General features: G+C 43.6%; 1 protein-coding gene across 1 annotated transcript; it reads left to right on the top strand.

Moving 5' to 3' along the window:
* The first annotated feature begins 305,191 nt into the window (after positions 1–305,191).
* On the top strand, positions 305,192–568,521 carry LOC115481955 (acid-sensing ion channel 2-like). Its single transcript, XM_030221447.1, is given in 11 exon segments — positions 305,192–305,942; positions 305,944–306,597; positions 421,064–421,214; positions 436,780–436,907; positions 455,716–455,866; positions 477,256–477,312; positions 477,930–478,083; positions 493,321–493,412; positions 555,777–555,856; positions 567,473–567,541; positions 567,984–568,521. Coding segments are annotated over 11 exon segments (1,917 nt in total). The 5' UTR covers positions 305,192–305,663; the 3' UTR covers positions 568,086–568,521.
* Positions 568,522–576,716: the final 8,195 nt, after the last annotated feature.

The following is a 576,716-nucleotide window of genomic DNA, read 5'->3' as shown; positions in this document are numbered from 1 at the left end:
GAGAGAAAGCTTATGCTTCACAGGTTCATTTTGAAACAATTGATAGTAGTTAATGTTTAAAATAGTTAGAATATTATTTGAAAAGTATATTTTGTTCTGAAAAGTGCTGGAAAGCATTAAATATCAATAGCCCTTCAGTGGGTGGAAGTAGTTGAAATAGGAATTGATATGATATTGTTTCTGAAAGATCTCTTTTGAGATGTAAAGATATTTTTAAGAGTATTTATTGAAAACCAATAGATTAATATCTGAAGTCTGAGCTAGATAGATAATTAAATTATCTGATCTTAGAAAAGTAAAGAAAGGATTTAATTTAAACCAAATCTCTTAATGCTGTGTGAATCCAATGTGGCTGTGTGTGTGTGAGTGATATGAGCACTTGTGATCTTCAAGAATTCAGCAAATTCCTGGAAAAAGACCTGGTCTCTCCATAGGCAGATTTAGAATTTAAATGTTTATTAGGACAACTCAGGAAATTAGACTCAGAAAAATTAAATTTATTTTATTTTATTTATATTAGAATATTCAGTCACACACACTGCAGGAAGGTAGATTCTTTCCCTTTATTTTAAGTTTAGGGAGAAGATCAAGACAAAGGCAAAGGCAACCAAGACAGATGAAATTTTCCAAAAGTCAAGAAAGCTGGAATTTAAGCTAAGTATAGAAGAAAAATTAATTCTTGGGGTAATGTGTTACGTAGGTTTACAATTTTTTCGTTGAAATAATTAGCAAGTTTGTCTGCAGATGGGGTGTCTATGTTCGATGCAGTGACCCGGTTGGTATCTAGGAGTTTATTCACTAGTTGATATGGAGGTGTATTTTCAAAGCACTTAGACTTACAAAGTTATATAGGAACCTACAGAACTTTGTAAAACTAAGTGCTTTGAAAATGAGCCCCATAGTTTCTGTGTGTCTTTGTAATCTGTTCCTATTTTGGTTTTATAGTATGATCTTTTGATCTGTCTTATTGCGTATTTGTATTTTCTTTGTGATTGTTTCCATGTGTTGAATGTGTGTTCATCTTTTGTTTTTTTCCATGCTCGTTCATGTTTCCTGGTTTGTGTTTTTAGCATTTTCAGTTCAGCGTTGAACCATGGTATTGTCACGTTTTCAAAGCTGGAAACTGGGTTTATGAGCCCTTGGGCCACTGCCAAGGAGCGGCAGTGGCAGGCAAAACCATCCCACACCAGAAGCAAGGCAGAACAGACGTACCGGCAAATCCAGGCTAGGTCTCTAGGCAGTCAGCCAGCAAGCAGAAGACAGGTCCAGGCAAAGGTTCAAAAGGCAGGAGGCAAGCAAAGCAAAGTCCAGGTCCAGGCAAAGGGTCATAAGGCTGGCGGCAAGCAAAGCAAAGTCCAGGATCAGGCAAGGTTCAAAAGGCAGGAAACCAGCAAAAACAGAATCAGGTCCAGACAAAGTCTCTCAGGCAAAAGTGCACAAGCACCCACATACCAGGGCCTAAGACGCAATGCAAAGGCAAAGCCAGAGAGTTTCAAAATGGCTAATAAGCCCAGACAGGTAAGACTCAGCTGCAGCAATCACCAGGAAGCTATGGTGGCTGTGCAGGCTCAATCCAAGCAGGCAAACCTGGCAGCCTGGAAGAACCGGACCGGACTCAGCTAAAATCTGGAACGGGTGATGGTCCATAGCAGCCACCTGTTCTGGCCACCAGAGGGCGAGGAAAGCACAGACGTAACAGGTATTGAGCTGTGCTTTCATGACGTTCTTGTTCGTAAAGGTGATATTTCATCTAGTATGCATTTACATCTTTTATCCCATTCCAGGAGGTAGTCTGTGGTTTCAGTTAGTGCTGTCCATCCATTGTTGTATAACAGTTTCCAGAATGTTTTCGTATCTACATGGCCTCTGGATGTTTATGTAGTGTGTTCTTGTGTTTGGTGTACTCCCTTCTTTCGCAAGTGTAATGATAGGTTTAGTTTATAATGATCAGACCAGGGTGTTTCTGTCCATTTAATATCTGTTATTGTTATGTTCTGGTCTGTTAATAGTTTGTGTGATATGAGATTGAGTGTGTGCCCTTTGATGTGGGTTGCTTGCAGTTGTGGCCATTTGAAATCCCATAAGTGAAGGAATTCCTTACATTCTCTTGCGTTGGTAGAGTTTGGGTCTTCTAGGTGAAGGTTGATGTCTCCTAGTACTAGTACATTGGAGTTGGTCGCACATGTGTTTGAAATGAAGTCCATGAAGTTGGTCTGGCCAAGCACCTTGTTATAAAATTATCCTCTTAATAAATGCAAAACACTACCCATTTCCCATCTCCTCTCTCATTCCACAGACTGTCCTTGTTCTCCAGCTTTAACCCTAGCTTGCTCACTTTCTAGGGATCCTCTGCACTCTCCCTGGGCTTTCTTGAATCCCAGTGCCTTCAGCACCTACACCACAAAGCAGCTCTGGTCCCTCATAACCTTTTTTGAAAAGTAGGAACTCCTAAGTTATATCTGCCTCCAGAATGGCTTCTGGATTCTCCCTCTGGAGCTGGAGTCAGGACTGAGTCCTTTTGTTAGTGATGTGAATATTAGGGAAGGGCTGTGATTTGCAGCAACATGGGAGATGTCAACGATATGTCCCATGCGATTGCATGTTGTTAAAAGAAAATGAGCAGAAAATTGTGTGTGTGTGGGGAGGGGTTGTTTGCTGATAATAGTGCAAACTATTTTTTTTTGGATAGTGTACACATGCACAAACCATTATGCACATTCAAACCATTTTATTTATTTATTTGTTACATTTGCATCCCACATTTTCCCACCTATTTGTAGGCTCAATGTGGCTTACATAGTACCGGAGGGTGTTGGCTGACACCAGTGTGAACAAATGCAAAGTGATGTTGTGGTAGGTAAAGTTCGTGTGGCACAGCCACATTAGGGAATCGTACAGCGGAAGAGTTGTGTTATGTCCATTACGTACTTTAGTTTTGTTGTGTTGCAGAGATCAGGCATTTAAGGTGGATCGGTAGGGTATGCCTTTTTAAACAGGTTAGTTTTTAGTATTTTCCAGAAGTTTAGGTGGTCGTATGTCGTTTTCAAGGCTTTCTGTAATGCGTTCCACAGTTGTGTGCTTATGTAGGAGAAGATGGATGCGTAGGTTGATTTGTATTTGAGTCCTTTGCAGCTTGGGTAGTGCAGATTTAGGTACGTTCGTGTTGATTCAGATGTGTTTCTAGTTGGTAGGTCGATTAAGTCTGTCATGTATCCCGGGGCTTCACCGTAGATAATTTTGTGAACCAGGGTGCAGATTTTGAACGCAATGCGTTCTTTGATTGGGAGCCACTGTAGTTTTTCGCGGAGGGGTTTTGCGCTTTCAAATCGTGTTTTTCCAAATATAAGTCTAGCTGCCGTGTTTTGAGCGGTCTGAAGTTTCTTTAAGGTTTGTTCTTTGCATCCCGCATAAATACCATTGCAGTAGTCAACATGGCTTAGTACCATTGACCAGAGGCGTAGCCAGGTTTTGATCTCAGGGGGAGCAGACTTTTATAAAATAGGCGCCGGTTGGGGTCAGCTAGACAGCAGTGTCTGTGTTGTTGCTCAAGGGCTGTTGCGGGCACTGATTAATACAGGCTGTCTCTGTTGCGTCCTGCCTACAAGGAAACAGTAAGTTATGTCAGGAGGCAGGATGCAGAAGAGGTCCCTGGACTGTCCAGAGCAGGCAACCTGTCTTCTTAACTACCTAGCACACTGCTAGACACCTTGTTAACATTAGAGTTGCCATACTGGGTCAGACCAATGGTCCATCTAGCCCATTATCCTGTTTCCAACAATGGCCAACCCAGGTCACGAGCACCTGGCAGAAACCCAAATTGTGACAACATTCCACGATAACAATCTAATACAAAATAGAGAGCCACAAAAGAAAAAAAAAACAACAAAAATTGAAATAGATACCCCCTCCTCTCTGCCCAAGGAAGCCAGACTCTATAAACAGTGCAATATTGGTAAAAAAGAAACAGAAATGCATTTTCTCCTGTACTTTGCAAAATAAAAATTGAAAAAAATGTACCTTTTACAAAACAGGTATTTGTATTTTCAAATGTAAGCCACATTTAATCGGACTTTGCTTGGGATAATGTGTGATATAAATGTGTAAAAAAAAACCTTTATCCTCCACTTTTTAAGACACTGCCTATCCTGCTGGATAGTGATGGCACAAGGAAAGCAAGTTTGGTCCAGTGAAGACTAACTCAAAATAACCTGTTCCTTAGATGGGCCCTAGTATTACCATTATTAAAAACGTGACCCTACCATGCCTCTGTGGCTATGTTCCACTAATGTTAAATGATAACTGGATTTCTTGAAAGGATTATATAAACGTAGGATGCAAGACTAGGGACACAAATATACATTTATTTATTCAATATCACAATTCCTCATGCTCAGCCACAAAACAACTTTTTAGGGTGGATAGTGTTCCTTTTATTATCGACCAGGTAGAGATAAGAGTTTTCAGTTTTGGCACAGTCATCACAAGCAAAAAATATAAGAAAACCAATGGACTGCATTAGGGGCTTATAGCCCATTTATGTTTAAACAAAAGAGATCTCATGAAATGAAATATTTCTTTTTATTTTGACTTATAAAACCACTTGCCCCTGAAACATGTTTAAAACAGAATAACCCATTTGTGTATCTAAAAGAAAGTTCTACAAAATAGATGATGTGATTCCATATGCCCCAATGAAAGGAGAGTTTAATTCTACTTCCATTTAATTTCAATATATTCTATCACCTTTAAAACACCAGGCTTCCCAAGGCAGATAACAACAACAGTTAAGATGAACCCATCAGGATACAGGATATCCTCACTGAAATCTGCACATCTGTATTGTATAGAACAAGAAGAGTGAAGAAAAATGAGCTCAACTGAACCTATAGAGTTTATAATTGCGATTTCTACCGGCTATAATATTTTTTGAAGCTGTTTTAGTGATATTCAATTGTTATTTCTTTTCTCCTCCCACTTTAAAGGCACTGCCTATCTAACTGAAACAGCTTTAGACTTGCTACAGATGGACCAACAATAAAAAATGACAAGGTGGAAGAAGCAGCTCATAAGTTTGCTTGCTGTGTTTCGAGTGAACGGCAATGACGGCTGCGCGGGGGAGTGGAAACAGATTAACCAAACTGGCTTCCTTGCTTACAATGGACTAGATAGGCTCACTTCCACTCCTATTAAAACCTCCTTGGGCAGCTTTTTCTCCCTTCTCCACCCCCTCCCCGAGTCTTACATCTTTCGTGTTTCACCCACAGCCTCTCTACAGTCCGTGTCGTCATTTTCAGTGCCCTGAAGCATTCTCCATCTGGCACTGGCGATTCAGATAGTCAGCCTTCTTGCCAGCGTCGGGGCCTCTCCTCAGGTGTGTCCCGCCTACTGCAATGCAACGTCCTGTTTTCCGCAGAGGTGGGATGCGCCTGAGGAGAGGCCCCGATGCTGGCAAGAAGGCTGACTATCTGAATCGCAGGTGCCAGATAGAGAACGCTTCAGGACTATAAAAACGGCCACGCAGATGGGAGAGGCAGAAGAGACATGAGAAGCTCGCAAGGGAGGGAAGAGGACGGAAGTAGAGAATGATATTGGCATGTGGCGGCGGCGCATAGGTGCCATTTTTTCTAAAAGTCTGTTTGTGGGAGCAACCACTCCCCCTGCACCCCCCTAGCTATGCCACTGCCATTGACTGTATCAGGTTGCAAAATTTTTCCCTCGGGAAGAATTGTTTCATGTGTTTGAGTTTCCACATTGAGTGGCACATTTTCTTTGTTGTGGATGTCACTTGGCTCTCTAGTGTTAAGTTGTGGTCCATTGTAACGCCGAGGATTTTCAGGCTTTCTGAGATAGGGAGGGTGTAATCTGGGGTGTTGATACTTGTGGGGTTGTCCGTGCTGTGTTGGGATGAGAGGATGAGACAATGTGTTTTTTCTTTATTGAGTTTTAAGATATCTAGGATACCATCGCACACACTTTCAAGAAAAGAGGTGCACATTCTTTGTATATAGTGCACTGTCTGTAAAAAGGGTGCACACACTCAACAACATAGCTCCCACAACGAACAAATGCCCACATAAAATTAACATTCCTGGAAATGACATAGGAAATGGCACAAAACAAAATTTAACTGGCAGCCTATCCCTATTGGATACAGCCTGCATTTGGCATCCTCCAGCGCTGCTGACAAGTGTAAATAACCCGAGAAACATATTCCACGGTGTCTCTTGCATGTCTTTGCTGCGTTATGGCTCATTACTCAGCATGGACAGGCAGAACAAAGGAGACAGCTGGGCTACAATAACAGTCTGAATATTAAAAGAAACAATTGCTACCTCTGAATTGTGTGGGGTCTGCCCAGTACTGACAGCATGACTCGCATCAACACATAGATTCTTTAGTTAAAGAGATACTGATAAACTCTGGCCATGAAAACATTTTCAGGCTAACCCATCCAATTTCTTTCAGTTCTTTTTTTCATCTTTTTGCATGGGAACAGAGATTGGATTTCTCAGATAAGGCAGGACTGCATCTCCGCTGCAAAGTAAGTAAATGCAGGACTGGGTCCACTTGTGATAGGTCCTACGAACCCAATAGGTAGCCTTAATTCCTCTCAAGCTGTCTGTATCTGCCATACGCCATCCTTAGAGAAGTCTCCTGTAATTCTCTACACGTTCTGTTGACTGAATCACATGCCTGGAACATGTCTGGTTTTACTTGGCGTGGGTGGTATATGCTTGTCTTGTTTTCAAACAATCACGAGCAGCAGGATAAAGCAAGAAGCAAAACCCTAAATAACAAGACACACATTTCCCAGACAACTCGGGAGGTAAATGTTGATTTATTAATGTAATGACACTTGATTACTCAACTGTTGTCAAAAAAACACTGAGGTGGGGTGCATCACAGTAAAATAAGAAAAAGAATACATACAGTACTGATACACCAATGATAGACATCATAAAACATTAAATCATTACCATAATTGGACCATCTTAGTACATAATTATTGCCATACTGGGACAGACCAAAGATCCATCAAGCCCAGCATCCTGTTTCCAACAGTGGCCAATCCAGGTCACAAATACCTGGCGAGATCCCAAAAAGGTACAAAGCATTTCATACTGTTTATCCCAGAAATAGTGGATTTTCCCCAAGTCCATTTAATAATGGTCTATGGACTTTTCCTTTAGGAAGCCTTCCAAACCTTTTTGAAACTCCGCTAAACTAACCGCCTTTACCACATTCTCTGGCAACGAATTCCAGAGTTTAATTACACGTTGAGTGAAGAAACATTTTCTCCAATTTGTTTTAAATTTACTACATTGTAGCTTCATCGCATGCCCCCTAGTCCTAGTATTTTTGGAAAGCATAAACAGACGCTTCACGTCTACCCTTTCCATTCCACTCATTATTTTATAGACCTCTATCATATCTTAATCCTTAGCCTTTTGCAGGACCCCTTGGCAAGACATAAAGTATTCAAACACATGATCTAATAATGGAAACCATCAACCTTTTCTATTATCTTCGGTGCCAGCTAGATACTTTGTGGCTGGAGAACTCAGGACCCAGCCAATAGTTATCACTTTAAATATAGAAGCAACTAGGGGAATAGTGGTGACTTTCAGCCACTCTCTGGATAAATGTATCTGTTTAAGAAGACTGCACAACAAATAACAGGACTAACATGGATTGGTAATTTTCAATATGACGAATACGATGATTTTCGAACCAAAGCAGACATCTCAGCAGAGCAGTGGGGCAGCCTTGAGGGCACTACAGTGCACTTCACATAAAAGGCCCCAGGTACACCCCCCCCCCCCCTTTAAATTTTATTTATTTATTTTATTTGGATTGTATTGTGAGCCCTCAAGCCTGGGCCGCCGAGAGACACAACCGGGCCCAGGCCTGCTGCATTGCTCCCTCACTCTGTCCTCTCCTGCTCCAGGATTCCTGTGTGCTGGGAGTCGAGACCCACCCATATGATTGCATTAACGTGATATTGCATTAATGTAATCATCCAGGTCCTGGGCGGCACACAGGAGCAGGAGAGGACAGAGCAAGGGAGCAGGCAGGAAGACGTTTGCCAGGTCCGAGCCCAGGCCCCCCCTTGGAGGCCAGGCCTGGGGAATTTCACCTCCCCCACCCCACTTCCCTTCCTGGCAGCCTTGTTTGTAGGTACAGCAGGTATTTAGTGATTTTTGGAGGGTTCACACTTTCCACCACAAGTGTACCAGTTAGAGTGGGATATGGGCCTGGGTCCCCTTCTCTACAGTCCACTGCACCGATCATTAGGCTATTCCAGGGACCAGCCTGCTGCTCTAATAGGACTGGCCATAACATCTGAAGCTGTCATAAAGGCGGGTATGTACTTTTACTTTTACATCTTTAGGGGGTGGGAGGGGATACGTGACCAATGGGGGATTAAGGGCAAGTTATGCCTTAATCTCTCCAGTAGTCATCTGGTCATTTATGACACTTTTTTTTGTAATTTAGCCATATTTGAAAGAGGTCTAGACAAAACCATCTCCATTTTTTTCCCCAGACATTTTGGTTTTGTTCCATTATGATAGAAAAAGGTCTGACTTTTGGGAATGCCCAAGTCCTGCACTACCTTAGGCAGATAAATTGGCTGCTTAATTTTAGAACCATTCTAGGACCCAAACTAGTTCTCATCAACTATCCCTACGTACCCCAATTAATCTGATCCTCGACCCCCCCCAAACAATCTCCACCCCCAGTTACTCTACCCCCAAAACTATTGCCCCAGCTATCCCTTAACTATCCCCCACAAATACCCCATCTGTTTAAAGTGCCCCCCACTAACTGCCAACACCCTAAGCTACCTCCCACAATAACCCCCCCCCCCACAACCCTATGTACTGACACAACTAACCTCCCCTAAACTATCCCCACACAAGTATCCTCAATACCCCCATTCCAAAACTAACACCCACAGTCACCCCTACACTTACAATTACCCCTACTCCATAACTATTCCCAACCTCAACTACTTCCAAACTACAAATCTACCCCTTTACAACTATCCCCCCACTCCCAACTAGCCTATCCCTCCAAGTTATCTTTCGCACAACTACTCCCAAAACTGTTCCCTCCCTCTGATTAGCTCTAGTCACCTCCTCCGATTTCAAAATTTTGGAGGGTTTCACTTAAGGCTGCACAGCAAACATCTGTGCTTGAGGGGACAGATTTATTTATTATTTGCACAAACTTCTTATACAGCACATTGTACTGGAAGCACTGTTATGCAGTTTACATTCACAAAACTACAATGAGATAAATGAAAAGAAATTACAATATTGATATAAAGACATAGAAAGGGGAGAAGGAAAGAGAAAGGATGGATGGAGGGGGAGAGATGAGATGGTCATAGTTACAAGCAAATAGGAACATAAGATTAGCCATAGTGGGTCAGACCAATGGTCCATCTAGCCCAGTATCCTGTTTCCAACAGTGGCCAATCCAGGTCACAAATACCTGGCAGAAACCCAAATAATAGCAACAATCCCGGAGCAAGCAGTGTCTTCTCCATGTCTGTCTCAATAACAGACTATGGACTTTTCCTCCAGGAACTTGTCCAAACCTATTTTTAAACCCAGATACGCTAACCACTGTTAACATCCTCTGGCAGTGAGTGCTAGAGCTTAACTATTTGTTGAGTGGAAAAATATTTCCTCCTATTTGTTTGAAAATTATTTCCATGTCTCCTAGTCTTTATACTTTTTGAAAGAGTAAAAAATCGATTCGCTTCTACTCGTTCTACACCACTCAGGATTTTGTAGACCTCAATCATATCTCCCCTCTGTCATCTCTTTTCCAAGCTGAAGAGCCCTAACCTCTTTAGCCTTTCCTCATATGGGACGTGTTCCATCCCCTTTATCATTTGGTCACTCTGCTTTGAACCTTTTCTAATTCTGCTATATTTATTTTGAGATACGGCGACCATGGAGTGATATAGAGGCATTATAGTATTATTTACCATCCCTGTCCTAATAATTCCTAGCATCATGTTTGCTTTCTTGGCTGCTGCTGCTGCACACTGGGCAGAAGATTTCAGCTTATTGTCTAGAATGACACCTAGATCTTTCCAGGGTGCTGATCCCCCAAGTTGGACCCTAGCATCAGCTAACTATGATTCGGATTATTCTTCCAAATGTGCATCACTTTGCATTTGTCCATATTAAATTTCATCTACCATTTGGATTCCCAGTCTTCCAATTTCAGTCTTCTTGCTTGGTCTGGCCTGTTTTATTACTGCTGCAATGGTGCAAGGAGTCTTCTGTTGCAGTTAATTGGTGTAAAGAATGGTTTATCTTAGTACTGATATGCTGAAATTTTGCTAAACCAGGTGGGAATGAGTCATTTTATGGACACTGTTTCCTTTCCATACGCAGGTTTCCTTAATCAAGAGTCATTCTCTGGGTTTAAATTGCATTCAGTTTAGAGTCAGGGATTGGGGTGGGATAAGAGAATATAGGAAACACCTGCTTAAACAGCCATGTTTTTAATGTCTTTTTGAACTGGGGACATGGTGGTGAGGAGCAAAGAATTCCAGAGGTCCAGGCCTAGGTAAGAGAATGACTTGTTTTCCTCTCTTACCTGTATCACCATATGCCTCTTCCCTCCCCTCTTATCTACCTTCTCTTCCCTTTCCTCATCTCGACCTGTTTTCTCTTCTTATAGTTCCTCTTTTCAATTCTCCATCCTTGCTATGTATCGCCCTTCCCTCTCTATCTGCATCTTCCCTCCTTTCCTCTTTTAGATGATTTCTCGTATTTCCATGTTCCTTCCTCACCTCTTCTTTTCCTTCTCCCTGTGTCTCCCCTCTTTCCCTCTACTTTTATTCATGTCCCTCCTTTCCTCCTCTCTCCCTGTCTCACTTCTTTTTTTCTCTAAGCCTCTCTCTACTTCTCTTTCTGCATTTCTCCCTTTCTCAACACACTTCCCATGACCGGGGAAACTCCAATCCTCACTTATTCTCAGTGGACACGGACTGAGCTAGGAGCCACACTCAAGTCCCAGAGCAGAAGCCACTGAAGCAGAGAATATGCCAGGAAAGGAATTAGAAAACTTGTTTCCACAGCAACAATTTCCATCTGCTAGAATATCAATGTCATATACATTATTCCAACTTATTAGAAACACATCAAGCATTACAGCACTGTAGGGCGGAGAACACATTACAAGAGAGGTCAGGTGGCCCTTGTAGAACTAGAATTAGGAATGAGCGTATCACATTTAAATTAAACCTAGATCTCTCCTAAGCTAGAGGGCCTGGCAGAACAGAATCCCTTCAGTTTCTGCTCCACACTTTACTGCACTCTACTTGGGGCTGACTGACAGACATTTGTACATTTTAACCAGCACAAATGACATTTTCTATCATCTCATATGAGTGCTAGAGAATAGTGGATTGCTCACAGCACCTGCACTGCAGAATAATATACTGGATTGTTCTCTCAGAAGCATCCGTCAGTGTGTTTCTCATGGTGTCTATGCTGTAGAATAGAATAGTGGATTATTCTTTCACAGGCACTGATCAATGCATTTTGTATGGTGTATGTGTGCTGTAAAATAGAATAGTGGATTATGATATCACAGACACTCATCTTGGCATCTTTTAGGATGTCTTTATTTCTTATGGTGTATGCACTACAGAATAGAAGAGAAGAGTGGCCTAGTGGTTAGTTCAGAAGCCTTTGATCCTGGGGATCTGGGCTTGATTCCCACTGCAGCTCCCTGTGACCCTGGGCAAGTCACTTAACCCTACATTGCCCCAGGTACAAAAAACACCTTAGATTTTGAGCCCACTAGGGACAGAGGAAGTACCGGCATGTATCTAGTAGTGGTATAGAAATGATTATTAGTAGAATATTCTATCACAGACACTAATCTGTTCATTTCTAATCTGTTCATTTCTTATGTTATGGTGCTCATTTTCAAAGCAGATGGATGTCTCAAAATGCCTGTAGAAAGTCCATGTACCAAAAATGTCCAAAACTTGATTTTCAAAAGACAGAATATGGATGTCCTACACTGCAGTTTGTCCAATTTTAGGATATCTAACAGGAAGAAAAGTCCAAGTCAAAAAAGAAGAGCATCCAAAGTTAGACCTATTTCAATCACGTACAGGGTATAAAAAGGTGCCCTAATTGAGTAGTTGACCACTGGAGAGATTAAGGCATGACCCCTTATGAATTCCCCCAGGGGTTTTGGATGTTATGAGCGGGAGTCAATTCTGACATGTATGTTCTTTCGAAAATGCCCCTCCATGTGTACTATGAACAGAATAGTGGATTATTCTAGCACAGACTCTGATCTGGGCATTCCTTATGGTGTCTTTCCTACAGAATAGAATAGTAGACCTTGTTTTCCGGCATAGGAAAAAATTTATGCTGTAAAATTTGGAAGGACCCATGTTGCCATCCAATGCCACTGCTGGAACAGGACTGAAAATCATCCCTGCTGCCCCAACCAGCTGGGATCTTCAAGCAAGACTTGCAGCAACACACAATGGGCATTCATTTATAGAGCTTACAGAGATTCCACATCCTACACCTCCTTTGTAAATGAAAGTCTGTGCAAGATGAAGGAACACAGCTTCCACCGGGCATGTGACTGCAGGCCAACTGAATGGCCTGCCTTCTGCTGACTTTTCTTTCTTTCTCTGCTGTGGGCACATCTTCACCTGAAGATTTCTATGAGGCAAGAGACACCAACATTTTAAATCTAGTCCTGGAGTTACTCTGTCATTGGCAGCCCTTAACAGGTGTCTCACAGTATCTGTACACTGGCATGGATCAGCACATTTCTCATGGTGTCTGTGTATCAGGAACCGTAGAACTATAAACTGGCACATGCTGACATCAGTAGACTCAAAGAAACACAGAAACTCTTTGATATATCTCTAGGATGGGGGGGGGGGGGCTGGAACAGTATTTAACCCCTTTGTTAGTGCAACAGCTTATTTGCATGGTTGCTCACCTGCTTCTGGGCCTTCTGACTTGCCTCTCTCTTCTATCCTTTCAGCTAGCAGCTGTCACTTGACCTGTGACCTGAAGCCACTTGGATTAGTATTTTATTACTTGATTTTCCAAATCTGAGATCAAGGCAAGTGATATATTCAGGCACAGTTGGTAGCTCCCTGCCCTTGAGGGCTTACAATCTTAAATTGTACTTGTGATAGTGAAGAATGAAAGAACTTTCCAAAGATCACAAGGAACATTTATTTATTTATTACATTTGTATCCCACATTTTCCCACCTATTTGCAGGCTCAATGTGGCTTACATAGTGCCGGAAAGGTGTTTGCCATTTCCGATGTGAACAATGTGATGTTGTGATAAGATGAAGTTTAAATGGCAAAGTCACAGTAATAGTCGCAAAGTGGGATAGTAGTGTTGTGTTCATAAATGCTTCAGTCTTCTTGTGGATAAAGCAGGATTTGAACCCTAGCCTCCTTGGTTCTCCACACTACTTCATGGTAGGCATATTTGCAACAACATGGGAAACATCAACAATATACCTCATGTCACTGCATGCCATTAGGAGAGAAAAAAAAACACATTTTGTGTGTTTTTGTTTGTCGACTATAGTATGCCCTTTTTGCAAATAGTGCATGCATGGACAAATTAGTGCAAACTCATTCTGAAATAATGCACATTGGGCCCTGTTTACTAAGGCGCACCAGCAATTTTAGCGTGTGCTAATGCTAGAGATACCCATATATTCCTATGGGTGTCTCTAGCGTTAGAGTGCACTAAAAATGCTAGCGCGCCTATAGCACGGCTTAGTAAACAGGGCCTATTGTTTGCAAGGAGGGCGCATTCTTGGAAAAAAGAACATTGTCCAGAAAACACTATTTATTTATTTCCACAATTTCTAGACCGCACTATCCTTAGTACTAGGCATAATTAAAATACAACAATATGAAACATTATTTAACAAAAACAACACTAAAAACTTTAAAATATTAAAATACCAACTTCATTAATGTCATAGCTAACTTCTTTAATTACAAATAACTCTTGAACTGCAGGATCATTTTAGATGTTGTGTCTCTTCAGGAAAGATAGGGAGGGGGAGTGGTATTATATGTTATAGATAATAGTAAAGCCACACAATTGCAGAATCACTGTGGATCAATCTGGAAAGAGGGAATGGCAAATGTATTTCCATTGGCGTGATGTACAGGCCTCCTGGACAGAAATTTAATTGAAGACATCCAAAATATAGCTGTGAAAGAGGAAGTACTACTAATAGGTGATTTTAATATGCCAGATGTTGATTAGGAAATCCCTGTTGTGGTGTCTTTTAGAAATAGGGAGATACTGGGATCTCTACAGGGAGAGTTTGGGAAGCTTGCCAGGTGCCCTTGGCCTGGATTGGCCGCTGTCGTGGACAGGATGCTGGGCTCGATGGACCCTTGGTCTTTTCCCAGTGTGGCATTACTTATGTACTTAACTATTCCAGCAGTTGGTAATGGATTGTAAGCTCTTTGAGCAGGGACTGTCTTTCTTCTATGTTTGTGCAGCGCTGCGTATGCCTTGTAGCGCTATAGAAATGCTAAATAGTAGTAGTAGTAGTAGTAATGGAACCCACACGAGATGGGTCCGTATTAGACTTGGTGCTTACTATTAGGGAGAGTGTTTTTGATGTTATAGTGGATGATCTTCTGGTATCCAGTGATCACTGGATGGTGTGGTTCACTCAAAAGTGAAGATTCTAGACTTCAAAAAAACTAATTTTGTTCAGATGGGGGATTACCTCAAAGAAGTGTTGTCTGGATGGGAAAATATGGAAGAAGCTGAAAAGCAGTGGGCAAAACTGAAAGGAGCTATTGTAAGAGTAACAAACCTTTTGTAAGGAAAATAAATAAAAGTAAGAGGGAAAGAAGGCCACTTTGGTTCTCATAAGTAGTAATTGAAAATGTAAAGAAAAAGGCTTTATAAACTACAAGAGATTGCAGAAAGAGGAAGACAAGCGACAATATCTGGAAAAGCTAAGAGAAGCTGGTAGATTAGTCAGGAAAACAAAGAAGCAAATGGAAGAAAAAATAGTCAATACGATAAAATGGAGGGCGGGAGAAGACTTTTTTTTTTTAGATAGGTTAGTGATAGGAGTAAGTGGAAAAGTGGTTTTGTGAGGGGAGGAATATGTAAAAACTGATAAACATAAGGCGGAACTGGTTAACAAATATTTCTGTTCTGTGTTCACAGCTGAAGGGCCAGGAGCAGGACCACAGAAGACAAACACAGAAGTAGGAATGGAGGGGTAGTAGTCCCTGAACAATTTTCAGAGAACTTTGTTCATGAGGAGCTGGCTACACTAAAGGTGGACAAAGCGATGGGGCTGGATGGCATATATCTGAAGGTACAGCTCCACTGTCTGACTTTTTCAGTGCTTCATTAGAGTCAGGAGTGGTCCCGGAGAAGCCCTCTCCACAAAGCTAAAGTAAGGAAGAGGTTGGGAACTACAGGGCAGTAAATCTGACCTCTGTGGTAAGAAAATTAATGAAAACGCTTTTAAAACAGAGAATAGTAAAGTTTTTGGAATCCAGTGGATTACAGAACCCGAGGCAGGTCTTGACAGACAAATCTGATTAATTTCTTTGCCTGGGTGAACAGAAAGTTGGATCAAGGGAGAGCACTAGATGTGATGTATGTAGATTTTAGCAAAGCCTTTGGCACGGTTCTGCATAAACAACTAATAAATAAGCGAAGTGCCCTCAGTATGAGCCCTACAGTGATTGACTGGGTTAAGAACTGGTTGAGTGTAGGGCAACAGAGGATAGTAGTAAATGGAACTCATTCTGAGGAAATGGATGTCAACAGTGGTGTGCCGCAAGGTTGGTTCTTGGGCCAGTTCTTTTTAACATTTTTGTAAGTGATATTACTGAAGGCCTGTTTGGTAAGGTTTGCTCTTTGAAGATGATACCAAAATCTGCAATAGGGTAGACACCCTTGGTGATGTGGATAGCATGAGGAAGGACCTAATGAAACTTGAGGAATGGTCTGGAATTTGGAAGCTTAGATGTAATGGTAAAAAATGCAGGTCATGCACTTGGCCTGCAAAAACCCAAGGGAACAGTATAGCTTAGGGGGTGAAGAACTTTTGTGCATGAAGAGCAGGATGTGGGTGTTATCATATGTGACGATCTTAAGGTGGCCAAATAGGTAGAAAGGGCGACTGTGAAAGCTAGAAGGATGCTTGGGTGCATAGGGAGAGGAACGGCCAGTAGAAAGATGGAGATGATGATGCCCCTGTATAAAACTCTGGTGAGACCTCATTTAGAATATAGTGTACATTTCTGGAGACCATACCTTCAAAAAGATATAAACAGGATGGAGACAGTTCAGAGAGCAGCTACTAAAATAGTCAGTGGTGTTCTATCATAAAGCGTATGGGAACAGACTTAAAGATCTCAATATGTATACTTGGGAAGAAAGTATCTGAATTCAAGAGAGCTTGGGATAAGTAGATAGGATCTCTAAGGGAGTGATAGGGAGAGTAGATGGCATAGATGGGCAGACTAGATCTTTATCTGCCTACATTATTTTCTATATTTCTATGTGTAACCCTGGTCCCCTCCAGACAGTCTTGGATGCCACCTAAGCTCTGTGGGTCAGGCGCCTGGACCAGGGCATACAAAAGTTAAAGTCTCATTCTGAGCTGAGCGCAGGCTGAGGCCAGTATAAATCCCAGTAGGCCGGGGGGGGGGGGGGGGGGGGTTCAAGCCACCACCTTTATCACTTTAACACAGTCAGTCCCAGGGGGGAAATGCACTCTCACTCCAGAAGTTGCTTTTAAAACTGTTGAATTTTTATTGTCAGAACTTCAGAACTTTTAATAGGAAATGTCAGCAGCAAATAATTCTAACAGTATCCATTCTTTATTCCCTGGTTGGGGGGGGGGGGGTGTTAATCCTGGGGCACTAGTCAGATGGAAAAATCCTCAACTTCATTCCCTTTCAGTGTCCATTCAGTTCTCAACGTCTGAGCCCACCCTACCCGGCTCCCTTGCCAAATAAGCATTCTGCAGGGCTTTCCCCCAGCTGCTGGACTCTATCCTGGACCAGACCTCCCTGTCCATCCCTTTTTACCAGATGTGCTGTTCATCTCGCCCACCTTAGGAGGTAGTCTGTCTCCCTTCCCCAGAGCCTTTTTGCTTTGACCCCTGCTCTTCCAGCAGAGATTACTCTATCTCAGCAGCCCCTGCTTATCGTGCCATGTAGGATACCCCCTCACTCCACGGGTCCTGGTGGGGGTTCGGGCAAGCAAAGACCCCGTTCTGAAAATGGCATACACTTTTATTCTACCACACCATTCCCTCCAATGACATTGGTCTGTCAATCATTACAGTATCATTATTTCCTCTCACATTAATATACCAAATTGTATTCTTCCACCACCACATATCAATTGGCTAGGCATACCTCTCCCCCCAGCAAATAACCACTCTCATCACTCTCTCCAGCCCCTGATTAGAAGCCAGATATAATCCAGTAATCCCCTAAGGGAAACTCACCCAGACTCAAACCCGTTCTAGTTTTCCACATGGATTACATATGCTTCATTTAAAAGCTTGCTGAAACAATAAGGCTTTAAGTAACTTCCAGAAATGCAAATAACTCTTCTAGGTTGCAAGGAAACAAGTTCCAACAACTGGGCACCCTCCACGTAGAACATAGCAGATCTATATTCATCCAGCCAGATAAACCTAAAAGAAGAAACATCTGTCTGCTGATCTCAATGGAAGGGTAGTCACCAATGTAAGGATACAGCATTTAACTGGCAATCAATGTAGCGATTGTAACACAGGAGAAACATGATCAAATCTTGAAATATTAGACACAAGTCAGACTGTTGCATTCTGTGCTAATTGTAAAGATTTTAACAAATTAGTTAACGTACCCAAAAACAAAGAGTTACAGTAGTCAAACAGTGGCGTTACTGGTGTATGTACTACCATTCTAAAATTGTCTTTTCACCGTCAGAGAGGTGAAAAGCACACGGTACAGATGGTTATATTTCTAAGCACATCCCAAGAGATAAGAAAGAGAAATGCTTCTACTAGGGATGTGCATTCATTTGAAATGACATTTCCCATGTCATTTTGTGGTATATTTGGCCCAAAATGACAGGAAAAAACTGAACATGTCAGCTTTTCCTGTGGTCTTAATAGTGAGCCTCCGTTTGCAGTGGTGTGCCGTATTCACAAAGACTTTGGAAAGAGTGCCCAGGACTAGGGGAACGCTACTGAGAGTGTGCACTATTAAGAATATTGCTCCAGGAATGAAAAATTTATTTCAAAAATGAACATTTGCATAAATCACTTCCCAAGATGCAAGGGACTGAAATATAAATCAACATAGGCGTCCAGTTTCTCCTACATATGCACCCAGCTCTGGAATGCGCTACCAAAAGACCTTAAAACCACGAACACTCATCTAAAATTCCGAAAAAACCTAAAGACTCACCTCTTCAGAAAGGCGTATTCTGCAGAACCGACATAAACATCGAATAATGAAACACAACAATTAAACTAAGAAACGGACAACGCTCAATGCCTTTCCATATGACCCCATTCTTGCAAACTGCATGGGACAATCCACACCAATTCTAATTCATTGTATTTGTCCACCGGAGTCTGTACTCACCTCTCCGGAACTTTGTAAGCCACGCTGAGCCTACTAATATGTGGGAAAATGTGGGATACAAATGTAACAAATAAAAATAACAAACCTTTTTTTTCTCAAATATTTTTATTTATTTAACAAATACAAACAGAGAACAAAACATAACAAAGATACAATTTGGAGTGCAAGAGTCAGCTGCACAAGTAAGTAAAAAAGCAAAGAAAGGATTAAAAATGATATGTTGTTACAAAATGAGTCCAATGGTGATGTTTGAGGGCCGCAGTTTCTTGATATTTCCTCTCTCAAAGGTGGCTCCATCATTCAAACCTATTTAACTTAGAGCCGTCTTTCCAACAACAAACAATAAGGTGAACAGCTAAAGAAATAGTGTTGAAAAGTTTGCTGTGGGATTCAGATAGCTTAAGTTCTGGAGTGATGAATGAAGGATGATGATTTTGTACAATATGGGTTTATTAGGGGGAGTATAGTAGTGATTCTGTTCCAGATCTCTGACCAATAGTTCTGAATATTAACACAGTAGAATAACAAGTGAGAGAGGGTTCCCTCTTCTTTTAAACAAGCTTAGTCAGAGTTCAATATGCTTTGTTGATGAAGAAATAGGAGGATTGAGTGATTAAAGCTGAAAGAGTTGTACTGTTGGTTTTGACCCAAAAAGATTTCCAGTCAATGTCTGATGAATTTAGGGTGAATTCCAATTCCCAAGATTTTTCCACAGCATTGCATGTGTTCTTGAAGATGTCAGGAATTTTTTAATATATATTTTCAATGCTTTTTTGTTACCCCCTAGTATGGATTGGCAGAAGTCATTAAATTCAGCATTTTCTTGTAGTAAGTGTGCAAAGTCAAAATGTTTGGATAAACAGTCTTGTAATTGTAGCCAAATACTATATTGTGGAAGGGGTATACCAAAGGTATGATTTAAGTCCGCTATTGTAAGCACTGAATTGTTAGAAAATAGTTGAGAGATGCACCATATGCCTTTACTTTCCCAGTTTATAATAAATCTTTTAACCTTCTAATCACATTTAATTTGGAAAAAAAATCCTTTTCACCAAAGGTTTTAAATGTATTTTAAATGAGATTACTGAATCTAGAATTACCCAAAGATATTTAAGTTCCTGCACAATTGGAATGGCTAAATAATCCCAATTTAAATTCTAAAGGAAAATTCAGATCCGATTGGCCCGACAAAAGTAGCACTTGCATTTTTGACATGTTCAATGTCATCCAGCTATTAACTGAAGAAAGACATAGTTTTTAAAAGTCTAGGGAATCTGCAAAATACCCTTTAATAGGGGGGAATAAAACCTGTGCATCATATAACTTATAAGAAACATCTAGTCTTGCAATAAGTCTACAAAGAGATATCACTGTGCATTGTTCCCTCTAAGGGGCGGCCCGACCATTAGGCCACATGAGGCGAGGGCCTCAGGCGGCACTCTTCAGGGAGCGGCATCTCCCGTTTCCTTCCTCCACTCCATTCACAGTGTTTACCTATTTCGTGACGTTCCAAACCCAGCAGCGATTCCCATATGCTGCCCTGCCGCCAGCACCCGCCTCTTCCCTTTACTGCAACTGCCTCTCTGATGTAACTTCCTGTTTCATCAGAGGCTCAGGCAGCCGCAGTAAAGGGAAGGGGTGGGTGCCGACGGCAGGGCAGCATATGGGAATCGCTGCCGGGTTTGGAACGTGATGAAACAGGTACATGCCATGAATGGGCTGGAGGGCAGCATTATGGCCTGGAAGGGGGAGGCATCTTGGCATGGGGTGGGGAGCAGCATCTTGGCCCGGGGGGCGGCATCTCGGGCCTGGGGGGGGGGGGTATCTTAGCTCTACTTCAGGCAGCATTTTGCCTTGGGCCAGCACTGCCTCCAACTGCAAACCATTCTAACACTTTCCCTTTTATACCTGTAACACCCCTTTGCCTGGGCACTTCTGGGTCTGGGGTATGAGTAGGCTGGAGCCCCTGTGAAGGGCAAACTCCATCGGACCCTCACTCATTCACTTGGCATGCGGTGCCTCCCCCTGGGGAAAGAAGTGTTAATGGGCGGGATGACCCTTGTTTCCCCCAGGAAGCTCAAAGTCAAGGTCCAAAACCCCTGTCTTAAGGGGACAGCAATACACTGTCTAGTCCAAAATGACCATTTCATAGGCAGCAGCTTAAAACTCAGTTTATTCTTCAATTTCAAACCACAGGAACATCCAACTGCATGAATTCTTCATTAAATAAGTAAATCATCCTCTGGTATTCCCCCAGCGGAACTCCTGCATTCTCTTCATAATGGGGTATATGATACAAGGCACTCTTAAACGGGGTTATTTACATTTTGTACAGCTCCAGTCCATGCCTATCCCCAAAAATAGTGTCCCTTTCTGTATCTCAGGTCCAGACCTTCGTGGCCTGACCTCCACCCTGGGTGACCTTTGCGTTGGCTTACCCTGACTATGGGATGGGCATTCCATGGCTCTGATCCTGCATTCTTAGGCTTGGTCTCTCCACTGCCCTCCCAGAGCTCACCTTCACAGTTACTGTTTTTCCTAGCAGCAGCTCTCCTTGTCCAGCGTTAGTGCTGGATTGGTAAATGACAATGCTACAGTAGCTCTACTGCGGTGTTATAAAAGGGCATAGCCGCCGAGAGGGGGGGGGCAGGGGGGACAAAATTCCCCAGGCCCGGCGCCACAGTCCCACCCGCCCTCCGTCATCGACTGTCTGCCATCAGGCCGGGCCCCCTGCAGATCGCCTCACTTCGGGCCTCCTTCCCTCCCTGTGTCCCGCCCTCGTCTGATGTAACTTCCGCGAGGGCGGGACACAAGGAGGGAAGGAGGGCCAAAGGGAGGCGATTTGCTGCCCTGCTGCCTGCAGCACTTTCACACAGAGGTGAGAGGCGCTGTGATTTCAATGCAGGGGGCCCGGCCCGGTGGCGGACGGAGGGGGCAGCAGGGGCGGGGCCCAGTCTCTCGGCGGCCCTGTAAAAGGCCCCTTAAACATCTGTTACTGGGTTTAACATAGATAGGAATAAAGACTGGACTGCCTTTAGGGACTATCAAATAGCACAGATTGTAGTGGGGCAAAGCCGAGGGTGGTATGGTTTGCTCTGTACTGAAGCAAATAAACATTGTTCAAACATGATGCTCTACAAAAGCTTTCCAGAGTATGGGGCCCCTTGCTTGGATGCATTTATAAAAGGGGATCTAAGGGGGAGGGGCTGTCTAAGCCACTTCTAAGCAAAACTCCAGCTTTTTACAGGCAAAGGTAGCAATTCTATAAATTGGTGCCGTAAATTAGGTGCTGCAAAAAAAGCTGTGCTTAACACCAATTCTACAACAGCGCTTAGGTGCACCTAAGCTGTTATAGAATAAAGGCATAAGATGGCATTGGTGCACCAAAACATAGGTGTAGCCATTTATAACCCAACATTCTGTAATCATGTAAAAACAAATGAAGTGAGCTCTCCCAGGAATTAATTATTTCAAGGAGTCTTGCCCCTTCCACCAAATCCAACTTTACCTCTGTGTCTAGCAAGCTAGGGCTTAGACATTCTTTAGCACTGCATACACCCACCATGCTTTAAAGTGAGATTAATTAGGGTAATAAAACACTTATAGGATTTAAAGAACACTGCTTTTAAGTAAAGTGGTACAGAACTTCATTAAAGAATAAGAAAAGAGTTCTTTTACTCTTTGACCTAAGTTGCTTTCACTACAACATAAGCACTTTAAATGCCTTCCCTGCTGTTTCAGGATCAGTTCCCTGCCACACAAAATCATTTTAAAGTATTTTTTTTGTACAGTAAAAGAAATAACCTTTTTTTCATTAATATTGGGAAGAAAAATTAGTCTGTGAGCTGGTTTACGTCAGCAAGCATTAAAGATTTAACCCTGTGTCAACTGTTCATTATTATGGACATACTGGTTTGAAAGCAGCAGTGTTTTTTGTGACAGATCCATCACTTCAATTAACTGGAGGAATGCTGCTATAGTGTCTTGTTCCAACTGAAGAGCAGGGCTTAAGTTATAAGGTGAAATCAGGTAATGCAGTTGCAGAAAGCAATCTCCATCTGAACTGTGAGCTATCATGGCTAGTAGGAGTGGAGGAAGGTATGAGAAAAGTAAAGCTTCTGCTTCTGCCAACCTGTAGACAGCTGTGATGTGTGAGTGACAGTACCATGTTCAGGTATTCTTGATCTGGTTAGAACCCCAAATGAGGTCTGTAACCCAGTCGGGTTTTCAGGATTTCCACAATGAATACGCATGAGATCTATATGCATCTACTGCATCCATTGTATACAAATAGATCTCATGCATATTCATTGAGGAAAATCTGACTGGGTTGTGGACATCATGGGCCAACATTGAATACCCCTGGCATATTGAGAAGAGTGCTTGGAGGAGACAGGGGCACCTTTGCATGTGGAATGCAGACTCGGTGGATTGTGGATTGTTGAGCAACAGTGAGTTGCAAATCCTAATCCAGAATATACCCCTGGATTCTATAAATAGCACCCAAATTTGGGCACTATCCTGAGATCCACACATAAATAAATTAGTTAACAGGCCGTTAACAATCAATAATTGGCTGCAAATCAATTATGTTTGTTTATATTTATTAAAAACTTTTTATACCATGTATTCCAAGCAAGTGGATCTATGCGGTTTACAATCATGCTAAACAATCAGGTGAAAAGGAATGCCAATATATAAAGAACAGATAAACAATCAGTCAAGAACAATCATTCACATCCAACTGAGGTAAGGCAGCTGTTAGACCAGCTATTCAGGCTGATAATAAAGTTGTGCAGGCTAGAAAGACAAACAGTGCTCAGTGTCAGAAAAGGAGGGAAACAGACACTGATGGAGCTGTGAAGCATAAAAAACAGCTTAGGTGTTCCTCCAGGCATGCGACAGATGTGGATGGGGGAGAGACCGATATGGAAGGTGATATTTATGCTGGCCCTTCAACATCAAGTGCAGCTGGTGAGTTGATAAGAAATCTGAGGGAAATGGCTGGGTCACAGGTGAGGGGTGGGCATAATAGTAAGGAGGGGGAAATGTCACGGTCGTCGACGACCGTGCCTTGCTCATCAGTGCCGTGCTCCATCTAGATCCATTAGATTTACCTGCAGTTCTTGCCAGTGACCTGCGGGGTCACTGTGGGGTGGTGGAGGCTAAGCTTGTGATGTCATCAGTGCTGAGCCCTTCTTAAGCTGGCCTCTGTGTGCACTCAGTGTTCTGGCAATAATCCTTGATTGAGCTCAGGTCTGCCTGAGGCTCTGCTAGTTCCATCTGCTGTTTGATTGTCAGGCTGTGGCCTGAAGCATTGCTGCAGCTTTCTCCTTCTTGCTCTGTTCCAGTGAAGCCTGCTTCCAAGGCTTGAAGTCCTGAGAGCTACTTGCCCTTCAGCTGAGTCCCCAGTCATCCTGTATCCCTGGTCACTGGCTGCAGCGAGTAGGCCCTGTGCTGAGTTTTGGACTGTGTGTGCTGGTAGCGCGGAGGGTTCCGCGTGGGCTGTTCTTGGTTCCTGTTTGCTGTGCTGTGCCTGTGTGTCTTTTGCCCTGGGAGCCTTTGGCTCAGGCATCTTAAAGACTATTACTGACTTGCCTGCCCTGGGAGCATTGGCTCAGGCACTGTTTCCTAAACCTTGTTTGCCCTTGGAGCATTGGCTCCGGCATTGCTTTGCTTAAATCTGGTTGCCCTAGGAGCATTCAGCTCAGGCGCCTCTGTGACTGTTTTCTTCTTTGCCTTCAGCAAGCGGAGTGGACTGCTCAAGTTCCCTATCTGCGGTGCGGGTCTACAAGAGACTATTTTTCCTTTGCCCTGCTGTTCATCTCTGGCTTCTCAGAAAGCTTGCCGCGGAGGTTCCGCGCCTTACATGAGAGTCCTGACAGAATGAATCTTTATCTGACTTCCAGCGGTCTCACCACTTCCAGCTAAGTGCTACTGCTTTCCGTTGCCCGCCAGGTCATGCCTTTGACTAGTCTCTTGTGCTCTTGTTTTGCTTCCCTTGTACAGGTAGGCTGTCTTATTATTTGCCAATATTGTATGCTTAATGTTTTGCTTTGCTTTAGCTAGTGTGGGGCTAGGCTGCTTATTGTCCTCTCTTCTCTTACTTTATTACTGTGCCATTTGTTTGCCTTTTGCCTTGTGTTTCTTTTGCTGCCATTAAAGCTACCTTAGCTCACTTCCATTTGCAATCCAGTCCAGTTCTTTGGGATACTCTTGTCCAGTGCTTTTTTTTTTAGAAAAAAAGGTGCCGGCACTCATTATGGGCGGGGTTACCACATATGGCTCCACCCCTATTATAACCACACCCACACTAGCCACACCCCTTATACCAGCCATGGCGCATATAAACAGAAATCATTGAAAATATTTTACTAGTATAGGAGAAAAAAATAATGTGATTTTTTTTCATTATAAATAATTTCTGTAAGCTGGCAAACCGGCAGTAAAAGCAGTAGGCAGGCAGGAAGGCGCTGGCAGGCAGGCACTGGCAGGCAGGCTCGCCTCCTCGTCACTTCCCTTCCCTCTTGGCGCGTCCCACCCTCGCAGAAAGGAAATTACATCAGAGGAAGGCGGGACGCGCCGAGAGGGAAGGGAAGCGACGAGGAGGCGAGCCTGCCTGCCAGTGCCTGCCTGCCAGCGCCTTCCTGCCTGCCTGCTGCTTTTACTGCCGGTTCGCCGTGACTTTGGGTAAATTAAAGACTTCAAAGCAGGGAGCACGGGTGCACAAACGGAAGGGAGCGGGCAGGTGAGCCGGACCTCACAAAAAAGGTGCCGGTATGCTTTACCAGCGCGTACCGGCACAAAAAAAAGCACTGATCTCGTCTCTATGGGACTCCTTCTACCCAGATGTGGTTGAGTGATTCTCACACAGCCACTCCTGCACCAAGGGCTCACAAACGTTACAGGAAAAAAGGTTTGCTAAGAGGAGAGGGGTAAATCTTTAAATAAACGTTTAAAAGACAAAACGTTTTTGAGACAGCTGCGACATGTAGTGAAGCTGCTGGATACTGAGATAAAAGGTGCGGAGGCAGGATGTGGGTGACCCTATGTCAGTCTGGGACAGTGTGTTTTTACTAGCAAAAAAGGTGCCGGTACTCAAATGATAGGCCACCTTTCAGGGGTGGGGTGATCACTGAGGGACCCACCTCACAATAGCCAGGCCCCTTGCAACCAGTCACAGAATCTATGACAAGGTAGAATTGGTGTGTAGAGCCTGAGCTCGTCCATTAAAACTTGGGGACCATGGGTCAATTTTAGCAGACAATGGAAAAGTTCAATGAATCAAATTCAGATGATGAAAGACTGCCAATTAGTGTGAGGCTTCTGCAAGGGGAGGCTGGTACTAGTAGTTCAGTGCAAGCATCAAGGAAAGGGCATACTTTGTGTGAAATTGCCCTGTTAGATTGGCAGCTATCTGCAAAATTGAGACAGAAAATTCTTAGAGGAAAATATATGGATTTGTTTTCCTTGTTGGTACAGGAGAAAGAGGGTGGTGATAAGAAGAGTGCTGAAGTGAAAGATTAAAGTGAAAGAAAAAAAGGACATGTGTCAAGGACAATTTTTAACTGGTTATTAGGTTTTAATATTTATTCTAGTGTGCTTGGGGAGAAAAAAACATGTTTATATCCAGGTTTATTTTGATACACTGATTCAATATTGAGAGCCTATAGAACATATAGTGGTTGGGCATGGATTAATTATGATGAACATTTTCGGCATAGTTTAGGTAAGGATAAGTCTGATTGTTGGGGATGGCAGGATGTAGATTTGTGGCTGGCCGAGATGATGGGGTCTTGGTCATTGTTTTATCGAGCTGGAACCCTCTCAGGGGTCAATGTATCCTTTGGGGGGTCGAGCCTTGGCCATCAAGGAGCAGGGAGAATTGGGCAACCTTGGCAGAACATGGGAGGACCCCTGGGAACATTGATGGGGTTTAGGGGAGGATGGTCAGGTAATGCTTTCTTTCAATTCAATGCCGGACAATGTGAGCATGTTGGATGTAGGTTTCGGCATAAATGTAGTGAATGTAATAGGAGACATCCAGCAATCCACTGTGGCACCTCTTGGGGACAGGGCAAGCGGTCCAGCCATCAGGGTCAAATGGCCAATGTATGCAAGGTCAAGGCTCCATCCCCCATTAATGTGAATGCTATGCATCCTTGGCTATTTATTGGATGGGATATATTTTTGAGTTTGATACAGGATTTGTTAAAGGATAATTTTAAGTCCTCTTTGGCTGCAGCTTAGAATAGGGGGGAGCGGTGATAAGCTCTAGGCTATCACTGCTTTGGCAGTAATTTAAATGAGAAGTTTTCAAGTAACCTTCATTTAAGGACAATGAATTTACTAGCTATATGGATTTTACAGTGTAATCTGCTTGTGTGCGAAACCGCCAGAAGCAGAAGTGAGGCCTTGACGTCACCGCAGGTCTCACTTTACAAGGTGGTTCATGGAGTATTAATACATTTGATGGAATAAATATGTGCAGCTAGGTTGGCACCGACTATCTTTATAGAAAGTAATAAGAAAAGTGAAGGTTGCATTGAAATATTGATAACAACATTTTTATTTCTGTTGGCTATGAATTTTTGATTGGTTAATAAAGCTGCAGCCAAAATTATTTTTCCAATTTAAAAGGTTGTTATAGTATTCTTTGTTCATGTGTGTGTGTCAGGAACGGATGTAATACAACTGCCAATATTATATCAGATATGTCTTTTTTAAGCCATCACAACTTAAATTTTTTTTTTTAGGAAGGGAAAGGAGCTATCACAGAAAGAGGTCTAGAGTGGTTAACCTGGAAGTATAGAGTCAAAACAGTCTGCAAACATGAACAAGACAAAAATTAACCATAAATCATACATACATACATGTTTAATGGTGAAATATGGCAGGCTTAGCATTGCAAGTATGCTTACTTCTTTTACTGAGTATCTTTGTGGCAAGGTCCCCTGTAATTTCTCATGAGGTTTGTTTGTTAAATTTTCTGTGGCATTGTCCCTTGTAATTCCTTTATATTGGAATGAATTCTATGTTTTGCCTTAGAAAATAACAGCGTGTTAAGCATGCCATATTTCACCATTAAACATGTTAGGCTGGCATGTCTATCTATAAAAAGCATGATAAGTGTGTTACATTGTTAGGTTAAATTGGGGAGAGGTATTTTTAATTGGCATATAGGTATTTTTAATTGACATATTATTCAGGTAGAAAGGGTTAGGATTTTTGTTTGACGTGTATCATGATGGAAATTACCACACAGACTTGTTTGTTTAAATTCTGAAACAGAGATGTACATATGTTTTCTGGGAATTGCAGAAGTTATGCAGTGACAGCACCCTGAATGAGTAACACAGATAGGACAACGGAAAAACAGAAGAACAAATCCTCACAAACCAACACGATCCAGCTCAGCGAAGATGACAACGAAACCACGCAAAGTCAGTAATGGCGCTATCACAACTTTAATCAAATTTAGGCACGACTCTACATGGGCCTGTGTTTTGGCCACCTGGCCTGCAGAGCAGTTGGATTCTATATCCTATCCACCATTAGCATTATATGTCAATCGATAATTATATGTCGTTGATAGTACACTGAAACCTTCTGCTCAGTGTGCTGCTGTGGCTAGGAAAGCGAATAGAATGTTGGGTATTATTAGGAAAGGTATGGAAAACAGGTGTGAAGATGTTATAATGCCGTTGTATCGCTCCATGGTGCGACCGCACCTTGAGTATTGCAATTCTGGTCGCCGCATCTCAAGAAAGATATAGTAGAATTGGAAAAGGTGCAGCGAAGGGTGACTAAAATGATAGCGGGGATGGGACGACTTCCCTATGAAGAAAGACTAAGGAGGCTAGGGCTTTTCAGCTTGGAGAAGAGACGGCTGAGGGGAGACATGATAGAGGTATATAAAATAATGAGTGGAGTGGAACAGGTGGATGTGAAGCGTCTGTTTATGCTTTCCAAAAATACTAGGACTAGGGGGCATGCGATGAAACTACAGTGTAGTAAATTTAAAACAAATCGGAAAACATTTTCTTCACCCAACGCGTAATTAAACTCTGGAATTTGTTACCGGAGAACGTGGTGAAGACGGTTAGCTTAGCAGAGTTTAAAAAGGGGTTAGACGGTTTCCTAAAGGACAAGTCCATAAATCACTACTAAATGGACTTGGGAAAAATCCACAATTCCAGGAATAGCATGTATAGAATGTTTGTACGTTTGGGAAGCTTGCCAAGTGCCCTTGGCCTGGATTGGCCGCTGTCGTGGACATGATGCTGGGCTCGATGGACCCTTGGTCTTTTCCCAGTGTGGCATTACTTATGTACTTATATAATCAACGTTTGCGATCCTGCTATAGGCTCACTCTCCTCAGTTGTCGCTCGCAAAGCTGCAGTCAGTACCATACTAACACCTGGTATCTGGGTACTCAAACAATGTATAAATATTTTTAAAATGAACAAACAGGGAGGGTTGCCCAGGTGATGTAAAATTCCAAAATCAGCCTGGCTGGTGCAGCTGTTAAAACATAGCAAGCCCTAAAAAAAAAGGAGGACAAAAACACCACAGATGATAAAAACAGCCGTACTAGGCTAAAAAGAATAAAGTCGTGGAAAAATCTCATTATACTTACTTATTCTGGGTTCAATCTCTCATAAAAACGCTGTGTATACATTACAAGCAAACTTGCTGTGTCATCCTAACTTATGTCTGCTGATGTCATGCTTATGTCGCTTCTTATTTTCTTCATGTGGGTCCTTTTTCCATTGTTTGAAGGACATTCTTTTGGCTCTAATAGCCTCTTTCACTTCACCTTTTAACCATGCTGGCTGTCGTTTTCTCTTCTTTCCACCTTTCTAAATACATGGAATGCTTCTTGTCTAGGCTTCTAAGATGGTATTTTTATACTATCCATGCCTGATTTACCTCCTCTTTTACAAACAACTGTGTTGGCATTACTGCACTAGAAGATGATTGCGCGGCTTTGTATAACGGGCTGGGGGGGGGGGGGGGGTTAATGTCCTAACCTTTGCTGCCGATCCTTTTAGCTTCTTTTTAACCATTTTGCTCATTTTATCATAGTCGCCCTTTCGAAAATTAAATGCTGCTACAGTAGATTTCCTTTGTGTCTTTATTCCAGAGAGTAGCTCAAACTTGATCATATTATGATCACTGTTTTCCAGCGGATCCAACACCATTACCTCTCGTACTATGCCCTGCACTCCACCAAGGACTAGATCTAAAATGGCTCCCCGTCTTGTGGGTTCCTGGACCAGTTGCTCCAAGGAGCAGTCATTTACTACATCTAGGAATTTTATCTCTCTGATATTCAGTCAATATTGGAGTAATTGAAATCACCCGTTATTATACTGTTGCCCAATTTGCCAGCTTTCCTAATTTCTGTAAACATTTCTTCATCTGTCTGTTCATTCAGTCTTGGCTGACGGTTTCATCCCTACAAGAATAATCCTTCACTTCAAACTTAACCGGCCAGTGATGAATAACCAGGTAATCAATGCTGGTCACCAGAAATGGCCCAGCATTGAATATCTGGGCTCAGCACCGACCGCAGGAGTTATCTAGGCTAACTTCCGCTGTCTGCATATCATGCCCATAGTGTTTTTCTTACCATTACTCTTTTCTGTACAATTGTTGTTTCATGTTTAACTACAATTTTCAACAAAACAAATACAAAAACAAAAAAATCCTTATAAAAATTCAAAATGATTTGCAAGAAGCTGGTTACACTCAAAAATTATTTGTGAGTTTTATTTCATTGTATTGACTTGGCAGTTTCCTCCTCCTCTTGATCAGAACCAGAGCTGGGATTTGACACTATGGTCCTTCATGTGCAACTACTTCACTTTACTTAAGTCATAGTTATGACAGTCTTTGTCCATTGTACCATGTGCAAGGATGGGGTCCTAAATTTGGTCACTATCCCCCTCATTCTTGCCTAAATTTAAGTGCCATTTACTGCCAGTCACACGGACAAATGTATACTTACGTGCATCAGCAACAATAGTGCACCCAACTGCTATTCTATATTTATGCATTCAAATGACTTAGGGGTAGATTCAAGAAAGTGTGCCAAAAATTATCAGCGCTAAGCACTAATTCTATAATGGCAGTTGTGCGTGAAATTGCCATTATTTATTTATTTGTTACATTTGTATCCAGGTAACGAGCACAAAAGAGGGAAAACCCCGCTATAATTTGTGAGATTCAATAATCATATACATTGCGGGTATATGATTATTGTATCTTACATTTGTATCCCACATTTTCCCACCTATTTGCAGGCTCAATGTGGCTTACATATTACCATAAGGCGTTCACCAGTCCGGTAGAGAAACAAATACAAGGTGATGTTATGGTCAGGTGAGGTTCATGTGTTACTGACACAGTAGGGATAGAAGAGGAGGTGTTTCAAATACAAAGGTATCGAGGAGGGAGGGTTGTGTGGTGTCCATTGCAAGCTTTGGTTTTGTTGTGTTGCAGGGTTCAGGCACTTATTTTGGGTTGGTGGGGTATGTCCTTTCGAACAGGTTGGTTTTTAGTGATTTCCTGAAGTTTAGATGGTTGTAGGTAGTTTTCACAGCTTTTGGCAGTGCGTTCCATAGTTGTGTGCTTATATAGGAGAAGCTGGATGCATAAGTTGATTTGTATTTGAGACCTTTGCAAATAGGGTAGTGGAGGTTTAGATATGTTCATGAAGATCCGAGTATGTTTCTGGTTGGTAAGCCTATAAGATGTGTCATGTATCCTAGGGCTTCGCGATAGATGATTTTATGGACCAGGGTGCATATTTTGAAGGTAATATGTTCTTTAATTGGGAGCCAATGCAGTTATAGAATAGAGCTTAATTATAGAATAGAGCTTAAGTCAGCACGTGCTCACCTAACTTTAGACACAAGTGATTACACCATTTCAAAGGCTGATGTAAATGGTCACATCAAAAGTTGACAGTTATGCATGTAAGCAGGGGCGTAGCTAGGTGGGGCCACGGGGGCATGGGCCCCTGCAGATTTAGCCCTGGCCCTCCTGCTTTCATCCTCCCCCCGCCGTCCCTCCCCACCACATTCGGCCAACCCTCCCCCGCCACCGCCGTCAGGTACTTTTGCTGGCGGGGGTCCGCAACCCCCACCAGCTGAAGTCCTGTTCAGCACCGGTCTCCGGCGTGTTGCTGATCTGGATTCTGTTTCTGTGAGTCCTGACATCCTGCACGTAGGAACATGCAGGACGTCGGGACTCACAGAAACAGAATCCAGATCAGCGAACGCGCCGGACTCGGAGATCAGTGCTAAAGGGGACTTCGGCTGGCGGGGGTTGGGGACCCTCGCCAGCAAAGGTACCTGGCGGTGGCAGGAGTGAGGTTGAAATGGATGGAGGAGGGGGACGGCGGTCAAAAATGGGGGGGGGGGGTCAGTAGCGCCGGGGGGAGGCTACAATGTGCCCCCTCACCTCGGGCTCTGAACCCTCCTCCTGCCGAAGTCGGGCTACGCCCCTGCATGTAAGTGATAGTATTCTATAACAGTGGTTCCCAAACCTGGTCCTAGAGGCACCCCAGCCAGTCAGGTTTTCAGGATACCCACAATGAATATTCATGAGAGAGATTTGCATGTGCATGTGCATGCAAATCTCTCTCATGAATATTCATTGTGGGTATCCTGAAAACCTGACTGACTGGGGTGCCTCCAGGTCCCAGGTTTGGGAACCACTGTTCTATAACTTATGTGCGCCTCTGCAAGTCACACCTCATGGGGTTTTTTGTAGTTGCGCACTAAAGTTGTGGGGGTAAATATTCAGTCTGCAGCACTGACCATTTTGCTGACCGCTGTTGGTGTTATTCCTGGATATTCAATGCCAGGCCATATCCGGGCTTTGGTATTGACTATCTGGTTTATGTGGCGTTAGCCGGTTAAATCGATATTCAGAACTTAAGTGGCTATAGGTTGCCACTTGAACATAGGACTGTGTTTTATGCAGTCCCATTTATTGGCAAGTGCTGACTCCACCCCTGGAATGCCCTCGAAATAGCTTATCTTCATTTAGGCATTAACAGCTAATTTTCAGTGATGATAGCTGGTTAAGTGCTGCTGAAAATTAATGGATAGTTCTGAACAGGTGAATTAACCAGCAGTGGACGTTTCTGGCCAGTTAAATAATTTTGAATATTGAGCAGTAGGTTTATAGAAAAGTGCCTAAGTGCAGTTGTACACATAACTACAAATTAGTGCCAATTAACACCATTTAAGTACTTAAGGCCTTTTGGTGCCTAATTTAACAATTAAGTTAGGTGCGCAACTGGCACTATTCTATAACTTGCATGTCCAAATTTGCATGCTATTTGGAAATTTGGGTGTTCATCTTTATAGAATCTGGCCCATATGCATGTAAATTTAAGGGAGGCATTCAAAGGGGAGGGGCATGGGAATGGCCTAGGCATGGCCAACATTTATGCGGGATACTTATGGAATACTGTAAGTTCTACATGTAAATGCCACATTTAGGCATGCCTATTTTCACCAGCCATAGACCTGGTGGAAATGTTGGTGCCTACATCTAGCCATACCAATGCCGATTTATGTATATAAGTGCTCTTATAGAATAGGCTTTCAGCCCATGGAAATTTGGTGCCTACATTTTGGCGTCTGTTATAGAATTGCTCCCTATGTGTTGCTGTTGTGAAATGAATGACTGACTCTGTCCTGCAGAGAATTGAACCTAGGTCCCTCTGTATGGCAGTGGGCTGACCCCAAAAGGATATTTGTAATTAAAAAAAATAGTAAAGAGGATTCGTACAAGCTCTAAAATCATTCCAAGTTTAGCTGTCATTAAATTGGCTTTTGATTTTTCCGAGAGCTTGTAATGAATTGGACGTTAATTCAGTGTCTCACTTGTTGTGCCACTGCTTCTGTCACTTAACACACTGTCAATTAACTATGCTTTCGTTTGCCATGTCAACTGCTTACACTGCTCCAGAGAAGGCATCAGAGTGCTAGTGGAAAGCATTCATAAAATGCCTTGTTAATTAACCATAATAAGTTTAATGAGGTATTTGGAATGCACTGGGGGAAAAACAAGCACCAGGGAAGAATTATACAGGGCTGTGTGTCTGATGCATGGAAAGTTAACACACAGATCTGTCATTTAATATGTTCACTGAGGAACCAGTCGGGGAACAGAACTGATCAGCAGATAAATGCATATCAATAAAATATCCACGCTTCAATTCTATTCAACTAGTAGTCCTTGGGTCCTGAAGTTTAACATAGAAGCAGAGACAGAAAAACGAAGGCATTTAAAGACTGTGGGTCCAATATTCAAAATGATTGAAATGGTCAGGAGAGGCTCCTGTCTCTTTAAATCGCCTGTCCGGGCCAACTGGGCATTTTCAAGGGCACTTAACCAGATAGTGCCGCTGCTGAAAATGCTTGGTTAGTAGTGCTCAATCCAAAACCGGCTATTTTGAGGACTTTCTGGGGGCGGAGTCAGCACTTAGTTGTTTATGTGCCGATTTTCAGCACTTTACCGGCTAAGATAACCACATTAAAAACATCATATAAAATGCATTTCTACTTCTATGTGGTTCTTCATAGGCGTTAAGCATTGTTCCCTCTAAACTGAGCCGGAGTTCTCCGACTGTATTGCTGCCAGTAGGGGATGGTGCTTCAACATTGTGTTTTCAGTCACTAGGGACAGGCAGGTTCCCTGGAGTCTTACAGAGTTTGCATATCCTGCCCTATTGAAAATGTGATAGTGAAACAGTACCCCCCCCCCCCCCACCCACTGGCAGGGCTGTAGATAGAGGACTCCAGCTCAGCTTAGAGGGAGCAGTGGCATTAAGTACCAAATATTGCATGTAACCGGCTATGTTTTCACCAGCTGAATATTGGGTCCCCTATGGACTATCCAATTTCTGCCAGGTACTTGTGACCTGGCTTGGCCACTGTTTGGAAAACAGGATACTGGGCTAGATGGACCGTTGGTCTGACCCATCTATACCATCTACCTCCTTTAGAGATCCTATGTACTTGTCCAAGCTTTCTTGAATTGATACAGGATTTATCTCCACCACCTCCACCGGGAGGCCATTCCATGAATTCACCACCCTTCTTGTAAAGAAGTATCTCCTCTGGTTACTCCTGAGTCTGTCTCTTTTCACCTTCATCCTAGGCCTCCTTATTCTAGAGCTTCCTTTCAGTTGCCTCACCTCCTTTGTGTTTATGCAATGGAGGTATTTAAACATCTCTATCATACCCCCCTCTTCCGTCTTTCTTCCAAAGCATACAAATTGAGATCTATAAGCCATTCCCCACTGACCATTTTAGTAGCTGCTCTCTTGACCGACTCCATCCTGTTTATATTGTTTTAAAGGTGCGGTCTCCAGAATTGTTCTCATGTCATTGTGCTCCTGTGATGGGACACAGAACATGATGCTACAATATGATCACAAGGGCCATCTCCCCTTCTTACTGCTCTACTGTGATTTCTGCTTTACCCTTTCAGCTCCCCATTGCTCATTACCCTCTACTCACCCAGTTTTATTGGAATTCTGTTACTATTTCTACTCTCATCAGTCTCTGGGAGGCTGCTCCATCATCTACCTCCCTTTAGATAGTGTACACATTCAAAAGGGATTTTTCCCAGAGACACTGCTCTTGTTTAGAAAAAGTTATTTTGACTTGGCCTAGCAATTTCCTGCTCCTTTTGGCTCACTCAGAGTTGGCCCCTATTGGGCTATAACGCTACGAGCCTTCATTCTAATATTCCTAGTCTATCCAGTCATAGCAGTGATAATCCTTCGGCAGGGACTGCTGATCCCAGGACTTCTTCTGAAACCTGGGACTTTTGCATACTATAAAGGCAATTGGCATGCAGGGTCATGCACTTGGGTTACAAAAATCCAAGGGAATAGAACAATATAGGAGTGAAGTGCTTCTGTGTATTAAAGAAGAGCGGGACTCAGGGGTGATGGTGTCTGATGATCTTAAGGTGGCAAACAGATAGAAAAGGCGACGGTCAAAGCCAAAAGGATGCTTGGGTGCATAAGGAGAAGACTGACCAGCAGGATAAAAGAAGTGATAGTTGTAAGAGATGTAAGATGTCCCCCAGAGTTCAGATGTCAGCCTGTGACTTTGTCTGGTTCTGAGTATTGTGTTCAGTTTTGGAGGCCGTACCTTGCTAAGGATGTAAAAAAAATTGAAGCGGTGCAAAGAAAAGCTACGAGAATGGTATGGGATTTGCGTTCCAAGATGTATGAGGAGAGACTTGCTGACCTGAACATGTATACCCTGGAGGAAAGGAGGAACAGGGGTGATATGATACAGATGTTCAAATATTTGAAAGGTATTAATCCGCAACAAATCTTTTCTAGAGATGGGAAGGCGGTAGAACGAGAGGACATGAAATGAGATTGAAGGGGGGCAGACTCAAAAAAGATGTCAGGAAGTATTTTTTCACAGAGAGAGTGGTGGATGCTTGGAATGCCCTCCCGCGGGAGGTGGTGGAGATGAAAACAGTAACGGAATTCAAACATTCGTGGGATATACATAAAGGAATCCTGTGCAGAAGGAATGGATCCTCAGAAGCTTAGCCGAAATTGGGTGGCGGGGCCGGTGGGGGGAAGAGGGGCTGGTGGTTGGGAGGCGAAGATAGTGGTGGGCAGACTTATATGGTCTGTGCAGATCCGGTGGTGGGAGGCGGGACTGGTGGTTGGGAGGCGAGGAATAGTGCTGGGCAGACTTATACGGTCTGTGCCAGAGCCGGTGGTGGGAGGTGGGGCTGGTGGTTGGGAGGAGGGGATAGTGCTGGCCAGACTTATTCGGTCTGTGCCCTGAAAAAGACAGGTACAAATCAAGGTAAGGTATACACATATGAGTTTATCTTGTTGGGCAGACTGGATGGACCATGCAGGTCTTTTTCTGCCGTCATCTACTATGTTACTATGTTACTATGAGTTCCCTTCCTTGGTCCAGGATTTACGTCTTAGGGGCAGGAGGGTTTGTAGCACAATAATACAACACACACAAGTGTGACTTGGCAAAAGGTATTTTATCTAGAAGTCAGCTTACAGCGCTTAGGGTAGAAAGATAATACAGCAATACTTCAGTGTGTCTCAGAGTCTGCCTGATGCCTTTCAGTGAATGAGAGTCCATGTGGATGTGGAATGGATGCAGGTGGGAGGGTGTGTGTGGATGTGTGTGTGAATGTATATTTCTCTGTTTTTGTCCTTTTCTGGGGTTTTAAATACTGAATTCTTTTCCCACACACCGGACTATGATATAATTTGGTTTGCTTTGGTCCTATGTCTCCTGATTCACCAAGGAAGTGTGAATTCCTGTGAACTAGCACAGTGCTATATTTCTTTTGTTTTCCTGTTCAGATTCTGGTCTGTTCTGCTGCTCAGAAGCACAGGTATTTGGAAACATCCTGTCTTTCTCTGACATTCCTAGAAGATCAGACTATGAGGGGAGGAGGAAATGTCAGAGCTGCTCTCCCAGAGGTCTTAGGCTGATACAGAGTAGGCCCTGAAGCCTCAGTTAGACTAACTCTTAGGGTCTTGCACAGCATAAGGTAATGCTGACAATAATGCCCTTGTATGTCTCTGGTGAGGCCCCATTTGGAGACCGCACCTACAGAAGGATATAAATAGGATAGAGACTGTCCAGAGAGCGGTTACAAAATTAGTAAGCAGTCTCTGACATAAAACATATATGGACAGGCTTATGAACCTCAACATGTACACAATGGAAGAGAGGTGGGAGAGTGGGATATGATAGAGACGTTTAAATACCTCAGTGGTATTAACAGTGGCGTTCCTAGGGGGGCTGACACCCGGGGCGGATCGCCGATGTGCCCCGCCCCCCTGGGTGCAGTGCCCCCCCCCAGGAACAGCATGACGCCCCCCCCAGCGAAAGAACCCCCCCGGGTGCACGCCGCTGGGGGGGGTGCCGCGCGCCTGCCGGCTCTTCGTTTTCATGCTCCCTCTGCCCCGGAACAGGAAGTAACCTGTTCCGGGGCAAAGGGAGCATGAAAACGAAGAGCTGACAGGCGCGCGGCACCCCCCCAGCGGCATGCACCTGGGGCAGACCGCCCCCCCTTGGTATGCCACTGGGTATTAATGTACAGGAGGTGAACCTTTTTCAAATGAAGGAAAACTCTGGAATGAGAGGCCATAGGATGAAGTTAAGAGGAAATAGGCTTAGGAGAAATCTGAGAAAATACTCTTTCATGGAAAGGGTGGTGGATGTGTGGAATGGCCTCCCGGTGGAGGTCGTGGAGACAAGGACTGTGTCAGAATTTAAGAAAGTGTGGGACAGGTAGGTAGGATCTCTTAGGAAAAGGAGAAGTTAGGAGTTACTGGCCATTTGGCTCTTATCTGCTGTCATGTTTCTGTGTTTCTAATAATTGGCAGTTACATGTATATGTGCTAGTCACTATTCTATAAACAGTGCACCTAAATCACTTGGCAATCAACTGTCAAGATTATACATGTGGGCAGAGCATTGGCATGTCACCCAGCAGTGTGTGTCATTTATAGCATATTATCAGTTGAGTGCATTGTATGGTGCAGTTAGGCATGCCCACTTACACCAGCCATTAACTGGCTTAGGCATTCCCTTAAGCTGTTGCAGATGATGCTTAAGTGGCCAATTATATAACCAGTGCCCCATGTTAGGCACCACAATGCTGTACAGAGTGCATCTGTTCTATAATGGCATCTGGGTGCCCAGATTCCATTATAGAATACTAGCATAAATCCGCATATGTGAGCTTATATTTAGACACTCCCACTTCCACCATATCAATGGCAGGTGAACAGGCAGAACTTCCGTTCTGTGTTACAGAAGAAAATCCAGGAGAAGGGATCCATGGTCAGTTGACAATGGTATGTATGACATTGGAGCAGATATCACACTGTTCACAGAAAAAAAGTGTTTATGAACAACCTGAAAAACTAAAAGGGGACAAATTCAGAGGACTAGAAGGGATCCATCCCAGGATATTGAGGAAGCTCAGAGAGATTCTGGCAGGTCCTCTTAAAGATTTGTTTAATAAACCCTTGGAGACGGGAGACATTCCATAGGATTGGGGCAGAGCAAATGTGGTCTGTGAAGAAACAGTGTATTTTTAAGCCTGTAAAACGTATTGGATATTTTCCTGTCTTAAATATATCTGAAGTGTATTTCTCCTGTTTGGCCAGCAGATGGTGCATGTTTATGCTTAAAGCTGTTACAGAGGACTGACTTCTCTTCTTTTATTTGGCACACAGATAATAGGAAGTGCCTTGCAGTGATGTAACCAGTTTATATTTGAAACTTAACTGTTCAGGGCTCTGATTGGCCTGGAGTTTTTAAATTACCCAAGAGGGGGCTGTCTGCTGCTTCAGTCTTGGCCTGGAAGAAGAAGACAGATTACAATTATATTTATATGTTCTGATCTTCCCAGGTACTGTTTAGACAGTATATAGATGCTTAGTTAGTGTTATAATTGATCCATTTTTCATTTACCTGTTATTGTTTGCCAATTGCACATTTTTGTCCACTGTTCCAAGTTCTGAGAATAAACACAATTGTTTGTTCGTTCTGCCTGTCTGGACTGATAAAGAATCCTGGTGGTTTGTATGTTGGGTCTGTGAGTATTTTCTGGGAACCGTGGGACCATTGGGAGTGCGGCCCCAGTAACCTAGAAATCACTGGACTCGCCCAAATGTGGTTGTGACCCAGTCAGTGGGAGGAGGGTGCTAGCATACAGCACAAGCGGCAGGTGCAGGCAGACCTGAGCTGTGCTAAGGATAGAACCTCTAAGTGGTCGCGGGGTAACCCCAGGCAGGTGGCTAGGCATTTCATCAAATGGTCCCTTTTCACAAGAGTGGTAACAGAGAAGAACTGGGAAACCACAGGCCAGTAAACCTCACTTTGGTGGTTGAAAAAGTAATGGATGCATTGCTGAAAGAAAGAATAGTGAACTTCCTGAAATCCAGTGGGTTACAAGATCTGAGGCAACATGCTGCCAAATGAATCTGATTGATTTCTTTGACTAGGTGACCAGAGAATTGTATTGAGGACATGCGCTTGATATAGTCTACTTGGATTTCAGCAAAGCCTTTGGCAGGATCCTTGTGAGTAAACTTACCAGACTGAAGTTATGACCCAAACTGATTAACTGAATTAGAAACTGACTGACTGACAGACATCAGAAGGGGATGTTAAATGGAATTCAGCCACAGGAAAGAAAGGCGAGTAGTGGAGTGCTTTAAGGATCAGTATTGGGACCGATTCTATACAGCATTGCCAAAGGGTTATCTGGAATACAGATTCACAAAGATTGGGAACAAATTATCTCGCTAAAAGCTCTAAAATTAAGGATATTATAGATAAGGCATTAACTAACTGGTCACCACTAAATCTCACATGGAAGGGTAGATCAAGTTCCATCAAAATGACTTTAGCTTCTCGTAGTCTATATATCCTCTTCATGCTGCCAACCTTATGCCAAAAGTCTTTTTCTAAATGTTTGGATTGTAAAATAACGTCTTTTCTCTGGAAACACAAAAAAATACATACAGCTATGCAGAAACTTACAAGTTTTAGGAAACATGGAGGTGTTAATTTACTTGATTTCTATTTATACCACCTTGCTTTGTTAATGAGATATGGCTCCTATGAGCTACAAGGTATATCCTCATCTCTAGAATTGCCTACATGATTGGAAGTGGAACAGTATATTTGCTACCCTATTGCAGTATCAATGTTTGGATCTATGATTGTTCCTTCGCAAGTAAAAAAAAAATCCAGTTTACTTTCTGCTACACAAACTGCTATACATAATCTTGATAGATTGACTGATATCTCTCTCTGGTCTGACAAACAAATATCTATTTGGAACAACCCAAAACTCATTATAAAAAAATGCTATTTATTCTGGAAAAAATGACAACATGCTGGCATCTGGACTTTTGACCAACTAATGTCTCGTCGCGGGAGGAGTGTGAAAGATTACAAGAGGACCTCGTGAGATGGGGGATTGGGCGTCCAAATGGCAGATGAAGTTCAACGTTGACAAGTGCAAAGTGATGCACGTGGGAAGGAGGAACACGAATTATGGCTATGTCATACAAGGTTCCGCTTTAGGAGTTATGGACCGAGAAAAGGATCTGGGAGTCATCGTGGATAGGACGTTGAAATCTTCCGCTCAATGTGCTGCGGCGGCTAAGAAGGTGAACAGAATGTTGAGTATTATTAGAAAAGGGATGGAAAACAAGCATGAGGATGTTATAATGCCATTATATTGCTCCATGGTGCGACCACACCTGGAGTATTGTGTTCAGTTCTGGTCGCCTCATCTCAAAAAAGATATAAAGGAATTGGAGAAGGTGCAGAGAAGGGCGACGAAAATGATAAAAGGGATGGGACGACTACCTTATGAGGAGAGGTTAAGAAGGCTAGGACTCCTTAGCCTGGAGAAAAGGCGGCTGAGGGGTGATATGATAGAGGTGTACAAAATAATGAGTAGGGTAGAGCGGACAGATGTGAAGCGTTTGTTTACGCTTTCTAACAATAATAGAACCAGGGGACACAAGATGAAATTAGAATGTGGTAGGTTTAAAACAAATTGGAGAAAGTATTTCTTTACTCAGCACATGGTTAGACTCTGGAACTCATTGCCAGAGAAGGTAGTGACGGCAGCTGGCCTTGCTGAGTTTAAAGGGGGTCTGGACAGATTCCTGAAGGAAAAGTCCATTGATCGTTATTAAATTTTGGGGTTTTGCCAGGTTCTTGGGGCCTGGGTTGGCCGCTGTCGGAGACGGAGTGCTGGGCTTGATGGACATAGTAACATAGTAGGTGACAGCAGAAAAAGACCTGTACGGTCCATCTAGTCTGCCCAACAAGATAAACTCATATGCACTACTTTATATGTATACATAACCTTGATTTGTACCTTTGGTCTTTTCCCAGCGTGGCAGTGCTTATGTACTTATGTAATGTTTAATGGTCAACTGGGCTCTGTGTGTGATTTATCTGATACATAACCCCTCCAAATTTTATTCTCAAATTTTGATTCGCCTGCCTCATGTATTTGCATCTGCTGCTCACCTTCATGATTCCTTACAAGATCAAGCCTCAGTCAGATCTTGGTGTAATTTAACCCTTACGGAAGGTAAAGCCAGCTCCACATTTTATAAAATCTTCAGAGATAAAGGTTTTGGTCCACCAACTGAAATTCAATTGGGGTGATCATCTGACTTCACAGATACTTTGTTACAACCTGATTGGTCTCTTTTTGGGATAGTGAATCATCCTTTACTAGCAACTGGAATATCTTTTCTTTCTATCCCATGAAGCACTGAAACAGCTTCCTTCAGACACATGTTAGCATTGTTCTCAAGCATGCAGCTGCTTGCAACATATGCTATATACATGCCCTCCAATTCATGTTTTCTGGAAGGACATTTGGAGGGGCATTTTCGATATGATATCTAAGTCAAAACATCCAAAATCCAAATAGGAAAGAAGGTCATTTTTGAAAAAAGAAAAATGTCTATTTTTTAATACCATTTTGAACAAGGCTTTGTGTATTGTACTTTCTTTTAACCATTTTTGAAAAAAAAAAAAAAAAAGGCCAAGTAAAAAACAAGCCATTGGGATGTAGGAGGGGGACAGCATTTTTATTAGACTGGTCCCCCAGAAATCCCAGGAGAGCAATGGAGCACTCTAAGGGGCTCTGCAGTATTCAGATGAATGCTCCCAGGTACACATCTCACCGCTGCTTCCCTAACGTGTCTGCTAAGCCACCCAAAACCCACCCAAAGCCCACTACCCAACTGTACACTACAATAGCCCTTATGGGTGAAGGGGGCACATATATGCGGGTACAGTGGGTTTCTGGTGAGTTTTGGAGGGCTCACAGTTTCCACCACAAGTATAACAGGCAGTAGGAGGCATGGGCCTGTGTCCACCTGTCTACAATGCACTGCACCCACCAGACTACTACAGAGACCTGCATGCTGCTGTAATGGACCTGAGTCTAACATTAGAGGCTGGTAAGTAATGTTTTAAATCACTTTTTGGGGAGGGGGGAGGGGATCAGTGACCACTAGGGGAGTAAGGGGGGGGGGTAATCCCTGATTCCCTCCAGTGGTCATCTGGTTATATAGGGCACCTTTTTGTGCCTTATTCGTTCTAAAGACAGGTCCAGATCAAAATGTCTTAGTTTTAGTCCTGGACAGTTTGGTTTTGTTCCATTGTGGCTGAAAAACATCCAAATCTTAGGAATGCCCAAATCTTGCCCTTAACAAGCCCCCGGAATGCACCCATGAAATTTGGATGCACTGCAGGTGAACAGCATAGAAACACATCTAAAAAATAAGTTTAGAAAATGCCAATTTGGATGTTTTGTGAGAAAAACATCTAAATGCTGCTTTATGCCACTTTTTAGGTGTTTTTCTCTTTCCCAAATGAGCCCCTTGGTCAACAATTAAAAATATAACAATGTACTACAGAACTCAATTATGATGTGATCAACTTATGTTCTCTTCACCCTTGTTTTGCAATTTCTTAATGTAAACCAAAACTAATTGCTAATAAATTTTGAAACATTGGAAAAATGCTAAATACTTGAATCATGTATTTTGATGGAATTTGGTTTGCCTTTACAAACGATATGAGCTTTATGCAGCTGGAAAAAAACAAAATCATATACAGCTCTTAAACTTCTTTGGGATCCGGTAGATACTTTATTTACAAACTAACTCCAAGGATAGTGATTAAGACCGTTAATTGTTATATATTTTGTTATTACTACTTTAAACTTCCATTTTAATATATGTACATATTGCCATACTATCGGCCTTATTTTCGAAAGTGATGGGCGCCCGTATTTCGACCCAAATCGGGAGATGGGTGCCTATCTCGCAAAGGCGCCCAAATCGGTATAATCGAAAGCTGATTTTGGGCGTCTTCAACTGCACTCCGTCGCGGGAACGAACAAAGTTGACGGGGTTGTGTCGGAGGCATGGTGAAGGCGGGAACTGGAGCGTGTTTATCGGCCAAGGAGAGATGGGCACCCTCGGCTGATAATCGAAAAAAGAAAGGCGTTTTTACCGCAAATTTGGTCACTTTTTTGGACTCTTTTTTTTTCCATGAACAAGTCCCAAAAAATGCCCTAAATGACCAGATGACCACCGGAGGGAATCGGGGATCACCACCCCTGACTCCCCCAGTGGTCACTAGCTCCCTCCCACCCCCCCCAAAAAAACCAACTTTAACTACTTTTTTTTCCAGTCTGTATGCCATACTCAGCTCCATCACAGCAGTATGCAGGTCCCTGGATCAGTTATTATTGGGTGCAGTGGACTTCAGCCAGGTGGACCCAGGCCCATCCCCCCTACCTGTTACACTTGTGGTGGTAAATGGGAGCGCTCCAAACCCCCCCCAAAACCCACTGTACCCACATCTAGGTGCCCGCCTTCAGCCATAAGTGCTATGGTAATGGTGTAGAGTTGTGGGCAGTGGGTTTTGGGGGGGATTTGGGGGGCTCAGCACCCAAGGGAAGGGAGCTATGGACTCGGGAGGTATTTAACTTTTTTTTTTACTTGTTACAAGTGCCCCCTAGGGTGCCCGGTTGGTGTCCTGGCATGTGAAGGGGACCAGTGCACTATGAATCCTGGCCCCTCCCACGACCAAATGCCTTGGATTTGTTCGTTTTTGAGCTGGGCACCTTTGGTTTCCATTATCGCTGAAAAACGAAACCGCTCAGCTCAAATCTGCAGAAATCCAATGTATTTGCCCTGCACAAACCGTATTATCGAAAAAAAAGATGGACGCCCATTCTTTTTTGAAAATACGGTCTGTCCCGCCCCTTCACAGACCCGTTCTCGGAGATAGACGCCCATGGAGATGGGCATTCGATTATGCCCATGCACGGGTCTCATTTCAAAAGAGAAAAACATCTCAAAAATAGCATAAAGTGGTATTTGGACTTTTTTTTTTTTTTAGAGAAAAGTGTCCAAATCGCAATTTCCAAAACTCGGATTTGAGATGTTTTTGTTTGTTCATGATTTGATGGCATGTGTAATGACGATTATGAATGTAAGTTGTTCTCCGCTCAGAATGGTAGACGTGCAGACTAGAAATCTTATAAATAAATAAAATAAATAAAACATTTTAATTTATTAAGGATGCCCTGGAAACCTCATCTGCCCCTAACATTCCCACCTAAGGCTGATGTTGAGAAGCAGTCCATTGGAGAGCACAACAGTTCACAACCCTGATTCTATAGTTTGTCCATAGTAAAAATTCCTGAACTAATAACTCGTTGAATTTGCTTAGTTTGATTACCCTAATAACCAGGTGTATGCAGTGACTTCCAAACTAGATTTGGGAACATCCATGGTGGTGTCACTGCTACTTCTTGCCAGTTCCATTAAAACAACTCTTAGCTTTTTTTTCCCCCTTATAATGGCAGCTTGAATTCCCTTGAAGTAGTATTACAAAACTACCACTAGGGCTATGCACCCACTTTCTATCTATCAGGAAATAGACGGTGTACGTGTATAAGCTGCAAACATATGAATTACATACAAATATCAGCTGATATGCCTTTATTTATACTTATAGCATATAACGTATGATCCTGTCACCAACATTCAGTAATTACATTATGAAATCCTTGCACAATGACATATACTCACATAATTTTTACTGGAATACCAGCTCTGCACTCTAAGGGCTTGTTAATGAAAACTTTGCTCACTACTGTCACTTTCTCTCCCTCTCAGCAGACCACCCATATCTCTGTCTCTCAGCCCTGCTCCCAGCATACAAGCTTCAGCATCAAGAGCCTTGCCAATACGCATAGAAAGAGAATCAACATCTCCATATGAGATTACCATGCCCTGAGCTAATAGGGCGCATTACTTGTAATGTCATTGGCTAAAGCAACATGATAGTTCTTCAGCGTCCTAATGTGGCTTACCTTCTGGCTTTTTATCACTCTGTTCCAGGCATCCCATACAATATACTGCAGCTCCATGCTATGCTCTCAGTAATTCCTAAAAAAAAATATAACTTGAGTTCCTTGTTGCACTGAGTAAACGAGCTCTCTCTAAGAGAGAGAATAATTAAATAAATCCTAGTCCCCCTAACTCCCTATCTTGGTGCTAACCTTTAAAAGGAGATAGAGCAGCTTTTAAACTAGAATGATGGTGGTGGTGGTGGTGGGGGGGGGGGGGGGGGGTAAATCGACTGTCATCCAGGAACGCATGGTTCAGTGTGGAGTATCCTTGAAGGATACTATTGAAACAGAACAGTTAGGGAATCCCAGTAGAGAGGTTTCAACAATGCTTAAGGTAAGCCATGTGTGCTTAATAAGAGAGCAGGATAAAGGATGCACATTATCCCCTTCAATTTCTAAGCAAAGCAGCTTGTAGATCCAAGGAACACAATTTGAAGTGCTTGTATACAAATGCTAGAAGCCTAAAAAGTAAGATGGGAGAGTTAGAGTATATAACACTAAATGATGAGGTAGATATAATAGGCATCTCGGAGATTTGGTGGAAAGCAGACAATCAATGGGACGCTGTGTTAACAGGGTACAAATTGTATCACAATGAGATAGAGGTTCAACTTGGTGGGGGGGGGGGGGGGGTTGTGCTATATGTTAAAGAGGAAATTGAGTCAAATAAAATAAACATTGCACAGATATCAGCGTGGAATCATTATGGATAGAAATTCCATGTGTGAAGGGAAAGAGTATTCTTGTAGGGCTGTACAGAATGAACAGACAGATGAAGAAATGTTTACAGAGATTAGGAAAGCTGGCAGATTGGGCAACAGTATAATAATGGGTGATTAGAACTTAGAACATCTTTCCATTCTTGAATTTACTCTAGTAGGAATCATGTCTTTCTCACCATGTAATAATGGGTGATTTCAATTACCCCAATATTGGCTGGATAAATGTTACATCAGGGAGTGCCAGGGAGATAAAATTTCTAGATGCAATAAACGACTGCTTCTTGGAACAACTGGTCCACGAACCAACAAGAGGCGGAGCACACTTTTGCCGCTGTGAAAGGTGAGCTAATGAGGTAGGCTTTTGCCACCTGGCTTATGCCTTAAACTGACCCTGAGTAACCATTAGGCTATTCCTCCGCTCCACTTCAGCTGCAGTTTAGTCTAGTTTTTCTTTTTCAATTGCACAAATACTCAAGAAGGTCTGCTCAATACTCAAAACCTTTTGCCCTCACAAATGTTTCTTACATTTTTTTTTTTTTGTAAAGTCATCTTTATTCAGGTTTCATAATCATACTAGTGAACAACAAGGTGTTAGTTCCTCCAGGCCCTTGACAAGCCCAACATGAATTTGCTCATAACTCAGCTTTTTACTTTGCAGCCCCTGTTCTTTGGAACACACTGCCATTGAGGATTTATAGTGAGCATTCCCTTCCTCTTTTAAAGTTGGCCATTAAGCCATTAAAACCTGTCTCTTTCAAATGGCTTTCAGAGAGTTTCTGTGACTGTCTCCTCTACTTTTGACCTTCTCTTCCCTCTCATTACCCCTTTCTATCCTGCTGTCTAACTTCTTTCTGACATGTCCTATTACGAATTTGTAGTTCCTTTTTTTAATGCTTTCTGAGTACGGTGATGTGGTAGCCATGTTAGTCCACTTTTAAAGGTAATAAATAAAAATAAAACAAAACATAGAAATGAAAATAAGATTACACCTTTTTTATTGGACTAACAATACATTTTTTGATTAGCTTTCGAAGGTAACCCTTCTTCTTCAGATCAGAAATAAACAAATGTTGATAAATAACACCAAAGCATTCCAATTACAGTTTCACAGGAAGAGGGTGGGGTGGGTAAGGTGAGAAACAGGGGGAGCTGGGTGGATGAGAGAGAGGGAGAGATGCATGGTAGATAAGAGGGTGACAAAGCAGTAGAACTATATGGTTTATAATGGGCTAAAAAAACCAGATCTTTAAGTCCTGTCTGGTGGGTGTCAAAATATTTAATCGTGTTGCCTTCAAAGGTCTTACATTCCTGGATTGTCTTAAAGTTTCCTTTTAATATTCTCACCATAAAATCATTGATATAGTGTTCTGATTTTGTAAAGTGCTGTCCCACGGAGGTGGCATCCTGGTTGGCACTAGCATTTTTCATATGGTGTCTATGTAAATTAAATGCCAACACATTTCAAAGGATCCCACAGTCAGTCACAAAGGAAAAATACTCAACATAAAGGAATCCTTCACATGCTTATCTTCAAATGTGGTATATATCATTCAATGTAAAAAATGTGAAGAAGGGTGTTAAATTACTACTACTACTACTACTTATCATTTCTAAAGCGCTACTAGATGTACGCAGTGCTATACACTTGAACGTGAAGAGACAGTCCCTGCTCGACAGAGCTTACAACCTAATTAGGACAGACAAACAGGACAAACAAGAGATAAGGGAATATTAAAGTGAGGATGATAAAATAAGGATTCTGAACAAGTGAATAAGGGTTAGGAGTTAAAAGCAGCATCAAAAAGATGGGCTTTTAGCTTAGATTTGAAGACGGCCAGAGATGGAGCTTGATGTATCGGCTCAGGAAGTCTATTCCAGGCATATGGTGCAGCAAGATAAAAGGAATGGAGTCTGGAGTTAGCAGTGGAGGAGAACTCCCCCTTCATTATCTCCTCAGACCCTTGCTGAATTCTTTCACGACAAGGTTCAAAAGATAAACCTTGAATTCTCTACCTCTCTCTCCTTCCCCTCATTCCTTTTCCTCCTTTCCTGAAGTCACTATAGAGGAAACTACACTTCTCCTTTCTTCCTCAAAATGTACCACCTGTTCCTCTGATCCCATTCCCACCCACCTTCTTAATGCCATCTCACCTGCTCTTATTCCTTTTATCTGTCACATCTCAACCTCTCACTTTCCACTGCAACTGTCCCTACTGCCTTTAAACATGCTGTGGTCACACCTCTCCTTAAGAAGCCTTCACTCGACCCTACTTGTCCCTCTAATTACCGACCCATCTCCCTCCTCCCTTTTCTCTTCAAATTACTTGAGCGTGCTGTTCACCACCGCTGCCTTGATTTTCTCTCCTCACATGCTATTCTTGACCCACTGCAATCTGGTTTTTGCCCTCTCCACTCAACTGAAACTGCGCTTACTAAAGTCTCCAATGACCTATTACTGGCTAAATCCAGAGGTCAATATTCCATCCTCATTCTTCTTGATCTTTCCGCTGCTTTTGACACTGTCGATCACAGCATACTTCTCGATACCCTGTCCTCACTTGGATTCCAGGGCTCTGTCTTTTCCTGGTTCTCTTCCTACCTCTTCCTCCGCACCTTTAGTGTTCACTCTGGTGAACTACTTCTATTCCTCTGCCTGTTGGCATACCTCAGGGTTCTGTTCTTGGTCCCCTCCTCTTTTCTATCTACAATTCTTCCCTTGGTTCATTAATCTCATCCCATGGCTTTTCCTACCATCTCTATGCTGATGACTCCCAAATCTACCTTTCTACCCCTGATATCTCACCTTGCATCCAAACCAAAGTTTCAGAGTGCTTGTCTGACATTGCTGTCTGGATGTCTCAACGCCCATTAAACATGACCAAAACCGAGCTTCTCATTTTTTCCCCCCAAACCCACCTCCCCACTCCCCCCGTTTTCTATTTCTGTTGATGGCTCTCTCATTTTCCCTGTCTCCTCAGCTCGAAACCTTGGGGTCATCTTTGACTCTTCTCTCTTCTCTCTCCTCTGCTCATATCCAGCAGATCGCCAAGACCTGTCGTTTCTTTCTTTACAACATCCGTAAAATCCGCCCCTTTCTTTCCGAGCACTCTACCAAAACCCTCATCCACACCCTTGTCACCTCTTGTTTAGACTACTGCAATCTGTTTCTTGCTGGCCTCCCACTTAGTCACCTCTCCCCTCTCCAATCGGTTCAAAACTCTGCTGCCCATCTCGTCTTCCGCCAGGGTCGCTTTACTCATACTACCCCTCTCCTCAAGTCACTTCACTGGCTCCCTATCCATTTTTGCATCCTGTTCAAACTTCTTCTACTAACCTATAAATGTACTCACTCTGCTGCTCCCCAGTATCTCTCCACACTCGTCCTTCCCTACACCCCTTCCCGTGCACTCCGCTCCATGGATAAATCCTTCTTATCTGTTCCCTTCTCCACTACTGCCAACTCCAGACTTCGTGCCTTCTGTCTCGCTGCACCCTATGCCTGGAATAAACTTCCTGAGCCCCTACGTCTTGCCCTATCCTTGGCCACCTTTAAATCTAGACTGAAAGCCCACCTCTTTAACATTGCTTTTGACTCATAAGTACTTGTAACCACTCGCCTCCACCTACCCTCCTCTCCTCCTTCCTGTACACATTAATTGATTTGATTTGCTTACTTTATTTTTTGTCTATTAGATTGTAAGCTCTTTGAGCAGGGACTGTCTTTCTTCTATGTTTGTGCAGCGCTGCGTACGCCTTGTAGCGCTACAGAAATGCTAAATAGTAGTAGTAGTAGTAGTAATAAGAGAGATTTACTCAGTGAATGGAGTTCACGGGGAGGAATATAGGGAGAGATGAGAGTGGAGAGGTACTGAGGAGCTGCAGAGTGAATGCACTTATAGGCCAATAAGAGGAGTTTGAACTGTATGTGGAAACGGATAGGAAACCAGTGAAGTGACTTGAGGAGAGGTCTAATATGAGCATAACGACACTGGTGGAATATTAGTCGTGCAGCAGAATTTTGAACAGATTGAAGAGGAGAGAGATGGCTAAGTGGGAGACCTGTGAGAAGCAAGTTGCAATAGTCTAAGCGAGAGGTGATAAGAGTGTGGATGAGGGTTCTGATAGTGTGCTCATAAAGGAAAGGGTGAATTTTGGTGATATTATAGAGAAAGAATGGAACCTGGGCACCCAGATTACATTATAGAATAGGCCAGGGTGCCCAGTTGAGAGTGTTATCCACAGAAATAGAGAATGGGGGAGGAGGAGAGGTTGGTTTAGGGGGAAAGATAAGAAGCTCAGTCTTGGTCATGTTTAGTTTCAGGTGGCGCTGAGACATTCAGGCAGCAATGTCAGACACGCAGGTTGATACTTTGGTATGGATTTCGGCTGAGATTTCTGGTGTGGAGAGGTAGTTCTGGGAGTCATCAGCGTAAAGATGATACTGAAAACCATGGGATGAGATCAGAGTACCAAGGGAAGAAGTATAGATGGAGAAAAGAAGAGGTCCCAGGACAGATCCCTGAGGTACACTAACTGACAGTGGGATAGAAGTAGAGGAGGATCCACTAGAGTATACACTAAAGGTACAAGAAAACCAGGAAAGAACAGAGCACTGAAATCCAAGTGAGGACTGCGTATCAAGGAGTAGGCTGTGATCAACAGTGTCAAAAGCAGCAGATAGATCGAGAAGGATGAGGATAGAATAGAGACCTTTGGATCTGGCCAGGAACAGATCATTGGAGACTTTAGCAAGCGCTGTTTCAGTTGAATGAAGGGGGCGAAAGTCAGATTGAAGTGGATCAAGAATAGCTTGAGATGAAAGAAAGTCAAGGCAACGGCGGTGAGCAGCACATTCAAGTATCTTGGATAGGAAAGGGAGGAGGGAGATGGGGTGATAGTTGGAAGGACAGGTAGGGAGAATCAAGCTAGATGCTAAAGACGAGATTTAATCCAATAAACATCTTTTTTCTGAATGAGGTACATGGCTTCCAAGGTTTTGTAAATGATCCCATAAGGTTATCCAAACCTGGCAATTTTTGGACAGGACCCCAGAACAATGAAAATATGTGCCAGCTTAATATCCACACAGTGCATTCTGTGGATCTAGCATTCCACACTTTATGTAGACTCCATGGTTTTAATGGTTTATAGTACTTAATATACTGCATTTTTCAGCGTGTGGATCAAAGCGATTTATAATACAAGCATAACTAAAAACCTAAAAGAATTCCATTAAAAGACAGGAAAGAGTCGCATTTGTTCGACAAGATAAAAACAATGGTGTATTCAAAAGAATCCTTGGGCTTACGCCCCGCAAGCTGAGTATGAGTCGAGCAACCCAAAGGCCAGTCTAAAAAAAGGAGTTTGAGGCAAATCCTCGAACTTGGAAAAGGAGTGTTCATAACGAATGTTTGGTGGTATTTATTTATTTGTTACATTTGTATCCCACATTTTCCCACCTATTTGTAGGCTCAATGTAGCTTACATAGTACCGGAGAGGTGTTTGCAGACTCCGGTGTAAACAAATACAAAGTGACAGCCACATTAGGGAATCGTACAACAGAAGAGTTGTGTTATTTATTTATTTATTTATTTTAGATCATTTATACCCTGCTTTTTGCCATTACATACTTTAATTTTCTTGTGTTACAGAGATCAGGCATTTATGTTGGATTGGTAGGGTATGCCTTTTTAAACAGGTTAGTTTTTAATTTTTTCCAGAAGTTTAGGTGGTCGTATGTAGTTTTCAAGGCTTTTGGTAATGTGTTCCACAGTTGTGTGCTTATGTGGGAGAAACTGGTAGATCATTCCAGAGTTTTGGAACAAGAAAGTAAAAAGCAGAAGAACATGTAGACTCGTAATGGGCCTGTTTCAGACCTGGGAGGACTAGCCTCTTAGAATCAAGAGACCTAAAAGCACAAGCTGGTGTGTAGGGAATAGTAGAGGCAGCCAAGTAGGAAGGTTGTCCCGAGTGAAATGACATTTAGAAGGAATACGGAAACGAATGGGCAACCAATGAAGACGGATGAAAAGCGGAAGTGGGAATCTTCCACCTATAGCCCTGTCAGTGGAGGGCGCTGTTTCACTATCACATTTTCAATAGTGAGGAAAAGGCAAGCTCATCAGGACTCCAGGGAACTTGCCTGTCCCTAGTGCTTGAAGACAGCAATATAGCTGGAGGACTCCTGCTGAGCTTAAAGGGAACAATAGCCTCCTCCCCTCTTTCATTTCTTCCCAAAATATAGGACCTTCAGAGATGGTTAACTTCTGTTCAGGCTGCAGGCTGTTGTAAGTGAAGGTTCCTGCCATGCCAAGCTTAGGCTAATGCTGCCACCCAGGGGTAGAAAGCAAGATTACAGCTAGAAGCCTTTCATAAGCATTAACTATTAAACCATATTTTGTTTGTGTGTGTTGGACGGGGGGGGGGGGGGGGGGGGGGGGGGGGTCATATTTCAAAGCCATTATCACGGATAGAATGATTTTCCCAGCAAAAACTAAGCACAGCTTTCCATAGCATGCATATTTTTTTTACATATGTAATGCCATACTGGGAAAAGACCAAAGGCCCATCAAGCCCAGCATCCTGTCTCCGACAGCGGCCAATCCAGGTCAAGGGCACCTGGCAGCTTCTCAAACATACAAACATGTTATTCCCGAAATTGTGGATTTTTCCCAAGTCCATTTAGTAGCGGTCTATGGACTTGTCCTTTAGGAAACCGTCCAAACCCTTTTTAAACTCTGCCAAGCTGGGTTCAAAAGAAGCGTTTCTGTAGGTGTGTTTAGTTCAGATGGAAAATGGCCTGTATCCACGAGATTTCAAATGTACATCTTGCTAGTTTCCCCTCGGTCACCTGCACAAATCACAAGTTTAAATCACACAGGCTCTTGGAGTGCACAAATTTCATACTTGCTAATATTCAAAGCAAAACAGTACCAGTGGCCTCCTTAGAAAAATGGCTGCAATATGTTCTGGGTAAAAACACCAAAGTACATGGCAAACTGCCTAGAGACTATTCAAATTTGCCTACAGTAGGGCCAATCTTCAAAAGTGGGATCATGGTGTTTAAAAATATATGTATACGCACAGTTACGAGTTCCACTGAGGTACTTTCATCGCAATTTGAGAGACTCATTAAAGCCAATTGACTATCAGGTGGTGGTGCTCGCCTGGAATACAGAACTGCGGCTCAACCTCAAGTCAGAACAAATTGGGGTGTGTCTCAAATCTTTGTACAAAATAACGGAGAACTCAGCTTGGTGGGAGATGCAGTATACATTTCTGCTTCGTCTGCACATATCCCCCCATAGGGCATGTAGAGCTACTATTAGAGACACTAATACTTGCCCAAAGTGCAATGGTGCTAACGTGCATTTAGGGCATATGTATTGGAGTTGCGCATTGATAAAATCTTTTTGGATTGAGCTGAGCACACACGTATCCCAGATATGGAACAATTTGTGGAAACCATCCCCACGACAATTGTTTGATCTTTTCGGAATACAACAGCCAGCCCCGGTGGGATTTAAAGCATTTTTGAAAAGAGCAGTCTTGATGGCAAAGCGTGTCATCTTGCAGTTGTGGTTGGTTGCGGATCGCCCAACCATATCCCACTGGAGGTCAGCAATGATTCAAGCCTGTGCGCTAGAGAAGAAAGGAATAAGGGACCTGGCCTCCAAGCGAGGTGAACAGTTTTGTGACATTTGGTCTCCATTTTGGGACTCACTCAGTCCAGTAGCAAGAATCAAGATATTGAATTGTTAAAGTAAGGTTGGGAGGGTAGGGGGGGGGGGGAGGGGAGGGAGGGGGGAGAAAGAGTGGGGTTTAGTTGGGACAAAATGTTTAAAAAAGTTAAGCAACTCAAACACTGTACTTGCTTATTGTTTATTCTGAGATTGATGTATATGGATATAGTTTGGATTGCAATAAATAAGAATTAAAAAAAATATATATATACTCAGCACCACTGATATTGCTGATGATCACCAGTCGTTTATCATAGAGAAAATAAATTCTGTAAATAAGGTGCCTACAATGAAGCATCAGATATATGCATATTTAATTGGAATAATGGCATATATGTTTGTATATGTGCCCACATGTGCATATATGCCAAATATGTGCCTGCGGTTTTTCTATAAATACATGTGTATCCTTGTTAGGGTGTAGTTAGAGTGGGTGCAGACATAAGTGGAGTGGGGGGGGGGGGGGCATGGTCAGGGCAAAACTTTACGTGTAACTTATAGAATATACATTAAAATCCAAAATTCCGGGGTCACGTGATGCTGTGAGGCTGAGAAGACGCTCGTCTGCCCCGCTCTACCTCACCAGCGTATAATCTGCAAAATTACTGATTTCTAAGTTCCTCCCCTGGAGCATAAAGAGGGTTGTGAGGTTGTATTTGACCCCGGCATTGTTATTTGGAGGAGTTTGGACGGTGCAAGTCTCTTTGTTTCTAATTTTCTTGATATCTAATGTACCTTAATTGTATTAATACTTTGCTCTTCTCACACCGTTAATGACATAATGTAAGCCACATTGAGCCTGCAAAGAGGTGGGAAAATGTGGGATACAAATGCAGCAAATAAATAAATAAATCAGGTTCGCGGGGGTATGCCGGCGAAGACGCCACAGCCTATCAGAGACCGCATGCAGCCAGAGAGCCCCAAGATGGCGGTATAGCAGTCCTCCGTGGTTACACTGCAGGAGGAGGCAATAAAAGAACTAACCAAGCAACTTACAGCAGTACTGGATGACCGCCTCTCTAAGTTACAGGCCTCGGTCGATGATATCAAGGAAACTATGGAGCGGCAGGCGACGCGATTACAGCAGGTGGAGGAGCGCATTGGCAGACAGGAGGATCGATCGGAGGCCCTTGACAGTCGAGTACAGGCGGTGGAAGCACTAACACAACAACTGGTGCAAATGACGGATGATCTGGAGAACAGAAGTCGATGCAATAATGTGTGGATAATCGGCTTACCCGAGTTGGTCCAAGACAAGGAGTTGCAGGACTTTCTTGAAACATGACTTCCTACGCAGCTAAACGTTTCCATGTCTCCCGGCCCTCTTCAGATTGAACGGGTGCATCGGGTTGGGACGGCCAGAGAGGGTGAGCAGCGTCTGAGACGGGTGTTGGCACGAGTCCTGAATTATGCTGATAAAGAGAAACTGATGCAGGCATATCGTGTGAAACGTACTGTGGACTATAAAGGAGCAAAAATTCTGCTGTTCCAGAATTATTCAGCACGTGTTTCAGAACAAAGACGCCAGATGGGCCAACAATGCAAAACTTTATTTGCTAAAGGGATTCGGTTTGCTATGCTATACCCAGCAAGGATTTGGGTAACCCATGATAATAAAACTTTGTTTTTCACTGACCCGTTGGACCTAAAATCCTACGTGGATAAGCTGTAAGTGGCATGCTAATGCTTCTCTACTGAAATCCAATAACTGCTTCCTATTTTACTAAGAATAGGGGGAGGCATGGAGGTTGAGATACCGCATTGCTACTGGAAGAAAGAAACTGAGCACTGGACATTTTACCCATCAAGTTCCTAGTCGACTTGTTGACATTTTGGAAAACAGCTCATCTTTATTGTTCTCAAGCATTCCTCCACGAGTGACTTCCTGCGGCCTCGCTCAGTGCGGTGCTGCATGAAGGGGACTCCTTTGGACTTGATCAGTTCAAGTTAGGCGGTTTGGTTTGGTTAATCAGGGATGTTTCTTTTTATGTAGTACTGGTTGGTTTTGGTACTGGGGGAGAAGGGGAAGAAGAGGGTGAGGGGAGGGGGGAAGGGTTGGTATGATTGGGAAGCTGACTGGAGGTAGGACTGTTGGGATCTCAACTTTGATATGTGTATGGGTGGTGTGGTGTTGACTTGGGGAGGGGGGAGGGAGAGGGTAGGTGGGGAGGGGGACTAACTAGAAGGCTGGGTGGGGATTTTGGGGTAAGGGAGGGGGAACAGGTCTCTTTTAGGACGCAACGTACAATAGTGCAAATGTTTATGGTACCTCATGGGTATTTCCGTGAGATATGGCAGGGCGAGGGGTTGCGCTGGGAGGCCCCTGAGTCGATAGTGTACTGTAAGTTTATAGACATTCAAATAGAATATCATTATTATGCCTGCAGCTAAGCTACGGGTAGTAACACTAAATGTAGATGGCATCCATTCTCCTATAAAACGAACCAGACTATTACAATATCTTAAGAGGAAGCAAACGGATGTAGCGTTACTGCAGGAAACACATCTGAATAACGTAGAACATGCTAAGTTGCAGAGAGAATGGGTGGGAGAGGTGTATTATGCCTCCTTCAGTGACCGACAAAGAGGAGTGGCCATATTAATTAAAAATTACACTCCATAACACATACCAAGACATGGACGGACGGTGGGTCATTGTGTCGGGGATGCTGCAGGGGTCCAAGGTGGTGTTTTGTACTTTCTATGCCCGTAACATAGCTATTTTTTACTCAGGTTACAGCCAAGCTGGCTGTATTGGATGAATACCCTCTAATAGTTGGGGGGATTTCAATATTACAAGTGATCTTTCTATAGACTGTAACCCCCCCAAACAACCTATGAGTGAACACATGCACAAGGGTGTTAACTACCTGGTGAAGGAATTAGCCGTGCTGGATGTATGGCGACTGTTACATGAGGAGGTATGGGAGTTTTCTATTTTTTCCCCACCCACACAAAGTACATTCTTGCCTGGATTATATATTGGTATCTAGGGCTTTCTTACGACCTGTTTCACAGGCAGATATAGGGGAGGCTGAAGTATCGGACCATGCTCCGGTGTGGGTTGATATGCAGTGGGGCACAGCATCTCCCTCCCAGCGGTGGCGCATGAACCCCGCTTTGTACCAGAATATAGAATTTAAGATATGTTTGCGTAAAGTATGGATGGACTACCTTGCTGAGAATCAGGTGGAAGATGTGGGACCCTGCATATTTTGGGAAGCAGCTAAGGTAGTAGTTAGGGGTAAAGTTATTGCATTTACCTCATCACTTCATAAAAAGAAGGAAAAGGCCACGCTGGAAGCGGCAGATTGGCTTTGAGCTGCTCGTCACGCTTTATTGGCCCGACAGGTGGAAACTATCCGTCTTATATTTAGAGAAGAGAAAAGAGTTGCAAAGCCTCTTAAATGAGCAGGCAATGAATAACATCAGGCTATACAAATATAAATTACATAGGTGGGGTAACAAAACTGGAAAATTATTGGCATCTGTGGTACGCCCACGCTCTGACAAAAGTTACATCACCAGGATAAGGGACGTCATGGGGAGGTTTCATAGTACACAGTCTGCGATACATACAGAGTTTGCCAGTTTTTATACCTCTTTATACAACACAGGTTCATTCTCAGAATCCCTATGCGAGACCTTTTTTGATCGGCTGCAGTTGCCTAGACTCACTGAAGAGCAGGTGGCGACAGTTAATGCACCATTAAATGATAAAGAGGTGCAGAGAGTCATCAAGAGATTAAAACTAGTTAAGGCCCCAGGTCCAGATGGGTTGGGGTCTGAATTGTACAAAATTCTTCAGGATATTCTTATACCTCTGTTTATTGGTATGTGTGAGGATATTCGGGACTCCCAGAGAATGGGCAATACATTAAATCATGTTTATATCACAGTACTACCGAAGCCCGGAAAGGACCCTGAATTAGTGGGATCCTATCGCCCCATTTCCTTAATAAACCAAGACCTTAAGATTCTGGCGGAAGTCATGGCAGATAGGTTAGGAGCATTCCTTCCCACTCTCATACACCCAGATCAAGTTGGATTTGTATCGGGCAGATTCACATCAGCTAATATTTTGAAAGTGTGTAGAGTGTTACGTGAAGGGGCAAGGAGATCTGGGGGTGCCAACCTGGCCAGTCTAGATGCCGAAAAGGCCTTTGATAAAGTACTATGGCACTGACAGCTTCTTCTTTCTGGAGAGAGGCTGATCATAGACATGGACTCAATCTGTATGTGCAGAATCCCTAATCCATCTCAACGCAACTGTAAGTGACTGACTTGTTTTTTCATTTTGTCATCAATTGGATTAAATAAAGAATTGAGATTAAAAATCAAGAGTTTGTTTGTTTTTTGGTAACTAGCAGCCCCAGGTTTAACTCTTTAGATATACAGGGCTAATGTAACACCAGAATAGTGAAAACTCACTTCTTCAGTACTGTGTTATGAGAGGATACTTCATGTGACAGCCTCAGTGACAGAACCAGAGTTATGTCAGCAGTGTTCAGATTGGCTTTAGTGAGAGCTTATTGATGCAGAAATCAGTCAATGTGTGGAAGATTACTGACTGTTAGCTGTTCAAGAACTGCCAGGATTGAAGTGTGGTCAATCTGTGTCAGGTCCTACTGTGACTCAGAGGCTGGTTTGCGCTGTCGGCACATGGCGGGGGAGCCTTCCATGCAAGCTGAATCACGTTGCTGGTGCACAGTGGGAGGAGTCTCCCATGCATCATTGCAGGATCTGCATCGCAACCACCAGCGCCAGTAGATGATGTCAGACACCAACTTTGGAGCGGAGCATTTAATCCTGTCAGACGCTTGCCTAGACGCTCTTGCGTCTTTAGTTGTTGTCTTGCTCCTGTAGGTCCTGAGATGCCTTCCTGTTGCCCTCATTGTCTGTCCTGTTCAGCCTTTCGTCTGCTGCGTGAGTGGGGTCCAGTTCAGCCTTCGTTCTGCAGTGTGTGTGGGTTTAAGCACAGCTTCCCGCTGCTGTGTGAGTGGGTTCCGATTCAGCCTTCCAAATGCTGTGTGAGTGGGTTCCAGTGCATCTCCTCACTGCAGTGTGAGTGGGTTCCAATTCAGCCTTCTGTCTGTTGTGTGTGTGGGTTCTGGCACAGTTCCTCGCCGCTGTATGAGGGGGTTCCAGACCAGCCTTCCGTCAGCTATTGTGTGAGTGGGTTCCCATACTGCTTCCAGCATTTATCTGTGTGAGTGGGTTTCTGTGAAGCCTTATGTTTCTACTCTCTGTCCTGTTCCAGACCATACCCTAGGTTGGGCCTGTCCTGTATTCTGCCTGTTAGGATTCAGTCTATCTTAGACTGCTTCTGCAAACCAAGGGCTCACTACCCTGAATGTAACATAATTAATCTGATGATTAAAAATATCGGAAAAATAAATGTTTGATCAGAAATTGACAGGAAAATCTTAGACAGCAGAAGCTGAACAGTGTTAACAGCTAAATATACCATATAAGGAATTCCTGGAGCAGCCCTTCCAGTAGCCTGGTAACAACCAATTCTATCACAGCCAAACTCACCTCACAAACAGTGCTTAGAGTAGAGAATGACACAGGGGCAAAGTTTGTCCCCGTCACCATCCCGTCCCCGCAGGTTCTGTCTCTGTCCCCATGGGCTCTGTCCTCATCTGCAGAAGCCTTGAACACATGATTTATATTTAAATCTTTTTATTAAAGTATAAAAAGGAACAATATGCTGTGCAACTGTTATATATAAATTACAAATAGAAAACAATAATAACAATGAGCAGTTATAATAACCCTCCTTCCCACCACCACCCTCTACCCTTCCAACCCCAACAATAGGTGATTTCTACTACACCAAGGAATCCTAATTCACACTGTTAAAATGTCCAGGGGTATAAAATACAACCTGTTCTATTTGCCCTAGAGAGGAAAATATGCCCTATGAAGCACTGTTATGTTTTTTAAATCTGTGGATAAATAAGAAATCATCAACAATCTCAAGATTCAATCTAGCTCTTCTGTCTTCCACAGTCCTTCCTGAAATAGAAGATGTCTTCTTAGAAGATGTGCTGGTAGCAGGATGTACAGGATCCCCCATGCAAATTTTGCTAGTTGTGGCCAGCATGTTTGCTTATTTTTCCAAAAAATCAAAATATCTTTGTAGGCATCACTCAAACATAAATAACAGTCCAGTTCATTAACAGGCTTCAAAGTAAAAAATAACATGGGGACAAAATTTGTCCCCGTCTCCATGGGATCTGTCCCCGTCCCTGCAGTTCCCCGTTCCCGTGTCATTCTCTAGCTTAGAGCTTAGAAGAACAATAAAAAAGGGAGGGGGTATTTCTGTCTGTGTGATAGTAAATTAGTGGCAAGTGAAACCACAGCAGTCTGAACAGTATATTCAGACTGATATAGAGGATGCTACACTCACAGTACAGGAAATTCCTGAAAGTGGGAAAGAGCTCACTTGACCTCACAGACTACATAAGCCTACAGAGAAAGCCTTACAGAAGTACAATACAGACAGACGGGACATCTGTCTAATATAAACAGAAAATGGCACGAAGTTGAGCAACTTAAAGAAAAGTGTCTGAATCTACTACAAATATCAGTTACCATATAAAGCAATTGAAGTCTAGCTTTGAGGCCTATCAGCTTGTAGTAGGCATTAGGGGCTTATAGCCCATTCAACAAATGAAAGATCTGCATGAAATAAAATATTTTCTTTTATTATTTTGACCTATGAAAACTACTTGTCACTGAAACATGCTCAAAACAGAATAACCCATTTGTACAAAAGAGATGAGTTGAAGATGTGATTCCATGTGCCCCAATGAAAGGAGAGTTTAATTTTACTTCCAGTCTTTATAACACCAGGCTTCCCAAGGCAAATTACAACCACAGTTAAGATGAACCCATCGGTAAACAGGATATCCTCACTGAAATGTGGCCATGTATTACTGTATTGTATAGAACAGTGTAGAAAAATGAGCACAAAATGCAGCCTTTATTAGTGCAGTTTCCACCCGCTACAATAAGTTTTGAAGCTGTTTTAGTGATATCCAGTTTTGATTTCATGATATTTATATCTACATATGGGAATCTTTCAAATAAATGAAAAAGCTGTCAAATAAGAAAAAATGACAAAAATCTTTTGTCCTTCACCTTTTGTCCTCCACTGGAACAGCTTTTTGACTTTTTACAGATGGACTACGCATAGGCAGTCCATTATTTCTAATAATCTTTTACTATTGCTTTCAATAGTGTTTGCTATTGTTTTGGGTGTATTTGTGACTCTGCCTACTGCCAGCAAGCTCTGCCGACTGGTTTCAACACATATAATGGGCTAGATAGCCTCATGCCATCTCCTGTTCTCAATCTAACCTCCTTGAGTGGGGCCACAGCATCCCTGTATGTTTAGCGTGTGCTGCGGGAGGGGGGTGAGGAAGAGGGAGGAATGCATTGCCCCCCAGTCCACCCCTAAAATCGGAGGGCTCATCCCTGGTACAGTGAATACCATAAGACCAGGGCTGAAGAAGTGAACAGTAGTGTCAGAGCATTAGCTTGCGGGGATTGAAGCCAGAACCTGGCACTGGAAGAAATGGGTCACATGCAAGGGGTGACTAATGAGTACAGATCCTACCAGGTAGGCACCGCTAGCTTGAATTATCAAATACAAATACAGTAAATGTAAACATGCTCACTCAACTGTGAGGGAAAATAGAATGAGGGCCTACAAGTATCACCAGGAATGACCAAAAAGTCTTTCTCCTGGAACTGGGTACTTTTGCACCTTTGTCTCAAAGTGATGACAAGTCTAAAATTCCTAGGTGTGGTAGTGTCTGCTGTGATGTTGTGGGCAGGAGGCACATCTGGGTAGACTTGAGTGTGCCAAGAGGTCATTAGCTTTTATTGATTGCTAGGAGAGTGCCCAACTCAGCCCTGAGTATTAATTACAGTAATATTGCTTGCTGTGAGCCAAGGTCAGTGCCCATATGCCCAGTTCAGCCTGAAAGCTGAAAAAGTCTTAGAGATGTTTTACCAAAGAACTCCACTAGATGGTACGTGAGATCTTGGAAAAAATAAAATGAATGTGATGGATATACAGCAGCCACAGCCTGAGAGACAGGATCAGGAAATCCTGTCACTGGTAGGAGCAGAACAGCCATCTTTCAGGCTTAATGAGTCACACCCAGATTCAGGAGTAGAAAATACCAGGTATAATTAAGGGTTTGGTTTGGACATAGAATAGAGAGAAATATGGTCCTGATGTGGTTCACAGAAAAAGGCCAAAGTGAATATACTAAGTGAAGAAACTGGGGGATACTTATCCCCCAGCTCGCTCCTAAAAATAACACCACTGTAAACCAGGAGCTGAAATGCATAAGTTAGTCATTCACATGCCCCCCCCCCCTTTAATCCCCATCTCTCTATATAAAACGCACCTCCAACGTTCTAATGAAGCCTCACTTACCCAACATTCTAAAAGTGAAGGGGGTGAGATCGCTTTGTGTCTGCCCCGCCCACGCGTCAAACGTGATGACGTCGAGGGCGGAGCAATGACACTCAACCAATCGCATCGCTCCGCCCTCAACGTCATGCTCCTCCAACGTTCGAATAACACAACTCCTGACGTCACTGTCCAGCAGGGAGGCGACTACCAGGGAGGCAGGAAGCACGCGACCACAATAACAAAGACTTCAAGCCAGCCAGCCGTCTCTGCCCCGCCCTCGCGTCAAACGTCATGACGTCGAGGGCGGAAAAAAAAAAGCCAAACAAATCCGGCAGCAAAGCGTCAGGGAAGGAGGCGGCGCTCCCGACGTCTAGCCTTCCCTTCCCTGTGTTCTGCCTTCTTCTGACGTCAAGGATGACGTCAAAAGAAGGCAGAACACAGCGAAGGGAAACCTAGACGTCGGTAGCACCGCCTCCTTCCCTGACGCTTCGCTGCCGGAACCGCCACGGAGGTAAATTTAAAAAGAAGAAAAAAAACAAAAACGGATGTTGAGGGGAGAGAAGAGGGTGGCCAGTAAAGTAGAACAATGGGAGCGGGAGGGCAGGGGAGAAACGACAGCATGGATGTGAAGCGGGGGGGCATGGATGCGAAGGGGGGGGGGGAGAAGAGGGCGGGCCAGGCTGGGACATGGGAGAGAGAGGAGCAAGGATGCGAGGGGGGGTCATGGAAGGGAGAGAGGGGACTTGCTGGAAAAGGATGAATGGAGGCGGCAGGGGACAGAGGAGCATGGATGGGCATGGATTGGGAGGGCAGGGCTCAGGGAGAGAGGGGAATTGCTGGAAAGGGATGAATGGAGGGGGCAGGGGACAGAGGAGCATGGATGGGCATGGATTGGGAGGGCAGGACTCAGGGAGAGAGGGGAATTGCTGGATAGGGATGAATGGAGGGGACAGATGGGCATGGATGGATATGGATTACAGGGCAGGCCTCAGGGAGAGAGGGGAATTGCTGGATAGGGATGAATGGAGGGGCCAGGTGACAGAGGAGCATGGATGGGCATGGATTGGAAGGGCAGGACTCAGGGAGAGGGGAATTGCTGGATAGGGATGAATGGAGGGGACAGATGGGCATGGATGGATATGGATTGCAGGACAGGACTCAGGGAGAGAGGGGAATTGCTGGATAGGGATGAATGGAGGGGGCAGGTGACAGAGGAACATGGATGGCCATGGATTGGGAGGGCAGGGCTCAGGGAGAGAGGGGAATTGCTGGAAAGGGTTGAATGGAGGGGGCAGGGGACAGAGGAGCATGGATGGGCATGGATTGGGAGGGCAGGGCTCAGGGAGAGAGGGGAATTGCTGGATAGGGATGAATGGAGGGGACACATGGGCATGGATGGATATGGATTGCAGGGCAGGCCTCAGGGAGAGAGGGGAATTGCTGGATAGGGATGAATGCAGGGGACAGGTGACAGAGGAGCATGGATGGGCATGGATTGGGAGGGCAGGGCTCAGGGAGAGAGGGGAATTGCTGGAAAAGGATGAATGGAGGGGGCAGGGGACAGATGGGCATGGATTGGGAGGGCAGGGCTCACACTCTCTCTCTCATATACAATGTCTTTCTGACTCTCACTCTCACACACTCTGTCTCACACTGTATCACATTCACTCTCTATGTGCCACACAGTCACTCACACACTCGCTTGGTCTCATACACTCACTCTCACAGAGAATCTGTGTCTCACACACACTCTCTCTCTCGCCCACACACACACACTCTCTCTCACACTGTGTCTCACATACACACTTGCACACACTCTCATTCTCACACACACACTCTCTCACAAACACACTCACACCCAGACTCACTCTCTCTCTCACACACTCACACTTTCACTCTGACTCTCAAACAGTCACTCTCACATACACTCTCCCAAACATACACACTCCGAGGAAAACCTTGCTAGCGCCCGTTTCATTTGTGTCAGAAACGGGCCTTTTTTACTAGTATTAAATAATAAACTGGGCAACAAAATTGTGGCAAAACTTGGTGGCAGCTAGAAAATTAATACTCACCACTGTGTACGCAAACCTGACAACTCTACCCATCTCCCTTTATCATCAGTTTCTGACCCTTTCAGAAAGCTTTATTTACAAACTTAAACATTGTAACTTATAAATCAACTTCAATTCCTCAAGTGACTAGTTGGAGCCATACTGACCATTTAAGTAATCTACTGTGTCACAAGACTGAAACAAATTAAAAAGACAGTCAGTGCTTTAATCTCCCATTCGCTGTCCCTGTTCTTTTTTTTTCACTGCCTGCTCAAGAGTCTGGGCCCGCAATCACTCAGGACAAGTGGAGCCTATCCGCTTGTGGCAGGAGTAGCCTGGTAGTGGAGAAGTGGCCTAGTGGTTAGTGCAGTGGACTTTGATCCTGGGGAACTGAGTTCAATTCCCACTGCAGCTCCTTGTGACTTTGGGCAAGTCACTTAACGCTCCATTGCCCCTGGTACAAATAAGTACCTGAATATATGTAAACCACTTTGAATGTAGTTGCAAAAACCTCAGAAAGGTGGTATATCATTTCCCTTTCCTACATTTACAAGTTGCCCACTTTCACAAGTCATCTCCCATACTCCCGCTTGTGAATAAGATATCATCTCCTGCTGCCATGGGATCAGTCTCATGATAAGAGCTGCAAAATCTCACAGCTCATATTGCCAGACTGGTCCCGGGGCAGCAGGAGAAGTCATTTTATTAAGGTATCTCCTGCTGCTGGAGGGAGAGATGTCTTATTGGTATCACAGCCTGTGGAATTTTGGTGAGACAGGAGGCGGAGTGGGTGGGGCTGGGTGGAGTGGGATGGGGCTGGTCATATCTTGAAATCTCCATCTCAAAAATTAGGCCCCCTTGGCACCTCTGGAAAGGGATTGACTGAAGGGTGCAAGAAGTTAGAAAAGCTAAAAGAGAAATGAATAGCGGTTCCCAAATTGCAGCTCCAAATTATTCAGTGGGGTCATGGATGAGCCCTGCTGAAATTTTTTTGTCAAATCACATAGCCATTTCTGCAGGGCCAGGTTTTGAGGTGAAAGGGATAAATCAGACTAAGCAGCCAGGCCTGACAGCAACAAAGTAATGGCCAATCAGAACTTTCCAGGGCTACCAATAAAGATGGTGGCTTACATCTGGAATCTTTTTGGCAGGGATTAAGGCAGTAAATGTAATCCTTATTTCTTTTTTTTATTTCTGCCTCCATTTGTTTTTAAATTCTGTTTTTACTAGTTAATTGGTGGCACTTACACTCACAGGTTTGTACAATGGCTCCACTACACACAGAAATGCCTGTAAATAATTATACATAGAAGCTCATAAATTGACACCACTCTTGCGTAAATGAATAGTTGCAAAACGATTGCTCCCGCCGTGCCTGCCAGCAAAGATATGTGCACTGCTGCATATCTTTATACATATTTTATAAAAAGCTCCATATTTTTGAAGAGCCTTTTTTAAAATACAGAAGGAATTGAATATGTCCTGATCTGGATGTCTCAGTTCCGATTTCAGTGACCTCTCTAAAATGGGCCTTTTAATATATATAATTTGCATAGCTGTAATTTTTTTTTCCTTTGGCACATAATTCCCTGAAGCATATTTTCTTGCTTTTATGTGGTATATGACACTGGGAGGACACAATGGGTCAAAACCCTGCAAAGCTTGTTTGCGTACTCGCACGGACGTCACCAGTGTCCTAAGCACAAAAGGGGTCCTTTTACTAAGCTGCGGTAAAATAGGCCTTAACACACAGGTCATTCCTGTGCGCAAAGGCCATTTTTACTATGGCTATGAAAAACACAGTTTCCTTTTTTCTTTTTTCATTAATGCTCTTGCGCTAATGTTGCCATTAAACATGGTCATTTTTTTTCAATTACCGCAAGAGCACTTACACCACCTATTTTGTAGGCAAGTAGAGCTCCCATGTTAACACACAGTAATGTAGATGTGCTGACTGGTTAGTGCAGGAACACCCACTCTCCACCCCTGACACGCCCTCTAGAAAATTCCAGCTGAACAGTTAGCACGTGCACATCCCAAAACTAACAGGTGAAGCTTCTTTTTTAGGCCATTTCTGCTGTGTTAGGTGCGTGTTAGCACCTAATGCAACTTAGCAAAAGGAGCCCAAAATTGGGCATGCCATACTATGCTGCTCTTTAGAATAGGTGATTGTTTTTTGTCGTTGCTGAATTATTAGTGACTTGGAGGGGCATAATCGAACAGAAACGCCTATCTCCATGGGCGTTTATCTCCGAGAACGGGTCCGTGAAGGGGCGGACCCAAGCGTATTTTCGAAAAAATTAGACGTCCATGTTTTATTCGCCAAGTTGTGAGCTGGGCGTTTTTGCTTTTCAGCGATAATGGACAATGAAATCGCCCAGCTCAAAAACGAATAAATCCAAGGCATTTGTTCGTGGGAGGGGCCAGGAGTCGTAGTGCACTGGTCCCCCTAACATGCCAGGACACCAACCAGGCACCCTAGGGGGCACTTTTACAAAAACAGAACAAAAGGTAAAAGAGCTCCCAGGTGCATAGCACCCTTCCCTTGTGTGTAGAGCCCCCCAAATCCCCCTCAAAACCCACTGCCCACAAGTCTACACCATTACTATAGCCCTAAGGAGTGAAGGGGGGCACCTACATGTGGGTACAGTGGGTTCGGGGGGGGGTTGGACGACTAAGCATTAAGCAGCACAATTGTAACAGGTAGGGGGGGGATGGGCCTGGGTCCACCTGCCTGAAGTCTACTGCACCCCCTAACAACTGCTCCAGGGACCTGCATACTGCTGCCAGGGAGGTGGGTATGACATTTGAGGGTCAAACTAAAAAGTTGTGAAACATCATTTTTTGAGGTGGGAGGGGGTTTATGACCACTGGGGGAGTCAGGGGAGGTCATCCCCGATTCCCTCCAGTGGTCATCTGGTCATTTAGGGCACTTTTTGGGGCCTTATTCGTGAAAAAACAGGGTCCAGGAAAAGTGCCCTAAATTCTAGCTAAAAACGCATACTTTTGTCCCATTATCTGTGAAATGCGCCCATCTCTGTTCGGCAGATAACCACGCCCCAGTTCCGCCTTCGCCACACCTCTGACACGCCCCCATCAACTTTGTCCGCATCCGCGACGGAGTGCAGTTGAAAACGTCCAAAATCGGCTTTCGATTATACCGCTTTATTCGTTTTTGTGAGATAAACGCCCATCTCCCGATTTAGGTCGGAACTTGGGCGTTTTCTCGTTCGATTATAAGCTGGATAGTAACGTAGTAAATGACGACAGATAAAGACCTATACGGTCCATCCAGTCTGCCCAACAAGATAAACTCATTTTACATGGTATGTGCTACTTTAAATGTATACCCGAGTTTGATTTATCCTTGCCTTTCTCAGGGCACAGACCGTAGAAGTCTGCCCAGCAGTCTTCTTATACTAAAAGTTCTGAAGCTAACATTGAAGCCCTTTAAAATTTACTCTCAAGCCCATCCCTATCTACTCAGTCACAATCAGACCATAGAAGTCTGCCTAGCACTGTTCCTGTACTAAAAGTTCTGAAGATTCTGGAATCCTAAAGAGTTACAAGATTCCGGAATCCCAATTAGTAGCAACATTCCATGTAGAACCCCAAAGAGTAACATAGTAACTGACGGCAGATAAAGACCTGAACGGTCCATCCAGTCTGCCCAACAAGATAAACTCATTTTACATGGTATGTGATGCTTTATATGTATACCAGAGTTTGATTTGTCCTTGCCTTTCTCAGGGCACAGACCGTAGAAGTCTGCCCAGTACTGTTCTTGTACTAAGTTCTGAAGCTAATGTTGAAGCCCCTTAAAATTTACACTCCAGCCCATCCCTATCAATTCAGTCACGATCAGGACACAGACAGTAGAAGTCTGCCCAGCACTGTTCCTGTACTAAAAGTTGTGAAGATTTTGGAATCTTAATGAGTTACAAGATTCTGGAATACCAATTAGTAGCAACATTCCACGTAGAACCCCAAAGAGTAACATAGTAAATGATGGCAGATAGTGATACTTTATATGTATACCTGAGTTTGATTTGTCCTTGCCTTTCTCAGGGCATAGACCGTAGAAGTCTGCCAGTACTGTTCTTGTACTAAGTTCTGAAGCTAACGTCGATGCCCCTTAAAATTTACACTCTAGCCCCTCCATCTATTCAGTCACGATTGGGGCACAGACCGTAGAAGTCCGCCCTGCACCAGTTTTATTCTCCAAATACCGGCGTCGCCACCCAATGTCCGCTAAGTGCATACTTACTGTTTCACCTCTCCTTTTTTCACCAACATATCAAGTATTACAGTCATCCTGATAAATTTGCCTGCTGCTTCCCTCCTTTTTTAGAATCCCTTCCCTCCTCTTTCTAAGATCCCCTGTACCTTTTGGATGCTAACGTTTCTGCTTGTTCCTTACCTAAGCCCCTCCCCCAAACACAAGACCTGGAAGTCCAGTGGACTTCCAGCGCCCCCTTCCCCCAATACATAAAAACCCTGGTGTCCAGTGGGACTGCTAGCTTCCCCCTCCCACCCCCCTATATCGCACAAAAATGCCCTGGTGGTTCAGTGGAATTACAGTGTGTGTGCAATTTAGTCCAGGTGCAGATTGACAGGAAGGGTGGGTTCTCTCAGGAAAGCGTCTCCAAATGGTTACATTTTTCACATACAGTGACATAAAACCTCACTTTTATGCTGGTCTCGCAGATTCACTGCTTATGCTCATCTCAACACTTGTATTGTACCAAAGAATCACAAGTGGCGGAAAAGGTGGTTAAGGCGGTTAACATAGCGGGCTTCAAAAAAGGGTTGGACGGCTTCCTGGAGGAAAAAGCCATAGAATGTTATTGAATGGACGAGGGAATAATACAGTATTTCTAGGATGGGCGGGACAAATTGCTTGTTCTTTTGGCCACTATCGGTGACAGGGTGCTGGGCTCGATGGAGCCTTGGTCTGTCCCAGCATGGTGATGCTTATGTGCTTATGTAAATGTGATATACACAGGCACATTGGAAATACTTCTTAGCTGGGCCGTAAGTGCATAAACCAGCTGGGACAATTTCTGTCTTTTTCTTGGTCTCTGATTGTATTAGTGTGATGCCTGCTTAGGGCTCTGAAGAACACCACCAGCTCAGTATTCATGCTTTACTGGTGCTAGTGTGATCTCTGTAAAGGATGTTGGGGAAGGGGGTTAATGTTGATTAGCACAACTGTGTTCCCCCACCCTTCCCCTTTTTCTGATGGTCTCAGGTTCAGAATGATGAACATGGCTGGGCAGGAGGTGTTTTATTTCTGTGGCTGTAGAGGACAGGGAAGTGTTGTGGGGGGGGGGGGGGGGGAGAACAGGATGAATGAAAGGAGGAGGCTGGAAAATGGCACTCCAGGGCCTTCCCAGTCTGCCGCGTCTGGCTCTCTCTGATGCAACTTCCTATCGTGAGGGCCTGATGAGGCACAGGGAAGTCCCCACAGTGCCCGTGTGAATCGCAGACGGCCCAAAAATGTAAGCCTCAAGCATTGCAGCCGCGGCAGGGGAAGAAGCAGGAAGCGGCAGATTCCGGACCTATGGGAGGGGAAAGTAGGGAGCGATGCTGGATTGTGGGTGGCAGCAGGGAGGTCAAGATTTGCCACGGCACCCCTGAGAGTTCGCTGTAGCGCACAGTTTGGGAAATGCTGATCTAGATAATTTATTTTATTTTGGAGTGGAAAGGGATCTTGTGATCAATGCTGAGAAGGGAAGAAGGATAAGGCTGAAACAAGGGGTGGACAAGAGGAGCAACTACACAAGTCTCAAAGCCCCTTAGGGGCATAAAAATGACTGAAAGGCAAGCAATATAGGATGTGAAATGCTGTTCTCTGGCCATCAAGATTTTGGGGATGAGAGCAGGTAGGAGAGAGAGAAAGACGACTATGGGTCTGAGACCATCAGTCTGCCCCTATCGGTCTGACTGTTCACGTGTCCTTTAGATTGTAAGCTCTTTGAGCAGGGATTGTCCTTCTATGTTAAATTGTACAGCACTGCGTAACCCTAGTAGCGCTTTAGAAATGTTAAGTAGTAGTGAGTAAGAGAGAAAAGAGTGGTGACTGGGGGAGGGGAAGGCGGAGGTAGGGGGTGGGGAGACAAGTATACTAAAATGCCTATTTACATCACTGAAGACGAAGCTTTCCCCCCAATGTACTGACTGAATCCATTCTTAGACTTAAACCTGCTCCCTCTTCCTGTGCAGCACGGGGCACGAATTTCACCGTAGTGCTGTGTAGTTCAAAACATGATATTATTACCAAGCAGCAGACCAGAGGTACTGGCTACCAGTCCATTAGAGCTATGATAATTCCACAGAGAAGGAGTTTCAAACAAATGGCCAGATTCTTCAGCCTTCTCACAGCTATGGTATTGCAGGAAACCAGAAACACTGGTTATTACTGTGGCAATAGAAGACATGATGGGCTAGCAAACAGGAAGGGCTTTTTCTGTAAGTGTGATGCTACAGAGGACTCTGATGAACACCGTCCCATGTTGTATTCATTTTTTTTTAATCATTTAACAATTCACACAAAAATGTGATTATGCAATTCACATTCAAATAACAGGAAAATCTCTTTACATAAAAGTATAAGGAAACAATAAGAACTATTTTCCATCCACTATAAAATGAAAAGCGATTCCAAGGAAAGGAAAAAAGCAAAAATATTAAACTATTATTACACAATTACTACCTCTAAGTTCAGACTCCAGCCTGCTATGTAGGAGGGCATGTAACAGTCACTTCAACTCTAGCTTCTAGGAAATCTTTAAGCTGTTTAGGTTCTACAAATTGAAATTGTTTGCCCTCAAGCAATACAGTACATAAACAAGGAAAACGTAATACAAAATTTGCTTTCAAGGCTTCTACTCTGGGACGCAGTTCCAAAAAGGCCCTACGTCTCGCTTGTGTTGGCCTGGAACGATCAGGAAAGATCCTAACCTTGAAGCCCATAAACAATTCATCTAAATGCCTCAGGGAGAGTCTTAATGCAATTGCATTCATTTTTAAGTGCATCTTAGTGATATTTATATTGCTGGGATGGGGTGAGGGGGGCAGGGTTGTGTCAACTTCTCGAGCTTCTCATTTAACGAGACAGAAAATGATGGGAGTGGATGACTGAGAGGTGATTTAGAAAATGTTAAGTGGTCAAATTCTTCCATATATCTAGTTGACATTAGAAGGGAAAGGAATACATATCCAAATAGATTGGGATTTAGGTTGTGGGAATCTATATGTATTTTTCTTGCAGGTTGCTTCAGTGTAGAAGGTATAGGAAGTGTAATGAATACATAAATATGTTTTGTTGTTTTCTTGAGCGAACACTGGAGGCATCTCACTAATTTGTCTGTCATGCTGCAGCTGTAAAATACAGCTTTCCTATTTCTGTTCCTTTTTTTCCCCATTAGTCTCACATGGTTCTGTATTAATCAGGTCTTGGATGGCTGTGTAGAGAGATAATTAAGTTATTGTAATAGAACGTCTATGAAGGGCAGGGCACTGTTCCTGTTAGTTCTAGTGCAGAAGTGTTAAATAAGCATTTGCTTGGCCAAACAATTCCCTTCTTCACTTTTCTACCAGATGTCAGATCATTGACCTCCATTCCTCGCCCACTGTGGCTTCCCAAACCTGTCCTGGGGACTCAACAGCCAATCAGTTTTTCAGGATATCCAGAATGAAATCACATGAGATGAATTTGCATATATTGAAACCCAGTACATGCAAATTTTCTCTCATGCATATTGCGGCAAGTATCCCCTTGCAGGTCAGCAAAGGGGATAACAGGGGCCACAAAAGTTGCAAAGCTGCAAAAGGAAACGGCAGATACAGGGGGATAAGGGAGGAGATCCCTGCTTTTGGAGCCCTTTCTCAAGGATAGGCATCATTATCCCAGGGAGCATGACAAAGCTTGAGTAACTCAGTCTCCTTGGGCCTTCTGACCCCACATATAGAAAAACCCTGGAACAGGGGATTAAGCATTGGAGATGGCCCCTAGCAAAGGAGATGATGTCTCACCAGGAAAAGGATCCTTGGAGTTCCCAAGGATTGCAAAGCAATGGGGGTGGGGCTAACGTTCCACTTAGAGTGAAACAGCAATGCCCATGGGAAAAGCAGAGGGAAGTATGGGGTTTTCACCAGCTGCAGTCCCAAGTGCCAAGTCTAAGGTAGAACCTATGGATATGAATGACCCTGCTGAAAAGGGAGAGTCTGGGGAAGCTGCATGGAGTATGAAGCCGCAGGCTGTCAAGAGTTTGGTGAGTTACAGTGTTTTTTCTCTGTTACGTAATTGTGTATTTTCAACCTGTTTGAATCATGAGGCTTCTGCGTTATTCTTTAGTAGGTGATGGTCTCCTTTTTTCCCTTCTTTGTTTTTCCCTTCTTTAGAAGGAATGGATCTACGGAATCTTAGCGGAGATTGGGTGGCAACGCCGGTAATTGGGAAGCAAAACCGGTGCTGGGCAGACTTCTAAAGTCTACTCCCTGATCGTGACTGAATAGATATGCATGGGCTTGAGTGTAATTTTAAGGGGCTTCAACGTTAGCTTCAGAACGTTTAGTACAAGAAGAGTGCTGGGCAAACTTCTACGGTCTGTGCTCTGAGAATGGCAAGGACAAATCAAACTCAGGTATACATATAAAGTATCACATAACATGTAAAATGAGTTTATCTTGTTGGGCGGACTGGATGGACCGTACAGGTCTTTATCTGCCGTCATTTACTGTGTTGCTGATAGAGGAAAGGTGGAGAAGAGGCGAGGGGAAAGTAACAAGGAGTTAAGTTTATTGGCAGCGCTGGAAAATGTTGTTGTTGTTATGATCCACTTGTGATTTGGAGTAAGAGAGAGAGAGAAACAGAGAGAAAGGAACATGAAATGAAGAGAAAGGGGAAGGGACAGTTTCCCTAGCCCTCGGGGCTGAAAGCAGAATTCTCCACCCCAGCAGAACAAACCTGGATATTCAATGCCAGTCACAGCCCAGCATTGAATATTCGGGTTTAATGCCGGTGGTGGACAACAAACACACTGCCCATTGCCAGCTGACTATTACATTTATTTATTTATTTGTTGCATTTGTATCCCACATTTTTCCACCTATTTTCAGACTCAATGTGGCTTATAATAATACATAATGACAAGCGCCAATCAAGAGTAGATAAACAATTGGTTACATAAAGAACAAGTGTAACATAGTAGATGATGGCAGATAAAGACCTGTACAGTCCATCCTATCTGCCCAACAAGATAAACTCGTAGCATAAACTATGGTGTGATACTACATATGTATACTTGTTCTTGGTTTGCCCTTGCCATTTTCAGGGTGGAAGTCTGCCTGGCACTGGCCTTGTTCTTCAGCTACTGAAGTTGTCATCGAGGCCCCACTACAACCCATTCAAATTTGTCCAGCTGTGATCAGGAGTCTGCCCAGCACTGGCTTTACTTCCCAATTACTGGTGTTGCCATCTGATCACTGCTAAGCAGTATTGTTCAAAGTACTAGGTCAAACTACTTAAGTACAAGTAAAAATAAATGTATATTTTAATACTTAAGTAAAAGTACAGCGAGGAACACATTAAAAATGTTACTTATGTGAAAGTAAAAAATTATTGCCGAATATAATACTTTTGGAGTAAAAAGTACAAGTACCACAACTACAATGAAGACAACTTATGTTAATGTTTTTATCCCAACAACTTTAGTGCTCTAAAATTCAATATACTTCGCTTTTAGTAAAACTAAATGTTGAAAATGACTGTTATTCATGTGAGTGCACTTGTGAGTCATTAATCCGGCACAGCTAAAAAGGTATTCAACAACTGCACTAGCAGGAAGTGGATTGCTTAGTCTGATATAAGAAGTTCCTTCAAATCAGGCCAGGCTGCAATATTGATATTCTTCTTTTCCCAACTAAACTTAGGTCCACTGCAGGCTTGTCTCATACAAATATCGGTTTCATTAAAACAACACAAATTGGTGTTGAATAAAGAAAAAACAGTCGCTTGTTGGTTCACTGGTGGTTCATCTGTTTCTTCTAGAACCCCCCCCCCCCCCCCCGATACTTTTTGATGCACCCATTGTTCCCGTCAACTCCTTCAAATACTGGGTGTCATCCTAGATTCCCATTTAACATTTACCCCACGAATTTCTGCACTGTGGAAGTCTAGTTTCTTTTTCCTATGTCAACTTCAATCTATCCGTAGATTTTTTTGACAAAAATACTTTTAATTACCTTGTCTTGTCACTCCTTATCTCAAGACTTGACTACTGCTTTTAACTCCTAACCCTTATTCACTTGTTCAGAACCCTTATTTTATCATCCTTTAATATTCTCTTATCTCTTGTTTGTCCTGTTTGTCTGTCCTAATTAGATTGTAAGCTCTGTCGAGCAGGGACTGTCTCTTCATGTTTCAAGTGTACAGCGCTGCATACGTCTAGTAGTGCTATAGAAATGATAAGTAGTAGTAGTACTGTATCATAATTTGTCTGGGCTGCTCTAGTATCAACATCAAGAGACTTCAATTAATATGGAACATAGCTGCTAAACTCATCCACCATGCCCACAAGTTTGATCACGTTTCCCCTCTGCACTTCCTTTTTAAACTATTGACTCTTACATTTCAAGCACATAGAATTGGTACATTTGACTATCTGTCCATCTTCACTAGCCCATATTCTCTGGTGCATTTGTTACGTTCATTAAATGACCATTGGGTAGTACTCCCTAGCCCAAAACAAGCCCAATAAATGACCATCGGATAGTACTCCCTAGCCCAAAACAAGCCCAATTAGAATTGTATTGTACTAACCTATAAATGTATTCACTTTGCTGCTCCCCAGTATCTCTCCACACTCGTCCTTCCCTACACCCCTTCCCGTGCACTCCGCTCCATGGATAAATCTTTCTTATCTGTTCCCTTCTCCACTACTGCCAACTCCAGACTTCGCGCCTTCTGTCTCGCTGCACCCTATGCCTGGAATAAACTTCCTGAGCCCCTACGTCTTGCCCCATCCTTGGCCACCTTTAAATCTAGACTGAAAGCCCACCTCTTTAACATTGCTTTTGACTCGTAACCACCTGTAACCACTCGCCTCCACCTACCCTCCTCTCTTCCTTCCCATTCACATTAATTGATTTGATTTGCTTACTTTATTTATTTTTTGTCTATTAGATTGTAAGCTCTTTGAGCAGGGACTGTCTTTCTTCTATGTTTGTGCAGCGCTGCGTATGCCTTGTAGCACTATAGAAATGCTAAATAGTAGTAGTAGTAATTTACCCGCTACTGAGCATTTTATTTTCAGGCCCTTTTCAATGGAATTCTCTTCTGCTCAGTATCTGAGCAGAATCATCCTTCAAAAAGTTAAAAAAGGCATTAAAAACCTGGTTATTTGAACAAGCATTTAAGCAAACTTAGCTCTGGGTCATGGGATGTGGCCTTGCTGTGGGATTCCGACCATCTGTTCCACAACTTCTTTCCTTTTACTCTTTCTCCATTACAAACTGGGTATGTGTTTTCTTGCCCAATGTATAAAACCTGTCCTATCAATGTATATAGTTCCTTTCATTTTTTAAACTGTTTTTACTTTAGATTGTAAACCGCCCAGATCTGCAAGTCAGTTGGGTGGTATTGCAAGTTTTAATAAACTATTTTATCATCATCATCTGCTTAAGAAGCAGTGCTGTGTAATTGTTCACTTGCACCTTCATCTTCATCATCACTGTCATGCTGTCCAGTTCCAGAGAAGGTTTTCATAAAGTTGGAATCATGTTGTTGTTCTAACAGTTTTTCATCTGATGGCAAACTCTGTTTGAATATCTTCAAGAACGATGCAAGAACATCAAATGTGTGGGAACCCTTCAGTCTTAGGGCAAGACAAGCAGACAGCCCAATGTAAATTTTCCACGGGATGACCAGCAGTCTGTTGTAGTTGAGACATATGTCTGTTTATCAAGAATTTCAAGTAGCTTCAGCTTCATCTGTGCTTCATTTAAGCTCATCACTGTTCTGTTTGGCTGGAGAACAGTAACAAGTTCAACAAATACAGGCTGTATTCCCTGAACAGTAAAATTTAAGATGAGACGATCCTCTGTTTGCGTGACAAGGTTTACAGTAGTAAAACCCTGTTCCAGTTTTTGTTGCTTCATTTGATTAACGGAGACATCATCATTTACATCTTGCTTCGGCTTTTATTTTTTACTTTTAACTATATGCATCGGATGCCACTAAGTAAAAATTGGTGAAATTATTACTTTAGTAAAAGTAAAAGTAACACATTTTTCCTGTACTTCTTTACAAGTAAAAGTGACAAGTACAGTAATTAGTTAATTTACTTAGTTGCTATACAACACTGCTGAGCTCGTTTGGTTCCATGCCTTCTATACAGAATTTCTTTGTTGAAATCAAGGAACCACTGCCCTATCTGAAATAAAGTAGTCAGACATAGCTACATGTTGAAAGGAACAACCTGAACCAGTCTTGGTTTTATCCCATCATATGCAGAAAACTATTCCAAGAGTAATACTCCAAATCCTTTCCCTTCTTGTCTTATGGAATGCACTAAGAAAATCAGAACTGCAGCTCCTTAAATGCCATGAGGTAAAATCATGACTGGTCTGTCCTTGTCTAGGTGACTTGAAGTCATCTGGGCTTCCCAGTTTGTAATGCCTAGGGAGTGGTGGAAACTGTGGTTGGATAGGCCTAAGACTAGAGGCCAGCAGTAGGGCATGGCTTATACAGATTCTGTCACTGTCTTAGGCTGGAAATGACAGAAGCAAAATAATAAGAGCTGTAAATACAGTTCTACATTCCCTTCTTTAACCGCTGAGTAAATCTAAATGTCCGTAGTGCGCTGCACAAAAACCTAAAGAAATCTCTTATGCCAGCGGATGGTTGTAGAGTACACTGCTGTCATAGCAACACAGCCTCAGAGGAGCTTGGCTACAGCAGGTATGAAGCTGAAAACTATCACTCCTTTTACTACAAAATGTGTTTAATAGATCCTTATTTAATCTAGTGATAAAGTACAACATGGATGGTAGCAATAAATGCCTCCCTCAGAGAGAAAGGGAAAAGAACACACATACATACTGCTTTATCACGAGCAGTAACAGTGCTTTCATGTCTCTCACACTTGTGCGTGTGTGTATGTAAGCGTATATATAATATACACACACGCACATACACATATACACAAAGCCCCATAACAGACCAGGTACACTACAACCTGCATAAGCAACAGCAGTTCAAGCTTCACTCCCCCCTACGTACTGCCCTGTTTCAGGACAAGTACAACATGGGCAGTAAGAATTCCAGCTCCCAATAACTTAGAGTTACTTGATAGGCTTGTCCACGCATAGCCCTCATGGTCTGTGGTCCATCACAGGGCTCAAATTCTGAGGAGAGACCCAGGTACACACTTCATGTGAAGCATTACTGTCTTTCCTAGAGACACCACTCAAGGTTCTGGGATGGGACCAGCTAGACTGGGATCCCATTAGTCCCTGGGAACTTCTAAAAATTCCCATTCCCATCCAGGTTTTGTTGTGAGCTGTTAAAGTTTACTTCAAACAATGGTGTTCACTTCCTGTCCTCAAAGACCCCAACAGGGGAAGAAATTTTAGATTTAGCTCAGACCTGTGAGATTTTCAGGATATCCTTAAAGAATATATAAAGAAAAGAGATTTGCATGTTTACTAACTCCATTTTATACAAATCTTTATCATGCATATTGTTGTGGGTAGACCGGCCTTGGTGCTAATGCCAGGGCCGGTGTTAGGCCGAGGCGACCGAGGCGGCTGCCTAGGGCCCCGCGCTTAGGGGGGCCCCGCGCGGCGTGCCTCAGTCAGCCTCTTCCCAGGGCCGGTCCGACTCCGACACGGACGGTAAGCATGCATGGCTGGAGGGCGCCGTCGTGCCATGCTTACCGTCGCTGTCCGCCCTGGCGCCCTTTTCTTCTCCCCCCAACCAAGGATTTTTCTTTTAAATTTACCCTCCATTGCCGGAATCCCACAGCAGCGTCCTGCGTGCGTCACTGAAAGTGCTCCTCACCTCCCGAGTCCCCCCGATGTCTCTAGCAGAACGCAGCTCTTCCTGATTCGTTCATTCTCAGTGTCCCGCCCTCGAGGGCGGGACACTGAGAATGAACGAATCAGGAAGAGCTTCTGCGTTCTGCTAGAGACGTCGGGGGGACTCGGAAGGGGAGGAGCGCTTTCAGTGAAGCACGCTGCTGTGGGATGCCGGCGACGGAGGGTAAATTTAAAGAAAAATCCTTGGTTGGGGGAGAAGAAAAGGGCGCCAGGGCGGACAGGCAGGCAGTTGAACTTGGGAGCGGGAGGGCAAGGGAGAGAGGACCTGGGCATGGATGGCAGGGCTCATGGAGAGAGGGGAATTGCTGGATAGGGATGATGAATGGAGGGGGCAGGGGCCAGAGAGGAGCATGGATGGGAGGGGAGGGCAGGGCTCATGGAGAGAGGGGAATTGCTGGATAGGGATGAATGGAGGGGGCAGGGGCCAGAGAGGAGCATGGATGGGAGGGCAGGGCTCATGGAGAGAGGGGAATTGCTGCATAGGGATGAATGGAGGGGGCAGGGGCCAGAGAGGAGCATGGATGGGAGGGCAGGGCTCAGGGAGAGAGGGGAATTGCTGGATAGGGATGATGAATGGAGAGGGCAGGGGCCAGAGAGGAGCATGGATGGGAGGGGAGGGGAGGGCAGGGCTCATGGAGAGAGGGGAATTGCTGGATAGGGATGAATGGAGGGGGCAGGGGCCAGAGAGGAGCATGGATGGGAGGGCAGGGCTCAGGGAGAGAGGGGAATTGCTGGATAGGGATGATGAATGGAGGGGGCAGGGGCCAGAGAGGAGCATGGATGGGATGGGAGGGGAGGGCAGGGCTCATGGAGAGAGGGGAATTGCTGGATAGGGATGAATGGAGGGGGCAGGGGCCAGAGAGGAGCATGGATGGGAGGGCAGGGCTCAGGGAGAGAGGGGAATTGCTGGATAGGGATGATGAATGGAGGGGGCAGGGGCCAGAGAGGAGCATGGATGGGAGGGCAGGGCTCAGGGAGAGAGGGGAATTGCTGGATAGGGATGATGAATGGAGGGGGCAGGGGCCAGAGACGAGCATGGATGGGAGGGGAGGGCAGGGCTCATGGAGAGAGGGGAATTGCTGGATAGGGATGAATGGAGGGGGCAGGGGCCAGAGAGGAGCATGGATGGGAGGGCAGGGCTCATGGAGAGAGGGGAATTGCTGGATAGGGATGAATGGAGGGGGCAGGGGACAGAGAGGAGCATGGATGGGAGGGCAGGGCTCATGGAGAGAGGGGAATTGCTGGATAGGGATGAATGGAGGGGGCAGAGGACAGAGAGGAGCATGGATGGGAGGGCAGGGCTCAGGGAGAGAGGGGAATTGCTGGATAGGGATCAATGGAGGGGGCAGGGGACAGAGGAGCATGGATGGGAGGGCAGGGCCCAGGGAGAGAGGAGAAATTGCTGGACATGGAGGGCAGGGGAGAGAGGAGAAATGTTGGGCAGGAATGGAGGGAAGGAAAGACAAAGGAAGGAGATGCACATGGATGGAGGGGAAGGGATATAGGAGAAATGCTGGACATGGATGTAGGGGAGGGGAGGAAAGTAGATGTACATGGAAGGAGGGGAGTGAGGAGAAATGCTGGATATGCATGGAGGGGAAATTGCTGAATTTAAGGGCCGGATCGGAACACTTTGAAGGCAGATGCTGAAACTGGAGAAAGGATAGGGACAGGGCTACAGATGGTAGACAGGACACAGGAGGATGGTGGACATGGTGAGAGAAAAAATATCAAATGGAAAGACACTGCATAAAACAGAAGACACTGGGACCAAAGCGAATAGAAAAAACAAATGATCAGACAACAAAGGTAGAAAAAAGTATTTTATTCAGAATTTATTAATTGGAATATGTCAGCTTTTGGAAATGTGCATCTGTGATATTTTGCATGTAAGTTTCAATTTTTCTAGTATTGCTGCATGCTGAGTCTGATTTCTTGAGGTAACTTTTCAGTTCCGTATTTTGCCTTCATATCTGTTGTGTCATGTGTGATCAAAGTGCAGTATCCTGCTAGCGTGTAGCATTTGCAGCCCTTTTTGTTTTGTTTTTTTCACGAGATAGTGTATTGGTGTTTTAGAGCCTGGTGTAATTACAGTTCTGCCTTTCCACGCATAAGGTTGTTCTCGTCCTGTCCATGGAATTAGTGCTGTTATGGTTTGGTAAGGTTATGAGTGTGTTTTTGCACAAGTTTGTGTATAGTGTTTTGCAGTGGAGAGATTGTGTGTCCGCACCTCTGACCCCCCCCCCCCCCCCCGGGTTATGAGAATTGGAACTAATTGTAGTGGACTTGAACTGAATAATTTCGGGGGGGGGGGGGGGTCATGATAGCATTGTGCTTATTATTTCAATCAGTTTTTTCTGTACAAGTTTAGCTTCATTTGTCTTTATTTGAAATTTCATAAATAACAAATTTTCTAAAAATTGAATAATATTATCAATGGGGTAGAGCTGGAGTGGGGGCGGGGCTAGGATGGGGCCCCACCAAATTGGTCTGCATAGGGCCCCGCACTTGCTAAGACCGGCCCTGGCTAATGCACTTCTTTTATTCCCCCAACACAACTTTGAACCGCACTGTTTGTTTGCCAGCCACCAGTTTTATTATACTTTACAACAGGAGCACAGTCTTAGCTTCATCAGACAAGGTAACTCAGCAGTACTCCTTCCATACTTTACAGCTACAGCACTATCTTAGCTTCAGTAGTCTCTTTAATTCAGCAGTACTCTTTCCAATGATCTCTTCTAATGGTCCACTTCTTTCAAACAGCTTTAATTCCCAGTGTACTACTCCTGCACCTCCCAGCCTTCTGACTTCTGCCCTTTTGCCTGGCCTCTGCCTCCCAGGGCTAATGAAGACAGAGGGGGAATGGTCCCGCCTTATATTTCTGCTGGACTTGGAACCCTCTGAAAGATCAATTCCCATGGCTGGGGTCAAACAGTTACATTTCCCTTTCCCTCCCTCTTTCCCCTTTCACCTACTGTGCCTTTAAAGCAAGCTTGAAGCTCTGCATAGCAGTGGTGTAGCTTCAGGGGGCCTCAGGGGCCCAGGCCCCCCCATTTCTGTCTCAGCCCTCCCCAACAATAGTGGCCATCCAGGCGGTTTTTTGCTTCCTCAGGCTCCCTGCTCCCTGTCCCCACAGTCAAGCAGCTGAGCTCTCCCTCCCTTCCTTCTGGTCCAGCCAGCTACATCTCTCCTCCCTGTTTCCAGCAGTGAATTGCGGCATGGGGCAGTGCTGAAGGCAGCTGCTTTTGGCTGCCTTAGTCCTTTGCTGCTTCATCCCACCTTTTCAACTTCTTGTGAGTGGGACGAAGCAGTGAGCCAGACCGGGGCAGCTGGAAACAGCTGCCTTCAGCACTGGCAGTGTGTCTCACTGGCTGCCTGAAGGAGGAGGGTTATATTGAGAACAGGAGCATGATGTCATGGAGGTTAATCTCTCTTTCCGCTCCCCCACACAGCTGTCATATCGATTCCCCGTACCTTCAAAACAAAGCAAACAAGTCTCTGAGCTACTTCATCCACGTTCTCGTTCTTTATTGTTGATTTCACTTATATTTTCAAACATGCAGGCTACTGCAGCATACAAAGGAAGTATAATAACGGAATAACTTTTCATAGGTAGAGTAGTAATTTGCTGTAAATTGTAATCAGTGTGCCATTTGGAGGGGCTGGTTATAGGGACGCTCTAGCACATGTTCTGTTTGTGCAGAGATGTTTTTTCTCCTGGTAGAGGCCACTAAAACAGACATCATGTTATGAGAATCAGGTGCTCAACATTCAGAGTTTCTATTTATGTATTTTACTTATTTATTCAATATAGGAATAAGGGCTCTCCTGTATATTTCATATAGGTAAAGTGTCCACCTCAACTTGATGAAATTTAATAATTGAAACCTCAGCTATCCAAGTGAGCTTTAGAAACTGGTCTCACTTTTAATGGATTTCACATCACAGGTTCTCCTACCATTCTCCGAAAACAACCACAGCGTAAAAAACTCCTATGAGGAGAAAAAACGCTGTGGCTAAAAAACGGAGGTCATATCTTAAGACGTGGACAACATCTACCTATAGAAACTACAATGTAATACAAACTGGAACCTTTCTATTTGATAATAAATGAGTACGACCAAATGGATGAGGAAAAAACAACAGCTTCAAACTTGGAACCATAGGATACACCCTTTTAGTCCAATGTGGTTCACTAATCCTTAATTGTAGTCCTCGTCCATGGCCGCTCCTTTTCAATAACCCTGACAGGGAGATTCCCTGTTTCAATCCTGCTTAAGGGGAAAAAGTTTTTTTCTTCTATCATCACCAGTGTCGACCGAAAATTGGACAGAATGGATTTCTAGTTTTATATAGTATTGATTATCCTGTCATTATGTACTGACGGACTCCTCCTTACACATATTACGTGCTAACATAATCCAGTGATCTTAACACGCTGCGATATCTTATATAATAAAACGCACCTCCAACATTCTGAAGCTGACTGCATGGCTGAGGCATTCCTGCTCTCTGTATCCATCTTCTGAATTGACATCACGTACTTCTGGGTTCATCACAAGCAGAAGTGACCAACCACACGAGGTTTCTCGGCTTCAGAATGTTGGAGGTGCATTCTATTAAATAGGATTGGTCAGTTCCTTGAAGTACAGCCAGAGCTCAGCGTCCTGCACAGTAACGCTCAGACACTAGAAAGAGGGAAGGAGGGGGGGCCTGACACCAGAGGGGGGGGGGGAGGTATCTCTGTCACACACACACACTCTCTCTCTCACAGTCAATGTCTTTCTCTCTCTCACTCTCACACACTGTCTCTCACACACTCTATGTCTCACACTGTATCACATTCACTCTCTGTGTGTCACACAGTCACTCACACACTCTCTTGGTCTCATACACTCAGTCTCACAGAGAGTCTGTGTCTCATACACACTCTCTCTCTCGCGCACACTGTATCTGTGTGAAACACACTCTCTCTCACACTGTGTCTCACATACGCACTTGCACACACTCTCATTCTGACACACACACTCTCTCTCTCACAGACACACTCACACCCAGACTCACTCTCTCTCTCACACACACACATTCTCGCACATTCACTCTCTGTCTCACACATAGTCACTCTTACATACACTCTCTCAAACATACACACTCCGAGGAAAACCTTGCTAGCGCCCCGTTTCATTTGTGTCAGAAACGGGCCTTTTTTACTAGTCTCTCTATATAAAACGCACCTCCAACGTTCTATGAAGCCTCCACAACTCCAAACGTTCCACATGCATGGTGGTGAAACCCGAAATTCACCCATGCCTGTTTGCCCTGCCCAAGCGTCAAACGTCATGACGTCGCGGGCGGAGCCATCACACTCAACAAATTGGATTGCCGAGCCGTTAATAACTGACACAACGTCACGTAAGACGCATCGCGGACAAATGAAAACCAGCACAACAAACCGTTGCTAAGACGCATCGCGGACCAACACAGCTACAGAGAAAACAGAGAAGGGCGGAGTCCTGGAGACTAAAGGCGGAGAGAATGGACTCCCCCACCCCCTTCCTATAATCAAGGAAACCATCCCGATTGAGAGGAATGGTTGCGGGGGGGGGGGGGGGAACAAGGGGAGAGAGCAGAATCCCAGCCACATCAAACACCCCCCTCCCCTGCCCCGAGACACATCGACCCCCCCCCCAACACCAACATCAATACCCTCACCACCCCCCTCCCACTGGAAACGCAGAGCGGCTGCTGCTGGCCCCTCCCCCATACCAGCGAAAGTGCACAGTTTCAGCCCTTCACTACGCCCCGCCCCCCGGGGGTCGCAGACACTCACCCCTCCCCCCCATGGCCGGAGCTATGAGGGTGCAACTATGGAGAAAACCAGAGAAGAGCAGAGTCCTGGAGACTAAAGAAAAGTTATTTCAAACAGCATTCCTTAATGAATACCAGCACAAAAATTGAGAGTTAGAAAGACCAAAGTCAAATTTGAGCCGCACAAAGGATTTAAGGGCTTCATTGGTAATAAGTTGAAAAACAAACCAAAGTGTTATATTTCTGCAAAGACTGTTGTTCTTATATTATTCCATATTAGGACATCTTCTAAGGCATTTGTGAGTTTAGCACGAGACTACTCCTTCACACTTAGACACCCCCAAAGCTACGTGTGAAATAGCATCAGTGAGACAAGACCATGGGGAGTGAATGGCGGGGGGGGGGGGGGGGGGACTTCAGAGCTTCTTATTTATTTATGGTGGACCAGAGCCTATGGTGCATTAACTGTGACTCACATACGCACTTGCACACCCTCATTCTCACACACACACTCTCTCTCTCACAGACACATTCCCACCCAGACTCACTCTCTCTCTCTCTGTCACACACACACACTTGCACACTCACTCTCACACACACTGACACAAACACAGTCGCACCCACACTGACACACACATACACTTGCACATTCACTCTCTCACACACAGTCACTCTCACACACACACTCTGTCTAACATACACACTCAGCGGAAAACCTTGCTAGCGCCCATTTCATTTGAGCAAGAAACGGGCCTTTTTCACTAGTCTTTAATAAAACGCCTCCCATTCTATAGGGCCATTAAGGCCATTAGGTGACGTGGTTTGCAGCTTGAATATCCATTTTTGTTCCTTCTGATGAAGGCAACAAGATATATTTCCTCTCCGACCATTGTCCCTCAATTGATCTATCACAAACAACTGCAACTGCTCAAAAGAATGTTGTTGTTGATCACAATGTTTAGTCAAAGGCACATGTAATTTCTTTGCCTTAATAGTATGTTTATGTTCTGTTAGACCAATTTTCAGCTTACGTTTAGTTTGACCAATATATTTATTTTATTTATTTGTTGCATTTGTATCCCACATTTTCCCACCTATTTTCAGGCTCAATGTGGCTTACACAAACCTGTTATGGCGTTACCATTCCAGGGTAAAAGATACAATTGGCGTTACAAAGGATCATGGCTAACAATAAGAACTGGAGAAATAGTTATAGAAAGAAGGCTTTTAGGGAAGGGTGGAGTGATGCGGTGTTGTAGTTAGGCTATGGATTTTCGAGGTAGGCTTTGCTGAAGAGATATGTTTTCAGAGACTTGCGAAAGTTAGTTATTTCGTTAATTGCTTTCAGGTTAGTTGGAAGTGCATTAATATTACATCATGTCAAGCGTCATTCAAGAGTAGATACACAATTAATTACATATAGAACATATCTCAGACCACAAGGGCAAATGATCATATAAATTACCGCTTTTGAATTGCAGGTAGTTGAACATTTTATCTGGAGCCATTTATTGTGTATATTATCCCAGAAGTTTGTGGTCTCTATCATGTTCTCACAAAATGAACAACTGCCACATCTTTTGTGGCCCATGTGTTGATTTTCAATACTAGACCATACATCATAAGTACATAAGTACATAAGTAGTGCCATACTGAGCAGAAGGTTCCTTCAATGCCATCTGAATGACATAGCATGTCTGAAAGGTTGGCACGTCTTGAATAGGCAATCCTACATCTCTTTTGTGCCATGGGCAGTTAAAATGTTCCAACGGGTTCGTATAATGTTGGCAAGTTTTGTAGACATAGCAGTATATTGTAGTACACAAGTTATGTCTGTGTGGGGAGATGTAGAGAGTTTTTCTTCCAAAAGTGTCTCCCTCTGGTTATAAAGAGCCTGTTTATATGCATTTTTAATGACTTTTCTACGATAGCCTCTTGGTTTTAATTTTTCTTGGAGATGCCTCGCTGCCTGTTTATATTTAGATGACGAATCACGAATACACCTATGGCGTAAAAATTGAGCATACGGAAGACTATTCCACGTGTGAATAGGATGCATGCTATCATAATTCAATAATGTATTTCTAACTGTAGTTTTTGAAAAAATATCTGTTTCTAAATTTCCATCCTGGAGAGTAACTGCTACGTCTAGAAAGGTAATTCTCCTGTTGTTAACTTCATATTGAAATTTGATGGTTGTGTGACAACAGTTCAAGGATTCTATAAACTGTTCCCAAAGTTGTTTAGCTGCTTTCCAAATCATAAAAATATCATCTATGAATCGCCACCATGTGTGTGCATACTTAAATAATGGAAGCTTATATATAATCTGATCTTCTAGATGGGACATGAATAAATTTGCAACAGAAGGAGCAAAAGAAGCCCTCATAGCTATACCAGACAACTGCTTGTATAGCTCATTATTAAACAGAAAATAATTGTTCAAAAGGGCTAATTTGCTTATTTTTAACAGAAATTGTGTTGGAACTGTAACTGGTTTTGGATGCTGATCTAATATTTCCTGAAGTACTGTTAATGCCTCCAACTGGGGAATAGCTGTACAGAGCGATTGCACATCGAGTGTCACCAATAACACTAGTTCTATAATATCGGGTAGTGATGCTACCTTTATCAAAAAATGAGTCGTGTCTTTTATATGTGATGGAAAAGTTGGAACAAAAGGAGATAAAAATCCATCTACATATTTACTTGTTCTTTCCATAATTGAATCACGAGCAGATACAATTGGCTGGCCCGGAAGGCTTATTAAAGTCTTGCGTATTTTGGGTAACAAGTAAAATATAGGAATTTTTACTTGTTTGTAATTTAAAAATGCAAACTAATTTTTCATCAAAAACACCAGCTTGTAAAGCTTCCATTGTGATATCAAAAATTTGTTGTAGTAAATCTTCTGTAGGGTCTAAAATCAATTTTCTCCTCATAGGAGTTTTTTACGCTGTGGTTGTTTTCGGAGGATGGTAGGAGAACCTGTGATGTGAAAACCATTAAAAGTGAGACCAGTTTCTAAAGCTCACTTGGATAGCTGAGGTTTCAATTATTAAATTTCATTAAGCTGAGATGGACACTTTACCTATATGAAATATACAGGAGAGCCCTTATTCCTATATTGAGTTTCTGTTATATGAGCTATCTAACGCTCATTATACTGATACAATTTTACTTATTTATGTCATTTATATCCCACATGAATTAGGTTGAAACCTGGGAGCATTTCAAATCTTTTATTCCTGTGCCTAGATCAAAAGTGAAATATGGTTTATGGGAACTTGCTCTTTTTGGGGGTTGTGGAATGCAATGGTATATTATAAAAATACACTTAATATTGTTTATCACTACTATTTATAAGAGAGATATTGAATGAGGGCAGAGCTGCCTTCATGCAGAAGTCCAGAGTTAGTCTAAATGTGCCAACATTTTCCAGTTCTGTCGTATATATTTATTTCTTCTTCAAGTCTGGTTGAAAAAGGCATTTTTTTTGGGGGGGGGGGGGGGGGGAAGGGGTTAATCTTTTTCTCCTGGCTGTGTGTTTGTATATAGGTGAGTCCCTGGAATAATGATGGCCAAGGGAAAACAGAAGTAGAACAGTTGGAGCCGAATGACAATAATGTTCATACAAAGTTAATTATTTTCACTGGAAATTAAATCAGTTGGCTGTCTGCTATGTGAATATTCCATCACTGTTTCAAAAAAATGGAAGCGGTGCAAAGAAAAGCTATGAGAATGGTATGGGATTTGCGTTACAAGATGTATGAGGAGAGACTTGTTGACCTGAACATGTATACCCTGGAGGAAAGGAGAAACAGGGGTGATATGATACAGACGTTCAAATATTTGAAAGGTATGAATCTGCAAACGAACCTTTTCCGGAGATGGGAAGGCGGTAGAACGAGAGGACATGAAATGAGATTGAAAGGGGGCAGACTCAAGAAAAATGTCAGGAAGTATTTTTTCACAGAGAGTGGTGGATGCTTGGAATGCCCTCCCGTGGGAGGTGGTGGAGAGGAAAACGGTAACGGAATTCAAACATGCGTGGGATAAACATAAAGGAATCCTGCTAAGAAGGAAGGGATCCCCAGAAGCTTAGCCGGTGGTGGGAGGCAGGGCTGGTGGTTGGGAGGCGGGGATAGTGCTGGGCAGACTTATACGGTCTGTGCCCTGAAAAAGACAGGTACAAATCAAGGTAAGGTATACACAAAAAATGGCACATGTGAGTTTATCTTGTTGGGCAGACTGGGTGGACCGTGCAGGTCTTTTTCTGCCGTCATCTACTATGTTACTATCCAGCTTATAATCGAAAGTGATCGCCGGCCATCTTCCGACACAAATCGGGAGATGGCCGGCGATTTCTTAAAAGCGGCGAAATCAGTATAATCGAAAGTGGCATTTTTTACAGCATCGCTGCTTTTCCGTTGCTTCGCTGGCGAAAGTTCAAGGGGGCGTGTCGGTAGATTAGCAAAGGTGGGACATGGGCGGGCATGGGCGTGGCTACCAGATGGCCGGCTTTCGCCGATAATGGAAAAAAAAAAGCGGCGTTAAGCAGTATTTCGCCGGCTTTACTTGGTCCTTTTATTTTCACGACCAAGCCTCAAAAAGGTGCCCCAACTGACCAGATGACCACTGGAGGGAATGGGGGATGACCTCTCCATACTCCCCCAGTGGTCACCAATCCCCTTCCAAACTAAAAAAATAAAACTAAAAATCTTTTTTGCCAGCCTGTATGCCAGCCTCAAATGCCGTACCCACCTCCATGACAGCAGAATGTGTTGTATCCTCTGACAGCCTTTCCCTGGTTGCGATGTGGCTCTCGGATGAGTGTGACACCTTTTCTGTTAGGTGCCCTGCAGAGTCACATTAGCAATGCATTGTGGTGGGTGTAGGGTACTGGGCTCTACTCCCATGGTGCTTTCCCCCCCTGCTAACTGGGTCAGAGTGTGCCCTGTTTTGTTTCCTGTTGTAGTCCATGCGGTAGTGACCATTTTTGTAAGCCAGTTTTAGTTCCCTTTCCTGTGTTACCCACGTTAGAGAACGTAGTTCTTACCTTGCATGGTGCTGAAAGAGGGCATTGTACACCATTGTGCCAGCTCTGACCTACTGCTCATCTTAGTACCAGGGGACTCTTTGCCAGTAGGGCACAACCTCTGATCTGCAGTTAACTGTGAGTAAACGTGGTTATTTCAAGAAAGGACTTTTTCAGAGAGATTAGTCTTCAGGTGTGAACTGGTGTGCCAAAGTTATACAGCAGCAATAAGTCCTAGAGGCTGTATGCAGGTCCCTGGAGCAATTTTAGTGGGTGCAGTACATTTGTGGGTAGTGGGTTTTTGCAGGGGGGTTGAGGGGCTCAGCTCCCAACATAAGGGACCGCATGTGGGAGCTTTTCTGAAGTCCACCGCAGTGACCCCTAGGGTGGCTGGTTGGTGTCCTGGGATGTCAGGGGGGCCAGTGCACTAAAAATGCTGGCTCCTCCCACGGCCAAATGCCTTGAATTTGGCCGAGGTTTGAGATGGCCAACATAACTTTCCATTATCGCTGAAAAACAAACGCGGCCATCTGAAACCCGGCGAACACGGCATTTGGCCGGGCTAAACTGTATTATTGAAAAAAAAGATGGCCGGTCATCTTTTTCGATAATACGGTTCCGGCCAGCTGTAGCGCCGCCGCCAACATAGATCACTGGCGATCTATTTGGCCGGCGACGTTCGATTATGCCCCTCCACGTTATTATTGCTACCAAGTTTTACATATTTAGGGCATATGCCTTCAACAGAGATTGTTTAAATTAATTTATCTAGACCTTACATGAGATGGTATTGCTTGTTAAACCCAAAGGTAAAACCTAAGGGTAGTTAAACAGTTAAACAGAAACTCAGTGGAGGAGTGGCCTAGTGGTTAGGGTGGTGGACTTTGGTCCTGACTAGAGTTCAGTTCCTGGCACAGGCAGCTCCTTGTGACTCTGGGCAAGTCACTTAACCCTCCATTGCTCCATGTAAGCTGCATTGAGTCTGCTGTGAGTGGGAAAGTGTGGGGTACAAATGTAACAAAAAAAAATTGGTACAAACTGTGTTGTTTATGTCTTTACCTGTTTTGCACTGCTTTGGGTCCTACTGGATGTTCAGTACCAGTCACCGGAAACAGCTTGGCATTGAATATCCAGAGTCAGTGCCAATTGTGGCACTTAATGAGGACTGCCTCCTGCGGTCTGAATATTGGGCCCACTGTGTCCCACAAGTTTTTAACATTTTATGGGTATCCAGATAATTTATTTGTGGGTTTTATTTTGGGGTAGAAATTGATCTTGCATTTTGCTTCCTACAGTAGATAATGCATTGTTATTTTTATTTCTCCTGAGCAGTGCTGCTTATAGAGAATGTAATTTCTTAGTGCTTCCTTTTCTAATTTTTGGTCCTTTATTCTATAATTGGTGAAGGTTGGTCTGTGTTCTGTGAGTGACTGAAGTAAGAGATTTAAAAATGTCAGCGTGTCCAAAGTTTCCATAAGTGTGAATGAGGTTTATGTTGACACAGAGCAGACTGTTTAATTAGAAATCCATCATAAAGTTCACTCTAAGGTATTATTTGGTATACTCCTAGACACTAATCACATCTATATGCCTAATGCCCCCCCCCCCATATTAACTCCTCCCCCCCCCCCAAAAAAAAATGTCAAGTCTGGCTATGCACCTGCTCCATTGTTTTAACACTCTCCCAATGTCCTTGCCAGCTTTTGGATACTCAGGTCCAAGGCAAGCTTCACATGCAGGGCAGATTCAATTCTCTGGAGTGGCTGTCCATCTCTCCCTTCCTCTCAGAAGCAGCCATCTCTCTCCTGCTCCTTTGCAGACTGTCTTTTTTGTTGCTTCTCTTCCAGTAACTTCTGAGGTGATCCTACATTTCTCCTAGAAGCTTACTCTGGTTGCTCAGCTTTCCCATTGGCTGCATTAGTCCAAGACTACAACTCCCAGCCTGCCCCAGGATCCTCCCCTCCATCGTGGGCTCTGAGCACGATTGCCTTAGTCTGTGTCTGCCCCTCCCCTGTTTCCTATTGCTAGCATGCATGAAGGATCTTTCTAGTGTGTTGGGAGGGAGGCTAGTCTCTTTCCCTTTCCCCTACTGGTTTTCCCAAACCATCCCAAGAAGAACACAGAGGCCCCCCTGCCCCCTCTAGTCATATCCCCAATCAATCTCTTCATCCCTTTAAATTCATGTTCCAGACCCATGGGTTACATACATGGGTCCAGAAGTATTCCACCTTTCTCTCACCAGTGTGTTCTTCAACCTCTTATCCCCTCCCCTCCCCCCCCAAAGATCAGGGCTACTGAGAGACAGAGCCAGGCCTGAGGCATGGCCGCCAGAGCTACAGCCTCCCCTCCATTTGGGCTGCCCCATCTTACCTTCCTGTGTCTGCTCTTCCCCTCAGTCTATCACTCTCCTGCTCCGTGTGCTAGGATCCGGGTTATCGCGTTAACGCAATCACCCAGGTTCCGATACAAAGGAGCAGGAGAGAGACAGACTGAGGCTCCGGGCCCCCCTTGGATGGCGGGCCCAGGGAATCATCCCCCCCCCCCCCCCGGCTCAGCGGCTCTGTCTCAGATATTAGTGTCTCTATACCTCTCCCCCTCTTCATATCCCCTATCTTACTAACCTTTCCTAATTCAATACCAGGCTTGCGTGGCAAACCATTCCAAAGTCCCATTTCCCAGATCTTTTGAAACTTCACTCATTGCCTTGATTCCCCTCTCCATTTTTCAGATGCTCCTTTAACATGAGTTCAAGCATCAAATTTCACCACTGAGTCAACCTTCGTTTAACTTTCTTTAAATTAGTCTCCTTATTTTCTAACTCCTGTTGCTCTCTCATCTTTCTATATATTCCATTTTTGTTTTTATTTGTGGGTTTTAAAATGATTTATTGTATATTGTTTAACATTGCAACAGGGGCGTAGCTACTGGTGGGCCTGGGTGGGCCCAGGCCCACCCAATTTCAGCTCTGGCCCGCCCACCCACTTTTCCTCAAGGCCCGCACCAGCCCCAGCTCCTATTGCCGGCCACTGCTGCTTTTCCTGATGAGCAGCAGGGCTGGCGCTACAAAAAGAAGAAGCGCTCAGCTGACTGAGCTGAGTGCCAACGCTAACGACGACTCGACGAGAAAAAATGTTTTTTAAAAAACGCGGCACCGCAGGCAGCCTCGAAGCATTGGCTGCTGGCTCTGCAGGCTCCTCCCATCTCTTACGTCACTGCCCCTGGAGCGTCCTCGGCTGATAATGGAAAAAAGAAGGGCGTCCCTGATAAACACTTTGCCGACTTTACTTGGTCCTTTTTTTTATGGCCAAGCCACAGAAATGTGCCCTAAATGACCAGATGACCACCGGAGGGAATCGGGGATGACCTCCCCCTACTCCCCCAGTGGTCACTAACCCCTTCCCACCCTAAAAAAAAAAATTAATATTTTTTCCAGGCTCTATGCCAGCCTCAGATATCATACCCAGCTCCATGACAGCAGTATGCAGGTCCCTGGAGCAGTTTTAGTGGGTACTGCAGTGCACTTCAGGCAGGCGGACTCAGGCCCATCCCCCCCTACCTGCTAAACTTGTGGTGGTAAATGTGAGCCCTCCAAAACCCACCAGATACACACTGTACCCACATCTAGGTGCCCCCCCTTCATCCCTAAGGGCTATGGTAGTGGTGTACAGTTGTGGGTTTTGGGAGGGTGGTTGGGGGGCTCAGCACACTAGATAAGGGAGCTATGCACCTGGGAGCTTTTTCTGAAGTCCACTGCAGTGCCCCCTAGGGTACCCGGTTGGTGTCCTGGCATGTCAGGGGGACCAGTGCCCTACGAATGCTGGCTCCTCCCACGACCAAAGGGCTTGCATTTGGTCGTTTCTGAGATGTGCATCCTCGGTTTCCATTATCGCTGAAAATCGGGGACGACCATCTCTAAGGTCGACCTAAATGTGGAGATGGCCGCCCATCTTGTTTCGATAATATCGGTTTCCCCGCCCCTGTCTGGGGACGTCCTGCAAGGACACCCTCAGGAAAACTTGGGCGCCTCGTTCGATTATGCCGCTCCACATCTACCTTGGTGAAAACCTCAGATAAGAAACTCAAAAACTTATGGCATAGAAAGAACCTAATACTTGTACTGATACATATAAATAAATATATGTAGAAATACCTTCTGTAGGATGTCACTAAAACGCACTAGCTTTTCCAACAAACACAAGTGATATCACACCTTAAGAGAAAGAAGTATCATTTAAAAAAAAAGACTAATAACTGAGGAATCTTATTGTAAAGAAAATATATCCTTTCTTGAAAGTAAACTACACATAAATAACTAAAAACAAACCAGGGACCTGTTTACTAAGCTGCGCTATAGGCCCTCTAAAGTTTTTAGCGTGTGGTAAAAATTAGTGCACACTAGTGCTAGAGACACCCATAGGAATATATGGGTTTCTCTAGCATTTAGTGTGCACTAAAAATGCTAACGCTCCTTAATTAGCAGGGCTCCAAAAGTTAAAGCAACAATGATAGCTTAAGATGCTTATGGAAGATGTAACATTGTCTGATTTGGGGGAGTTTCTGCGCCAGTTTCAGCTGGTGTTTGATGTTCCAGGAAGACCCTCCTCGGCCGCAGCCGAGTTGTTACGAATACAGCAGGGTGATGGATCCGTAGGAGCCTATGCGGTCTGGTTCCGCACTTTAGCCACCGAGGCGCGATGGAACTAGGAGGCCCTCTCTGTGATTTTCTGGCAGGGTCTCCAGGATGAGCTGGTGGGGCGGGATCTCCCAGTTCCGCTGGACGCCTTGATCTCGCTATGCATCCCAGTGGATGCGCGATTCCAGGATAGGGCCCGAGAGCGGGCTTCCCAGCAGCTGCCCTCAAGATCCGGCGCTCGGGGAAGGCGAACTTCCTCACCTAAGGCTTCAGCCAGTAGCCGGGAGGGGACATCTGAAGAACCTACGATTGTCGGACGCCAACGCCTGACTGAGGCGGAGAGGGCTCGCCGGTGGCGCAACAAATTGTGCCTCTATTGTGGGGAGGCCGGTCATTTTATCCAAGCCTGCACCACCTGGCTGGGAAACGCCGGCACAAAGACCCTGTGAGGGGAATGGTCTTGGGTCACTCTGCTCCCCTCCCCGACAACTTGGTGACCATTCCAGTCATCCTGCGATGGCAGGGGTTTGAGGTCCACACTAGAGCCCTGCTGGACTCTGGGGCCGGGGGAAACTTTATCAGTACAGAACTCCTAGAGTCTATGGGGCCGTGCAAGCCGGCACTGCAGTTAACATCTATCCAAGGAACAGCCCTACCGCAGCCTATCACCTGGATTACCTTACCCTTAGGAATGCAGACGGGAAATCATCACCAGGAGAAGATCCAGTTCTTGATTCTGCCCCGGTCCATTCATCCACTTGTCCTGGGACTCCTGGGACTCCCCTGGCTCCGAAGGCATTCTCCCGTCATCAACTGGTCCCTGGGGGAGATCCGCAGTTGGGGAAGTCGTTGCATCGGAGTCTGCGTGAGGGATCCAGATCCCTGTCGTCCAGTCCTTACAGCCCTTCCTAGAGCTTGCCCAAAGTTTACCAGGACTTTGCAGATGTATTTAATCCCGTGGAGGCAGATACTCTGCCTCCTCATCGGCCGTTTGACTGTGCCATTGATTTGCTCCCTGACAAAATGCCCCCCAGGGGCAGATTATACACCCTCTCCCGGGATGAGTCTAAGGCCATGCGGGCCTATATCCAGGAAAACCTACTGAAGGGGTTCATGCGGCCATCCTCTTCTCCTGCAGGTGCCGGGTTCTTCTTTGTCAGCAAGAAGGATGGTTCACTCAGACCATGTATTGATTACCGGGGCCTGAATGCCATCACCATTAAAAACCGGTACCCTTTGCCATTGATCCCGGAACTCTTCGATAGGCTCCAGGGGGCCCGGGTTATCACCAAGCTAGACTTGCGGGGGGCCTACAACTTAATTTGCGTTCGCCAGGGGGATGAGTGGAAGACCACGTTCAACACACATGAGGGGCATTTCGAATATCTCGTTATGCCTTTCGGACAATGTAATGTCCCGACGGTCTTCCAGGACTTCATCAATTTCGTACTCCAAGACCTCCTGTATTCCTCTGTAATAGTGTACCTGGACGACATCCTGATCTTCTCCACTACACCCCAGGAACATGTCTCCCTCGTCCGCACGGTGCTCCAACGGTTGAGGCAACATCGGTTGTATGCGAAGCTAAGTAAGTGTGCCTTCCACCAGCAAATCATCCCATTTCTCAGGTACATCATCTCTGCGGAGGGTCTCCAGATGGATCCTGACATGTTGCAGGCCATCCGGGATTGGCCCGAACCCCAGGGTCTCAAGGCACTGCAGCGGTTCCTGGGGTTTGCAAATTATTATCGTCAGTTTATTCTGCACTACTCCCAGGTTACTGCGCCCTTGACCGCCCTCACCAGGAAGGGAGCTGATGTCTGGAACTGGCCTCCGGAGGCGCATGAGGCCTTCTCCACTTTGAAGAAGGCGTTTGTCTCAGCTCCCATTCTCCATAGCCCTGACCCCAGCAAACCATTCTTTGTAGAGGTGGATGCGTCCTCACTGGGGGCAGGGGCTATCTTGTCTCAAGCTACCTCCACCGGGAAACGGCTCCTCTGTTTCTTTTTCTCCCGAAAATTCACCCCCGTGGAGCGGAATTACATGGTGGGGGACAGAGAACTCCTGGCCTTGAAACTCGCACTCCAAGAGTGGAGGTACCTTTTGGAGGGCACAGAACATATGTTTACCGTGATCACCGATCACAAGAATTTGCTGTATTTGGAAGAAGCTAAGAGGCTGAATCCTCGCCAAGCACGCTGGTCCTTATTTTTTGCTCGGTTCTATTTTCGTCTAGTGTTCCGGCCCGCTGAAAAGAACATACAAGCGGATGCTCTCTCCCGGGCTTTTGAAGCACCTGAGGACGACGAGGAACTGCATCCCATGTTGAATCCTGGCTGCATGTCTACCATGCCGGCCGCCATCTCTACTGTTAAGACCTTTCTGTCCCCGGGGGGCCGGAGAAGAGTGATGCACTGGGCCCATTCCTCAGCTTTCGCTGGACACTTTGGGTTCCACAAGACCCTGCACCTGATCGCCCGTCAATTTCAGTGGCCTCGGATGGCTCAGGACGTCCTCCAGTACGTCTCTTCTTGTCCTACCTGTGCCCGGGTCAAATCAGTGGAAGGGAGACCATGGGGGAGACTACAACCACTGCCCATGCCTCGACAACCGTGGGAGGAGCTCTCTATGGACTTCATCACTGACCTTCCTCGCTCCCAGGGGCATACAGTGATCTGGGTGGTGGTAGACCGGTTCTCTAGGATGGCTCACTTCGTTCCCTTAAAAGCGCTACCCTCAGCCGCAACCCTGGCTTCCCAATTCATCCAGCACATCTTCAGACTCCACGGATTACCCGCCCGGATCATTAGCGACCGAGGGTCCCAGTTCACCTCTCAGTTCTGGAGGGCATTGTGCACTGCCCTGGGGATCACTACCCATTTCTCCTCTGCCTACCATCCCCAAACCAATGGGATGGTAGAAAGGATCAACTAGACCCTCAAAGCCTTCCTCTGAGCCTTCACCAATCATCGGCAGGACAACTGGTCCTCGCTCCTTCCATGGGCGGAATTCGCGTACAATAATAGCCTGCACTCGGCTTCGAAGATGTCACCTTTCTTTGTGGTTTTTGGTCGGCACCCTTGGCTTCCGTCACTGCTGCCCCCGGGCCAGACCGTGCCGTAGTTGCAGCAAGCCCTGGCGGACATGCAGAGAACTTGGAGGATGGTTCAAGAACAATTACAGCAGGCGGCCGCCAAGTACAAGCAGTTTGCTGACCAACACTGACGCACCGCACCCGGTTTTCCAACCCGGCCAGAAGGTTTGGTTGAACACCAAATATTTGAGGCTCCGGCTGCCTTCGTGAAAGTTTGCACCACAATTCATCGGGCCCTTCGCTGTCCAGTCTCGGATAGGGGCTCTTACTTATCGCCTGCATCTGCCGAGAACCCTGCGAGTTCATAATGCCTTCCACATCTCTCTGTTAAAACCTTTTCTGAGATCCAAGTGGCACCCCCAGCAGGGAGGACAGGACATTCCAGAGTTGGACCCGGACCCGGCTTACGAGGTCGAGGAGATAGTAGACTCCAAGTGGCAGAGGGGGAGATTATTCTACCTGTTGGCTTGGAAGCATTATGGCCCTGAGGACAATTCTTGGGAGCCGGCTACCAATGTGCATGCTCCAGAATTGGTACAAACGCCCGTCATCCTTGTAAACCAGGACCTAGAAGGAGGAGGGGGGCTTCCGGAGGGGATACTGTTGCGTCCCTCACCATCATGGCACCGCTTCCATGGAGCGCGCTCTCCAGAGCGGGGGCGCAGAGCGCTGAGCATTCCCTGCGCGCCATGGGGCGGCTGGCCGGTCCTGACTTCCGATTGCCAGCGATTCCCCTGCGCCGGCGAATCAGGGAAGATGGCACCGGCGTCCCAAAGTGGGCTTCCCTTCCAAACCATGCCTCCATCGCGCCGATTGGCTACTCACTGCGTGAAGCCACTCCCCTTCGGATGGCCGGCCAATCCGGGCTTCCTCGCCTGAGTGATGGGACGGTCCGCCTCTGGAGCTCCCTGCCTCCTGTCAGCTGTTACCTATCTCCTTGATGGAAGGGAGATATAAGGCGCAGTGTCTCCCCACTTGAGTTGCTTCGGCTTCTGCTTTGGTAGAGTGACCTTTGTGTCTTTGTGACTTGATCTATTGCTTGCTCGCTGCCTGCCTTGACTTCTGCTAGTTCCTGACAACGCTTGCTCGCTGCCTGCCTTGACTTTGGCTGGTTCCTGACATCCTGGGCCGCTTCCTGCCCGGTCTCCTCCTGGTTCCTGTTCACCACCTGTCTGTAGCCCGGCCCAGCCTCCTAGACTTTCTACCATCTGCTGCCAGTCCGCCAACCCAGGTGGTTCCGGAAGTCCTGTTGGCCGCCCGCACCTGGGGGCTCAACCCCTGGGGAACGGCGGTCGCCGCAGGTGAAGACTTGGGGTTGCTCGGCTGTCCCTTGGAGGGCTGGTGTCTACCGTCACTTCATTCCTCCAGCTGGACCCAAGGGCTCACGAGAATTCCACACAAGACAGCCACCAGTGCCACAGTTCCCAGTCTCCACCTACTTACCCTCTGCTCCCTTCTGCCTGCCATCTGACCACCTTCATTTAAATTTAAAAAAATCTCTAAAGCAGCAGCGCAGTGCCTTCTCTGCGAAAGCGGCAGATCGCCTTGGGCGGGCCTTCCCTTACTGTGGCCTGCCCTTGTGGAAATAGCAAGTTACATCAGAGGAGGGCGGGACACAGTGAGGGAAGGCCCGCCCGAGGCGATCTGCCACTTTCGCAGAGAAGGCGCTGCTGCTTTAGAGATTAAATGCAGGGGGTCGGACGCAGTGGTGATCCTAGGTCGGCTGCCACCCGGGGCGGATCGCCGCTGCGCAGACCCCCCCCCCCCCCGGCCCAATGACACCCCCTCCCCCCGGGTGCATTCTTAGCTGCTGGGAACAGCCGCATGGCTGTCGGCTCCACTGACTCCCTGCTCCTTCTGCCCCGGAACAGGAAGTAACCTATCTGTTGTAAGTTCTGAGCTAAGTGGTCCTGGTGGACTGGAGAAGGGCGGATGTGGTTTCTTTGCATAAGAGTTGGAAGTAAGGAGGAGGTAGGGAATTACAGACCTGTCAGTCTGACCTCGGTGGTGAGTAAGCTAATGGAAACACTTTTAAAGAAGAGGATTGTGACATTTCTTGAACTACATGGAATGCAGGACCTGAGGCAGCATGGCTTCACTAGTGGCAGGTCGTGTCAGATGAATCTGTCTTCCTTCTTTGACTGGGTGACCAAACAGTTGGATGTGGGAGGGGCGCTTGATGTGGTATGCTTGGATTTCAGCACAGCCTTTGACACGGTTCCATACAGGCGACTGATAATAAATTGAGTGCCCTCGGTGTGGGACCTAGAGTAACTGATTGGGTAAAAAATTGGTTGAATGGTAGGAGACAGAGGGTTGTGGTAAATGGAGCTTGCTCTGAAGAAAAGGATGTCGTCAGTGGAGTACCACAGGGATCGGTCCTAGGGCCATCTCTTTTTAATGTCTTTGTGAGTGATATTGCGGAAGGGCTGTCTGGTAAGGTTTGTCTCTTTGCGGATGATACTAAACTCTGCAACAGGGTGGACACCCTGGAGGGTGTGAATGACATGAGGAAGGACCTAGTGAAGCTAGAGGAATGGACTGATATTTGGCAACTAAGGTTTAATCCCAAAAAATGCAGGGTCATGCACTTGGGTCGCAAAAATCTAAAGGCACGGTACAGTATAGGGGGTGTAGTGCTTCAGTGTGCGAAGGAAGAGCGGGACTTGGAGGTGATTGTGTCTGATGACCTTAAAGCTTCCAAACAGGTAGAAAAAGCGACGGTCAAAGCCAGACGGATGCTTGGGTGCATAAAGAGAGGCATGACCAGCAAGAAAAAAGAGGCGATAGTGCCGTTGTATAAGTCTCTGGTGAGGCATCATTTGGAGTACTGCGTGCAGTTCTGGAGACCTCACCTACGGAAAGATATAAACAGGATGGAGTCGGTCCAGAGGGTGGCTACGAAATTAGTAAACGGTCTTGAATGCAAAAATTATAGGGACAGGCTTATGAACCTCAACATGTATACGCTGGAAGAGAGGGGGGAGAGAGGAGACATGATAGAGACATTTAAATACCTCAAGGGCATTTATGTACAGGAAGAGAGCCTTTTTCAAATGAAGGAGAGCTCTGGAATGAGGAGACATATGACAAAGATAAGAGGGAATAGGCTTAGGAGTAACCTAAGGAAGTATTATTTCACAGAAAGGGTGGTGGAGGCATGGAATGGCCTCCCGGTGGAGGTGGTGGAGTCTAGGACTGTTCCAGAATTTAAAAAGGCATGGGATAAGCATATGGGATCGCTTAGGAACAGGAAGAATTAGGGGTTACAGAGGATGGGCAGACTGGATGGGTCATATGGCCTTTATCTGCTGTCATGTTTCTATGTTTCTAACTTCCAGGACCAATCTGGCTCCACCTATGCTCCACCCTTGGTACTTTCTGCATAGTGCAGAGCCAGTCTGTAAGGATATTCAGAGGCACTATCTAGATAGCAGGTGCTGTTATTCGGATAAGTGCTTTTTTTTAAATTTATAATTTCAACTTTAATTTACAAGCATTACATCTTGTCACGGAAATACAGAGCAGAAACAATAAACATTAGGAATTAAATAAATTACCTACTCTTAACATTCAGAGATAAGTAAAACAAAGGAAAATATAGCTCTTTCTTAGACCACCTACTAATAAGAGATAGGGGGCGTTAAGTAACACTGGTGGAAAATATTATAAATACGGAAAAAATATTATAAACAAAGGTGGCCTGGTACACTTCACTTAAATTTTTTCTCAATCCTGATCTTTCTAATATTCAGAGACTATTTGGTCACTTTCTTCATTTCAAGGAAAACTTTCAACTGCTCCGGTTCAAAAAAGACATATTTCTTATCTAAATAATTAACCAAACATTTACAAGGGTAAGACAAAATAAATCTTGCCCCCCAATAATCGTCTGTCTTCTCTAAGAGCCAAAAATGCTTTTCTTCTATCTTGTGTGGTTTTCACCACATCCGGGTAGATCCATATCCTATCTCCAAGGAAAAGTTTTGTTGAATTTTTAAAGAACATTTTTAAAATGGAGTTTAAGTCCTGTTCAAAAACCAACGATACAAGTAATGTTCTCCTTTCGGAAGTCTCCATTACAGAATGTTCTAGAAGAGCTGTTAAATCTTGTATTCCCTGTAATTCCTTCAATTTCTCCCCACGCTTTAAATCAGGTAAATAATATATTTTGTTAACTGGGGGATAAGTGCTTTTAAATAGTGACCTACCAACGGGAAAGTGAAGGGTAAAGCTGGAGATAGGGTACACAGGCCTTCCTTTTGTTTTCTGGTCTTGAGTGTTAGAGATCACTAGACAACAGGATACAACCAAGAAGACAAAAATGAGAAGCTGTTTCATTAAATATGGATATATTTTGATATTTTGCCCTATTCCTGAGAGACTGAAAAGTCAAAATCATACTGAATATCTTAAATCAAAAAGGGTACACGGGCATTTGTCTCTCCCTGCTAACAGGAAGATAAAAACATTCAGAATGAGGAAGGTTACTAGGTTCTGTTGTTCATAAATGCGTGATATTAAATATTGATTTCCTGTGCTGTGGATTAACACACTTAAAGACAAGTGTAGCCCTGGGAGATTTTCAAATGGAACCAATGTATTTGCTGGGAGGGAAGCTTTAATGAATTAAGTTTTTATAATGAACTACTGCTGGTAATTTCAGGACCTCTGGTGTACATATCACAGCCCTTTTTTGTGTGCTGAATTAGTTAATAGGAAAGGGGTTTAGTATAAATATAAAGAGAGCGTCACATCATTTCCCTGCTAAATGCATCCTATTTTCTTTTTTGTTTACATGAAGTCTTTATTAAACAGGATAACAAAACAATACAGCTTCGTGCTTGTTGGGTACTGTATACAACTGCTGTGATTTTAACATTCAAATAATAGAAAAAGGAAAAACAAATACCCAGCACGCTTCAATACACCATCCATTTACGTTAATGCATCCTATTTTCTAAGGAAATAATATGCATACTTTGCCTTTGAAATTACCCCACAGAAAGTACACATACATATTTATACCTGCTCTTTGGCATGGACAAATTTTCTGATTTAAACGCATGTGCAGTAGGACGCCGATTTTCTCGACGAAGCTCGGCAAGGGGGTTGTCAAGATAATCATAAATCCAGATGATTGGACAAATCCTACCTGTTTAAAAAGAGAACATATTCAGAGCATTGATTTTTATTTTCAACAATAAATGTGGGGGGGGGGGGGGACCCAAATTACAGTACAGTAGTATATTTGTAATAGATACACTATTGTATTTCTGTTGGTGGTTAGGAGGCGGGGATAGTGCTGGGCAGACTTATACGGTCTGTGCCAGAGCCGGTGGTGGGAAGTGGGACTGGTGGTTGGGAGGCGGGGATAGTGCTGGGCAGACTTATACGGTCTGTGCCAGAGCCGGTGGTTGGGAGGCAGGGCTGGTGGTTGGGAGGCGAGGATAGTGCTGGGCAAACTTATACGGTCTGTGCCCTGAAGAGCACAGGTACAAATCAAAGTAGGGTATACACAAAAAGTAGCACATATGAGTTATCTTGTTGGGCAGACTGGATGGACCATGCAGGTCTTTTTCTGCCGTCATCTAGTATGTTACTATGTTTTAAAAAGGAAGTAATTCTTAATTGCTTCAGTGCACATTTTCGTTTCCCTACTGCAAGAGCGATAGTCTTTTCAGACAAAGGAGCTGGGTCGCACTGCTTTCTTCTTGCTGTATTTAAAACATTCAAAGGCTTCTGCATGCGTTGGTCCCACATTAACATTAGCCTGGTGATAATCATCGGTTTCTGATTTCATATGTTCCTTGTCAGCTACTGATTCCACGATTTCATCATCTGTTATATCTGATACCCTTGATCATTAGCATCTCTGCATTTCCATTCATTGACATTCTGAACATCACAATCGGAGCAGCTAGGAACCTGTAGAACATCCTTAGCAATTTTTCTAAGGTCTTCTTCTTCTTTTCCTCCTCCTCCTTCTTTCTGATTTGTTTAGAATAATGTTCCATGCATTTTTGAGGGTTTGTTTTTTAACTAAATTCCAAGCGTCAGTAACCATGTAGGATCAATCTTTTATGTTCAATTCTCTTACAAATTAGATCATGTTTCATTCATCCTCAATTTCAGCCAATAGAAGTTTGTGAAGCAATTGTTTCCTGTAAGGTCGTTTCAATGAAACGATAACTCCTTGATCCATAGGCTGCATTCATTACAGATGTCACATATGGAGGCAAAAAAAGTACTTTGAATCTTCCTTCCTCTCGCTCTAAGCTTTCAGCCATGGGATGTGATGGTGCATGGTCTTACAATAAAATGACTTTTCCATCTTTTCTTGTATGAAAACCTGGCAACTCATCCAGGCTTTTTTAACAGTGGTAGGTTATGTATATTTTTGAAGGCCTGTGGATTTTTAGATTTATCAATCAGCAGTCATTTCAATTTATGACTACCGGTTGCATTTCCCCGCATCAACAGTATGACATGTTCTTTGGATGACTTGAAACTAGGAGCAGATTGCTCCTTATGACTAACCAGATATTTACTGTGAAGCGATTTCCAGCTCAGATCCATTTCATCTGCATTATAAACACAATTAGGGTCATAGTTCTTGATAAGGTCATTAAATTGTACAAGAAAGTCATTAGCTGCTGGTAAATTCGTGGAAAGTTTTTCACCATGGATTTCAATCTGCTTAATTCTGTGCGGTGTTTGAAATTTCGATTCCATCCAGTGCTGGCTTTGAATTCAGAATCCCCCTGAAGTTGCTGATTGAAAAACATTGCCTTTTCGGCTAATAGCAGCCCAGAAATTGGATGGTCATGATCTTTTTTGCAAAAACCAGAGGTATAGAGCTTTATCTACCTGTTTAATAGGTGACCTTTTCATGGTTTTTCTGGAACAACTCTCTTCCTCTTTTCAAGAACTGAGATGTAGTTGACAATAGCATCATTCTGTCTTTGTATGCCCGATATTGTTGATGTTCCTACACCATATTCTTCTGCCAAATTTTTCCCTGACATTCCCTTTCTTAACTTCTTCATGATGTCGACCTTTTTTCGCTTTGACACCATTTTAAGCACAGCACTGTACATAAGTACATAAGTAATGCCATACTGGGAAAAGACCAAGGGTCCATCGAGCCCAGCATCTTGTCCACGACAGCAGCCAATCCAGGCCAAGGGCACCTGGCAAGCTTCCCAAACATACAAACATTCTATACATGTTATTCCTGGGATTTTGGATTTTTCCAAGTTCGTTTAGTAGCGGTTTATGGACTTGTCCTTTAGGAAACCGTCCAACCCCTTTTTAAACTCTGCTAAGCTAACCGCCTTCACCACATTTTCCGGCAATGAATTCCAGAGTTTAATTACACGTTGGGTGAAGAAAAATTTTCTCCGATTTGTTTTAAATTTGCTACACTGTAGTTTAATCGCATGCCCCCTAGTCCTAGTATTTTTGGAAAGCGTGAACAGATGCTTCACGTCCACCTGTTCCACTCCACTCATTATTTTATATACCTCTATCATGTCTCCCCTAAGCCGTCTCTTCTCCAAGCTGAATAGCCCTAGCCTCCTTAGTCTTTCTTCGTAGGGACTGTACTGTAGAAACCTTTCTGTGTGGGAGTCAGGAGAAAAAAGAAAAGGGCAAGGCTTTTCTCTGCTGCATCCCCGCTCTTGTTGACGTCCTTTCCTGAGGGGCCAGCACAGGCCGTGAGGGATGGTACAACATGGAAGACTTAGAGAGGGGGCAGATGCTGGGCCACTGGCAAAGGAAAGGGAGACGGGTGATGCACTGCTGCACATTGGGCCTGTTCCCACCCTGGCCCACCCATAGCTATGCCACCGTGCACTGGTCTGAATAATCAGGGTTGGATATACAGTGGAACACCGATTATTCAGACCAGGTTGCATATACAGTATTCTAGTAATTTTTTAAAGGCTGTTTCTGATGGATAGGGTGAGGGGAAGATGTTTGACTTGATGGACTAGGGAGACAGAGGGATGATGCTGACAGAGGGATACAGAGTCATAGGGAGACAGAGAGGTGATGCTGGATGGAGGGGGAGAGAAGATATGCTAGATGGAAGGGGAGAGAGGAAGAGGGAGGGAGAAGATACCTGGAAAGGGGAGAGAGGGGGAAGTGATGCTTGCTGGAAGGAGGAGAGATACAGATTGGAAGGGGGAGGGAGGGTGATGTTGGATGGGAGGGGAGATGCTAGATGCATGGGGAAGAGAGAGAGACGGAATGCTCTAGGTAGATGCAGTAAAAAGAAGGAAATTTAAGACTAGTTAGTAATAATTAATTAATTAATATAATTTGAGTAGACAAAGGCAGAAAAATAAATAGAAGAAAGCTGAAAGGAAGAGATAAATATTGGAGGAGGTGAAAAAGATAGGAAGAGACAGAAAAATAGACAGGTGACCCTAGAAAGAGTTAAGAGAAGTTGTGTGCCTCGATTCCATAATGTGCAACTTCTATGGGGATGTGGACATGGGAAAAGGATAGGTGGGACAGGGCCTACAGGTTTGACACACAGATTATTAAAGAATAGGCCTTTCAAACCGTTTCTTGTCCTTCACACTGCTAACTCTTGCTCTGCAAGTTTAACAACTTGCAGAGTAGAAGTAGAACAGCAGTGGGCAAAACTAAAAGGAGCTCTTTTAAAGGCAACAAACCTACATGTATGTAAAAATAAGAGGAAAAGATGATCACTTTGGTTCTCAAATGTAGTAGCTGAAAAGTTAAGAGAAAAAGGGTTAGCCTTCATAAGTTACAAGACAACGCAAAAAGAGAAAGACAGGCAAAGACAGAAAACTAATGGGCTGATGATCTGAAGCTCTGTACTGTTCCAAATAGCACTCTAAAAGTAGTGCCAGAACAGTGTGGGGTTATAACGCCCCTATGATCAAAGCTAATAGCATGCACATTTTTGTGAGCTATTAGCTCTGATCATAGGGTACTTCTGCGGGAGGATTGTGTCTGGGCTGTCAAAAGCACAAAAACCTTGATGGTCCAGTGAGACCGCTAGCTTCCCACCCCCACCCCCCAAATTGCACAAAAACGCCGGACCACTATCTATTCACCCCTCCCCGGCGGTCTACCTCTCCGTAGTCGTAGTAGTTGGAGGAGGGAGGGACTAGCACTCCCTCCCTCCTCTTTGGGGGCCTTCCCAAAATGGTGATGTCCCACCCTGCCCAGTGTATCCTGGGATGTGCTGGGCAGGGCTTAACTTCCATATATGGGTTAAGGGTTTTTGTGCTTTGGGGGCGGGGGGCTTGGATATGGTTCTTCAAGCAAGTGACTGAGAAAGAGTTGGCGTTCTTCCTTTCCTTCTTCTCTACATATCTTTCATTTAATTTTTTTTCTCCATACTTTTCTTACACCTTTTAGTCCTTATTCTCAGTTTCACTTCTCATCTATCTACTGGCTTTTGCCATTTCCCTCTCTAGCACTCCCATTGCCCCTTCTGTCTCTCCCTTGCCTAGTCTCCTGCTTTTATCTTATACACTTACGGTTGTTAATATGAATATTTTTATGTTTTTATATGCATTGTTTAATACACACTTATTGTTTTATTTAGCTATGTGATTTGTAGATTCCTTAGGCAGGTGCTTAGGCGCCGAAACACAGCTGTTGTGTTGTGTCCTTTTGGTTGTTTAAAAATAAAGCTCATTTGCCACCATTCCTTGCGTTTCCCTCATGGTCCTTGAAGTGCCATCTCTGCCCTACTCTTCGATTGATTACACTACAGTCTTAGGGTCAGCTGTTTCCTCATCTTCTGTGGCTGTTTTTCCTTCTGAGGGCTAGGAAAGACATGCCAACAACTGCGTCATATGTACACATGAATAGTTTTACAGCAGTGGTATACATGGGTAAAGAGGAAAATGAAATCAATAATGTACAATTGTGGGGGATATGTACATGACTCAGGAGTCAAGGGAACCTTTAGACACATGTTTATTTTATCACAACTACAAACAGTTAGGTACTAAACAGAAGGGGAGCTTGCCCATAGGAGTAGCTAGCATCATTCAGGGATCAGCAGGGTACAGACCAGGGGAATAAAGTAGGCAACAGGCTGCAGCTACCTGCATGGGATGAAGAGCAGGAACTGCAATTGAAGCCCCCCCCCCCCCCCAGAATATGCTGTTGGGCATGTGAGGGGCCCCTTCTCTGGCCAGATTGAAAATGGGTTGCAGGACTGGAGAGAAGGTTCAAATGTGTAGAACTATGGAGGGTTGTAGGAGTATGTTCACTGCTCTGGAAATGACAATCAATACATCCAATGGTCCCCCCCCCTCCCCCCACGAGCCCTGGGAATGGGTGGGCGCCCGAGAAAAGAGGAATGGGGATCACCACACAAATAGGGATGGAGCCTACTGGGGAGACACATGAGGAGCAATGCAGGAGCAAAGCCACCAGATGTGGGCGCCAGTGAAGATAGATGTGAAATGTAGACCTGGAGAAAAGGCACTAGATAGGGAGCCCTTGACCCTGAGACTAGTGGAAAAGATGGTGCACAGACCCATTCCTAGGATCTCTTTTCTCCCCCCCCCCCCCCCCCCCCCACACACACACTTTTGCAGGCAGCCACAACTGGGTGTGTCTATTTGAGAACAAGACATTTGTAGGTAGGCTGGAAACAGTTTGTAATGGTATCACAGTCCACAATATCAGAGTCCACTGCTGTCCCTTCTGTTCCTGCTGACCAGCTCCAGTGCTCTATCCTGCCCTGCAAAAAGCAAGGATCTGTCATCGTTGATGATACATTGAAACCCTCTGCTCAGTGTGTAGCAGTAGCTAAGAAAGGAAATAGAATGTTAGGTTGTATTAGGAAAGAAATGGAAATGAGGATGTTATAATGCCTTTGTATCGCTCCATGGTGCGACCGCACCTCGAGTACTGTGTGCAATTCTGGTCACCGCATCTGAAAAAAGATATAGCGGGGTGTTTTCGAAAGAAACGTCCAAGTTGGAATTTGAACGTCTTTATAAAGTGTCCAAATTCGGAGGCGGGAAAAGGTCATTTTCAAAAAAAGATGGATGTCCATCTTTGTGTTCAAAAATACCTTGGACGTCCTTCGATTTGGACATTCTTTGATTTTCAGCCATTTTCGAATGCAAAGACATCCAAGTCTAAAACTTCCAAAGTCAAGCCATTTGGGCATGGGAGGAGCCAGCATTTTTAGTAGACTGGTCCCCTTGATATGCCAGGACAGAAATTGGGCACCCTAGGAGGCACTGCAGTGGACTTCATAAAATGCTCCCACGTACACAGCCCCCCAAAACCCGCTACCTCCAACTGTACACCACTACCATAGCCCTTACTGGTGAAGGGGGGCATCTATATGTGGGTACAGAGGGTTTGTGGTGGGTTTTGGAGGGCTCACTGGTTCCTCCGCAAATGTGACAGGTAGGGGGAGGTAGGAGCCTGGGTCCACCTGTCTGAAGTGCACTGCACCTACTGCTAAACTACTCCAGGGACCTGCATGCGCTGTCATGGACCTGAGTATGACATCTGAGGCTGGCATAGAGGCTGGCAAGTAATATTTTTAATCATGTTTTTTGAGGGTGGGAGGGGGTTAGTGACCACTGTGGGAGTAACGGGAGGTCATCCCTGATTCCCTCCAGTGGTCATCTGGTCATTTTGGGCACCTTTTTGTGCCTTATTCGAAATAAAAACAGGTCTGGGTGAAAACATCCAAGTTTTAGTCCTAGATGTCTTTGCTTTGTTCCATTATGGCTCAAAGACGTCCAAGTCTTAGGAACGCCCAAGCCCCGCCTCAAACATGCCTCCAATACGCCCCCTTGAGATTTGAACAGCCTTGCGATGGACTTCCGAGAAAGACGTCAAAAATTGGGTTTCAATGGTGATTTTGATGTCTCTGTGAGATGGACATCCAAGTGCCGATTTATGCCACTTTTTGGACATCCATCTCTTTCAAAAATGAGCCTGATAGTGGAATTTTAAAAAGTACAGAGAAAAATGATGAAGATGATAAAGGGGTGGGATGACTTCACTATGAGGAAAGGCTAAAGCAGCTAGGACTCTTCAGCTTGGAGAGGAGATATGATAGAGGACTATAAAATAATGAGTGGAGTGGAATGGGGAGATGTTAATTGCTTGTTTACTCTTTCCAAAAATATTAGGACTATGGGTATGCAATGAAGCTACTGAATAGTAAAGTTAAAACAAATCGGACAAAATATTTCTTTACTCAACGTGTAATTAAACTCTAGACTTCGTTGCCAGAGAATGTCTGAGTTAGCTTAGCAGGGCTTAAAAAAGGTTTGGATAACTTCCTAAAACAAAAGTCCATAAGCCATTATTAAAATGGATTTGAGGAAAATCCACTGCTTATTTCTAGGATAAGCAGCAAAAAATGTATTGTCCTGTTTTGGGATCTTGCCAGGTACTTGTAACCTGGTTTGGCCACTGTTGGAAACAGGATGCTGGGCTTGATGGACCTTTAGTCTGTCCCAGTATGGCGACACTTATGTTCTTATGTTCTGATCTGTTGTTAGTGATCTGTAACCAGTCATTAAAGTCATTCATAGTACCTGAAGATTGGAGGGTGGTCAATGTAATGCCGATTTTTAAAAAGGGTTACAGGGGTGATCGTGGAAATTACAAACCAGTAAGTCTGACTTCAGTGGAAACTATTATAAAGAATAAAATTACTGAATACATAAACATGTTTTACTGGGACAGAGTCAACCAAAGAAGTCTTGCCTCACCAATTTGCTTCATTTCTTTGAAGGCGTGAATAAACATGTGGATAAAGGTGAGCTGTCTGATGTAGTGTATCTGGATTTTCAGAAAGCTTTTGACAAAGTTCCTCATGAGAGACTCCTGAGAAAATGAAAAAGTCATGGGATAGGAAGCAATATCTTTCTGTGTATTAGGAATTGGTTATTGGACAGAAAACAGAGGGTAGGATGAAATGGCCATTTTTCTCAGTGGAGGAAGGTGAATAGTGGAGTGCCACAGGGATCTGTACTGAGACTGCTGCTATTTAACACATTTATAAATGATCTGGAAAATGGAACGATGAGTGAGGTGATTAGATTTGCAGATGACACAAAACAAAAGTTGTCAAAGTGCATGCGGATTGTGGAAAATTGCAGGAAGACCTTAGGAAACTGAAAGACTGAGCATCCAAATGGCAGATGAATTTTAATGTGGACAAATGCAAAGTGATGCACATTGGGAAGAAGAATCCAAACCATAGTTATCTGATGCTAGGGTCCACCATGAGAGTCAGCACTCAAGAAAAAGATCTAGGTGTCATTACGCTGAAATCTTCTGCCCAAAGATGTGGCGGTGGCCAAAAAAGCAAACGGGATGCTAGGAATTATTAGGAAAGGGATGCAAAATAAGACCAAGAATATTGTAATGCCTCTGTATCATTCCATGGTGAGACCTCACCTTGATTACTGCATTCAGTTCTGGTCAATGTATCTGAAAAAGATATAGCGGAATTAGAAAAGGTTCAAACAAGAGCGACCAAAATGATAAAGGAGATTGAACTCCTCCCATATGAGGAAAGGCTAAAGAGGTTAGGGCTCTTCAGTTTGGAAAAGATGCGGCTGAGGGAGGACTGAGGTCTATAAATCCTGAGTGATGTAGAACAGGTAGAAGTGAATCGATTTTTCACTCTTTCAAAAAGTACAAAGACCAGGGGACACTCAATGAAATTACATGGAAATACTTTAAAAACAAATAGGAGGAAATATTTTTTTCACTCAAAGAATAGTGGAGCACTAGTACTCGCTGCCAGAGGATGTGCGTACATCTTGTAGCGCTATAGAAATAATAAGTAGTAGTAAGTATGTGGTAATGGCGGTTAGCATATCTGGGTTTAAAAAAAGGTTTGGACAAGTTCCTGGAGGAAAAGTCCATAGTCTGTTATTGAGATGGACATGGGGGAAGCTACTGCTTGCCCTGGGATTGGTAGCATGGGATGGTCCTACTAAATGGGTTTCTGCCAGGTACATGTGACCTGGATTGGCCACTGTTGGAAGCAGGATACTGGACTAGATGGACCATTGGTCTAACCCAGTGTGGCTATTCTTATGTTTTTATCAGACATCTTCAATTATTTCAAAATGTAGCAATTAAGCTATTAACAAACTCTTATAAGTATGACCATGTTATACCTTTGTTGCAGGACAAGCATTGGCTTCCAATCGCTTATAGGATAACTTTTAAGATCCTCTTTTTGGTTTATAAGAAATTGAATTCAGGAATTCCGTTTTATCTTTAAGTCAATTGTCCTGTATATTCCTGTTCGAGAGCTTCGGTCAGCTTCTCAGAACCAATTTGTAGTGCCTTTATTCCGAGAGGTTGCTTTGACTTTTAGTATGCAACAATCATTCCATATTTCTGGTCTGACTTTGTGGAATACCTTGCCGCTTGATGTGCACTTAGATGTGTCATTTTACCACGTTTCAAACATCAGCTAAAGGCTTTTTTGTTTTATTTATTTACTAGTAAAAAAGGCCCATTTCTGACACAAATGAAACAGGCGCTAGCAAGATTTTCCTCAGAGTGTGTATGTTTGAGAGAGTGTGTGTGAGAGTGACTGTGTGAGAGAGAGAGAGTGAATGTATGAGTGTGTGTGTGTGTGTGACAGAGAGCGAGTGAGACTGTGAGAGAGTGTGTGTGTGAGGATGAGTGTGTGTGCCAGGGCCCCCCCCCAGTTCCAGGGTTGTCCCCCCCTCCCTCCCTCCCAATTCCAGGGTCGTCCCCTCCCTGCCTCCCTCCGAGTTTCAGGGTCCCCTCCCTCCCCTGCATTATGCTCTCTCCCCTGCATTCATCCATATGCAGGCAACGTCCTCTGTGCCCTACCCCTTCCATCCATCCATGTGCAGCATTTCTCCCCTGCCCCCTCCACCTCCCTCCGAGTTCCAGGCCCCCCTCCCTCCCTCCCCCCTCTGAGTTCCAGTGTCCCCCTCCCTCTGTCCCTCCCTCCCAGTTCCAGGGTCCCATGGAACTGGGAGGGAGGGGGGACGGAGAACGTTGGAGTAGTGACGTCAGTAGGTGGTTACGATCACAGTGAGACACATTGGAATGTTGGGAGAGCAAATTATTATATTAGATTTATTTATACTCTGATTTGGTTGGTTCCCCGTTGAGTGGTCTCCAGGGGTGGGGTGGGCGCTCCTGCATCTGCTGATACAATTACTTACCTTTCCTGTATAAGATAACATTCCTTTTTTTATGATTAAAGTTTTAATTTTTGTTAACTGCTCAGATTGTATGGACAGTATATCAAAATTTTGATACATTTGGAAACTTGAAACTTTAATATGATCTTTCACTGTGAATTCCCTGAAAAGGCAGAGAATTAGTGGGGCACCGGTTTTAAAAATACAGCAGAATTACAGCAAAAAAAAATCATGTAATGAAGAGTACAAGAGAGTTTCTTCAACTTTAGGTATTTATGGAGACCAAGACCCAATAATGGAAGACATTATTTAACCTCTAGAAATATTAATTGAGAAAATTCTTTTAAAAGATAAAGTGTGCAGAGAAAAATGGCATTTATGTTCAAAGAGCATGATTAACATTTGTCTGCTTTAACTGGTTTTCTTTCAGTTCCATCAGTTAATTTCCTTCATTTCATCAATTTCTGCACATCCTTTTAAGTCTTGTGATAGCTCCAGTTAGCAGACAAAGCCGAAAATCATTCTAGCTCTGATGCGACATCTTGTCTTACCTATAAACTTATACACACATTGACTTGAGAGCAGTTTAATATCAGCCTCACGTAGACAGCTGGCTATTATAAAACACAGGTACAGATAATGCTGCTATGCACATTGTAATTGATCTGTAAGGAGCAAGCATCAGAAATAAGAAAAAAACCCAACAACAACAACACTGTCTTTCCTTTTATGAAATTCGAATTAACCACCAGAGGATTTTTAAAGTTTGGTGTTTGTTTCACTGTGCAGTTTGTTTATCAGCTGTCTGTGTTTTTTTTTTTTTGGATGTCATCTTTCATAGCAACACCATAGTTTCTCAAAATGCAAGATTTCCAAAGTGAAGTACCGGCTACCAGGACCACCACGGTAAAATATAACAACTAAAAAAGGTTTAGCGAAGGGTGACGTGGAGGGGCATAATCGAAAGGGACGCCCAAGTTTTGCTGAGGACGTCCTCGCAAAACGTCCCGGTGAAGAGGCGAGGAAACCCGTATTATCGAAACAAGATGGACATCCATCTTTCATTTCGAAAATACGGTTGGGGATGCCCAAATCCTGAAATTTAGGTCGTCCTTAGAGATGGTCGTCCCTAGACTTGGTCGTTTCTGATTTTAGCGATAATGGAAACCAAGGACGTCCATCTCAGAAACGACCAAATGCAAGCCTTTTGGTCGTGGGAGGAGCCAGCATTCATAGTGCACTGGTCCCCCTGACATGCCAGGACACCAACCGGGCACCCTAGGGGGCACTGCAGTGGACTTCATAAATTGCTCCCAGGTACATAGCTCCCTTATCTTGTGTGCTGGGCCCCCCAAAACCCACTACCCACAACTGTACACCACTACCATAGCCCTAAGGGGTGAAGGGGGGTACCTAGATGTGGGTACAGTGGGTTTCTGGTGGGTTTTGGAGGGCTCACATTTACCACCACAAGTGTAACGGGTAGGGGGGATGGGCCTGGGTCTGCCTACCTGAAGTGCACTGCACCCTCTAAAATTGCTCCAGGGACCTGCATACTGCTGCGATGGACCTGAGTATGACATTTGAGGCTGGCATAGAGGTTGGCACAAAAGGTTTTTTAAAGATATTTTTTGAGGGTGGGAGGGGGTTAGTGACCACTGGGGGAGTCAGGGGAGGTCATCCTCAATTCTCTCCAGTGGTCATCTGGTCAGTTCGGGCAACATTTTGTGGCTGGGTCGTAAGAAAAACAGGACCAGGTAAAGTCGTCCAAGTGCTCGTCAGTGACGCCCTTTTTTTTTTCCATTATGGGTTGAGGACACCCATGTGTTAGGCACACCCAAGTCCCGCCTTCGCTACGCCCCCGACACGCCCCAGTGAACTTTGGTCATCTTCGCAACGGAAAGCAGTTGGGGACACCCAAAATCGGCTTTCAATTATGCCGATTTGGGCGACCCTGTGAGAAGGATGCCCATCTTCTGACTTGTGTCGAAAGATGGGCGTCCTTCTCTTTCGAAAATAAGCCTGAAAATGATAGAGGAGATGGAACACCTCCCTTATGAAGAGGTGCTAAACAGGTTAGCACTGTTCAGCTCAGAGAAAAGACAACAAATACAGCCTAACAGCAGGATTAACTCTGTTACCAATTCTTGGGGACTATAACCTCTCTTGTAAAAAAAACATTTTGGGATCGAAGAACAAAAAAGAATTACCCTCAGATATAATTACTACTACTACTTATCATTTCTAAAGCGCTACTAGACGTACACAGCGCTGTATACTTGAACATGAAGAAACAATCCCTGCTCGACAGAGCTTACAATCTAATTAGGACAGACAGACAGAACAAACAAGAGATAAGGGAATATAAAAGTGAGGATGATAAAATAAGGGTTCTGAACAAGTGAATAAGGGTTAGGAGTTAAAAGCAGCATCAAAAAGGTGGACTTTTAGCTTAGATTTGAAGACGGCCAGAGATGGAGCTTGACGTACCGGCTCAGGAAGTCTATTCCAGGCATATGGTGCAGCAAGATAAAAGGAACGGAGTCTGGAGGTAGCGGTGGAGGAGAAGGGTGCAGATAAGAGAGATTTACCCAGTGAGCGGAGTTCCCGGGGAGGAATGTAGGGAGAGATGAGAGTGGAGAGGTACTGAGGAGCTGCAGAGTGAATGCACTTATAGGTCAATAAGAGGAGTTTGAACTGTGTGCAGAAACGGATAGGAAGCCAGTGAAGTGACTTGAGGAAAGGGCTAATATGAGCTTAACGACACTGGCAGAATATTAGTCGTGCAGCAGAATTTTGAACAGATTGAAGAGGAGAGAGATGGCTAAGTGGGAGACCTGTAATAAGCAAGTTGCAATAGTCTAAGCGAGAGATGATAAGAGTGTGGATGAGGGTTCTGGTAGTATGCTCAGAAAGGAAAGGGCGAATTTTGCTGATATTATAGAGAAACGACAGGTTTTAGCAGTCTGCTGAATATGTGCAGAGAAGGAGAGGGAGGAGTCGAAGATGACCCCAAGGTTACAAGCTGATGAGACAGGAAGGATGAGAGTGTTATCCACAGAAATAGAGAATGGGGGAGAAGGAGAGGTTGGTTTAGGAGGAAAGATGAGAAGCTCAGTCTTGGTCATGTTTAGTTTCAGATGGCGCTGAGACATCCAGGCAGCAATGTCAGACAAGCAGGCTAATACTTTGGCCTGGATTCCTGCTGAGATTTCTGGTGTGGAGAGGTAGATCTGGGAGTCATCAGCGTAAAGATGATACTGAAAACCATGGGATGAGATCAGAGTACCAAGGGAAGAAGTATAGATGGAGAAAAGAAGAGGTCCCAGGACAGATCCCTGAGGTACACCAACTGACAGTGGGATAGAAGTAGAGGAGGATCCACTAGAGTATACGCTAAAGGTATGCTGGGAGAGATAAGAAGAAAACCAGGAAAGAACAGAGCCCTGAAATCCAAGTGAGGACAGCGTATCAAGGAGTAGGCTGTGATCAATAGTGTCAAAAGCAGCAGATAAATCGAGACGGATGAGTATAGAATAGAGCCCTTTGGATCTGGCCAGGAACAGATCATTGGAGACTTTAGCAAGCGCTGTTTCAGTTGAATGAAGGGGGTGAAAGCCAGATTGAAGTGGATCAAGAATAGCTTGAGATGAAAGAAAGTCAAGGCAACAGCGGTGAACAGCATGTTCAAGTATCTTGGATAGGAAAGGGAGGAGGAAGATGGGGCGATAGTTGGAAGGGCAGGTAGGGTCCAATGATGGTTTTTTAAGGAGTGGTGTGACTACGGCATGTTTGAAGGCATCAGGAACAGTCGCAGTGGACAGTGAAAGATTGAGGATATGACAGAGATAGTGTTAAGTAGATTGGTGGGAATAGGATCAGAGGAACAGGTAGTTGGTTTTGAGGAGGAAATAAGATGTGCAGTTTCCTCTTCAGTGATTTCGGAAAAGGAAGAAAAGGAGGCAGGGGTTGGAGGGTTGAGAGAATGGACTAAGGGAAGGAGAGGTGGAGGTGACCTGGTTGAGAATTCAAGTTTAATCTTGTGAACCTTATCATGAAAGAACTCAGCCAGAGTCTGGGGGAAAGTGAAGGGGGGGGGGGGGGGGGGGTTGGAGGTGAAGGCACTTTGAGGAGAGAGTTCAGTGTGGCAAAGAGACGTCGAGGGTTAGAACCAAGAGAATTTGTCAACTGGATGTAATAGTCCGATTTGGCAAGTAAAAGAGCAGACTGGAAGGAGGTCAGCAAGAATTTGAAATGTATGAAGTCAGCATGGGCATGGGATTTCAGCCAAAGGCGTTCGGCAGAGCAGGCAAATATGTAACTCCAAGAGCCAGACCCTAGATTTATGTACTAGGAACGTTTAGCATTTCGACTGCATGGATTGAGACAAGTCAAGAAATGTACGAATTTGAATTTCATTGAAGTATAAATGCAATATATGATTACGATCTGGCTCTATCATAAAACCAACTTTTAATGTAGTTCTTTGTATAATCACATCCAAATATAATTCCAGAAAGCCTGTTGGATCCATAGCTGGCCCAGCTCCACCCTGATCCCCAGCAGATATCTCAGGTACTGTTACATATAAAGCCCTAACCAAGGTGTACCCCTTTAGGGGGTACACCTGGTCACCCCAGGTCCCTCCCCCACCCTGCTGCCCTCTCCAGTCCTCTTCCATTCTCCTTCCTCATTAAAAAAAAGTGCCATCCCACACTGGCTCCTGGAGAGATATTGGTGCTCCCAATATCAGGGCTAGGAGATGAGAGGGTAGCTATGTTCCTGCACAGAACTTGGGGACAGCAGGCAGATCTTGAGGTGCCCCCAGGGTTAGTGAGTTTGGTTTTCTTCATCTTCCTGCGGTCGCGGTTTTCTTTTCTTTTTGCGGACAGGTTGCACGTGTGCTTGTTCCCACTGCTCCCACACTATGGGAAGGGTGAGTAGTGCTGGCTCTTGGGCCAGATGGCTGTACAGACTCTCTTCGGCATTCAGGGCGGCCTTTCTTTTTTTTCCTCATGTGCAAGTGAAGTGCAGGACGATCTCCCTCTTGGGTCTGCAAAGATTCTGGCGGCCATCTTGTTCGTGCTCCAGGCAGCCAGGAGCGGGAATGTCGGTAGTTGGCTCTCCTGTCCCTCTTTCAGCACATTTCCCTTGCTCTTTGGCTGTTCTGGGGTTTTTCCAATGGAGGGAGGAGTTGTATACTCTTTTTCCTCCCAGGTTTCTTTGCTCTAGCTCTCTGTTTAAAAAAAAAAGAAGAAAAAAAAAAGCCTCCCTGCCATTCTCTTGATTCCTTCATCAGAGCGTATTGGGCTTATTGTGAGCCGATAGGGGGTCTCTGGCCCCTCTTTCTCCCAGTTTTCTCTGGACATTTTGCTGGGCAGTCTGGGGCTGCTTCTTTATGGGAGGGCTTAAATGAGTGAGCTGTTCCTAGTGCAGCACAGTAATCCCACCACGGTTTGGAGTTTCGTCCTGCAGATTTGCCTTGGTTTGTCACAACTCTATTCCCAGGCTTCTGGTCTCTGCTTTTTACTCCGTTTCTGCATTGTGGAGTTTGATCGTGGCATTCACTAGGTGGCTGCCTGCCTACTTGCTGTCCAATACAGTGATGACTTCCCAGCAACTTCTATTTGAACATGCCTCAAATAACAATGTCAATATCACTTCAGAATCCTAATGTACTTTCATTGATTTTCATAATAATGGTATTAGGATCATCAGAGTTCACAGAAACAACATTGCTATTCAACCATTTTAGGCAATGTAATAGTGCAAATCTTCATCAATCCGGTATTTAACTTTTTTCTTTTAGAACTATATACATTTATAAAAATTTGTGACTAGCACCACTTAACTTGCAGCAGCTTCCAACACAGTGATAACACATACACCAGACATCACTGCGGAAACCCAGGCCAAAGTATCGGCCTGCTTATCCGACATTGCTGCCTGGATGTCCACTCCCTCCACTCTGTATCTCAGTTGATAACACCCTCATTGTCCCCGTCTCATCTGCCCGCAACCTCGGTGTCATCTTCGACTCCTCCCTCTCCTTCTCTGCGCATATCCAGCAGATAGCCAAGACCTGTCGCTTCTTCCTCTATAACATTAGCAAAATTCGCCCTTTCCTCTCTGAGCACACCACCTGAACTCTCATCCACTCTCTCATTACCTCTCGCCTTGACTACTGCAACCTAATCCTCACTGGCCTCCCACTTTGCCATCTATCTCCCCTTCAGTCTGTTCAGAACTCTGCCGCACGTCTTATCTTCCGCCTGGACCGATATACTCATATCACCCCTCTCCTCAAGTCACTTCACCGGCTTCTGATCAGGTACCGCATACAGTTCAAGCTTCTCCTACTAACCTACAAATGCACTCAATCTGCAGCCCCTCCTTACCTCTCTACCCTCATCTCCCCTTACGTTCCTACCCGTAACCTCCGCTCTCAAGACATATCCCTCCTCTCAATACCCTTCTCCACCACCGCCAACTCCAGGCTCTGCCCTTTCTGCCTCGCCTCACCCCATGCTTGGAATAAACTCCCTGAGCCCATACGCCAGGCCCCCTCCCTGCCCATCTTCAAATCCTTGCTCAAAGCCCACCTCTTCAATGTCGCCTTCAGCACCTAACCACCTCTATTCAGGAAAGCTAGACTACCCCAACTTGACATTTCGTCCTTTAGATTGTAAGCTCCTTTGAGCAGGGACCATCCTTCCTTGTTAATTTGTACAGTGCTGCATAACCCTAGTAACGCTCTAGAAATGTTAAGTAGTAGTAGTGATAACCTCCACCGATATGGCCAAGTTTCATTACTTCCTCAGGGAAGAGGTCCACTGAAACCAAAAAGAGTAGACTCAAAATATATTGAAATAATCTGGGAACTCTTAAATGCAAAAATATCTTGAACTGCTCTAAATAATGACAGCTTATATGCTATATCATTTGTATACTTTCTCATACAGAGAGAAAATGACTGTGGCTTTTTTTTAGATAAACCCTTGTTTAAATGCTAATCAGCTGACTGGAAAAGCACAGACCTGATTGGTTGTACAACCACTCCCAGCATCCAGTCAAATCAAAGACCACCATTCCAATTCTGAATTCAACTTGGCCATGTCAGTGGAGGTTCTCATTGTGTTGGAAGCTGCTGCAAGTTAAGTGGTGGTAGTCACACATTTTTATAAATGAGATTTACATTGCAACCAAAGCTTTTACCACACCTAGAACATGTGAATGGTTTCACTCTATTGTGGATTTTCTTGTGTATTTTGTACATTTTGCATTTGGATGTTTTTTGTTTGAAAATGGACCAAAAAATAAAACATCCAGATCACAAAATATTTTTCAAACAGCATTTTCAAAAGGAAAAGATAGACTTTTTTTTTTGTTGAAAATGACCTTTCCTTTTCTGATTTTGGAAGTTTTTTATTTAGACGTCATATCCAAAAATACCCCTTGTACATTTGACTTGCCCAAAGTCACAAGGAGCTGCAGTGGGAATCGAACTCGTGTTGCCAGGCTCAAAGCCTGCTGCACTAACCATTAAGCCACTCCTCCTCTATTTTGGACGTTTTGCATTTGGACGCTTTTTGTTTGAAAATGGACCAAAAAAATAAAAGGTCCATATCACAAAGCATCCAAAATACAAAACGTCCATAGTATTTTTGAAAAAAAAGATAGATGTTTTTCTTTTTTGAAAATGACCTTTTTTCCTGTTCTGGATTTGGACGTTTTGTGTAAAACGTCCAAATTCAGACTTAGACGTCATATCGAAAATGCCCCTCTATGTTACCTTTTTATTGGATTAACTTAACTCTTTAGAAAGGAGGTTTTGGCCTCTGAAAGCTAGTCAAAAATATTTTTAAGTTCAATGAAAAGGTTTCACTATTTTCCATTTTTATATATGTATTTATTTATTTATTAACCTCTAGAGCAGATTAGCATAGCCACCACACTACTTTATCCTAAATTAAACATAAAATTGTTTTTTCTATCTTTGTTTTCTGGCCGTTTAATTTTTCTAATAGTGTTGATCCTAGTCCTTGATTTCTGCTTTCCTGTCTTATCCAAACAGGGATTTCTGTCCTTTTGTCATTTTTCAGTGTCCTCTGGTCTTCTTCACATTCTCTACTACATCCATCTGCAACATTGATCTTTTCCTTTCAGTTTTATTCTTACTATCCAGTCTTCAATTTACCATTTTAATACATCTATCTACAGCTTTCCATCACTTTGGCTCTCCCATTCCCCTTCCTCTTATTTCCCAGTCTTTCATTATCCTCTCTCCCTTCCATTTAGCATTTCCCTCCTCTCTCTATCCATGAACATCCAGCATCTCTTCTTTCCCCTCCACATCCACCTTCAGCATCTTATCCCTTTCCATCCTGCATCTGTTCTCTTTCTACCCCCTTCCATCTAGAATTTCTTCTCTCTTCCCTCTTCCATCCAACATCCCTCTCTCCCTTCCAATTCAGATTCTCTCCCTTCCATTCCGCTTCTCCCCTCTCTATCTTCACCTATCCAGTATCTGCCTTCTCTTTCTCCCCTTTCTATTTAGCATTTCTCCTTTCTATCCTGCATCTGTCTTCTCCACCTCTTTTCCATGCAGCATGTCCCCTCCCTACTCTCTATTCCATCCAGCATCTCCCCTTCTGTCTTCACCCTTTCCAGCTAGTGTCTTCCCACTCCCTCCTCCTTCTAGCCAATGTCTCTCCTTTTCCAGCCACCACGTATCCTTTCTTCCCTCTTCTATCCAATGTCTCCCCTCCCTCCCCCTATCCATGCAGTATCTCTTCCTCTCCAGCCAGTGGTTCTACCCCTTACCAAACAGCATTTACATCCAGTATGTTCCCTCCTTCCACACTTGCAATTCAGCTTTTCCTCTATCTTTCTTCCTTCTCCCTCCCGTGCGAACCCCAACTGGATCAGGCCTGACCCTTCCCCAGCACTGCTCCTTCCCTCTCCCTAGTCCCCCGGCACTGCTCCTGACTCTCTCCTTCCTGGCAGAGCTCTTATTTCTCTCCCCCCTCCCCAGGTCACCCACAGCCATTTAGCAGTTGCTGTTCTCTCCCTCTAGTTTCCACCTCTGTATTAATTACACAGCAAAGCTGCGGAAACCCTGGCTCTCTGCACACTGCAGCTGATTTCTCTGGAGCCAGCCCAGAGGAAGCAGCTGCAGCATGCAGAGAGTTGTGGTCCCACCCTGCTTTGTTTTATAATTGGGACCACTGGCCTGGCAGAGATGGTAACTAAAGTGAGAGAACAACAACTACTGTATTATAGGCGGCTTAGGGGGGAGAGATGGGGGCAGCACTGGGAAGGCCTCTGACACTCCCAATGATGCTGGCACCTGCCCCTGCGGCCCGAGCGTGCTGGTTCCTGCCTACCAGCACCATGTGACTCAGTAACATTGTAGACAATATGCTAAAATCTGCCAAGTCTGGGGCAGCGACCAGAAAAGCAAACAGGATGATAGGAATTATTAGAATACTAGAATGCCTCTGTATCGCTCTATGGTGCAACTCACCTTGAATATTGTGTTGAGTTCCAGTCACTGTATCTCAAAAAAGATATAGTGGAATTAGAAAAGGTTCAAAGAAGAGCAACCAAAATGATAAATTGAATAGAACTTCCTTATTTATTTATTTGTTACATTTGTATCCCACATTTTCCCACCTATTTGCAGGCTCAGTGTGGCTTACATAGTACTGTAAACGCATTCGCCAATTCCGGTATGAACAAATACAGTAATGTTGTGGTAGAATAAGGTTCGTGTGTACAGACACATTAGGGAATCGTAGAGAGGAAGAGTTATTATATGTCCATTATGAGCTTTGGTTTCGTTGTGTTGCAGTGTACAGGCATTTAAGTTGGGTCGGTAGGGTATGTCTTTTTGAACAGGTTAGTTTTTAATGATTTCCGGAGGCTTAGGTGATCATAAGTTGTTTTGACGGCTTTTGGTAATGCGTTCCATAGTTGTGTGCTTATGTAGGAAAAGCTGGATGCATAGGTTGATTTGTAATTGAGTCCTTTGCAGCTTGGGTAGTGGAGATTTAGGTATGTTCGTGTTGATCCTGTTGTGGTTTTGGGTGGTAGTTCTATGAGGTCTGTCATGTATCCTGGGGCTTCGCTGTAGATAATTTTATGAACCAGGGTGCAGATTTTGAAAGCAATACATTCTTTGATTGGGAGCCAGTGCAGTTTTTCATTTCTGGTGCTAACCTGGCAGTAATTGGGCAGCGCTGTGCGCTACCCAGTTACCATGAGGTTAGTGCAGGAGCCCTTACTGCCACCTCAGTGAGTGGTGGTAAGTGCTGCCCCCTCACATGGTAAGTGAAATCTTACTGCATGGCCATTTCTTTTTTTGACTTTTTTATCCTCTGTATAAAAAGGGCCTTGGTGTGCGGCAAAATGGCCCCCACTGCCAGCTCAGCACCCCTTTTACCGTAGCTTGCTAAAAGAACCTCTATGTAACTTGCTTTGCCCTCAGTTGTGCTGCCAATTAAATATAAATCCAAATCCATGGCATGCGGCCTCTAGCCTGAGATGCCTGCGAAGTATCTATTGGCAGTCTTGTTGTTTGAGGCACTGTATGTGAAATGAACTTAGTAACTCAATGATGGCTTGGCTTACACTCCTCAGAAGAGGCTATTTTGTGTATAATTGTATAAAGAACTTTTCAAAAGTAAACGCTGTTTTACAAGTGTAAAATTCCTTCTATAAAACTACCACCAGGGTATGCACATAAAATTATACCCCATAACAAGAAACCACATACGTTATTTGACGTTTGTATGGGTGTGTTTGGGGGAATGGTTTAGGCAGAGTCACTTTATGGAACACAATACCCCTCTATCTTAGATCACAAACCTCCTTAGCCAAATTTAAAATGGATCATAAGACATTACTTTTTGAAGATGCTTTTGTGTTTAGATAAAACTGTCTGTGGGGTGGGCCGGTTGACCAGCAAGCTAGTCTAGATGGTTTTCCTTCCCTCTGTCCCTGCTAATTCCTCGCTTTCCTATCATTTATTGTAGTTCAGTTTCTCCCTCCCTCTGCTGCTTTTCCTTTGACCTTTTCTTCTTTATTTTGCGCTCTTTTCTCTCTGAATTTTTTTTAGAATTGTAAGCCACATAGATATAGTTTGATTTGCGGGATAGCAATATTGAAATAAACTTAGAAACACATAGGAAGTAATTATATAAGGAACCACAGCAGGTACGTGGCTGATGATGTTTTGATAATTTACATGCGTATGTGAACACAAATGTGTAAATAACAATACATAAGTACATAAGTATTGCCATATTGAGACAGACCAAAGATCCATCAAGCCCAGCATCCTGTTTCCAACAGTGTCCAATCCAGGTCACAAATACCTAGCAAGATCCCCAAAAAGTACAAAACATTTTATACTGCTTATCCCAGAAATAGTGGATTTTCCCCAAGTCCAATTTAATAATGGTCTATGGACTTTTCCTTTAGGAAGCAGTCCAAACCTTGTTTAAACTCTGCTAAGCTAACCGCCTTTACCACATTATTTGACAACGAATTCCAGAGTTTAATTACACGTTGAGTGAAGAAACATTTTCTCTGATTAGTTTTAAATTTACTACTTTGTAGCTTCATTGCATGCCCTCTAGTCCTAGTATTTTTGGAAAGTGTAAACAGACGCTTCACGTCTACCCATTCCACTCAACTCATTATTTTATAGACCTCTAAAATATTTACCCTCAGTCGCCTTTTCTCCAAGCTGAAGAGCCCTAGCCGCTTTAGCCTTTTCTCATAGGGAAGTCGTCCCATCCCCTAATCATTTTTGTCGCCCTTCTCTGCATCTTTTCTAATTTCACCATATCTTTTTTGAGATGCGGCGACCAGAACTGAACACAATATTCGAGGTGCGGTTGTACCATGGAGCGATACAAGGGCATTATAACGTCCTCATTTTTGTTTTCCATTCCTTTCCTAATAACACCTAACATTTAATTTGCTTTCTTAGCCACAGTAGCACACTGAGCGGAAGGTTTCAACGTATCATCAACGATGCCACCTAGGTCCCTTTCTTGGTCAGTGACTCCTAATGTGGAACGAGGAATATTTCACTACTAGTAAAAAAGGCCCGTTTCTGACACAAATGAAACGGGCGCTAGCAAGGTTTTCCTCGGAGTGTGTATGTTTGGGAGAGTGTATGTGAGAGTGACTGTTTGAGAGTCAGAGTGAAAGTGTGAGTGTGTGAGAGAGAGAGTGAGTCTGGGTGTGAGTGTGTTTGTGAGATAGTGTGTGTGTGAGAATGAGAGTGTGTGCAAGTGTGTATGTGAGACACAGTTTGAGAGAGAGTGTGTGTGTGTGTGTGCGAGAGAGAGAGAGAGTGTGTGTGTGAGACACAGATTCTCTGTGAGAGTGAGTGTATGAGACCAAGCGAGTGTGTGAGTGACTGTGTGGCACATAGAGAGTGAATGTGATACAGTGTGAGACAGAGAGGCTTATTTTCGAAAGAGAAAAACGCCCAAATTCCGACCTAAATCGGGAGATGGACGTCTTTCTCTTGTGGGTGCCCAAATCAGTATAATCGAAAGCCGATTTTGGGCGTTTCCAACTGCACTCCGTCGCGGGAACGCATAAAGTTGACGGGGGCGTGTCGGAGGCGTGGTGAAGGCGGGACTGAGGCGTGGTTATTGGCTGAGCAGAGATGTGCGTGCTCGGCCAATAATGGAAAAAAGAAGGGCGTTTTCAGAGAGAATTTAGGTCACTTTTGTTGGACCTGTTTTTTTCACGAACAGGTCCCAAAAAAGTGCCCTAAATGACCAGATGACCACCGGAGGGAACCGGGGATGACCTCCCCTGACTCCCCCAGTGGTCACTAACCCCCTCCCATAAAAAAAAACCGAATGTTAAACACTTTTTTCCCAACTTGTAAGCCAGCCTCAAATGTCATCCCCAGCTCCATGACAGCAGTATGCAGGTCCGCGAAGTAATTTTAGTTTAGTTAGTGCTGTGCGGGACCCATGCAGAGAGGAAAAATCGGAAGAAAAAAAAAAACAAGCAAGTGCAGTCAGGGACGTCTAAATTACCAGGATAGTAAAAGGGGGAATCAAACCAGCAACCTTCTGATTACAAACTCAGTGCTCTAGCCAGTGCACCACTGATTAGACATCCTTCCCTTTCCATTAAGTCCCTCCAAGTTTCTGTCAGCCAATCACCGCTGTTTAGCTGACACAGATGTCAGCTAAATGAGCTGTGATTGGCTGACAGAAACTTGGAGGGACTTAATGGAAAGGGAAGGACGTCTAATCAGTGGTGCACTGGCTAGAGCACTGAGCTTGTCATCAAAAGGTTGCTGGTTCAATTCCCCCTTTTACTATCTTTTAATTTGGACGTCCTATTTTCCTCTCTGCATGGGTCCCGCGCAGCACCAACTAAAGTAAAATTGCTCTGGGGACCTGCATACTACTGTCATGGAGCTAAGTATGATATTTGAGGCTGGCATAGAGGCATCTCAGGGGGACCAGTGCACTACGAATGCTGGCCCCTCCCACGACCAAATGCCTTGGATTTGGTCATTTTTGAGCTGGGACGCTTCAGTTTCGATTATCGCTAAAAAACAAAAACGTCCAGCTCAAAAAACGCCCTAATCCAATGTATTTTCGAAAAAAAAGATGGACGTCCATTTTTTTCGAAAATACAGTTTGGCCCGCCCCTTCACGGACCCGTTCTCGGAGATGGTCGTTTTTACAAATGGGCGTTCGCGTTCGATTATGCCCCTAAGAGTGTGTGAGAGTGAGAGTCAGAAATACATTGTATATGAGAGAGAGAGAGTGTGAGCCCTGCCCTCCCAATCCATGCCCATCTGTCCCCTGCCCCCTCCATTCATCCTTTTCCAGCAATTCCCCTCTCTCCCTGAGCCCTGCCCTCCCAATCCATGCCCATCCATGCTCCTCTGTCACCTGTCCCCTCCATTCATCCCTATCCAGCAATTCCCCTCTCTCCCTGAGGCCTGCCCTGCAATCCATATCCATCCATGCCCATCTGTCCCCTCCATTCATCCCTATCCAGCAATTCCCCTCTCTCCCTGAGCCCTGCCCTCCCAATCCATGCCCATCCATGTTCCTCTGTCACCTGCCCCCTCCATTCATCCCTATCCAGCAATTCCCCTCTCTCCCTGAGCCCTGCCCTGCAATCCATATCCATCCATGCCCATCTGTCCCCTCCATTCATCCCTATCCAGCAATTCCCCTCTCTCCCTGAGTCCTGCCCTCCCAATCCATGCCCATCCATGCTCCTCTGTCCCCTGCCGCCTCCATTCATCCTTTTCCAGCAATTCCCCTCTCTCCCTGAGCCCTGCCCTCCCAATCCATGCCCATCCATGCTCCTCTGTCCCCTGCCGCCTCCATTCATCCTTTTCCAGCAAGTCCCCTCTCTCCCTTCCATGACCCCCCCTCGCATCCATGCTCCTCTCTCTCCCATGTCCCAGCCTGGCCCGCCCTCTTCCCCCCCCTTCGCATCCATGCCCCCCCTTCGCATCCATGCTGTCGTTTCTCCCCTGCCCTCCCGCTCCCATTGTTCTACTTTACTGGCCACCCTCTTTTCTCCCCCCAACATCCCTTTTTGTTTTTTTTTCTTCTTTTTAAATTTACCTCCGTGGCGGTTCCGGCAGCGAAGCGTCAGGGAAGGAGGCGGCGCTCCCGACGTCTAGCTTTCCCTTCGCTGTGTTCCGCCTTCTTTTGACGTCATCCTTGACGTCAGAAGAAGGCGGAACACAGCGAAGGGAAGGCTAGACGTCGGGAGCGCCGCCTCCTTCCCTGACGCTTCGCTGCCGGATTTGTTTTTTTTTTTTTTTCGCCCTCGACGTCATGACGTTTGACGCGAGGGCGGGGCAGAGACGGCTGGCTGGTTTGAAGGCTTCACACCACGAATCCACGAACCCTTCAGCCTGGGAGTGACGTCAGATGGCTTCAGAACGTTGTCCTCAGAATGTTGAGGGTGCGTTTTATTATATTAGATGTGTTATTCTGTAAGTATGCGCATATGCTTCATAAAAAATACTTTGCATCTGGGCAGAGCATGGGTGGGGGTGCACTCTTATTTTTATTTATTTATTATGACATTTGTATCCCGCATTATCCCAAACAGAGTTGAGGTTCAGTGTAATGAATGGAATACTGTAAGTTACATGCATTACTCCCCAATCTAGTTGCTAGCATTTACACCAACTCTGTGGGTGCTCGTGCATAAACACATACGCACACATTTACCTGGTTATACTATAATTCTATTCTATAAAGGAAGGTAGGTGCCTGCTTTCCTTTATAGAATGGGCTCCAGATATGGGCACCCTTTTATAATATTGCTCTCACTGGTGGCAGTTAATAACATAAGCATTGCCATACTAGGACAGACCGAAGGTCCATCAATACCACTATCCAGGGGCGTAGCCAGACTTCGGCGGGAGGGGGGTCCAGAGCTCAAGGTGAGGGGCACATTTTAACCCCGCCGCCGCCACCACCACCAACTTTAGCTCCCCCCCCCCCCCCCACGCCGCCAACTCTTTCGACCTCCCCCTTTCCGCCATAACCGTCAGGTACCTTTGCTGGCGGTGGACCCCAACTCCCGCTTCTTTCTGTTTCTGTGAGTCTGACGTCCTGCATGTTGTACGTGCAGGACGTCAGACTCACAGATACAGAACGAAGCCTTGCAGATCAGCAACGTGGCTGCGCCGTTGAAAAGGGCCTCGGCTGGCGGGGGTTGGGGTCCCCTGCCAGCAAAGGTACCCAGCGGCGGGTTGACGGTGGGAGGGGGGTCGAGAGGGTCATCGGCAAGGGGGGGACCAGGGCCAAATCTATGGGGGCCCACGCCCCCGTGGCCCCACGCCCCCAGTGGCCCTACGTAGCTATGCCACTGGCGGTAAGGGCTCATTCACTAACCAGTTAGTGCATGGTAATATAGCTGCACTAACTGATTAGTGCAGGAATACCCATGGTCCATCTAATGACATGCCCTATCAAAAAAACGTGCTTATTTAAAAAGTTATTATTAGGGAATTTTTAATTGATGTTATTAGAACTTTACTAGGAATGGCCAAAGTTGTGTTAAGGCACAGGCAAACTAGGTACGTGCCTTGGGCCCAAAGGTTTAGGGAGGGGAGCTGTCGGATGTTCTCAGGATTCAGGAGGCTCGGATTGCCAAATGTCTGAATTTTTTCAGGATTATTTGTAAATTACCTGTCAGAAGGATGGCTAAGTGTGTGGTTATTTTTCAGCGTTTAGCCCACTACAGCTCTCCAATTTTCCCACCTTCCAGTGTGGAAACTGTGGTAGAATCCGGCTAATGGGGAGGCTTTTAGTCACAGGAAGGAGGGACTGAGCTATAAGGGCTGTGGGGGAAGCTGAGTGAGCCCTGCACAGGATCTTTGGCAAGGAGGTTTGATGACCAGAGATGGCATGATCCTATATGACCTAATACGGGCTGAAGCCATTGGGCCAATCTTGCCGCCATATTAGTTTGTCTAAAACAATAGCAAACGCTATTGAAAACAACAACAAACTTGGGGCAGATTTATTTTCCTGTCATTATTATTATTATCATTATTATTATTATTGTCACACCTCTCCCTCCCCCATGTTTCCAGCACCTCTATTATACACCTGTTTTTACCACATCTGCACAAGCTGAACAAGTGGGCATGTTTCCAACTATAACAGAGATAAAATAATATAACATGGATGCAACAGCTGATTGTTTTGGACATACCAAGATGGTGGCTGCTAGGTGAACTAGCTTCAGGTTTTTGATGTCATGCCATCTCCTGTCATTAAATCTCCTTGGTCATTGGAGAGAACAAGTGAATGTTCTGGGCCGGCGGGGGGGAGGGGTGGAGGAAAGGGGAGGAAATTGTTTGAAAAGGAGTAGGATTTAAGAATGGGGGGAAATGTGGAGGGTCTGCTGCAGGCTGAGGAAAAGACTTAGCAGCAAATGCCAAAATTTTACCTGATGGTGGGCAGACCCTTGGGAGGAGGGGAGGCACTACCTGAATGAGCACATGAGCAGCAGGACAGCACTAGAAAGTAGAACTAGAAAGTGCATCTACTTGTGGACATGTTTGTGTCTCTGATGAGGACAAGCTTCCCTTTGAAAATATGGGCTGGAATGGAGAAATTCAGTGGAGAGAAATTTTCAGCCCAACGAATTTACCCTGTTAACTATTAAATTACTTAGGTAAATTCCTTTGATCACTGACCTAATGCTGCCTCCACTCTGCCTATATTCGTTCAGAAGCATAAAAAAAAAGCTAACATTTTTTATTTTGCTTTTTCCATTTGTGAACCTTTTTTCATATTAAAACTTTGTAAGTTTATATCTTGGGCACATTGCCCTTAAATCTCATTTTTTCAGGCAGTACATCTGTGGAATCTCTGGTTTGTATCAGAGGCAACAGAGAGTGAACATGACTTCCCCAGCTTCCCTGGGTCTCAGTCCACTGCTGCAAACCTGCCAAGTTACCCATCTCCAGGAGGGAGACTCTTTGGCCTGTCCTGTTTTGAACTTATATCCCAAGTCGATGTTCTTTTTGTGATCTCTTATACCATCAATTGAAATCAGCACTTCGGGTTTTGTCTATTAGATTGTAAGCTCTTTGAGCAGGGACTGTCTTTCTTCTATGTTTGTGCAGCGCTGCGTACGCTTTGTAGCGCTATAGAAATGCTAAATAGTAGTAGTAGTAGTAGTACCAGGATAGTGTTGCATAAATCCAGGAGTGGCTCAGAATCTATTAGATTGTAAGCTCTTTGAGCAGGGACTGTCTCTCTTTGTTAAATTGTACAGCGCTGCGTAACCCTAGTAGCGCTCTAGAAATGTTAAGTAGTAGTAGTAGTAGAATTTCCCTTCTGGAACTGGGTAACTTGGCAGCTCTCCATCTGTACCCATTAAGCCTCTCCAGTCAAAGTATGTGTTTGCATAGTCCCCATGCTCACTCACAAACTATTATTGCTATCAATATACCCACAGATAGGCTCTTCACTTTTCCCTGCTACTTTTGGAGAGGTGAAATGATGGTGGAGGGGGGGGGGGAGCACAACTACATGTTTGCCTAGAGCCCAATATAGTGTTAATGCAGCCCTAGGAATGGCCTAGTGCAGTGATGGCGAACCTATGGCACACGTGCCAGAGAGGGCACGGAAAGCCCTCTCTGTTGGCATGCGCGCTGTCGCCTAACCCACCGGAAGTTAGTTCCCTCCTCATTTCCTGTTTCCGCAAGGGCGGGGCCAGAGCTAAGAGAGAGAGAGAGAAGGGAAAACGTAACTAAGCACTGAGCCGAGCCTGCATGCTGCCACCCTAACCCCTACGAGGTAAGATAGATGACTTTTAAAATTTGGAGGGAGGGGGGACCCTGGAACTCGAAGGGTGGGAGGGGGGGACCCTGGAACTTGGAGGCTGGTAGAGGGGGGGACGAGGGAGGGGGGACAGGAGGGGGGAATGCACCACCTGTTAAATTGCCCTGTTGGCACTTTGCGATAAATAATTAGATTTTGGGTTGCTGTTTGGGCACTTGGTCTCTGAAAGGTTCGCCATCACTGGCCTAGTGTACATTTGTGATCTGCAGTGAACTGTGCAGGTGAATGTGGAATATAAGTGTTTTAATGTAATGTAATATGTTACTTAGCACATGGTTAGTACATGCACATTTGGCAGTTACCGCAGGATATCAGGTTTTATGTGGTTTTAGTAAATGAATTATACACTGTTTGATGATTTCTATTATTATTAATTATTAATGAAATTAGTTTGTATCTTTTTTTGTGTCTTTATCCTTGATTCTCCATTTTGAGGATGGGAAGTCCATAAATATTTTTAGCCAGGTAGACTTGTGAAAGCCACTGTGTATCCCCTGAAGTAAGCAATGAGGAGTTATCTACTGTTTGGGGTCTGACAGGGCCTAGTGACCTAGATTCACCTCAATTAGAGACTGGCTCAACAAGGCCAATCTTATTTTCTTATGATGGGGTTGGGTGCTACTGGACAGAGAGGGAGAGAGGGGGATGGACAGAGTAGATAAGGGGTGACAGGGCCATATCATGGGCTCTGTAAGTAGTATGACAGCACAGGGTGCAAGGGAAGCCAGGATGCCAAAATTGTGCACTGTCCGTTGTCTCCTTTACTTGACTGCAGCTCGAGTAAGGGGCGCTAGGGAGCATGTTGCATTGGGCACAGTTCCAACTCGATACTGTCCTGAGGGTTCAGAGGTCAGGGGAGCCCAAGAGAAGGAAATGGGTACTATCGGGCAAGGGGCAGAGAAAGAGGCAAGCTTGGCCCAGGGGTATCTGATGCCCTAGGTTTTCTAAAACAATGCCCAGAAACGTATATTAAATCTAAAAATAATAAATCTGATCTTTCATCTCCTTTCAAATCAACTGTACTGGTGAATAGAACAGTGACACTGATCAGTGTGTTTCTTGTGGTGTTTTTGCTATAGAATAGACTTGCAGATTGTTTTATCTGAGACACTGATCAGTGTTTTTCTCATAGCGTCTGGGTTGTCTAATAGAATCATTATTCAGTTCTTTTATAGGGGGTCTGCTCTGCTTCCAGAATACCTCCGTCTGGCCAGAGATCTGTTGATCTTTCTGGAAGAAAATTTTATGTTGTGCATTCTCAGGTCTTTGAATGCCAGAGATGCCATCACTTCATCACCTGTCTGTTTCTCCAAGCTTCTCTCTGAAAAACTACTCTCCCTCATCCTCCTTTTTTTTCTGCCCTCGTTCTTTACCTCCATCCTTCCTAATCTCCCTTTCCGCCCTCTGCATTTCTTCATATTCCTTCTTCCTCCCTCATTTCTGGCAGTGTCCTTAACCAGTGCCATTATTATTCTGTTATTTTCAGGGTTTTTTCTCATTCTCTGTGCTATAGAATTGTGGATTGTTCTATCAGAAGCTTTGATCAGGGTGTTTCTCACAGTGGCAGTGTTGTCTAAAAGAATAATGAATTATTCTGTCATAAGCAGTGATTTGCGTGTTTCTCACGGTGTCTGTGCTGTAGAACAGAATTGTTGATTCTTCCATCACAGGCGCTGATCAGTGCATTTCTTACAGTGCCTATGCTGAATCATACAAACAGAAAGCATGATGGCTGACACCAATCATAATGTCCAAATTAATTCCTGGTACAATGTTATAACTCTCAGTTGATTTCTGTCTTGTTTCCTACTTCTTCATGGCTAAAGATCCTGAGTTCAGTGATGGTTTTTGCCGCCTCCACATCCCCTGGGAGACCGTTCCATGAATAGAAAGGTGGATTATGCTTAATAATCTGATTTCCCTGCTCTGAAGCATTTTATACACTTCTGTAATAGTTATTTCAGCTGTCTGGGAGCTGGGGTTTTTTTATATCGAAATTACTACAATTTTAAACCTTTTATACCAGACATGATCGTCAGCAGTAATGGGACAGAATGATTAATCAGGTCATTAATAGCAGATAGAACTAGTCATTAATAAAGCCTTTCTTCCATAACCCTGCATTTTATTCAGACTGTTTCAACCATCACAAAAACCTTTAGCAGGCTGATTAACTAAAAGATTTATGAGACCTGATGGTTGTGTCCTATGTGGTCTTTTCCCTCATTCTGTCATTTTGCCAAAGGTGCCTTGATTTTTCTGAGGGAACCAAAAGCAGGGGAGACAGGGTCAGATGTTGTGAAAAATTGTGATGTCGTTTTCGGTAAGCATTGCTGTACTTTCTATGAATACCCACAGAGAAAATGTTGTTCCGCTTGGTTGAGCTATCACATTAGTGACAACTGAAAGACTTGCATTTATGAGATGAGTTGAGTGGGTGGACTGAGAGGGAGGTGGGGCTGTGTGCAGAGGCTCAATGCAGGGGCCGCATTTACATGAGTCAGTAGGGGAAGAAAAGCAGTGTGAAAAGTGGAGCCATGTTTTAAGAAAGTCACACAGTAGTAGAGCCCATCCTGATGAGGTGGCTCAGTTCTTTTATAGGGGGTTTGCTCTGCTTCCAGAATACCTCCATATGGCCAGAGATCTGTTGGTCTTTCTGGAAGAAACTTTTATGTCATGCATTCTCAGGTCATTGAATGCCAGAGACGCTATCACTTCATCACCTGTCTTGTTGAAAATTTCTTTGTTCTCACCACTCTCTCCCTCATCCTCCTTTTTTCTGCCCGCTTTCTTTACCTCATCCTTCCTAATCTCCCTTTCCGCCCTCTGCATTTCTTCATATTCTTTCTTCCCCCCTCATTTCTGGCAGTGTCCTTAACCTGTGGCATAGTAAGGGAAGATGGCATGCGCAGCATCCCCCTGCCCAGCACTGGGGAGTTCTTATAGCTGTACTCCCCCCACCCCCCCGGAGATAGAGGAGGTCTCTTAACTGCACTCCCCTTCCCCCCAGCTATGGGGGGTCTCTTAACTGCACTTCTCCCCTGGCAATGGGGGGGGGGGTCTATTAAATGCATTCCCCTGCCCCCAGTACCTTTTAAATCCTTCTGTTCTTCACCAGGAGTGAGCAGGGACTCCTACATGCTGCTCGCAGCAGCTCGAGCCTTCTCTCTGATGTAATTCTTGGTTCCGCGAACAAGAAGTTATATCAGAGGTAGAGCTTGGGTCTGGAGTAGGGTTACCATATGGCTCCAGAAAAAGGAGGACGGATTGAGCCAGCCGGGTTTTACTTCCATTGCTTTCCATTGAAAGCAATGGAAGTAAAACCCGGCTGGCTCAATTACTTCCATTGAAAGTAATGGAAGTAAAACCCGGCTGGCTCAATCCGTCCTCCTTTTTCTGGAGCCATATGGTAACCCTAGTCTGGAGTGAGCAGTGGATAGGTAGGACCAACAGACCTGCCAAGTCTCCCGCATTCAGCGGGAGACTCCCGCTTTGGTGGGCTATCTCCCGCACTCCCGCCAAAGCGGGAAAGTCTCCTTCTGAGATGCCGCTGCTGCTACTTCTCCCAATGCAGCAGCGTCGGCAAAATAACAACAACAAAAAGCAAAAGTGGAGCCGCAGCACTGCCTTCAGACTTGCGCTGTCAGTTCTGCCAGTCCTCTGACCCTGGAACTCGAAGTTGACGTCAGCAGGGGCACAGGACCAGTAGAGCCGACAGCGCATGTCTGAAGGCTGCTGCGGCCCCGCATTTGCTTTATTTTTTTGTTGTTGTTGAGGCTGCACCATGGAGGGAGACGGGATGAAAAGTTGAAGCCAACAGACAAGTCTCTGTTTCTCCTTCAACAAACGGTAACCTATAAGCTGCTGCATCCATGTTGTCATTCTTATATTGTTGGTACCTTTTTTTTTTATTTATCTCACTTATATTTTCAAACAGTGTGGAATGTGGAAGCTGAAAAGAGTGAAACCTTTTTTCCCAAGGGAAGTATTTCGTACGCTGGTGCAATCATTGGTATTAAGCCACCTGGATTACTGTAACTCCATTTTCGTAGGATGCAAGGAAAAAACTATTAAGAAACTTCAGACTGCACAGAATACCGCAGCTAGACTCATATTCAGTAAGGCGAAATATGAGAGCGCCAAACCCTTTAGAGAAAAATTGCATTGGCTTCCACTAACGGATCATATTGCCTTCAAAATTTGCACCTTGACCCATAAAATCATCCATGAAGAAGCTCCTTCATACGTCAGACCTAATCAACTTACCGGCACAAAACATCAACAGTTCGTCGCGTACCTTCCTGAACCTCCACTACCCTAATTGTAGAGGACTCAAATACAAATCAATACATGCATTTACCTTCACATACCTCTGCACAAAAACATGGAACAAACTACCAAAAACTATAAAAATAACATGTAACTTAACAAACCAGGAAATTACTGAAAACACACTTGTTTGAAAAAACTTACAATAGGAATCTTCCTTAGAACTTGATTATTCTATATCTAAACCAACCACCTACTAATCCCTCTAAACTGATTATATTAGCCATATTATCATATTTTTTTCTTTTTCATTATGTGTTATGTAAATTATTCCACAGACATATCTTCCTTAATTCTTACATAGTAATATGTTAATTTAGAACAAACCTCTTACTCTGTTCATAACTATATCTTTTGCAATATAATGTGAGCCACATTGAGCCTGCAAATAGGTGGGAAAATGTGGGGTACAAATGTAGCAAATTAAATAAATAAATAAATATTGCTGGCTTGTGCAGTATACAGATGTACACAGAGGAAGTATAATAAGGGAATAACTTTTCATAGGTACAGTAGTAATTTGTTAGAAAGTGTAATCAGTGTATTCAGTTCTGGTCACCGCATCTCAAAAAAGATATGTGGAACTAGAAAAGGTACAGAGAAGGGCGACGAAAATGATAAAGGGAATGGGATGACTTCCCTACGAGGAAAGGCAGAAGTGTCTAGGGCTCTTCAGCTTGGAGAAGAGATGGCTGAGGGGAGATATGATAGAGATCTATAAAATGAGTGGAGTGGAACGGGTACACGTGAATCGTTTGTTTCCAAAAATACTAGGACTAGTGGGCATGTGATGAAGCTACAAAGAAGTACATTTAATACGAATTGGAGAAAATGTTTCTCACTCAGCGTGTAATTAAACTCAGGAATTCATTGCCAGAGAATGTGATAAAGGCGGTTAGCTCAGTGAGGTTTTAAAAGGGTCTGGACGGCTTCCTAAAGGAAAAGTCCAAACACCATTATTAAATTGACTAGGGGAAAATCCACTGCTTATTTCTGGGATAAGCATCATAAAATGTCTTGAGCTTTTCTGGGATCTTGCCAGGTATTTGTGACCTGGATTGGCCACTGTTGGAAACAGGATACTGGGCTTGATGGACCTTTGGTGTGTCCCAGTGTGCCAATACTTATCTACTTATGTAATCCTCTCCTTGGTCATCACCCACCTGGATTATTGCAATGCTCCTTATGCTGGTTTACCGCTGTCCTCCCCTCTATTGAATATTGAACATTGGCTCCTAGGCTTCATATATGAAATTCAAACATCTCATCTTAGTACATAATGGCCACCTTTCTTCTGCTCCAGACTACATTGCTAAACTGCTGATCCCCTAAAACCCAGCATGAACCCTGCGCTTATCTCAGTCCACCTTACTACACCCTCTCACATAAGACTAGACAATTACCAGAGAAATGGCCTTCTGTTATGCAGACCCAAAACTCTGGAACACCCTGCTGCTGACCCTTAGACTAGTAGCAATGTATCAACTATTCAAGAGATAAATCAAGGCCTGGCTTTTTCAACAGGAATTTCCTTCCGTTGAGGTTATGGTATATATGGTAATATTTGCAGAGACAAATGTTTCCTGTACTTTTTTACAAGTAAAAGTGACAACATTTTTACTTAAGTACAGTAACTAATTACCTTTACTTCATTACTATACAACACTGCTTGCTGGCACTTTCACGGGTACATGTACATTTACACAGGTGAGTGCTAGGGATTCTGTCTTATCTAGATTGTAAGCTCTTTCAGCAGGGACTGTCTTTTTGTGTATGGTGTACAGCGCTGTGTATGCCTTGTAACATAGTAACATAGTAGATGACGGCAGAAAAAGACCTGCACGGTCCATCCAGTCTGCCCAAGAAGACAACTCATGTGTGCTACTTTTGTGTATTCCCTACTTTGATTTGTACCTGTGCTCTTTAGGGCACAGACCGTATAAGTCTGCCCAGCACTATCCCCGCCTCCCACCACCGGCTCTGGCACAGACCGTATAAGTCTGCCCCGCACTATCCCCGCCTCCCAACCTCCAGCCCCACCTCCCACTACCGGCTCTGCTATAGAAATATAGAAGTGCTATAGAAATGATAAATAGTAGTAGTAGTAGTAGTAATGTGCCCAGTTCTAGAATTGCCCTTCTAGCAGAAAAAGAAATTCTCTTTAGATTGCTACTTTATTTCTTTTTACATACTGATTGAATCTAAGTGTACAGGTGATGTGTACTCTGCTATCATAGACAACAGCTGGTTAATATAACATGCTAGATTATAATTCCGTACATTAGGAATACCCAACCTGCCCCTGGACCACCCGACAAATAATAAATCCATTTTTATATGGTAATATTTGCAGAGACAAAAAAGAAGACAAAAAAAAATTAAAATGCTAAAGAAATATTTAATCATGGTAAATGTGTAAATGGCTTCTAGTTAATGAACACACATCGAACAGTGATTTATAGTATAGCAGTAGACAATAAGTACATCTCTCTATATAAAACGCACCTCCAACATTCTGAAGCCTCCACAAGTCCCAACATTCTAAATGCATGGTGGTGAAACCAGGAATTCGCCCATGAGTGTTGGCCCCGCCCCCCACATCAGACGTCATGACGTCGAGGGCGGACCAATGACACTCAACCAATCACATCGCGAACCCGTTACTAAGCGACGGAACGTGACATAAGACACATCGCAGAACAATGAAAACCAGCAGCACACAGTTGCTACGCGACATCAACAGCAACGCTAAAAGGACCATATAGATCTCTGATCTCCACACAAACAACGGACATGGTGGGCATAGGAGGGAAGGAAAAAAACCAGCACGTACACACACACTCTCACTCTTAACTGGGTATAATGAGCAACTAACCTGCCACTATCACAGGCACTGCTAGCACCTCTCTCTCTCTCTCTCTCTCTCTCTCTCACACACACACATACAGACGGGACACAGAGGGGATGGAAGACAAGGAACGAATCGTTGGGTATGGAGGGGGCGACAGGGGAGATAAGGCAAGAACTGCCTCAAATGTTTGTGCTGTGCTATGTACAATTATAATGCTGTCTCTTCATTTTGACCCTACCCTTTCACACAGACGCACACACACACACACACACACTAACACTAACACTGTCTCTATCTCACACACACACGCACTCACACACATATACACACTCTCTCACACAGACACACAAACACGCCTCAAATGGTTCAGCTGCCCCATGTAAAATTTCACTGCTCTCTCTTCATTTTCACCCTGCCTGTGCACACACTCTTTCACACAGAGACACACACACACACTTTCTCTGAGTCACACACACACAGACACACAAACATACACACTCTCAATCTCTCTATACCCTTGCTAGCGCCCGTTTCATTTGTTTACGAAACGGGCCTTTTTTACTAGTAAGTATATAAGTGTTGCCATACTGGGACAGACCGATGGTCCATCAAGCCCAGTATCCTGTTTCTAACAAGGCAAGATCCCAAAACAGTACAATACAATTCATGCTGCTTATCCTAGAAATAAGCAGTGAGTTTCCCCCAAATCCATCTTAATAATGGCTTATGGACTTTTCTTTTAGGAAGCTATAAAAAACTTTTTAAATCCCGCTAAGCTAACTGCTTTTACCACATTCTCTGACAATGAATGCCAGAGTTTAATTATATGTTGACTGAAGAAATATTTTCTCTGATTTGTTTTAAATTTACTACTTTGTAGCTGCATTGTGTGCCCCCTAGTCCTAGTATTTTTGGAAATGCTAAATAAGCAATTCACATCTACCCGTTCCACTGCACTCATTATTTTATAGACCTCTGTCATATCTCCCCTCAGCCATCTTTTCTCCAAGCTGAAGAGCCCTAGCTGCTTTAGCCTTTCCTTATTGGGAAGTCGTCCCATCCCCTTTATCATTTTTGTAGCACTTCTCTGTACCTTTTCTAATTCCACTGTATCTTTTTTTGAGATGCAGTGACCAGAATTGCACACAATATTCGAGGTGCGGTCGCACTATGGAGCGATACAAAGGCATTATAACGTCCTCATTTTTGTTTTCCATTCCTTTCCTAATAATACCTAACAAGCTACTTTCCAAAAACTTCCGGATTTGACTTTGACTTTGTCTAAGCCCAAGAATACTTATCAGAAGAACGGATATCCCTCAACAACTTTGGCTGACTTCTGTGATATGTGCGAAACTCTTTGCATGACATATGCTTAAAGTTGTGCTGCATGAGCAAAATTCCTTTGACAAATTCAACCAGCAGGGAAACAGACAGGAGATCAGCAATACCTTTCTCTCTCTCTAGCACCTCCACGTGTCCAGACCGACTAATAGGCCAGAGATGGTTTCACTCATTATTGAGCCCATTTACCAAACTGTGGTTAAAAAAATGGCCTAAGTGCAGTGGTGTGCTGGGAAATTTTTAACAACAGGCTATCTCTCCGGGCATAGCCAGCCTCCAATTTGGGGGGGGGGGGGGGGGGGGGGGGGGGCCCCCGAGGTGAACTAAGGGAGCAACACATTCCACTCTCTCTCCACATGTGAGCTTGCTAGGCATACTTTTTCTGGCAGGGATGCCAATCCCCACCAGCCAAATAAATGGACTACCACCACTCCCTCTGCTTGTTTCTGGCTCTGAGCAGCATGCTGGGAATTCTCATGCATACTTGCACAAGAAGTCCTGGTAGTCTGCTCAGATCCAGAAACAAGCAGCGGGGAGCACCAGCAGTCTATTTGGCTGGCAGGGATCGGTATCCTTGCCAGCAGAGGTAAAGGAGTTCAGAGACGCCAAGGGTGGCCCATCTCAAAGCTGGAAATTTACCACCACTATTCTGGAGATTGAAGGCCAATGAGTGAGATTTTTCTTGTGGGTTCACCTCCCATCCTTCTCTTTCCATCTCTCCTTAATTTTATCCCTCCTTATCTTACCCTTTCTCCCAAATTACACTAACCTATCCTGTCTACCCTCTTTTATCCTAGTCATATATTATCTAGCTCAACTTATCATACACTACTAAGCCCAACTTTACATTGTTTTACTACTGTTTTATTAAAATTCTATTAACTTTGTATTTCAAATTACTATGTAAGCCGAATTGAGCCTGCATTATGTGGGAAAGCGCGGGGTACAAATGTAGTAGTAATAATAATAATAATAACTATAATGTCTAAAACCAGTACTGGTAGACACACATTCAAAAACTGACATATACATAATACATCCAAAACTTTATAATTATTTTCTCATTTCCATCTTTCAAAATTCCAGACAGCAGATGTACAGATCAGCATGACCCAAAGCAGTCCAAAAGAAGTAAAGTCAGAAAAATCGTTTATACCTAATTATTCAGCCACCCTTAGGATTCACCTTTGGGTTTAAAAAGCAAAACCATGTGCATGTAAGGACTGGATAAATGAATTAAAACAAAGTTTAAAGCAAATGCCCTTAACATGTAATTATTGGTAGAAATAATGAAACAGTGCTAGAATATTCACATAGCAAGCAGCCTGAGCCAACAGATTTATTTTCCATTGAACATAATTAACTTTGTATGAACTTGGTGGCTAATAGTGTGCTGAACTGGACAATGTTGGCACATTTAGACTGACTCTGGACAGAACTTGTGCATGAGAGAAGCCCTTCCCTCATTATTCAATATCTGTCTTTGAAATAGTAGTAATAAAAAAGGCAAGTGCATTTTTATAATATACGACTGCATTACACAAAACTAAAAGGAGTAAGTTCTCACATGCTATCTTTTTCTTTTGATAGCACAGGAAAAAAAGATGCTAAAGGCTCCTAGGTTTCAGCCTAATTAATTTTGTTTTCATTGTACTTATAAATAGTAAGTCTGATTGTTAAGCACCTGATTCTCATAACATTATGTCTGTTTTGTTGGCCCTTTGCTAGGTGAAAACATCTCTACATGAATGAATATAGGGAGTCCCTATAACCAGCCCCTCCAAATGACACAATGATTAAAAATGTTGAACAAATTAGTACTCTAACCAATGAAACCAATACTTCCTCTGTGTATATCCCTATGATGCACAAGCCAGCATGTTTAAAATGTTTAAGAGTGAAATCAAATAAAAGTGCCTACCAAAGAACGACAACATGGATGGAGCGACTCACTCTCACCTCCTTGCATCTTCTTGTTCTGCCACGTTTAATTTTTTTACGCAATGCTTAATCCACTATTCCTGGGACAAGCAGTACAAAATGCTTTGCTCCGTGGATCTTGGGTGATTGTGACCTGGATTGGCCACTGTCGGAGACAGGGTGCTGGGCTAGATGGACCTTTGGTCTGTCCCAGTGTGGCGATGCTTATGTCTTATGCTGGCACACTTCGGCAAGAGCAGGCTGCTTCAGCCAATCCCAGGGGCCTTCCTTCAGCCTGTCCCACCCCAGAGGGCTGAAAGAAGGCCCCTGGGATTGGCTGAAGCAGCCTGTTCCTGCTGATGTGTGTCAGCACTACTAAAAATTAATCACGGTGAAAAGAAAGTGCAGTGGGAGGACAAAGAGCAAGTGCAGAGCCAGAGAGGTGCTGTATTGAGGGGGGGGGGGGCAGTGGGGAGAGAAGATGTACAGCACAAGCTACAGGGGAAGAAGAGAACAACAAAGCTGAGAGGCGACCCGAGTCACCTGAGCCCACATTTTGGGAGCCGGTTGATAAAGTAGCTACTTTAACAACCGGCTCCCAAAATTCTTTAAAAATTAACAAATGGCTTGCGTGAGCCAGTGCGAGCTGGCTCCAGCACATCATTGCCTAAGTGCATCCGTACGTGGATCATTCCTGTACAAGAAGGCCATTTTTACCAATTTTTCCTATTTCCCTTAATAATGGCCATGAGCTAATTTTCCCATTAGTGGGTGAGCCCCCACCACGATCCATTATGTAGGCAGTAAGGGCTCATGCACTAAGCATGTGCTTATCAGTTAGTACATGGCAATGTAGCTGTGTTAACTGACTAGCACAGAACACACCCACTCTCCGTTCCCAGACCCACCCCATTGCTAAACATTTTAGCATGTGGGTAGCACATGCCGATCCCAAAATTACCATAAGATGCTTGAGTGCACCCCGCGGTAAGAAGTTTTTTGCTTTGGTAACCATGCGTTAGTATTTACTACAGCTTCATAAAAGTGTCCATATGTGGGTAGGTGTGTTGATCATAGGAACTTAAGAGGATATTTTGCTGAAAATTTAAAAACCTGGAGTATATATCTGAAGAAGTCCAAAAGGAGGAAATGTCCTCTTAAAAGAGGATGTATGGTAACTCTACTTACATAAGTACATAAGTGTTACCATACTGGGACAGACCGAAGGTCCATCAAGCCCAGTATACTGTTTCCAACAGTGGCCAATCCAGGTCACAAGTACCTGGCAAGATCCCAGAGCAGTACAATATATTTTATGCTGCTTATCCCAGAAATAAGCGGTGGATTTTCCCAAGGCCATTTTAAGGAGAAACAGGGGTGATATGATACAGACGTTCAAATATTTGAAAGGTATTAATCCGCAAACGAACCTTTTCCGGAGATACGAAGGCAGTAGAACGAGAGGACATGAAATGAGATTGAAGGGGGGCAGACTCAAGAAAAATGTCAGGAAGTATTTCTTCACGGAGAGAGTGGTGGATGCTTGGAATGCCCTCCCACAGGAGGTGGTGGAGAGGAAAACGGTAACGGAATTCAAACATGCGTGGGATAAACATAAAGGAATCCTGTTCAGAAGGAAAGGATCCTCAGGAGCTTAACCGAGATTGGATAGCAGAGCCGGTAGTGGGAGGCGGGGCTGGAGTTTGGGAGGCGGGGATAGCGCTGGGCAGACTTATACGGTCTGTGCCAGAGCCGGTGGTGGGAGGCAGGGCTAGAGCTGGGCAGACTTATACGGTCTATGCCCTGAAGAGCACAGGTACAAATCAAAGTAGGGTATACACAAAAGTAGCACACATGAGTTGTCTTGTTGGGCAGACTGGATGGACCGTGCAGGTCTTTTTCTGCCGTCATCTACTATGTTACTATATGTTACTATGTTAATAATGGCTTATGGACTTTTCTTTTAAGAAGCTATCCAAACCTTTTTTTAAAACCCCTCTTAATATCCCTCTCCCATTCTTCTCCAGAATTAACATCTTATTCTTTCTTTCTGACATTTCTTTCTTCTTCTCTTCTGGGCCTTCAGCCTCTCCTCCCTTTTTAAAAAATTGTAAATGGCTTATTACCACTATCAGCTCTATAAGTTTGACACATTATTGGTAAACTGTTGCCATGTTTGGCTAACCCAAGGACTCGCGCTCTTAAAGTCTTAACCTTGAGGCTTTGGTTCATATGGATGGGGAGATTAATTTAATCTTTAAAGAATATTATCAGGCACTCTATAGTGCTACTGCCTCTGAGGGACTTGAACCTGATTCTTATTTGGAGAGTCTTGACTTGCCCATTCTTACGCCATCCTAATCTGTCTGATTAGATCGTCCTATATATGAGGATGCGGTGCTGTGAGCTGTCCGCAAAAGTTCTCTTTACAAGGCTCCTGGTCTGGATGGATACAGAGCAGAATTTTAGAAGCTGTTACTGCCAGACATAGTATACCTTCTGAGTGATATGTTCAATAGGATTATTATAGATCAACTTCTTCCTTGTTCCTTGGAGTCTGTGTGGATAGTAGTATTCCTTAACCCGGGGAAGGATCTTTCCCTGCCTGGATCACATAGACTTATTTCACTGATCTGTTGTGAAGCTAAGTTGTTAGCCACTATCCTATCCAATCTATTGGTAAAAGTACTTCCATCAATTATAACGGAACCACAAGTGGGAGAATGCCAAACGGTGAAAAACATTCGGAAAATATTAGCCACATTGGAAACAGTATGAACCATCATTGCATATCAGCTTTGATGCGGAGAAAGCCTTTGATAGGGTCAGTTGGGATTTTATGTTTAAGGTCTCGTGCAAATATGGTATTGAGGGATGTTTTGGGGCCGCTATGCAAGCTTTGTACCATGCCCCTAAGACAATGGGCTCTGTGAATGGTATCACTTCTGAAGCTTTTCCCATATTCAGAGGCACTAGGCAGGGGTGTCCTTTATCCCTGCTGCTGTTGGTGCTGACTCTGGACCTGCTTATTTAGGAAATACTTGTGAAATCATTAGCTTTGTGATAAGGAAATTGGAATTTGAAATATCAGCTTTTGCGGTTGACTTACTGGTGCACTTGTTTCACCCTGTGGCTTCTCTCCCAATAATTTTTAGAAACTTTCACTGAATATGGTGCATTCTCAGGATTTAAGCTCAACATGGATAAGTCAGAAGAAGCTCTCTTCAGAGGCAGTGGATGGAGGTCTTTCCGTTAAAAAAAGCATTGGAGGGCTTTTGATATATAGATATTTACCTACCAGTAAATCCCCATTCCCTTTATCAAGCTAATGTTACACCTTTATTATAACAAACAGAGAGACAGCTGACTATTTGGAATACCTTGCCACTATCCTTGCATGGGTGTGTCAGTTTATTCCAAATGGTTGTGTTTTCCCGATGGCTTTATGTCCTTCAACATATTCCTATTAGGGTCACAAAACATGATTTAAGGACATTACATTGTATCTTAACAAAATTCTGTTGGTGGGGGGAAAGCCTAAGATAAAAATAGATTTATTATTTGTCGGGTGGTCCAGGGGCAGGTTGGGTATTCCTAATGCACGGAATTATAATCTAGCATGTTATATTAACCGCGGGAGGTGGTGGAAATGAAAACGGTAACGGAATTCAAACATGCGTGGGATAAGCATAAAGGAATCCTGTGCCGAAGGAATGGATCCTCAGGAGCTTAGTCAAGATCGGGAGGCGAGGCTGGTGGTTGGGAGGCGGGGATACAAATCAAAGTAGGGTATACACAAAAAGTAGCAAATGTGAGTTATCTTGTTGGGCAGATTGGATGGACCGTGCAGGTCTTTTTCTGCCGTTACTATGTATGTTACTATGTTACTATCCAGCTTATTTTCGAAAGTGATAGCCGGCCATCTTCCGACACAAATCGGGAGATGGCCGGCCATCTCCTAAAACCGGCCAAATTGGTATAATCGAAAGCCGATTTTTGGACACACTCGCCGGCATTCCATCGCGGAGGCGGCTAAACTTCAAGGGGGTGTGTCGGCAGGGTAGTGAAGGCGGGATGTGGGCGTGCTTACGAGATGTCCGGCTTCAGCTGATAATGGAAAAAAGAAAACCGGCGATGACGAGCATTTGGCCGGTTTTACTTGGTCTATTTATTTTCACGACCAAGTCTCAAAAAGATGCCCAAACTGACCAGATGACCACCGGAAGGAATCGAGGATGACCTCCCCATACTCCTCCAGTGGTCACCAACCCCCTCCCACCAAAAAAAAACTTTAAAACATTTCCTTCCTAGGAGGGGAAGCCAGTCGGCCAGCTCGTAAAAAAAAAAAAGGATCTTGCTGATCAGTTATGTTATGACTTACTTGTTCTGGAGTGCTGTATTTTGTGATACTGTTTTGAGAAATGTTCAAGAAAGACTTCATACAAATTAAAAATATCCCTGCTGTTCATTTTCCCTTGATGGCCGTCCCTGACGTGCACTTCCCTTAATAGCCGTCTTTCTCTCCGAAAGTGCACTTCTCTTAATGGCCATCTTTCTCCCCAAACAGGGAAATCAAAACAGTTTTTTTAGTAGTAACAGTGGGATTTGAACCAACCACCTCTGCATTACAAGAGCCATAATGTAACCACTTGGCCACAGCTCCACTTACTTGGCTGTCCCGCCCTTTTGATTATACCCCTTCAGGTCTCTCTCAGCCACTCACAGTGCGTTAAGCTGTCTGTGAGTGGCTGAGAGAGACCTGGAGGGGTATAATCAAAAAGGAGGGACACCCAAGTAAGTGGAGCTGTGGCCAAATGGTACCATCACTGGTCTTGTAATGCAGAAGTGGCTGGTTCAAATCCCACTGTTACTACTAAAAAAAGCAGTGTGCAAAAACTTTTGATTTCCCTGTTCAGGGAGAAAGATGGCCATTAAGAGAAGTGCACTTTCGGAGAGAAAGACGGCTATTAAGGGAAGTGCACGTCAGGGACGGCCATCAAGGGAAAATGCACGGCAGGGACTTTTTTCATTTGTATGAAGTCTTTCTTGAACATTTCTCAAAACAGTATCACAAAATACAGCACTCCTGAACAAGTAAGTCATAACATAACTGATCAGCAAGATCTAAACATCCAGAAGTACCAGTGCAGTACGAATGCTAGACCCTCCCACGGCCAAATGCCTTGGATTTGGCCGGGTTTGAGATGGCCAGTTCCAGTTTCCATTATCGCTGAAAAACAAAGTCGGCCATCTCAAACCCAGCGATCTGTGGCATTTGGCCGGCCCCAACCGTATTATCGAAACAAAAGTTGGCCGGCCATCATTTTCGATAATACGGTTCCAGCCAGCTGTTGCGGCGCCGCCAAAATAGATCGCCGGCGCCGTTCGATAATGCCCCTCCACGTTGTGGTATCAGAGTACACATCACCTGTACACTTAGATTCAATCAGTATGTAAAAAGAAATAAAGTAGCAATCTAAAGAGAATTTCTTTTTCTGCTAGAAGAGCAATTCTAGAACTGGGCACATTACTACTACTACTACTATTTATCATTTCTATAGCACTACAAGGCATACACAGCGCTGTACACCATACACAAAAAGACAGTCCCTGCTCAAAGAGCTTACAATCTAGAAAAGACAGAATCCCTAGCACTCACCTGTGTAAATGTACATGTACCCATGAAAGTGCCAGCAAGCAGTGTTGTATAGTAATGAAGTAAAGGTAATTAGTTACTGTACTTAAGTAAAAATGTTGTCACTTTTACTTGTAAAAAAGTACAGGAAACATTTGTTACTTTACTGAAGTAATAATTTCAACAATTTTACTACTTTTACTCAGTTACAGTTACTGATTGCAATTAAAAGTAAACAGTGAATCATTTCATCTTAAATTTTGCTGTTCAGTGAATATACTCTATGAGAACAGTAGAGTTGCCTGTGTTTGTTGAATTGGTTACTGGTCTCCAGCCAAACAGAAAGTGATGAGTTGGATCACTTTGAAATAGAGATAGAGATGAAGCTGAAGCTGGTTGCAATTCTTGGTGAACAGACATATGTCTGTACCACAACAGACTGCTGGTCATCCCATGGAAAATTTTACATTGGAATGACAGTTAACTGGATTGATAGAGTCTTTAGCGAGGATGTCTGGTCTTAAGTCTGAAAGGTTTCCCACACACCAGAAAAATGTCAAACCAGAAAAATGTCCAACTTTTTGTTTCAAAAATAGCCATTTGCTGGTCATTTTTGTGCTCAGTGCATCTATCTTTTAGGACCATTTTCAGAAAAAAAATGTCCAAGGGAAAAATGATGAAAATAGGCAGTAGACTGGCCACACAGACATCCCAGCAGAGCAGTACCCTAGGGGGCACTGCAGTGGACTTCACATCTCATTGTTACTCCCTTATATTGTATGGGGAGCCCTCCAAAACCCACCAAGAACCTATTGTACTCAACTGGTGTCACCTATATGGACTGATCCTTTCAGGAGAATTAGAGGAGGATAATTTAATTCATGGGTGGAGTACTTTGAGTAAAGTCTTGCTGGATAAGAATGTAGCCTTAAAATGAGAAAATTTAGACAAGGCGAATCAACTAAGTGGTTTGATGACGAGCTGAGGTTACTAAAACGGGCTAGTAGAAAATTGGAGCAAAGTTGGATGAAAAATCAACAGATGAGAATAGGAAAATTTGGAGACAGGCTATTCAGAAATATGTTTATTCTCTCTACTAAAAGGAAGGCATATTATTCAAAGCAAAGTAGATCATAAATAAATGTTCAGGATTGTGCGTGATATATTGGATGTAGATCCAGTGATTAGATCAGAGAAGTTTTAGGGATAGTGTTATTATTAAGATCACAACTCATTTTTTCAGACATCCCTGATCTGAACCAAGACGCAGAGATTGCATGAGATAGAACCTGGAGTAATCTTCAGTTGTATAGATGTCAATATACAGCAAAACCTAGGTTGAAACATCATGCTAAATCTACTTACTGTTTGAATACATGCTCATCAGACCTGATAAAAATTGCTCCCCCTACATTTTATGGTTTGTTATCAGATTGGATAAATTATTTTCTAGCTAAGGGGCAGATTCCAGAAGTGGGGGTTAATACAGTGTTCCGTTGTTTATTAAGGTTATGGAAGGTTGGGTTATGGTACAGTTAATGGATTATTTGACTATTCAACCTATCACATTATTATCAGTGATTCGTAAAACCTATACTAGGGGCACGAGAGACCCCTGAGAAAATTAAGGTTAATATTCTATTACTAGCCGGCAGCAGGTTGTCGTTCTGACTGCCGCTGGCTAAATTAAACCTGGGTATTGAATGCCAGGCTCATGACCAGGACACTTAACACTGAATATCTGGGTATGACTTGCCAGGAGCTAACTGCTACTACTACTATTTAGCATTTCTATAGCGCTACAAGGCGTACGCAGCGCTGCACAAACATAGAAGAAAGACAGTCCCTGCTCAAAGAGCTTACAATCTAATAGGCACTTATTCAGTTTTTGGCCAATATTCAGGTAGGACCCAGAGAAGACATTTGTCAGCTGGGATAAAATGATCTGTTAGTTTGACTCCCCACTTGCATTCTACACACCATCACCACCACCATGTATTTTTAACAGCTGGCATGAGAGAGGGGTGTTGTTGCTCATGTGTGTGTGTGGGGGGGGGGGGGGGGGGGCTGCTAGGCACTAAGGATGCAGGGAGTTCGGGTCTTTAACCTTTCTACACCACCTCAGACCTGGTGGTAGATTTTTCACACCGTAGACAAAAGTGCAGAGTTAAAAAAAACCATCTCTGCTTTGCTGTGGATTAGCTAATAGCCCCTTTACCATGCATTTTTTTATTTTATTATGTGTTTATTTCTTTGGTTTTGCTCAACCTAAATGCTGTGCTCTGATGTCTACCACATGAGAAATTTACAGCACTAAAGCCCTTTCTACATTTTGCAGCCTTTAACAAGGGTATAGACACTTCTGCTCGCGGTAGCTTTCTGCATTATCGTTTATCGTTTATTGCATAGCAAGTCAGAACGGTTTACAAGTCAAAACATTGTACAATAACATACAAATTAATGTAAACTAGGAATTCCATTGAAAGATAGGAAAGAACAAACAAAACTTCCATACCGAAGATAATAACCCATGCACTCACTCCCATAACAGTCATACATAATTACCTAATGTTAACATCTCCCTGAATGTGTGCTCACGACCCCCTTGTGAATGCATTTGACTATAAAATGATGGAATGGATACAGCACAGCATGCTATTTCAGTAAGTTCCAGATTCAGGCCAGGTTTGCATTTGGATTTCATTACTCGCCTTTCCAAACTCGAGCACAGGGTGAGTTACATTCGAGTACGGTACGTATTTCCATGGCCCACGGAGCTTACAATTCCAACTCTGCACCTAAGTCAATGGATTTGCCAAGATCACAAGGAGCATCAGTGGGATAAGTAGGATTGGCCTGAGAACCACAGAGGCTGTTGCAGTTGCATGAGCTGGATTTGGAAAAATATGCTCAAACACAGAATTCATTTCTTCTCACCAGCAATTCCGTTAAATGTACATTAAAAATCTGTACATTATTGGAATCCAATAATGTGGACTTGAGTGTTAAGCTGTATGTATTCTTTAATATTTTTGTTATAATACTTTGATTGTTATAACACTTTTCTGAACAAGTGTAAATCCTTGAAATAATGATTTAAACGTATAAATAAAAATTAAAAAAAAAAATCTGTCCCTTCAGATAAATTGGGGATTTGAATTCTGACCCCACCATGCTTCTGCAACAGACACAATTGTATTCCACGGTCTTATGTACTCACTATCCGTCATGTGCCCCTGCTTCTGTGGAGATGTATACAGAGTTAATTATTGCATTAATTGCCTGGCTGTACATTACTGTTATCACTCAGTGGGTAAATGGAGATATTAAATACTCACTGTCTATTAGGGAATGCAATTCATCACTATGCTAAGAGGCAGATTGTTATTTAAATCAGATCCCACTACTAATCATTTCCATATAATAGTTTATTATGCCATTCAAAATGGGATGAGGTATTATGTATTATGCCCCTGACAGGAAATGTGAATGAATTTAAAGTCCCTTTGTTATTTGTTGCTAAAAACTCTTTCTCCTTCTCTCTCACCACCCAGCCCTCATCAGGTAATTTATTTGTTTTATTTAACCTCCTTTCCAATTATAGGAACCAAGGTAGTTCACCACGAGTACATAAATTGGATTAAAAAAAAACCAAGTGAACAGCAAAGACACAGGACAAAAAAGGGGAACAAAATCAAAGGGGTCAATATTCAGCCTTTGGCAGTAAGCAGCTGGTAAGCCATATCCGGTCATGGGCTGAATTAACCGCAGGGATTCGATGCCTGGGCACGCGCAGCTCCCGGCGCTGAATATCTGTGCATCAGCCCGGGTATTCAGACCAGTGCCTGGTTAACTCACTGCATAAAGTTAGGACAGCTGTTTTGCTCTCCTAACTTTATGTGGTTACTTCGCCGGTTAGTGAAATGAACATTTCCACTCTGCCCCTAATCTATTTGGTTAGAGGATAGCTGGTTAGTGGTGACATTAAATGCCACTAACCGATTAAGTGCTGCTGAATATTGGGTGCCAGCTCGATTCAGTGGGCTCCTGCCTGGTTAAACCCTTTTGAATATCAACCCCAAAATAAATAAAGTACAAAAGAGAGGGAAGGTGAAGTAGCGCAATAGTAAGTTTCAGAAAGACTCTTGATGAACTGATGACACTCAAAAGTTAATCTAAAAGGGAAAAGAAAACTGACCACAACCCTAATCTAAAGGATCACATACAACCAATATCAACCCATTGTATGAAGCACTGTAATCATCATTCACGGGTTCTTTACATAGAGTCAGATGCATGAAAGAAACGTTGCAGAGCCGAAAACATAAAGGACCACGTTACAAGATACTGATTATGAAAAAACGACGGATGCTCAAAATAAATCGCAAGCAAATGAGCTGTGCGGTAATACAAAGGTCAATGCATGAAAGTCTCACTAACTTCTTGAAATCCATGGTAGCGGTGTAGCAAACACATGCGCACAATAGTCATTCGCTAAGCACACGGCAAGCTGTGTAGTTGTATGCATGTCTAAAAAAAATCGCATCTTAGACGTGCGTCCTGGGCATGTGAGATAGATGGCACTCATAAGCAGAGCCTTATAGGCCCCGATTTGTGTGCAATTTTTTAATCACTCTGCAGAAGGTCATTGCTTGCATCCCGTTTTTTTTTGTGGTGAGCTTTCTCCCACAGGGAACATGCGCAGCCATGGCTTCTTCAACACAGATGTGCACGTATGCATGCACACATGCATCAATAACATGTCATTGACAGCGCTTATGCACGCACTTTATGGACGTGCTTATGTTGATGGCAGATGACAGTTCCTGGAGTTACGGGTAGCCCCTGAGCACCCATTAAATATATCAAGTTAAAGGTGTGCGGACCTTTCTGTGCATTGCCCGTAAATGACTGTGCATCATGCATTGCCTTCATTTAAATGAGAACCACATAATTACAATATATTTGCATTGCCTTTTTGTTGCACGTTTGCGAGTGCAGTAAACAGGTCGCTGAAGGCTTTTGCACATTTGTCACTAGATACTGTGATCGCTGTCAGTTTAAACTGGCTCAAAACGATCGCTCCTGGCATGGTAAGTTTGATGCATCTGGGCCATAATTTCTTTCCATCTGGCTCTTATCCCATCTGCATCATGCACTGCCACTGGTCTCACTCCTTCCCATCCAGCTATCCGGAGACAACCACTGTGCACAACTTCTCACCTTGCTTTTTCTCATCAGGGGGCCATTATGCACAGCCTCATAAGTTACACACTTCAGTACACAGTGCAGATGGAAGAGTCCACCACAGGCAGCAAAAGATATTTTGCCAGTGTCAATTAAAAAAAAATCCTTCAAATATAAATCTCTTCAATTGTGAAATTCAGGTATTTTATAAGAAAGTAATATACAAAGAAAACGTACAGCGTACATGGTAGAGAATGATGCGGGGACGGGGACAGAGGTTGCGGGGATGCGGTGGGGACAGATCCAGTGGGGACGGGGACAGAGCCCACGAGGGCGGGGATGGAGACAGAGCCCACAGAGAAGGGGACAAACTTTGTCCCATGTCATTTTCTACTTGGAAGCCTGTTAATGAACTGTACTGTTATTTATGTTTGAGTGATGTCTACAATAATATTTTGATTTTTTGGAAAAACAAGCAAACATGCTGGCCACAACTAGCAAAATTTGCATGGGGGATCCTGTACATCCTGCTACCAGCACATCTTCTAAGAAGACATCTTCTATTGCAGGAAGGACTGTAGAAGACAGTAGATTGAATCCTGGGATTGTTGATGACTTCTTATTCATTCACAGATTAAAAAAAACATTACAGTGATTCATAGGGCATACAGAACAGGTTGTATTTTATACCCATGGACATTTTAACAGTGTGAATTAGGATTCCTTGGTGTAGTAGAAATTAACTATTGTTGGGGTTGGAAGGGTAGAGGGTGGTTGGTGGGAAGGAGGGTTATTATAGCTGCTTGTTGTTATTATTGTTTTCTATTTATAATTTGTACACAACAGCTGCAGAGCATATTGTTGCTTTTTATACTTTTTTTTTGTTACATTTGTACCCCCTCATGGCAGGCTCAATGTGGCTTACATGCGGCAATGGAGGGTTAAGTGACTTGCCCAGAGTCACAAGGAGCTGCCTGTGCCTGAAGTGGGAATCAAACTCAGTTCCCCAGGACCAAAGTCCACCATCCTAACCACTAGGCCACTCCTCCACTTCAATAAAAAGATTTAAATATAAAATCATAAGTGTTCAAGGCTTCTGCAGATTAGGACAGAGCCGACAGGGATGGGGCAGGGAGTGATAGAGCCTGCGGGGACAGGGTAGGGACAGAGACAGAACCCACAGGGATGAGGCCAAACTTTGTACCTGTTTTATTCTGTAGTACATGGGGATAGATGAAAAGTATAACAAGGTTAGTTTTTTTTTTGTTACATTTGTACCCTGTGCTTTCCCACTCATGGCAGGCTCAATGCGGCTTACATGGGGCAGTGGAGGGTTAAATGACTTGCCCAGAGTCACAAGGACCTGCCTGTGCCTGAAGTGGGAATCAAACTCAGTTTTTCAGGACCAAAGTCCACCACCCTAACTACTAGGCCACTCCACCATCCATTATCATGACACATTTTAATAGACAGCACATGTTGTGTTGTTATTACCTTTTATGCACTACTGGCATGAGAATATATGTTAATACTCTCTTATGCTATACATGCATTGCCTTTCACTTTATGATTTTGTGGGTGCATATGTTATCATTATTTATATTTTTGATGGATAGCACTCTTACGTTTTAGCATTTTACTTATATTAATGTAAGCAATTATGTAAGTATATTTTTGTATTTATACTATTTTATTTCATCATTACTAGGCTTGTTGACCCCTGAGGCAGACCCATGTGTGGAACATGGCCATGTCGGGTCCCTGTATGTGATTGCTACAATAAAGGTCCTTGCATTTGGATATCTTCTTGGTATTCACCTCACTTTTCTGTTTGATGCTCACTGTTCCGTAAGGACTTTGTCTCCCTCCTCCCCCTTTTTCTGCACTTAGAATTTACGTGCATCACGTTACAGAATACGCTTAGATGGCTGTGTGCGTAAATTCTATTTAATGCCAGTGTCAATAATTGCTTGTTAATTGATTGGCAATTATTGGTGCTGATTGGCTTGTTAACTAATTATGTTGCGTGCCCCAGGGGCGTAGCCAGACTTTGGCGGGAGGGGTGGTCCAGAGCCCAAGGTGAGGGGGCACATTTTAGCCCCCCCCCCAGCGCTGCTGACTGACCCCCCCCCCCCCCCCCCGCCATTGCCACTTTGCCCCCCCCCCCCCCCGCCGACCCTCTCAACCCCCCCCTGCTGCCAACCCGCCGTCGCCTACTTTTTCTGCTGGGGGACCCCAACCCCCGCCAGCCGAGGTCCTCTTCTTCTTGCAAAAGGCTTCCTTCTGTTTCTGACGTCCTGCACGTTGTATGGAACAAGAAGATACATAATATGAAAGATAAAATGTCTGTGGGTATCTCTTGTTACTTCTATGTCGATGACATCCTATTGATTTTTCCTACAAACCCTTATTCTCCCAATATCACAGCTCTCCTAGACTGTCTTGAAACTATCTCCCATTGGCTTGCTTCATATCACTTAGTTCTGAACACACAAAAAACAGTAGCTTGCTGGTTCACAGGGGGGTTTTCCGGAGCCGGATCTTACTCTCAACCTTTTTGGGACCACTGTTCAACCTGTTGATTCTTTTTGCTACTTGGGTGGATTCCGAACTTAGTTTCCCATCACAGAGCTTCACAGTTTGGAAATCCGGTTTCCACATTTTCATGCAATTACACTCAGATGTTACTTTGACCACAACATCTTCCGTGCTCTTATTCCATCTTTGCTTATTCCCAGGTTAGATTATTGTAATATCATGTATCTTGGCTGTCCCCATTTTCATATAAAGAAGTTGCAAACACTCCAAAGCACTGCGATGACACTTCTATGTCATTCCCACTGCTCTGATCACGTTTGGGTAGGTTTACCTGAATACTTGTCGTCTTTAACGATTGCCTATTCTCTGTCTCGTGTTCTTTGATCCCTAAATGATTATTGCCTGGTTCTCCCATCCCAAAACAGGCTACTCTTGAATCCACCAGGCACAGAGCCTTCTTTTTCACTTCACCATTTCTTTGGCACACAATGGAGGAGTGGCCTAGTGGTTAGGGTGGTGGACTTTGGTCCTGAGGAACTGAGTTCAATTCCCGGCACAGGCAGCTCCTTGTGATTCTGGGCAAGTCACTTAACCCTCCATTGCCTGCCGCATTAAGCCTACCACAAGTGGGAAAGTGTGGGGTACAAATGTAACAAAAAAAAATGCCTCTAGCTATACATGCAGAATTATCTCTGAAATAATTTAAGATCACTTTGAAAACCTGGCTTTTTACCCTTGCATTTGGTCCTGCATAGAGGGGTGTTGTCCATCTGTCAGGATTTGCTCTTTTCCCCCTTGATCCCCTTCTTTTCCTTCCCCCCTTCTGATTTTCCTTCTAACTTGACTTTGAGTGTATGATGTTTCTTTCCTATCCAAAATTGTAGTTCCTTTCCTACTATATATTTGCAATTTTCTTAGTCTGTACACCACCTGGTCTGTCAATTAGTAAGGACAGTATAGAAAGTGAAATGAAATGAAAAAGGGAGTGAATATAGGCAAACTTGTTGGAGACAAAGTGGATATCTCGTAGAACACTTGGTAACGAGGAAAGAGGAAGATGGATATGAAGATTGGAAGTGTTGCAGTTGGACGTGTACAGGTGAGGTGAGAATTGTCTTGGAGACCCAGGATGAGGATTGATATTTATCCACAACTGAGAGGAGGATAATAGCCAGAAGACTATGGAGAAGAGTAGGAGGCATGATGACAGTGACAAAAATTAGATGTGTAAAGAGAGAATAGTGATGGTTGACTAAAAGAATGAAAACATGGAAGCTCAAGAGCAGAGGAGAGGATAGAAGGCAAAATGGCTGATGAAGTGATTAGAGAATGGACAGGGTGGTCTTGAGGTATGTAGTGATTTTAGATAGGGAATAAGACTGGAGAGTTAGAATCAGGAAGAGATTTGTAGTGGAACTACAGGAAATAAAAGAAGAGAAAATATTAACTTGTGGAGATGATGTGATATGAATGTTAAGACATGCAAGTTTGGGATTATGATTACTGTACAGTTCTACATGAGCATAGAGAGGCTGGTCCACTCCTGCTTTTCCCTCCATCATGTGCAGGGACAAGGTCCTGTGCCTTAAGGAATTAGCAGTACAATGCAATTCATGGAATGAGACTAAACTAGGGCTGACTTCGCTTTTCCTGCTGACATAGAGCTTCTCAACCTGACTACCACAATTACGTTCTTCATGTGTCACAGTCCTCTATCCCTGGCCACCAACCAGCAGGCGAGTGAGCTTCATACTATGTCTTCCTTTTCTCCCAGTTTCACGCTAAGTTTGAATGTGTCAGACCAGATGTTTTCAACCCAGTTCTTGGGGCACACCCAGCCAGTTGGGATTTTCAGGATATCCTAAAAATCCCATCTGGCTGGGTGTACTACTACTACTACTATTTAGCATTTCTATAGCGCTACAAGGCATACGCAGCGCTGCACAAACATAGAAGAAAGACAGTCCCTGCTCAAAGAGCTTACAATCTAATAGACAAAAAATAAAGTAAGCAAATCAAATCAATTAATGTGTATGAGAAGGAAGAGAGGAGGGTAGGTGGAGGCGAGTGGTTACGAGTCAAAAGCAATGTTAAATAGGTGGGCTTTCAGTCTAGATTTAAAGGTGGCCAAGGATGGGGCAAGACGTAGGGGCTCAGAAAGGTTATTCCAGGCGTAGGGTGCAGCGAGACAGAAGGCGCGAAGTCTGGAGTTGGCAGTAGTGGAGAAGGGTCAAACCCGCCTCGTGCAAGCTTTTTCACGCTTCTGCCACTTTCCATTTTAGACACTACTGTCCCTTGAGCTCAAAACATATGGCAAATGGAAAGGCCCACCTATTGGCAATTTTTTCTTTGTTCAAAACTTCAGTCACCGGTTTCATGGCGCGCCTCTGCGTGAGGGTAAACACGGATAAATCTTGAAACACAGACACCCTAGCTTCGTTGTATTCCAGGGCTGGGAGCTGACGAGCCTTCTGCCACAACAGTTCTTTAAATGCATAAGAGGAGAATCAAACAAGAATGTCTCTGGGTCTATTATCCACTCTCTGACCCTGTACTCTGCACCGTACGCCTGGAATAAACTTCCTGAGCCCTGAGGACTGGGTTGAAAACCTATCCCAAGACCTGCAGGTACTGCATGTTTAAAACTCAGAATTAAACTTCCAATTCTGCCATTTGGATGCTCAGTCTTCCAGCCTCCTAAGTTTCATCCACAATTTTGTGCAGGCCACATGCAATTTAACACCTTTGAATAGTTTTGTGTCATCTGCAAATTTGATCATCTCACTCATTGTTTCCATTTTCCATTGCACCAGTCCCAGTACAGATCCCTTGGGCACTCTACTATCCTCCTTCCTCCATCAACAGTATTTGCCATTTAACCCTAATCTCTGTTTTCTATCTATTAACCAATTCCCAATCCACAACAGAATATTGCCTCCTATCCCATGGCTGTTTAATTTTACTAGAAGCCTCTCATGAGGGACTTTGTCGCAAGCTTTCTGAAAATGTAGATACACTAGGGTGGTTATTTTTAGAAGCTGTATTTTTGTTTTGGCATCTGCAGACTGGCATTTAGACATCCATACTGTATGGATGACCAAATCCCAATTTTACAATATGTCTATATGTCAGCTTCAGGTATTATGGATGTTCTTAACAGAGCAGCATGCAGGCCTGAGGAGTAGCCTAACAGTGCAGTGAACTGGGAATAAACCAACTTTCTTTCTTTCTTTCTTTCTCTCACTTTCTTTCTTTCTTTTTCTTCTTTTATTTATTTTTTAATTGTGAACCCTCCAGGGACAGAAAAATACCTACTATACCCGAGTATATAAGACACCTGCAAGCCTGAAGGCTGTTGAAGTGGTGTACATTCAGGTACAGTAGGTATTTTTCTGTTCCTGGAGGGCTCACAATAAAAAAAAAAAACTGAAGTGGAATTTGAATCCTGCTCCCTGGATTCTCAGCCCCCTGCTCTAAACATTAGGCTACCCCATTGCTCTGCATGGACATCTATGTGGTCATTTAATAAGACGGACATTCCTTTACTGCCACATAGACATCCCTGTCTTATATCCCCCCCCCCCCCCCCCCCCCCCCCGTTTATAATTTGGACATTTCAGATGTTCATGCTGGATGTTTCCAGTACAAGAGCATTCATCTCACATGCATTTTAGAACAGGCTGTATCTTGTCCTAAAATGCACGTGAGATGGACGTCCATTTGTGACATTCTGACTTTGACATCCATAATCTGAGTTGGACATCCTTTTTTAAAATGCCACTCACACATCAATGAATTTCCTCTATATGATGGTCTAACTGTTTTACAGTATGTATTTAGTTTCATTCGGAAACAGTATTACTGACTCTTCTAGGCAAATTCAAGCAGGAAATAGCAACAGGCAAAAACATCCTTCTCCTCCAATTCAACATGTCTAGTGTAATCGACATGGTAAACCATAATATATTAATAAGATTACTAGATAAGTTTGGGATTGGTGGAAACATACTTAACTGGATCAAGGGCTTCCTAACCAAAAGAACATATCAAGTAAAATCAAATTCAAATATATCATCACCGTGGAAAGCAGGCTATGGAGTACCGCAAGGATCACCGCTATCACCGATCTTATTGAACTTAATGATGACCCCACTTGCCATGTCCTTATCCAACCATGGCCTTAACCCTTTCATATATGCAGATGATGTCACAATATACATTCCTTACAAAACCAAACTGACAGAAATCACCAATGAAATCAAGCTTGGCCTGAACATCATGGATTCATGGGCAAATGCATTTCAACTAAAACTCAATAAAGAAAAAACTCATTGTCTCATCCTCTCATCCCAGCACAGCGTGGACATCCCTACAAGTATCAACACCCCAGATCACACCCTTCCTATCTCAGACAGCTTGAAAATCCTCGGCGTTACAATGGACCATAACTACACTGGCTCCCAATTAAAGAACGCATCGCCTTCAAAATCTGCACCCTGGTTCACAAAATTATCTATGGAGAAGCCCCGAGTTACCTGACAGACTTGATGCTTATGTCTTATGACTTACCAATTAGAAATACATCTGAATCATCACGATCTTATCTAAATCTGCACTACCCAAGCTGCAAAGGACTTAAATACAAAACAACTTAAGCATCTAGTTTTTCCTACATAAGCACACAACTGTGGAACGTATTACCAAAAGCATTGAAAATGACGTATGACCACCTAAACTTCCGGAAATCACTAAAAACCAACCTGTTTAAAAAGGCATACCCTACCAATCCAACTTAAATGCCTAATCTCTGCAACACAACCAAACTAAAGCACGTAATGGACATAACACAACTCTTCCGTTCTACGAGTCCCTAATGTGGCTGTGCCACATGAACTTGATCTTACCACAACATCACCTGTATTTGTTCACACTGAAGCCTGCAAAGGCCTCTCTTGTACTATGTAAGCCACATTGAGCCTACAAATAGGTGGGAAAATGTGGGATACAAATGTAACAAATAAAATAAAAAAAATTACTTGAGCTTGTGGGGTTAAGGCTTTAAACTCCTTTAAGAGCTCTACACATTCTTATTATTCTTTGAGTAAGCTTTCCATTTTTGTTCATATTACATTATTTGTGCTTGAAAATAGGGATAACAAAGTTGAGTTCAAGTGAAAGGACTGCCCCTCCCCCCCCCCCCCCCCCCCCCCAGCCGTGCACTCCCTCCTTCCCAGAGATGTCTGCTCACATTTCTGCAGCAGAGGATAGGAGGATTAAACTGCTCATTAATCCCTGATTTATTAAAGAAAGAGATTATGGGCTTGATTGAGAAAATTGCTGATATAAACCCAGCAGAGAACAAAGCAATTGAGCAGAAAATTACTACACATAAATTTACTTTTCTCACTTCCCTCTTCTCCCTCCCCTTCCTGAGTACTAAAGTGTTGGAAATCCAGTCTTTTGATTAAAATTTGCTAATGTGTGTGAAAAGCCAGCAAGGTTAAATAGCAAAATTCCACCTTCTGGCTATGGTAAGATGGAATTTTGCCAAGGGTGTAGATTTCATTTTTAGTCACATTGTGTTAAGGTTTCATCACTGCAGAATAATGTGGGATATTGTTAAGAATAATGAGGTATGTTAGAGCATTTGCCTGGCTGGTTCTGAGTCTGATTCCTCAGTGACTGGTGTATATCTTCTAGCAGAATACAATTAACAGAACGTAAGGAGCTGCTGTAGTGTGTTTTTACATTTTAAAGTGTTACTCTGGTGATAGAACTTACTGTGTGAAACCGATTCTTCAAGGTGATCCATTTGTACAGCTACCAGATGTCTGGTGGGTGAAGCTGTAACACTTCTTCCCTATAGGGCAAACAGTTCACTGGCAAGGGCTGGGAATAGGGAAATGTAGCAATATATTCATATCATATGCGATTTCCTGATACTTAAAAGCACATGCTTTTTGTTACCAGGGCTGGCAGTTTTAACTTGCACAGGAGAGAGTTAATTATTTAAATTAGAGCCCTCTACTCGACTGTATACCCCACATAAGCAAAATCATTATAATGTGTTGCTGTGTAAATAAAAAATAAAAATAACCTTAAAAAGAAGAGTTAATTACACATGAGAAAAAGACAAATCAGACAACCTAATTCTGCTGTTCCTAACATGTAAATTCCATATTCGTTTCCTTAATCGTTTGTTAACGAGTTCAGCATACACGTTGATCTTGCCTCATCCTCTCGCTCTTCCTCATTCCTGTCCTTCCTTAAAAATATTGGTCTTTCACAGTTGGTCTCCCTTCTCACTAATTTGAGGACACGTTAGATCTTGTCCTCACTAATGCATAAGCTTTTTCTACATATTCTTTGGCCTAGTCTGACCATTTACTTGTAAAGTTCTTTCTTGCATTCCCACCATCTTTGTATCAACCGAAGAGTTCTCATCTTCCACTACCCGATCTCGTTTCACTTTTAAAGATCCTCTCTCCTGCACCCCTCTCTTTACTTTTTTGTTTTTCCAACAATTTTCTTTCCCTTCCTTTTGAGATGGTCTCCTGTTGGAAAAGGGTCCTTTCTTCACAATTCCCACATTCATCCCAGCACCTTGACACTGATGCTGTATACCCGTGTAAGCAACCTTAGTTCCTTTCTGGTCTCTGATTTCTCCACTTCCAAGTATGTAAAGCTGAGTGCCTTTGGTGTCGGGATCATTCCCTGTCCCACCTTCAGTCATTTAGATTGATCAGCAAGTTCTATCACCTTGTATTTCAACTGTCTCATCTCTAATTCTACTTGTCCTACCCCAAAGCTTTTTCAAGTGGTCTCTCATTTGACTTCCTGTCCCGCAGCAGATAGTACAGCGATATTTCCTCCCACAGATGAGTTGGCCATCTAATTTTGTTCCAAAATTGTCCTCCTTCGAATTCTTTACCTTCATCTTCCCCTGGCTTTTCCCTTTCACGGAACATCTTACCTTTGTCATCTTCTGTTTCTTTTTCTACCTGGGAAACATTTACTGTTCTTTCCTCAACCCAGCTGTTCAAGACTTTAGCATTCATGCATTTTACCACGTTTCCTTGATCCTCTTCCTTCTAGCTGGCTCAAGATTCCTAGACACTGTCTTATCCCTCTCCTTCTCCAATTGGTCTCATAAAGCCTTTCGTTAGGGCTAGTTCCTCAGCTTTGGAAAAAGACACTTGTGATTCTGCTTCTAAAGAAACCTTCCCTTGATCCCAAAAGGCCTGAAAATTTCTGCCCTGTGTCCAATTTGCCCCTAGAGTCCAAGGTCACTGAACATATAGGGGCCCTTTTAGTAAGCCACGTAAGCGTCGACTCGTGCCCATTGTGCGCCAAAATGGAGTTACTGCCCAACTACCATGTGGCTCTTGCGGTAATTTCATTTTTTGTATGCAGCCGATATGCACGGCCGAAAAATAATTTTTCTTTTCGGACCCGCGTAGGTCATTACTGCCCGGTTACCGCGTGAGACTTTACCACAGACCCAAAATGAACGCGTGGCAATTTTGATTTTGCTGCACATCCATTTTTGGCAAAAATTTTAAAAAAGGCCTTTTTTACAGGCGTGCTGAAAAATGGATCAGAGCACGCCCAAAACCCACACCTACACTACTGCAAGCCATTTTTCGGCGCCCTTAGTAAAAGGACCTAATAATCTTTGAACAACTCTCAGCTCGTGTGGACCAGCTCTCTCTCATCATCCTTGTCAAACGGGCTTTAGAACATACCACAGCGCCGAAACCACAACTGCTACTTTCCTTAGAGATCTTCATGCATTCCTCGATGCTGGCTCTTTTTTTCTTCTGGTGTCCTTGGATCTCTCTTCTGCTTTTGACCCTGTTGATCACTCCCTTTTGCTCTTGATTCTCTCATCAATAGGACTCTCTGGCACTATATTCTCCTGGTTCACCTCTTTCTTTTCAGCACATTCCTTCTCCATCTCCATGCTGCTAGCACTTTCACCTGATACGCCCCTCACTTGCACAGTTCCACATGGATCAATTTTCTCTCCTCTCCTCTTCAATATCTTCCTGATCCCTTTGACCACATTGATCCAAATCTTCAATATCAAGTGTTTTATTACACAAACGATATTCCTCTAATTTTCCCTACTTCCCCATTCCAGCCCAACCTATGCCACCTGCAGTCCTACTTAGATGTTACCTAACAGCCCACAAACTTGTTCTCAACTCCTCCAAAACCATAACATGTTGGATCTCTGGCCCATTCACCAAATCATCCATAGTTCCAGTTCTCTTTGGGACCCCCTTTCCCTCAGTGGATTCATTCCGTTACCTCAGAGTTATTCTAGATTTCAAACTCTCATTTGATAGTCATGTCTCCCTTTATATTACAGCGTGCTTTCTTTTCCTTCCGTCATCTTCATACAGTTTCTATGTTTTTGACTTTCTCATTACTAAACACTTTGATCCACGCTTTTGTCATCTCTCGCCTGGATTACCGCAATGCTGTTCTTTCTGGGTTGCCAGCCTATCAGATCCATCGACTCCTAATGTTTCAAATACTGCAGCTCAATTCCTCTGCAAGGCTCGCAAAACAGATTCAGTTTCACCATTACTGATTCAGTTGCACTGGCTCCCGGTGAAATTTCGTATTTCCTTAAAAATACTCGTATCCACCTACAAGACTCTTCACTCATGCTGTCCTCTATATCTTGCCTTGATGATTATTTCCTACACCCCCTCATGCTCCCTCTGTTCTCTTGATTTCCATCGTCTTGTTCTTCCCGCTCCCAAACAAGCCCACTATGAATCCACATGACATGCTGCTTTCTTTTTTTGTTGCACCAAGGCTTTGGAATGACCTCCCCCCTTTTCTAAGATCTGAACTCTCCTTTTCACATCCCAAATGCCAATTGAAAGCCTACTTTTTTTCACTGGCATTTAGAATGCCACCCCTTGAGAAGCTCGGAGGAGCCCTGGTAGATGGCAAGTTGGAGGGTTTGGTTGGTATGTTTGAATGCTGTCTTGTTCGAATGGTTCTTCCCTAGCCAATTTTTGGCATTCCTTTCAATTGATTTTAGTTTTCTTTGTAAACTGCTTTGACCTTGTTAAGAAATGGCAGTATATCAAATGCACTAATAAACATAAACATAGGAGACATACAACCAGATCATGAGACTTCGAATTGAGTTTCTGAATAATTTGTCATTGATACACATAGGTGAGTTAAGCTATTCACTTTCAAAAGACTCCATTTTTTAAATGCAGTAATTTTCTTTGGAGACATGATGTGAAGTCTTGTGAATTTTATGCACAGATGTTCGGCAAACATTTTTTTATGTTGCGCTGTATGTCCGGCACTTATGTACAGCTTTTGTTTTTTATTGTGTTTGGACGATAAAACCTCTATATAAAGTAGCACATATGAGTTTATCTTGTTGGGCAGACTGGATGGACCATGCAGGTCTTTTTCTGCCGTCATTTACTATGTATATGCATGTGTAACGTTTTACTGTGAGTTAGCTACGTTTTGTTGATGTAATATGTAAGCGATTTTAAGTTCAATTGTCTTTAGATTCTTCTGCTTTTAAAACACCTTTTATAATGTGCTCTTTGTTATTTATACATTTTGATCCCATTTCAACTGAAAGGTAACCTATGTGTTGAAAAGAATACTTTGCCGCCAGTTGATTTCTAACTTTTTGTTTAGTATGTCATTTGTCTTTATTATGGTCTGTTTTTACATATGTGTCATCGGTACGCAAGCCTCTGGCTGAGAGTCCGTCCTTTTATTTTATTTCATTTTGTACCCCCGCCTTATCCCAAAGCAGGTAACAATTAAAACATATACATAAAATCTGTTAACAAACAACAAAACAAATAACTGAACAAATTTTGTCATCACAAAAAAATTCTCTCCCAGTCATTTAAATACCGAAAAATAATTCAATCCTCCAAATAAGCCTTTAAAAAATAATGAGTCTTCAGAAGCCTTTTAAATTGCTGGAGATTACCACATAATCTCAGATGGCCTGGAAGGCCATTCCACAGAATAGTTCCGGCAATTGAGAAAGCACATGATCTAGTATCATCATAATGATAATCCATAGATGATGGTAAACATAGTTGATGCAATCTTTCAGAAAACAAGGGACGATTAGGATGATACCGTTTCAAAACATTCATAAAATATACATGACCATTAGCATGACTCGCTGATGAATTAACACAAGAACTTTGAACATAATGCGATACAAAAGAGGCAGCCAGTTCAAATGTTTTAAAACAGGGGAGCTATGTGCTGATTTCGATACCCCAGTACAATGAATTACAGTAATCAACTTTCACTAGAACCAGACACTGCACGTTCATCCTAAAATCTGACTGCAGAATCATCCCCTTCAATTTACTTAATACCTAGCAGGTTTTCTCCTCCAGCTTTGCTCATCCTGGTTGTGGCTCAACAAATAAGCAGTGCCTTTCCACTAACACAAGTCAATTATTAAGGAGAAGAAAAGGCCCCTCTAGAATAATTTTATAATCCACCTCCCTTCACAGGAGTCTCCGATAGGATCCCGGTTCAAATAACATTCCCAAAGTAAGTTCAGCAGCAAACATAGCTTGGTCCCAGGAAGGTTTGTTCCCCCTGCAGTACTCTCCTCAAAGTGTTTATGCCCATTCAACCGGAGTGTGGGTGGAGCCTTTCCCATTTTCTTTTCTCCCTTTTCAGAACCACAGGGAGGTGAGGGTCCTTTCACAAATCTATCTTTATTCTGGGGAAATCCACCCCTCCCCCCTTTTTTTTGCTTGATCAAGAGGATTTCACTCCCAGCTTCTAGGTTCCTTTTGACAAGTCCTTATTAATGCCAAAATATGGCTGTAGGAGCTGCAATATAGCTCAAATAATATCACAGTCCAAAAAGGAAAAATACAGCGCTGGCGCTTTCCTGCCTCCACCAGGGCTGGGCAGCCACCTCCCTGTCAGTGTTTACTTCCTCACACTGGCCTGCCTCTCTAGTGCTATAAACAAACTTAAAAAGGCTTCTACAAAAATCTTTAATTCAAAGGATCAAAAACTTAACTCCATGCTTTCCTCTGCTGTGTTTGAACCAAGTCCTCCCAATTCACTTGGGCTGGTTCCTTCCACTTCCATCTCTGCTGGGCCCTCCTTAGCCTGAAGGTTTGTAAGCTCCAACTCCATGGGCTCTGTCTCTTCCCATGATATTTATCCCCCCCCCCCCCCCCCCCCCTCTACTTTCTCCTGTCTACTTAGCCTAGAAAGTGTTCCTATCTTCCTATGATGGACAGATCTATGCCCAGGGAAGCACGATCTCTCCCCTTTAGAACTTTTCTGGAGGAAATAGGGTTCTTTTCTGGGGCCTCCTTACATATGAAATACAATGACTTACAGTAAGTGGAGGAGTGACCTAGTGGTTAGGGTGGTGGACTTTGGTCCTGGGGAACTGAGGAACTAAGTTCAATTCCCACTTCAGGCACAGGCAGCTCCTTGTGACTCTGGGCAAGTCACTTAACCCTCCATTGCCCCATGTAAGCTGCATTGAGCCTGCCATGAGTGGGAAAGCGTGGGGGAAAAATGTAACAAAAATAAATATAGAATACCTTATTAGCTTTAGTCAATCAATTATGAAGTTTCTAATGTTGCTGACATGGATTTTCTAATTCTTGATGATTTCTAACAGTTGAACGAGTTGCACATCACACTTTATGATGTTGTTATTCTACGAGTACTGATTGAGCTGGAAAGATTGTAAAACTAGCAATTCTGTATTTTTTAATTTATTGACATTTTCATCTCATGCACATTGTACTGTTCTGTTTTTTAATATTGCACTTGATATTGGCACCATAATATAATTAGTTCATTTTATAATGTTCATTTTGTATTGTTTACTAATTTGATTTTTATCTTTAATATATTTTTTATTATTGTATATTTGATTTTTGTGGGGGGGGGGGTTGTTGTTGTTGTTTTTATGTTTTATTATAGACCCCTGATACAGGCAGATTGCTGAAACACGACCTATGTGGGGTCTATTAATAAAATTTGTTCTACTCCTACTCTTGAGGCCATTTGTGCTTTTTTTCTGCTGTGATATATTCTAATTCTCCCATCTTATTTTTTAAACTTCTGATAATGTTTTTTTTATTCCTATTTACAACTTGCTCAGCAGTTGGTAATGATAATTTGCAGTCTTTAAAATGTGTCTGCTCTGCTCTTCTTTTAAAGACAGTGTATTTTCAAAGCACTTATGGGCAGTGTAGTAATAAAGTATAGCATCAGTTATATACAGTGGTGTGCTGGTAAATGTTTAACAACAGGCTCTCTCCCTGGTCCCCCTCTGCGCCCCCCCCGGCCCCCCTCTGCGCCCCCCCCCAAAATTGCAGAGCTGGCTATGGCCGGGGAGAGAGCCTGGGGTGGGGAGTGGCAATGCATTCCTCCAGGAAAAAAAATTAAATGATCCCAGGTTCCAATCTAATTCATGTTTAATGTGCGATAAAATGCCGACCTGACTCTTCTAATTCTTTGGCGGGGCAGGCAGTCTTGCCTGCCCGCTACCAGCGCTGACTCTCCCCTGCCGGTTTGCGCTTCAAAATGGCCGCTGAGACTTCAGTAGAAGTCTCGCGAGGCTGCCTCTGGAAGTCTCGGTGGCCATTTTTTAAGCGCAACCCGGCAGGGGAGAGTCAGCGCTGGTAGCGGGCAGGCAAGACTGCCTGCCCCGTCGAAGAATTAAAAGAGTCAGGTGAAGGTTGGTTACAGTGAGGGATTGGGCGGGCGATTGATCGATCGATCAGGCGGGTGGGAGGGAGGGAGGGAGGAGAGCCGACTCGCAGTAGGAAACAACCGGCTCGCAAGTCGGTACAAAATGTAACAACCGGCTCTTGTGAGCCGGTGCAAGCCGGCTCCAGCACACCACTGGTTATATATGACTTATCTGGCAGCAGTTTTCAGTGACGAGAGAACCTTCGCTGACATGGCCAGGTTTGAGTTCTTTGTCAAGGAAGAGGTTCACTAGAAATAAACCACATACATCAAAAACTGTCCATTTAAGCACACTATCAGGCTCATTTTCGAAAGAGAAGGCCGTCTATCTTTTGACATAAAACGGAAGATGGACGTCCTTCTCCCAGAGATGTCCAAATCGGTATAATCGAAACCTGATTTTGGATGTCTCCAACTTCAGTCTGTCACAAGGACGTCCAAAGTTCAAGGGGGCATGTCGGAGGCGTAGCGAAGGCGGGACTTGGGCGTGCCTGACACTTGGACACTTGGACGTCTTTGACCCATAATTGAAAAAAACAAGGACGTCCCTGATGCACACTTGAATGTTTTCACACGGACCTGTTTTTCTTAAGAATAAGGCACAAAAAGGTGCCCGAAATGACCAGATGACCACCAGAGGGAATCGAGGATGACCGCCCCTTACTCCCCCAGTGGTCACTAACCCCCTCCCACCCTCAAAAAACATCTTTAAAAATATGTTGTGCCAGCCTCAGATGTCATACTCAGGTCCATGACAGTGCATGAAGGTCCCAGGAGCAGTTTTAGTGGGTGCAGTGCACTTCAGACAGGCAGACCCAGGCCCATACCCCCACTACCTGTTATGTTTGTGGAGGAAACAGCGAGCTCTCCAAAGCCCACCACAAACCCACTGTACCCACATCTAGGTGCCCCCCTTCACCCTTAAGGGCTATGGTAGTGGTGTACAGTTGGGAGTATTGGGTTTTGGGGGGCTCCGCACACAAGGTAAGGGAGCTATGTTCCTGGGAGCATTTTATGAAGTCCACTGCAGTGCCCCCTAGAGGTACCCGGTTGATGTCCTGGCATGTCAGGGGGACCAGTGCACTACGAATGCTGGCTTCTCCCATGACCAAATGGCTGCATTAGGACGTTTTTGACATGGACGTCTTTGGTTTCGAAAATCACCGGAAGTCGGGACGTCCAAATTTAAGGATTTGGATGTCTCTGATGGTATTTTCGAAACGAAAGATGAACGTCCCCTGGATTTTGCCGTTTTGCAAGGACGTCCAAATCGTAACTTGGACGTTTCTTTCGAAAATGCCCCTCTATATCTCACTCCCAACCCCCATAATAATGATAAATTTTTATAAAACATGAAAAAAATCACAACATAGTTGAGCACATGATTCTCTCATGTTAAAAAGAAAATGGCCGTGGCGTCTTTGAATGACGCTGACGTTTAAATCGCACTTAGCTGACTGTCAATCCAAGCTTTCTGATTGGACATCTGCCAGAAGGCACTTGGCCAATCAAATTACTGACCACCAATCCAGATGAGCAACTGTTAAATTATAAGGAACAACGCTGGATTTTTTCTTTGAAGACGCTTCACCCTTCGGGGCTAAATTCAGATCTGCTAAGTCAGACTTAGATTCATCAAGCCCAGCATCCTGCTTTCAACAATGGCTAGGCAGGGTCACAAGTACCCTGAAGATCCCAAAACATTTAAAATTAGACATGGATTTTCAAAGCCTGCATATATACAAATAATTCCACACTATAGATACTGTGGCCACGCTGTTGACTCGTCACCTCAAGGTGTCATGATTCTATCCAGCTTATTGCTAACTGAAATTTTCTAACAGCCTTTTCCCAGTGGGTCCTGAGCATGGGAGGGTCAGAGGGGAGGCTGGGGAGCATCTCAATAACTGACCTTGGTTTTCTTCCTACAGCTTCTGTCTCCAACCCCCATACAGAGAAACACCCACTGTGGGCAATTACCAAGATAATGAGTTCTAGACAGCCAGGGCTTTTGCCCAGGGCTTCCAAGAGGGGGGAGGGGCAGGGGGGACAAAATTCCCCAAGGGGGGCCCCGTTGCTGCAGTCCCCGGTCTCACCCACCTGCCCTCGGCTACATCGACAGCCCCTCTCCGTCCATCACCATGCCCCCTGCATTCAAATTGGCAGTGCTTCACCTTCACTAAAAGATACTGCAAACCGCTATGTAGATAATGATGAAGAAAAGGCAAATTTGCTAAATGGATACTTTTGTTCTGTTTTTACTGAAGAAAATCCGGGAGAAGGACCACGATGGACTGGCAAAAGTTCATTTGAGAATGGAGTGGATATAGCACCGTTCACGGAAGAGAGTGTGTATCAACAACTAGAAAAACTAAAGGTGGACAAAGCCATGGGACTGGATGGGATCCACCCCAGGATATTGAGGGAGCTCAGAGAGGTTCTGGCAGGTCCTCTTAAAGATTTGTTTAATAAATCCTTAGAAATGGGAGAGGTTCCGAGGGATTGGAGAACAACGGAGGTGGTCCCTCTTCACAAAAGTGGTGATAGGGAAGAAGCTGGAAACTACAGGCCGGTAAGCCTCACTTCGATTATTGGAAAAGTAATGGAAGCGATGCTGAAGGAAAGGATAGTGAATTTCCTGGAAGAAAATGAGTTGCGAGATCCGAGACAACATGGTTTTACCAAAGGGAAATTGTGGCAAACGAATCTCATTGAATTCTTTGATTGGGTGACCGGAGAATTGAACTGTGGATGTGCTATAGACGTAATCTACTTAGATTTCAGCAAGGTTTTTGACATGGTTCCCCACAGGAGGCTCTTAAATAAACTGGATGGGCTGAAGATAGGACCCAGAGTGGTGAACTGGATTAGGAACTGGTTGACGGACTGGCTCCAGAGGGTGGTGGTGAATGGAGTTCGCTCGGAGGAGGGAAAGGTGAGTAGTGGAGTGCCTCAGGGATCGGTGCTGGGGCCGATTCTGTTCAATATATTTGTGAGTGACATTGCCGAAGGGTTAGAAGGTAAAGTTTGCCTATTTGCGGATGATACTAAGATTTGTAACACAGTGGACACCCCGGAGGGAGTGGAAAACATGAAAAAGGATCTGAAAAAGCTAGAAGAAGGTTTGGCAATTAAAATTCAATGCGAAGAAATGCAAAGTGATGCACTTAGGGAGTAGAAATCCAAGAGAGGCGTATGTGTTAGGCGGTGAGAGTCTGCTAGGTATGGATGGGGAGAGGGATCTTGGGGTGATAATATCTGAGGATCTGAAGGCGATGAAACAGTGCGACAAGGCGGTGGCCGTAGCTAGAAGGTTACTAGGCTGTATAGAGAGAGGTGTGACCAGCAGAAGAAAAGAGGTGTTGATGCCCCTGTACAAGTCGTTGGTGAGACCCCACCTGGAGTATTGTGTTCAGTTTTGGAGGCCGTATCTTGCTAAGGATGTAAAAAGAATTGAAGCGGTGCAAAGAAAAGCTACGAGGATGGTATGGGATTTGCGTTACAAGACGTATGAGGAGAGACTTGCTGACCTAAACATGTATACCCTGGAGGAAAGGAGAAACAGGGGTGATGTGATACAGACGTTTAAATATTTGAAAGATATTAATCCGCAAACAAACCTTGTCCGGAGATGGGAAGGCGGTAGAACGAGAGGGCATGAAATGAGATTGAAGGGGGGCAGACTCAAGAAGAATGTCAGAAAGTATTTTTTCACGGAGAGGGTGGTGGATGCTTGGAATGCCCTCCCGCGGGAGGTGGTGGAGATGAAAACGGTAACGGAATTCAAACATGCGTGGGATAAACATAAAGGAATCCTGTGCAGAAAGAAGGGATCCTCAGGAGCTTAGCCTAGAATGGGTGGCAGAGCTGGTGGTTGGGAGGCGGGGCTAGTGCTGGGCAGACTTATACGGTCTGTGCTGGGGCTGGTGGTTGGGCAGCAGGGATAGTGCTGGGCAGATTTATACGGTCTGTGCCAGAGCCGGTGGTGGGAGGCGGGACTGGTAGTTGGGAGGCGGGGATAGTGCTGGGCAGACTTATACGGTCTGTGCCAGAGCTGGTGGTGGGAGGCGGGGTTGGTGGTTGGGAGGCAGGGATAGGGCTGGCCAGACTTATAAGGTCTGTGCCCTGAAGAGGACAGTACAAATAAAAAAGTAGCACATGCATTTATCTTCTTGGGCAGACTGGATGGACCGTGCAGGTCTTTTTCTGCCGTCATCTACTATGTTACTATGTGAAAGCGCAGCGGCAGATCGCCTCCCTTCGGGCCTTCCCTCCCTGTGTCCTGCCCTCGTCTGATGCAACTTCCTGTTTCCACGAGGGCGGAACACAGGGAGGGAAGGCCCGAAGGGAGGCGATCTGCCACTGTGCTTTCATATGGAGGTGAGGCTCTACTGATTTGAATGCAGGGGTCCCGGTGGCGGACGGAGGGGGGCTGGGGACTGCAGCGCCAGTGGCCTGAGTAATGATTGGGGGTGGCAGCGGTGGTGGTGGGGCCCCAGGCCCGGCTCAGTTTCTCGGCGGCCCTGCTTTTGCCTAATTAAGTAGACAACTGAATAAGGAAGAAGCCATCATCTTTCTCAATTTTTCATTTCTCTGTGTTCAAACAGATTAGCTTTCTAGTGTCCTCCCTCTTCTCCTTCTCTTCCCCGAGGCATACTCAACTAGTTGCAGCTAATTTCTTGGTTTTAAAGAATGGCAGGTCCAGATCATCAAACACTGTTAATGCCATTTCTTTCATTAGAAGTTAATGTGGCAAGTCCAGCAGTAGGAGTTCTCTGACAGATTGCTAAAGACTTGGGTAGTAATGCATGCATTGCCCTCCGGGGGCAAAAAAAGGTGAACAGCTTTTGCTAAGGGCAAACTAATTACAGTAAGTATATAATTATAGATCTGTCAGCTTACTCTGAGCTGTTGGGGAATACTTGGATCTAATCTTGCTTTTCTAGTTTCCATCTCAACATGTGGGGGTTTCTTGTTCTGATTCTGTTGATTTGAATTAGTAGAAATCCCGAGTTGCTTGGAGATGGATGTTAAAAAGGAGAAAAAGAACCTTCATGCTCAAAATTAAGAGGCACTTTTGTTCACTCATGTAGAAGTGATCCCCCCTTTCCCCCGCTTCATCATAAAATCTATACCCCAAGCGCAAATGAGCTGGCTTAGATATTCCCAGTAGCTCTAAACGTCCTCCTATTTTGTAGTGTTGCCAAATGTTCCAATTACTGGCTGTCAACTTGCTCCATGTTATTCAGAACACACTAAAGCAGCCTTGATTTTACCCCATGGCCTGGACTTTTACTGCTGATTTTGTTATCAATTTTCCTAAGAATATTGAAACTAAAAATAATCTGGCAAATATTCAGCCTCAGTAGTCAGTGCCTGTTTGTTTGTTTGTTTGTTTTTTAAACACTGGCTGTCATGACTGAAATAAATGTGGATATTCAAGGCCCTAGTGATAGTACCACAAGATTATTGCTAGAGATCATGGCCAGAACCAGCATGGGCAGAAGAGATTGGGTTCACTCCTGCCCAACCAATACCCCTAGACCACCAGGAACCTTAACTTAGACGGGGTGGGGGAGGGGCATTGGGAGGGAAGAAGAGCAGATTCATCAGGCTTAGGGTTACCATATGGCTCCAGAAAAAGGAGGACACATTGATCCAGTCTGAGGTTTGCTTTCATTGAAAGCAAAGGAAGTAAAACCCAGACTGGCTCAAGCTGTCCTCCTTTTTCTGAAACACAAGAAAAGCAAACACTGGGCCTTCAGGATTGAGAAAAATGTTGTCCTTTATTCTGACAATGACCTGACACGGGCCGTGTTTCGGCATGCAAACGCCTGCATCAGGGGTCAGAAACGTGTCTGGCAATGCGGGAATGGGTGGTAGTTACCAAGGACGCCATTCTGTCTGGCTGGGAAGCCCACTGACGCAGGAAGTCAGCCCAAGGGGCTATGGTCATACGGCCTGGCTCTTGAAAGGGCATAGGCCAGGAAAATATCCACATCAGGAGCTTAAGCATGGGTGTAGAGAATGTTTGAGTCTTAGTGTGCTTCGCAAGCTGTGGCTCCAGTGTCAAGACTCCTTGGCACTCATTCTTTCATTTTTGCAGGATGGGCTGGCAAAAGGTCTGGCCTTGAGTTCCTTGAGGGTTGAGGTCAAGGCCGTGGTGTGTTTTGGGGGTCACATCCTTGGCGGTTGGGGGTATAGCATTTTCACCTTCCCAGGCAGGCGATCTGTCCATCTTGGAGCCTGAACATGGTGCTCAGGGCCTTGCAAAGGGCTCCATTTGAGCCACTGGATCATCTTATCCTGAAGGACTTCGCATTGAAGACGGTGCTTTTAGTAGCCATTACCTTGGCCAGACACATATCACAGTTGCAGGCGCTGTCATGTAAAAATCTGTTCCTTCATTTCACGGAGGTGGGAGTTACTCTCCAAATGGTTCCATCCTTTTTGCTGGTTTCCACCTTTTCATTTGAATCAGCCTATTTCTCTGCCATCATTTCGCAAAAAGGACTATTGGTTCCTGCGGTGTCTTGATGTTTGACAAATTCTGGTCCAGTACTTGGAGGTAACCAATGACTTTCAGTGTTTGGATCATCTCTTTGTGCTGGTAGCCAGGTGGCTTTAGGAGGCTCTCTCTTTTGCATATCTTCTCACAGGACAGCAGTGCTCATGGCAGGGATTGCTTTGACCCGCCCAACTTGTGGACTGCTTTGTTACATCCCACAAGTCTCTAGATTGATCTGTGGGAAGATATGAAAGGAAAAATTAGTTTTTACCTGGTAATTTTCTTTCCATTAGTCCCGATAGATCAATCCAGAGGCCCATCCTGTTTCTGGAGGTGGCACTTTGGTGACTCAGCCTGGTGTTTGAGAGAGAGCTGTTGGGAGATAAAATAGAAAAGAAAAAAGAAAAAAAGAAATGGAACATGAAAGCAGCCAGGGGTACAGGGCACGGCAAACCTGTTGTGTGGTGCCTGACCTGTTCTGGTATGTTGGAGGGACTGTTGCTCTTCCTATCTGTTGGTTCAGCCTTCTGGCCTCTTGAAGGTTGGTTCCTAGGTGTTCAGGTTGTTTGTTTGTTTGCTTATAGTCTGGCAGGAGATTTCTGTGTGTTCGTGGTCCATATACTGTTCTGTCATCAAGAATACTGGAAATGAGGCTGCTGCCCAGGAGACTATCAAGCTAATTTTCGAAAGAGAAGGACGCCCATCTTTCAACACAAATTGGAACATGGGCGTCCTTCTCACAGGGTCACCCAGATCAGCATAATCAAAAGCCGATTTTGGGCGTCCCCAACTGCTTTCCGTCGCGGGAACAACCAAAGTTCACGGGGGCATGTTGGAGGCATAGCGAAGGTGGGGCTTGGGCATGCCTAACACATGGGCGTCCTTGACCCATAATAGAAAAAAAAGGGCATCCCTGATGAGCACTTGGATGACTTTACCTGGTCCTGTTTTTCTTACGACCAAGCCACAAAAAGGTGCCTGAACTGACCAGATAACCACCGGAGGGTATCGTGGATGACCTCCCCTTACTCCCCCAGTGGTCACTAACCCCCTCCCACCCTCAAAAAACTGTTTAAAAATATTTTGTGCCAGCCTCAAATGTCATACTCAAGTCCATCACAGCAGTATGCAGGTCCCTGGAGCAGTTTTAGTGGGTGCAGTGCACTTCAGGCAGGCGGACCCAGGCCCAACCCCATCCCCCCCATACCTGTTACACTTGTGGTGGTAAATTTGAGCCCTCCAAAACCCACCAGAAACCCACTGTATGCACATCTAGGTGCCCCCTTCACCCGTAAGGGCTGTGGTAGTGGTGTACAGTTATGGGGAGTGGGTTTGGGGGGGGGCTCAGCACACAAGATAAGGGAGCTATGTACCTGGGAGCAATTTCTGAAGTCCACTGCAGTGCCCCCTAGGGTGCCTGGTTGGTGTCCTGTCATGTCAGGGGGACCAGTGCACTATGAATGCTGGCTCCTCCCATGACCAAATGGCTTGCATTTGGTTGTTTCTGACATGGGCGTCCTTGGTTTGCATTATCGCCGAAAATCAGAAACGACCAAGTCTAGGGATGACCATCTCTAAGGACGACCTAAATTTCAAGATTTGGGCGTCCTCGACCATATTATCGAAACGAAAGATGGACACCCATCTTGCTTTGATAATACGGGCTTCCCTGCCTCTCCACTGGAACGTTTTGCGAGGACGTCCTCAGCAAAACTAGGGCGTCCCTTTCGATTATGCCCCTCCGCATGGCAGAGCTTTGGCGTTCTCTCTATTTCTACCTGCTGGTAGATGGGCATAACTCACAAGTCTCTGGATTGACTGTCGGGACTAATGGAAAGAAAATTACTAGGTAAGAACTAATTTTTCCTTATGCATGTGTATGCCATCAATGCTCTTGAGAAATTAACTCATAATGAAAATATGTCTTCCAGAGCTAATCTCTTTGAAAAAAGGAGGTTAATACATCAACCAAATAAATAGTGTGCTCCTTTCTACAGCCTCCAACCTATAGCATAAAATAATATTTATGAATCTAGTTTTCTGTCAGTCAATTATAAGATTACCATAGGTTTCCATGTCAGCAAACAGTCCTAGTTAGTCCTGCCTTTTATGGGATCCCTTGAGTCAGCAGTTGATGGTAAGACCAACTCTACCTGGATCTGATAACTTGGGCAATAAAATGATCAAAAATCTGGGACCGCTCAACAAACCTTGGCAGAGATGAAGAGAGAGTGTGTGTAGCGGGGGAAGGGGGTTGAACAGCTATGTATTAAAGAGAAACATTAACAGTGGATTAACATAAAAACATTTGCCATGCCTTGCACTTTGCTTATTACGTATAACTGAATAAAATCACATCTGCTAAATAACTGAAGTAACTCTTGGCCAGGGGTAAATCTTGTCTGAAATCTCGGGTTCTTTATTTTTAAGTAGATCTGATGGTGAATCCAAGTGATCAAAGCTTACTATACCTCTCTGTGACTGGATTGACTCTCTTCTGCATCATACAGACTAAGCATACCTTTCAGTACCCCATTAATTGCCCTCCAACTGCTGGGAAAGTTTGGGTAATAAATCCAGTGTGGTAGGAAGATATGTTAAACAAATATGTTTATTTATATATACACATTAGTAAATGGAAAATGTCAAACTCCTGAAAAACTATTGCTTGAAATGGATAACAGGCAAAATTTTACAATGTTAGAACATGTTGTGCTTCACGAACCGTTTTACCAATCCATAAAAACATCTGTTCCTGGGTGAAACATAGCCATATGAATATTCAAACTCACAGGCGTCCCCTGGGTGAAGAAAACTATTACTGAGTTCACATTGCAGGATGCTTATTAAGTTTGATGTAACCTTTACAGACAATCCCAGAAAGATGTAGTAAGACCAGTGAGGTACAGTTGTTCTAGCTAAGGGGCTTGACGCTCCCAGTCCACCATGAAAAATGCATTACTAGGTCTCCTGGAGGAAGAGATCCTTTTTGTTCTGCCACATTTGCTTTCAAGGGACATAGGAGCTCAACTCGGCACAAATGACCAAGTCCACTCCATATAAAGGAAATTAAAACATGGTGGGCTGTGAACACAGCTGGTCAGGCTGTCTCTAAATGAAGTTCAAACATAGGGAGGACTTGAGGGCATGGGCGTAGCCAGACAACAGAGTTTGGGTGGGCCTAGGCAAGAAGTGAGTGGGTACCAAATGTTCTCCCCCCCCCCCCCCCCCCCCCACCACCACCAAAAGATATCTCAGCTGGCAGGAAAATGTTTCTTTCCACCTTGGCAGTCTGCAGCAGGCATGAGCTGAAAACTGAACATGCGCAGGTGCCAGTATCATGGAGAGTAGCGTTTTCATTACCATCAGGGGGGGAGTCTTCAGCTGGTAGAGCTTGGGATCTCCACCAGCTACTACTAAACATGTGCTACTGTTGGGTGGGCCTGAGCCCTAAGTGGATGGGCCACGGCCCACCCAGGCCCACCTGTGGCTATGTCACTGGCACATGTAGCACATGAATCCTTACCGCTAGGTCAATGGGTGGCAGTAAATAGCCACGTGCTACTTTGATTTTAGGGCATGGCCATTTCCTGCCCCTATTTTTAAAAAGCCTTTTTCCCCAGCCACGTTAAAAAATGGTCCAGCGTTCGCCCAAAACCCAAGTCCGTACTACTGCAGGCCACTTTTTACCGGGGCTTAGTAAAAGGACCCCACAGTCATCAAAGTGTGCTCCAAAATATTTAGGTTTGGTAATAATCCTGCAACAACTCAGTCTTTATATTCCTGTCGAAACAGCAATATTTTCAGTTCTCGCTTAAACTGGTGTACAGATGTTAGGGATCTAAAGGTTAAAGGCAACTCATTCTATAATTTAGGATCCCAAACTTTAAAAATGGATATTCGTTATTCCTTAAACAATGGTATATCTAAAAGATTTGCAGAAAAGGACCTCAAGGCTCTTGTAGGTTGATAAATTCATAAGGTTGAGGCAATAAGAAGAGATACTAGATTATTCTGCACCTTAAGAACTAACAGTGGAGTTCTGAAAATAATTGTTCCATAGGAAGCCAGTGAAGAGTTTTCAAGATCAGAGAAATGTGTGCATCAGGGGTGTAGCTAGGTGGGGCCACGGGGACATGGGCCCCCGTAGATTTAGCCCTGCCCCCCCCCCGCCACTGCCACCCCCCTCCCGCCGTCAACCCTCCCCCATTCGCCATCGGATACCTTTACTGGCGGAGGTCCCCAACCCCCGCCAGCCGAAGTCCTGTTCAGCGCTGGTCTCCGAGTCCAGCGCATTGCTTATCTGGATTCTGTTTCTGACAAGCTTTTTTGACTTGTACAAGGGACTTGGAAGTCCCTAATCTGCACAAGTTGGAGGATATAAACCTTATGTACAAATTGAACAATTTTAGTGTCAGGGCATGGAATTACAAGGCTTACCATGGGTTTATTTTTCAAAACGGGGTTTGACGGTGATCCACAACCATTACACAAGAACTATACTGTGCAAATGTAGAATGCACAAGTCAATAGGGTAAAGAGTGGAAATCATGGTTAACTCCTTGCATTCAATACTAGATGATAAGGTTACACAATATGGCACTGATATAGCAGGTTGGGAGCAAAAAGTCCTTTGTAGTGTCTATCAGCTTTATGAACAGCACTGTCTAATATCCTTTGACATTTGCAAAAAGAATTTCACCTAGAGAGGTGGAACTTTTATCAGTACCCACAGCTGAGACATAGCCTAGTAAATAAGGATCGGAAATTTACTGTTACTAGAGACTGGTATCCTCTAGAGTGTTTATAGTTTTTCCATCAAGGTTCTAAAGGCCCTATTTCAGCACTTCATGGCATTTTTTAACCTTCTGACTTTGATAAATTTATATATACAGTACACTCCATTTAAGTGCACGTCGGATAAGCGCATGCTCTGTTTAACTGCATGCCGTACTTCGGTCCCATTTTTGGCACCATCAATTTCTACAGGGAAAAACTTCGGTTTAGCGCACCACTGATAAGTGCAAGATTTGCTTATATGCATGGTTCAAGACTGCTCCTCTGCAGGAAAGACTCCACATAAGCACGCGCATGGAATATGGAAGCCGATTGGCGTGTGACAACCAACAAGATTTCAAATTTACTGCCTCTTTAACTGCCACAGGCAGAAAAAGCGAAATAATGTTGTTACAGCATACACTGGGGTCGTCGTCGCAGCGGAACTATAAGACACTTTAACACTGGCTGAACAAATAGAAGTTCTAAAAAAAATTAGAAAACAAACAAAGTCAAGCATCTATTGCTAAAGAATATGGTGTCAATCCCAGTCAAATTTCACGTGTCTTGAAGCAGAAAGACTAGCTTCTGCAAGACTGGCAAAACAATACAAATCCACAACGAAAACGGGCGGGAAAAGCTGAGGAGGTAGAAGATGCTCTTCTTCGGTGGTTTTCTCGAGTCAGGAGCAGACAGTTTCCTGTCAGTGGTCCACTGCTTATGGAGAAAGCTAACCAGCTAGCTTAAAGTCTTGGACTAACTGAATTCATAGCCACAGTTGGATGGTTGGAAAGATGGAAGGAGAGGAACAGCATAAAATTCAAGAAACAGCATGGTGAGAAACAAGACGCTGATGACTTTGGTGCTGAAAATTGGGTTGTTTCAGTTCTTCCTACCATCTTGAACGAGTTTGCACCTCGTGACATTTTCAGTGCTGACGAAAACGGTCTCTACTGGTGAGTGATTCCTGATGGAACACTTGCATTCAAACGTGCCAAAACTACTGGAGGTAAAGCGTTGAAGGACCGACTGACGATCCTCCTGTGCTGCAATATGGATGGTAGTGAGAAGTTGGAACCCCTTGTCATTGGAAAGAGCAAACAGCCCCGTTACTTCAAGAAAGTTAAGTGACTTCCTGTGTCATACAAGGCTAATGCAAATTCATGGATGATTGGGGAAATTTGGAAGCAGTGGCTAAAGAAGTTAGACACTAGAATGCGGGCACAAAAACGTCAGATTTTGCTTCTTTGTAATAATTGTGCTGCACACAGGGATAATGTCAGGCTGTCTAACATCAAGGTGGTCTTCCTGCCAGCAAACACTGTCTCTCTGATCCAACCTATGGATCAGGGCATAATAGCCAATTTCAAACAACATTATCGGGCTCTTGTGCTACGTCGTCTGAAGAGTGTTATGGATGACCAGACTGGCAAGGATAAATGTGCTGTTGAACTGGCTCGTAATCTATCACTGTTGTATTCCCTACATATGCAGAAAGAAGCCTGGAATCATGTTACACAGGCAACCATTGTGAACTGCTACAAGTGGGCAAGCTTTGTTAAGGATGTGGAGAGGGATGAAACAGATGCAGCTGTTGCAAACGTGTCAGATGAAGAGGTTATTGACATCCCAGTCGGTGATACTGAAGAGGAGTTCAATCGCTACGTAGCTGTTGATTACGATCTACAAACAGCATATGTTTATCAGATGTCAAGCTTCTTTGGGTCACAACAGTTAAGTGCCACGCTCTCGTTAACTGCATGCATTTCTTTGGTCCCAGACCCTTGCACTTAAGCGGATTGCACTGTACATATATATATGTATATATATATATATATATATATATATATATATATATATATATATATATATATACACACACTTGGGAGCATGACTTAAATGTAACTTAGGACAAAAACAAATGGGAAGAAATTTGGTGTAAATATAGTAACTATGAAATGTCAATATCATAGGAGCATAATTTGAAGGTTTTCTTAAGATGGTTACTTACTCCAACTAGACTTTATAATATGAATACTTGGAGTATTGTGTTCAGTTTTGGAGGCCGTATGTAAAAAGACTGGAAGCAGTGCAAAGAAAAGCTACGAAAATGGTATGGGTTTTGCGCTGCAAACCGTACGAGAAGAGACTTGCCGACCTGAACATGTTTACCTTGGAGGAAAGGAGAAACAGGGGTGACATGATACAGACATTCAAATATTTGAAAGGTATTAATCCGCAAACGAACCCTTTCCAGAGATGGGAAGTTGGTAGCTCATGAATTGAGGTTGAAGGGGGGCAGAATCAGGAGTAATGTCAAGAAGTATTTTTTCACCGAGAGGTTGGTGGATACATGGAATGCCTTCCTGCGGGAGGTGGTGGAGATGAAAACTGTAATGGAATTCAAACATACGTGGGATAAACTCAAAGGAATCCTGTTTAGAAGGAATGAATCTATGGAATCTTAGCGGAGATTGGGTGGCGACGCCGGTATTTGGAGAATAAAACCGGTGCAGGGCGGACTTCTATGGTCTGTGCCCTGATCGTGACTGAATAGATATGGAGGGGCTGGAGTGTAATTTTTAAGGGACTTCGACATTAACAAGAAACCCACAGACAGATGCAGCTACCTCCACAACTCCAGCTTCTATCCTTCACATACAAAAAGATCCATTATTTACAGCCAAGCCACAAGATACCACTGTATCTGCTCAGACCCAGGGGATAGAGACAGACACCTTGAAACCCTGACTGCATCCTTCAAATAGAAAGGCTACAACCCCAAAATAATCTCCAAGAATATTGCCTCCTCCCTCAAAACACCCAGGGAAAATCTGCTACAGTACAAAGAAAAAAAAGCCACAGATAGAATCCCTCTTGTAGTGGCATACAACCCAGAGCTGGAGAAACTGAGGAAAATCATAAGAGACTTACAGCCTCTACTCCAGGAAGATGAATTACTGAAAGAGATATTCCCATCCCCACCAGTGCTTGCCTTCCAACAGCCACCCAACTTAAAACACAAGCTAATCAGAAGTAAACTCCCAACACAGACTGAAAAGGAAAAGAAGGGCACATTTCCCTGCAATATATCCAGCTGCAAGCTATGCCAAAACATTTCACAGGACCCCACAGTCATTCACAAAGGAAAAATATTCAACATAAAGGAATCTTTCACATGCTCATCTTCCAATGTGGTATATATCATTCAGTGTAAAAAATGTAGCGAAGGATGCTATATTGGAGAAACAGGCCAGATGCTTAAGACAAGATTCAATGTGCACAGACAGGTTCCCACCCCGGTGGGCCAGCATTTTACAAGACCAGGACACTGCACCAGTGATTTCATAGTTAGAATCCTGAAAGGTAACTTTAAAACAATACAGGAACGTAAGACCTTTGAAGTCAGAATGATTGAATATTTTGACACCCAACAGACAGGACTTAACAAGGATCTGGGTTTTCTAGCCCATTATAAACCATAAAATTGTATTTCTCTGTTTACCATCCTCCTCTCACCTATCCACACCCATCCTGTTAGAATATCAATGAAATGCTTTGATGTCCCCATGCATACCCCCACCCTCCCACTCTGTCAGACTGTTAAAGTAATGCTTTGATGTTTCTCTTATATATACTATTTGCTACCACATTTGCTTATTTCCGATCTGACGAAGAAGGGCAACCTTCGAAAGCTAATCAAGAAATGTATTAAGTTATGTCAAATAAAAAAGGTATCATCTTATTTTCTTTTCCATGTTTTATTTTGTTTGATTTCTATTGATGATATTAACTTCAAAACTTTTAGTACAAGAACAGTGCTGAGCAGACTTTTATGGTCTGTGCCCTGAGAAAGGCAGGGACAAATCAAATTCAAGTATACATATAAAGTATCACATACCATGTAAAATGAGTTTATCTTGTTGGGCAGACTGGATGGACCGTTCAGGTCTTTATCTGCCGTCATTTACTATGAATAGAAACTGCAGCTGTCATGGCTGCTTCATACATAGGTGTGGTAGTCTTGTGCAGTTATTCCCCCCTTTTGGAATGTAGTGAAAGATGAAATCTCCTCATTGGTAGACCTCTCTAAGTGGAGTTATTCTCCGGAACTGTGCCTTCTGAACACGGGTTTACACCACCTAGACACTACTTCTCAAAAAATACTGGCTTTTAGTTTCACCGCAGCAATATGTGAGATAGCAAGATTATGGAAATCAAGTCTTGCACCTTCTTTAATAGACTGGAAAAACAAATTGTGACATTGATGGAGAAGATGGCAGCCATAATGCATGATAAAGAACATCAATTCCAGAATTTATGATCTGCTTGACAGACTTATTTCAATACTACCTAATATTATAGAAATATATTTCTCTGCTATTCCACTTCAGCGCAAAGATTAAAGAGAGAAGGAGGGAGGGGGAAATAAAGGGAAGGGGATCATGAGCTACTTGGATTTTATTGTAGTTTATTGTGTACATGATTATTTCACATTTGTTTTGCCTCACCTCTTTGTATGTGAGTTGGATATTGTTTGTTTGTTTGATGGTATTCTGTATTTTGTATTTCTATGATATCCCTTCTACAGAAAAAGAGTCAAATAAAGACCTAAGTTTAAAAACAAAACCCATAAACAGGTAAATTCCAGGACGCAGATGAAACTGAGAATCTGCCAGAGAAGCAGATTCAGAACTACCAAGTTCCCAGGCATACTTGGTAAAATCACTTGTACCTGGAATTTATGTAGGGGCATTAGGTGCTCAAATTGGTACGGAGGACGGACAAGGAAGCACACCCTAACGGGTGATAATTCAGCAGCTTCTGAATGGGGTGGAGTGGAGGAGTAGCCTATTGGTTAGTGCAGTGGATTTTGATCCTGGGGAACTGAGTTTGATTCCCACTGCAGCTCCTTGTGACTCTGGGCAAGTCACTTAACCCTCCATTGCCCCTGGTACAAAATAAGTACCTGAATATATGTAAACTGCTTTGAATGTAGTTGCAAAAACCTCAGAAAGGCGGTATATCAAGTCCCATTTCCCTTTCCCTATTTGAGATTCTACATGGAATGTTGCTATTGTCTATTGTTACTAGTTGAGATTCTACATGGAATGTTGCTATTCCACTAGCAACATTCCATGTAGAAGCCTGCCCTTGCTTGCAGACCAGCTGTGCAGGCTTCTGTTTCTGTGAGTCTGGCAGGACGTCAGACTCACAGAAACAGAAGCCTGCGTGGCCGTATTGCTGATCTGAAAGGGCAGGCTTCTATGTGGCATGTTGCTAGTGGAGGAGTAGCCTAGTGGTTAGTGCAGCAGACTTTGATCCTGGGGAACTGAGTTCAATTCCCACTGCAGCTCCTTGTGACTCTGGGCAAGTCACTTAACCCTCCATTGCCCCTGGTACAAAATAAGTACCTGAATATATGTAAACTGCTTTGAATGTAGTTGCAAAAACCTCAGAAAGGCAGTATATCAAGTCCCATTTCCCTTTCCCCCTTCTGGCAGTCCCCTTTGGCCACACAGAAACAGATTCACAAGACTTGAATTCTACTTCCTCTTTTATAACGGCAGCACTGACATCAAAACCTGGCTACGCTTATGGGCAGCAGGATGGCACTCCTTGGACTGGGTATCTCAGGTTAACACCCATCTCATGTCCTTCTTCCAGTGGGGCCCTTTTACTAAGCCGCCTAAGCGTGTACATGTGCCCAACGTATGCTAAAATAGAATTACCGCCCTGCTACCGTGTGGCTCTTGCGGTAATTTCATTTTTGGCGTGCATCCAAAAAAAAATCATTTTTATTTTTGGATGCATGTAGGTCATTACCATCCGGTTACCATGTGAGACTTTACCGCTAGGACTGGCGGTAAGGTCTGAGACCCAAAATGGATGTGCAGCAATTTTCATTTTGCCACATGTCCATTTTCAGCAAAAACTTTAAAAAGGCATTTTTTTTGCAGGTGTGTTGAAAAATGATTCTGCGCACTCCCAAAACACGTGCCTACACTACCACAGGCCATTTTTCATTGCACCTTAGTAAAAGGACCCCTTTATGTTTTAGGCTGTACTCATGGGTATTGCTCTGTTGCCATCAACAGCCATATGGAGCATAGCACTGGGAGTTTCTTTCCAACAGGAAACTGAATCACTTACAGAGCACAAGACAAAGCTTCTCTTGAATAACTTAAAAATCAGAGGCTGCACATCTAGTCCTGGAACATAGCTGCTGATCTAACCATCAGAAAGAACTGAATATGTAAAAATGAATTGATAAATATTTGAAGAGCTAAGAAGCATTGTGTTGCTTGAGACAAACTGCAAAAGCTACTCCTTCCAGCCTTGGGATGCTGAAAGACATTTTGTTCTGTGGTGAATCCAGAGTCTGAGATGCCTGTAGCATTAGTCTAGAGATGAACATTGAAAAGTGCTGGCTTACTGACTGTGATTAAAAATAAAGAGCCATGTATGATGGTTCCCTGATAAAAGCCAGAGAGAGGGAAGAAGGTATTAAGATGTGGAGTGGAATGGAGTGGAGTGGAGGAGTGGCCTAGTGGTTAGAGCACCAGCCTTGCAATCCCGAGGTGTCCAGTTCCAATCCCACTGCTGCTCCTTGTGATCTTGGGCAAGTCACTTAACCCTCCATTGCCTCAGGTACAAACTTAGATTGTGAGCCCTCCTGGGACAGAAAAATATCCAAAGTACCTGAATGTTACTCACCACCTTGAGCTACTACTGAAAAAGGTGTGAGCAAAATCTAAATAAATAAATAAGATGTACATGATGACTAGGATGTCCTGATGGTTCCAAGTCAAAATGGTTCTTATTATAGGGAGTAGTTTGTTTGTTGGGATACTATTTTATTCTCCTTTATTTTGGGTTTATATTATTTTGAAGATATTTCCAAGTCAAAATGGACAGACAAGCCACTCCGATTTCGTTTGCATTGCAGCCTTGCCCCTTTGGATGTTAACATAAGCATTGCCATATTGCATCAGACCAAAGGTCCATCTAACCCAGTATCCTGTTTCTAACAAGGGCCAATCTAGGCCAAAAGTACCTTTCAGAATCCTAAAAAGTAGCAAGATTCAGTGCTATCTACCCCCAGTGTAGCTATTTGATTACCCCAAGGATTAGCTCCCTGACAGAAGAGAAAGCGTAACGAGGAAGACTGTGCAATTTGGCTTCCAATTAGAGTAAGACAATGAATGAAGAAGGGAAACAAAACCCAATTAGTTATTCTTGGTCCAACTAGCTTATAAATGAATGATTTGGTTATTTGTACATTTTATTATATTTTAATATGTTTGTTGTTGTTGTTGTTCTCATTTTGGTATGAGTGTTTCTATCTTATTTGGAACTGGAATTCCTTTCTAATCGTATTTTCTCCTAGATTATCCATCGCCTTGGCCTGATTTGTTAGTAAAAGCAGTATAGAAAATGGAAGACTTTTAAGGAATATACGGTGGAGATAGTGGATTCTGCAGAACCAGAGAGGTCAACTGTAGCAGGAAGTAATGCATTTAGCTCTTAGCTTTCGCATAGTATAGAAAGATTTTTGAACACTCTGTTTAACATGATCAGAAAAAGTCAATAAACTATCCACTTCAACTCCTAAGATTCGTGAAAATTTCTCAAAAACAAAAGAATCCGCTCCTATCTGAAAACTTTGGGGAAAACTTAAGACGCCCAGATCCCAACCAAAGAAAATTTTTCCCAATTTAGTTTCAAACAATTATTTACTTATTTTATTTTTATTTATTTATTCAAACATGGGTCCTACAATAATCCAAACATGTTTTGGTTCATTGTGGCCTTACATTTAACAGTTACTAGAGATTACATTGATTCAATTACATTTACAAGGTTGTATGATGCTGTGTTTTACAGTTGTTGGCAAGATAACTATTAGTGCTTATGGAATAGTCATTGGGTTTCTTGAGTATTGGTAATCCGACAATCAATAAGTCTGACACAATCCTCCAAACTATTCATTGTAGAAGCCCAATCTTTAACAATTGTTAATAACAGAGTAATGTCATCTGCATATTTATTTATTTATTGCATTTGTATCCCACATTTTCCCACCTCTTTGCAGGCTCAGTGTGGCTTACAATACATCGTGGATACTGGAAATGAGAAGAGGATATACATTTGGTTTTACAGAAGGATTTTGGGTTACATGGTCATGAAGTACAAGATAGTGGTATTACAGAAGACATTATTAGACCTTAAAAATACAAGATAGTGGTATTAAAGAAGACATTATCAGACAGTAGAAATACAAGATAGTGGTGTAGCAGAGACATTGTAAGACATTAGACGTGTTACGACGTTCTTGGGTGTATTTGGAGATTTTACATGTTTTGATCTTTGTGGTATATTTTTTTCAAAGCGATGAGTCTTTAGTAGTTTGCGGAAGTTGGCCAGTTCATAGGTCACTTTCAAATAGCGTGGTAGCGCGTTCCAGAGTTGCGTGCTCATGTAGGAGAAGGTAGAGCCGTGTATTAATTTGTATTTCAGACCTTTGCAGTTGGGAAAATGAAGATTAAGGAATGTTCGAGACGATATTTTTGCATTCCTGGGTGGCAGGTCTATTAGGTCCGACATGTAGGCTGGGGCAGCTCCATGGATAATTTTATGAATGAGGGTGCATACTTTGAACGTGATTCGTTCTTTGAGTGGGAGCCAGTGTAGTTTCTCTTGTAGGGGCTTCGCACTTTCATATTTTGGTTTTCCGAATATTAGTCTAGCCGCCGTGTTTTGGGCTGTCTGGAGTTTTTTGAGTATTTGTTCTTTGCAGCCGGCGTAGAGTGAGTTGCAATAGTCCAGATGACTGAGTACCAGTGATTGTACCAAATTGCAGAAGATGGTCCTTGGAAAAAATGGTCTTACTCTTTTTAATTTCCACATTGAGTGAAACATCTTTTTGGTAATGTTTTTCGCATGATTCTCAAGTGTTAGGTGCCGATCAATGGTGACTCCAAGAATTTTTAGGGTATTCGAGATTGGTAGATTTAGTTTTGGTTTGTTGATGGTGGTAAATTTGTCCTTGTTGTGTTGCAAGGTAAGCACTAGGCATTGGGTTTTTTCTGCGTTAAGTTTCAGCTGAAATGCATCTGCCCAAGAATGCATGATATGTAGACTTTGGTTAATTTCGTTGGAAATTTCACTTAGGTCTTGTTTGAATGGAATGAAGATCATTACATCGTCGGCGTATATGTACGGGTTGAGGTTTTGCATCGATAGTAGTTTGGCCAGGGGTGTCAACTACTCAAATTCCTGCCCCAAAGGTTGAAGCATCACTTTAAACTAGATTGGAGACAGTGCTGACCCTTGGGGCACTCCACTGTCCGGTGTCCAATTCCAGGATAAACAATTTTACTTTTTCACCAATGTCAGCAAGCACCCCTCCGTGCTGTCCGCTCTTGCTTCGACACCTCTCTGTGCTGTCCGCGCTCCGCTCAACACCTCTCTGTGTGGTCTGCACAAAAGCAATTCACAGTACTGTTTATTCTGCAGAGCACTTTTATTTCAGAGCCCCACCAGCGGGCGCATAGAGTATGCGCTGTATTCCCGCTGCTGGTCTCTGTACAACTTACTTCCCTTCTTCTTCCCCTCTCCCAACAAGCCCCAACAGTTCCCAAAAGTTCAGTCTTGCAACTCCAAACCCACTTGAAATAGACCTTTGAGTCAGTCAGTTCCTCTACTCACTTTCTCCTACTGCCTAGGAGATAGAGGCATTTTCTCCTCCCTCACTTGTCAGACACCAACACTCTGACAACCTCCCACTGAAAATGTCCAGACTGACCTTCTTCATGTAATTACCCTCTGTCCTGAGCAGAAGAACTCCATTTGCTCTTGTTCAGCTTCTTTCATGGCATTTTCACAGTTCTCCTCTAGCTCAATCTCCTCCCACTCCATGGAGTCTTCCCCCACCCTCTCTCCCAGGTGCTGCTCCTCCACTTGATTGTCCTCCATCTCCCAATCACCTGCTGGCCTTTCTGCCTGCTGGGAGTTGGAGTGCTGTCCCTCATGTTCCCTCCTCACTTGCAAGTGCTGCTGGGTTCTGTAGTTCACTTCCTTTCTTGCAAGTCTCCTACCCCCTTTCCCCGGCAGAGAGTGATCTTCCTTTCTAGGCCTACTGCCCCTGTCAGTTCTTCTCTGCCTTCCCTCTACCTCCTCCTTACACCATATAGTATCATACAGCCATAAAGCCTTTAAATCAAGAAAGTACAGCTCCATCCAAACCCAACTCAGTCGAAACAATAGAAGATCATGATCAGCTAAATCAAACGCTGAGGAAAGGACAAATTGAATGATAATAGCATTTTGTCTCTTACTCAATAAAGATTTTCCATAAGCAATCAATGCCCCCCAATACTGTTTCAGTACTATGATTTTTTTCTCAATTCAGATTGAGAAAAATGAAGAATATTATGACTATCAATATAATCATTCATTAACTTCACATATCTCTCTAACATCCTTATAAACAATGGAATGGAGGCAACAGGCCAATAGTTATTAACAGAAAGTAAATCACCCCTGGGGTCTTTTGGAATAAGGGTGAGAACTATTTCCCCCCCAGGAAGATGGAAAGTGCCTACAAGTTAAGCTATCATTAAATTGTTTTGTAAGCTTATCAAGAAAAGATTGAGATAACAAAAGTGGGACAAAGATCTAAACTACAGTGAGACCTTACACACTTAGAAAGTAATAATTTTGTATCAGAAATTTCCATAGGAGTATATATATTCTACACACGATATCCCGGAATCTCCCCATTTCTTCTCAATTGTAATCATGACCTTATAGGTGAGACCTTGTCCCTAAAAAAAAAAAAACACAGCTAACTCGTTCGTAGATGGCATAATAAGATTTTGCTGGACTGTCAAATCATCAATACATGTCAAAGTATCCACTAAATTGAACAGTTTATGTACATTCATAGTAGATTCATTCACAGAATAACATTCTTTCTTCTTTTTAGATAAAGTAGATTTATATAAAGATATCCCTTGTATGGTGTGAAGCCCTGCCCAGTGCATCCCAGGATGCACTGGGCTGGGCTAGGGACCGCCACTTTCAAGGTGGCGCCGATGGAAGAGGAGGGAGGCCACTTCCTTCCTCCAACTGAAGGTAGGGGGTGGGGAAGGGCCGCTAGACCACCAGGTGGGGGGGATTGGCCTGCGGCCCACTGGGCCACCAGGGACATCTGAGGGGATTTTGGGGGGGGGGGGGGGGTTAGGGGACTGGAGATCTGTGACCTCTTGTAATTTTTCACAATTCTCTTGCAATTTAACAACTTTGAATAACTTTGTCGTCAGCAAATTTAATTACCTTACTAGTTACTCCCATCTCTAGATCATTTATAAATATGTTAAAAAGCAGCGGTCCCAGCACAGACCCCTGGCACCGACGTCAGGCTCACCGGTCTATAATTTCCCAGATCCCCTCTGGATCCTTTTTTAAATATCGGTGTTACATGGGCTACCCTCCAATGTTCTGGACCACACTTATATTACTAACAATAGCTCCGCCAGTTTGTTTTTCAATTTTTTTTTGTTACATTTGTACCCTGCACTTTCCCACTCATGGCAGGCTCAATGCGGCTTACATGAGGCAATAGAGGGTTAAGTGATTTGCCCAGAATCACAAGGAGCTGCCTGTGCCTGAAGTAGGAATTGAACTCAGTTCCTCAGGACCAAAGTCCACCACCCTAACCACTAGGCCACTCCTCCACAATCAGTACTCTGGGATGAATACTATCCAGTCCAGGAGATTTTCTACTCTTCAATTTAACAGTCAAATTGCCCCATTATATCCTCTAGGTTTATAGAGATTTCATTCAGTTTCTCTGACTCGTCAGCATTGAATACTATTTCTGGCACCGGTAGCTCTCCCAAATCTTCTTCGGTGAAGACCGAAGCAAAGAATTAATTTAATCTTTCTGTTATGACTTTGTCTTCCCTGATTGTCCCTTTTACCTCACGGTCATCTAGCGGACTAACTGATTCTTTTGCTGGCTTCTTGCTTTTAATATACCTAAAAAAATTTTTACTATATGTTTTTGCCTCCAACGCAATCTTTTTTTCAAAGTCCCTCTTTGTCTTCCTTATTAGCGCTTTGCATTTGACTTGACATTCCTTATGCTGTTTCTTATTATTTTCAGTCAGTTCCTTCTTCCATTTTCTGAAGGATTTTTTTTAAGCTCTAATAGCTTTCTTCACCTCACTTTTTAACCGTGCCGGCTGTCGTTTGGTCTTCCTCCCTCCTTTTTTAATACACGGAATATATTTGGCCTGGGCTTCCAGGATGGTATTTTTGAACAGCATCCATGCCTGATGTAAAATTTTGAGCCTCACAGCTGCTCCTCTAAGTTATTTTTTTTACCGTTCTTCTCATTTTATCAAGGCTAATATAAAATCTGATCATATTATGATCAGTTATCAAGTAGCCCCCATCACCAGTATCTCCCGCATCAGATCATGTGCTCTACTAAGGACTAGGTCTACAATTTTTCCTTCTCTTGTCGGCTCCTGTACCAGCTGCTCCATAAAGCAGTCCTTGATTTTGTCAAGGAATTTTATCTTCATAGCATTCCCCGATGTTACATTTACCCAGTCAATATCGGAGTAATTGAAATCACCCATTATTATTGTGTTCCCCAGTTTGTTAGCCTCCCTAATTTCTGATAACATTTCTACATACGTTCGTCCTGGCCAGGTGGACGGTAGTAAACTCCTATCACTATCCTTTTACCATTTACATGTGGAATTTCAATCCATGGGGATTCCAAGATGTGTTTTGTTTCCTGCAGAATTTTCAATCTGTTTGATTCAAGTCCCTCCTTAACATACAATGCTACCCCTCTACCAATTCAATCCACCCTATCACTACAATATAATTTGTACCCCAGTATGACAGTGTCCCTCTGGTTATCCTCGTTCTACCAGGCCTAATATATCTAATTTTTCATTTAGTGCAATATATTCTAACTCTTATTTCTTAGGCTCCTAGCATTCGCTTATAGACATTTCAAACTATGTTTGTTCCTATTTACATCATGCTCAGTACGTGACAGTATTAATTTGCAGTCTTTTGTCTGTTTTTTATTTTTATTTACGGACACCTGATATACTACGTTCTCTTTTGCAACCTCACTATTGGGAAACATTATCTTCCCTGTTTTGGTGATATCTTTAAAAGATACCTTATTCCGAACCATGCGCTTTTGAGCGACTGTCGGCCTTTAAAAGCTGCTCTATCTCCTTTTTAGATGCTGATGCCAGCAGCCTGGTCCCACCTGTGTGTAGAACCTTACACTGTTGCTGTTATGCTGCATTTGTTTTGTGGTTGAACGGAGTTCAGTTTTCAGTTTGTCATTCTACTTACTTTCATCAACACTGAGAAATCCAGTAAAAGTCAAAGAGAAATACAGCTGATCATTCTTCTGTTGAATTTATGGAGGAAGGCTTTTATTGATTCTTATCTTTTCCCAGGCTGCAATGTAATGGAAGCCTCGGGCTTCTTATCATTACAAGCAGCCTGAGCTAGCCTGTGCCTAGGGACTATTAATTCAGTTTGGTAGAAAGACAGGGTCTCACAATAATACCATGCACAAGGCTCCATGATGCATCTCACAGAAGCTGAAAAAGCTGATAACTGGAACTAAGATAACAGCTCTCAGTTATATACATTTAACATATGCACTATAGGAATTCTGTAATAAAAAGCAGCTAATATATACACACATTTATGAGCTGTAATAACTGAGAAATGTACTTAAGGCATTTCATTGATATTTAAGTAAAAAAACACATTACACTTTCAAATAAGTGCTGCTATAAGAATATCCTGTTTACAGTCCCAGTTGGGTCCTTAGGAACTGGTTTTAGGACTGGTTCCCAGCCAGCCTGACCAGTTTTGCAGTGGCCAGGTTGGCTGCTAGCAGATCCTTAAAACCTGCACCACAAAAGCCTTCTTTTGTTTTCTGACTCAGGCTCCCTGTACCCGCAGTCTGGTAACTCTCCCTTCCCTTCCTTGCTTGCTTTCCTTCTGCAGGTCCAGCAACATCAGTCTCCTCCCTCTTCCCACAGTCCTTGATCAACAGTGAGCCGTGGGCAGCACTGAAGGCACGCTGCTTCCGGGTGCCCCAGTCCTCGCTGCTTAGTCCCGCCTTTTCTGATTCAACATCCTGTGAGTGGGACTAAGCAACGAGAAGAACCGGGGCAGTCAGAAGCAGCGTGCCTTCAGCGCTGCCAGTGGCTCACTGCTGGTTGAGGTGAGAAGAGGGAGGAGGTGTCATGTCTGTGGCCATGACCCCTCTCAGACTCACCTTATTTCCTGTGGTCAGCTTCTGAGCTGGCTTCTGTCTGTTCTTTGTGAGTTAGTTCTGTCTCTGTGTGCTGGCTGTATTAGATTGTTGGTGTGCTGTCTCCCGTTCCAGATTTCAGATCAGTCCAGTCCGGATCTTCCAGGCTGCCCGACCCTTAGTTGCCTGGTGATTGTTGCACCTGAGTCTCAGCTGCCTGCTGGGCTTATTAGCCATTTGGAACCTCTCTGCCTTTGCCTTTGCATTGCGTCTAAGGCCCTGGTATGTTAGTGCTTGTTGCTCTGCTGCCTAGTTTTGAATCCTTGCCTTGATTCTTGTCTGTTCTAGCCAGTCAGTGTGTAGTTAGATTAGGTTGTTGTTAGTTTGCTAGTCTTGTCTCTGGGCTTTAGTTTTGTGTTTAGTCCTTGTCTGTTTGTATCCTGCTGGCTGCTTTGCAGCTTTTAGTTCTGTGTCTTGTTAGTCAGTGTTTTGTTCCCTGTTTCAGTGGCTGCTTGCAGCTTCCAGTTTCTGTCCCCTAGCTTGTCCTGTCCCTGCCTTGTGTTGTATTGTCTTGCCCAGTTTTCTGCCTTGCTGCCCATGTTCCTTCCTTTCCCCTCTGACACTCAGTCCCTGTCCTGCCTAGCTGTTATCCAGCTCCTGCCCTGTCCTGCAAATTCCTGTCGGCCACCTGAAGCTGGGAGCTCAACTCCTGGTGGAAAGTGGCCAGGTACAGGTGAAGCCTAACTGTTGTCAGAGTTCTGCCTTGCCCCTGGTGTGGGGTGGTTTTGCCTGCCACTTCTCGGCAGTGGCCCAAGGGCTCACAACCCAGTTCCTGCTTTGAGAACGTGACAGGAGGCTGATGTCACCAAACCCATTATTATTGCCAGAACACATCATCCACAAATTATAGGTTTAACCCCCACCCTGGGTTTATTTTAGGAATGCGTCTGGCTAGTTTGCCAGCATGGGTATAGGCAGCAATAAATTTGCATTCTGAGAGTTTGAGAAAATTGTTGTGGCGCATCTGACCTTTCTTTTGCAAAAGAAACTCTCCCTGCTCCGGGGGTGGGAGACAGGAGTTAGTGGAGAGAGAGAGAGACAAGTTGGGGGAAGGGGTTAGAGATGGAGGAGAGACAACAGGACCTAGAGAAGGGAGGGAGAGATGCCAGCAGACCATGAAGGGGGAGAGAGAGGCAGGGAGATGTCTTGGCCCCAGGGTGGGTTGTGTGGGAGGAAGGGTCAGGGACACAGAAAAGAAATGCTGGGCATGGAGGTAGGGTAGGATGTGAGGAAGAGACCAGATATTCTGCTAGCACTGAATGCCTATGCAGGATCAATCTGTACTAACTGGCTTGTTTAGTTTTCCAATAGCTGTATTGATGTTCTAGTGCAGCTTTTCTTAGGTAGGCCCTTCTTGTGTGACTCCTGGAAATTATTGACATTTGTAGGGTTTTGTATTACTTTAAAATATGTCTGATAATGGATTTTGGATTTGAATTTAGATTACGCCTTTCTCAGTAGTAGTTCAAGGCAAGTTACATTCAGGTACAGTAGATATTTCCTTTTCCTGGAGGGCTTGCAGTCAAAGTATGTATCTGAGGCAATGGAGTGTTAAGTGACTTGTCCAAGAAATCAAGGAACAACAATGGGATTTGAACCTTGGCTTTCCTGGTTGGCAGCCTGCAGCTCTAACAACTAGGTACAGCTAATACAGATGATACATACATGTTTGGTAATCCAACAATAAACTAAAGGTTGGCAGATCTGAAGCCTGGTGGCCAGAGGCCACTATTCCATCCTCATCCTGCTCGATCTATCCGCTGCGTTTGACACTGTCAATCATGATTTACTTCTTACCACATTGTCCTCTTTTGGGTTCCAAGGCTCTGTCCTCTCCTGGTTCTCCTCTTATCTCTCCCACCGCACCTTCAGAGTACACTCTCATGGATCTTCCTCCACTCCCATCCCATTATCTGTTGGAGTTCCCCAGGGATCTGTCCTTGGACCCCTTCTCTTCTCAATCTACACCTCATCCCTAGGCTCACTGATCTCATCTCATGGTTTTCAGTATCATCTTTATGCTGATGACACCCAGCTATACCTCTCCACACCAGACATCACCGCGGAGACCCAGGCCAAGGTATCGGCCTGCTTATCCAACATTGCTGCCTAGATGTCCAACCGCCACCTGAAGCTGAACATGTCCAAAACCGAGCTCTTCGTCTTTCCACCTAAACCCACCTCTCCTCTTCCTCCACTCTCCATCTCAGTTGACAACACCCTCATCCTCCCCGTCCCATCTGCCCGCAACCTCGGAGTCATCTTCGACTCCTCCCTCTCCTTCTCTGCGCATATCCAACAGACTGCCAAGACCTGTCGCTTCTTCCTCTTCAACATCAGCAAAATTCGCCCTTTCCTATCTGAGCAAACCACACGAACTCTCGTCCATGCTCTCATTACCTCTCGCCTTGACTACTGCAACCTACTCCTCACCGGCCTCCCACGTAGCCATCTATCCCCCCTTCAATCCGTTCAGAACGCTGCCGCACGTCTTATATTCCACCAGAACCGATATACTCACATCACTCCTCTCCTCAAGTCACTTCAGTGGCTTCCGATCAGATACCGCATACAATTCAAGCTTCTCCTCCTTACCTACAAATGCACCCGGTCTGCGGCTCCTCACTACCTCTCTACCCTCATCTCCCCCTATGTCCCCGCCCGTAACCTCCGCTCACAGGACAAATCCCTCCTGTTAGTTCCCTTCTCCACCACTGCCAACTCCAGGTTCCGCTCATTCTGCCTTGCCTCACCCTTTGCCTGGAACAATCTTCCTCAACCCCTACGCCAAGCTCCCTCCCTACCCATTTTCAAATCTCTGCTTAAAACTCACCTCTTCAATGCCGCGTTCGGCACCTAACCTCTCATGAAATATAGTATTACCTACCAGACAGACTCTACACTTGTCTTTAGATTGTACACCTGTCTTTTTAGATTGTAAGCTCCTTGAGCAGGGACTGGCCTTCCATGTTAAATTGTACAGCGCTGCGTAACCCTAGTAGCGCTTTAGAAATGTTAAGTAGTAGTAGTAGTAGTACTATTTAGTAACTTAATAGGCAAATCAGTTTATGGTTGCTAGAAACCACAGGATTTCTGTTACACTGCTTCTGAATCACGCCAAAGAAGCTTAGCGGAAAGTAGGTGAGAACACTGGTAATTGGGAAGCAAAGCCAGAGCTAGGCGGACTTCTACGCTAATGTTTCCTTTATTAATACAGATTTTCCCAAATTCTATACTTGTACATATTCCAGTTTCTTTACTATTTTTTCAGGTGCTGCATTTTCATACTGAAATCTTTCTAATACTCGGAGCATGTAAAATGTGTCTCTTTTACACATGCTTCCTGTTCTAGTTCCTTCGTTTGACTGAAAGTGTTTTCACAGTCTGTACATTTAGATGGTCTCTCTTCAGTGTTAGATCCCTCTGATAATGGTCAGGTATGGGCTTACTATCCTGACACTCTTCTGGTAGACTGCTGTGCAATTTGCATAGGCCTTTAACATATTTACATGAAAAGTATGCTGGTTTCTGTTTTGAGAGTCCATAGATATAACATAGTTTGCATTATTCGGGCACCTTATGACCTTGTAAGGTCCCGCCCAATTAGCTTGAAGTTTATTCTGACGAACTGGGACTAAAACGAGTACGATCATACCAGGTCTTTTGCTTAGTCTGGGCTGCCTGCAAGTTAACTTTGACAAAGCCCACAAGTTCTTCTATTCTCTGCCACATATTAACTATATATTCAATTACAGGGGTGTTCAGAAGGAATGGATCCTAAGGAGCTTAGCCGAGATTGGGTGGCAGAGCCGGTGGCGGGAGGCGGGGATAGTGCTGGGCAGACTTATACGGTCTGTGCCAGAGCCGGTGGTGGGAGGCGGGGACAGTGCTGGGCAGACTTACACGGTCTATGCCCTGAAAAGGACAGGTACAAATCAAGGTAAGGTATACACAAAAAGTAGCACATATGAGTTTATCTTGTTGGGCAGACTGGATGGACCGTGCAGGTCTTTTTCTGCCGTCATTTACTATGTTACTATGTATTAACTTTCCCCTCCCCTTCCCTCAAGAAACCCAGACTCTGTAAGCAGTGTAAACACTGGTAAAAGAGAAACAGAAATGTATTTTCTCCTGCACGCTGCAAAATACAAAAATAGAAAAGATGTACATTTCACAATGCAGGCACATCTCAGTCCTTAAAAAGTATTAAATAAAGATATTTCTTTTCTACCTTTGTTGTCCGAGCACTTTGTTTTACTAATTGGGCTGGTCCTAGTCTCTTTCCACGTGTCAGTCTTCTCTAAATCTTTTCCACGTTGTTTCCATTTCTTCTCTCTCCTCTTGGCTTCTTCCTTTCCTTCTCTACATCTGTCTGGCAGTGACCTTTCGTTTCATGTCCCCCCCCCCCCTTTCTCTCACCTTAGTCTCTGTTTCACTTCTCATCTACCTACTAGCTTTTACCATTGCTCCCTCTGTCTCTCACTTATCCAGTTTCCTAAACCTCTATCTTTCCCCATCTTTCACCCACTTCCTTAGCCTCCATTCCCATCCTCTTAGCCCTCATCTACCCTCCACTGGATCTCAACACCCTATCATTCCCCAGCTCCATCCCTGTCTCTCTTTCATTCTCTTGCGTATATCTCTTACCCTATACCCCATGCCCTTCCTTCCTCTCCCCCCCTTGCAAGGTCCAGTGTTGCTCCCCCTCCCTCCCTCCAAGATATGGACTCACTCCCCCTCTCACCCTCCCTCCCTCCAAGATACGGCTCGCTCCCCCTCCCTCCTTCCCTCCCTCCAAGATATGGGTTCGCTCCCCCTCCATTTCCTCTTCCACAAAGTCTGGTGTTGCTTTCCCTCCCTCCCCACACCCCACAAGGTCCTGAGTCACTTTTCCTCCCCCCCCCCTCCCCCGCCGCCACCAGGTCCTGTGTTGCTTTCTTCCTCCCTCCCTTGCAATGTCCGGTGTCACTCATCCACCTCTCCACTGTGCTCCTGCTACAGCCTTTCCATCTTCTGGGCTGCCGGCAGCATTAGCAATGTAAGCACGCTGCCTTTGCGCGGCCCTGAAGCCTTCTCTCTATTGTGACTTCTGTTTCTGCGTAGGCAGGTCACTCGCTGCAGAGAGAAGGCTTCCAGTCCACACAAAGGCAGCATGCTTACATTGCTAACGCTGCCGGCAACCCGGAAGATGGAAAGACTGCAGCTGGAGAAGAGCAGAGAGGAGGAGGAGTGACACCGGAGCCTGTAGGAAGGAGTTGGAAGAAGAGAGAAATATGCCGCCATGCGAGCTGTATCTGGGAATTATTATTTGGATTCCTGTCTTGTGCACTGCTCCTCAAATAGGCTGGGATAAAGCACCAGGCTGAGGGGATAAGTATGCATTTCACAGGCACGGGTGGCATGTGCAGAGTGCGTGCTAGTGATTTGAGGTGAGGATGGGCAGTGGGGTAAGGCTGGTGTGCCTTTGGGCTTCTCTATGTAGTGTAGTCAATGTCTACCAACATTCCCATCACTATGTGCACATGGCCAAGGATTGGGGGAGGGAGGAAGAAGGCAGATGCGTGCAGCCCCTCATTGTTGCATAGCATGGCTTAGTGGAAGGGGGGCCTCCATACTAACTTGTCAGGTCATATTCTGTACGTTGTGATGTTAGCACTGTTATTTGTTTTTTCTTTCTTCTCTCAAACATGTATATGTCTGACAATAACAATAATGTAATTGTCTGAAGATGGATGGGTCCCCTTTAGCACAAGATCCAATTCTTCTTAACTTTGCTATTTGCTAAGAAGTGAACAATATAAATGCATATCCAACATACAAAATGAGTGGCATTTGAAAGAGGAGTGAACACTGAACACACATATCCCCTAGCATACAACTGCAAGGGAGTTACGGACCTGGGAGGGGCAACAGCGGATCAAGATCATGCCCTAGCACTTATGCACACAAGTTATAGAGTACTATTAGTTACTAGTAAGAAAGGCCTGTTTCTCAATCAAATGAAACAGGCGCTAGCAAGGGTTTTATCTATTTGTGTTTGTTTTGACCTGAACTGTTTTAATATATGTTTGTTTGGTTTTTTTTATTGATAGTTTGTGTTTGAGTGGAGTTCCTAAGTGTTGTACATCATTGTTCTATTGACAGAGGAGGGGTAGTTGTTTGTGTAGTTTTGGACTTTTTCAGTGTGTGTGTATATGATTCAGACAGTAACTGTGTATGTGATAGTTAGATTGTGTGTGTGTGTTTCTGACAGTGACAGTGATGGGGGTGGGTTTGATGAACTGCGATGGTGCATGAGTGTGTGTGTGAGAGTCAGGAATTGTGTGTGTGTGACAGTTACATTGTGGGGGTGGTGGGGGTGGGTTGGGGAACTGTGTGTGTTGTGTGTCACAGAGAGAGATCGTGTGTTTATGTGTGAGATGGGAGGGTTTTTGAGAGGGTGGTACAGTTTTTTTTTCTCTGTCAGAATGACAGACGGGGGGGGGGGGGGGGGGGGTGATGGGTGTGGTGAAGTGGTCTGTGTCGGTGTTGGGCTTGTATTGGGGCTCCAAAGTGGTCATCATCTGTGTTGTATTCTCCAAGGAGGGGTCAGTGTGTGTGTCTATGAGACAGTGATTGTGTATGTGAGAGAGTTATTGTGTGTGTGTGTGTGTGTGTGTGTGTGTGTGTGTGTGTGTGTGTGACAGTGCCAGAGGTGAGGGTTACATTTTTTTTCTCTGTCAGAATGAAGGGGGGGGGGGGGGGTTAGATGTTGCATGAGTGTGTGTGGGGGGGTGAACTGTGTGTGTTGTGTGTCACAGAGAGATTGTGTGTGTATGTGTGAGACAGGGGAGGTTTTCTGACAGGTGTTACATTTTTTTTCTCTGTCAGAATGACAGGGGGGGGGGAGGTTTTACATGTTGCATGAGTGTGTGTGTGAGTCAGTAATTGTGTGTGTGTGGGTTGGGGAACTGTGTTTGTGGGGGGGGGGTCAACTGTTTGTGTTGTCTGTCACAGAGAGTAGTATGTGTGAGACAGGGGAGGTTTTCTGACAGGGTGTTACTTTTTTTTTCTCTGTCAGAATGCTGCTGTTGCTTGGGCTCTCTGGATGATGTCATCCGAGGCTTCAGTCCCAGGCACAGCCAATCAGAATGGAGGCACAGACCCAGGCTTCATGGAATGTTCATGGTGCAAATTATTATATAGGATGTGTCTGACAGCAGTTAGAAACATAACAGCAGACTTATGCTAGTATTCTATAATAGCTATAACACATCATCCCGGCACCTAATCTTTAGGTGACCTGTTGAGAATAACCCCCATAGCATGGGCCCTCATAGATTTAGCCCTCCCCCCCCCCCCCCCCCCCGCTGCCAACCCCTTCAACCCCCTTCTCGTCGGGTACCTTTGCTGGCGGGGGTTGTCCTCTTCTCCGGCGCGGCCGCGTCGTTGATCTGAAAGGGCAGGCTTCTGCTTCTGTGAGTCTGACGTCCTGCACGAATGTGCAGGACGTCAGACTCACAGAAACAGAAGCCTGCCCTTGCAGATCAGCGACGCGGCTGCGCCGGAGAAGAGGACTTCGGCTGGCGGGGGTTGGGGACCCTCGCCAGCAAAGGTACCCGACGGCGGGGGAGGGTTGGTGGCGGCGGGAAGAGGGGGGGTCAAAGGTGGTGGCGGGGGGGGGGTAAAAAATGGCGATGAGGGGTTAAAAATGGCGGGGGGGGGGTCGGCAGTGCTGGGGGGGGGGCTAAAATGTGCCCCCTTACCTCGGGCTCTGAACCCCTCTCCCGCCGAAGTCTGGCTACGCCCCTGCCCCAAAGGGGTCAATATTCAAAGTGATTTAACTGGATAGTGCTGCTGAATATCAGCACTATCTGCCTAAACCGAAACCAGATATTCAGTGGGCAGTCTGGGAGCAGAGTTGGCTACTGTTGGAAACAGGATACTTTGCTTGATGGACCTTCGGTCTGTCCTAGTATGACAACACTTATGCTCTTATGTTCTCATTCAGCCTTAATCGGTTAAGTTTAACCAGCCAAATAAGACTACAAGTCCTATCTTTGGCTGGTTTAACTTAACTAGTTAAGGCTGAATATTGGCATTTAACCAGGTAAGTGTCAGCTGTCCACACATGCCCAGATATTCAATGCTGCTGCATCCTGGACATGGCCCAGCATTGGGCCAAAGTTATGTGAAAAATTGTATACTGAAGCTTCAAAACTGCATTAAGAGCTTCTTATTCCAGACATTTGAACACCACTGTAAGGTGGAAAGGGGGGGGGGGGGGGGGGAATAGGAAAGATGAGCTTGGTACAGTCTGATTATATACTGCTCTGCACAAGGGAATCCTTTTCAGTCTACAGCAAAACTGGCCATCTGTAGAGCTGCACGACATTACAGACCTCAGCAAAATATAACTAACATAGCCACAGCCTTGAAATGAAAATACAGATGGAAGCATGGCTGTTAACGGAGAGAAACCATTTTCCTCTAACTGAGGATGCCATGCTGAGCATGCTTCAGAGCAACCCCTGTTTTGATATAGCATAGATCGATTGGGTATCTGAAATATTTTGGTTAGGAAGCTAGAGACATTAGCTTTGCCTTCTTTGCTGAGATGTTCCCCTTGCTGTTTTGTCAAGACAGAAGCTGATTCACAAGCTGCTGCAGTGTGTGCTCCACATTATTTTGAGTGTATTTTAGTGCTACAATATTTGAAAAGAGGTAAGAATAGCGAACTTGCTGATGGAACATTATTATTTTATTATTATATTGTTCATGGCTTCTGTTCTGTATAGTCTCCTTTTAAAACGGTTGTTCAGAATAGAAAATATAGATTACAATTTGTATATGGTAAATGCAAACATCTAATAAGTTCATTAAAGCACTAAATTAGCTATCTAGATTTACATTAGCTTTATGGTTATGCTATTGGCAAATACATGAGACACAATCACCACCTTATATCCGATAGAACATTTTGTATCTTCATATAACAGGAAAGATATTTATCTATAAGTTTCAATGCGATTCTCCCATCAAGGTTTTAATTTATCAGAAAGTTGAGGACTAAGATTTAATTATTCATCTTAATATTACTAGTTACTCTCCATATCCATTTAAAATTTTCAAGGATTATGTCTACCTAGAGGCACTCGTTATAACCTCTGTTATGTTATAATTTCTTGTAGATATATAAATTCCTTTGATATTTGGGTAGAATAAGCAACCATCACATGATGAGAAGGTAAAAAACATTTTTATTCCAACTCACATTAAAAATGTGGATTCTTACTATATTACTAGATGATACACTTGCCCTATGTAAATAAAAGAATTGAGTTGACCATTAGATATATAGTACAATGTTTGACTTTTCAATTGATCGAAGCTCGAACCATTTAGAATGTATAATTATATACTGCTCACCTAAAAAAAAAAATGTTTAATTAAAAAAAAAAACTTTTTTACATTTAGCTCTGTATTAGTATTTGTAATGTGGCATTTATTGAAGACATTTGCATGATATATTGTCTATTGATTGTTGCCTATGTTTTTGATAATTTTAGATATATGTATAATTTGTGTACGGGTAGTAGAATATTTGAAAATCTCTTTTGGTTTAATTTACATTTTATATTTAGTAATATTATAATTTTGATGCTGTTCACACATTACATTTTAAACTGTAAATATTCTTTCCAGTGTGAATATTCTACCACCAGGGTCATTTGATTGTACACTAGTATAGCTATCTATCATCTTTACCGCCACTCTATACCTTCAGTGTTATATATTGCGTTCAGTATTGTACAGTAGAAATTCTCTTGCAATGGTTTTTATCAAACGTTTAACAATAATCGTGTTGGGGAATACAGTATTTGAATTCCTCTTGTGTAGTTTGTAAGTTGGACAAGACAAAGACTATCGATGTCAAGCCCAAATGACGGTATGTTATTTGTAACAGTGAGAGATAGCAAAATCACAAAATAAATACGAGAAAATCCACATTTGGAAGAGATATGAAGTTTATTTGCCCTTCGCAGAGGGAAATACGTATTTAATCCCTCGCGGGCAATACAAGACCTAATTAATTGGTGGCCATAACCCTGGTTTTTTCCTGGCAGCACGCGTTCAGAGTTCTGCTATCGTAAGTGAGATGGGTTTGCAAATGTCAGGAGGACTCTTTGGTCCCACTCTTCTTGCAGATCATCTCTAAATCATAAGAGTTCTGGGCTTGTCGCTTCGGCAACTCGCAGATTTTCTTATGTCTCCCTCCATAAGTTTTCAATGGGATTAAGGTCTGGTGACTGGCTAGGCCACTCCATGACCCTAATGTGCTTCTTCCTGAGCCACTCCTTTGTTGCCTTGGCTGTATGTTTTGGGTCATTGTCGTGCTGGAAGACCCAGCCACGACCCATTTTTAAGGCCCTGGCGGAGGGAAGGAGGTTGTCACTCAGAATTGTACGGTACATGGCCCCATCCATTCTCCCATTGATGCGGTGAAGTAGTCCTGTGCCCTTAGCAGAGAAACACCCCCAAAACATAACATTTCCACCTCCATGCTTGACAGTGGGGACGGTGTTCTTTGGGTCATAGGCAGCATTTCTCTTCCTCCAAACACGGCGAGTTGAGTTCATGCCAAAGAGCTCAATTTTTGTCTCATCTGACCACAGCACCTTCTCCCAATCACTCTCGGCATCATCCAGGTGTTCACTGGCAAACTTCAGACGGGCCGTCACATGTGCCTTCCGGAGCAGGGGGACCTTGCGGGCACTGCAGGATTGCAATCCGTTATGTCGTAATGTGTTACCAATGGTTTTCGTGGTGACAGTGGTCCCAGCTGCCTTGAGATCATTGACAAGTTCCCCCCTTGTAGTTGTAGGCTGATTTCTAACCTTCCTCATGATCAAGGATACCCCACGAGGTGAGATTTTGCGTGGAGCCCCAGATCTTTGTCGATTGACAGTCATTTTGTACTTCTTCCATTTTCTTACTATGGCACCAACAGTTGTCTCCTTCTCGCCCAGCGTCTTACTGATGGTTTTGTAGCCCATTCCAGCCTTGTGCAGGTGTATGATCTTGTCCTTGACATCCTTAGACAGCTCCTTGCTCTTGGCCATTTTGTAGAGGTTAGAGTCTGACTGATTCACTGAGTCTGTGGACAGGTGTCTTTCATACAGGTGACCATTGCCGACAGCTGTCTGTCATGCAGGTAACGAGTTGATTTGGAGCATCTACCTGGTCTGTAGGGGCCAGATCTCTTACTGGTTGGTGGGGGATCAAATACTTATTTCCCTCTGCAGAATGCAAATAAATTCATATACTTTCCACAATGTGATTTTCCGGATTTAATTTGTGATGTGCTATCTCTCACTGTTACCAATAACCTACCCTTCAATTATGGGCTGCTCATGTCTTTGTCAGTGGGCAAACTTACAAAATCAGCAAGGGATCAAATACTTATTTCCACCACTGTATCTTCACATTCCTATCCGGCCCGTTCACCAGAAGTTCCTGCGGTTTGCAATTCTGGGCCAGCACTTTCAGTTTTGCGCTTTACCGTTTGGTTTGGCTACAGCTCCTCGGACGTTCACCAAAATCATGCTTGTAGTGGCAGTGGCCCTCAGGCGGGAAGGTATCCTTGTCCACCCATACTTGGACGACTGGCTCATCAGGGCAAAATCTTTTCAGGAGAGTGTGCAGGTCACAGGTCTTGTGGTTCGTTTCCTGCAGTCTCTCGGTTGGGTGGTGAACTCAGCCAAGAGTCGTCTGGTTCCTTCGCAGTCCCTGGAGTACTTAGGAGTTACCTTCGACACTGCACGGGGTCTCCCCAGTGGATAGCAATAATGACAGATGCCAGTCTCCGAGGCTGTGGAGCCCATTGTTTAAGGAGGCTTGCTTTGGGTCAGTGGTCTCCTCTGGAAGCGTCCCAGTCCATCAATTTGTTAGAGACCAAGGCAATTTGGCTGGCTCTGGAGGAGTTTCCTTCCCTGTTGAAAGGCCAGGCGGTGCGAGTCCTATCAGACAACGCCACGGGAGTAGCTTATGTCTACCGCCAGGGAGGAACAAGGAGTCGACTCTTGCAGAGGGAGGCAGCGAGCCTCATGGCATGGGCGGAGCTTCACCTGACCACCATCTCGGCTTCCCATGTGGCAGGAGTAGAAAAAGTTCAGGCAGATTTTCTCAGCCTCACACACTCTATCCGGGAGAATGGTCTCTCAGCACTCGGGCATTTCAATTGATAGTGGAACAGTGGGGAGTTCTGGTTTTGGATCTTTTTGCCTCCGGTCTCAACGCAAAGGTACCTCACTTTTTCAATCGTCGTAAAGACTCAGCAGCGATGGGAATACATGCCCTCTTACAACAGTGGCCTCCTGGTCTTCTGTACACGTTTCCTCCCTGGCCCCTCTGGATCGTCTTTTACAAAGGATCGAGGCTCACAGGCGTCCAGTAGCCCTAGTGGCGCTGGATTGGCCTTGCCGTCCGTGGTACGCAGACCTCCAGCGTCTTCAGTCTGCGCTTCCTTTTTGTCTCCCTGTTCACAGGGATCTTCAGTCTCAAGGCCGTTGTCTTCTTGTTCACTTAAGGACTTAACTCTCAAGACCTTATTTTTGGTGACCATTGCTTCAGCTAGGAGAGTTTCGGAACTCCAAGCCTTTCCCTGTAGGCCTCCGTTTTTGGAGTTTAATAAAGAGCGCGTGGTTTTGCGCCCAGTACCTTCTTTCTTGCCTAAGGTAGTTTCAAGGTTTCATCTATCTCAATTGGTCTTTCTACCTGTCCTTGGGTCTTCCTCGGGCACGTAGAGTCAGAGGAAGTTGAGGAAGTTGGATGTTAAATGGGTTCTTAAGCACTATCTGAGAGTGACTGCCGACTTTCGGCGCTCGAACCATCTGTTTGTACTCTTGACCAGTTCGCAGAAGGGCTTCGCCATGTCTAAGCCCACTATATCTCAGTGGCTCAAGGAGATGATAGCTTCTGCCTACATTCTCGCCAGCAGAGGGGATCAAGGCTCACTCCACAAGGGGACAAGCAGCTTCATGGGCGGAGCGGTTCTCGGTCCCGCCCACAGACATTTGTAAGGCAGCAACGTGTGCTTCTCTGCATTCCTTTTCTAAGCACTATAGACTGGATGTCCAGTGTAGTCAGGAGGTGATCTTTGCGACTCGAGTACTCACAGCGGGTTTACTGGGGTCCCTCCCTTAAGACTACTGCTTTGTTACTTCCCATCAGTCCAATCCTGGGCCGGTATGGAGGGATGCTAAGGAAGGAGAAATTAGACCTTACCTGCTAATTTGCTTTCCTTTAGTCCCTCCGGATCGGCCCAGGTCCCTCCTGTATTATTCAAACAGTGGTTACTTGTACATAGTTCCAGTGCACAGTTCTTTAAGAGTCCTACGACGGAGTTGCTCTGCTAGTTTACAGTTCTTTACAAGATAAAATACAATAAATCACTCAAAGTGTTATGCCATACCTCATCTCCTTTTGGAGCTGCACGTGAGCATTGTATTACAGCTTTGCCATCCTTCAAACACATTTTATGAGTGCTTTGTGGCTGCTTAGACTCCAGGGGGCACAGAAGGTTGGTCTTTCTCTTCTTTCCTGCTCTGTTAGTCAAATACTGAGGCTAGGGTCACATGGCCAGGGCTCTTATTGGCTCTGTAGAGTCAGAAGTTTCTCAGTCTCCACCTGCTGGAAGGCATGCACAACCCATCAGTCCAATCCTGGGCCAGTCCGGAGCAGTGGCGTAGCCAGAAGTCAATTTTTGGGTGGGCCAACAGGTTGGATGGGTGGGCAGTAGACAGTGGTGTGCTGGTAAATTCTTAACAACAGGCTCTCTCCCCGGTCCACCTCTATACCCCCCCCCCCCCCCCCCCCCGTCCACCTGTGCACCTCCCCTCAAAATTGCAGAGCTGGCTATAGCCAGGGTAGAGAGCCTTGGGGGGGAGGCAATGCGTTACTCTCTCCAGGAAAAAAAAATTAAATGATCCCAGGTTCCAATCTAATTCATGTTTAATGTGGGATAAAATGCCATAAATAAGTAAATAAATATAAACTTTTAATGTTGAGCACCTGATTCTCAAAGTGGACATATTCCAAACACTATAATGAAAATAAAATGATTTTTTCTACCTTTGTTGTCTGGTGACTTTGTTTTTCTGATCATGCTGGCCCAGTATCTGATTCTGCTGCTATCTGTCCTCTTAACTCCGTTTCCAGGGCTTCCTTTCCATTTATTTCTTTACTTTCTGCCTTTCTTCTTCATTTCTTGCTCTATATCCGTAAATAAAAGCTGGGTCCTTCGCAGACTTGACTGTCCAGTGGATCCAGCTTCTGCCTATTTTCTTCATCCATGTGCAGTTTTTCTCCTCTCTTCCTTTTCCCTCATCTCATCTCCTTCCTCACTCTTCCATCCCCTCCATCCATGTCCAGCATTTCTTCTCTCTCCCTTCCCTCTCCTCCATCCATGTCCAGCAACCCTCCTCTCCCCTGCCCTTCCCTTCATCCATCCATGTCCAGCAGCCCTCCTCTCCCCTGCCCTTCCCTCCATCCATCCATGTCCAGCAGCCCTCCTCTCCCCTGCCCTTCCCTCCATCCATCCATGTCCAGCAACCTTCCTCTCCTCTTTCCTCCCCTCCATCCACCCATGTCCAGCAACTCTCCTCTCCCCTCCCCTCCATCCATCCATACCCAGCAATTCTCTTCTCTCCCCTGCCCCCTCTATCCATCCATACCCAGCAATTCTCTTCTCTCCCCTGTCCCCTCCATCCATCCATATTCAGCAATTCTCTTCTCTCCCCTGCCCCCCTCCATTCATCCATACCCAGCAATTCTCTTTCCCCTGCCCGCCTCTATCCATCCATACCCAGCAATTCTCTTCTCTCTCCTGCCCCCTCTATCCATCCATACCCAGCAATTCTCTTCTCTCCCATGCCCCCCTCCATTCATCCATACCCAGCAATTCTCTTCTCTCCCCTGCCCCCCTCCATTCATCCATACCCAGCAATTCTCTTCTCTCCCCTGCCCCCCTCCATTCATCCATACCCAGCAATTCTCTTCTCTCCCCTGCTCCCTCCATTCATCCATACCCAGCAATTCTCCTCTCTGCCCTGCCCCTATCCATCCATACCCAGCAATTCTGTTCTTGCCCCTGCCCCCCTGTATCCATCCATACCCAGCAATTCTCTTTTCTCCCCTGTCCCCTCCCTCCAGCCATCCATACCCAGCCATTTTCCTTTCTCCCCTGCCCTCCCCTCCCGCTTCCATCCATGTCCTGCGATTCTCCTTCGCCCCCATCCTTCCTTCCCATTCCATTCCACCTGCCCGTCCTCTTCTCCCCCAAAAAATTTATAGTGGAAGCAGGCTGAACTCCGTTCCTGCATCTGCCTCCCTCTCTCTCACGGCAGCGCTTCCCAGACGCTGCCTACCGCCGCCACGATCGCAGGATCTACCTCCCTCCATCTCAGCACTCAGCAGCAGCAGTAGCGATTCGTACACGCTGCCTCCTGCTTCTAACCCGGAAGCGTCTCCTCTGCAGCATCCTGCCCCCATTATCACAACTTCCTGTTTCTGCTGGGGCAGGACGCGACAGAGGAGATGCTTCCGGGTTAGAAGCAGGAGGCAACGTGTACAAATCGCTACCGTTGCTGCTGAGTGCTGAGATGGAGGGAGGTAGATCCTGTGATCGTGGCGGCGGTAGGCAGCGTCTGGGAAGCACTGCGGTGAGAGAGAGGGAGGCAGATGCAGGAACAAAGCTCAGCCTGCTCCCTCTGCTCCGCTGCCTCCACTGCTGGGTGGGCCTGAACCCAAACTGGGTGGGCCTAGGCCCACCCGTAGCTACGCTCCTGGTCCGGAGGGACTAAAGGAAAGCAAATTAGCAGGTAAGGTCTAATTTCTCCATGCTTGCGCATACTCAGTTTCATTAAAACGAGTGTGCAGTGCATGGCACGCTGAAAAGAGGAGAAGAAGCAAGTGCGAGACCAACATGGCACAGATAAACGCTTCAGCTGGCGGGGGTTGGGGATCCCCACCAGCAAAGGTACCTTGTGGCAGCGGGGAAGGGATGACGGGCTAAAATGTGTCCCCCCCCCCCCCCCCCACTTTGGGCTCTGGCCCCCCTCCCTCTGCTGAAATTTGCACCATTTAATTTTCTTTGCCACTTTATTCTTTGGCATTTGATATGTATCTTAACATCTAAATTTAATAAAAGGTATTATCTGCAACTATTTTGCTGACCTTTCTACATGTTTTCAGAGAATTATGAACTCAGGACCCACCCCACCCCACCCTTTTTAGCCCCCCCAATCAGCTGAGCCACCAACAGCCTATGGTTCTGCTTAATGCCAGCTTGCTGGGGATTTGAGTATCTGCAAACAGCACAACCTTGATGACAAGAGTTGAACTCTTGAAAGGACCTCAAGTGTCTGTGTGATAGTTCCTTACCAAGGTATAGGGGAAAGAGAGACTGGGACAGAGAGGTTGTATATATTAGCTTCAGCATTTTTATTCAAGCACACTCCAGGAAGATAAACATTTTTTAGACTTCCTGGTTATGTATAGACTGGAGCACTTTCAAAAAAATCAATATTTAATTATATTTACATATAAACGTAAAATAAACCATGCTGGATCAAGTCGAGGTCCATCGAGCCCTGCATCCTATCTCTGACAGTGATCAGTTGAAATAGATCCCAGAGAGTAGATCTGTTTCTCATAGCTCCACCTGTTCAAATTTCTTTTGAATCCCACAGCATAGTTACGTTCTGCATGATAAAATCAGGTTTGGTGTTGTTGGTCATTAGTTTCATGGAGTATCCTATTGGTTTTATGTTGCTTGAAAGGTTAAATAACTGTTCCCTCTTTAACCCATTCCACCCCAAACATGATTCTATTAACTTTTATCGTATCCCTTCTTGGTCATTGTTTCTCCAAGCTAAAGAGCCCTAATCAGTTTAGCCTTTCTTCATTTTTTTCACTCCTCTGAACCTTTTCCACTATATCCTTTTTGAGATAGGTGACAGTGCTCAGGGACCACAACAAACTAGATTCAATTGGGAATTGACTATCTAACTAAACTAAATCCAGAAAACAAAACAGGGGTATGATATGTAATAGGCAGCTTACTCCACCCTGGAATTCTCCCAAAATAGCCAGTTTTGAGTTTGGTGCTAACCGGTTATTTTCAGCAGTTCTAACCAGCTAGTGGGCAGATGATCAAAAGCCCCAAGCTGTTCTAAACAGCGCTCTAAAAATAGCACTGGATCAGTGCAGGGCTTTACCGCACCTATGATCAGAGATAATTGCATGTAAATTTAAGCACGCAATTCTCTCTTATTGTGGGGTAGAAGTGCAGGAGGATTGTGCCTGAGCATGCACTCAGGCACAATCCTTCTGCACTTGTTTGACAGGTCTGGGCTGTCAAAAGCCCAGACCTGTCAAACACAGGGGCTGGAGGTCCATGGGACCACCAGACCCCAACTACCCCCACCCCAAGCCAAGCAAAACAGGGGCTGCAGGTCCGACGGACCTCTGGTACCCCTGACCCTCCCAACACAGGTTCGGGGGGGGGGGGGGGCCTGGAGATCCGGTGGGTCTCCAGCCCCCCTAACCCCCCCAGCATCCCTATGATGTTCCTGGTGGGCTGTGGGTCAATTCCCCCCCCCCCACCTGGTAGTCTAGCAGACCTTCCCCACCCCCTACCTTCAGTTGGAGAAGAGAGGTGGCCTCCCTCCTTTTCCATTGGCACCGCCTGGAAAATAGCAGCGCCCGGCCCTGCCCAGTGCATCACACTGGGGGTCAGGTCGGGGTTTCTGCGGAGGGGCTGCTGCATTGGGGGGAATAGAGGCCTGCTAGCATGCTGGACAGGGCTCACCATTCCTCCCCAATTGTCTGCAAACCTTAACGCCAACTCCAAGCTGGCATAGGGTTTGCCGCAGCCAGCGAGCCAATCTTTGGCGCACTGGTTGCTGATCATTGGGGATGAATAGGTTTAGCATGCATTTGCATGCTACTTGTGCTAAGAGCCCTGTTTTGCATGCATTTGCATGCTAGTTGCTTTCAGAGCCCGCGTGCGCATTGTTTCACGCACTCAGAGGCTCTGATCATGGGGCGGTAGCAAATGCAGGCACTAGTATGGCGTTAACAGCCTCTAGCGTCTGCATTTGCTTCTGATCGTCGGCCCATAAGTGCCACTGAAAATGCCCAGTTAGCCCTGAACAGGTGATTCAACCAGCCAGGAGCCTGTTTTTCTGGATCCTTATGTGCTGAAAAAATTGGAAGTTATCATGGATGATCATTTCTCTTTCAAAAATGTTTCTTACATATCTAAAAAATAAAAAATTCAAATTACATTTGATTTGTTTAGTTAACTCTTTATTTTCTGAGGGAACATTATGAGCATTCATCCATTATTGCAGCTCCTTATTGAAAGAGATTTGTTCGACTGACCTCAAGTGCCCTACAAATTATACAAAATACAGCAATAAAACTCATTAGAGGTGCAAGAAAAAGGGCTCATGTTCCTGCTTTGCTAATAGAGGAACACTAGCTCCGAGTCTCCCACAGGATTGTGTTTAAGGGGTGAATATTCAACATAATTTAACCAGCCAGAATCAGTTCCTGGATGGTTAAATCACCTATTCAGTGCTAACTAGTCATTTTCAGTGGCACTTAGCTGGTTAGTACTGCTGAAAACTACTACTACTACTTAACATTTCTAAAGCGCTACTAGGGTTACGCAGCGCTGTACAATTTAACATAAAAGGACAGGCCCTGCTCAAAGAGCTTACAATCTAAAGGACAAGAAAAGAACTGGTTAGCACCAAACTTAAAAATGGCTATTTTGGAAGTATTCCAGGCTGGAGTCAGCATTTGGCCCATTAAATGCTGATATTCAGAACTTAATAATAATAAAATAATAAATTTTCCAAGGACAAGCAGGCCTACAATTCTCACAAGTGGGTAAACGCCACCCTGTGTCGCCTGGTTCGGCAAAATGCCAAAGAAAAAGCAAGAGCTTTCTGGAGCGTGAGCACTGCACCAATGCTCATGCATGAGTGCCTTCCCGCCCTCGGTGGGGGGGGGGGGGGGAATCCATGTTTCCATTTAGAATATGAATTATTATACAGAGAGGTCCGGGAACCGGTAGAAGGGACAGTCAGGCAACAACTAGTAATTCCTACGGTATTTAGGGGAGTTAACCTCAGGGGCGCCCACAACCATCCGTTAGCAGGCCATAAGGGATCCCAAAACACCTTGAAGCAAGTGCTGGAACGCTTTTATTGGCTGGGGGTGCACAGAGAGGTCATGGATATCATTGGTCCCCTTATTAAAACCCGAGAGGATTTTATATATCCTGGTTATCATGGATAGGGCTACATCGTTCCCGTGGGCCATACCCGTCCTCAATATAAAGGCTTGAGGGATTGCAAATGAATTGGTGTAGCTATTTTATGAGGTAGGCTTCCCGAGACAGATTCTCACAGACCAGAGTTTCAACTTTAAATCAGAAAGGTTGAGGCAGCTCTGGGAGGCCTAGCACCCCCAGTCAAATGGTATGGTCGAGCATTTTAACAAGACCCTCAAAAATATGTTAAAGAAAGGTTTAAATGGGCAATATAGAGACTGGGATCAGTTACTCCTCATTTTGAATGCTTATAGGGAGAACATTCAGGCCTCATTGGGCTATCTCCATTTGAACTGGTGTATAGGCGACTACCCAGAGGGATTCTTGAGATAATACAGGAACAGTGGGTGGAAAAGGCAGATGAACTGAGGACTGTGGTCTCATATTTAAAGAGAGTTGCGGGCCCGAATACAGCGCCTTTCTGAATATGCTCACATCAATTTAGGTAGGAGTCAGGAGATGCAAAAGTTATATTATGACAAAACCACAAAGGTCAGGAATTTTTCAGGCAGGAGATAAGGTTCTGGTAATGATCCCGTCTGCCCCACATAAATTCACCTCACAGTAGAAAGTCCTTTTGTGATAAAGGATAAAGTGGGCCCGAGGTCGTATCAGGTGAAAAATGAAAAGGGGAAACTGCACATATAAATGTGATGCATCCATGGATAGAGCGGAAGGGATGCTAGCTGCCCTAGAAGAGGACCTAGGACCCCAGCTTAGTATACAGGAAGTGAGTGTACCCGTCATAGTGGCTTCCCTGACTCCTCAACAGAGGCAAGCTGTAGAAATCCTATTAGAGGAGTTTCAAGATGTTTTTAATCCCCTTCTGGGAGAAACCCACTTAATTTCCCATGCCACTCATACAGAGTCAGGCAAGATAGTCAAGCAAAGACCCTCTAGGGTGTCTGAAGCACGGCGTAGGGAAATGCCATTCGGCTTGAATGGAGTGGCTGCTTGTTGCAACGATTAGCTGACCATCTTCTTTGTTGGCATCAACAGTATGCAGCCACCTACATGGACGGTATTGTAATTTTTAGCACAGTCTGGGAATCCCATTTACCCCAGGTGAGGGCCATGTTAAAATCTCTGAGGAAGGCAGGGCTGACGTTAAACCCCCTCAAAGGTGAAATATTTAGGGTATAGAGTGGGGGACGGGGGGGGGGGGGGTGTCATAAAACCCATGATGGACAAGGTTCAGGGTATACGGGACTTTCCCTTACCAACAACAAAGAAACAATTATGAAGTTTTCTCAGGCTTATAGGATACTATAAGAGGTTTATCCCCAGGTTTGTGGAGATTTCTAGCTCCTTGACTGACATGCTTAGGAAGGTCAACCCCAACGTATCTGGGGCGTAGCCAGATAGCCAATTTTGGGTGGGCCTGAGCCCAAGGTGGGTGGGCATGGAATTACCCCCCCCCCCCCAGTACCCCTCCAATTTGCTCTTCTCTCCCCCCTCCCTGCCCACAAACCCCAAATATTAAATACTTGAGCTGGTGGGGGTCCCCAAACTCTGCCAGCTGAAGATTTCCTCCTACTACTTGACCAGCCAGCACTCTTCCAAATGGCAGCCGGCAGCACTTGCCTCAAACTGATGCTGCTGCCGGCAGGCCATGCATGCTCAGTGCTTTTGCATGTGTGAAAACTGAGCATGTGCAGAAGGGCCAGTCTTAGTGTCAGCTCAAAGCAAGTGATGCTGGCTGACATTTGGAAGAGTGCTGGCTGCACAAGGACAGAAAATCTTCAGCTGGCAAGGTTTGGGAATACCCACCAGCCATAGCAAGAGTGTCACAATTTTGGGTGGGTGGGCCTGAGTCCAAAGTGGGTTGGCCCTTGGTCTTTTCCCAGTGTGGCATTACTTATGTACTTAAGTGCTGCACCAGCATCGGGAGTCACAGTAGGGATGGCTGGTGCGAGACCCTGAGACACTGGGAGCAGAAAGGCGTTGAGTGGTTCTCCACCTGTCTCGAGGTCTCCTGCTATGCAGGCCCCCTGAGACCATCTATCATCAGACCTGACCCAGAGGCGATGTGAGGATTCGACGTCGTCCTCGTCAGAACCGAGGAGCATGGGTGATGTACATCGGGCGAAGGCTAAGAAGCACTATCATCGCTTTTCCATTGATGCTCAGCGCTGGGAGAACCGCTCCCCCTCCATACAGGACATGCCAATACATGTGTCTCCAGGCAGCCGAGATCCTACTCCCACATAAGTCCCGGCAACTTGGTCGATGCGCTCCCTCCGGAGCAGGCCGAGCCATTTTGCCAGTTGGTCATGCAGTAGAAGGTGTGTCGCAAGTTCTTGGCCAGGGGCACTTATGACACTTTTGACATGGCATCCAGGATCTCTGCCCAAGGTATAGCAATGCGCAGACTCTCATAGCTGTGTGTTTCTGACCTGGAACATTCTGTTCAGCAGAGGTTGGCAGATGCCCCTTGCCAGGGGAATAACCTTTTCGGAAAGAAGGTCGAGGAGGTCACTGACCAGATCAAGAAGCACACTGATGCTGTGTATTCTCTCTCCTGCCAGGCATCTTCTAAACTGCCTCCTCATCCAGAAGGTATTTTGGTAAGTTGCGGTGTGCCCCCTTCTCTTCTAGGTGTAGGTACACTCCTGCGATTCGCCAGCCTGCTCAGGTTCAGCCCCAGCGTGCTCGTTCTTATCAACAGCGTGCACCCAAGGCCCCTGCTGCTCCCCAGCAAAAGCAAGGGACGAGCTTTTGACTGGCTCCAGCAGAGCATAGCCACAGTCAAAGTGTCTGTCCTGGAAGACTTGCCGGTTGGGGGAGGTTAATGTTTTTTCACTAAAGGTGGCCTCCATAACCTCCAACTGGTGGGATCTTCAAATAATCCGGCTCAGATACACCCTCAATTTGCTTTCCAAACCTCCAAATTGTCCACTGACAATTCTTTCAGCTCTCAGCACAAGCAGTTACTTGCAGAGGAACTCTCTGCCCTTCTCAAGGCCCATGCGGTCAAACCTGTTCCACCAGGGGAAGAAGGGCATGGATTCTATTCCAGGTACTTCCTTGTGCAGAAAAGACAGGGAGAATATGTCCCATCCTAGACCTGAGGGCCCTGAACAAATTCCTAGTCTGAGAAAAGTTCAGGATGGTTTCCCTGGGCACCCTTCTTCCCATGATTCAGGAAAATGATTGGCTATGCTCTCTGGACTTGAAGGTTGCATATACACACATCCCGATACATCCAGCCCATCGGAAGTATCTTCAGTTTTCGCTGGGAACACATCACTTTCAGTACCGCTTGTTGCCTTTTGGCCTCGCGTCAGCTCCCAGGGTCTTTACTATGTGTCTAGCGGTAGTCGCAGCATCGCTATGCAGACTGGGAGTTCATGTGTTCCCTTATTTCTATGATTGGCTGGTGAAGGCACCTCAGAGGAGGGTGCTCAGGCGTCCATGCAGATGACTATTTGGGTGCCGGAACTATTAGGGGTCGTTATTAACTACCACAAGTCCCATCTCCATCTGGTCCAACAATTGGAGTTCATAGGAGCCCTGCTCAATACAAAGAATGTCCGAGCCTACCTCCCAGAGGCGCGTGCGGACAATCTTCCTTCCCTCGTGTCCAGGGTTTGGACATCACAGCAGGTCACAGCTTGGCAGATGTTGAGATTGTTGGGCCACATCTCTTCCACAGTGTACGTTACATCCATGGCATGCCTACACATGAGATCAGCTCAATGGACCCTGTCTTCTCAGTGGTATTAAGCCACAGGAAGTCTAGAGGATATCATTCAAGTATCCCAGGAGCTTGTAGGTGGACAGTTCGGTCCAATTTGACCTTGGGACTTCCATTCCAGCCACGAAAAGTGCTGACAATGGATACATCTCTTCTGGGGTGGGGAGCTCATGTAGATGGGCTTCACACTCAATGATTCTGGTCCCTCCAGCAAATGAATCTTCAGATCAATCTCCTGGAGCTTCGAGCAATCTGGAACGCTCTAAAGCCTTTCAGAGATTGGCTGTCCAATCAAATTATTCTAATCCAAACAAACAATCAGGTTGCAATGTATTAGACCAACAAGCAAGGGGACACCGGATAAGTACATAAGTATTGCCATACTGGGAAAGACCAAAGGTCCATCAAGCCCAGCATCCTATTTCCAACAGTGGCCAATCCATGTCACAAATACCTGGCAAGATCCCAAAAAAGTACAAAATATTCTATACTGCTAATCCCAGAAATAGTGGATTCTCCCCAAGTCCATTTAATAATGGTATATGGACTTTTTCTTTTAGAAGCCGTCCAAATCTTTTATAAACTCCGCTAAGCGAACCACCTTTACCACATTCTCTGGCAACGAATTAATTACACGTTGAGTGAAGAAATATTTTCTCTGATTCTTTTTAAATTTGCTACATTGTAGCTTCATCGCATGCCCCCTAGTCCTAGTATTTTTGGAAAACGTAAACAGATGCTTCACATCTACCCGTTCAACTCCACTCATTATTTTATAGACCTCTATCATATCTCCCCTCAGCTGCCTTTTCTCCAAGCTGAAGAGCCCTAGCCACTTTAGCCTTTCCTCATAGGGAAGTCGTCCCATCCACTTTATCATTTTTGTCGCCCTTCTCTGCACCTTTTCCAATTCCACTATATCTTTTTTGAGATACGGTGACCAGAAATGAACACAATATTCGAGGTGCGGTCGCACCATGGTGCGATACAAAGGCATTATAACATCCTCATTTATGTTTTCCTAATAATTCCTAACATTCTATTTGCTTTCTTAGCCGCAGCAGCACACTGAGCAGAAGGTTTCAAAGTATCAACAATGACAACACCTGGATCCCTTTCTTGGTCGGTGACTCCTAACATGGAACTTTGCATGACGTAGCTATAATTCGGGTTCCTCTTTCCACATGCATCACTTTGCACTTGCTCACATTAAACGTCATCTGCCATTTAGACGCCCAGTCTCCCAGTCTCATAAGGTCCTCTTGTAATTTTTCACAATCCTCCCGTGATTTAACGACTTTGAATAACTTTGTGTCATCAGCAAATTTAAATACCTCACAAGTTACTCCCATCTCTAGGTCATTTATAAATATGTTAAAAAGCAGTGGTTCCAGCACAGGCCCCTGCGGAGCCCCATTAACTCTTCTCCATTGAGAATACTGACCATTTAACCCTACTCTCTGTTTTCTATCTTTTAACCAGTTTTTAATCCACAATAGAACACTGCCTCCTATCCCATGACTCTCCAATTTCCTCTGGATTCTTTCATGAGGTACTTTGTCAAGCGCCTTCTGAAAATCCAGATACACAATATCAACCGGCTCACCTTTATCCACATGTTTGTTCACCCCTTCAAAGAAATGTAGTAGATTGGTGAGGCATGATTTCCCTTCACTAAATCCATGATGACTTTATCTCATTAATCCATGCTTTTGAATATGCTCTGTAATTTTGTTCTTTATAATAGTCTCTACCATTTTGCCCAGCACCGACATCAGACTCACTGGTCTATAATTTCCCGGATCTCCTCTGGAACCTTTTTTAAAAAATCGGCGTTACATTGGTCACCCTCCAATCTTCTGGTACCATGCTCGATTTTAAGGATAAATTACATATTACTAACAATAACTCTGCAAACTAATTTTTCAGTTCTGTCAGTACTCTGGGATGAATACAGTCCGGTCCAGGACATTTGCTACTCTTCAGTTTGTAGAACTGCCCCATTACATCTTCCAGGTTTACAGAGAATTCATTAAGTTTCTCCGACTCGTCAGCTTCGAATACCATTTCTAGCACCGGTATCCCACCCAAATCTTCCTCAGTGAAGACCGAAGCAAAGAATTCATATAATCTCTCCGCTATGGCTTTGTCTTTCCTAATCGCCCCTTTTACTCCTCGGTCATGTAATGGTCCAACCGATTCTTTTGCCGGCTTCCTGCTTTTAATATACCTAAAAAAAAATTTTACTATGTGTTTTGGCCTCCAACGCAATCTTTTTTTCAAAGTCCTAGCCTTCCTTATCAGCGCTTTGCATTTGACTTGACATTCCTTATGCTGTTTCTTATTATTTTCAGTCGGTGCCTTCTTCCATTTTCTCAAGGATTTTCTTTTAGCTCTAACAGCTTCCTTCACCTCACTTTTTAACCATGCCGGTTGTCATTTGGTCTGCCGACCTCCTTTTTTAATACGCTGAATATTTGGCCTGGGCTCCCAGGATGGTGGTTTTTTTTTTTAATTCATTTATTTCAATATATCATCACAATACGTGAGTATGCAATCGGCATTTATACAAAAGGCAAAAAAGAAATAAAAGAAAATATCATTAACAGCCTTTCTGTCCACAAGATTAGGAAATTTGGAATCCAAGAATTAGAATTTAAAAATAAAACATATAGCAATAATTACGAACTAATGGTTGCAACCTCTGGATCAGACCCCAGCCTGCATTTAGGGAGGGCACACAACATTCAATTCCACTCTAGCATCTAGAAATTCTTTTAACTGTTTTGGGTCTATAAATTGAAACTGTTTAGCCTCAAGCATTACATTACAATAACAAGGAAAACGTAATAAGAAAGTTGCTCCCAGTGCCACCACCCTAGGGCGGAGTTCCAGAAAGGCCCTCCGTCTCATCTGTGTAGGCCTTGATAGATCAGGGAAAATACGAATTTTTGAGCCCAAAAACAGATTTTCTAAGTGTCTCAAGGAAAGCCTTAATACGGCATTCTTATCAGGCTCCAGCACAAAAGTAACAAGCAGAGTCAACCTCTGAGTAATTATCTCCAATGAACTTTCAAGGAAAGAAGTAAGATCCATTCCTTCCCCTGCCATCGGGGGATTTTCTTCCACCACTCCACCACTCCTGATGTAATAAGCCCAAGTAAGGGAGGCAGTGAGTCCTTATCCATTCCAAGAATATCAATCATATATTTTTTAACCATATCCAAAGGGGAAATTAAAGGCGATTTGGGAAAGTTAAGAAACCTGAGGTTAAGTCTTCTAGCCTGGTTTTCCAGGTACTCCAATTGTTATCCTTAACCAACGCCGTTTCTACTGATCCCATTTCTTGAATTTTAGTATTCACAGTCTCCAAATCTAAGGTTTGCTGTGCAGTCTTTTGCGCCTGAAGCAGGGCAGCCTCAGAAAGAGTCTTTATGTCAGAAGTATTCATTTTTAAAGTAGTTTGCATAGAAGTGTGAATGCTGTAAACCATGTCCCATAGTGACTCTAATGTCACAGTTGCTGGTCTATTCACACCCCTAATGACTGGAGAAGAGTGAGGTTGATCTTCAACATGAGCAAGTTTAGAAACTATGTCCTGGGGCCATAGGCGCCCCGTATAAGAGGCTTGGGGAGGCTAAGCCTCCCCAGCCGTGACCTTTCCCGCCCATGCTGCATTGCCTCCCCCCCCAAACGTAGCCACTTTCCCTCCAGGCCCGAGGCCCGCTCATCCAGACCTGCCAAGTCCGGAGTCTCCCGCACTCACGAGTCTGGGCCGGCAAAGTGGGAAAGTCTCCTCTTCAGCGCGAGTCGCGCGATAAAACAAAAAAAAGAAGCAAGAGCGGGGCCGTGGCAGCCTTCAAGCATGGGCTGTCTGCGCTGCAGCCACTCCTCTCTCTGCCCCTGGAGGAGCAGGAAGGAAGTTGACATCGACTTCCTGCTCTGCTCCGGGGACAGAGAGGAGCGGCTGCAGTGCCGATAGCCCATGCTGAAAGCTGCTACGGTACAGCCCCGCGCTTGTTCCAGCAGCCAACTGTTGCTCCTGGGGGCTCCAAAACGGTTGAAGCTGCGTGTGGTGTCGGTCCTCCCAGCTGATTCCTGCACTTTGGGTGCGTGTAACGCATGCTACCTTTTTTTTTTTTTGTCTGGACTCGGGGCGCTGCTGCTGCTGAAGAGGAGAAGCAGCAGCAGTGGCCAACAAATTAATACCGGGTGGAAGGGGGAGCGAGAGGCACTAGGCAGGTATAATGGAGAGAGTGGGAAGATGGGGAGAGAAGGAGGGGACATGGAGAAGGGCTGGAGTCCTGGAGAAAGGGAGAAGCTGCTTAAAATGAGGAGAAAATGGGAGGGGGGGGGTGAAAGAGGGAAGACACTGGAAGGGAGAGAGAAACTAACAGGAGGAGAAACATTGAAGGATGGGGAGAGAGAGGGGGGCATGATGAATGGAAAAGGGTAGAGAGAGAGACACTGGATGGAAAAGGGGATAGAGAGAGAGAGAGAGAGACACTGGATGGAAGGATTGGGAGAGAGGGGGGTAGATGTTGGATGGCAGGATCGGGAGAGGGGGGTAGACGAATGGAAGGACATGGAGAGAAAGAGGGAAGAGGAAGACAGAAGGATGGGGAGATAAAGAGGGAAAACGGATGGAAGGATGAGGAGAGGGGGGATAGACGGGACGGGAGAGAAGAGAAATCACTGGACTGGACATGTAGGGGAGGGCAGGGGAGAGAGGAGAATTGCTAGATATGGAAGGATGGAGGGGTCAGGGGAGAGAGGAGATTTGCTAGATGGATGGATGGAAGAACCGCGGAGAAAGGAGATTTGCTAGATATGGATGGAGGACAGGGGAGGGAGGAGAGTTGCTGGACACGGATGGATGGATGAATGGAGGGGAGGGGAGGGGAGTGAGGAGAAATGCTGAATATGGATGGAGGGGAAACTGCTGAATTTAAGGACTGGATTGAAACGCTTTGAGGGCAGATGCTGCAACTGGAGGAAGGATAGGGACAGGGTGCCACAGATGGTAGACAGAACGCATAAGGACACAGGAGGATGGTGGACATGGTGAGTGAAAGAATATCAAATGGAAAGAAGACACCATAAAACAGACGACACTGGGACCAAAGCGAATAGAAAAACTAAATGCTCAGAAAACAAAGGTAGAAAAAAGTATTTTATTCAGAATGTATTAATTGGAATATGTCAGCTTTTGGAAATGTGCATCTGTGATATTTTGCACGTAAGTTTCAATTTCTCTAGTATTGCTGCATGCCAAGTCTGACTTCTTGAGGTAATTTTCCAATTCATAATTTTGCCTTCATATCTTTTGATTTCTAGTTCCTTTTGTCATATCTGTTGTCATGTGTTTTTCATGTGTGATCAAGGTGCAGTATTCTGCTAGCGTGTACTATTTGCAGCCCTTTTGGTTTTGGTTTTTTCACTAGGTAGTGTATTGGTGTTTTAGAGCCTGGTGTAAATACAGTGCTGCTTTTCCACGCATAAGATTGTAGCTCGTCCTGTCCTTGGAATTAGTGCTGTTATGGTTTGTTAAGTTTCTGAGTGTGTTTTTGCACAAGTTTGTGTATAGTGTTTTGCAGTGGAAAGATTGTGTGTTGGCCGTACTAAGGTGACATCAACACTTTAAATTCATTTTAGTTTGTCATAACATCAGACATAGTTTTATAATATTTTGGAGGATCTGATGTTGAATTGTTAAAGGTATTAATTGTGACTATTTTACTTTTATTTATTTTTCCTGTGTGTTGTCGGACAATTATGGATGTAAGCCCCGCCCCCTGGTACCACCCATAACCCCGCCCCCTTTAGCCTCCCCAAACAGTTGGGCCACCGACCGCCTATGCCTGGGGCAATACTTTTGAAGCTGATTGTAACAATAGCTCTCTGCGTTGAGATTCAGCCTCCGTTACTGCAGACACTCCCTCAAACAGATCAAGCTGAGCCCCTTCGGCTTCCTTCTCTGTTAGAGCTGCCAGCAACTCCCCTCCAGGCTGAGGTGGAGCAACTCGTTCCACGGGGCTCAGGGAAGCCCCGTTTCCATTCTCAATCGACGCTGAAGTGCCGAGATTTGCAGAGGGGGTCGAAAAACCCTGAGGACCCGGTTGCTGTCTGAAAAATTGCAAAGTTGTCTGCCTCGTCGCCGAAGAAGTCACAGGAGCTGATGTTTGATGAGGCGACGGAGGCACCGAGGAGGACCTACAAACAGAGCAACTTCCAGAAGCGAACACAGGTGCGTCCATTCACAGTGCCATCTTGAGAATGAAGTAGACCCAGGATGGTGTTTTTAAACAGCATCCACACCTGATGTAAATTTGTGACCCTTGCAGCTGCTCCTCTAAGGTTTTTTTTCACCGTTCTTCTCATTTTATCATAGTCTACTTTTTAAAGTTAAAAGCTAATATCAAATCCGATCACATTATGATCACTGTTATCAAGCGGTTCTAGTACCATTACCTCCCGCACCAAATCATGCGCTCCACTAAGGACTAGGTCTAGAATTTTTCCTTCTCTCGTCAGCTCCTGTACCAGCTGCTCCATAAAGCAGTCCTTGATTTCATCAAGGAATTTTACCTCCCTAGCATGCCCCGAAGTTACATTTACCCAGTCAATATCGGGGTAATTGAAATCACCCATTATTATTGTGTTGCCCAATTTGTTTGCATCCCTAATTTCCTTTAACATTTCTGCATCCGTCTGTTCAACCTGGCCAGGTGGACGGTGGTACACTCCTATCACTATCCTTTTCCCCTTTACACATGGAATTTCAATCTATAGTGATTTCAAGAAGTGTTTTGTTTCCTGCAAAATTTTCAATCTATTTGATTCAAGGCTCTCGTTAATATACAATGCTACCCCTCTACCAATTCGATCCACCCTATCTCTACGATATCATTTGTACCCCGGTATGACAGTGTCCCACTGGTTATCCCCCTTCCACCAGGTCTCAGAGATGCCTATTATATCTAATTTTTTTAATTAGTACAATATATTCTAACTCTCCCATCTTATTTCTTAGGCTCCTGGCATTTGCATATAGGCATTTCAGACTGTGTTGTTTGTTCCTATTTACAACATGCTCAGTACTTGACAGTATTAATTTGCAATCTTTTGTCTGATTTTTATTTTTATTTAAGGACACCTGATCTACTATGGTCTCTTTTGCAACCTCACTATCAGGATACTCTATCTTCCCTGTTTTGGTGATATCTTTAAAGTCCCAAACCATGCGCTTTTGAGCAACTGTCGGCCTTCCCCCCGTTTCTAGTTTAAAAGCTGCTCTATCTGCTTTTTAAATGCCGATGCCAGCAGCCTGGTCCCACCCTGGTTAAGGTGGAGCCCGTCCTTTCGGAATAGGCTCCCCCTTCCCAGAATGTTGCCCAGTTCCTAACTAATCTAAAACCCTCCTCCCTGCACCATCATCTCATCCACACATTGAGACTCCGGAGCTCTGCCTGTCTCTTGGGCCCTGCGCGTGGAATGGGTAGCCTTTCAGAAAATGCTACCCTAGAGGTTCTGGATTTGAGCTTTCTACCTATGAGTCTAAATTTGGCTTCCAGAACCTCTCTCCCATATTTTCCTATGCCATTGGTACCCACATGTACCAAGACAGCTGACTCCTCTCCAGTACTATCTCTGTGTCAAGAAACCGTCCAGATGTAGCATTAGGCTCACCAACATGGCATGTTTCTCCAAGCCACATATCTGGTGGGCGTAAACAGGGACCTGGCTGACAGGCAAAGCAGGACAATGCAGCCACACAACTGGTCTCTAAATATGGGCGTAGCTCGCAAGATCTTCTGAGCGTGGGGCACAAACTTCTGCTCCACCCCAGACAAACTTCTCATGGAGTTGATTTGAGCCAAAACAGAGGCTGAATTAAAGCTCACATGGTACAGTTACGAATGGCTCTTGATGGCTAGTGAAAGGGAGCAAGTGGGAACATAACATAAGAGTAGCCATACTGGGTCAGACCAATGGTCCATCTAGCCCAGTATCCTGTTTTCTGAACAGTAGCCAAGCCAGGTCACAAGTACCTGGGAGAAACCCAATTAGGGGGGGGGGGAGGGGAAATGGACTTGATATACCGCTTTTCTACAGTTTTTGCAACCACATCCAAAGCAGTTTTTATCTGGGGCAATGGAGGGTTAAGTGACTTTTACCCAGAGTCACAAGGAGCTGCAGCAGGAATTGATCCCAGTTCCCCAGGACCAAAGTCCACTGCACTAACCACTAGGCTACTCCTCCATGCTACCAACCTCAGGGCAAGCAGTTGCTTACCCATGTCTGTCTCAATAGCAGACTATGGACTTTTCCTCCAGGAATTTGTCCAAACCTTTTTTAAACCCAGATGCGCTAACCACTGTTACTACATCCTCCGGCAATGAGTTCCAGAACTTAACTATTCGTTAAGTGAAAAAATATTTCCTCCTATTTGTTTTAAAAGTATTTCCATGACCTTCTTTGAGTGTCCTCTGTACTTTTGGAACAAGTAAAAAATTGATTTACTTCTACTCATTCTACACCACTTAGCATTTTGTAGACCTCAATTATATCTCCTCTCATCTGTCTCTTTTCTAAGCTGAAGAGCCTTAACCTCTTTAGCCTTTCCTCATATGAGAGAAGTTCCATCCCCTTTATCATTTTGGTCACTCTTCTTTGAACCTTTTCTAATTCTTCTATATTTTTTGAGATACAGTGACCAGAATTGAACGCAATACTCAAGGTTGTCTATAATTAAGTTTTACTTCAGGTGTACTGCACTATTTCCCATCCCCCATCTCTCTTTTCTTATCAGCCACATGAAGGAATTTCTGGTTGGTCACATGCTCTGATGGTGAAAATGTTGCTAAGGCATATTCAGATACCTGGTATATCCTGGTACAAAAGTAATTTACTGAGAAAAGGTATGGCAAGGACCAATTGCAAGCTTCTAGCTAATTCCTGTACAATTTTTTCTATAATATTGTATAAAATTTCGTAAGCTGTTTTAGCAAACAGCAAACCAAAATGCGCAGCCGAGTACAAGGTGCAGTCACACCATGGAGTGATACAAAGGCATTATAGTATTTTCGGTCTTATTCACCATCCCTTTCCTAATAATTCCTAGCATCCTGTTTGCTTTTTTGACCGCCGCCGCACACTGAACAGAAGATTTCAATATATTATCTACAATGACACCTAGATCTTTTTCTTCAGTGCTGACCACGAAAGTGGACCCTAGCATCAGGTAACTATTATTCGGATTATTCTTTCCAATCTGCATCACCTTGCATATGTCCACATTAAATTTCATCTACCTTTTCGATGCCCAGTCTTCCAATTTACTAAGGTCTTCCTGCAATATTTCACAGTCTGCACGTGTTTTAACAACCTTGACTAGTTTTGTATCATCTGCAAATTTAATCACCTCACTCGTTGTTCCGATTTCCATATAAATATTTTAAATCGCACTGATCCCAATACAGATCCTTGCAGCACTCCACTGTTCACCTTCCTCCATTGAGAGAAATGACCATTTAACCCTACCCTTTGTTTTCTGTCCAATAACCAATAAATAATCCACACCAGAACCTTGCCTCCTATCCCATGACTCTTTAATTTTCTCAGGCGTCTCTCAAGAACTTTATCAAAAGCTTTCTGAAAATCTAGATACACTACATCAACTGGCTTACCTTTATCCACATGTTCATCCACATCTTTAAATAAATGAAGCAAACTGGTGAGGCAAGACTTCCCTTGGCATGGGTTCAGCCATGTTTGTCTTGGTCGTCTGTAATTTTATTCCACTATTTTGCCAGGCACTGATGTCAGGCTTACCGGTCTGTAATTTCCCAGATAACACCTAGAACCCTTTTTAAAAATTGGCGTCACGTTGGCCACCCTCCAGTCTTCAGGTAACGTGGAGGGGCATAATCGAACAGAAATGCCTATCTCCATGGGCTTTTATCTCCGAGAACGGGTCCGTGAAGGGGCGGACCGAACCGTATTTTCGAAAAACATGGATGTTTATCTTTTTTTGAGCTGGGCGTTTTTGTTTTTCAGCGATAATGGAAACCGAAAGCGCCCAGCTCAAAAACAAATAACTCCAAGACATTTATTCATGGGAGGGGCCAGGATTCATACTGCACTGGTCCCCCTCACATGCCAGGACACCAACCGGGCACCCTAGGGGGCACTTTTACAAAAAAAAAAAAAAAGGTAAAACAGCTTCCAGGTGCATAGCACCCTTCCCTTGGGTGTTGAGCCCCCCAAATCCCCCTCAAAACCCACCGCCCACAAGTCTACACCATTACTATAGCCCTAAGGGGTGAAGGGGGGCACCTACATGTGGGTACAGTGGGTTTGGGGGGCGGTTTGGAGGGCTCCCATTTACCAGCACAAGTGTAACAGGCGGGGGGGGATGGGCCTGGGTCCACCTGCCTGAAGTCCACTGCACCCCCTAATAACTGCTCCAGTGACCTGCATACTGCTGCCAGGGAGGTGGGTATGACATTTGAGGGTGAAAATAAAAAGTTGTGAAACGGCATATTTTGTGGTGGGAGGGGGTTTGTGACCACTGGGGGAGTCAGGGGAGGTCATCCCCGATTCCCTCTGGGGGTAATCTGGTCATTTAGGGCACTTTTTGGGGCCTTATTCATGGAAAAACAGGGTCCAGGAAAAGTGCCCTAAATTCTCGCTAAAAACGCATATTTTTTTTCCATTATCGGCTAAAGGCGCCCATCTCTGATCGGCCGATAACCACGCCCCAGTTCCGCCTTCACCACGCCTTCGACATGCCCCCATCAACTTTGGCCGCATCCGCGACGGAGTGCAGTTGAAAACGTCCAAATTCGGCTTTCGATTATACCGCTTTATTCGTTTTTGTGAGATAACCGTCTATCTCCCGATTTGGGTCACAATATAGGCGTTTTTCTCTTTCGATTATAAGCAGGATAGTAACATAGTAGATGACGGCAGAAAAAGACCTGCACGGTCCATCCAGTCTGCCCAACAAGAGATAAACTCACATGTGCCATTTATTGTGTATACCTTACCTTGATTTGTACCTGTCTTTGTCAGGGCACAGACCATATAAGTCTGCCCAGCACTATCCCCGCCTCCCAACCACCAGCCCCGCCTCCCACCACCGGCTCTGGCACAGACTGTATAAGTCTGCCCAGCACTATCCCCGCCTCCCAACCACCAGCCCCGCCTCCCACCACCGGCTCTGGCACAGACCATATAAGTCTGCCCAGCACTATCCCCACCTCCCAACCACCAGCCCTGTCTCCCACCACCGGCTAACAAAAAAAACAGACTAAATGATTTATTGCTGGATACCCAATGTGGCCACGTTTCACCTTAAAGGCTGTGTCAAGGCTTTACAGTACACTAATAAAGGGCAAAAGAGTGTTTCCCCTTCATTAGTAAGTTTGCATCCAAGACAGCAAGTAGCAGCTCTCTATGGCATAGCACCCGCCCCCATGTAGTTGTCTCCCTTGACCACCACCCAATAACTGAACCCCTCCATAATAATCTCTCCAGCTATCTCTCTGGTCTACTTGCATATTCCTCTCCCCAGCTTCTGCACCCCAGTGCACAGACACCCAGCTCTTGATTCCCCCTCTCTTGCTGCACATAGACACTCAGCTCTCCCCTTTCCTCAGCTGTATACAGACAGCCAGTTTTTGCCATCCCCACCTGCAGCCCACTGAAACCAAGTACTCCACCCTATAACCCTCAGAAACCCAGCTGCCCTGCAGCACACACACACATAACCCCATAGTTCTGTCTCAGCCTTACTCCTGCTCCTAGCATACACATATCCCTGTAGCTCTCTCTCAGTCTCCCCTCCCTCAGAACACACAATCCCCATAGCTCTCTCTCAATCACCACTTCAAACACCCCTCCCACAACAATATCCTCCACAGTTCTCTCAATCACAACCCCCAAATAGCACCCCACAGCAACAACCATCATTGTCTATGACCACCTCCCCCATTAATAGGTTAAATATTACTAACAGCAGATCAGTAATTTCATGCTTGAGTTCTTTGAGTACCCTTGGATGTATGCCATCTGGTCCAGGTGATTTACTCATTAATTTGTTGATTTGGCTCAGTACATCTTCCAGGTTCACCAAGATTTCTTTCAGTTCCTCTGTATCATCATCCTTGAAAACCATTTCTGGTACAGGCAGATCTCTTACATCTTCTTCAGTAAAGACAGAAGCAAAGAATTCATTCGTTTTCTCCGCTATGGCCTTGTCCTTCCTGAGTGCCCCTTTTGTTTCTTCATGATCTGATGGTCCAGCGGATTCCCTCAGAGGCTTTCTACTTCTGTTGTACCCGAAAAAGTTGTTACTGTGAGTTTTAGCCTCTACAACAAGTTTTTCTTCATATTCACTTTTAGCCTTCTTTATTTATGCTTTGTATCTGACTTGCCAGTGCTTATGTTGCTTCTTATTTTCTTCATTTGGATCCTTTTTCCATTCTTTGAAGGACAATCTTTTGACTGTAATATCCTCTTTTACTTTTTCTCTTCTTTCCACCTTTACAAATACCACCTTTACAAGACCACAAATAAAACAGAGTCTATGGCAGCACAATAGGCAGGAATAGCAAGGAAATTTGGCTTCCGACAGCACCATAGTACTGAAACATCTTTACTAGTGTTCCTAAATACTATCCGTTGCTACCTCAATAAATCAAGATCTGTCTTACTATAATATAATAGATGTAAAAAAATAATAATAAATTGTAAGAAAAGGGGAATGAACTAATATATTTGTTGAATTGCATTAACCTGCACTGTAAGGTTTAAGGACATGTGCTCAGAACATAACGACCATTTATTTAACTTTAAAATGTTTATTTGCAATACAGATAATGCAATAATGTTAAGAAGAAGCAGTTTTTAGGAATCTTTCACAAGGGAAATGTGCTACAAGATTAGAAAGCCTGAATTATAAATTAGGCTGGATTAATGATAACTCACTTTGATGGAGGCTGCTGGTTGGAGTGATGAAGGAGGTCCTTGCTGGAAAAGAAGTCTTTTTGTTGCAGAGTTGTTGCTGGAGCCTGGAGAGAGTCTTATCTAGGATGTGTGTGAAGTCCAGCAAGGTCCATGGAGGTGCAGATCATGAAGCAGCAGAGAGGCAAGAGAGCAGGACCAGAGAGAAGAGCTGAAAATGTTCCAGGCTTTTTATAGCTGAAGTCAGGTGGGGTGTATTTGATCCAATGAAAGCTCAGGGATAGCTGAAAACTAGTTTCTTCTAGTTTTGAGATGGAGCATGGTAACTGCTCACATGTGTAATGGCATCATAAGAGGTTATGTCTGGCCATCTGCTGGTAGTGACAGGATTAGGCTTTCTTTTGTTAGATTAGATAGGTAGATGGGCTTTTCATTCTCTGAGTCATTGTCTGTGAGTTTCATCCAGTTTTTTTTATTGCTCTCAGTATGCAGACTTTTGTTCTTTGGAGATATGGTGATTGACTGTAAGTATCCACCTGGCTAGTTTTTGTTATCAGTAGTCTCCAGGGGGGAGGTGAAAGCCAGACCAGTTTATCTGATACTGTTCCAAGGTCTTTGCAGCTGTATATTTTATATATATACATTTGCATCTTATTCCAGCAAAATCAATAACTCTGACAATTCCTCATATCATGCTACATTACTACTGTCCCTCAATCTTTCATCTGTTTTTGACCTCACTGATCACACTACTATGCTTTCCTGCCTGCAATCTATTGGAATCTCAGACACAATTTATGATTGGTTAACACCTTATTTTACTGACAGATAACACCTAATTCGCTCAGCCAATTCTCAACCTCAACCTTTTACTCTCTCAACAGGCATCCCTCAGGGCTCAATCCTTTCTCCCTTACTTTTTAACATGGTCCTAGCTCTGCTACTCACCTTAGCTCAATCAGTCATCCCTCTCTATGTTCATATACGCAGATGACATCCAAATTCTCTGCCCAATTGAACCTTCTAATCCTCAGGATATCTCTACCATCAACTTACGATTTAACTCCATTACATCTTGGCTAGCAGAGGATTGTCTGGTTCTCAAAGAAAAGAAATCTAAAGTGCTCATTTTTCGCCAACAGGTCAAATTTCACTTGCTGCCACTATTCTCCTTAATAACACTGCAGTAACTTTAGTATACTCCACCCGCATCCTAAGTTTCATTATTGACTTTTCTCTATCCTTGCATGATCAGATTTCTAAAGTAGTCCAAAGAGATTTTTACAAATTACATCCCATCCGATCATAGGAGCCAACTTTTCAAAATTATTGGGAGTGCTAAGCCCAATGAAAATAACCCCTCCCTGGACACATACAAGGAATTTTCTCAATATACTCAAGCACCCACAGCACCCACAGAGTCGGCTCCAATGCATCCGATCTATCCAACCTCTACTAAACCCTCCTGCTATCAATATTCTAATTCACTCTCTAATCATATCACAGTTGGACTACTGCAATTCTCTCTATTTAGGTTATTTAGCAGTGACTACAGCTAGTCCAAAATTCTGCTATCGGATACCTTTTTCATCTCAAATCTTCTCACTGTCTTCCAGTTTCTCATTCTATCACCTATAAGATTATTCTTCTAGTTTACAAAACACCCAAAGTCTCTGAACCAGCCTCTCTTACGATACCTTACCCCTTACATACAATCTTGCCAACTGAGATTGTCATAACAAAATCTTCTTTCCCACTGTATTCAAGATGTCTCTCTGTATTTCTTCTTCTCTTTTCTCCTGTGTTATAGATCGTAAGCTGCCCAGATAGCTCATTCTGTTGGGCGGGATAGAAAGTCCTTAATAAACTTGAAACCTGATCTTTGCCAACATTTTCTCTGTTTTTATGACCTAAGCAATGTAAAGGAATCTTTAGGGACAGATCAAGAATAAATTTGCTTCATTCTCTAGGCTGTTAAAACTTACAGCTTCCCTCACTAACTTGTATTTCTTGTGTTTTTTCCAAAATCTGAAAGCACTTTCTTCAGCAATAAATTATATTACAGCAAGAGAGTGAATGTATTTAAACATTCACAGTCACCATTTACTGCCGGTGGAATTGTCCTTAAGGTCCAGCATCTGCATTAGTGTCCATTAAATTGCGCCAGTACTGAATGAGGGATTATCCAATACACCAATTAATTCTGCTCTCAGTGACAACTAATTTCTGCTACCAATAGTTACCAATAAAATAAACAAACAGGACCTCCAGTTAATATATTTTAATCCCTTTATAGTAACAGTAATTTGTTCAAAGGTTATAAAAAAAAAAAAGAAGAATCGTGCCAGCCGGTGAAACACTCGTAGTTTCTTTCTATTTAAAAGACCACCATCGGCATATCTGGGTACAGAAGATTCCTTTATAAGGCCAATGAAGGTTTTAAGGCATAATTTCAGGACTAGCAAAGCCATTTACTTCCCTTTTTACCCATATATTCTATAAGGTAATTGGAAATCCATTGGGAAGGCTTGCAATCCAAGGTAGCAGTTCCCCTTGAAAATGGTAGCAGCCTTGGGAATGGTCTTCATCCCTTGAGCTTACCACACCCTTTTTTGGCCATGGGTAAAAGTTACCTGCTGGTCACAACATGGATAATTTTATTCTCTGAGGGGAGCAATTTTAACAGATGATTTATTCCCCCCAAGGATAACATCCTCCTCCCTGCTGCAATGCAAAAATGCCATGGTCATTCAAGTCACAATGCTGATGTTCTTTCCCCAATTTTATTAGTAAGCCTCAGAGGGCCTGATTTTATTTTTAAAAAACAAACAAACTTAGGAGCCTAACCTGCTTATTTTCGAAAGAGAAGGGCGGCCATCTTCCGACACAAATCGGGAGATGGCCGGCCTTCTCCTAAGCCCGGCCAAATCGGTATAATCGAAAGCCGATTTTGGCCGGCTTCAACTGCTTTCCGTCGCAGGGCCGGCCAAAGTTCAAGGGGGCGTGTCGGCAGGGTACCGAAGGTGGGATGGGGGCGTGGTTAAGAGATGGCCAGCCTCGGCCGATAATGGAAAAAAGAAGGCCGGCTCTGACGAGCATTTGGCCGACTTTACTTGGTCCTTTTTTATTCACGACCAAGCCTTGAAAAGGTGTCTGAACTGAACAGATGACCACTGGAGGGAATTGGGGATCACCTCACCTTACTCCCCCAGGGGTCACCAACCCCCTCCCACTCTAAAAAAAAATTTAAAAACATTTTTTTGCTAGCCTCTATGCCAGCCTCAAATGTCATACCCAGCTCCATCACAGCAGTATGCAGGTCCCTGGAGCAGTTTTAGTGGGTACTGCAGTGCACTTCAGGCAGGCGGACCCAGGCCCATCCCCACCCTACCTGTTACACTTGTGGTGTTAAATGTGAGCCCTCCAAAACCCACCCAAACCCACTGTACCCACATCTAGGTGCCCCCCTTCATCCCTAAGGGCTATGGTAGTGGTGTACAGTTGTGGGGAGTGGGTGTTGGGGGGGGGGTTGGGAGGCTCAGCACCCAAGGTAAGGGAGCTATGCACCTGGGATCAATTTGTGAAGTCCACTGCAGTGGCCCCTAGGGTGCCCGGTTGGTGTCCTGGAATGTGAGGTGGACCAGTGCACTACAAATGCTGGCTCCTCCCATGACCAAATGGCTTGGATTTGGCCGGGTTTGAGATGGCCGCCATTAGTTTCCATTATCAGCGAAAACCAATGGCGACAATCTCTAATGCCGGCGATCTCTAAGGGCGGCCCAAATGTTGAGATTTGGCCGGCCATGACCGTATTATCGAAACGAAAGATGGCCGGCCATCTTGTTTCAATAATACGGTCGGGGCCGGCCAAATCTCAACATTTGGGCGCCCTTAGAGATGGCTGGCCTTGTTCGATTATGCCCCTCTAAGTTATCAGCTGAAAATTCATCTTAATATAAAAGTTGTCTGGTCAATATTCAGTTGACAATGGTCAATGTTTTTTTTTTTTTAATGCTACCTGCCACCAGCTAAAATAGGCCACGGTATTCAATGCTGGGCCATGTCTGGGCACCAGCATTGAATATCCAGGGCCAGGAGGGCATGTGCTGGCGTGCAGATCTTATGCAGTTCTTGGTCAATATTCAGTTGGGACTGGCATTAGACACTTATGTGGACCCTAGCCCGAACCCACAAAAAGGAAAGCAGGTCTTCCAACCCTCCTAATTCCAATAGCCCCTCCAACCTGACCCTCTCCCCCTTTGATTCCAATTCCCCCTACTTCTTCTCCCCCAAAGAGATCAAGATCCCCAAGCAAGATCATCCCCAACTCCCAAACCCCCCACTTCCCAGGCCCACTTTTAAAAATGTTGTCCAATGGGCAGAAGCTATGCTCAATCATTTCTGCTCCTAATGGTTCCACAGCTGAAAGGTAGAGGAGTGACACCGGAGCTTGAGAAGGAGGGAGAGTGCGATACAGTACCTGGCAGTGGGGGTGGGGAGGGAGAGCAAGCGACACCGGACTTGTAGGGAAGGAGGGAGGGAGGAAGGGCGGGTGACACCAGACCTTGTGGGAGGGAGGGAAAGCATCACTAGACCTTGTGGGTTGTGGGGAGCAACACCAGACTTTGTGGAGGGGAAGCAACACTGGACTTTGCAAAGGAGGGGGAGAAGAAGAAAGGGCATGGGGTATAGGATAAGAGATATAAGCAAGGGAATGAAAGAGAGACAGGGATGGAGCTGAGGACTGATAAGGTGATGAGATCCAGTGGAGGGTAGATGAGGGCTAAGAGGATGGGAATGGAGGATAAGGAAGTAGATGTAAGATGGGGAAAGATAGGGATTTAGGAGACTGAATAAGTGAGAGACAGGAGCAATGGTAAAGCTAGTAGGTGGATGAGAAGTGAAACAGAGACTAAGGTGAGAGAAAGTGTGTGTGTGGGGGGGGGGGGGGGCATGAAATAAAAGGTCACTACCAGACAGATGTAGAGAAGGAAAGGAAGAAACTAAGAGGAGAGAGAAGAAATGGAAACAATGTGGAAAAGAATTTAGAGAAGACTGACACGTGGAAAGTGGAAAAGGGACTGTGACCAGCCCAATTAGAAAAATAAAGTGCTTGAACAACAAAAGTAGAAAAGAAATATTTGTATTGAATACTTTTTAGGATCTGAGATGTGCCTGCTTTGTGAAATTTTCATCTTTTCTATTTTTGTATTTTGCAGAATGCAGGAGAAAATACATTTCTGTTTCTCTTTTACCAGTGTTTACAGTGCTTACAGAGTCTGGGTTTCTTGAGGGAGATCTCTATTTCAGTTTTTCTGTGGTTCCCTGTTTTTTTATAGTGATAAAAACCACTGAGGTGGGGGAACAGATGACCACTATGAATAGTCTAGAAGGGAAAAGAGGGAGAGTAGTGGAAGGGTTTTCCAACATAGGACACTAATACACAGGTAATTGTTCAAGAGGCTTTATTGGCAATTACCTGCATGATAATGTCCTATGTTGGAAGATCCTTCCACTACTCTCCCTCTTTCCCCTATTTTGTATCATGTCTGTCCATGTTCTGCATGTGCAGCTTAGGTGAAGTGTTCTGCTAGCATATAATGTCTGTATAGGAAAGTGTAACAGTCCAGACTGTTCCAGTTTCCCAGTAGCAGGTATATTGGTGTTGGGGGGGGGGGTATTTTTTCTATCTATGTGGCATGGTATGGAGAGTTGCTGATAAGGAAGGAGAAAGCTGGGATTTGGAGAAAGCGAACAGAGATGGTGCTGTGTCAGGCCTAGAGAAAGTGCACTCTCCCCTTGCCAATTTGTATGAATGTGAGGGGCATATTGTCTTCCCACCCAAACCCACTTCTCCTCTCTCTCCACTCTCTATCTCAGTTGATAACACCCTCATCGTCCCCGTCTCATCTGCCCGCAACCTCGGAGTCATCTTCGACTCCTCCCTCTCCTTCTCTGCGCATACCCAGCAGATAGCCAAGACCTGTCGCTTCTTCCTCTATAACATTAGCAAGATTCGCCCTTTCCTCTCTGAGCACACCACCTGAACTCTCATCCACTCTCTCATTACCTCTCGCCTTGACTACTGCAACCTACTCCTCACTGGCCTCCCACTTAGCCATCTATCCCCCCTTCAGTCCGTTCAGAACTCTGCTGCATGTCTTATCTTCCACCTGGACCAATATACTCATATCACCCCTCTCCTCAAGTCACTTCACTGGCTTCTGATCAGGTACCGCATACAGTTCAAGCTTCTCCTACTAACCTACAAATGCACTCGATCTACAGCCCCTCCTTACCTCTCTACCCTCATCTCCCCTTACGTTCCTACCCGTAACCTCCGCTCTCAAGACAAATCCCTCCTTTCAGTACCCTTCTCCACCACCGCCAACTCTAGGCTCCGCCCTTTCTGCCTCGCCTCACCCCATGCTTGGAATAAACTCCCTAAGCCCATACGCCAGGCCCCCTCCCTTGCCCATCTTCAAATCCTTACTCAAAGCCCACCTCTTCAATGTCGCCTTCGGCACCTAACCACTATACCTCTCTTCGGGAAATCTAGACTGCCCCAACTTGACATTTCGTCCTTTAGATTGTAAGCTCCTTTCAGCAGGGACTGTCCTTCTTTGTTAAACTGTACAGCGCTGCGTAACCCTAGTAGCGCTCTAGAAATGTTAAGTAGTAGTAGTAGTAGTAGTAGTAATAATGAGAGAAATTTCCCTTGGTGCTGCTCATTTCAGTTAAAAGCAAAAACAAAAAACTTCATTGATATACTGGCTTCATATTCAGTGTTTTATTTTGAGGTGTGTGTTTTTTGAAGAACCATAATAAATATTAGCAAATTAATATGCTAATAAGCCAAGCCACACCCTTTGCCCCCCCCCCCCCCCCAATGAAATGACCAAACTACGCCCACGGTCCATCACATATATCTGAAGGCAGCCACCCTGGTGGTCTAGTGGATTCTTCAGGGCAGGAAAGATTCCCAGTCTTTCCTGCCTGCGGCCAATGCTGACCCTCCTGCAGCCACATCGCTCTTTAAAATGGCTGCCGAGACTTCTGCTGGTCTTGTGAGGCCACCCATGTGCGTCGGACAGACGGAGCCTAAGGCTCCCGCAAGCAGGCGTGAGTATTAGCGTGAATGTCACCAGAGAGCCTGAAAAACACAAAAGTGATCATATAACATCCAAAACTAATAGAGCAGGAAACTCAGATAGAAAGCAGGAGCAGTAATATATAGAAATCTAGAGGTGATCTTCCGAGAGATGCTTGCTTACATCAGAAACCAGACGTCACGTGCGTTGGACAGACAGAGCCTAAGGCTCCTGCAACCGGGCGTATTAGCATGAATGTCACCAGAGAGCCTTACACACAATGTGGGATGGGAAGCAACATTCAAACCAGTGAAATCTGCACCCCCTACTTCCATTGGTGGTGCAGCACCTGTATAAGAGCAGGAAAATGTCCCAGGAGAGAGGACATGTTTCAGTGGTAAAGTGTTTGCTGAGTGGTAATTTTATTTATGGATAATGGTTCCCTAATGAGAGCTGGATGGGAAAGCATGAGGATAAAAAGGGGATGGGACGCAATAAAGACAGAAGGATGGGTTGGATTAAATGACATTTGGGCTCATTTTCGAAAGAAAAGGACGCCCATCTTTCGACATAAATCGGAAAATGGACATCCTTCTCACAGAAACATCCAAATCGGTATAATCGAAAGCTGGTTTTGGACATCCCCAACTGCACTCCGTCGCGGGGATGGCCAAAGTCCAAGGGGGCATGTCGGAGGCATAGCAAAGGCGGGACTTGGGCGTGCCTAACACTTGGATGTCCTTGACCCATAATCGAAAAAAACAAGGACAACCCTGACGAGCACTTGGACGTTTTCACTCGGACCTGTTTCTCTTACTACTAAGGCACAAAAAGGTGCCCAAAATGACCAGATGACCACCGGAGAGAATCGGGGATGACCTCCCATTACTCCCCCAGTGGTCACTAACCCCCTCCCATCGTCAAAAAAACATCTGTAAAAATATGTTGTGCCAGCATCAGATGTCATACTCAGGTCCCTGACAGCAGTACGCAGGTCCCTGGAGCAGTTTTAGTGGGTGAGTGCACTTCAGACAGGCGGACCCAGTACCATCCCCCCCTACCTGTTATGTTTCTGGAGGAAACAGTGAGCCCTCCAAAACCCACCACAAACCCACTGTACCCACATCTAGGTGCCCCTTCACCCGTAAGGGCTATGGTAGTGGTGTACAGTTGGGGGTAGTGGGTTTTGAGGGGGGGTTGGGGGGGCTCAGCACACAAGGCAAGGGAGCTATGTTCCTGGGAGCATTTTATGAAGTCCACTGCAGTGCCCCCTAGGGTGCCCGGTTGGTGTCCTTGAATGACAGGGGGACCAGTGCACTACAAATGCTGTCTCTTCCCCCGACCAAATGGCTTGCATTTGGTCATTTCTGAGATGGACGTCCTTGGTTTCGAAAATCGACGAAAATCAGAAACGTCCATGTCTAGGGACGTCCAAATCTAGGAACGGCAAAATTTAAGGATTTGGAAGTCTCTGACGGTGTTTTTTAAACGAAAGATGGATGTCCATCTTTTTTCAAAAATACAGGTTTCCCCGCCCTTGGATTGGGATGTTTTGCAAGGATGTCCAAATCGAAACTTGGATGTCCCTTTCGAAAATGCCCCTCATTGTATAGCAATTCTAACCCTATTTCACTGCAGTATCTGACTCAGTCATGCAGATGCTAATCAGATCTGCCGTACTTCTACTCTCTATTGCTTATGGAATAACTGCTGTTACCCCTGCCCATAGACATTTTGTCACATTATCATTCCTTCCATCTGCTCCACTGATCAGCAGTCCTTCACTGCACCCACCCAGGATTATGAGGAGAATAAGAGCTTTGGAATCAGCTTGGGAGCTTCCAGGAAACTGGCTGTCATTGCAGGACACCTGCCTTTGCAATTAATTGAGCTTATTGATTCATTGCTGTAGCTGAGATAATGGAGCTATGAGGAGAGGGATATTCTCATCTTGCTCTAGCAGAGTGCTGTACGTTGAGAGAATACTGTGAATTGCCTGTGAGCTACTTTCAATTTACAGATCTGTGTGGGAGGATTAGACTAATTCTTGGTTCTACAGACCCCCCACAAAGAGTGTTATCATTTTTTTCTTTTTTGAATGACAAACTTTATATAATATAAAAAGCTCATTCTGTAACTCACAGTTAATATATTTTTTAAATGAACCTTTTCTTTCACTGTGAAGTTCCAGGGGGCTCTTTTTTTTTGTTTTTTTTAAACAAACAGAGCCTTCTAGAGCCTTGATCTGATTGACCACTTTTGCCAGGACTTCTGATGAGTGACTTATCTTGTCCTGATTTATTTATTTATTTATTTGTTGCATTTGTATCCCACATTTTCCCACCTCTTTGCAGGCTCAAGGATTGCGTTGAGCATACAGTAAGGACTTCTCACATGGTTTGAAAAACCAGGAGGCTATTCAAGGAGATGAAAGACAGTTCAATTATACCTTTATTACCCAGCTCTGCAAGGAGCCTTAAATAGAGTAGAAAGTGGAAAAAACATCACAAAAACATCATGGTAACTCTTAACATGTGTTAATCATTCTAAATAACAGTTCCATTGCCAATTAGTTCACAGCTGCTGCTGGGGAGATCAGAGCACCTGTGGCTGATCCTTTCGAGCTGCATCTAGATGATAGTGATTCTTCATTAAGCAAATGCAATTCACAGTTCCATTGGCAATTACTTAACAGGTGCTGCTGGGGGGAATCAAAACACCTAGTGGTTGATATGTTCTAATTTCATCAAGCAACTCAACTTCTTTCTTATCAGATCTATACGTGAACACAGATGAGACATTTGTTACAAACACACAACACTCACCCACCTTTCATCAAAATAGAAGTACCCATATATTGGATAAATGCCTCACAATTAAAGGATTCTGCAGCACCCTTATCAGTACAGTGATAAAAGGTGACCACATGGCCCCAGGTCGTAATAGCATAATGTGATCATTAAGCTGTGTGCCACTCCTGTACCTGAGGTTTGTCCAGTAGGGGATGGTATAAATGATTAACAGTTTAATAGAGACAGGGGATGAGGAAGACTCACACCTATAAGGTAAGTGGTCATGTTTCACACATTATAGCTGGTGGGGCATCCTATTCCACATAAATAGTGTTTGGAATCAGTAGAAACACACGTTACCCACAGTCATGCTTTTCTAGTTCATAATTCATGGTAGGATATGGGATAGCTTCCTGGGACCTGACCCGACCCTTTTCCCACCCTCATGACTATGTGGCATCATATGTTGCTAATTAAAGCACACAAAGTATGCTGCTTAGCTTCTCTAACCCTCCTAAGTCAGAGTGCTTCACATTTTGAGCCCAAATATTAGGACATATATTACATGGAATAAAAGAGAGGGCCATAACCTCACAACAGCTTTCTAAGGAGAACAAACAACTGTGTGACAAATTCCATACACTTTCTAGACCCTCAGTAATTTTCTATAGTCCCAACTACAAAACTGCATTTACATATCTTACCACCCTCCAGTTGCATACTTACACATTTCAATAATGAAGCTCCATGCATTACTGCCCTTTGTGTTGGTCAAATCATAGCCAGCTATGGTCTGCTTCTGCAAACCAGTTAAATGCATAACAATGCAATGCACCTGGCTACATTAATGATAAGTACTGTTTATATAGAAAATCCACCACAATGAGGTGTTGTGCCAAGCAACCACACACTACTATGCACCACCTCCCACTCCTTATTGTACCAAGTGCATATCACCACCTACAAATATTACATTTCCCATACTTATGAGTTTGTACCACAAATCCTAACAGATGGAAAGGTTAGATTGTGAGCCCTCCTGGGACAGAGAAATATCCAGTGTACCTGAATGTAACTCACCTTGAGCTACTACTGAAAAAGGTGTGAGCAAAATCTAAATAAATAAATAAATGAACTTGTGGGTGTTTGAGAGGCACCTACACAGGTGAGATTAATGTTTGAGCTAAAGTGCTTGATTAAATGTTTGGGACAATGACTGTGCATGTTGGTAAGGGATGCCTTGGGCCTTCTAAACCTCTTCAGATACTCCTTATTCACTTCCCTGACCAAAGAATGTGCCAAGAAATTCTTCACTGTGACATAGGTAGCAATGAGTGTGGTAGTAAGATAGGAAACAGGTGTGGAACTGTTAATGTGTAGAGATTCTCTCTCTCTCTCTCTTTCTCTCTCTTTCTCTCTCTCTCTCTCTCTCTCTCTCTCTCTCTCTCCCTCCTGAACAGCTGGCCACAGGCTTTTTGAATTCATGTGATTCTCATTATAGCATGAGCAGTGAAGCCAGACACTATCCATTAAGGATACTGGAACACATGTACAACAAGATTAGAGTGTATTGGGGAAAATAAGTAAGGCCACTACAACCCTCATATCAGAAGAGACTGCTACACACCTGGAAGTGGTCAGAAGATGCATAATTCCCCTACTTCCTAATCCAAACAAAATAGCTACTGTATACATGCACTTATGTGGGATATGGGGCAAGGTGAATTAGGTGATTTGGGCTGTGTGACCAGGGACTAAAGGGGGAATTGAACCTAGTACACCCAGAGCAACGTCAGATGTACTAACCACGAGGCTACTGTTCTGGTGATTAGTTAGGTGTATGTAATAAGGGAACCTAAAGGGAATTTTAGTGGGTAGTGTAGTATGCTGGACAGGCTCTGTAGTGAAATGGCATAGAATGCACAGATGTTGCAGTGTGAATTGCTCCTGCAGCCCTCCCATCAAAGTAGTTGATGGATACAATGAGAGACGGAGGGCGGCCCATGCTGCCGACTGCAGCCACAGATTGTTGGATACTGCCAGAGACCACGCAATAGGGTTACCATATTTGCTCCCCCCCAAAAAGAGGACACATGCCTTACCCCTTTGCCATGACCTGGCCACACCTCGCCCGTCCTCTGTCACATTCCACCCCACCCCTTTCGCGCCCTCCTGCCCCCCTCATCACACCCTAAGGGTGTCCTATCCTCCCCTCCCCTCCCCTTAACTTGCTTTTCTGCCCTGGTGGTCTAGTGGCCTCTTCGGGGCAGGAAAGAGACCAGTGGCCAGAAGGATGCTAGGCTGCATAGAGAGGGGCATAACCAGCAGAAGAAAGGAGGTGTTGATGCCCCTCTACAAGTCGTTGGTGAGTCACCACTTGGAGTATTATGTTCAGTTTTGGAGGCCGTATCTTGCTAAAGATGTAAAAAGACTGGAAGCAGTGGAAAGAAAAGCTACAAAAATGGTATGGGTTTTGTGTTGCAAACCGTACGTGGAGAGACTTGCTGACCTGAACATGTATACCTCGGAGGAAAGGAGAAACGGGTGATATGATACAGACGTACAAATATTTGAAAGGTATTAATCCGCAAACGAACTTTTTCTGGAGATGGGAAGGCGGTAAAACTAGAGGACATGAATTGAGGTTGAAGGGGGGCAGACTCAGGACTAATGTCAGAAAGTATTTTTTCATGGAGAGGGTGGTGGATATGTGGAATGCCCTCCCGTGGGAGGTGGTGGAGATGAAAACGGTAATAGAATTCAAACATGCGTGAGATAAACACAAAAGAATCCTGTTTAGAAGGAATGGTTCCGTGGAATCTTAGCGACGCCGGTAATTGAGAAACAAAACGGGAGCTGGGCAGACTTCTATGGTCTATGCCCGGATCGTGACTGAATAGATAGGGATGGGCTGGAGTGTAAATTTTAAGGGACTTCAAGGTTATCTTCAGAACTTAGTACACGAATAGTACTGGGTAGACTTCTACGGTCTGTGCCCTGAGAAAGGCAAGGACAAATCAAACTCGGGTATACATCTAAAGTAACACATACCGTGTAAAATGAGTTTATCTTGTTGGGCAGACTGGATGGACCGTACAGGTCTTTATCTGCTGTCATTTACTATGTTACTCTCTCTCTCTCTCTCTCTCTCTCTCTCTCTCTAAATATATAATATTAGCTGTATTTAGAAGTACTGCCCTGCTTGGAAAAGGGAAAGCAGATTAAATTAACTGCATTAAAGAAAACAAGATTAGAAGCAGACAACTTTCTGCCCTATTATATAATAATATTAATTGTAAAACTAATCTAGTATGATTAGATCTGGAGTACTCAGAGTGCAAGTGTATAAGCACTATGAGCTATGAAACATTTATTGACTGTACAGAGGATAATGCTATTTGTGGGTGGGTTTGGACAAGGAAAACTTTTTAAATAATTTGTTTTGGGGTAGTATTTAGCAATCCGTGGGCCCTTTTACTACCGCCGGCCCAACACGGGTGCTGGCGATAGTTCCACCTCCAGCGTGCCATATCCGGCACTAGTGGAAATATTGAAAAATATTTCCACAGGGGGGTTACCCAGCAGTAGATGCTTTCCAGTTACCACTGGGTTAGTGTGGGAGCCCTTATCGCCACATCAATGGGTGGCAGTAAGTGCCCCCCCCCAAAAAAAAAATGGTGGCAAGTGTGAACTTACCACATGGCCATTTCAATTTTGACTATTTTCACCTGCTGTGGTAAAAGGAGGCCTGGCCCGCAGCTTAGTAATAGGGCCCCCAAATGAGGAAAACAAATCTGGTTAAAAAATAAACAATCACCCATACAATAACGAAGCGAGAGAGGTTTTTGTATTGATTTATTATAGTTAGGGGAGTCAGAAGATTTCCAAAAAAGTGTTCTTCAGGAACATCCGAAGAAGGGACCAGAGATCCTTTCAGATGAGGGATCAGAAACCATGCACCCACCGCAAGATGACTACTAGCCAGTGAAGATAAGTGTCCTCAACACCACATATTTGTTAAAAAAGTACATTTTTAAAACAAATAATTCAGATGTGTAACGGCTACAACTATTAACCTGACAAGAGCCTGAAGTACTGCATTATTCTGTTGTTCCATTCTGAGATACTTAAATAAAAAATGTTAAGAAAAGAATCCAGAACTTATCAAATGTAATAAACCTGGCTTTAATATAAATCTGTGCACTTATTGAAGTTCAGTAAAGGTTTATTTTAAGTGCCTTGAGCTGTCCTTGAAGAAATGAACCTACCGAGGATAATGTTAATGGCACTATAAAAGAAAGTCTGAAATAGAAGTTATTGGAACTTTGAAATTCTGATTCCGCGTTATAAGATATTTTTAATTATTTGAACCTCAACACCTGTGTGAAATTTGTAATTGAACAGTTTTAAACCACTTATTTATGAAAAAGTTATGTGCAATAAAAACTTGTTGATACTTTACAAGTAAGCTGTTCTGGTTCTTCTCGTATCACATCTATAGTGGGATAAATTGGTTGCATTTCACAAATTTATTTTTTATTTTATTTTATTTCCATTTTGCTCACACCTTTTTCAGTAGTAGCTCAAGATGAGTTACCTCCAGGTACTCTGGATATTTCTCTCTCCCAGGAGGGCTCACAATCTAAGTTTGTACCTGAGGCAATGGAGGGTTAAGTGACTTGCCCAGAGTCACAAGGAGCTGCAGTGGGAATTGAACTCGGTTCCCCAGAATCAGAGTCCACTACACTAACCACTAGCCTACTCCTCTACTAGCAACATTCCATGTAGAAGCCTGCCCTTGCAGATCAGCAATGCGGCCGCGCAGGCTTCTGTTTGAGTCTGATGTCCTGTACTTACGTGCAGGACGTCAGACTCACAGAAACAGAAGCCTGCGCGGCTGATCTGCAAGGGCAGGCTTCTACATGGAATATTGCTAGTGGAATAGCAACGTTCCATGTAGAATCTCAAATAGTAGCAACGTTCGATGTTCCACTGCACTAACCACTAGGCTACTCCTCCACTAGGAACTAGCAGGACGTCAGACTCACAGAAACAGAAGCCTGCGTGGCTGATCTGCAAGGGCAAGCTTCTACATGGAATGTGCTAGTGGAATAGCAACATTCCATGTAGAATCTCAAATAGGGAAAGGGAAATGAGACTTGATATACCACCTTTCTGAGGATTTTGCAACTACATTCAAAGCGGTTTACATATATTCAGGTACTTATTTTGTACCAGGGGCAATGGAGGGTTAAGTGACTTGCCCAGAGTCACAAGGAGCTGCAGTGGGAATCAAACTCAGTTCCCCAGGATCAAAGTCCACTGCACTAACCACTAGGCTACTCCTCCGCTCCCTTACTGACACTTATTTAGTAAGTGGAAAAGGCTCACACAGTGAAGCTGTGCAAACGATTTGCGCTGGGCATGCCTTCTCTCCACCCTCAAACATGCCCCCAGTGCTAAAATATAAAAAAGTATTTTTTTTAGTGCGTGGGAAGCATGCACAGATACCAACACTACTGCGGGACGCCTGAGCCTGCCCCACAGTAGTGCATTAGCGCTTACTGCCAAAAGGACCCCTAAGGTTGGCATTCCAATGTGAAACCCAATCTGAGGTACCCCTTTGAGCCACTTGACGTCTGACACAAAACTGGTAACTGGTAGGATTGGGTTTCCATAGCAAAGTGAACGTCCACCAATAGCCTTTCGACAAGTCAAGCCCTTGATTTTCTCTTCTGTGAATGGAATTCTACATCTTTCTTCAGAGCACCAAGTACCAAAAATTAGTCTTTGCAGTATAAAAGGGTGTAGGGAGAGATTGCAACCCCCCCCCCCTGCCTCCCCAAACAGTCATCAACCGGGCTCATTCTGTCTCCACTGGTCTTGACCACTTCCCACACCCCTCAGAACTAACTTTAGAATTTCTGTCCAAAACTCCTTTTTCATGCCCATCCTCCACCCCTATATTCACAGCCCACAATGTCCTTTTGACACCCATCATCTTTGTATCTACTTTCCATTTCACCCCATATCCCCTGGTGGTGAAATCTATTCCTCTCCCCCCTCCCCCCAACTTTTCTGTCTTCAAATCTCTTTAACTTTCTGTCTCCATGGACTTAGTACTAAGGCAGTGTTTCCCTAGTCAGTCCTGGAGTACCCCCTTGCCAGTGAGGTTTTCAGAATATTCAAAATGAATAAGCATGAAAGACATTTGCATATAATAGAGACAGTGTATGCAAATCAATTTTATGCATATTCATTGTAGATATCCTGAAAACCTAACTGGCAAAGAGGTACTCCAGTCAGAACTGACATGGGAAATACTGTGCTGAGGCACAAAGAAAATGACTTGGGAGAAACAGTCACCTATAACTTTCAAGATCATATATACCCCATTACATCTAATAAATATCACAAGACACTCAGTCGCTATGATAAGGGGGATACGATATATGCAGTTTTGCAGGGAAAGAAGTGTGGACTGAGTGGCTTAGCAGGACACCTTCACTCCTTATACAAAGTGTGAGGCATAGGGCACACACTCTCTCATTAAGGGTTATTATGCAATTCCATGTCACCTAAGGCAGCTTCCACCTAGAGCTCAATCAAAACTAGTGCTGAGATCCTGGCACCAGAAGCCTCCATTCACAACTTGCCAGGGATTTTTCTCTGATTTATAGACCCTCCATCCCCTGAGTCTGGTCATTGACTCAATGGCTGAGGCTTGCAGTCACAAATCAGTACCCCGTATCATGGGCTCTAAATCCAGCCACCAGGAGTGGCCCTTAAAAATAGTCATAATCACTCTGTCTTTCCCCCTTCTCAAGAGCTGTAAATGCTGCCTCCACACGCCACAGCATCCCCTGCCACAGCTGACTTTGGTGTGCAGTTCAGCAATCAAATTGAGTCACTGGGCTAGTCTGCATTGCCTACTTTTATCCCATTGTATACACAACAAGAACAGGCTGTCTAGTGTATATCATAGAGGCCATGGAAAGGTGCAAACCTTCATATTTCTAGTTTTTATTTTAATATAGCTGTTTTGCTTTTCTTGAGCTGGGAGCAGACTTAAGAGTAGCAAGAGAGCTATAAAAGTGCTTTTTCTGAAAACTGCCCTTCTAAGGCTGTGGTTTTGACATTTGGCCTATGCTAACTTGTGATAAGTTACTGGTCAGCAGCTAAGAGCCAGAGACTCCTATGACTAAGATAAATAATTAAAAGGAGAAGTAAGTGGGTGTGGGTAAAATTGTGGGCTCGGCAAAAGGGTGGAGGGGGCTAGTATGATGACTGTGCATAATAAGGACATAGGTCAACCGATATCAAATGAAAACTTATGCTTTATATGACTGTCAAAGAATTTGAGGGAATAAATGATAGAAGTTGATGGAACGTGCTGAAAACTGGATTTGTCACAACAGGAAACAGAATATTCTGGAATTATGCATATTCATTAGGTAGGAAGGATAATTATAATTAAGATAATGAAGAAAGGAAGAAAAAATATTTAAGAGGAAACAGAACTGAGGATGTTGAGCCTCAATGTGTCTACATTTAGCAGGTGGACATATTGACAGCTCCCAGGGAAAAAAAACTCTGTTCACTATTTGCTACATATTATACGGTATTAAGAGTTTATTTGTTACTATTTCAATAATTACTGATTGGCTTCTTTGACAATTTGAATACTAGGAGCATGGTAAAATATCAAATACCACAAACTAATGAAAAACACTACAAAATAGAGTGCCAAGCAGCAGCATTGCAGATAATGCCACGTCAGGTAGAACAACAGCAGGAAGTGCCACAACAGCCACTACCATCAGCAATAAACCTGTACTTTGCTGTCTTTCACTCTAAACTTCCTGCGAACAAGAAAACCTGCATCGTTTTAAAATGGGTTTAATGAGTTGCTTTAATGAGACAAAACTGAAGGTGAAACCTTTTGGAGTTTATTAATTAACGAGGCCAAGATAAAACAAGTATTTTCTTTCTCCTTTCTTCTCTGCCAATTGGATTCGGTGCATATATAATCTTCAATTAAAATTTGTTCTATTAGCACAAAGCAATTCAAAATATTAATATAGAGAAAATGGCAAAAAATTAATGATGTGTGCAGAGTTTAATGTAGTTTATTCATGTATTTGTCAGAAGCTTCAGGCAGGTTTCAATCACAAAACTAAAACAGATAAGAACATTAAACTTGCAGATCACTACCATTATATTCCACATGTCTGTCATGAACAGTTGTAGTAGGAGGTTGGAGGGAAATTATAACATAATCACTTGATCACATTGTAAGCATATACAGAAAGTAAGCAGATAAAGGTTGTCTCCTATGCATAATGAAAACTTACGACATGTAGAGCTTAAAAAAAAAAAAAAACCTTGGTCAAAAGGGAAATCTAAGGTTTATAGTGCTGGGGACTGGGATGCTGAAAAAGCAATCCCCACTTTGAAAAGTAAGAAACCTATTTTCATGTAGGCTAGAACAGTTTGAGATTAACAAAAACAGACAAGTGCAAGCACAGTATCGTTAGCATAGTATAGTATATAAAAAGAGAAGAACCGCTAAACACTATAATACAGCAAGTACTATAATCTAATTGAGGATAATACTACACATTAGCACTTTAGTAAGATAGAAACAAACAAACAGTGGAGGCATGCAAAACATGCAGCAATAGCAGGGCTGAGATTGCAGATATGGTGATAAAAGTCAAGCAATGTCAAGCCATGCCCTGCAATTGAAGTTGATCAAGGTAGGTTTGCAATTGGCCAGGAGAATCAAAAGATTTGGTGGTATTGTGGAGAATAATTGTCATGCGGGCTGGATATTGCAGGCCAAAGCACGCATTTGTCACACTGGTCAGGAAAAGTGAGCCCTTGGGCCACTACCGATAACCGGCAGTGGCAGGAGAACCACCCAAACAGGCAGCAAGGCGGACCACAGACAAGACACGGACTGGAGCAGCTGGACTGGAGCAGAAGCAATCAGCAGTAAGCTGGAGAATAGTCCATGAATCAAACAGAGTCTTACTGGCAGGCAGCAAAGCAGAATAAACCAGGAAATAAGCAGAGTCTTGTGTAGGCAGCAAACAGTAGAATAAACCAGGAAACAAGCAGGGTCTTGGGCAGGCAGCGAGCAGTAGCATAAACCAGGAAACAAGCAGGGTCTTGGGCAGGCAGCGAGCAGTAAAATTAACCAGGAAACAAGCAGGGTCTTGGGCAGGCAGCGAGCAGTAGAATAAACCAGGAAACAAGCAGGGTCTAGCTGAAACTGAAAGTAGTAAGGTTAGCACTGAAACAAACTCTCACAGATGAAAACTCTTCTGAGGACCTCTGTTGCAAAGGCAAACTAGAAAGTTTCCAGGTGGTTAATAAAGGCAAAATACCAGGGAGGTCACCAGGTAAGGGTGCTGCTTAGTTCCAAAAATCCCAAGACAGTCTGGAAGGCTGGAAGATCTGGACCAGACCGGAATGATTTCTGGAACATGGGAAACAACAAGCAGATAGTCCATCGCAGCCACCAGGTCTGACCACCAAGTGGCGAAATGAATGAGAGCATGAAACATGGGCACAATCGTGACAGCATTCCAGGATTTAAGCTTTGCATGCATCTCAAGAAAGGCCTTCCTTTTTCTTGCCATAGTTTTTACAAGATCAGGAACAATAAGAACTTTCTTACCATTGATTTTGCAGAGAGACATGTGTATGAGCAGTAGTGAGGATCAGAAGCGCTTGTTAGTAACGGAGAAGTCCTGCAACCACAGGCCTCAGGTGAGGTTGATTATGTTTCATGGCAAAGGGCACACGATGAGCATGCTAAAATTCTAAAGGAGGATCAAAGGTAATTTGGTGAGGAAATCTATCATATTGGTGCCTTCCAACCCCTCTTTCAGTCCCAGGATTCTTATATTGTTGTGTCTTGATCGATTAGCCAGATCTTCAGTTTCTAGCTCCAGTTTTTTAAATTGTGCTTTTGAAGAGTCTTGGAGCCCGAAGATCTGCAGAGCAGCATGGTCAGATCGACACTCAAATTCCTCAACTCTCAGTTGGAAAGCTGAAAGTGATGTGATGATATTTGTGAGTATGGTTTTAATTCATATGTAATTTCTTATTGGCGGGAGGACAAATCTCTGAGTGCGCAGAATTCAAAAATGCTGGAGCAGACTTCTCAAGGGGGGGGGGGGGGGTGTCATACTTTGTTTTCTTGGAGCCAGTCACTGGAAGAGTAGAGGAGCCTGATTTGGATGTCTTCAGACATGACGTCAGTTAGGCATGATGTTCAGAAATGAATAATTGAGAAAGATCTGAGTGATTCACTATTCTGGCCGATATTCTTTTCCAGGAGGTGGGAGATAGCAATTCAAGCATCCATTTTCGTCAAGAGTTAACCAGCACCCCCTTCCCCCCCAGCAGACAGATTTTCAAGATTGTAATTTATCACTGTCAACTGCTGAGCAAGATGGGGGCTTTTGGACCTAGCTAGATATAATTTAGCATGTGTAGTGTGACACGTATTTATTTATTTACAAAGTTTATACACCACCTAGTTCCTCACAAGTCAGGACCTGGCAGAGGAAAGACCCCGGAGCAGGCCTGTGGGGATCTAGTTGGTGGCTACAGGCAGGCTCCATAAGGTAAATACCATGGCTGTGGGAGGGAGGGGGAAGAGGAAGCCAAAGTGCTGGACCCATGGAGGAGGAGCTGCTGCTGGACCCTTGACGGGGGCTGCTGGATCCATAGGAGGGGGGCTGCTGAACTGGTGGGAAGGGGAGCTGCTGGACCCTTGGGAGGGGGCTGGCTGGAACTGAAGGGAAGGAAGAGAGGTGGTGGACTTGCAGGAGGGAAGCTAAACAAAAGGGAGACAAAGGTGCTGGACCCATGGGAGGTGGGCCTGGAGCTGATGGGAAGGGAGAGAGAGGTGCTGGACCTGCGGGAAGGGGTGCAGGAGCTGGTGCCTGGCAATGGTCCCACTGGACCACCAGGATATTATGTATTTGCTGGGGGGGGGGGGTTATGTATTTGAGGGGGTGAGGTATCTGGGGCTGAAGGGTCTCCCCATTTCTTCCGAATGCCCTGGCAAGCCCTAAAACCAGCTCCGAGATGGCATAGGCTTTGGCACGGGATCAGCGCCCTTGTTTGACGCTGCCCGCTGAGCATTGGGGAGGAATAGTGAGGACCCTGTTTAGCATGCATTTCCATGCAATTAGCATTCAGAGATGGCGAGCTTGTTGTTTGATGCATTCGCCAGCTCTGAACATCCCTGCCTGGTTAATGGGCCAATGATCAAAAGCAAACACGGGTGCTAGAGGCTATTAGTGCCCACGTTTGCCTTCACCCTATGATCAGAGCTAGTAAGCTCATGTAACAAGCTCGCTAGCCCTGAGCGCAAGTAGCATGCAAATGCATGCTAAACAGGGCAATAGGTATTCCTCCCTAATGGTTAGCATGCAGTGTGCCAAACATTGGCGTTGCTCCCATGGCAAACCCTAAGCTAGCTCAGAGCTGGCTTTAGGGTTTGCAGAGCACTGGGGAGGAATTGAGAGCCCTGTCCAGCATGCATTTGTATGCTAACAGGCCCCCCTCCCCCCAGAAAAGGGGCTGAAGGTCCAGTTTCCTTGGTGGCCCAATGGACACCACCCCCACCTGCCCTTGTGGCCTAGTGCTCCCCCCAAGCCTCTCCCATACCTTTGTGAAGCATGCCTTGTAGCACTATAGAAATGATAAGTAGTAGTAGGAGGAGGGAGTAGCACTCCCTCCTCCTGTGAGCATCACCTTCACAATGGGGGCGACCTGCCCTGCCAGGTGCATCCTGGGATGTGCCAGGCGGGGCTTTAATACCATAAGGTAGAAACTCTCTTATATGGTAATGAAGCCCCACCTAGTAAAGAAAAACATGGGAAGAACCATCCAGCAAACAGTTCACCTTCAAATAATGGTAGGCCCTTCATAAAATAATTGTAGCATGATGCAATAATGGAAAGTGAAAAATGTTGATTTGTTTTTTGTCGCTTATGTTGAATTCCAACATGATGGTGACGTTTCACACTTGATTAGTTTGAGACATCACTTACTACTGTTCTTGTCCTAAGTCTCATTCCCTCCTCCTCCTCTCATCCCCATGTTTCAGACTAGTTTCTCATTTGCTCTTTCTTTTTGCTCCCTTTTTCTCCTTGCTCTTTTCAGATTCTCTTCCTTTACTCATTCCACAACGACACTTCTTAGTGACAAACAAGATTCATAGTCCTCACAGGTAAGGTGATGTCATTCAAAGTAGACCAGAGAAAAAGTAAACACAGCCATTGTTAAGTTGGACTTGGGAAAATCCACTGCTTATTACTAGGATAAGCAGCATAAAATCTGTTTTACTGTTCTGGATCTTTCCAGGTACTTGGACCTTCGGTTTGTCCCAGTATGGCAACACTTATGTACTTATGTACTGAGAAACCTGCCAGTGCAGGTAAGATGACGGGACTGAAATTCTAGGAGAGCTAAACTTACAGTGATATTTGTTTCGATTGTCCTGGGGAGGAAGGAGGGAAATGTCACACTAGCACCTTATTGCCCCAGGTGGAACCACCACATGCCACAAACTTAAGAGACCGATGGAGTCTACCCAAGGGGAACTCCTGCCAGGTTGGGTCCCAAACCTACGGTCACTCACATAAATGCCAACTTATGCTAGCAGTTATGTATGTAATTGCTGTTATTTTATCACCCAGCTTTAGGGGGAAGGGGGAAAGGGAATGGGACTTGATATACCGCCTTTCTATGGTTACAATCAAAGCGGTTTAAATATTATATACAGGCACTTATTTTTGTACCATTAAAGCAACCTTTCTGGAATTGACTCCCTACACTGCCACAATGTTTGGCCATTCCAAGAAGTCCTTTCTTGCATATAAAGTTTGGTCATGATAGGGACTAATATTAAGGATTTCATTCAGTCTCAGCCTCAGCATGGCTGCTTGAAAAGGTAAATGGTCTTGCCATGCCCAGGGGGACCTCTGTGCTTTTACAATCTTGGAGGAATCTTATGCAACGAGGCTTCATTAAACTGTAATGTACTTCCAAATGAAATTGAAGTTTTTGTGATTTCCAGCAGCTCATTTAAATAATTTAAAATGAATTTAATGTTAGATTGTGCTCCAGCTGTATGGCAGAGTTTGCCAAAGCTTGGCACACTTTGTTTCTCATTAATTGTGCCCTTTTCTTTATATTTGTTTAACTTAGTAAGTTAATGTTCTAAATTACATACACATGAACTGCCAAGAAATGGGGGGGAAGGGAAACGGGACTTGATATACTGTCTTCCTATGGTTTTTGCAACTACATTCAAAGTGATTTACATAGTATATACAGGTACTTATTTGTACCTGGGGCAATGGAGGGTTAAGTATGTCAAGCTCCATCTCTGTCTGTCTTCAAATCTAAGCTAATAGTCCACCTTTTTGATGCTGCTTTTAACTCCTAACCCTTATTCACTTGTTCAGAACCCTTATTTTATCATCCTCACTTGAATATTCCCTTATCTCTTGTTTGTCCTGTTTGTCTGTCCTAATTACATTGTAAGCTCTGTCGAGCAGGGACTCTCTCTTCATGTTCAAGTGTACAGCGCTGCGTACGTCTAGTAGCGCTATAGAAATGATAAGTAGTAGTAAGTAGTAGTAGTAAGTGACTTGCCCAGAGTCGCAAGTGGAAATCGAACCCAGTTCTCCAGGATCAAAGTCCGCTGCACTAACCACTAGGCTACTCCTCCACTAACCTATATCTCATTTTTAGAGACATTTTAAAAAGGGATCTTACATCAATTTCAACTGTTTTCGCTGCCTTTTTCCAGATGGAGCCTGGTGCACAGGGGCGGAGGCTAGGGAGGAAGCCCCCACATCCCAGGAGATAAAACAAGAAAGCTGATTGCATGCAGCCAGCTGGCTCTGGTTTTAAGGACTTGTTAATCTGGTTCTAGTTATACACAAGGACTCATCCTTTCTGCAGTATCCTTTCAACTTTCAGCTCAGTCAGGACCTGGACCATAAACTGGCACCATTAGTCTTCATTCACAATTACCCAGGGATTAATTCCCCCCTGTTTTTATACTATTTCCCAACTATAACTAGGTCATCCAGAGATAGTCCTGCATCAAGGGCCATGCACCAGAATTTCTTCCAGAACTCTGCAGTCATAGGCACTAAATCATGCCATTAGGTACAGTCTTTGCAACCAGAAGCTGTGAACATTGTCTCCTCAGCCTCCTCAGCACTAGCCAACCCAGGTGATGGAAGTGCTGAGCTGGGAATCCAACCTAGGCCCTGCCTCATTACAGCACTGATTTTCTTAGGAAAGTTGGAACTGTATGTCCTTGTATGCAATAAGGTGAAACCAGTTGGCAATCCTTCCTCTAGAGTAGGGTTTCTCAACCTAGCTTCAGGACACACCTAGACAGTCTGGTTTTCAGGCTTCCCACAATGAATATGTGTGAGATAGATGTGCATACAATGGAGATTGTACATGCAAATTTCTCTTGTGCATATTAATTGTGGATATCCTGAAAACATGATTGGCTTGATGTGTCCCAGTGACTGAGCTGAGAATGCCTGCTCTAGGCTCATAGCAGAGATTTCTCCTCAATATCAATCTGTCTACCCCTAGTAACCGTGATTTCCTTCCCCAGGATTCACCTTAATTCTAGGTCAATCCAAAATGGATATGTTTGAAATAAATCTGTGTGCTAGGAAGATACCCACTCTACCTGAATGTACATAATAGCCATACTGGGTCAGACCAGTGGTCCATCTTGCCCAGTATCCTGTCAACAGCAGCCAATCCAGGTTACAAGTACCTGGCAGAAAACCAAATAGTAGCAATATTCCATGCTACCAATCCCAGGGCAAGCAGTGGATTCTTCATGTCCGTCTCAATAGCAGACTATGGACTTTTCCTCCAGGAACTTGTCCAAACCTTTTTTAAACCTAGATTACTGCTGTTACCATATTCTCCAGCAAAGAGTTCCAGAGCTTAACTGTTCGCTGAGTGAAAAAATATTTCCTCCTATTTGTTTTCAAAGTATTTCCATGTAACTTCATTGAGTGTCCCCTAGTCTTTGTACTTTATGGAAGAGTAAAAATCAATTCACTTCTACTTGTTCTACATCACTCAGAACTTTGTAGCCCTCAATCATATTTTCCCTCAGCCATCTCTTTTCCAAGCTGAAGAGGCCTATCCTCTTTAGCTTTTCTTAATATGAGAAGAGTTCCTTCTCCTTTATCATTTTCATCGTTCTTCTTCTGTTCTATATCTTTTTGAGATACGGCAACCAGAACTCAATGCAATACTCAAGGTGAGGTCGCACCATGGAGCAATGCAGAGGCATTATAGTATTCTTGGTCTTATTTTGCAACCCATTCATTATAATTTCTAGCATCCTGTTTGCTTTTTTGGCCACCACCCCACACTGGGCAGAAGATTTCAACTTATTGTCTACAATGACACCTAGACTTTTTTTCTTGGGTGCTAACAGCCAAGGTGGGCCCTAGCATCAGGTAACTGTGATTGGGTCATTCTCCCCAATGTGCATCACTTTGCATTTGTCCACATTAAATTTCATCTGCCATTTGGAAGCCCATTCTTCCAATTTTCTAAGGTCTTCCTTCAGTTTTTCACAGATCCCTGCAGCACTCCACTATTCATCCTCCTCCATTGAAAGAAATGGCCATTTAACCCTACCTTCTGTTTTTTGTCCAATAACTAGTTCCTAATCCATAGCAGAACATCACCTCCTAATCCATGAACCTTTCATTTTCTCAGGAGTCTTTCATGAGGAACATTAGCAAAAGCTTTCTGAAAATCTAGCGTGTAGTGTCTGTATAGGAATCTGCAACAGTCCAGCTTGTTCCAGTTTTCCACTAGTAGATGAGAAGGGGCATAATCGAACGGAAACGTCTATCTCCATGGGTGTTTATCTCCGAGAACGGGTCCGTGAAGGGGCGGACCGAACCGTATTTTCGAAAAACATGGACGTTTATCTTTTTTTGAGCTGGGCATTTTTGTTTTTCAGCGATAATGGAAACCGAAAGCGCCCAGCTCAAAAACGAATAACTCCAAGACATTTATTCATGGGAGGGGCCAGGATTCGTAGTGCACTGGTCCCCCTCACATGCCAGGACACCAACTGGGCACCCTAGGGGGCACTCTTACAAAAAATAAAAAATAAAAGTAAAACAGCTCCCAGGTGCATAGCACCCTTCCCTTGGGTGTTGAGCCCCCCAAATCCCCCTCAAAACCCACTGCCCACAAGTCTACACCATTACTATAGCCCTAAGGGGTGAAGGGGGGCACCTACATGTGGGTACAGTGAGTTTGGGGGGCGGTTTGGAGGGCTCCCATTTACCAGCACAAGTGTAACAAGCGGGGGGGGGGGGAATGGGCCTGGGTCCACCTGCCTGAAGTCCACTGCACCCCCTAATAACTGCTCCAGTGACCTGCATACTGCTGCCAGGGAGGTGGGTATGACATTTGAGGGTGAAAATAAAAAGTTGTGAAACGGCATATTTTGTGGTGGGAGGGGGGTTGTGACCACTGGGGGAGTCAGGAGAGGTCATCCCCGATTCCCTCCAGTGGTCATCTGGTCATTTAGGGCACTTTTTGGGGCCTTATTCGTGGAAAAACAGGGTCCAGGAAAAGTGCCCTAAATTCTCGCTAAAAACGCATATTTTTTTTCCATTATCGGCGAAAGGCGCCCATCTCTGATCGGCAGATAACCACGCCCCAGTTCCGCCTTCACCACGCCTTCGACACGCCCCCATCAACTTTGTCCGCATCCGCGACGGAGTGCAGTTGAAAACCTCCAAATTCGGCTTTCGATTATACTGTTTTATTCGTTTTTGTGAGATAAACGTCTATCTCCCGATTTGGGTCACAATATAGGCGTTTTTCTATTTCGATTATAAGCAGGATTGTGTCTTCTAGGGCCCAGTGTAATATACCATTGTCTTTTCATAGGTGGGTTAGGGCCATTATAGTGTGGTAGGTTTCCTATTTAAGTTTTTAGTGTCTTTGCAGGCCTTTGAGTTATTTTGCAAAGTGTCTGGCATGTTTGAAAGCAGGCTCTAGGGTAAGGGCCACCAAAGGCAGCCCTTGTCACCCAAAATTAAAAATACTGAGGTCTAGTGGTCTTCGCACAAAGAAATAAATAACAACATAAGATTAGCCATACTGGGTCAGACCAATGGTTCCATCTAGCCTGCTTCCAGCAATGGTCAATCCAGGTCACAAATACCTGGCAGAAACCCAATTACTAGCACCATTCCATGCTACCAGGGCAAGAGCAAGCAGTGGCTTCCCCCATATCTCAATAACAGACTATGGACTTTTCCTCCAAGAACTTGTCCAAATCTTTTTTAAACCCACATACGCTAACTGCTATTACAACATCCTCCAGTAACAAGTTCCAGAGCTTAACTATTCTGAGTGAAAATATATTTGCTCCTATTTGTTTTTAAAGTATTTCCTTGCAATTTTGTTGAGTTTCTCCTGGTATGTGTACATTTTAAATGAGTGAAAAATCGATTCACCTCCACCCAATCCACAGCACTCAGGATTTTGTAGACCTCAATCATATCCCCCCTCTGAAGTGTCTGGCAGTGGAAGGAGTGTGTGCTGTTCCTGAGGTGATAATCACAATTTGAATATTTTTTTGGTATGTCATATTGTAAGGGGGATAACTTCATTGCTGGAGAATATGTAGTTTGAGATACAGAACAGGAACTTCAGGATTTATATTGAGATTCTGACCAGTCCTGTAGAGAATCCAGACTCCCCTCTCACAAAGAATTTGTGGAATGATGCTGAAGCTGGCTGTGTGGGGAAGGATTGATAAGGTATACACATATGAGTTTGTCATGGGCAGACTGGATGGACCATGCAGGTCTTGATCTGCCGTCATCTACTATGTTACTATGTATGCATACAAGACCATAGTGTCCTACTGCTAACTTAAAAGTGGGGAGAAAGATGGGTATGATGTATGTAAATGTCACTTTGACTTATCCCCCTCCATCATATCTAGCTTGCCTTCCTGTTGCCACCTCAAATATTTCTGTCTAGACTACAAATACCATTGGCAGGGAGAAGATGAGGGATGAAATGTAAGGGGAGGAGAAAGGTACCATGAAAGAGGAAAAGGGAGAGAGGAGAAATGGGGAAAGGGTGCAGGAAAAAGAGAGTACCATAGAATAAAAGGGCAAGAGGACAGGGGTTAGGGAGGGAACAGAGGCAAGGAAGAAAGAGCATAATAGATTACTCCAAATTACGGTGGGGATGGGAGGGCAGGGTGAGGTGGAGAAGAATAAAGCTAGAGGGCAAAGGATAGAGCAGAAAAGAGAGGAGACTAGGAAAAGAGGAGTGGAGCGAGGGCTGAGGATAATAGAAGGTGGAAGGGGAAAGGACTGAGGCTGGAGAGGACAGAAAAACCTGGATGGAAGATGTTATGGCAGGAGAAAAAGGATGAACAATGTGAACAGCGCAGGAGCCTGAGGTGAGAAATCAGAACAGAAGTTGGAAGCAATAGAAACAGGAGAAAGAAAAGTATGAAAATATCTACTGAATGAGACAAAGAAAAACCAGACATGAAAGTTATCAGGGTATCTTTAAGCAGCAGCTACCCTGCTGAATATCAACACGGGCAGTACCTGAACCATAACTCATATCAGTTCAGATTTGGAAAGTGGGGAATTAAATCCAAATCCAGACTGATTTGAATCAAAGGAGGAGCCACATCCACATCCACGAAGAGCTAATGAGAGAAAGAAGCAAGGGAGGAGGACAGATCGCAATTCTTTTTGTTTATAACCAATAAATCCCCCACTTGAAAACTGGGTTTATCAGCAGCTCTAACTCTAAGGTGCTCGTGGAAGACAAGAAAAATAAGGTGACTGTCCCTCACATAGATGGACAAAGTTTTGTGATATGCTGTCCCCAAAAGCCTAGAAAATCTGTTTCATCTTAACAGCTAGGCATGCACCAAATTTTGAAGATTGTACCTTTAAATGGAGTTGTGAGTTTTTCACAGAGAGCTGAAGACTAAAATGAATCTATAGTAATTTAGGGGCCCTTTTACTAAAGGGCATTATGAGGGAGTCAATAGGATGCTGCTATTTCCTCTTAAGGATACTCCCTCACAGTGTCAAAGCCACCTTAAAACCCATAATCCCACCCAAGGGGGAAGTGACACAGGAGGAGTGGAGCCAGGAGCAGTGTTGCCAGGTGGGCGGTTTTACCGCCCAATTGGGCGGTTTTCCGCGACCCGCCGCGGGAAATTTTTGCCCGCGGCGGGTTGCGGTTTTTGGGCTGGTTTTTGTGCTTCGGGCGGTTTTTTCGGCCGCGGGGGGGGCGGGGTTAGTGACGTTTTTGGGTGGGGTTAATGACGTTTTGGGCGGGGTTAGTGACGTGGGAGGCGGGGCCGATGACGTGGGAGGCGGGGCCGATGACGGGGAGGCGGGGCCGATGACGGGGAGGCGGGGCCGATGACGTAAGAGGCGGGGCCGATGACGGGGAGGCGGGGCCGGTGACGTGGGAGGCGGGGCCGGTGACGGCGGGGCCGGTGACGGCGGGGGCGGGGTTTATGACGGCGGGGGCGGGGGTGATGACGCGGGGGTGGGGGTGTCAGGGGCGGGGTTTGTGTTTTGGGCGGTTTTTGGGCTGTTTTTTGGGCTCCAGTGGGCTGGAAAAAAATTTTCCACCTGGCAACCCTGGCCAGGAGGGCAAGGTCCAGGAAGTATAAAAGCCTGGAGCACAGCTAAGTTAAGGAGGCCCAGAGGGAAGCAGCAATACCCAGCTGCATGTTCCTCCACCACCAACTGCTACAGTGCGGTAGGCTAAATTCAGCTTGGAACTTTGCACCTTTGGACTTTTGACCTAAGTAACTGTGAGAGGCTATATTGGTGAACTGGGTCAGAGATAGGGTTACCATATAGCTCCAGAAAAATGACAGATTAATCCAGTCCAAGTTTTGGAAGTAAAATCCGGTCTGGCTCAATCAGTCCTCTTTTCTCTGGAGCCATATGGTAACCCTAGTTGGAGACAAGTAAAGGGTACTGCTGTGCTGAGAGACAATAATGTACACCATGGTCTTGCAAGAGTGGGCTACTGGAGAATCTCTGTTTATTTTCTCTCCCCCACCTGGGAATGGAACAAGACCCTTTACCTGCAACTATTGTGTGGTTGCTCCAGGCCCGCCCTTGCTCACATTAACACAGGCATTAGTAAATGACAGTATTTACAGCTTATTTATTTCATTTGTTTTGGAGGTCCAGCACTAATTTTTCCATTAGCAAGTGGGACTTTCAAAAAAATTACTGCATGAACACTTCCTATTTAGGAAGAACTAAGTGCTCCTACATTAACTCTGCATTAGCCAACTAGTAAACATGCTGTTTGGTTAATGCTTCCTCACCTATCTCTGCCCATAACACACCCTCTAAAATATGTTTTAAAAAAGTAGTTATCACGCTTAGGGGCCCTTTTCCTAAGGTGTTGTAGGCCTAATGCAGGCCTACTTCATGCTAAAAGACCACTACTGTGGGACGCACTGAGGCATATTTTTTATTTTCCAGCATGGGAGGTATGCCCATAGGCATGCCTGCGCTGATCGGGTAGTGCAGGCACATTACGATGCGCTACCTGATTAGTGCTGTGGGAGGTAAGGGCTCCCACCACAGTATTCTATATGCTAATCGGGAAATTAGCGCATGACCATTATAGAAAAATATGCCAAATGCGGCTATTATACCGCTGCACTAAAAGTGGCTGCAGCATGCGGAAAACCCACGCGCTGACACTAGCACCAGCCACGTTTTAGCACAGCTTGGTAAAAGGATGCCTTAGTTTGCATAGTAAGCAAAATACTGCAAAACACTTTTAACGCATTTTGTGGTAGCCTGTTTTTCACCCACTAAGCATGCGGTAGGGCTTAATGCCCTTTAGTAAAAGTGTTCCCTAATATATTACCTATGACTTATGATTTTGAGACAATCCTCCATGACATACTGGAATTTGTAGTCCTACACACTGGTATGAAAGTGGAACCAGAGATCCCACAATGCTTAGCAAAAAGATATCAGTTGTGTGTCTAATGCAGGTTAATAATTGTTTTTTGTTTTATATTTATTATGTAGTAAAATTGTAGTTTTTGAATTTAAATTTTCTTTTTGCTTTCATTGTATATATTTTTTTAATATTATGAATTATTATTATAACTTCAGAATTGTACACTGGCTATATGAAATATAAATATTAAATTGAATAGAATTCTCAGCCAGGGCTATAAATGGTCTCTATTCAGGATATCCACAGTGAATATTCAGACGAGTTTTCATGCATATTGTCTGAGAACAACTAGCTTGCATAGCTTGGTTACCATGAAAACCAGGCTTGTTTGTGTCCTGCAGGGACTGGAGTTGAGAACCACTCGCCTTATGGCAGTTAGTTGGCAGATCTTTACTTTCACTCTGAACATTGATTCGTCTGTGCTGTCAGCTGTTACTCATCTTAAAAAAAAAAAAAAAAAAAGACAAAAACAAGAACAGAGAGCATTTCCCCGCCCAGAAATGATTTTGAGTCTGACTGTGAATTCCAGATCTTGACTGAAGAACTGAGGGCCATGTGCCAACATTTACTATTCATTAAAAAAGAAGAAGAATCGGCAGTGGAGTGGTCTAGTGGTTAGGCCAGCAGGCTGAGGGAAGCCAGAGTTCAAATCCTGCACCTTCCACTGACGCTCCTTGGCCAAATCAGGTCACTCTTCACTGCCTCAGGTACAATTTAGATCATAAGTCCACTTAGGCAGGCAGCTGAGATGAGCTCAGGTTTGGAAAAAGTGAGGAATAAAATCTAAAATCTAAGTTGCTCCCTCCATGTAGAACAGAACAATGGAGTGACAAGGGTTCTGTGTGGTGGGAGTAGATTTGATCATATTACTCTGGACTTGAAGGGACTGCATTATCTTCCAATCGAATACAGAATTCAATTTAAGATTGCCTACATTATTTAAAATTTGTAATTGGTCAAGCTTCTAAGATCCTGGCCTCTAAGCTTCACATTTACCAATCAAATCGGTCATTAAGGTCAACTGACCAATTTTTGTTGGATGTTCATTTCGTGTTGTGAAATTGGACGAATATAGGCATTCAGTTTTTTATATTGTGGCTCCTTTGCTCTGGAATGGGCTACCCCTAAGAATTATTAAAAACGTTGTTGATCCAGGCATATCAAAGCACTGAAAAATGAATTATGTAGGCAGTACTCATGAAACAGGACAACTGACTTATTTATAGAAATTTGTAGTGTTTTGTTTGTTATTGAACACTGCTGTTAGATGTGTGTGCAATTATGCTGATTGTGTATGTGTAATTGTGATCCGTCAAGGACCTTGGGATTGAGCGGAATATAAGTTTTTTTTTATTGTTTGTTTGTTTTAAATACTAGAGACTTGTGGAGATCAAAAATGACGGAGTTATTACATCTAGAGTTGTGTGGGATTGCTAATTCTGTTTCTAAGGAGAAAGACTTGGGCTCCTTCTGGAGGGTCTGGGAGAGATATTGAAACACACTTCTACCGCTGTCTAAGCAGAAAATACTTCACAAGTTAAACTGGAGTACATGGAACCCAGACCGTACCTCCAACTGTATGAAGAAATGACTTTAAGTCAATACGTTATGTACACCAAAAAGGGGGGGGGAGGGAAGAGGGGGAACAGAGGGGAGGAGGGGGGAGAAATTAAAGTTCAATAAAGATAAAATGTATAGATAATTGCTGCTGCAGATGCCAGTTGGTGCTGTGGTGGAGGTTTATCTGGATCATTATTAAAGATGATCTAATTTAAAGTTAAACAAATGGGGGTGGGTGGGAGGAAAATGTTAAATGCTTGATGATAAAGCTAATTGCCGGACATTCGTAACCTTGTTGTGAGATTTCGATGGCTGTATATGGAATCTTATGGTTATGTTTTGTAAGCGGAATCATCATTAAAAATTATTGAACATAAAAATACATCAGATAACATAGCTGAACTGAAGGCAGTGGTCTGCTGGAGCCGACTCACAAGAGCCGGTTGTTTAGATTTTTTTTTTTAAATCTGCGAACCGGTTGTTGCATCAGATCAGCTGGGGCAGGAGCGATCCTTCATCCTGTGTATATTGGTATATAGGGTGAGAAATGGTCTGACAGTAAATCATATGTCAGATCTAATGTCCATAAGTTTATTGTGAAAATAATTCTTGGATGAATAGCAACCATGGCTACAGATACGAGTGCAGCAAAAATCAACCAAAGCATTCTGTGAAAATCAATTGGCCATTTGTAAATGTACAGTAAAGAATATTGTATGCTTTAATATTATTTGTAAATTGGTTGCTGCCTGCGCATATCATTTGTACCAATAGAATATATAATACAGTAACGTACATATCTACGGGTGGTTTTAATGTTATTTATTGTTTTACTAGTAAAAAAGGTCCGCTTCTGTATGAAATGAAACGGGCGCTAGCAAGGTTATCCCCCCCTCCCTCGCTCTCTCCCTCCGTCCCCTCCGAGTTCCATGGCCCCCTTCCCTCCGATTTCCAGGCCGTCCTTCCTCCCCTCTTCCACTCCCCTGCAACTCACCACTTGTCCATAGGTTTCCAGGTGTTCTCTATGGGCCTGATTGGGGGGTGCTGATTTTTTTTTTCAAGGTGGTGCATTGCCCCCCTCCCCTCTTCTCTGGGTTCCAGGACCCCCCTCCCACCCTCTCTCTGTCCGTCCTCCGAGTTCCAGAACCCCCCTCCCTACCTCCGAGTTCCAGGCCCCCCCTCCTTCCCTCCTTACCTCCCTCCCTCCGATTCGACTCAGTTCCTGCCCGACCTCTTCTCCCACTCCCATAACAGTCCTCCACCTGCCCCTTGCCTTCCTGCGTGCCGCCCACCCAGAATTTAAAAAGCATTTTAAAAACACAGAGCTGACCCCTCCGCTACCCTCCCCTTCCCCCTCTTACAGGGGTCCCGGCAGCAGTGAAATGCGAACAGGCTCGGTGAGTCAGCTGCCTTCCCTTCTCTGAGCTCTGTCTCTGGTCCCGCCTTTATTTCCTGTTTCCGCAAGAGACTGAGAGAAAGGGAGAGACTGTGGAACTGCACTGGGGGAGGGATGATAGGGAGGAAGAGGTGCTGGAACTGTGCCAGGGGGAGGAGAGGAAAGGAGAGAGATGCAGGTACTGCTCTGCTGAACCTTTTGGTGGGGGGGGGGGGGATGGACAGAGAGGTACAGGTGCTGAAACCATGTGGTGTGGGGGGGGGGGATAAGGGGAGAGGTGCAGGATCTACAGGATGGAGAGAGAGAGGGGTGCAGTTTCTGCTCTGCTGGACCTTTGGGGGAGGGGATGGTAGACAGAGAGAAAGTGGTGCTGGACCTGGGGGGGAGGGAAGGGGAGAGGTGCAGGATCTACAGGATGGAGAGAGAGAGAGAGGTGCAGTTTCTGCTCTGCTGGACCTTTTTGGGGGAGGGGGGTGGTAGACAGAGAGAAAGTGGTGCTGGACCTGGGGGGGAGGGAAGGGAAGAGATGCAGGATCTACAGGATGGAGGGAGGTGCAGGTACTGCTCTGCTGGACCTTTTTTTTTGGGGGGGGGGGGGCAATTGTTAGATGTGGACTAGCTGCTGGGAAGGAGAGAGAGACTAAACTTGGGGAAAGGGGAGAGACACTGGACCATGAAGGGGTGGTGGGAATTGAGAGGGAGACATTCGCCCCACCGTAGGGGATGCAGGAGGAAGGGAAGAGAAAGGGGAGCATCAGGGAGACAGAGAAGAGATGCTGAGCACTGAGGGCACTTAGGGACTGGGACACAAAGGGACAATGCTGGGCAGAGAGGGGATAGGGACATATAGGGGCAATGCTGATTGGGGGGTGGGGGTGAGGGATGGTGATACAGGAGCAATGTTGATCATGGAGAGTGAGGGATAGACAGGAGCAATGCTGATCACAGAGGGAGGATTAGGGATGTGGGGGATAGGTCAAAGTAAGAATGCAAAGGGAAGATGCTGAACTTGGAGAAAAGGACAGAGACAGCAAGCAACACAGAGGGGAGATGCAAACAGGATGGATAGGGACAGAGAAATGATAGAGAGTGGACATGGATAGAGAGGAAATGTCAAATGGGCAGGCGATCCTGCGAAGACGAGAAGAAAATAGAGACAAGCAGACAAGAGATACTGGGACCAAAGTCAATAGAAAAATAAAATGTTCAGACAACAAAGGTTAAAAAAAAGTCTTTTTAAAAAATTGGAATATATTAGCTTTTGGAAATGTGCATTTCTGATATTTTGCATTAAGATTCTATTGCTCTATTAGTGCTGTGTGCCTAATCTGACTGAGGTTTCTAGTTCATATTTTGCCTTCATATCTTTATTACTGATTTGTGGTCCCTTGTTTCTTATTTGTTGAGAGCCTGTGGTTTGTGTAGTATTTGCTATTATGTAGGGTCTGTGTAGAGATCTTGTTGCAATTCTGTTTTTTTGTTAGTTTTTTTCCCACTAAGTAGTGCATTGGTGTCTTAGTACCTGGTGTAATGTTTACAGTACTTGCCATTTCTATGGATGAAAAATATATGTTTAAATTTTAACAGCTTGATAGTCCAATGTGCAGTGTTAGGGGTCGGTATATTTATATTAGATATCCCACGCATGTTTGAAAACGGTAACAGAATTCAAACACACGCGGGATAAACATAAAGGAATCCTGTTCAGAAGGAATGGATCCTAAGGAGCTTAGCCGAGATTAGGTGGCAGAGCCGGTGGCGGGAGGTGGGGATAGTGCTGGGCAGACTTATACGGTCTGTGCCAGAGCCGGTGGTGGGAGGCGGGGCTGGTGGTTGGAAGGCGGGGATAGTCCTGGGCAGACTTATACGGTCTGTGCCCTGAAGAGGACAGGTACAAATCAAAGTAGGGTATACACAAAAAGTAGCACATATGAGTTTGTCTTGTTGGGCAGACTGGATGGACCATGCAGGTCTTTTTCTGCCGTCATTTACTATCTTAGGCAACATATTTAAACTGCTGTTTTATTAGCACAGCTTATTAAGGTGTTTACTAAAAAGCAAAGTGGAAGATATGTACCATTGTAATAATTATTTTGCAGGATACTGTGCTGTGTATTGAGATGCTAACCAGAATCAAGTCTACTTTAATGGCAGCGTTTAAGTTATGGGATAAAGCAAATTTATTTTAAAATGTCAGTGTTTCCAAAGGGCTCCTTTTTACAAAGCTATGGTAGTGATTCCCATGCAGCAAATGCGATGAAGCTCATAGGAATTGAATGGGCTTTGTTGCGTTTGCCATGCTGGGAATCAATACCGTGGCTTTGTAAAAAGAGCCCAAAGTTTCCATAAGTATATATGGGATTTATGTTTGATGCAGGATAGACTGTTTACTTAGAAATCTGTCATCAAGTGCACACGAAGACATTATTTAGGAGTATACCAAGCACTACTCATTCCTATGTGCCCAGTGCCCCCTCATGTTAAGTCTGCCCCCCCACAAAAAAAATGTCAAGTCTAGCTACACCACTGACATAAACATAGATCTTTTTCTTGAGTGCTGACTTCTAAGTATCAGGTAGCTATGATTCAGATTATTCTTCCCAATGTGCATCACTTTGCATTTTGTCCACATTAAATTTCATCTGCCATTTGGATGCCTAGTCTTCCAGTTTCCTAAGGTCTTCCTGCAATTTTTCACAATCTACATGCGTTTTTGACAACTTTGAATAGTTTTGTCATCTGCAAATTTAATCACCTCACTCTTTGTTCCATTTTCCAGATCATTTATAAATATGTTAAATAGCACCAGTCCCAGTACAGATCCCTGTGGCACTCCACTAAACGCTACCCTAAAAATTAATGGGTGTCAATATTCAGTCAAGCAAACAAAGAAGAGATGATGATCCAAAGAGGGACTCCAAGACCACAGAAGTTCCACAATGATAATTTATTTAAATCCATTTCTCATTTATTTAGATTTTGCTCACACCTTTTTCAGTAGTAGCTCAAGGTGAGTTACATTCAGGTACTCCAGGTATTTCTCTGTCCCAGGAGGGCTCACAATCTAAGTTTGTACCTGAGGCAATGGAGGGTTAAGGGACTTGCCCAAGATCACAAGGCGCAGCAGTGGGATTTGAACTGGCCACCTCGGGATTGCAAGACTGGTGCTCTAACCACTAGGCCACTCCTCAACATTCCATGTAGAATCACCAATAGCAGCAACATCCCATGTAGAATCTCAAATAGTAACAACATTCAATGTTCCACTGCACTAACCACTAGGCTACTCCTCCACTAGCAACATTCCATGTAGAAGCCTGCCCTTGCAGATCGCATTGCTGATCTGCAAGGGCAGGCTTCTACATGGAATGTTGCTAATAGAATAGCAACATTCCATGTAGAATCTCAAATAATTTGGATTTTACTCACACTTTTTTTAGTAGTAGCTCAAGGTGAGTTACATTCAGGTACTCTGGATATTTCTCTGTCCCAGGAGGGCTCACAATCTAAGCTTGTTCCTGAGGCAAATGGAGGGTTAAGTGACTTGCCCAAAATCACAAGGAGCAGCAGCAGGGATTTGAACCAGCCACCTCTGGATTGCAAGACCGGTGCTCTAACCACTAGGCCACTTCTCTACAGAGGTGTGATTATACTTGACTATATCAGAATCTTCTTTTCTGTGTATTATTGAAATTCAGTAGCATGTATCCCAATGGGAGTGGCTCCTACCTGGATAAGGGCTGCTGCAAATCTTTACTGACCACATAAGTACTGTCTGGATAGTGTCAGAGCAGTCTAGGGGCAGAGCCAAGGGAGATCTGTAAGACAAAACGCAGAGATCATGTTTCCCCTCTCTTCATGAAGCTTCATTGGCTTTGTGTGGAATTGAGAATTCAGTATAAAATTTTGATTTTCGCTTTTAAGGCTCTCCATACAGGAATGCCCAATTACTTGGCTAAATTAACCATTCCTTAAGATCCTTAAATGACCATAGACTGGAATCTACAAGGAAGACCACTTTCTACTTCCTAGTCCTCTGTCTGTGGAACAGACTCCCTCTTTGTCTCAGGCCTTTCTTAATCATTTTTGTCTAATTTTAAAATTCTATTCCATTCCATGATTTCTATTCCACTTCTAACATAAAAGAGTGCAAAGTGGATTACAAGGTCAAAAAAGAGAAAAATCTCAATTAGAAGGAATTTACAGTAAAATCAGCAATACAATCATATAAGAAATCTATCCACATATATCTTAAAAACGTATTGCTATAAATTGGAGTGTTGAAGGAAAAATAAATGGGTTTTAAAAGCCTTACGAAAGGAACTAAAAGATGTAATCAAGCAAAATTCATTAGGTAAGCTATTCCATATTTTAGCTCCCTGGAATGCAAATGAATGCTCCCAAATAGACTTCAAATTCCTTTTCTTTACAGAAGAAATATGCAGTGATAATGTTTTTGAGCTTCTCGGATGATTGCTATTAGCTGGAAACAAAAGTAAATCCCCAATCATTTCTGAATTTATACCATGAATACTTTTTTAGACCAAACAAGCTACTTTGAATTGAATGCGAGACTCCAATCTTCACCAGTGTAGGTTATTCATAAGGGGACTAACCTCACTAAACCCACCCAATTTAAAAATTGATCTAGCAGCTGTATTCGGTAAAAGCTGGAGTCTCCTCGTTTGTTTATTTATACTGCAGTATAGAGAATTACAATAACCAGAAATGGCATTAGAATTGCCTGAACATTAGTATGAAATCCTTGAAAACTCATCTTTTTGTCTTAGCATTTAACAAATAGATGTTTTACTTGTTTTTTATATTTTGATGATATACAGTTAGCTGACAGGTCTCAGCTCAGTTTTCCATTTAGGCTATTTTTGCCCGTAGGTTTCTTTTTCCCTCTTTCCCCCTCTCTCCTTAGTATTTTTGTACTTGTTTGAATGTTAGACTGTCCTATTTTAATGGAGTTCTTTTCTTTTATAAATTTGGATTGTACATCATTCTGGTTTGCAATTGCAATAAGGGCGGTTTTATAAAATGTCAATATCCAAAGTACAAAACAGGAAAATCCTCTACAATGACGAGAGACAGCAGAAAAAAGTAGAGGCTGACCAAAGACGAATCTCCACCGGAGATATGAATCCAACAGTCTTTATTTGTGATAAATAAAAGACCCGACATGGGCCGTGTTTCGACGCACAAGAGAGCGTCTACATCAGGGGTCAAACAGTAAACTCCAAATCTAGTAGCAGGACCGCAGCCCTGTTCGTGACTAGAGATTTATGCAAATACCTTGGTATTCAAAGCAAGCAGACCAGCTTCTTGTAATAACTGTAGGAACAAAAAATCGAACAGGGCTGCGGTCCTGCTACTAGATTTGGAGTTTACTGTTTGACCCCTGATGTAGCCGCTCTCGTACGTCGAAACACGGCCCGTGTCGGGTCTTTTATTTATCACAAAAAGACTGTTGGATTCATATCTCCGGTGGTGATTCATCTTTGGCCAGCCTCTACTTTTCTCTGCTGTATCAAATGCCAATAAACATAAACATAAATAGTCCAGCTTTCACCAATATTTAGCACCAGTACCTGGATTACTGATAGCTGCTCTGTCTTATCCAGATAGTTGTACGAGTACTAGTGAACATCAAAGGTACCTGGATAACTTCCACAGCTCATGCTATAGCCAGATATTCAATATCGGTATCCAGATATGGCCTGGTGCTAAATATTTACATATAAATTTTAATGCCATGGTCAACGTTTTAAAGCAGTGTTGGCCATAGGGTTGCCAACTGGTTAGTTTCCGGCCAGCTTAACTGGTTTTGCAATGGCCAAGCTGGCTGCCGACAGACCTATAAAACTGGCAACACAAAATCTGGTTTTGTGCCTCCTCAGCTACCTGTCCCTGTGGTCTGGCTGCTCTCCCTCCCTTCTTTCATCTACTCGGTGGCCTCTCTCCTCCCTCTTCCAGTGGTCCTGAACCAGCAGTGAGCCATGGGCAGCACTGAAGAACACTGCTTGTGGCTGCCCTGGTCCTCCTCTCTGCTTGGTCCCGGTTTTTCTGATGCAACTTCCTGTGAGTGTGATCAATCAGAGAGAAGACCAGGGCAGCTGGAAGTATCATGCCTTCAGCACTGCCCACAGGCACTGCTGGTTTGAGGACCATGGGAGGAGGGAGGAGAGATACCATCGGACCCATGAGAGCCAGAGGGGGGTGGGGAATCAGGGGGAAGGGAACGATGCCAGACACTCTGGGGAGAGGGAGAAATCCAGACTGGGAGGGGAAGAAAAGAAAGGGGAACAGATTATGGACAAGGGGGGTGGGGCAAGAAGAGATGTTAGACCCATGGGCTGAGGGAAGAAGAAGAGATGGCAGACCTACAGGGTGGGGGAGGGGAAGAGGGAGAGATGCCAAACCCACAGATGGAAGAGGAGAGCAGAAGGGGAAGATTGGGAGGTAAAGGGGGAAAATAGGTCAAGCTGCTGAACGCTGGTAGTGGGAGGGGGAAGACAAAGTGAGAGACTGGACCAGAGAGGGTGAGAGATGCTAGACTCGCAGTGGGGGAAAAGAGAGAGCAGACTAGGGAATGTGGGGGAAGAGAGGGAGAGACGCTGGATCTACAGAGGGAGGGAGAGAAAAATGCTGAACTGCAAAGTGGAGCCAGGGGAGAGAAAGGGTGAGATGTTGGCCCCAGGGTTGGGGTGTGCATAGGAGGGGAGCAGAAAAGGGATATGCTGGATAAGGGATGGGACAGGGGCATAGAGAAAAGATGCTGGGCATGGAGAGAGCAGAGAGACAGGGACACAGAGGGGCAATACTTGACATGGAGGATGATAGGGACACTGAGAAGGCAGATGAAGGACATGTGAGGAGGAGAAATAGGACAGATAAGGTACACAGAAGATGGGTGGTAGACATGAAGTGAAAAGACATCTCAAGTGGATAGGAAATTCTGGCAAGAGAATTAAAAGAGAGAAAAGCAGAAAAGATACACTGGGACCAAAGTAAATGCAAAAAAAAGATGCTCGAACAAAGGTAGAAAAAATATTTTATTCTTTTATTAATTGGAATATGTCAGCTTTTGGCAATGTGCATCTCTGATGTCTTGCATATCAGTTTCTTAACATTGGCACTTGCACTGCATCCATTCAAAATTCACGCACAAATAAAAGAAAATGACAAATTGATATGCTGGAAAATTAATTTGGCTGCAGCTTTATTAACAATTCAATATAATAATAATAATAATAATAATATATGATTAACTTATCAAACTCAATATGACCTTCACTTTATTTACTTTCAAAAGCTAGTTGGTGCTGACCTAGCTTCACATACATATTTAGCAAATGAATAAATTCTCAACATTCCACCTGTAAAATGTGATCTGCGGTGACGTCAAGTCCTCACTTTTGCTTATGGCAGTTCCGCACATAAGCAGATTACCTCATGTTAATCCACTAATTAAGTTGAACCATTGTTCTTAAGTAAAGGTTGCTTAAATACCTCTAAAACCTTTCCGCCAAAGCAGTGATAGCCTTTAGCTTATCACCTCTCCTCCAAGCTCTCTATTGCAGCCAAATTACCTGTAATGAATTCAAAAATATATCCAAAACAATGTTATATAAATGTATCCCATCAAGACGATACAATCCAGGACAGTCCGATATCAATAATTCATGTGTGAGAACCATACGACCCAAACATAAAACAAATTTAGAAATTTCCCCGTTCACTCGTTTCCTCAAGCATTCGATTGCCTTCACTCACCTAGCATCCCTCCACACCAAATGTGGTATAATCTTAGACAATGTATATAGGGCACTCCCTTCTTGCCTCTAAGCTGAACAGAAGTGACTAAAAAAACAGCAAGCCCTTCTGGCAAAGGAAAAACACTTTGGAGTTCATTTTTTCTCTTTTATAATAATGCTAAAATTTATTAGAGTAAATAAATAGTTACAATAAAAAAAAATTTTATGAGTGGCAAGATGGCAACCTGAAGCTCGCATGCTTAACGGCCCAGCTGTCCTCTGTAGTCTTCCTCCTACCTGAACGTCTACCAAGAGGAAGGGGACAACCAAAGGCCAACCGCCGATGGCCAGAACTTCGTCCCCTGTTCAGAAAACATTGGACCGCTACGCGACAAGTCACCCACAGATAGCCGGGTTAGCGAGTCCCGCACTGAGTGCCAGTGAAGGAGCGTTGATGCTCTTGGGCCTGGAAAGAAACTTTATCGCTCCTGGAAATCATTCCACCACCATGTCCAGCGGAGCAAAGGAGCGAGTCAGGAGTGTATGCTGAAACGGAGGGCGTTAATAGCAGAACTCAGATCGGTGGTGCCACTCCTAAACCCGCAGGAGAAGTCAGCTTGGAGTTTTTGGCTCCCATGGAGGTTACATTGAGTTCCATCTGGAAGGCGCTTCAGGATCTAACGGTGGCAGTAAATAAGTCTGCTCAAGATACAACTTTACTTGTGAGTAAAATGGATAGCTTAACCGAATCCTTTGAGAACGTTAAAACTGAAACAGCAAAAAAAGTTCTACAGGTGGAGGAAGAGGTTAAGACTATGAAAACAGCAGATGCCCTGGTAAGACATAAATTCTTAATTCACCGGAAAATTGAACAAATGGAAAATTATAACAGACGATTAACATTAAGACTATTGAATTTCCCCAGAGCTTCAGGTTTGACTCCTACTGATTTCTTCAAAAAATATTTAACGGAAAATTTAAAAAACTTTCCTCTTCAGCTATTCCCCCGTGCAATAAAATATATTATCTAACATCAGTTCAAAAGGGAGTGGAACCTGTTAATGCTGGGAATTTGCCTCATCCATTGGGAATTGGATCAGAGATTCAAGATTTGCCCGCGTTGCTGGATGATTCATTGTCTGAAGTATCCACTTGAGGGACGCATATTGTCTCGTTTGTATTTGAGCAGGACTTGAACTCAGTGAAGAGAATATATTTTAAATATGCCTCTTTACCTTTTTGTGGTCAAAGAATATGGATTTTTCCAGATGTGACTAAGGCAACGCAAGATAGAAGGAAACAATTTCTGGTATTAAGAGAGGAAACTAGGAGCATCATTTCTACTAGCATATCCATACAAGTGTTTAGTACGCTTCTTGGGCAACAAATATGTTTTCTACGAACCAAATCAACTACGCACTTTCTTAGACATGAAGAAGCTATCCAGTGGGTCGATGGGGAATAATGATTTAAATTAATAATAAGTGGGGATATTCAGGTTTAAACCATTTTCTTTCATATATTGTTTCCAACTGATCTCCTTATCTTATTCCACTCTCCCTCTAATTTGTGGTCTAAGGAAGAGTATTGAATTACCTGATTGAGACAATTTCCTTTATATTATTTTCTTTGTATTTTATTGCAAGTTATCTTATTGCTTGTAAATTTAAATTGCTATAAATAAAAAAAACTGTTTATCTCAGTATTACAGAAAATTGAATTCTTATTTATATCAGTCCAAATTTCAGTATAAGGAAAATAAAAGCTCTCTTTCTCTCTCTCTCTCTCTCTGTTTTCCCTTTGGAAGCTGTCAGATTCTGACCTAGTACAAAAGGTGCCCAGGCTGAAAACTGAAGCTTAAATTTGTCCAGTCATTTAATGCCTTATATTTTCTCTCTAACTTATCTGGTATTCTTACTACTACTACTTAACATTTCTAAAGCGCTACTAGGGTTACGCAGCGTTGTACAGTTTAACAGAGAAGGACAGTCCCTGCTCTGACCTCTAAGGTCACCTTCACATCATTCTGTTTCTTTGATATTTTCTCAAATATTCATCATTTGCCCTTTGTAACCTCTTTACCTATCACTCATTGTGGTCCTTCACTGAAAATGTCCCTGTATTATATTCAAAGCCTGTTTGAAACAAACAGACACTTGTTAAAGTTTATAGCCCATTACTAGGGCTAAACAAGCCTGTCTTAGGTCTGTGAGAAAACCAAGACACAAGCTAGCTAATTGCCCTACTAGATCAGAAAAAAGAATGTTATACAAAGCTGACAGATCTAAAAAACCAAACAGCTCTATACAACAATACCAAGTGAGTGCCAGAAAATTGACATGCCAAAAACTTAAAAACCCTTTTCATTGCTCTATTTAATTCCACACCTTTAACATAACCCAAATCATACCCTCCCAAAATGAATTAATAACAAATCAGGCTTCAAATAAGGTGGGTAATAACTGGTCCCACTGCATTCCACATTGTCCCAACCAGTGGATGTTAATTCCATAACTCGCCAGGCCAAGATGCTTTGCAGCCCAAAATATGTAAGAATCCAAATGCAGACATCTCTTGGTTTGAAGTACCTAGCACAAACTAACAAGATAAAATAATAACACAGATTATTGTTCATCAGCATATACATTTCTAACATATCCCAAGTATCTCTTTCAAGGCCAACCTGACAAATCAAACGTCCCACCTCGAGAAGCAAAAAAAGAGGCAGCACCAATTTGAAAAGAATGAATCCCAAACAATGAGGGATATAAGCCCACATAACCTAGCACAGATGGATGAATTTGCATATAATGCCTTGCCAACTGAACTGCGCAAGAAAACAATTGTAGAGATTCATGTAAATATAACCAAGCACCATGTCCCACTCGATCCATTTTGGACTGTCTAATACACAAACACAACTTCTTCTTTGCAATAACTACTACATCATGATGATAAGCCAACCTCTCATTTTGAAGTTTTTGATGGTGCCACTAGCTCCTTGTGACTCTGGGCAAGTCACTTAACCCTCCATTGCCCCTGGTACAAAATAAGTACCTGAATATATGTAAACCGCTTTGAATGTAGTTGCAAAAACCTCAGAAAGGCGGTATATCAAGTCCCATTTCCCTTTCCCTCATTGACTCTCTTGGAATCAAAGAATGCCACAGAAAATGCCAATCAGAAAAGAGCTAGTTCAAAAGGAGAAGAATACCTTTTAAAGCTCTCAAAATATCCAATATTTATGTAATATTGGAAGACAAGCTTTCTTAACATCTGAATCCACTACTCTAATTTACGCACTATAAATGAACTAGTAGGATCTTTAAAACCTTGTAGCTAACCTTGCTAAAGACTGGGTTAACACACCCACTGACCATTCATTCTTTTTTGCAACCACCCACTCCATCGTAATAGGAAAAGAAAAGTTTTTATAAGATTCTTGAAAAAACAACAACACAAGAATATAAATCCATCCAGATGTATAGTCTTTCCAAGTATTGGGTGCCAAACCCTTCCTCAACAATTCATCAAATATTCTTGAATTCTCAGCCATAGCTGTTCTGGCATCTCCTTAGGCATTCTTTCTGCTCCAGGGGCCAAAGGCCAAAAACGAGCCCACTTTAAGCGAAAGAGCATCAGCTACTTCATTATAAACTCCTGGCATATGTTTAGCTTTTAACGTCAAACTGAGGTCTAAACATCTTAATATTATGAAACACAAGAGTGCTACCAGCAGATTGTTCAATGACTCAACCACTGCTGTGTTATCCAAATACACTATCAACCTGCGATTACACAAAGATTCACCCCATAACATTAAGGCCACTCAAACGGAGAAAAGCTCCAAAACTGCAATATTTGAACACAAACCAAAATCAGTCCACCACTGAGGCCATTCATGGATGTACCATGCACCATGAAAATAAATTCCAAATCCAGAACTTCCTGCTGCATTGGTGAGTAATTCCAGAACTAGATTAGAAACCTCCAGGTGAGGCCATACTTGCACACCATTAAACTACTCCAAAATAACCTCCACACACGCTAATCTTCTTTAACTCCATTGGGTATTCTTATTCTATGATGCTTCTTTTTTAAACCATGTGTTAACATTGCCAGATGACGAGAAAACACTCTACCCATTGGAATGACCCAAAAGAGCGCACACCTTGCCCTCATCCACCAAAGACATTGCAATGGATCGCTGGGTGCTCCCCCTCCCATTGCATTGACCACACTTATGACAGAACCTGCACCCTTATCTATCACATTGCCCATTATTAAATTGAAAGCAAGCACTACTGGACAACCCACTCCACCAACCTGCCGCTGCTCCCATACACTCTCCCACATTTATTCAATAAGCTCCTCCTCTTACAACCCTAATTTTCTTCACACTTCTCTACTCCCACAAACCTTATATCTTTTATCACTCCCGCCCCCAACATAATAATTGTACTCTTGCAACAGAGTCAGTTATATGCCTATAGTTAAATCCATGGGCTTTCTATATCTCTAGTATAGCTGTATACATCCTGCCCAATATTTAGCGCTATTTAACCGGTCAGAACGGATGGTGACCGGTTAAATGGTTACTACTACTACTATTTAGCATTTCTATAGCGCTACAAAGCGTACGCAGCGCTTCACAAACATAGAAGAAAGACAGTCCCTGCTCAAAGAGCTTACAATCTAATAGTCAAAAATAAAGCAAGCAAATCAATTAATGTTAACCGGCTATCCGCTGATATTCAGGGGGGATAAATTGCTATCCTCCGCTGAATATTCACGGTTAGGGGCTGGCGGATAACCGGTTATATCACACAATATCACCAGCTATCTGTCTATTTTTAACATATTTGCCCGCGTCAAACCTTGGTATGTCTTTTGCTAGGTTAAAGATAGCCAGTTATCTTCAAACTGGCCACAAAACTCAGATATTCAATATCCGGGTTTAGCACGGACCGCGGGAGATATCCCAGCTGTCTCTCGCAGTCTGACTATCAGGGCCATAGAGTATGACTTATTGAGGTTTCCAGTTGCCTTCATATTTCTATGATTGCAGTGTTGTCCCTTGTTTCATATTTGTTCAGGCTCTGTCAGTGTTTGTTAGTATTCTGCTAGCATGTAGTTTCCATGAGATATTCTGCTTTGTAGGGATCTGTAGCGGTTGTCTTGGACTGGACGTGCATTGGTATTCTAGGGTGCTGCCTTTTTTTTTTTTTGTAGGATTGGTGGTTTTTGCATCCTGGACACCAGTGCTGCTTTATGATGACAGGTTTTTCTATATAGTTTGGAATGTGTTTTGTTGTTTCCAGGATTTGGTTACTGGAGCTCTGTTTCTGTTGTAGACATGTTCTATGATTATTTCACAAACTTTATATATGTGGTATTTTTTTCTTCTGAGATGGCAACCCTAGTGCAGGCAGTTGGTTAAAAAGGAGCAGAACGGTGAAGGGTGCAACAGTAGGTGTGGCAAGGGATTTGGGGCGGGGCAGGCATTGGGTTCTTCTTCATCAGAAAGTTGGCAACCATAGTTGGCCATGATATTTAAACAGGGCGGGTGAACTGCCTGGAATGCAGTTTGGCTTCAGTCGCTTCTTTCCAAGGAGCCTGTAGGGAAGAGGAATTGAGGGGATGAGCCTGTAGCAGAGCAGAGAATAGTCACTTAATCCTCATATCCAGCCCCTCTTCGCCCATTGCTTCTACTCTTGGCCTGCCTGCCTGCCCTTTCCACCTGCTCCACAGTTCCACTCTTTTTTTTTTTTTAAGAAATTAAGCCCAGTACTTAAATATCAGGGGTGGGGGGATAATTAATAAAAATGCATCTTCTTTTACAAAGGCTGCATATGAATCTAGTTCAGCGGTTGATGTGTTGAAGACCTGCTTATTATGACATTCGGACTGTAAGTCCAGTGCTATGGAGAGACATGATTAAGAGGCAGCGCTGCTCTAATGGGACAGGATGAAGGGTGCTGCTTTCTACACTACATGAACTGGCATGGGAGAAAATCTCATTCTGAAGATGCCTGCTAATAATGAACCTGATCGATGGACTGATTCCTATCAGCATTGTTCTCTTGACAGGACATTGATATTTCCATTATGGCTGCCTATTATACACACATATACTGTAAATAATCTTTTTCAGTCTAAGTTTCTTCTTTTTGGTGTCCCAGTTCAGTCACAACTGACATCTTTTCTGACTGTCGTTTGTGAGCAGTTCTTTATGAAGGTTATGAGACTAGTATTCTCCTGGACAGCATTTGGAGATATTCAGATCATAATTACAGATTTACAATTACAGTACAGTAGTGCCCACTAAGCGTTCCATAAAGCCCAGTGTAGTAGATACGGCCTCTGTATTGCTTAATAAAATATCCTTGCGAAGGAGCTTTGATACACTTTGCTAAAGGGCCTCTTCTGGAAGGGTAATTAGCTGATGCCAATGACATCCTCCCATCCCATAGGCAGTAAGGACCTTAGTGCCCAGAAACCTGATTGGACTATGACTACTACCACTACTTATCATTTCTATATCGCTACTAGGCATACACAGCACTGTACACAAACACGAGTCTATTCCAGGCAATAAGAAGTTGACCCAATATTCAAAAGTCATTCTCTGAGTACAGCAATCACCATCTGGTTAAGTGCTCTACTTAGGCCCTATCTGAATTTTCACTGGCAACATTCAGATAGTTCTGAGGCAGAGCAAGGGCGTGCTGCCTAACCCTATCGATGGTCAACAATATTCAGCAAAAAGGATGTCCTAAGTTAAACTGAATGTCGCTGTTATGTGTACAGCTAAAGCTGGTCATCACTGAATATGCCTAGTCAGTGCCGCTACTTTGTGAAGACAGCTGTGCTGAATACAAGTGCACAATTTAAACACCACCACAGTGGTTGTTTAAAACTGACCCTGAACTATGGCATTTGAATATTGACCACTGTTTAGAGTGTGAACTTTACCTTTCAAGACCATTACTTTGGTTTTTTTGTTCCAAATCTCTCAAGGACACTGAGGTGGTTATTGTAGAAGCTCTGTTCTTGTTTCGGATACCTGAAAGTGAGCATTAGACATTTATACTGTATGGATGTCTAATGAAGGGATTAAGGCACATCACATCACCTCTGTAATCCACCCATGAGGGCTGCCAAGAAACAAAGCCGGGCCCAGGGCAAACGGTGTTAAGGGACCTGCTGCTGCCACAGTTCCTCCCCCCCACCACCTCTCCCAGTGATTGCTGTCTTCCTTTCTCCCCCAACCGTAGAGCTCTGCATGCTGCAGACAGAGCTGCCATTCCCACCCTCTATGATACAACTGTCAGGAACGTGCAGAGTTTCTCTTTGTTGACAACCACCGAATCGGGGAGACAGTAGGTTCGGGCAAGGAGAGGAAGCTTCCAGTTTGATTGTAATGCTGCCGCCAGCCCTGAATAAGTGAGAAGAAAGGAAGGCCTTATTGGGCTGGAACATAACCGCCCCCCTTGCCCTCCTCCACAGTGATAACTATGCTTCTAGAATTGGCCAGAGATCAATATTCATCAAACATAGGAACAGTAAGTTTTCTTCAGTTTGTTCTACCCATCGGGCCCTTTTGTGGGAGCTATTTTGTCAGGAGCCAAATTGTGGGCGGGATTTTTTGTCGGGGGTTTGTTTTGTTCGGTTTTTCTTGTCAGGGCTACAATGTCAGAGCTATTTTGACCCGGTACCCACCAGCACATGGATGTCCATTTTTAATGTATTTTAGAACAGGTTGTATGTCAGCAGATCCTGTTCTAAAATACATGAGTGATGTCAGCTTCTCAAGCCTAAGCATATTGTGGGGTTGTCCTGGCCTGTAGTATGCTACAGCAGAAAGCAAATATGCTTAAGAAGTGAAATCATATAATGTAAAAAAAAGGAGGGGGGGGGGGGGGAACATAGAAGCTGGTAATTACAGTTTGAAATTAACCAAATGACAGGTTTAATTAAATGCCTGCCTTGGCATAGTCGATTTAGAAACAGTTCAGCAGTTAAAGTGAACCAAAAAAATCTCATTATGCAATTAGGCCTTTAAAAGACTCATTAATCATACACACAAACACAATTAGTCAGAATGCTGCAGCAGACCTGCCAAGTCTCCTGCTTTTGCGGGTCATCTCCCGCGCTCCCGCCGAGAAGTCAGGATCTCCTGCTGAGTGGCCGCCCTGTCCAGCAGCAGCAGGAAACGCCATCATAAAACACCATTGTCATGCAGCTGCTGATCCCATGGCAGCAGGAAATTACATTTTATGAAAGTGTTTCCTGCTGCCACTGGATGGAGAGACCACTCCTTTTGCCGCTGGCTGCGAACCAGCTGTGCTGGGGCAGAGAAATGGGTCGGGATGGGCAGAGTGGGGTGGGGTAGGCCCTAAATTTCCTGCCAAGTGGTTCGGCCCCCTTGGCAGCTCTGCTGTAGATGTGTATCCGATCATTTACAACTTTTTGGGACATTTGATACTTTTTCAATTATGTTTATTTATTCGGTCCGATGAGAGGCAGCCAAGGTGAAGTAACGCCGAGATCCCACGATGAAACAGCAACAACAAAGGAGTTTTCTGTTTGAAGCTGTGCCAGCTCAATTCAGAACATTATTTTCTACACTATGGTCTTTTTAAAGAACATATTGTTCCATCCTCTTGTATCAGAAGAAGTGGTTTATTACAAGTTACCCGACGTGGCCACGTTTCGCCCTCAGGCTGCGTCAGGGGTAAAAAAACTACAAAATAAAAATACATAATGAGTAAAACATAAACTTCACCATTGTATATTTGATAATAAAACATATCTAAAAACACTATCACATCATATAAAATAAAAACAGATCAAATCTAAAAACATAATACAATAAAATATAATATCACCTAAAGTATGGTTGTATGACTACTTTTAGGGGTTCACTTTGCTTTTTACCCCTATTAGGTAGGTGATATTTAGTATGTATGGTCATTCAGTTATTTTAGTGTTGTATATCTCCACCTATCTGTCCGATGCAGTTCTATTGATATACATTTAGTGTTGATATTATTATATTTTGTGTTGATATCATGTCTTGTATTAAAATTATTATTTTATTGCATGCATATTTAATCTGAATGTTTTTAACTGATATTGATTTGATATTATATTTTATTGTATTATGCTTTTAGATTTGATCTGTTTTTATTTTATATGATGTGATAGTGTTTTTAGATATGTTTTATTATCAAATATACAATGGTGAAGTTTATGTTTTACTCATTATGTATTTTTATTTTGTAGTTTTTTTACCCCTGACGCAGCCTGAGGGCGAAACGTGGCCACGTCGGGTAACTTGTAATAAACCACTTCTTCTGTTACCCTCCTGTTATTTTTTTGTCTTTTTTGATCTGCTTTTTTTCTTTTGATTTGCCATTTCTGTGGCAGATCTTTGCCTTTTTTTTGTTTCTGTCTCCATCCTCTTGTATCTACATTTATTGAACATTTGATGTTGTTGCATATTTTTTTAAAGGCTCATGATGCAGGCTACCAGCCAAAACAATTCTATGACAATGAAAGGACAATAGCAACAGACTCACCCCAGTTTCTTCATGAATGGGACAACAGATGCAGAACCATATTAGACAACATAGCACCACTCCAAACCAGAACCTCACACAGAAAAAACTCAATACCATGGTTTAATGAAGAGTTGAAAGATCTAAAAACACAAGTCAGAAGATTAGAATGAGCATGGAATAAGAAAAAAAGACGACTCTGCACTCAACGAATGGAAACAACTACAAAGGAAATACAAATACACCATCAGACAGACCAAAAGATCATATTATAAAACTAAAATCGGACCAGGCTACAAGGATACACACAAACTCTTCCAACTCGTAAATAACCTACTAAAGCGGACGAGTCGGAGAAACTTACTGACTTCACGGTAAACCTGGAGGACATAATGGGGCAGTTCGGCAAACTGAAGAGTAGCAAATCTCCTGGACCGGATGGTATTCATCCTAGAGTACTGATAGAACTGAAAAACGAGCTTGTGGAGCTACTGCTAGTGATATGCAACTTATCCTTAAAATCGAGCAAGGTACCGGAAGATTGGAGGGTGGCCAATGTAACGCCCATTTTTAAAAAAGGCTCCAGGGGAGATCCGGGAAATTATAGACCGGTGAGTCTGACGTCGGTGCCGGGGAAAATGGTAGAGGCTATTATTAAAAACAAAATTACAGAGCACATCCGAGGACATGGATTACTGAGACCAAGTCAGCACGGCTTTTGTGTGGGGAAATCTTGCCTGACCAATTTACTTCAATTCTTTGAAGGAGTGAACAAACATGTGGACAAAGGGGAGTCGGTTGATATTGTGTATCTGGATTTTCAAAAGGCGTTTGACAAGGTACCTCATGAAAGGCTACAGAGGAAATTGGAGGGTCATGGGATAGGAGGAAATGTCCTATTGTGGATTAAAAACTGGTTGAAGGATAGAAAACAGAGAGTGGGGTTAAATGGGCAGTATTCACAATGGAGAAGGGTAGTTAGTGGGGTTCCTCAGGGGTCCGTGCTAGGACCGCTGCTTTTTAATATATTTATAAATGATTTAGAGATGGGAGTAACTAGCGAGGTAATTAAATTTGATGATGACACAAAGTTATTCAAAGTCGTTAAATCGCGACAGGATTGTGAAAAATTACAAGAGGACCTTACGAGACTGGGAGACTGGGCGGCTAAATGGCAGATGATGTTTAATGTGAGCAAGTGCAAGGTGATGCATGTGGGAAAAAAGAACCTGAATTATAGCTACGTCATGCAAGGTTCCACGTTAAGAGTTACGGACCAAGAAAGGGATCTGGGTGTCGTTGTCGATAACACACTGAAACCTTCTGCTCAGTGTGCTGCTGCGGCTAAGAAAGCGAATAGAATGTTGGGTATTATTAGGAAAGGTATGGAAAACAGGTGTGAGGATGTTATAATGTCGTTGTATCGCTCCATGGTGCGACCGCACCTTGAGTATTGTGTTCAATTCTGGTCGCCGCATCTCAAGAAAGATATAGTAGAATTGGAAAAGGTGCAGCGAAGGGCGACTAAAATGATAGCGGGGATGGGACGACTTCCCTATGAAGAAAGACTAAGAGGCATATTTTCAAAGCACTTTGGGAGGCTAAGTTCCATAGGTTTCTATGGAACTTTGGGAGGCTAAGTGCTTTGAAAATGAGCCTGTAAGGAGGCTAGGGCTATTCAGCTTGGAGAAGAGACAGCTCAGGGGAGACATGATAGAGGTATATAAAATAATGAGTGGAGTGGAACAGGTGGATGTGAAGCGTCTGTTCACGCTTTCCAAAAATACTAGGACTAGGGGGCATGCGATGAAACTACAGTGTAGTAAATTTAAAACAAATCGGAAAAAATTTTTCTTCACCCAACGTGTAATTAAACTCTGGAATTCGTTGCCGGAGAAAGTGGTGAAGGCGGTTAGCTTAGCAGAGTTTAAAAAGGGGTTGGACGGTTTCCTAAAGGACAAGTCCATAAACCGCTACTAAACGGACTTGGAAAAATCCAAAATTCCAGGAATAACATGTATAGAATGTTTGTACATTTGGGAAGCTTGCCAGGTGCCCTTGGCCTGGATTGGCCGCTGTCGTGGACAGGATGCTGGGCTCGATGGTCCCTTGGTCTTTTCCCAGTATGGCATTACTTATGTACTTATGTAACCTACTAAGTACTATGGAGGCTACCTATAACAACAGTGATACCCCATCAGCGAATAACCTTGCGAATTACTTCATAGAGAAAATCAGAAAACTACGATCTATGATACCCAGTAACACGGGGAATATCCAGCAGACCGATTATGGAACAACTTTGACTCACTACTGATTGAAAAAGTTTCTCAATCACTCAAAAGATACGCCAAATCACAATGCAAACTAGATATCTGTCCTAGTAATCTTATAAGATCTGCCCCTCAACAATTCATAACAGACCTCACGAGATACCTAAACTACATGCTACAAAGTGGTATCTTCCCAAAGGACAAAGGAAATATACTACTCACTCCTTTACCTAAAGACGCAAAGAAAAGTACAAATGACTTAACCAACTATCGCCCAGTAGCATCTATACTGCTAATAACTAAACTCATGGAAGGAGTAGTGACGGAACAACTCACTAATCACCTAAATAAACACTCAATTCTACATAAATCTCAATCAGGATTTCGATCGAATCACAGCACAGAAACAGTACTAATAACTTTAATGAATAAATTTAAACAAACAATTGCAACCGGCAATAACATACTTCTTCTTCAATTTGACATGTCCAGTGCCTTCGATATGGTCAACCATGAAATATTACTATACATCCTGGAATACTTCGGAGTTGGAGATAACGTTCTTAATTGGTTTAGAGGATTCCTGACAACAAGATCATACCAAGTAACAACTAAAGAAGAGATATCAGACCAATGGATACCTGAATGCGGTGTTCCCCAAGGATCCCCCTCTCACCTACCCTCTAAAACCTAATGATGACACCCCTAGCCAAGCTATTAGACAATCAAAATCTCAATCCATACATATACGCAGACGACGTCACGATCTACATCCCATTCAAACATGACCTAAAGGAAATCACCAACTAAATCAACCAAAGTTTCCAAATCATGCACGCCTGGGTGAACGCATTTCAACTAAAACTCAATGCAGAAAAAACACAATGTCTTATAATCACCTCACAACACAATACAAATAAATTCACCACCATAACCACCCCAAACATTTCCCTTCCCGTCTCAAACAACTTGAAAATTCTGGGAGTCACCATTGATCGAAATCTCACACTCGATAATCACATGAAGGATACAACTAAGAAAATGTTCCATGCCATGTGGAAACTCAAAAGAGTAAAACCTTTCGTCCCAAGGGCCATTTTTTGGAACCTGGTACAGTCAGTGGTACTAAGTCACCTGGACTATTGCAATGCACTTTATACTAGCTGCAAAGAACAGACCATCAAAAAACTTCAAACAGCCCAAAATACCGCAGCCAGACTCATATTTGGGAAAACAAAATATGAAAGTGCAAAACCCCTAAGAAAGAAATTACACTGGCTCCCACTCAAAGAACGTATCACATTCAAAATCTGCACGACTGTTCATAAAATCATTTACGGTGATGCCCTGACCTACATGCTGGACCTTTTGGACCTGCCACCCAAAAATGCTAAGAGATCTTCCCGCACCTTTCTTAACCTACACTTCCTAGCTGTAAAGGACTAAAATACAAACTAACACACGCGAGCAGCTTTTCTTACATGAGCACGCAACTGTGGAATTCACTTCCAACTCACCTGAGAATGATCAACGAATTAACGAACTTCCGCAAATCCCTGAAGACTTACCTCTTTAACAAAGCCTACCACGAGATCCCTTAACTAACTATAACACAACACCTACCCAACTTTATTCAGAATGTATCTTTTTACTGCTTGACCAAATCCTCTTGTCTTCCTTGAGTTCTTTGTAGCACCAATTGTATTCTCTAACCTGGTATGGCGATGCTATAACAAGTCTTTGTAAGCCACATTGAGCCTGCAAATAGGTGGGAAAATGTAGGATACAAGTGCAATAAATAAATAAATAAATAAATAAATAAAATAAATAAAACACAGTACTGTGTCAAGCATAGGCGGTCGGTGGTCCAACTGTTTGGGGAGGCTAAAGGGGGCGGGATTAGGGGTGGGGCCAGGGCCGGGCTTACATCCATAATTGTCTGACAACACAGAAAAAAAAATAAGTAAAAATAAAATAATCACAATACCTTTTATTAAATTTAGATATTAGATATGTATCATATGTCAAAGAATAAAGTGATTGCTCAAAGCATATACTAACCACAATCACTCAACTGCAAAACACTGTGCACAACTTTGTGCAAAAACACACTCATAACCTTACTGTACCATAAATATTGCATTGGGCAGATGTAATACACCAATATACCACCATACGGAAAATGCAGACCGTCAACAATATGAAACAAGGGATCATAATATCACAATTCTCGTGTAGAGCCACAAAACACCCTTTTAGGGTGGATAGTATTCACAATGAGCTCCTTTTATGAACGACTATATGTAGATCCTTCAAGAGGTAGTGTGTCATGATTTAGGCTCTAAAACCCTTTCTGATGTTTTGGTGCCACCTCAGTAAGGCCAATACACAATCTCTCCACTGCAAAACACTATACACAAACTTGTGCAAAAACACACTCATAACCTTACCAAACTATAACAGCACTAATTCCAAGGACAGGACGAGCTACAACCTTATGCGTGGAAAGGCAACACTATAATTACACCGGGCTCTAAAACACCAGTACACAACCTAGTAGAAAAAAAAGGGCTGCAAATACTACACGCTAGCAGAATACTGCATCTTGATCACACATGAAAAACACATGACACAACAGATATGAAGGCAAAATACTGAACTGGAAAGTTACCTCAAGAAGTCAGACTCAGCATACAGCAATATTAGAAAAATTGAAACTTGCACGCAAAATATCACAGATGCACATTTCCAAAAGCTGACATATTCCAATTAATAAATTCTGAATTAAAAAAATGTTTTCTACCTTTGCTGTCAGAGCATTTAGTTTTTCTATTAGCTTTGGTCCCAGTGTCTTCTGTTTTATGCAGTGTCTTCTTTCCATTTGATATTTTTTCTCTCACCATGTCCACCATTCTTCTGTCCCCTTATGTTTCCTGTCTACCATCTGTAGCCCTGTCCCTACCCTTTCTCCAGTTTCAACATCTGCCCTCAAAGTGTTCCAATCCAGCCCTTAAATTTAGCAATTTCCCTCCATCCATATCCAGCATTTGTCCTCACTCCACTCCCCTCCATCCATGTGCATGTACTTCCTCTGTCTTCCCTCCCCTCCATCCAAGTCCAGCATTTCTCCTCTCTCCCTTCCACTCCATCCGTGTGCATTTTTCCTTTATCATTCCTTCCCTCCATCCTTCTCCAACATTTCTCCTTTCTTCCCTGCCCTCCATTCCATCCATATCCAACAACTCTCTATTCTCCCCTGCCCTCCCCTCCATCCATCCATATCCAGCACATTTCCTTTCTCCCCTGCCCCCATTTATCCATCCATGCCCAGCAATTCTCCTTTTCCCTGCCCTCCATCCATCTCCAGCAATTCTCCTCCCTCCCTCCCCTCCATCCACCCATGTCCAGCAATTCTCCCATGTTTCTCCCATTGTAGTATCTATCCCTCTCCCTCTTTCCCTCCCGAACGCAGTGTCTAACCCTCTCCCTCGTCCCCCCCTCCCCCGATGCAGCTTCTATCCCTCTCACTCCCTCTAATTCAGATCGCCACTACTGGCAGGCTCTCTCTCTCTCATCCCCACCTCCCTGAGAAAATGGAAAAACAAGGCAGCCTGCATGACCTCCCAGTACATTCACACTCTGCCTTCCCCAAAATCATGGGGCAGGGGAGACAGGGGGTCTGAAAAATATTTCTCTTAAGAATTAGGGACAAAACTTCAACGTGAATAATAACCACCAATATTTAAAGGGGGACTTGGGTTTTCACATACTCACACTTTTTAGCAGCTTTCATCTCTGTGAGGGAGGAGAAGCAGAAATTCCCTGCCGAAATCCAGTTCTGGATTCAGAAATTGCACCCCTGGGGAGAGGACTGAGCAAGATGCACCTGAGATTTTGGAGGGAAGGCAATGGGGTAGGGTAGTAGTAGTGAGGTTTGCAGAGCACCTTGTCCAAAGACTTCTGGCTCCACAGATGTCCCATGTTTCCAGTAGCCCCCCCCCCCCCCCGATGCAGCGTCCGTCTATGCCTCTCTCACTCCCTCCCTGCAGTGCAGTCCCTCTAATTCAGATCGCCGCTACTGGCAGGCTCCCCCCCCCCCCCCCCGATGCAGCGTCGATCCTCCCTCTCACTCTCTCCCTCCTCTAATTTGATTTAGATCCCCATTGCTGCAGGTAGCGGCACGCCAACATCAAACTACAGCTTGCTTCAGCCTGACGGCATGACGTGCCCCGCCTCCTCTGACCAAACTTCTTGCTTCCGCGACGGTTGGACGCATCATAAGGAAGGCTGGTCAGAGAGAGGAGGTGGGGCACGTCATGCCGTCAGGCCGAAGCAAGCTGTAGTCTGATGTTGGCGTGCCGCTACCTGCAGCGTTGGGGTTCTAAATCAAATTAGAGGAGGGAGAGAGGGAGGATCGACGCTGCATCGGGGGGGGGGGGGAGCCTGCCAGTAGCGGCGATCTGAATTAGAGGGACTGCACTGCATGGAGGCGGTGAGAGGGATAGACGGACGCTGCATCGGGGAGGGGGGATGAGAGAAAGAGGGGCTTGCGGCTGGGGAGGCTTAGCCTCCCCAAGCCTCTTATACCGGGCGCCTATGGTGTCAAGTCTTCATCAATAAATTGTCTAAAGTCTCCTCGTTTGTCTCTGGTTAGCCTGGTCTATTTCCCACGCATTTGTTGTTGCTATTTATTCTGATGCTTATTCTTGACTGTACTTTGCTCTCTCATCTGCTGTAGAGCTCTTCCTCCCCTCCCCACAGTCCATCTCAGGGGAGGAAGATCTAGAGCAGATCCTATGTCATTCCTTTGTCAAGAAGAGCATATTGTAGGTAGGGTTATAAGACAGCTCCTGGTTACTGGAGATAAACTGAGTTAGTCTGGATTTTCTCCCAGGGGGTGCTCATTCCAAGTCCTTGGGACACACCTATTCAGTCAGGTATTCAAGGTATCCATAATGAACATGCTTGAGATAAATTTGCATGTATTATCTCCATTGTATTGTTAGAAGACTCATTTATACCTTATTAGGCATTACCTAAATACCCTCCTAATGCTATGAATTATATGAGCAGAGTAGAGGCGTGGCCTAGTGGTTAGAGCACCAGGCTTGACATCCAGAGGTGGCCAGTTCAAATCCCACTGCTGCCCCTTGTGATCTTGGGCAAGTCACTTAACCCTCCATTGCCTCAGGTACAAACTTAGATTGTGAGCCCTTCAGGGACAAAAATACCCCACTGTACCTGAATATAACTCACCTTGAGTTACTACTGAAAAAGGTGTGAGCAAAACCTAAATAAGTGAGAGGTGTTCAGTGAATAGAACTTTGCTTGGGAATTAAAATATGGCTTTTATTTAGGTCAAATTAATAGATACACAGATTAACAATTTTAGGGGTCCTTTTACTAAGGTGTGCTGAAAAATGGCCTGCACTGTTGTAGGCGCACGTATTGGACACATGCAGGTCTATTTTTCAGCACACCTGCAAAAAAGCCCTTTTCTTGGGGGAGGGGAGAGCCAAAAATGGACGTGGCAAAATAAAAATTGTCATGTGTCCATTTTGGGCCTGAGACTTTAACTCCACCCATTGACTTAGTGGTAAGGTCTCACACATTAACCGGGTGGTAATCATCAGTGCGCATACACTGTCGATTACTGCCTGGTTAACGCCACGCGGTAGAAAAAACAATTCTGCTGCGCGTATTGGACGTTCGTAAAAAATGGAATTACCACCCTGGGCATGCGGTAGCTGGGCAGTAGTTCCAAATTAACACCCGGTGGACACACATAGGTGCCTAAGCACCTTAGTAAAAGGGCCCCACAATTAAGGTCTTATTAAAGAAATATGTAGAAATTTACGATATCTGTGTTTCAATAAGATGTTTATGTTTAATGTTCCCACAGAGAGTCAATTCCATGTATTAACTCTAGCGTATCCCCTGTTTGGTGAATGGACTTAGACTTTGCTAGCTGCTGTCAGGCCAGTACTGTTCCAAAAAGAGTCTGATTTAAAAAACAGAATTTCACTGTAGCAGCATTTCTGATGTTAACGCAGTCTGAATACGAATTTCTTACCTTTGCTCAGGGAGAGATCTTTGCTCCCCTCTTCGAACAGACATCTTTCTCCATGGCACATCTTTCCAGTCTCTCTGCTGTGCTGGAGTCCACCACTTTTCTCATACTCCAACTCACTCTCCCTCCCTCACCTCATGTTATGTAGGATTTGTCTCCATAGCCATTAATGGTATGCCCTGTCATTGGCTGTTGACAGGCTAACATGGAAGTAATGGAGCTTGGCAATTAATGATTGGTCCAGCTTAATGAAGATTGTGTCATGGGAATTGGTCCTATGATGCAAAAGCCTACTCAGCTTAAGCATACACAACCCATTCTTTGATAGGCCCATCAAAGGGAAGTCTCTACAGATCTACCCTCTGACCACCTTCATGGGCAAGCATAACTGTCTGAGATCATCGTGACCCTACTGACCTTGCCCCATGGGTTCTTCTGTCCCTTGATCTCACCTAAACAGTCCAGGTCCACGTTGCGGTGTTCTTTGATACACCAGCCCGGATCAATAATGTGGACAGCTTAATTGTCCTAAAAATACAGTTCAGGCCTGATCGGGACAACAAGGAATTAACACATAATTTAACCTAACTTCCCTATAGCCTACAGGCCCAATACTAACCTTAACAATATGCACATCTATCTCACACATATTCATTGTGGATATCCTGAAAACCTGACTAGAAGCTTGAAATCCAAAAGCAATTGGAGGGTTGGGTGGGGGTGGGGGGGTCTAAAAAAAAAAGACTGGCTTAGCCTCACTTAAATGACCTAGACTCATCTGGTAATCATTATTATCTTACACTCCATGCAGGGTCAATTCTGAACACCATCTCCTGGCAATTATAGGCCCAATACTCAGCCCATGGCAGTCAGCATTTTTTAAACTGCTGACAGCCGAAGGCTGAATTAAGATGGATATATTTATTTTAATTTTTGTTACATTTGTACCCTGTGCTTTCCCACTCATGGCAGGCTCTATGCGGCGGGCAATGGAGGGTTAAGTGACTTGCCCAGAGTCACAAGGAGCTGCCTGTGCCAGGAATTGAACTCAGTTCCTCAGGACCAAAGTCCACCACCCTAACCACTAGGCCACTCCTCTACACATTGAATGCTGGGCCATGTCCATCCTCCAGCACTGAATCTCCAGGTTTGTACAATACATGGAAGTTATCGGAATAAAGTTAGTAGATGACGGCAGATGAAGACTTGCACAGTCCATTCAGTCTGTCCAACAAGGTGGCCAGAGCTCCACCAGACACTCTGTGCAGGTTATAGTCGTTCCTGCCTAAACACCGGTTGGCAATTTGCCATCATGCCAATCACATATAGGCAATTAAATATGATGGAGTCTTGGGACAATATATTTTATAACCAAAGTATTGCCAATAGTATTTAACTTCCTATTTAAGATGCCTTCCCTTCCCCCTTCAGTTATATGCTGCAAGTGAGGGTGCTGTATGATAATAAAGTGATATACAATACTGGAGTTGCTGAATCTTTATCTGCCTTTTGCCATTTGTGGGACGCAGACCATAGAAGTCTGTCTGGCACTGGCTTTAGTTCCCCAATACTGAAGTTACCAAATCTTTATTTGTCTTTTGCCAATTGCAAAACACAGCTGTAGAAGGCTGTTCAGCATTGGCTATATTGTGTTTCCATCCTCTTTCTATTTAGGCATCCCCAGTGTTAATCCCATGCATTTTGTGATTGTCTCATGTTCTGCCCCCATTGCTTGTCTGTATATTATTAAGTTGTGTATATGGACCAGGTCCCTGCGTTTCTTTAGTCCTCTGTGATCAGCCTTTATTAGCACCTGCAGGGGCGTAGCCAGACCTTGCAGTGGGAGGGGACTAGAGCCCGAGGTGGGGGGGCACATATTGGTCTGCTGCCCCCTGCCGCTCCCCACCCACTGCTGCAGCAAATACCTTGGTTGGTGGGGGTCCCCAACCCCCGCCACCTGAAGTGTTGTCCAGCACTGGTCTCTGGTGCCTCCGCGATGCCTGCCCTGCTCTGTCTTACCCCCATGCGGACGTCAGGGGAAGACAGAGCAGGGCAGGCAACGCAGCAGCACCGGTCCGGTACTGGACAACTCTTCAGCTGGCAGGGGTTAGGGACACCCACCAGCAAAACCAGGGGCCTAGAGGAAATTTGGGGGGTCCAGGCCCCTGTGGCCCCATGTAGCTATGCCACTGAACACCTGTGTTTTGCTCTCATTGCCTTTTGAAGCTTTGTAGTTACTGCTTGCCTAAGGGAAATAGGGAGAAATGGAAGCTTCACTTAAGCCATAGACCCAGTGAGGCAAAAACTCACAGTAACAACTTTTTCAGGTACATCGGAAGCAGAAGCCTGCGAGGGAATCTGTGGTACCGTTATATCATGAAAAATCAAAAGGGGCACTCAGGGAAGACAAGGCCATAGAGGATAAACTGAATGACTTCTTTGCTTTGGTCTTTACAGAAGAAGATGTAACAGCTGCCTGTACCAGAAATGGCTTTCAAGGGTGATGATGCAGAGGAACTGAAAGAAATCTCTGTGAACCTGGAAGATGTACTGAGTCAGATCAACAGATTAAAGAGTAGTAAATCACCTGGACTGGATGGCATGCATCCAACGGTACAGTGTAGGTCACTCTTAAATGATTTTGTTTGAGAAGACAGTGCACACATTCAAAAATTCATTTTATTTATCTCAACAAACTCAGCCAGAGAGTCTGTCCTAATGGCACCCCACTTGTACTGATGTGAAGGCAGGATTAATGTAAACATGTGTGATTATATGCAATAAGAGGTACCCACCACAGCATCTATCAACATGTTAGAAGTTTTCTACAAAGTTCAGATTTGTAGAAGTTTCGTTATTGGTGCTTATTTATTTTTAAATTTTTCCCATGTTCCTCCTACCCCTTTTTAGCAATCTTTTCTTGCCATTCATGTAGCATTCTACTGAACGGGGATGGTGAGACATTTTTGATTGGGGGGGGGGGGGGGGGGGGAAACTAACTTTCATCCCTGCCCATCAAATTACTTAGTTGCTAAGGGGGAGCCAAGATGGCCGCTGCAAGCTGAGCCCCTCAACATTTAGTTATTTGGATTTATTATCCGCCTTTATGAAGAGATTCACCCAAGGTGAACAGTAGATACAGTTTAACATCAAACTTACTATTAAATCTCTAAAGACTTACCTGTGTGATCGTTCTTACTCCACTCCTGCTTGATCCCCTGCATTCCCTCATTCCTCTCCCCTGTTGACCCCCCTCTCCTCTCTACTTTATCTTGCATACGAATTATTATATTGTACTTTTCCTACAACATTGTAAGCCACATGGAGCCTGCCTTGGTGGGATTATGTGGGATATAAATGTTCACAATAAAATAAATAAATAACAATAGTAAAATGTACAAGTATAAACATAAATGCAATACAGTGGGGGAAATAAGTATTTGATCCCTTGCTGATTTTGTAAGTTTGCCCACTGACAAAGACATGAGCAGCCCATAATTGAAGGGTAGGTTATTGGTAACAGTGAGAGACAGCACATCACAAATTAAATCCGGAAAATCACATTGTGGAAAGTATATGAATTTATTTGCATTCTGCAGAGGGAAATAAGTATTTGATCCCCCACCAACCAGTAAGAGATCTGGCCCCTACAGACCAGGTAGATGCTCCAAATCAACTCGTTACCTGCATGACAGACAGCTGTCGGCAATGGTCACCTGTATGAAAGACACCTGTCCACAGACTCAGTGAATCAGTCAGACTCTAACCTCTACAAAATGGCCAAGAGCAAGGAGCTGTCTAAGGATGTCAGGGACAAGATCATACACCTGCCAAGGCTGGAATGGGCTACAAAACCATCAGTAAGACGCTGGGCGAGAAGGAGACAACTGTTGGTGCCATAGTAAGAAAATGGAAGAAGTACAAAATGACTGTCAATCGACAAAGATCTGGGGCTCCACGCAAATCTCACCTCGTGGGGTATCCTTGATCAGGAGGAAGGTTAGAAATCAGCCTACAACTACAAGGGGGGAACTTGTCAATGATCTCAAGGCAGCTGGGACCACTGTCACCACGAAAACCATTGGTAACACATTACGACATAACGGATTGCAATCCTGCAGTGCCCGCAAGGTCCCCCTGCTCCGGAAGGCACATGTGACGGCCCGTCTGAAGTTTGCCAGTGAACACCTGGATGATGCCGAGAGTGATTGGGAGAAGGTGCTGTGGTCAGATGAGACAAAATTGAGCTCTTTGGCATGAACTCAACTCGCCGTGTTTGGAGGAAGAGAAATGCTGCCTATGACCCAAAGAACACCGTCCCCACTGTCAAGCATGGAGGTGGAAATGTTATGTTTTGGGGGTGTTTCTCTGCTAAGGGCACAGGACTACTTCACCGCATCAATGGGAGAATGGATGGGGCCATGTACCGTACAATTTCTGAGTGACAACCTCCTTCCCTCCGCCAGGGCCTTAAAATGGGTCGTGGCTGGGTCTTCCAGCACGACAATGACCCAAAACATACAGCCAAGGCAACAAGGAGTGGCTCAGGAAGAAGCACATTAGGGTCATGGAGTGGCCTAGCCAGTCACCAGACCTTAATCCCATTGAAAACTTATGGAGGGAGCTGAAGCTGCGAGTTGCCAAGCGACAGCCCAGAACTCTTAATGATTTAGAGATGATCTGCAAAGAGGAGTGGACCAAAATTCCTCCTGACATGTGTGCAAACCTCATCATCAACTACAGAAGACGTCTGACCGCTGTGCTTGCCAACAAGGGTTTTGCCACCAAGTATTAGGTCTTGTTTGCCAGAGGGATCAAATACTTATTTCCCTCTGCAGAATGCAAATAAATTCATATACTTTCCACAATGTGATTTTCCGGATTTAATTTGTGATGTGCTATCTCTCACTGTTACCAATAACCTACCCTTCAATTATGGGCTGCTCATGTCTTTGTCAGTGGGCAAACTTACAAAATCAGCAAGGGATCAAATACTTATTTCCCCCACTGTATATACAGCAAACTGAAACCTAATAATAGGACTACCATGAAACAGGATCAAAAATATACACATTTAACAACACTGAAATCCAAATAACAGAGTATAATATGATTTAAGCATAATACTAATTAAATATCTAATAAGCATGTAATTAGAACATTCAAATAACATTGCTATGATACTAATTCAAATGCCCTTTCTGTTTACTCGAATACATACCTAATTCTGATAAAAGGAAAAACAAGGTGAGGGCTTTCCCCTCAGAGCCTTGTCACCTGTTCAGCATCTTAGAGCGGGAGGACACAGCTCCATGAGAGGCCCACTAGAGGTGAAGCCCATGACAGGGATACTGTTTGATTCCTCAGGGGCAAACCATTCTCTAAGCCCTGAGTTGAGAGCTCCTCCACCACAACCACTCTGTGAAAGCCCGAATTTGACTCAGTCTTCATCCACGTGGTTTGGTGGTGTCCCCGTGATTGTGGTCTGAGGGAGGAACAGTTCTGTAGAGCAGAATGCAACCAGGCAGAGTGGAACTGTTGGCAAACAAAGGGTATGCACATGGGTCAAATTTTCTGGAGATCCCTCCTCTCTCTCCATGATGGAAACCTTGCAACGAGACTGATTCCTGCTGATTCTGCCATGTTAGAAAGTAGTTCCAGACCTTTGATCTGGCATGTCCTGAGATATTTACTTTGGAAACGATCTGGCAAGCTATTTTGGAGCTAGTAAGGCACTAACGTCACAGAATATTAGTATGAAACAGTCCATAGAGAGAGAGCCATTCAGAATGAATCTGATATTGTTCAGGCCAAAATGATAAAGGGGATGTAACTCCTCTCATATGAGGAAAGGCTAAAGAGGTTAGGGTTCAACAGCTTGGAAAAGAAACAGATGAGGGGGGCTGTGATAGAGGTCTACAAAATCCTGAGTGGTGTAGAACGAGTAGAATCAATTCTTTATTTGTTCCAAAAGTACAAAGACCAGGGGAGACTTGAGGAAGTTACATGGAAATACTTTTAAAACAAATAGGAGGAAATATTTTTTTCACTCAATGAATAGTTAAGCTCTGGAACTCTTTGCTGGAGGATATGGCAATAGCAGTTAGTATATCTGGGTTTAAAAAAAGGTTTGGACAAATTCCTGGAGAAAAAGTCCATAGTCTGCTATTGAGATAGACATGGGAAGCAACTGCTTGCCCTGGGATTTGTAGTATGGAGTGTTGCCAGAATTTGGGTTTCTGCCAGGTACTTGTGACCTGGCTTGGCCACTGTTTGGAAAACAGGATACTGAACTAGATGGACCACTGGTCTGACCCAGTATGGCTACTCTTATGTTAAGTCATCTGCATATGAATAGAACCAATTCCCAGGGACTGAATAAGTAAAGGCGAAAGACTAACAAACACATTTCCTCCCTCACATGTGGTGTTCCATGGGGATCAGACCACATGTGAGGGAAGAAATATATCTTGAATCAGCTGAGCAGGGGCCATTTTTCTCTGCAGGGTAGTTGAACGACAAACATGTTCTCACCAGGAGATGGGAGCCAGAGTTTCCTTGGATTCTCATTAGAAGTAACATGGTGGTTAGAGCAGTGGAGCGAGAACCTGGGCAACCAGAAACATAAAGGCTGTTATTTAAAAAGCATTTATCTGGATCGCAGATCAGATAAATGCCACTCAGACTAGGGTTACCGTATGGCTGTAAAAAAAAAAGGAGGACACATTGATCCAGTCCGGGTTTTGCTTCCATTGAGAGCAATAGAAGTAAAACCCAGACTGGCTCAATCTGTCCTCTTTTTTCTGGATTGATATAGTCACTGGGTGTTCTTTAAATTTAGTTTCCTTATATGTCAAATATATATAGACCAGAAACCATATTAAATTCAATAAAATCAAAACCAAACATTTAAATGATACGTGCTCAGTATTTTTGGTGTATATACAAAGACTCAGGGATTGAGATGTAATAACACCTTCATAGACATCATAGCACACCCTGCCTCCTCCTAACAAAGGACTGCTCAAAGTCTTTCTTCAGAATGCAAAATTGTATACAATGTAAAGCTGTTACTTAGCTTGAGCAGTAAATTTGATCCAGTTGCTTGACGTGTATAAAACATTCGGTGCAAATTCCTGGTCAGTGCAATACTTTTATAGTGCAAATTATTTCCATTCAATCATCAAACGAAAAAACAAATTCCCAAGTTCCCTACGTGGGCCATGTTTCGCCGGCAAAGCGGCGTCTTCAGGGGAACAAAACTATAAAACAAATCCAAAACAAAACAAAGTCAGTAAAACTTCAGCATTCATGTTTCTTGTTTAAATCATGTAGGCATTACAAAATTTCACTTCGTATCTTAATTTAAATCCAAAATCTTATTAACTCACAGTGCAGCAGCTTTGGAAGGAACCCTCTCCAAATCGATCTGTATCCTGTAGAAAACGCTCACACATGCGCAGTGTTTATAGCAGAAAACAGCTGATTGTCAAGCGCGGGAAGCGCCAGTTATGTGAATACCTGCCATTCAATTTCTCAGTTTAAGCCACTAGGGGTCACTGTTTGCCAGCGGAAAATAAATTCTTGTTCTTTCCAAAGTAAAATTCGTGAGTATATATACTCTTTTTTCTGGAGCCATATGGTAACCCTAACTCAGACAGATGTTCAGTAGCACTGAATATGTGTACAGATCATCTTGGCACTGTCCAGATAATGCTGGAGCAGACCTGGGTGGAATTAGGGTGGAGAAATAATTTATCCAGCTATCCAGATAGCAGCTGAATATCACTGCTATCCTGATAGTACCATACTTTATCACTGTATCTAGATATTCAGTGGCAGCCAATGTCCAGATACTGCCACTGAATATCTGGGATTTTTCATCCATGGTGGCTTGTATTTTTAAAAAAATGCTGACCGTCATAGGCTCAATATGACCCCGATAGGAAATATTTATGAGATAAATCATCATGCACTGGAAACCCAGAATGTACAAAATTGATCTCATGCCTATTCATTGTGGAGATCCTACAAGTTTGAATGACTGTGATGTCCCCAGGACAGGGTTGGAATGTCCTACCATTGGGCCAATCCATTCTTCCCAACCATAACTACTAAAGCTTTACAACCTCTTTCCTTAGAGATCCTCTGTGTACGTCCCAAGCTTTTTGTGAATTCAGATCTCGTCTCCACGTATCCAGCACCCTCTCCATAAAGAAGTATTTCCTTACATTACTCCTGAGTCTGTCCTCTTTCATCTTCATCCAGTGGTGTAGCCAAGGGTGGGCCCGGGTGGGCCCAGGCCCACCTACTTTGGGCTCAGGCCCACCCAGTAGCAGCACACCTATGAAGTGGCTGGCAAGGATCCTCACGCCCCACCAGCCAAAAACTCCCAAGAACTGTCCCTCCTGCATACTTTGTAAATAGCAGATCTTTGCCTGCAGCAAGCAGTGACTGATATATACTGTTCGCACCGGCCCTACAGCCTTCCCTCTGATGTATTCCCGCCTATGTGGAAACAGGAAATTGCATCAGAGGGAAGGCCGTGGGGCCAACATAAGCAGCGTGTATTAGTTGCTGCTCGCTGCCGGTGAAAATCTGCTATTTAAAAGGTGGGGGAAGGGGGGATGTTTGAGAGACCATATGGCATGCAGGTGAGAGAGGGAGAAACCAAATCACTTCTGCTCACCCATATTGGGCCCAGGCCCACCCAAAATTGGGTGTCTGGCTACGCCTCTGTCTTCATCCTAGGCCCCCTTTTACAATTTATGTAGCAGTGTTGTTAATGTGTCTATCATATCTTCCCAGCCCCACCTTTCTTCCAAAGTATACATATTCCAGTCAATATTCAGCCAGCTGCAGTCACTTACAAAAAAGTGCTGTCACTTTAGGGAACAAAAAAGCTCAAACAAAATGTATTAAAAGTTTTTTTTTTTTTTTTTTTTTAAAGGTGGTTTCAGATGTATTTATCCAGACTTCAACAACTGTTATTATTACAGCCCATGTTTTGGCATTGCAACACCTGCATCAGGGGCAAATGTCACATTTATTGTGAGTCGGATAATCATACATATATATATATGCACCTTTAAAAATGCGCCACTTCAAATAAGACAAAAATGAGCCCTTAATAGTACTGAATTCAGTTTGGCACAGTGCCACATGCTGGAAAAGTTGATGAAACCACAAGTTTGGATGATCACTGCTATGGCATTGACCCAGAACAAAACTTTGAAGATTTTAGAACAGGATAATCATATTTTGGGACTCTCTTTAGCACTGCTATGCTAATGCATGTGCTATTACAAACCTAAAGTGGACGTAATGTTCACTAGAATGTGTGATGACCAGGGGAAAAGGTCTGATATTGGTCACTGGGATCTGTTACTCAATGGTAACAGTATGGCGTATAAAATCCCATGTTGTGACACGGTTCATCATTGACCAAAAATCCCCCTCCTACCTAAGAATGTGCTTTGTGCAAACAATTTTTGTTTTAACTTTTTTGTCCAATTTAAACAGTGTCAATACTTTATACATTCTTCACAGGATTGTTGGCAGTAAGACATATAGAGGGGGATAATCGAACGGGGACGGCCATCTCCATGGCCGCCCATCTCTGAGGACGGGGGCGCGAAGGGTTGGGACAGACCGTATTATCGAAAAAGGTGGGCGGCCATCTTTTCTTTTGATAATGCCTAGGATTTGGGCGGATTTGACAACATTACCTTGTTTCTACTGATAAAAGGGGATTGGAGCAACACATTGAAAGAGTTGGGATTTTGTGTACAGGTTATTGAGGACTGGATTTCTGATCATAGACTTAAATTAAATCCAGAGAAAAAACCCAAATTTCTTTTGGTTAGGTCTGTTCAGTTCTTCTAAGTTTCCCTTGCACTTTTCTCTCGGACAAATACTTTTCCGTTTGATTTTTGTTCCAGAGTTCTGGGTACGGAGATAGATTATTAACATTTTCCAACCATGTAAAATTTTAAGAAATCTTTTCCTACACTAAGGAAACTTAGAATAATTTGAAATTAACTTTGATTCTGATACGTTTAGATGATTGGTTGAGGCACTAACCCTATCTAGATTAGATTATCATCTATGATGGTTGCTCAAAGACACTTTGGAAACAATTACAACTTATCCAAAACACTGTGGCTCAACTGATTTTTTTGGCCAGTACATTTATATCAGCCACTCATTTGCTTGTGAGACTGCACTGACTTCCACTGGGGCCAGGGCTAAGTTTAAACTGTTTACTGTCACGTTTAAGATTATTTATGGTGTTGCACCATTTTATCTATATGAGCTTATGCAGATTTTTCAGCAGTCCATTCAATAAGATCGAAGAAACTATTCAATTCTTCTCTTCACTACCAAACTGCTTTATTATAGAATTCTCTACTGCTGGAGATGCGTACGCTTTGGAATTATCAAGTGTTTCATAGAATTCTTAAAACATTTTCTGTTTATGAATATTGGGATAATTAAGTCCTTTAATGATTTTTGTTTTTTCTACTTTAGATCATGTTGGTTTTTATCTGTGTGTATTTACTGAGGTTATGTCTCAGTGCATTTGATTTGTGATCCGCAATGAGTTAACATTTTGGTATTTGTGGACAATAAGCCCTGTATAACATCCTACTATATAAATGAGCTATGACCGACTCACCCGCAAATGCGCAGTAGAGAGCAGCTGCCATCGACGTTCCGCGCATGAGCAGCAGGTCTCACAGTTCCATTGCTGGCGTCGCTGTCCCGCCCCTTCCACTGAGGGAGGCTATTTGCCTTGCTAAGGGGAGGGCGACAGCAGATACAGCAGCAACACCCCTCGCTCAGAAGCGGACGGCCACAGAGTCCAGCATAGGAAGCGTCTGAGAGAAGGGAAGGCAGGCGGGGGTACGGATAAAGACACTGTCCATGCTGGACTCTGTGGCCGTCCGCTTCTGAGCGAGGGGTGTTGCTGATGTCCACTGTCAGCTGAGAGACAATTCTGCCTCTGGTCCCGGCCTTGCGGAAAGAGGAAATTAGGGCGGCAGCAGATACAGAGCTCTTAGCCGAGAGAGAAGGAAACGGGAAGGCAGGCTCAAGCGTCCAACCTGTTCGCCTTTCACTGCCGCTGGACCCCGAGGTAAGAACTTTAAAATCGGAGGACAGGCAGGGAGAGGGGGCTGGAACTAGGAGGACACGGAGGGGGGCATGGAACTCGGAGATGCACAGAGGCCTGGAACTCCGAGGACAGGGACGGAGGGAGGGGGGCCTGGAACTCAGAGGGGGAGGGGGGCCTGGAACTTGGAGGGGAAGTGAGGGGGCCTGGAACTCGGAGGGGGAGAGGGGGTGGGGGGCCTGGAACTCGGAGGACAGGGAGGGAGGGGGGCATGGAACTCTGAAATGCACGGAGGCCTGGAATTCAGATGACAGGGAGGGAGGAGGGCCTGGAACTCGGAGGGGGGGAGGGAGGGGGGCCTGGAACTAGGAGGACACGGAGGGGTGTACTGTAGACATCAACTCATTTCTTCCTTTCACTATTTCATTACATTTTTCTAAACACAAAGCTCACCCGTTTTAACGGGCTTAACGGCTTGTATAACATAACAGGTGCTGTAAGAACTGTTCCAGAGAAGCAGAAATCTTCATTAGTAAGAGTTTGCTGGGGAAAGGTAGACTTAGAATTAAATAGGTAATCTCAGGGACCCTATTTTTGAGTTACACTTACAGGCGGATGATCAGAAGCTCCGCGCTGTTCGAAACAGCACTCTAAAAATTGCACTGGAACAGGGCGGGGCTATACTGCCCCTATGATCAGAGATAAGAGCATGCAAATTTAAGTATGTTATTATCTCTGATCATGGGGTAAAAGTGTGGGAGGATTGTGCCTGAGCGTGCACTCAGGCAAATCCTCCCACACTTGTTTGAACACAGGGGCCCCCTCCAACTGCAAGACCTTGGAGGCCTAGTGCCCCCCCTGAGTCCCCCCCCAGACAGCGACATGGAGGCTAGAGGTTCAGTGGACCTTCAGTCCCTCCAACCCCCCCCCCCCCAACACGGGGGGGGGGGGAGAGCTGGATATCCAATGGATCTCCAGCCCCCCTAACACCCTTCACATCCAAAAAAATAAGGCCCAGTGGGCCGCAAGCTCAAACCCCCTCCTGGAGGTTTAGTGGCTCCCTCTTCCCCCGTACCTTTGTTGTGGAGGAAAGTGTAGCACACTCCCTCCTCTTCAGTGCCGCCTTCAAATGGATCGGTAAAAAAAAAAATCTTAGAGGAGCAGCTGCAAAGGTCAACAATTTACATGAGATGTGGATTCTGTTCATAAATACCATCCTGGAAGTCCAGGCCAGATATATTCCATGTATTAACAAATGGAGGAAAGGAAAGCCAAATGACAAGCTTTTTGCAGAGAGAGGAGTTTGTAGTCAGCTACATCTGCATTTTTATCCTGTTTTGGTTTCCAGGAGTGGAAAAGAACTGTCAATCACCTCTCCTTGGCTCAGGAGGCAGGCACATTCCCAACTTGCTGCTACAGAATTGCTAAATGATAATCTGGGATTCTGCAGCCAGGTCTTGTGGAAACCAAAAAGTGAGATAAATAATGCCTGGTTCCTTCCTGATAAGATGAGGTTTCAGTAATTGTATTTTTCTAAGTATTATTTTTTAAATTGTATTTAGCTCATACCTTCCCAGTGGTAGTTCAAGGGGAGTTACATTCAGGTATGGTAGATATATTCCTGTCCCCAGAGAACTTACAATCTAAGGGGGCTTTTTACAAAGCTGCAGTAAGCACCAGTGGCATAGCTACATGGGGCCATGGGGGCCTGGGCCCCCGTAGATTTGGACCTGGACCCCCCTGCCGACGACTCTCTCGACCCCCCCCCTCCCGCTGCCAACCTGCCTTCCACTACCTTTGCTGGCAGGGAACCCTAACCCCTGCCAGCTGAGGCCCTCTTCTTCCGGCGCAAGGTCTGGACGTGCGCCAGCAAAGGTAGGCGACGGCGGGTTGGCAGCGGGAGGGGGGTCGAGAGGGTTGTCGGCGGGGGGTCAAAATTGTTGGTGGTGGTGGCAGCGGCGGCGGCAGGGGGGGGGGTTGGCAATGGCGGGGGGGGGGGGCTAAAATGTGCCCCCTCACCTCGGGCTCTGGACCCCTCCTCCTGCCAGTCTGGCTACGCCCCTGGTAAGCACTAATGCATGCTTACCACAGCAACAAATGGCATACGGTGGGGTGTGCTGAGATGCCCCATGGTAATTTTGGGATGTGTGCACACTACCCACATGCTAAAAAAAAAATATTTTTGGTGCAGGGGGTTGTGTTCTATGCTAATCAGCATAGGTACATTTGCCACACACTAACCAATTAGTAGAGATGGGCAGTTGCAGTACTTTTACATGTAACAAGTTACATTTTTCCCCCAATACTTTTTACTTGCAACTTGTTACAAATAAAACCTGTACTTTTGTACTTAATAATGAAGTACAAGTTAAGAAAGTAATTAAAAAAAAAGTATTTTCCATTCGTCTTGCAGCTGTTTGGGCCCAAACACCTAAGCTGTGACCAGAAGTTCGGCCCAATCAAGCTAGTGTCTGACATCACTTTAGCATCAACCCTTCACTGCCTTCCTTAGCTGGTGTAATGGAAGATGTAAAGGATTGCTTTTCAACCCTGCTTTGTCCGATAATACACTCTGAAATCTTCTGTCTTTGACCGAAAGTAACTTTCCTTGTAAATACAAAAACAAGTTGGAATGTGGAAGATAAGGCATGTCTCTGATCAATTCAGTTTGTGCAGAAGGGAAACAGGATATTCTCAGAGTTCAAGAGATGAGCCACCTGGCCAGTGGTTTGTTTACTTGGGCCGGAAGCATGTGACTGCATCCTCATGTACATTCTTGTAATTTTCCTTAGCTCTGAACATGAGTTCTAAGCCTTATAAAAGGGAGGGGCTTGTTGCAGCAGAGTTTTGAGGCTCATCTGTGGGTGGACGCACCGTGCAGAAAAGACATGTTCCTGGTCATGAGACTTCGGGCTTTCGCTGCAACCAGCCTCCCAGCTGATGAGATAAGGGCCTGAAATTCCTGACCAGTGATGTTGTATGTATAATATGTATATATCTGTCTTATAGCTTTCTTTTAGTTAGATGATTTAATCATTGTATATATCTTAATCATTGTAGATTTTAGCACCTCTAATAAAGGTCTCATTTACCTAATATGAATCCAAAAGAATCCACAGTAATTATTGAGTAGTCTGTGTCAGTGAGACAGGCTGTAAATCCATAGCAGTACAGCTGGCTGGCTGGCTATTGCGTGGGCTGTCATTAAACCTCCTTGGTGTGCTGCGCTGGCTATTGGCTGGCTGGCTATTGCATGGGCTGGGCTACCCCCCCCCCCCCTTCCTTAAGGCACCCTGGTAGTCTAGTGGCTTCTTTGGAGCAGGAAAGAACCCCATTCTTTTCTGCCCTCTGCTGCTGCTTCTTTAAAATGGCTGCCGAGACTTCCAAAGTTAGTGCATGGCCATTCGTTCATTCACTTTACCCCAATGTTGAAAATGGTGTTTTGGCATGTGTGAAAAAGACCCGAGCAAGGCTGCACTAAGGAAACGTTTTATTGCTGTTTTGTTAAACGGACCCCTAAGTTTGTACCTGACGGAATGAAGGGTTAAGTATTATTTTTTAAATTGTATTTAGTATTTAGCTCATACCTTCCCAGTGGTAGTTCAAGGGGACTTATATACAGGTATGGTAGGTATATTCCTGTCCCTCATCAGCTCGTAACCTTGGGGTCATCTTCGACTTCTCCCTCTCCTTCTCTGCACATATTCAACAGACTGCTAAAAACTGTCGTTTCTTTCTCTATAATATCAGCAAAATTCGCCCTTTCCTTTCTGAGCACACTACCAGAACCCTCATCCACGCTCTTATCACCTCTCGCTTAGACTATTGCAACTTGCTTCTCACAGGTCTCCCACTTAACCATCTCTCTCCTCTTCAATCTGTTCAAAATTCTGCTGCATGACTAACATTCTGCCAGGGTCGTTATGCTCATATTAGCCCTTTCCTCAAGTCACTTCACTGGCTTCCCATCCGTTTCCGCATACAGTTCAAACTCCTCTTATTGACCTATAAGTGCATTCACTCTGCAGCTCCTCAGTACCTCTCCACTCTCATCTCTCCCTACAGTCCTCCCTGGGAACTCCATTCACTGGATAAATGTCTCTTATCTGCACCCTTCTCCTCCACTGCTAACTCCAGACTCCGTTCCTTTTATCTTGCTGAACCATATGCCTGGAATAGACTTCCTGAGCCAGTACGTCAAGCTCCATCTCTGACCGTCTTCAAATCTAAGCTAAAAGCCCACCTTTTAATGCTGCTTTTAACGCCTAACCCTTGTTCAGAATCCTTATTTTATCACCCTCACTTTAATATTCCCTTATCTCTTGTTTGTCCTGTTTGTCTGTCCTAATTAGATTGTAAGCTCTGTCGAGCAGGGACTGTCTCTTCATGCTCAAGTGTACAGTGCTGTGTATGTCTAGTAGCGCTATAGAAATAAGTAGTAGTAGTAGTTAAGTGATTTGCCCAAGCTCAGAAGGAGCAGCAGTGGGATTTGAATTGTGGTCTTTGGTTCACAGCCTGCTGCTCTGACCACATGTGTTGCTTTCAGTATTTCTGGTCCTTTCATTGTTTTTTTTTGTTTTGTCACCTGTCCTGCCATGGCTCTGGAAGAAGCATCTCACCTTAGAGTGGATGGGGGGAGTCAGCGCTGGAATGGAACCTAGCATAATTGGCCTTGGCTTATGTGGCTGGATGCTCAAGTTCAGCTTCCAGTAACTTTCTAACCATTAGATGTCAGTGAAAGAGCATTCTGCCGGAGTCTCCCCTGGCATTTTCAACCCTGGTTCCTTGCACTATCTTTTAGGCCCTATTTTATTAGAACCCCTGATCCTATCTTCAGTACCTGCTTGCTCTACATTTTGCCAGAATCTCAGCTGATAATTCAGCCTTTATGCTCTCTGCATTTCCCAGTCCCCCTGTTCCTATCAGCTCTGGTTTCCTGCATATTACAAGTGTCTCCTCTAGTATTTTCAACCCCTCACTCCCTCCCCTACATCTTTCATTATCTCCTCTGATCTTTTCAGCCTCAGGGCTCTTCACACAGCTAGTCATTTAAACGCTGTCCATTTTGCACTGGTCTCTCTTTGCTATTTTGAGTCTATTGTCAGTATTTCGAGCGCTTGGGAGCTCTTGCCTTTCCCGGAGTGGCTCTGGATCCCGACGGTCTGTGTCCCCCCCAACCTTGCCCCGCCCGCCGTGACAGAAGGGAGAACATTCTTCTGCATTCCCCCCACCCCGTTCACCCTGCAATCAGCAGCATCAGCTGCAGGAAAGGAAGTTTCAGCGTCTGGCGGCGTACACCGGAGCTGCAGCCGGCTTCATTTATTGGGATTATTTGTATTTTCTGTGCCGTCTACTTGCGTGTTGTCCACGACCACCACCCCCTCCCTCCCTCTCGGCTGATGGCAGGCTCCGATCATTCCTTGGCGAGAGTTTGGGAGGGTTCAGATCTCGCCTGGATCCAGGGAGAGGGGGATGCGCACGGGATACACGGATGAGTGGATCACGATCGGCGACAGGAGACGGCAAGAGCAACTCCCGCCGCCCCCTACACCGGAGGGATGCAATGCGGTAAGAAAGCGGAAAAAGAATAAAGAAGCAGCATTCTCCTCCCCCCTCCTCCTCGTTATACTGCGGATAGGCCAGACATCGGGCTGCGGCCGCCGGACTGGATGAGGAGGGGGTGGGGGCGGCGGCACTGTCCTGCTGCTGCTGCTCCCAGGGCTCTGCGCGCCCATGCACCGGCCGGGTGCGGCGGGGGGGAACCATGGCCCGAGAGGAGCGGAGGAAGGGCAAGAGCTGTACCGGTCCGAGCCCAGCAGAGGGCGCAATGCGCAGGGTAGGGAGCACAGTGAGCACCTGCAAGGCCTGCAGTACTGGCTCGAGTCCGGCAGAGGGCGCAGTAAGCAGCTGCAGGAGCGGCCTGAGCCGGGTAGAGGAGGGGGTTGTGACTTACAATACCAAATCGACCCCGGTAGGGAGCACCAGGACCAACATGACCCCAGCAAAGGGCACTCGGAACACCAAGCCCAACTTGACCCCATCAGGGGGGTACCGGGTATATCAGCATTTGCAGTACCAGCATGAGACCAGTAGAGGGAGCTGTAAACAAGAGACTTCAGCCTGCCACCAGTTGGACCCCAGAAAAGGGCAATGGGAGGCACCGCCAAGCCCAATTGACCCTTATCTTTGTGCGCCAGAGCAAACTGCACGGTCTCAAGTACATTTACTCACCAAAGTTGGCCTTCCACCACCGGGCCTTCTGGTTCCTGGCACTGTGCACGTCCCTGGGCTTTTTACTGGCCTGGTCCTCGAATCGCTTGCTGTACTGGCTCTCCTTCCCCTCTCACACCACCATGCACCTGGAGTGGAGCCGGGAGCTGGCATTTCCCGCGGTCACCCTGTGCAACAACAACCCAGTCCGCTTCTACCGGCTGAGCAAGAGCGATCTTTACCACGCTGGCCAGTGGCTTGGACTCCTGCTAGCCAACCGCACAGCTCGGCCCCTCCTGCTGGACCTGCTCAGCGAGGACCGCCGGAAGTGGTTCCGCAAACTGGCAGACTTTCGGCTTTTCCTGCCGCCGCGCAGCTTCGACGGGATCAGCTGGGACTTCATGGACCGTCTGGGCCACCAGCTGGAGGATATGCTGTTGTCCTGTAAATACCGGGGAGAGCAGTGTGGACCGCACAACTTCTCTGCGGTGAGTTGGGGGCCATTTCCCATTTCCTTTTGATCCTGTTGCCTCCTGGTTTTTTGGTTGCACACTTTTCTCCCCCCTTTTCTGCTCTTAACTCCTAACCCTTATTCACTTGTTCAGAACCCTTATTTTCTCATCCTCACTTTAATATTCCCTTATCTCTTGTTTGTCCTGTTTGTCTGTCCTAATTAGATTGTAAGTTCTGTCGAGCAGGGACTGTCTCTCCATATTAAAGTGTACAGCGCTGTGTACGTCTAGTAGCGCATTAGAAATGATTAGTAGTAGTTGGTTCATTCTGGCCTTTTTTTCTTAATTTTTTTGGTTTGCTTCTTCACTTTGGATCTTGATCTTATTGGAGATGGTTCTTTTTTGGCTTTTTTTTAAATTTTACTTTTCTCTCTTATCCTGTTTTCTTGTCTGCTTTATCGTAATGTTTCCATATTCCTCTTTCGGTGCTGAATGGCTGTTTTGTTGATTCTGTGCTTTTTTTATTTAGTTAGGAAGCTCCTGTAGCCAATCCATTTGGGTCAAAGGAATGAAAAGTAACAAAATATACACTGGATGCCTTTTTACTAGACGAATTTAATACAGTTCTCGACTGGCTGTAGGGAACTTACACATTGGCTCTAAGGAAGGGATTGGAAACTCCTAAAAGATGGTGAATAGCTATTAAGTTAGTTGTCTAGTGTGATGTGGAACTCCTTGTAGGTTGGCGTCACCCATGGGGGGGGGGGGACACACACCATTCATCTAGGAAGTTACAGTAGAGTTTATTTTAAAAGTATAATAGCTTAGTGTCAGATTATTTTTTTAAAATTGTATTTTTGAGTAACTGGTTAGAGATTTAAATTATTGGGCTTTTCTTGGTTATTAAATGTAAGCAGTGCTTAAGACACCTAGCCATAGGGTTACCATGAGTTGACATGGACTCAACAGCACATAACGAAACAAGCAGCAGAAAAGCATGCACAGCTGTGGCTTTGGAAATAAGGGACCGTGCAAACATTTTAGGTACTCAAGGTGAACTTTCTGACCTTGTTCCGCCCTCAAGTTTCATCCCTAGATTTTGATAGTTAAATTTTAACAATCATATTTACTCCAGAGCCACCCTTCCCATAAAGATCATGCAATGCATAATTGGATGTCATATTTTTGAAAATAGAAACTTTGCTATATAAATGAGGGCAGTTTTGAAAAACCATTGACCTGGATGGATGGACTGCCATTATTTTACACACTATGTACATTCCTTGAGGGTAGAATTATGTGCAGGTGGGTTCTTTTTGAGTTTGTGTAGTTGTCAGGATATATTGCTTTGCATTGACTGTAGCTGTTGCTCAAGGCAGCTACCTACTAAAAAGGTGTGTATGTGTGTTGGGGGGGGGGGGGGGGGAGAATAGTGTGATTTTTAGGGGGTATGGCCGTATGTAGGAGAGGATGTGTTGTGAGGAGGAGGAGTCTGGATGAGGTGTTGTGTGCATGGGGGTGTATATTTAGGGATCTGGAAAATATATTTGGGGCGAGTAGGTGGAGGTATGTTATAGTATGGAGGGATGGGAATATATTTTTGGGGTATGGCTGTGTAGGTAGGGGGTGTAGGTGGGTGATGGGGTGTTCAGCTGTGTCTGCTGTTTTCTGTATCTCTGGATGAGTGTGAGGTGTATGGTGGAGTGGCACTGAAGGCATTTTTTAGCACCATTCTTCTCCACTGCTTCAATTATTTTACTTTCTCTGCCTGTGTTGCTGTGGTCCAAAGTGCTGGAAGGGTGGTAGGGCTGCTTTTGTAGTGGAACGCTGATGAGCGTTCTGAAGCCTGAAAGCGATGGGGACATTTTTGAAGACTTAGTTCTCTGAACATGTTAGTCTATTTTCAAACTTGTGTAAGATATTCCTGTTTTCTTCTTGTATGTCTAATATCTGTACGTTTTTTGGAGAAGAATTATGCTTATAGATTTCTCTCTTTCACATTCTTTTCAAAGCTTAAAAAGCACTCTGTGAATACTGAGCTGTGGACCTGGGCTGCGCTTTGAGCTATGACTGTGCCTGAATAGATCCTGTAATGTGAGGCTCATAGGCTACTGCTTGCCTGAGATATAACCAAAGATTTCTCCATAGCTTTTGTGGCAACCTGTACTATCATTTGTTGGTGAATCTCTTCTCTGGAAGAGGTCTGGTTGAAAAAGAGGAAGAAGAGTAGGGATGGGATTGGGAGGTTTTTTTTTTTTAAGAGTACTGAGAGAAGGGCAGCAATCGGGACTTTAGACATATGGATGGATCTGTTTAGTGCTTGTGCTCAGTGATAAAGGAATGATATCAGAAGAGTGTGAGGCAAGTTAACTTCCTTGGTAAGTTGTTGATTTGGAGGTGTTTTTCATGTGTTGGTTCGGTGCAGTTAGAAATATCAGGATAGGTAAGCTCCGATTCAAGTGTTTTGCTTTGTTTTTATTTTTTAAATTCTCAGTTCTTTGTAGCATAGTCAGCCCTTCAAGATTTTCCAGCTGAGCTGGCCATAGGACAATGGCTCATTAAACCAGTAGCCACCCTCCTGCTCTTGCCCTGCTTAGGGAGAGTTACCATCTGCTGACCAGTCTGGGGCCTCTGCTGCTGCTGTTCCGGAGGGAAGAACATCTACTATCACAGCTGTGGTGCCTGCCTTACCCGGAGGAGTTCAACAGCTCCCTGACTACCTCTGGATCCGGTGTTCGTGAGTGCAAGAGTGTCAGGTTGAACTGTTCTTTCCTTTCTTAGTGTCTTGGGAGTCAGGTGTCCTGTAAGTTCTAGGATTAGGGTAGTGTGCGTTATTTTTATCCTGCCTGGACAGGTACATGAAGCAGGTGTTCTGCCATCATTTTTGGTTAATTCTGCTTAAGTTTAGTTGGTCTTGCTGCCAATATACTTAATAAAACAGCTTTTATATTTTTCCAGTAATATTTATTTTTATTTATTGCATTTGTATCCCACATTTTCCCACCTATTTGCGGGCTCAGTGTGGCTTACAATACATTGTAATGATGGAAATACAATTTGTTACAACTCGATTATGGGTTACATTTTGAGGAGTTAAGTTAAGACAAAGTCAAAGTATCGTTAAGGGAATAGAACAAGGAAAAAGAACGATGGAACAGTGGAAGAACAACGGATACTGTATTTATTTATTTATTGCATTTGTATCCCACATGTGAGCCTTGTATCCTTTTCTTTCAGTATTATTTTTGGATTGCATTGAATTTGGATCGGTGAGGGGGAAATTACATAGTTTAACCAATCCCAGAGTGCTAAATTACCGTTACTTGTCATTTCTGTACTTCCCTGTCTTTGCCTGTTCTGTACCGAGATAAGGTAATTGTGTTTGGTCCTTGCAGTATAATAATGGGCAATTTCAGTTACCCCAAGAGGTAATGGTGTTGGGCCCAATGGGAAACAGTGATCATAACATGATCAAATTTGAGCTAATATCTGGAATGAAGTCACAAAGGAAATCAACTGTAGCAGCATTTATTTTTCGAAAGGGCGACTATGATAAAATGAGGAAAATGGTTAAAAAGAAGCTAAAAGGATCTGCTGCAGAGGTTAGAAGAAGAGTAAACGACAGCCAACATGGTTATTTAGAGCCAAAGACTGAATGAATTCTATGGTTCAGTCTTTATGAAAAAAAAAGTAAGAGATCTCTACCTGTACCAGAAGTTTTTTCAAGGGTGACGATGCGGAAGACCTGGAAGACGTACTGAGCCAAACCGACAAATTAAAGAGTAGTAAATTACTTGGACTGGATGGCATGCACCCTAGGGTACTGAAAGAACTCAAACCTGAACTTGCTGTTAGTGATCAGTAACCTGTCATTAAAATCTTCCTTGGTACCTGAAGTTTTTCCATACTTCAGGTGGCCAATGTAGTGGTGAGTTGTAAAAAGAGTTCCAGGGGTGATCTTGAAAATTAGAGCCCAGTAACAGGCACAATAGTGGAAACCGTTATTAAAAAAATTACGGTAATTGAATGGGGTGGATTTCCTAAAATTCATTAAAGCTATTCCAAAGCAGGTGGGCGGTGCTGAACTTCAGGAGAGTCAATACCGTAGACTTCACAGGGCATATATATCACAATATCAGGCAGCTAGAGCAGGTGGGTGCCCACTGGACACTGTCCCAAATGTCAGCAGGGGGACAATACTTTCTTTCATGCTTTTTGGCGATGTAGTGCATTCAAGCATTTTGGAGATCTCTCCATTGATACTTAAGGATTCCTTTTGATCATCGTGTAGCCTTTTCCTGAAAAGGAGTTCTGCTTAATAAACGGAAGGCGTGTGGGATCTCGGATAAAAATTACACTTATTATTGAGTAAAGCTTATGCATTGGGGAAAAAGTGCATACTCAAGTATTGGATGCAAGAGGAGCCTCCTTTTTGATATTGGAGAAATAGATTGCACGCTTTTATGTTATGGGAGGCGAGGGCTGTTAGGAACTCCCCAAAGGGAAGAAGGGCTTTTATGTCTATTTATAAACTATCTCCCATAAAGCTGGAAGTGCAGTATTAAACTAGTTTGTGTGTCTCCTAAGTTAGTACTGTTACGTTAGGGGTAGGGGAGGGTGGATTGGGAATATTGGACATTAACCTTTTATATATGGCCTGGGGTTATAAGATCCCAGACGCCGGGTCTTCGTGAACGTTTACGATATGGGTTTCAGTAGGGTTAGGGGGAGAGGGGTGATCTTGCCTAGTTAAAATTTGAAAGTGAACCAGGGTAGTGGGGAAGAGGGTGTGGGGAGTTTTCTCACAAAACAAAAACTCTTTGCTTATTATGCTAAGTATGGCTATTATGTAATCGCTCAATATTTTTGTTTTATCTTGTTGTTTAGGTCCATGTTGATTTGTTTTTTGATTCTGAATAAAAACCATTAAACCTTAAAAAAAAAATTGCGGTACACACAGACAAACATGGTTTATGATGGGATAGAGTCAGCATGGATTCAGCCAAAGGAAGTCTTGCCTTATCAATTTGCTTAATTTCTTTGAAGGCGTGAATAAACGTGGATAAAGGTGAGCCTGTTGATGTAGTGTATCTAGATTATTAGAAAGCTTTTGACAAAGTTCCTAATGAGAAATGCCTGAGAAAATTAAGAAGTCATAGGATAGGAGGCAATGTTCTGTTGCGGATCAGGAATTGGTTATTGGACAGAAAACAAACATTTTTCTCAATGGAGGAGAGTGAATATTGGAGTGCCGCAGGGATCTGTGCTGGGACCTGTGCTTTTTAACATATTTATAAATGAGCTGGAAATCGGAATGACAAGTGAAGTGATTAAAGTTTTAGATGATGCAGAACTGTTCAAAGTTTTTAAAACACATGTGGGCTGTGAAAAATTGCAGGAAGACCTTAGGAAACTGGAAGGCTGGTCGTCCAAATGGCAGATGAAATCTAATGTGGACAAATGCAAAGTGATGCTCATTGGGAAGAATAATCCAAATCATACTTACCTAATGCTAGGGTCCAACTTGGGAGATAGCACCCAAGAAAAAGATCTAGTGGTCATTGTAGACAATACGCTGAAATCCTTTGCCTACTGTGCGGCGACACCAAAAAAGCAAACAGTTTGCTAGGAATTATTAGGAAAGGGATAGTAAATAAGAGCAAGAATACTATAATGCCTCTGTATCGCTCCGTGGTGTGACTTTACCTTGAGTGTTCCGTTCCGTTCAGGTCGCCTTATCTCAAAAAAGATATTGCAGAATGAGTGGGTTCAAAGAAGAGCGACCAAAATGATAAAGGGGATGGAACACCTCTCATATGAGGAAAGGCTAATCCTCATATGTAATCTTGGACTGTCATCTTTTAATGAAAGAACAAATTATGCATGTAGTTAAATCAGGTTTCCATCAATTATGGATGTTGTCTCGTTTAAAACCCACATTATGTACAGTGGATTTTAGGAGTGTTTATTCAGGCTATGATTTTGTCAAAAATTGATTGTTGCAGTTCTCTTTATTTGGGTGTTCCAGAGTACAGGATTAAGCTTATTAATTGGTTTTTGGTGTTTATTTATTTATTGTTCGCTTATATCCTACAGATATAACTCCATTTTTCAAACAACTTAATCGGTTACCTGTGAAATATCGAGTGCAGCATAAAGTTTTGAGTACAATTCATCAATTAATATATGGTAAAATGCCTTGGTATTTTGGCCAAGTTTCACTTTTTATATCAGGAAGGTCGTTAAGTTCAGATTTCACAAAATGTCTGAGTTTGCAATTGGTGTCTTCAGTACATTATGTCTTTACTTGAGTTTCTGCTTTTTCTGTAGCAGGAACGTTAATGTGGAATGCCAGGTCAGCTTCGATTAACTACTAGTTTCCAGCAATTTTTAAGAAATTATTAAAAACGTAACTTTTTGTTCAAACATGCTATTTATAAAGTGCAGTTTTTGAAGTTATGACAGCACCTTATGTTTTGAATTAGGTTAGTAGTATTTTATGTTATATTTCTGTTAATTGCTAATGTTTTACATTAATATGTTTGTTTTTATGGAAACCGCCTAGTTTATAGGCGGGTTGGAAGTGTTTAAAAATAAATAAGGTTAGGGCTCTTCTGCTTGGAAAACAGATGCCTGAGGGGGAGAGATGATGGTTTACAAAATCCTGAGTGGTGCAGAACAGGTAAAAGTGAATTGGTTTTGTTTACTCCTTCACAGAGTATAGATACAGGGGACACTCAATGAAGTTACATTGAAATACTTCAAAAACAAATAGGAGGAAATAGTTTTTCACTGAACGAATAGTTAAGCTTTGGAACTCGTTGCCAGCAGTTAGTGTATCTGGGTTTAAAAAGGTTTAGAAAAGTCCATATTCTGTTATTGAGATAGACATGGCATGAGGAAGCCAGTGCTTGCCCTGGGATTGGTAGCATGGAATGTTGCTACGATTTGGTTTTTCTGGCAGGTGATTGTGGTCTGGATTGACCGCTGTTGGGAACAGGATACTGGGCTGGATGAACCTTTGGTCTGACCCAGTATGGCTATTCTTATGTTCTTATGGTTAAGTGATTGACTCTGTCTTTATGGGTTTGGGGGGAGCTGTGTAGTAGCAGCAGCTGTGGTAAAACATTTTATTAACCACCTTCATAAAAAAATTCACTGACGGTCGTGTACAGCTTGACATAAGACACATTATTTTTTACTTAGAGTGTCAGAAACATATACGTTAAAACAGCACAGTAGAACAATCATATAACAGAAATATGATATGTCAGCAGAATACGAATGACACCATTATGGGCAGCATGGGAGAACATTCATGTAACAGATATGATACAATGTCCGCATGATGCAAATCGTTTATCGTTTATTATTTTCTTATATCATCACTATTTGCAAAGCAAGCCAGAACAGTTTACAATATACAATATATATAATATAAAAATATCTAAAGAATTCCATAAAATTATAGGAAAGAAAACAAATTCAATTCAATTCATACAAGAAACATAGATCATTCACCCCCCCCCCCAAAAATCAAACATAACCCAAAATATAAAATACATATTATAATGTTCCCCTGCCACAGGGTACTGTTCAAATGATTGGGTGAAAGGTGACATCACTGGGATCCAAATGCTAATTGAAAGAAGTAGGTTTTTAAAGCAGTGCAAGAGTAAGCGGTTGAGGCAGTGATTTCCGCAAAGCTGGAGAAAGAAAATAAAAAGCTGGTGCTAAGACCAGTCTATTATCAGTAAGTGACCAAAGAGTATGAGCTGGTTTATAAGGAATAGTCAAAGTCGCCAGATAAGAAGGAGTATGTTAGTCAGTCAACCTTGAATTTAATTCTATTTTCTATAGGAAGGCAATGTAAGCGCTGAGGAGTGGCCCTATCATATTTAGAAGCTCAGCAAATGATGTGAGCTTCAGTATTCTGAAGTGTCTGTAATTGCTTTAGATTTGCTTTAGTAATGCCAGCATAAACAATGTTACAATAATCATATTGAGCACTGGTATATGCATATGATAAGGAACACAGAGATTCTAGGTCTATCATGTACCTAACGGGCTAAAGATGATGAAGGAAGAAGACATGTCTCTAGAACGTAAGAAACCTGTGGACCAAAAGAGAGAGCAGAATCAATAAATAAAAATCCCCACGTATTTAAATGAAGATACAGGAGTAATCTGCCTGTCAAACAGGATTGGATTTAAAGAAGGTTGTAGGTAGAACATCTGTAATCCACGTAGCTATCGTCTTGTCTGGGTCAAGAACAAGACGATATTCATTAAGCCACCTAGCAACCTCCTAAAGGCAATCTTGAATTTGTTTCAAATCGATTGAATGTAGATCCGTATAGTGTATCGGTAGAAAATCATCTGCATAGAAATACGAGTTCATTCCAAATGATTGACTGGGCAATGCTTAGGGACTAACATATAAGTTAAATAACAAAAGAGAGAGAACTGAACCCTGTGGGACACTACAAGAAAGGGAATGGGAGGAGGAAGTAGTGAGAGATCGAAAGACCCTAAATGAAACACCTTAATAGGCACACATTATGGGGAAGCGGTCAGTAGCAGTGCGCTGAGTTCAGGAACAGCCAACAGCCCTTGGGATGTACATGATGAAAGGTCATGTTTGGTAGACTCTGCTTCTTAGGCATAAGAAATATTCCGTACCCTAGGTGGTACCTCCCCAAAGAAGAGCAATTCTATAACTAGTCACCTGAGGTTTTATGCCCCTATGTATGCATATATGCACTAAAAAGTAGCGCTTATGCATGCAGGTGCCCTGAGTGCTATTTTATAAGGGCACTCAGAAGCCCTATAGCATCCAAATGCATACACATAGGTGGAGCATGGGCGGGAAATGGGTATGTCTCCAGTTGTGTGCATATTTTATAGAATACTATAAGTTGTATGTGCCCTTTGCGTATATTCAGTTGTGGCAGTTCTAAGACTGGTGTAACTATGAATGCCTGAATCTACGGTGTGCTGATGCTACCTTGCGCTAGTATTTCTATAGCAGAGTCTGGGTGACCAGATACTGTTATAGAATAGGTGCTGCCCACAAACTATCAGGGTGTTTACAAGGAGATGCTCACTTATAGAATTGTCACTAAGTTGTATTAGTGTTAGGCCTTTGCATTTGTAGACAATTTTCAGATCTTGCTAATTGGTTATTTCAGCACAAGATGAAATTAAATGCTGGTAAAACCAAAGGGATGATATTAATAGACAAATTGCACACTTGTGCTGCACCAATATTTATGTCTGGGTCCCTCAATTGCTTGGATTTCCTCCTTAAATTCTAGATGAATTTGCTTTTAAACAACACATCTCTAATGTCTCGAAGAAATGCTTTTTCAAATTACATGTGATTCGATCTATGAAATCCATCTTCATTGGTGTGGCATTAAGAACATTGATTCTTTCTGCTGTTATGAGTACTGTTGAATGAACTCCTTTTAAGTAAAGTATTACAGTAGTCATCACCCTTCGACTTCAAATGCACATTGTTAGTAGAAAAGCATTGGCTCCCAGTATCCCATAGGATTGCATTTAAGATTTCAACTCTGGTATTCAATATTCATTATCCCCCTAATTCTATAAAAAGTGCTAAAAGTGCATGCGGGTGTCAATACTGCTGTCAATATATCAGACTTTTGTTCTTTTGGAGATGTTGTGATTGACTTTTTAAGTATCCACCCAGCTAGCCTTTGTTACACTAGTATCAGTGGTCTTCAGGGGGATGGTGAAGGTCAGACCAGTTTTTCTGATACTGCTCCAATCTGCAAAGACTTCTTGGAGCAGTCTATATATATATTCCAGCAAAATCAATATCTCTGACAATTAAACTCATATCATGCTACACATTAAGTTCTAAGTTCTGGGACAATCTAGAGTATAGAACTCGTATCATTCTACAGTTTCACCACCCAAACATCCTTCTGGCTTTGACAGTCATCTATTCTATCTGTTTCACCACCCTATGATCATCAGATACAGTCGCCCCCAAGTCCTGCTCTTCTTTCATACACAGTTTCACTCACAAAGATATTAAAAAGAGCTGATCCGAGTACCAGTCCCTGCGAACACCACTGATAACATTCCTTTCCTTGGAGCAAGTTCCATTTACCACTACCCTCTGTCTCCTTCAATTTAACCAGTTTTTAACCCAGTCAGTCACTTTAGGTCCCATACTGAGGGTACTCAGTTTATTTATCAGTTGCTTGTGTGGAACTCTGTCAAAGGTGTTGCTAAAAATTCATGTGTCAGACTGACACATCGACCACCACATTATACTTTTTATCTCTGGAACTGTAGTTTTTTAAATAATTTTATCTTATCAACTTTTACATTTGTTTTTTTTACCAGAAGTGTCTTTATTTTTAATTTTTTTTAGTCATCTTCGCTGTTTTGTGTTTTGTTTACGTTTTGTGCGAAGACTTGTTTCTTCTGTTTTTGCATTATTGCTACCTCTAGTGAAACCATGCTGCCTCGGGTGCTGCTGTCCATTCAATTCAAGAATCCCCACAATCCTTTATTTTAGTGTTTCCATTAGTTTACATACCACTGAGGTCAGACTGACAGGTCTGTAATTCCCAACCTCCTCCTTACTTCCACTCTTGTGCAGAAGGGACCACATCTGCCCTCCAGGACCACTCCAGACTCTAAGGAAGCATTGAAGAGCTCAGACAGCATGACTAGGGTGAGTGAGTAGGTAGAAAAACTTGTCTCAAGGGAAGGGATTCCTGCCTCCTATTTCACTGCAAATGGCTGGCCTGACCTGCTACTTCATTATACAGGAGTTGGTTTACAGTTTCAGCACCATGGATAGTGACCAGTATGGCTGAATTTGCTGCTGGAATCCAGCCTCATTAACAGAATATGAAGTTTCTTATATAGAAACATAGAAAAATGTAGGCAGATGAAGACGATATGGCATATTCAGTCTGCCCATCCATGCCATCAACTCTCCCTATCACTCCCTTTAATCTTTCTGGAACAGTCTTTGTCTGCAGTGGAAATTTATGCATGAGAATAAGGTGTTTACCTTTCTCTGCCTGATTGTTTTGTTACTGCACAACAGTTTCCTCACGGATGTAATTTTCCCCCACCTCATATTATGGTTTTCCAAGCACCCAATTACCTTTTCAGGATATCTGCAGGGAATATGTATGAGATAAATTTGCATCTGCTGGGTCTCCAATTTATCTCATGGAAACCAGACTGACTATGGAATTGGTGGGATAGGTTTGAACAGCCCCTGTATTCATTCTTTCATAAGTCAGGTACACAAGACAATCTGATAGTGGATTAGCATCACAGGGAGGAGGGCTGTCAGCTTTAGAGGTGTCTCTTTTTATACCCTGATCTGTTTGTAATCAGTCCTGGAAGTGATCTTTGATGTGAGACAATGATTCAGCAGCCTCAGTGCAAGCCTCATCTGCTGACTGATTCCACCTGTTGATTTCTTTGTGAACTTCAGCGGGTTCTCAGGATATTTCTCTGATCTCTAAAGTGATGTAGTGTTTCATTTTATAGCACATCGCTGAGGTACGGGGATTATCTTATCTGTTGAATGCATAACATATCCTGGGCTCCTTCATTTCACCAAAAAGTGTTAATATTCTTGGATAAAATCTGCAATTTTCTTTACTCTTTCAACAAGCCCAGTCCCCTGTCTACTCTGACATACAGATTATCCACAACAAGAGTTAGATGGGGGTGAATGGGGGCTCCTTCCTCTCCTCCTTGAAAGCTGCAAATTTGCAAACAGAGCTAGGGGTGGATGGATCAGTTCTAGTTCTTGGGCTTTTGAAGCTCAGAAGCAGAAGGTCTCCATCTCATTATCAGAAAATGAAATGTCTTCAGACTTGTCCAATGACAACCTTCTTACATCATAACACATACTAACTTCATTCATCTTTTGATGTTTTATATCATTAGTTTCCTGGAAGGCAAGAGTGAGATAGAATGTTCAGAGCTCCATTCCAAGTGCCTGACATGACAGCCCATGATGTCAGGTGTATATAATATTTTGCTGTACAGACTTTGGCAGAATGAGATCAGAATTCTGTGTTCATTCTCTGGAACATGATACTTTCAATTTCTTTTCTGTCAGATATTTAGGACTCTAACAGCAAGTCTGGAGACTCTTGAGTGAGACAGACGCTGCTTGTGGTCATTTTAATGCACGTTGTGGGGTAACCATCCCACTACAGTCAGGGGAAGAGGCATTGTCTAGGAATATATGGCTGAATATCGGGTCCAATAAGCATAGGGCCCAATATTCAGAAAATACTGAGCCTCCTAAATTTGTGCCCTATTTTCAGCCAAACTTAGGAGCATAACTTTTCAGCTGAAATGTCAACGTAATTTAGGAGCTTAAAAGTTATGCGCATAAATTTAGGCCTACCGTTTGCCCAGATTTGAGTCTAGTGCTAAGCTTCTAATTTATTTTCCCCAGTCTAAATCCGCTGTTACCACCCACTTTTTATGCTCTTAAATTTGAGGTTAGTGAAATTTTGAGTAAACATTTATGCATTCAGCCTAGTAAATTTCCAGGGAGACCAATTTATGAGCATAATTCTCAAAAGTTAATTACATAAATTCTTTAAATATTGGACCCCTAAGCTTGTAAATTTAAAATGAAAATTTCCGCTAAAAACTTAAGGCTCCTAATTTTGGCTGAAAATAGGGCACAAATTTAAGAGTTTAACTGAGGAGCCTAAATGAGAGTAACCATACTGGATCAGACCAATGGTCCATCTAGCCCAGTATCTAGGGGCTGAGCTTTTTTGAGCCAGTCCTCCTGATACTCAGAACTATTTAACAGTCGAGGAACCGCTCCTAGCTAACCGCTAATGTTCAGTGGAGATAGTTGGCTGGCTATTTCTGCTAAGTATTTGCAGTTACTACATAGTGGCTAACTGGTTATATCACACAATATAACTGGCTATCTGTGAATATTCAAGCACCGGCCGGCTAAGTTTAGTGGCCAAATTGACCATCTAAATAGCAGTCCTAAGTTTAGCCGCTATAAACTTAATCGGCCAGTGCTGAATATTGACATAGCTGGTTGAGCCGGCCAAAAAACCTTGATCACCGCAGATGGCCCCGGCATTGGATATCTGGGATCAGTGGCAATTGCAGCACTTAGGCAGGCTGCCTCCAATGGGTTGATTATCGGCTTCAATGTATATACATATGTGCCTTTTATACGAAAGCGTACAAAAGCTCCCACAGAAAATTACATCAGTCCAAGGCAGGTGTAAATTTGTGCAGATAAGTGCTAATAGAAATTGGCACTTATGCCTGCGTTTTATAAACTGTACACATACATTCTGAACCTGCACCCACTTTCTCCATTTTCTTCCCCTAAGACCGCCAACAACGACATCACATAAGAATAGGTGTTGAGCTTTCTGAGTGCCTGCTTTTATCTGTGTGTACCCCTGACCAATTTTATAAGCATTGACGAGGACATAAAATTGCTGATCTACACAGTCAATTCACTTGGTACGGGATTTGCGTTCCAAGACGTATGAGGAGAGACTTGCTGACCTGAACATGTATACCCTGGAGGAAAGGAGGAACAGGGGTGATATGATACAGACGTTCAAATATTTGAAAAGTATTAATCCGCAAACAAATCTTTTCCGGAGATGGGAAGGCGGTAGAACGAGAGGACATGAAATGAGGTTGAAGGGGGGCAGCCTCAGGAAAGATGTCAGGAAGTATTTTTTCACAGAGAGGGTGGTGGATGCTTGGAATGCCCTCCCGCGGGAGGTGGTGGAGATGAAAACGGTAACGGAATTCAAACATGCGTGGGATAAACATAAAGGAATCCTGCTCAGAAGGAAGGGATCCTCAGGAGCTTAGCCGAAATTGGGTGGCGGAGCAGGTGGGGGGAAGAGGGGTTGGTGGTTGGTAGGCGAGGATAGTAGAGGGCAGACTTATGCGGTCTGTGCCAGAGCCGGTGATGGGAGGCGGGAAGTACTGTTGGGCAGACTTGTTCGGTCTGTGCCCTGAATAAGGCAGGTACAAATCAAGGTAAGGTTTACACATATGTTTGTCTTGTTGGGCAGACTGGATGGACCGTACAGGTCTTTTTCTGCCGTCATCTACTATGTTACTTGTAAAATTGCCTCTTATATTTGGATGCCTTATGAATGTAGATAGCTAAATTTAGCTAGTTGAAGAGAAAATATGTTTTTTAGCAGAGGTTAAACTGCAGGCTGCCTCCCATGGGCTGAATATTGGCTTCAATGTATATACATATTTGTCTTTATACGAAAGCGTACAAAAGCTCCCACAGAAAGTGACATCTGTGCCAGGGCAAGTGTAAATTTGTGCGGGTATTTGCTAATAGAAATTGGTCCTTATGCCTGTATTTTATAAACTATACACACACATTCTAAACCTGCACCCACTTTCTCCATTTTCTGCCTCTAAGTCCACCAACAAGTATATCAGATAAGAATAGGTGTTGACCTTTCTGAGATTTTATGTGTGTACCCCAGACCAATTTTATAAGCATTGACTTGAGCACATAAAATTGCTGATCTACACAGTCAACTCACTTGTAAAATTGCCTCTTCTATTTGAATGCCTTGTGAATGTAGAAAGCTAAATTTAGCCACTTGAAGAGAAAATATATTTTTTTATCAGATATTAAACTTTTAAAAGACCGCCCCTAATGGTTATCCATTTGTGTGATAATGCTGCCTACATGTTAAAATGATGATAAATAAGAACTCACAGCAGGGGTGTAGCTAGGTGGGGCCAAGGGGCATGAGCCCCCACAGATTTAGTCCTGGCCCCCTCTACGTTCGCCCCTCCCTCATCACTGCAAGGTACCTTTGTTGGAAGGGGTCCCCAACCCACGCCAGCCTTAGTCGTCTTCAGCGCCAGTCTCCGGCGCATTCGCTGATCTGTGCTGTGAGTCCTACTCACAGCACAGATCAGCGAATGTACCGGAGACTGGTGCTGAAGAAGACAGGCTGGCGGGGGTTGGGGTCCCCCTCCAGCAAAAGTACCTTGCGGGGGTGGGGGGGGGGGGTCAAAATGGCAGGGGAAGGTCGGCGGCTAGGGGAGGTGGGCTAAAATGTGCCCCCCTCACCTTGGGCTCTTGTCACCTCTCCCGCTGAGGTCTGGCTACGCCCCTGACTCACAGTGCAGTTGGTTGGTAGAAACTGCTGCGATGTCTTACCTGCTGTGGTTCTTATCTGGTTGTTGGGCACCCTTAGCCAGTCAGGTTTTCAGGACAGCCACAATGAATTTGCATGAGGGAGATTAGCATGCACTGCCTCCATTGTATGCACATCTGTCCATCTGTCTAGGTGTGTCGTGAGGACTGGATTGAGAACCACTGTGCTGTGGTATCATACCAGCCTTATCAGATCCAGCTAGTGCCCCAGAACCAGACATAGGGTTTATTTTTATTGTGTCTTCTTTGGTCTGGTTTGATATACCTTTTGCATACTAGGGAGGGGAGGGGTGCTCTTGAATGGAAGACAGACTGCACAGCCCCCCACCTTCCTCATCTTTATTGACCAGAAGAAATCACAAACCCTGCAGCCTAAATCAATGGCTTGTGAAATTGGGCTGGATTTGACATACTGATTAGTTTTAATGTGCACTTTAATCACATAATTTTCAGGAAAATGTCTGCAATGATTTCTGTTGGAGACCAGGTAGCTGCTGGTTTATGATAACCTGCAGAGTGAATTTTGGTGTCTCTCTCTCTCTTTGCCCTTTCCAGAGATGATCAGCTTGAATTTATGCTGTCTCTGAGCTCTAAGAGGGTAGCACAAAGGCCAGGCTGGCGGTTCAGTGGCAGCACTACATACCATGCAGAGGGCCTAGATTCAATTCCCAGCTCATTGTTTCTGCTTCCCTGGAGCAGCTTGAGCTGGGATTGCTGCAGAGGCAGCCTTCATATTCCTGGAAGAGAAAATACCTGTCATTGCACAACAGTGACGCCTAGTGACTGGATTTAGGATTAACAATTGCAGGGTTCTGGAAGGAACCTGATGTGTGACCTCCCTCCCTAACTGAGGCCCATCATTCCAATGAATGGATTTAAAATACAGGAAAAATCCCTGGGTAGTTGAGAATGAAGGTTCATTGCGCCAAAGCCAAGCCCAAAAAAGCAGTAGGAAAAGTGCAAGATAATAAATAAGAGATCTTATTGGTTCTGTATAATATACAGGATTTGTAATTTTCCCAAAGCCAAACAGCAAGAGAAGAGGCAAAGTCTCCAAAGCCACACAATGTAAAAGGGAGAAGTGGAGAGCACTTACCTGGGGAGGAGTGGCATAGCCAGGTAAATACTGCTGACCGGGCCCATACCCAGATTACCACTACTACTACTACTACTATTTAACATTTCTAGAGCGCTACAAAGTGTACGCAGCGCTGTACAAACACAAAAGAAAGACAGTCCCTGCTCAAAGAGCTTACAATCTAATAGACAAAAAGTAAAGCATTTAAATTTAAAATATTTAAGCAGTCAAGCACAAGAGAACAGTCACAGAAGGACAGAAGATGTTGAAGGGTGGTCAGTTTACCAACACCATTATCCGGATAATGCTGCTGAAAATACAAGCAGACACTTAGCAATATCTGGGGATTCCTTGTCATCAAGCAGATGAATCCATTACGAGTGGGTTGTGTCCATCAACCAGCAGGAGGAGATAGCACTGAAAAACCATAGTGCATCATGGCCAGTTAGCTCCATCTGCCTCTTCAGTATTCTCTATCTCCTCAGCAGGGTGGTTGCAGCTTGTTCAAGCTCCTTCAGAAAATCTGCCTGGGGTGGCTCCTGTGCTTTTACCAGTTGTAGCAGGGGTGTTGTGGCTGATGGTGCCCACTAAAGGCAAATAGGTTAGCCCTTTCCCTGCTTTACTCGGCCCCCGATGTGGAAGTAGACAAATAAGCACACCCTGTCCCTGTCTTTGCCCACGCTGTGGATGCAGGCACATAGGATCGCCCTTTCCCTGCCTTTCCTACGCTACTGATCCTCCGGAGTTGGAAATTTGCCTCTTTCACCGTTGCCTCAAACTTTCCTCACAGTGTAAAAAATTTTTTTTTAAAGTCGTGTCGTGCTTTGGCACTGCGATCCCAGAAAAGAGGTTTTCTTCTGATTGTGCAGCGTGCTCGGAGACTCGGTCTGGTGAGGTAAGAGCATTTTGTAGCTCCTCCAGGGAGGGCCCGCGTTCGGGATGATTTTGGCTTGAATCCGCCATTTTGAATTTCCGCCGTTTTCGGCGATGGCTGCTGAGTAAGTAAAGTGCTGTTCCGTTTGTGGCAAGCACAAATCTGCAGTGGGGCTCTGTAAGGTGTGCTTTTCAGATGGTAGAGCCGGCCTGAGCATGGCGAGTGATGGTCCTTCCCGCTCCATGGAGCTGGCAGCGGGCGCCATTTTGGAACAGCATGGCGCGACCCCCGCTGAGGCGGAGAGGTTTGAGCCTGAAGGGGCGCCTCGTGTAGAGGCAGTGGAGTCTGGCCTTGGATTACCATCGGGTGCATTTTCCCCTGACAGATGGCCACAAGACAAGCGCAGAAGGGTGGATTCCCCTTCAAAGAGTGGCGCACCCCCCTTTTCCCCCCCGTGGTCGGGATGTGAGGACTCAAAGGGGTCTGGCAGGCCTTCGTGGTCTGGAGAGCCAGAAGAAGTTGCAGGATTGCTACCGGATCCAGATGATCCTTCTGCGGTGAGGATTTTCCACCGCGATGAGCTGCCAGCTCTTATTACTGATGCCTTGCAGGTCCTCTCTATAGAAGACCCTGGGAGTACTGAGACCTCCTCCGGTAATCCGAGGATGACAAGTACTAAGAAGCCTGCTCGAGCCTTTCCTTTGCATGACTCCATCCAAGATATTATCACGGCTCAATGAGCTGACCCCGAGGGGTCTTTGAAAGTCGCCAGGGCTATGGGGCAATTATACCTCTAAGTGAGGAGAATTTGGCGTGCCTAGCAGTGCCTAAAGTGGATGCCCTGGTCACGGCTGTGACAAAGAAAACTACCCTCCCAGTGGAAGGAGGAGTTGCCCTGAAGGACATGCAGGACTGTTGCCTGGAGGCAGCTATGAAACGGTCCTTTGAAATATCAGGCCTATCCTTACGGGCGTCTGCCTGCAGCTGCTACGCTGCCCGAGCCTGCCTCGCTTGGTTACAAAAGGCAGTGGAACAGCCCAGAGATGGAGCGGAGCCCCTTTCGGAGGTGGCACCGCGGATGGAGTCGGCCTTGTCATTTTTGGCTGATGCCCTTTATGATCTGGTCAGAGCTTTGGCTAAACAGATGGCTGTAGTGGTGGCGGCTCGCCGTCTTCTGTGGCTATGGCATTGGGCAGCTGACATGGCCTTTAAGCAAAGGTTGGTGAAGTTGCCCTTTCAAGGCCTTCTGTTTGGTGAGGAGTTGGAGAAAATTGTGAAAGGCCTGGGGGGGATGCCAAACCCCAGCGCTTACCCGAGGATAGGCCGCGGCCTTCTTCCAAGGGTCAGGCTGTTCCCTCCTCGCTTCCAAGAAGCTAGAAGGTACTGCCCGGGGCGTTCTGCTGGGTTCACTTCGCGTGCCCATTTTTAGCAGAGGAACTCCTTTCGCTCGGACAAACGTTCCGCAGCAGCAGGCTCAGGACCTGGAGTTCAAGGGCGACCCTCTCAATGATGGTGCGCCGGCCCCCTCCTCGATTCCTGTGATAGGAGGACGACTTTCCCTCTTTCTTGAGGAATGGGCCAAGATTACCTCAGATCAGTGGGTCTTGGACCTGATCAGAGAAGGCTACAGAATAGAATTCAATGCCCCGATAAGAGACGTGTTTGTGGAGTCCCGATGCGGTTCTGCCGCCAAACGGGCGGCGGTAGAGGAGACCTTGCAATGCTTGATTCCTATAGGGGCGGTTTCCCCCGTGCCTCCCGCCGAATGCGGCTCTGGCCGTTACTCCATTTACTTCGTGGTGCCGCGAAAAGGAGGGTCTTTTCGGCCTATACTAGACTTAAAAGAAGTCAACAAGTCCTGAACGTGTGGCATTTTCACATGGAAACCCTGCGTTCCGTCATAGCGGTGGTACAGCCAGGAGAGCTTCTCACGTCTCTGGACCTGGAAGAAGCTTACTTGCACATACCAATTTGGCCCCCGCACCAGAGGTTTCTGCGTTTTGCGGTGATGGGAAAACATTTCCAGTTTTGGGCCTTGCCTTTTGCCCTCGCCACAGCTCCCCGAACCTTTTCCAAGGTAATGGTGGTAGTAGCTGCTTTTCTTAGGTGAGAGGGTATCTGGGTTCACCCGTACCTAGACGACTGGCTCATCAGAGCAGACTCTGTAGAAGAGAGTCATCAGGTTACAGCCAGAGTGGTCTCAGTACTGCAATCTCTGGGCTGGGTCGTCAATATAGCCAAAAGTCACCTGATCCTCTCTCAATCTCTAGAATATTTGGGGATCCGGTTCGACACAGCCTCGGGGATGGTCTTCCTACCCGAGCAAAGGCGGTGCAAGCTTCAGAACCAGGTCTGTCTGCTCCTGAGGATGCCTTGCCCGCGCGCTTCGGACATAGTCCAGCTGTTGGGGTCGATGACGGCCACTTTGGAAGTGGTGTCTTGGGCGAGAGCGCACCTGAGAGCTCTGCAGTGTTCCCTGCTTCAACGGTGGTCTCCAATATCTCAGGATTATCAATGCAGACTCACGTGGCTCCCTGCGGCCCGGCTCAGTATGGAGTGGTGGCTTTCAGACAGCATGCTGCAGCGAGGAATGCCACTAGCGCTCCCTGATTAGTGCCTGGTGGTAACAGATGCCAGCCTGAAGGGCTGGGGTGCACGTTGCCAGGGAAGGTATGCCCAGGGTCTTTGGACACCCGAGGAGTCGGAGTGGTCCATCAATTGCTTGGAGTTGAAAGCGATTTTCCAGGCACTTCTGGCCTTTCAATTGACCCTGGAAGGATTGACTGTCAGTTCTGTTGGACAACATGACAGCAGTGGCCTACATAAATCGCCAAGGAGGCACTCAGTGCATAGCACTAGCAGCGCAGGCCACGCAGATTTGCCACTGGGCTGAGCTTCATCTGCAGTTTCTGTCAGCAGCTCATATTGCAGGTCAGAGCAACGTGCAAGCCGATTATCTGAGCAGGAATCAGATCGACCCAGCGGAGTGGGAACTTGCAGACGAAGTATTCCTGCAGATATGTGCCAAATGGGGAAAGCCCGTAATGGATCTTATGGCATCAAGAACAAATGCCAAAGTCCCGTGCTTCTACAGCAGTCGGAGAGATCCTCGCTCGGCAGGGTTGGATGCCTTGGCTCAACCCTGGCCTCAGGGCCTCCTGTATGTGTTCCCTCTGTGGACATTAATAGAGCGAGTACTCCTGCGGATTTGGCTCCACCAAGGAGAGGTGGTTCTCATTGCCCCGGATTGGCCCAGGAGGCCGTGGTATGCGGACCTCTGGCAGATGCTGGTAGAGGATCCCCTGCCATTACCTGTGGTACCGAACTTGTTGTCACAGGGCCTGGTGACCATGGAGGACACCTGCCGCTTTGGTGTTACGGCATGGCTATTGAGAGGGTGCAATTGAGAGACAAGGGATATTCCAGTAAAGTCATTTCCACTCTTCTACAGGCCCGCAAGCGTTCCACTTCCGTGGCTTATGCAAGGATTTGGCGCCAATTTGAGGCTTGGTGTGCTTCTAAAGCGATTACACCCATGCGGGCTTCTGTCTCGCAAGATACTTAACTTTTTGCAGGATGGTTTACAAAAAGGCTTGGCCTATAATTCCATGCGTGTTCAAGTGGCAGCCTTAGCATGTTTTCGAGGGAAGGTCACTGGCCTCTCTCTGGCTGCTTGCCTGAATCTGACACGGTTTCTTAGAGGGGCGCTTCGGCTCCGTCCTCCCGTGCGGGTCCCGTGTCCGGCCTGGAACCTGGGGTTAGTTTTAAAGGCCCTTCAGTGTTCGTCCTTTGAGCCGCTTAGGCGAGCTTTGGAGAAGGATGTGACCTTAAAGACGGTCTTTTTGGTGGCCGAGACATCAGCGAGACGGGTGTCTGAGCTCCAGGCGCTGTCCTGTCGAGACCCATTTCTGCAATTTTCAGAGTCCGGAGTAATGGTACGTATGGTGCCTTCCTTCGTGCTAAGGTGGTTTCAGCGTTTCACCTAAACCAGCCTATTTTCCTGCCCTCCTTTTCTAAAGAGGAGTTTCCAGAAGCCTATGGGCAGTTGCACCTTCTGGATGTGTGAAGGGCTCTGTTGCAATATCTGCGCATGTCAAATGCCTTCAGGATCTCTGACCATCTTTTTGTTCTTTTGTCAGGTCTGCGCAGAGGGTCTCCAGCGTCTAAGGCCACTCTAGCCCGTTGGCTCAAAGAAGCTATCTTTTCAGCATATCTGCTGTCTGGCCGGCCTCCGCCTGAAGCCTTTAAGGCACATTCCACAAGAGTGATTTCCTCTTCTTGGGCTGAAACTGGAGCACTCTCTCTTCAAGAGATATGTAGTGCAGCTACTTGGGCTTCTAAGCTCTCGTTTGCCCGACATTACAGGCTGGATGTGGCTGCCAGGAGGGACGGGCATTTTGGAGCACAAGTGCTGGCGCGTGGTGTGGCTTGTTCCCACCCTATCTAGGGATTGCTTTGATACATCCCACTCGCTATGACTAAAGGAAAGAAAATTACCAAGGTAAGAACCTAATTTTCCCTTTCTTGTCATCAAGCAGATGAATCCATGAGCCCTCCCTCAGTGGTTCATTATGTGATTTATGTTATTTTTATGTTCAGTTTTTCCTGTAGATATGTTCCCTCATTGGGAGAAGTTGGAAAACAGTCTTCAGGATTTCTGTTCAGTTGCAGGAGGATGAGTTCATTCCCTCCAGGAGGATGAGTTCATTCCCTCCTTTGAATTATAGCTCCAGTTTTGGGGCATTCATCTGCTGTGAGGAAAGTTCATGTTATTATGCTTTGCGGTGTAACACTGCTTTGGAAGCTTCAAATACTGAAGAGGCAGATGGGGCTAGCTGGCCATGAGGTACTAAGGTTTTTCAGTGCTCTCTATCTCCCCCTGCTGGTTGATGGACACAACCCACTCGTAATGGATTCATCTGCTATGACTAAAGGAAAGAAAATTACCAAGGTAAGAACCTAATTTTCCCATGTTAGGAGAACCACGGGTTAGGAGTGACTGGGACTGGTTGGCATTAGGGTCATGGCAGGAAAAACTCTCATTCTTATTCTTTGATGATGACTGGGGGTAGATGCTGTTTTTGTGTCTGGCAAACCAGCAGTCCGAGTGTCATGCAAGGAATCAGAAAAACCATGACTGGTACAATTTGTGGCGACAGGAAACCACATGGAAGGAGAGCTGCTAACATCTATGAGGGTCTTTTACTAAAGCTTAGCTCAAGTTATCTGCAGCAGGGCCCATTTTATTCCTATAGCTCTGCTGCAGATGACTCGAGCCAAGCTTTAGTAAAAGACCCTCTAAGTGCACTGAAGTTAGGAAATTCTGAGTTGCGAAGTGAAAAAAAGAGAGTTCAGTTCGGGGACATGTTTCACTTATGCTGCTGTTTTTTTTAGAACTGCAGTGGAACTGAAAAAGAAAACAAATATGAATTTTCTAGAGAAAACAATGTATTGCCATTGAGATTTTTTGATCATTTCTAAATTGTGCTCTTTAAAGGGAATACAGGAGGATTCCCATCTAATGGATATCTATGAGAAGAGGGAACAGAACTTGAGTACTCAGCCTAGCTTGTCAGATATTCCCGATGTAAAAGACAGTGTCCTGTTTTATATGTGTGTCTCCAGTGTGGTCTGTTAGCTGTTAAGTGTTGTGTGGTCAGATTAAGGAACTATAGGCTGACTGTGGTCTTGTGCTGGCATGTTCTCTGTTGCTGTTTTTTTTTAAGTGTCTGCCTCTCTCAATTGGATATAGCAGAGATGACAGCCCTGTGCTATATTTAGATGTTTAGAATTTTAAGGAAAGAGTAAGAATGCATTCTGATATATTTTTTATATTGTTTTTAAGTTTCTCTCTCCTAGCAAAAATATTAAAATAATATAATTTCAACATGCTTTGCAAATAAATTCAGCTAAGAGAACTGAAAGAGGAAAATGTTTTTGTTATGTTGGTTCTAAGCTATGTGATTTATGAGACTTTCCTTTTTCTAATGAGCTTCTAATCCTTCACAGCACAACAGGTTGCATAGGATAAGAGAGATGTTATAATATTGTTTTGATATATATGAACAAGAATATAGAACTACAGAACCTCATATTTAGGATAATGTATTTTGTGTGTAAGTTACAAATAGTGTGCATTTTCTTGAATCTGTCAGAGGAATGTGTCACAGGATTGAGCTTTTTCTTTTGCACAATATTAGTTTCACAGATTTCTGGGAAATGTAGTTGCCTTCGCAAGCAATATCTGTTTGGATTTTGAGGTTTATAGAAATTACATTACAGTGAGGGCTCTACCCTGGGAAATTATTTAAAAAGAGAAGGGTCTAATCTATAATTTATCCCCCAATTTTTAAATCTGTTATGAGTGAATTAAGTTTTATGTTATCATAGTGCCTGGAGTGGATTTAAGGAAGTATCTTTGTTGTAGCATAGAATATCATTCTAGATGATATTGCTCCACTACACTCCAAAACCCTAAACTCAAAGAAAAAACCCTCTCCATGGTTCAGCGAGCAATTAAAAAAACAAAAAAAAAGAAACCAGGAAACTTGAAAAGATCTGGAGCAAATCAAAAAATGATATCACCCTCAACGCTTGGAAACAAACACAAAAGAAATACAAGAATGATATTAAACGAGCCAAAAGAACTTACTACACAAAACAAATCACAACCATAGGAACAGACATAAAAAACAATACAAAATCATAAAGAACCTTCTTAACACGAACCCAGTTACAACTTCACCCTCAAACTGTCCATCTGCCGACCAGATGGCCAAATACTTCAACGATAAAATCACTAATCTGTGCAAAACAATTCCACATGATGACACCAATATTGACACTTTCCTTGACGACCTGGACCCTGACTCTGAAGAGGTCCCAGCAGATCGCTACTGGACAAATTTTGTTCCTCTCACCACCGAGAAAACCTCCTCCACACTAACCAAACTCTCCAAGTCTCATTGCCACCTGGATCCGTGCCCCAATTATTTGATGAAAAATGCACCAGAATGATTTATTACAGAACTCACCACCCACTTAAATTTCCTACTTCAACAAGGCTCCTTCCCCTCCGAACACTGCAAAATTCTACTTACACCGATACGGAAACCCCCCAAAAAAACAGCGAATGACATCAGTTATCGACCTGTGGTCTCCATCCTTCTTCTAACCAAACTGATGGAAAATAGAGTGACCTCCCAACTTAACGAATTCATACAAAAATTCTCCATACTACATGAATCACAATCGGGTTTTCGACCTGCACACAGTACAGAAACAGTATTACTCACCCTGGTAACTAAGTTCAAACAAGAAATTTCAATTGGCAACAAAATACTTCTTCTGCAGTTCGACCTATCCAGCGCATTTGACATGGTAGACCATGACATTCTTACGAAACTACTGGACAAACTAGGGATCGGCGGAAACATCAAGTGGTTAAAAAGTTTTATCACCACCAGATCTTATCAGGTCAAAACAACCTCATCAAAATGAGGAGTCCCCCAAGGCTAACCCCTATCCCCAATCCTTTTCAACGTTATGATGATTCCTCTAGCAATATCCTTATCTAAACATGGCCTAAATCCCTACATCTACGCTGATGACATCACAATATTCATCCCTTTCCAATCCACCCTTACAGAAATCTCGGAGAAAATAACCACTGCCACGAGCATCCTAACATCATGGGCCAACGCTTTCAAGATGAAAATAAATAAAGAAAAAACTCAATGCCTAATCCTTTCATCACAACACGCTACTCAGATCCCAACCACCCTGACCACCCCTGACGTTACAATCCCTATATCTGACAATCTAAAAATCCTAGGAGTAACATTAGACAAACACCTAACTTTAGAAACTCATGCAAAAGCCACGATGAAGAAGATGTTCAACATGATGTGGGTATTGAAAAGAGTAAAACCATTCCTCCCACAGAAAACTTTCCGTAATCTAGTACAATCCACAGTGCTCACCCATGCCGATTACTGCAACAGCATCTTCATCGGTTGTAAAGCCCAAATTATGAAAAAACTCCAAACCGCCCAAAACACAGTAGCTAGACTCATTTTTGGCAAATCACGATTCGAAAGCGCGACACTGTTATGGGAAAAACTGCACTGGCTCCCCATCAAGGAATGCATAAACTTCAAAGCCCACACAATGATCCACAAGATCCTCCATGGCAAATCTCCAAGCTACATGTCCAACCTGATCGATCTCCCATCCAGGAACTGGCTCAAATCTTCTCGAACATACCTCAATCTCCATCTTCCCAAATGCAAAGGCCTCAAATACAAAACCTACTATGCATCCAACTTCTCTGTTATAGGCAGCCAACTCTGGAATGCAATACCTCGACATATCAGGAAAACCATTGAACACCTACCCTTCCGGAAACTACTGAAGACTTACCTCTTCAAACAAGCCTACCCAAATGAACCATCCCAAATCTTGTACCCAACTCCACAACACTAGTATTACCCAAACACCAATCCTTTCCCCACATCTCTTACTATTGTCCTACTCTATGTAACAATGCCATCTCTGATACTTTGTCTCTTACATTGTATTAACTCAGTTACTTAGGGTGTGGTACAAAGTATCACAATGTCATCTCTGATACTTTGTTCCATACTTAGTATTAACTCTTTGTACCATACCATGTAAGCCGCACTGAACCTGCTATCGAGCGGGAAAGAGCAGGGTATAAATGCTACAAATAAATAGAATATTTTGGGGGATTTGCAGCTGTGGTTCAGTGTTATAGGTCTATTGTTTGAAATATGCTACAGTGAAGGTCAATCTTAACTTACGCTGATAATAAGTGAAGTCTGTGTGCTGCTGAAATGAAATGGTATTTTAAATTGTCATGTTTCTGTGTGGTTTAGTACATCCTGTTTCCTTAGTGACAGGAAACGATTTGAAACACTACAAGGTGTAATGTAAAAAAAAAAAAAGTGTAAATGTTGGATTTTAAGTTATATTGTGATTTTCATTCTGCTTTATGTGCTGAGATAAGGTATGGGACCTTATTTAGCTATGGTATGCCCCAACATTGTACATAATTGGAAATGTTGAAAAGCACCCTAATAGATGGAAAGTTGCAAAAAGGAAAAAATTGACCGGACCAAAAGTAACTATTTCTGCTTCTGCATTATGCAGTAGGATGGTGTACAAACACCAAGGGTCCTGAACGCTTTTTCTAGGCTTTGAGGGATTTATAAGGACCTGGGTGCTCTCCATTCTGGCACAGTATGTAAATGATTTACTCATGTGTGCTAATAGATCAGAAATATATAAGCAAGCTATGCATCATACAGGATTTAAGTTGCAATGTTGCTAATCTAGAATGAAATATTGTGAAATAGATTTACATTATAAAAGGGAAGGAAACCTAAGAATCATGGCCACCCTAAATGTGTCTTCCCCTTAACAGTATGTCTGCAAACTGCCTGTATGTTTGTGAATAAAGGCCTTTTGATATATTTTTTTTATTAGTGGTATGTGTGTGTTTTCTGTCCTTTTGGCCTTCTAGAGATGGGAGTAAAGAGCGGGTATGTTACCTGCTCCAATGGGGTCTTAGGCAATCAGCGTATTACATTATCTCCTTTTTTTTTTGTCAAGAGGTTTTTTTTGTTTTCAAGGGTTTTTAATCCTCTTAATTTTTTCATCAGTTTGTGTGGTTTATCTTCTGCTGCAGTTGGTCTACAACAAGTTCACCATGGTTTATGGCTGCATTAAGGATGTTTTCTTCTCCTGAAGGTTTTGCACTATCGCTACCACTATTAGCCCTAGTGGGCATCTTTTTATCCTGGGCATAGTGTGGCCAGTATGTATTCTTTTTGTTTCCTACCATACTTATTTAGCAGTATTGCTCTACTGAGATTTAGTATAGATGTTATGTTTAAATCATCTTTATTACACCATAGAAAACAAAACAGTTCGTCAATAAAGAAAGAACACATTTGCATACAGATCTGATTCCATGGAATTTACTTCCCCCCCCCCCCCCCAAATCTACCCCATCCCAACCCTAGTGACTTTGCTGAACTCTATGTTATTGAGGAATATATAAACACTCTACAGGCAGAGCTGCAACATCAGAACCACAGTGATTCATTAAACATCTGAAACAGATCCTCTATCACTATCAAGTACGGTCATTAACTAAGCCCTCTCCCTTCCACTTACCACCCAACCCTCCCCCCGTAACAATTGTGGTCAATCAAATTCCAGAGCAAGTGATTGAGCAAACAATCTCCAAACTGAATCACTAATCACCGGTGGCATAAAATCTCCCGCGCCCAGTGCGGTACCAAACCCTTTTAAAAGTTCAAGATGAAGCTTCGCCCCCCAGAGGGTAAAGTCCGCCACAAGGGTTCCCATTGTTTCCAAAATAGTTCACCAGGGGCACTATCCCAAGTTTTCACCTGACATCTGTCCAATCTCATTTGTGCGATCATCTGTGATCTCCAATAGGCCAAAGAGGGTCCCTGTTCTGAGATCCAATATTTTAAGATGGTGGCAAGCCCAAAGTGAACTGCCAACTGCATATATGCCTTAAACCCTGCCGGAGGCGACGAGGAATAGCTATATTTATGAAAAAGAATCATAGGATCCTTCAACAGCATGCATCCCCATTGACTATCCACCATCCGCAACATCCCTCCCCAAAATCGCTGAACCCGTGTGCAGAACCAGAACATATGACCCAAGTTCGCATTAACAGTTCCACACTTTGGGCAGGAACCGTCACACTGGGCGACAAACTTAGAAGCCCGCCTCGGCGCCATATATGTTCTGAGTAAAATTTTATATAGTCGTTCTCGCTGAGGAATCGATACCCTCATTAAGTACAAATGTCTTAGAAAGGATTGGCATAACTCCGCTGTCACCACACATCCCAGATCCTCCCCGTGACGGGCCAAGCGCGCATAATCTATCTCTGACGCTGTGTCCCTCAATTGTTGAAGGTGAAATTTAAGTGGTACTGACATCTGTGCACCCAGAGTATACATTTCTGGTAATACATCTTGCACATCCTCAGTTAGATCGGTCCAATTTAAGGAGGCGATATAATGCTGCAGCTGAAGATACGCATACTGGTGACCCGCCCCCCCCCCTCTCCCACCATCTCCTCTAACTCCGAGAAGGGCCTCAGTCTCCCCTCTTCCGTAAGCACCTGTGACAAATAAATTACCCCCCTTCTAGCCCAACGCGTAAATACACTTTTACCGTGGCCTGGCAGAAAATCCGGATTATCACAGAGGGGCAGTAGAGGGGTTACCCTTGCTGTGAACTGGTGTCTCCTACAAATCCATCTCCAGGTAGCCCTAAGGGCCGACAACACGGGATGAAGCTGGAGCGCCCGCTTTGGCATCCCTCTTCCCCCATGTAGAAGGCAACTAAAATGCCAGCTCGGAAACCACAATGTCTCTATAGGAGTCAGGGAAAACTCAGATGTGCCTCTAAACCAGTCATTGATGTGTCTCATTCCACAAGCCACAGAGAGGAGCTTTACACTGATCAATCCCATCCCACCACTCTCTCTAGGCGAGATAAGCGTCGACATCGGGAGTCTAGGTCTCTTGCCCTGCCAAAGATACTGTTGTAAAAGCTTATTTAAACCTTTCTCCTCTTTGCCTTTGAGGAATAGCGGTAATTGCTGAAATAAATATAACCACTTAGGGGCAATCGTCATATTAAACAGGGCTATCCTCCCCCACAAAGACAAGGGCAAAGACTGCCAGAGTGTCAACTTCTGTTTTGTCAGCTCAATCAGAGGTTTAACATTGGGGGAGTATAGCACCCCTAAATCTCTGGGGATGAGAACTCCTAAATATCTCACTTCCTCCTCTGCCTACCTTAAAGGGAAGTCCCCTCTTCACCTGCGCTGTAATGTCGTATCTATTGCCAGGGCACAAGATTTTTGGACATTTAATAAGAACCCTGAGAGAGCCCCATATTCCTTTATCAAGGACAAGGCACTCTCCAGCGAGGGCTGTGGGTCGGATAAAACCATCATAATATCATCAGCATATGCCAGTATTTTAACAGTTTCAGAACCTAGATCCATCCCCTTAATCTCATTAGAGCCATTCAGAAGTCTAAGTAGAGGCTCTAGGGAGAGGTCGAACAGTAGAGGCGATAGGGGACACCCCTGCCTCGTTCCTCTGTATATAGAAAACCGCTCAGATCTGCCCCTATTAACAGCAATCCTAGCCCCCACGTCAGTGTATAAGACTTGTATAAATCTCCTAAACCCCCTCTGCACTTCCATCCACTCTAATACTTGAAAAAGATATTCCCATGACACACGGTCAAATGCCTTAGAAGCATCCAAGCTAGCCAAAATCAATGGATCCCCCTTAGCAGCGGTCCTAGCCATAGCCAAAAGTATTCTACGCACATGTAACACAGAGTGCCTCTTCGAGATGAACCCCACCTGCTCCTGACACACCATCCCAGGAATATGCCTAATCAATCTATTTGCCATCACCTTAGACAACAGCTTAATGTCCACGTTGATGAGGGAAATAGGTCTGTATGATTCAGGGTCATCAGCCATTTTCCCAGGTTTTAGAAGCATTACTATTAAGGCCGTATTTTCATGTTGGGGAAACTCCCCAGTATCCAATACTGCATTATAATAATCCAACAGTGACCCCATTATGGGAAGTTGCATCGCTTTATAAAATTCCCCAGAAAATCCATCCATACCTGGTGCAGAATTTAATTTCAACCCCTTAATTGCCAACTGCAGTTCCTTCGGCTGCAGGGGAGCATCCAAAAAATCCTGCACCTCTGTGGAGAACTTTCCCAGCCCTGTTTTTGCCAAGAATGCCGATACTACAGCTGTGTTCGGGGAGTTCCCACGAGCATATAATTGTTGAAAATGCTCCTGAAATATCCTCAAAATGTCCTGTGTTTGATTAGTGACCTGCCCTTTGTCATCTTTCAGGGCCGCTATCATCCTATTACCCCCCCCCCCCCCCCCCCCAGATTTAACTAATTTTGGCAAGAGACCGCCTTGCCGGTTCCCATATCTATGGAACCTATAATTCTGAAAAACTAACTGCCTTTTTGTCTGTTCATGTATCAGAGAATTGAGTGTCGCTTGCAGAGACAAATAGTTATCCTTATTAGTTTGGGAAGGTGTCCCCAGCAATGCACGCTTGGCCCGCCGCAGACGCCCAGACAAGTTTAAAATATTTTCTGCTAATTTTTTACACCTCAGGACCGTGTATTGAATGATGTCCCCCCTCAGAACAGCTTTGGCTGTACACCAAAACAGCTTTGGGTTTGTCTTATGTTGCCCATTGTGAATAGAGAAATCCTCCCATTTCCCCTTCAGATATCTATTAAATTTAGGGTCCTTAATTAAATAATTGGGAAATCTCCATTGTCGCACCGGCAGACAACCCTCCGGGGCCTCCAACTCCACCCAAACCGGCGCATGGTCAGAGACCACCACCTGGTCTATCTTCGCCTCCGTAACCTCAGAGAAAAGAGAGGTCGAGACAAACACATGATCAAGTCTAGCCCAGGTCCCATGTGCCCTGGATCTGTGGGTGTAGTCCCTATCTTCTGGATGCAGCAATCGCCAGGTATCCATTAACCCCAAGGAGGAGGCAAAGGTCGGTAACGTCCCCACCCCTCCCGTTCCCCTAGCCCCCAGACTCCTACTACCCGTGCAGTCCAATGCTGGATCCATCAAAGCATTCATATCACCCGCTATTATTAAATGCATACCCTGGAACGGGATCAGTTCCTTTAAAAGATGGGAAAAAAAACCTGGGACGAGGGGTAGGGCCGTAAAGGGATAACAAATAAATCTCCCTCCCCTGCAGACATATCTTTACCAAAAGATATCTACCTTTGTCATCTTGAAGAATTTTTTCCACTGAGTACACCAAAGACCGTCTAAATAAGATTGCTACCCCCCCTCTACGCTCTCCCGATGAAGCCCATTCTACCCTCTCCACCCACATTCTTTGTAGCTTTTTGTGTTCCTCCTCGGATAATCTTGTCTCTTGGAGACAGGCCACATCAGCCTTAAGCCTATTCAGATGGGTCAGGATTTTCTTTCTCTTTATCACAGAGGAGATTCCCCCAACATTCCATGAAATTATCTTACATGACGTAGAGGTCGTATTCTATGCCCCCCATAACAATAATCATTTATACCTGTACCGAGACTAGGAGCCCAGCCCTCCCCGCAACCTCTAAACATCCAATCCATTGTGTACCACTCACGAGATTGTTCCCTCTGCCTAATACCCAAACACTTGCTTTTGATTACCCCTCTCAACCATTGCCCCCCTCCCCATCCAGCCCCTTCCCACCTTCCCCACCCGATTCCCAAATCTCTATCCCATTCTCCTAAGTGTCCCCCCAGCCCATATCCCCTTATCCATCCCCCCCCCTGTAACTTATAAAACAGAGATGAACCAGAGCCCATCCAAGAAATCACATTCATGCAAGAGCCCCCCGCTCCCTCCCCTCAATTTAACAATTTACCTCATATTAGCATCATAACTAGACAACTTTAACTTGCCAAACCTTGTCCAGCAATGCATTACAAAAAGCGTCTTAAACCTGTGGCAGAGTGATGATACACCATTGCTGCACTTCCACCACAGTCTATGTTCCTGCACCACACCTCGTGTTTTCAAGTTAAGTGTGACTTCTCCTCATCCCCCTTGTTAACAAACTCTGAGGCTGTCTTGATTGAATCAAATGCATTCCATCTGCCATCTCTGTGAATCTTTAGCACTGCCGGGTAGCTTAACATAAAGCGAATCTTTTTCTCTGCCAGCTTAGCGCACAGGGGGTGAAACCGCTTTCTTCTCTCCTGGACTCCCGCCGAGTAATCCGGGAAAATCAGCACTCTTTGCCCGTCATATTTCAATGAATCTCTTTTCTCTTTAAAGCCATGCAGAATCTCTTCTTTATGAAGATAGTTATGGATTTTTATGATAACTACACGTGGCTTAGTCTGTTCTGCGTGCTGCCTCCCAATCCGATGTGCTCGTTCCAAGCAAAGTGCTCCATTGCTATCTGACAAAGCAAATTCTTGTTTTAGCCATGCTTCCAAGATGGGCCCCAGGTTCCTCTCCACCACCGACTCTGGGAAGCCCACAAGCCTTAGATTAGAGCGACGTGCCCGATTCTCCAAGTCCTCGAGCTTGTCACTTTGCTGCTGCAATTTGAGCGCCATTTCCTGCAAGCGGGGCCCAGCTGTGTTCCACGAGTCTTCCACGACTGAAACTCGACTCTCCAGTTCCAGCGTGCGCTTGGTAAGTTCTGAGATGAGCGTATCCATTTTGTCAAATTTACCCGCCAGCGCCTCCAATCTCGGCTCCAGAGCCAGCCCAACCGCCGCCGATATCTGCTCCAGCTGCTTTTCTGTGAACTCCGATTGAGTTCCCGCCATATCGCCCGCCATCTTTGCAGCCACGATAAGCGGCGCGGTTTTCTCTTTTTCGGCTTTTAAGGTCTTGCGTGTGGCGCCTGATGGCATCTGGAGCCCCACTTGCATCAACCACTCCTCCACAGTCGAAAGCAGTATTTCCCCGTCGTTTGAAGGCTCAAATTTGCCAAGATTATTGCCAAAAGGAGCGGGGGGCTCAGGAGCACAGTTACAATGCAACAGGTGCTCTCACTGCATAACGTGATCCTCCTTAGTATAGATGTTATGCAGTAGGGTCACCACATGAAAGTACTCGGCAAGACCTGAGGAGAAAACATGTTACCTCCCCTACAGAGAGACACAAGCAACCCACCAGTTCATCTGCTGAATTGCTTGTTGTGATCCCCTTTGACCGTCTTTGGCTATGAGAGTTCTGTATTGTTTCTTCATGATTTTGTTCACAAACGTTTCTTCAGATTAGGCCATTGGACACAGTGCAGCAATCCACTGAGTTCCATTGGACATCTTTTGGCAGTGTTAGCTTGATTTCTTCAGAGCAGCTGCTGCAAAACTCTTACTGCCTTTCATTCTTGGCCTAATATATTTTCTGTTCAGTTTGAAGGCTTCCAACTGTGGTAAATACTGGGAAAAATTCAGAAGTCATGCCTCTTTATATTTTGTGAGATCAAATCTGTTGCAGGGAATAAGATAAATGACTAAAGAAGATTCTTTGAGAACAAGCAGGCCAGTTGTAGTCTCATATCTGATGACATCATCTGACTGAGCCCGGTGTGAACTCTGCCTAGCACATACTGCTTTAAGAAAGTTCTAACAGCATCCCACCACACATGTGCGGATGCTTTCCCACCCAATGTGCGAGCGCTGGTCCATCAGTCTGTTCTTTAACGTAGAGTAAAGAGGACACATCTTTCCTTGATTGTTTTCCCCAAGTGCTATCCTGTAACTTTTTTGCTTATTTTTCTCCACATTTTATTTTTAGTAACCTTTCCCTATTAGATCATAGTTATTTATAGCCCTTCAAGTTTTTTCTTTCTGTTTTTTGCAGCTCTTTAGTCTTGCTTAGGCCTGAGCATCGGCCTCGGATTGAGTCTAGCCCCTTTTTATTCTCAAAATTGAGGAGTTTAATTTGGCTGCAATTCTTGATGTCTAAGAAGACCCCCGGTAGTTTTTAAAGGTGCACCTGATTTAATCAGGTGATCTTAACAGACCCGCACAATTTGTGATTGGGTGCCTAAGACATCGCCACCAAGCTGATTCTTGTTCTCTCTTTTTAAAAATGCAGTTGAGGATACAGAAAGCGAGTCTGGTCCAACAGGAGAAGCTTTTTTGCTCCTCAGATGCCGGCCTATCGACATCGATACTAGAAGCATTGATCTCGATGGTTGCCCAGACTGCATCAGCCACTGGGAGTGCTCCAGCATCAAGGAGGTCTACACCTCCCTCAACATCAGGTGCTTATAGCAGGTCCTGGAACTAGTCAGCATCGGACCAAATACTGAGGACACACATGGGTTCAATGTCATCCTAGTTGGCACCAGGGACTGAGATGCTGAGTGTCGAGGGAAGCCTTTAAGAAGCATCAGCATTGGTCCGAAGTGCAAGGCCATGGCATCAATATCACCAGTACCCCCCAAAAAACGTTGGTACCAAGAGGACCGCTCTCTGGTGCTGGTGCGCCAGTCTCCGGGCAGCTGGGTTCCCGCTTCAGTTCAACGTGATCACTTCCTTGGGCTGTCTTTGAACTGGCTCCCCAGCTTTTGCTGATGAACAGTACCAGGCCATGCTTATGGATGAGCTGTCACAGAGAGAATGACGTGGGGGCAAAGTTTGTCCCGTCTCCACGAGTTCTGTCCCCATCCACAGAAGCCTCAAAAAGTTATGATTTTATATTTAAATCTTAATTACAGTATAAAAAGGAACAATATTTTGAGCTGTCGTTTATAAATAAAACAAATAGAAAATAATACAGATCAGGACCAACAAATCCACCTGTATTCCCTCCCTCCTTCCCCTTTACAAACATCCCCTCCCCTATACTCCCTCCCTGCCCCAGTTACAAAGGTGCCAGAAAGGGCCTGAGCTGTTATAGCCCTTTCCAGCATAGCCACAGGAACAAAAATATCCAATTCCAATGAGCAACTGAAATAAACCCGCTGCAACCCTATACCCTTCCAATCCCAACAATGTCTCTGAGATGTGAGAAACACACTGCAGCAAATATTAGATCTCATCCACCCTGTTAAAATGTCCAGGGGGACAAAATACAATCACTCTGTTCGCCCTAGCGAGGAAGAAATATGCCCTATGAAGCACCTCACCGATAGTATCACTCCCTATACTCTTGAACTAGTGTTCTGATTTTTTAATCTGTGGTTGAGTAGTAGGTAATCCACAATCTCAGGATTCAATCTAGCTCTCCTTTCTTCCACAGTCCTTCCTGCAATAGAAACTGTCCTCTTAGAAAACGTGCTATTAGTAGGAATGTACAGGATTCCCTTTTCAACTTTTGCTAGTTGATAAAACATCATTGTCAGCATCAGTTGAACGTCTCTCTATATAAAAGGCAAAACCAACGTTCTATGAAGCCTCCAGCCGGAAGTGTGAAGGGGGCGAGATATCCGGTTTCCCTATGAGTGTCTGCCCCGCCCTCTCTGTAACACAGTCAGTGAAGGAAAACAGCAGAGCACGAAATCAAATCGCTGGCTCTGTAACAGTGAAGGACTCAGAGGGGGGAGGGGAGAGAGGCCAGAGGGCAGGGACACACACACTCCCACATGCACACAGAAGAAAACATTGCTAGCCCCCGTTTCATTTGCATCAGAAACGGGGCTTTTTTTACTAGTAATAAATAACTGTCAAATTCATAAACAACTGCCTTCCAAGGAGTCATTGTCCTATAAAAGTTGCTCAGAAAACTTCTAATTCTGATGTCCATTTTCATTCTTTTGGAGGGGCCCAGTGGCTTTTCCACAGATAACATAGTAACATAGTAGATGACGGCAGAAAAAGACCTGCTCGGTCCATCCAGTCTGCCCAACAAGATAAACTCACATGTGCTACTTTTTGTGTATACCTTACCTTGATTTGTACCTGTCCTTTTCTGGGCACAGACCGTATAAGTCTGCCCAGCACTGTCCCCGCCTCCCACCACCGGCTCTGGCACAGACCGTATAAGTCTGCCCAGCACCATCTCCGCCCCCCGCCACCGGCTCTGTCACCCAATCTCGGCTAAGCTCCTTAGGATCCATTCCTTCTGAACAGGATTCCTTTGTTTATCCCATGCATGTTTGAGATGTGACACTTTCTGAAAGTGTGGATTGTGGGGGATCCTGAGATGTTGATGGACTCGAGTCTTACATTTCAAGCTGTTGGTACAGCCTTCTCAAAGATTTGGTTGCCTGTGTTTTAACATGCTCTGGGAAGGAATGCTGTGTAGTGGATGAACAGGAAAATAAGTGTCAAGTGTTGGAAATGCTCCTTGATGCCAGCAATAATGGATGAATCTGTTGCAGTAATACTCAGATGCTTGAACAACTGGACATGTGTTGGAAGGACATTGCAGATGGTAGGAGTTTATTCATCAGACAAGACTCTTGTTGCAAAATGCCACGTCAAAGGCAGATAAAATGCATATGATGTCATTTAACAGTGCTTAATTTAAATCCAAAAGCAGCTTCTGTAGTTTTTTTAACCTTTGAATTCAGTTGCCAGTTGTTTTAAGATGTTAAGTTTTTACATATTGGTTTTATAGATGCTATTCCATCTAGTTGGAACTGCCAGTTTAAGGCTATAGTCTAAGCTTCTGTCTTTTGCAAATTTTATCAGCCCACTTGGTAACTTTCCAAAAGATTTTTTGAGAGAGTTCTTACGCATGTATTGAAAAACACTTTAATGTCTGAGGATGATGTGGCTAATTATAGACCTGTGGCCTCAATATCATTTTGTGAAGCTAATGGAGGCCATAGTGATGAAACAGCTGGTAGATTGTCTAAATCAATATGGATTTTTACACAGGTTCCCTAAGAAAATCAAGGCTACAAGTCCCTGCGTGCATTGGTGTAAGCCCATGACTGGATCAATCCTGTCTGGTGAATCTGGATCTAATTGGCAACCCTTTAGACTGGTGAAGGGATAGTGCTGAGTTCTGGCTACTGCTACTTTTTATTGACAACTAATGCTTTCTCATAAACCTAAAAATGCATTTCTGTATCATGGCATGTTTATATATTTTAAACGCGGTTATTTCAAGCACTTAACACTAAACCACATACATATCAATTCATCCTTGAGAGAGAGAGAGTGCCTTTTAATTTAAACCTGATCAGACAAAAGTCTGGTGGTATAAGACAGCAACCTCAGCCATAGTACACATCAGGTCCTGCAATATGTTCAAAAAAACTCATCTCATATATTAACAAACTAAAATTATATTAATGTTTTGATGTAAACTTGGCAAGGCCAAAATCCCACTACTGCAAAACGCTATACACAGACTTCTGCAAATTACACTCAGAAGAACCTTGCCATAACAGCACTAATTCCCAAGGACCAGTCCCAGAACAACCACTTTATTCAGATTCCAGTACTATTATTACACTGGGCCCTAAAACACCAAAACATATCAATAGGCCAAAAAACAAAACAAAAGTGGAGTCTAGTTCCCTGAAGAAGTCAGACTGTATAATGCATCCACATTAGGAGCTGCTACTTTTTATTTTACCACATTGCACCTTCACTCTACGCTGGCTGTAAAGAGCAAATACTCAAAAAAAACTCCAGACAGCTCAAAACACGGCAGCCAGACTAATATTCGGCAAATCAAAATACGAAAGTGCAAGGAAATCTCTTCACCCACGGACAGCAAGGAGCGGTTTCGCCGAACGCGCTCACACTCGGAAAGGTATGGAAAACAGGTGTGAGGATGTTATAATGCCGTTGTATCGCTCCATGGTGCGACCGCACCTTGAGCATTGTGTTCAATTCTGGTCGCCGCATCTCAAGAAAGATATAGTAGAATTGGAAAAGGTGCAGCGAAGGGCAACTAAAATGATAGCGGGGATGGGGTTTTTTTGTTACTTCCCTATGAAGAAAGACTAAGGAGGCTAGGGCTTTTCAGCTTGGAGAAGAGACGGCTGAGGGGAGACATGATAGAGGTATATAAAATAATGAGTGGAGTGGAACAGGTGGATGTGAAGCGTCTGTTCACGCTTTCCAAAAATACTAGGAATAGGGGGCATGCGATGAAACTACAGTGTAGTAAATTTAAAACAAATCGGAGAAAAGTTTTCTTCACCCAACGCATAATTGAACTCTGGAATTCGTTGCTGGAGAACGTGGTGAAGGCGGTTAGCTTGGCAGAGTTTAAAAAGGGGTTAGACGGTTTCCTAAAGGACAAGTCTATAAACCACTACTAAATGGACTTGGGAAAAATCCACAATTCCAGGAATAACATGTATAGAATGTTTGTACGTTTAGGAAGTTTGCCAGGTGCCCATGGCCTGGATTGGCCGCTGTCGTGGACAGGATGCTGAGCTCGATGGACCCTTGGTCTTTTCCCAGTGTGGCATTACTTATGTACTTATGTTTATTTACACTTTCAAAGAAATAAAACAAATTTTCTTCGTTCGGATCCTTTTTCCATTCTTTTGGCTCCAATAGCCTCTTTCACTTCACCTTTTAACCATGCTGGTTGTCATTTGCTCTTCTTTCCACCTTTGTTAGCGTGTGAAATACATCTGGTCTGGGCTTCCACGATGGTATTTTTAAACAAAGCCCACACCTAATTTAAAGTTCTAACCTTTGCGCCCGCCGACCCCTTCAGCTTCTTTTTAACCATTTTCCTCAAATAAAGGAGTCACCAATGACTAATACTGTTCTAAAATTCACACTGGAAAGCAAATTCTTCAACCTACGTAATACTTATAACTTGTAAAAGATCTCTTTCACCGAGAGTTTTATATGTCTCTTAAACAACAAGGTAGAATCTTTTATAGTACCTAAATACTTAATCTCACATTGAATTTGAACAGTATCATCATTTATCTTAAAATGAACAGGGAACTCCTCTGAAGAAGAATAAGAAAGCATTAACAGTTGTGTTTTTGAGACATTCAATTTCAATCTGTTAGCATTTATTCAAGCATTAATAGTCTGCAGACAAAACCGCAGAAAATCCAACATTTTTGCAAATAAGCCAGAGATAGGAAGAAAAAGTTTAATGTCATCAGCATAGATCTTATACGTTAGCCCCAGTCCAGCCAACAGCTTACAAAGAGAAAGCATATAGATGCTAAAAAGCACAGGGGATAATGCCGACCCTTGAGGTACCCCTAAAATTATCTCAATCCATGAGGAAACATCTAGCTCTATCGCAACATGATAGAATCTATCAGTAAGAAAAGAAGAGAACCAATTCAAAACCTTTCCTTAAATCCGCAAAGATTATAACCTCTGAATTGGTAACCCATGATGAACCACGTCAAAGACTGATGAAGTATTGTTATCAAAAAATAAGAATCCCACCTATCAAAACCAGCTCTTAAGCTATCTGTGACGGGGTATATAGAACACTGCCTCTCACCCTTACGAAAGATCCCTCTATAACTAACCAGGGCCACCTTAAGAGCACAGGCCCCTTAATGTGGGAAGAAGTGAGCCAGGTGGGGCGAAGCTGAGACTGGGAAATTTAAAGGAAAGGGCCAGACACAAGGACAGGAAGCCCAGAGGAAAGGCCCCAGTGTATGCCTTGACTAAAGACATTCCAATGCTGTGATCGGACTGAGGTAACTGATTGAACTTTCAACATTTGCTGGAGGTCTGGCCAGAGCCAAACCTGACAAGTAAAACAGAACTGAAAGGCTGTGTCTGGGGTGTGGCAACCCCGCAGTCGCAGACTGTGTTTGAGACTACTGCCAGAGGCGGCTTACTGCTGTTTGTCGAATCCGCTGGTGTTTTCCCAATCTATGCCTCAGACTTTGTGAAGAAACAGGCCCGGGAATTTCTGTTCTTATTAACAATAGAAATCAAACAAAATAAAACATGGAAAAGAAAATAAGATGATACCTTTTTTATTGGACATAACTTAATACATTTCTTGATTAGCTTTCGAAGGTTGCCCTTCTTCGTCAGATCGGAAATAAGCAAATGTGCTAGCTGACAGTGTATATAAGTGAAAACATTCAAGCATTACTATGACAGGGTGGGAGGATGGGGGTGGGTAGGAGGTATGCATGGGGACATCAAAGCATATCATTGATATTCTAACAGGATGGGTGTGGATAGGTGAGGGGTGGGGTGATCAACAGAGAAATACAGCTTTATGGTTTATAATGGGCTAGGAACCCCAGATCCTTGTTAAGTCCTTTCTGTTGGGTGTTAAAATATTCAATCATTCTGACTTCAAAGGTCTTACGTTCTTGTATGGTTTTAAAGTTACCTTTCAGGATTCTCACTGTGAAGTCACTGGTACAGTGTCCTGGTCCTGTAAAATGCTGACCCACAGGCGTGGGAGCCCTACTGGCACCAGTATTGTTCATGTGATGTCTATGTAAATTGAATCTTGTCTTAAGCATCTGGCCTGTTTCTCCAATATAGCATCCTTCGTTACATTTTTTACGCTGAATGATATATACCACATTGGAAGATGAGCAAGTGAAAGATTCCTTTATGTTGAATATCTTTCCTTTGTGGATGACTGTGGGGTCCTGTGAAATATTGTTGATCAGCATTTTACAGGACCAGGACACTGTACCAGTGACTTCACAGTGAGAATCCTGAAAGGTAACTTTAAAACCATACAAGAACGTAAGACCTTTGAAGTCAGAATGATTGAATATTTTAACACCCAACAGAAAGGACTTAATAAGGATCTGGGGTTCCTAGCCCATTATAAACCATAAAGCTGTATTTCTCTGTTGATCACCCCACCCCTCACCTATCCACACCCATCCTGTTAGAATATCAATGATATGCTTTGATGTCCCCATGCATACCTCCTACCCACCCCCATCCTCCCACCCTGTCAGACTGTCATAGTAATGCTTGAATGTTTTCACTTATATACACTGTCAGCTAGCACATTTGCTTATTTCCGATCTGACGAAGAAGGGCAACCTTCGAAAGCTAATCAAGAAATGTATTAAGTTATGTCCAATAAAAAAAGGTATCATCTTATTTTCTTTTCCAGGTTTTATTTTCTTTGATTTCTATTGATAACCTTAAGAGTGGACTAACACGGCTACCACACTCCTCTGTTCTTGTTAATAAATACTTATTTTTGGCATCCTACCTTTTTGGCGTAGTTCACCTGAAACTCCTTTTTTTGAGGACGGCCTCCTGGATTCCGCCATCGATAATGCTGAGTCTGAGTCAGAGAGCGAGGCCTGCGCCATTGCCTCGTGGTGCTTCGTGGTCTTACGCGACCCTCCGCCTACCAACTTTTCCAGGTCTCTATTCCACGCCGAGTGCGCTTTGCTCATGCTGATTCACGGTGAGTTGAGGAACTCTGCAGGAGCTTTCAAAGTGGCTAACAGCTGCTTATTATAGCGTTTTTGGGATGCAGGGAGCGGAAGCTAGTAAGCTAGGCTGCTATTGCCAACGGTGACGTCACTTTCTCTCCACCAACGGTGACGTCACTTCCTCTCCGCCTCCAAGTGTTTTTTACCATACTTTGTGCAAAAAAACTTTTTAAATTTTTCAAAGAACAGCATTCACTTAGCTTAAGAATTAAAAGCTGGTCTAAGCTGTTCTTTGAAAAATTAGTAAGGATAGGATGCCCTTTCAACACAAGAACATCAACATTTCCTAGAACTGTAAGTCTTAAATAGCCAGAGTGGTTACGAGTGGCATTTTAATAGCACACCAATAGAATAAAAATGAAAGGGGTTTGATACGTGGCTGCTTGTTTCTTGGTTTTGTGCCAGTTGACCACTGCATTAAGTCAAGCTATGCTGGAGAGCAGAAGAGACGTATCAGCGCCAGGAGCCACATTGACAGAGCCCTTGTACTACTACTCCTTAGCATTTCTAAAGCACTACTAGGGTTACGCAGCACTGTACAATTTAACAGAGAAGGACAGTCCCTGCTCAAGGAGCTTACAATCTAAAGGACAAGTGTACAGTCAGTAAAATAGGGCAGTCAAATTGGATTTGTACTGCAGGGGCTACTTCTATGCAGCTTCCACAAAGTAAATGAAAGCCTTTACTGTCCATGATAAGCTGGATAATGTCTGGCCATAAACAAAAGGCTTCTGGACACATTATAAGGTAACCACCTCACGCAAGTCAAGCCAAAGAGACTAATCCAGTTCTGGACCTGTCCCATGATCACAGGAATTGAGATGTAGTTCCGTCTTGTCTTAGGAATACTAGAAATATAGCTCCATACATGCAAAAGGAAAACCCAGGACTGAATCAGCCTTTTCGCCCTCATCTGGTTTCATATTTTCAGGACAGGCCAATCCAGTTCTGGTTTTACCTCACTACATGAAGGAAGTTGTATTTTTGATTTTTTTTTTCTGCAGCAGTCGCTAAAAAGGAGCAGTGAGGTAAAACTAGAACTGGATTAGCTTGCTCTGACAATCTGAATGGGCAATTCTATACGCATGCACAGGTGATACAGCTTAGGCAACATCACCCAGGGTTCAACAACATCTCTGGCCATGACTTAAACAAGCAGTCTAAGACAAATCTTGTTAATGCTGCTAATTTTTCATTTAAAAAAAAAGGCAACACACAACCTAGCAGCTCCTGTAATCAGTCTTTTTCACTTTGCTTTTCCTTTTTTTTTTTTCCCACAACTGTAATAAAACATTCAATTAGGGACCCCTGCTTCCAGTGTGTGTGTGTTGGAGGAAACAACTCCAAGGCTCCTCTGTGACAGCCTCTTCCTTCCCTGCTGCACAAACAGAGATGCACTGGAGAACCATAAATCTGATTTATTAACTGCTATTAGTATTCCTCCCTGTGCCAAGTGACTTCTTCCTGAAAGATCGTGATAGGATGCCAGTTTTTGGTTGATTGGTATGCATCTGCGGTGGCTGCTCCCAGCCAGTATGAATCATTCTTCCACCTCAGCATGCATGGTTGCAATCTAGCCCTGACTGAGAGGTTGTTAAAATGAACAGCATCATAGTCCCATTATTTTGGCTGAACTGAATCAGAGGCAGGCGCATGGAAAGACACATGCTCTGGAATTTCTCTCTCAAAGTAGAAATAGCAGTAGAGACCTTTCTACTTGACAAAGTTCATACATTTACATTTCTCAAAAGCAAGCCACACACGTATTAAGTTCATCTGACAGAAAGAGATCACCTACAGCATGTTTTGTAACCTTTACTGCTAGTATTCAAGTGGAATAACATGGCACCTGCATATCTTTATCTTCTGATTGTATCTAGCTCACAGAAAGTGTTGCTGGAGGGCAGAGGTGTTTTTAAGGACTACTGAGGAGTGGAGGAGTATCCTAGTGGTTAGAACAGCAAGCTTGACATTTAGGGTTGCCAGGTTCAAATCCTACTGTAAAGGTCACCAAACATTGAGTGCGCAAATTTACGCATGTTACTTATTTGCATGCGCAATTTAATTAAGCCAATTAGTGCCAATTGGCTTTTTAACAAGCAATTGGCACTAATTAGATTTAATTGGGACCAACGCATGTAAAGTTAGGCGCAATCCAAAAAGGAGGCGCAGAAATGGGAGGGTCATGGGCATAGCTGAGTTACATGCATAATTATAGAATAATGGTGCTCTGGGCGTTTACACCACGTTTTCGTTGGTGCAAGTGACCACACCTAAATTTACGTGCAACTTTCTGCTTAAGTGCATCCTATATAATAATTCTCACCTCCAACGTTCTGACTTGCTGCCTGGGACCGTGGCTCATTCCGAGTTGGTCTGCTAGGCTCCGTAGATCAGGCTGACATCACCGTAGCCATTATGATGTCAACTTCAGAACCCGGGGGGGGGGGGAACATGCTTCACTGCTGATCCATGTCCAGAGGAGGGTCGCTGGACAAGGATGGCTGGAGGGGGGGCAGGGGTGAAAGGAAAGTCGCTGAACATGGGTGGCTGGAGAGGGCACAGGGGAAAAAGGAGGGTCGCTGGACATGGGTGGCTGTAGGGGGGGGTAGGGGGTCGCTGGACATGGGTGGCTGCAGGACCAAGTTAATGTTTGTGTTCCCTGGCTAAATGCCTGACAATGCTAATGAAAATAAATAAGATGTGCAGCTGGACGTGAGCCCTTGAGCCAAGGCCTAGTATAGCTTTTAGGCCAAGGCCTAGGATGGACCGAACAGGTACTATATGCCACCCCAGCTACCAAGCCTTGCACACACACACACACACACACACACACACATACACGTCCAACTTGCACTACCAGAAAGGGAAAGATAGGGCATTCAGGTGGGCCTCACGGCCTAACAGGAACCCATTTGCTCAGAATACAGTCATACGGGCCTCAAAGCCTAACCGGAACTGACTCAAACCCAGGGAAGGGAGAAAGAAAAACCGAGAGGTCCCCACGGGAACTAGAGCACACACGAAGTGCTCACTAAGGACACAAGGGAAAAATGAACTAAGAGGTAACTACAGGAAGCATCAGGCTGTGCCTCACAGCACACAAAGAAAATGAGGGACTGAGAAATATGGATACTGAGAGCAGAGACCCCCAGCAGACAGGAGAGAGAAAAGCCAGCAAAAAATAGAGAGCCAGCCTGGGACGCACCCCGCTCAGAAAGGGCAGCACACAGTAATAGCAAGGGTAGTGACAGCAAAAAAGAATTAAAACAGTCACAAGGGAAAGACTGCTCCAAACACTCAGCTGCCAGTGGCAGGCAAAATTCTGCAGACAAAGGGTTAACCAAGCTCTGAACACTGCGGACAAGGGTAACATAAACACAGGTAAGAACAAACAACCCCACTGAAAGAAACAAAGGTCCTGAATCTGCCACAAAGACAAGACAAAATACAAACACAGCACAAAGGGTAACTCCAAGGGAAACAAAACAAACAACCTGGAACAGAATCATAAAGGAGCTTACCACCAAGCACCAGAGTCAAACAGAGGAAATTACAGGTGAGGGAAGAGGGGTACTTAGACAAGCTGGAAGCAGCAAGCACACTGAGACAGAGCAACAGAGGGCTACAGCAAGGAAGGAGAAAACAAACTCCACAATACAGAGAGCAGAAACTCAAACAGCGAAAGGAAAGGCTATAGCAATAAATGAAGGGCAACGCCAAAGCAAGGGTTGTTGGGAAGGGTAAGCTTAAGTAGATCAGACTGACGTCAGCTCAGCCCAGATGGGCCAATCAGGAACTGTCACAGGCATTCCTCTGTCTGACTAGCAGAGTTAAACAGAATCATAACATCAGAACATAAGAGTAGCCATACTGGGTCAGACCAATGGTCCATCTAGTCCAGTATCCTGCTTCCAACAGTGGCCAAGCCAGGTCACAAGCACCTGGCAGAAATCCTTTTTAAATCTATCTGGTCTAGTATCTAAGGGTCCTGTTTACTAAGCTGCGTTGTAGGCGCGCTAGAGTTTTTTAGCGCACACTAACACTAGAAACACCCATATATTCCTATGGGTGTCTAGTGTTAGCAAGGGCTAAAAAAACTCTAGTTCACCTTAGTAAAGAGGGCCCTACGCGTAGATGTTGTGGCAAGGTATTCCACATGGCAGGTGCTTGATAAAAGAATGCTGATTCTCTAGTCAAATCCAATGTAGACCGTTCTGAGACCGACATCTTAAAGTACGGTGAGGGCTATAAGGGATTAATAAATTGCTCAAATGTTGGGGGAAACCAGCATAGAATGGTCAAGACTAACATTTTAAACTTAGGGTCCTGTTTATTAAGGCACGCTAGCGTTTTTAGTGTCTAGTGCTAGCGCGTGCTAATTTTTACCGTGCACTAAAAACATTAGCACGCCTACAGTGTGGCTTAGTAAACAATGTGATAAGAACAGGGAAGCCACTGTGCAGCTTTCAAAAGAGGTTTCACATGATCAAATTTTGTATCTGCTTAAATCATTTTAATAGCCGCATTCTGGATATTTTGTAGGCGGCTAATTTAGGGGTCCTTTTACTAAGGTGCGCTGAAAGATGGCTTGCGGTAGTGTAGGCGCGGGTTTTGGGCGCACGCCAATCCCCTTTTCGGCGCCCCTGTAAAAAAGCCCTTTTTAAATTTTTGCCGGAAATGGATGTGGAGCAAAATGAAAATTGCTGTGTGTTCATTTTGGGTCTGAGACCTTACCGCCAGCCATTGACCTAGTGGTAAAGTCTCATGCGGTAACCAGGCGGTAATGACCTACGCGCGCCAAATGCCACTTGGCTAACAGAGCTGAAGCGTGCCAGAAATTAAAAAAATATTTTTCAGGCAAGTGTAGCAGACGTCTGCCAAATTACGCGGCTTAGTAAAAAGGTCCCTGAGTATTTGGATAAACCAACAAACAATGAGTTCCCATAACATTAAAAATATAGCTAATACTCCGTTCAAAACAGAACACATTGTAAAAAAATGCTGGACATTTCCAGAAAATACAGCCTTAAAACCTCAAATATACATGCTAGATTATACAGAAAAATACAAATATACTAGCCCAAACTAACTTTTAGATTGCAAAACAAATTTCCTAAATAGGCAAGTTTTGATTTGTTTTCAAAACTGAAAATAGCTAGAAGTAAAAGAAAAAAATTCTTAACTTCTTTTTCAAGACGGGCAGCTTGAAATGAAAACAAGATTGTTTAGTAACCTAGATCTCGTCATAGCTTTTAAAGAGGGAAAAGGGAATAAAGCTGTTGATCTATTGACGCTCGTTTTTTGATTTAAAAAAAATGAGATTAAAAAAATACAGAGAGGCTAACCTATGAACTTCTTTGTAAATAAGGCAAAAAAAATTAAAGAAGACTGGCATAAACTAGAAACCAGTTATTCTTTTTAAAATACAGTGATAAATTGTCATGCTTTTTCAAAGAGAGTATCAGATGGAGTTCAGTGTTCTGAATGGATTTAGCCTTTTTAATCGTTGTTTAGAGGTCCCAGGCTGATGATATTACAATAATCTAACATACTCAGGATCAAAAGTAATCTGGATCAAAATATTTGCGCGCACACACCAAAATTTTGCATAATAAAAAAAGCTCTTTGAGTCTGTTAACATGAAATTCAAACAATAATTTGGAATCTAATAAGATACCTAAACTTTTATGGAAGAAGAAAAGTGATACAGAATCTGGTTAATCCTAAAACATTTTTCCTCTTGATGATTGACTAATCAGTAAGAATTTTTTTCTGCATTCAGTTTAAACTTATGTATTTTCATCCAGGATGTTAATAACAATATAAAGTAAAAGTGAGTAAAATGAGACCTCATAGGTAATAGGGAACATAACTGTTACATCATCAGCATAGCATCTCTAATGCATGTCCCAGGGAGTGCAGATAAACATTCTGAAGATAGTGGGGAACCTTGCGGGACTCCACTAGGAGTTACTATCCAGTTTTACTCTATAATACTGAGATATCAAAAAAAACAGAGAACTAATTATATACCTTCCCAGAGGAAGAAAGTAGCAAAAAACAAAAAAGGCAGAATGACGATGGGAACCACACCAGATGTCTCCTATGGCCGTTATTGGCACCCTAGGCCTTGCATTGAGAAAGTATGGATTTTTTTTGGGGGGGGGGGGGGTGGGGAGGGGCTTAATCAGTGTACAAAGAGTTTGCAGGGTAAAAGCTTTTCCTACCTCATGGCTATCCCTCTAAATCCTTCAAAGGTATGCTTTGTAGGAGTATTCTGAAGATCTACTTTCTGCTCTGGGCCTCCCTGTCTTTCCTCAGCCCTGTTTTTTTTTTTTTAATTTCCCTTGACTTCTACATCCTCCTGGCTGATCTTTCCAGCCCTAGACTCATAAGATAGTCCTGTGAAGGGGTGTGCTTAACGGGGATCAGCATCTTCCTATACGTTACTGTGTGGTAACTGTATGAGAACAGTTAGCATTCAGACTTTGCATTTAATGAGCATTATTTTTTGCAGACCCTCTTGTTCGATTTTATGGCTATCTGGATGTTCGTTAGTTAGGTCAACTATTAATTCATTTTTGCACAATGTTCCAAAAATGGTTTAGAAATCTAGGGTGAAAATAAAAATGTGAGCAAAAATGGGTTAATGAATAAATACAATTAAATGAGCAACTCCCCGTTACTTGCCTTATCCAAGAGAGGTCCAAAGCAATGTGCCAATAAAATAAAATGTAACCTTCCAATATTTACATACCACAGTCAATGTTGGATTTCAATGGCACTGAATATCCAGCTATAGCATAGGCGGTCGGTGATTCAGATGCTTAAGGAGACTAAAATGGGGTGGGGTTGGGGTAGGGCGCAACACCTATCTCAGCAGTGAAAGAATAGCAGGAGCACTTTTGAACGCAGAGCAAAACTTCATTTGAACTGGCTACCTCTATCCAAAGTACCCCCCCCCCCTTTCACTTTCTCCCCGGACTTTGGCTGAGTACTTTCATGATAAGGTTCACAAGATTAACCTTGAGTTTTCAACCAAGTCACCTCCACCTCTCCTTCCCCCAGTCTATTCTGTTAACCCTCCTTCAAACCCTGTCTCCCTCTCTCTCTTTTCTGAAATCACTGAAGAAACTGCACATTTTCTTTCCTCCTTCCTCTGATCCTATTCCCACCATCTAATCAGCAGTCTCTCCTACTGTCATCTCTTCTACCTGTCATATCCTCAGTCTTTCACTTTCCACTGCAACTGTTCCTGATGCCTTTAAACATGTCGTAGTTACACCACTCCTCAAAAAAACCTTTAATTGGACTCTACCTGCCTTTCCAACTATTGCCTCATCTCCCTCCTCCTTTTCCTTTCCAAGATACTTGAACGTGCTATTCACTGCCACTGTCTTGACTTTCTATCCTCTCAAGCTATTCTTGAGCCACTTCAATCTGATTTTCACTCTGTACATTCAACTGAAATAGCCCTTGCTAAAGTCTTCAATGATCTGTTCCTGGTCAGATCCAAAGGTCTATATTCTAGCCTCATCCTTCTCAATCTATCTGCTGCTTTTGACACTGTTGATCACCACTTACTTCTTGTCTCATCAGCTCGTAACCTTGGGGTCAGCTTTGACTCCTCTTTCTCTGCACATATCCAACAGACTGCTAAAACTTGTTATTTCTTTCTCTATAATATCACCAAAATGTGTCCCTTCCTTTCTCAGCACACTACCAAAACCCTTATCCACACTCTTATCACCTCTCACTTAGACTACTGCAACTTTCCTTTTCACAGGTATCTCACTAAGCCATCTCTCTCCCCTTCAATCTGTTCAAACCTCTGCTGCATGACTTATATTCTGCCAGTGTTGCTATGCTCATATTAGCCCTCTCCTCAAGTCACGTCATTGGTTCCCTATCCATTCCACATACAGTTCAAACTCTTAATTGACTTGCAAGTGCATTCACTCTAAAGCTCCTCAGTACCTCTCCACTCTTATCTCTCCCCACACTCCTTCCCGGAAACGCCATTCATTGGGTAAATCTCTCTTACTTGCACCCTTCTCCTCCACTGCCAACTCCAGACTCCGTTCCTTTTATCTTGCTGCACCATATACCTGGAATAGACTTCCTGAGTCAGTACGTCAAACTCCATCTCTGGCTGTTTTCAAATCTAGACTAAAAGCCCACCTTGTTGAGGCTGCTTTTAACTCCTAACCCCTACTCACTTGTTCAGTACCCATGTCTGTTTTATCCAGGGGCGTATCTGACTTTCCCTGGTAGGGGGGGCCAGAGCCCGAAGTGCGGGGGCCGTTTTTCGCCCCCCCATAGGCTTCCATTGGCGGCACAGGGGGGGTTGGCGGCGGTAGCGGAGGCCAGGGCCAAACGTAAGGGGGCCAGGCACCCGTTGGCCCCATTACAGATACGCCCCTGGTTTTATCATTTCCACCTTAAGTAATTCCCATATCCCTTATTTGTCCTGTTTGTCTGTCCTGATTAGATTGTAAGCTCTGTCGAGCAGGGACTTTCTCTTACATATTCAAGTGTACAGCGCTGCATATTTCTAGTAGCGCTATAGAAATGATAAGTAGTAGTAGTAGAATACACTACAGGGGATTATCTGCCAAAAAAAAATCAAAACTGTGCACCAAAATAATACAGCATGTTAAACAAAACAATATTTGCAGTATTTTGGAAATATATGCAGGTACTTTTAACTCAGCTCCCAGTCAGCCTTAGCTCCCCGGTCCAACATTTTCCTGTTGAGGACAATTCTCCAAATAGATTATTTTTGAGCATATCATGACAGTAATGAACCTCACTCCTAAGCCAGGGTACGTGGAGTATGATCTCAGTATCTCAAATTTACTGCCAATGCTCACTGTAGTACTTGCATTGTGCCAAAGAAAGATTTTTTCTGGAGTTCATAAAATGCAACAGGAAAAGGCAACTTATCCAAGTGCGCTTTGAAGATCTTTTTGATGAAGACTGTGGCACCCAAAATGATGGGGATGTTCAACAGCACTGTAACAGAAATCCTGTGGTTACTGGCAACCATAAAATGATTTATCTACCAATGTTTTTGGTAAGTTGTCAAATGGCCACCAACCATCAGATCTGCTGGCCTTTAGTTTATTACTGAGTTATCAAACACGTTTGGAATTTGTTTTTCTGTCTTAGCTGTACATAATGGTTAGAGCAGCAGGCTGACAACCAGGAAAGCCAGAGTTTAAATCTCACTGCCACCTCTTAAGCTCTTGAAGAAATGACTTAATTCTCCATGGCCTCAGATAAAAATTAGATTGTAAGTCATCCAGGAACAGCAAAATATCTACTGTACCTGAAAGCAACTCATATTGAGCTACTACTGAAAAAGATAGGAGCTAAATCAAAAACCAAAATCGAGTACCAAGCATATTGTGAACCCTACAAAAGTCACACAGCAATTCTACCACATGATAACAGCATTAACTTTAAGGAGTCACACTGGAAAGGCTTACCTAGGAAAGGTCAGCACCACAAACACTCCAGTGGGTACCTCAATACATCTACTGGGAAAACTAAACAAATCAGATTATACAATACACTTCTTATTTTCTGCGTGTTTCCAGATCCCTGGTTCTTCTCAGATTACATTAAAGAGGTCAGTCAGTCACTAGGAATTTTATGGAAGTTAATTAAGTTTACATCTCTAGAATTTTTGAATCTTGTTCAAACTTTTGCAGCTTGATATAAAAGCAAAGAAAACAAATCTACTTATATTTAAAACTATTTGCTGTAGGGATTCTGAGGGAGAACTAACAGAATACCTGGCCCTCATCAAGTATAGAATAAGTAACCACAAACTAAAAATAGGTATGTAGACAAGAATTATACTGAACTCCCCAAAAGCCAGACTCTGAACACAGAGCAATAATCAGAGAAACCAAGAACAATAAAGCATGTTCCTCTATACTGTGCAAAATATAAAGATGGCAGATCAACAGTTCAAAAACTAACATATTCTACTCACTAAGGGCCATGTTTACAAAGGCACGCTAGCGTTTTTAGCGCGTGCTAAAAATTAACACACTGCACCTCAAATAGAGTATGCAATTCTGGTCACTGCATCTCAAAAAAAGATACAGTAGAATTAGAAAAGGTACAGGGAAGGGCAACGAAAATGATAAAGGGAAAGGGACGACTTCCCTATGAGGAAAGGCTAAAGCGGCTAGGGCTCTTCAGCTTGGAGAAAATACAGCTGAGGGGAGATATGATAAAATACTGAGAGGAGTGGAACAGGTAGATGTGAATTGCTTGTTTTCTCTCTCCAAAAATACTAGGACCAGAGGCTTCAAAGTAGTGAATTTAAACCGAATTAGAGAAAATATTTCTTCACTCAACATGCAATTAAACTCTGGAATTCGTTGAAGAATGTAGTAAAAGCAGTTATATTAGTGGAGTTTAAAAAAGGTTTGGATAGCTTCCTAAAAGAAAAGGATTGGGGAAAATCCACTGCTTATTTCTAGGATAAGCAGCATAAACTGTATTGTACTGTTTTAGGATCTTGCCAGGTACTTGTAACCTGGATTGGCCACTGTTGGAGACAGGATGCTGGGCTTGATGGACCTTCGGTCTGTCGCAGTATGGCAATACTTATGTACTTATGACCCTACCAGGTTGTGCCTTCTTCAGTTTCCAGCAGGCTTAGGGCTCTCTTTAGCCAGGGGGCAGTTGCCCTAGTCACACTCCCATAACACCATCCCTAGCAAGTGTCATTTTTATATTTTACACTGTATAGAAGGAAATGTATCTCTTTCTATTTCTTTGGTGTTGTACTACATACAAGGTATGGCTTCTTGAGATTTTGGTTTAATTTATGTTTATCGTTCTTGGTCAGCTACTATGTTTTTGGCTTTAGTGTTGTGTGTGGGTGTCTGAGGTGTTCTGTTATGTCATGAATTTTCTATGTAGCATTCTGTAGTTTTGGCGTGTTCAGTTTTCCAGATAGGAGGAAATATTTTTTCACTCAAGGAAATAGTTAAGCTCTGGAATTCGCTGCCACAGGATGTGGTAACAGTGGTTAGCGTATCTGGGTTTAAAAAAATGGTTTGGAAAAGTTCCTGGAGGAAAAGTCCATAGTCCGTTACTGAGATGGCCATTGGGGAAACCACTACTTGCCCTGGGATTGGCAGCATGGAATGTTGCTACTAATTGGGTTTCTGCCAGGTGCATGAGACCTGAACTGGCCACTATTGGAAGCAAAATACTGGGCTAGATGGACCATTGGTCTGACCCAGTAAGGCTATTCTTATGTTCTAGCAGTGTTCAAGCTAGTAGAGGAGGTATTTGTGAAGGGAATTGGCAGACAGGTGTTTTGTTGATCCCTGTACTGTATTGTTTGTGATTTAATACATATTTTTTTCTTTTTATACTTTAATAAAATTATTTAAATATAAAATCATAAATGTTGAAGGCTTGTGAGGATGGGATCAGACAGAGCTCATGGGGACAAAGCGAGAACGGGGACAGGGCTCACAGGGCAGTGCAGGGACGGGACAAATTTTGTCCACATCTCATTGTCTACACAGAACCTCAGATTGGATTGAATTTACATTCATTCTGTTCTATTCAGTCCTGCTATTACAAGAAAGATTAAAGCTGAATCTGAGCAACCTATTTGCCAGTTGCCAACTGCCAGGTTGCCAGTTTGTTCCCTGAGTGGAGTGGAGGAGTGGCCTAGTGGTTAGGGTGGTGGACTTTGGTCCTGGGGAACTGAGGAACTGAGTTTGATTCCCGGCACAGGCAGCTCCTTGTGACTCTGGGCAAGTCACTTAACCCTCCATTGCCTGCCGCATTGAGCCTGCCATGAGTGGGAAAGCGTGGGGTACAAATGTAACAAAAAAAAAAAACAAAGCTGGCTCGCTGATTGAGGTAGAGAGTTCTACAGAGTTTTTCAAAGCCCATCATAGTCCTCATTCAGTGGTGACCTAGATGCTGGAATCAAAGCCAGGGATGGTAGAATTGTGAAGACAATCTTGATACGGGTACACTGCCAGCAATAACCAGACTGAATAAGCGGGGACATGTAACACAGAACAAAACATATGGTTGCTGTGATTGAACACTCACACTGTCAAGATTTCAAGCTTTGATTCGACTAAACTGGAAGTTCAAAGAAGCAAGAGGAAAACTCCTGGGTGAAAAAGTAAAGAAATAAGAAAGTCGAATCTGAGAAAATAGAACGACCTCAAAAGCTGCTGATCATTTTAAGCTTCATCTCCAGGACTCACTTGACATACTGCTGCACAAAAAATATTTCCAAGGCTTGTTGTCAGTTCTCTAAAGTCAGCATGCTGTCAGCATTTCACTTCTGAAAGAGAACAGCAAACTGAAAACCCAGGTGAGGGAGGCAGGCGTGAGCTACATAAACATTTCTCTGCAAGAGCTCAGGAGAGCAGTGGGAGGAAGGGAAGAGAAATAGTTGGCAATAATAGTTGGAAGAGGAATGAAGGCTGTGTCTGACCCACTCGGAAAGCAATTTTAGCAGGTACAGGGCTATTCAGGTAAGAGGACATTTTGAAAATTGCCCATTCTCCCTATGAGCAAATGTTATTTACAAAATCACATACTTTTACCCCAAGTGAAGTGGTTCCCGAGGGTGTGAATGCAACACTAAAATTATGTGTATGTATAATTGCAGACTTTGCACCATTTGTCCAAAAAGAAAGTTATGAGCATGTTTTTTTCTTTAAAAACTGCTAAGGACACCAAGCACATGCAGTCACTTGAATCTACTAGTGATAGTATTGTGCAGTGGCGTTCCTAGGGGCACTGACACCCGGGGCGGATCGCCGATGCGTCCCGCCCCCCCCACGGGTGCAGCGGGACCCCCACCCCGGCGAAAGAACCCCCTCACCCCCCCGGGTGCACGCCACTAGGGGGGGGGTGCCGTGCGCCGGTCAGCGTCGTTCGTTTCCATGCTCCCTCTGCCCCGGAACAGGTTACTTCCTGTTCCACGGCAGAGGGAGCATGGAAACGAACGACGCTGACCGGCGCGCGGCACCCCCCCCCCAGCGGCATCCACCTGGGGTGGACCGCCCCCACCGCCCCCCCCCCTTGGTACGCCACTGGTATTGCGAGACTAAAAACACTAGGGTCACAGTGGCTATTTTCCCTTTGGAGCTGTCAGGCGCAGGGGCGAATGGTATTCACTTCTGCCTGCCTCAAGTGGTGTCTTCTTAAGCAAGTTCTTTATTTCAAAACAATTAAAACAACGACCCGACACGAATTGTTTAATTGTTTTGAAATAAAGACGACACCACTTGAGAGAGGACTTTTTTGTATCCACTGTTTTCTTTGCTTCGTTGTTCTTCTGTGGAGAGAAAACCTTCTGTGTGTGTTGATTCACTTCTGCCTGCCATATGCACTGGGCAAACAGGGTTGGTCAAGAAGGCCAGGGGGTTGGAGTGGAATGGGGAATGTGGGAGACTGGCATCCCTGGTTGGCAGAAGGCAGGGTGGAGACAGGGGTCAGATGCTTCTCTGGTAGGAGGGGTAGGGTGGAGGAGGGGGGGTCAAATGCTTCTCTGGGCTGGGGAAGACGTCAAGGTAGGCTGAGGAACTATCCTTAACGTTCCCTTTCTTTTAGAATGAGGCATTGTGCGCTAAAGTGGAATAAATTTTCCCAAAACGCTCGGAACTTTGTACCAACCAACCGGTCAGGCAGCCATCTTGACACGCCCCCTCTATGGTAGTCCACTTTTCAATTTGGAAGTTTTAAGCACAACGTCCTTTTCATGTGTTTTGGAACAGGAAATCCCAATGACTACTCACCCCCTTGGGAATCCTTTTCATGTGTTTTGGAACAGGAAATCCCAATGACTACTCACCCCCTTGGGAATCCTTTTCATGTGTTTTGGAACAGGAAATCCCAACGTTTTTCCTGTTTGAATATAGCTGTGAAATGGATAGTTTTTTTGACTCTCTCCAGTGTGTTATGACTTTTTATATAGATTCATTCTTTAGATATCCGTGCTGTACTATTCATGCTTTACTTTACTTTATCAGTGAAATGTTTACGGTGGGGTTGGGATGGAGGTGGAGGGTGTTATGATAAAGATCCCCTGTTCAGGTATCCATGCTGTATTCATGCTTTAAGTATATCAGTGTCAGTGCAGTGCCTGCCATGGGATAAACCCAGGACTGATCTGTCTTGTCCTGAAAAAATTGAAGGCCACACCTGGCTTAACCATATGTAATACTAGGTGACTGCTTAGGGCAGCAGCTTTTGAGGGGCAGCAAAGAGCAGATGCAGTGAAAGCGAAACAGTAAGCCCGGCAAGTCACAAACTCAAAAAACGATCAGTGTAGACTCATTTTCAAAGCACTTAACCTTCCAAAGTTCCATAGAAACCTATGGAACTTTGGAAGGCTAAGTGCTTTGAAAATATGCCTCGATCATGTGTGTGTGTGTGGGGGGGGGGGGGGGGGGGGGGGGTTATGTGCTGTACGTTTACTTCTCAAAATCTGAGGGAGGGGGCCAGGAGTTTGAAAGTTAATTGGGGGTGGGGGGGTGGAACAAGGCTGAAAGGGTACCTCATACTGCACCAGAGCTGATGGAGACAGCTAGCAGTCCTAACTCTTAATGGTGCAAGTGACTAAAGCAGTAATATATAAAATAAAACCCAGACTGGGTGGTCAATTGCTCAGTTTGCTCCCCTGGAGTCATTTACAAACTGTCTGCTGTTGCATTGGGGCACAATATCCAAGGAAACCTGCTCACACTTCTGCACCCAAACTTGTTGCAGGCACTGCTCAGGCAGTGGCACCAGGGAAGCAGGGTTCTGCTATTAAAAAAACTTGCACACACACAGCTAGGGCAAACATAGCAGCCGTGGGTTGCATAATATACCATGCACATAGGAAGGTGTTATTTACACTGGTAATAAGCAGCTTTGCAAATTAAATCACACTGCTCCAGCACATGTTAGAATTTGGAAGATCCATTAATAAGTTGTCAAAACATATTATGCCTCCCTCACGCTGCACTGTAAGAGCTTAATTGACTTTCCCACATGCTTTCAGATTACTGTAGAACACATGGGAAAAAGAAGTCTGTGTTAAAGCAGAAACAGCTAAGAAAACACAAGTGTGGTACACAATATAAACAACCCAGATGCCTTGCCCACCTTCCCCCTCCAAAAATACCCTTTTAACCCTTCATTATTTACTCACTCCCAATAATGTATAGTAGAGTGAAGTGGGGTGCTGCTGTACTGTTCCTCAGAGTCCATGAAGACCTTGCCCTAAAATACAGCATGGGCAGCTGAAGAGCAGAGAAGGAGAATTTAAAATACATGGGAGAGTATACAGGACACCAGGAATAAGACCACAATAGGACCCATAACAGAAGCCATCAATTTGGGAGTTGATATTTTGAGCGACTGGCTAGTACTTTTAAAATGTCAGAAAGTTGGTCAAGCTACAACTAAACTGGTCATAAAATCTTTACTTCTTGTTCAGTAGCGAGTTGCTCTAATTAACCTTGTCAGAATGAGTCTTTTGGGTGAAGCTTTTGTACAGCAGCTCAGATGTGCTCGATTTACTAATTAAAACATTTTTTTTTCATTTGGCCTAGGCTATGTGCAAATGTGTTTCTGCACATGGTCCCACTTTTCAACCCCTACTGGACTTATGTAAATGAGTCTCTGCACATAGCTCCACATCCCTCTGTGGCTATCCGTGGGCTATTTTTCCTGCTGCTTTGAGCTTCCAGCTCAATTGCAACCAGCCTCTTACAGGTGGTGGAGGAAGAAGAGAGCTACCGAGCTAGGGGCCAGAACCCAAGTCTTCATTTGTAGTAACTGGGAGTTTCTTCCCCATTTTTAACCATCTTTCTCCTGGTATCTCAGCCATCAAGGTAACACGACCGCTGTGTTGGAAGAATCCGCACGATACCATACCGGATAAAGATAAGTACAATCCGGTGTTTTTCTAATATATAAGTCTCATAGTGGGATAAAAAAGAAAAAAAAAGAAGAAAAAATAGAAAATAAAGAAGAATTAATGTTGTTGCACTAGAGGTTTTTGGGCCGATGATGATGAAGTCCAGCCCCTAACAGCATTATTGTAGCTGGGGCTTCTTGAGGCCTTTTCCTCTTAGTGGTTCATAAGTTTTAATGCTTTCTATTGTAGATCCCCTTATTATTATTTTTTGTTAACAATTCTATATTTTGGAAGAGGGTGATCACCTCCTGTTGAGATCTATAGTTTAATACTTATATAGATACATGCAGAAGGCTGTCCCTGCTCCATGAGGTTTACAATATAGTTGAGACATATAGATATCAATATGAGTGTTTTGGTTAAACTTAAAAAGGAAATGATCTTAGAAACTACTTAACATAAGAATAATCATACTGGGTCAGACCAATATCCTGCTTCCAGCAGTGGCCAATCCAGTTCACAAGTACCTGGCAGAAACCCAATTAGTAGCACCATTCCATGCTACCAATCCCAGGGCAAGTAGTGGCTTCCCCCATTTCCATCTCAATTACACACTATGGACTTCTCCAGTAACTTGTTCAAAACTTTTTTAAACCCAGATATGCTAACCACAGTTACCACATCCTCCGGTAACGAGTTCCAGAGCTCAACTATTCTTTGAGTGAAAAAATATTTCCTCCTATTTGTTTTAAAAGTATTTCTATGCATTTCATTGAGTGTCCCCTGGGCATGTACTTTTTGAAAGAGTGAAAAATTGATTCACCTACACCTGTTCCACACCACTCAAGATTTTGTAGACCTTAATCATATACCCCCCTCAGGTCTCCCTTCCAAGATGAAGAGCCCTAACCTCTTTAGCCGTTCCTCATATGGGAGCAGTTTCATCCCCTCTTATCATTTTGGTCACTCTTCTTTGAACCTTTTCCAATTCCGATATATCTTCTTTGAGATACAGCGACCAGAGTTGAACACAATGGAGTGATACAGAGGCATTATAATATTTTTCATCTTATTATGCATCCCTCTCCTAATAAATACTAGCAAACTGTTTACTCTTTTAACCGCTGCCACACACTAGGCAGGAGATCTCAGCTTACAATGAAACCTACCTAGATCTTTTTCCTTGAGTGGTTACTCCTAAAGTGACCCTAGCATCAGACTTGGATTATTCTTCCCAATGTGCATTACTTTGCATTTGTCCATATTAAATTTCATCTGCCATTTGGATGCCCAGTCTTCCAGTTTCTTAAGGTCTTCCTGCAATGTTTCACAATCCACTTGTGTTTTGACAAATTGAATAGTTTCGTGTTATCTGCAAATTTAATCGCCTCACTCACTGTTCCAATTTCCAGATCATTTATAAATATGTTAAGCAGCACCAGTACTGATCCCTGCAGCACTCCACTATTCACCCTCCTCCATTGAGAAAAATGGCCATTTAACCCTATCCTCTGTTTTCTGTCCAATAACCAATTCTTAATCCACAGAAGGACATTGCCTCCTCTCCCATGACTTCTCAGGTTTCTCTCAAGAGGTACTTTGTCAAAGCTTTTACTATTTTACTATTACTCTATTTTCTGCTTTCCATTCTGTATATATTCCTGGAGTTGGTACTCTCCTCTCCGGAACCTGTAAGCCACATTGAGCCTACTGCTATGCGGGAAAATGTGGAATACAAATGTAATAAATAAAGCTTTCTAAAACTCTAGATACACTACATCAACCAGCTCATCTTTATAAACATGTTTATTCATGCCTTCAAAGAAATGAAACAAATTGGTGAGGCAAGATTTCCCTTGGCTGAACCCATGCTGACTCTGTCCCATTACTACTACTACTTATCATTTCTATAGCGCTACTAGACGTACGCAGCGCTATACACTTCAACATGAAGAGACAGAATCTAATTAGGACAAACAGGACAAACAAGAGATAAGGTAATATTAAAGTGAGGATGTAAAATAAGGGTTAACTTCCTGGATCACCCCTTTTAAAAAAATTGGCGGCACATTGGCCACCCTCCAGTCTACAGGTACTATGGACGATTTTAATGACAGTTACATATCACTAGCAGCAGATCACCAGTTTCATGCTTGAGTTCTTTCCATATGATGGGTGTATACCATAAGTACGTACCAAAGGTCCATCAAGCCCATCATCCTGTTTCCAACAGTAGCCAAACCAGGTCACAAATACCTGGCAAGATCCCAAAAAAGTTCAACACATTTTATGCTGCTTATCCCAGAAATAAGCAGTGGATTTGCCCCAAGTCATTTTAAAAATGGTCTATGGACTTTTCCTTTAGGAAGCCATCCAAACCTTTTCAAACCCCCCGCTAATTGCTTTTACTACATTCTTTGGCAATGAATTCCAGAATTTAATTACACGTTGAATGAAGAAAAATTTTCTCCAATTCGTTTTACATTTACTACTTTGTAGCTTCATCGCATGCCCCCTAGTCCTATTGTTTTTAGAAAGAGTAAGCAAACGATTCATGTCTACCCGTTCCACTTCACTCATTATTTTATAGACCTCTACCATATCTACCCTCAGCCGTCTTTTCTCCAAGCTGAAGAGCCCTAGCCACTTCAGCCTTTCCTCATAGGGAAGTCGTCCGATCCTCTTTATCATTTTCGTTGCCCTTCTCTGTACCTTTTTTAATTCCCCTATATCTTTTTTTTAGATGCGGCGACCAGAATTGAACACAATATTTGAGGTGTGGTCACACCATGGACCAATACAAAGGCATTATAAATGTCCTCATTTTTGTTTTCCACTCATTTCCTAATAATGCCTAACATTCTATTTGCTTTCTTAGTCGCCGCAGCACACTGAGCAGAGGGTTTCAACGTATCATTGAGGATGATAATTTATCACTCTTCAACTTGTCAAATTGGCTCAGTACATCTTCCAAGTTCACCGAGTCATCTTTCAGTTTCTCCGCGTCATCACCCCTGAAAACCATTTCTGGTATAGGCAGATCTCTTACATCTTCTTCTGTAAAGACCGAAGTAAAGAATTCATTCAGTCTCTCCACTATGGCCTTGTCCTTCCTGATCTAACAGATTCCCTCGCAGGCTTACTACTGAAAAAAGTGTTACTATAAGTTTTTGTGTCCGCAGCTAGTTTTTCTTTATATTCCCTTTTATCCTTCTTTATCAGTGCTTTATCTGGCTTGACAGTGCTTATGTTGCTTCTTATTTTCTTCATTCGGATACTTTTTCCATTTTTTTAAAGGATGTTCTTTTGGCTCTAATAGCTTCTTTCACCTCACTTTTTAACCACGCTGGCTGTCGTTTGCTGTATTCCACCTTTATTAATACATGGAATACATCTAGTCTAATGAGGTGAAAGAAGCTATTAGAGCCAAAAAAAACATCCTTCAAAAAATGGAAAAAGTATCCGAATGAAGAGAAGAAGAAGCAACATAAGCACTGTCAAGCCAGATAAAGCACTGATAAAGAAGGATAAAAGGGAATATAAAGAAAAACAATGGTATTTTTAAACAACGTCCATGCCCGATTTAAAGTCCTAACTTTTGTGGCCGATCTTTGCAGCTTCTTTTTAACCATTTTCCTCATTTTGTCATAGTGTCCTTTTGAAAATTAAAACCTGCTGCTGTAGATTTCCATAGTGACTTCAGACAGATATCAGCTCAAATTTGATCATGTTATGATTTCTATTTCCAAGCGGATCAAACACGTGTCGTACTATGCCATGCATTCCAAAACGGATTGATACGTGCTGATACGTGCCTGATGGTAGGGGAATAATATACATAATTGTCTATTACTCTCATACATTCACAAGAGAGAAAGTAATGTGCTCAGAGGTATTCCTATTTCAAAAGCAACAAAAGCAGTTTATTGCCAAGTAAATTCAAGTGAACTCAAATTTGTTTGGGATAATGTGAGATATAAATGTCACAAATAAATAAATATGAATCACACAATCAGTAATTAGATATAATAGTATTAGTCTATATTCCTAATATGTGCTGTAAAAAAAAAAACACTCACAAACTTTCACTTTTCCTCTTCTCTCGTTGTTCCCTGCCACCAACACAGCTCACATCAGCAAGACTGTTTCCCTCACCATCGCTCCCCCCCCCCCCCAGCACCCTAGTAGCTACTGCTTTCCAGGAACAGCTGTAGAGCTTCATCATCTATACATAAGGTTGCAACTCTGCCACTCTCACTCTCACCCTAATGGCTGCTGCATTCCAGGACTAGCTGCAGAGCTTCATCATCTATAAATGAGGCTGACAACTCTAGGGCTCTCACCCTCTGCTTCCAAAACAGAAAGTGATGTTGGAGGAGGGTGGGTGCAACATCTGTGCATAGCAGGCTGTGGCTCTGAAGTTCTTTTATGTTCTTTTGCTGCTGGTCTTTGGAAGCAGCAGCAGTGGTGGTGGGAGCAGGAAGGCAGTGGAGAAGGACTGGCAAAAATATTTTGTGGACAGGTGGTTTGGAAATGCTGGTATAAAGTTTGCAGTCAGTGGCAGTGATTCTTATACAAGTGTTTAAGAAGCAGGTTAAAAGCTGGCTCTTTTACCATGCTTTCTCCACCCACATATTCTTTTGACAGCGCTAATTTCTCCCCCACCTCCTTTCCTTTTTCCTCCTTCCCCCCTGCACTACCTTTCTCCTGTAGCTTTTAACTCCTAACCCTTATTCACTTGTTCAGAACCCTTATGTTATCATCCTCACTTTAATATTCCCTTATCTCTTGTTTGTCCTGTTTGTTTGTCCTGATTAGATTGTAAGCTTTGTCGAGCAGGGATTGTCTCTTCATGTTCAAGTGTACAGCGCTGTGTACATCTAGTAGCACTATAGAAATGATAAGTAGTAGTAGTAGTCCCTAATCTCTGCTAAAAAGGCCCTTCAAGTATGATGATTGTAATTGTATTGTAAACTGCCTTGCTGCGCATTCATCAATGAGATTGGTGGTGTATCAAGCCAGTATAAATAAATACATACACTGCCTGCAGCTGACCCAGCAGATTCCCCTCTGCCATATCTTGCCCCTTCTAATGTAGCTTCCTGTTTCTGCATGGGAGGGACACATAAAGACTAGGACTGGCTGCAGGCAATGCTGGCAACCTCTAAAAGAAAAGACACATTTTAAGAGGGACTGTGGGCAGGGAAGGGGTTAAAAGAGAAAGGGAGAACTGGACAATGGGAGAGGGAAGAGAGAGAAAGATGTTGGACCTGGGGACAGAGAGGAGGGAAGGAAGTGAGAGGGAGAAATGTTTGGAAGGAGTGAAAGATGCTGTACAATGATAGAAGGGAAGAGAGAGGGAGAGATGCTGAACCATGTAGAGTGAGAGAAGGAAAGAGAGGAAGAGATGTTGGACCACTGGGGGACAGAAAGGAGAGATACTAGACCACAGGTGAGTGCAGAAGGGAAGAGAGATGAGACAGGGAGATGCAGGCTACAAGGATAGGGAAAGAGGAGGAAAAGCAGGAAGAGAAAATGCTGAGCTAAAAGTGTGAAAGGAGGAAGAGGGAAAGAATATGCTGGGAATGGTGGAACCATGTGAGAGAGGCCAGGGAGGACTGTAAATGAGATGAGTGAGAGGGTGATAAGTGAGTACAGAGGCTAGAAATGTGGTAACACGGAGTAGATAAAAGACAGAATAGAATAGGAAGCTGGGGAAGGGGTGAGATGGATGAGCTAGTGGGTAAACAAACAAAAAAAAAAGAGATAGAGCACTGGAGGGTGAGAAAGAGGAGAAATTTCAGTGGACAGAGGCAGAAAAAGAAAGGGAGGAAAGAGCTTAAAGCGAAAGATCAATATGTAAAAGACAGATGTAGTGAAGGAACAAAACAAGACATGAGATCAATGAGAAATGAACAGCAGCCACTGAAAAGTGAGTCAGCAAAAGACAGACAGGACAGCAGAGAAGAGAAACTGGGACTAAAATTATGAAAAAATAAAATGTTCAGATAACAAAGGTAGAAAAATTGTTTTACAGTCAAACCTGTTTAACATCCCATTCAAATCATGTGACATTAAGCGGAGTTGACATTAAGAGGAGAACACATTTACAGTGCACTAAAAGCAGAGAAGACAGACCCAGATGTTTGTTTTCATATTTCAGCTTTTATTCAACGGAGTTGACACACTGATGCGTATTTTCAAAGCACTAAGATTACTATCAGGCTCATTTTCAAAGCACTTAGCCTCCCAAAGTTCCATAGAAACCTATGGAACTTAGCCTCCCAAAGTGCTTTGAAAATATGCCTCTATGTAACTCTGTAGGCATATTTTCAAAGCACTTTGGGAGGCTAAGTTCCATAGGTTTCTATGGAACTTTGGGAGGCTAAGTGCTTTGAAAATGAGCCTGATAGTAATCTTTGTAAGACTAAGTGCTTTGAAAATGAGCCATAAGCGGTCAGTGGCCCAACTGTTCGGGGAGGCTAAAGGGGGAAGGGTTAGGGGTGGGGCTTACTTCCATAATTGTCTGACAACACAGAAAAAAAAAGTAAAAATAAAATAGTCACAATACCTTTTATTAAATTTAGATATGTATCATATGTCAAAGAATAAAGTGGTTGCTCAAAGCATATTCTAAGCACAATTGCTCAACTGCAAAACACTATGCACAACTTTGTGCAAAAACACACTCAGAACCTTACTGTACCATAAATATTACACTGGGCAGAACCTAATACACCAATATACCACCCACACGGAGAAAACACAGTCCGTGAACAATATGAAACAAGAGATATCATATCACAATTCTCGTGTACAGCCACAAAACATCCTTTTAGGGTGGATAGTGTTCACAATGAGCTCCTTTTATTAACGACCAGATAGAGAGAAGAGTCTTCAAATATCAATTTTGGCACAGTATAAGTCATCACAAATAAAATATAAGAAAACCAATGGACTGCATTAGGGGCTTATAGCCCATTTAGTTATGTTTAAGCAAAAGAGATCTACATGAAACAAAATATTTATTTTTATTTTAACTTATAAAACCTCTCTCTCTCTCTGTCCCAATCCAACACTGCCCCATTATACCATTAAACTGGTACCAGGACAAAGTGTAAACAGTAACATATCCAATCTGTTGCCTTTACCAAAATCCATATAATAATATCAAAGTGTCTCACTGCATATTCTAATCTGAAATACACAACCAGCGTCACAAAAAGGTGATTGCTCCCCAAATTAAGTATGTACTTAGCAAGCTACCCCTCCCCTTCCCTGAGAGTTTCTATAAAATGGTTAAATCAAAATTAAACAAGCTTCTACAGAGAGGAAAGACCCCATGCATTGCCCTCAAAACCCTCCAATGTCTCAAAATAGCAGGAGGGAGATTCCAAATTTCAAGCATTACAGTAATGCATTCCACTTTTGTGCAGCATGCTGGTAGATACAATCTACATTAAGCCCAGTCTGGGCTTTGATTGAGCATCAGCTCTCTTTGCCCTTCCCATTATACATATTGACTAATATGCAGTCTATAAAAATTGGCCTGTACTACAAGCTATGGCTCATGCGTTGAAAAAGTTAGATACAACTTCTATTCCTCTTGAGCAATACATTACTTCATATTGGTAACTCACCCCTCTATTGGGACTTATGGCTTAAGAAAGGTATTTTTTTCTTTATTGTGCAAGATCTACTAGGAACATGTGGTTTAATAACATTCTCTGTACATCAGGATAAAATTTGACCTTCCTAGGGCACAGTTGAAGTTCTTTCAATATTTGCAGCTGAGAACACTTACCCGCTTGCTTGCTCAATCTGCTGCCTCCCTCCCTGGCTCGGTGAGTGACTGAAAATAAGAGCCACATGCTGCAACATTTACAGGCAGTCAGTCACAGCCAGGCTCTGCCGCCGAAACGGCAGTGTGTCACAAGAAGAGGTTCCGGCAGAGCCGGAACTGCTGGGGAAGGACTGTCTCAGAGCCTTAGGGAGAAAGCAGGAGACAGGCAGGCAAGCCGGTAAAAGAAGAAGTGAGGAGCCGCGAGTGGGGGGTGGGCGTCGGTGCCCAGCGGGGAGAGGAGAGGATGATACAATTTTGTTCCATCCTGCCTTCGAGGAGGCGGCAGCCAGGGGATGGTCACAGTTGGGCTGGGAAGCTTAACCTCCCCAAGCCTTTTATATGGGGCACCTATGAAATGAGCCCCCTAATATTGATTTGAATGTTACCGTGTAACTGCAGCAGAAAAGAAATGCATGATTGCACAATGTGTGAGATTCACTGGTCTGTTGATTAAGAAGTCCGAAATTGCACACCACACCTCCTCACTCAGCATGGGTAAAGGCTGATCAATGTTGATTGTACAGCCAGCATTTTCATGTGCATGTGATGAATCAAACTGGGCCTTGCGAAAACAGTTGATGATCGTCACCTGGCTAACTGAACTCCATGCAGTATGCATGAAGTTGATGGCAATTTTGATATCAATGTCAGCTGATCGCTTCTGTTCCATTGCATGCAAAATGTACTGCACAATTCACTTTCTGTATTCCTTGATTGCATAGATGATACCCTGGTCATAAAGGTTGAATCACACTGGTTGTCTTTGTTTGTAGAAAGATTAGCTTTGTTGCAGTAGGTTAGTGATGTCAGTGTGCGCTAGGCAACTGTCCACAAATTACAGGACCTTCCTTTGTTTCGCTTTTTTGTCAAATGTAACCAACCAATCTTCAAACAGTATTCCCGTCATCCATTTGCATTTGTTTGTAGGTCACCCGAAGGCTTTTCATATTTTTGAAACAGTGCACATTTTGTGATTTTCCAATTACAAACAGTGGGCACTTGTCAATGCCAGACATATTGCAGCTGTGAGGCGGTCTCTCTCTTTTTCCACCATGGCACTTTTTGTTCAAGCACATGTATATTCCTTCCTATGCTAGGCCTGTTACTAAGGCCTGTACTTTGCTCAGTTTGGTTCTCACAAGTTGGCCTAACAAGTTAGCATCTTTGTAACATACAGTGCTTTTCTCGGGCCTGAGAAATCACACTTCAGTGATAACATTTGGCAGCAGCTGAGTATGCCTTTCATATAAAGGTGGATATAACCTTGGAAGGTGGTAAGAGACTGACGATACACAGTGAGCCTAAGATGTCCAGAATGTTTCATTTATGGGGAGAGAGATAGAGAGAGGACACAAGGGTATTGTTCTATGCCCTGTGATTAACTACACGCTGTGCACGCAGAACTGATAACTGACTAGCCAATATCCACCTGATGTCCACGTGAATACACATTGGGAGAGGGTGATATAATACAAGAATATCCATATATGGCATAGGCTACCTAATGATTCTAGTTTATGGGAAATCACAAGATTTGGGAGAAACGAAACTTGTAACAATATATATGTAATAGCTGGGACAGTTAGCTGAGCAGTCCTTGTTATATAGTGTTTGCGTCTTGCTTTGCTGTCTGACAACCTGCTCCAGAGACAATTATTTTGTATATTGGCTCTGTGAGATATCAATAAAGATAATTACTGGTTGCGCCTGAGTAAGTTTTCTCTCTTATTTTTCAGCCTATGAGGCTGAAGTGTTTCCCCTCCCTGTGGGGTGTAAGGGACTGGGAAAACACACACAGCATTGGTCTGGTCACAGTTCATAAAAGAAGCCAGTTTCATCCATGTTGAACACACTATCTGTTGCCCTCCATTATTTTTGGCAAACAGCGAAGCACCATACCTATTCATGGTAGAATTGAATATCTAATGCCATTATTCCAACCTCTCCCCCCCACCCCCCCCACAGCTCGGCACATATATTCTCTGCAAACAAATTGCAAATGTCAACCTTGAAAGTCCCAAACACATACACTTACTAACAATGCAAGTCCCTTCCTCCCATTCCTAACACTGTGTTTCAATGACCCAGGTTCTAAAAGGCTTATATTCATAATTTATTTATTTATTGCATTTGTATCCCACCTCTTTGCAGGCTCAATGTGGTTTACAATACATCATGGATACTGGAAATAAGAAGAGAATATACAATTGGTTTTACAGAAGGATTTAGGGTACATGGTAGTAGAATACATGATAGTATAATATATTTATAACAAGGAAGTAGCTTGTCCACCCCTCCTCCCCCAAATTATTTTCACATCCTCAGTATATTTACTCAAAAACTATGGACTAACTCACCCATGCAAGAGAAACTGTCAATCTGTCAGACCACAGCTCATTATAGATCATAAGAGGAGCTGGAATAACCTGACAGGAGTATGGCTTCTCTAAGCTGTTAGTACCGAATTGGTATTCTCAAGTAGATCTTTGAAAAACAACAGAGAGGTGAAAGATTACCACTAATTAATGCACCTCCCATCTAAAACAGGGCATAGCTTTAATCTGTTGACTATTTATTACATCTGAGACTCATTGACTGAAGTAGACAGGGAAATGAATTATCACATGCAGAGTTTAACTAGCATTGTGTATCTGCAAAGATTAAAAATAGCAGTTATAAACTCCTGCCTGTGAGAAGAATAAGGCCCTACACTTGTCAGGACAGAACTCTCTACAAAGCAGTAGAGCTGCTGGATTACAGTAACACAAGGAAGGACCATTAAAAACTGTTTCACTGGCAAGGGAGTGTCTGCTTTGCGGCAGGCATTTCTGGGTTTCCAATTGGCTGTTTTTTTTGCCAGTCTAAATGGTTTATCACAGGCCGTGCCTGTCACGTTTTCAAAGCAGGAAACCGGGTTGTGAGCCCTTGGGCCACTGCTGAGGAGCGGCAATGGCAGGCAAAACCACCCCACACCAGGGGCAAGGCAGAACTCTGACAACAGTTAGGCTTCACCTGTACCTGGCCACTTTCCACCAGGAGTTAAGCTCCCAGCTTCAGGTGGCCGACAGGACTTTGCAGGGCAGGAGCTGGATAACAGCTAGGCAGCACAGGGACTGAGTGTCAGAGGGGAAAGGAAGGAACATGGGCAGCAAGGCAGAAAACTGGGCAAGACAATACAACACAAGGCAGGGACAGGACAAGCTAGGGGACAGAAACTGGAAGCTGCAAGCAGCCACTGAAACAGGGAACAAAACACTGACTAACAAGACACAGAACTAAAAGCTGCAAAGCAGCCAGCAGGATACAAACAGACAAGGACTAAACACCAAACTACCACTCAGAGACAAGCAAACAAACAACAATCTAATCTAACTATCCACAGACTAGCAAGAACAGACAAGAATCAAGGCAGGCAAAAACTAGAACTGGAAACAGCAGAAGTGCACCAGCACCCCAACATACCAAGGCCTCAGACGCAATGCAAAGGCAAAGCAGAAATGTTCCAAGATGGCTGATAAACCCAGAAGCAGTTGGTACTCAGCTGCTGCAATCACCAGGCAGCTACGGGTGCTGTGCAGGCTCAAACAGCACAAGCAACCCTGGCAGCCTGGAAGATCCGGACCGGACTGGGCTGAAATCTGGAACGGGTGACAGTCCACAGCAGCCACCAGTTCTGGCCACCAGAGGGCGAGGTGAGCACAGACGTAACAGTGCCAGCCACCGGCAGACCTCTAAATCCAGCAATACAAATGCCAGTTTCTTTATTGCATTTCCTCTCTCTTCCCCCACCCTCCACCCCCTGGGTTCAGCCAGCATTGCTCGTGCTCTCTCCCTTTCCCCGCCTCCATGCTCCTGAGTCCAGCATCCCTTCCTCACCCCTCTCAGGTTTTCTACACTTGTCTTGATCACTGGTCGTAATTAAGGCAGATACTCTGGATGGCATTAGGACCTTCCCTCTGCCGTGTCCTGCTCATGCTGAAGCAAGAAGTTACCTTACAGGAGGCGAGACATGACAGAGAAAAGGTCCCCATGCTGACCAGAGCACTTTGTCTTAAATCTCTACTGCTGCCAGTGAAAGTGATTGAGGCAATTTGGAGGGCCTGGGGTGGGTGAACTGGAGAGTGATGGAGATGTGCTAGACCTGGCAGGAAAGGGGGCACAGGGGGGGAGGGGAAGAAATGCTGGACCTGAAGAGAAAGACTAGATCAGGGGGTCAGGGTAGAACAGAAGAAGAGAGACACTGGACCCGCAGACAGAGAGAGATACACCAGATCAGGAGGGGGACAGGGGAGAGAGAGGGAGCGATGCTCAACAGAGAGTGGAGGGTGTGGGAGGTAGGGAAAAGAGAGGGAAGGGACAAGGGACAAGGCACATGCTGGGCATGGAGTAAACACAGAGAAAGGGACACAAAGGGGTGAAGCCAGTGGTGTGCTGGTAAATTTTTAACAACAGGCTCTCTCCCCGGTCCATCACGGTGCCCCCCCCCCCCAAAAAAAAATTGCAGAGCTGGCTATAGCCGGGGGGGGGGGGGGGGCAATGCATTACTCTCTCCAAGAAAAAAAATTAAATTATCCCAGGTTCCAATCTAATTCATGTTTAATATGGGATAAAATGCCATAAATAAGTAAATAAATATAAACTTAACGTTCAGCGCCTGATTCTCAAAGTGGACATATTCGAAACACTATAATGAAAATAAAATTTTTTTTTTCTACCTTTGTTGTCTGGTGACTTTGTTTCTCTGATCATGCTGGCCCAGTATCTGATTCTGCTGCTATCTGTTCCCTTGACTCCTTTTCCAGGGCTTCCTTTCCATTTATTTCTTTCCTCCTTTCTTCTTCATTTCTGGTCCTCCGCAGACTTGACTGTACAGTGGAACCAGCTTCTGCCTATTTTCTCCATCCATGTGCAGTTTCTCTCCTCACATCCTTTTCCTTAATCTAATCTCCTTCCTCTATCTTCCCTCCATTTCCAGCATTTCTTCTCTCTCCCTTCCCTCCCCTCCATCCATGTCCAGAATTTCTCTTGCCCTGTCAGATTTGAGGAGTAGTGTGAAAAGTCACAAACAAAAATGATTTTAAGGAATAGACATAGTATTTCAGGGAATTTAGTGGTTCAAACCAGGGTGAGACCACCGGGTTAAAATGAAGATAACAAATGGTCTGTACAGATGCAGACAAAGAACAGGTGGCAAAACTAAGTAAGGAGAAAGAAGCAGAGAAAGCATAGAGTTCACTGACAGTAATAGAAAAGTATAACGGAAGAGCAAGTGGCGGGGAGTTAACCACAGGAAAAAGTGAAATCATAGAGAGTAGGAGCAAAAAGCTTTAATAAGGGACATGAAGGAACAGAAAGTAGAATCTGGGTCACTGTTAATCAACAAGCAACAAAAAAAAAAGATGGGGCAGTAAGAAGGACAGAGAGGAGGCATCAAAGATACTTTACAGGAGGGAAAAAAAAACGGAGGATGACAGAGGAACAAGTAGGGGAGCTCATAGGTGGAGACAGAAGAAGTGAGAGTAAAGGAGAACCGAGAATAGCATGGGGAAGGGAACAGAAAAGCATCTGAAGAAGACAGAACATCAGTAGTGAGCCAGTAAGGATACCGAGAACGTAGGGATATAAAAGAGGAGAGAAGAGGACAGAGAGGAGGGTGGGAAAAAGAAAACGCGCAACCTCTAAGGATCGTTGAACAAGGATGCTCGCATAAAGACCGATCCAAAGAATTGAACGTGATATAAATAGCCAGCAAACACCAGATCGCAGTCGCCTGGATCCGTTGTTATGCACCAATCACACAGCAAGCACACTCTTGCGCACATCACGCAAATCAAAAAATGGACAGAGTAGAGGAAAGAAGAAGAGGTGAGAAGGGACAGAACAGAAAGTAGAAGGACAGAAAAGAGGGCAAGAACGGTGGAAAAGACAGACGAAGAAGACGGAAAAGAAAGGGACAGAGAGTAAAGGAAAGGAGGGGAAAGGGCGCAAGTAGCGGCGCGTCATGTAGACCTTGGACGCACAGAATATCCCCTCTGCATCCAAGAAATAGACAGAAGAAGAAGGAAAGGACAGTAAAGCGTGGGTCAGGGGGGGGGGGCACGGACGGGAGTCACCACTGTTTAATTCAACCCTCTCTAGACCCCCGCTGGCTCTTTCCGCAAGAAGGTGTACAGAGGGTTTGTTCTTCTAAGATCCTTTTAACCGCCTCCCTGAATTCCAGTGACACCCCTTCCCATGGGTATCTGCGTTGGGGAGGCATCAGAAGGCTCAGTTCAAATCTAATTCCCATGACCACAGCTTTCTGTCTATTAGGATCTAAGTGTATCTTGGGCCATTTATGTTCCCACATATATACTATTAAAAATCAACCCAATTTGGTTCAGTGAGTGCGCCTTACTTGTGTGTGGATTGTTTTGTAGCACAAATGACAGGTAAAGAATAAATAGAAATAAAGACAGAAATAGTTCACAGAAATAAAGTGTTTATTCTCACCAAAATCAGGTCTTCAATTTGATACATTCATCAGACAGATTCTAGATTCAATTGGACAGAGCTTCGCCCTCGGAGAGCCATTGGGGAATCTTCCAAAGATCTGTCTAATTCTCATCTCTTTTATAGTCTTTGGTCCCAATACAAGTCTATGGAGAGGGATTTTTTTCTCTAATATTACTTAATCTGTGAGTCATGACCTCCGGTCAGGTGCCCACCTGCCCCTCCTCCCAAAGATTGCTTAATAATTTCAACTTTTACACTTTCACTTCCTCTTTTCTGATCTTATGACAGAGATCATATGTTTTTATATCTTATGATACCAGGAGCCATTTTCTCTAAGACATTCTCCATCTTAAAAACCAAACTTTTACCATTTTTATCTCTAATTTCCTCATCTTAAGTGTTACACTCAATTTGAAAGTTGTACCAGGTTTCATTAAAACTCACCAAGCAGCCTTGCTCTCACAGGCTCTCTGCTATAAGGCCATCAGTAGGTTATTAGGCCTAATTAGTGCTTTCCAGCTGTTCCAAGCTGTGCGGCTTGGCCCACCACCATTCCAGTGGAAAGGTCTCAAGCTAGAACACATATTAACACCCTCCATCCATGTCCTGAAACTCTCCTCTCTACTCTGCCCCTCTCTATCCATCCATACCCAGCAATTCTCTTCTCTCCCCTGCCCCCCTCTACCCATCCATGCCCAGCAATTCTCTTCACTATCCTGCCCCCTCTACCCATCCATGCCCAGCAATTCTCTCCCCTGCCCCCCTCTACCCATCCATGCCCAGCAATTCTCTCCCCTGCCCCCCTCTACCCATCCATACCCAGCGTTTCTTCTCCCTCCCGCTCCCATCCATGTCCAGCGATTCTCCATCACACCCACCCTCCCCTCCCATCCTTTTATATTACCTCCGTCGAAGCGCCGCGTTATTTAAAGCCCTGCTGCCCATCTCCAGCCTTCCCCTGCTTGCTTCTGATGAGTTCATTTGTTCCCTCAGTCCCACCTTTGTGGAAAAAGGAAATGACATCAGAATGACATCAGAAGGCGGGACTAAGGGCACAAACTCATCAGACGCAAGCAGGGGAAGGCTGGAGACGGGCAGCAGGGCTTTAAATAACGCGGCGCTTCAACGGAGGGGGGGGGAAGGAAGGAGCAATCAGGGACGGTCTTAGCAATTGTGCGGCCCTATGCGGACCAGTTCAGTGAGGCCCCTCTAGCCATACCCATTTCCCTAGCTCCGCCCCCTTGCCTAGACCCACCCCCCTATTGACAAGAAGTTTATTAAAAAAAAAAATTATTTATAAAATTTCAAATAAAGAAATCATGCAAAACTTGTACAGAAAAACTGATTCAAATAAGCAAAAATACTATCATAGGAAACCTAGTATTAGTCTCTGTCTCTGAAAAACACAACTACAATTTAAAAAATTCTCTATCTTTTTTTATGTTTGAATCTAACTCGGCGGAACTTTACAATCCATTCCTGAATTATAATGCAGATCCATTCAGACCAATAAGAGAGTTGAAATGATGGTCTGGTTCATTCAAGGACTGTACAAGTAAACATACCCACCTAAATTTCTACCAAAGGTGGTCACACCTTTTCACATTAATGTGGCGATAGTGTTACATATCTGTTATCCTAAATTTCGCAAGTATCAGCACGAGAAGAAAAGAATCCAACAAAGTCCATGTAGTTGTTCATCTCCTTTGACAAAGTATACATTAGCTAGCTTTTTAGCTATTGTTTTGTATTGATTCTGTTATGAGCACTGAGCAAACTGGTAACCCTTATTGGTAGGGATGAGAAGCAGGAAATGCCTAAATCCCCTATCAAAACTGTACATTTAGGTAGAAAAGTACAAAGAGGAGTTTCTAATACCAGAGCAGTACCAAAGCAAAAGATGGGAAGCGAATTCTTATACACCACCCTTAGCTCAACACTAGCTGTCATCTGTACCGATGCAAGAAGAGCAGCTACTGAGGGCAGGCTGCAACTGTATCTGGATCACAGGAGATATGGAAGCGGCCTGCCAGTTGACTTGCTGAGAGTACCTACGACTGAGTGCTGATCGGTTCTGTCGGCGTCACTGCACTCTCTCTCTCACTCAGTCAGTCACAGTTTATTCATGTGTCTGAGCCAGAAGTGTAGCTGTGATTGATCAGGGAGCGGCTGTCTGGTGCCTAAAAGGGCTCTTCTAATTCGCTGGGGTAATGATGAAAGACTGCTGCTTTGTCCTCACCCCAGCCAATTAGAAGACCCTTTTTAGGCACCAGACAGACTCACTGACCAATCATAGCAGCTGCACTGTAGCTCAGGCTCGGCATTATGAAAAACACAGTGACTTTCTGCTGGTTGCCGGTGCACCAACTGCAACTAGGTAAAGCGGCTGGGGATCATTGTGGGGGCAAGGTGGGGGTATTCTAAGGTTGCAAGGGAAGACGATGGTTCTGACTCAGAACCGTGTGGCCCCTGGGAGCGCAAGGCCCTGGGTGGCCGTCCCTGTCATCCCTGCCTAAGAACAGCCCTGGGGGAAATACTGGAGTTCTTGAGCCACATGGGGAAAGAAGGGCATGGCTGAAGGTTCACTTAGGATTAGCCTTATCAGTGCAATTTTTCTAGCAAAAAAGGTGCCGGTACTCAAATGCCAGGCCAACCTTCAGGGGTGGGGTGATCACTGAGGGACTCACTCCACAATAGCCAGGCCCCCTGCAACCAGTCACAAGGCAGAATTGGTGTCTTGAGCCTGAGCTCTTTCATTAAAACTTGTGGTCCATGGGTCAATTTTAGCAGTCACTGGAAAAGGTGCCGGTACTCAGTACCCCCGAGTACCTCCTCAAAAAAAGCCCTGAGCCTTGTTGTTAGGTCTGCAGCATGCATAGTTCAAGGAGGCATATTATAGCCATGTGTGATATAACAACATAAGAATAACCATACTAGGTCAGACCAATGGTTCATCTAGTTCAGTATCCTGCTTCTAACAGTAGCCAATCCGGGTCACAAGTACCTGGCAGAATCCCAAGCTGTAGCAAAGTTCCATGCTATTGATCCCAGGGCAAGCAGTAGCTTCCCTCATGTCTCTCTCAACACACATACTCATGTAATATGGACTTTTCCTCCAAGAACTCGTCCAAACCTTTTTTAAACCCAGATGTGCTAACCGAACAGTCTTACCCTAGATTTAAGGTGTCCTTGGAAGCCCACTTGCTCTCCCTAGCATTTCATTGGCCGAGCTCCAACTTGAGTGTGGTTAGAACTTTTTTTTCCTTCTCTATGTTTCACTCTGTCAGGTTTTCCAGTTCTCCTACTGAAATTTGTAGCTCCTTTCCTCCTCTTGTTTTTATTGTAAACCATCTTTTTTATTTGAAAGGTGGTATATCAAAAGTTCAATAAACTAAACCTCTGCTACCTCTAAGAAGACCTGGTTAAAAAAAGGTGGATAAAAATTGGTAATTTTTTTTAATCAAAATAATATGTTTAAAATACAAATCATTAAAAAATGAAAAGATCAAAGATATGAACATGAATAGTCATCACAGCTTCTAATCGTACTCTATTTGCTGTGCTTGTTAGCAGCAGCATTTGCCTGGAAATGAGATTAACAGACCCAATCAGCCATTGCAGGTAGTACAAATGTGCAGCCACACAGTAAAGCCCTTACATCTCTCTCTAAAAGGTTAAAGACAAAGAAGATCAATGAGTACAGGATAGTGGGGGAGACCGGGACAAGTAGGTCTGGGCAATATTGAGACCGCTGGATATAAATGAAAGGGATAGAGAACAAAGAGTAAAAGAAAAAGTGAGGAATAGAACATATTTCTGCAGTCCTGAGGAATCTGTAGAAAGGAACATCTAACATGGCAACATGACCCCACCAGACAATATTTTATTTATTTGTTGCATTTGCACCCCACATTTTCCCACCTATTTGCAGGCTCAATGTGGCTTACATAGTACCGTCAAAGGCGTTTGCTCAGTCGGTGGATAACAAATACAAAGTTGTATAGTGATCGTATGAGGTATAAGTGGAGGGTCGGAATGGATGAAGATTGCGTGATGTCCTGTTCGATCATAGTCATGCTGTGTTGGTAGGTGAAGAGGGTTACGTGGGGTGATTGGGGTAGGCCTTTTTGAAGAGGTAGGTTTTTAGTGATTTCCTGAAGTTCAAGTGGTCGTGGATTGTTTTCACAGCTTTTGGGAGCCCATTCCATTGTTGATTAATAAAGTTCCTGTAAGTATGTCTAAAACAGACTGTGTGCAAAATGCAAAAGTGCAAGAAAGAAATGCAAGACCTGGTTGCCCCCAGTTAGACAGTCTCATGAGATCTGTTCCTGCTTTGAAGGCAGTGAAGGAAGCATGTCTGTCTGAACCAGAGGCTTAGCCAGACCTGACATTGGGTGGGGGGGGGGGGGGGGGGGGGCACTAGGCATTTAGGTGTGAGTAGTGCTTGGTATACTCCTAAATAATGCCTTAGAGTGCACTTGATAATGGATTTCCAAGTGAACAGTCTGTCCTACATCAACATAAACCACATGCACACTAATAAAAACCTTGGAAACACCGGCATTTTTAAATGAAGCTGCATTATCCCATGTTAAACTGTGCCATTATAGTAGACTTGAGTCTGGTCAACCTCTTAACAGAATTCTGAAAAATAATTACTGCAGTGGCACAATATCCCTCAACTTTGCTATAAAATGCCTTATTAAGATTAAGCTGTATTAATAAAATAATTCTTCTTGTCCCTTCTTCTGGTTCTACTGCTTTCTCCTTTCTGAAGCTGACATTAACCAGTTCAAGTCCATGGAGTTCCCGACATTGTTCCTTCCACCCCCTTTCTCCTTACGAAGGAGCAAACAAATAAAGGACTGCCCACCAAATTACTTTGTGAAGTAACATTAAATCCTGCAAAAAAGCTTCTCACAGCCTATGTAGCAAGCTTAACAGCAGCAAATATCAGTGTATCTTTAAAAAGGCAGCAGTGAATATTGTAAAAAGATGTTCTATTCTACCTGTGCTGCACTGCCTCCCATCCCCCCTCTGTCTTTTCTGTACCTGGCTGCTAGTCACTGCTGGTAGCCATAGACAGGAATGCAGACATCCTTGGCTTTCGTTACTATGGCAGCCCAGTATCTGGAATATACATCTTTCTTCAAGTTACCTGAGATGGTCAAGGTCAAATGTACCAATAGGGTGTTGGCAGGACACCTATGCTACCTTCGATTGGTGTAGGAGGGGGGAGAGGTGACGACATCACTTTTTCTATAAGAATACCTGCACACAAAGAAATCTTCAGAATTAGCCATATTTTGCAGGAGACTTTTCTCTGTCCTGATTCAGGGCATCCTTGCTAATTGGCTGTTCTCCAGGAAATATATTTTCCCTTCTTTATTTCTGCATTGCTTCTGGTAAGAACTATTTCTTTATAACCGAGAACTATCCTCTCCTTTCTTTATATTTTATCTCACTTCAGAACCACTGATATATTTCCTGCTTGAACCCCTGATATATTTCCTGCTATCTCTCTCCCTCTCTCTCTAATAAAGCCTGGTCTCAGGAAACATGCTGTGATCTCTCTGTCTCTCTCTCTCTCCATGTTTCCAGATAACATGTGCTGACCTCTCCATGCTTCCAGATAACATGTGCTGACCTCTCCATGCTTCCAGATAACATGTGCTGACCTCTCCATGGTCTCAGTTAACATGTGCTGATCTCTCTCTCTCTCATTTTCTTTGTTCCCCTTACAACTGTTCTTTATCAAATTAGTCTGATTGTTTATTATTATCACCTAAGCTCTTGATATTAGATTCTGTACATGTGATGATATTTTTCCAACTGAAATTCTGCTAATGTGATATTGCTTTGCCAAGACTTTCAAACTGATATTTGGAGCAGGTAAGAATAAAAAAACAACTTTTAACTCTCTGATTCGTTTAAACTCCTTCTATGATATTTTTCTTTATTTTGGTACATAGTGAATAGCATATCAACACAGCCAGTACAATATACAGAACTGCAATATGCTTCCTATTGGAAAAAAGTCAGACAAGTCAGACTCCTACGGATCCATGCATTTTCCATATGGTAATACTAGAACCCAGCTAAGGAACAGGTTATTTTGAGCTAGTCTTCACTGGACCAAACTTGCTTTTCTTCTGTCATCACCATCCAGCTGCATCTTAAAAGGTGGAATATAAAGATGTTTTATTTAAACATTTATATCCCACATTATCCCAAGCAAATTCAGGTTCAACGTGGCTTATATTTGAAAATACAGTGAGACAGAATAATAGAATTCAAATCATAGCCTTATGAAAAGATATGCACACACCAAAACAGGCATCCATACAAACACTGCAAAAGTGATGTAGGCACGGGGGGGGGGGGGGGGGGGGGGGGATGTTAAATGGTCCTAGGTCTCAACCTAATTAGTGATTTGTTTTTTTTAAAATTGTACTTATAAATAGTAAGTCTGATTGTTAAGCACCTGATTCTCATAATATGTCTGTTTTGGTGGCCCTTTACTAGGTGAAAACATCTCCAGCCCCTCCAAATGACACAATGATTTAGAACTAATTACTTCTTTAACAGATGAAACCAATATTTCCTCTGTGTACATCCGTATGCTGTATAAGCCGGAATGCTTGAATATAAGTGAGATCAAATAAAAATGCTACCGACAATAAAGAATGACAACATGGATAGAGCAGCTCATAGGTTTGCTTGCTTTGTTTACTGTGAATGGGGATGATGGCTGCGCGGAGTATTGGGAAAGGGAGATTAACCTAATGGGCTTCAGTCATAATGCCGCCTCCTGTTATCAATCTAACACTCCCTGCACCACTGCCCTTCTTCAATTTTGCAGGCCACAGGCAGCGTCAGTGAGGTAAGTACACTAAACAAAAACTCTAGTCTGCTCCAGATAGAAGGCCAAGGCTCACTTGCAGTCTAAGCTTTCACCAGGATGGGCATGAGGTTTTGGGGAAAATGCTGGCACAATTGACTGGTTAAGATGGAACTCCGACACAACCTTAGGAAGAGTGCATGCGAAGAACTACTCTGTTGTGATAAAACTTTGTGTAAGGTGGATCAGTTTCTAGGGCCTGAAGCTTACTGACTCTACAAGCTGAAGTGAAGGCCACCAAAAACACAAGTTTCCAGGTCAGATATTTCAGATGGCAGGAATCAAGTGGCTCAAAAGGAGGTCTCATCAGCTGGGTGAGAATGATGTTGAGATCCCATGACATTGTGGGAGGTTTGAAAGGGGGCTTTGTCAAAAGCATGAATCAAACAACTAGAGGCTATACAGAGATGGTTGAAATGAGAGATGTACCCTTATAGAATTAGCTTTTAAACCAGACTCAGGGAGGTGTAGGAGGTATTCAAGCAGTTTTTCTGCAGGCAAGTATGAGGATCTAGGGCCTTGCCCTCACACCAGACCACAAACCACCTCCATTTAAAAGAATAACCCTTCCAATATTCAAAACTATTTAACTGGCCAGGAATGGCTCCTACTAAATATCCTGGTTAGCGACACAGCCAGTTAGGCGCAAATATTCAGTGCCAAACTGGCTATGCTGAGCGGTTAAAATAGGCCACTGAAAGAGCAGGCCTATCTTTGATCACTAAAAACTTAACTGGTTAGCGCTGAATACTGGCATAGACGGTTAACTTTTTAGTAGCCAAAATAAACCCAGATATTCAATGCCAGTCAAAGGATATGACCCGGCATTGAATATCCAGATTTAATGCCAGTAGTGGACAGCAAACGTGCTGCCCGCCGCTGGCTGAATATTGGGCCCAACCTCTCTTAGTGGAATCTTTCCTGGAAGCAAGCAAAACTCTGCAGACATCTTTAAGTAATTCAAGTAATTTAGTTTATTTATATTCTACATATAACTATGCGGATAACAGGAAAACATACACAACCTGAACAAAGCATGTCAAAAACATACAAACAGTATTAAAAATAATAAAAAAAAACATTCCATCATTCCACAATACAAAGCCTCACAAAAATTGAAAATATGTAGTCTGAAATTCTACACTCTCAACATCCAGGCCATGAGGGAAAGGGACTGGAGATTGGGGTGCAGAAGATACTCGTCATTCTAAGAGATGAGGGTCAGAAAACACTCCTCAACAGTTCTTCGAAGAACAACTCTAGAAGAAGTGGGAACTAGATCTGCCTCAGCCAGTACAGGCTAATGAGGATCATAGTTCCCCAATTTTTATTTGGTTTCAGCAAAGTCTTCTCTATGCAAGGTATAGGGGGATATGCATACAGAATACCCTTCCTCCAATGAAGGAGAAATGCATCCGATGTTAGTCTGCCATGCGATTTGAGCCTGGAACAGAACTTGGGGACTTTGTTGTTCAGATGAGTGGCAAAAAGATCCACTGAGGTGGTGTCCTATTTTCCCTAAGATCTTGTGGGCTTTGGCCCACGTTGAGAGACCACTTGCAAGGTTGCATCACTCTGCTCAGTCTGTCTACCAGGCTGTACTCCTTGCCAGCCAGGTACATGGCCCGCAGAACCATCCCGTGAAGAATGGCCCACTGCCACATCCCACCCGCTTCCTGACAAGGGGTAGGATCCAGTACCCCCCTGCTTGTTCACATAGTACATCACAATCTGGTTGTCAGTTTAAATGAGAATTTGGTTCAGCAGCCATCTCTGAAAGTTTATAGAGCATTCCAAATGGCCCTTTGCTCCAGGAGGCTGATATGAAGATCTAAGCAGACCATGCCCCTTGGCTGTGAAGCCCATCTATATGAGCTCCCTATCTGAGGTTGGATGCATCCATCGTCAACACCTTCTGAGGTAGTGGAATTTAGAATAGCAGTCCCACGGTCAAATTCAGCCAAATTGTCCACCAGAGTAGGGAGAGAACTAGCTCTGGAGGGATATGGATAATATCTGCCAGGTTACATCTGGCCTGGGACCAATGGGAAGCCAGGGTCCATTGAGCCCCTCCTCAAATGGAGGCATGCCATAGGAGTGACATGCATTGTGGAGGCCATGTGGTCTAGCAACCTCAACATCTGCCAAGCTGTGATCTGCTTACTGTGAGGCAAGTGCAGCTAAAGCGTCCGTCCTCGTCTGTGGTAGGAAAGCAAGGGCAGAACCGCTGGGATTGAAACTACTGGGTAGAGTGGGAAGATGGTGGAAACCTACACCTTTGAGAGTAATAGGGTTTCTGCCTAGTAGCACTCAAGAACCTGAGGAGGATGGCACTGCCAAGAGAGGAACTGAAAGGTATCAGTATGCGTCTTAATAAGGTCAGCAACCTCTTCCACCTTGTCCCAAAAAATATTGTCACCTCAGCAAGGTATGTCCACTAATCTCTCTTGAACTGCTGGTTCCAGGTCAGAGACATGAAGCCATGAGAGTCTACAAATCTCCATACCCATGGCAGAGAGCCTGGACACAATATCAAAAGTGTCAGAGGTGAACCCGGCCAGTTATGTCCTGGGAGGGGGATTCATAATCCAAGACTGAAAACATCCAAACACTGGGGTCTTCCTCTGTCTCCAACTTAAACAGGATTCATTTTAAATTTACTACACTGCAGCTTCATCGCATGCCCCCTTGTCCTAGTATTTTTGAAAAGCGTAAACAGACGTTCCACATCAACTTATAGACCTCTATCATAGGAGTGGAGGAGTGGTTAGGGTGGTGGACTTTGGTCCTAGGGAACTGAGGAACTGAGTTTGATTCCCACTTCAGGCACAGGCAGCTCCTTGTGATTCTGGGCAAGTCACTTAACCCCCCATTGCCCCATGTAAGCCGCATTGAGCGGGAAAGCACGGGGTACAAATGTAACAAAAAAAAATCATATCTCCCCTCAGCCGCCTGTTTTCCAAGCTGAAGAGCTCCAGCCTCTTCAGCCTTTCCTCATAGGGAAGTCGCCCCATCCCCTGAATCATCTTTGTCGCCCTTCTCTGCACCTTTTCCAATTCCACTATATCTTTTTTTGAGGTGCGGCGACCAGAATTGAACACAATACTCGAGGTGTGGTCGCACCATAGAGCAATACAATGGCATAATAATATCCTCATTTTTGTTTTCCATCCCTTTCCTAATAATATTCAACATTCTATTTGCATTCCTAGCCCCAGCGGCACACTGAGCAGAAGATTTCAACGTATCATCAATGATGACACCTATACCCCTTTCTCGCTCCGTGATTCCTAACACGGAACCTTGCACGACGCAGTTATAGTTTGGGTTCCTGTTTCCCACATGCATCACTTTGCACTTGCTCACATTAAACGTCATCTGCCATCTAGACGCCCAGTCTCCTTATGTGTGAATATTTATATCAGTTACAATAGTAATCAAAAATATATATAGTTTGAGCAAGATAGTGTTGCCATAACAATTAAAAAAAAAACCTCTCTCCTGTAACCCTCAGTATGCTGCCACACCAGGCTGAAAACTGAGGGTTACAGTAGGAGAGATTTTTTTTCAGTGTTCCTATGACAACACTATCTGGCTAACAGTGCCAGCTCCCTCCTCACTTAAGTTACTGAACTGAGACCAGCTTCCAGTTTAGTTTCTGTCTCACACAGGTTCATTTTCCTGTGTGTCTATGATCTAGGGAGCTGGCTGCCTTCAAATTCAGGGTCACAGCTGAAAAAAAAACTTGACAAAGCTGATGCTACTCTAAATATAACTAAATGCAGCTAGAAATGTCTCGTCTACCATACTTTATGTCTCTGTTTATGGACATGAGAAATGCAATTATTTATTTATTGCATTTGTATCCCACATTATCCCAACTTTTTTACGGGCTCAATGTGGCTTACAATTCATCGTGGATATGGGAAATAGAAGGGAACATACATTTATTATTAACAGAGAGTTTTGGGTTAAATGATAGTATTAAAGCAAAAGATAGTATAAAACATTTCTGGATAAGTCAAAGATTATACAGTTACATGTGTTGATCTTTGTTGTATATCTTGTCGAAGAGATAGGTTTTCAATAGTTTGCGGAAATTTGTCAGTTCATAGACAGTTCTCAAGTTGCGTGGCAACGCGTTCCAGAGCTGCGTGCTCATATAGGAAAAGGTAGATGCGTGCATTAATTTGTATTTCAGGCCTTTGCAATTTGGTGGATGAAGGTTGAGAAAAGTTCGAGAAGATTTTTTTGCGTTCCTGGCAGGGGCGTAGCTACGGGTGGGCCTGGGTGGGCCCAGGCCCACCCAATTCCAGCCCAGGCCCGCCCAGCGCCAGCTCCCATTGCCGCGGCGCTACAAAAAGAAGAAGCGCTCAGCTGACTGAGCTGAGCGCCATCGCGTCGCTAAGAACAAGAAAAAATGTTTTTTTAAAAATGCGGCACCGCAGGCAGCCTCGAAGCATTGGCTGCTGGCTCTGTGCAGGCTCCTCCCGTCTCTTACATCACTGCCCCTGTAGCGAAGCAGGGGCAGTGACGTAAGAGACGGAAGGAGCCTGCAGAGCCAGCAGCCAATGCTTCGAGGCTGCCTGCAGTGCCGCGTTTTTTAAAAAACATTTTTTCTTGTTCTTAGCGATGCGTTGGCGCTCAGCTCACTCAGCTGAGCGCTTCTTCTTTTTGTAGCGCTGGCCCTGCTGCTCATCAGGAAAAGCAGCAGTGGCCGGCAATGGGAGCTGGGGCTGGTGGGCCTGAATGGGAGAGGGAAAATGGATGGCAGGATGGGGAGAAAGAGGGAAAATGGAAGGATGGGGAGAGAAAGAGGGAAAACAGATGGGAGGATGGCAGAGAAAGAGGGGAAAACGGAGGATGGGGAGAGAAAGAGGGAAACAGATGGGAGGATGGCAGAGAAAGAGGGAAAATGGAAGGATGGGGAGAGAAAGAGGGAAAACAGATGGAAGGATGGGGAGAAAGAGGGAAAACAGATGGGAGGATGGCAGAGAAAGAGGGAAAACGGAGGATGGGGAGAGAAAGAGGAAAACAGATGGAAGGATGGGGAGAAAGAGGGAAAATGGAAGGATGGTGAGAGAAAGAGGGAAAACAGATGGCAGGATGGGGAGAAAGAGGGAAAATGGAAGGATGGGGAGAGAAAGAGGGAAAACAGATGGGAGGATGGCAGAGAAAGAGGGAAAATGGAAGGATGGGGAGAGAAAGAGGGAAAACAGATGGCAGGATGGGGAGAAAGAAGGAAAATGGAAGGATGGGAGAGAGAGGGAAAATGGAAGGATGGGGAGAGACAGAGGGAAAACAGATGGGAGGATGGCAGAGAAAGAGGGAAAATGGAAGGATGGGGAGAGAAAGAGGGAAAACAGATGGCAGGATGGGGAGAAAGAGGGAAAATGGAAGGATGGGAGAGAGAGGGAAAATGGAAGGATGGGGAGAGAAAGAGGGAAAACAGATGGCAGGATGGCAGAGAAAGAGGGAAAACAGATGGCAGGATGGCAGAGAAAGAGGGAAAATGGAAGGATGGGGAGAGAAAGAGGGAAAACAGATGGGAGGATGGCAGAGAAAGAGGGAAAATGGAAGGATGTGGAGAGAGAGGGAAAACAGATGGCAGGATGGCAGAGAAAGAGGGAAAACAGAGGATGGGGAGAGAAAGAGGGAAAACAGATGGGAGGATGGCAGAGAAAGAGGGGAGATGGATGAAAGGATGCAGAGAAGAAGGGGAGAGTGGAAGGATGTGGAGAGAGAAGGGACACTGAACAGAAAAGGGTAGAGAGATAGACACTGGTTAGAAGGAGGGAGAGACATTAGATGGAAGGATCAGGAAAGAGGGTAGATGGGTGGAAGGATGGGGAGAGAAAGAGGGAAGACGCTGGATGGAAGGGTAGGGAGAAAGAGGTGACACTGGATGGAAGGATGCAGAAAGAAAGAGGGGAGACTATTGGAAGGATGGGGAGAGAGAGGGGAGACACTGGAAGGATGGGGAGAGAAAGAGGAGAGCTGCTGCATGGAAAGGGGGAGTAGTGAAAGATTGGAGAATAAAAGGAAGGGGCATGGGGAGAACAAGGGTAAGAAAAAGATGAAAAGCCATAAGTAGATGAAGGAAATTAAAGAATGGATAGTAAGAATGAATTAAATCTGGACACAGAGAGAGGCAGAAAAATATTGAAGAAAGCAAAGAAAAAGGAGAGAAAAATGACAAATGGCCAGGAAACCCTGGCAGAAGAGTCAAGCGAAAACGAAGGAAAGCAGAATCTAGAGACTGGGAGCAACACAATGAGAAAAAGTAAATGGCCATACAACAAAGGTAAAGAAAATAATTTTATTTTTAATTTAGGATAAAGTAATATGGTGTTAATAAAGTTTCAGAGACCAATACTTCCTTCCTTAGGTCAGGAGAGGATACCGTAACAGCATTATACTGACCTGAGGCAGGAGGTTTTGGTCTCTGAAAGCTCACTGAAAAGGGTGTTAGGCTATTAAATAAATTGTCTGAAATCGGATGCACTGAAAAGCAGCACTTTACCCTGTGTGACAAATGCATCTGTGTGTGACTAAATTTTGCTGGGGGGGGGGGGGGGTAGAGAGAAAATTTTGTGCCCACCCATTTTGGGTTCAGGCCCACCCAAAATTGGCAGTCTGGCTACGCCACTGGTTCCTGGTGTATATATATGGCCGCCCTTGCTCTCAGTAAAATACAGGTCAATGGCTCAGGCTAAAGAGCTAGGCCTCTACAAGCAAATGGCTCATAATAAGAGCTAGGCCTCTTAAAATCAAAATCATCTCTGATACAAAAGAGAGCTAGTTTGTAAAAATCAGAGATCACCTTTGACACAGTTACATTTCACTGTGGCAAGTGCTGAGATGAGGTAATTGAGAACTGGCAAGGGTGGGGGCAATCTACTGTATAAACAATCCACACTCTCTTTTCTACTGCTCTCATTCCATATGACCAAGTTGATGGGTTCAAAGCCTGCCATTCAACTTTATTTATTTTTTAATTATTTTTATTTTTCTGACCTTGTAAACTGTTTTTCTCCTTCTTTTTAGCCACCATGGGGGCTATCATGATACACATTTCTAGTATAGTTTTGATTAAGTTGCGGAGGAAGGCTAATGGATGTGAGAATCCCATTCATTTTTGGGATAATTATAAAGGTTATAAGGAAATGATATTTTCAAATATGATAGGTTTCAGAAATGTTTGCAATGTAAAATGGTTTAGCTGTTCATGTATCATTGGATGTGCTTTCTATAAGTGCATATAAGTAGACATTCGCATGACAGACCCTTAAGAAAGATTTTCGCAAGTCGCGATGGTGAAGAGAAAAGTCGTAGAAGGTCCAGAGGAATTTTGACAAGTTTGAATGTGGTAATGTATCTGCTATGCTCTGTGCTCTATTTATATGAGGCCTTCTATTCTACCTAAAGCTTTTTGAGTTATAATGCTTTTTTGTCTGTCTAACAATAACAAAAAACAGTGTTATGCCCATATAATATCTATATCTTGTTTCTATTTCTCTGTATATGCTCTCAAACAGATCATATTTATTTACACACAACAATAGTTGAAGTCTCTACACAAACTACTTATTTCTTTTTCATAATAATAAGTACCCTTTCCTGGATTAGGTATTTCACAAGAATGGGTATCCCTTAGAATTTACCCAATACTGAATTTCCCTCTTTCTAAATTTTTCTTTTCATAATGTTTTTCTGTTTCTCAGGCAGTATATAAGAATTACTGGCAACAAATTTGAATACCACATGAGAAAGCTTCTCTATCTAATGCTATTCCAGATCAGTGTATCATCTGCTGTATACCTACTGGTCACTTGTGCAAGGGCCAGGCCTATACTGATTTTACAGATATGCAGATACCTGTGAATGATAAAAGGTACTGCTTGTCTGAGTAGATGGTTTCTAAAAAATTTTTTTAACAAAATAATAATAATAAATAGAAGCTTATCCTTGCATCAAAGAGATTATTCCCATATTTGGCAATCCCTGCAAAATTACTACAGACCACGGTTTTCATTTTTGATGTTCCTAAAGTCTTTTTATTCCTGTACTAAGTATTTCACATCATGCTATTTGTATTTACAAACCTACTAGCAATGGCCTTAGCTGAGCACTAAGATGCACTTTTAAAAAACTAAATTAATACAACTTATGGTAAATTGAATTAACAATTGGCTCAATGCTCTGCCGCTTGCCTTGTTAGCTCTTCAAGCCACCCCATCGGCCTTTTTAAAGCTAATCCTGATAACAACTTGCCTGCCAATATTCTGTTTATTATCATTACTTTTTCTGTCTTCGATTTTTCACAGGAAATCTCAGTCAGAAGAGGGGAGGGGTAATGATAGCCCTTCCCCTGCCACTGGTTATCCAAAAGCTCTCAAAGTTGGAGATTTGGTTCACCGGAAGTACTATATCCCTATTTACATAGGACCCTTCTAAATTAGTCAAGTTACAAGACCACACTTCCTGGGTCCACCTAAAAGACATCCGCATATACAAGGCTCCTGATTCCATCACCACCAGCTCAGTAGTTACCACTGGTTCTGCAGCCTCCGCCACCACTTCAAGTTGATGGACTAAAAGAATATTTTCCAAGCATCTGACAACTACCTTACCTGAACGGAACATTTCCCATCAAAGAGAGCCTACTACTGCACTTGCCATCTTTCCAGTGGAACCGTGTGATGCAAGTCCAACTACCCACAAGAGGACACTGTACTCCAACAACTGTATTGGGACTTGTTGTACTTCTATTATTCCTAATTTTGGTTCCAGGACTAATCTATTATACATTTGAAAAGACTCACAGGTTTTTTTTCAGGATATATAGTAATAATCACGAAAATCCACCCTAGGTACCCCAACAGTTGATTTACTCTGTTTTAATTGAAACCCTATATCTAATCATTACTTGCCCTTTTCAATTCTATTATTCCTGACAATACGAATCATCATTTGTTTTAACTTTGCAATTTTCCAGGGATGTGGACAAATTAAAATTAACAGATTACACATCCAACAATCAGACCCTCTATCAGAGAACCTGTATATTTTTGGTATGTCACCTATAACATTGATTAAAGTGGGTGGCATCCTTGGTTTTTCATCCTCTATTGTCACTATCAAGAGGGGTACTTGATCAATTTAAAGCCAGGAATCATTGTTATACTAACATTCCCAGTAATACTGACACTGATGATTCCATTATAAAGGCATTACAAAACCTTTTTGCCTTAGCAGACAGAATTAGTTACTACATCAGGTGTTGATACTGTTTGGTGCATTATTCCCTATGTTCAGAGGTTTGCTTTAAGCCTCCTTGTTACTACTCTCAGTACAAGACAAACTACATTTCCATCATAAATTTTGTGTAGGCCCACTGCTATTTATTTTACTTATTTTACTCTTATTGCCTGTAACGCAAGTACACCTCTTTTATTAAGGAAGATATTTATTCTGCTTATGCTGTTTAATTGAACTATCATATGTTTCTTTCTAGTTTGTTACATTTTGCTAATTTGTATAGACATGTTTAGATTGCTTTCTCTCCATTTTTAAACTGTTGTACCTTTCATCTTCGCTATACCTCAAATAGTAACTAAGCAGACTGTTTTCTACTGTTGATGATTTCTTAATCATCAAGAGAAAGTGAAGATCAATTCATTTCTTTAACACATATTTGCTTCATATTCTGTATAAAGGAACAAGAAGATTATGTTCCTATGTGTGTTCCAAAAACACTATAACTCAACAGTGCCTTCATATATGATCTAGATCCATTACACCTAGCAGTAACATAATGACAAAACTATTATCTTGCTCATAATTACAAGACTACTGCAGGTTAAGCAGCAGGCCCTTCATATATAATGTAGGCCTATAACACCCATAGCTTAGCCTTTGCAATACTTGTAATTGTAATGCTCCTGAATTTGCAGTAGTTATTCATTATTTGGCCAATATTAATCCTTTTAAATGCTAAAATGAAATATTTGTTCCCTATTAACACCAGTATTAGCTATATTTACACATTCAAAGCTTGACTAATGATAAACTTTGATTGAAAATTTTCTTCCCCCGCCTTCCAATATCAGCTTTGTAATAATGACATATTGATTGCAATCATATACACTCAACCTCATTGATTCCTTTGTATGATACCTAGGCTTATGCAACTTCTCATATTCCCAGGTTTTACCTGTTCCAAAAGAGTAGCTGTTGAATACATAGTTAGGTTTTTTTTTTGGGTGGTTTACCATAAGAGGGAAACAGCATAGAAGTTTTACGTAGTATATATCTATGTACTGCAAGCTTGACTTTCACTACGGCCTCAGTCCCATGTCTTGACAGAGCGTCCCTCCCACTTTAGATATATATCTTCCCCCCCACACAGAACTCTATGAGCCCTCTGGAAAAGATGGCCACACCCATAGTCAAGTGTGCCGGCCCTTTTTTAGAGGTCCAGCAAGAGGGGAAATGTATATATATGGCCGCCCTTGCTCTCAGTAAAATACAGGTCAATGGCTCAGGCTAAAGAGCTAGGCCTCTACAAGCAAATGGCTCATAATAAGAGCTAGGCTTCTTAAAATCAAAATCATCTCTGATACAAAAGAGAGCTAGTTTGTAAAAATCAGAGATCACCTTTGACACAGTTACATTTCACTGTGGCAAGTGCTGAGATGAGGTAATTGAGAACTGGCAAGGGTGGGGGCAATCTACTCTATAAACAATCCTGAGATTGGCACCTGCAAGACGTCATAAGCAAGAGTTGCTATGGTTACGTAGAGATAGTGCTGGGTCAGCTGCACCCCGGGTGAGAACATCCAAAGGGGGGGCTACAGGAAGGTTTGGGAACATATGAAGTCATTCTGATCAACTGATAAGGGCTAGGAGCCCTGTTGAGACAGCTGGGGTCCATTGAAATGAATAGGGCCAAAATTGTATATAAGCAGCAGTTTGAGGAGTATTAGTTCAGACGAGACGAGAAGAAGAAGACCAGAGAAGGGAGACTCTAGAAGGCTAGAGAGAGAGGACGTGCCATGATATGCGGTTCCATTATGTGAATGCTTAACCTACCTGTATTACCATTGGTAAGATTGTAATAAACTATCTTATTATATCTACTACATACTGGGTTCCTTTCTAATTACAAGGGTCCATACTGCCTGACGGTGTAAGCCTGTCATGAGCAGATTCAAGGTTGGGAAAGCTAGATATTTGGAGGGCATACGTAACTTTGCCCAGAGAGATGGGACGGCCCACTGCTTCCGCTGCTTGATTAGCAAAGGCAGATTCTGAGAAAATAAACACTGGGTGGAAGTTCTATTAGGTCTGACATGTAGGCTGGGGCGTCACCATGGATGATTTTATGGACTAAAGTACAGAGTTTAAACGTGATGCGTTCTTTGAGTGGGAGCCAGTGTAGTTTTTCTCGCAGGGGTTTTGCACTTTCGTATTTTTTTTTTTTTTTTTTATTCATAAATTTCCAAATTTCTTACAAGCATATCACTTGTTACAGAAAAACAGCATAATACAAACGTTAAAGAAAATAATCAAAGAGAAAAAAAATTATACATGCTTCCTTAGACCTCAAATTGATGGGAGAGTTACGGTTTAGTGGAGTTTTATACAGGAATATTAACACAAATATATAATAAAAAGAAAAATGCGGTTTAAGTGTGTAATTCGTCACATATCATTTAACTAATTCTATATTGAGCTGTTTCATATCCAGAAAAGATTTTAGCTGTTCTGAGTCATAAAATACATACTTTATCCCACTATACCTGACCAGACATTTGCAAGGGTACACTAGCAAAAATGAACCACCCAATTTTAAAACATCCTGTTTCAATGCTAGGAATAATTTTCTACGTTCTTGGGTTACTTTAGTAACGTCTGGAAATATCCATATTTTTGTTCCATAAAAAGGAACCTTTGAAAACTTAAAGTATAACTTTAATATTGCATTAAGGTCTTGTTCAAATACTAACGAAACCAAAAGGGTGGCTCTTTGTGGAACTATTTCAATAGATTGTTCCAGAATCTCAGACAAATTGTTAAAGTCTATACCATCCAAACCTTCTTTTTTTCCTTCTTTTCCACCTGAACTTGTCGAAAGATAATAAATTTTGTTTATAGGAGGAATAAGTTCTTGAGGCATTTTCAAATTTTCTTGTAGGTATTTTTTAAATAACTCAATAGGCGGCTTATCAGGAATTTTTGGAAAGTTCAAAACACGGAGGTTTAGTCTTTTATTGAAATTCTCAATCTGTTCAATTTTTCTATGCATTGCCAAATTATCTTTTATCACCGTCATTTTAAAGTCTTGCAATTGATCCATATCTTTTTTTAAATCTTTTACTTGAGTCGTCAGGTCTTCTTTAACCATTTCTAAATTTTTTGCCATGTCCTCAATTTTCAAAGACAAAGTATTTACCTTTTCTGAAGCATTTTGAAGCGTAGAGTCCATTTTGCTCAGTTTTAGCCATATCTTCTCTAGATTAACCTCCGGAGTTGTTATGGGTCCCTTACATTCAAGGACCTCTCTTTCCTGGCTACTTCCCTGTGGCATGGGACCTCCGTCCGTTGGCTCCTTGTTCCCCATATTGGGTTCTTGGATGCCTGCTCCCCTCACCACATCTGTAGCCGGACACGGAGGACATTTAGAATCGGGAGGCGGGGATAAAGATGTTTCTAGGCCCATCAGGAGCTCCGCTCCACCGGTTGCCCCTGCTGCAGGCGACCCCGTCTCTTCTCTCTGTGACGGGCGCGTCAGGAAGCGGACCATGCTGCCCCGGAGTGGAGAAGAAGAAGCTGTGGGCGGCGGTGGAAGCCTCACGGCTCCTTTTCGTTTTGTATGCGGCATTGTGAACTAAGGACCAGGACACTGTACCAGTGACTTCACAGTGAGAATCCTGAAAGGTAACTTTAAAACCATACAAGAACGTAAGACCTTTGAAGTCAGAATGATTGAATATTTTAACACCCAACAGAAAGGACTTAACAAGGATCTGGGGTTCCTAGCCCATTATAAACCATAAAGCTGTATTTCTCTGTTGATCACCCCACCCCACCTATCCACACCCATCCTGTTAGAATATCAATGATATGCTTTGATGTCCCCATGCATACCTCCTACCCACCCCCATCCTCCCACCCTGTCATAGTAATGCTTGAATGTTTTCACTTATATACACTGTCAGCTAGCACATTTGCTTATTTCCGATCTGACGAAGAAGGGCAACCTTCGAAAGCTAATCAAGAAATGTATTAAGTTATGTCCAATAAAAAAGGTATCATCTTATTTTCTTTTCCATGTTTTATTTTGTTTGATTTCTATTGTTAATAAGAACAGAAATTCCCGGGCCTGTTTCTTCACAAAGTCTGAGGCATAGATTGGGAAAACACCAGCGGATTCGACAAACAGCAGTAAGCCGCCTCTGGCATAGTCTCAAACACAGTCTGCGACTGCGGGGTTGCCACACCCCAGACACAGCCTTTCAGTTCTGTTTTACTTGTCAGGTTTGGCTCTGGCCAGACCTCCAGCAAATGTTGAAAGTTCAATCAGTTACCTCAGTCCGATCACAGCATTGGAATGTCTTTAGTCAAGGCATACACTGGGGCCTTTCCTCTGGGCTTCCTGTCCTTGTGTCTGGCCCTTTCCTTTAAATTTCCCAGTCTCAGCTTCGCCCCACCTGGCTCACTTCTTCCCACATTAAGGGGCCTGTGCTCTTAAGGTGGCCCTGGTTAGTTATAGAGGGATCTTTCGTAAGGGTGAGAGGCAGTGTTCTATATACCCCGTCACAGATAGCTTAAGAGCTGGTTTTGATAGGTGGGATTCTTATTTTTTGATAACAATACTTCATCAGTCTTTGACGTGGTTCATCATGGGTTACCAATTCAGAGGTTATAATCTTTGCGGATTTAAGGAAAGGTTTTGAATTGGTTCTCTTCTTTTCTTACTGATAGATTCTATCATGTTGCGATAGAGCTAGATGTTTCCTCATGGATTGAGATAATTTTAGGGGTACCTCAAGGGTCGGCATTATCCCCCGTGCTTTTTAGCATCTATATGCTTTCTCTTTGTAAGCTGTTGGCTGGACTGGGGCTAACGTATAAGATCTATGCTGATGACATTAAACTTTTTCTTCCTATCTCTGGCTTATTTGCAAAAATGTTGGATTTTCTGCGGTTTTGTCTGCAGACTATTAATGCTTGAATAAATGCTAACAGATTGAAATTGAATGTCTCAAAAACACAACTGTTAATGCTTTCTTATTCTTCTTCAGTGGAGTTCCCTGTTCATTTTAAGATAAATGATGATACTGTTCAAATTCAATGTGAGATTAAGTATTTAGGTACTATAAAAGATTCTACCTTGTTGTTTAAGAGACATATAAAACTCTCGGTGAAAGAGATCTTTTACAAGTTATAAGTATTACGTAGGTTGAAGAATTTGCTTTCCAGTGTGAATTTTAGAACAGTATTAGTCATTGGTGACTCCTTTATTTGAGGAAAATGGTTAAAAAGAAGCTGAAGGGGTCGGCGGGCGCAAAGGTTAGAACTTTAAATTAGGTGTGGGCTTTGTTTAAAAATACCATCGTGGAAGCCCAGACCAGATGTATTTCACACGCTAACAAAGGTGGAAAGAAGAGCAAATGACAACCAGCATGGTTAAAAGGTGAAGTGAAAGAGGCTATTGGAGCCAAAAGAATGGAAAAAGGATCCGAACGAAGAAAATTTGTTTTATTTCTTTGAAAGTGTAAATAAACATAAGTACATAAGTAATGCCACACTGGGAAAAGACCAAGGGTCCATCGAGCTCAGCATCCTGTCCACGACAGCGGCCAATCCAGGCCATGGGCACCTGGCAAACTTCCTAAACGTACAAACATTCTATACATGTTATTCCTGGAATTGTGGATTTTTCCCAAGTCCATTTAGTAGTGGTTTATAGACTTGTCCTTTAGGAAACCGTCTAACCCCTTTTTAAACTCTGCCAAGCTAACCGCCTTCACCACGTTCTCCAGCAACGAATTCCAGAGTTCAATTATGCGTTGGGTGAAGAAAACTTTTCTCCGATTTGTTTTAAATTTACTACACTGTAGTTTCATCGCATGCCCCCTAGTCCTAGTATTTTTGGAAAGCGTGAACAGACGCTTCACATCCACCTGTTCCACTCCACTCATTATTTTATATACCTCTATCATGTCTCCCCTCAGCCGTCTCTTCTCCAAGCTGAAAAGCCCTAGCCTCCTTAGTCTTTCTTCATAGGGAAGTAACAAAAAAACCCCATCCCCGCTATCATTTTAGTTGCCCTTCGCTGCACCTTTTCCAATTCTACTATATCTTTCTTGAGATGCGGCGACCAGAATTGAACACAATGCTCAAGGTGCGGTCGCACCATGGAGCGATACAACGGCATTATAACATCCTCACACCTGTTTTCCATACCTTTCCTAATAATACCCAACATTCTATTCGCTTTCATAGCCGCAGCAGCACACTGAGCAGAAGGTTTCAGTGTATTATCGATGACGATGACACCCAGATTCCTTTCGTGGTCCATAACTCCTAACGTGGAACCTTGCATGACGTAGCTATAATTCGGGTTCTTTTTTCCCCACATGCATCATCTTGCACTTGCTGACATTAAAATGTCATCTGCCATTTAGCCGCCCAGTCTCCCAGTCTCGTAAGATCCTTCTGTAATTTTTCACAATCCTGTCGCGAGTTAACGACTTTGAATAGCTTTGTGTTATCAGCAAATTTTATTACCTCGCTAGTTACTCCCATCTCTAAATCATTTATAAATATATTAAAAAGCCAGCGGTCCTAGCACAGACCTCTGAGGAACCCCACTAACTACCCTTCTCCATTGTGAATACTGCCCATTTAACCCCACTCTCTATTTCCTATCCTTCAACCAGTTTTTAATCCACAATAGGACATTTCCTCCTATCCCATGACCCTCCAATTTCCTCTGTAGCCTTTCATGAGGTACCTTATCAAACGCCTTTTGAAAATCCAGATACACAATATCAACCGGCTCCCCTTTGTCCACATGTTTGTTTACTCCTTCAAAGAATTGAAGTAAATTGGTCAGGCAAGATTTCCCCACACAAAAGCCGTGCTGACTCGGTCTCAGTAATCCATGTTCTTGGATGTGCTCTGTAATTTTGTTTTTGATAATAGCCTCTACCATTTTCCCCGGCACTGACGTCAGACTCACCGGTCTATAATTTCCCAGATCTCCCCTGGAACCTTTTTTAAAAATCGGCGTTACATTTGCCACCCTCCAATCTTCCTTTACCACGCTCTACTTTAAGGATAAATTGCATATCGCTAACAGTAGCTCCGCAAGCTCATTTTTCAGTTCTATCAGTACTCTAGGATGAATACCATCCGGTCCAGGAGATTTACTACTCTTCAGTTTGCTGAACTGCCCCATTACGTCCTCCAGGTTTACCGTGAAGTCGGTAAGTTTCTCCGACTCGTCCGCTTGAAATACCGTTTCCGACACCGGTATCCCACCCAAATCTTCCTCGGTGAAGACCGAAGCAAGGAATTCATTCAATCTCTCCGCTACGTCTTTATCTTCCTTGATCCACCCCTTTTGCCTCTCGGTCATCCAGTGGTCCAACCTATTCTTTTGCCGGCTTCCTGTTTTTAATATAACGAAAAAAAAATTTAGCTATGTTTTTTTTGCCTCTAATGCTATCTTTTTTTTCGTAATCCCTCTTGGCCTTCTTTATTTGCGCCTTGCATTTGCTTTGACACTCCTTATGCTGCTTGTTATTTTCAGACGGTTCCTTCTTCCATTTTCTGAAGGCGTTTCTTTTAGCCCTAATAGCTTACTTCACCTCACTTTTCAACCATGCCGGCTGTCTTTTGGACTTTCCGTCTTTCTTTTCTAATTTGCGGAATATGTTTGGCCTGGGCCTCCAGGATGGTATTTTTGAACAGCGTCCATGCCTGTTGTACAGTTTTTACCCTCTCAGTTGTGTGGATAAAGGTGAGCCAGTTGATGTGGAGGGGCATAATTGAACGGGGCACCCAAGTTTTCCTGAGGACGTCCTCGCAGGACGTCCCGGCGAAGGGGCGGGGAAACCCGTATTATCAAACAAGATGGGCGGTCATCTTTCGTTTTGATAATACGGTCAGGTACGCCCAAATCTCAACATTTAGGTCGACCTTAGAGATGGTCGTCCCCGGTTTTTGGTGATAATGGAAACTGAGGACGCCCATCTCAGAAACAGCAAACTTCAAGCCCTTTGGGCGTGGGAGGAGCCAGCATTCGCAGTGCACTGGTCCCCCTCATTTCAGGACACCAACAGGGCACCCTAGGGGGCACTGCAGTGGACTTCACAAATTGCTCCCAGGTGCATAGCTCCCTTACCTTGGGTGCTGAGCCCCCCAAAACCCACTCACCACAACTGTACAACACTACCATAGCCCTAAGGGCTGAAGGGGGCACCTACATGTGGATACAATGGGTTTCTGGTGGGTTTTGAAGGGCTCACATTTACCACAAAAGGTGTAACAGGTAGGGGTGGATGGGTCTGGGTCCACCTGCCTGAAGTGCACTGCACCCACTAAAACTGCTCCAGGGACCTGCATACTGCTGTCAGGGAGCTAGGTATGACATTTGAGTCTGGCATAGAGGCTGGCAAAAAATATTTTTAAAGTTTTTATTTTTTTTAGAGTAGGAGAGGGTTAGTGACCACTGGGGGAGTAAGGAGAGGTCATCCCTGATTTCCTCCAGTGGTCATCTGGTCAGTTCGGGCACCTTTTTGAGGCTTGGTCGCAAGAAAAAAATGGAAAAGTAAAGTCGGCCAAGTGCTCGTCAGGGACGCCCTTCTTTTTTCCATTATTGGCCAAGAACGTCCATGTGTTAAGCATGCCCCAGTCCCGTCCCGCTTTCACTATGCTTCCGACATGCCCCTGTGAACTTTGGTCGTCCCCGCGACGGAAAGGAGTTGAGGGTGCCCAAAATCGGCTTTCGATTATGCCGATTTGGGCGACCCTGGGAGAAGGACGTCCATCTCCCGATTTGCCGAAAGATGGGTGCCCTTCTCTTTCAAAAATAAGCCTGATAGTGATCTAGATTTTCAGAAAACTTTTGACAAAGTTCCTCATGAGAGACTCCTGAGAAAATTAAAAAATCATGGGATAGGAGGCAATGTCCTTCTGTGGATTAGGAATTGGTTATTGGACAGAAAACAGAGGGTAGGGTTAAAGGGCCATTTCTCTCAATGGAGGAGGGTGAATAGTGGAGTTTCACAGGGATCTGTACTGGGACCAGTGCTATTTAACATATTTATAAATAACACGGAACATAAAATGACGAGTGAGGTGATGAAATTTGCAGATGATACAAAATTATTCAAAGTTGTCAAAACACATGCGGATTATGAAAAATTGCAGGAAGACCTTGGGAAACTGAAAGACTGGGCATCCAAATGGCAAATGAAATTTAATGTGGACAAATGCAAAGTGATGCACATTGGAGTCAGCACCCAAGAAATAATCTAGGTGTCATTGTAGACAATACACTGAAATCTTTTGCCCAGTGTGCTGTAGTGGCCAAAAAAGCAAACAAGATGCTGGGAATTATTAGGAAAGCGATGCAAAATAAGACCAAGAATATTATAATGCCTCTATCACTCCATGGTGCGATCTCACCTCGAGTTCTGAATTTAATTCTGGTCACTGTATCTCAAAAAAGATATACTGTGGAATTAGAAAAGGTTCAAAGAAGAGCGACCAAAATGATAACGGGGATGGAACTCATCCCTTATGAGCAAAGGCTACAAAAGTTAGGGCTCTTCAGCTTGGACAAGAGATGTGATTGAGGTCTGTAAAATCCTATGTGTTATAGAATGGGCAAAAGTGCAAAGACCAGGGGTCAGTCAATGAAATTGAATGGAAATACTTTAAAAGAAATAGGTGGAAATATTTTTTCACTCTGGAACTCGCTGCTGGAGGATGTGGTAACAGCAGTTTTTTTTTTGTATCCCGCGCTTTCCCACTCATGGCAGGCTCAATGCAGCTTAGGTACTTATTTGTACCTGGGGCAATGGAGGGTTAAGTGACTTGCCCAGAGTCACAAGGAGCTGAATCGAACCCAGTTCCCCAGGACCAAAGTCCACCACTCTAACCACTAGGCCACTCCTCCACAGTTTGGTTTGGACAAGTTCCTGGAGGAAAAGTCCATAGTCTGTTATTGAGATGGACATGGGGAAGCCACTGCTTGCCCCGATTGGTAGCATGGAATGTTGCTAGTAATTGGGTTTCTGCAAGGTACTTGTGACCTGGATTGACCACTTTTGGAAACAGGACATTGGACTAGATGGACTGACTCAATCTGAACCAGTATGGCATGTTCTTATGTTCATTGTTTTTGGGCCTACCTTAATTACTACTACTACTACTACTATTTAGCATTTCTATAGCGCTACAAGGTGTACGCAGCGCTGCACAAACATAGAAGAAAGACAGTCCCTGCTCAAAGAGCTTACAATCTAATAGACAAAAAAATAAAGTAATCAAATCAATTAATGTGTACAGGAAGGAGGAGAGGAGGGTAGGTGGAGGCGAGTGGTTATAAGTGGTTATGAGTCAAAAGCAATGTCAAAGAGGTGGGCTTTCAGTCTAGATTTAAAGGTAGCCAAGGATGGGGCAAGATGTAGGGGCTCAGGAAGTTTATTCCAGGCGTAGGGTGCAGCGAGACAGAAGGCGCAAAGTCTGGAGTTGGCAGTAGTGGAGAAGGAAACAGATAAGAAGGATTTATCCATGGAGCGGAGTGCACGGGAAGGGGTGTAGGGAAGGACGAGTGTGGAGAGATACTGGGGAGCAGCAGAGTGAGTACATTTATAGGTTAGTAGAAGAAGTTTGAACAGGATGCGAAAATGGATAGGGAGCCAGTGAAGGGTCTTGAGGAGAGGGGTAGTATGAGTAAAGCGACCCTGGCGGAAGATGAGACGGGCAGCAGAGTTTTGAACCGACTGGAGAGGGGAGAGGTGACTAAGTGGGAGGCCAGCAAGAAGCAGATTGCAGTAGTCTAAACGAGAGGTGACAAGGGTGTGGATGAGGGTTTTGGTAGAGTGCTCGGAAAGAAAGGGGCGGATTTTACGGATGTTGTAAAGAAAGAAACGACAGGTCTTGGCAATCTGCTGGATATGAGCAGAGAAGGAGAGAGAAGAGTCAAAGATGACCCCAAGGTTTCGAGCTGAGGAGACAGGGAGAATGAGAGAGCCATCAACAGAAATAGAAAATGGGGGGAGCGGGGAGGTGGGTTTGGGGGGGAAAAAGAGAAGCTCGGTTTTGGTCATATTTAATTTCAGGTGGCGTTGAGACATCCAGACAGCAATATCAGACAAGCACGCTGAAACTTTGGTTTGGATGCAAGGTGAGATATCAGGGGTAGAAAGGTAGATTTGGGAGTCATCAGCATAGAGATGGTAGGAAAAGCCATGGGATGAGATTAATGAACCAAGGGAAGAAGTGTAGATAGAAAAGAGGAGGGGACCAAGAACAGAACCCTGAGGTACGCCGACAGGCAGAGGGATAGAAGTAGACGAGGATCCACCAGAGTGAACACTAAAGGTGCGGAGGGAGAGGTAGGAAGAGAACCAGGAAAGGACAGAGCCCTGGAATCCAAGTGAGGACAGGGTATCGAGAAGTTTGCTGTGATCGACAGTGTCAAAAGCAGCGGAAAGATCAAGAAGAATGAGGATGGAATATTGACCTCTGGATTTAGCCAGTAATAGGTCATTGGAGACTTTAGTAAGCGCAGTTTCGGTTGAGTGGAGAGGGCGAAAACCAGATTGTAGTGGGTCAAGAATAGCATGTGAGGAGAGAAAATCAAGGCAGCGGCGGTGAACAGCACGCTCAAGTAATTTGGAGAGAAAAGGAAGGAGGGAGATGGGTTGGTAATTAGAGGGACAAGTAGGGTCGAGTGAAGGCTTCTTAAGGAGAGGTGTGACCACAGCATGTTTAAAGGCAGCAGGGACAGTCGCAGTGGAAAGTGAGAGGTTGAGAATATGACAGATAAAAGGAATAAGAGCAGGAGAGATGGCATTAAGAAGGTGGGTGGGAATGGGATCAGAGGAACAGGTGGTACATTTTGAGGAAGAAAGGAGAAGTGTAGTTTCCTCAATAGGAAAGGGAATGAGGGGAAGGAGAGAGAGGGGAACGGACTAGTGGAGGGAGAGGTGGTGAGGTAGAGAAAGCAAGGTTTATCTTTTGAACCTTGTTGTGAAAGAATTCAGCAAGGGTCTGAGGAGATAATGAAGGGGGAGTTGGGGGAGGGGGCACCTTGAGGAGCGAGTTCAATGTGGTGAAGAGAAGTCGAGGATTAGAGCCAAGAGAGTTGGTCAGTTTGATATAATAATCCTGTTTGGCATGTAAAAGAGCAGATTGGAAGGAAGTCAGCATGAACTTAAAGTGTAAGAAATCAGCAAGGGCCAGAGGCATTCGGCGGAGCGGGTACAGGAACGTAGGTAGCGCATATTAGAAGTCAGCCAAGGTTGGGGTTTTGTACGCCTTACAGGGCGGGTCATCAAAGGTGCAAGAGTGTCTAAGGCAGAGGATAGAGTATTGTTGTAAGAAGAAACAGCCTCGTTGACAGACATGGATGATGCCACAGTAGAGAGGAGGTTTGAAACATGGGAGGATAGAGATGAAGGGTCAATATCGTGAAGATTCCTAGATAAATTAGATAAGATAGGACGGGACTGGGAGGGAGGAGATTTAAGTGTGAAAGTTATAAGATGGTGATCAGAGGAGGGAAGATCAGAGGCAAGGAAACTAGAAGGTGAACAGTTGGAGGAGAAGATGAGATCAAGACAGTGACCATTTTGATGAGTGGGGGAGGTGGAGCATAGTTAGAGATGAAAGGAGGACGTTAAAGCGAGTAACTTGGAAATATAAGAGTTGGAAGGATCATTAGCAGGAATATTAAAGTCACCAAGGATGAGAGAGGGGGAGGAAGGATCATGGAAGAAGGCAAGCCAGGCGTCAAAGTCACTGAGAAAGGATGAAAGGGACTTATCAGGGAGACGATAAATGACCGCTATTCAAAGAGGCAGAGGAGAGAAAAGGCGGATAGAGTGGACTTCAAAGGAGGAAAAACAGTGAGATTGAGGTGGAAGAAGGGATTGAAATCTGGAGGAGGGAGAGAGAAGTAGTCCAACACCGCCCCCACGGCCAGCAGGGCGAGGAGTATATGAAAATAGATAACCGCCATGGCACAGGGCTGCGACTGAAGCAGAGTCATCAGGGCAGAGCCAGGTTTCTGTTAGGGCGAGCAGATGGAGGTGACGCGAGATAAAGAGGTCATGGATATAGGCGAGTTTGTTACAGATAGAGCGGGCATTCCATAGGGCGCAAGAGAAGGGCAGAGAAGAGGAGGGGAGTAGAGAAATAGAGATGAGGTTAGAGAGGTCGCGGTGAGATCTGTAGAGTTGGGATAATAGTTGGTGAGGGGGGTCAGGATTGGGATTGATGTCACCGGCTGAGAGTAAGAGAAGGAGTAAAAGAGAGCGGAGCAGAGTAGGAGAGGTGTGGCCATGAAGGCGTCGAAGGCGAGAGGTATTTAGGTGGAATGGGGAAGGCAAAATGGACGGAAGAAAGAGGCGGAGATTAAAAGCCATGAGGGAGGAAGAGGGTAGGAGAGAAGGTGTGGTGATGAAGTCAATGGATGGGAAGTGAGTTCCTGTAGCAGAGAGAGGTAGGGGGTGAGGGAAAAGATTAGGAAGGGACAGAGCTAAGAAGAGAATGTGAATAGGGGCCATAAATGATTAAGGTACTTTAGCAACTGGAAAAAGATTAGATACAAAGAGAAAAATGCGGCACCTAGAGCGGAGGCCCTGAGTGGATCGGAGTGGACCTGGGTGTCACCCCGGAGAAGGCTGTAAGGATATGCAGATGAGCTGCAAGTCCTCCACAGCACCTGAAAGGCAACCGGTGGTAGAGCTGGGCACCTCTCAGCTGAGGAAAGGCTTACCAGGGGTTAGGCCGAAGCCAGCATTCCTCCCCCTGAGGGTCGCCTGATCCTAGCCAAAAAGCACCTGGAAACTCTGTGCACTTGGAGAGAAGGCCCTGGGAAGATCGGGGTGGAACTGGAGTCACCCCGGATACAGCTGTGAGGAAATGCAGAAGGGCTGCAAGTCCTCCACAGCACCTGGTGGGAGCACTGGGCACCTAGAGCGGAGGCCCTGAGTGGATCGGAGTGGACCTGGGTGTCACCCCGGAGAAGGCTGTAAGGATATGCAGATGAGCTGCAAGTCCTCCACAGCACCTGAAAGGCAACCGGTGGTAGAGCTGGGCACCTCTCAGCTGAGGAAAGGCTTACCAGGGGTTAGGCCGAAGCCAGCATTCCTCCCCCTGAGGGTCGCCTGATCCTAGCCAAAAAGCACCTGGAAACTCTGTGCACTTGGAGAGAAGGCCCTGGGAAGATCGGGGTGGAACTGGAGTCACCCCGGATACAGCTGTGAGGAAATGCAGAAGGGCTGCAAGTCCTCCACAGCACCTGGTGGGAGCACTGGGCACCTAGAGCGGAGGCCCTGAGTGGATCGGAGTGGACCTGGGTGTCACCCCGGAGAAGGCTGTAAGGATATGCAGATGAGCTGCAAGTCCTCCACAGCACCTGAAAGGCAGCCGGTGGTAGAGCTGGGCACCTCTCAGCTGAGGAAAGGCTTACCAGGGGTTAGGCCGAAGCCAGCATTCCTCCCCCTGAGGGTCGCCTTAATATTTATTGAGACCTAAAATGTTGCTGCTCAACTCGTATCTTGGGTGTGTGTTTGAATACATCTTTTTGGTATTGTAAAAACTTCACTGGTTACCTGTAAAATTGAGAATACATTTTCAAATACTGAATTTTGATTTATAGAGCTGTAAATGGGGAGGTTCCTCTCCCCTAGCTGTTGCTTAAGAATTTATTGTCCACCTTGGCCACCAAGATCTGTTGATAAAATGCTGCTAAATGTTCCTTCTTACAAACAGATTAGTTTGGAGGAGAGGTCAAATTATTTTTTTATATCGAAGGTTTGTGGAATGGTCTTTCTGATAAGCTGCAAAAGATCAAGAGCTACCTTCAGTTCAGGAAACTGTTTAAGGCTTATTTTTGTTCTCAGCCTTTTTGTTTATGAGGTGTTTATTTTTGCAATGATTTTACTGTATTGTTTATACAGTCTTAAGTTAGAATTTTGTTCTAAATGTTTTCATTTGTATACCTTCTAGGATCTAGGATAAAGCGGTCTATAAATTGTGTTAAAAATAAAATATAAATCTATACCTTTCTCTTCCCTTCCTCCAGTCCTCTTCCCCAGGATTTCAGCAAATGTCCCTTTCTCTCCTGCTCCCCTCTACCTCAGGCCCAATACCTACCCATCTTCTTTCTTCCCTTGCAGGTCCCAGCATCAGTTACTACAAATCACTTACAAATATAAATGGTAAGTTATTCCATGTAGTGAGAGCGGTAAAATAAAAGGCACAACGTTTTGTTGATTCGCGGTGTGCCTGTTTTGGTCTGGGAAGGACCAATTGAAAATCATTTATTGAACGTAAAACTCTAGCAGGGGTATATGGAATTGTAAGACAGGCCAAATAATTAGGAACTCCCACCTTAAACGCCTTAAAAGTAAGTAATAATAATTTGTAGGTGATCCTTTCTTCTATCGGCAGCCAGTGCTTTTCTTTGAACATAGGAGTGACATGATCAGACTTCTTAGCATGATACAGTAACTTTATTGCAGTTTATTTATCTGTAAAAGTGACAAACCTCAATAAATGATACTGTAATAATCAAGTTTGGTGATGAACAAAGACAGCATGATACTGTGAAATATGTCTTGATCAAAGAAGTACCATACCGAACGTAGTTGACGCAAAGTGAAAAAACAGCGCTTACATAACTGTGATATTTTCGAAACAAACGACAAACTGGAGTCCAGCAAAACCCCCAGATATTTAAAAGAATCAACCAGTATGATGATGATTCAAAAAAAAAAAAAAAAAAAAAGGAGTTAGTAATGGACTTCTTTGAAAGATGACCAGTGATCCATGCTGCAACTGTTTTTTCTTTAACACTAATCTGTGTACATAGGGGGGTGGTTGGGTTGGGGGGACCCTCCCCTTCCATCTCTAAGCAACTAGGGCTAGCCTTCAGGAGGTTGGGTCTGGGCCGGCACTCCGTTGCAGGTTCCACTGGACTCGTGACAACATCGGGGTGTGTATGTTGGGTGGGGGTGTTGATGGGTCTTGAGGTGCACCAGACCTTCAGGCCCTGTGGTTGGGGTTGTGGAGTACCATTGGACCTCCAGGCCCCCTTGCGCTTGAGGGAGGTGGGAGCCTGTCAGCATTCAAATGCATGCTGAACAAGGTCCTCCCATTCCTCCTCAATGCCATGGGAGTAGCACCCTTGATTTGTGTGCTACCCGCTGAGCACTGGGGAAGAATAAGTAATGACCTGTTCAGTATGCATTTGCGTTCAGAGCTGTCAAACTTGTTACACGCGCTCGCCGACTCTGATCATTGGGGCCTAAGGAACACAGATCCATAAGAGAATGAGTGGTGAGAAGTGTGACTGGGGCAGAGATCTTTTTGCCTATCAAAAGACAGTGAGAGAAATAAACTACAGTGCTTATCCTATGCCCAGGAGCTAGAGTATAACTGTGAAAGACTGATAATGAGGTGAGTGACAACTGACCAACTTGAAGGCGACAAAGGGCATGTTGCTGAGGAGAAAGGGATGTAGCAACTTTACAGTCTGCCAAGAGGCATGAAAGATGTATGAGAATAGAGATGAGAGCACTGTGCAGATGAGACCTGGGATTATAAATCATTTCAAACGTTTAGATAGCTTTTGCAACTATTTCACTTTGTTCTTATAGACTATTTTCAGGGCACAAACCGTAAAAGTCTGCCCAGCACTGGCTTTACTTCCCAGGTACTGGTGGAGTCACCCAATCTCTGCTAAGCTTCTATGGATCCATTCATTCTAAACAGGATTCCATTGTGTTTGTCCCTTGCATCTTTGAATTCTTTTACTGTTTTCTTCTCCACCACCTCCTGCAGGAAGGCATTCTAAGTATCTTCCACCCTTTCCATGAAAAAATACTTCCTGACATTATTCCTGAGTCTGCGCCCCTTTAACTTCAATTCATGTCCTCTACTTCTACCACCTTCCAGTCTCTGTAAAAGGTTTGCTTGTAGATTAATTTCTTTCAAATATTTGAACGTCTGTATCATGTCACCCCTGTTTTCCCTTTCCTCTGGGGTATACATGTTCAGGTCAACAAGTCTATCCTCATACACCTTGTAATGCAAACTCATACCATTTTTGTAGCTTTTCTTTATACCGCTTGAAGTCTTTTTACATACTTAGCAAGATACAGCTGCCAAAACTGAACACAATACTCCAAGTGGGTCCTCACTAATGACTTGAAGATGGGCATCAACACCTCCTTTCTTCTTTTTGTTATACCCCTCTGTATGCAGCCTATCATCCTAGCCATGGCCACTGCCTTGTTGCATTGTTTCTTCTTTCAGAACCTCAGACACCATCATCCCATGGTCCTTCTCCTGAGTCGATCTTACCAATCTCTCCCCTTCTATCTCCTATCTCTTTTGGGTTTCTGCACCCCAAGTGCCTCATTGCATTTCTTGGCATTATATTTTAACTAATAAATTGGACTTGGGGTAATCTTGTTCTCTCCTGGTTTCATGTATTCAAAACTACTCAACTCAATTAGAAACCCTTGAATAATTATTTTGTTTTTTAATATATGCTCTTTAATAACACAATCCAGTTTATTTTCGAAAGAGATCACCGGCCATCTTCCGAAACAAATCGGGAGATGGCCGGCGATCTCCTGAACCCGGCCAAATCGGTATAATTGAAAGCCGATTTTGGCCGGCGCCAACTGCTTTCCGTCGCGGAGCTGGGCAAACTTCAAGGCAGGGTACAGAAGGCGGGACGGGGGCGTGGTTACAAGATGGCTGGCTTCGCCCGATAATGGAAAAAAGATGACCGGCTCTGACAAGCATTTTGCCGGCTGCACTTGGTCCATTTATTTTTAGGACCAAGTCTCAAAAAAGTGCCCCAATTGACCACCACCGGAGGGAATCAGGGATCACCTCCCCTTTCTCCCCCAATGGTCACCAATCCCCTCCCACCCTAAAAAAATTAAAACAAAACATGTTTTTGCCAGCCTCAAATGTCTTTCCCAGCTCCCTGACAGCAGTATGCAAGGCCCTGGAGCAGTTTTTAGTGGGTGCAGTGAACTTCAGGCAGGTGGACCCAGGCCCATTCCCCCCCCCCCCCCACCTGTTACACTTGTGGTGGTAAATGTTGAGCCCTTCCCCCCCCCAAACCCACTGTACCCACATGTAGGTGCCTCCCTTGATCCCTAAGGGCTATGGTAGTGGTGTAGAGTTGTTGGGAGTGGGATTTGGGGGGCTCATCACACAAGGTAAGGGAGGTATGCACCTGGGAGCAATTTTTATCTTTACTTTTTAGAAATGCCCCCTAGGGTGCCTGGTTGGTGTCCTGGCATGTCAGGGGGACCAGTGCACTACAAATGCTGGCTCCTCCCATGACCAAAGGGCTTGCATTTCTCCGGGTTTGAGATGGCCAGGCCCGGTTTCCATTATGGCCGAAAACCGAAGCCGGCCATCTCTAAACCTGGCGATCTCAACATTTGACCTAAATGTTGAGATTTAGCCGGCCCCAACCGTATTACTGAAAGAAAAGATGGCCGGCTCCACCCCTTTGCAGAGCCGGCCATATAGATGGCTGGCACTGTTCGATTATGCCCCTCTATATATACTATTTATTTACACTACTTTATGATACTGCTGTCAAGAGCTACCACTCAGTAGCTCAATACTAAGTCATACAGTGCTTAGTTGTGCATATTATCAATCTCTCCGAATGATTGTTTATATAATATGATCATCTGTACATCACTGCACTGAGTCCCTCCCTTCTTCCAGTTTCTGACATAAGTCTCTTTTTTTTAATCTTGTAAATACTTGTTAATCAAACCGCAAAGTACTTATCTGGAGGTGGTAACCCGGGTCACTGTTTTCTAAATCGTGACATAATCCATTTTCCAGATTGAATGATGAACGTGATAATGTGCTCGTGCTCTCTTAAAATAATTCCTGTAGACACCAAAGTTCATATTTTCTTCTCCTCGTAAGTCTTCCCAACACGAGCTGTGTTTCGCAGTGCGTTGCTTCGTCGGGGGAATTTTTGTATCCTGCAATCCTCTGTCCATATCTATGCAAAGAGCTCTAGTACACTGAATTCTTCATAGGCTCTTCGTCAGGGGAATTTTTGTATCCTACAATCCTCTGTCCATATCTATGCATAGAGCTCTAGTACACTGAATTCTTCATAGGCTGTAATTCCATTCTTTTCATTTTTATTTATACACTTCTTTTATAATTAATCATACAAGTCTTGGCATACCTGTGCTGAGACATCCTCCCTACTCACAACTCTCCTGCTTTAAAGGATGCCATCGCATGCGCTGTCCTTTTTATTGCAAATCCTACGTAACTCCTCCCATTTACCTATTCCTGTAGCCGATCGATTTCGCGATTCAGACCCCATGGTATTAGTGTCCCACTGGAAAATCATTCTTTGTTCTTTATTTTTTAGTACTCTTGCAATGTCACCACCATAAGGTAATTTGATTTGAGCTAGTACAGTATATTTTTTACATCCTCCAGACTGTGGTTCATGTTGGTCCAGTGTTCCACCAAAGGGGCATCCCTTTTTTGAATCCTCAGATTGCTAATATGCTCGGCTATTCGTTGCTTTATTTTTCTCGTTGTATAGCCTATATACCACTTGCCACATGGACATACTATACCATAGACAACCTGAGATGACTCACAATCTGTGTTAGTTAGAATTCTGTATGGTTTCCCATTACAGGATGTTGAACCTGTTGTGTCTGTAATACATATTTACAGTACATAAGTAATGCCACACTGGGAAAAGACCAGGGGTCCATCGAGCCCAGCATCCTGTCCATGACAGCGGCCAATCCAGGCCAAGGGCACCTGGCAAGCTTCCCAAACGTACAAACATTCTATACATGTTATTTCCGGAATTGTGCATTTTTCCCAATTCCATTTAGTAGTGGTTTATGGACTTATCCTTTAGGAAACCGTCTAACCCCTTTTTAAACTCTGTATGACTTAGTACTGAGTTACTGAGTGGTAGCTCTTGACAGTAGTATCATATAGTAGTGTAAATAAATAGTATATATAGAGGGGCATAATCGAACAGCGCCTGCCATCTATATGGCCGGTTATCTTTGGGGCCGGCTCCGCAAAGGGGCGGAGCCAACTGTATTTTCGAAAAAGATGGCCGGCCATCTTTTCTTTCGATAATACAATTGGGCCCGGCTAAGTCTCAACATTTAGGTCAAATGTTGAGATCGCCAGGTTTAGAGATGGCCGCCTTCGGTTTTCGGCATAATGGAAACACACCACGAGCAAGGAGTAGGTCCCCCTTTAGTCGGGGCTCTCATTCTTCTTTCAACACCTGAACGCTGTTGTTGTAACTCCCCTGTATTTTTCACGCGAGTGTATGCAAATAGTGGATCTTCTTTAAAGTTAAGTAAAGGTAATATTGGCCAGTGCTTTTTGACTGTTTTTAACGTATCCTGTACGGCATGAGTATGGTGAACTGATTCTGATGATTCTTTGGTTTAGCTTTCAGTTGTTATAGCCATTGTTGATACGTATTAGAGGCTCTTTTACGTGCTTTTTTTAAAATTTATTTTATGCGGGTACCCCCTAGCCCGAAACCGGTGATACATTTCAGATGCCTTCACTTTGAAATCTTCATCTTTGCAACATAGCTTCCTAATTCTCAAGAATTGTCCAATTGGGATCCCAGTTTTTTGTATTCTTGTTTGAATATTTTTACTGCTGTAATTGCCTATTGCTCATGTTTGGTTTATTCTTACTGTACACTGCCTTGAGTGAATTCCTAATAAATCCTAATAAATAAATAGATATGTAATTTATCTTTAAAGATTGGAGCAATTTTTTAAAAAGGGTTATAGAGGGGATCCCAGAAATTATAGACTTCAGCTTGAAGAAAAGACAGCTGAGGGGAGATATGATAGAGGTCTATAAATTAATGAGTGGAGTGGAATGGGTAGACATGAATCGCTTGTTTACTCTTTCCAAAAATACTAGGACTAGGGGGCACGCAATGAAAACTACAAAGTAGTAATTTTAAAACAAATCAGAGAAAATATTTCTTCACTCAACGTGTAATTAAACTACAAGCAGTTAGCTTAGTGGGTTTAAAAAAGGTTTGGATAACTTCCTAAAAGAAAAGTTCATAAGCCATTATTAACATGACCTTGGGGAAAATCCACTGCTTATTTCTAGGATAAAGCACCATAAAATGTATTCTACTGTTCTGGGATCTTGTCAGGTACTTGTGACCTGGATTCGCCACTGTCCCAGTATGGCAAACTCTTATGTTCGTAGGCACGGGTGAACAACAAAACACATTGCCAGTGTTCAAAGTTGGTCTCTTGAAGAGTATTTGGTTATAGTAACTAAATTAGCTAAGTACATTAGTGTGAACTTGGAACTACTAAATAGCAACAACAGAGAAAAGAATCATGTCTGTAAACAGAGTAAAAGCATTGAGCCAGCTGCATATAACAACTCTTTGGTGGTGTTGTCACTGTGAATTGTTGTTGTCACATAGCCAGTCAGGCAGCCATCGGTGCTGTTTTCAAGTGTACTGAGTCCACAATGGCGTAGTGCACCTGCTTAAGGGGATAGGGTGGTGTTCATATCTCCTCAAAAGACTGGTGAAGCCCTTGTGGCTATGGTCACCTCACCTTGGAAGCCTACTGAAGCCCTTTTGGCTATGAAATCTGAGGAAATGAAAGCCTGGACTAAGTTCCATAGGCTGGTTAGATTGTTGGTGTTGAGGCATGTGAACACTATTTCCGTGGATGAGGTGTTGTGTGCCTCTTTGGCTGCAATGTCTAAATGTGCGCTGGCTCACACGGTTGCTGCTAACAAGTTAGCTGATGATTTGAGGAATGCGAACATGCTTATCAGTGACCTGGAAAGTGGATGGGATTTCCAGTGCTGAGTTAAAAGGGGTGCACAGGGAACGTGAAGCCCTCCATGCTTCAGGTGAGCAGTTGGCGAACGCATTGTAAACGGCAAATATACTCATAAATGAACTGCAGGGTAAGCTGGAGGCCGCATGACCCGTCACCACAGTGGCACAGAAGGAAGGTGAGGCTCTCTTGATGTACTACTACTACTACTTAACATTTCTAAAGCGCTACTAGGGTTACGCAATGTGCTTGGATGTTGCTGAGAAAGTCAGAGAGAATTGGAGATTGAGAGATGAAAACACGTCCCTTGCCAAAGACAGGTCGGTCCTGGCATCACGGTTCGATTCCCTTCAGCAGGACTATAAAACACTGAGAAATAGGAATATCAAGCTGGTAAAGGCTAAGGCTACTTTGGAGACACAGCAGACCCACCTACAGGAGATGCTCGATGCTGTGAAGGATGAACATAGAAGATATGAGAAAGATAAAAAGGTATTGTTAAAGAGTGAGTTAATCTTTGGGACAGAAGGGGCACCTCGTTCTTGAAAAGGATTATGGTTGTGTGCTTCAGAAGATAAGTGTTTGAGCATATTATTCTCTGAAGTGGATTAAGTGTGAATATTACTATCAATAACAGAGGTACTGGGTAGGGCAGGAGAGGAGGCGGAGAGGCAGCTTATGCACCACAAGAATGACATAGTGGAGGGGTACTTCCCTGCTGTGTACAAAAGTGACCCTGTCCTTTTACTGCATCCTCCCCACCCCAAGGATTTTAACTTGCTCCTCCTTGCCGCATCTCATGCCATCCTAGCCCCACCCTACCCTACTTTGGCCTCGCCAAACATCTGAATCACTGTCTATGGATAGATAGTTCTAAACATGCAAACCTATAAATAGCTCTTCAAGAATTTTCTCTTCATCTTTGATGTTCTGATGTAGTATTATTATTGTAATTCTATTTACTCTGGAATTAAATCTTCTGATCTTAAGCATATTCAACCATCCAAAACACAGCAATCAAGGTTCTCTGTGTCTCTTCCACATTTGATCATACATATCACTGTTTACCAGAACCATTGGCTCCCTGTGTTTTTTAAGGTACATCTCCTTGTTCACAAGGCTTTTTATATCAAAATTACATTTAGATATATGCCCTCTCGTGTACTCACTCGATGCTCTGCCTTATTTATTTTTTTTTTTACTTGACCTTCTTCCTATGGAGTGCACTGCCTCTTACAAAAGGTTTGATGTAAATTTGAAGATACATTTCTTTGAGTTGTCTAGCAACCATGGTGTGGAGGTCCCAACCCACCCACAACCCTAAAAGACAAGGCGATCATCCTCGCTTACTATGCTAGTACTATGTATCAGTTAGTTACATATATACATACATAAGTACATAAATATTGCCATACTGGGACAGACCGAAAGTCCATCAAGCCCAGCATCCTGTTTCCAACAGTTGCCAATCCAGGTTACAAGTACCTGGCAGGACACCAAAACAGTACAATACATTTTATGCTGCATATCCTAGATATAAGCAGTGGATTTTCCCCATTTTAATAATGGCTTATGGACTTTTCTTTTTAGGAAGCTCTCAAAACCCTTTTTAAACGCAGCTAAGCTAACTGCTTTTACTACACTCTCTGGCAATGAATTCCAGAGTTTAACTACACTTTGAGTGAAGAAATATTTTCTCTAATTCATTGTAAATTTACCATTTTGTAGCTTCATTGTGTGCCCCCTTGTAAACAAACGATTCACGTCAACCTGTTCCACTCCACTCATTATTTTATAGACCTCTATAATATCTCCCCTCAGCCATCTTTTCTCCAAGCTGAAGAGCCCTATCTGCTTTAGCCTTTCCTCATAGGGAAGTTCTCCCATCCCCTTTATCACTTTTATCGCCCTTCCCTGTACCTTTTTTAATTCTACTATATCTGTTTTAGATGTGGTGACCAGAATTGTACACAATATTCGAGATGCGGTCGCACCATGGAGCGATACAAAGGCATTACAACATCTTCATTTTTGTTTTCCATATCTTTCCTAATTATATTCTTTCCTAATTATACCTAACATTGTATTTGTTTTTTTAACCTCCGCTGCATACTGAGCAGAGGGTTTTAAGGATCATCACCAATGGAGTGGAGGAGTGGCCTAGTGGTTAGGGTGGTGGACTTTGGTCCTGAGGAACTGATTTCGATTCCCACTTCAGGCACAGGCAGCTCCTTGTGACTCTGGGCAAGTCACTTAACCCTCCATTGCCCCATGTAAGCCGCATTGAGCCTGCCATGAGTGGGAAAGCGCAGGGTACAAATGTAACAAAAAATTTAAAAAAATGATGCCTAGATCCCTTTCTCGGTTTGTGACTCCTAATGTGGAACCTTGCATTCCGTAGGTATAGTTCAGATTCCTCTTTTCCAAGTGCATCACTTTGCACTTGCTCACAAACGTCCGCTGCCATTTGGACACTGTCTCGTAAGGACCTCTTGTAATTTTTCACAATCTTCTTTCGATTTAACAACTTTCAATAACTTTGTCATCAGCAAATTTAATTACCTCACTAGTTACTCCCATCTCTAGATCATTTATAAATATGTTAAAAAGCAGCGGTCCCAGCACAGACCCCTGGGGAACCCCACTATCTACCCTTCTCCATTGAGAATACTGACTGTTTAACCCTACTCTCTGTTTTCTATATTTTAACCAGCCTTTAATCCACAATAGAACACTACCTCATATCCTATGACTCTCCAATTTCCTCTTGAGTCTTTGATGAGGTACTTTGTCAAGTGCTTTTTGAAAATCCAGATACACAATATCGACTGGCTCACCTTTAGACACACGTTTGTTCACCCCTTCAAAGAAATGTAATACATTGGTGAGGCAAGATTTCCCTTCACTTTGGCTTTGTCTCATTAATCCATGCTTTTGAATGTGCTCTGTAATTTTGTTCTTTATAATAGTCTCTACCATTTTTCCTGGCACCTGCTTTTCTGTAACTAATTGACGTCCGTTCTCTTCCTCTTTGTCTCCTTTTTTTTTTTCTTTTACATAATTTTGTAAACCACTTTGATGTTTTATTTTTGAAGTAATAAACCCCTGCTCTTTTTTTCTTCACTTGACAAGCAATCCACCATAGTTACTAACATGCATTATTTGCCATCAACACATATTAGTTTTCTGCAATGAGTGCTACATAATAATGCAAGGTATTTATTTATAGGTACCTTATTATTATGCAAATTGAATAATTCAGCTTGCATTTAACTTCACATGGCGTGTTATTCTTGGAAAAATAATGCAAGATTTGAGCTGGTGTTGTTTTTCTTTATGGGAGAATTTGGACCACTAATGCACAGCCCAGTGGTCCCAGGAGCCTTCATAAAGGGCCAGTGCTCTTTCTATGACTGTGCTTGCCCACCCAACTTTTCCGCAATGAATACTCCCCCTTCAGTGATATCCAACAAATACCCTACCTAATGAGCCCACTGGTCCCTGAAAACAGGTACCTTCTGGAAACTGACTTCCTAAGTTCCTACCCCACAAATTCTGGAACTAGCAGGGGAAGGGGGAAGGTACAGGAATGATCCCTAAGCACCAGTCAAGTCCTAGAAGTAATCTTGCAGTCCTACTAGCAGAAGTACCATAAGACTACCAGTAGAAGTTGGTCAGCAACTTTCTGATTCTAACACCCTAAAGGGCAGGAGCAACTGGGGATCATTCCTGCTGCACCTCCTGCTAAAATCCAGAGATAGTCCCGGTAAGTCCGGGAAGGTGGAAAAGGTTTGTTATAGGAGATGTGGGATATGTTTTGGAATGGAACTTGGGTCAGCAGGCCTATATTGTCTGGTTAGAAAGAGGGAGGTGGAGGGATGAGGTGTAAGTTGGGGGGGGGGGGGAGTCTAGGAGTATGTATTGGGGAGGCTTTAACCAGAGGAGTATTTGTTGGGGAGAATCAGGGGTTTGGGTGCATTCACTGAGAGATTGCTGGCCCATTTAAATGATAGTGAGTCGGAAGTGTGGCCCATGATCTGCATTTTTGCAGCCAGGGATGCACAATGTTCCTGGCTGCTGCAATTCAAAGTTTTATTTCCCAAAGTAAATATCACTGTGCATTGGAGCCGTCTCTGTGGGTGCTGTGGGTGCTTGAGCACCCCTAATATTGAGAAAATTCCTTGTATGTATCCAGGGAGGGGTCATTTCCATTGGGCTTAGCACCCTCAATAATTTTGAAAAGTTGGCTCCTATGTCACTGTGGTAAAATGTGTTATTTAGAGGTCGACCGAATTTCGGTTTGAGATTTGGCACTGAAACCGAACCAAAATCCTCCCCTTTCGTGATCTTCCCCATCCACCCATGATCACTTCTCTATCCCATGTTTCAGCTTCTTCTTCTTCTTTTTTTTTAATCTGAGCTGCATTGAATAGACTCCATAATGATATTTAAATAATAAGTCATTTGGATATTGCTAATTATTTCTTTTAGAGACTTAGATGGTTCAGAGTGGGAAGTGTGGGGAAATGGTTTATTGCAGTGTTTCCAAAGTCAGTCCTGAAGTACTCTCTTGGCAGTCAGGATTTCAGGATATCCACAAGGAATATGCATGAACTTGATTTGCATACTCAGCCTCCATTATATGGACATTTCTTTCATGCATATTCATTATGGAAACACTGGTTTATTTCACGATTTTATTGAAAAGGTAGCAGAGATGAGTAAAAATGAATGGATCCTATGTTTGCCTGGTTCAGTATAGATACTATTTGAGAAACATTTAATTTTGGAGCAACGGTAATAAGATGGAAATGTCACTGTTCCTATTTCATGTTCCTTGTTATTTTAGTTAAAATAAGCAAGCATAATTGATTTGAAAAGAATGCAGAACACAGGGAGCTGAAAATGTTGAACGGGGCAAGATGCGAGTTCACTGCTCCATTAAATTTCCTGTTACTGTCCGTTGACTACTGTAAAGACTTTCCTTCTTGGTCTGAGTTTGGCAATATATAAGAGGGCACAAAAGATGCTGATAACTGATGAATTTTATTTTCCTTGTTTCTCCTTTCTTTTAGGTGTTTACAAGATATGGCAAATGTTATATGTTTAACTCAGGACAAGATGGCCACCCTCTGCTGACCACGGTGAAGGGTGGGACAGGAAATGGGCTGGAAATTATGCTGGACATACAGCAGGATGAATACCTGCCAATATGGGGAGACAAGGGTAAGACACAGTTGGGTTTGGGCTTCCAGTTAACTTCATTTCATCTAGGACAAGTTGACCCTGACCCTGGTTTACTCCTGTTGAATCTGTAGAGTGGAGATAAACCAGGACCGGTTTAGCCTGCCTAAATGGTATGGAACCAGTTGATAATCCCACTTGAAAAGGAATAATCTGATTTTTTTTTCTGAGCTTTTCATAGTCTCACTTCTTTCTTTGCTTCAGACTTTTCCACATGGTGGTTGTTATGTGAATTTCTGTGTAATAAGTGAATTATTAAACATTACTGTTCATTTTTCTACAGGAAACTAGTGAAGAAATGGTGTAAGTTGGTGATCATAGGCACTAACCAATGGCAGGGCAGCTTTAAAATGGTTCAATGACATCACAGTGTGCTTTGTCCTCCTTAAAATTTCACTTAATGCTAAATAGTGGTTGCAAAGACGTGGTGAGAATTATCATTATATAATGGAGGAAAAGCCTCTGTTTCTCCGGTACAGAAAGTTATTGTGTTCTGATTCAAGGAGTGAGATCTTCATTGGCTAAAAAACCTCCTAAATTGAAATATACTTTCTTTGTATATGCAAGTAATATTAATGCTCTTTCTTTATATTCAATATTTAAGCATAAGGCACTTAGCTTTATATTCCTTCTGACGGAGTCCCGTTTCGCCGTATCCGGCTTTATCAAGGGAAATGAACCTCGCCGTTATGCTGATCTCTGTAAAAAGAAAAAAAACACTAAACATGCCATCCTCCGGTTTGGTTCTTGATATCACTCATTCTTTAACATACTAAACATTCTAGACAGCCCTGGTTTCATCCCCTTATGCAAAAACGTGGCTCAAGCTTAGTTTTTTCAGCATAACTTCTCTTTACTCTGCTCAATGCTTTTTTCAAAATGGCGCCTGCTTTTCTTGATGCTCATTAATGCAGCTCCCACGTTATTGGTGGAATGATTTAAAGAGCTAGTACTAGAAAAATATTGCCTGTTTGGATCATGGTGTTAAGACCTTTTAGGTTCTAAGGATTTTTTATTAAGAATAAAATTGCAGAGCATATACAAAAACATGGACTGATGAGACAAAGTCAGCACGGATTTAGTGAAGGGAAGTCTTGCCTCACCAATCTAATGCATTTTTTTGAGGGGGTAAGCAAACATGTGGACAATGGGGAGCCGGTTGATATTGTATATCTGGATTTTCAGAAGGCGTTTGACAAAGTGCCACACGAAAGACTCCTGAAGAAATTGCAGAGTCATGGAATCGGAGGTAGGGTATTATTATGGATTAAGAACTGGTTGAAAGATAGGAAGCAGAGAGTAGGATTGCGTGGCCAGTATTCTCAGTGGAGGAGGGTAGTTAGTGGGGTCCCGCAGGGGTCTGTGCTGGGTCCGTTGCTTTTTAATGTATTTATAAATGACCTAGAGATGGGAATAACTAGTGAGGTAATTAAATTCGCCGATGACACAAAATTATTCAGGGTCGTCAAGTCGCAGGAGGAATGTGAACGATTACAGGAGGACCTTGCGAGACTGGGAGAATGGGCGTGCAAGTGGCAGATGAAGTTCAATGTTGACAAGTGCAAAGTGATGCATGTGGGTAAGAGGAACCCGAATTATAGCTACGTCTTGCAAGGTTCCGCGTTAGGAGTTACGGATCAAGAAAGGGATCTGGGTGTCGTCGTCGATGATACGCTGAAACCTTCTGCTCAGTGTGCTGCTGCGGCTAGGAAAGCGAATAGAATGTTGGGTGTTATTAGGAAGGGTATGGAGTCCAGGTGTGCGGATGTTATAATGCCGTTGTATCGCTCCATGGTGCGACCGCACCTGGAGTATTGTGTTCAGTACTGGTCTCCGTATCTCAAAAAAGATATAGTAGAATTGGAAAAGGTACAGCGAAGGGCGACGAAAATGATAGTGGGGATGGGACGACTTTCCTATGAAGAGAGGCTGAGAAGGCTAGGGCTTTCAGCTTGGAGAAGAGACGGCTGAGGGGAGATATGATAGAAGTGTATAAAATAATGAGTGGAATGGATCGGGTGGATGTGAAGCGACTGTTCACGCTATCCAAAAATACTAGGACTAGAGGGCATGAGTTGAAGCTACAGTGTGGTAAATTTAAAACGAATCGGAGAAAATTTTTCTTCACCCAACGTGTAATTAGACTCTGGAATTCGTTGCCGGAGAACGTGGTACGGGCGGTTAGCTTGACGGAGTTTAAAAAGGGGTTAGATAGATTCCTAAAGGACAAGTCCATAGACCGCTATTAAATGGACTTGGAAAAATTCCGCATTTTTAGGTATAACTTGTCTGGAATGTTTTTACGTTTGGGGAGCGTGCCAGGTGCCCTTGACCTGGATTGGCCACTGTCGGTGACAGGATGCAGGGCTAGATGGACCTTTGGTCTTTCCCAATATGGCACTACTTATGTACTTATGTACTTATGTAATCCAATGCTGCTCTGATTGCAGGAGGCGTTTCGCTTTATCCCCTCCTCTGATATCAGCCTGAATTTGATTGATTACGAAGCAGTGAAATTGTGTAAATTAATGTTTCATGATGTTACAATGTGTTACTAGCAGGGACCCTAGCAGTTTCCGCTTCAAACAGGATTTATGTTCTATAAACCTAATGTGTAATTGCCTCGTAGTCTTCCCTATATATAACTTGTAACAAGGATATTATAACCCATAGATCACAAAATCTGAATGACAGTTGGTATGGGAATAAATTGAATATCTCTTAGAATCAACTGGATTGATGAATTCATCCCCCTCTTTAGTCATGGAGCACATACTACAATTACCGCACTTATAGTGACTGTCAGGGTCTCCAGGGTAGTCTGGAATCGTGAGCCTCCTTGGGCTGCTGATGAGGAGCGGCAGCAGTAGGCAAAACCCTCCAACCAGGACTGGGCCAACAGGACTGGAGTAGAAGTTGTAGGCAGGCGAAGCAGGAATAAGCAGAACCGGAATGGACTTGGTTTGGCAGGGACCAGAATCAGGAAACACAAGCAGGAATCAGGAACTAGCGTCACTGGAACAGGACTTCACCTGCGCTTGACCACCGTTCCCTAGGGGTGAGCCCCTTGGTGCGGGCAGCCGGCAGGACTTACTGGACCGAGAGGAGAAACAAGCTAGACTAGACAGGATTCAAGATACAGGGTAAACAGACAGAATACAGACGCAAGCTTGGTTAAAACAGGGTTCAAGATACAGGGTCTCAAACAGACAGAATACAGACGCAAGCTTGGCTAAACCAGGATTCAAGATACAGGGTCTCAAACAGACAGAATACAGACGCAAGCTTGGCTAGAACAGGATTCAAGATACAGGGTCTCAAACAGACAGGAATACAGACACTAGCTTGGCTAGAACAGGATTCAAGATACAGGGTCTCAAACGGGCAGGATACAAACACAAGCTTGGCTAGAACAGAATAGAAGATACAGGGTCTCAAACAGACAGGATACAAGGTACACAAACAAAAAGGAAAGGAAGTCAAAAGGAGACAGGGAACAAGCAATCAGGGCTGGATTCAAGACAGGATTCAGGAGACTCAAGCAGGCAAGAAACACAGACTAGGAACACAAACTAAGAAATAAGGCCAGAGAAGGCAGAAGTGCTAACTGCACAAACACCAACCTGGACCTTTGGCGTTACAAAGGCAAAGCAGAAAGTTTCCAGGTGGTTAATAAAGCCCATCAGCAGCTGAGGCTCTCAGCTGCAGCAATCTCAAGGCAGCTAAGGGTGTGGCTAGCTGCCAAACTCAAACCAAGTCTGGAGGGCTAGAATATCCGGACCGGACCGGAAAGAAAGTCTGGAATGTATAGGGAGACAGCAAGACAGTCCACGGCAGCCACCGGCTCTGGCCACCAGAGGGAGAGGTGAGCACAGCCAAGGAAAACAGTCACAATCGTGAACAGTGACCCCTCAGTCCAGTGCCCATAGTACTCAATTTTAAACGCGCTGGACTCAATTTCTCAGGTTTGTTCCCCTCGAGTGTGCTATGTGTACAACACTTCTCACAAATAGGGGGTGCAATTGACATCCTGGGTGTTCAGCGACGTACATTTTTGTTGTAGATAGACTTCATTTTTAGACTTTATGATAAACTGCGCCCAATAATATTTATGATAATACCCTCTAAAACTATAAAATGGGTATATCAAATGAGTTTTGTTTATTAGACGAGTTTTGTTAAGTGAGCTACGGCAAATGGAAAGGGAGTGGAGGCGTAGTCAAGATCCTGATGTGCAGTATGTTTATATGTTAAAATTGAAAGAGTACATGTTGGCTTTAACAAATTTGAGGAATTGTTTTTATCAGAAGAAAATTGGGGAACTTTTTTGATTGTTCATTCATTAGCTCAGGAACATAAGTCATTGGAAGCTTATTGTCTATTTGATCCTGATGATTTTGGATTGTTTTTTTTGAGAAAAAAATTTGTAGCTGTTGTATCTTTCCCTCCATTGTGAAATTTAGATATCTGCTTAGCAAAGCCCATTCCACAGTGGAGTATATTTGTGGGAGTGAAAGAAATAGAGGTTTGATGTCATTTGAAGTCGTTTCAACCTACAGCATCGGTTGGCGATGTCTGTAGATCTGTTTTTTTAAGGAGCATGTAGACACGGGCTCATTTTCATTAAGAGAAAAACGTCCAGAAAGTGTCATAAAGCACCATTTGGATGGATTTCTTCTCCAAACATCCAAATCGGTATTTTCGAAACCTGTTTTGTAGACATCTATCTATGCATTTCGTCTGTAGTGTATCCAAATCACAAGGGGGCATGTCTGAGGCATTTTGAAGGTGGGATTAGGGTGTGCCTAACAGTTGGACCTTTTACAGCCATAAAGGAAAAAAAAAACAAAACGTCTAGGGCAAAAACTTCCAACATTTTGGTCTAGACCTGTTTTTCTAACAAATAAGACACAAAAAGGTGCCCTAAATGAGCAGATAACCACTGGAGGGATTCGGAAATGATCCCCCTCTCACTCCCACAGTGGTCATTGACCCCCTCCCAACTCCAAAAAATGTGGATAAAAATAGTACTTGCCAGTCTGTATGACAGCAGCATACACATGTGGTGGAAGCTGTGAGCCCTCCAAACTTCACCAGAAACCCACTGTACCCATATATAGGTGCCCACTTCACCCATAAGGGCTATTGTAGTGGTGTACAGATGGGAGTAGTGGGTTTTGGAGGGCTCAGCAGGCAAGAGGGTGCAATGGTGAGATGTGTACCTGGGAGCATTTATATGAAATCTACAGTGCCCCCTATGGTGCCCTATTGCTCTTCTGGGATGTCTGGGGGACCAGTCTGCTAAAAATGCTGGCCCCTCCTATATCCCAGTGGCTTGACGTTTTGTGCATTTTGACTTGTGTATTTTTTTTCTGAAAATGGCCTAGAAAGATAAATGCACAAAGCACAAAACCTTGTTTGAAACAGTATTTCCGAAAAAAAGGAGAGACGTTTTTCGTTTTTTGAAAATGGGTATATTTCCTATTCAGATTTGGGACGTTTAGTGGAAAATGTCCAAAGTCTGACTTGGACACCATTTTGAAAATGCCCCTATATATGTCCCTGTAATGATTGTTATAGTCCATTCTATTTTAAAAGAAGATTTCTTTCCAGAACAGCTGAAACCAGTGACAGTTTCATCTAGTTATGAAAAAAAACTTTCCTTGGGATTTCGGGAGATCTATTTCTTCGCTTCCAGTGATAGCTAAACTCATTGAAAAACTCATTGAAAAATCAGTGTATGTGGAATTGGAGGATTACTTGTTTCAACATTTCATTGTTGTATCCCTATCAGTATGGATTGCACAAGGCCCACAGCACCAAGATATTATTAACTGCCCCTGTGGATGATGTGCATCTCGGTTTAGATCAGCATACAGATTGTTTCTTGGATTTCTTGATATTTCTGCAGTGTTTGATACATTAGAGCATCAAATCTTACTGTTGCGGTTGTGAGAATGTGGCCTCGCGGGAACTTTGTTGCAATGGTTCCAAGCATTCCTTGTGGAAAGAACATAGCTGGTTCATATTGGAGAAGCTAGAAGGATTGGCTGCAAAGGTTAGGACATTAACACAGGCATGGACATTGTACATTGCTTAAAAATACCATCTTGGAAGCCCAGACCAGATGCACTCAATGTATTCACAAAGATGGAAGGAAGAGAAAATGACAGCCAGCATGGTTAAAAAGTGAAGTGAAAGTGGCCAAAAGAATGTCCTTCAAAAATGGAAAAAAGACCCAAATGAAGAAAATAAGAAGCAACATAAACACTGGTAAGTTAGATGCAAAGCTTTAATAAAGAAGACTAAAAGAGAATATGAAGAGAAACTTGCAACAGAAGCAAAAACTCACAACTTTTTCAGGTACATCAGAAAAGCAGAATGCCTGCGAGGGAATCCATGGTACTATTTATTTATTTATTTATTTATTTATGACATTTATATCCCACAATATTCCCGCTCATGGGCAGGCTCAATGTGACGTACAATAATTAATAAGCAAACAATAGTACAAAGTACAGTGGACAAGGTCACAGGAGAGAGAGAGAAAAAAAGAAAGGAGATCACCAAGGAGCAAAAAGGGGTACTCAAGGATGATAAGGCCACAGTGGAGAGACTGAATGAATTCTTTGTTTCAGTCTACAGAAGAAGATGTAAGAGATCTACCTCTACTAGAAATGGTTTTCAAAGGTGATGATGTGGGGGTCCTTTTACTAAGCCGCATAAGCATCTGTGTGCACCCAACATGTGCCAAAATTGAGTTACTGTATGGCTCTTCTGGTAATTTTATTTTTGGCAGGACGTCAGACTCAGAAATAGAACGAAGCCTTGCGCCGGAAGAAGAGGACCTCGGCTGGCGGGGGTTGGGGTCCCACGCCAGCAATGGTAGGCGACGGGAGCATTGGGGGAGGGTTGGTGGGGGGGGGGGTCAAAATTGGTGGTGGTGGCTGGGGGGTTGGCAGTATTGGGGGGGGGGGGGGTTGGCGGCGCCGGGGGGGGCTAAAATGTACCCCCTCACCTCAGGCTCTGGACCCCTCTCCCGCCGAAGTCTGGCTACGCCCCTGATTGGCAAAGTATATGAGCTCCTGTATTTTGTAAAGTTTGAAGTCTCTTTAGCATAGTCTTTTTGATCCCTATATAGACAACATTACAATAATCATATTAGGAATGAAGATAGGCATGAACACAGTGCATCAAAGTCCAGTAGATTAAGGATTGACCATAACCTACGAAGGAAAAGAAGCCTGTTTTGACCACATGCGAGATTTGCGGGCCAAATTACGGAGCAGAATCTAATACGACTCCAAGGTACCAAAAAGAGAGAACAGGAATGGCTGTTTACCAAACAGAAACAGAGAAATAATGGGTGGTGTGAATGGCCCTGTGGCTGAAGCTTTATAAGAAACTGAACATGTCAAAATTCTACTATACCTGACATTCCTAACTGAAGGAAAAGACAATAAACACTGAGCCCTTAAATGGTCCAACTTTCCCCCCGATAATATGGTTGTCGATGCAGTAAGATAGAAGGGGGCCTCACTTTGGATAATCTGAAAGACTAACACCTAACTTAAAATAACTGGAAGCCAATGTACTTTCAAAAAGTAGGATGACAGAGGCTTGAACTTATTCAAAGAATAAATCACGCACACAGCCATATTTTGGATATCTGCAGACCTCTTAAAGAGATTTTAACACAACCCAGTACATTAGATTACAGTAGTCAAGAATAGACAAGATTAATGTCTAAAAACAGAAGTTTCAAAATACTTCTCAATACAATGAAGTTTCTTAAGTTGATAAAAAGATTTCTTAACAACCAAATTAATTTGCGTCTTCATACTAAGGGCCCTGTTTACTAAGGCACACTAGCATATTTAGCGCATGCTAATGCTAGAGATACCTATATATTCCTATGGGTGTCTACTACTACTACTTACTACTACTTATCATTTCTATAGCACTACAAGGCATACGCAGCACTGTACACCATACACAAAAAAGACAGTCCCTGCTCAAAGAGATTACAATCTAGATAAGACAGGCAGACAGACAGAACTATTAAAGGTAAGGGAATAAAGAGGTGAGGATGAAAGGATAGGGCAAGTGAGCAGTGGTTAGGAGTCAAAAGCAGTGGTAAAGAGGTGGGCTTTAAGTTTGGACTTGAAAACGGCCAAAGAGGGGGCTAGACGTACAGGTACGTACAGGTGTCTGTAGCATTAGCACATGCTAAAAGTTAGAACATGCTAAAAATGATAGTTCAAATTATAGCATGGCTTAGTAAACAGGACCCTAAATGTACTATCAATCACCACTCCCAATAATTCAGACTCTGTCCCAAAAATAAAACAATCTGACCCTACAGTTACTGTATTGTAGCAGAAAACCCAAAGGTCCCAACCATAAGTACCGTGTCGTTTCTTTATTAATCTTGAGCTGATGTTGCACAATCCAAGACTCAAGTCCAAACACTTTAAAATTTGCACATAAGCAGCGTTCCAATCTTCAAAAGCCATACCCAACACCAAAATTTCATCCCCACATATAAAACTGAACTGTGCTTTGAATAAAATGAATATTATTACAGATGATTAATATTGAGATTGTTGTTTTCCCAGAGTTCCGGGTATGACTCCTAAAGTTTTTTTCCTCTGAAATGATTCCTCTTAGTATATTAATTCAAAAGGAGTGTGAAGCCTGTGAAACTGGGATTACCTTAATCAGTGGGAATTGGATTAGAGACTCAAGTGTTTGTATTGTTAAATAATTTCTGGTTTTAAAAGAGAAAACAATGAAATCAGGTGTATTATTTCCACTAATATTGGACAATAAGTATGTTTCCAACGAAATAAATTGACTATACACCGTTTTGTGTTTGAAGAAGCCAACCAGACGATCAATGTGGAATAATGATTCAGATAAATAATAACTGGGGATAATCACGTTAAGACCACATTTTCTTTGTTTACTGTTGTTTAATTGATCTCCTTGTCTTGTTTCACTCTCCCTATTTTGTGGTCTAAGGAAGAGTATAGAATTACCTGATTGAAATAATTCTTGTGTGTTATTTTCTCTGTATTTCTGGCAAGTTATTTTAGTGCTTGTAAAATTAAGTTGTTATAAATAAAAAACAAAACTGAACTGTGCTTGCTCCAAAATAATGCTTCTACTATTTGCAAAGAACGAACTCCCCCTCAAATCACAAGTCAGGAACCTTGGAATATAGTTAGATTCAACACTTATTGTGATTCCCCAAATCCAAGCAACCTTCAAGAGCAAGATCAAGACGCAACAATTTGCATCTAGTGGGGTTGCCAGCCATGCTGGATGAACAGGATCTGCCTGGTTTCCTGGAGACTTGGATACCTATGACACTGAAGCTGGGGCCACAGCTACAGCAGCTCTGCGTGGAACGGGCACACCGGTTGGGCCCTAAGCACACTACAACCAGCAGGGCCCATATGGTAATCCTGAAGGTGCTTAACTACATGTACAAGCAGTTAATCTTGCAATACCTACGTAGGGGGCAGCAACTAACTTACCAAAACCATAAAATATTATCTTTTCAGGATTACTCATTATCTGTGCAAAAACAGAGAAAAGCCTTTGCTCCTCAATGCGCACAGCTATATCAGACACGGATCCGCTTTACATTATTATACTCTGCAAAGCTGAGAATAGCGCATGGAGGACACTCGGTTTTTTGACCAGCCGGAAGCCGCATGCATATTTGTGGATTCCCTACCCCAGCCCTCGGCTCAGCCGACGTTCTCATCTCAGCAACTGATGGGCACCTGAATTGTAGTGTTTATCGGCATCGCCTGATGGAGGAGGTACATTGGAAGATGCAAGGACTGAGTTGGTCGACAGCATGACAGCTAATGGTTTCTCGAGACTGTTTTGGAGTAGGAAGGAGTGCATTGCGTACTTGGTGGTTTTTATAGAGAGAAGACATCTAGAACTGTGATGGGATCTAGCAGTTTGTCTTCGCCCTCATTAAGATAGACCGAAAAAAGGCACTCTTTACTTTGCAAGCCAGGAGGCATCCAGCACTTATTCATCAGGTTCCTATCCTTGGACATTAGTCATGTTCAGATAAAATTGACTGCTGGCTCGATGGGGGAACACCGGTCATATCCCTCTCCTTTTTTTTTTTTTTTAAAGCTTATGGGCTTTATTGGTCAGTGACATGTTATAACTGTCTAATTCATGCGCAGGTGGTTTTATTATCATCGTGGATATTTGGTTGTATCACTATTCTAGTTCACCTGTTTGCTTAATGGGGTATTGAACATCACTGTTTTCCAATCGAGTGAGGGGGGAGGGCAGGACCTTAATGCCTTGGCTTTTATTGCCCTATCTGATCCATTGCTTCCTATGCTGTTCACTAAATTGTACTCAAACTACATAGTGGGGAGAGGGAGGTGTGATGGGGAGAAGGTTTGTCCTTACTGGACTTCAGGTTCTTTCACTCCTTCACACAAATATTGTTAATGTTAGACTGCCGATCAAGTTTTCCATAGTGATTCTCCGATGTAAGGTTCAATACCACATAGCTTGCCTTGCTGTTTTGAGGTTTGGTTTGTGCACCCTAGGATCTACCTCTCCAAACCAGAAATCTCAGCTGAAATCCAGACCAAAGTATTAGCCTGCCTGTCTGACATTGCTGCCTGGATGTCTCAGTGCCATCTGAAACTAAACATGACCAAGACTGAGCTTCTTATCTTTCCTCCTAAACCAACCTCTCCTCCTCCTCCATTCTCCATTTCTGTAGATAACACTCTCATCCTTCCTGTCTCATCAGCTCCTAACCTTGGGGTCATCTTTGACTCCTCCCTCTCCTTCTCTGCACATATTCAGCAGACTGCTAAAACCTGTCGTTTCTTTCTCTATAATATCACCAAAATTCGCCCTTTCCTTTCTGAGCACACTACCAGAACCCTCATCCACACTCTTATCACCTCTTGCTTAGACTATTGCAACTTGCTTCTCACAGGTCTCCCACTTAGCCATCTCTCTCCTCTTCAATCTGTTCAAAATTCTGCTGCATGACTAATATTCCGCCAGTGTCGTTATGCTCATATTAGCCCTCTCCTCAAGTCACTTCACTGGCTTCCTATCCGTTTCCGCATACAGTTCAAACTCCTCTTATTGACCTTATAAGTGCATTCACTCTGCAGCTCCTCAGTACCTCTCCACTCTCATCTCTCCCTACATTCCTCCCCGGGAACTCCGTTCACTGGGTAAATCTCTCTTATCTGCACCCTTCTCCTCTACCGCTAACTCCAGACGCCGTTCCTTTTATCTTGCTGCACCATATGCCTGGAATAGACTTCCTGAGCCGATACGTCAAGCTCCATCTCTGGCCGTCTTCAAATCTAAGCTAAAAGCCCACCTTTTTGATGCTGCTTTTAACTCCTAACCCTTATTCACTTGTTCAGAACCCTTATTTTATCATCCTCACTTTAATATTCCATTTTCTCTTGTTTGTCCTGCTTGTCTGTCCTAATTAGATTGTAAGCTCTTGTCAAGCAGGGACTGTCTCTTCATGTTCAAGTGTACAGCGCTGCGTATGTCTAGTAGTGCTGTAGAAATAAGCAGTAGGAGTTAATGTTCTTGTTGGCCTCACTCTTCTTAGACCTTTTTATCTGTCTACAGGTTAGGGTAGGGGGGTGAGTTGGACGGGGATAGACACAGAGGGGAAAAAAGAAGGTAGAGGGCAGCAATCACTGTGTTTTACTTTCTTCCCTCTTCTTTCTTTGGGTGGCATAAGAATAAGTTGCACGGGGGGGGGGGGGGGGGGGATCTTTACGTGACAATCCTAGATGGGGTCATTATGGGTTCTATGGGTGGGATTCTTGGGGGGGTGTAGGGTTGAGGGGAGGGGGAAATGGAATGTAGAAGCTATATATGACAGGGTAGGTTTGAGTAGATGGTTACTGTTGCACCTAGTGGATAATACTTGGCATTTCTTGATGTTAATGACGGAGAGGGATTCTTGGGATATACAGACAGGTTCTTTGTGGGGATGCTTGGGTCAGATGAGAAATAATGACTCTCGATTCTCAACTAAGGGGTGGGGCTGTAGGCTGGGGCTGCCCACCTTTCTCTAAGGTATTTGGAACACATAGGTCTTTAGCTAATTACGTCTGGGCCGTACCATAAAAATAATGTCGTGGAATGTGGGGGGAATTAATTCTCCCATAAAACATACTAAAATATTGCAACAGGTACAACGTCAAAAGGCTGATCTTGTGTTACTTCAAGAAATTAATCTTATTGTACCAGAAAGTGCCAAATTAAAAAGATGGTGGGTAGGAGACTACGTATCTGCTCTAGGGAGGGGGGAAAAGGGGGGATGTTGCTCTCCTGATTCGTAGAGGAGTGGTGGATAAGGTAGAATTAATGGAAGTAGATCCAGAGGAGCACTTCTTGATCACCAAGGTAACTATAGCACGACAAGTATTAATACTGACCAGTATATATGCACCAAACCATTATGACCAGGGGTTTTATGAAAAAAATTGACCAACCAATTACTAATGTACAGCGATTATCCTCTTATAGTGGGTGGAGATTTCAATTCAGTGTGGGATCAGGATCTTGATAAGTCAGCTAACCCTAGAGGGGAGGCAATTAATTTGGCCAGAGGTCTTCCTAATTTTTGTGAGCAGCTTAACTTGGTTGATATTTGGAGAGTTCTCCATCGCACAAAGCAAGATTATATGCATCTTTTGGTTTTTCAAAATGAAGAAGGGCTTTATGGGCTCCGAAGACTGATATTCATCTTTCTGAGATGCTAATGAAAAACTCCTTAACCCGTTGTCCTATGTGTAACTTAAGATACGCCACGTCCAGAGAAGCCACATAATGCTGTAGTTAACAATAAGCGTATCTGTGCACCCAACCATCCAACAACTTCTGTTGTAAGTCCACAAAGGGAAGAAGATATCTCCCACTTCTGTTGCCAGAGAATGTGGTAAAAGCAGTTAGCTTAGCAGGCTTTAAAAAAGGTTTGGCTATCTTCCTAAAAGTCCATAATCCATTATTAAGATGGACTTAGGAAAATCCACTGCTTATAAGCAGCATAAAATGAATTGCACTGTTTTGGGATCTTTGCCAGGTACTAGTGACCTGGATTGGCCACTGTTGGAAACAGGATACTGAGCTTGATGGACGTTCAGTCTGTCCCAGTATGGCAACGCTTATGTTCTTATGTGCCATTTTGTTGAAGCCAGGTTGGTTATGTGATGTTTAGAACTGTTATAGAAGGGAGCAGATGTTTGTTTTACGTGTGATTTTATGTGATTTTTGATGTATTTGTTTTATTGTACACCGCCAAGAATAGTAGGTTGTGTGGTATAGAAATCTAGAAAATAAATGCTTTTGGGCTCTGATATTTAACTAAGCTTCCTAAAACAAGTGGGAGGGAGGGAGAATTATTGGGGTAATTTTCAAAAATCTGCAGGTAAGTACAAAGTTTTCAGCTACTTCTTCTTGCAGTAGGACTGGGAGTTAAGGGAGTCCATTCAGGGCCCCAAGCCTGCCTGAAGCTGAAGGAGGCACAGCTTGCTGGAGGACTTTGAGGTCCCCTTGCAAATATACTGCTCCATCATAATACTGGTATAAATCCCTGTGCCCAAATTAGATGTGGGCATATTCTGTAACACTGTGTGCAAATTCTTGCAATGCCTAAGACTACGTCCCCTTTTAAGATGCACACACTAGAATTTATGCGCTCATCTTTATAGAATACTTCTAGCAAGATGCGCCCATGAATTCTAATTGTTGCCAATTAACACTGGTAATGGATTATTAGTACCAAATTATTGATGCTAATTGGTTCAAAATTGTGTGCATAATTTGGAAACGCACCCAAATTTCCGTGCATAATTTTGAGGGCCATATATAGAATCCGGGGAATGCACATTATTTTCCCCTTAACACATATTTAAAGGCATTAATGCACCTTATATCATTGTAACACACAGTTGCTACAGGTTACATGGTAATGAGATGCAAAGAAATGCAAATGCATGCAAAACACCTAATTACTGCAAGCTGGAGTATCAGGTTACAAACTTCATCTCAATGCTCTCAGCTTGCTTCTTGATGTTGCCGGTGCTTGCCACATCCCCCCATCCCAAATCCAATCCCCCAAGGATCTCCCCTGGGCCTGGAAGACCCTTCTACTAGGACTCCCTGCACCTCTCGCCCTCCCTTAACCCCTCCAGGGCATACAGTTACAGTTAACTCATTTATAGCCCACTAATAGCAATAATAGTTCATAGTGGATTACAACTAAGATACTAGATTAAGAAAAATCTAGGATGTAACAAAATTTAGTGAGAATTATCATAATCAGAAAAGATCTAACAAACTCTTGCCAGAATTATCATAATCGGCAATCATGTCACCATAACATCTCTGCACAAGGGAAAGCTGCAACATGTTCATTCCTTAACACTTTTTAAATCTCTGGTGTCTGATGGGTTCAGGGCAGGAGCGTTCCCTGCTTGCTCCTTTGCTTATGTATTTGCTCTGTAATTTTGTTCTTTAAAAATAGTCTTTACCATTTTGCCCCGCACCATCTGGCTCACTTCTCTATAATTTCCCATTGTTCACTTGTGTCACTCAGAAGCATCAGTTATGTCATATGCCTAAAAATGACACACTGCTCCATGTGACTAAATACGATCCACTTATGGATGACGTGTAGATTAAAAGGCACAGGAGACAAAATTGTACCTTATGTAGCATTATAGACAGAGCTGTAGGGGCTGATTAACTGAATATGGATTGATAGCAGTGAATGTTTCACACAACTTCAACACCATCATAAAAGACAGTGTTTTCCTGAACAAACTTGTCATACTCACATTGTACTAAGACAGGCTGCCTGCACCTCCAGTACACCATTCATGATAATCAGGCCATATTTATGACGGTCTTAGAGTGCTGCTTTCACCTGTGCTGAGGTGTTTCTTTGTTCGTGCTGTGTATGCTGTGTTCATACTATGGGTGGTTCTTTGTCCTTTTCCTGAAGTCCTTGTTAAAGCTATTAACGCTGTGACATCATCATGCATTATCAAAGCTGTTGGAGCATATTGTAGTGGCAAATGTTTTAAAACTACCTTTCTGCCTTGGCATCTGGGGGGGGGAGGTTAATAATATTCAGTCAACAGCAGTTAATGCTTTGTTAAATGCTAGCTGTTTCTAGCTGAATATTCAACTGCACCACTCTGACTGTGCCTACAGACTGCCCCAGCCCTAACCAGATAGAGCCTTGGCAGTCTCCTGAGATTTACAGTGACACAGTCTAGTTATGTGCCGCTGAAAATCTGGGCATCACTCAGTAGGTGGGAGATAACTGGGTAGGTGCCTCTCCTACCTTGTTATCGCCCACTGAATATTGTCCTCTAAGAGTCAAGACTTATTAACGTTACTAATTAAATCAGAATTGACTTTTGCCCAAACATCTTAGAATCCAGTTTAATAGTTTTCTCCATGAGCAGACTGACGACCTTCTTCCTGTTTCTCTTTATAGAAGAGACAACTTTTGAAGCTGGAGTGAAAGTACAGATACACAGTCAGTCTGAACCACCATTTGTTCAAGAACTCGGCTTTGGTGTAGCACCTGGATTCCAGACCTTTGTTGCCACACAGGAACAAAGGGTAATTCTAAAACTCCTTTCTTTTCAAATTTTCAGAGTATTCGTTCTAAAAAGTCAGTGGGGAATGGTGGTGTTGGAGGGGAGGGCATTGTTCTTACAATTTTCAGCTGTAGTACTAAACAGCAAGTTAAACCAGATCAACATCCCATATGAGACGACTTGCTTTCTTAATTTCCAACTTTTATTACAAAAAAGCAAACAAGAAACTTGTTGTAGATGAAATCAAGAGTGCTGCATCAAGTCAGTACAGGTATGGAGTTGATATTTGAGTTGAACATAAATGACAAAATAAATGGATGATTGTATAAATTGAAAAAGACAGTGCAATTTACAGGGGCAGAGAGAAGAGAAAAGACTGTGGTGAATGGCTTGTTTTCTGAGTTCAAGACAGAGATTTCTGCCTTAGAAGGAGGGGTACAACAGATTACCCACAAGGACTAGAGGTCTCCAGTGTTGACTAATGGGTTCAGAAGTTACATCTTGAGCTGTTGGGATTAGTCTTTATTGGAAGGGTTGGAAGTTTATTTATTTTATTTATTTGTTGCATTTGTATCCCACATTTTTCCACCTGTTTGCAGGCTCCTTACATTGTTCCGTCAAGGCGATTGCCATTTCCGGAGTGAGAGAAACAATTTGTATTACATTAAAGATCATGATTGACATGGTAGATTAAGCAGTCAAGTATAAAGAGTTCATAATCGGAATAAGATATAAAGTGGAATTGCGTTAAAGTTCATTCGTGGTAGAGTAGACCTTAGTAGTTGAGTATAGAGAGTTAGGTTTTATCCAGTTCAGGCTTGAGTTTCATTGTCTCGTCATTAGGATGTATCGTTGTGGTATGCCTTAAGATGGTTAAACAACTGTTATGTTTGTGTGTTATTGTATCACACCTTGAGTTACAACTACTGCTACTTCTTAATATTTCTATAGTGCTACTAGGTGTACACAGTGCTGTACACATTTATATGCATGTAGTTAAATGCACATAAATAAGTAGTGAATGAGTGTAGGGTACTTCAGTAAGACTGGAGGGAGTTCTTCACATGCAGCTCACAGGAGCATAATATAAACATTCAGACAAATTGTAACATAGTAACATAGTAGATGACGGCAGAAAAAGACCTGCACGGTCCATCCAGTCTGCCCAAGAAGATAAATTCATATGTGCTACTTTTTTATTTGTACTGTCCTCTTCAGGGCACAGACCGTATAAGTCTGGCCAGCCCTATCCCCGCCTCCCAACCACCAAGCCCGCCTCCCACCACCAGCTCTGGCACAGACTGTATAAGTCTGCCCAGCACTATTCTCGCCTCCCAACTACCAGTCCCGCCTCCCACCACCAGCTCTGGCACAGACCGTATGAGTCTGCCCAGCACTAGTCCCGCCGCCCAACCACCTGCCCCGGCACAGACCGTATAAGTCTGCCCAGCACTAGTCCCGCCTCCCAACCACCAGCTCTGCCACCCATTCTAGGCTAAGCTCCTGAGGCATGACACTCCCCACCTTTTTTAAAAGCCCTGCAAACCAGGAGCATAGCCAGTCCTCAAGGTAGGAGTGGGCCAGAGCCCAAGATGGGGGCACATTTTGGTCGCCACCCCGCCCTCCGGCACCCACTGTTACTGCTGTAGAATCTTGGCTGACCCCCGCCAGCTGAAGCACCACCACCACAAACATCTTGGCTGGCAGGGGTCCCCAACCCACGCCAGCTGAAGACTTCATCCAACGCTGGTCTCTGGCGCTGCTGCATTGCCTGCCCTGCTCTCTCTTCCCCTTATGTCCAGCACACTCCTTTTAGTGAAACTGAGCATGCTCAATTTCACTAAAAAGAACATGCCCAACGTGAGGGGAAGAGAGAGCAGGGCAGGCAATGTGGTGGCACCACCACAGACCAGCACTGGATGAGCCAACCCTGGCAATGAGTTCCAGAGCTGAGTTAAATGAAAAAATATTTCCTGCTATTTGTTTTAAAAGTATTTCCATGTAACTTCCTTGACTGTTCCCTAGGGCCCTGTTCACTAAGCTGCGCTGTAGGCATGCAAACTTGTTAGCACACGCTAACAATAGAGACACCCATTATATTCCTATGAGTGTCTCTAGCATTAGTGTGCACTAATTTTTAGAGCATGCTAAAAGGTTTGCACGCCTGCAGCGCGGCTTAGTAAACAGGGCCCCTAGTCTTTGTGCTTTTGGAACGAGTAAAAAATCAATTTACTTCTACAGCACTCGGGATTTTATAGACCTCAATTATATCTTCCCTCATCTGTCTCTTTTCTAAGCTGAAGAGCCCTAACCTTTTTAGCCTTTCCTGATACGAGAGGAGTTCCATCCCCTTTATCATTGTGGTCGCTCTTCTTTGAACCTTTCCTAACTCCGCTATATCTTTTTTGAGATACGGCAACCAGAACTGAATGCAATACTCAAGGTGCGGTCACACCATGGAGCAATACAAAGGCATTTTAGTATTTTTGGTCTTATTCACCATCCCTTTCCTAATAATTCCTAGCATCCTGTTTGCTTTTTTAGCCGCCGTCGCGCTCTGAGCAGAAGATTTCAGTGTATTGTCTATGACACCTAGATCTTTTTCTTCAATTCTGATCCCCAAGGTGGACCCTAGCATCAGGTAACTATGATTCGGATTATTCTTTTCAATGTGCATCACCTTGCATTTGTCCACATTAGATGTCATCTGCCATTTGTATGCCCAGTCTTCCAATTTCCTAAGGTCTTCCTGCAATATTTCACAGTCCGCACGTGTTTTAACAACCTTGAATAAATTTGCAAATGATACAAAACTAATCACTTCACTCGTCGTTCCGATTTCCATATAATTTATAAATATGTTAAATAGCACCGGTCCAATACAGATCTATGACTGCCTCTCTTTCTGCTGTGGCTTTAGCTTCTCTGTGTATTGAGCAATTTTGAGAGTTTCTTCAGTCATTCTTTTTGTCCATTTTTGTTTTTTCACTTTTTAGAGGGACGTTTCATTTTCTTCAAGTACAACTTTCTTTGTCTTCACATAACTCTTCTGGTACTCTGATTAGTGTCCAATGTGGTGAATTGATTTTGCAAGTGGTCTTTAAATTTGATGGTATATTTTCAACATCATTACTTTGGTATACTCATGACAGGCTTGCTGTTTTTCAGCTTTAGCTTGAGTTTACATACCAGTAGCTAGTGATGTGTTCCACAGTAAGCTCCACATTTTATCTTTACATAGTAACATAGTAGATGACGGCAGAGAAAGACCTGTACGGTCCATCCAGTCTGCCCAGCAAGATAAACTCATATGTGCTACTTTATGTGTATACCTGACCTTGATTTACATCTGCCATTTTCAGGGCACAGACCATAGAAGTATGCTCAGCACTAGCCCCGCCTCCCACCACCGGCTCTGCCACCCAATCTCCGCTAAGCTTCTGAGGATCCATTCCTTCTGAACAGGATTCCTTTATGTTTATCCCACGCATTTTTGAACTCCGTTACCTTTTTCATCTCCACCACCTCCCGTGGGAGGACATTCCAAGTATCCACCACTCTCTCCATGAAAAAATACTTCCTGAAAGTTTTCTTGAGTCTGCCCCCCCTTCAATCTCATTTCATGTCCTCTAGTTCTACCGCCTTCCCATCTACGGAAAAGGTTTGTTTGTGGATTAATATCTTTCAAATATTTGAACGTCTGTATCATATCACCCCTGTTTCTCCTTTCCTCCAGGGTATACATGTTCAGGTCAACAATTCTCTCCTCATACGTCTTGTAACGCAAATCCCATACCATTTTTGTAGCTTTTCTTTGGACAAGTTCCTGGAGGAAAAATCCATAGTCTGTTATTGAGACAGACATGGGTGAAGCCACTGCTTGCCCGGGGATTGGTAGTATGGAATGTTACTACTATTTGGGTTTCTGCCAGGTACTTTTGACCTACAGTGGCCACTGTTCGAAACAGTGTGGCTATTCTTATGTTCTGATGTAATAGGATGAGTCACAATCATTATGCATGAGGTACCCTGAGTCTCCATTGCATGCATATTATACTCATGTATATTCATTGTGGATATCTTGAAAACCTGACTGACTGTTGGGTCACCAGAACAGGATTGGAAAACCCTGTATTATATAATTAGAACCCCTTAGAGAGATGTACAGTGGGACAGTGTTCCAGGCCTAGTGGGAATCCTGTAGCTCCCAGGTCTCCACTCTTTTGTGTAAGCTGAATCTTTTTTTCTTCTTCTTTGTCTTTTGAGACTTCCCTCTCTGACTCATTCCCCCAAATGTGGACATCACTGGATCATCTCCTGTGCTTCCTCCTCTTGATGTCAGGCAGCCCTTGTTCATATGAGCAGTTCTGAGCCTGGTCCTTATGAGAGAGAAGCTGAGGAAAGTGAAATTCGAGAACATAAGAAAAATGGCACTTTCCTAGCCAGACACTTAGTAATCAAGAATGATAATGCTCTTGAGAACTCTATAAATAATAAAGCTGAAAATGAGAAAATCACATTATTCTACTGTAATTTGGGCCCTGTGGAAATTGCAAATAAGTGAAAATTGCCTTTTCTCCTGATTGATCTACTACTTGAATTACATAGACTCAGACAGCCAGGCTTCCTAGCCCCACTCTGCATTCCGATTGTTACCTCTTAAATTAGATCTGGCGATAATAAATAGGGAGATTGTGTTGATTTCGTAAAGTATTTCTGAAGCACCTGTAGAAAAGCGAGCAGGTCATCTGCATACTACTTAACTGGCAGGAGTATGGGCTTCAACTAGACACACACGCACATACCTTGCACCACTTTACAGAAGAGGCTCAATCATAGGCGGTCAGTAACTGAGAAATTTGGGGGGGGGGCTAAAGAAGGATGGGACTGGGTGGGGCTAAGGTGAAGTGAGCAGGGCTAGGAAGGGGGTGGGTGGGGGTGACACCAATATCAGCAGTAAATGGACAGTGAGTCACTTTTGAGCACACAGGGAAGCACCCCTCCACTGTGTCCCTCAGGGGCGTAGCCAGGCACCCAATTTTAGGTGGCCCTGACGCCAAAATGGGGGGGGGGCATAACAACCCCGCCCCCTGCAGCCCACCACCGAACATTTCTCCCTCCCCCCAGGCAATCTGGGGGGGGGTCACTTAAGTGTATTCCCTCCCCCCCCCCCCCCCCCCAGTACCATTATATCCTTTAGGTCTTTGCCAGCAACAAGAATCAACTCATTCCTCTTGCTTGCACCGGCTCCAAACCTTCCCTCTGATGCAACTTCCTGCATCAGAGGGAAGGCTCAGGCCGGTGTAAGCAGGGGAAATATGTTGTTGCTTGCTGCCAGTGAAGAACTAAAGGATTTAAAGATTAAAAGGGGGGGGGGGGGGTTCAAGGGAGTGGAGTTAAGTGACCCCCATGATCTCCTAAAGGGAGAGATGCCAGGAATCTTCTGCTGGCAGAGCTTGGGGATCCCTGCCAGCTACATCATTGCTGTGCCACTGCTTGGTGGGCTTGAGTCCAAAGTGGGTGGGCCTGTGCCCACCCGGGCCCACCCATGGCTACGCCAGTGGTGTCCCTGTGGTGCAGCTGCAAGAACTACCTCCCTTCCTAGTACCTCTATTACTGATGGTAATATGCACATTGAATACACTCCAGGAAATTTTTGCCAAACAAATCTAAACAATGCACCCAAAAAAAGTACAGCATAATAAACAGAACAATATTGCAGTCTTCTAGAAATATTTGCAGTTACTTGGTTCCCAGTAGCCCCCCTCCCCCCAGTCCAGTGTCTTCCTGTTGGCCATGTTAACTGTGATGTTCAGCAGTACTGTAACTGAAATCCTATGGTTACTGGCGACTATAACATGACTTGTCTATCAGTATTTTTGGTAGGTTGCCAAATGACTACCAGCCTTCAGATCTGCTGGCTTTTGGTTTATAGTTGAGCTGCCAAACATGTTGAGAATATGCATTATCTGTATTAGCTGTATCTAATGGTTAAAGCAACAGGATGAGAACCAAGGAAGCCAGGATTCAGCTCTCAATGTCGCTTGGCAAGTCAGGGGCCCATTTACAAAGGTACGGTAGGCTCTACGCACACGCAGCACGCGCCAAAACGAGACTACTGCTAGGCTAGCACACCCCTCTAGCAGTAATTTCGGATTTGGCGCATGCCCATACCGCCGGGACAAATGATTTTTTATTTCCTACCGTGCGCTGCATTTCTGGCATTAATCGGCAGTTGACGCATGCTGGCTGGTCACCGTGCATGTAGCGTGTGAGCCCTTACCAGCTCAGGCCGTAAATAAGCATGCGTGGGTTTCAATTTTATCGCAGGCAACTGGCCCAGCGCGCCCCAAAAGCACACGCCCACACTACCACAGGCCACTTTTTGCTATGGCTTAGTTAACTCTCCATTGCTTCAGATAAGACATCCAGGGACAAGAAAATACTTCCTGTACCTGGATGTAACTCACTAAGAAAGGTGTGAGCTAAATCCAAAATCCATATTGTGAATCAATACAAAACCCTACAAGAATAACTAGAGACCTAGAAGATATTCTACCATACCATAATAGCACTAACTTCCAGGAGTCACACAACAAGGTCCTACCTAAGAAAAGGAAGCACAGTAAATATTGCAGTGGGAAACATCAATTAAGAAAATTAAATTGGCCGGATTAGTACATATCACTCTTACAAGGACAATAAATACTTTTCTCACACACAGGGAACACAGATAGACCCCTCACCAGCTATAGAATAAGACTAGAAATATGTACACGTACACAAAAATTTAACTGAATCCGACTCTGTATATAGTTTAAAATATAATGGGCAAAAAAAAGACAACAGATGTAACTTTCAAAATCTGACACATTCCAATCACTACATTACAAAATAGAAAACAAAAATAAAACAAAAATGGACTTGAAAACTGTTGGATTATTTGTAGTAAATAATTAGCAGATTTTATACACACAGCTTCAGCTTTAGAAATGTTAATTTCTTTTCTTCATCTCTCTCACATACACCCCAGAATAATTCACTGCTGAGTCACTTTAAAGTTGAAGTAACAAAACATCTGTTTACTCACAGTTTGTAGTTAGATTATATTCAGACAGGCTTATATATACATAATACTATACATTTGGATTATCAGCTCTTTCCATGTGCTTAGATGGTAATGGATGCTCACACCATAGATCCTCAGCTTAGGAGAGACCATGAGCTCCATGTGCTGTGCCTAACCCCCACAGGAAGTTGCATGGGTGTGACCTTTCTAGGCAATTCACATCAGAGGTCACAGAGTAATCACAGAGAAAGAATTGGTGACAGGCAATGCATGTAAAATACAATACATTATTCCAACAAACCCCTTCTCATGCATAACTGTCATGCAATTATTAATTCACACAAAGTCCAAGCTTTATTCGCAGATTCTCAAAATGTTCTCTGGGTAACGGTTTGGTCATGATGTCAGCTGTCATCTCACTGGTGTGACAATAGTCTAGACTGATGACCCCTTCTTTCGCCAGCTCTCGCACGTTGTGGTATTTCGTTGCGATGTGCTTGGTGCGTGACTGAACCTTGTCATTCTGTGACAGTCTGATGCAGCTCTGATTATCTTCCATTATCTGGATTGGTCTCTGTTCAGCTATTCCAAAATCCAGCAAAAGTTTTTCAATCCACATCAGTTCTCTGCATGCTTCTGATACAGCCACATATTCAGCTTCTGTAGAAGACAGACTCACAATACTTTGTTTATGACTGGCCCAAGAAATTTGTACATTTCCATACATAAACACATATCCACTTGTGGATTTATAATCAGAATGATCCCCTGCCCAATCTGAATCACAGTAACATATTAGTTTTGGATTACTATTGGCTGAAATCTTTAATTTACAATCAATGGTACCTTTTAAATACCTTACCATCCTTTTAACTGCAGTCCAATCTGATTTGGTAGGTGAGCTGACCCTTCTGCTCAAAATTCCTACTGCATTTGCTATATCAGCCCTGTATGTGGTAGTCAGATATAAAAGCTTACCTATGGCTGATCTATATTGGATGTTATCTGGTAAAGGTTCTCTTACTGTTTCATCCTTCAGAAAATCAGTGATCATGGGAGTGCTTACAACTTGGGCATCTTGCATACCTAAACTTTCAATAAGCTCATTTATTTTCTGCTTCTGGCATAGAAGATAAGAACCATCATTTTGTTTCTCAATTTCTATACCAAGATAGTATGACACATTACCAAGTTCTTTTATCTCAACATTCAGGTTTAAATATTTTACAATGTCCTTGTACTCTTGCTCACTTTCGCTTGCAATGAGCAGATCATCAACAAAAGCTAAAATGTATGCATATTGTCCATTTCTGCACCTAGTGTACAAGCATTTATCTGCTTCACCTTGCTTAAATCCTAAATTTGTCAATATTTCATGCAATTTGTCATTCCAACATTTTGCACTTTGCTTTAATCCATAAAGACCTTTGTTTAATTTACACACTAGCTGTCTTTGTTTTGTATTTATGAAACCTGTTGGCTGTTCCATGTACAAGTCTTCAGTTATATCTCCATGAAGAAATGCTGTTTTCACATCAATGTGGTTGACTTGCATGCCTTTTGAGACTGCAGTGCTCAGAAGTGTTCTAATTGTCGTGTGTTTCACTACAGGTGCAAACACTTCATCAAAATCTTCTCCATATTTTTGAAGATATCCCTTTGCGACTAATCTGGCTTTATACCTTTCCACTTTTCCTTGTGCATTCCTTTTTAACTTGAATACCCATTTGCATCCTATAGCTTTCTTGCCAGGAGGTAATTTTGTAAGAATCCAAGTTTTATTTTTATGCAATGCATCAATTTCTTCTTGTGCAGCTTTACGCCATTCAGCAGCTTCTTCTGCTGGCATTTTCTCAATCTCATCCCATGTTAAGGGCTCTTGAGCTTCTGCTGACTTTGTTAGGTAAGACAGTCTTGGGGGTGGAACACCTTTGTTTTCCCTGGATGAGCATCTGACAACAGGTTGGTCTGACCTTCCCGCATCCTCTAAATCTGAGAGTCCTTCTCCAATTGATTCCCCTTCTCCAACTGTACTGTCTTCTGCAATGATCCTTTCTGTGTCTGCTTCCTCTGCCTGTTCCTCGTTAGATACAGATGAGTTGCTTTCAGACATCTGCCTTGGTATGGCATTTATATACACTGGCATGTCTATTATGGTTCTAGTTTCATATTCTGGATGATAAGGCTCATCTGGGATAATCCAGCCTTTATCAACCCTTTTGTTTTCATCAAAATATGTAACATGTCTTATGCCAACAATGCCAGTTTTCAGATTCAAAATTCTATATCCTTTGTGTCCTGGAGCATAGCCAACTAAAATGTCCCTTTCTGTTGTGGATTCCAGCTTATGCCTTCTTTGCTTTGGTACATGAGCATATGCTGTACTTCCAAATGTTCTTATGTGTGACAGGTTTGGCTTCCTACCATGCCATGTCTCATGTGGTGTGCGCTCAGCGCCTTTAGTTGGCATTCTGTTTTGTAGGTACACTGCTGTGAGAATGGCTTCCCCCCATAGTCTTTTAGGGAGATTGCTATCTGACAGCATACATCTGGTCATTTCCACAAGTGACCTAAATTTTCTCTCTGCAACAGAATTTTGCTCTGGTGTATAAGCTACTGTTGTGATATGCTGAATGCCTTCTTGTTCTAGAAATGTGCGCATGCTTTGTGAAGTGAACTCACCACCATTGTCGGTCTGAAGAACCTTTGGTTTTCTTTCAAATTTATTGCTCACCATGGCTACGTATTTCTTCAGCATGTCTGTGACTTGACTTTTTTCTTTCAGCAAATAGGCCACACAGTATCTAGAGAAATCATCCAAGAATATTAGCACAAATCTGTTATTTCCCAATGATGGGATATTAAACGGTCCACATAAGTCACTGTGTATTAAGTCCAGTACTTTATTACTCCTACTTCCTGTGTATGCAGGAAATGAGGGTCTCACACCTTTTTGAGTAACACAGTCTATGCATTTCTCCATTTTACCAGCATCTGCACTTATCTGAATGCCTGTGGCAAGTTGCTTACTGTAAAGATCCTGGATCACCTTAAAATCACGATGTCCCAGGCGGCGGTGCCAGATTTCCAGACTACATTTACCATCATTCTTCCTTACTTGCGCCAGATGTGAGGCTTCACCTGAAATGCTCAGTTTATAAACATCATTATGCATAAAAGCTTCAGCATACACTTCATCATTTTTAGAGATTGTGCACTTGCTGTTTTCAAAATGAATCACAAATCCCTTCTTATCTAATGTAGATACACTAAGCATATTGCAAACTGCTTGGGGAATATACAAGACATCACTTACAGGAATTTCTTTAACTTCATTAGACACTTTGCATTTTAAGAATCCAATGCCTTTTGCTTGGATCTGAGTAGTCCCTGCGTTTGCAGTATGAAGAATTCCTTCTTCTGGACTCACTTCCTGAAAGAAATCCTTACAATTGGTTAAATGGCATGTGCTCCCCGAATCCAAAATCCAAGTACTTTCATTTGAATTATTATTTACCATAGTCAAAGATTTTTCTACCATTAGAAAACTCTTATGTTTATCATTGCTTGGAAAATTCTTTTGTTCCATTGGCTTAGGTGAGCTAGAGGGGGTGTTTTGTGTTTCCTTACACCATTTAGATACATGTCCCTCCTTTCCACATGAATAGCAAATCAGCTTGCCCTTGGGTGGAGTTTTCCCATAGCTCCGCCTTCCTCTATTCTTTGCCAAGAAATTTGTTTCATTTCTCTCTGACTGTCTTTGAGAACACATCTCCTCAGAATCATTAATTATGCATTCCTGCCTCAGTTTTGATGCTGCCTGTTCAAAAGATTGCCCTTCAATGGCTTCATTTACAGACCTAAAAACATCAAACTCCTTTGATAGTGAGGTAAAAAGAAATGCTCTTTTCAATGCATCACAAATGGGAATTCCAGAAAGTTCTAGCTTTTGAAATGAAGACATAAGATGCATAATGTGATCATTACATTTACTTTTATCCCTTAATTTGGTCTCATTCAACTCTGCTAACCAAATTGGTTGCTGTTTTGCATATGTAGTTGCATACATAGTTCTCAGTTTTTCTAAAATTTCCTTTGCTGTATCTTTTGTCTCCACCAATATGGCTTGTTTCTCTGAGAGAGCTTCAAAAAACATGCACTTCACATAATAGTTTGCATTGTCCCATTCAGCCATATTTTCAGCTGTTCTGTTTTGGTCTAAACATATACTTAATTTCTTTGCTTGAAGGAGACATCTGAATCTTAGTTCCCACTGCTGATAATTAAATTCAGTTAATTTAGGCACCTTGAGAGAGTAGAAAAATGGTGAATTTCCTCCCTCAGCCATTTCTTAGCCTTCTGTTTGGTGTGTGGGGGGAGAGAGAGAGAGACTGAATCTTTCTTTTAAAACTTTAGAGAAAAAAAATTTGGCTTTTTCACTGCCTGGTAATATTTCTCCCTTTTTCAATTCCTGGGCTGGGCCCATAACCCTTTTGTTGGATTATTTGTAGTAAATAATTAGCAGATTTTATACACACAGCTTCAGCTTTAGAAATGTTAATTTCTTTTCTTCATCTCTCTCACATACACCCCAGAATAATTCACTGCTGAGTCACTTTAAAGTTGAAGTAACAAAACATCTGTTTACTCACAGTTTGTAGTTAGATTATATTCAGACAGGCTTATATATACATAATACTATACATTTGGATTATCAGCTCTTTCCATGTGCTTAGATGGTAATGGATGCTCACACCATAGATCCTCAGCTTAGGAGAGACCATGAGCTCCATGTGCTGTGCCTAACCCCCACAGGAAGTTGCATGGGTGTGACCTCTCTAGGCAATTCACATCAGAGGTCACAGAGTAATCACAGAGAAAGAATTGGTGACAGGCAATGCATGTAAAATACAATACATTATTCCAACAAAAACCATTGACGAAATAACCAACTTTCGTAAATCTCTGAAGACACATCTCTTCAACAAGGCCTACAAAGAAAACCCATAGCCTTACTAAATTACCTCGCCAACCCAACCACTTAAGAAAGTCAACCTCTATACTTACCCACCTAACTCCCTTCTTTTTTTCTCTTACTTAATCTTTGTACTTCACTAATTGTATCTGCTAGCCATAACAGGACTCTGTAAGCCACATTGAGCCTGCAAACAGGTGGGAAAATGTGGGATACAAATGCAATAAATAAATAAATAAAAATAAGGTGATTAATTTTTGACTTTGAGGCTAAAACCTTCTTCCTCTGGTCATGTTCTATCCTGACCTGAGGAAGGAGGTTTTGGCCTCTGAAAATGCTAGTTAAAGCATGTATTTCATTCAGTGAAAAGGTATCACCGTATTTTCTGTTTTTCCTTTATTTTAATTTATTAACTTTTAAATTGGACAAATGTTGCTACCACATACTTCCTAATTTAAAAATAAAATTCTTTTTTCTATCTTTGTTGTCTGGCCGTTTAATTTTTCTAATCATGTAGATCCCAGTCTCTGGTTGCTACTTTGCTGTCTTTTTTTTTTTTTTTTTTTTTTTAGCTCTTTCCAAGGTCTTCTGTTTGTTTTTCTTCTCTTCCCTCCTGTTTTCACTTCTTCCACTACATCCATCTGTACTGATCTTTTTCTGTGTGTTCTGTTTTTCTGCCTCTCTGTCCATTCAGATTTCATTCACTTACTATCTAGTTTTCAAACTCCCTTTATTCACTGCATCTACCTATAGCTTTCCAAATCTTTCCCTCTACCCAGACTCTCCTGTTCCTTTCTTCTTATTCCTCCAGTCTTTCTTCTCTCCGATCCAATATTCCAACATTTTTCTCTCAACCCTCATTATCCCATATTTCTCTCTCTCTCTCTCCCAACCAGCATTACCCAGTCTCTTCCTCTCTTCACGTCCATCCAGCATTACCCCCTGGATCTCTTTCTCTCTCTTCTCCCCATCCAGCATCTCTCCTCTCTTTGGGACTGTTCACCTCCGTCTTTCTCTCTCCTCCCCCCTGTCTTTTTCTCTTTCTGTCTATTCTCCCCCATCCAGCATTACCCCCTCTCTATTCTTCCCCATCAAGTATTACACCGTCTCTCTATCTCTTCTCCTCTCCCCCCTCTCTTTTAAGTTTCTTCTCCTTCATCCAACATTATCCCATTTCTCTCTGCATCTCTTCCCTCCATCCTGTCCATGCAGCATCTCTCCTCCCCTCCTTCCCATTCACCCTGTTGCTGTTATCCCAGATCTGAAAGTAACAGTGCTACAAGCAAAGTAAAGACACGTCGGAACATTTTCCTGTGTGCACTGCCGCTAGTTCAGCTGTTCTTGCCCCTCCGATGCAGTAGGTTTACATTAGAGGGGCAGGAGCAGCTGAGCTAGCATGCAGCAAAATGGTCCCATGCATCTGTGCTTGTAGCTGATACTGTTGATCTGGGAAAACAGCAGCAGGGTGAGCGGGGGGGGGGGGGGGGGGGGGGGGGAGAAGAGAGGTAAAAGAGAGATGTTGGAGGAAGAGAGACATTTGGCATTCCTTCTATTGCTGAAGAGAGGATGCAGCGATAGCAGCAGGAGAAAGAGTGAAGAAACAAGGGGATGAGATATATCACCTTTGAGTTTTGGGGAAGGCACCTATGGTCACAATTAGAGAATGACACGGGGATGGGGACCCGTGGTAAATTTCACAAAACAGGCAGTTGCTTCAGAAGGCCGGAGCCAGCAGAGGGAAGGCCCTGGAGCAGGCCTATGGGGATCCTCTTTACAGCTGCATAAGGTGGAGAGACTGCAGCAGGAGTGGTGGAAAACAAAATGCCGGGAGGGGGTGCTGCAGCTGAAAGGAAGGGCAGAGGGAAGGTCCTGGAGCAGACCTGTGGGGATCCTCTTCACGGCTGCATAGAGAGACCGCGAAGGGAGTGGTGGAAAACAAAATGACCGGGGGGGGGGGGGGGGGGGCTGGAGCTGAAAGGGCAGAGATGCTGGACCCATGAGGAGGAGGGGGGATAGAGCTGCTGGAGCCACAGGAGGGGGACTGGAGGGAGAGGTGTTGGACCTATTGGGGGCTCCTGGGGGGAAGGGACCTGCATGAGGGAGAGCAGAGAAGAAAAGGAAAGAGAGATACCGAACCAAGGGAATAAAGGAAGAGGGAGTGAAATACTGAACATACAGTGGAGAGAGGAATTCACATTGTTATGGGGGAGTGAGAGATGAGAGAAGCTGTACACAGGAGGTATACAGAAATAGAGGAGAGATGATGAGCATGGAGGGGAGCATAGGGACAGGGACACAAAGGGGAGATGCTGTTTGTGGGTGGTATATAGACACAGAGGGGCAATGCGAGACATGGAAGGGGGTATATAAACACAAAGGGAAGATGCTGGACTTGGGGGGGGGGGCATATGGACACAGAGGAGTGATGGTGGGTACAGGGTTCGAAGATAGAGATATAAAGTGGTGATGATAAATACAGGGAGATGGACACAAGGGAGATTCTAGACAGGGAAATATAGGGGACACAGAGAAGAGAGGTGCTGATCATGGGTAAAGATAGGTAACACAGAGATGGCAGATGGATGGTGAGCATTGAGAAATAAGGTGTGTCAAATGGACAAGAGACCCTGGCAAATGAATTAAGAAAAGAAGAAGGGAAGCAGAAGCCAGAGCCTGGGACCAACATGATTAGAAAAATAAAATGACCAGACAACAAAAGGTAGAAAAAATGTATTTTCTATTCTGTGATTAGAATATGTCAGATTTGAAATGTGTATCTTGCCAGAGCTGGTGTTAGACATGGCTGGGGCCCAGGGCAGAAATTTGAGAGAGGATCCAAAGCCCACTACTAGGCTGTGCTTTCTTCAGCTTCCAGCAGGCTTAGGACTCTCTGGCCAGGGTACAGTTGTCCAAGTTGCACTCCCTTAACACCATCCCTGGCGTGTGAGATCTTTATATTTTGCACAGTAAAGGAGGAAATGCATCTCTCTTGATTTCTTTGGTGTGGCTTCTTGGGATTTTGGTTTAATATGTTATCATTTTTGGTCAACTGTTATATATGATCCCCTAAACTTCCGGAAACTACTAAAAACTTACCCGTTCAAAAAGGCATACCCGAACGACCCAACTTAAATGCCTCAACTCTGCAACACAACAAAACCAAAGCTCGTTTGGGCATAAACTACTTCTTCCTCCTTATAATTCCTAAATCTGTCTGTCATGCTTAAACTTTACTCTACCACAACCTCACTGTATTTGTCCATACCGATATTGGCGATTGCCTCTACGGTACTATGTAAGCCACATTGAGCCTGCAAATAGGTGGGAAAATGTGGGATACAAGTGTTACAAATAAATATAAATAAATATTTGGCATTTGTGTTGTGTGTGACTGAGTTCAGTTAGCATGAATTTTCTACGTAGCATTCTGTAATAATTTGGCTGGTTCAGTGAAGGGGATATTTGTGAGGGGGGGGGGGATTGGAGACAGGTTTTCTGTTGATCCCTTGTTCTGTATTGTGTGTGATTTACAAAACAGTTGTATAGAATAGTGTTTCTTTTTATTCTTTTAATAAAATTATTTAAATATAAAATCATAACCGGTTGAGTCTTGTTGTAGATGGGATCAGACAGAGCTGACAGAACAGGTACAGCAGCAGCAGTAATGTGAGCTTCATGCTGTTTTCATGGGATGGGAAGGGGATGCAAATGTGGCATTTGCTTTCACTAAAAAAATATAGTTTGCCACCCAATTGGAGCCATTCTTCCCACATGGCATATCTAATGTTCTCCCTTTCCTACTAGCACTTTTTTTTCCCTTCATAGTTTGATTTGAAATTAGCTTGAACCATGCAAAAGAGGCCAGTGGTGGTGGAAGGAGGAGCGTGTCAGCAGGCCCCAGACTTCATTGGACTCTTTCTTAAAAGTGTAAATCTGTTCAGGCTGCAAGCAAGAGGCATATTTTTCTTGCTCACTTGTGCACTTTTTGTCTGCTGCATCTGCAATTTATTGACATTTAGTCATCTATAACACGCCCACTTTGAGTTTATTCTATAAAGGAAAGTTGGCACCTGTTTTTCTTTATAAAATACTAGTGTAACGTGCTAGGAATATGGCCCAAATTCTAGGCAAATCACTTGCACAATTGATCACACACTGCTAAAGAAAATACATAGAGTATTGTATTCTGTAATCTATGCATGTAAATGTGTGCCCTGCCCACGTTCCACCCATGCAGACATCCACCTGCAAACTATGCACCATTGCATTTAGGAGCTATTTCACAAAATGGTTCATATCCAGAATATTGGCATTTCAATACGTATCTATGCACATACAATGTAAATTCCACTATTCAGATTATTTATTTGCCTTCTGATACCTAAATCTTGGCGTACTTCTTATAGAATTATCCCATATACATCTATCTGAATTTAAAATCTGTACTTCTGGTATACAAGAAACATACAAACAGCCCAGGAGAGTGTTCAAGTGTGTTGTTCCATTTTGAAAATAGCATAATTATGTGTTCTGTTCCTAGTTCCAATGAACCATTTCAGCTAGCTCTGACGGATTCCAGGGGAGGTAGTTTGCCAAGGCTCTTTTAACACTGTCCAACTTTTGACCAACACTAAGCCATTTTCTCTGTGTTTTGGATGTTTTAATGCCATTGGCTACTCTGCTTGCCAACAACAGATATTTTAATTCCTGGATTTACATGAACACCTGCAGCTGTGCACTTGATCATGGACGACTCTTGGTATCTCTTGGCATGTATGTGTCAGTGGCAGGTGTTAGTCAGTTCATCATGCAGATATCTTTCAGCTGTTCTGTCACAGCTGGTGAAGATGGTTAGCGTTCAAGATATCCACAGTGAATATGCATGAAATACAATTTGCATGCACTGCCTCCATTGTATGCAAATATATCTGTAATGCATATTCATTGTGGGTATCTTTAAAACCTGACTGCCTGGGTATGTCCTGAAGACTGGGTTGAGAACCTCTGCTTCAAAAGCATGCTGTTATGGTTAGTTAACAAGAAGAATCCAGTTCAAGGGGCAAGTCCATTGAATAGAAAAAGCACCATCAGCATAAATGGAAAACAACCCTGTCATAGAACTGAAGCACATCTGGGGACAGATACAGAATGCAGAGGTAAGGCAGGTAGGAAAGTAACAGAGACAAATTGTGTGTGTGGGGGGGGGGGGGGGGGGGTGAGCGGTGTTTGACCAGTTATAGAACCTTATAACATATAGACAGTATGAATAGCACAGTTTGGCAGCTTGATCACAAGGTGCATTATTCATATAATGAAAAAATAGTCCCAGATGTTTTGCACCCTTCATGAACAGAGAGCTGTTGGCATTTTATAACAACTTTACAGTTTGCAGTGATAATCGATGCTGATTTGGCTTATTACATCATTCACACACAAAAAAAGTTGTGATTTTGAAATGTGTTAATTTACTGGCAAGATGAAATGAGCCAATAGTTGCTGAACCTCGACAGGAGGAGATTGGAAGGCCTTTATAGTTACTGGCACAAAACTGGTTTACAATATAGCTTACTGCACACCATGTAACTTAGCCCAGTTTCTCATATGTTGTTTAACTGTACTGAGATTTTGCCTTGAGTTTAGCCACCCATCTATTTATCCCAAGTTATCTCCAATTGACTCTGTACTACTAATCTTGTTCCCATCTGTATATCTGCACTTGGCCCTTAGCTAGATAGAAAAGCATTAACATCATATCTGTTATTTGAATGTTGTATTGCTCGCTTATTAGATGTTTCATTGGTATTATGCTGACATCATAATATATTGTTTGAATATTCTTCCATTCTGTCTATTATGCTATTGTTTGTATTGTACTGACATCATATTTCCAAGTTTACCTCATTTACCCCCCCCCCCCCCGTCTACTAAAGCCATGCTAGCGGATGCCGACACAGTCTATTCTAAGTGAATGGGCTGTCTCTGCATTAGCTGCTTAGTAAACAGGGGGGTTATTGTGTTTATATTTGGTCATTTTACTGTTGTTACAATGTTAACAACATTGTAAGTTTTATGTTAAAACTGGACCTACTGTACACCACCTTGTTCATAAAGGCGGTTAATAAGTCCCAATAAATAAATAAATGTATAAACGTGACAGTCACTAACCTGAGGTAGTGCGATTTCACAAGATTGTAACTCCTGTGATAAATTAAGATGCTGACACTTAAATTCGGCTGAATAGTTTTGGCTGCTTGTACAAGATATTATCTATCTGAACTGTGCATAAACTACGCCTAACTTTAGCTGTCGACAATTACGCCTGCTAAAGGCAGATGTTATGCTGGCACCTAAATTAAGCATGGTTCAGCTGAATTCTGTGTTTATGCGCATAAAAGTTTGGAATGACCCCAAAACACCCCCTTGCCGTGCCCCCCCCCCCAAAAAAAATTTACGAGTATTAGGATTTACGTATGGATTGTTTTATGATATACGCATAAATCCTAATTAAGGCCAATTAACACCAATAATTGATAGCAGCCAATTGGTGCTGATTGACTTGTTAAGCAAATAAGTTGCTCACACAAATTGGCTACGCATGCTAATTTGCAAACAATTTTATAGAATCTGGGGGACTATATACAAAACTATCTATCACAAGGAGAGTATGCTTTAGCTCTTAAAATGTACTCTTATAAGCTGAAAGTTCTTGCACAGTGAGTGCTTCTCAGGTCATGGACTAGCTGGTTGACCCTCTTCTAATGTTCCTGTGCCTTTCTTGTTTTGCAGTTAATCTACCTGCCACCTCCATGGGGTGAATGTCGAGCAGCGGAAATGGGGTCTGACTTTTTCCCAGTGTACAGTATCACTGCCTGCAGGATAGACTGCGAAACCCGATACATCGTGGAGAATTGCAATTGCCGCATGGTTCACATGCCAGGTGGGAGGAGGGGAGGGCTCATAGCATGGTGTACTCCCGTATACATCACATTTATTTTTATTGTTCATTTTATTTAATTAGATTTTGCTCACACCTTTTTCAGTAGTAGCTCAAGGTGAGTTACATTCAGGCACACTGGATATTTCTCTGTCCCAGGAGGGCTCACAATCTAAGATTGTACCTGAGGCAATGGAGGGTTAAGTGACTTGCCCAAGATCACAAGGAGCAGCAGTGGGATTTGAACCGGCCACCTCTGGATTGCAAGACCGGTGCTCTAACCACTAGGCCACTCCTCCACTCAGCAACATTCCATGTAGAATCTCAAATAGTAGAAACATTTCATGTAGAATCTCAAATAGTAGCAACGTTCAATGTTCCACTGCACTAACCACTAAGCTACTCCTCCACTAGCAACATTCCATGTAGAAGCCTGCCCTTGCAGATCAGCAATGCGGCCGCGCAGGCTTCTGTTTCTGTGAGTCTGACGTCCTGCACGTGCGTGCAGGACGTCAGACTCACAGAAACAGAAGCCTGCGCGGATGATCTGCAAGGGCAGGCTTCTACATAGAATGTTGCTAGTGGAATAGCAACATTAACATTCCATGTAGAATCTCAAATAGTAGCAACAGAATCTCAAATAGTAGCAACATTCCATGTAGAATCTTAAATAGTAGCAACAGAATCTCAAATAGTAGCAACGTTCGATGTTCCAGTGCACTAACCACTAGGCTACTCCTCCACTAGCAACATTCCATGTAGAAGCCTGCCCTTGCAGATCAGCAATGCGGCCGCGCAGGCTTCTGTTTCTGTGAGTCTGACGTCCTGCACGTGCGTGCAGGACGTCAGACTCACAGAAACAGAAGCCTGCGCGGATGATCTGCAAGGGCAGGCTTCTACATGGAATGTTGCTAGTGGAATAGCAACATTAACATTCCATGTAGAATCTCAAATAGTAGCAACAGAATCTCAAATAGTAGCAACATTCCATGTAGAATCTTAAATAGTAGCAACAGAATCTCAAATAGTAGCAACGTTCGATGTTCCAGTGCACTAACCACTAGGCTACTCCTCCACTAGCAACATTCCATGTAGAAGCCTGCCCTTGCAGATCAGCAATGCGGCCGCGCAGGCTTCTGTTTCTGTGAGTCTGACGTCCTGCACGTGCGTGCAGGACGTCAGACTCACAGAAACAGAAGCCTGCGCGGATGATCTGCAAGGGCAGGCTTCTACATGGAATGTTGCTAGTGGAATAGCAACATTAACATTCCATGTAGAATCTCAAATAGTAGCAACAGAATCTCAAATAGTAGCAACATTCCATGTAGAATCTTAAATAGTAGCAACAGAATCTCAAATAGTAGCAACGTTCGATGTTCCAGTGCACTAACCACTAGGCTACTCCTCCACTAGCAACATTCCATGTAGAAGCCTGCCCTTGCAGATCAGCAATGCGGCCGCGCAGGCTTCTGTTTCTGTGAGTCTGACGTCCTGCACGTGCGTGCAGGACGTCAGACTCACAGAAACAGAAGCCTGCGCGGATGATCTGCAAGGGCAGGCTTCTACATGGAATGTTGCTAGTGGAATAGCAACATTAACATTCCATGTAGAATCTCAAATAGTAGCAACAGAATCTCAAATAGTAGCAACATTCCATGTAGAATCTTAAATAGTAGCAACAGAATCTCAAATAGTAGCAACGTTCGATGTTCCAGTGCACTAACCACTAGGCTACTCCTCCACTAGCAACATTCCATGTAGAAGCCTGCCCTTGCAGATCAGCAATGCGGCCGCGCAGGCTTCTGTTTCTGTGAGTCTGACGTCCTGCACGCACGTGCAGGACGTCAGACTCACAGAAACAGAAGCCTGCGCGGATGATCTGCAAGTGCAGGCTTCTACATGGAATGTTGCTAGTGGAATAGCAACATTAACATTCCATGTAGAATCTCAAATAGTAGCAACAGAATCTCAAATAGTAGCAACATTCCATGTAGAATCTTAAATAGTAGCAACAGAATCTCAAATAGTAGCAACGTTCGATGTTCCAGTGCACTAACCACTAGGCTACTCCTCCACTAGCAACATTCCATGTAGAAGCCTGCCCTTGCAGATCAGCAACGCAGCTGCGCAGGCTTCTGTTTTTGTGAGTCTGATGTGGCCCTGCCCCACCCCATTGTGGTACCAACATCTTGGTGCCAAGTTATAGTATTACCTAAACTATATCATCATCAATTCAGTGTTAGGCTTCATCAATGAAGTGTACTGGCTATGATATCTCATAGCTCCAGGCTATTTCAGATCTGCAGCACGAATTGTGAAATAATCATCTGCCTCCTGAGCTGTAATGATTTTGTTAAACTTTTTTAGAATCTAATCAATTTCTAATTCTAATTTTATTTAAACTCCAATTAAAAGGATAAAATATATAAAGAAGAAAAATCAAACAACAAAAACAGCAGCCCTTCTACTTAGCTGATAAGCGATTTCGCATCACACCAGCACAGCGCTGAAAGTGAGTAAATCAAGTTCCCGACGCCCACTGTATAGGGAACAAGGCGTTTCAGCTCCGTAGAACCTGCATCAGGGGCGGTCGTGATCTGGGCGCTGAGTGACGAGTTAACTGCGATGTTCAAACTGTCAGAAAGACGCCAAGACTGAAAGCCAAATCAGATCTGAAATAGCCGGTTCACTTCATTGATGGTGCCTCAACGCTGAATTGATGATGATACAGTTTAGGTAATACATATCTTCCACCACTGATGCTCATATAAAACACTTCTTCTTTATTCCTATGTTATACAAATTGTTTTGGAAGTGTTGGATTTTTCCCTTTTTTTTTTTTGTTTGATATTGCCAAGTTATAGTATTATTATTATTATTACATTTGTACCCCGCACTTTCCCACTCAAAGCAGGTTCAATGCGGCTTACATAGTAAAAGGAATACAGAATATTATTAGAGGGTAAAAGTAAAATATATCAGAATAAAAGGCAAGATGAATAGGTAGAAATAGGCAATGGAGAGGGGAGTGAGGTGGGAGATATTGATCTACCAACAGGCGAAAATACCTTAAACTAGAGTACAATTATTAATCTCTACCCTTATTAAGTACTCACTTTACAATACTGTTATGATATTTCATTAATACTTTTTATTTTAAACAGCTTACAATGCCATACATATATCCCTATCACTAATCCTCATTCATACATCAATCATCCCAGCACTCCTACTTCCTAGCCTTTTGCTATCAAACTTTTATCGCACACCTGTTATCGGCACGAAATACTAATATAACCACAAGACATATACAAACAGTTTTCCCATCTGTCCATGTTTATATATCACAGGGACCTATTTTCCATTCCAAACTATTCCAGTTTAAAAGGTCTTCTTATATCAATGTCCCATATGTATAAATCAAGATAAAGCCAAAAGAACAGTCCACCGGAATCCCGGTTAGATAGCTTTTAAAGATCTTCTATCCACACATGTAGCTGTATTCAGCGTGTGTAGTCACAGGCATAGGTAAGGCTGCTGGCTGAACTGCATTCATTCATTCAGCAAATCATCATGGAGTCATCATGTTATAGTATTGCCAAGAAAGTGTATTACTAGCCATGGTCTTCACAGCACTGTGGGTGGTGTTTTATTCTAGAAACTTAAACAGAATCATTGTTTTTTATGTTTATATTTACATTTCCGAAATAAAACCTACACTCTCTCTTGCCCTGGATTTTCTCCCAGCCTTTGAATCTTGTTCCTGTCCATGCCTTCGATCAGGGCAATTTGGAACTCTGGCAGACAGCTTGCAATACCCGCAGGCCTGCAAAATAATTTTCAAAGGAAGCCTCTGTCCCCCTGATAGAGCTTGCCTTTGAAAATTCAAGGCAGGGTGACAGGAACACATGTACCCCATAGCATTTGTACTTGTTTTTATAGTAGCTGTGAAGGGATCACAGTAAAATATTTTATTTATTTGTAGCATTTGTATCCCACATTTTCCCACCTATTTGCAGGCTCAATGTGGCTTACATTTGCCGTACTGGCAGATGCCAGTTCCGGGTAACAGAATTACAAATGGTATTGCATTAATGAGCATACATACATGGTAACATATATGGAACATAGTGTATATGGAACCGATCGTGATATATATATATGCCATGTGAATACATACATGGTAAAGAATACATTATGGTAGTGCAAGAAGTTTCCTGAGTAATAAATTAGATTGTGACAGACATTAGGTCATCGATTGTAGAGAAGACCTATTCAATATAAGGTTTAAAGTGGTAGTGCTTGATCATTAATAGCAAAGAGGTTAAGCAGTCATGTGATAAAAGTTCGGAATTTTATAGATCTTGTATAATGTTAATATTTAGTATTTAAGATGGATGTTTATGGTAGGCCTTCTTGAAAAGATCTGTTTTTAGTAGTCTTTGGAAGATGGTTAGGTCTTGCGTTGTTTTTCTGGCCTTTGGTAATGCGTTCCATAGCTGCGTGCAGATGTATGAGAAGTTGGTCGCGTATATGGATTTGTGTTTTATCCCTTTACAGTTAGGGTAGTGGAGATTGAGGAATGTGCGTGATGATCTTTTTGCGCTCCTAATAGGCAGGTCTATAAGGTCTAACATGTAGATCGGGGCTTCTCCGTATATGATTTTGTGAACCAGGGTGTAGTCTTTGAACGCAATTCGTTCTTTTAGTGGGAGCCAGTGTAGTATTTCTCTCAGGGGTTTGGCGTTTTCATATTTCGTTTTCCCAAATATGAGTCTGGCTGCTGTGTTTTGAGCGGTTTGCAGCTTCTTGGTGATTTGTGGGGACAGAGCTGCCAAGTTACCCAGTTCCAGGAGACAGATTTAGGTCACTCATGGGTTTCTGATAAACCCTATCTTGTTGCATTGTGGGACCTTGAGCACTGATTTTAATGCGTAAAATCAGGGACTGCAATTACCAACTGCATTGGGATGTAACTTAAAAACCAGAACTGGCCAAACATTCTCCATCCTGGAACTGGATGACTTATCTGAAATTCCTTTACATGCTTTCTGTTCCCCATCCCCATAATTTAACACAACCTTCCAGTAATCCTCCCATTGCTAGTATTCCTTTATTTACTAAAACAATTGATTCGTATGTTAGTCAACAGTTTTCTTCAAATTTGGAGACATTTTTATGCTTGCATTATACCCTAGTTTGGGTTTCGACCCTCTCATAGTACAGAAACTTTTACTGTTGCTGATGTTGCACGTGAAACAGTAGCTATGTATTGGAAGACAAATGTTGCTGCTTCAGTTCGATATATCTGCAGCTTTTGATGCAGTTAATCACTGTTTTAAGATGGTTTCATGAGTTTTTAACTAAGCATAGTTACCAAGTTCAGTTTAATGGATCACTCTCTAGTCCAGTGTATTTCAACCCGTGTGCCGCGGGAGTTGGGCCAGCTTAATTTGTGCCAGACTACACTACGTTTTCTTGTCTCTAGCAGTCAGTGGCAGGGAGCAGTGATTCATACAGCCTGTTCGCATCAACCCCGGATCCTCCTCTCTGATATAACTTCTTGCTTTCACATAGGTGGTAAGTGTCAGAACGCTCCAGGGTTGACATAAGCAGGCTCGATTACTTGCTGCTCGCTGCCACCAACCACTAGAGACAAGAAAACTTTTAAAAGGTATACAGGGGGGAGGGGTCAAGAGAGACAAGGGGAGATGCCTGGTGGCTGGCTGGAGAGGGGACAGGAGGAAGAGCTATAGGACTATTTTTGTGGGGGTGGGAGGAAGAGAATGTACTTATGTACTAAATGCTGGAATATTTCTGAGGGTGGGGGGAAGAGAAGGTCGATCCTCACATCCACCAGCCACCTAGCTATCTACATTCCTAATAATTGAATCACCACAACAGCCGTCCTAACCCTTTCCTCCTGGTCAGAAGCTCCTGGAGACACATCTTCGGTTCGAGAGGATATTGCATCCGTTGGTGGGATGGTCCTAGCTACAGGGTTACTTCCAATTTCACCAGGTTGACGTTCTCCTTTTAGGAGACCTCTCTCCTCCAAGGTACACAGGGGCTGCCAGACTGGAGGTGGAACTTCTCTGAAATGTTCCTGTAGGCCTCCTCTATGTACCTCTTTGTACACCAGCCACCCAGCTATTTACATGCCTACTAATCAAATCTCCAACTACAACAGCTGTCCTAACCCTTCCCACCTGGGTAGATAATAATGTGTGATTTCAATTACCCAGATATTGACTGGGTAAATATAAAAATCAGGGCATACTAGGGAGGTAAAATTCCTTGACGAAATCAAGGACTGCTTTATGAAGCAGATAGTGGAGTGCATGATCTGGTGCAGGATTTCATATTGGCTTTGGAGTAAGTTCACACAGGAAATCCAACACATTTGCATTTAATTTTCAAAAAGGAGACTATGAACGGTGAAAAAAACAACTTAAATAGGAGCAGCTGCGAAGGTCAAAAATTTACATTAAGTTTGGATGCTGTTCAAAAATACTATCATGGGAGCCCAGGACAAATATATTCCGTGTATTATAAAAGGAGGAAGGAAGACGAAGTGACAGCTGGCATGGTTAAAAAGTGAAGTGAAGGAAGCTATTAGAACTAAAAGAAAATCCTTTAGAAAATGTAAGAAGGATCCGACTGAAAATATAAGAAACAACATAAGGAATGCAAGTCAAATGCAAAGTGCTTATAAGGTATATTAAAAACAAGAAGCCATCAAAAGAATCAGTTGGACCACTAGATGACCAAGGGGTAAAAGGGGCACTCGGGGAAGCCAAAGTCATAGCGGAGAGATAAAATGAATTCTTTGCTTCGGTCTTCACCAAGGAAGGTTTGGGAGAGACAGCAGGCCAGAAATGGTATTCAAAGCTAACGAGTCAGAGAAACTGAATGAAATATCTATAAATCTGGAGGATGTAATGACACAATTTGACAAATTGAAGAGTAGCAAATCACCTGGACTGGATGGTATTCATCACAGAGTACTGATAGAATTGAAAATTGAACTTGTACAACTATTGTTAGTAATATGTAATTTATCTTTAAAATCAAGGATGGTACTGGGTGGCCAGTGTAACGCTGACTTTTATAAAAGTTCCAGAGGTGATCCAGAAAATTATAGACCGGTGAGGCTGACGTTGGTGCTGGGCAAAATGGTAGAGACTATTATAAAGAGCAAAACTACAGAGCGTATTCAAAAACATGGATTAATAAAACAAAGCCAACATGGATTTAGTGAACAGAATGTTTCCTCACCAATCTACTACATTTCTTTAAAGGGGTGAACAAACATGTGGATAAAGGTGAGCCGGTTGATGTTGTGTATCTGGATTTTCAAAAGGCATTTGACAAAGTACCTAAATGAAAGACTCCAGAGGAAATCGGAGAGTCATGGGATAGGAAGTAATGTTCTATTGTGGATTAAAAACTGGTTAAATGGTTAGTATTCTCAATGGAGAAGGGTAGATAGTGGGGTTCCCCAGGGGTCTGTCTGGGACCGTTGCTTTTTAACATACAGTATTTATAAGTGATCTAGAAATGGGAGTAACTAGTGAGGTAATTAAATTTGCTGATGACCCAAAGTTTTTCAAAGTTAAATTGCAAGAGGATTATGAAAAATTTCAAGAGGACCTTATCAGACTGGGCATCCAAATGGCAGATGATGTTTAATGTGAGCAAGTGCAAAGTGATGCATGTGGGAAAGAGGAATCTGAACTATAGCTACATAATGCAAGGGATCTTGGCGTCTTCACTGATAAGTTGAAACCCTTTGCTTATTGTGTGACGGTGGCTAATAAAGCAAATAGAATGTTAGGTATTATTAGGAAAGGAATGGAAAGCAAAAATGAGGATGCTGTAATGCCTTTGTATCACTACATGGTGCGACCGCATCTCAAATATTGTGTGCAATTCTAATCAGTGCATCTCAAAAACGATATAGTGGAATTAGAAAAGGTACAGAGAAGGGTGATGAAAATGATAAAGGGGATGGGATGACTTCCCTATGAGGAAAGACTAAAGCAGCTAGGGCTCTTCTTTTTGGAGAAAAGACAGCTGAGGGGAGATATGATAGACGTCTATAAAATGAGTGGAGTGGAACGGGTAGACGTGAATTGCTTGTTTACTCTTTCCAAATATACTAGGACTAAGGGGCACACAATGAAGCTGCAAAGTAGCAAATTTAAAATGAATTGGAGAAAATATTTCTTCATTCAATGTGTAATTAAACTCTGGAATTCGTTGCCAGAGAATGTAGTAAAAATGTTTCAAAAACGTTTGGATGGCTTTCTGAAAGAAAAGTCCATAAGCCATTGTTAAAATGGACTTGGGGAAAATCCATTGCTTATTTCTAGGATAAGCAGCATAAAATGCTTATTTCTAGGATAAGCAGCATAAAATGCATTGTACTGTTTTGGGATCTTGGCAGATGCTTGTAACCTGAATTGGCCACTGTTGGAAACAGGATGCTGAGCTTTATAGACCTTCGGTCTGGCCCAGTCTGTACTTAAGCTAGGAAACCTGTTGCAAAGGCAGTGCAGAAGAGTCAAAAGATCCCTTATAAGGGCTCTATCATTGGGCATCCTTTCGATCTCCTGCCGTCGGTCCTTTAACTCATGGACCACAGCTCATGCATGTGCCTAGGAGAGCTGGCGTCGGCTGGTGCTAGATGCATCGATGAAGGAGCGACCCACAGGACCGACGAGGCACCTAGGTGTGCTGGGGGCAGCAGCAGCGTAGGTAGCTCACTGCATTAAGGAGGCAGCCTGGAGCCCTGGGGAAAGCTGTGGAGCCCACTACAACACCTGATGGCGAAAGGTGAGCCAGAGCAGGGGCATGGCTGGGGCCATAACACTATGTAGGCACATCTACAGGCTGCTACCCTGATGCCCTCTTATAAAATTATCCTTCACAGGGGAGGCAGAGGTCATGCTTTATTAAATTTGCAGAGTATAAGCCTCTTTGACAAATTTCCATGGAGGAGGGGCCACAGAAGCCATCCATTTCTTTATCCAAAATAGTCCTGCAACCCAATAATTGAAATGTAAGTTGGGGAGAACCATCTTTCTCTGGTTCTCTTGTTTTATAAGACTAATGGAATGAATGTTTATTATCCACATAAAACTAGTGACTGGACACTTAGGCGGTAATTCTCTATAGGTCGCTGAAAGTTAAGCACCAGGATGATGCTTGCTAAGCATAAGTACATAAGCATCGCCATGCTGGGACAGACCAAGGGTCCATCGAGCCCAGCACCCTGTCACCGACAGTGGCCAAAAGAACAAGCAATTTGTCCCGCCCATTCTAGAAATACTGTATTCCCTCGTCCATTCAACAACATTCTATGGCTTTTTCCTCCAGGAAGCCGTCCAACCCTTTTTTGAAGTCCGCTAAGTTAACTGCCTTAACCACCTTTTCTGGCAGCGAATTCCAGAGTTTAACTACGCGTTGAGTGAAGAAAGATTTCCTCCGATTCGTTTTAAATTTACCACACTGCAGCTTCATCGCATGCCCCCTTGTCCTAGTATTTTTGGAAAGCGTAAACAGACGCTCCACATCGACCCGTTCCATTCCACTCATTATCTTATAAGACCTCTATCATATCTCCCCTCAGCCACCTTTTCTCCAAGCTGAAGAGCCCCAGACTCTTCAGCCTATCCTGATAGGGAAGCGTAATTACGCATGGAATTGCCATTATAGAATGCTAGCATAAGTCCACAGTTATGTGCCTAACTTTAGGCACAAGCTCAGTGGCTTGTGCCTAGCTGCTTGTAGTTAGACACATAACTATTAATATTCTATAGCGTGTGCATGTAAGAGTTCAGGATACCCTCCCAGGTCCATGCCTCCCTCGCAAAATCTACAGCACACAACTGTATGTTCAATTTCTAGAATCCTGACTAAGGGTAGTTACGTGCGTAACTGCTAATTGGTACCAATTAAGTCAATTATAGCCAATTTATTCATTTAAAACACTTTTAACCCGCTTATAAACTAAGCGGTTTCCATAAAACATACATATTAAAATAACAAAAATACATTTTCATTAACATACATGACATGAAGTGCTACCATCACAAACTCTTCAAACCTGCATGGTTGTTAACTCCAATTAGCAGCTAATTAAATTAATTTACACACATAACCGGCACTATTGTATAACTTGCAAGTGCGACTTTTCACACTAAACATCAAATTCTGCTTGCAAGTTTATAGAATTAGAGGGTTAGGCCATTACTTTAGATACATATCCAGATGTAAATAGTGTCATTTACTTTTTTTTCCCTTTCTCAAATTTTTATTAGATACACAAGCAAATTACTTGTTACTGAAAAAGAGAAGTCTGACAATAACTGAAGAAAGACAATATAATTCAAAAAAATATTAATTTGCTCTTCCAACATTCCAATGTCTCTGGCTGCGTTCGTAACCACCAGCTGACATCACTCTTCCACATTGGAACGTTGCAAGAGCAAATCACTATTAGATTCGAAGCCAGGAGGCGGGACCCTCCTCCGAGTTCCCCCCCTCCCTCCCTCCAGACCCGCCCTACGAGTTCCAGACCCTTCCTCCCTCCGACTCGACTCAGTTCCAGCCCGACCTCTTCTCCCACTCCCACAACAGTCCTTTGCCTGCCCCTCATCTTCCTGCATGCCGCCCACCCAGAATTTAAAAGGCATTTAAAAAAAACAGAGCTGACCCCTCTGCTACCCTCCCCTCCTCCCCTCTTACCGGGGTCCTGGCAGCAGTGAAACGCAAACAGACTCGGTGAGTTGGCGCCTTCCCTTCTCTTCGCTCTGAGCTCTGCCTCTGGTCCCGCCCTCATTTCCTGTTTCCGCAATGCTGGGATGGAAAGCACGGGAGATCTCCTGAGGGATTAAAGCTTCATTGGAGGAGGCGATCCATGAAAAAAAAGGAGCAAACACAAATCTTCACCTGCAGTAATTTTGAGACATTTGTTTTATGTGCTCCATCGTCAATCATTACATAACTGTGCACTCATTGATTGACCCCTGATGAAGGCTTTTTAAAGCCGAAACACGGACTGTGTAGGGTCCAAATAAAGTTTTGATTCGGGAGCATATTACTCTTGCGTTTGGACTGATCTCTTGAAGTTGGTTTCTTTCCACTCTTCTTGTGTTGCTGTACTTTTGTGGAAAATGTGAAGCCCTTTTGGTTTTTGCGGAACATTTTTTAAAGCAGGAGTGTGGTGGATTCTTTTTTCATGTGAAGCCTCAGAAGGACTGAGTACTGGTGGTGGAACCTCAGGCCTACCGGAGTTTCCCTCCAGTCCTGGCCTTTATCTCCATTCCTTTCGTTTGGGTGCCCGACCTTGTGGGGATGGTGATGGGACAGTGACTGAGAGGGGACTGTCCGGGGCCTGGGTTTCATAAAATGGTGCCCAACGTGGGGTGAAGGCATTAAACCCCACCGGAGAGGTTATTTTTCTCAGAGACTATTTTTCCCTCATAAACCAAAGAGACTATATTTTTTTCCACCCACTGGAAATGGCATTGGAGTTTTTGCAGAGTGGGGAGGTGTCTAGTAGCACCAGAGGAATCCAGGAGGACAACCCATTTTGCAGAATCAAGCCAGAGCAACCGCCCAAGTATGTGAGTAGCTGGGGTGTATTGGGCAGGAAAACCAACATGGACAATATGGCTACCATTCTCACCATCGTGAGAAGTGGACGAGAAGGAAGTATGCCCTTAACAGATGTGCTGAGTTTGAGGAGTGTCTTGATGTCAGAGCACAGAGGGGTGAGACAGCCAACATGGACAAGGGAGGAGGAGTTAAAGACCGTGGCCTGGACATGGCATTGTGGAGAGAACGCGAATGTCCAGTGCATTCAGGTGATCCACAGTGGATTGGGGTTTCTACTCACCGAGGTGTGATGACTCGCAGACTGAGAAACACCATTGAAATAACTGTGGATGGGGATGAGTCGTGTGTTCCCGGTGCAACACCCGTTAAGATCCCATTGTTATCCAACTGTGCTGCTGCCACTGCAGAGAGCAGTTTTACGAGTGGAAGGCTAGCCTGGAAGACTCCGGGCTAGAAGGGCCTGTGGCCTGAAGATCTCTGAAGGGTGCTAACATCTGGACCAGGATCCTTCAAAGGCGGAGAGGCGGGCCTCCCTCCCCCAGTGTGGACGCTTTGTTATGGCTGATAAGACAGACTGGAAACCAGAAGAGACAAGAATAGGAGGGCACTTCTTGGTCATCACCAAACCAAAGGGTTGGCAGCCTCAGTGGTGGAATCTACCACTCCTCACAGAGGAGCATCGAGTTCTGAATGCATTTAGGAGCTCTTGTCATCTCGGCCCATACCACAAAGGTGTCAGTTGGCCCAGGAGGTGTGTCTTCAGAAAGCCACACATGGAAATCCTCACCACATAGAGAGTTCAAGGGTGTGTGGTTTGGGTGGGTTTAAAAGCTACACACGTATTCCCTATTTTACAAAGGGAATACATATGTATGTGAAAAAATGTCCACACCTTCTCAAAGGCATGCACAGGTTTTTAAGTGCTCGTTTCAGCGAGGTCTTTTCACAAGGCATAAGAGGCATAATTCTTCTTAATGGCGTTTAGTTTACGTCCACCTCCAAAATGAAACCATGTTAATATTGCGGCCTCACTACTTGTGTGGCACATATCTAGACTGAAAGCCCACCTCTTTAACATTGCTTTTGACTTGTAACCACTCGCCTCCACCTACCCTCCTCTCCTCCTTCCTGTACACATTAGATTGTAAGCTCTGTGAGCAGGGACTGTCTTTCTTCTATGTTTGTGCAGCGCTGCGTACGCCTTGTAGCGCTATAGAAATGCTAAATAGTAGTAGTAGTACATATTGTGATGATCCTGGTCACCCTTGTCATGATGGGAACTGCCTCAGCTTCAGGCGCTGCCCTCTTTTAGGTCAGGAAAAACATTTTAACTTCCAGGAGTTCAATCCATGGCCAGAAACTAATTCACCCCGGGCTTTGTTTCATTTCATTCATCTCTCATAACATCAAAAGAACTAGTCCACAGAGTTGAGACATTTATTATTTTCAAAAGAAAACAAACTCCACCGTGTTTGTTTATTTGAATTTATTAACCACCTTTATGAAGAGATTCACCCCAGCTGCAGCGACGGTGGTGTGCTAATTCTTCGGGGCAGTCTTGCCTGCCTGCCTGCCCGCCCCGCTGCCAGCGCTGATTCCCCCGCTGGCGCTGCGCTGCCGGCGTTCACGCTTTAAAAATGGCCGCCGAAACTTCCAGCGGCCTCGTGAGACTTCTGTAAGTCTCGGCGGCCATTTTGAAGCGTGAACGCCGGCAGCACCAGTGGGGGAGAGTCAGCACTCGCAGCGAGCAGGCAAAACTGCCTGCCCGCCCGGCGCCTGCCCCAAAGAATTTGAAGAGTCAGGATCCGGAGGGAGGGAGGGAGGAGAATAATTCATGCAGGGCAGGGGAGGGTCACTGCTGGACAAGGGTGGATGGAGGGCAGGGGAAGGAGGGTCACTGGACATGGGTGGATGGAGGGCAGGGGAAGGAGGGTCACTGGGCAGGGTGCATGCAGGGGAGAGGAGGGTGAAAGCTGGACATGGGTGGATGGAGGGCAGGGGAGAGGAGGGTCACTGGGCAGGGTGCATGCAGGGGAGAGGAGGGTGAAAGCTGGACATGGGTGGATAGAGGGCAGGGGAGAGGAGGGTCACTGGACATGGGTGCATGCAGGGCAGGGGAGAGGAGGGTCACTGCTGGACATGGGTGGATGGAGGGCAGGGGAGAGGAGGGTCGCTGGACATGGGTGGATAGAGGGCAGGGGAGAGGAGGGTCACTGCTGGACATGGGTGGATGGAGGGCAGGGGAGAGGAGGGTCGCTGGACATGGGTGGATGGAGGGCAGGGGATAGGAGGGGAGAGAGAAGAAATGCTGGACATGGATGGAGGGGAGGGAAAAGCGAGGAAGGAGATGAGATGAGGGAAAAGGAAGAGAGGAGAAAAACTGCACATGGATGAAGAAAATAGGCAGAAGCTGAGGACCAGAAATTAAGAAGAAAGGCGGAAAGTAAAAGAAATAAATGGAAAGGGAGCCCTTGAAACGGAGTTAAGAGGACAGATAGTAGCAGAATCGGATACTGGGCCAGCATGATCAGAAAAACAAAGTCACCAGACAACAAAGGTAGAAAAAAATCATTTTATTTTCATTATAGTGTTTGGAATATGTCCACTTTGAGAATCAGGTGCTCAACATTAAAAGTTTATATTTATTTACTTATGTATGGCATTTTATCCCACATTAAACATGAATTAGGATGTTTTGTGGCTCTACATAAGAATTGTGATATTATGATCCCTTGTTTCATATTGTTGACAGTCTGCATTTTCCGTATGGGTGGTATATTGGTGTATTAGGTTCTGCCCAGTGTAATATTTATGGTACAGTAAGGTTCTGTGTGTGTTTTTGCACAAAGTTGTGCATAGTGTTTTGCAGTTGAGCGATTGTAGTATATGCTTTGAGCAACCACTTTATTCTTTGACATATGATACATAGCTAATATCTAAATTTTAATAAAAGGTATTAATTGTGACATTTATTTATTTTTTCTGTGTGTTATCAGACAATTATGGATTTAAGCTCCACCCCTGGCCCCACCCCTAACCCCACCCCCTTTAGCCTCCCCAAACAGTTGGGCCACCGACCGCCTATGCTAATGCTTTTCTACAATACAGCTTACCATGTAGCCGAGGGACCAAGTGCAGATATGTAGATGGGGACAAGATGGGTGGTGCAGAGTCAGTTGGGATAAATAGATTGGTGGATAAACTCAAGACAAGTTCTTTGTATAGTTAAACAAGATATAAGGACCTGGTTTAAGTTACAGGGTGTGTAGCAAACTAGTCTATGTGTAGAAGTAGAGGTAGTCTCAAGTAGACGTAACCCCTCTGGGAGTAAATTCCAGAGCGTGGGGGCTACTACTACTACTACCGTGTTTCCCCGAAAATAAGACACTGTCTTATATTAAATTTTGCTCCCCAAGACCTGCTAGGTCTTATTTTCAGGGGAGGCCTTATTTTTCGGGGAAACATTGGGGTCACTCCCCCCCCCCCCCCGAGATCGCCGGCTCCCCTCCTCGATCGGTGGCTCCCCCTGCCCTCAGTCGCTCCCGGAAGTAACTAACCTCTTAAATGCTTCCTTTCACCATTCATCTTCGCACTCGCCGCAAGCAGCAGGGCAGGCCACTCCTTCCTTCCGTGTCCCGCCCTCGCCTGACGTAACGTAACGTCAGACGAGGGCGGGACACGGAAGGAAGGAGTGGCCAGCCCTGCTGCTTGCGGCGAGTGCGAAGGTGAAAGGAAGCGGTTAAGAGGTTGGTTCCGGGAGTGACTGAGGGCGGGGGGAGCCGCTGATCGAGGGGGGGAGCTGGCGATCTCGGGTGGGGGGGTGACCCCGATGTTTCCCCGAAAAATAAGGCCTCCCCTGCTAGGTCTTATTTTCGGGGGATGCCTTATATTTTCAAATTTAAGCAAGACCTCTACTAGGTCTTACTTACGGAGGATGTCCTATTTTCGGGGAAACACGGTATTTAGCATTTCTATAGTGCTACAAGGCGTACGCAGCGCTGCACAAACATAGAAGAAAGACAGTCCCTGCTCAAAGAACTTACAATCTGGCTCGCTGGCGGGTATCACATCTTACAATTTCTGTTGATGAGAGTTCAAATAATGATGCTGCTTGAGAGGACCTAGGAGATCTCAAAGGTTTGTAAAGGGCTAACTTATTCTTTTAAGTACCCTGGCCCATTCGGTGTGAGGACCTTGAAAATCAGAGATTTTTACATTTTAGCCAGTATAGTTGCAGGAAGGGTGTGATATTGTCACATTGCTTGCAGCCTTCTATCAGTTGTGCTGCAGCATTCTGATGTAGTTGGAGCTGATGGACACTCTTTTTGGTTTGACCAGTGGACAGAGCATTACAGTAGTGTAATCATGATGTTATCATGGCATGGACCACTTGGTCAGACTTGTTTTATGGAGAGAGATTTTGTAGCTGCCTCAGGTGAAAGAGACAATTTTTAAAGGTTGCAAACACTAGTCACCTTATTAGAGTCATGAAAAAATAGTCCATATGTATCTCAAAGGAAAGGCTTTCTTATCTCTTCCAGCCTGGGCCTGGGCTGCTTTGAGTGGGCTTTCAGCGAGGTTTGTTTCCAGCCCTCTACCACTGTGGGCACAGGGCCTCCCCATTCCACTTCATTAAACACATTCTGATGCACCAGTTTATATATCACAGTTCCTTATTGGAAAATACAGATTACTGTTCACTGTCTTTCTTCTGACATGGCACCCAAATGATTGGGGCCTGCAGCCCACCTCCCTCTTGGCTGCATGTGTCTGCACTTAACAGAGGAGCCTTAAAAGTGCATTGTCCATACCTCTCTCTCTGTCTCTTTTGAGGTTTGTTCCTTTCATTACTTCCACGCTGCCCAGTGGCAAGGTCTAGGTCTGCTAGGCCTCCTTCCTTTCCTCTGGAAGGCTTGAGTGAGCACTGACTGGGCCCCATGGAATGCCTGACTCCTCCTTTCTCTCTCTCTCTCTCTCCTCTCTACTTGGAATCTTCCTCCCCTGGAAGTTATTCAGCCTTGCTTAACTTTGGGGTTTTTTTTTTAACCCCAGGGCTTTCTCTGTTATTTATTTATTTATTTGTTGCATTTGTATCCCACATTTTCCCACCTATTTGCAGGCTCAATGTGGCTTACATAATTTTGTTATTACATTGTCATTCCAGGCTATCAGATACAGCAGGGGCGTAGCCACGGGTGGGCCTGGGCCCACCCAATTTGGGCTCAGGCCCACCCAGCAATGGAGCACCCAATGGGCCTTCTTTCCCCTCCCTCTGTCGGGCAGCGCGCGCCAGCCTAACTGTACAACAAAGCTGAACGGCACTGGGTCCGTCAGCATGCTGCCGCTAGCTCCTACCTTGTCATCTTTCGGCAGAGGTGTTAGTTCTGCTGCTAAATCTGCAGCGGATCCACGCAGTGCCAGGGCTGTCTGTACGCTGCTGCGACTGCTTCCTCTGCGCTAGCCCCGCCTCTTCAGAAAGAGTATTGGAGGTGAGGCGGGGCTAGCACAGAGGAAGCAGTCGCAGCAGCGTACAGAGAGACAGCCCTGGCACCGCGTGGATCCGCTGCAGATTTAGCAGCAGAACTAACACCTCTGCCGAAAGATGACAAGGTAGGAGCTAGCGGCAGCATGCTGACGGACCCGGTGCCATGCAGCTTTGTTGTACAGTTAGGCTGGCGCTGCCCGACGGAGGGAGGGGAAAGAAGGCCCATTGGGTGCCGGTAGGTGGTGCCGGAGAAACCTGCAGCGCTGGCTTGGTGGGGGGGGGGGGGGGGGGGTGGGGGGCAGTGGGTAGCCAGACAGCCAATTTTGGGGAGAGGGGAGAGAGAGAAAATTTTGTGCCCATTCACTTTGTGCTCAGGCCCACCCAAAATTGGCTGTCTGGCTACGCCACTGAGATACAGTTATTAGTAAGGTGTAGAGATTTAGTAATAGAAGAAAGAAGGAAGGAAGGAAGTAATTAGGGGATAAGTATAGAAGGTGGACTTTCAAACTGGGTGGGTTGGTGAATTGGATTAGTGAGGCTATAGGTTCTCTTTGTAGGCCTTGTTGAAGAAATATGTCTTCAGAGATTTGCGAAAGTTAGTTATTTCGTCGATTGTTTTCAGGTCTGTAGTAACCCTGGCAGCGCTATAGAAATGCTAAGTAGTAGTAGTAATACATTCCATAACTGTGTGCTCAAGTAAGAGAAGGTAGTGGCATGCATCAGCTTGTATTTTAGTCCTTTACAGCTGGGGAAGTGCAGATTGAGAAATATGCAGGATGATCTTGTGGCGTTTCTGGGAGGTAGGTCCACGAGGTTTAGCATGTAGATTGGGGCATCTGTGTAAATGATTTTGTGTACAATCGTGCAGATCTTGAACGCAATGCATTCCTTAAGTGGGAGCCAATGAAGTTTCTCTCTTAGGGGTTTTGCACTTGGGGTTAATCCTCAGTGCCCTTTTCCTAGGAGAAAAACCTCTTCCCATTGCTTTTTCTCATGTCCCTGTCTGCTTCCCAGGTGCAGACAAAGATCATGCACTCCGCCAGCCAAAGGAGCCAGCTTTGTGGCTGCTGAGCATTCCCATAATTCAGCAAGCTCCTTCATTGTGTCCTGAGAAAGGTAATTTGTATCATGTTTGGCACTCCCAGTGCAGAGGTTGGGCTGAACCGGAGGTCACCCAGTTGGTGGCAACATTCTACTACCCAGAAGGTTATCTTGAATAACTAAGGACAGCAAAAGAGTCCTGTAAACTGGATAAGTTATCTGGATAATACCAGGCACTCACCATAGTATCTTTCTCCATTGAGAATACTGACTATTTAACCCTACTTTCTGTTTTCTATCTTTTAACCAGTTTTTGATCCACAATAGTACACTACCTCCTCCTATCCCATGACTCTCCAATTTCCTCTGTAGTCTTTCATGAGGTACTTGGTCAAATGCCTTTTGAAAATCCAAATACACAATATTGACTGTCTCACCTTTATTCACATGTTTTTTCACCCCTTCAAAGAAATGTAATAGATTGGTGAGGCAAGATTTCCCTTCGCTAAATCCGTGTTGGCTTTTACCCGGCACAGACGTCAGTCTCACCAGTCTATAATTTCCCGGATTACCTCTGGAACCTTTTATTAAATTTGGCGTTATATCGGCTTCCCTGAAATCTTCCAGTACCATGCTTGATTTTAAAGATAAGTTACATATTACTAACAATAGTTGTGCAAGTTCATTTTTCAATTCTATCAGTACTCTGTGATGAATAACATCCGGTCCAGGTGATTTGCAATTCTTTAATTTGTTAAATTGCGCCATTACATCTTCCAGATTTATAGAGACATCATTGTTTCTCTGACTCATCAGTTTTGAATGTCTGTCCCAAATCTTCCTCGGTGAAGACCGAAGCAAAGAATTCATTTAATCTCTCCACTATGGCTTTGTCTTCCCTGAGTGCGCTTTTTACCCCTCTGTCATCTAGCGGTCCAACTGATTCTTTTGATGGCTTCTTCCTTTTAATATACCATTTGACTTGCCATTTCTTATGCTGTTCCTTATTATTTTCAGTCGGATCCTTCTTCCATTTATGAAGGATTTTCTTTTAGCTCTAATAGCTTCCTTTACCTCATTTTTTTAACCATACCGCCTGTCATTTGGTCTTCCTTCCTCCTTTTTTAATACACGGAATATATTTGGCATGGGCTTCCAGGATGGTATTTTTTAACATCATCCACGCCTGATGTAAATTTTTGAACTTCACCGCTGCTTCTCTAAGTTTTTTTTTTTTTTTCATTGTTCTTCTCATTTTATCAGTCTCCTTTTTGAAAGTTAAATGCTAACATATTGAATTTCCTGTATGTATTTACTCCAAAGCCAATACCAAATCTCTCCCTTTTTCTTCCCTTATTCCTCTTCAGAAATTCAGCAACTATCCCTATCTTTCTCTCACCTATCCCCCCTTTTTTGAAAGTTAAATGCTAACATACTGGATTTCCTGTGTGCATTTACTCCAAAGCCAATACCAAATCTCTCCCTCTTTCTTCCCTTCCTCCTCTTCAGAAATTCAGCAAGTATCCCTCTCTCTACTGTCACCTATCCCCCTCCCCCTAACTCATGGGTCCAGTATATCTTCCTCTTTCTTCTTCCCCCGCACGTACCCGGCCTCATTTCCTCTCCCTCCCTTACCATGTTGGTCTAGTATCTCTCTCATCCTCCTAGTTCCAGCATTATTTCCAAACCCTCTCTCACCCGCCCCCCCTCCCCCCAACATACAGATCCAATGTCTCTCCCTCTTTTTGCTTCCCATACATAGGCGCCCGGTATAAGAGGCTTGGACAGGCTAAGCCTCCCCTGCTGTGCTCTGAGGGGTTTAAATTGTTGATTTACCTCCATCCTCACAGCAGGAGCTGCAGTGAAAGCACTCTAGCCTTGTCCTGTTGTAGAAATTGGTTTATGGTTTGTTTACCTTACTGCAGGGAGAGCTGGGGGGGGGGGGGGGGGGTTGGCTGGAGGTGTCCTGTGTTGCCAGGGAGATATTTAAAGAGGATGACTTCCTGACCTGCACTGAGGACAGATAGCAACAGAATAGGATACTGGGCCAGCATGATCAGAAAAAGTCACCAGACAAAGGTAAAAAAGATCATTTTATTTTCATTATAGTGTTTGGAATATGTCCACATTGAGAATCAGGTGCTCAGCATTAAAAGTTTATATTTATTTACTTATTTATGGCATTTTATCCCACATTAAACATGAATTAGGGTGTTTTGTGGCTCTTCATGAGAATTGTGATGATATGATCCCTTGTTTCATATTGTTGACGGTCTGCATTTTCCGTATGGGTGGTATATTGGTGTATTAGGTTCTGCCCAGTGTAATATTTATGGTACAGTAAGGTTCTGAGTGTGTTTTTGCACAAAGTTGTGCATAGTGTTTTGCAGTTGAACGATTGTGCTTAGAATATGCTTTGAGCAATCACTTTTGTTCTTTGATGTATGATACATATCTAATATCTAAACTTAATAAAAGGTATTGTGACTTTTAATTTTATTTATTTTTTCTGTGTGTTATCAGACATTTATGGATTTAAGTTCCACCCCTGGCCCCACCCTAACCCTGCCCCCTTTAGCCTCCCCAAACAGTTGGGCCACCGACCGCCTATGTTCCCATACTTGTCCCAGCATCACTTAACTCTCTCCTCCACTCTCTCCCCAGTCCCAACATCCCTTCTTCAACAAACACCCCCCTCCCAATTCCTTTAAACTTATTTTTAGATTGCCAGCAGCTGAGCACTGAAAATAGGCTGCCTTTAGCCAGTCCCCGGGGCCTTTCCTCTACCGATCCTGCCCCACTGGAAACAGAAAGTAGAATCAGAGCATGTGGGACCAGCAGAGGGAAGACACCATGGCTAGAGGCAGCCTGCTGCTGCTTCTAGTGATCTAGAGTAAATATGAAGTCCACGGGGAGGGGGGAAGGGGAGTAAGTGAGAGATGTCAAACCATGGGTGGGGGGGCGGAGGGAAAGGAGGTTGCATAATGTGAGGGCAGAAAGCAAAGAGGTAGTGCTGGAGAGAAGGGCATTTTGGCATATGAGTTGGATAAGGGGGCCAAATGTATAGCTGACATGCCTAATGTATGTGACTTATCATGTGTGGCTGCAGTTAATAAAGTGTAATTACTTAGTTACTGTTGAATAGTGAGAAACAGACATTTAAACATCCCAGTTAGGAGGAGCTGCATTGTGGACATGCTTATGATGGATCTTGGCTTCTAATATCATTTTTTGCTTGCAGGAGATGCCCCGTTCTGCACACCAGAACAATACAAAGAATGTGCGGAGCCAGCACTTGGTAAGGAGACCAAATTTACCACTCTTGTCACAGTTATTCACCTTCAGGCAAGGTTAGAGATTAGAATGTGAAACCTTGATACTGGAATGTGTTAGGATGCATGTGCATAGGGTATACATCACATACAGCTGAGTAGTATGCCCCAGAACAGGGCAGGATTTCAGGCCTACAGTTCAGCAGTGAAGCCCAGAATAGAGCAGGATTACAGGCCTACAGTTCAGCAGTGAGTCTCAGCATAGGTCAGGATTGGAGGCCTAATGTCCAGTGGTGTGCCCCCAGGATTGCATGTATTGTAGTGCAGTAAATCTATAGAAGCAAGCTTCTCCCATCCCTCATCTCTATTCAGTAAATGAAGGGAGTCATTACTACCATAGCTCTGAGCTTGATTTTTTTTATCTTATATAATGAGAAAAAAACTATAAACACGGTGTAGCAGAATTCAGTAAATGAGTATAACTGGGGTTGCTGTGACCATACATCACTTTAGAAAAGTCACAATTAATGGGGTAAGGGAAAATGATCGAATATAGAGCAGCTGCAAACTACTGATAAGCAAACTAGGTCCAAAATGGCTCACCTTATCTGCTCCAAGGCCTCTGTGTTTGTGTCCTTGCTAGGTTTGCTGGCTGAGAAGGACAGCAATTACTGCATCTGCAGGATGCCATGCAATCTGACACGCTATAGCAAAGAGCTCTCCATGGTGAAGATCCCTAGCAAGACCTCTGCCAAGTACCTGGAGAAGAGATTCAACAAGTCTGAGAAATACATCTCGTAAGTGCAGGAGTTGCCTGATTTGGCATTGCTTTTTTTTTTACCTCCTACCCATCCAGGGAGTAAGCAGAAATGGGATGCAGTGATAAACTACCTTAATAAAGTGTAACAGGCACTGTGCTAAACCCACATCAAAATGGCAGTGGAGATCCTTGAGCAACTGCTACCAGGAGAACCTGATGTTTCTGTGAACCTCATTATGTCTGTCACAAATTTTTGTGCTTTTTTTGTTTCTAAGGTTTATAGTTTAGTTGCTTCAGGTAGCAGAATGTGTGGGTCTAGTATTTGGGAGTTCACTACTACCTGTGTTTGTAGGATACCACTAGGTTTGTAATCAGCAAAAGTTTTTCAGAGGCTGTTTTGTTAGGGAATGTGTCTCAGAGGGGACTGTTCTCACCACCTGTGTCCCTTTCAAAGTTACTAGTGACACATTGGACAAGGTGTGTCACAATTGCAACAGGCACACTGGTACATAAGTACATAAGTAATGCCACACTGGGAAAAGACCAAGGGTCCATTGAGCCCAGCATCCTGTCCACGACAGCGGCCAATCCAGGCCAAGGGCACCTGGCAAGTTTCCCAACGTACAAACATTCTATGCATGTTATTCCTGGAATTGTGGATTTTTCCCAAGTCCATTTAGTAGCGGTTTATGGACTTGTCCTTTAGGAAACCGTCTAACCCCCTTTTAAACTCTGCCAAGCTAACCGCCTTCACCACGTTCTCCGGCAACGAATTCCAGAGTTTAATTATGCGTTGGGTGAAGAAACTTTTTCTCCGATTTGTTTTAAATTTACTACACTGTAGTTTCATCGCATGCCCCCTTGTCCTAGTATTTTTGGAAAGCGTGAACAGACGCTTCACATCCACCTGTTCCACTCCACTCATTATTTTATATACCTCTATCATGTCTCCCCTCAGCCGTCTCTTCTCCAAGCTGAAAAGCCCTATTCTCCTTAGTCTTTCTTCATAGGGAAGTCGTCCCATCCCCGCTATCATTTTCGTCGCCCTTCACTGCACCTTTTCCAGTTCCACTATATCTTTCTTGAGATGCGGCGACCAGAATTGAACACAATACTCAAGCTGCGGTTGCACCATGGAGAGATATAATGGCATTATAACATCCTCACACTTGTTTTCCATACCTTTCCTAATAATACCCAACATTCTATTCGCTTTCCGAGCCGCAGCAGCACACTGAGCAGAAGGTTTCAGTGTATTATCGACGACGACACCCAGATCCCTTTCTTGGTCCGTAACTCCTAACGTGGAGCCTTGCATGACGTAGCTATAATTCGGGTTCTTTTTTCCCACATGCATCACCCTGCACTTGCTGACATTAAACATCATCTGCCATTTAGCCGCCCAGTCTCCCAGTCTCGTAAGGTCCTTCTGTAATTTTTCACAATCCTGTCGCTAGTTACTCCCATCTCTAAATCATTTATAAATATATTAGGTTATCAATAGAAATCAAACAAAATAAAATATGGAAAAGAAAATAAGATGATACCTTTTTTATTGGACATAACTTAATACATTTCTTGATTAGCTTTCGAAGGTTGCCCTTCTTCCTCAGATCGGAAATAAGCAAAATCTAAATATATTAGAAAGCAGCGGTCCTACCACAGACCCCTGAGGAACCCCACTAACTACCCTTCTCCATTGTGAATACTGCCCATTTAACCCCACTCTCTGTTTCCTATCCTTCAACCAGTTTTTAATCCACAATAGGACTTTTCATGTCTTTTGGTCTGTTTTCCAGTCTAGTTATAAATACATAAAGATGATGAGTGACAGAAGACAAACTGATTTAGTTTCTCTGTGTGATTATTATCCCAGGGAAGCTTTCTTTATACTCTCTTTTATTTTTCAGTTCTAATATTTATCAAAAAGAAACCATTTTTTTCCAGATTAAGGGGCCCTTTTACAAAGCGGCAGTAAGCACAAATGCGTTCTTATTGCATGCTAAAAAGGCAGTACCACGGGATGTGCTCAAGCGTCTGGTGATAGTTCTAGAATAGGCCTGGGGAATGTTTGGAGGCCTGTGCTAATAGAGTAGCCGCATGCTGCCCAGTTAATGTAGAAGCCCTTACTATCTAGTAAATAGATGGCAGTAAGGGCTGACACCTTAATGGCCATGTGCTAGTTGGGAAATTAGTGCATGGCCATTAAGGGCAATAAAGAAATTGCGGCTATTTTACTGTTGCACTAAAAGTGGCCTCAGCACGTGGGAAACACAACTACTACTACTATTTAGCATTTCTATAGCGCTACAAGGCATACGCAGCGCTGCACAAACATAGAAGAAAGACGGTCCCTGCTCAAAGAGCTTACAATCTAATAGACAAAAAAAATAAATAAATAAAGTAATCAAATCAATTAATGTGAACGGGAAGGAAGAGAGGAGGGTAGGTGGAGGCGAGTGGTTACAAGTGGTTACGAGTCAAAAGCAATGTTAAAGAGGTGGGCTTTCAGTCTAGATTTAAAGGTGGCCAAGGATGGGGCAAGATGTAGGGGCTCAGGAAGTTTATTCCAGGCGTAGGGTGCAGCGAGACAGAAGGCGCGAAGTCTGGAGTTGGCAGTAGTGGAGAAGGGAACAGATATGAAGGATTTATCCATGGAGCTAAATATAGTGCAGGCCACTTTTTAGTGCTGCTTAGAAAAGGACCCCTAAGTGTACTGATACATAGTCATCTAGCTTGGCCAAATAATTGTTTCTTACAGAACATTTTTCCATTAACACTCCTTCATATCTACAATAAACACCACTGTTGCATATCAAGATTAGAAGTATCTTTCCAATAAGTAACCACAAGTTTCACTTCTATGTAAGAGGTTCCCTGAAACCAAACACAGCAGAGGTTCGAGACCAGATCTCTTCCCAATAAGTCATCAGAGAACCACACTCGTATACTAAATGCGATAAGGCCCCACCTGTACTTTACCTGTCCAACAACAATTGCCAGCTCCAGGCCAGCATTTAAGTGGAGTCCAGTAACTTTTTTTTTTTACTTTAAAATTCTTTATTGAATCACCAAAAGGAACAACAACATACAAAGTTTACCCCCAGCACCTCTATCCTCTCATACATAATATCATTTATATCCCCCAGTTGCACCTCCACCTCCCCCCCCCAATGATCCCAATGCTAACCCCTCCCCCCTTCACCTCCCATTACCACACTCTAAAAACACTCCACTCCATATATCATAAGCAGTTGGTTCTTCAGCCCATGATACTCCACTGCAGCCCCCTTTCCCCTCCATCCACACCATTATCCCGCCACTCAGGACCAGATCTTTTCCCAGTCAGTAGGATGTTTCGGAGAAGGACATCGTCTTGTCGATATCATCGATTCCATGTCCACTAGCTGCTCTTTCATCTTCCAATCCTGTAGAGATGGAGCCTGAGAGGATTTCCAGTGCAAGGCAGTTACACATCACGCTGATGCTAGGCCGAATCGTTTGACCTTCTGGTGCCAAGCAGACCCTACACCATTATAAAGGCCCAGCAAGCAGCTTTAAGGAGATGCTATAAAGGTAATGTTCAAGATTAAAGACAACTCCATGCATATTCCTTTCCAAAAAGTCTGGATGTTCGCACAGTCCCACCACACATGCAGAAATGTTCCCTGTCCCTCCCCACTTCTCCAGCAAACATCCAAAACTTATGGAAACATAGCTTTTAATCTCACATGGGTGTAGTACCATTGCGTAGCTTAGTAAATGACGACAGATAAAGACCTATATGGTCCATCCAGTCTACCCAACAAAGTAAACTCATTTTACATGGTATGCGATACTTTATATGTGTACCCGAATTTGATTTGTCCTTGCCATTCTCAGGACACAGACCAGCACTCTTCTTGTACTAAAGGTTCTGAAGCTAACATCAAAGCCCCTTAAAATTTATACTCTAGCGCATCCCTATCTATTTAGTCACGATCAGGGCATAGGCTGTAGAAGTCTGCCCAGTCTGCTCAGCACTGGTTTTGCTTCCCAGTTACCGGTGCTACCACCTAATCTCCACTAAGATTCCATGGATCAATTCCTTTTTAAAAGGATTCCTTTTTGTTTATCCTTGTGAAAAAATACTTCCTGAGAGATTGGAGAACGGCGGAGATGGTCCCTCTTCACAAAAGTGGTGATAGGGAAGAAGCTGGAAACTACAGGCCGGTAAGCCTCACTTCGATTATAGGAAAAGTAATGGAAGCGATGCTGAAGTAAAGGATAGTGAATTTCCTGGAAGAAAATGAGTTGCAAGATCCAAGACAATATGGTTTTACCAAAGGGAAATCGTGCCAAACGAATCTCATTGAATTCTTTGATTGGGTGACCGGAGAATTGAACCGTGGACGTGCTATAGACGTAATCTACTTAGATTTCAGCAAGGCTTTTGACACGGTTCCCCACAGGAGGGTCTTAAATAAACTGGATGGTCTGAAGATAGGACCCAAAGTGGTGAACTGGATTAGGAACTGGTTGACGGACAGGCGCCAGAGGTGGTGGTGAATGGAGTTCGCTCGGAGGAGGGAAAGGTGAGTAGTGGAGTGCCTCAGGGATCGGTGCTGGGGCCGATTCTGTTCAATATATTTGTGAGTGACATTGCCGAAGGGTTAGAAGGTAAAGTTTGCCTGTTTGCGGATGATACTAAGATTTGTAACACAGTGGACACCCCGGAGGGAGTGGAAAACATGAAAAAGGATCTGAAAAAGCTAGAAGAATGGTCTAAGGTTTGGCAATTAAAATTCAATGCGAAGAAATGAAAAGTGATGCACTTAGGGAGTAGAAATCTAAGAGAGGCGTATGTGTTAGGCAGTGAGAGTCTGCTAGGTACGGATGGGGAGAGGGATCTTGGGGTGATAGTATCTGAGGATCTGAAGGCGATGAAACAGTGTGACAAGGCGGTGGCCGTAGCTAGAAGGTTACTAGGCAGTGTAGAGAGAGGTGTGACCAGCAGAAGAAAAGAGGTGTTGATGCCCCTGTACAAGTCGTTGGTGAGGCCCCACCTGGAGTATTGTGTTCAGTTTTGGAGGCCGTATCTTGCTAAGGATGTAAAAAGAATTGAAGTGGTGCAAAGAAAAGCTACGAGGATGGTATGGGATTTGTGTTACAAGACGTATGAGGAGAGACTTGCTGACCTAAACATGTATACCCTGGAGGAAAGAAGAAACAGGGGTGATATGATACAGACGTTCAAATATTTGAAAGGTATTAATCCACAAACTAACCTTTTCCGGAGATGGGAAGGCGGTAGAACGAGAGGGCATGAAATGAGATTGAACGGGGGCAGACTCAAGAAGAATGTCAGGAAGTATTTTTTCACGGAGAGGGTGGTGGATGCTTGGAATGCCCTCCCGCGGGAGGTGGTGGAGATGAAAACGGTAACGGAATTCAAACATGCGTGGGATAAACATAAAGGAATCCTGTGCAGAAGGAAGGGATCCTCAGGAGCTTAGCCTTGAATGGGTGGCAGAGCTGGTGGTTGGGAGGCGGGGCTAGTGCTGGGCAGACTTATACGGTCTGTGCCGGGGCTGGTGGTTGTGCGGCGGGGATAGTGCTGGGCAGACTTATACGGTCTGTGCCAGAGCCGGTGGTGGGAGGTGGGGTTGGTGGTTAGGAGGCGGGGATAGGGCTGGCCAGACTTATACGGTCTGTACACTGAAGAGGACAGTACAAATAAAAAAGTAGCACACATGAATTTATCTTCTTGGGCAGACTGGATAGACCGTGCAGGTCTTTTTCTGCCGTCATCTACTATGTTTACTATGACATTACTCCTGAGTCTGCCCTCCTTCAACCTCAAATTATGTCCTCTGGTTCTACTGCCTTCCTGTCTCTGGAAAAGGCTGTATCATGTCACCCCTGTTTCTCCTTTCCTCCAAGGTATACATGTTCAAGTTGGCAAGTCTCTCCTCGAATGGTTTGCAACACAAAGTTTTTCTTTGTACCGCTTCCAGTCGTTTCACATCTTTAGCAAGGTACATCCTCCAAAACTGAACACAATACTCCAAGTGGGACCTCACCAATGACTTGTAGAGAGGGATCAGTACCTCCTTTCTTCTGCTGGCTATACCTCTCTCTTTGCAGCCTAGTATCCTTCTGGCCACAGCCGTCGCCTTGTCACATTGTTTCTTCACCTTCAGATCCTTGGACAGCAACACACCAAGGTCTCTCTCTTGAGACGAGCTTACTAATCTCTCCCCTCCTATTCGGTATTTCTCTTTTGGGTTTCTGCACCCCAAGTGCATCACTCTGCATTTCTTGGCATTTCTGGATTGGATTCAAACAACACTATTTATCTCTTGAAGACATCAATGTGGACACCCGGAAGAATACTGCCCTGCCCTCCCCACTCAAGTAGTTTTCTATTTGTTCAAAGATTTGATAATCTGAAACTTGAGAAAGACATTAAGGTAGTGGGGGTAGGGTGTGCTATGATGGTGGAATGGTGATTATACATTTCAAGACTCCGGTCTATGTAATATGCCAAAAAACTGGACAACAATCATAATTTATATAGATATTTTTTCTTGTCCTTTTAAGTTTTATCTTGACAGTAATGGTTTCTGTATAATGATGGTTAACCTTTAAGAAATCGAATAACTATTTAAAACCCAGGATATCTATTAGATTAAATTTTAACTGCCAGACCCTCGACCATTCTTCTAATGTTCGGAGATCCCTTCTCATTGTTTCTACTCCCTCCAGGGTATCTAAACAGAATCAGCCCCAGCACCGACCCCTGAGGAACTCCACTGCTCACCTTCCTTTCCTCTGAGTGGATTCCATTTACCACCACCCTCTGCCACATGTCGGTCAACCAGTTTCCTATCCACCACTTTGGTTCCTAAGTTCAGCCCTTTCAGCTTATTCACTAGTCTTTTGTGGGGGACCGTATCAAAGTCTTTTCTGAAATCTAAGCACATGTCCTTCATCCAGTTCTTTGGTCACCTAGTCAAAGAAATCAATAAGATTCATTTGGCAGGATTTTCCTGTGGTAAAGCCATGTTGCCTCAGGTCCTGTAACCCATTGGCGTCTAGAAAGTTAACTATCCTTTCTTTCAGCAGCAAATCCATTATTTTTCCTACTACCGAAGTGAGACTTACCAGTCTGTAGTTTCCCACTTCTTCCCTGTCTGCACTTTTGTGAAGAGGGACCACATCTGCTCGTCTCCAATCTCGTGGAACCTCTCCCATCTCTAAAGATCTATTAAATAAATCTTTAAGAGGTCCCACCAGGACCTCTCTGAACTCCCTCAGTATCCTGGGATGTATCCCATCCGGTCCCATAGCTTTGTCCACCTTCAGATTCTCAAGCTGTTTATAAACTCTTTCTTCCGTAAATGGTCCATTCCCAGATGTTCCCTTGGCAGCTGACCGTGATCCTTCTCCAGGATTTGCCTCCGTGAGCACTGAAGAGAAGTAACTATTTATCCTCATCACTCTCCACATAGCCATTCTCATTATCTTTCAGTCTTGCAATTTCATTCCTATCTTTTCTCCTTTCTCCAATATATCTGAAAAAAGTCTTGTCACCTTTCTTTACATCTTTATCCATTTTTTTTTCTTCCGCTTGCTCTTTCGCTAGCCATATTTCCCTCTTTGCTTCTTTGAGTTTAATCTGATAATCTTTTCCGTGATCCTCTCGTTGCATTCTTTTGTATTTCTTGAACAAAGCTTCTTTTGCTCTTTTTTTTATTCAGCTACTTGTTTGGAGAACCATATAGGTTTCCTGTTTCACTTGTTTTTGTTTACTTTCCTTGCATAAAGATCAGTTGCGGCCGGGGTCAGGACCAACTATAGCTGCATTACTTCCTGACTGTGGTGGTGCCGCTCGCAGAACAGGGCTTAGAGAAGTCCCGTCTACACTGCTTACTGACGCCAAAGCGTCAGTTCCAACAGAGGAAGAAGATGCCTGAATGGGTCCAGCTGAGATTCCGAATCGAGGGTCGTCTGTGTCGAAGCCTAGATCGCAGTGGGAATCGAGGGAAACTCCCGCACCTTCCCTCTTCTCTTCCCCATAACTGAGGCGCAAGGAGCCGCTTCAATGAGTGACTCAGGATAAGTTCCGGGAGGTGCCGGTGCGGTAAGTCGTCATGGCGCCATTTTGGATCCCTGTGCTCATTGCTTTCCATGTGCATAGTGAGTTTAGTTGACCTTTCCCTCTGCCATCATGTTTATTCTGGGGGTGACTTTCTGAATTCCCTTGTTTCTTTTTGTCACCCCACCCCCCTAATTTAAATGTCTAGAAACATACTTTCTGAATTTCTCCCCAAGGATCCTTTTTCCCATCACAGAAAGATGTAGCCCATCATTACAGCACAGCCTGTTATTTTTCCACATATTACCCAACGCTTCTATGTATCTAAAACCACCTTCTTTACACCAAGACTCAAGCCACTTATTGAATTCCACTGTTTTACATAGTCTTTCCTCTCCCTTACCCAATGTAGGAATTACTTCAGAAAAAGCCACGGTCTGAACCAAAGATTTCAGTCCCTTCCCAAACTTCTGGAATGCTCTCTGTGCTGTAAACTTGCTATTGTTGGCCAGGTCATTTGTCCCCAGGTGAATTAGAACATCAGTATTTGAAGCCTTGCTCTCTTCTCGGATCACTTTCAGAATTTGGTTGGTACATCTGGTAGCTGAAGATCCTGGAAGGCGTTTCACTAGGTTGGAACCCTTGAACTGTGTTCCTAAGTTAATGCCTCTGATAATGGATTCTCCGATCAGTAAGAATTTTCACCAATCTGTCATTGTTTGGGGGATATTTCTTGGGTTGTGCTACTTCCATTGCCTCTGGTTCCACCACAGTACTTCTTTTCTCAGCATCATAATGATGCAATGCAGCAAAAGAATTTGACGGGGCAAAGGTTGAGAGGGTGAGTGCTTCTGTGTCACAGATCTTAGTCTACCAGAGCCTATTGTGACCCATCCATCCCTCTGTTGTTTCATTCCCTGTGGTAGTGGTGGTGGTAAATTGACTGGGAATTGAGTAATCTTGGATGCTTCTATCATTGTAGCTAATTCCTTCTTGTTTGTTGAGCTCATCTTTCAAAGCTGATATTTGGAGACAGATAGGACAAGCTCTAAGATTCCTGATAGTTTGCCTTAGGATTAAAGCAGAACATGTTTTGCACTGAGTGAAGGTCATGTTGATGTGATTCACAAGAGTGAAAAGGTGAACTATGATAGGGGATAACAAGGAGTAGAATTGACCAGTTATGGTGTAATGAAGATATTTGTCCCTTGATTGCCCTATATAAAGGGAGTTCACCTAGGGGTGGGTGGGAATACTACTACTACTACCACTTAACATTTCTAAAGCGCTACTAGGGTTACGCAGCGCTGTACAATTTAACATGGAAGGACAGTCCCTGCTCAAGGAGCTTACAATCTAAAAGACAGGTGTACAATCTAGAGACAAGTGTACAATCTAAAAGACAAGTGTAGAGTCAATCTGATAGGGCATACTATATTTCTCGAAAGGTTAGGTGCCGAAGGCAGCATTGAAGAGGTGAGTTTTAAGCAGAGCTTTGAAGATGGGTAGGGAGGGGGCTTGGTGTAGGGGTTGAGGAAGATTGTTCCAGGCATAGGGTGAGGCAAGGCAGAATGAGCGGAGCCTGGAGTTGGCAGTGGTGGAGAAGGGTACTGAAAGGAGGGATTTGTCCTGTGAGCGGAGTCAGACCCTCTGCAAGTGAAAAGACAGGTCTATTTCTTTTAACAAATAAGATAGAATAGGAGGTAGAATCCGCAGTTTACCAGGAAGATACTAAGAACAAGACACAGGTAACATCAGTTTACAATCAAACCAAGTCTGAAAATGCCTAGCTTAGCCCAGGCAGCTCTCAATGAAAACTTAAGTTCTGTTTTTTTTCTTTTACCACACAGCTGTATACAATTGCCTCTCCTCTGGAGGTATGCAGTCTGAGTCAGCAGATGCTATGTAACCAAATTCTGGCACTGAAGATTCAAAACACAATTCTAATAAGCACATCAGAGGAAAGGGGTTTTTCTAGCTTCCTTTGATAAGCCTAGACCAGTGATGGGCAACCTTTTGAGCTTGATGTGTCAAAATTCGCCAAAAAAACGAGTATAACTCAGGTGGTGTGTCACTTCGAGAAAAATCGCTGCCCCCTACCCGAGATCGCTGCCCACCCAAGGTCGCTGGGCCCCCCCCCCCCCCCCCCTCCACCGGGCCCAGAACTAACCTTAAAGCCTCCTTTCACGTCGCAGCAAGCAGCAGCAGGGCAGGCCTCTCCTCCTTCCTTCTGTGCTCCGCCCTCGCGGACGTTACGTCAGGCGAGGGCGGGACACGGAAGGAAGGAGTGGCCTGCCCTGCTGCTGCTTGCTGCGACGTGAAAGGAGGCTTTAAGGTTAGTTTCCGGGAGCGAGGAGGGAGGGCGGACCCAGTGCATTTTTTGTAGAAAAAAAGGTGCCGGTACTCATTATGGGTGGGGTCACCACATATGGCTCCACCCCTATGATAGCCATACCCACATTAGCCACACCCCTTATATCAGCCATGGCGCATATAAACAGACATCATTGAAAATATACTAGTATAGGAGAAAAACAATAACTTGTGATTTTTTTTCATTATAAATCATTTCTGTAAGATGTTACAGCTCCAGTATACCCAGTGCAAAATAAGACAACAGATGTAAATTCTGAAATTGGACAAATTCCAAACACTAAAATGAAAATAAAATAATTTTTTTCTACCTTTGTTGTCTGGTGACTGTTTTCTATCCATACTGGTCCAAGTGTCTGATTCTGCTGCTCTCTATCTGTTCTCTTAACTCCGTTTCCAGGGCTTTCTTTCCATTTATTTCTTTACTTTCCTCCTTTCTTCTTCCATGTCCAGCATTTCTCCTCTCTCCCCGCCAACCCCTCCATCCATCCATGTCCAGCAATTCTCCTCTATCTCCTGCTCTGCTCTGCTCTCCATCCATTTCCAGCATTTCTCCTTCTTCTCCTGCCATCCCATCCATGTGCATCTCCTTCCTATCTTTCCTCCCCTCCATCCATGTCCAGCATGTCTCCTCTCCCCTCCCCTCCCATGTCCAGTGATTCTCTCTCCCCTGCCCTCCTCTCCTATCCAAGTCCAGCAATTCTCTCTTCCCTGCCTTCCCCTTCCAACCATGTCCAGCAATTCTCCATTCTCCTCTCTCCTCTGCCCTACTATCCCATCCCCTCCATGTCCAGCGATTCTCTTTTGCCCCCTATCCTCCCCTCCCTTCAATGTCCAGTGACTCGCCCCAGCCTCCACCTGCCCCTGAGATCATTCAAACCCCAGCCCCACTTGCCCAGCCCCCCAGCCCCACTTCCCCATACACACATACTCCCAGCCCTACTTGCCCACACACAAACCACCAGCCCTACTTGCCCACACACACACACACCCCAGCCCCACTTGCCCACACACACCCCCAGCTCCACTTGCCCCCACACACACACCCCCAGCCCTACTTGCCCACACACACACATCCTCAGCCCCACTTGCTCACACACACAGACCCCCAGCCCTACTTGCCCACACACACACCCCAGCCCCAATTGGCCACACAACCCCCCCAGCCCCACTTGCCCACACACACACACACACCCAGCCCTACTTGCCCACACATACCCCCCAGCCCCAATTGGCCACACCCCCCCAGCCCCACTTGCTCACCCTCCCCTGCTCACTCCCTGCTGTTTGCACCGACCCCTGCCTCGTAAAACTTATTTTTTCGCGAACCGGCAGACTGAAGAAATAAAACAAACAGCTGACAGGCTTGCCTCCTTCGATCGCGTCGGCCGCTTCCTTTCCCTGCATTCTGAGCGCGTCCCGCCCTCCTCTGATGTCATTTCCTTTCCTCGAGGGCGGGACACGCTGAGAATGCAGGGAAAGGAAGCGGCCGACGCGATCGAAGGAGGCAAGCCTGTCAGCTGTTTGTTTTATTTCTTCAGTCTGCCGGTTCGCGAAAAAATAAGTTTTACGAGGCAGGGATCGGTGCAAACAGCAGGGAGCGAGCAGGGGAGCACTGGGCGGACCACACTGCGGCGGCGCCGTGTGTCATCGAAAATGACTACGCGTGTCAGTGCTGACACGCGTGTCATAGGTTCGCCATCAGGGGCCTAGACTGTAAGCTGGCAGCCTTTATGAACTGAGCTGTGGAAAGCAATAAGACTGTTCCAGAATAAAAAAGAAAAACTCCACATTTTATTAGTTGCTATCATTTTTGAGTTGGTGAAAGTTCTATAGAAAACCCAGAGTGGTGTCGTGCTCCTGGATTGGACAGAGGAGAGCACAGATGAGCAGCTGAAGATCGTAACAAAGTAAATCAATTTTTTACTCGTTCCAAAAGTACAAAGACTGGGGGACACTCGAGGAAGTTACATGGAAATTCTTTTAAATCAAATAGGAGGAAATATTTTTTCACTCAACGAATAGTTAAGCTCTGGTACTCTTTGTCGGAGGATGTGGTAACACCGGTTAGTGTATCTAGGTTTAAAAAAAGGTTTGGACAAATTCCTGGAGGAAAAGTCCATAGTCTGCTATTGAGACAGACATGGGAAGCAACTGCTTGCCCTGGGATTTGTAGTATGGAGTGCTGCCATGATTTGGGTTTCTGACAGATACTTGTGATCTGGCTTGGCCATTGTTTGGAAAACAGGATACTGGGCTAGATGGACCATTGGTCTGACCCAGTATGGTTACTCTTATGTCCACTTTTACCCATTCTACACCACCAGTGGTAACCCTCCTCAGCCATCACTTTTCCATGCTGAAGAGTACTAACCTCTTAAGCATTTCCTCATATGGGAGGAGTTCCATCCCCTTTATCATGTTGATCGCTCTTCTTTGAACCTTTCCTAACTCCACTATATGTTTTTTGAAATACAGTGACCAGAACTGAACGCAGTATTTAAAGTGAAGTTGCACCATAGAGCGATGCAGAGGCATTATAATATTCTTGGTCTTATTTTTGTATGCCTCTAATAATAATTCATAGCATCATGTTTGCTTTTTTGGCCTCTGCTGCACACTGGGCAGAAGATTTCAGCATATTGTCTACAATGACACCTAGATCTTTTTTTTCTTGAGTGCTGACTCCTAAGGTAACTATGATTTGGATTATTCTTCCCAATGTGCATTACTTTGCATTTGTCCACATTAAATTTCATCTGCCATTTGGATGCCCAGACACACTGACTATATGCAGTTGTTGTTCTTGTCCACTTACAACTTTGGCAATGTCTGGCAGGAGGAACTCCGGCAGTCCTTGTTTTGATGATAACATCCAGGTGCTATAATGATTGCATCAGTACAGCTGTAAGGGAAATTCCAGCATTCCTTGGCTGGTCTGGCCCAATGGCGGTAGGCTCTGTCCCGAAATGTAACAGAATGCTTTAATGAGCCTGATTCTGAATATTATAGTTCTCTATAGCTATGTTATATAGTGACATGTAGTGCTACATATAGCCTCAAGATCACTCACTGAATGGTGGTAGTAGGTTTGGAACCTGGGATTTCAGATTTACAGCCCTGATGTTCTAGCTGTGCCCCATATCCAAGTCCTGAGGTTATTCGCCAAAGGCTTTATGCTTGGCATCATTTTTTTAGATTGTGCTCACACCTGTTTCAGTAGTAGCTCAAGGTGAATTACTTTCAGGTACTCTGGATATTTCTCTGTCCCAGGAGGGCTCACAATCTAAGTTTGTACCCGAGGCAATGGAGGGTTAGGTGACTTGCCCAAGATCACAAGGAGCAGCAGTGGGATTTGAACCGGCCACCTCTGGATTTCAAGACCGGTGCTCTAACCACTAGGCCACTCCTCCACTCCATTATGTCAGAACAGTGACTCTACAGCTTTGCCAGTATGAAATACATCTTGCACTTCTTACTTTAGATTTTTCAGTTTAAAAATTACTTTACTGTGCCATGCAAAAGGCCAGTTCAAGGGCTTCAGGGTAGCAATTGTTCACGCTTTCTTAAACGTGTTCTTTAGAAATCTATCAACAATCTCCAGTCTCTTCTCTCCCGGCATGATTTTCTGATGTAGAGCAAAGGAGATGGGAGAACCAGAACGGGCTTCAGTCATAGGTACCAGCATTTCAAAATGATTGGGGGTGCCAAACAAATTACTCCTCCCTGGATGCAGTGAAAAAGCTTGCTCAATATTGGGGATTCTCAGCACTCACTGACACCCACAGAACTGACTCCTATGCCTTCAGTCCTGGAATTCAAATAAGTATAAATAAGTACACAGATGAGAAAAAGATCCCATCAGAAATCTGTGAATAGAGTTTTTTTCTGTTAATTGTCACTCAAGTTTTTTTCAGCCTCTCTGGTCAAGGGAATATATATATTTTTTTTTGGGGGGGGGGAGGGGTTCAAAAATATTTAACTTACAGTACTGGATTTTTCCTTTATACAACACTAATTAAGCCACAAGTTTTCAGCTGTAAAATTCAAGTGGGCATCTGAGGTCACTTATCTATAATCCCTACATAACTGAAGTAAGGTTCTGGCACATCAGTAATAATGCTCCAGTTCAAGGGGGATTATAGGTAAACTGGTCATCCATCGTGAAAGCATTTATTGCTTTTGGTTTCATGAAATCTAAGTTGCATCAGAATGCCTTTTTTCAGCTAGGGCTTAATTTCCAAAAGGTTTAAGTACCTAATTGAATATTGTACACTGCCATCAGCCCCTTTGAAAACTGACTAAGGCTGAGCACCTGGGTTTATTGGGTGCATAAATTTAGGTTTCCAAAAAGTGCACTGGTACAGGATGGAGTTGAGAGCTTAGCAGTGATTTTCAGTACTGGGCACCTAACTTGGGGGTCCTTTAACTAAGCTGTGATATAAAGTGGCCTTAGCACACCCTTACATAGGTTTTTCCCCATGCACTAACACCATTTTTACTGCAGCAGTAAAATGGCCAATTTTCCCTTTTCTTTGCATTAATGGCCACTGTTGGAAACAGGATACTGGGCTTGATGGACCTTTAGTCTATCCCAGTATGACAATGCTTATATTCAGTCATACTACCTTGTCATTTAAAGAAGCCCTAGAATAAATCCAGAAGATACTTAGTGGTGAGGAAAGTAGTATGTTTGGGGCTGCAGTGTGAAGCGAGAACAGGTTGGCCAACTGCCTGCCAGAGGAAGGTAGGTAGACTGGATGAGCCTGCAGGTTTTTATCGACAGTCATAGTCTTTGTCTTATATTTCTGCCTCTTGCAGAGAGAATGTCCTCATCCTGGATGTATATTTTGAAGCACTGAATTACGAAACAATAGAACAGAAGAAAGCATATGAAGTTGCGGGATTGCTTGGTAAGGAAAATATGTGCATTTCCGTGTATTTGCAGCCATTGTGCCTTTTCCCTCATAGCTTCAAGCTTGTAGTTGATCGATTGCATCTAGATCATAAGGAGCAGGCAACCCTTCCCTTGTTTTACAGTTCTTGTTTCAGTCTGGCTTATATTCAGAACAATTTAAGAGGCCTGCTTAAATTGCTGTGAGCTGCCCAACTGCCGATATTCAGGAGCACTAAATCAAGTAGTGCTGCTGAATATTGTCTCTGATCACCAATGTTAAAAGTGGGCAGGTCAAGGGCGGCACTAGGAAAGAGCCAGGGGTTATGCGGGTGCAGGTAATATTCAGTGCCAGGACTTGCATAAGCTCCACCAGCTAGCACAGCACCATTTAGCCCCGGATATATCCAGTGCCAGGACCTGCACACGGCCCAGCACTGAATATCAAGGGCTAATTTAGCCTGCCATGGTCAGCATTTGAAAAAAAAAAACCACTTGACTGCCACTGGATGAATAACTACCCCAGTGCGTTTTGTGTGGGGTGGTCACTCCTGCTATTTATTTATTAATTTAGATTTTGCTCACACCTTTTTCAGTAGTAGCTCAAGGTGAGTTTCATTCAGGTACTCTGGATATTTCTCTGTCCCAGGAGGGCTCTCAATCTAAGTTTGTACCTGAGGCAATGGAGGGTTAAGTGACTTGCCCAAGATCACAAGGAGCAGCAATGGGATTTGAACTGGCCACCTCTGGATTGCAAGGTTGGTGCTCTAACCACTAGGCCACTCCTCCACTCAGCAACATTCCATGTAGAATCACCAATAATAGCAACAGAATCTCAAATAGTAGCAACACTCAATGTTCCACTGCACTAACCACTAGGCTACTCCTCCACTAGCAACATTCCATGTAGAAGCCTGCCCTTGCAGATCAGCAATGCAGCCGCGCAACATGACGGCAGATAAAGGCCATATGGCCCATCCAGTCTGCCCGTCCTCTGTAACCCCTAACCCTTTTTCTAAGCGATCCCACATGCTTAACTGATGCCTTTTAAAATTCTGATACAGTCCTTGACTCCACAACCTCCACCGGGAGGCCATTCCAGGCCTCCTCCACCCTTCCTGTGAAATAATACTTTCATAGATTACTCCTAAGCCTATTTCCTCTGAACTTCATCGTATGTCCCCTCGTTCCAGAGCTCTCCTTCAGATAAAAAAGGCTTACTTCCCGTACATAAATGCCCTTGAGATATTTAAACGTCTCTATCATGTCTCCTGTCTCCCTCCTCTCTTCCGGCGTATACATGTTGAGGTTCATAAGCCTGTCCCTATATTTTTTGTGTTCAAGACCACTTACTAATTTTGTAGTTGCCCTCTGGACCGACTCCAACCTGTTTATATGTTTTCGTAGGTGCGATCTCCAGAACTCTATGGCCTCACCATAGACTTATACAATGGCACTATCACCTCCTTTTTCCTGCTGGTCTTCCCTCTTTTTATGCACCCAAGCATCCTTCTGGCTTTGATCATCACTTTTTCTACCTGTTTGGAAGCTTTAAGTTCATCAGACACAATCACTCCCAAGTCCCGCTCTTCCTTCGTACACTGAAGCACTTCACCCCCTATACTGTACCGTTCCCTCGGATTCTTGCGACCCAAGTGCATGACCCTGAATTTTTTGGGATTAAATCTTAGTTGCCAAATATCGGTCCATTTTTTCAGCTTTGCTATGTCCTTCCTCATGTCATTCACACCCTCCAGGTGTCCACCCTGTCGCAGAGTTTGGTATCATTCACAAAGAGACAAACCTTACCAGACAGCCCTTCCGCAATATCGCTCACAAAGACGTCAAAAAGAGCCGACCCAAGGACTCTTGTGCAAAGGAACCACATTCGCCCTTCTCCGGGACCACTCTAGTTTCTAAGGAAGCATTGAAGAGGTCAGTCAGCGGAGCCGCCAGAAGTTCTCCGAGTTCCTTGAGCACCCTCAGGTATATCCCATCAGGCCCCATCACTGTCTACTTTTAGTTTGGCTAGCTCCTCACGAACTTAAGTCCTCCGTAAACAGGTCTTGGTCTACCATACATCAATCCCCTTTAGCCTTTGTTTTCTGCAACCCTACCCCTGGCCTTTCATCTAATTGTTAAGCAGTTCATCTTTGTCCTTATCTTCCACATATTTCTCTCCCTCAGCTTTGAGCCTCACAATTCTATTATGGCACTTCCTCTTGTCACTTACATATCTGAAAAAGGTCTTATCCCCCAATTTTACTGTATTAGCTATCTTTTCTTCCATTTGCCACTTCGCTTTCCTGATAGCTTTTCCACCTTCGCTTATTCAGGTATTCTCTCCTGTCTTCATCTTTCTGATCACTTGTGAAGACTAACCTCCTTTCCCTTATCTTTTCAGCTACTACATTTGAGTACCAGAGCAACCTTCTTTTCCTCTTACTTTTATGTAATTTTCTAACATAAAGGTTAGTTGCCTTTAATATAGCTCCTTTCAGTCTTGTTCTACATCCTTCAGCTGTTCCCATCCTACTAACTGTTCTTTGAGAAATTCACCCATCTCAGCAAAGTTAGTTCCTTTGAAATCCAGGACTTTCAATCTTGAATGAGCCCTCTCTCCTGTTTTAATATTGAACCACACCATTCGATGATCACTAGATGCCAAATGGTCTCCCACCTTCACATCAGAAACGTTCTCTCCATTCGCAAGCACCAGGTCCAGAATAGCTCCATCCCATGTTGGTTCCATTACCCACTGCTGAAACAATTCTTCCTGTAGGGAATCCAAGATCTCTTTGCTTCTAGACAATCCCGCAGCAGGGACACCCCAATCAACATCCAGCATATTGAAGCCACCTATCAGTAGTACTGCCCTTTTCCTTGCTATCTTGTGAATGTCTTCAATTAAGAACCTGTCCATTTCCTCAGGGTGTGAGGGTGACCTGTATATTACTCCAATATAGATACATTTTCCTTTCCCTCTTTCCGGTTTAACCCACAGCGCTTCTTCCGTACCCCATGTGTCCTGCAGTTCCGTCACTTTGACATCATTCTTAGCATATAATGTCACTCCTCCACCCTTTTTCCTACTCTGTCCTTCCTGAATATATTATAGCCAGATATAACAATATCCCAATCATGGTTCTCTGTGAACCACATCTCCGTGACCGCTACTAAATTCAGGTCTGCTTCCATCATTGTAGCCTCTAGATCTAGAAGTTTGTTTCCCATACTTCGGGCATTGGTATACAAGGCTCTCTAGATGTTACTCTTTTTTTACTCTTCAATAGGGGCATTTGATGTCCTACCTTCCTTGGGGTTAATTATGGCTTTGTAGCCTTTTTTACCCATCCCCATCAATTTTAGTTTAAAGCCCTCAGCGCCCCCAGGCAGAGAACCTAGAACCCTGGATTCTTTTGGGAGGAAGATGTACCAGGCTTCAATGCTGATCTCCCGTATACAGTTTTACCAGCTCTTCATGAGTGTTTACTTGTGAAACTCAGTGAGACAGCTGTTGGACTTGGTGGACATGCTCCCTCCAGAGCAGGCCAAGCCTCTTTGCCAGTTGGTCAAGCAGCAGAAATCGTGTCGGAAGTTCTTGGCTGCGTGCTTCTGACTTGGAACATTCTGTTCAGCAGAGGTTGGCGGATGCCACTTGCTGGGGGTTAACCTTTTTTGAAGAGTACATCGAGGAGGTCACTAACCAAATCAAGAGACACACTGATACCATCTCTTCTCTCTCCCGCTGGGCACCTTCTTCATCCACCTCCTCATCTAATAGGTATTTTGGCAAGCCACGGAGCAGTCTAGGCGTAGGTACACTCTGGCTCCTCAGCTTACTCAAGCTCAGCCCCAGCATGCTCATTCACATCAACAGCATGTGTCTAAGGCCCCTGCTGCTCCCCAGTCAAAGCAAGGGACGAGCTTTTGACTGGCTCCAGCAGAGCATAGCCGCAGTAAAAGTGTCTGTCCCAGACGACTCTCCGGTTGGAGGGAGGCTAAAAGTTTTTCACCAAAGGTGGCCTCTTATAACCTACAACTGCTCTTCAAATAGTCTGTCTCAGATATGCCCTCAATTGGCTCTCCAAAACTCCAAATTGCCCACCTGGAACTCATCATTCAGCTCTCAGCACAGACAGGTACGTGCAGAGGAATTCTCCACCCTTCTAAAGGCCCAAGCGGTCGAACCCATTCCACTAGGGGATGAAGGGTAGGGGTTGTGCAGAAAATGATGGGGGGGGGGGGGGGTTCCATCTAATCCAAGAAATGTTCAGGATGGTTTCCCTAGGCACCCTTCTCCCAATGATTCAGAAAAATGATTGGCTATGCTCTCTGGACTTAAAGGATGCATATACTTGCATCCCCAATACTTCTAGCCCACCGGAAGTATCTTCAATTTCAGCTGAGAATACATCGCTTGTTGCCTTTTCGGTTCGCATCAGCTCCCAAGTTCTTCACCAAGTGTCTAGCGGTAGTTGCAGCATCGCTACACAGACTGGGAGTCCATGTGCTCTTATATCTCGATGATTGGCTGGTGAAGAGCATCTCAGAGGACGGTGCTCAAGAGTCCATGCGGATGACTATTCAGGTGCTGGAGTTACTTGGGTTCATTACCCCAAGGCCCATCTCCACCCTGTTCAGCAATAGGAGTTCATAGAAGCCCTTCATGACACACAGACGGTTCGAGCCTACATCCCGGAGACGCAAGCAGACAATCTTGTCTCACTAGCATCCAGAGTTTGTGCCATTCGGCGGGTCACAGCTTGGCAGATGTTGAGATTGTTGGGCCACATGGCTTCCACGGTGTACGTTACGCCCAAGGCACATCTTCACATGAGATCTCAATGGACCCTAGCTTCTCAGTAGTATCAAATCACGGGGAGTTTAGAAGATGTCATTCAAGTGTCCCCAGAGCTTGTATGCTCTCTACAGTGGTGGACCATTCAATCCAATTAACTCTGGGACTGCCATTCCATATTCCTCAGCCACAAAAGTGCTGATGACGGATGCATCTCTCCTGGGTTGGGGAGCTCATGTAGATGGGCTTCATACTCAAGGTGCTTGGTCCTCCCAGAAAACGAATCTTCAGATCAACCTCCTGGAGCTTCGAGCGATCTGGAACACTCTAAAAGCTTTCAGAGATCATCTGTCTGTTTGAATAAGAATAATTTGATGAGACAATCAGTTCACAATGTATTACACCAACAAGCAGGGGGCACCGGGTCACGCCCTCTGTATCAGGAGGCCGTCCGGATGTGGCATTGGGCTCGCCAACATGGCATGTTCCTTCAAGCCACCTATCTGGCCGGTGCAAACAAACACCCTGGCCGTCAGACTGAGCAGGATAATGCAACCGCACAAATGATCTCTCCATATAGACATAACCCGCAAGATCTTCTGAGCATGGGGCACTCCCTCGGTGGATCTTTTTGCCACAATCACAAGGTCCCTCAGTTCTGTTTCATGCTTCAGGCAGACTAGTGCCAGATGCCTTCCTCCTCGATTGAGGGGCAGGTCTTCTGTGTGTGTGTATCCTCTGATACTTCTAGTGGGAAAGACTTTGTTGAAACTCAAGCAAGTCTACAGAACCATGATTCTGATTGCCCCATACTGTTTGTGGCAGATATGATTCTCTCTTCTGGAATTATCCTTCAAAGAACTGTATAGATTGGACTGGTTTCCGGCCCTCTTCACAATGAGGGGTTGCTTCTACATCCCAGCCTCCAGTCCTTGGCTCTCAAAGCTTTGGATGTTGGGAGCCTACAATTTACTTCCTTGGGTCTTTTGGAGGATGTATTCTGGGCCTTGCTGGCTTCCCAGAAAGATTCCACTAAGAGATGCTACTCTTTTAAATGGAGGAAGTTTGCTGTCTGGTGTGAGAGCAAGGCCCTAGATCCTCTTACTTGCCCTACACAGACTCTGCTTGAATACTTTCTACACTTGTCAGAGTCTGGTCTAAAGAAGAACTCTGTGAGGGTTCACCTTAGTGCAATTGGTGCTCATCATCAAAGTGTAGAAGGTAAGCCCATCTCTGGACAGCCTCTAGTTGTTCGCTTCATGAGAGGTTTGCTTTTGTCAAAGCCTCTTGTCAAACCTCCACCAGTGTACGTCAAAGCTCCTTTTGAGCTACTGAATTCCTGCTATCTGAAGTACTTGAAGGACGTTTTCTTGGTATCTGTTACTTCAGCTCGTAAGGTCAGTGAGCTTCAGGCCTTAGTAGTGGATGCACCTTATACTAAGTTTCATCACAACAGAATTGTCCTCCACACGCACCCTAAGTTCCTGCTGAAGGTGGTGTCGGAATTCCATCTGAACCAGTTGATTGTCTTGCCAACATTCTTTCCCCAACCTCATGCCCATCCTGGTGAAAGCAGTTGCACACCTTGGATTGCAAGAGAGCATTAGCCTACTACATGGAGCAGATAATGCTCCACAGACAGTCTGCCTAGCTTTTTGTTTCTTTTGATCCCAACAGGATGGGCGTCACCATCGGGAAATGTACCATTTCAATTTGGCTGGCAGATTACATTTCCTTTTCTTATGCCCAGACTGGGCTGGCCCTAGAGGGTCATGTCACAGCTCATAATGTCAGAGCCATGGCTGCATCAGTAGCCCACTTGAGGTTAGCCTCCAATGAAGAAATTTGCAAGGCTGCGACGTGGTCTTTAGTTCACACATTCACATCACACTACTGCCTTGATCAGGATACCCGACGTGACAGTTGGGTCGGGCAGTCAGTGTTGCAGAATCTGTTTGGGGTCTAGAATCCAACTCCACCCTCCTAGGCTTGTTTTATTCTGTTCCAGGCTACACCCTCATTCAGATTGTATATAGTTTCAGGTTAATCTATGTTATGTCCTCACCATTGGGAGACCCAATTGACCAATGTTTGTGTTATGGGTGAGCCTGGATGCTAGGGATTCTCCACTTGTGAGAATATTGGAGCCTGCTTGTCCTCAGAGAAAGCAAAATTTCTTAACTGTAACAGGTATTCTCCGAGGACAGCAGGCTTCATATTCTCACAATCCCGCCTGTCTCCCCTTGGAGTTGTCTCCTTGATTATTTTGTTTTCTTTTTGCTTTAATATTAAACTGAGGAGACTGCATTCGTGCGATGGACGGGAAGACATGCGTGGTGGAGCGCAGGTCGCGCTCCAGAAAGCTCTTTTTTTTTTACTTTGGTAAAATGCCGGACTGGGCAACGCAGATCGGTGTCACCCATTTGTGAGAATATGAAGCCTGCTTTCCTCGGGAAATATCTGCTACAGGTAAGTATCTTCGCTTTTCTGCCCAGCACTGATTTTGTATTGTGTGAATGCACTCCATGAAAGGCTTTGCTTAACACAAGACTATCTCTACTTCAAGAAACAAGTGAAAGCTTGGCTCTTTACCCAGGCCTTTAATGGAAGAAGTAAATAACTTGTTAGTCACACACACACAAGAAGTGACACTGGCTGCACATACTATAGCAGGACATGTTTATGCCCTAGCTAAGATAATATTCAAGCACCTTTCTGACCTCATGTGCCACTTCCTTTAAATTAGTACCTTATTTTCTAACTCCTGCTACTCAGTCTTATCTATCTATATGTTCCATCTTTTGTTACACCCTTATGCATCTATCAAAATGTTTTATTGTATACAAAACCTTATCGCATGACTGCTTAACCTTTGTGCTATTAATGATCAAGAACCTTTTTTGCAATACCATAATGTATTCTTCTTTACCATGTATATATGCACATGGTATTTATATATTGTGAAGAGTAAGGGGCTGTCCTGTCCTGGGTAGGCCACTAGGTGGCGCTGTTCCCATAGAAATGGGGGAAAAGGTCATGTCATTATTGAGGAGTCCACCAGGGGAGCCGGTAGGGGAATGTGCAGGTGGAGGTTGCTAGGACCAAGGAGAGTCCTGGGCTGGAAACAGGTGTAGGTAGGTATGGGCTGGATCCTGCCTGGAATTAAGGGGAAGAGCCTGAAGGGGTGGGGAAGCTAATTAACCACCTTATACCTGCCTGAGTAGTGAAAGAGAAGCTAGGACCTGGCAGCTTGAGGAAGGAGATCCCCTTGAAGGTGCTGGCTGAACTCTGTGGACTTTTTTTGAAACTATCTGGTGAAAAGGTGACAGCTGCACAACCAGCTGAGAAAGTCTTTAAATGAAAGAGTAAATGTTTTTGCTGAGCTGTTTGAACTGTGAAAGTTTGAGGAACTGTTTTAAGTTTGGAAAGGGTTTAATTAGAAGACTCTGAGTTATGCTGTTTGTTATGTCTGAGTGGCAGAAGAAATGTTTTCAGTTAAAGAAGAGATGAGCCATGAAGAGGATGTGTAATGGTCACTAATAAAAACCTTTGCTTATAAGAAGCCTTGTGTTGGTGAACATTTGTGAAGGAAGCTAAGCAGGGTTAGCCTTGGCCAGGTCTTGGAAGGGTGACCAGTTCACAATATATACCATGATCTGTTCCATATATACTGTTCCAAGTATGTTACCATGAATGTATGTACCTTAACGCTATATACCATTTGTAATTCTGTTACCCGGAAATGGCAACCGCCATTACGGCAAATGTAAGCCACATTGAGCCTGCAAATTGGTGGGAAAATGTGGGATACAAATGCTACAGATAAATAAATATATTGTGTTGATATTGTAATGTAGCACACTATGCCATACTTTGTTTTATTTGAATATTTTTATTGCTGTAATTGTCTATTGCTTTTGTTTGACTTATTCTTGCTGTGCATTCCTTCAAAAAGGCGGTAAATAAATCCTAATATACCTATCTACCCAATGATGAATCTCAACTGGACAGACTGTGGTCTTGATCTGCTGCCTTTTACTATGTTACGGAGTCTAAGCCTTTGCTTACTGGTGACAACTAATGCCAAATGTAGGCTCTGTCTTACCTGGATTTTAGAGGGAGCTTGTAGTTTGTCAGCTCTTGACAGGGAGTATCATCATTATAGCTGAGCTGGAAGGAAGATGTCACCGGATGAAAAATCCTGGGTGGTTGCAAATTGTATTTATTTATTATTGAAATCTGAGAAACTATCTCACATGTACATCCTGAAATGAATACATTTAAAAAACAAATAACTATGAAGGCAGAGGGCACAATAGCTCAGTAAGTGTTGGTTCTGATTGAGCTAGAAGCCCAAGGAGTACATTGGTTCTGGCCTAGCGGTTTTCCTCCTGTTGCTTTGTGAGTTCAGTTAGAAGAAGTACAGTGTAGAGAGTTGCATAGGGAGAGAAATCTTACCCGTCCACGCCCATCCCCACTGGAATCTTATCCAATCTCCACCTGTCCCCACTGGAATTGTACCCGCCCCACAAGAATTTAACCCGTGCCTACCCATCCCCGCAAGAATTTAACCTGTCCCCACCCGTCCCCGCAAGAATTTAGTGGTACATTTAAAAAAATTCTGGTCAGCTTTCTGCCTCTCTTTGGGTTCAAGTCGCAGCACTGCAAACAACGAAGGAACAGAAGTTGGAACTTGGAACACTGGTGCACACATGTAAGACTTGTCTCTGATTCACTGGCACTGTGCTGAGAGGTCGCCACATCTGATGCTTGTGCCTGTGTCAGAGCTGAGGTCTGCGCATCAGCCCGGGAGAAGAGAGGATTAATAGTAACATAATAAATGACAGCAGATAAAAACCTCAACGGTCCAGTCTCCCCAATAGTCACGCTCATTATCAATTCATAATTAAATCAACAATGAACGTGATATTATATACTTGCTTATGATCTTTCTTTGGCCTGGCCCTATCCTTATGTTTCAACTGCTGGAGTTGCCGTCGAAGCCCACTCCAGCCTGTTCGTCTTCTCATTTGTGGGACACAGACCGTAAAAGTCTGTCCAGCACTGTCCTCATGTTCCAGCCATTGAAGTTACTGTCTTAGCCCTTTCCATCCTAAACCAGATTGCTATATATGAGACCCAGACCATACAAGTCTGCCTGGTATCGGCCCTAGTTCATCAAAGCCGGAGTCAGGTACCCGGTCAAAATAGCCCCGATAAGAAAGCTCCTGACTAAACAATCTGCCCACAATATAGCCCCCGACAAATTAGTCCTCCCACAAAAGGGTCAGACTGGTCAGAATATGGCCTTTGACAAAGTAACCCGACCACTACCAGACAATGGGAGAATTTACCTTGCGGCACACTACAAGAGGTTCTGCCCAAATTTACTTGTAGAGGATCCCTGTATTTGAGGAGAAGTGATCACTAGCCGACCCCGGAAGTATTGTGTCTTGCTTGTCTCTGCCACATCCCACCTATGTGGTAACAGGAAGTAGCAGTAGAGATAAGAGTTCTGGGTACGGCTGGTGATAAGTTTTCCTCGAATACAGAAAGTCTGATGAAGTCTTTGCTTTGAGCTAAAGTTTTTAATACTAATTTTATAGGTAATAATGATAAAACTAGTTTTAGGTTAAGAGTTCCAACACAGTCTTCTTGGATAAATGCCTTTGTTAAGATAAACAGACTGTGTTGCATTGTGGTTGCTTATGTGAGCAATAAGGCTTACATTTTCATTAGTGTAATTAAATATCAGAACTGTATTTCTCATGATATCATCTTTAATTAATACAGTAAAATTCAATGCATAATGTTAAAATTTGTTTTTTTTCCTCAGTTTCCTTGCTACTGATTTCCCTCACGTTTGTTGGGTCGATTGTGTTTTCGTGGTGTATTCGTACATCACTTTGCTTCTACAGATCAAGACTATTGATAAGCTTTAAAAAAGATTCATAGATGCCAATTTATAGGTTAACACATGTTTAGCTGATTTGGCGGGCACTACATTTAAGGAGCATTAAAAAAAAACCTGAATGTGCACTATTAAATGCACATCTCTGGTACACCCCAATCTGTGATCCTATCCAACCAGAAGCCTTGGTTTAATCTGATTGCCTACCATTCTACTATCAGTCTTCAGAGTAGCGTACTATAAAATATATATTCCTATTAAAACAGTACTATGAAGATAAACAATTTAAAACAATTGTATTATAACTCAATCATAATAATTGAATCCCAACAAACCCCATAATAAACACATTTTTTCCTAATAATCTTACCTTGCCAAACAGGATAAGGTTGGTAAGACTATGAAAATGATGACAATATTGTTGTTTTGGTTTTTTTTAATTAGCATGTCGATGGAAGAATAGCTCCCTTAAACAGCAGAACAGATCACAAATACCAGGTGGTGGAATTTTGTTAATTTATACAATGCAATGCTGGTAGGAGCCTTTACTAGTGAAGATTTCACTTGAAGTTTATCATCTTTTTTGTGATGTTGTTTTTTTTTCTAGGGGACTATTTTGTCAAGGGTTATTTTGTGGGATGGGCCATTTTGTTAGAGGCTGATTTGTCAAGGTCTATTTGGTTACAAGGCTTTTTTGTTGGGGCTATTTTGGCAGGGCTATTATGTCGGGGTGCCCTGAAATCACCATCTAAACATCACTCAACACATTCACACACATGCAGCCATTTAAGTTTAGGTTTTTTATAACTTCCATTTTCTAATTAGAGATCCTCCGTGTTCACCCCATGCCTTTTTGAATTCCATCACCATTTGTGTCTCTACAAACTCCTTAATGGAGACTTTCCACATCTGTGCTGTTAAAGCAAGGAGGAGGAGGAGACAGCACTCAAAGAACTTGGCACTCAGTAAGTGAGAGGCTGGCACAAGTACAGCGTACACTTCCACGGGAACCCTGCAGGAATGGCTTCCGTCCCCAAGGGAACCCTGTAGGAACAGCTTCCATCCCCGCGGGAACCCTGCAGGAACGGCTTCCGTCCCCGCGGGAACCCTGCAGGAACGGCTTCCGTCCCGCGGGAACCCTGCAGGAACAGCTTCTGTCCCCACAGGTTCCAGTGCAAGTCTGTAGTACAGAGCTGCCTCCAGCTCCTTTCTTCATCTGATTGCCTGACACCTTAAACCACTGAGACACCCTGGGCAAGCTTAATAGCCTCTTGCTATCTTCTCTAAAGTTTTGAGATTGTTTTTGAAGGGTGCCAAAACTTTTCCCATACTCCCAAAGTTTTTATGTATAAACCGTTTTTTTTTTAATTTTCATGAAAACAAAGTTATATATACAACAATTAGTAATGAATCAAAGTTCATAAGTACATACGTTAGTACATAAGTGTCCATCAAGCCCAGTAACCTGTTTCCAGCTGTGGCCAATCCAGGTCACAAGTACCTGGCAAGATCCCAAAACAGTACTATACTTTTTATGCTGCTTATCCCCGAAATATGCAGTGGATTTTCCCAAGTCCATTTTAATAATGGCTTATGGAGTTTTCTTTTAGGAAGCTCACTGAGCAGAGGGTTTCAAAGTATCGTCAACGATGACTCCTAGATCCTTTTCCTGGTCGGTGACTCCTAACATGGAACCTTGCATCACGTAACTATAGTTTGGGTTCCTCTTTCCCACATGCATCACTTTGCACTTGCTCACATTAAACATTTGCCATTTGAATGCCATTGGATGCCCAGTCTCCCAGTCTTGTAAGGTCGCCTTGCATATTTTCACAATCCTCTTGAGATTTAACAACTTTGCGTCATCGGCAAATTTAATTACCTCACTAGTTTTTCCCATAGCTAGATCATTTATAAATATGTTAAGAAGCAGCAGTCCCAACACAGACCTCTGAGGAACCCCACAATCTACCCTTCTCTATTGAGAATACTGACCATTTAACCCTACTCTCTGTTTTCTATCCTTTAACCAGTTTTTAATCCACATTAGAACACTACCTACTATTCCATGACTTTCCAATTTCCTCTGGAGTCTTGATGAGGTACCTTGTCAAATGCCTTTTGAAAATCCAGATACACAATATCGACCGACTCAACTTTATCCTCTTTGTTCACCCTTTCAAAGAAATGTAATAGATTGGTGAGGCACGATTTCCCTTCAATAAATCCATGCTTTTGAATATACTCTGTAATTTTGTTCTTTATAATGTCTGTACCATTTTGCCCAGCACCGCCAGGCTCACCTGTCTGTAATTTTCTGGATCACCTCTGAAACCCTTTTTATAATCAACATTAATTGACCACCCTCTAAGGAATCCTGCTCAGAAGGAAGGGATCCCCAGAAGCTTAGCCGGTGGTGGGAGGCAGGGCTGGTGGTTGGGAGGTGGGGATAGTGCTGGGCAGACTTATACGGTCTGTGCCAGAGCCGGTGGTGGGAGGCAGGGATAGTGCTGGGCAGACTTATACGGTCTTAGCCAGAGCTGGTGGTTGGGAGGCGGGGATAGTGCTGGGCAGACTTATACGGTCTTAGCCAAAGCTGGTGGTTGGGAGGCGGGGATAGTGCTGGGCAGACTTATACGGTCTGTGCCCTGAAAAAGACAGGTACAAATCAAGGTAAGGTATACACAAAAAATGGCACATGTGAGTTTATCTTGTTGGGCAGACTGGGTGGACCGTGCAGGTCTTTTTCTGCCGTCATCTACTATGTTACTATGTATATGTGGATCTTCAAGTTGTATGGTACTATAAATATTGCTACTAAATGTGGTCTGAAACATGTCTTTTACAGTAGTAGGACAGATTCCCTTATACAGGAATAGGTGGATATCCTCATCCCCTGCTCCTATCCCCACCCTCACCTCATCCACAGTGAGTTGAGGAGTGGCCTAATGGTTAGTGCAGTGGGTTGTGGGGTTCAGTCCCCACAACTGCCTACCTGTGTGACTCTGGGCAAGTCACTTAGCCCTCCATTGCCCCATATACAATATAATATTAGATTGTGAGCCCAGGCGGTATATAAATACTTAAATATAACAGAGTGCCTTTGCAGGTACTATTTTAGAAAGACAAGTAGTCATCTACTTGTCTTTATAAAATACTAATAATAATACAAAAACTTCTATTCCATTTATGCCTCAAGAATTCAAAGTGGATTACATTTATATAACTAAGCATACCTATGAAATACAATCATAATAAAATATATAAAAGCCAATATTCTGCCAATGCTAAATGTACAGTTATGGGTTTAAAAATGTCTGAAATGTGTGTTTTCAGTTGTTGATAAGGAAGTGACAAAGTATGCATAGATTTAGATTGAAGGCACTAACACAGTGGTTACCAAACCTGGTGCTGGAGGCACCCTAGCCAGTCAGGTTTTCAGGACACCCATGATGAATATTCATGAGAGAGATCTGCATGCACAGCCTCCACTACATTCATGAACATTCATTGTAGATATCCTGAAAACCTGATTGGATGGGGTGCCTCCAGGACCAGGTTTGGATCCACTGCACTAACATTACGAAAATTATGGATCTGATATTCAAAGCCATTTAAACAGCTAGGAGAGGCTGTTAAACAGTTAGTGCCGTTGAGTATCTCACCTAATTGGCTAGGTTAGGGCATGGTTGGAGCGTAAATGTATTTCTATCTGGCATATGTCCCTTCTCTCCCCCTCATCTAGTGCCTGTCCCGCCTCTCTCTCTTTTCTTCTGATATTTATCCCCTCTCTCCCTCTCATCCTACATCTGGCTCTTCTCTTCTCCCTACATTCAACATCTGCCACCTCTCTCTCCCCTTCCATTCAGCATCTGACTCCTCTCTATCTCTCATCCAGCCTCTGACCCTCCCCCTCCATCCAGCATCTGTCCCAACCCATCTCGCCTCCCTTCCATCCGGCATCTGTTCCTCCCCCCCCCCTCTCCATTCTCCATCCAGCGTCTGTCCGCCTCCCTCCTCCATCCAGTGTTTGTCCTTTTTTTCAGCCCCCCAACCCCTCTCCCCCCCACTGGACACCCCCACTGCCACCGGCACACCAGGCTCTCTCCACTCCCACTGAATTTACCCCCCTGCTGCGGCCACCACTGCTGCTGCTGCAGTGTGCGTCTTCTTTCTTACCTTCACGAGCCCAGAAACAAGCTGTATGTACCAGGAGCGCCCAGAGTCATAAGAGGACCAAATTAAAAGCGAGGTTGCCTACTTATTTATTTGTGGATTTTAGCTGAGTTTTGTATAAAGTTTTGCAAGCACAAATTTTTTTGTTAGCTGGATGTATTTTTGTAAACAGTAAAAGAAAATGCAACAAGCTGTAATGATTTATTCCATTGCTAATGGATATGAAACAACAGACCTTGAGCTGCTCGTGGGACCTTGCGGCGCTTGGAACTATTGTCAGGAAGCAGAGCAGAGTGATTTGTAAGACTTCGATTCAGTGGCAGCAAAAACAATGAAAAAGATTGCAGGGGTGCACTGTTCCCACTCGCGGCTGACCGGCTGTGCCCTGGAACAGGAAATTATGTCAGAGGAAGGTGGGACCGGCAGCCGCAAGCAGGAACAGTTTGGCCCCGTGATCTTTTTCACTGTTTTTGCCGCCACTGCTGAAACAGGAGCAGCAGCAGTGGTGGCCGCAGCAGGGGGTATTGGGTGGGAGTGGGAAGAGCGGCGGGCATCTGGGCAGAGCCTCTGGGCCCCCTAGAGCCTTTGAGCCCTTGGGCACTGCCCGGTTGCCTGAGTGGTCAGTCCGCCCCTGGCTGTCACCCTTACTCAAAAGCATCTGTTGGAGCTCTGTGCTGTGGAGCCAGTCATGAAGAGTACAGCGTTATTCCTTTTACTTTGTGGTCCCCAAGAAGAGTAGATCCTTCTGTCCCATCTTGGTCTTGAAGGGATAAATGCCTGCCTGCAGGTATAGCATTTTTACATGGAAACCCTCAGGTCGGTGATAACCTTGGTTCAGCTGTGCGAGTTCTTGACATCCTTGGGTCTTACAAAGGCCTATTTGCACATTTCCATCACAGCCTATCACAGGCGATATCTTCACTTCTATGTTCTTGTGCACCATTACTGGTTTCAGGCCTTGACCTTTGGATTGGCCACAGCCCTCTGCAACTTTTCCAAGGTTATGGTGGTGATCGCTGCTTATCTGTGCTGCCAGAGAATCGGGGTGTATCTGGATGACTGACTGATTCAAGCGGACTCAGCAGCAGAGGCCATCCTGGCCACTTCTCAAATCATCTCATGGTTGTAGGCTGGGTGCTGGGAGTCTTCTTCAACACTGCCTAGGGGATGGCATTCCTTATGGAGAACTGGGTAGAGAAGCTTTAAGCACAGATTGTACAAGCTTCCAATTCCCACAGTATGAGACTGTTTCCAAGTTTATTAAGAGCTTGTATCCCGCCCATCAAAAATATCTGAGTGGCTTACAATAAAATGATTAAAAATTGGAGAAGTGCATTAATAAGTGACTGTGAGGTGAGGGGAAAAGGAAAGAACTACAATCATAACAGAAAAGAGGAAGAGAGGGAAACACTAGAGGGAGGGGAATTTGTGTCTTCCAGAATACCGTCAGCGTCAGGTGCATGAAAATAAAAAAGTAACTAGCTATATGCATCCAAAAATAAAAGTTTTCAAATCTTCTTAAATTTGGTTAGAGAGGGTGACAATCACAGGTGAGATGGTAATTTATTCCACAGTTAAGGACCTTGGACTGAGAAAATAGTCTGTCTTATAGTGTCCAAATGAATTTTGCAAAAAGATGGAATTACCAATCAATTTTGTTGGGCTGATTGAAGTATTTGTAAGGGACAGTACGGGATTAGAATTCGAGAGAGAGAAGTTGGTTCACCTGAGGAATGAATTTTGGAAACGAGGAGCACTATTTTGAAAATTATTAGGGTTCAACCCAAGTTTATTTTCAATAAGCTAATTAGTGACTTTTGCAAGTCTGACATTAATTTGATGTATATCAATAGGGTTTATGGGATCAAGAGTACAGAGGATCCGTATGTCATCAGCATAAACAAATGAAGTAAACTCCAAAGACAGGAGAGCCTTAAACATGGTGAGAGAAAAAGGTTGAGAAGTGTGGGAGCTACTACTGAACCCTGTGGAACTCCACAGGGAAGTGAAAAAGAAGTAGAAATACTGTCATTCCATTGAAATGTATAGGAACAATGAGATAAATAGGACGTAAACCATTGAAGAGCAGTTCCTCCTAACCCTAACTGCTGAAATCTAGTGAGAAGAATAGTGTGATCTATGGGATCAAATGCTGCTGTGAGATCAAGTGATAAGAGAACTGAAGTCGAATGATCCAGATGGTAACGTATGTATGTTGTAAGTCCAAGAAGAGATGTTTCAGTACTATGATGCAATTGGAATCCTGTCTGATTTGTTTTATCCAAAAAATCGAAGTTGGGAGAGAACAATATTTTTGGCAATTTTGGCTGTGAATAGAAGGTTAGCAATCGGGCGGAAATTATTATATTCTTCTTGCGGTTATAACTTATCTGTAAGTCTGGGCCTAATTGTGGCCTGTTTCCAAGAAAGGGGAAGAGATCCTTGTTTGAGGCTTTTTCATGTCATGAAATGGATAAATGGTGAAAGTGAAGTTGAAAACTTTTTAATAAGAGAAGAGGGAATAGCTTCTGAAGGAGCAGAGGTTGATCTCATGCTAGAAATAGTGGTAGTGAGACTCAAAATTGTGGGCAATGCAGATTTCTGCATGGTTCCACAAGGAAGTGAACTAAGAGATACAGAAGAAATGGTTTGAGCTGTTGACTCACTAACGTAGAGATTTTCAACCTTTTTTTTATCTCGCGGCACACATACATGGTGCTAAAATTTTCAAGGCACACCCCCACACATAGTCCAGCATTTTACCTTCTTCCCCTCCCACCACATCTGCACCCCCACACATAGTTCAGTATTTTACCTTCTCTCCCCCACCGAGTTCAGCATTTACCTTCTCTTCCCCCCACCCTCAGAAATAGTCCAGCATTTAGTACATGAGTACATTCTCTTTTTCCCACCCCCACCTCCAGAAAAATAGTCCTACATCTCTCTCTCCTGTCTCCTCTCCAGCCAGCAACCAGGCATCTCCCCTTGTCTCTCTTGACCCCTCATGTCAATCCTGGAGCGTTCTATCTGACACTTCACACCTATGTAAAATCAAGAAGTTACATCAGAGAGAATGATCCAGGGTTGATGCAAACAGGCTGTATGAATCACTGCTCCCTGCCACCAACCGCTAGAGGCAAGAAAACTTACTCCATTCTGGCACAAATTAAGCTGGCCCAACTCCCATGGCACACCGGTTGAAAAATGCAGCACTAAGGGGTCTAGCAGTAGTACTGGGCTCCCATGGTTGTGATGCTGGAGGTAGTGACTTGGGCAAGGGCTCACACGGTGGTCCCTGCAGCGGACCCTGTTGTCTTGGTGAGTTCCAGTCTCTCAAGATTTCCACCATCCCTTGATTCTCACCTTGAGTGAAAGAGGCAGTTTGTCCTAGTGGGACAGCACAGTTCACCTCCTAAAGAGGATGCCACTGGATCCCCCACAGTGGATGCAAGTCTCCTTGGCTGTGGAACTCATTGCCTGGGCCATGTAGATCGGGGAACCTGGACCCTGTAGGAGGTGGCTTCATCAATCATATGGAGACCTGAGTGGTTGAGTAGAAGATAAAAACATAAGAATAGCCATACTGGGTCAGACCAGTAGTTCACCTAGCCCAGTTTTCTGTTTCCAACAGTGGCCAAGCCCGGTCACAAGTACCTGGCAGAAACCCAAATAGTGGCGACATTCCATGCTACCAAACCCAGGGCAAGCAGTAGCTTCCCCATGTTTGTCTCAATAACAGACTATGGCCTTTTCCTCCAGGAACCAGTCCAAACCTTTTTTAAACCCAGATACGCTAACCAATATTACTACATCCTCCAGCAAAAAGTTCTAAAGCTTAACTATTCATTGAGTGAAAAAATATTTCCTCATATTTGTTTTAAAAGTATTTCCATGTAACTTCCTTGAGTGTCCCTTAGTCTTTGTACTTTTAGAATGAGTAAAAAATCGATTCACTTCTACCCTTTCTACACCACTCAGGATTTTGTAGACCTCAATCATATCTCCCCTCATCCGTCTCTTTTCCAAGCTGAAGAGCCGTAACCTCTTTAGTCTTTCCTCATATGAGAGGAGTTCCATCCCCTTTATCATCTTGGTCACTCTTTGAAACTTTTCTAATTCCACTCTATCTTTTTTTGAGATATGGCGACCAGAACTAACACAATACTCAATACCCCTAGCACAACTCTTCATTTATAGTCAGTTATTGTAATTAGAATAGCAAGCAAGGAGTGCTCTTACAGAGTTTGAAATACATTTCATTACTTTCTAAGAAGAAAACACTAAATAAATCACACAATATACATATACTCTAAAGACATTTTTATATTAGGCTAATATCCTTAATACTTTAGCAAGTTTTAAATTAATGAAAAACTCAAAAATACTAAGATGGAGTCAGAAGTCCAGCAGCGAGAGGGGTGCTATCCAGTCTTTTGGATTGAGTGTCACATCCTTATACAGATGATACAGACGTTCAAATATTTGAAAGGTATTAATCCGCAAACTAACCTTTTCCGGAGATATGAAGGCGGTAGAATGAGAGGACATGAAATGAGATTGAAGGGGGGCAGACTCAAGAAAAATGTCAGGAAGTATTTCTTCACGGAGAGAGTGGTGGATGCTTGGAATGCCCTCCCGCGGGAGGTGGTGGAGAGGAAAACGGTAATGGAATTCAAACATGTGTGGGATAAACATAAAGGAATCCTGTTCAGAAGGAATGGATCCTCAGGAGCTTAACCGAGATTGGATAGCAGAGCCGGTAGTGGGAGGCGGGACTGGTGGTTGGGAGGCGGGGATAGTGCTGGGCAGACTTATATGGTCTGTGCCCTAAAGAGCATAGGTACAAATCAAAGTAGGGTATACACAAAAAGTAGCACACATGAGTTGTCTTGTTGGGCAGACTGGATGGACCGTGCAGGTCTTTTTCTGCCGTCATCTACTATGTTACATGTATGATTATCTCCCAGTTGGTTAGCGGTTATATGTGTGTGCCCGATGCAAAGAGCTCCTAGCTCTCAGAAAACTGGTCCGTTCTCTTAAGGCTAGAGTAGCAGACTTGGTGGAGCTGAGGGAGATAGAGGGGTGTTGTAGAGAAGTCCCATCTCCAGTCTGGTAGCCCCTGTGCTGCCTTGGAGGAGGGAGGTCTCCTAGAAGGAGATCACCATCCTGGTGAAGTAGGAAGTACTCCTGTAGTGGAAACTGTACAAAGCAGATCGTAAATAAACCAAAATATATTTTATTAATAGCATAGAAATAAAATATGCATACAATAGATAGCCCGACACAGGCCGTGTTTCGCCCAAATGGGCTGCTTCAGGGGCTAGAAAAGATAATAGATAAATAATAAGAAGCAGATCTAAACATCTGAATAAAAACATATAACAATAATATAATAAAATGATAACATGAAAATTATATAAATTTAAAAGAAACAACATTAAAAATACAGCCAAATGTCATTGAAGATATGGTCACATAGAGGTTATAGTATTAAAATCTATAATATCAAAATCCCACAGACTCGTAGTTCAAATTGTGAGAATCATGTATATTGATCACAGGTGGTTAATGTATACACAACATACATAAACAAATATATATTATAGAAATCCAACAAAAAGATTTTCAGACATCCAGAGAAGGCACATGGAAAGTACATGAAAGCTTACTAGACATCAGACAGCCATCTTTGATAATATAATTTAAATATAATTTAAAAGGCACCCACCTATATAGTAGTTCTCTACTATCAAAACAGAAATGTGCTGGTAAATACTACAAAAATAAAAATAAAAAGGAGAATGTGAATGTGACAAAATAATATGGAGATAACATAGAAAAAATGAACAAAGATATGGAGATAACATAGAAACAATATGAAAAAAGAAAAAAGAAAACTCACGTATCTGGTCAGTATCTTGAAAAAAACGGCTCATCCAGAAATGTAGAAACAAATGGTTAAGGACCTGTATAAAATTATTTTATAAGTAAGCAAGGCTGGTAGAAGCAAAACACAACTCCTTGGAAGGCTATATATTCAGACGTTAGTCTGCCTGCCTTAGTAAGAACAAGCTAGAGTTAATAATGACGGATATATATCTTGAGCCATAGTCCTCTATGGTACTATCGCAGCGTCAATATCGAAAAATGTAAATACCATACAATGTTGGAAGGCAGACGTAGTACATCGAAAAATAGTGATAGTGTGGTAATCATGGTGTCGTGGCAATCGTTAAAAGGTCTTAATAAACAAAACGTAAAAGATACATCATTAAAGCAGTTTCGTCCGAGCCTTACCTGAGGTCATATAAACAGCCTCTTATCTCCAAATGTGCCGAAAAAACGCTGTAGCGAAAACCGGAAGTTGATAAAAGGAAGACAGGGATCAAAGGTCAGATTAGCCTTACATAAAAAAATTATTGGGTATAAAAAGAGATATATATTAATTCGAGTACATATAATAAATAGTGGTCGATAAAGAATAAAAAGTGGTTATGTATTATAAAAACGTACGTATGTTGCCGTATGGTAGCCAATCAGGATGAGCGGTGGAATGGCAAAAGAAATAAATATATAAGCAAGGAGAAGATATATATCTCGAAACTGAAATCGGAATCTTGGAGGATAAAAACCTTGTGGAGAACGATAATTAGGAAGGATAAAAATGAATGTAAAAAGAAGAAATAAAAACGGAGATAAAAGGTCAAACAGACATGCTTACTGCAACCAAAAACAATGTAAGGAGTGTGGAAACAGGAGGGGGTCACACCACTGTGTTGATGTATAATGTAAACCTTGTAACTGCACGAGTGATGACAATAGATGTATATTTAATCAAGAGCTGATAAAAAACAATATAGCAAAAAGAAAATGTTAGGGAAAATGGAAAAGGGGAAAAAAAGCCCATGAGACTCTAAAAGGGGTGCCATAATCTATAATGGCAAAGAATAAAAAAAAAATAAATAAAGGAAAATATATATATATATATTGTTATTATAAGTATATTATTGAGATGGACCTACATAATCTGCACCAGAGGTGACAGTAGATATGTATTTAAAGCATTGAAAATATCTGAGTGGATCAATAAAAGAGCTCAGTGAAATTCTAAAGGGGGTGCCATGATCTATAATTGTGGAGGATAAAAAAGAATAGAAAAATATATACATTATTAAGATGGATGTCTAATGAGCATACATGATCATAAGAATACGGAATAATCCGTTTCACCATTTAAACCATGTGGATGGAGGGTGTTTAGTTCAAAGATAAATTCTTGTTCTTTCCTTAATAAGTGAATATCAGTTGGTCCACCTCTCCATTTGCTTTTGTATACATAAATGGCACAAAACCTATAATCTTCAAATTTATGACCTAATGATATTGAGTGTTGCACTAATGGTTTTTCTATTAATTTACGTTTAATTGCACTTTTGTGTTCAATAATTCTAATATTTAATTTCCTTTTTGTTTTTCCCACATAAGCCAATTTACAAGGACACATAGCAATATATATAACATTACTAGTCTTGCAATTTGAGAATTGTCGGAGATGAATATCTTTGTTTGCTGATGGTACATAAAGGCTTTTGGTTTTAATATTAACACTGCAAACTGAACATCTACCACAAGGGAAATGGCCGGTTGGCAAATTATTCAATGCAATAGATACATTAGGTAGTGCAGAGGGAACTAAAAGGTCCCTTAGGTTACGTTCTCGTTTATATGCAACTATTACTCTCTTTTGCTGAAATGTTTCTAAATCTTCCAATAAATGCCAATGCTTTTTAATAATGTTTACTATGGAGCTAGACATGTTAGTAAAAGGTAATGTGCAGACTATCTTATTTTCATTTGTTCTCTGAGTTGGATTGAGTAATGTTTCTCTCGAGTTATTGGATGCTTTATAAAATCCCTCTTTGATACATTTTAAGGGGTACCCTTTTTCTTTGAACCGTCTGGACATATCCTGAGATCGAAGTGTATATGTTCTTTGTTCTGAACATAGCCGTCTTAAACGTAAAAACTGGCTATACGGTAAATTTGCTTTCAAACTTCTACTATGACAACTTTCATAATGTAGAAATTTATTCACATCCGTGGGTTTGCGGTAGATATCAGTAATAAACTTGTTTTTCATTATATTAATATTAATGTCCAGGAAAGGGATTCTTTTTCTATCATCTTTTCTAGCCCCTGAAGCAGCCCATTTGGGTGAAACACGGCCTGTGTCGGGCTATCTATTGTATGCATATTTTATTTCTATGCTATTAATAAAATATATTTTGGTTTATTTACGATCTGCTTTGTACAGTTTCCACTTTGGAGTTTGCAGATCGTCTGCCCCTTTGTTTTCTAGGAAGTACTCCTGTAGACAGGACCTGCCCACCAGGGGATGTACTATCCTCTCGCACCAAGGATATGTCTCCAAGTTCTGCCCGGGAGGGAAGGGTTAGGACAGTAGTTGTAGTTGGTGATTCAATCATTAGATATATAGATAGCTGGGTGGCTGGTGGATGTGAGGATTGCCTGATGACTTGCCTGCCTGGTGCGAAGGTGGCGGACCTCACACATCACCTAGACAGGATCTTAGCCTGCTGTCTTGGTACATGTGTGTACCAATGACATAGGAAAATGTGGGAGGGAGGTTCTGGAAGCCAAATTTAGGCTCTTAGGTAGAAAGCTGAAGTCCAGATCCTCCAGGGTCACATTTTCAGAAATGTTCCCTGTTCCACATGCAGGACCCAAAAGGCAGGCAGAGCTCCAAAGTCTCAATGCGTGATTGAGACGATGGTGCAGGGATGAGGGTTTTAGATTTGTTAGGAAGTGGGTGACATTCTGGGAAAAGGGTAGACTGTTCCGAAAGGATGGGCTCAACCTTAACAGGGATGGAACCAGGCTGCTGGCGCTAACTGGGAGGGAAAGCTGATGGTCGCCCAGGAGCACATGGTTCGGTGTGGCGTATCCTTGAAAGATACTATTGAAGCAGAACATTTAAGGAATCCCAGTAGAGAGGTTTCAACAATGCTGAAAGTAAGCCAGGTGTGCTTAATGAGAGAGCAGGATAAAGGATGCACATTATCCCCTTCAATGTCTAAGCAGCTTGTAGATCAAAGGAAAAAACACAATTTGAATTGCCTGTATACAAATGCTAGAAGCTTAAAAAATAAGATGGGAGAGTTAGAATATATAGCACTAAATGATGAGGTAGATATAATAGGCATCTCTGAGACTTGGTGGAACGAGGACAATCAATGGAACACTATGTTAACAGGGTACAAATTGTATCACAATGATAGGATCAAATTGGAGGGGGGGTTGTACTATATGTTAGAGGGAATTGAGTCAAAATAAACATTCCACATGAGAATGATAGCGTGGAATCATTATGGATAGAAATTGCATGTGTGAAGAGAAGGAGTACTCTTGTAGGGCTGTACTACCACCTGCTGGGACAGAATAGACGAATGAAGAAATGTTTACAGGAATTAGGAAAGCTGGCAAGTTGGGCAATTCTATAATAATGGATGACTTCAATTACCCCAATATTGGCTGGATAAATGTTACATCAGGGAGTACCAGGGAGATAAAATTTCTAGATGTAATAAATGACTGCATCTTGGAGCAACTGGTCCAGAAACCGACGAGCGGGGAAGCCATTTTGGATCTTGGCCTTGGTGGTGTGCAGGGGCATAGTGTGAGAGGTGGCGGTGTTGGGTCCCCTGGGAAACAGTGATCATAACATGATCAAGTTTGATCTACTATCTGGGATGAACCCGCAAAAGAAATCTACTGTAGCTGCATTTAATTTTCGAAAGGGTGACTATAATAAAATGAGGAAAGTGGTTAAAAAGAAACTAAAAGGAACGGTTAGGACACTAACCTGCTTATAATCGAACGAGAAAAACGCCCAAGTTCCGACCTAAATCGGGAGATGGGCGTTTTTCTCACAAAAACAAATAAAGCGGTATAATCGAAAGCCGAACTTTGGACGCTTTCAACTGCACTCCGTCGCGGATGCGGACAAAGTGGACGGGGGCGTGTCGGAGGCGTGGTGAAGGCGGAACTGGGGCGTGGTTATCACCCGAACAGAGATGGGCGCCTTTCGCCGATAATGGATGCGTTTGTAGCTAGAATTTAGGGCACTTTTCCTGGACCCTGTTTTTTCACGAATAAGGCCCCAAAAAGTGCCCTAAATGACCAGATGACCCCCAGAGGGAGTCGGGGATGACCTCCCCTGACTCCCCCAGTGGTCACTAACCCCCTCCCACCACAAAAAATGATGTTTCACAACTTTTTATTTTCACCCTCAAATGTCATACCCTCCTCCCAAGCAGCAGTATGCAGGTCCCTGGAGCAGTTGTTAGGGGGTGCAGTGGACGTCAGGCAGGTGGACCCAGGCCCATCCCCCCCCCTACCTGTTACAATTGTGCTGCTTAATGCTTAGTCGTCCAACCCCCCCAAACCCACTGTACCCACATGTAGGTGCCCCCCTTCACCCCTTAGGGCTATAGTAATGGTGTAGACTTGTGGGCAGTGGGTTTTGAGGGGAATTTGGGGGGGGCTTAACACCCAAGGGAAGGGTGCTGTGCACCTGGGAGCTCTTTTACCTTTTTTTTGTTTTTGTAAAAGTGCCCCCTAGGGTGCCCGGTTGGTGTCCTGGCATGTGAGGGGGACCAGTGCACTATGAATCCTGGCCCCTCCCACGAACAAATGCCTTGGATGTATTCGTTTTTGAGCTGGGCGATTTCATTTTCCATTATCGCTGAAAAGCAAAAACGCCCAACTCACACCTTGGCGAATAAAACATGGGCGTCTATTTTTTTGGAAAATACGGTTCACTCCGCCCCTTCACGGACCCGTTCTCGGAGATTAACGCCCATGGAGATAGGCGTTTCTGTTCGATTATGCCCCTCCATATCAGGCTTGGATGTTATTCAAAAATTCCATCTTGGAAGCCCAGTCCAGATGCATTCCACGTATTTGGAAAGGTGGAAGAAGAGAAAACGTCAGCCTGCATGGTTAAAAGGTGAAGTAAAAGAGGCCATTACAGCGAAAAGATTGTCCTTCAGAGAATGGAAAAAGGACCTAAATGAAGAAAATAAGAAGCAACATAAACACTGGCAAGTTGGATTCAAAGCATTAATAAAGAAGGCTAAAAGAGAATATGAACAGAAACTTGCCGCAGTAGCTAAAACTCACAATAACAACTTTTTCAGGTACATCAGAAACAGAAAGCCTGCGAGGGAATCCGCGGGACCGTTAGATCACAAAGGAGCAAAAGGGGCACCCAGGGAGGAAAGGCTATAGCAGAGAAACGGAATGAATTCTTTGCTGCAATTGAAAGAAATCTCGGTGAACGTGGAAGATGTACTGAGCCAAATTGACAAATTAAAGACTAGTAAATCTCATGGACCGAATGACATACATCCAAGGGTACTCAAAGAAGCATGAAATTGCTGATCTGCTGTTAGTAATATGTAACCTGCCGTTAAAATCATCTGTAGCACCTGAAGATTGGAGGGTGGCCAGTGTGACACTGATTTTTTAAAAGGGTTCTGGGATGATCCGGGAAGTTATAGACCAGTAAGCCTGACATCCATGATGGGCAAAATAGTGGAAACTATTATAAAGAATAAAATTATATAACTCGAAGACAGATATGGTTTAGTGGGACAGTCAGCATGGGTTCAGCCAAGGGAAGTCTTGCCTCACCAATTTGCTTCATTTCTTTGAAGGTGTGAATAAACATGTGGATAAAGATGAGCTGGTTGATGTAAATTTTCAGAAAACTTTTGTTAAAGTTCCTCATGAGAGATTCCTGAGAAAATTAAAGAGTCATGGGCTAGGAGGCAAGGTTCTGGTGTGGATTAGGAATTGGTTATTGGACAGAAAACAGAGGGTAGGGTTAAATGGTCATTTCTTTCAATGGAGGAGAGTGAACAGTGGAGTGCCGCAGGGATCTGTACTGGGACTGGTACTATTTAACATATTTATAAATGATATGGCAATCGGAACGACGAGTGAGGTGATCAATTTGCAGATGATATAGAACTATTCAAGGTTGTTAAAACACGTGCGGACTGTAAAATATTGCAGGAAGACCTTAGGAAATTGGGAAAACTGGTCATCCAAATGGCAGATGAAATTTAATGTAGACAAATACAAGATGATGCACATTGGAAAGAATAATCTGAATCACCTTGGGGGTCAGCGCTCAAGAAAAAGATCTGGGTGTCGTCGTAGATAATACGCTGATATCTTCTCAGTGTGCGGCGGCAGCCCAGAAAGCAAACAGAATGCTAGGAATTATTAGGAAAGGGATGGTGAATAAGACTGAAAATACTATAATGCCCTTGTCCGCACCTTGAGTATTGTGTTCAGTTCTGCTCACCTTATGTCAAAAAAGATATAGTAGAATTAGAAAAGGTTCAAAGAAGAGCGACTAAAATGGTAAAGGGGGATGGAACTCCTCTCGTGTGAGGAAAGGCTAAAGAGGTTAGTGCTCTTCAGCTTGGAAAGACAGCTGAGGGGAGATATAATTGAGGTCTATAAAGTGGTGACGTGAATTGAGGTTGAAGGTGGGCAGACTCAGGAGTAATGTCAGGAAGTATTTTTTCATGGAGAGGGTGGTGAATACATGGAGTACCCTCCTGTAGGAGGTGTTGGAGATGAAAACGGTAATGGAATGGGATAAACACAAAGGAATCCTGTTTAGAAGAAATGGATCTACTGAATCTTAGTGGAGATTGGGTGGCGACACTAGTAATTGGGAAGCAAAACTGGTGCTGGGCAGACTTCTACGGTCTACGCCCTGATTGTGACTGAATAGATAGGGATGGGCTTGAGTGTAAATTTTAAGGGGCTTCAATGTTAGCGTCAGAACTTTTAGTACAAGAAGAGTGCTGAGCACACTTATATGGTCTGTGCCTTGAGAATGGCAAAGACAAATCAAACGCAGGTATACATATAAAGTATCGCATATCAAGTAAAATGAGTTTATCTTGTTGGGCAGACTGGATGGACCGTACAGGTCTTTATCTGCTGTCACTATGTTACTCGTTCCAAAAGTACAATGACTAGGGGACACTCGAGGAAGTTACATGGAAATACTTTTAAAATAAATAGGAGGAAATATTTTTTCACTCAACAGATAGTTAAGCTCTGGAACTCTTTGCCGGAGGAGGTGGTAACATCGGTTAGCATATCTGGGTTTTAAAAAGGTTTGGACAAATTCCTGGAGGAAAAGTCCATAGTCTGCTATTGAGACAGACATGGGAAGCAACTGCTTGCCCTGGGATTTGTATTATGGAGCGTTGCCACGATTTGGGTTTCTGCCAGGTACTTGTGACCCTGCTTGGCCACTGTTTGGAAAACAGGATACTGGGCTAGATGGACCATTGGTCTGACCCAGTAAGGCTACTCTTGTGTTCTTATGATACAGAAGCACTTCAGTATTTTTGTTCTTATTAGCCATCTGTTTCATAATAATTCCTAGCATCATGTTTGCTTTTTTGGCTGCCACCAAACACAAACGATCAATGCAATGGGGATGGATTAGGAAATAAATGAAGCAAGATGGTGCAGAAAAGAAATGAGTCACATATTGGGAGGAGTTATGAGGAGATAAAAGTGTTATCATGTGCTTGCACGTGGTCTTTTGTTGGTCCACATTTCCCCTGCTAGGAGATCAGTGGAGAGAGAAAGTGGAATCCCTGGTTAAGAACTGGCAACCCGTGACTACAGGGAGAGAGCAGTTATAGTCCACAGAGACTATCAGTGAGCTCTGGAGAAGTGGGTCAAGGGGATCACTTCCAAGAGATGGAGATGGGAACTGGAGAGAGTTCCATCTTGTAGAGGGATTGGGACATCGGAGCTCGGGACCCAAGTGAAAGAGGAGGGTAGCCCGTACAGGGTTGATTGTCATTTTGAAGGGATGGATAAGGAGAGGCATTGTATAAAGTGTACATATTTTGGTTCTGCATTCCTGTAAATATTCTGCCAAAATAATAAAAAGTTCCAGTTAATTTTCATATAAACTGCTGGACTGTGGAGTGATTTAATCTTGGAAAGTGTTTCGGGAATCAGTGGCCCTCTGGGGTCGTTTTAACTAACTTCTAGCTTGCATCCTGCAGGAGATTTGAAACAGAGACTGAGTTCCTGGGAGGAGAAGAAGGTCTCTGAACCCACTAACTTCTTCTTTTTTCCCAGGTGGCAGCACCACGCATTAACTGGGAAGTGAAAGGGTCCGAAAGAGTCTGCCCATCGAGGAGGCTCCCTCCCCGCTCAGACCCCTGAGCTGAGGAAGCGTTGGAAAGGGAGAGTTTCACATGTGAATCAAGAAGTTTGTTTGCCTTCCTTTTTGGAAGAGGGCTCTGTTCCTGCAAACTGGAGACTCCACAAGTACATAGGTATTGCCATACTGGGACAGACCAAAGGTCCATCAAGCCCAGCATCCTGTTTCCAACAGTGGCCAATCCAGGTCACAAATAACCTGGCATGATCCCAAAAAAGTACAAAATATTTTATGCTGCTCCTCCCAGAAATAAACAGTGGATTTTCCCCAAATCCATTTTAGTAATGGTCTGTGGACCTTTCCTTTAGGAAACCGTCCAAACCTTTTTAAAACCCCGCTAAGCTAACCGTCTTTACCACATTCTCTAGCAATGAATTCCAGAGTTTAATTACATGTTGAGTGAAGAAAAATTTTCTCCGATTCATTTTAAATTTACTACTTTGTAGCTTCATTAAATGCCCCCTAGTCCTAGTATTTTTGGAACGAGTAAACGGACTCTTCTTGTCTACCCGTTCCACTGTACTCATTATTTTATAGACCTCTATCATATCTACCCTCAGCCGTCTTTTCTCCAAGCTGAAGATCCCTAGCCGCTTTAGCCTTTCCTCATAGGGAAGTCATCCCATCGCCGTTATCATTTTTGTCGCCCTTCTCTGCACCTTTTCAAATTCCACTATATCTTTTTTGAGATGTGATGACCAGAATTGAACTCAATATTCGAGCATTATAACGACCTCATTTTTGTTTTCCATTCCTTTCCTAATAATACCTAACATTCTATTTGCTTTCTTTGCCGCCGCAGCACACTGAGCAGAAGGTTTCAACGTGTCGTCAACGACAACACCGAGATCCCTTTCTTAGTGACTCCTAACGTGGAACCTTGCATTATGTATCTATAATTCTGGTTCCTTTTTCCCACATGCATCACTTTGCACTTGCTCACATTAAATGTCATCTGCCATTTAGACGCCCAGTCTCCCAGTCTCGTAAGGTCCTCTTGTAATTTTTCACAATCCTCTGGACATCTGGAGGATGCTGGAAGATAAATGGTTTTCAGCACTCCAATCACTTCTTTGTTCTCTTTCATGGCCCTAGGAGAGGGGCTAGGTGGCCTCTAAGGCCTTCATTGTGAGGTGGATCAAGGGAGCTATTGAGACTGCCTACATTTGCAAAATTCATCAGGTGCCTCAGGGCCTGAAGGCTCACTCCACACAGGCTCAGGCCACATCCTGGGCAGTAGATCCTGAAGAGATTTGTACAGCAGTGATGTGTCAAGCACTACAGATTGGACATGTTGGACAGAGTCTGTTTGGACTGTGGCAGGGCTGTCATTCAAGAGGCCTTGTCTTCTATATCCTAAACTCTGTTGGGATAAGTTTTATTATTATTTATCTCATTTGTACCCCACAGTTTCCCAACAGTGTCAGGCTCAATGTGGCTTACAGCGGACCACAGAGGCAGACGCCAATGCAGTAAAATGAAGCTAATACTGCAGAAAAACCTACAAGAGATATTGGGGAAGAGTAGGAATGGACGGAAGGATTAGGGAAATCTGGAGGGAAGAGGGAAGGGGAATGTGTCCAAAGTGTCTCTAGATCGATTCGCTTCCAACAGTGGAGACACATGCAGAGGCAGTGGGATAAGCACTTCCAAATAACATAGTCTTTAGAGATTTCCTGAAAGTTAGATGGTTGGTGATGGTTTTAATGGTCTGGCAAAGAGTTCCAAATCTGAGTGCTATGCTATGTTTACTTATGCTATGTTCCTCCCAAGGAGTGATTTATAAAATGACTTGCCCTTGAGGTGTAGCCTACAATGGTCAAACAAAATGTATGCTGAAAAGTAGACTGGCCGAGCATAAACATTGTATTATGCATAAGAAAATGGAAGCTCCTATGGTACATCATTGTGTAGAGTGTGGCCATCAGTTTAACGATTTAAAATGTATCGTGCTGGACCAGTTGGTTATAAATAGAAGAAATGTGTCTTGACTTCTTCATCAATGCGAACAAAGGTGGATATTCAGGTTACAGACTGTGATCCCTAGTGGTATGAATGGTCCAGTGGAATGAGAAGCTTTTTACTGATGGGGTACTTTAAATTTTGGACTGTGAATTGCTTGCATGTTTCTGATTGGCTGAGTAAAATATTAGCGTTGCTTCAAATATGTGACACCATTTTGGAAGAAGTTAGTAGCTGCAATATTCCTCCTCCTGAAGCAGGATTCGAAACAAGGAAGGCCTTTAACTCTTGTCAGGGCTGTTTAGTTCGTGTTTTGGATTTGAAACTCTTTACTGCTACTATGATAAGGTAAATACTGTTTTTCCAATAATACGTCGTTAGAATGTTTTTTCAGCGTTTTTTGGTAATATATGTATTTTTTTTCCTTTATGACTGCAGTTGTGAGAGTATATAGTTTTGGGACAGTGATATTTTAGAACATTTACTGAAAATGGTTTTTGATACAGTGTTTTTTTTCTCCTTTGGGAGTTTTTTTCACTGTTTTTCCGTGTTTCAGTTGAAGCCAGTGATAGTAGTCCATTAAGTGTTTAAAAAGTCTATGACTTTTCCTGAACTGTTGAGACTTTTTTGTTTAATGATTAAGTTCAGTTAGTCCCTTTCTATGGTTCTCTCTCAGTTGTAAATCTAGCAAAAGTTTTTGTAAAGATGTTTAAGATAGAACGATATACCAAGTTTTAATAAACCAAACCAAATAATAAACCAAATAACTTTCTCCCTGTCTTAAAATCATAGAATATAATTAGCTTCAGGTCATTTTCCAGTTTCATGGACATCAGGGTCTCACCCATTATTGTATATCCAGGCCCCTTACTTGCACGGCTTTCCATAATAAGAGAGAAGGGGATGGGGCACCACAGTGGCCCTGACAGCACAGTAAGGCTACCAGCCCCTATTCTGAATTTTGGTATCAGAGTTGCTTCTGCTTGGGGATCAGCAACTATAGGAGAAAGGCAGCAAAGGTGAGGGGAGATGTGGTTATGAATGGGTTATGGGCATCTCCACTTGAAACCCAACCTATGAGGTGAGAAACAGGGAGAGCTGGGTGGATGAGACCCACCAGACAGGTCTTATCAAAGGTCTGGGCTTTCTATAAACCATAATATTCTACTGCTTTGGCACTTTCATCTGCCATACATCTCTCTCTGACTGTCATTCACCCATCTCTCTCTGTTTCTCACCTGACCTACCCCTCCATTTTCCTGTGAGACTGTCATTGGAATGCCTCTGTGTTTCACTTGATATTCTGATACTTGTCAACATTTGCTTATTTCTGATCTGAAGAAACATAGTAACATATAGTAACATAGTAGATGACGGCAGAAAAAGACCTGCACGGTCCATCCAGTCTGCCCAACAAGATAACTCATATGTGCTAATTTTGTGTATACCCTACTTTGATTTGTACCTGTGTTCTTCAGGGCACAGACCGTATAAGTCTGCCCAGCACTATCCCCGCCTCCCAACCACCAGCCCCGCCTCCCAACCACCGGCTATGGCACAGACCGTATAAGTCTGCCCTGCACTATCCCCGCCTCCCAACCACCAGCCCCGCTTCCCACCACCGGCTCTGGCACAGACCGTATAAGTCTGCCCAGCACTATCCCTGCCTCCCACCACCGGCTCTGGCACAGACCGTATAAGTCTGCCCAGCACTATCCCTGCCTCCCAACCACCAGTCCCGCTTCCCACCACCGGCTCTGGCACAGACCGTATAAGTCTGCCCAGCACTATCCCCGCCTCCCAACCACCAGCCCCACCTCCCGATCTTGACTAAGCTCCTGAGGTATCATCTTATTTTCTTTTCTCTGTTTTGATTTATTTCTATTTATTAGCTTTAAAAGTGGACTAACACAGCTACCACACCACTTTAGAAAAGAATAGAAAATCGGGGGGGGGGGGGGGGGTACTGCCATGGTAAAAATGGTCATAATGCGTGGGAAGACCCATGTAAGAGCACACTAAGGCCTATTTATAACACAGCTTAGTAAAAGACCCCCAAAGTATCCAGCTGAGTCCCTCCTATCACCTTTCTGAATACCCATCCCTCAAAAAAAATATCAGGCCTAGTGCCACACGTGGCCTTCTCAACCAGACTAACAGATCAAGAGAGCCCATTTCATTTTATATTCAACCACCTCCCCTTGGGTTTTATGCTGCATACAACAATTGTTCTGGGAAAACGTATAGAAGAAACAGTCTGCAATCAACTCAACGATCAGCTTAGAGCATAACATAAGAATAGCTATTCTAGATCAGACCAGTATCCTGCTTCCAACAGTGACCAATCCAGGTCACAAGTACCTGGCAGAAACCCCATTAGTAGCAACATTCCATGCTACCAATCCCGGGGCAAGCAGTGGCTTCCCCCATGTCTATCTCAATAACAGACTATGGATGAGTTCCAGAGCTTAACTATTCTTAGAGTGAAAAAATATTTCCTCCTATTTGTTTTAAAAGTATTTTCATGTAATTTCATTGTGTGTCCCCCGATCTTTGTACTTTTTTAAACAGCGAAAAGTCAATTCACTTTTACCCGTTCTACATCAATCAGGATTTTATAGACCTCAATCATATCCCCCAGGCCCTTAGCTGTCTCTTTTCCAAACTGAAGAGCCCAAACTTCTTTAACCTTTCCTCATAGGGGAGAAGTTTCATCCCCTGTATCATTTTGGTCGGTCTTTTATGAACCCTTTCTAATTCCGCTATATCTTTTTTGAGATACGGTGACCAGATTGAATGCAATACTGAAGATGAGGCATGATGGAGCAATACAGAGGCACTCTAATATTCTTGGTCTTATTTTGCATCCATTTCCTAATAATTCTTATTGCTACTACTACTATTTAACATTTCTAAAGCGCTACTAGGGTTACGCAGCGCTGTACAGTTAACAAAGAAGGACATTCCCTGCTTAAAGGAGCTTACAATCTTAGCATCCTCTTTGTTTTTTTGGCCACCATTGCACACTGGGCAGAAGGTTTCAGCGTATTGTCTGCAATTACACCTGGATCTTTTTCTTGAGTGCTGACTCCTAAGGTGGATCCTACCGTCAGGTAACTGTGATTCATATTATTCTTCCAAATGTGCATCACTTTGCATTTGTCCATATTAAATTTCATCTGCCATTTAATGCCCAGTCTTCCAGTTTCCTAAGGCCTTCCTGCAATGTTTCACAATCCATGTGTGTTTTGACAACTTTGAATAGTTTTGTGTCATCTGCAAATTTAATCACCTTACTCATCGTTCCAATTTCCAGATCATTTATAAATATGTTACATAGTACCAATGTCAGTACAGATTCCTGTTGCACTCCACTATTCACCCTCCATTGAGAAAAATGGCCAAAAACCAATTCCTAATGCACAGAAGGGCATTGCCTCTTATATCCCATGACTTTTTAATTTTCTCAGGAGTCTCTCATGAGGACCGTTGTCAAAAGCTTTCTGAAAATCTAGATACACTACATCAACTGGTTCACCTTTTTCCACATGTTTATCATGCCTTCAAAGAAATGAAGCAAACTGGTGAAGCAAGACTTCACTTGGCTGAACCCATGCTGACTCTGTCCCATTAAACCATGTTTGTGTATGTGTTCCATAATTGTATTCTTTATAATAGTTTCCACTATTTTGCCTGATACTGAAGTCAGGCTTACTGGTCTGTAATTTCCCTGTGCTAGTCTGGCCTCAGACCTGGGAACAGAATTCTTGTATCTCGGCTTGACAATCTCCTTAGAAACCGCATCAGGGATCCACCTCGATACCAGTGTTTCTGGATTCCTCAATAGCCTTTGACATTGTTGACCATAATAATATGCATGCATGCATGGCTGGTGGAAACAGATATCAGTGGCCCAGTATTTACATGGTCCAAATCCTGTCAGACAACTGAAAATCAATGCTTCTCAGCAAAACTGCATCAACACCATGGGCACTGAACTGCAGGGTACTACAGGGATCCATACTGTCACCTATTTTATTTAATATGTACATCAAATCTTGAGCAGTTTTGATTAATGAACACAAAATTTTATATCTGTTCTGATGATGTTCATCTTCTTGTAACCCATGTACCAGATTCGTACAGTTTTAGGTAAATTGCTATCTATCTAACAGCAACTCAAGAATGGGGGTGTTTTGGAAGGCTTACCTCTAGGCTTAAGATAGGCCCGTGGGAAGAGGGGTGGGAGAAAAATTACTGATCCCCTTATATAGTTTGCAGCTGAATATTGGCCAGGATCCACATAAGTTCCAGTGGCCAGCACATGTCCAGTGAGACTCAAATGTTCAGTGCTCATGTCCAGACATGGCCTGGCTTTAATTGTCCAGGTCAGCGAATAAAAAAACGCTTACTGCCGCCAGCTGAATATTAACTGGTTTGTGTTTTTTAATTTGCAATTAATAGTACACTTTCTTTGCAAAGAAAGCGCACCCTTCCAAAAGAGTGAGCACTGTTTGCAAAGAGGGCACACACTTTTCCGTATAATGCATAAATGTGTGCATTGTTATGCATGTGTGCACTATCCAGAAAGAATATACTCTTTTATGGTTCTCCTTTGCAATGAGTGCACCGCCTCGATGACATCGCTTCCATAATGAACCAATCAATACTCAGAAAACAAGAAACAAAATGAACATTCCCAGAAACAACATTGGAAATGACAGAAAACAAAACTTTTCTGACTACCCCATCCCTAATTTCTGATACTGTATCATGTCATTGCTATTACTAGGATTTAATTTGTGTATTTCCAGATTTACCTCATTGGTTTTATTTATTGCTTAGGTTTTGGTCATTTTACTGTTGTTACGCTGTTAACAAAATGTAAGGTTTATGTCAGGCTATGCTTGTTGTACACCCTTTATTGGGATTTATTAACTGACTTTATAAAATGTCAGTTAATAAATCCCAATAAAGGGTGTGACCAAGATGGCATCCTAGGAAGTCATGTGTTGAGTTTTGCTTTACCTTTACTATGTTTATCGCAACTTATTTCAATGCCAAAATGGAAAGGGAAGATCAGGGGATTACCTTCCTTACCCCCTGAAACTCCAGTCTTTTGGCAAGCCGTGATAATCGCATACATGACAGCAGCATCACTGGGCGCATCCGCTGTCAGAACGGAGATAAGTCCCAGCTTGGAAGGCGAAGTTTCAGTTAGCCGACATAGTCTTTACAGGTCCCAGGAGCAATTTGCATGCCCAGGAGATGCAGTCACCAGAGTGTCGGATGTCCGGGGGTCTCTGCATGGTCCTGGAGGGGCAGGATCCTGGCAATGTTGTGCACCTTGGAGAGAGTTCCCCTGGGGAACCGGGTTCCTCTGTTGCTCCAGAAGCATCTGCATTGAGTCTGCCTGGAGGAGATGTTTCACCTGGCCACATCCTTGAGAGAGGTGGAAAGAAGCTGGCCCGACCCCAGTGCAGCTATGAAGATCACACTGGAATCCATCTGGACAGCTGTGGAGTCCCTGCATAAGGTCTGTGTAACCTCTTTGACCAATTCAGTGACTAATGACTCATCTATTGAAACTGTTCAGTCTCGACTGACCTACCAGGAAAATCGGCTCAAGGTGATTGACGCTTCAATCTCCCAATTAAAGGAGGTGGAAACTAAGTTGCTGCTAGGGGCTAAGTTAGTTCATCTTGAGCTTGAAAATATGGGAAATAGAGCTAGAATTTTGAACCTAAGATGTTTGAATTTTCCATCTGTTAAACTTAGCTTTCATCGAGAAATTTTCTATAAATTAAAGAGGTTTTCAAATATCCTGAAGCAGGGTTGCCACTTACATAGGAACTTTATTGTATACCCGTTTCATCAGCTACAATGTAAAAAGCAGAAGGGTCGGTTGTGGCAGAATTGTCTTCTGATAGTTTAAATGTCTCTGCTGTTTTTGAAAGTTCTCAGGAAGAGGTAGCCTTGCGAGCCACCCTCCTGGTATCTTTTTATTTTTCTTCAAGACGAAGAAGCTCTGCTTAGACTGTATTTACATCAAGCCACCTCAGTTACATTTTGGGGAGAGAGAATTTGTATATTTTGTGATGTTTCCAAGTGGACACAGGAGAGAAACATAGAAACATGATGGCAGATAAGAGGCAAATGGCCCATCCAGTCTGCCCATCCACAGCAACCACTATCTCCTCCTTTCCCTAAGAGATCCCACGTGTCCCACGCTTTCTTAAATTCAGACACAGTCCTTGTCTCCACCACCTACACTGGGAGGCGATTCCTTGCGTCCACCACCCTTTCCATGAAAAAGTATTTCCTTAGATTACTCTTGAGCCTATAACCTCTTAACTTCAGCCTATGCCCTCTTATTCCAGAACTTTCCTTCATTTGAAAGAGGCTCACCTCCTGCACATTAATGCCACAGAGGTATTTAAACATCTAGCCCCTCTCTCCCGCCTTTCTTCTAAAGTATATATATTGAGAGCCTTAAGTCTGTTCCCATACGCTTCATAAAAGAGACCACTGACCGATTTTGCTGCCGTCTTTGGCAGGGGGTGTTGACTTTGGGAACAAGCTAAGGTTCCCTTGTAGATGTGTTTTGCAGCGAGATAATACTACCTTTTTCTTTCTTTTTTTTAACCTTCCAGCTGCGTCATTTTCTAGATGCTAGGGTCCCCAAGTGATAGTCTAGATGGATATTGGACTTTAAATATTTAGGTGCTGTTTGCCTTATTTCTTGTTCATGTTATAATATTCTGTCAGGTATTGTGTATTATTCATGCCTCCCTACCTATGGACTAAAGCCTGTACTAGTATTTCTTATGGGTAGTTTTCCCAGTATTTTGTACTTTCTTTGTTATTGATGGCATGTTGCTTGACAAAGTTATCTTTGGGTTGTAAATTTCAAATTTCTATAAATACATTTTTTTAATCCCAATAAATAAATAAATTGAGCAGACCTGTTGTTAAAGAATGGTCTCTATTAGTCTGAATTTCCATTCTTCCACCATGTTTAATGGGAAGATGACATCCATTCACCCCAGATCCCATGGAATCACTATTTCTATCAATTTATATTGATCAGCTCCTTCAGCAAATCTACCAGAACCTTTCCAAGCATCCCTAATATCCTTTGATGTTTAGATTACTTATGGCTCCATGATCTTCCCTACTTATGGCTTCATGATTTCCCCAAGTTAGCTGATCCTGATTCAGGTCCACCCCATCTTCACCTCTAAGTGATGTTGATATAAAATTGTCAGCCACAGAGGCACTCTATAGGCAAGCCCTATTGGATTGTTTAAAATAATGGACATGTCAGGAGCTTATAAGGTACTTAACAAACATGATTATGTTTACATTGCTTGGAAAAACTGATTTCTATAGGCAACTAGAACTAGACAGCTGAACCAGCAGTAGTTTTCACTTTTTGTTTGTTTAACCTTCTGTTCTCTTGGGCTTCCTGCTCAGTCGGAACTTTTGGGCTGTGGTACCATGAGCTAAATGGCCTTTTATCTGTTGGATTATTTGTAGTAAATAACTAGCAGATTTTAGTACACACAGCTTCAGCTTTAGAAATGTTAATTTCTTTCTTCATCTCTCTCTCATTCACCCCTGAATAATTCACTGCTGAGTCACTTTAAAGTTGAAGTAACAAAACATCTGTTTACTCACAGTTTGCAGTTTGATTATAATCAGACAGGCTTATATATACATATTATTATACATTTGTATTATCAGCTCCTTCCATGTGCTTAGATGGTAATGGATGCTCACACCACCATAGATCCTCTCAGGTTAGGAGAGAACATGAGCTCCATGTGCTCCATGTGCTGCATGTGCAGTGTCTAACCCCCACAGGAAGTTGCATAGCTGTGTGACCTCTCTAAGTAATTCACATCAGAGGTCACAGAGTAATCACAGAGAAATAATAGGTGACAGGCAATGCATGTAAAATACAATTACATTCCAACAAACCCCTTCTCATGCATAACTGTCATGCAATTATTTATTCATACAAAGTCCAAGCTTTATACGCAGATTCACAAAATGTTCTCTGGGTAACGGTTTGGTCATGATGTCAGCTGTCATCTCACTGGTGTGACAATAGTGTAGACTGATGACCCCTTCTTTCACCAACTCTCGCACGTTGTGGTATTTCGTTGCGATGTGCTTGGTGCGTGACTGAACCTTGTCATTCTGTGACAGTCGGATGCAGCTCTGATTATCTTCCATTATCTGGATTGGTCTCTTTTCAGCTATTCCAAAATCCAGCAAAAGTTTTTCAATCCACATCAGTTCTCTGCACGCTTCCGATACGGCCACGTATTCAGCTTCTGTAGAAGACAAACTCACAATACTTTGTTTATGACTGGCCCATGAAATTTGTACATTTCCATACATAAACACATATCCACTTGTGGATTTATAATCAGAATGATCCCCTGCCCAATCTGAATCACAGTAACATATTAGTTTTGGATTACTATTGGCTGAAATCTTTAATTTACAATCAATGGTACCCTTTAAATACCTTACCATCCTTTTAACTGCAGTCCAATCTGATTTGGTAGGTGAGCTGACCCTTCTGCTCAAAATTCCTACTGCATTTGCTATATCAGCCCTGTATGTGGTAGCTAGATATAAAAGCTTACCTATGGCTGATCTATATTGGATGTTATCTGGTAAAGGTTCTCTTACTGTTTCATCCTTCAGAAAATCAGTGATCATGGGAGTGCTTACAACTTGGGCATCTTGCATACCTAAACTTTCAATAAGCTCATTTATTTTCTGCTTCTGGCTTAGAAGATAAGAACCATCATTTTGTTTCTCAATTTCTATCCCAAGATAGTATGACACATTACCAAGTTCTTTTATTTCAACATTGAGGTTTAAACACTTTACAATGTCCTTGTACTCTTGCTCACTTTTGCTTGCAATGAGCAGATCATCAACAAAAGCTAAAATGTATGCATATTGTCCATTTCTGCACCTAGTGTACAAGCATTTATCTGCTTCACCTTGCTTAAATCCTAAATTTGTCAATATTTCATGCAATTTATCATTCCAACATTTTGCACTTTGCTTTAATCCATAAAGACCTTTGTTTAATTTACACACTAGCTGTCTTTGTTTTGTATTTATGAAACCTGTTGGCTGTTCCATGTACAAGTCTTCAGTTATTTCTCCATGAAGAAACGCTGTTTTCACATCAATGTGGTTGACTTGCATGCCTTTTGAGACTGCAATGCTCAGAAGTGTTCTTATTGTCGTGTGTTTCACTACAGGTGCAAACACTTCATCAAAATCTTCTCCATATTTTTGAAGATATCCCTTTGCCACTAATCTGGCTTTATACCTTTCCACTTTTCCTTGTGCATTCCTTTTTAACTTGAATACCCATTTGCATCCTATAGCTTTCTTGCCAGGAGGTAATTTTGTAAGAATCCAAGTATTATTTTTATCCAATGCATCAATTTCTTCTTGTGCAGCTTTATGCCATTCAGCAGCTTCTTCTGCTGGCATTTTCTCAATCTCATCCCATGTTAAGGGCTCTTGAGCTTCTGCTGACTTTGTTAGGTAAGACAGTCTTGGGGGTGGAACACCTTTGTTTTCCCTGGATGAGCGTCTGACAACAGGTTGGTCTGACCTTTCCGCATCCTCTATATCTGAGAGTTCTTCTCCAATTGATTCCCCTTCTCCAACTGTACTGTCTTCTTCAATGATCCTTTCTGTGTCTGCTTCCTCTGCCTGTTCCTCGTTAGATACAGATGAGTTGCTTTCAGACATCTGCCTTGGTATGGCATTTATATACACTGGCATGTCTATTATGGTTCTAGTTTCATATTCTGGATGATAAGGCTCATCTGGGATAATCCAGCCTTTATCAACCCTTTTGTTTTCATCAAAATATGTAACATGTCTTATGCCAACAATGCCAGTTTTCAGATTCAAAATTCTATATCCTTTGTGTCCTGGAGTATAGCCAACTAAAATGCCCCTTTCTGTTGTGGAATCCAGCTTATGCCTTCTTTGCTTTGGTTCATGAGCATATGCTGTACTTCCAAATGTTCTTATGTGTGACAGGTTTGGCTTCCTACCATGCCATGTCTCATGTGGTGTGCGCTCAGCGCCTTTAGTTGGCATTCTGTTTTGTAGGTACACTGCTGTGAGAATGGCTTCCCCCCATAGTCTTTTAGGGAGATTGCTATCTGACAGCATACATCTGGTCATTTCCACAAGTGACCTAAATTTTCTCTCTGCAACAGAATTTTGCTCTGGTGTGTAAGCTACTGTTGTGATATGTTGAATGCCTTCTTGTTCTAGAAATGTGCGCATGCTTTGTGAAATGAACTCACCACCATTGTCGGTCTGAAGAACCTTTGGTTTTCTTTCAAATTTATTGCTCACCATGGCTACGTATTTCTTCAGCATGTCTGTGACTTGACTTTTTTCTTTCAGCAAATAGGCCACACAATATCTAGAGAAATCATCCAAGAATATTAGCACAAATCTGTTATTTCCCAATGATGGGATATTAAACGGTCCACATAAGTCACTGTGTATTAAGTCCAGCACTTTATTACTCCTATTTCCTGTGTATGCAGGAAATGAGGGTCTCACACCTTTTTGAGTAACACAGTCTATGCATTTCTCCATTTTACCAGCATCTGCACTTATCTGAATGCCAGTGGCTAGTTGCTTACTGTAAAGATCCTGGATCACCTTAGAATCACGATGTCCCAGGCGGCGATGCCAGATTTCCAGACTACATTTACCATCATTCTTCCTTACTTGCGCCATATGTGAGGCTTCACCTGAAATGCTCAGTTTATAAACATCATTATGCATAAAAGCTTCAGCATACACTTCATCATTTTTAGAGATTGTGCACTTACTGTTTTCAAAATGAATCACAAATCCCTTCTTATCTAATGTAGATACACTAAGCATATTGCAAACTGCTTGGGGAATATACAAGACATCACTTACAGGAATTTCTTTAACTTCATTAGACACTTTGCATTTTAAGAATCCAATACCTTTTGCTTGGATCTTAGCAGTCCCTGCGTTTGCAGTTTTAAGAATACCTTCCTCTGGACACATTTCCTGAAAGAAATCCTTACAATTGGTTAAATGGCATGTGCTCCCCGAATCCAAAATCCAAGTACTTTCATTTGAATTATTATTTACCATAGTCAAAGATTTTTCTGCCATTAGAAAGCCCTTGTGTTTATCTTTGTCCTTCATACATTTCCTGGTTTGAAAATTCTTTAGTTCCATTGGCTTAGGTGAGCTAGAGGGAGTGTTTTGTGTTTCCTTACACCATTTAGATACATGTCCCTCCTTTCCACATGAGTAGCAAATCAGCTTGCCCTTGGGTGGAGTTTTTCCATAGCTCCGCCTTCCTCTGTTCTTTGCCAAGAAATTTGTTTCATTTCTCTCTGACTGACTTTGAGAACACATCTCCTCAGAATCATTTATTATGCATTCCTGCCTTAGTTTTGATGTTGCCTGTTCAAAAGATTGCCCTTCAATGGCCTCATTTACAGACCTAAAAACATCAAACTTCTTTGATAGTGAGGTAAAAAGAAATGCTCTTTTCAATGCATCACACATGGGAATTCCAGAAAGTTCTAGCTTTTGAAATGAAGACATAAGATACATAATGTGATCATTACATTTACTTTTATCCCTTAATTTGGTTTCATTCAACTCTGCCAACCAAATTGGTTGCTGCTTTGCATATGTAGTTGCATACATAGTTCTCAGTTTATATAAAATGTCCTTTGGTGTATCTTTTCCCTCCACTAATATGGCTTGTTTCTCTGAGAGAGCTTCCAAAAGCATGCACTTCACATAATAGTTTGCATTGTCCCATTCAGCCATATTTTCAGCTGTTCTGTCTTGATCTAAGCATATATATAATCCTTTTGCTCGAAGGAGACATATGAATCTTAGTTCCCACTGCTGATAATTAAACTCAGTTAATTTAGGCACCTTGAGAGAATAGAACAATGGTGAATTTCTTCCCTCAGCCATTTTCTTAGCCTTCTGTCTGCTGTGTGGGGGGAGAGAGAGACAGACTGAATCTTTCCTTTAAAACTTAAGAGAAAAATGTGGCCTTTTTTTCTGCCTGGTAATATTTCTCTTCTTTCTCAATTCCTGGACCCTGGGCCCATAACCCTTTTGTTGGATTATTTGTAGTAAATAACTAGCAGATTTTAGTACACACAGCTTCAGCTTTAGAAATGTTAATTTCTTTCTTCATCTCTCTCTCATTCACCCCTGAATAATTCACTGCTGAGTCACTTTAAAGTTGAAGTAACAAAACATCTGTTTACTCACAGTTTGCAGTTTGATTATAATCAGACAGGCTTATATATACATATTATTATACATTTGTATTATCAGCTCCTTCCATGTGCTTAGATGGTAATGGATGCTCACACCACCATAGATCCTCTCAGGTTAGGAGAGAACATGAGCTCCATGTGCTCCATGTGCTGCATGTGCAGTGTCTAACCCCCACAGGAAGTTGCATAGCTGTGTGACCTCTCTAAGTAATTCACATCAGAGGTCACAGAGTAATCACAGAGAAATAATAGGTGACAGGCAATGCATGTAAAATACAATTACATTCCAACATTATCCCCCTACATTATATCTCATTATAGCAACAGTTCTTAGTCATGGGCCATACAGTAGGGCTGTTTCCAGAGCACTACAGTTATGCTGTTATGTAATGACTGGAACACTCTTCCCTATCCCCTCCTTAGCCCTAGTTCACCAGAAGAGCAGAAATTGAATTAGGTATATTAAAATGACACTTGCTAAGATTAACAGGCTGAAAAGGGAGTCAAGATGGCGCCGACACGCTGAACGCTGTAAACCTGCTCAGAACAATTCGTTGCTGAATCTGATTTTCCTCAAAAAATAATGCCCCACAAGCGAAAAGGGTCGGTGAGAGCCTTACCTTCTCAGGCTCTTACGTCCTCCCCGATGCAGCGAACTCTGGACGGATTTGCAATTCGGCGTCCACCAGGTGATTCGGGAGGAGGAAATCCGCTAGACGCCAGTGCAGGGGCTCGGACGTCGTTGGAAGTTGAGACCTCTTTATCTCCCCCGATTGTTGGTACTCCACTCTGTCCAGCCGCGATTCGGGAAGGGATTGCCGAACTACAAGCCCCGGAAGTCGGAGGCGATGTGGCCGGCGGAGAGGGCCCCATCCCAGAGTTGGAGTCGGCTGTTGAAGGTAAAACAACGCGGGAGAACCCGCCCAGAGTGGTAACGCTTGACATGCTTTGGCAGTCAATGCAAAAAATGCAAGATTTAATTATAAATTCTACTCAAGAGACTAAAAAACTTGCCAACACTGTAGGCCAGCTATCCCAATCTTTGGATAAGCTGAAGCAGGATTTAAAAGATCAGGAAAAACACTCTCAGGAAGAAGCTGTAAAAACAAATGAAAAATTTATAGCAGTGATGAAAGATAATATGTCTATGCGTCAAAGGATTGAACAAATGGAAAACTATAATAGGCGATTGAATATGCGAATTCTTAATTTCCCCAAACCAGTAGGAATGTTACCATATGATTTGTTCAAAAAGTTTCTTCTGGAGAATTTAAAATTTTCAGCTCAAAATATTCCGCCGATAAATAAGATTTATTTTTTACCTACAAAAAAAGATCGAGAAGGTGTTTTGGAGGAAGCTGAAGAATTGAAGGACATTTCACAGATATTGGAGGACTCCTTGTCCGAGGTTGTAACCAGAGCTACCCTCCTAGTATCTTTTGTATTTGAACAAGACTTTGATGCTGTATTAAAACTTTATTTTAAAAATACACAGCAACAATTTTGTGGACAGAAATTGTGGATATTTCCTGATGTGACTAAAATCACTCAAGAAAGAAGAAAACAGTTTCTGGAAATGAGAGAGGAAACCAGGTCTTTAGGGGCAACTTTTTTACTTGCTTATCCTTGCAAGTGTGTTATAAAATATCTAAATATAAAGTATGTGTTTTTTGTACCAACACAATTGAGAGAATTTATAAATATGAAAAAGCTTGTCAAATGATAAAACCAACATAAAGTATTCTATGGTGGTATTTAAGGCTAGGCCTTTTCCTATAATTTTCTTTTTTTATGTTCCCCTGAACAATTTTGACTCCTTCCTCTTTAATTGTGGTCAAAGGAAGATATGATGAAACATTAATGTTTTTCTTTAGAATAATTTTATTCCTATTTGGATGTTGTGTATTAATCATATCTGTGTTTCCTGTTGCAAGTACAATGCTTGTAAAGTTATGAAAAGTTAATAAATAAATTAAAAAAAAAAAAAAAAAAATGACACTTGCTAAAAACAGAGGGCCCGATATTTATAAGTACATACATAAGTGTTGCCATACAGAGACAGACCGAAGGTCCGTCAAGCCCAGCATCCTGTTTCCAATAGAACAGAGACAGACCGAAATTCCGTCAAGCCCAGCATCCTGTTTCCAACAGTGGCCAATCCAGGTTACACCTGGCAAGATCCCAAAACAGTACAATACATTTTATGTTGCTTATCCTAGAAATAAGGAGTGGAGTTTCCCCAAGTCCATCTGAATAATGGCTTATGGACTTTTCTTATAGGAAGCTATCCAAACCTTTTTAAAACCCCGCTAAGCTAACTGCTTTTACCACGTTCTCTGGCAACGAATTCCAAAGTTTAATTACACGTTCAGTGAAAAAATATTTTCTCTGATTTGTTTTAAATTTACTAATTGGAAAGATTAAACAAGCAATTCACATCTACCCATTCCACTCCACTCATTATTTTATAAATCTCTATCATATCTCCTCTCGGCCATCTTTTCTGCAAGCTGAAGAGCCCTAGCCGCTTTAACCTTTCCTCATAGGAACGTCGACCTATTTTGGTTGCCCTTCTCTGTACCTTTTCTAATTCCACTATATCTTTTTTGAGATGCGGTGACCAGAATTGCATACAGTATTTGAGGTGCATTCGCACCATGGAGCAATACAAAGGCATTATAACATCCTCATTTTTTGTTTTCCATTCCTTTCCTGATAATACGTAACATTCTATTTGATTTGTTAGCCGCCTTCATTCACTGAGCAGAGGGTTTCAATGTATCATCAACGATGACATCTAGATCCCTTTCCTGGTCATTAACTCCTAATGTGTAACCTTGCATCATGTAACTATAGTTCTGGATTTTCAAAAGGCGTTTGACAGGGTACCTCATGAAAGGCTACAGAGGAAATTGGAGGGTCATGGGATAGGAGGAAATGTCCTATTGTGGATTAAAAACTGGTTGAAGGATAGGAAACAGAGAGTGGGGTTAAATGGGCAGTATTCACAATGGAGAAGGGTAGTTAGTGGGGTTCCTCAGGGGTCTGTGCTAGGACCGCTGCTTTTTAATATATTTATAAATGATTTAGAGATGGGAGGGACTAGCAAGGTAATTAAATTTGCTGATGACACAAAGTTACTCAAAGTCGTTAACTCAGCAGGATTGTGAAAAATTACAGAAGGACCTTACGAGACTGGGAGACTGGGCGGCTAAATGGCAGATGACAGGCTAAATGGCAGGTGTGAGGATGTTATAATGCCGTTGTATCGCTCCATGGTGCAACCGCACCTTTGAGTATTGTGTTCAGTTCTGGTCGCCGCATCTCAAGAAAGATATAGTAGAATTGGAAAAGGTGCAGCGAAGGGCGACTAAAATGATAGCGGGGATGGTACGACTTCCCTATGAAGAAAAGCTAAGGAGGCTAGGGCTTTTCAGCTTGGAGAAGAGACGGATGAGGGGAGACATGATAGAGGTATATAAAATAATGAGTGGAGTGGAACAGGTGGATGTGAAGTGTCTGTTCACGCTTTCCAAAAATACTAGGACTAGGGGGCATGCGATGAAACTACAGTGTGGTAAATTTAAAACAAATCGGAGAAACGTTTTCTTCACCCAACGCATAATTAAACTCTGGAATAAGTTGCCGGAGAACGTGGTGAAGGCGGTTAGCTTAGCAGAGTTTAAAAAGGGGTTAGACAGTTTCCTAAAGGACAAGTCCATAAACCATTACTAAATGGACTTGGGAAAAATTCACAATTCCAGGAATAACATGTATAGAATGTCCGTTCGTTTGGGAAGCTTGCCAGGTGCCCTTGGCCTGGATTAGCCGCTGTCGTGGACAGGATGCTGGGCTCGATGGACCCTTGGTCTTTTCCCAGTGTGGCATTACTTATGTACTTATGGTTCTTCTTTCCCACATGTATCAATTTGCAGTTGCTCACATTAAACATCGCCTGCCATTTGGATACCCAGTCTCTTAAGATCCTCTTATAATTTTTCACAATCCTCTTGTGATTTAACAACTTTGAATAACTTTGTGTCATCAGCAAATTTAATTACCTCACTAGTTACTCCCATCTCTAGATCATTTATAAATATGTTAAAAAGCAGCTGTCCCAGCACAGACCCCTGAGGAACAGCAGCGCAGCGTCAGTGAAGGAGGCGGCGCTCGCCTCCCGACGTCTCTAGCCTTCCCTTCGCTGTGTTCCGCCTTCTTCTTCTGTCATTTCCTTGATGTCAGAAGAAGGCGGAACACAGCAAAGGGAAGGCTAGAGACTTCGGGAGCGCCGCCTCCTTCACTGACGCTGCGCTGCTGGACCGCCACGGAGGTAAATTTAAAAAGAAAAAAAAAAGAAAAGGGATGTTGGGGGGGAGAAGAGGGCGGGCAGTAGTTGAACAATGGGAGCGGGAGGGCGAGCGAGGTGAGCATGGTGCGGCGGCGCCCCCCAGAGGGCGGCGCCACCCTGCCATGCTTACCTCGCTTACCGTGTTGGCACGGCCCTGGACTTATCGGTCTGTAGTTTCCCACTTCTTCCCTGTCTCCACTTTTGCGAAGAGGGACCACATCCGCTCGTCTCCAATCCCATGGAATCTCTCCCATCTCTAAAGATCTATTAAATAAATCTTTAAGAGGTCCCGCCAGGACCTCTGAGCTCCTTCAGTATCCAGGGATGTATCCCATCCGTCCCCATAGCCTTGTCCACTTTCAGATTATCCAGCTGTTTATAAACTCTTTTTTCCTTAAATGGCGCAGTATCCACTCCATTCCCAGATGTTCCCTCAGCAGCTGACTGTGGTCCTTCACCAGGATTTTCTTCCGTGAACACCGAAGAGAAGTAGTTGTTTAGCACATTCGCTTTATCTTCATCATTCTCCACATAGCCATTCTCATCATCTTTCAGTCTCGCAATTCCATTCCTCTCTTTTCTCCTTTCTCCTATATATCTGAATAAGGTCGTCACCTCTTTTTACATCTTTAGCCATTTTTTCTTCTGCTCGTGCTTTCGCTAGCCGTATTTCCTTCTTCTCTTCTTTGAGTTTAATCCGATAATCTTTTCCCAAACCAATAGCTCCTTCTTCAGGTATTCCCCCATTTTATCAAAATCAGTACGTCTGAAATCCAGTACTTTGAGTTTTGTACATCCGCACTCTGCCTTCACCCTTATATCAAACCATATGGTGTGATGATCACTATTACATAGGTGAGCACTGACCCGGATATTCCTCCATTTGTGAGCACTAGATCCAGCATCGACCCTTCCCTCATGGGTTCCGTCACCATTTGTCTGAGCAAGGCACTTTGACAGGCATCCACAATCTCCCTACTTCTTTCTGATTCCGCAGATGGGGCATTCCAATCCACGTCAGACAAATTGAAATCTCCCAACAGTAGCACCTCCCCTTTCATACCAATCTTTTGAATATCTTCTATCAGATCTTTGTCTAACTTCTCTGTGAGTGCCGGAGGTCTGTAGATAACCCCCGTGTGGATACAGGTTCTGTCTTCTCTTTCCAGGATGATCCATAAAGCTTCTTCCTTTCCCCAGGTTCCCCTCATTTAAGCAGCTCTGATATTGTCTCTCACATACAGCGCCACTCCTCCACCTCTTCGGCCCTCTCTATCTTTCACATCCATTCATGGGAATCATTGAACAACGTCTCTGTAATAGCAACAGTATCCAAGTTTTCTTCAAACATCAGGGCTTGCAAGTCTTGAACCTTAAGACTATGAGCATTTGTGCTCATTGATTTCCATGTGCTTATTGAGTTTAGGTGGTTCTCTATATTTACATGACCTTTCCCTCTTGCCATCATGTTTATTCTGGGGGTGCCTTTCGGAATTCCCTTGTTTCCATTTGTCACCCCCACACTCTAGTTTAAATGTCTAGAAACATACTGTCTGAATTTCTCCCCAAGGATCCTTTTTCCCATCACAGAAAGATGTAACCTATCATTACAGTACAGCCTGCTATTTTTCCATGTATGCTCCCATATATCTAAAACCTTCTTTACATCAAGACTCAAGCCACTTATTGATTTCCACTGTTTTGCGTAGTCTTTCCCAGTGGTGTAGCCAGAAGGCAATTTTTGTGTGAGCCAACAGGTTGGATGGGTGGGCACTAGAGAAACACCTGCCATCTGATATGCCCTGCCCACACCCCTACTCCTACCACACACCTACCCCACTCCCAATAATTCCAATGGGAGCAGCAGTGCTGGCCTCAGTGGCTGCAGGCCACATCGAGAGCTAGAGAAAATACAAGAGGGTGCACTCTTCATCCTCTACTGAGCCACGGTCCCCCAACATACATATGCTTCCCCCAAATATGCCCTAAATATTACAATGGGGCCCTAAAATATTAATACATCTATCAAGAAAACTGAACAAGCCAAAGTACTATAGAATACTACATAGAAAATGATGCTAACAGAATACTTTGGTCACATACACAGAACACAAATGCCAAATACAGAATAAGTGATCACAAACCATAAACAAATTAAATCAAAATCCCAAGAGGCCAGACCTTGCATTTAGCACAGCACAGAGAAATACAAAGAGATGCATTTTCTCCTATATTGTACAAATTATGATAGCACATGCAAGAGGCAGTGTTAGGGGAAGTACAACTAGGGCAACTGCGTTTGGCCCCCTAGCCAGAGAGAACCCCAGGCCAGCTGGAAGCTGAAGAAGGTGCAGCCTGTTAGTAAGCTTTTGTGTCCCCTCCCAAATTTCTGCCTTGGGTCCCAGCCATATCTAGCAGGATGTACATTTAAAATGACATATTCTAGTCAGAAAACAGAAAAATAAAATTCTTTTTTCTACCTTTTGTTGTCTGCTCATTTTATTTTTCAAGTCATGTTGGTCCCAGGTTTTGGTTTCTACATCTTTCTGTCTTCTCTTAACTCACTCACCAAGGTCTCATGTCCTTTTGATATTTCTACTCTCTCCATGTCCACTATCCATCTTCTTCCATCTCTGTACCTCTATCTTCCCTTTCTTTGCCCCTATATTTCTCTGTCCAGCTTTCTCCCCTTTCTTCATCCCCCGTGCCAATATATCTCTACCCTCTCTGACCTTACCCCATCCTGCTTCTCTCCCTCTCACTCCCTCCCCTTTCCAGCATCTGGTTTGGTTGCTGAATTCCCTGCCTGCCCTCCCTTCCTCCATCACGCTGTAGGTTTAGTATTTGATCCCCTTTACCTTCATCTCCTTGGTCTGGTATCTGTTTCCCTTCCCTCCCTCCTTGTGCTGTTCCAGAAGTTCTTTCCCTTCCCTCCAGTTCTCCACCTAATCTTCCCATGTCCAGCAGCTCTCTCCCTTCCCTCCAGACCCCTCTTGCTCCCACATCCAGCAGCTCTCCCTTCCATCCAGATCCCCTCCTCCTCTTCCCTCCTATATCCAGCAGCTCTCTCCCCTCTCCAACCCCCTCCTCCTCCCACATCCAACAGCTCTCTCCCTTCCATCCAGATCCCGTCCTCCTCTTCCTCCCAGGTCCAGCAACTCTCTCCTGTCCATCCAGATCCCATCCTCCTCTTCCTCCCAGGTCCAGCAACTCTCTCCTTTCTATCCAGATCCCCTTCTCCTCTTCCACCAGCAGCTCTCTCCCTGCCATCCAGTCTCCTCCTCCTCTTTCTCCCAGACCAGCAGCTCTCTTCCTTCCCTCTAGCCCCCTCTTCCTCTGGTCCAGCAGCTCTCTCCCTTCCCTCCAGTCCCTTCTTCCTCCCATGTCCAGCAGTTCTTTCTTCCATTCAGTCCCCTCCTCCTCCTCTTCCTCTCATGTCCAGCAGCTCTCTCCCTTCCCTCAACCCTTTCCTCCCATGTCCAGCAGCTCTCTCCCTTCCATCCAGATCTCCTTCTCCTTTTCCTCCCACCTTCAGCAGCTCTCTTCCTTCCCTCCAATCCCCTTCCTCCCACAAGTCCGGCAGCACCATCCCTTCCCACCAGACCCTGTCCTCCCCCCACAACAAGTCCAGAACTTCTGACTTCCTCCAATCCAACATCCCTCGCTGCCTTTTCTCCCGCGGCTCCGGATCCGGCCATGCGGGAGTGTTGCGTTCCTCAAAATTCTGCTCCTCCCCACCGCTGCCTCGGTCCCTGCAGCTTTCTTTTTTTGGGCCATCGCTGGCAGCACTGCGATTCACACAGGCAGCTCTGTTCCCCTTTGCCACGTCCATCTGGCCCCTCTCTGATGCACTTCCTGTTTACGTACAGCTGGATGGATGCAGCAGGGGGGAGCAGAGCTGCCTGTGTGAATCGCAGCGCTGCCGGCGAAGGCCTTGAATCAAATAGATTGAAAATTCTGCAGGACACAGAACATCTTGGAATCGCTATGGATTGAAATTCCATGTGTACTACCGTCCACCTAGCCAGGCTGAACTGACAGATGTAGAAATGTTATCAGAACTTAGGGAGGCTAACAAACTGAGGAACACAATAATAATGGGTGATTTCAATTACCCTGTTATTGACTGGGTAAATGTAACATCAGGGCATGCTAGGGAGGTAAAATTCCTTGACGAAATCAAGGACTGCTTTATGGAGCAGCTGGTACAGGAGCCAACAAGAAGAGGAAAAATTCTAGACCTAGTCTTTAGTGGAGTACAGGAGGTAATGGTGCTGGAGCCGCATGATAACAGTGATTATAATATGATCAGATTTGATATAAGCTCTGGAGTAAAAACACAGGAAATCCAATACATTAGCATTTAACTTTCAAAAAGGAGATTATAAAATGAGAAGAATGGTGAAAAGAAAATCTCTGCGAATGTCAAAAATTTACATCAGGCTGTTCAAAAATACTATCCTGGAAGCGCAGGCCAATTATATTCCATGTCTTAAAAAAGGAGGAAGGAAGGCCAAGCAACAGCTGGCATGGTTAAAAAGTGAGGTGAAGGAAGCTATTAGAACTAAAAGAAAATCCTTCAGAAAATGAAAGAAGGATCTGACTGAAAATAACAAGAAACAGCATAAGGAATGGCAAAAAAGATTGCGTTGGAGGCAAAGACACATAATAAAATTTTTTTTTAGGTATATTAATAGCAAGAAGCTGGCGAAATAATCAGTTGGACTGCTAGATAACCGAGGGATAACAGAGGCACTCATGGAAGACAAAGTCATAGCGGAGAGATTAAATGAATTCTTTGCTTCGGTCTGCACTGAGGAGGATTTGGGAGAGATACCGGTGCCAGAAATGGTATTCAAAGCTGGTAAGTCAAAGAGACCTAAAGAAATCTCTACTATGGATTAAAAACTGGTTAAAAGATATGGATGCGAGGTGGGGGGTCATGGAAGGGAGAGAGGGGAATTGCTGGATAGGGATTAATGGAGGGTGACAGAGGAGCATGGATGGGAGGAGCAGGGCTCAGGGAGAGAGGGGAATTGCTGGAAAGGGATGAATGGAGGGGGCAGGGGACAGAGGAGCATGGATGGGCATGGATTGGGAGGGCAGGGCTCAGGGAGAGAGGGGAATTGCTGGATAGGGATGAATGGAGGGGGCAGGGGACAGAGGAGCATGGATGGGCATGGATTGGGAGGGCAGGGCTCAGGGAGAGAGGGGAATTGCTGGATAGGGATGAATGGAGGGGACAGATGGGCATGGATGGATATGGATTGCAGGGCAGGGCTCAGGGAGAGAGGGGAATTGCTGGATAGGGATGAATGGAGGGGGCAGATGGGCATGGATGAATATGGATTGCAGGGCAGGGCTCAGGGAGAGAGGAGAATTGCTGGATAGGGATGAATGGAGGGGACAGGGGACAGAGGAGCATGGGTGGGAGGGCAGGGCTCAGGGAGAGAGGAGAAATTGCTGGACATAGAGGGGAGGGAAGAGAGATGAAGGAGATGAAATGAGGGAAAAGGAAGAGAGGAGAAAAACTGCACATGGATGAAGAAAATAGGCAGAAGCTGAGGACCAGAAATGAAGAAGAAAGGAGGAAAGGAAAGAAATAAATGGAAAGGAAGCCCTGGAAACGGAGTTAAGAGGACAGATAGCAGCAGAATCAGATACTGGGCCAGCATGATCATAAGTACATAAGTACATAAGTAGTGCCATACTGGGAAAGACCAAAGGTCCATCTAGCCCAGCATCCTGTCACCGACAGTGGCCAATCCAGGTCAAGGGCACCTGGCATGCTCCCCAAACGTAAAAACATTCCAGACAAGTTATACCTAAAAATGCGGAATTTTTCCAAGTCCATTTAATAGCGGTCTATGGACTTGTCCTTTAGGAATCTATCTAACCCCTTTTTAAACTCCGTCAAGCTAACCGCCCGTACCACGTTCTCCGGCAACGAATTCCAGAGTCTAATTACACGTTGGGTGAAGAAAAATTTTCTCCGATTCGTTTTAAATTTACCACACTGTAGCTTCAACTCATGCCCTCTAGTCCTAGTATTTTTGGATAGCGTGAACAGTCGCTTCACATCCACCCGATCCATTCCACTCATTATTTTATACACTTCTATCATATCTCCCCTCAGCCGTCTCTTCTCCAAGCTAAAAAGCCCTAGCCTTCTCAGCCTCTCTTCATAGAAAGTCGTCCCATCCCCACTATCATTTTCGTCGCCCTTCGCTGTACCTTTTCCAATTCTACTATATCTTTTTTGAGATACGGAGACCAGTACTGAACACAATACTCCAGGTGCGGTCGCACCATGGAGCGATACAACGGCATTATAACATCCGCACACCTGGACTCCATACCCTTCCTAATAACACCCAACATTCTATTCGCTTTCCTAGCCGCAGCAGCACACTGAGCAGAAGGTTTCAGCGTATCATCGACGACGACACCCAGATCCCTTTCTTGATCCGTAACTCCTAACGCGGAACCTTGCAAGACGTAGCTATAATTCGGGTTCCTCTTACCCACATGCATCACTTTGCACTTGTCAACATTGAACTTCATCTGCCACTTGCACGCCCAATCTCCCAGTCTCGCAAGGTCCTCCTGTAATCGTTCACATTCCTCCTGCGACTTGACGACCCTGAATAATTTTGTGTCATCGGCGAATTTAATTACCTCACTAGTTATTCCCATCTCTAGGTCATTTATAAATACATTAAAAAGCAACGGACCCAGCACAGACCCCTGCGGGACCCCACTAACTACCCTCCTCCACTGAGAATACTGGCCACGCAATCCTACTCTCTGCTTCCTATCTTTCAATCAGTTCTTAATCCATAATAATACCCTACCTCCGATTCCATGACTCTGCAATTTCTTCAGGAGTCTTTCGTGCGGCACTTTGTCAAACGCCTTCTGAAAATCCAGATATACAATATCAACCGGCTCCCCATTGTCCACATGTTTGCTTACCCCCTCAAAAAAATGCATTAGATTGGTGAGGCAAGACTTCCCTTCACTAAATCCGTGCTGACTTTGTCTCATCAGTCCATGTTTTTGTATATGCTCTGCAATTTTATTCTTAATAATAGCCTCCACCATCTTGCCCGGCACCGACGTCAGACTCACCGGTCTATAATTTCCCGGATCTCCTCTGGAACCCTTCTTAAAAATCGGAGTAACATTGGCTACCCTCCAGTCTTCCGGTACTACACTCGATTTTAGGGACAGATTGCATATTTCTAACAGTAGCTCCGCAAGTTCATTTTTTAGTTCTATTAATACTCTGGGATGAATACCATCAGGTCCCGGTGATTTACTACTCTTCAGCTTGCTGAACTGACCCATTACATCCTCCAAGGTTACAGAGAATTCGTTTAGTTTCTCCGACTCCCCCGCTTCAAATATTCTTTCCGGCACCGGTGTCCCCCCCAAATCCTCCTCGGTGAAGACCGAAGCAAAGAATTCATTTAATTTCTCCGCTACGGCTTTGTCCTCCCTGATCGCCCCTTTAACACCATTTTCGTCCAGCGGCCCAACCGACTCTTTGGCCGGTTTCCTGCTTTTAATGTATCTAAAAAATTTTTACTATGTATTTTTGCTTCCAACGCTAATTTCTTCTCAAAGTCCTTTTTTGCCCTCCTTATCTCCGCTTTGCATTTGGCTTGGCATTCCTTATGATCTATCCTGTTACTTTCAGTTGGTTCTCTTCTCCACTTTCTGAAGGATTGTTTTTTGGCTCTAATGACTTCCTTTATCTTACTGTTTAGCCACGCCGGCTGACGTTTAGTCTTTTTTCCCTTTTTTCTAATACGTGGAATATATTTGTCCTGAACCTCCAGGATGGTGTTTTTAAACAGTATCCACGCCTGACGCAAAAAAGAAAGTCACCAGACAACAAAGGTAGAAAAAAATCATTTTATTTTAGTGTTTGGAATATGTCCACTTTGAGAATTTACATCTGCTATCTTATTTTGCAATGTGTTTGTTTCTAAGAATATTGCTGACAATTCCTGTCAGTGTGGCAAGTGGTGAGCGATCATTTTCACGGGGGGGGGGGGGGGGGGCGCCGCCACCTCCACCTCCTCCTCCACCACCACCACCACCCCCACCCCCTCCACCACCACCAACTGATAGTCTGCAGGGGGGCGCCAGAGACCCTAGGCACGGCCCTGGATAAGTCTCACGTTGGTGGTAGGAAAAATAATGGAGTTGCTGCTGAAAGAAAGGATAGTTAACTTTCTAGAAACCTATGAGTTACAGGACCCGAGGCAACATGGCTTTACCAAAGGAAAATCCTACCAAACGAATCTTATTGAGTTCTTTGACTGGGTGACCAAAGAACTGGATGAAGGACGTGTGCTAGATGTAATCTACTTGGATTTCAGCAAAGCGTCCCTCACAGAAGACTCGTGAATAAGCTGAAAGGGCTGAACTTAGGACCAAAAGTGGTGAACTGGATAGGAAACTGGTTCACCAACAGGTGGCAGTGGTAAATGGAATCCGCTCAGAGGAAAGGAAGGTGAGCAGTGGAGTTCCTCGGGGGTCGGTGCTGGGTCCTATTCTTTTTAATATATTTGTGGGTGATATTGCTGAAGGGTTGGAATTTGTTTTGTGGATGACACGAAAATAGCTAATAGAGTAGATACCCTGGAGGGAGTAGAAATGATGAGAAGGGATCTCCGAAAGTTAGAAGAATGGTCAAGGGTCTGTCAGTTAAAATTTAATATATTGTAAACGCACTCCTAATAAAGTGGTACAAATAGTTTATTATTGACAATCAATATAACATACATACCCACACTACATACAAAACTGGTGTATAAGGAACTCACTCATTCAAGTCTTTCAATTCACCATGCAGTCCCAAGCCTATGAAAGTACTTAATTACATATATATTAACAGATAATCCCAATTTCCAGCAGCAAAGTTCTATATATGTCCACACAATACTTTGTGCCAGCTGCAAATGAAACTTTCTCTGTATATTGTATCTGCTGGCAATCTTTGTTACCCACTGGGCACTTGTATTGAAGAAGATTCCTTATTTATATCATATCTTCATAGACTCGCTTAGCAGTTCAGCGCGGCTTGAAGAGAGCTACCATTCGACTCCAACTGAAGTCATAAAGATAATGTCAGTTTAGCTCCTCTATGCAAGTCCGCATTTCATGTTGCCCTTCATCAGGAGGAGCAAAGCCCGTATCCTAGAATAACAACACAATATACTAATTTCCCTCCATCTGTTATCTACTTAAATATACATAGTAATATATTCATCAAATGGCATTTAAATTACTTAATGTCTGCATACCTACGGGTCTGTAAACCAGATTACCAAGCGGGACCTCCTCTGATCGTCGCCATTAACAAATCGTGAACCTGCCCGGCTTCTGTGCTTTTAAACCAAACAAAACTCACAATAATCAGATCCACCTGCGAACCCCTCCCTAGAATTATACCCATTCTACCTCCAGGTTGAGGCCCCTGGGAGCCACTGTATCCCACGTAAAAATAAAATGGTATGAGATTTACGTTACTCCAATATAGTGTCACACTGGGGATTCAGATCTGAAAGGTAAAATATTTTAAATTTAAAAAAATAGCCTCAGTGTAACAGGGAGCCTGACTTTTATGCTCCACTGTAGATATTACCATCACAGGCTTCCACCACCTTCCGAGAAAAAAAACACAGAGAAAAACTCCCAGAATATTTCAAAAATTGTAAAGAAATGGGAGAAAAGTCTGTGTTTAAAAAACAGAAGGGAGGGTAACACAATTTAACACAATACAGATCCAAATACCCACAACTCTAAATCTCACTATGAATATAAATCACCCAAATAGACACTAATTAGCAATCCCTCACTGGACTAAAATCCTCATTCAAACAGAGAAGCCTTCCTGCAAGTAAAGAAAACTCAAAATAGAGCAAAAACTCTTATAACATTACTAGAATTGCTTAGAATTAGAATCTATTTATTAGTAAGGATGGAAGTTTATTTTATTTTTTATTTTTGTTACATTTGTACCCCACGCTTTCCCACTCATGACAGGCTCAATGTGGTAGGCAATGGAGGGTTAAGTGACTTGCCCAGAGTCACAAGGAGCTGCCTGTGCCGGGAATTGAACTCAGTTCCTCAGTTCCCCAGGACCAAAGTCCACCACCCTAACCACTAGGCCACTCCTCCACTTCCAATTCTAGTAATTTTTGTTAGAATAAGTAAACTTTATTTAGCTCAGAACATCCAAATTGTCCTGACAGAGGGTACAGCCTCATAAGATTTTCACTGTCTGTGGGGTTTCTCCAAAATTAAAGTGTGCAATTTATATTATCCTTCTGGCAAAAATGTCCAATTTCCTTGTTTCTCGACAGTAGGAAATCCTTCTGTTTTGCTATCTTAGAATCCATTTATTAGTAAGGATGGAAGTTTAAGCAATTCTAGTAATGTTATAAGAGTTTTTGCTCTATTTTGAGTTTTGTGGAAGGCTTCTCTTTTTGAATGAGGATTTTAGTCTAGTGAGGGATTGCTAATTAGTGTCTATTGGGTGATTTATATTCATAGTGAGATTTAGTGTTGTGGGTATTTGGATCTGTATTGTGTTAAATTGTGTTACCCTCCCTTCTGTTTTTTAAACACAGACTTTTCTCCCATTTCTTTACAATTTTTGAAATATTCTGGGAGTTTTTCTCTGTGGTTTTTTTTTTCGGAAGGTGGTGGAAGCCTGTGATGGTAATATCTACAGTGGAGCATAAAAGTCAGGCTCCCTGTTACACTGAGGCTATTTTTTAAAATTTAAAATATTTTACCTTTCAGATCTGAATCCCCAGTGTGACACTATATTGGAGTGATGTGTTTGATAGTTTCTTTGTTAAAACTACACACTCAGTGCAGATTGTTTATTTATGGGATTTACGTTGCAATTCATACAAGGAGAAACTTGCTGACCTAAAAATGTGTACTTCGGAGGAAAGGGGTGACATGATACAGACGTTCAAGTATTTGAAAGGTATTAATCTGCAAATAAACCTTTTCTGGAGATGGGAAGGTGGTAGAACTAGAGGACATGAATTGAGGTTGAAGGGGGGCAGATTCAGGGGTAATGTCAGGAAGTATTTTTTTCATGGAGATGGTGGTGGATACGCTGAATGCCCTCCTGTGGGAAGTGGTGGAGATGAAAACGGTAATTGAATTCAAACATGCATGGGATAAACTCAAAGGAATCCTGTTTAGAAGGAATGGATCCTCAGAATCTTAGCGGAGATTGGGTGGCCATGCTGGTAATTGGGAAGCGAAACCAGTGCTGGGCAGACTTCTATGGTCTATGCCCTGATTGTGACTGAATAGATAGGGATGGGCTTGTGTAAATTTTAAGGGGCTTCGACATTAGTTTGAGAACTTTTAGTACAAGAAGAGTGCTGGGCAGACCTCTACGGTTTGTGCCCTGAGAATGGCAAGGACAAATCAAACTCGGGTATATATATATAAAGTATCGCATATCAAGTAAAACGAGTTTATCTTGTTGGGCAGACTGGATGGACCGTAGAGGTCTTTATCTGCCATCACTTACTATGTTACTATCAGGCTCATTTTCGAAAGAGATGGACGTCTATCTTCTGACATAACTCGGCACTTGGACGTCCATCTCTCAGAGACGTCCAAATCGGTATAATTGAAACCCGATTTTGGACGTCTCTAGCGAGAGTCCATTGCAAGGACGTCCAAATCTGAAGGGGCCATATCGGAGGAGTGGTGAAAGTGGGACATGGGCTTTCCTAAGACTTGGACGTCTTTGAGCCTTAATGGAAAAAAAACAGAGACATCTAAGACTAAAACTTGGACGTTTTCACCTGGACCTGTTTTTATTGTGAATAAGGCACAAAAAGGTGCCTGAAATGACCAGATGACCTCCCCTTACTCCCCCAGTGGTCACTATCCCCCTCCCATCCTCAAAAAAACATCATTAAAAATATTGATTGCCAGCCTCAGATGTCATACTCGGGTCCATGACAGCGCATGCTGGTCCCTGGAGCAGTTTTAGTGGGTGCAGTGCACTTAAGACAGGTGGACCAAGGCCCATACCCCCCCTACCTGTGTTACATTTGTGGAGGAAACAGCGAGCCCTCCAAAACCCACCAGAAACCCTCTGTACCACATATAGGCACCCCCTTCACCCGTAAGGGCTATGGTAGTGATGTACAGTTGGGGGTTCTAGGGGGGATTGGGGGGTGCTCAGCACACAAGGTAAGGGAGCTATATACCTGGGAGCATTTTATGAAGTCCACTGCAGTGCCCCCTAGGGTGCCCCATTGCTGTCCTGGCATGTCATGGGGACCAGTGTACTACGAATGCTGGCTTCTCCCACGTCCAAATGGCTTGCATTTGGACGTTTTAGACTTGGACTTCTTTGGTTTTGAAAATTGCCGAAAATCTAAGGACGTCCTTGGTATTTTCGAAACGAAAGATGGATGTCCATCTTTTTTTGAAAATGATCTTCTCTCCGCCCCCGAATTTGGATGTCTTTGTAAAACGTCCAAATTCCAACTTAGACGTTTCCTTCGAAAATGCTCCTCTGTGTCACATATACCAAGACAGCCGGCTCCTCTCCAGCACTATGTAAAATCCTATCTAGGTGACGCATGAGGTCCGCCACCTTTACACCAGGCAAGTGACAGGCAATCCTCACGTCCACCAGCCACCCAGCTATCTACATGCCTAATAATTGAATCACCAATACAATAGCTATACTAACCCTTCTCTCCTGGCAGAAGCTCCTGAAGACACATCCTGGCAGTGATCAGTGTTTTGCTGTTTCCATTGGCATTATCCCTATAAATTCAATGTTGGGCCATGTGCTCGGCATTTACAGAGCCAGCAAAAGGGTAACCAATTAAGTGCGATATTCAGCCTTTAACTGGGTATAGCGAACCCTGTAAAGATAGGATTGACTTTTATGTGGTCCTATTTATGCGGTTACCTTTGCCGGTTAAGTGCTGAAGATTGGCACTTAACCACCCAAGTGCTGACTCTGCCCCCAAAACACCCTCAACATTTTCAGTGGCACTCTCTGGTTAAGTGTTACTATGACCGGTTAGCCCTGAACAGGAGCTGTTTCTGGCCGGTTAAATCACTTTGAATATCGACTTCAGAAGCAACAAAAAACAAACCGACAACAGTATAGTTCAGCAGATGATAAGGCTATTGAATGCTGAAAGATTCTTGCATTTAGAAGTTCCGTAGCGTTGAAGGAGCAATTCATGAACATAATGTAGAAAAGGTTAGTAAAGCCGATGTGAAGGTACTACATGTTTGGCCCTAGGTCTAAACAGGGGCAAAGTATCTTTATCCCTTTACCCAACCTATTTTAGTCATCAGGATACGGCCTGATCCTCCTGAGACGATACTTAAAAGTATTTATGTGGTCAGTGGCAGCACAAGTATTGTTTTTTTTTTGTCATGGTCATTTAAATTAATATGGGGGTCTTTTACTATGGCGCACTGGTGTTTTTAGCGCACGTTAAAAATAGGCAAGCGCTAAACGCTAAAGATGCCTGTGTATTCCTATGGTGTCTTTAGTGTTTAGCGCCTGCTTATTTTTAACGTGCGCTAAAAACGCCAGCGCACCTAAGTAAAAGACCCTCTAAATGAATAAAGTTATGTGTTTTAAAATGGGCGCAACTGAGGACATTTCTGGACTAGGTAAAAAATGATCTGATCAAGCAATGATATTCAGCTGCTAACCTGATAACTTGTATTCAAGGGTAAGTGGAGTTTAGGTGGAGTCACAAGCTATGCATGAACTATTCATCCGTGTACATTCACACCAGGTCCCGTGCAAGTGTAAAGCTGTGTGGCTTCATTTTAGCTGCAATTCTGCAGCTTTTGTGAGGCTGTTTGAAAAATGACTCGTAAGCGTTTCACCCCCCGCATCTGTATGTGCTACCGTTTACAGATGTAAATTGTAGATTTTTCAAGTTTGCATGGCTGAGGGAAGCCAATTAAGCGACCAAACTCCAAAACTCACTTTTTGTTTTGCATTTTCAGCTGGTTTGAACACTACTGATATAAGTACAATTCCCTCTTCTTTCATGCCTCGAAATCCCAGGTCTAAATGAGCTGTTATCTGGGGGTTATGAGTGACTGGGAGTATATGTATATCCCAATGGGAAATTATTTTTTATGTATACATGCATTGCCATTGCAAAATGTGGACTACATTTCAGAGTCTGCCCAAACCATACCCCCTTTAATACATGGAAATCAGATGCCTGTCAGTTGTAAACTAACCAATGTTATCTATTTCAAGTTGAGTATGGATTTTCAGTGATGCTACTTGCTGAGAATCCGCATACCTTTAAAAAGATGACTTGTCCATTTTGAAGTTAAGTGTTTGTGTATTTGCAACAATCAAAAACAGACTGGAAACTATGCTTTATTTAAAGCACTTTATACATTAAGACCTATGATGATCATATGTATTCTAAGCATAGAAGTAAAAGCAAAAATTTGTGTTGACTTTTAGGTGACATTGGAGGTCACATGGGGTTGTTTATTGGTGCTAGTATCCTTACAATCTTGGAGCTGTTTGACTATATGTATGAGGTAAGATCTCTCATCCTGTTTTCTGCATTTCAAACTACTATTAAATAGTTCATGAAATGATAAGCTAGAATTTACAGCTTCTAGCAAGAATTTTATGTTACTTGGACAGATTTGTTTACTTTAGGGGTCCTTTTACTCAGGCTTAATTTGTAGACAAAAAGGAAGTGGAACTGGGGGTGGGTGCAGGGCCAGGGCTTTTATGCAATCTTCATTTCTGGATAAAAAGGAAGCTGGTATGTACATATGTGGGGACTAAACACAAATATAACAAATATTGGTAATTTAACATTCTGGGATTAAATCACAAAATTCCCCTCATGCAATCCAAATTCAGAGCAGTCCAAATTATAAACCATCGTCTGGTTCTACCTAGCCCAAGATTAGCCTATCAAGAATCTACACGATGCAGTGCTTTTTTTCTTTTTGTCCCCGCATACTTGGAATAATCTCCCACTTCCTATCCATAGCAACACTTCTTTTAAGAATTTTAAGACCGAAAAACTTTTTGAACAGGCGTTCGGAGAGTCTATTTGACTGTAAACACCAGCTAAATAATGCTGACCTATCCTGCTTTCTATGCAGTTTTGATATACATCCCCACCCTTATCTTTTTCCCCTCCGTCCATTTATGTTCTGTTGGTGTGATTGTTATGCTTTCCTAATGGAGTTCCTTTCTTTGTTTTAGCCTGTACACCACTCAACTTTGCTAATCAGAGCAGTATACAAAGTTCTGCAAATAAATAAGAATTTTAGCTTTAAAAGAAGCTAAAGGGCTTAAAACACTATCTAACTAACAGTGTGCATACTTTTCGGCTACCAAGACATATACAGTAACATGATAGGACTCCATTAGGTAATAGGTAAAATATAACAGTTGTTTTATTAAAGATAATGGCAGCAAATGTAATCAGAGACAATACTTATGCAGAATCACCCACACTGATAGTAAAGTACTGAGTTTTAAGTATCTGTCAAGGCAAATATTACTACTACTACTACTACTATTTAGCATTTCTATAGCGCTGCAAGGCATACGCAGCGCTGCACAAACATAGAAGAAAGACAGTCCCTGCTCAAAGAGCTTACAATCTAATAGACAAAAAATAAAGCAAATCAAATCAATTAATGTGAACGGGAAGGAAGAGAGGAGGGTAGGTGGAGGCGAGTGGTTGCAAGTGGTTACGAGTCAAAAGCAATGTTAAAGAGGTGGGCTTTCAGTCTAGATTTAAAGGTGGCCAAGGATGGGGCAAGACGTAGGGGCTCAGGAAGTTTATTCCAGGCGTAGGGTGCAGCGAGACAGAAGGCGCGAAGTCTGGAGTTGGCAGTAGTGGAGAAGAGAACAGATAAGAAGGATTTATCCATGGAGCGGAGTGCATGGGAAGGGGTGTAGGGAAGGACGAGTGTGGAGAGATACTGGGGAGCAGCAGAGTGAATACATTTATAGGTTAGTATAATGCACATTAGCCCTAGTCCAAAACTTATAGGCTGCCTGACACCCCAAGCACTAAGGATAAAGCAGTTCCAACACTTACAAACACTGGGTCCATAGTAGGTCATGAACTGAAAACAGAGGGCTAGCAAGTGGGTTTCACCTCACGATTAGGCAAGGCAGCCAAAGGGCTTAGAACACTATCTAACGGACAACAGTGTGTGTACATTTTGCCCATCAAGACATATACAGTAACATGATTATGAGCAGATGCCATGGTGCGACCGCACCTGGAGTATTGTGTTCAGTACTGGTCTCCGTATTTCAAAAAAGATATAGTAGAATTGGAAAAGGTACAGCGAAGGGCGACGAAAATGATAGTGGGGATGGGACGACTTTCCTATGAAGAGAGGCTGAGAAGGCTAGGGCTTTTCAGCTTGGAGAAGAGACGGCTGAGGGGAGATATGATAGAAGTGTATAAAATAATGAGTGGAATGGATCGGGTGGATGTGAAGCGACTGTTCACGCTATCCAAAAATACTAGGACTAGAGGGCATGAGTTGAAGCTACAGTGTGGTAAATTTAAAACGAATCGGAGAAAATTTTTCTTCACCCAACGTGTAATTAGACTCTGGAATTCGTTGCCGGAGAACGTGGTACGGGCGGTTAGCTTGACGGAGTTTAAAAAGGGGTTAGATAGATTCCTAAAGGACAAGTCCATAGACCGCTATTAAATGGACTTGGAAAAATTCCGCATTTTTAGGTATAACTTGTCTGGAATGTTTTTACGTTTGGGGAGCGTGCCAGGTGCCCTTGACCTGGATTGGCCACTGTCGGTGACAGGATGCTGGGCTAGATGGACCTTTGGTCTTTCCCAGTATGGCACTACTTATGTACTTATGTACTTATGTAATAACATATACAAGTTCAATGATAAAGTAATGCAAATGCAATGATCTTAACAGCACAGTTATGAAAGTCTACTTTCTATACCTATCCGCCTAAATCTTTTCTTCTTTCCCTTATCTAATACTTTTACATCACTAATTGTATCTGACATCCTGGAATGACAAAGCCATAAACAGGACTCTGTAAGCCACATTGAGCCTGCAAATAGGTGGGAAAATGTGGGATACAAATGCAATAAATAAATAAATAAACATAAATGATATCATAGGTTATTGTAAGGTTGGAATTTTTGCGGAGATTTCAGTGACTGTCCATAGTTCATTGGGAGAGACATGTCACTTGTACCAAGGAGATGATAATGCTATGATATTAACCACATGAATGGTAAAGGTCGACATCAAATAAATTATAACATGTCCAGCAGGCAACATTCTAGCACTTTGTAAGTAGTCCATCAGGGTGACTGGATACTGGATATGTTCTTTTTGAGGCTTGCAGCAAATGCTACCAGTAATGACGTTAGTGAAAATGATAAAATTGCTAAATGTCCACGCACACACATGTCCATAGTGCATAGGTAACACCAGGCTGTGATCAGTTCTCTGGTTGCAGCACAAAACTGGGTACCATGGTAAAACCATGTACATCATACATAATTCTGAGTGTCAGCAACAATAGATGAATTACATACACTATTATAGAGTCTCCAGCTGCTCCTTCATAGGCACCCAACTCTGGAACTCGTTGCCAAAAGACCTGAAATTCATGAACAACTACCTAAACTTCTCGAAAAACCTAAAAACGCACCTTTTCAGAAAGTCCCTTCCTTCTATGTCATCATAACCTCTCAACCACAAAAAAATTACACGAAACAACCTCATAAATGAAAAACTACGATGCATTCCTCACTCCCGCAAATGCCACCTAATCTTCCTATCTGTCATGTAAACGCATTCTATGCTACTACTGATCATTTATGACTGAAATTTTGTAATCGCCTCTCTTGTACTATGTAAGCCACATTGAACATGCAATATAAATGCAATAAATAAATAAAATAAATAGTAAGTGACAGCAGATAAAGACCTGAGTTGTCCATCCAGTCTGCCCAACAGTCACATTCATTATGAATTCAAGATTTCAGTCAACAATGAACATGATCATGGTCTTTCTTTGGTGTTTCTGGGACTTAGTCTATAGAAGTCTGCCCGGCTCTGTCCTTATGTTCCAACTATTGGAGTTGCCGTCAAAGTCCTCTCCAGCCTATCCAAATTCGTCTTGTCATTTGCAGGACACAGACTATAAAAGTCTGCCCGTTACTGTCCTCACATTTCAAACCACTAGAGTTTCCGTTGAAACTCTCTCCAGCCCACCCTAAACTGGATCGCCATATGTGGGACTCGGACCGTACAAGCTAGCCCAGCACCGGCCTTAGTTGATGCAGCCAGAGTTGACATCTAAATTGACATGCAAACGCTTAAGCAACCCTTTAAGATCCTCTGTGTTCTTCCCATGCCTTTTTGAATTCCGTCACAGTTTTTTTTTCCACCACCTCTGTCGGGAGATCATGCCAGGCATTCACCACCCTCTCCATGAAAAAGAATTTTATGACATTACTCCTAAGTCTACTACCCCGCAACCTCAATATTAAGATGTAAAGACAGTCACAGGTTAGGAGTGGCTGGGACCGGTCAGCAATAGGGTCATGGCAGGAAATGCTCTCATTCTTATCCTCTACTTTTACTAAATTCCCTTCTCTGGAAAATATTTGTTTCTATATTAATACCGTTCATATCTCCCCTGTCCCTCTTCTCTATGGTATACATATTCAGATCTTCCAGTCTCTTCTCATATGTCTTTTGGCACGAGCCCCATATCATTCTTGACACCATCCTCTGGACTGTTTCTGATGATATTAAGGATGTATCATGAAAACGATAGCACCCCAGCTCAGAAGGGAATATCAAGAATTAAGCATTAAAAATGTGAAACTGAGAATTTTTTTAAATTATTTATTTATTCATTTACATATATCATTAAACAAGAATAATTACTTGTCAAGAAAATAACTATGCTGTACATTCTCAAACAAGGAAAATAAATTATTTTAACACAAATACATACAGCAAGTTAATTAAAGTCCACATTGCGGAGATTCAAAATTTACGATAGGAAAATAAAGGAAACATTAATTTAAGGAAAATCACACTAGTTCGGTTACTCATTAAAGATACCCTTATTCTTTTAACCTAGATCTAATTACTCCCATGCCCTTTTGCAGCCAAGAAAGATGATAGCTGTGAAGGGTCATAGAATACATACTTATTAGATGAAACTGAGATAATTTTAAGACAGAACAGGACAGATGCATTTAACCTAGTTACAGATTGCTGACACTTGCTGAATTAACAGTTTCAGCAAGCTTAATTAATGAATGTTTTGTTCAGATGATAGGAAGTGGCATTAAGAACACGCTTGTTTTGAAGGGAATAGGGAAGTAAGAGAGAAATATGCAGATGTCTGAGCATGTAGATGTAATATATGTTAGTTCCGTATTCCTATAAATGTTAATGATCTTTACCAAAATAGCTAGCAGCTATCTGACCTTTGCTCTTTAAAATGCTGATAGAAGTTTAATATAATCTAGCCAGTGCCTTTTTGTTTTCAAAATTTGTGTCCCATGATTTGTGATGTAACCAGTTAATTTATGACGTAATGCATTCTTAATAAAAGAGCAGAGTACCTGAGGGATTTTTAAACAGTTCTGGGTGGCCTCACTGCCATTATGTGAGACCCTCCATGCTCTCTCCCAAAGGCTGATCTGTATTTTTTTATAGTGATGTGTGTGGATTTCTTTCCTTTGGCCTCCTAGAGGTTGAAGTAAAAGAGCCGGGTATTTGTCCTGCCCTGATAGGGTCTTAGGCAAACAGTTTTGGTGCCGCTCCTTCGGACTTTTCTCTCTAGCTGTTGTTAATGGGCACACACCCGCATTCACTCAAATAGGACAATGGATTGGTTCTGGTTGTTTAAAGGAAATTACTGTAAAAAGTATTAAGATGTAAAGACAGCCACGGGTTAGGAGTGGCTAGGACCGGTCGGTATTAGAGTCATGGCAGGAAAAGCTTTCATTCTTATTCCTTGATGATGACTGGGGTAGATGTTGCTTTTGTCTGGCAACCCAGCAATCTGATTGTCGTGCAAGGAATCGGAAAAACCGTGACTGGTAGAATTTGTGGCAATAGTATGGATATGGAAGGAGAGCTGATAATGTTTGAGTGCACTGATTCACTTGCACTGCTATTTGTTAAAATTGCAGTGGAACCAAAAAGAAAACAAGTATGAATATTCTAGAGGAAACTATGCATTGTAATTGAGATTTTTTGATCATTCTAAATTGTGTTCTTTAAAGGAAATACTGGAGGATTCCCATCTAATGGACATCTATGTGCAGAGGGAGCAGAACTTGAGTATTCAGCCCAGCCTATCAGATATTCCTGATTAAATTGAAATATCTGCTCAGAATTTTATCTCTGCAGACAGTGTCCTGTTTATAAGTATGTCTCCAGTGTGGTCTGTTAGCTGTAAAGTGCTGTGTGGCCAGATTAGGGAACTGTAGGCTGACTACGGCTCTTACATCTTTAGCAAGATACGGCCTCCAAAACTGAACACAATACTCCAGGTGGGTCCTCACCAATGACTTGTACAGGGGCATCAACACCTCCTTTCTTCTGCTGGTTACACATCTCTCTATACAGCCTAGCATCCTTCTGGCTATGGCCACCACCTTGTCACACTGTTTTGTCACCTTCAGATCCGCTTATTAGAAAAAGAGGAAAAAAGACCAAACGTCAGCCGGTGTGGCTAAATGGTAAGGTAAAGGAAGCTATTAGAGTCAAAAAACAATCCTTCAGAAAATGAAGAAGGGAACAGACTGAAGACAATAAGATAAAACATAAGGAATGTCAAACCGAATGCAAAAAGGAGATAAGAAAGGCTAAGAAGGACTTTGAAAAAAAGTTAGCGTTAGAAGCGAAAACACATAGCAAAAAATTTTTTTTAGGTATATTAAAAGCAGGAAGCCGACTAAAGAATCGGTAGGGCCGCTGGACGACTGTGGTGTTAAAGGGGCGATCAGGGAAGACAAAGCCGTAGCGGAGAAATTGAATGAATTCTTTGCTTCGGTCTTCACCGAGGAGGATTTGGGAGGGGTGCCGGAAAAGGTATTTGAAGCGGACGAGTCAGAAATACTAAATGATTTCACTGTAAACTTTGAGGATGTAATGGGGCAGTTCTGCAAACTGAAAAGTAGTAAATCACCGGGACCGGATGGTATTCATCCCAGAGTATTAATAGAGCTGAAAAATGAACTTGTGGAGCTATTGTTAGTAATATGCAATTTATCCCTAAAAACAGGTGTGGTACCGGAAGATTGGAGGGTGGCCAATGTAACGCCGATTTTTAAAAAGGGTTCCAGAGGCGATCCGGGAAATTATAGACCGGTGAGTCTGACGTCGGTGCCGGGAAAAATGGTGGAGGCTATTATTAAGAATAAAATTACAGAGCATATACAAAAGCATGGGCTACTGAGACAAAGTCAGCACGGTTTTAGTGAAGGGAAGTCTTGCCTCACAAATCTACTGCATTTTTTCGAGGGGGTGAACAAACATGTGGACAAAGGGGAGCCGGTGGATATTGTATATCGAGATTTTCAGAAGGCGTTTGACAAAGTGCCGCATGAAAGACTCCAAAGGAAACTGGAGAGTCATGGGATCGGAGGCATTATATTATTATGGATTAAGAGCTGGTTAAAGGATAGGAAGCAGAGTGTAGGCTTAAATGGCCATTATTCTCGATGGAGAAGGGTGGTTAGTGGGGTCCCTCAGGGGTCTATGCTGGGACCCCTGCTTTTTAACATATTTATAAATGACCTCGAGATGGGAGTAACTAGTGAGGTAATTAAATTCGCAGATGACACAAAATTATCCAGGGTCGTCTCGTCGCAGGAGGAGTGTGAAAAATTACAAGAAGACCTCGTGAGACTGGGGGATTGGGCGTCCAAATGGCAGATGAAGTTCAACGTTGACAAGTGCAAAGTGATGCATGTGGGAAGGAGGAACCCAAATTACAGCTATGTTATGCAAGGTTCCGCGTTAGGAGTTACGGACCGAGAGGGATCTGGGAGTCATCGTAGATAGGACGTTGAAATCTTCAGCTCAATGTGCTGCGGCAGCTAAGAAGGTGAACAGAATGTTGAGTATTATTAGAGAAGGGATGGAAACCAAGCATGAGGGTGTTATAATGCCGTTATAGCGCTCCATGGTGCGACCGCACCTGGAGTATTGTGTTCAGTTCTGGTCGCCTCATCTCAAAAAAGATATAAAGGAATTGGAGAAGGTGCAGTGAAGGGCGACAAAAATTGTAAAAGGGATGGGACGACTACCCTATGAGGAGAGGTTAAGACAGCTAGGACTCTTTAGCCTGGAGAGAAGGCGACTGCTGAGAGGTGATAGGATAGAGGTTTACAAAATAATGAGCGGGATAGAGCTGACAGATGTGAAGTGTTTGTTTACGCTTTCTAACAATAATAGATCCAGGGGACACAAGATAAAATTAGAATGTGGTAGGTTTAAAACAAATCGGAGAAAGTTTTCTTTACTCAGCACGTAGTTAGACTCTGGAACTCATTGCCAGAGAAGGTAGTGACGGCAGCTGGCCTTGCTGAGTTTAAAGGGGGTCTGGACAGATTTCTGAAGGAAAAGTCCATTGATCGTTATTCAATTTTGGGTTTTTTGTCAGGTTCTTGGGGCCTGGATTGGCCGCTGTCGGAGACGGAGTGCTGGGCTTGATGGACCTTTGGTCTTTTCCCAGCGTGGCAGTGCTTATGTGCTTATCCTCAGATACTATCACCCCAAGATCCCTCTCCCTGTCTGTGCACAACAGCCTTTCACCTCATAGCACATATGTCTCCTTTGGATTTCTACTCCCTAAGTGCATTGAAGTGCATCTACTCCCTAATTGCATTGAATTTTAATTTATGTATGCAAAACCAGAAACCATATTAAATCCAATACAATCAAAATCATGTACAAAAATATAAATAAATTATATAATTATTGTGTGCTCAGTTTTTTTGGTGTATATACAGAGACTCAGGAATTGAGATGTAAAACACCTTGTATACATCATAGCACGCCCTGCTTCCTCCTAATAAAAAACTAAGTAAGGTCTTGCTTTTAAGTGCAGCAGTTATATGTACATATTATACTATTACTTAGCTTGAGCAGTAGATTTCAGTCCAATTGTTTGACGTGCATACAGTATCCAATCTTGCTTCCTGGTCAATGCAATACTTTTCTAGTGTAGCTTGTTTCACATCACAAAATTAAAACAAAAAAGCAAAAAAATCAAAAAAAGCCTCTCAAGTTCTCTACATGGGCCATGTTTCGCCAGCAAAGCAGCGTCTTCAGGGGAACAAAAGATGCAGCAGCTTTGGGAGGAGCCCTCTCCAAATCAGTCTAAGGCTCTTCGTGCCTGACTCATCCTTTTTAATTCTGGCTCCAACTCCTTTTTATGTTGGGCTAGAACCTTTATACTCTGGCTTAATTCTTGGCTTTAAGCATCTAACATCAGGTTAGCGTGCTTAAAATTCTCTACTAACTCAGTGACCTGTAGTTTTCCACTGTTGCAATACTAGCCAGGCTTCCTGCCATTCTTGTTCCCAAACTCCCATTGTGAACTGACTCTGTATTCCTTGGCAAACCACTATGCCACTCCAGGTTGTCCAGCACTCTCGCTGTATTTTAAACTTTTCTCCTTCTTCTATTGTACAAGTTCCTCAGCTTGTTACATCACAGAAGCGGAATTATAAAGTAAAGCAGTTTCTCTCTTAGGTAAATTCAGTTGCATAGGCCTCTGCCTAGCAGGTTGAGTCCAAATTTTCTCTCAGTTCCCCACCCTTCCTTGTACCACAGGCTTCTCTTTCCTATAACCCGGAGCCTTTGTATTCAGGTCTCTTATACTACTGTATACTTCTTTCTCAACTCTTCGGCACTCTTGTGCAGTTGACTAAGCAGTATCAGGGTTTCCAATACACTTCAGCACACTTGCATAATGTACTTATTAAATACCTCCTTAGCCAGGTCACAGCAGTCAGTTCCACTCAATGCAGTCACACTCTAGAGCTCCTGCTGTTCCTCTATGGGCATTTTAACTGTCTTCTGTACATTGTGGAGCCACACCCTCCTGTCCAGGCAGCCTACCCTTCGTACAATGCACATTCTCCCGCTGTCTCTGTCAGTTCTGCGGTTCAGCCTTTGACCAGCAGGTTTAGCACCCTCTGCTGTCAGGGGGCTGAACTGCAATTCCCAATCAGGGATACTTGCACTGTCCCTCACTGCTTCGCACGCCTAAAAAATCGGCACTGAAAAAAAAACACTAAGCACTATTCTATAAATGGCAGTCAAAGTTAGGCGCCGTTTGTAGAACAGCACAGCACCGGGAGCTGTGACTACTTTTAGATGTGACCATTTACACCAACCAAACACTGCACGTAAATTAGGTGCAAATTGCCTTTATTCTATAACTACATGCATAAATTAAAGGAATGCCTCTGATCTGCCCATAACCCTCCCATGCCTTTGGTGAGGCCTCATTTGGAGTACTGCGTGCAGTTCTGGAGACCGCACCTACGGAAACATATAAACAGGATGGTGTCGGTCCAGAGGGCGGCTACGAAATTAGTACATGGTCTTGAATGCAAAAATTATAGGGACAGGCTTATAAACCTCAACATGTATACGCTGGAAGAAAGGAGGGAGAGAGGAGACATGATAGAAACGTTTAAATATCTCAAAGGCATTTATGTACAGGAAGAGAACCTTTTCCAAATGAAGGAGAGCTCTGGAATGAGGGGGCATATGACAAAGTTAAGAGGGAATAGGCTTAGGAGCAACCCGAGGAAGTATTATTTCACAGAAAGGGTGGTGGAGGTGTGGAATGGCCTCCTGGTGGAGGTGGTGGAGTCGAGGACTGTTCCAGAGTTTAAAAAGGCATGGGATAAGCATGTGGGATCGCTTAGGAACAGGTAGAATTAGGGGTTACAGAGGATGGGCAGACTGGATGGGTCATATGGCCTTTATATGCCGTCATGTTTCTATGTCTGTGCTCTCTTTTTGGACCCTCTGTGTAATTTTTATATGCGGATCTCGACACCTAAATTTACACATGTTATCTTTAATTGAAGCCAATAAGCACTGATAATTTATTAGGGCCCAATTATCGGTGTTTGATTGGCTTGCTATTCATTTAAATTGCACATGCAAATTGGGCATGCACCCAAAATTGTGTGTGCAGTTTAAAGCACCATTTATAGAATTCAGGGGCAAGTATAAAGTTGTACGCGCAAGCTTATAGAATTAGAGGGATAGTGGCTAGCGCTGAATATCCGATAGATAATGTGGTCAGCACTAGAACATACCTGGATAGTGGCAATGTTCAGTCTTCAATCTGGATAACTTAAGATGGATAGAAAGCTGTCCTAAGTTATCTGGCTAGCAGACTGAATATTGCCACTATCTGGTTAGGTTTCCAGTTCTGGTTGCTGTATATCAAAAAAGATATAGCAGAATTAGAAAAGATTCAAAGAAGAGCGACCAAATGATAAAGGGGATGGAGCTCATAAAAGGAAAGACTAAAGAGATTAGGGCTCTTCAGCTTGGAAAAGAGAGATGGATGAGGGGAGATATGATTGAGGTCTACAAACACCTGACTGGTGTAGAATGAGTAGAAGTGAATCAGTTTTTTACTCATTCCAAAAGTACAAGGAAGTTACGTGGAAATACTTTTAAAACAAATAGGAAGAAATATTATTTTTTTACTCAACGAGGTCTGGAACTCGTTGCCGGAGGATGTAATAATGACAGTTAGCGTTATCTGGGTTTTAAAAAGGTTTGAACAAGTTCCTGGAGGAAAAGTCCATTGTGTACTGTTGAGATAGACATGGGGAAGCTACTACTTGCCCTGGGATTGGTAGCATAGAATGTTGCCACTATTTGGGTTTCTGTGACGTGGCTTGGCCACTGTTGGAAACAGCATACTGGGTTAGATGGACCAACTGTTCTTATGAAGGTGACAGACCACTCAAGAAAGAAAATTGAGGTATTGTTGACCTGTAAGGTGACCTCTGTATCACTTATCATATAATAGTGCATAAATATAAGTATACAGAAAGACAGCAAGACAACAGCAGTTAACTGGAAGATATTGTTCTTATCTTACAGCTGATAAAGGAAAAATTATTAGATCTACTTGGGAAAGAAAATGATGAAGAAAGCCACAATGAAAATCTGGTAAGAAAACTGCAGTAAGCACCTGAATACTGTGTGTGAATCTATGCTTGCACTATCCCATTGTTTTCAGGAGAAAACTGAAAGATGTCATTGTTGGCCTTAGGTCAGGCAAATACGTCAAATACAGAATGCAGAATCAGAGGACACAGGGTGAGAAGCACCCCAACTGCAGCCATTGGATCAGGCCGGAGTAATCCAGATCCCTGCCTGATTTGCTGGCCTGGTTTTTTCTACACTTTTTTTTCCTAAGGTACAGAATGGTGCCTCCCCCCCCCCCCCCCCCAAACAGCAGCCTGAGAATTATTAGGATATCATATTCTGCTGCCAGAGAACTAGTCTCTTAGCATGAGAGTGGTTCCATGTCAGCAGGAGATGTCCTTTCTGATTGCTTCTCCTGATGCTGATGACGCACACCAGTAACGCTTCTGTTTTTGTTTCTCAGGGTCCTTGCAACACCGTGCCAAACCACGCTGAAGCCACCGACCACACTGTGAATGTGCCACTGCATTCTGCCCTAGGGACAGTGGAGGAGATCACTTGCTGACCCTCCTCAACCCACCTGAAGCGAATGGTCCAAGAGTGATGAACAATAGGGAAACCACAAAAGGACCTTGTCTGGTTGGGGTTCTGGTGGTAATAAGGGAGGGAATGGAATGGGCAATGATCCACTATGCACAGAACCCAGTATCCTCCACCAAAACTAAGCTAGAGACGGCACAGACTTGGCAATGTTCCTGATTCCTGAGTAGGACAGTGAATTTTCGTCTGAAAGCTGGGAAACTGCTAAGCTTTTGACTGATGATTAAAGAGAAAAAAAAACTTTCGTATGCTGCCAAAATGTATAAAGCATTTGCATGTAAATCCTTCTGATTGCTTCCATATCCAGAAGTATTTCTGTAACTTACAATCTCTACCAGCCCTTTAAACGGTATCATGCCCAGGTGGGGCAGAGCTTACGATGTTCATGCCATGAGTTTCAACATCCACCCGCTGAAAAGTGGGACATAGCGTTTTTTAAAATTTTTTAAAGCTTGAAGTAGTTTCTGTGTTCACTAAAATGTTGCAAAAGGCCTTTCTGTACCCAGTCTGGATGTGTGGCTGATGTTGCTGGTGACATCACTGCCTGTATGGACCAACTGAATGCTGTGCGTGTGCAGTGCAGATATATGACATGGTAATCAGAATAGTAGACAGTTCAGATTTTGCTCCTTGGCTAATATTAATTCTCAGGTATAGCTTGGAAATACTGCGCATTTTACAGAGGTAAGTTTTTCTTTCTCTTGAGACGCATTTGCTTTCCAGCAGCCAAATTATTTATAAGAATCATTTTTACTTTTATGAGGTTTTTCTTTCTTTCATTCTTAAAGTAATCCTCTGATAATGACCTCTATTTTTTTTTTTTTAAAACCCTACATGCCCACTTTTGGCAGAAGAAAAATGTATTACAAAGCAGTGGCATAGCCAAGGGTGGGCCAGGGTGGGCCCAGGCCCACCCACTTTGGGCTCAGGCCCACCCAGTAGCAGCACATCTATGATGTGGTTGGCAGGGATTGCCAAGCCCCACTAGCTGAAAACTCCCAACAACTGTCCCTCCTGCATACCTTGTAAATAGCAGATCTTCACTCGCAGCGACTGACACAACAGCCCCACCGCCTTTCCTCTGATGCAGGGGCGTAGCCAGCCTTCCGTGGGAGAGGGGTCCAGAGCCCGGGGGAGGGGGCACATTTTAGCCCTCCCCCCGGCGCCGCCCCCCCACCGCCGACATTGCGGGCCCCCCCCCCCCCGCGAACCCGCCGTCGCTGCAGCCTACCTTTACTTTTGCTGGCGGGGGATCCCACTCCCCGCCAGCCGACGTCTTCTTCTTAGTCGCTTCCTGCTCTTCAATTTGTTTGCTGAAGTCCTGCACGTTGTACGTGCAGGACGTCAGACTCAGAGAACTCTCTCAGTCTGACGTCCTGCACGTACAATTACGTGCAGGACGTCAGCAAACAAATTGAAGAGCAGGAAGGACTGAGAAGACGTCGGCTGGCGGGGAGTGGGATCCCCCGCCAGCAAAAGTAAAGGTAGGCGGGGGCGGGTTCGCCGGGAGGGGGGTCCTGGGGTGAATCTGCGGGGGCCCCGGCCCCCTCAGGCCCCACGTAGCTACGCCACTGCTCTGATGTATTCCCGCCTATGCGGAAACAGGAAGTTGCTTCAGTGGGAAGGCTATGGGGCCAACATGAACAGTGCTTATTAATTGCTTCTCGCTGCTGGTGAAAATCTGCTATTTAAAAGGTATGCGGGAGAGGGGGGATGTTTGAGAGACCATATGGCATGCGGGCGAGAGGAGAGACCAAATCACCTGCGGGACTGGGTGGGTTCTTCTGCCCACCCATCTTGGGCCCAGGCCCATCCAAATTTGGGTGTCTGGCTTACGCCCCTGTTACAAAGTTCGGGATGTGCTGTTGCTGTTCATAGCTATAAGGTTGGCAACATGTTCCACTACAGAAGTTCTTTATCATAATCACCCGTTTTTTTGAAACTTGCCCTGAGATAATAATTTAGCAAATCTGCTAAAAGTACTGTCACAAAATGCCTAGCTAACCCTGCAGTCATTTTCACCCGATAAGATCTGCTTTTAAGGAATCCTCTGAACCATTGTAGTACTGCACCTCCTAATCCAAAGTGATTCAGAATATTGAGTAAAATGTCATGATCCACCACATTGAAGGCACTAGAATCCTTTTTTCCCAGGCTAATTGCCTTCTTGATATTAGATATTATAGTTGTTAGTACTGTTTCAGTACTATAACATGGTCGGAAACCAGATTAAGAATTATAAAGGAGGTTAAATAGTTCATGAGTTGTGATGCAACTATGCCCTCCATCACTTTAGTTAAAAGGGAAATAGAGGCCACTGGTCTATAATTTGTAACATTGCTCCTAGAGATTTTTAAGTTTTTTAGGAATAGGAGTTAGAATTATGGAGGCCTTCTCCTCAGGACTAGACCATTTGATAACAGATAAGATTTTAATATAAGACTAGAGCATAAATCTAGGCTACATTGGGATGGAGAATATTTGTCCTTGCCATTTTCAGGGTGTAGAAGTCTGCCCAGCACAGGGCTGCCGAGAGGGGTGGGGTGAGGGGGCATGAGTCCCTGGGCCCGACTTCCCAGGGTGACCCAGCGCCGGGGTCTGCCTCTCTCTTGCTCCGGTGTGTCAGGAACTGGGTGATTGCATTAATGAGAGAACACGGGACCCGGCACACAGGAGCAGCAAGAGTTTGCCTCACCGACAACTTGTACAGGGGCATCAATACCTTCTTTCTTCTGCTGGTTATATCCCTCTTCTGGCTGCAGCCACCATCTTGTTGCATTGTTTTGTTGTGCAGTAGATTTCACATAAAGGGACCCAGGTACAAATCTCACCTAATCTCCTTCATATTGTATGGTGAGTCATCCAGGCACAGAGAAGACCTATTGTACCTAAAGGTTTGCAGGTCACTTATATATTTAGGAGGTATTTTTGTGTTCCAGGAAGGCTCACGTATTTGTACTGAGATGAGAGTTAAAGTGGATATTGAACCTGGGTCCTGCTGTTCACTACTCCATTCGCTTGGTTGCTGCTTTCTTAGGATGGGCGTAATATCTGGAGCTGCCATAGAGCCTGTTATTGTCACGTCTTTTTTTGGGGGGGGGGGGGGGGGGGGGTTCAGTGACCACTGGGGGGATTAAGATGGAGTCATGCCTTAATCCCTACAGTGGTCAGTTAGGGCACCTTTTCTGACTTAGTTGTGTCTGAACCAGGTCTAGATAAAAACATACTTCTTTTTTTGCCCTGAACCTTTTTTTTTTCTGTTCTGTTATCGGTGAAAAATATCCAGATTGTAAGCCTACCCAAGTCCCACCTTGCTTTTTGGATGAACTTAAAAAAAAAAAAAAATGTACCAATTCTGTCTTTTTGAAAATCGTAATTTAGACGTTTTGGCAAGAAAAATGTCCATATGTCATGAAGACTTTTTTTTGTCTTTATTAAGAGCGCATTAAACAGATTCACACACATCATATGAAGAAATTGTATTAACACAGCTCAAAATCAAGATTCCTTAATGACCAACCATATAGTATAAAACCCCAACTAGCATATCAAGAATTCAAAATGTTCTTGATCATTAGATAATTCAGGTTATAAGATATGCAAACATCTTCAGATGCATATATTACATCAGTTAAACTGAGGCTATATTACATTCTCAATATGTATCCAGCCAATCCCCCATCCCATTCCCCCCAACCCCCCCCCCCCCCCCCCCCCCCCACCCTCACTTCCACTCAAATAACAGTAGAGAACACAGGTACTAGAGCCATAGATTCTATACACTAAGCTGTGACTCTAAAGTTTCTTTACCTGACAAAAATGATTCCAGGTGAAGAGAATCAAAAGAAATACGTTCTCCAATGCATGGGAACTTTAGTAAAAAAGAAGCTCCTAATGCTTACATTCAAGACTTCAGAGCTAAGAAAACATCCCTCCTTGACTGTGTTGCTCATGCGACATCTGGAAACACCTGTAAGGACATACCAGAAAAAAAAAACATTCTTATTAGAAAAGTGTGCTTTCAGAATGATAACGGTGCTCATTTTCAAAGCACATAGACTTACAAAAGTTACATAGTTAATTATTCTGCATAGTAAAGATCACCAAAAGAGTATAACATTGTGAGATTTTATCTTGAGAATCCCCTGCAATTGTCACTTTATGATTTCCTGCTCCACGAGGTAATCTAAAAGAATTTCCATAAAATGCATTCTTAGAATCTCTGTAATGGGTTACAGGAAAATATTCTCCAATAATTCCTGTTCAGAATATAAACTCAGATCATCCCTAATAGCTGCCTGTAAGGGAAATATTTGAATTCCATCAAGGTAAAATGTCCAATTCTCCCAATTACAGTCTCGGAGAAAAATTCAAGCTGTGTTACTGTTTTTTAGGGACATTTCCGATAAAGTGTCCTCCACTTAAGAAATCTCAATAAATGTTAAGTGAACTGCTTGGGGTAATCTTAGCTTTTGGGAGCATTGCCATACTGGATCCTGTTTCCAACAGTGGCCAATCCAGGCTACAAGTGCCTGGCAAGATTCCAAAACAGTACTATACATTTTCTGGATCACCTGTGGAACCTTTTTTAAAAATTGAGGTTACATTGGCCACCGTCTAAGATCATTTTTCAATTCTATTAGTAATCTAGAATGAATACCATCTAGTCCAGGTGATTTGCTACTCTTCAATTTGTTAAATTGTGCCAGAATATCTTCCAGGTTTACAGAGATTTCTCTGACTTGTCAGCTTTGAATACCATTTCTGGCACTAGTATTTATCCCAACTTCAGTTTCAAGTATTATAGATATCAGGGATAAACCCGTGGAAACTAGAACTCAGAGAGGCACCTTCAATTGAGGCCCCCTATAGTGTTCCCAGTGTGCCGGGTATTAAATGTCTGACTTTGACTGCAGAGAAAGCTGGAAGATTGCAGGACTTGACTTTCAATTTTTCTATATAATATAATGTCAACCAGAGCAAATAAGTAAATTAAAATTCACCCACAGCTTGAGCCACAAAGGTGCGTTCCCAAAGGTGCCTTCTTGCACACACATATATGGCCACACAGTGTAGATCTTATGAAGGAGTGGAGAGATAATGTCACTAATAGTTCTGCCTTGCTCTGCCCAAAGGTTCCCAAAACACTGCACCAACACAAATCTTCTGAAGGAAATGAGAGATGATGTCATAGATATCTCTGCCATGCTGCTTAATACAGATAAGGCATACTAACAGGACGTTGCATCAGAAGGCAGGAGTCAGCAGAGGAGGAGAAGCCCCGTAGCAGGCCTATGGAGAATCTCCTTGGTGTCGCGATGTGGAAGAAGGTAAGGGAAGGAAGAACCTTCGATAGTTGGAGACAGGAGGACAGGAGCAACACCTACTCCCTCCTGCCCTTGGGCCTGCCATTTTCAAAAGGGCAGCACCTAGCCCCTGCCCAGTGCATCCTTAGTCAAGCACCATATAAGGGAACTCCATGGAGGATTTTGGTTTGTGGGTGGGGGCTCGAGAGGGGGTCCACTGGACCACCCTCAATTTGTTGGTTCTGGGGGGGGGAGGTTGGGGGGGGGGTTCTGCTGGACTGCCAGAGAATTTAAAAGGTTAAGAGGGGGACCGGGGTCTGCTGAACTACCAGGGAGTCTTTAAATCAGAGTGTGTTGGTCACACTGCCCTAACAGCTAAACCTAGCAGTAGATTTAGCTTTATGTGGTTTAGCTGTCAGTAAGTTTTAGTCATTAGGACATGGAGTTTCTGTGCAATGCTATTTTGAGCATTGTATGAAATTGCTAATGAGCTCGTTTTAATACAAGTGAGCTCATTAGCATAAGGTTTTTGGTCACTGCTTTGGTGCATGGCCAAAAGCCTCTGTGCACTGCATGTTGAAAAACATTTCATTTAGACTGGCTAAAACCAATCTAAATGAAATGTTGCAAGCCAGGTGTCCTTTGAGGATCAGGCCTTAAGTCACATTTTACAACTACACGAGCAGTTCAACCATGGAAGTGGTTGAAAGATTTTTCAAGATTACAATAAGGAAGTCCCTCAGTTCTGCTTCAGGATACACAGTCTCGGATGCCTTCCTCCTAGACTGAGGAGAGAGAATTCTTTAAGCATAACCTCACTTATCTCTCACAGCAGAACTCTCATGAAACTCCCACAAGGGAAGTTGAGGCAGGCCCTAGCCCTCAGCTTGGATGTTGGGAGGGTAACTTTGACTTCCCGTTTGGCTTCCAGGAGAGTTTCCACAAGGAAGGATCATAGGAGCCAACTAATTGAGGGTGCTCGTCTGCACAAATTACCAAGTCCATATAAAGGAAATTAAAGCATGACGGGCTGTTGTTAAATGAATAGCACAACAGGTGGTGCACACGCAGGGAGGACATTGGTAAAAGAAATGCTAGAGGTGTTTTCTCTTCCTCCCCAACCCCATCTCATAGCTGCTTCCAACCCATCTACTTCACACTCATGCTATGCCTGCCAGTCCACGCTGGCCCATATACAACCCATATTCTCCTGCTCCTAACCAGTCTTCCCAATGGTAACCATATGTCCAAATTCCCCCATACATGCCCTCTTTTTCGGGGGACTGTCGGAGGTCCAGGCGTTTTTTTACCAGCCTGCCCATTTGTTGGGGTTTCTGAACAGATTGGCTGGCAGGTAGGCGGGCCTTCTCTCTCCCTTGCCTGAACCCACCATAATGCACATTGGTGGTCTAGTGGCCTCAGGCAAGAAATAACTTTATCTACTATGTTACTGCGTCCAATCACATGCTGTCCAAGTGACATATGTTCATGACAATGTGGGGCCTTGTAGGCATTCGGCAAGAATAGCTTATCAGTAGTAGGCTTGCAGTGCCAAACTCCCCTACATGGTTTACAGATGTTCCCACTCTATCTCATAAGTACATAAGTATTGCCACACTGGGACAGACCAAAGTATACTACTTACAATGTCAACACAATATGTAATAGAATATTTTAATTGCTAGTGAAGGGTAAAGCAAATATGTAACACATCGATAGGTAAGAGAGTAAGAAGAGTTAGAAAGTAAGGTGACTGATTTAAAGAAAGTTGTACATGAGGTCAGAGAGATGGTTAAATATTATCTCAGCTAGGGTAGGAGTGGATAAACATGTCCTGCTGCAGTGTGTGCAGCCCAAGTCACTCGTATGTGTCAGTGAGAAAAGATTAGTTAGTTCTTCCGTTAAAGGCCTGATTGAAGAGCCAAGCTTTCACCTGCTTTGTGAAGTAGAGATAGTCTTGTGTTAAGCACAGCCTTTCAGGCAGTGCATTCCAGAGTGTGGGGGCTACTCCGGAGAAGGGTCGCTTGCGGGTTTCACATCGTGTAATGTCTTTAGGAGAGAGGAGAGGGTGTGGTTAGTGATAGTCCTTGAGAGGACCTTAGTGTCCTTGGCGGTGTGTGGAGGATCATCCTATTCTTCAGGTACTCGAGGCCATTCCCTTTCAGGGTCTTGAAGATCAGACATAGAGTTTTAAATTTAGCCCTGTATTGTACTGGTAGCGGTGTGATGTGATCACGTCACTTGCAACCTTCTATGAGTCTTGCTGCTGTATTCTGAATCAACTGAAGCTGGTGCTGGCCCTTTGTAGTCAGACCATTGTATAGTGCATTGCAGTAGTCCAGTCTTGATGATATCATTGCATGCACAAATGGGATAAGATTTACCTTCTCGGTATAAGGATAGAGGCAGCGTAGCTGTCGCAAATAGTTGAAGCATTTCTTGAAGAATCAGAGTTTGAATCTAACTGTATTCCAAGGTTCCTTGCTTGTAATTTGAGGGGAAGTTCATACTTCCCAAAAGGGACCCAGAGAAGCTCAGTTTTACTTAGGTTCAGGCAAAGTTTGCTGTGTTTATCCCAATTGATGTTAGACAGGTAATCAGTTTATTCAAGGCTGTAGGTAAGTCAGGTTCAATGTGTATGAATAGTGGCTTGAGGTAGATATTGAACAGAATAGGTGACAGTATCGATCCTTGTTGTACCCCGCAGGTCAGTGTCCATGGTGGTGATTAGTTGCTTCCAAACATTATGGATTGTTGCCTGTTTGATAGGTAGGATCTGAACCAGGCAAGTACTGTTCCATTGATACCTGTTTCTGTCAGTCGTGCTAGCATGATATCATGATCCACAGTGTCAAAAGCTGCTGATAAATCTAGCAGTACTAACATTGAGGCGAATCCTTTGTCTCGGTTTCTGTGAAGATCATCTAGTAGGGATATAAGGATCGTTTCTGTTCCATAACTGGGTCTGAATCCAGATTGACATGGATCTATCCAGTTTCTCTCTTCTAGCCAATCATTGAGTTTCCCTAGACACGGGATGTTGGATACTGGCCTGTAACTTTCAAGTTTGCCCTAATCAAGGTTGTTTTTCTTTAGCAGAGTTTGAAGCACTGGCTTTTTTAATGCTGTTGGTAGTTGCCCATTAGAAAGAGAACTGTTCACAATTTTTGTGGCGCCTTCTATGAGACCCATACTTGCCTGCTGCACTTTTTGATGGGCAGGGGTTGAGGGAGCAGGTAGTTGATCAAAGGCTTCTTAGGATTTTGTCAAGGCTGTCCCCTGTCATTGGA

The sequence above is a fragment of the Microcaecilia unicolor genome, chromosome 12 (assembly GCF_901765095.1).
Source record: "Microcaecilia unicolor chromosome 12, aMicUni1.1, whole genome shotgun sequence".
NCBI classification, from domain to species: domain Eukaryota; kingdom Metazoa; phylum Chordata; class Amphibia; order Gymnophiona; family Siphonopidae; genus Microcaecilia; species Microcaecilia unicolor.
The sequence above is the reverse complement of the archived record's forward strand: the minus strand, read 5'-3'. Positions and strand labels throughout refer to the sequence as shown.